The sequence below is a fragment of the Marmota flaviventris genome, chromosome 13 (assembly GCF_047511675.1).
Source record: "Marmota flaviventris isolate mMarFla1 chromosome 13, mMarFla1.hap1, whole genome shotgun sequence".
Taxonomy (NCBI): Eukaryota; Metazoa; Chordata; class Mammalia; order Rodentia; family Sciuridae; genus Marmota; species Marmota flaviventris.
The window spans coordinates 96,999,031-97,552,271 of record NC_092510.1 but is presented as its reverse complement, the minus strand read 5'-3'; the positions used below and the strand labels follow the sequence as shown (position 1 = coordinate 97,552,271).

General features: G+C 52.7%; 24 protein-coding genes and 1 non-coding gene across 64 annotated transcripts; 15 read left to right on the top strand and 10 right to left on the bottom strand.

Annotated features, from left to right (window-relative positions):
- Nucleotides 1-24,969: 24,969 nt before the first annotated feature.
- Swi5 (SWI5 homologous recombination repair protein) lies at nt 24,970-32,812 on the bottom strand. Its single transcript, XM_034636073.1, has 5 exons — nt 32,526-32,812; nt 32,191-32,239; nt 28,715-28,836; nt 27,582-27,676; nt 24,970-25,310 (listed from the first exon to the last, which is right to left on the bottom strand). Exons 1-5 carry the CDS (start codon nt 32,810-32,812, stop codon nt 25,246-25,248), a joined length of 618 nt encoding a protein of 205 aa, XP_034491964.1. The 3' UTR covers nt 24,970-25,245.
- A 109-nt stretch (nt 32,813-32,921) lies between these two features.
- On the top strand, nt 32,922-48,508 carry Golga2 (golgin A2). 6 transcript variants are annotated; one of them, XM_027943579.2, is made up of 27 exons: nt 32,922-33,048; nt 34,540-34,662; nt 35,917-35,997; nt 37,966-38,073; nt 38,346-38,389; nt 38,508-38,571; nt 38,875-38,934; nt 39,116-39,196; nt 40,051-40,089; nt 40,356-40,418; nt 40,508-40,601; nt 40,695-40,801; nt 42,645-42,703; nt 43,028-43,169; nt 43,578-43,667; nt 43,778-43,882; nt 44,057-44,144; nt 44,550-44,881; nt 45,107-45,220; nt 45,551-45,775; nt 45,857-45,932; nt 46,135-46,226; nt 46,484-46,702; nt 46,785-46,887; nt 46,982-47,088; nt 47,168-47,324; nt 47,407-48,508. In XM_027943579.2, the coding sequence occupies exons 1-27, from the start codon at nt 32,962-32,964 to the stop codon at nt 47,619-47,621; spliced, it is 3,075 nt and encodes a 1,024-aa protein (XP_027799380.2). In that variant the 5' UTR covers nt 32,922-32,961; the 3' UTR covers nt 47,622-48,508. The 6 variants fall into 6 exon arrangements, with proteins under 6 accessions (XP_027799380.2, XP_027799371.2, XP_027799366.2 ...); XM_027943570.2 differs by having other exon boundaries at nt 43,775-43,882; nt 46,138-46,226; XM_027943565.2 differs by having other exon boundaries at nt 43,775-43,882.
- A 594-nt stretch (nt 48,509-49,102) lies between these two features.
- Nucleotides 49,103-90,438, bottom strand: Dnm1 (dynamin 1). Of its 11 annotated transcripts, XM_027943625.2 has the most exons (23): nt 90,191-90,433; nt 77,117-77,190; nt 76,755-76,904; nt 76,262-76,465; nt 75,904-76,002; nt 75,660-75,820; nt 74,504-74,646; nt 74,248-74,383; nt 73,990-74,057; nt 71,139-71,277; nt 66,730-66,816; nt 64,012-64,082; nt 63,796-63,847; nt 63,574-63,585; nt 61,214-61,327; nt 57,532-57,641; nt 56,669-56,780; nt 56,223-56,234; nt 55,751-55,921; nt 53,926-54,167; nt 53,366-53,581; nt 51,113-51,149; nt 50,229-50,289 (listed from the first exon to the last, which is right to left on the bottom strand). In XM_027943625.2, exons 1-22 carry the CDS (start codon nt 90,349-90,351, stop codon nt 51,128-51,130), a joined length of 2,556 nt encoding a protein of 851 aa, XP_027799426.1. In that variant the 5' UTR covers nt 90,352-90,433; the 3' UTR covers nt 50,229-50,289; nt 51,113-51,127. The 11 variants fall into 11 exon arrangements, 8 of the variants coding, with proteins under 8 accessions (XP_071457108.1, XP_071457109.1, XP_027799435.1 ...); XM_071601007.1 differs by lacking the exons at nt 50,229-50,289; nt 51,113-51,149; nt 71,139-71,277 and adding exons at nt 49,103-49,705; nt 72,779-72,917 and having other exon boundaries at nt 90,191-90,431; XM_071601008.1 differs by lacking the exons at nt 50,229-50,289; nt 51,113-51,149 and adding an exon at nt 49,103-49,705 and having other exon boundaries at nt 90,191-90,431.
- A 7,375-nt stretch (nt 90,439-97,813) lies between these two features.
- On the top strand, nt 97,814-116,998 carry Ciz1 (CDKN1A interacting zinc finger protein 1). 7 transcript variants are annotated; one of them, XM_071601002.1, is made up of 18 exons: nt 98,224-98,400; nt 98,898-98,941; nt 99,034-99,160; nt 99,394-99,509; nt 100,737-100,808; nt 102,607-102,830; nt 104,943-105,036; nt 105,215-105,323; nt 105,888-106,420; nt 106,618-106,739; nt 107,374-107,568; nt 107,901-108,025; nt 110,086-110,173; nt 110,659-110,772; nt 110,956-111,108; nt 112,556-112,625; nt 112,846-112,967; nt 113,317-113,658. In XM_071601002.1, the coding sequence occupies exons 3-18, from the start codon at nt 99,039-99,041 to the stop codon at nt 113,542-113,544; spliced, it is 2,487 nt and encodes an 828-aa protein (XP_071457103.1). In that variant the 5' UTR covers nt 98,224-98,400; nt 98,898-98,941; nt 99,034-99,038; the 3' UTR covers nt 113,545-113,658. The 7 variants fall into 7 exon arrangements, with proteins under 7 accessions (XP_071457104.1, XP_071457103.1, XP_071457102.1 ...); XM_071601001.1 differs by having other exon boundaries at nt 98,898-98,949; XM_027943649.3 differs by lacking the exon at nt 98,224-98,400 and adding an exon at nt 115,827-116,998 and having other exon boundaries at nt 98,785-98,941; nt 113,317-113,481.
- On the bottom strand, nt 114,618-117,878 carry Bbln (bublin coiled coil protein). Its single transcript, XM_027943684.2, has 2 exons — nt 117,701-117,878; nt 114,618-115,048 (listed from the first exon to the last, which is right to left on the bottom strand). The coding sequence occupies exons 1-2, from the start codon at nt 117,777-117,779 to the stop codon at nt 114,876-114,878; spliced, it is 252 nt and encodes an 83-aa protein (XP_027799485.1). The 5' UTR covers nt 117,780-117,878; the 3' UTR covers nt 114,618-114,875.
- Nucleotides 117,879-120,776: 2,898 nt separating this feature from the next.
- Lcn2 (lipocalin 2) lies at nt 120,777-124,430 on the bottom strand. Its single transcript, XM_027936544.3, has 6 exons — nt 124,229-124,430; nt 123,567-123,703; nt 122,378-122,457; nt 122,062-122,181; nt 121,736-121,837; nt 120,777-121,106 (listed from the first exon to the last, which is right to left on the bottom strand). Exons 1-6 carry the CDS (start codon nt 124,364-124,366, stop codon nt 121,087-121,089), a joined length of 597 nt encoding a protein of 198 aa, XP_027792345.1. The 5' UTR covers nt 124,367-124,430; the 3' UTR covers nt 120,777-121,086.
- A 14,776-nt stretch (nt 124,431-139,206) lies between these two features.
- Ptges2 (prostaglandin E synthase 2) lies at nt 139,207-143,803 on the top strand. Of its 2 annotated transcripts, none has more exons than XM_071600998.1 (7): nt 139,207-139,535; nt 140,444-140,641; nt 140,970-141,028; nt 141,286-141,435; nt 141,610-141,810; nt 142,259-142,376; nt 143,175-143,803. In XM_071600998.1, the coding sequence occupies exons 1-7, from the start codon at nt 139,245-139,247 to the stop codon at nt 143,301-143,303; spliced, it is 1,146 nt and encodes a 381-aa protein (XP_071457099.1). In that variant the 5' UTR covers nt 139,207-139,244; the 3' UTR covers nt 143,304-143,803. The 2 variants fall into 2 exon arrangements, with proteins under 2 accessions (XP_071457099.1, XP_071457100.1); XM_071600999.1 differs by having other exon boundaries at nt 139,230-139,535; nt 142,195-142,376; nt 143,175-143,265.
- A 7,099-nt stretch (nt 143,804-150,902) lies between these two features.
- Slc25a25 (solute carrier family 25 member 25) lies at nt 150,903-186,433 on the bottom strand. Of its 3 annotated transcripts, XM_027943764.2 has the most exons (11): nt 186,161-186,180; nt 166,893-167,837; nt 158,204-158,330; nt 158,033-158,120; nt 157,094-157,205; nt 155,785-155,943; nt 154,132-154,284; nt 153,736-153,843; nt 153,479-153,646; nt 152,913-153,063; nt 150,903-152,825 (listed from the first exon to the last, which is right to left on the bottom strand). In XM_027943764.2, exons 2-11 carry the CDS (start codon nt 167,109-167,111, stop codon nt 152,641-152,643), a joined length of 1,470 nt encoding a protein of 489 aa, XP_027799565.1. In that variant the 5' UTR covers nt 167,112-167,837; nt 186,161-186,180; the 3' UTR covers nt 150,903-152,640. The 3 variants fall into 3 exon arrangements, with proteins under 3 accessions (XP_027799565.1, XP_027799562.1, XP_071457098.1); XM_027943761.2 differs by lacking the exon at nt 166,893-167,837 and having other exon boundaries at nt 186,161-186,433; XM_071600997.1 differs by lacking the exons at nt 166,893-167,837; nt 186,161-186,180 and adding an exon at nt 160,665-160,823.
- On the top strand, nt 183,476-183,548 carry Trnaa-agc (transfer RNA alanine (anticodon AGC)). The gene has a single exon. It is a non-coding gene; the product is annotated as a tRNA-Ala (tRNA).
- A 1,010-nt stretch (nt 186,434-187,443) lies between the features above and the next one.
- Naif1 (nuclear apoptosis inducing factor 1) lies at nt 187,444-192,092 on the top strand. Its single transcript, XM_027943768.2, has 2 exons — nt 187,444-188,157; nt 189,857-192,092. The coding sequence occupies exons 1-2, from the start codon at nt 187,647-187,649 to the stop codon at nt 190,327-190,329; spliced, it is 984 nt and encodes a 327-aa protein (XP_027799569.1). The 5' UTR covers nt 187,444-187,646; the 3' UTR covers nt 190,330-192,092.
- A 52,354-nt stretch (nt 192,093-244,446) lies between these two features.
- On the top strand, nt 244,447-278,144 carry Eeig1 (estrogen-induced osteoclastogenesis regulator 1). Its single transcript, XM_027943780.2, has 11 exons — nt 244,447-245,451; nt 266,173-266,293; nt 266,542-266,571; nt 268,697-268,813; nt 270,607-270,653; nt 270,796-270,953; nt 272,892-272,996; nt 273,088-273,283; nt 273,721-273,842; nt 273,936-274,005; nt 275,483-278,144. The coding sequence occupies exons 1-11, from the start codon at nt 245,306-245,308 to the stop codon at nt 275,526-275,528; spliced, it is 1,158 nt and encodes a 385-aa protein (XP_027799581.1). The 5' UTR covers nt 244,447-245,305; the 3' UTR covers nt 275,529-278,144.
- Nucleotides 278,145-279,639: 1,495 nt separating this feature from the next.
- Dpm2 (dolichyl-phosphate mannosyltransferase subunit 2, regulatory) lies at nt 279,640-282,773 on the top strand. The gene is made up of 4 exons (XM_027943792.2): nt 279,640-280,107; nt 280,403-280,492; nt 281,283-281,385; nt 282,116-282,773. The coding sequence occupies exons 1-4, from the start codon at nt 279,847-279,849 to the stop codon at nt 282,172-282,174; spliced, it is 513 nt and encodes a 170-aa protein (XP_027799593.2). The 5' UTR covers nt 279,640-279,846; the 3' UTR covers nt 282,175-282,773.
- Nucleotides 282,774-285,833: 3,060 nt separating this feature from the next.
- Nucleotides 285,834-293,768, top strand: Pip5kl1 (phosphatidylinositol-4-phosphate 5-kinase like 1). Its single transcript, XM_027945549.2, has 10 exons — nt 285,834-285,863; nt 286,627-286,830; nt 288,013-288,063; nt 288,281-288,435; nt 288,693-288,817; nt 289,152-289,186; nt 289,274-289,329; nt 290,058-290,170; nt 290,436-290,589; nt 293,478-293,768. Exons 1-10 carry the CDS (start codon nt 285,834-285,836, stop codon nt 293,743-293,745), a joined length of 1,191 nt encoding a protein of 396 aa, XP_027801350.1. The 3' UTR covers nt 293,746-293,768.
- A 3,563-nt stretch (nt 293,769-297,331) lies between these two features.
- Nucleotides 297,332-306,405, top strand: St6galnac4 (ST6 N-acetylgalactosaminide alpha-2,6-sialyltransferase 4). The gene is made up of 6 exons (XM_027943802.2): nt 297,332-297,476; nt 297,892-297,978; nt 299,424-299,612; nt 303,243-303,655; nt 304,629-304,736; nt 305,722-306,405. The coding sequence occupies exons 2-6, from the start codon at nt 297,967-297,969 to the stop codon at nt 305,909-305,911; spliced, it is 912 nt and encodes a 303-aa protein (XP_027799603.1). The 5' UTR covers nt 297,332-297,476; nt 297,892-297,966; the 3' UTR covers nt 305,912-306,405.
- A 2,163-nt stretch (nt 306,406-308,568) lies between these two features.
- On the top strand, nt 308,569-341,137 carry Ak1 (adenylate kinase 1). Of its 3 annotated transcripts, none has more exons than XM_027943873.2 (7): nt 308,569-308,592; nt 333,744-333,782; nt 335,142-335,177; nt 335,359-335,522; nt 336,113-336,229; nt 339,742-339,933; nt 340,043-341,137. In XM_027943873.2, the coding sequence occupies exons 2-7, from the start codon at nt 333,776-333,778 to the stop codon at nt 340,109-340,111; spliced, it is 585 nt and encodes a 194-aa protein (XP_027799674.1). In that variant the 5' UTR covers nt 308,569-308,592; nt 333,744-333,775; the 3' UTR covers nt 340,112-341,137. The 3 variants fall into 3 exon arrangements, with proteins under 3 accessions (XP_027799674.1, XP_027799666.1, XP_027799682.1); XM_027943865.3 differs by lacking the exon at nt 308,569-308,592 and adding an exon at nt 326,323-326,405; XM_027943881.2 differs by lacking the exon at nt 308,569-308,592 and adding an exon at nt 331,214-331,323.
- Nucleotides 312,410-326,270, top strand: St6galnac6 (ST6 N-acetylgalactosaminide alpha-2,6-sialyltransferase 6). Of its 8 annotated transcripts, XM_027943836.2 has the most exons (7): nt 312,418-312,542; nt 313,446-313,500; nt 315,019-315,109; nt 317,527-317,706; nt 319,697-320,103; nt 324,113-324,220; nt 324,819-325,106. In XM_027943836.2, the coding sequence occupies exons 2-7, from the start codon at nt 313,475-313,477 to the stop codon at nt 325,006-325,008; spliced, it is 1,002 nt and encodes a 333-aa protein (XP_027799637.1). In that variant the 5' UTR covers nt 312,418-312,542; nt 313,446-313,474; the 3' UTR covers nt 325,009-325,106. The 8 variants fall into 8 exon arrangements, with proteins under 8 accessions (XP_027799658.1, XP_027799653.1, XP_071457094.1 ...); XM_027943857.2 differs by lacking the exon at nt 319,697-320,103 and having other exon boundaries at nt 312,410-312,542; nt 324,823-324,910; XM_027943852.2 differs by lacking the exon at nt 319,697-320,103 and having other exon boundaries at nt 312,413-312,542; nt 324,819-324,908.
- Nucleotides 341,138-350,311: 9,174 nt separating the features above from the next.
- Nucleotides 350,312-381,515, top strand: Eng (endoglin). Its single transcript, XM_027937274.2, has 16 exons — nt 350,312-350,751; nt 359,212-359,363; nt 368,452-368,592; nt 370,814-370,979; nt 371,484-371,528; nt 371,693-371,858; nt 372,070-372,196; nt 372,586-372,760; nt 373,550-373,692; nt 377,136-377,273; nt 377,466-377,504; nt 377,896-378,012; nt 378,334-378,585; nt 379,465-379,519; nt 380,478-380,579; nt 380,709-381,515. Exons 1-16 carry the CDS (start codon nt 350,361-350,363, stop codon nt 380,831-380,833), a joined length of 2,334 nt encoding a protein of 777 aa, XP_027793075.2. The 5' UTR covers nt 350,312-350,360; the 3' UTR covers nt 380,834-381,515.
- A 589-nt stretch (nt 381,516-382,104) lies between these two features.
- Fpgs (folylpolyglutamate synthase) lies at nt 382,105-398,077 on the bottom strand. Of its 3 annotated transcripts, none has more exons than XM_071600992.1 (15): nt 397,762-398,077; nt 388,581-388,679; nt 388,429-388,482; nt 388,281-388,345; nt 386,731-386,845; nt 386,548-386,625; nt 386,358-386,419; nt 386,156-386,258; nt 385,772-385,849; nt 385,371-385,518; nt 385,190-385,279; nt 384,313-384,463; nt 384,142-384,217; nt 383,384-383,450; nt 382,105-382,941 (listed from the first exon to the last, which is right to left on the bottom strand). In XM_071600992.1, the coding sequence occupies exons 1-15, from the start codon at nt 397,882-397,884 to the stop codon at nt 382,532-382,534; spliced, it is 1,719 nt and encodes a 572-aa protein (XP_071457093.1). In that variant the 5' UTR covers nt 397,885-398,077; the 3' UTR covers nt 382,105-382,531. The 3 variants fall into 3 exon arrangements, with proteins under 3 accessions (XP_071457093.1, XP_071457092.1, XP_027799695.1); XM_071600991.1 differs by having other exon boundaries at nt 388,581-388,709; nt 397,762-398,076; XM_027943894.2 differs by lacking the exon at nt 397,762-398,077 and adding an exon at nt 389,821-390,014 and having other exon boundaries at nt 388,581-388,709.
- Nucleotides 398,078-400,984: 2,907 nt separating this feature from the next.
- Nucleotides 400,985-404,879, bottom strand: Cdk9 (cyclin dependent kinase 9). The gene is made up of 7 exons (XM_027943904.2): nt 404,633-404,879; nt 404,095-404,176; nt 403,373-403,463; nt 402,899-403,065; nt 402,631-402,802; nt 402,328-402,476; nt 400,985-401,897 (listed from the first exon to the last, which is right to left on the bottom strand). Exons 1-7 carry the CDS (start codon nt 404,722-404,724, stop codon nt 401,532-401,534), a joined length of 1,119 nt encoding a protein of 372 aa, XP_027799705.1. The 5' UTR covers nt 404,725-404,879; the 3' UTR covers nt 400,985-401,531.
- A 6,609-nt stretch (nt 404,880-411,488) lies between these two features.
- On the top strand, nt 411,489-440,534 carry Sh2d3c (SH2 domain containing 3C). Of its 2 annotated transcripts, XM_027943914.2 has the most exons (12): nt 411,489-411,586; nt 413,198-413,675; nt 423,521-423,560; nt 430,460-430,588; nt 431,577-432,025; nt 433,539-433,663; nt 434,984-435,519; nt 436,292-436,407; nt 436,922-437,093; nt 438,068-438,179; nt 438,527-438,733; nt 439,943-440,534. In XM_027943914.2, exons 1-12 carry the CDS (start codon nt 411,550-411,552, stop codon nt 440,116-440,118), a joined length of 2,577 nt encoding a protein of 858 aa, XP_027799715.2. In that variant the 5' UTR covers nt 411,489-411,549; the 3' UTR covers nt 440,119-440,534. The 2 variants fall into 2 exon arrangements, with proteins under 2 accessions (XP_027799715.2, XP_071457088.1); XM_071600987.1 differs by lacking the exons at nt 411,489-411,586; nt 413,198-413,675 and adding an exon at nt 415,312-415,429.
- Nucleotides 440,535-440,636: 102 nt separating this feature from the next.
- Nucleotides 440,637-446,086, top strand: Tor2a (torsin family 2 member A). Of its 4 annotated transcripts, none has more exons than XM_071600989.1 (6): nt 440,637-442,464; nt 443,026-443,291; nt 443,390-443,548; nt 444,168-444,343; nt 444,961-445,088; nt 445,349-446,086. In XM_071600989.1, the coding sequence occupies exons 1-6, from the start codon at nt 442,314-442,316 to the stop codon at nt 445,591-445,593; spliced, it is 1,125 nt and encodes a 374-aa protein (XP_071457090.1). In that variant the 5' UTR covers nt 440,637-442,313; the 3' UTR covers nt 445,594-446,086. The 4 variants fall into 4 exon arrangements, with proteins under 4 accessions (XP_071457090.1, XP_071457089.1, XP_027799726.2 ...); XM_071600988.1 differs by having other exon boundaries at nt 443,372-443,548; XM_027943925.3 differs by lacking the exon at nt 443,390-443,548.
- A 95-nt stretch (nt 446,087-446,181) lies between these two features.
- Ttc16 (tetratricopeptide repeat domain 16) lies at nt 446,182-462,086 on the bottom strand. The gene is made up of 14 exons (XM_027935513.2): nt 462,027-462,086; nt 461,219-461,391; nt 460,837-460,927; nt 460,493-460,636; nt 459,286-459,386; nt 459,067-459,196; nt 456,170-456,384; nt 455,357-455,601; nt 454,929-455,070; nt 450,220-450,385; nt 449,553-449,695; nt 449,215-449,395; nt 447,821-447,905; nt 446,182-446,924 (listed from the first exon to the last, which is right to left on the bottom strand). Exons 1-14 carry the CDS (start codon nt 462,084-462,086, stop codon nt 446,182-446,184), a joined length of 2,619 nt encoding a protein of 872 aa, XP_027791314.2.
- A 425-nt stretch (nt 462,087-462,511) lies between these two features.
- Nucleotides 462,512-464,331, top strand: Ptrh1 (peptidyl-tRNA hydrolase 1 homolog). Its single transcript, XM_027945372.3, has 5 exons — nt 462,512-462,644; nt 462,988-463,207; nt 463,424-463,523; nt 463,699-463,744; nt 463,845-464,331. The coding sequence occupies exons 1-5, from the start codon at nt 462,549-462,551 to the stop codon at nt 464,025-464,027; spliced, it is 645 nt and encodes a 214-aa protein (XP_027801173.1). The 5' UTR covers nt 462,512-462,548; the 3' UTR covers nt 464,028-464,331.
- Nucleotides 464,212-470,426, bottom strand: Cfap157 (cilia and flagella associated protein 157). The gene is made up of 9 exons (XM_027945362.3): nt 470,257-470,426; nt 468,121-468,392; nt 467,335-467,488; nt 466,665-466,932; nt 466,291-466,421; nt 465,910-466,060; nt 465,161-465,327; nt 464,597-464,783; nt 464,212-464,298 (listed from the first exon to the last, which is right to left on the bottom strand). The coding sequence occupies exons 1-9, from the start codon at nt 470,424-470,426 to the stop codon at nt 464,212-464,214; spliced, it is 1,587 nt and encodes a 528-aa protein (XP_027801163.2).
- Nucleotides 470,427-486,259: 15,833 nt separating this feature from the next.
- Stxbp1 (syntaxin binding protein 1) lies at nt 486,260-551,929 on the bottom strand. Its single transcript, XM_027943942.3, has 19 exons — nt 551,754-551,929; nt 524,190-524,239; nt 521,188-521,269; nt 515,951-516,027; nt 515,105-515,183; nt 513,695-513,798; nt 511,610-511,758; nt 509,662-509,746; nt 508,702-508,832; nt 507,003-507,110; nt 505,428-505,488; nt 503,499-503,564; nt 502,742-502,822; nt 500,193-500,331; nt 499,490-499,599; nt 498,887-498,988; nt 497,011-497,096; nt 495,340-495,494; nt 486,260-488,085 (listed from the first exon to the last, which is right to left on the bottom strand). Exons 1-19 carry the CDS (start codon nt 551,788-551,790, stop codon nt 488,003-488,005), a joined length of 1,785 nt encoding a protein of 594 aa, XP_027799743.1. The 5' UTR covers nt 551,791-551,929; the 3' UTR covers nt 486,260-488,002.
- Nucleotides 551,930-553,241: the final 1,312 nt, after the last annotated feature.

Genomic DNA, 553,241 nt, shown 5'->3' with positions numbered 1-553,241 from the left:
ATCTCAAAAAATAAGTAAATAAATTTTTTTTTAAAAAGAGAGAGAGAGAGAATTTTTTAATATTTATTTTTCAGTTATCGGTGGATACAACATCTTTATTTGTATGTGGTGTTGAGGATCGAATCCAGCGCCCTGCATATGCCAGGCAAGCACGCTACTGCTTGAGCCACATCCCCAGCCCTAAATAAACTTTTTAAAATACCAAATGGATAAGCAACGTGAGATTTATAAAGGGAGCTTCAAAATTTGAGTTAAGGCTATCTTGGGACTGCAGAGTGATGGAGGCTGAGGAAACTGGAAACCCAGACCCCGGAGTTTGCAGCTGGGTCTGTGCCTGTCTGAGCCTAGGAAACCTGTGGAAAGTCAGAAACTGGGTGCATTTCACCAGGGGAACACATGTTAGAGAGTAGGAGAGAGCAGGCTGTCCCCAGCTTCCTGAGCCCAGAGGCTCCTGAGGACTGAAGGGACAGGTTACAGCAAGTTGGAGTTGGAACCCTCAACTTCTCCAGCCAGCCGGTCCAGCACCCACCAGGTTCCATGGGCCTGCCATGGGCCAGCACCAACCTGATCCCCAATTTCCTCCCTCCCCAGTCCAGCATCTACTGGTCCCCACCAGGTCCCCCATCAGTCTGGCACCAAATAGGGCCCTCCTCCTCCCCCACTAAGTCCCCAGTCCCCCACCCCCTGACCCCCAATTGCTTCCATCTTCTCTGCCAGCCTTGATCCACTTGCCTCACACACAGAACAGTGAATAGCCACCAGACCTGCCCAGTCTAGTGCACACCTTCACTGTTGCCCACAGGTCCCTGCACCTGCCCGCAGGTTTTTGCACAGGACCTTGATTTGCAACTCACAGAATACCTGGGCCCCAGACGTGGCTAGGCCCCAACTTGTACCACATGCTGCTTAGCCACCATATCTGCTGAGTTCAGCCAGCAGCTATATGGCCACCTGTAGGTCTTAGCACCCTCCCACTTGTCCTGAAGCCCAGCCTTGATCCATCCTGCACAGAACAGCTGACAACCCCACATAACTGTTGAGAAGGGAAACTGAAAACCTTTTGAACTCTAATGAAAACAATTGTTCAATTTTTCATTGGAATCCGGTTGCTTTTCCTTTCCTTTTTTTTCACATTTCTACCATTTTTGAAACTAACTGTTTTTTTATGCATCAGTTTATTGAAGACTGGGATGTCTGAATAGTATATTTCAGTTTTGTTTGTGTTCTTCCATTTATACCTTTCTCGTTCAATTTTTAATTAAATATTTATTATATATAAAATTTATTATATTTTCTCTTTCTCTCTTTTCTCTGCTAACCATCTATCTTGATTAGTCCTCTTTCACTCTTCCTATAATTTTTATTTCTATCTTCTCTCCTCCTTCCTCATAAACATCACATCCTATACCATTCCTGTTCTCTCTCTGTTCACTATCTGAAATTGTAAACCCTTTTGCACACTTTTATTATAGGCAATAACTGAGCACATCATTTCTGTTTTTTGTGACAGAACTGTAGATGTTGTAGTAGAGGCTATTTGGTTTAAGGCTGTATATTTTTGCATTGGTTGTTTTATTATTTTCCCTTAAAGGCAAGGTACTGGAAACTTTCAGGGACAATCTAAGTCTACAGGGTAAAAACCGTAGTACTTCAGATCCACACTACTAGATGGGTAGACACACAACAGCATGAAAAACAAGGGAGCAAATTACCTCAGAAAAACCAAAATGTTCCAATAGAATCCAGTGACACCACAGTGGAATAAATGTCAGAGAAGGAGTTTGGGATGTTCATAGTTAGGGCTGGGGTTGTGACTCAGCGGAAGAGTGCTCACCTCGCATACACGAGACCCTGGATTCAATCCTCAGCACTACATAAAAATAAATAAGTGAAATGAAGGTGTCCAACTATAACTAAAAATAAATATTAAAAGAAAGAGAATGTACATAGTTAAACTGATCTGTGAGGTAAAGGATGATATAAGGAGTGAAATCAGAGATAAAATTCAGGAAGTAAAGATCACTTCAGTAAGGCGGGTGCAGCGGCTCACACCTGTAATTCCAGTGACTCAGGAGGCTGAGCAGGAGGATTGCGAGTTCAACACTGGCTTCATCCACTTGGTGAGGAACTTAGAAACTCAGACCCTGTCTCTAAATAAAATACAAAAAAGGACTGAGGATGTGGTTCAGTGGTCAAGTGCCCTTGGGTTCAATGCCCAGTACAAGAAAAAAAAAAAAAAAAAAAAACTTCAATAAAGAGTCTGAAAAGAAATCAATCAGGAATTCTTTTTTTTTTGAAGAGAGAGTGAGAGAGAGAGAGAGAGAATTTTAATATTTATTTTTTAGTTCTCGGCGGACACAACATCTTTGTATGTGGTGCTGAGGATCAAACCCGGGCCGCACGCATGCCAGGCGAGCGCGCTACCCCTTGAGCCACATCCCCAGCCCAGGAATTCTTGAAATGAAGGAATGAATAAACCAAATTAAAAATTCAATGCTATGTATCACCAACAGACTAGACCACTTGGAAGACAGAATCTCAGGCAATGAAGACAACATATATAATCGTAAAAATAAAGTTGAGGGGCTGGCTTAGAGCACTCGCCTACCATGTGTGAGGCACTGGGTTCAATCCTCATCACCACATAAAAATAAAAAATAAAGATATTGTGTCCACCTACAACCCAAAAATAAATATTTAAAAAAAAATAAAGTTGACCATACAGAGAAGATGTTAAGAAACCATGGACAGAACTTCCAAGAAGTATGGGACAACATGAAAAGACCAAATTTAAGATTTGTTGGGATAGATGAAGGGACAGAGATACAAACCAAAAGAATGCACAATCTTTTCAATGAATTAATATAAGGAAATTTACAAAACCTAAAGAATGACATGGGGAATCAAATATAAGAGGCTTACAAGACCCTAAATGTGCAAAATTACAACAGACCCACACCAAGCACATTGAAATGAAAATGCCTAATATATAGAATAAGGATAGAATTTTAAAGTCTGCTAGGGAAAAATGACAGGTAACATTTACAGGGAAATTAACACAGATCTCACTCATCCAGATGCTCAAAGCTAGGAGGTCTTAGGCTAATATATCCAACCTCTGGAAGAAAATGGATGCTAACCGAGAATAATATTAAAAATTAATATTAAGCTAAATTAAGCTTCAGATTTGAAGATGAAACAAAAACATTCCATGACCAATAAAAGTTAAAAGAACTAGAAAGCCTGCACTACAAAACATTCTCAACAAAATATTCCATGAAGATAAAATGAAAAAGAGCAAAGAGAGGAACTATACTAAAAGATTATTCAATCAAAGGAGAAACTAACTCAAATTATAAACCAAAATGACCGGGAATACAAATCACATCTCAATACCTCAATACCTTGAATGTTAATGGCCTAAGCTCATCAATTAAATGACATAGACTGGCAGATTGGATTAAAAACAAGACCAACAATATGCTGATTCCAGGAGACTTGCCTCATAGGCAGAGATATCCTCAGATTGTGTAAACAAGCAGGGGCACTTTTCTTTTAGTATGGGGGATTGAACTCAGGGGGCACTCAACCACTGAGCCACTCCCAGCCCTATTTTGTATTTTATTTAGGGACAGGGTCCCACTGAGTTGCTTAGCACCTTGCTATTGCTGAGGCTGGCTTTGAACTCACAATCCTCCTGTCTTAGTGTACAGAGCTGCTGAGATTACAGGCATGAGCCACTATACCTGGCCCAAGCAGGGGATGGCTTCCATCCTCATATCAGATAAAGTGGACTTCAAGCCAAAGTTAATCAGAAGGGACAAAGAAGGACACTTCAGACTGCTTAAGGGAATTATACAGCAACAAGGAATAACAATCATAAGTATTTATACCCCAAACAAAGGAGCATTATGTAATCAAACAAACCTGTCTCAATTTTAAGAATCAAATAGACCACAACACAATAATACTGGGTGACTTTACACACCTCTCTCACTACTGGATAGATCTTCCAAACAAAAACTAAACAAACTATAGAACTAAACAATACAATCATTAATTTAGACTTAACACACACACATATATATATAGAATATTTCATCCATAAATGGGTGAATACACTTTCTTCTCAGCAGTACATGGATCCTTCTCTAAAATAGACCATACCTTATGCTACAAAGTAACTCTTAGCAGATACAAAAAATAGAAATACTACCCTGCATTCTATCAAACCATAATGGAATGAAATTAGAAATCAGTGATAACATAAAAAATAGAAGCTACTTTAACACCTGGAGACTAAAGAACATGATATTGAATGATGAATGGATAGCAAAAGAAATCAGACATGAGATTACAAAAGTACTTAGAGGTAAATAAGAATAGTGATACAACATATCAAAATCTCTGGGACACTATGAAAGCAGTGCTAAGAGGAAAGTTCATTGCATTGAGCTCCTTCATTAAAAGAATAGAAAGTCAATGAATAAATGATCTAACATTAGATCTCAAAGCCCTAGAAAAAGAAGAACAAATCAACACCAAAAGCATAAAAGACAGGAAATAAATAATTTTCTTTTTTTTTTTTTTGAGACTGGCCTCAAACTTGCCAACTTCCTGCCTCAGCCTCCTGAGTCCCGGGATTGCAGCATGTTCCACAGCTCCCAGCTGCAAATAGTTCCTTCTGTATACTAAAGAGCTCTGAAGAGTACCAGAAACCTTGTTAATAAACTCAGGCCTTCATGTTTGCTGAGTGCCACAGTTACCTGGAGAGGCGAGGTCCTGCGCTGCCCTTTGGGTTTGGTCTGGAAGGGCCTGGAAGGGCCTGGGTTCATGAACCTCAGCTTGGCTTGGTGAAGCTCCAGCACTGCCCCCCCCCAAAAAAAAAAGGAAAGAAAGAAAAAACATGAAGTGTCTTTTTATTTATATTTTTTGGTATTGGGGATTGAGCCCCAGGGTACTTTACATCTGAGTTATAACCCCAGCCTTTGTCTTTCTTTTATTTTGAGACAAGGTTTCACTAAGTTGCCAAGTCTGCCCTTAAATTTGCAATCCTGCCTTAACCTCCCAAATCACAGGGATCACAGGCCTCACCCCCAGCCCTGGTAACTCCTGCTTTGCTTTCTGTTTCTCTAAAGCATTCTTTTCCAGAATGTCATGCAGATGGAAACATATAGTTCGTAAATTTGGAGACCTGCCTCTCTCAGTACCATGTATGTGAGATTCCTCAACATTGGACATGTCAGTAATTTGTTCTTTTTTTACTGCTTTGTAGTATTCCACTGTCTGAATGCACCACTGTCAATTCATTCAGTAGTTGAAGGGCTTGTTGTTTGTTTTCAGTGATTATGAACAAGCTGGAGAACTTCTTTTTCTTGGATGCTTCACATTGCCTCTCATTTCATGGTGAAAGTAGAAGCAACTGGAAGAGGACTTGGACTAGCTCCATTAACTGTGCCTCTATCTCCCCATGTCCAGGTCCATAAATTGCGTTTCTTCCTGTTACTCAGGGTGCACTCTCAGAGCTGTGATATTAGGCTCACCTTCTTCTTGTGCACCAGATCCCGTCTCATTTCTGGCAATTCCCCACTGCTTCACTAATTTTTCACTTTTACTTGATCATTCTCATCAGCATATAAACATGCTATGCTATGATATGATATGATATCCCCTATCTTAGAAACAACCAGGCGTGGTGGTGCGCGCCTGGAATCCCAGCAACTTGAGAGGCTGAAGCAGGGGGATGGCAATTTGAGGCCAGTCTCAGCAACTTGGCAAGACCCAGTCTAAAAACAAAAAAAATGCAAAGGGCTGGGGATGTGGCTCAGTGGTTAAGCACTCCTTGGTTCAATCTCCAGTGCCAAAAAAAGAAAAGAAAGAGGCCTGTCTCCCGCGACCAGCTGCTCTTCTTCCTCACCCTCTTTGTGGTCCTTGCTCCCTTCTCTGCTCACACCCACTCCCTTGGTGACCTAGCCCTGTGTCCCCATGGTTTCCAGGGCCCTAGATACATGGCACTGATGGTGCCACATTTGTACCTCCACCTGACCTCTGCCCTGAACTCTGTTCCCAACTATCACCTTAACATCTCCACTCCCACGTGGAATCAGCATCCTGAACTCAGCCTGCTCCAGGTCTCACCAACTGCTCGGCTGCCTCTGCTCTTCTCGTTGCTCAGGCCAAAATCATTGCAGGGTCCCCACCCTGCAGTCAGTCCATCAGAACACCTGTGCTTCCAGCATCTGGCCACGTCTCCACTTACAGCTGCTCCACTTACACCCGCTCCACACAGGGGACAGAGGCTCTTATAAAAATGCAATCAGAGGGCTGGGGCTGGGGCTCAGTTGGTAGAGCGCTCAGCATGCGCAAGGCCCTGGATTCAACCTCCAATATTGAAAAAGAATACAATCAGGTTTGATCACTTTTTTGCCTGAAGCCCCTTCCATCTCGGGGGGAGGGCAAGTCCATGCCAATCTTGTCTCCTGGGTCACCTGTGAGCCCCAAGGGCTTCTTCCTCCCGCCTCCTCCCAAGTTCCCATAGGCCCCTCCCTCACCTCCTACAGGTCTCCACCCCCCACACCTGCCCACCCTATTTAAGCCTGTCCTTCCTAGGCCCCCAACCTAAATATGTCCCTCATATGGACCCAGGGACTCAGGAATGTTAGGCAAGCTCTCCAACTCTGAGCCTACCCCCCAGCCCTGGACCTAAATTTGAATTCATTCACTATATATTTAGGGGAACAAGGAAGGCCAGAATTTGGCCAGCTCTTATCTTTCCTCCTCCCTGACTTACTTTTCTTTCTCACATGAATCCCGTCTGAACTAAGACTTTTTGTTTTCCTTGACTGTTCATCTCTTCTTGGAAGGTGAGCTCCACACAGGCAGCGAGGAGTGAGGTTCGTCTTGCCCAGCTCTGTGCCCTGGAGTTCAGAGCAGAACCGGACGCCTGTGGAGTGGATGAACGAGGCCGAGCTGGCTCAGCTGCTGCCTCACTGGCCCGGCCCTCAGCACCTTCCTTCTCTCCCCACTGCCAGGGTCCTCCCAGGTACCTGGGGTGTTGGTGAGGTTCACCAAGATCCCACTTTAATTGCCCCGGGGCCTGGAATATGCTTAGAACATATAATACTGAAGCAGCATATACCTGTACCTGGGCAATCATTAAGCTGACTTTCATGAAGGTGACCTCTGTGACATGGGCAGGGCAGGCACTATTTGTCCTGTTTTATAGATGAAGAAACAGGTCCTGGTGATGTGAAGCCACTGGCCCAACCTCCTGTGTCCATCTCTACATGTCTCGGCCTGCTGAGCTTTCTCTCTTTGGCTACAGATTAAAAAACCAGCACTCCACATCCACTCCAAGACCTCAGTTTCCTCTGCGTTATCTGATCAGTCCCTGGAGTGCCTCAGCAGGAAGCTTGGGACTTGTTCAGAGATGGGCTGGGTAGGGGAGGGGCCTACATTACTCACACCACAGGAGCTCCTCGCTGAGGCGGCCATTGGGGGTGGCCCAGGTTGACTAAGAGAGACAAGCATCACAGGTGGGCGGCCAGGATGTGATTAGCAGGGTGGGGACTGTCCTGGGGCCTTCCAGCCCCACTGGGATCTGCAAAACTGGCTGAGGTCAAAGTGACCTCCTGCCCTGAACTGTCTCCATAAGGTCCAGCCTCCAACTCCCGGGCCAAGTCTGAGTCCAGGGCCAAGCCTGAGCCCAAGGCCAAGGCTCAGCTCTTGATAAATCAGAATCAAGAAGAACCTGAAGATGGCAAAACAGGCCCCGCCTCTTCCCTGGCAAACCAGCCGAGCAGGTTTCTGGCTCTCGGGAGGAGGGCAGAGGAGCCAGTTGGCTGCAGGAGGGAACAGCACTAACTGCCAGAGCCCAGACGTTCTGAGGGGCAGTTGGCTTGGGTCACACCTGGGTTTGATCTAGAGCTACCACCCTGGCTTTTATGGTTAGGAGGCTCTTAGATGTGCTTGCAGGCAGATGGGTTTGAGGCAGGACTCAAAGGACATTATGCTGGTGGTTAAAAGCAGTTCCATCACCACCAGGAACACACCCAGGGAACCTGTTAAATACATTTCTGGGGCTGCAAAATCAGAATCTCTAAGTGCTGGGGACCAAATTTTTGTTGTTACTTGCAGTACCAGGGATGAAACCCAGGGCCTCACTAAGCACGTGCTCTACCTCTACCTTGGAGCTGCACCTCAACCCCTGCAACTGTTTTTTTTTTTTGGAGTGGAAGGGGGGAACTGGGCTCCTGGGGATTGAACCCAGAGCTGCTTCATTCTCAGATCTTTTTCATTTTTTTTTAAATATTTATTTATTTAGTTAGTTATTGGCAGACACAACATCTTTGTTTGTATGTGGTGCTGAGGATCGAACCCGGGCCGCACGCATGACAGGCGAGCACGCTACCGCTTGAGCCACATCCCCAGCCCAGATCTTTTTCATTTTGAGACAGAGTCTCTGAAGGTGCTTAGGGCCTTGCTAAATTGCTGAGGCTGGCTTTGAACTTGCAACCCTCCGGCCTCAACCTCCTAAGCCTCTGTGTGGCCTGTGCCACTGCGCCTGGCTAATTTATTCACTTTTAAAAGCCCTCTCAAACCTGGGCCCATGGCGTAGCCTATAATCCCAGCTACTGGGGACGAGGGGACTGAGGCAGGAGGATCACAAATTCAAGGCCAGACTGGGCAATTTAGTGAGACCAAACTTTTAAACAGTGACTGGGGATATGGCTCAGTGATTAAGTGCCCCCAAGTTCAATCTTCAGTATAAAAAGGGCTGAGGATATAGCTCAGAGCATGTGCTTAGCATGCATGCAGCCCTGGGTTCAACCCCAGTACCACAGCAAACAAACAAAACAGCAGTTGAACAACAGCAACAACAGTAAAACCCACTAACCCTTTCATATTATTGTTATACTGAAGTTCAGAAATTATTGCCTGTTTTTTGGAATCTCTAACCCTAACCTATGAGTCTGCTTCATAGCTGTGTTTCCTTGGGAAAGTGACCAAACCTCTCTGGGCTTCGTTTGTCTCATTTGGAAAATGGGAATAATTCTTCTTACCTCTTAGGGCTGCCATTAGGAATGTGTGTGATATTCAGGCCAAACACCAGGTTCAGGCCTGTCACAGAGATCAGAGAATGTACTCTAAGTATAAGCCACTAGAATTATTACTCCACTGAGACCCTTTGGGATTCTGTGATGAACAGGAGAGGCTGAGGCAGTTAAAGGTAAGGAGGGGCTTTGCTCTTGCTCAGAGTTCCTGGCTTTGGGAATAAGGGGATCCCTGGAAGGATTCAAAGCCCTCTGCTCAGAGGAATCAGGAGCAAGGGGCCAAAGTTGATCCCAAGGTAGAGGCTGTTCTTTTGTAGCCAACAGCCTTGCTGCTAGGTTGAGGTCTGTTTTTTTTTCTTTTTTTTTTCTTGTACCGGGGATCAAACTCAGGGACACTGAACTTCTAAGCCACATCCCCAGCCCATTTTCATATTTTATTTAGAGATGGGGCTCATTGGGTTGTTTAGGGCCTCACCAAGTTGCTGAGGCTGGCCTCAAATTTGTGATCCTCCTGCCTCAGCCTCCCAAGCTGCTGGGTTTATGGGCCTGTGCTCCCACACTTGGCTCGGTTGGGGTATTGGGCAGATACAATGTGAGCAGAAGAAGCACGGCAGAGATTAGTGGCTAAGAGTTTGGGCTCATGGGCTCAGGGAGTTCTGGGTTCAAGTTCTGATTCCTCCTTTTCTTAATGCATGACTTTATTCAAGAGGCTCCTGAGAGGCTGACCTCGGCTGGGGAGGCAACTCAGCACAGGGTTACCTAGCCAGCTCTGGATTTGGAGGGCTCTCTGCTCATTGGACGTGTGAGCCTGAGCACGGGCTGTGCCTGTTTGGGACATGGGCATTCTCCACCTGACCATCCCATTGCTGCGGGGGTCAGTGGCCTGCTGCAGGTGAGGGGCTCAGGTCCGTCTGACCCTCAGTTGCGTAAAGGCTGGTTATTGCAGTCATCAGCCCCATCTCTGGTGAAACCTTTGGCTCATCTCATTCTTAGTCCCTGTCCACCTGAAGAGGAATCTGGAGCTTTGGTCACAATGTCTCCAGGGCGTCAGATCAGGACCCCCCCACAAGGCTTCCTCCCCTCCCCATCGTCTCCTGAGCAGAGCTGGTGTGCGGTGGGCTTAATGACATTGTCTCTGTGGCATCAGACTGCCCAGAACTGACCCCTTTTGGTCTCCTGGGATGGGAGTGCAGAGTATGTGTGTTAGTGTCTTGAACTCCGTAAGTGCCAAATGATAAGTTTTAAAAACTCCTTTTTTTATTTGAATTTTTAATTTTGAGATAGGGTCTCTCTGTGTTGCCCAGACTGATCTCAAACTCCTGGGTTCAAGTGCACTTGCTGCCACAGCCACCCCAGTAGCTGGGACCACAGGCATGAGCCACTGCTCCTGCCTGAGTAGATATTTTGGAGTAGGATTGACACTGGATGTGGCCAGACCGGCTGCAGACCTGCTCACACAATGCCAGTGAGTAAACCTCGGCCTACCATTTCCAGCACCCTAGGGGCACACCCTGAAAAATGTACATCACACAATTAGGTGGCTTCTTATTGCCCTTATTGCCCGTACTGGTGACTTCAGACTCCTGGGAACACTGCCAGAAAGAACTCCTCTTCTGTGAGGGGAGCTCTGAGATCTAGTCTGGCTTGTAGCTTGGCCGGTGAGCACCGGTCTGGCAAGCCCAGCAAGGCCCTCCCCTAATTGCGCAGTGGAGCCATTGGGCCCATCTCTGGGCAGACACCGCCCCCTCAAGGCCTGCACCTGCTATGACACCAGGGAGAGCTGATCTTGCATGGGAGAAATGGATCCAGTAATGCTTTTCTTCCCTGTGCCATCCTTCTGTACTTAAGATGGGCCCAAAATGCAGAAATGGGTTACAGTTGTGCTTGGGCAAGGCTCTTGAGTGAACACGGCCTTTAAATCACCTTCCCTAGTCACCCTTCAACCAGACTAAATCCTTATGTCCTGGGCCCACTAAGTTCTCTGCCTCTGGGCCTTTGCACATGCCCTTTTCCCACCCAGCTGGAATAATCTCCCACATTCTCATCTGCATGGATTTTTTTCCATCTAAAGATACCCTAGTGTCTCAAATTGGCTACGTACTTGCCCAAACATGCTCCTGGAACCCATGGCAGCCTTGTATCAACCTGCTGGCAGGTGAATACCACGTGGCAGAGACCCAAAGACCATGGCTCTCGTGTACCTAGCACTGAGAGACTTTTGCGTGGACAGAAGCAAGATGAGCCTGGTCTTCAGCGGAGGAAAGGACATGAGGCCCGGGAAGTGGCCTCCCTTCCTCACAGCAAAATGATGTGGGCCAGGAGGTTGAGAGGGCGTGAGTCAAGGTCCTTGTGAGGTGACAACAGGTGGAGCCTAAGAAGCCTGAGGGTCTCAGAAGCCCATCCCAGTCCTGGTTCCATCTTCAGTCAGGTCACCGGCTCCCACCCAAGGCCTAAGGGAACATACCAGGGGACATTCAGCAGGGAAATGCCGAGCACATGTGGGAGCAGGGGGGAAGGGCGGGTGCAAAGCTGATTGTTGTTCTGAGAGGGCACCGGGCCAGTGAGAGACCAGCATGAGGTCTCCCAGTGTGGTATCTGGCTAAGGAGCCAGAGCCCCCCACACCCCCCCCACCCCCCCACCCCCCCACCCCCCCGCCTAGCCACTGGTTCACTGTGGCCGACAGGTTGCTCCCCTCTCTGAGTCTTAATTTCCTCATCTATAAAATGAGGACAATAATGGAACCTAACTTATAAGGAGTTTGTGAAAACCTGTTGACATTATAAAAAGAAGTATAAATGTAAATTATAAGAAATGGCAAAAAAAAGTCCAGAAATGAGAATGGCTCTGCCAGGGGCCAGTGTCTGGGACCTTCCTGGTGAATCTAGATGCAGACAAATGTCTGTGGTCATGAACAGCGTCCAAGCACAGGCGTGGGCGCCCACAGCATGAGCTGCTGTCTAGTGCAGCTCTAAAGGCTGGATGCCCGTGAGCAAGGTGGCACATGCCTGTGATCCTAGCAGCATTGGAGGATGAGGATCACAAGTTCAAAGCCAGCCTCAGCAACTTAGCAAGGCCCTAAGCAACTTAGCGGGACCCCATCGCAAAATAAAATATTGAAAAGGGCCGGGATGTGGCTTAGTGGTTGAGTGCCCCTGAGTTCAATCCCCAGTCCCCCGAATAAATAAATAAATAAATAAATAAGGATTTTTTACAATTAAAAAGTGTTGGGGGGGCTGGGGATGTGGCTCAAGCGGTAGCGCGCTCGCCTGGCATGCGTGCAGCCCGGGTTCGATCCTCAGCACCACATACAAACAAAGATGTTGTGTCAGCCGAAAACTAATATATATATATATATATATATATATATATAAGATTTTTAAAAAATAAATAAAAAAATAAAAAGCGCGTTGGGGATGTATTTCAGTGCTAAAGTGCCCCTAGGTCCAATCCCCAGTCCCCTCCCCATCAAAATGGAAGCATCATGGTGAGACATAAGGCAGGGACAATGAAATAAGTCCCTGGGTGCAATAGACAGTTCCCCTTTGTAGCACAGCATGTCGCTTCTCTACCCTTGTTCTTTGTTCCTAAACCCACCATGAGAACCCAGTAAAACCACAGAAACAGAATGTTTGCACAAGATGAAGTGACCAGAGGAAAACTACCTAGTGTCACCTATTTTAATCAAATTAAAAATCACTGGTGTTGGGCTGTTTCCTGTCTGTCATGTCCTGAGCTGCTTTCCTCTTCCACACCCCTCCACCATGATGTTGTGTGTCACTTTGGGACAAGAGATATAGAGTCAGATGACCATAAATTGAACTTCTGAAAATCAACTTTTCCTCCTTTAATCGCTCTTGTCAGGTTTTTTGGTCACAGCAACACAAAGCTGACTAAAACAGAAATTTGTACCAAGAGGTGGGGTCATTAATATGACTAATCTGACCACATGGCCCTGAAGCTTTTGGAGTTATTTGTGGGTGGATTAATTTTGAAAAGTTTGGAGATGCAAACTGGAAGAACTAGAATGCTGTAAGTGGAACTTACAATTGGTGAGTTTGGTGGGAGTTCAGAGGACCAGAGCACGATAGGACTGCAGACAGTAAAGACTGGGCTCATGAGGTTTTAGAGGAGGAGGAACATGTAGTGGAAATTGGCACAGAGGCTGTTCATGTTATGTTCTGACAAAGAGGTTGTCCACATTTTGTCGATGTCCTGAGACTTTCTGTGAGGCCTAATTTAAAGGTGATGGACTAAGATATTAATTAGGTAGAAGAAATTTCAAGACAGCACAACATTCAGATATGGATGCTTTTAGCCACGTTTACTTGATAATCAGGGACAGAAAGCAGAGCAGAAAGATCTGAAAATCTTACAGGTTGACCAGAAAAATGAGAGTAAAACTGGGGCTAAGGAAATTCTGTTTTTTTTTTTTTTTGGTGGTGCTGCTGGGGATTGAACCCAGGGCCTTGTACATGCAAGGCAAGCACTCCACAAACTAAGCTATAGTCCCTGCCGAGGAAATCTGGGAAATTGTGATTGTTAAAGACATTACATACAGCTACTAAAGACATACTAAGTGCTTTAGGAAGAGACAATATGAAAAATAGCTTGAGGGCATCAGGCATCTCAAGAATTAGCAAGAAAAGAAATCCATCTCAAACTCAAGGCTGTAAAAGTAAAAATTTCTTTGAGCCCAGGGGGGCACCCTGCTTGCACTAGAAGTTTTTCACCATGTTAACTTCCCAGGGGCTCAGAGGCTGTTGTAGTCAGGGTCCCAGGAGGCTTGGCTACTGTTCAAGATGGCATCAGGCCTTGGTGTCAACCTGGTTGCTGGTTCTACACCACGAATGCAGGATATGTAATGCCAGATTCACGGGATCACAAAAGACCTCCAGGAGCCGCATCTGTTGCAATCACACAAGAGTCTTTATTGCAAGCTCGGGCCTGGACTCAACCGTTTCTGAGGCAGAGGTTCCGAGGAGTGAGCCCCGGCCCTTAGTTCAATGAGGATTTATAGGTTTTGGGGGATACAACATCACATAGCAAATCATTTCACACCACATTGATTAGCACATTCACTGGCAGGAACAAGTTGGGTAGGGGTGATTGGTTAGCTCAAGTGGTGGATACGTTTGAACTGATTGGTTTAGGCCATGAGGGGTTGCAAGAGTGTATATGTTAATCATGTTATCAATCACCAAAACTATCAGGAGGGTCACCTGGCATTTCAGATATTTTCCCTGTCTCAGGCTGATTGGTGGTTGCTAGGGGTTTGCTATGGGTCCTCACCTAGCCTGACTGAGTCAGGGACATCTGGCACCACAGATCTCTCCTGTTATTTACAGACAAACAACTCAGCAGGGTGGGTATGTGCCTAGGAATGCTCTGTGGGTTTTCCCAAGGACAAGGGTCACACCCCCTCCCTCTAGACAGGCCTTGAGGTAGAAGCTGGCTTCTCAAAAATGGAGTCACATGAGTTTCTCAGATGCTGGAGTTAGGGGGTCCTGGAGTCTTCTGCTGAGATTTCAAAGGAAGGCATGGAAGGCCAGGCAAAATGTAGCAGGGCAAAGTCCCTGTGGGCTGTCCCTGAGAGGGGAAAAGGAAGCTGAAGCTACAGTGGAAACCCATGAAATTGAGAGATGTGAGTAACATGGAGTATCTGTTGAGAAAGCTCCGAGTCAAGCACAGACAAGTCAAGAGAAAGGCTCTCTGGACTGGAGCTGGTGGGGCCACAGAGGCAGAGTTATAAGCCCTTTGGAGAGAATATCCTGACGCCTTTGGTGGTACATGTCTGTAATTCCAGCCACTTGGGAGGCAAAGAAGGAGGATCGCAAATTTGAGGCCAGCTTCAGCAACTTAGTGAGGCCCTATCTAACTTAGCAAGACCCTGTCTCCAAATGAGAAATAAAAAATGCTGCAATTAGGGCTCGGGTTGTGGCTCAGTGGTAGAGCACTCGCCTAGCACATACATGGCACTGGGTTCAATCCTCAGCACCACATAAAATGAAATAAAGATATTTGTCCACCTACAACTAAAAAATAAATATTTTTTTAAAAATGCTGGGATTTAGGGCTGAGGATGTGGCTCAAGTGGTAGCGCGCTCGCCTGGCATGCGTGCGGCCCTGGTTCGATCCTCAGCACCACATACAAACAAAGATGTTGTGTCTGCCGAAAACTAAAAAATAAATATTAAAATTCTCTCTAAAAAAAAATTTAAAAAAAAATGCTGGGATTTAGCTCAGTGGTAATGCACTCCTGGGTTCAATCCCCTATACCAAAAAAATAACAAAGAAATTTACAAAAGAATAATGCCACGTGCCTCCGATGCTGGACATGGAGCTAGAGGACTTGTTTGCCCAGCTGGATTTTCGTTTGGGTTTGGTCCCATCCTTCTATCTACAGCCCTATATCTTCCTTTTGGAATGGAAATGTTTACTATTTGCAATTATATATTGCATATTCCTGGGATTTGAATTATGTCCTTGAACTTTCTGGGTGATGGTAACTCTCTCTCCTGGTGCAAAGGTGACAGTTCTGACTTCCCAGTTGCTATGGTGAGACCCTGCTCAAAAGGGGGTTCTGTGCTGTTATGGTCTGGATGTGAGGTGTCCCCCAAAAGCTCACATATAAGACAGTGCAAGATGATTCAAAAGAAAAATGATTGGGTAGTGAGTCTTAACCCAAGCAGTAAATTAATCCCAACAGGGATTTACTGAGTGGTAACTGAAGTGGTAGGAGGTAGAATTAGGGCTCGGCTTTGGGGCATATATTTGTATCTGGAGTGATGAGTCTCTATTTTTTGATCAATATGATGTGAGCTGCTTCCCTCTGCCACATACTCTGCCATGATGTTCAGCCTCACCTTGAGCCTTGAGAAATGGAGCTGGCCCTCTATGGACTAAGACCTCTGAATCCATGAGCCCTCAAACTTTTCCTCCTCTAAAATTGTCCTGGTCAGATCCTTTAGTCACAGCAACAAAAAAGCTGACTAAAACACGTGCCTACCACAGCACTATCAGTTCTTGACTTTAAGTTTGAAAAACCAGCCTCTATCTCAGAGCAAAACCTGTCCCAGGAAGGGACATGACCTTTGTCCTTGGAAAGACCCACAGAGCACTCCTAGGCACATTCCCACCCTGCTAAGTGGTTTATCTACAAATAACAGGAGAGATCTGCTGTGCCAGGTGTCCTTGACTCAGTCAGGCTAGGTGGGGACCCCTAGCAGCCACCAATCAGCATGAGACAGGGAAATACCTGGGATGCCAGATGACCCTCCCAGTAGTTTATGGTGTTGGGAAACCATGTAATTCAGCATGAACACCCCTCTTGGCTTAAACCAGTCAGTTCAAATGAATACCCCTTTTGTAGTAACCAATCACCCCTACCCAACTTGTTCCCACCAGTGAATGTGCTAATCATGTTTTAGAGTTATTTGATTTTTCCCGCGGTGTGTGATGATTTGCTAAGAGATGCTATGATGTACGTGGGGGTTCCTGCCTTTTCCAAAGAGTGTATAAAACTGCTGCAGACCCTGGGCTCGGGGCCTGTCAGCGTCACCAGTTGCTGTGTGCGCACGGAGGACCGAGCTAACTCGCAATAAACACCTCTTTGCTGCTTACATCGATCTTGGGTCTCTGGTGGTCTTTTGGGGGTCCCGAATTCGAGCATAACAAGTTCAGGCACCAGCTGCCCGGGGGAAGAGAATTATGAGTGCAAGCTGATAATTATAATCAGGCTATTAGTCTTTGACCTTGGTTCTGTGTGATTTGAAGAAACTTTCTCACAGAAAACCCCTTTGATGTTAAAAAACCTATATAATAAACCTGCTGAGCTGGCTCTGGGTCACTGTCTCTACCAGAGTGTACTGCCCACTGGGCCCAGCTTTTTCTCTCTTTGTATGTGTTTGTCGTTTCTAATCCCTCATCGCCCCTCACCCAGTTTTCTGAATTAATGGTCGTATAGTCATGGCAGGATATATGTAACTTGCTTTTCATCTTTACAGGAGAAAAGAGCTGAATTTGCCTTGAGTCTCAGAAAAGATTTTAAATTTGAACTTTTGGGTAAAGCTGGAATTGTTGAGACTATGAGGACTCTTTTTTTAGGGGGGGGGGGTGGTACTAGGGATTGAACTCAGGGGCACTCGACCACTGAGCCACGTCCCCAGCCGTTTTTTATATTTTGAGACAGGATCTCATTGAGTTGCTTAACATCTTGCCATTGCTTTGAACTTGCGATCCAAGACTATGAGGACTTTTGAAAATGGATTACATGTATTTTGCATTGTGAAATGGGCATGAGTTTTTGTGGGCAGGGGTGGAATATTAAGGCATCTTCCAAAAGCTCATGTATAAGACAATGCAAGAAAGTTCACTGGTGAAATGATTAGGTTAGGAAAGCCTTAACCTAATCAGTGGATTGATCCTTTGATATGGATTGACTGAGTGGTGACTGCAGGCAGGAAGCTGTGGCTGGAAGAAGTAGGTCACTGGGGCTGGGGCCGGGGCAGAGGCTCAGCGGTAGCGCAATTGCCTGGCATGTGTGAGGCACTGGGTTTGATTCTCAGCACCACTTTAAAAAAAAAAGAAAATTTGATTAAAAAAAAAAAAAAGAAGTAGGTCACTGGGGGGCATGGCTCTGGGATACATATTTTGTCCCTGGGGAGCAGAGCTCTCTATTTCCTGGTTGTTGAAACTGGATTTTCAGCCTCCACTGCTGTCATGTCACAGCAGGCCCCAGCCTCCTGCCAGTGCCTTCTTTCCAGGCTTTTGTCTCAAGAATTTGAAGAATGAAATCTGTGGACAAGGGAGAGCCAGTGTAAGAATAGGATTCATTCAAGTGAGAGAAAAGGGACAGGGCTTCCCTCAAGGTGAGAGGGGACCCAATAGGGGTTAGCACTAAAGTGTCCTAGTCTAGGGGCCTTATAGCTATTGGGTAGCTATAGCTATGATAATCACTCATCAATACCTATGCTAATCAGGTATTAGAAAAGTACCAAGGCTATTGGTCAAGATCTATGCTGAACAGGTATTGGAAAAGTGTTCAGGCAGTTGGTTCAGCCTTCAATGTTCGGATTGGGTAACCTGGGTCTCTAGTCTTCACTCAGGTCTGCCTTGTCTCTCTTTCCACCACCCTGGGACAAAGGAGGTGGCTGGAATGTTTGGAACGCTCCTGTAAGTAATGGCCTTTCATTCAAAGAAGGCTTTGTGGGGTTCATTTCTTCACCTGCAGCTTACTTTATTACTTATCTAGCCCATCTTATTCAGTGTCCTGGGCTGCTGTCCTCTTCCACGCCCTTCCACTGTGGGGTTCTGTATCACCTTGGGCCCAGAGGTATGAAATCCCCGTACCCTGAACAGAACCTCTGAAACCATGAGCCAAATAAAAACTTCCTCCTCTAAGAGTAAATAAAATAAAAATAAGTAAATAAATCACTGATTTTGGTGGTCATTGAGCTGGGCAGTACATGATTAGGTTCCCAATAGCTGTTTTGTGGGTCACACTTCTGACATGTGGGTCATGATAATAGTTGCCTAGGGACTACTTTTCAGGGACTTGAGGGCTGCTTTTGCTGAAAACACTGATTCTTGGGCCTGCACGTCTGATGGGTGGGGTTTTTAATATATTTATAGAAAGTTATCTGTTATGTTAGGTTAAGGTTGCTGCCTTAACTTCTGGGGTAGGTTCTCCTGGCCCTGCGTGTGGGCATGTGGGTTGCCTGTTGGAGCCGGTGTGTTTTCTACCCAATCCTTCTGCTCTTTCAGCAGCCATAGCAGCCTGAACAGCCCAAGTCCCTCAGCCCCTTCACAAGGACCAGTCTAGTCATGAGGCCTGCATGTTTGCACAGGAGATGGCACCAGCTACAAGAGTAAAAGTCACCCATGACCACCTGGTGGTCTGACTTTCACTCAAGAGAAACATCGTTTGGAACTGTGCCTCTGACCACTGGAAATTCCTAGATTCTAGCCCACCCCAGCAAATCAATAAAAGCCTGCAGCTCCCTTTGTTTGGAGAGCAGCCTGGGCCCTCAATCAGTGCTGTCTCCCCCCAGCTGAAGCCCCAGTTACCCACTGTGGCTGAAGGCCCAATTCAAGCCTTGTCTGTATATCTGTGCTCATTTGACTCAATTTTCATTTCTTCTGTCACCAGATAAAAAGTTCCCATCTCAAGTATCAAAAACATCCTTTTTCATGGCTAAGACAGCTGGTCCTGTGGAATATCCATGTGCTTATCCCCATTGCCTAGCCTTACTCATGGCTGGCTTGGGTCCTGTGACTGCCTCTGGACAGTGGGCTGTATTGGAAGTGATGTCTGCCAATTTGGGGGTAAGTTCAATGGGAGTTGGTGTGCCTGCTCCACGGCTCTCTCTTCCTGCTAAGTATGAACTAGGTAAACTTAGCCTGAGGAAGTATGGTGGCCACACATCCCAGCAATGTAACTACAAAATACAGGAGGGTGACCGGACCCTCCTCAGAGTCTATGACACAAATGGACTTTTATTATGCTCAGCCGTGGGGATTTGGATTTTTTTGTCGAGGCAGTTAATGCTCATTGTCCAGATGAATGCAATACTGCCAGTCTTCCCACTTTATAGAAGCCAAGTCCGTTGCTCATGGCCACATAGCTCTTGAGTAGGCAGAGAGGGAACTCAAACCCAAACCTGATGTGCACACTGATTTTTAGAAACTCTACTTCCTGAACTGCTTGACAGGCTGTCCTTAGGCACTGCTATCCCATGGGAAATCTTGTGAGAACATCCATCAGGGATAGGGTCAGATGTGCAGTAGGAGCATTTGGAAAGCCTGGTCAGCCTAGTGTGAACTCCTGTCATCCTGGGCTGCACTAGGCAGCTCTATCATTCTGGTTTCTATTCTGCCAGTGGTGACTATTTTTTTTTCTCCCGCTTTGGTGCTGGGGATTGAACCCAGGGCCTGTGTGCATGTTAGGCAAGCACTCTACCAACCACCCCTATTTTTTTTGGGGGGGGATGCGGTACTGGGGATTGAACCAGGGGCACTCAACCACGGAGCCACATTCCCAGCCCTATTTTGTATTTTATTTAGAGACAGAGTCTCACTGACTTGCTTAGCACCTCGCTGTTGCTGAGGCTGGCTTTGAACTCTCTAAGAGTTCCTGCCTCAGCCTCCCAAGTTTCTGGGATTACAGGTGTACACAACTGTGCCCTGCCGGCCCCTATTCTTGATAATAAACGTGCAACGAAGAAGGCATACTACCTTGCTAGGCAGAGATTTGCAACTGGAGACTGGAATTCTCATTCTGCACATTGACATACAAGGGAGAGATTTTGCTGTGAAAGTTGTCAGAATAAAAGATTAATGTGTGGGCTGGGGATGTGGCTCAAGCGGTAGCGTGCTCTCCTGGCATGCGTGCGGCCCGGGTTCGATCCTCAGCACCACATACAAACAAAGATATTGTGTCTGCCGAAAACTAAAAAATAAATATTAAAAAATTCTCTCTCTCTTTAAAAAAAAAAAAAAAAAGATTAATGTGGGCTGAATTAATGTGGGCTGAGATTGTGGCTCAGCGGTGGGTGGAGTGTGCTCACCTGGCACATGCGAGGCCCTGGGTTCGTTCCTCAGCACCACATAAAAATAAATAAATAAAATAAAGGTATTGTGTCCAACTACAACTAAAAAAATAATGATTAATGCCAACATTTAAATAACAAAACGTAGAAACTAAAGAGTAGTGATGGGGGGGGGGTTGTGACTCAGCGGTAGAGTGCTTGCCTGGCATGTGTGAGGCCCTGGGTTAGGTCCTCAACACCACATGAAAATAAATAAACAAATAAAAAAGGTATTATGTCCAACCACAGTTAAAAAGATAAATAAATATATATATATAAAAAAAAAAGAGTAGGGATACATGGCTGAGTGGTAGAGAGGTTTCCTAGCAAGTGCTAGGCCCTGGGCTAAATCCCTAGGCACTGCAAATCAAAATAAAACAAAGAACAGTGATATCTGCCAGGCGTGATGGCATGTCCCTGTATCTCAGCTACTCAGGAGGCTGAAGCAGGGGGATCACTAGAGCCGAGGAATTTGAGACTATTTTGGCAACACAGTGACACACTATCTCAAAAAAGAGAAAGAAGGAAAAGAAAAAAGCAGCGATAGTGAATGAGCAGGGAGCACTGCAGAGCAGAACCTGCTCCACGGGTACAGAGGAAAACTTGTAAAGGCAAAACCAAAAGCATCGCATCAGTTATTTTGAAACAATGATCCTTGGCCCCAAGGATATTCAAAGGTTAATAACAAAATGGTGCCAGTCCAGGGTTGAGGAGACAGTTGCTGGGCTGTTGCCTATTTCTTTCTTTATGCTAGGGATTGAGTCCAGGGCCTCATGCATGCCAAACACTCAGCCAATGAGCTGCACCTCAGTTCCTAGAAATATTCTTTGTGCAAGGTTTTGATCTTGGCGGTCTTTAATAGTAGTTTGTTTCTTTTCTTTCGGTACTAGATGGAACCTGGGGTGCTCTGCCACTAGACTATATCCTCAGTTCTTTTTATTTTATTTTAAGACAGTCTTACTACGTTCAATTATTTATTTTTATGTGGTGCTGAGGAACGAACCCAGGGCCTCCCATGTGCCAGGTGAGCACACTCCACCCACTGCTGAGCCACAATCTCAGCCCACATTAATCTTTTATTCTGACAACTTTCACAGCAAAATCTCTCCCTTGTATGTCAATGTGCAGAATGAGAATTTCAGTCCCCAGTTGCAAATCTCTGCCTAGCAAGGTAGTATGCCTTCTTCGTTGCACGTTTATTATCAAGAATAGGGGCCGGCAGGGCACAGTTGCGTACACCTGTAATCCCAGAAACTTGGGAGGCTGAGGCAGGAACTCTTAGAGAGTTGAATTAAGAGTGTTATAAAAAGGGATTATTACAGAATGGCAATTATCAAGAATACAAGCAACAATAAGTGTTGGCGAGGATGTGGGGGAAAAGGTACACTCATACATTATTGTTGGAACTCCACTATGGAAAGCAGTATGGAGATTCCTCAGAAAACTGGGAATGGAACCACTATTTGACCCAGCTATTCCATTCCTCAATTTATACCCAAAGGACTTAAAAGCAGTATACTACAATGATGCAGCTACGTCAATGTTCATAGCAGCTCAATTCATAATAGCTAAAGTATGGAAGTAACCTAGATGGCTTTCAACAGATGAATGGAGAAAGAAAATGTGGTACATACACACAAAGGAATATTACTCAGCCTTAAAGAATGAAATTACAGCATTTGGAGGTAAATGGATGGAGCTGGAGAATACCATGCTAAGTGAAATAAGCTAAAACCAAAGGTTGAATTTTTCTCTTATTGATAAGAGGATGCTAATCCATAATTGGGATGGGATGAGGAAGAATGAAGGAACTTTAGATTGTGCAGAGGGGAGTGAGGGGAGTGGGTATAGGGATGGGAAGGACAGTGGAATGAGACAGACATTATTACCCTATATATATGTATGATTACACTACCTGGTGTGACTCTGCACCATGTTCAGCCAGAGGAAGGAGAAATTGTGCTCCATTTGGGTACAATGTGTCAAAATGTATTCTATTGTCATGCATAACTAATTAGAACAAAATTTTTAAAAAGGTTTAAAAAAAGGGGGACTATTATATAATTTGAATAAAAAGTTGCATTGGGGATGTTACCCAAGTTACCCACTAGGTAGATTAAAGGATTCTTAGGTCAGGTTCTGTCAAGTTATCCATAGTAGTTACTGATTCTGAAAATTCATTTACTTTATTTTTAGGGGCAGTACTGGAACTGAACCCAGGGGTGCTTTACCACTAAGAAACACCTCCAGCCCTTTTTATTTTTAGGCAGGGTCTTGCTAAGTTGCCTACACTGGCCTTAAACTTGAGATCCTCCTGCCTCAGCCTCCTGAGTTATGATTGTGAAATTCTGACTACATCATTATCATATCAAGTGGAAAAAATAGCCATAAACAAGGAAAAATTTAGGAGGGGCAAAGCTGCTATTATGCTAGGGCATCTAGTTCTGATGTCAACTCCTCATCTTGGTTTGTACTTCAAATACCTCTGGTTATGGTTTGGTCCACGTCCACTTTGTGGTTTTCACTTTGGGGAAGAGGCTTGTCCTCTTGAAATGGACATTTAATTGTTCAGTTTATAGGACTTTTTTTGGTACTGGAAAATGAACCCAGGAGCATGTACCACTGAACCACATCTCCAGGCCTTTATATTTTGAGACAGGGTTTTGCTAACTTGCCAAGGTTGGCCTCAAACTTCGAAATCCTCCTTCCGTGGCCTCCTGAGTCACTGGGATTATAGGTGTGCATCACTGGGTCTGGCTTAGTTTATAGGACGTTAGGAAAAGAGAAGTTTGAATTTTTGACTGGAGAGTTACAGCCAGATATTAGAGGAAACTAGAAGAATTTTGGATTTAGTCCAGTCTGCATGTAGATTTCAAGAATCTGAACACAACAAATAGAGCTATGATCTAATAAGTTATAGTGTTTTATTAGAAACATATTTTTTTCTTTCTACAGTCATCCTGAATTTTATCAAAGATAATTTTTAAAAAGCACTTTGTTTTCAGAGTTTAGTTTCATCAGATTTGGCTTGATGATTGACATGAGTGTGGCAACAAAGTGACTCACCAAATAGTGGGAAAAAAAAAAAAAAATTGGCAAAAGTGAAATTTTTGTTTCAGACTGACTAAACTATTCCAGCATGTGATGAAGGCAATACAGGTCAAAATAGAAAGCTTAAGTGTCATAGGTTTGAGCTAGTTGTAAAGGTTCTAAGGAAATTGCAAAAGGTTTATAAAAGGAATACTGTATATAATCAAAATGGCTAAATTTTAGAAGAGGATAATTATGTTTTTCCCAAAATTGAACATTAATATACTAATACAAAACAGGCCTGTAATGTCAGGGACTTGGGAGGCTGAGATAGGAGGACTGCAAGTTCAAGTGATGTCATTCCTCATTCCCAGCTTCTTCCCAACCCAGGAAGGCAGGGCTGGGATGTAGCTCAGTGGCAAAGCGTCTGCCTTGCATTCGCAAAGTCCTGCGTTCAACCCCCAGTTCCAAAAAAAAAAAAAAAAAAAAAAAAACCCACCAACCCAGGAAGGCAGTACTGCAGAGCACCAGCTTCAGAGTCAGACTTGGCTTCAAATCTCTGCTCTCTCATTTATGGCTCTGTGACCTTGGGTAATCACTCTCTCTGATGCCGGGTTGCTCACGACTAAAACACTCAGGGGTCACTCCAGGGGAACTGGGCGACTGGGCTGTGCAAAATAACTGCACAAGAGACACAAATACCTTTTTCTTTGGGGGTGCTATGACAGCTCCTCTGACCTTAAGGGCCCACAGAAAGAGAGAGTGAGAGCACACGCTGACCCCTTTTAATTGAGAAGCTATTCAAATAAGGCAAGGGGTCAGGTTTCAGGGGGCTGAGACTAGCTTCATGATGTCTGCTGTCAGCAAGCTGACTGACATCTAGGAAGGCCACACCCAAGGGCACAGTAAGAGAAGGGGACACACACAAGGCATTTCCATGGACCTTTCTATCCCAAACAGGGCAAGGGGTTATATTACAAAGGAACAGTGAGCACAGCTCCACCCATGGGGCTGTAGGAAGGCACGCCCATGCACAAAGACACAGTCAGGGGAACCCTAGGAGAGTGGGGCTGTCTAGCAGCATGGGTGCCTGAGGCTACATCGCCCAGCAGGGGAGTTAACTCAGTCACTTCCCAGATTGGTCTCCCACATGCTGAGCCTCAATGGGACAGTAAACTAATTCCTCACAGAATGCTCTTGAGCATTAGAGACAATAGGTGTAAGGCTGTTAAAACCCAAAGCAGGCTCTCTCCCCCAAGTAGGAACAGGGATTAGAGGGAGAAAGAATTGGTATACAGACTGATGCCAAGATTGCTCATGTTTATTAGCAAATGGAATACACATGCTGATACACAGGATCACAGGGACATTTTAGGAACCTTAGAATTGGGAATACCCCTTCCTCCCTGACTCCCTCTTCTCTGAGCTCCCTCCTTACTTCATTTGGGATCTTCAGCAAAGGGCTTCTAGCATTTTCTCACTGGAAACTTAGTGTTGCACTGGCTGGGCTCTTGCTGCTTCTCAAGTCCACATCCACCTGTCCCTGTGGGTCTTGGACCTGAGGCTGAGCCTCAGCTCAGTCATTCACGTCCAGACCAAATTCTGGATACAACTCTTTGCTGGTGACACCTCGGATCACGGCTGAAATGGAGAAAAATGAATGAGTGTCCAGTAGGGAAAGGTAGAAGGAAGTAAGCCAAACCCCAGGCCAGCATCACTGGCCTGACCCACACAGGACAGCACTCCTGGCTTCTAGCTAGTGCTCACACTTACGCCTCACCCAGTGGCAAAGGTAAAAGCTTCTCCTTCTAGGCCTCTCCCTGTGGGCCCTGCCCACAGCTCACACTTGAGCCTTCCACGCACCAGATACTGTGTTCAGAACTTGCGCCGTGAGCACCTGACTCCCTGGACACTCACTTCATTCCAGAGTGAAATGAAGCTCCCCAGAATCCTTCACCACACAGAACAGCTAAAGTCCTTGCCTGAACTATAAACGGAAGCCAGGCAGTGATGTGCACCTGTAACCCCCGCTACTGGACAGGCAGAGGTGGGAGGTTCACTTGAACCCAGGAGTTGGAAGCCAGCCTGGGCAATAATGAGAAAACACATCTCAAAAAAAAAAAAGTCAGAGGGAGCTGGGATTATAGCTCAGCAGTAAAGCACTTGCCTTGCACATGTGAGGCACTGGGTTCGATCCTCAGCACCACATAAAAATAAAGTATAGATATTGTGTCCATCTTAAAAAAAAAAAAAAAAAGTCAGAGCCACGGTGAATGCCTATAATCGCAGTGGCTAAGGAGGCTGAGGCAGAAGGATCACAAGTTCAAGGCCAGCCTCAGCAAGTGAGGCCCTGAGAAACTTAGTGAGACCCTGTCTCAAAATAAAAAATAAAAAAGGGCTGGAAATGTAGCTCAGAAGTTAAACACCCCTGGGTTTAATCCCTGGTACCATTTAAAAAAAAAAAAGGCAGGCTTGGTGGCACACTCCTGTGATTCCAATGACTCTGGAGGATCCCACATTGAGGCCAGCCTGTGCAACTTAGTGAGACTCTGACTCAAAAAATAAAAAAGGACTGGGGATGGAGAGCTCAGTGACAGAGCATTCCTGGGTTCAATTCCCAATAACTGCAAAACAAAACAAAAAAGAATTTTAGTGAAAATTGACTGTCTCTCAGACCTGCTGAAAACCCAACATCTTAGCATAGCCCAGGCAACAGCCCTTGCTGGTCTGTGGCCTGTGTGAGCTGCGCCTCCTGCTGCTTCAGAGACTCATCTCCCCCGCACTGGGAAGGGCTCTCCTCAGGCTCCTCGGAGCACCTTACATTGTCCTCACTTGCAACCGAGGTCTCTCCTCAGCTCTGCTCTTAACACATTTTATCACTAATCTGATGTGTTCCTTTACTTACCAACCATTCCACCCCACCCTCACGACACTACAACTCAAGCCACAGGACCTTCAAGTGTCTGTTCACCAAAGTAAGATCTGTGCAGTGCCTGGCACAGAGGAGGTGCCCCCAAAATACTCGCTGAATAAACCAAAAAGGGATAGGCCACTGGCTCCAGGTACCTGGACCCTACAATAGCAGGTCTGAAGCTGAGTTCTAAGTAGAATGCTTCCACCCACTCAGCAGCACTCTCCTCACATCCTTTCTTCTTGGGCCCCCGATCACTCGCCCTTCATCCATTTTCCTCGTTTTCTCCTGCACTGGGATCCATTCTCCAACAAAACACAGGGGAAAACGGGACTCTTCTCTGCCGTGGAAGCTTGGATGCTGTCACGACTTCCTGCACTAAGTGCAGAACTCATGCAGCAACTGGGCAGCTCTGAACAATACCCAGGCTGCTGGATGCCAGGCTGTCCACCAGGCCAGGCCAGCTGATGGACCTGGAGGGTCTGTACAAGGCCATCTGCACATTTCCTTACCTCAAATCAGCCTTACTTTGGAGACACACAGGTATGTCTGCCTTGGTTAAAACTCTCTGGATAGCAAGATTTAGTTCAAGGAGGAACAGAATACTCTTTGAAGCCACAAAGGGTCGCTCTTGCACCTCCTGCCTCTTTGGACAGACACCTGAGCCACACAGATGGTATCTCTGTAGGCCCCGAAGAAGGGGGAACCTTAGTTCATGATCTTGCAGATGGGTTAAGTCCTGGTCTAAAGCACTTCAGAGAAGGCTCTGTGCTTGAGGAAAAATCCCTGGGACTCAGGTAAGAATAGTTGTATTACTGCTTTGCTGGGCGGCCAGAGGGGGCAGAGGCTGGTGAGGAGAGGGGCTGGGGCATTCTAAGAGCAGGGCAGCTGAGAAGAACAGGAGGGTTGGCAAGTTTGGAGGCCCATGAGCAAAACCCAACACTGCTAGGGGAGGGGACACCTTTGGATCCCTGGTGGCTCCTCTAGAGCCTGTTGCTCACCTAGCTTTCCCAGCAGCATCTGTCCTACATCCTTGATGTCATTATACTCGTGGAGCAGGGAGATGTGTTCCTCCATTTCATCCTCACTGTAGCCTCTAGGGTGAGCAACGAGAGAAAGGGAGAGAGCACCGTGGGAAAGTTGATAAGGATCTGAGCTAGGCAGCAAATGTTCACTACTGGACTTTTAGGTGTGAGGCACTGGGAACACAGTGATGGTAGCAGAGACGCTACCTCTTGAAGCTTGTAGCTGGTAGAGGATCTGCTCTGCATGCCCTGTTCCCTAGGTAACCCTGGTCATAGCTGAGGGACTCACAGATGGGACACAAGATCCAGACAGAATCCATTAAGTGTGAAACGACATTCCATGGCTGGCTGAAGCAAGAGGCTTGGAGAACTTGGGGAAAAGCCAGCCTGCCTTAGGCACTGAAAGCCTTCCTCCCAGCCAGAATACAATCTGGGTGTAGGTGGAAGCTGAGGACAGAATGCAGCTTGAGAGAGAGACTAGAAGAGTGACTCTATCCTGGACAGTTTTCAATTCTCATTTCCAAGTTTTTTCCAGCCCAACCAACACTCCTCCAGCGAGGCTGCTGAGGCCTCTGGTGAATCCAATGGTGCCATTCTTTTTCTTTCTTTGATACTGGGATTGACTCAGGGGCACTTCATCCCAGCCCTATCTGGTATTTTATTTAGAAATAGGGTCTCACTGAGTTGCTTAGCCCCTTGCTTTTTGCTGAGACTGGCTTTGAACTCAAGATCTTCCTGCCTCAGCCTCCCGAGCTGCTGGGATTATAGGCGTGCGCCACCACGCCCGGCTCTTTTTCTTTTTTTAATATTTTGTTTAGATGTTGGTGGGCCTTTATTTTATTCATTTATATGTGATGCTGAAAATTGAACCCAGTGCCTCAAATATGCTACGTAGGTTCTCTACCACTGAGCCCCAGCCCCAGCCCTGCCATTCTTTTTTTATGCCAAGCCAGTGTGACCATATCAGTTACAGAGCATAGTTGAAGTTTCTGTTGTTGCTGTTTCTTGTGGTACTGGGGTCAAACCCAGGGCCTTGTGTACACCAGACAATGAGCTGTGTCCCCCCCAAAAGTTATCTAAACCATGCTAAGGAGCCCCAAAAGACTTACCCAGATATTAATTGGGAGATCTCCCTTTCCAACATCTTCTTTTTCTCTTTTAGTTTCTGAATTTCATGGTGCAAGGACTCCTCACCAGTTCCTGCAGCCGGGCCAGACTTGGAAGATGGCCTCTGAGTGGCATAAAAAGTCATCAGTGGGACTGACCAGTTATCTACCATTCAGAGCCTATGTGATGTCCCCCAATAGCCACCCCCCACTCTTGCTTAGTAATAGACTCCTAAGCCCCCAAATAAAACATTTCCTAGTTTCCTTTGGAATTAGAGTGGCCCTATGACTAAATTCTGCCAAACAGAACTTTATCAGAAGTGAAATATATGTGTGTGTGTGTGTGTGTATATATATATATATATATATATATACATACATACATACATATACGTATACATATATATATATATATATATAATGGGGAAAGTCGTTCCAGGGAGAGGGCACCTTTCTCTGGCCTTCCTTTTTCTTGCTGCCTGAAATGTGGAGGTAAAGCTGGAACTGAACAGAAATCGTGCACAATGAGGCAGAAGCCACATGTTGAGGATGTGGTAGGACAGATGGAGGTTTAGGTCTCTAGTGACTCCTAAAGCCATTGTTATCTAGAGTTTTCTTTCACTGCTGGCCAAACCTAATCCTAGCTAAATGGCCCACCCTGGCCCCCAAAATGACTCCAGAGAATGCACTCCAGGTCTCCTTCTTAGGTTCTCTTCTTAAGTCTGCAAATGTCACCAGATAGCATAACCCTCCATGGGGCTACAGTTCATCTTTGTCCTTTCTGGCTCTAAAGCCACAACAGCTAGTGCCTAGTATGTGGCTAATCTTTAGGAAGTATATGTTGGATGAACGGTCTACATGGGATACAAGAGGCAATAAAAGATTTTGTTCCTGCTCCTGGTGGTTCAGTGGCTCATAACTGGTCACTCAACAATAGTGGATATCCAGCCTGGCCCCTGTCTTCAAGGAACTTATATCCTAGGCCCAAAGAGAAAAGACCCAACAATTAGGTCAATCCTCCAGATAGGACCTAATTTAAAGCTCTATTCACATGTCACTTCACGAGAAAGGCCTTCCCTGACCACTTGCCTCATTCACCTACATCACCCTGTCCTGATGTTGTATTGCATTTCAACACCTAAAGTACATTTCATAAGTATTTTCATACACCTGTTATTATGATAAACTCCATGGGGACAGTGACTTTGTTTTGTTCCCTGATAGCACCGAGTCTATAGATGTATCTGGCACATAGCAGACACTCAATAAACATTTGTCAAATGAATGAGTGAATGATATGTTAATCATAAAAAGTGTCCTAAGGGAGTGTCTAACAGGACAGCAGTTTCAGACTGGATAAATAGGAAGACAAAGATACTCTGTAGGCAGCTCTAAGTGTCCACAGAAAGTAAGGGTTAGAGAGTCATGTGCACTGGGGCAAGTTGGAAGCACAGGACAGAAATTTCTGAGGGAGTGTGCAGAAAAAGAACAGCAGAGAGAGAAGGGAGAAACTACTCAGAGCCAGGCACAGTGACACATACCTATAATGGGGGTTGAGGTAGGAGACTGCATGTTTTTTCGGCAACTTAGCAAGATCCTATCTCAAAATAACAATTACAGGGGCTGGAGATGTAGCTCAGTGATAGAGCACCTCTGGGTTCAATCCTTGATACGCTCCATATTATAAAAGGAGCGGCAGGAGGCAGAGGGGCCAGTCAAGAAGGCAAAGAAAAACAGAGGCAGGAGACAAAGCTGAGGGTTCACTCAGGCTGTAGGAGGAGACTGCTGCAGTTCAAACTCATCAGCTCTGCCTGTGAGACTTTGTCTCTGGCACTCAGAGACCTCAGGTCAAAAATGGGGATGATAAAGTATCTGCCTCAAAAGTTACCGGAAGGACTTAGGAGATATATTAGAGTAAGCTAATTGGAATAAAGTAAGTACTCAATAAAGCCTTCTTACATCCCTGCATGGTAATGCAAGCCTGAAGACCCAGTGCATGGGAGATTGAGGCAGGAGGAGGTTGCTTAACCCAAGCTGGACGCCAGCCTGGGCAACACAGTGAGAACCCCATGTCTAAACTTTTTTTTTTTTTTTAATTAAAGTCTTATTTTGTTTTGTGGTGTTGAGGATGGAATCCAGGGACTCGTGCATGCTAGACAAGTACACTACACTGAGCTACATCTCCAGCCCCATGAATCCTTTTTTAATTAATTAATTAACTAATATAACAGGGATTGAAACCAGGGGCTCCTAACCATTGAGCCACAACCCCAGGCCCCCCCCCCTTTTTAAAAAATATTTTTAGTTGCAGTTGAACATTCATTTTTATGTGATGCCGAGGATTGAACCCAGGGCCTCACACACGGTAGGTGAGCATTCTACTGCTGAGCCACAATCCCAGCTCTCCCAGGCCTTTTTATATTTTATGTAGAGACAGGATCTTGCTAAATTGCTGAGACTGGCCTTGAACTTTCAGTCCTGCCTCAGCCTCCCAAGCCACTAGGACTACAAGGCATGGGCCACAGCACCCAGCAAAGGCTTGTTTTTAAAAAGGGAAATAATGATGGGCTGGGATTGTGGCTCAGGGGTACAGTGCTCATCTAGCACGCCCGAGGTCCTGGTTTTGATCCTCAGCACACATAAAAATAAATAAATAAAGGGTTGTGTCCAACTTTTTTACTTCTAAAAAAAAAAATGTTTAAAAAAATAAATAAAAAGGGAAGGAATGAATTCAGAGAACAAGCAAGGCATGATTTGGAATCCAATGAGGATACAGGGAGGTCAAAGGCAGTCCACACTGTTTCCCTGGGAGAAAATATCATACAACCTGATGCTTTTCACAGATTGTGGTTTCCCACCCTGTCATTTGGGCTTACTGCCACTTATCCGTTAGGTCTCACCTTCAGCCTCACCATTTCTAGGGAGGCTTCCTTGCACAACTAAAGTCTGGGCTCCCGCTCTTCAAACCAGGCTCATACTATCCTAGAATTTTTTAGTCTGTTTCCTCCTCATCCTGTGGCTCCTGGAGGGAAGAAATTGGTTGGCAGAGCATCCCAGGTGCCCAGTTAAGGGCAGGAGCTTCATCAATGAACAAATACCAAGACTTTCATGATCTAATTGAGAGGGGTGATGGAAACCCCATCATGGGTAATCAGAGTAAAGGAGGAGGATGTTTTTGAAAAGGAGATTAGAAGCTAAAAGAGTGGACCGCACGAACATCAAGAGCTGGGGGGAAGATTAAAAGCGGGGCTGGGTGAAGGGAAATACCTTAGCAGAAGGACTGGAGTAAGGGAGGGGAAAAAGCAGCTGAGGCAGGAGGGGGAGGCCAGCACAGCCCTTTGAAGACTGGAGGGCAGGAGGAAGGGAAGGGACTGCGAAGTGACTTGGGATTTTTCAGCAGAACAGATCCCGCTGGGAGAAGTCGTTGAAGCGTGGGCTGCAGTGGGATGGAGAGGAGGGTGGGGCACCGATATACTCACAGGGGATCGGAAGGCCCCGCGGGAACTTCGGTTCTGTCCGGGTTCAGTCCTAGAGAGAAGGCCGAGGGAAAAGGCTTGGTGGGACCGCGAGCCGCTTGGAAAGGAACGGGGAACCGCGGATGCAGGAGGAGCAGCAGTTGGGAAGTAAGGGTGACCGGACCGGTGCAGCCGGGAGCTACACTCCCGGAATCAGGGCCGGGACCCTCGAGGAAGGAGGGGTTGTGGGAAAGAGAGTGCTAGGAGGGCTGGGTGGGGGGTGCTGAAGGGGATTTCTGGAAGTCCGGGGAGGAGCTACAAGGAATCAGGAAAGGGACTAATGCCAGTTCCTCACCCACCTCCTGAGCCCTGGGGTCCGAGGCCCCCGGGCCGGGAGGTTCTGTGGTGCAGGAGGATCCAGGGCGAGGACTGGAGAATGACGCCTCAGGTGCTCGGGATGAAAAGAATTCGGCGGCCGCAGCCAGGAACCGTCGCACGAAAAGCTGCGCGCGCACCCAGCGAGCGCAGTCCCCGCCCCTTCCCGGAGTGGGCGGGGACAGCGGCTGCGCGCGCGCGCAGCTTTCTTTGTGACTCCACCCGCCCACCGCGGCTCGCGGTGGCCTGGCCACGCCCCTCTCCCAGTCATCTTTCTTGTTAACCAATCAGCTTGGAGAATTTAGGCCACGCCCACCACGGACGCCTAGAACCGCCCTGGATACGCCTCCCCAGGTTATTTCGCTTCGTGCCGCTTTAGCTACAGGAAGCAATTTCGCGTTGGATGCTGGGATCTTGGTGATGTGGCCCCCCCCCACTACTTCCCCTCCCCGCCCCGGTATGTCGGAAGAGACCAGACAGAGCAAATTGGCCGCGGCCAAGAAAAAGGTAAAACGCGCCGGGTCGCGGCCCCTCGAGCCAGACAGACCGAGTCCTTCCGACGGCCGGACCGTGGCCAGAGTCTGTGCCATTCCTGAGGCACACGGGGCGAGCCCCTGGGCGCCCCTCAGCTCCCCCTACTAAAGTCTTCTCAGCCAGCCCCGCCCCCTCAACAGCCCAGCCCCCGCCCTCGCCAGTCGCCCCTGGGTGACTTTGGCCGGTGACTCCAGGGCTCTCCGCTCCAGGCGCGGCCCCGGCTTCCTGCCGCCCCAAATTGGACCTCCCTGGGCTCCCTGGTCGTCAAGGACCTCGGTCCCAGCCCTGCGCTTCCCTCCCCCACCGTGGAGTAGCGACTCGGGCGTCGGTAGGGAGGAGTGGAATGTAGTTACGTCACAGTCCCCCTCGGAACTGTCATTACCACCGCGAGCTCGGCCTGTGATCTTCCGACCTGGTCCCCTAAGTGTCTTCATTCCCTTTGGGCTTCTCTGGTCTGGGCACAGATTTCCACCTGGAAGGGAACTCTCAGGTCTGTGGGACCTAGTGCTGAGAGGTTTTAGGCTTCCTTCCTTCCAACTCACACAGTGATAACTCAGAAAGCCTACACACTTCACCAATGAGCTAATAAAAACGTTGACAGTATCTCCCGATGACCATGGAAGAACAGGTTTGGGTTCTTCCTAAACCTGGGATTTTTCTCCCAGGTGTCTACCTTCCAGAATGGCTTAAAAATTTATTTTTTCCTGACATCTTTACATTCGAATTCGCTGAGATTCTGGGACCAGGGTGCCCTTCATTCAATGTTTGCTGGAGTGAGGTCTGTTTGTCTAATGTGGAACTGGTCCTGGGAACTGAGCTTCACAGTTTGCATCTTCCCCAATTCATCTTCACAACTTGGGGTGCAGAGTGCTCTGGGATAATAAATGTGAGGCATTTCTCTGAAGCATCATTTTATTTTCTTGAGAGCGATTAGACATTAATATATAGAGAGATGACATTTGTATAGATTTTTAAGATTGTAATAGACCTCTCTGAAATGATATTTGGGTGTGCTCTGTTGCCAGATTCGCTGGGGCTGTGTCTTTACTGCCTTCTGTTAGGATATGTTGATTTGTAAAACTTTGGGAAGTACTGGTGTGCAGCTTTAACAGAGGTATAAGCAGGACTCCAATGTTTGGCTTCTGAACTGCCCAGTGTACAGTTCCTGCTTACTTAATATTTACTTATCCACCCCTACCTCTGGCTTGCCCCTGGGAGCTGCTGCTTTATGGCGAACTCCAGAGCTGGGAGTCAGAAGATTGAACTTGAACTCCATTATTGTCTTTATAAAAAACTTCATGTTTGTAGTCCATCTTTTCAGTCCTTAATCATTGAAACACCTTGTGACATTGTTGATGACATTACATCAGATGGTACACATAAGAATATTTTATAAAAATTATAGAGGAAGATGTGAATATAGGGGCTCATTCTCATGAGTGTCACTGCTTCTCCTTTTCACAGCTGAGAGAGTATCAGCAGAAGAACAGTCCTGGTGTTCCTGCAGGAGCAAAGAAGAAAAAAAAGATAAAAAATGACAGTAGCCCTGAGACAACCACTGCTGGTGGTTGTCATTCACCTGAGGATGTGAGTTTTAGCTGGTCAGCCTCCCAGGGATTGGGGGTTCAAAGGGCAAAAAGGGTAATGGTTAAGATTGAAGAAGTGTCAGGTATTGGTTAAGAATTTGGGGTTTGAGGGCTGGGGCTCTAGTTCAGTGGCAGAGCACTTGCCTAGCATGTGTGAGGCACTGGGTTCAATCCTCAGCACCACATAAAAATAAACAAATAAAATAAAGGTATGCTGTCCATCTACAACTACAAAAAAATAAAAAAAAGAACTCTGGATTTGAGGGGCTGGGGTGGTAGCTCAATGACAGAGTGCTTGCCTACATATGTGAGGCACTGGGTTTGATCCTTAACCCCACATAAAAATAAAGACATGTTGTCCATCTAAAACTCCAAAAACATTATAAAAAAAGAATTTTGGTTTTTGAGAGCTGGGGGTGTCTCAGTTGTACGAGGCCCCTGGGTTCAATCCTTAGCACTGAAAAAAAATATATATATAATAGTTTTTATGTACACTTATGAAGCTTAAATGAGATTTATTGTTTTTATGTTTATTTCCTAATAGAGAGTCAGGTTTGGAGTAAACATTCAATAAATGGTAGTTGCTATTTGGTTTCCTCAGCCTTGGGGGCCAGGGGGAAGCCAGGCAATTGAGAACAGCTGCTTGCCATCAGGCTCTTCTTTTAGGATGCATCACTGCAAGAGCCCCAGGGTGTGGCAAGGAGAGCCCCAGGCTCCAGGATTGGAAGAATGTCTGAATTTTGAGTCTGTTTTTGCTATTAGCTTGCTGGGTAACCTCAGAAAATTATTTTCTTCCAGGGTCTCAGTTTCCTTATCTGTAAGATGATATGGTTGGATTAAATCATTGTTTTTCAAAGTTAATTTTTAGCTCTAGCTCCCTGTGTTCTAGTGAACCCTTACTTGGGAGTCTGGTTTTTGAAATGGAGATGGGCGTCTGGAGCTCTTCCAGATTACGCCCTGCATCCTAAGCCTGAGGAGAGGGTCTCATGTGCATATTAAGACTTGCACTGGTCAGGTAACTTGACTACATCACTCGGAATTTTACTATTTGTTTACTTTGATTGCTAGCTCTGGCAAGGCAGCAAGTGGCTTTTTGGAGGGATGGCACAGGCCCTGGTATTGGTCTCCTTTGCTCTTCTTCAGCATTTCATTTTCCTAAACCAACTTCTTCTCCCTTCCCTTGACTTTCTTGCCTCTCTCTAAGCCACTTCTTTCTTTCCCCCCACCCTTGTTTTTCCCTTTTCACCTCCTGTAGATTCAGGACATTCTGAAGGTGCTGGTGTCCGACCTTAACCATTCCAATGGGGTAGCGCTCCCCCCATTGGACAAGTGGAAGGTGAGGCAGTGCCGAGACCACCCTTTGGCTTCCTCTCTCCCAGCTGTGCATGCCTCTGAGGCTTCTCTGGTTTGGGGATCATTTGCCTCTGGCTTATTTTATGTTGCTGCCATTAACCCTCAGCCTGCTTACATCTGCTTCTTCACTTGCTTTGTTGATTGGGCTTTTTTCCTTCCCCACATCTTTTATCATCTTGGAGAAGGTGAAACATACCTTGAAGACTAAAACTAATTTGGGAATAACTTTGAGAGAAGGTGTGTGGAGCTTGAGCTTTTGAATGCCCAGTGTGGTGCTTTCAGACTGGGAGAGATTAAAAAACAAAACAACAGCAAAACTTTTTAGGTCTTGTCCTCTGTGTGTCCATCCCTAAAAGATCATTAGACCTTAAAAGTTTGTGATCTTCTTGAATTGATTACTTCATTGGGTTTGAAGTTTGGGAATGTAAGGTTAAGAAAAAGTGAGTTTGCATTATAGTTGCAAGGATTGAGGCTATTTTTTTCAGATCAACTAACTGAAAAGGATGTGAGGTTAACCAACAGATGAATGACCAGAAAACTCTGCCCCTAATCTCTCTTAAAAATCAGAGGACACCTGGCCATATTCATTTGGCCCTTCAAAGCACAGGCACTTTGTTAAACAGAGGCGAAAACAGACACAAGATAGGATGGATGCAGGCATAGGGAGGAGAGGCTTCTGAGAGAAGCTAGGGAGAATGTGGCACCATCCCAAATACTTAAGTGAGGGGAAATTGGTTCTGAATGGATTCAAGGATGGAGGAGGTGGCCACTTTGAGGTCACTTTGAAGATTAAAGGTGAGTAACATTCGTGCACATGGAGAGTGGGGAGGCAGAGGGAATGGAAGGGTCATGGTCAGCATTATGAGGTCATTATGAAGTCATAGAAGACCTTTCAGGAATGCAGGTAGCTCAGTCCAGGGGCAGGGTCTGGGTACACAGGGCTAGGCATTGGCCTCCATCAGATATTGTATTGGAACTTTCTGTTTAGCTAACTTGTCCAAGGACATCTGCCAAGCCAGAGCAATAGAGCTAAGACAGAGCCAGATCCTTTTGGAACTGGGCATAGGGAGAGGGATGACGGGTTGAAGAGTTTTCCAGTCATCATAGCTGTTCCCACCCAGGCGGTCAGGTCTACCCAGGTGCTATGACTCACTTTGTCAACTTGGAGGATATAAAGTGGCATGTGAGGTGGGAGCCTCAATAAGTCCTGCAGCTGTGTGTCTGGTGTTTGCCCTAGTGAGGGGCCAGCCACATAGGGAGTTGTTTTCTCTTCAGAACAATCCTAGTCTGTGCTAGTGTTCTGAGATTGTGCACCCAGCCTGTTACCCCTCTGTTGTGGAGGTGAAGACCTACTGTGTTTCAAAGCCTCGCTGCATCAATAACTGGTTCCCACAGAGGTTTTCTCCTCTAGGAATGCAGAGATGGGATTGCAGTCCCCTGAGTAGAGATAGTGGTGTCTCCAGAAATGGGGAATAATGGAGACAATGATTTCTAGTAGAACTAGATTATGGTGAAGGGAGTGGACTATGATACCAAGTCCATCACCCATAGTCTCTGCCCAGCAGGATCCCAGAGTTAGGGTCACAGTAATTCTCTAGAAGAACAGTGCATTTCTTCTCCCTGACTTGGGCACACTTTCCTTCCACCTGCTGTGGCTGCCATTGGCCCAAGCCTGTACCACCTTTTGCTGAGCCCCAGGGAGAACAAGGTCCTCAGGTATTTAGGAAGGGGGTCATGCAGCCCCTGCTTTGATCTTTGGCTGGCTGAAATGCTGCCAAGCAGTCTGAAGCCTGGGCTAATGGTATCTATACCCCCAGATGCTCCCAGCACATATGACTGTCCCTCTGACTGCAGCAACAATGTCCTGCCTGCTCTGCACCCTTGTGTCCATAGCAATGAAGCAGGTTCTCTCCTATATGGCCCCTGACCCCCTCCCCCTGTTCTGTGACAGGCACCCAAAGACCACACTGCTCCTGCACCACCAGCTGCTGATGACAGCGTGTCACTTGGCCGTGTCCCTTCCCCAGGTCCTACTCTCCCTAGCCTGGAGTTACCTCAGGTTTGTTCCTTTCCCTTTTTCCCACTATCTTCCTGTGTGCTTACTCATCCTCTTCCCAAAGGATAATGCTCATACGGACTCTCTTCTCTTCAAGTAGCTTGGTCTCTAGAGCCAGGTGCTCTTCCTGGGGACTGGGATGGGGAGGCCAAGACACAGCTTTTCTTTGAGGTTTGGGGAGATGGAAAGTTATTGGAATGAGGTTGGCTCACCCTGTCCCTGGGTGATTTTTACTAGAAGTTGAATGACCACATCATGTGTTTCTTCCCAAACAGAACCATGATGCCGACATTGGTCCTAATATTATGGATGAAACAAAGTGAGTATCTCCTACTGGCGCAGCAGACCCTAGGCCACAGGAGTCAGGGATGGCCACCACCCATGAACTTTTTCCCATGGAGCCATCTCTACCCCTGACCCTGTGTCTCCATCTCTAGGACTTTCTCATCAACTGAGAGCCTGCGACAACTTTCTCAACAGCTCAATGGTCTTGTGTCTGAGGTACCCAAGAAATTAGGGTCCATAAGGGAGCAGAGGTGGGGAGGAGAAGTTCAGATAAGGGACTGGATATATATGTTTGATGCCATCATTTATTCAGGTGCAAAAAACACAGATGAGAGCTGCTTGGAAGGGGGAAGCCTGATGGGGGCGTAGGAACCCTGAGAAGTTGGCACAAAGGGGTTATGGGAATAGGGGTCCAACATGGCCAGGGAAGATTTTGCTAGTTGAAAGGGAAGAAAGGAAGTCAGGGCTTAGACATTGAGAGGAAATGAGCATCTCCATGTGACCTCTCATCTCTTCTAGTCTACGTCATACATCAATGGAGAAGGCCTCTCATCATCTGCTAACATGAAGGATCTGGAGGTGAGTGACCCTGGCCCCTGGCCCAGTGGACCCTGCAGGCCAGCTCCTATCTTCTCCCACAGTGGGGCCTGGGTGCCCTGCTGCCAGCTGAGACAGTCCACACACCCCCCAACCCTAATGATGCTCTCTCTACCTCTTCCCCCAACCCTCCTCCAACTCCTCCTCTCTGCATGCGCCTCAGAGCCGGTACCAAGAGCTAGCAGTAGCCCTGGACTCCAGCTATCTAACAAACAAACAACTCAGTAGCAAGATAGAGGAATTGGTAAGAGTCCAGTGGGATCCCCTGGTTTCATGCTGCCAATCCTGGGCTCCAGTTTCCCTTGGGGCTCTGCAGTAAGGGGCTGGGGGCCCCTGGTGCCAAGGGGAATGGGGTGCTGGGGGGCCTAGGTCTCAGCTGGAGAGACCTCAGAGCATAGAGCATTCCGCATGGCTCTTTCTTTTGCTTCCCTCTCTGTGTCCTCTCTCTCCTCAAGACCATTCCTTGAGTCCTTGCCCCACTTGCCCTGAGGTTGTCGCTCCAGGAGGAGCCTAAGCCTAAATGGCTGTCAGGAGCCCCGCATCCTGCCCTGGTTCAGTCCTTAATTTGCTCTCTTTGATTTTGGACTAACCACTTCTCCCTGAGCTTGAGTTTCCCACAGAGGTAGAATTAAAGGAAATCAAAGGTCCCTTTCAGCTCTGAGCATCATAGACTTAAAGGCTCATTGGAATATAAGCACCAAGGAGAAGAGGGGTCTTTGTCCATCCTTCTTCTTCCTATAGCCCTACTGTTCAGAATTTTACCTGGCCCATAGGATGTGCTCAGTTGCCAAGGGAACGCACCCTCCTGAGTCACAAGCTGCAGGGGGTAGTCTTTGTTTCTCCAACTCCATTTCTGGAGATTTATGGTATTGTCCTTTAAAGAGAACTCAGATTCAGCCCCTCCCTTGCATAGCTGTGAGCGAACACCAGTCAACACCCAAATTCTCTTTCTTTGGGAGCTTGAATTAGTTGATGTCCCCATGGGATCTGACAACTTCTTTTAGACCCATCCCTGGCACTTGCCTGCCCCATCCTGATCTGGAGAGTGGCATAAAAGGGATCAACCCCAATTACCTTCCTTTGACTTTTTCCCCACAGAAACAGCAGAACCAAGACACTCTGGATCAACTGGAAAAAGTAATGTGATTTCTGTGTTTGCTTCTTGCATGGCTCCTGGGATTGGGGTAGGACTCAGGTAGAGGCCGCAGTCTTGTCCTGCCCACTCCTAGCCTGGATAAGGCTCACTGCCCATCCCTCCATGGCCCACCCTGTCCCACTCAGGGTACCTCATACTCAGGTCTCATTTGTGGGCCTGCTTGGGCCACTGAGGTTCTCTGGGGCATGGTCTTTGCTGTTCCATCTCTGCCTCCCCCAGTAAGAGCTGCTTCTTCCTCTGCCTCTAGGAGAAAAAGGCGTGTCAAGAGAAGTTGGCAAAGGAGCAGGGAGTTCTAAGGGAACAGTTGCAGGTGAGTGGACAGTGCCATGTGTCCCCTATGTTCCCTGGAAAACACCTCTTTCCTCCTCCTCAGCACTTGTTTTGGTTATTCTCTGAAAGGTTCACATCCAGACCATAGGAATTCTGGTGTCTGAGAAAGCAGAATTACAGACAGCCCTGGCTCATACTCAGCACGCAGCCAGGCAGAAAGCAGGTGGGAGTCCGGGGACCTCTTCAACCTTCAGTCTGACACTTTGGCGGGCCTGTGGGTAATTTCTTGAGGCTTCATCTCGACCTCTCATTCCAGGAGAGTCTGAGGGTCTTGCTGGCCGTCTGCAGTCTTCCCAACAGCGTGTGGGAGAGCTGGAACGGACTCTGTCTGCTGTTTCCACACAGCAAAAGAAGGCAGACAGGGTGAGCCCAGCCTTCTGCCCCGCCACCAGCAGCCTAACCTTTCCAGTGCAGGAGTGAGCATAAGGGCCCTTCTGCGGATGGAGCATCTTGCTGCTCAGAATGCAGCATGGGCCGTTTCTTGCTGCTTTGTGTGGTGTGGTTGGTAGTGGAAGCCTGGGGATGAGTCAGGTGCTCTGCACAGTGAGCACTGGATATGAAGCCCTGAGGGTGGGAAGCCCATCATGCCCTTAGCCTGCTGTGGCCTCTGCCAGGTGCTAGGAGAAGGGGATATATGATGCATGGGCTGTGAAGGTTCCCAAGAACTTAGTATGTTTCTGTTTGTGGAGAGAGAGGGGGCATGTGTGTAATATACATAAAACATGTCTGGAATACATAAACTCAGGGAGAGGAACAGGGTGGCTAAGACATATATCACTTCTTTTTTTGTGGGGGGGCAGGTACTGGGGATTGAACCCAGGGGTTCACATCCCTAGCTTTTTTTATTTTTTGACTCAGGGTCTCAGTAAGTTGCTTAGGTCCTTGCTGAGGCTGGCTTTGTACTTGTAATCCTCCTGCCTCAGCCTCCCAAGTCTGGGATTATAGGTGTATGTCCCCACACCTAGTGACATTTCACTTCTGTACCTTCTGTGTTTTGGACTATGTGAATGTACCATCCAATCAAATTGTGAACAACAGATTTAACTTCCTTTCTTCTAACTATACCCCCATCCCTGTGTGGGGACCAGGATGTTCAAATTTGAGCTCTGCATAAGTGATCCCAGACAGGCCACTTAGCTTCTTACAGGCTGTGTTTCACCTACAAAATGGAGATAACCAGTAACTGCCTCATATGGTGGTTATAAAGATAAAGTGGGATCATTAGCATGATGCCTGGTGAAGCACTTAGTATAGATAATTACAGCTAGTAGTAATAACAGTAACCACCAGTATTAGATACATTGTAGATCTTTTATCTGCTAGATCTTTTTCCCCTATCTCTTCTACCCTTATTGAGTTCTTTTTTTTTTTTTTTTTGGTACTGGGGATTGAACTCGAGGGCACTCAACCACTGAGCCACATCCCCAGCCCTATTTTATATTTTATTTAGGGACAGGTTCTCACTGAGTTACTTAGTGCCTCCCTTTTGCTGAGGCTGACTTTGAACTCGCGATCTTCCTGCCTCAGCCTCCCAAACTGTTGGGCTTATAGGCGTGTGCCATCATGCTGAGCCTTACTGAGTTCTTATTCAAAACAAATGAGTAGTCAAGCAGGGTGGTGATCTGGTGATCTCCTGTGATCTCAGCACCTTGGGGAGTTGAGGCAGGAGAATTACAAGTTCAATGCCAACCTCTTTGTGAGACCCTGTCTCAAAATTAAAAAAATAAAAAAGGCTAGAAATGTACCTCAATGATAAAGCACCCCTGGGTTCAATCCCCAACACCAAAAAATAAACAAACAGATAAATAAAAGTCAAAGCAAACAAGAGGGCTTGGGATGTATTTCAGTGATAGAGCACTTGCCTAGCATGCTTTGGGCCCTGGGTTTTGTTGCCTGCACCAGGAAAACAACAAATCAAGGCCGAGTTTGGTGGTACACCTTTAGTCCCAAGTACAGAGGAGCAGAATAATCATTTGAGCCCAGGAATTAAATACCAGCAGGGATAACGTCTTGGGACACTCCCTATCACACAAATCAAAGCAAACACTCATGAAAACATAAACGAACCCTGGGCTTAGCAATGCCTTGGAAAACTGTCAAGTGTGATTGAGGGTGAGGATGTGTCACTCTGGAATAGTTACTGTGGTTAGAGTGCTGGCTGCCTCTTTGGCCTGCCAGATCCTGACTTTGTTTTCTGTATTTGCAGCACAACAAGGAGCTAACCAAAGAGAGAGATGCCCTCAGGCTGGAGTTGTACAAGAACAAGTAGGAAGGGGAAGGAGAATGGGCAGTCCAGGACTTTAGTGAGATTGTGGGGGTGGGGGAGGGGGTGGGAGGTGAACATGGGGAGGAGGTTTTATAGGCTTGGATGTGTCCAAAGCCAAACTGTAGTCCCAGCCTCTGCTTCATTCCTGGGGCAGCCTCAGGCAACTCGTATCTTCTCTGTGGTCTGTCACCTGTGTCTCCTGATTCCTGGAGTCCCTTCTAATGCCATGGTTCTGTGGTTGTGTGGCAAGGGCAATGGGTTGGTCACCGAAATTTCTCTTCCTGTTCTTGGTGCATCCCTTACTGTGCTACCTCTGACTACAGCATAAATAACGAGGACCTGAAGCAGCAGAACTCAGAATTGGAAGAGAAGCTCCGTGTGGTGCTGGCAGAGAAAGCAGCTATGCAGCTGGGGGCGGAGGAGCTCCAAAAGAAGCTGGAGATGTCTGAGCTGCTGCTGCAACAAGTGAGGCAGCAGCCCCAGCAGCCCGAGCACTGGCTCCGTGCGGTCGTCAGGGTGGCCTCCAGCCAAGAGCTGGAAAATTTGGGTTCTTATCTGGTCCTGCCATAGAATCTTCCAGAGATGGTTAAAATCCACAAATGGGAGCCCTGCCCAGACCTGTGGAATCAGAATCTCAATGATATGGCTTTTTAAATTTTTATTTTTAAATCATCTTGGTTGAACACCATCGTGTTGTGGATTTCCTCTATATGGTTACCCAGTAGTCTGTTCCCTCTCCTGAGGGTTCAGCCAGCACTTTTATTATGTGGTAATGACCCTGAGTCGTACACTGATCTAGTTCACACCCTGTGGAGGCATCATGTGGAACACCTGGGCTCCCCAGATCTAAACTTCTCACTTTCCCCACTTCAGTTCTCTAGCCGGTCTGAAGCCCCTGATAGTAACCAGCAGTTACAGCAGGCCGTAGAGGAGCGGGCACAGCTGGAGAAACATGTGGGGCAGGTAGGCTTTGCAGAGGGAGGGATATGGGAGGAAGATGACTCCAGGTGGCCAGGAGCAGGTAACAACCAGTGACAGTCCTTCCTAATTTCTGTGCTCATTCTTGTTAGCAGATGGAGTTACTGAAACAACTGCAGGTGGAGAGAGACCACTATGCAGAGAACCTGAAAGGAGATAACGCCATGTGGCAGCAGAGGATGCAGCAGATGTCAGAGCAGGTGAGGCCTGACCTCAGATGGCTTGCTGGGTTTCCCTGGTGTGTCCTGCTGTGGAGTGCAACCAGGAGAGGGGTCCATGTTCTGGATTTTTGGAGGTGGGGGCAGAGAGGGAGTCGGGGCCAGGGTCCTCCATGCCCTCCCTCTCTCTGCTCTTTCCCCCTGTGCCTGAGGCAGCTGCGCACATTGAGGGAGGAGAAAGAACAGAGTGAGAGTCGGGTTCAGGAGTTGGAGACCAACTTGGCAGAACTGAGGAGCCAGATGGGTGAGTGGGGACGAGGGTCACCTGGAGCCCGGAGTGTGTGAGGGCTTGGGGGTGGCTTAGACTACCCCAGGGAGAGGAGTGATTTCAAGGACACTGTGGCAGAGGGAAAGGGGTCTGTGCCAGGAGATGGATGGCAAATCTTATCACCTCTCTGAGCAGCAGTGTGTTTCCATCTTCAGAGAGGGATGGTGTGCCCACTGCCAGTCCCCCACAGTTGACTTGAGCATGGCAGTGTAAGGAACTATATTGGGAAATGACTTGAAGGATTGACCATCATCTAGGCATGAGGAACTATTAGGAAGGCAAGGTTTGAAGTGAGGAGCCTGAATTAAGAGCTGCGGACCCACGAAGAGGGTTCTGAAAAGCCAGAGGTCCAAGTCCCTTATTGTGTGCTTCCTTTCTCAGTGGAGCCCCCACCCGTGGAGCCCCCACCCGGGCCCTCAGAGGCAGAGCAGCAGCTGCAGGCAGATGTGGAGCAGCTGCAAAAGGAACTGGAGAACCTGGCTGGACAGCTCCATGCCCAGGTGCAGGATAACAATAGTCTGAGTCGCCTGAATCGGGAGCAGGAGGAGCGGCTGCTGGAGCTCGAGCGTGCTGCGGAGCTCTGGGGCAAGCAGGAGCGCAAGCAGATTCTGGAGAGCATGCAGAACGACCGCACCACCATCAGCCGCGCACTCTCCCAGAACCGCAAGCTCAAGGAGCAGCTGGCGGAGCTGCAGAACGGCTTCGTGAGGCTGGTGCGTGGCCCATGGGCTCACAGGCCTTCCCCATCAAGTCCTTCTGGGCCTTTCTGTCTTGGCCTTCACCCCACCCCGCCCCCCATGGTGGCTGTGAAGCACCCTGCGAGCTAAAGGCCTCGCTCAGGTGTCTGTGCGGGGAGGGATAACTCTTTGACTGTGGCAGGTGGACACCCTGGGGTCTCTAGCTGCATTGTATGGCACTGATTCCTGCTTTCTGTTCAGTCGAATGAGAACATGGAGATCACCAGTGCGCTGCAGTCAGAGCAGCACGTCAAGAAGGAGCTGGCCAAGAAGTTGGGTCAGCTGCAGGAGAAGCTGGGAGAGCTAAAGGAGACGGTAACCCTTGCCCCATGTGCCCTCACTGTAGGGGAAGAGACAGCCATGATGGGAGGCTTTATTGCTTCACACAGCTAACCCTGGTTTCTTTAGCTTCAGTTACTGGGCACTAGTAGGGTGCACTTAATAGGTGTGTGGCTCTCTTTGCTTTTCCACATCTGTGGCCTGAAGTTCCGGTGGTGGGGAAAGATGGTTACAAAGCGTGAGGCTAAGTGTTGGAGGCATGGGGCTCTGTTACCCTCCACCACCAACCACCACCGTCACTTATGGGCTGGGATCAAGAACTGGAAGCAAGTCACACTTGCCCTTACACCCAGGGCCTTCCCACAGGTGGAGCTGAAGAGCCAGGAGGCTCAGGGTCTGCAACAGCAGCGAGACCAGTACCTGTCTCACCTGCAGCAGTACGTGGCTGCCTATCAGCAGCTGACCTCCGAGAAGGAGGCGCTGCACAAGCAGGTTCTGCTGCAGACTCAGCTTATGGACCGGCTGCAGCATGAGGAGGTGCAGGGCAAGATGGCAGTGGAGATGGCCCGCCAGGAGTTGCAGGAGACCCAGGTGAGGGGGCTGCTGAGGCCGGGCCCGTAAGTGGAGGACCTGGCCATTCTGTGCCTTCTCACTCTCTTCCCAATCCCGTAGGAGCGCCTAGAAGCCACCAGTCAGCAAAACCAACAGCTACAGGCCCAGCTGAGCCTCCTGGCTCTCCCTGGGGAAGGTGAGTGAAACCATCCTGAGGAGGGGAGCCTGAAGAGGGACTGTGGTGGAACAGAGTTGAGGAGTTAGAGGAAGACTTCGGAACGTGCTGTTAATCTCTGGGGAGGCTGGCCCAGGGGTACACAGTGAGGGGGCAGAAGTGGACCCTTTTTTTCCTGGGCCTTCCCTTGGGTTGTCTGAGGGATCCCTCTGGCTGTCTGCAGTAGAAGATGAAATGGACGAGGAAGAAAAGGAGGAGGCGGCTTCTCGGCCCAGTTTGACCATCCCAGAGGACCTGGACAGCCGAGAGGCCATGGTGAGCTGTGCTCTCCTGTCCCTTCCCCAGCTCACCTTTTCTGCCTCCCTCTGTGGTCCCTCTGGATGTCCTGATACCTTGGTTTTTCCCACTCCCATTTCCACCAACACCCACACCTCCCGTGGAGACAGGGATTGGATACGTGCCCCCCTAGGAAAAATAGTGACCCACTGAGGCCCAGGGGAGGGCTGCTCTGCTCTCTGCTCCCTGGTTTGTCCCGAGCATTTTTTCAATAAAAAGGACATGTCTGCCTCTAGGTGGTATTTTTTAATGCGGCTCTAGCCAATGCCGAGGAAGAGAAGGCACGGCTGCGCAGGCAGCTGAGGGAGCAGCAGACACGCTGCCGGCGCCTGGCTTATCTGGAAGCCACATCCCAGAGTGAGCCCACAGAGCAAGCCCTGGTCCCCAGGAGTGGGGACAATTGTGTGTCTGGGGAGAGCACTGAGGCTCTACAGATGGCCATGGAGAAGCTGCAGGTGAGTGAGCCTTTCCCAACAGAGGAAGTGTAGATACAGGACAGGTCCCTCCTGAGTCTTGACCCTGCTATTTTGGCCTCAGAGCCGCTTCCTGGAGGTCATGCAGGAGAAGGTGGAGCTCAAGGAGCTGGTGGAGGAACTGGAACATCGCTGCATCCAGCTCTCTGGAGAGACGGATACCATCGGTGAGCCCAGCTGGGGCCCAAGGCAGTGGGGGTTGCATAGGGGCCTGTTGGGGGAGCCCCAGCATCTGAGTCCTGTGCCCTGCCCTCCCTGCAGGAGAGTATATTGCCCTCTACCAAAATCAGAGGGCAGTGCTGAAGGAGCGCCACCGAGAGAAGGAGGAGTACATCAGCCGACTGGCGCAGGACAAGGAGGAGATGAAGGTAGGAGCCCCTGAACATCTCTTCTCTGCGGGCCTGCAGGCTGGGCGGGGGCCGGGATACTGAGCATCTCTCCCTTCAGGTCAAGTTGCTGGAGCTGCAGGAGCTGGTGCTGCGGCTTGTGGGGGAGCGTAACGAGTGGCAGGGCAAGTTTCTGGCAGCGGCCCAGAGTCCTGCTGAAACCACCACTCCAGAGCCAGCAAGCCCCCAGGAATTTGGAGCAACTGACAAGCAGGGTGGTGAGTAGAGACCTCAGGACGGGCTGACAGGAGGAGCAGCAGAGGGCTGCTCCGTGCTCAGAGGCCTTTCCTCTCTCCAAAGACCTTCAAGAGGTGAGCCTTGCTGACAGCGTGGAGCCGGCACAAGGAGAGGCTGGGGCGGCTTCTCCCCCTGAGAACCACACTGCGCAGCAGATCATACAGCTGCTGCGCAAGATCCAGAACCCCCAGGAACGCCTCGGCCTGGGCACCAACCCCTGCGTCCCCTTCTTCTACCGTGCCGATGACAATGATGAGGTTAAGATCATGGTCATCTAAGTCGGAGGCCGGGGAGGAGGGGCCAGGGACTTTTCCCCCACCTGTCCCTTACCCCCTTGTCCCTGCCATTCCTTCCCAGTTACCCTTTTACCCTTAGGACTAGCAAGTTAAGACCCCTAACAGGGGACAAACAGGTGCAGACCCTTTGCCACCTTGGCTAGGGCTGAGTCTTGATTTCTGGACTCTTGCTCCAGAAAGAGAGCCAGAGGCTCATAATTTTCTAGAGGGGCAGGGCTCTCTAGTGGCCCCCTTGCCCTCACCAAGCAGACCTTCATTTAGGGGGCTCTCTCCTCTTACAAGAGGCACTTTGGGGCAGGCAAGTTGGGCAGCATTTTCACAGCCCTTAAGATGGGGCTCACTGTAGGCCGGGCTGGGGCAGAGTCTGGCGGGGGCAGTCCTCCATTCAGCAGGGCTCCCGTCTTAGAGGCACTTTGGCAGGTCAGCTGGGCAGCATTCTCATGGGTCTTCAAACATTTAGGGTCACTGAAGGCTAGGCGAGGGCAGCGTGGGCGCAGGCAGTCCTGAGAGCTCCCATCCTCAGAAGTATCTTGGGCAGGGCTACTGGGCAGAATTCTCAGGCCTTATGACAGTTGAGGCTAACTGTAGGCCAGGCAGGGCAGAGGCTGCTGGGGGGGGTGGGCCTCCCCTCCCCCAGTGTACATATTGTACCTGTGTATCATTTTGTAAATTCTGGGGTAGGACTGCCCCCTGTATCATAGTTGGAGCTGGCAAATGGAGAGAAGGGTCTAATAATTATTTGGGATTGGGAAACTTATTTATTGATAGCATAGGACAAAGGAAGGAGGCAGGGATGGGGTTGTGGTGCCCTGGTGATGCAGCTCCTGTTTATTTTGCTTTTTATTTCGGAATAAATGGATTTAGCCATACCGCTCAGCCTTGGATTCCTGTTTGCCGTCCTGGGTCCTGGGTCCTGGGTCCTGCCAGCTGGCAGCACTAAGCAGGGAGTGGTCCTGCCAGCAGAGGGCAGGCTTCTGGACTGCGTGAAGTGTGCCTAGCAGGGCTGTCTGCCATCCTCCAAGCCTGTCCCCTCTACCCTGCTTGGTGAAGCCTGGAGGATTCCAGGGCGATCACCATGGGGGCTCTCAGGGCGGTCCTGTCCTAATGTGTGAAGATGCGAGGTTTATCTAACAGTGGGGAAGGGTCACAGGATGCAACACCTTAGGGTGTCAACTTCCAGTCCAGACTTACCATCCCCTGGCCTGTCCACACCTGGGAGCCTCTTCCTCCTGGCTGTCCCTTCAGAGTGCCCACCCCAGCCACAGGTTCTCCCTCTAGGCTGTTTGTGGCCCTGCCCCCTAGTGGCCACAGCCGAGTTCACAGGATGAGAAGTTCACCTCCAGGTACTTTAACCACCTTCACACTCCTTACAGCATACTAGCCACGGCCCTTCTTCACCCAGCCCGTGCGCAGACCTTCCCCTCCCCGCAAGCCCCACAGAGAACACAAGCCAGCAGAGGACACACGGTTCCCCATCGTCCAGGAATGAGTTTTATTCTCAGCCGAGAGCAAGACTGGAGGCCTTCAGAGAGCCAGCAGCTGCCAGCACAGCGCCCCCATGCTTCGAGCGGCAACGGAAGGATGGCTGAGGGGGCTGGCTGTCCACAGGCCGAGCAGGACAGAGAGGCTCACTGAAGGTGGCACACTGTGGAGCCGGGAACATCAGGGCAACAGCATTCCCTTGTATTTGGGCCACACGACTCCACAAGGACAGCATGGTGACTGATTCCCAACACTAGAGGCGCGGCTGAGTCAGCCATATATATGTATATATATGTATAGAGTATTTATAGATATTTATAGAACAGGGCGGGAGCAATACCACAGAGGGACACAAGTTTTCACCAACGTCACGCCTGGATGTGTCAGCTCACCACTACGGCAGACTAAGTCACAGATGAAAAGGGATGCTTTGGGGCCGGGGTGGGGGGCCACTGTCAAGTCACAGAGCAGCTGTCCAGGCAGGCTTGGAGAGGGAGGTCTCCGAGGAATAGGAGGGATCTGGTTAGAGGTCGAAGGGGGGCCTGGGGCTCTCAGGACGGGACGGACTTGCCTGACCCGATCGGCTGGCAGTTGGAGAGAGAACCAAGAGAAAACGAGAGAGAGAAGGAAGGAGAGAGCTGGTAAGGCAGGAGCAGCCACGCCCTGACAGGTGACGCAGCTGTGGGCGTGGGCAAGTTTCTGGAAAAGAGGAAACTGACAGATGGACAGATAGAAAAGGGAAGGCAAATGGAATGGAGGAGCTGGAGGTGGCTGGACCAGCGCTCCCAGTTAGCCTAGTGCAGGCAGGGCAGCCCTGCTCCACCACACACACAACCTTCACTCGCCACCCAGGCAGTGCTCCCACAGTTCAGACACGAGCCTGGCCGTGGGGCCACCCCACCTCTGATTACCCTGTGTTCTACCCCTAGCCTCCACAGCAGCCACCAGGCTGGAAAGAAGACTTGAACCAGGAGGGCAAAGCTAAAAGGGGTGAAGGAGCACTGGAGGCCCCTCGGTGATTGGAAAGCCCAGGAGTCCTCTGAGGGGACCCGGGGGGAAGGGGAGGCAGGCAGCCGGATGCCAGTGGCCACAGACTTATAAGTCTAAGAGGGGAGCCTCAGCTGGTCGGGGGGCTGCAGGTCGCGTAGGTGAGGCTGGGCCCTTCCTGCTGGGGAAAAGCAGAAGAGTGAGAGTCAGTGGCCAGGGAATGGTGGCAGGTGGGGTCACCGGGCACATACTGTGGCCTGGCCAGGTGGAACTCAGAGACTGACTCGCCCAAGTTAGCAGACACTGTTGTCCCCTGGCTGAAAAGTGTAGGTCACCCTTAGGAGCAACAGGCCAAGATGCAGGAACCCAGGGCTGGCTGAGCTGCTTCACCTGGGGCTGAGGACACTGCCTTCTGTCACAAGGAGGCAGGGAAGGGAGCTCTGTGTCCCTGCCTCATCTGGACTGACAGTGTGTATAAGACACTCAGGCTTTCAGAAATCAAACAACCACAGCGTCCACTCAAGCCCCTGCCCTGGGGAGGACTTGGTTCCCAGAGCTCCCAGGCCAGGAGGAGTAGGATGCCATGCCACAGCTACTGGCTCAGACTGGGGGCTGGATGTGGAATGCCCAGGATGAAGTTCAAAGGCCTCTAGCCTCCTCAGAGATCAACTGTGTGCACAACTCCTCCAAGGTCCCAGCCCGTTCACCATAAACCATGAGCTCTCTGGCCTCTTGGTAGCTCCAGAGAGCACCCACATCTGCCATTTTGGGCAGGGAGCCTGTCCATGGAGGCATTGGGCAGCGGTGCTGAGTCCCGAGGCTCGCTAAGAAGGGAGGTAAGAGAGCCAGCTGGCAGAGGACAGAAAAGAAAGAGGGAGTCTGGAGCTGCAGAAGGGAGAGGGAGGGGGCCTGCTCTGAGTCCCAGCTTGCACCCCCCCAGCATGGAGCTGGTGCAGTGGGGTCAGACACACCGTTCATGCAGCAGGCCGAGAGCATGTACCTACCGTGGCTGACATTCCTCAGGGGTCACTGATAGTGATTCTGAAAGACAGCACGAAATCAACAGGGCAGTTCACACGCACAAGTGGGGCAGGCCTGGGGGCAGGGGACACGCACACGCACACGCCCGGGCGTGCACACACATGCTGTGAGGCCCCACGGCCCTGCATGCACACGCTAACACACATGCCCACAAACAACACGCATACACTTCCCTCCAACCACCTCCCAGTGCCCAACACCCTTGCTGGTTGGCTCGTGCAGCATGGATCTGGGGCGTGCAGCATGGATCTGGTGCATGCAGCCACTCGGCACACTGAAGCACACGCGTGGGCTGTCACAATACAGAAGCTTGCCTGCACACAAGGCATTTGCACCAGCTCCCTGCAATCTTGTGCCTAATGTGCTCACAGGGCCACTGCACAGCTCTACAAGGGAAAGTCTTGCTTTCTAGGGCCAAGCTGTCATTTCTCTGTCCAAGAGCCTTCCAAGGCTCCCTACTGCTTATAGCAGAGTCCCAAGTCAGTCTCTTCTATGAAGGTTCTCCAACCTGCCCCTCCTTATCCACACTTTCCTTATTGTCTGTACTCTGCCCAGCCAGCAGCTCTCCTTAGTGTAGTCCACACTAAATCTGCCCATATGTCTTCTCCCAACCCAATGTCCTCTGGATTCTTTACACCTGAGCTTTATCTCCATCATGCCCCATTCCCCACTAAAGTCAAGCTGCTTGAAGAAGCTCCTTCAGTCTGCTCCTTCCCCAGGCAGAGTCATCATTTGCCAGATGTTTCCCATATATCATTGAGAATGGAATTAGAGCAGGTACCTGATCTGACAGTTCTCATATGTTATACCTCAGCAGGGACCTGGGCAGGTGGAATACCCATAGAGTCTGAGCTCACATTGGCAGTTGGCAAAGTGCTCCTATAGCCACATGTGTCGTTTGGCATCCCTACAGCCCTTGTCTCCCTTGATCCCCACACCAACCCTGAGAGAAAGGCAGAAAGTTAATTATCATTCAGTAGAAGGGAAACTGAGGCCCAGGGAGGGAAAATGACTTGTCTAAAACTAGGTCAGGGTGAACCAGCATTTCTAGACTCCCAGTCCAGTGCTCCTGCCCAGTGCCGCGCAGCTTGCCTTCACCCCATCTGCTTTGGTCATCATATCCTCAAAGAGCAGGCCCCATGCCCACTTCATTTGGGTATGGGAGGCTAGAACTCCAGCCCCACCCTCCAGCTATCTGGAAACAGATGCTATTGGTCTGTTTTTCCTCAGAGAATGTGGCCAGTGGATATAGGGCAGACTAAGTGAGATATTGGAGTGAACTTCCTTAAAGAGGATCATGGATGAAGAAGGCCCAGGACTGGGGATATGGCTCAGTGCTGCCTGGCATGAGTAAGGCCCTAGGTTCCATCCCCAGCACTGCAAAAGGAAAAAAAAAAAAAAAAAAAAAGGAGCAAAACTAAAATCCAAGGGAAGGAAAGAATCCTTTTCTCTAGAAATCTCTGGAATTCTGGAATGGGGCAGCCTATACCTACTCCTACTCCTTCCCCACCCCTACCACATTGGTCCAGAGGAGGTAGGAAGGGTCAGAAGCAGGGAAAAAGGAAAGGCCACCAGATTGTCCCATGGCTTCCAAAATCCTTCCCCACCTGCTTCCTGTCCTATCCATGCCTGGGTTCCACTCACACTCACACCTGTGTGCACGCCCACACACACATCACACACCTTGCTGGTCACACAGTCGCAGTCTGGCCTCTCTTCCTGTGGGCCAGAAGCTAAACACCACCCTGGGTCAGACAAGTCAAAAGAGGGCTAGAAAACGGGGGATCAAGTAGCCCTGAGTGTAACAACACAATCCTCATGGTCCACAGAGGAAGGTTCTGGGTTCAGGTCCCTGGGCCTGAGCGAGGCTCACCAGGAGAAAGGAGGACGTAATGGAGAACTGAGAAGAGAGGAGGAAACAAGGCAATGTTTGGGGGGCCAGAAGTGAAAAAAGAGTGAAGCGCCATGCAAGTGCTGGAGAGAAGGGAGCAGGTGGGATGAGCCCCACAGCCGTCCCCAGAAAAGAGCACCTGCGGGACTCAGCTGGCTTCGCCAGCCCTTGGCCCCACGTCCATGGCTCCTGCACTGGGGACCGAGTGCCTGGGATGCAGCGGGTCGGCTCTGGCGACCGGGAAGCTGCTCTAGAATCCGACTTCATCTCCCACCCGGCCACGCCCACCCGGCGGCCTCTCCCGCCGCAGTCAGACCCTACTCACCTGGGGACCCCAGGCGGGGCGCGGTTGGGGCGCGAGGGCACCTGGGGAGGGGGGCCGAAGGGGTCAGGGGAAGCCCCCGGCCTGGAGGGCACGGGGGGCGCCCCCCCCAGGGCGGACCCAGCAGGCGGAGGCCCAGGAGCAGGGCCCCGCGACCCGGGCCGGGCTGGGGGCACGGCGGGGGCTCGGCGCTGCGGCGTGGGGCTGGACGTGGGCGATCTGCGGGCGACAGGGACAGAAGAACCCGAGATGAGCCGTCCGCCCCAGCCTGAGGCCCCGCCCCAGCCCAGTGCCGGCCACGCCCATGCACGCAAGCCCCGCCCCAAGGTGGTGGAGGGAGCCTAAGCCCCGCCCCTAGCATCACCAATGATCCGGCTCCGCCCCGCAGCCAGCGCTCCACGGCAAGCCCCGCCCCGCGTTAAGCCCCGCCCTTTCTAAGCCCCGCCCCTCGCTCCAGGTGGGAGCCGCCTCGGCAACTCGGGCGCGCCACTGCCCGGTCCCGGCCTTCCTCCCGCGGGCCCCGGGCTTGGGGGCTTTGGGGCCGTGGGGGCCGGCCCTGGTACCTGCGTCCGGCCGGTACGCTCTGCACCTGCAGCCAGGAGTCGTCCACGGGCGGGGGCATAGGCGTGCTGACGGTGGTCGTGTTGATGTCGCCGATGATGCTGAGCGCCTCCTTCAACGCGTGATACATGCGCAGCATCTCGTCGCGCCGCTGCGCCTGCTCCGCCGACTCCTCCATCAGTGTGTTTTGGTCCCCGCAGGAGTACAGGTTGGCCAGCAGCTCTGAGAAGATGAACTCCTTGGTCTGCGGGCGAAGAAGGGAGGAGCGTAGGACCTGATGCCTGTGCTGCCTTGCCTTCCCCCCAGGCCCTGCTGGGGCAGTGCGCCCGACTGGGAGCGAGATTCAGTTTTCAGTTGCGACTTTGAGCCTAACCTCGGGGATATCCTGCCCCACTGCACTGCACTTTTCTCAGAAGGGGACCGTGAACTCCAAGGCGGAAGAGTCACCTGTCCAAAGTCACAGATCTGGGAAGAGACTTAGAACCTAGTATGCCACAAGGACACACTTGTCTGTTCAGTTTTTTTGAGCCTTTCCAAGAACTTTCATGCTCCACTAAGGAAGATAACAGTTTAAAATGCTCTGAGCCCTTGAGACGGTGCTCAGCGGTCTTCAGCGCTGTTCGGTAGCAGCTGTAAATGTGTGCCTAGACTGAGTGAAACGCGAGTCTGTGCATGGGGATACGTTGTTAATGTTCCCCTTAAAATCTCCAGGTGTTACTCTGCACAGGTTTTGCGTTATTCATGGCTGAGATTTTGACACCCAGTCTCATTTACTCTTTATTCAAATACACGTGGAGCACCTGTCCCGTGTCAGGCATTGAGTTGCTACACACTGTATATGCATTGAATCTATTATCAACATCTATACTTTACATGTAAGGAGACAGGCTTAGATTGGGTAGTTTATTTTCCCAAAGTCACACAGGGAATTTGTGGCAAAGCCAGGATTCAAACTTAGTTCTACTTCCCTGGGGACCTGGTTTTTCACTAAGCCACAAGTTATGAAGGAGCTGGAAAATGTCTGGGGGTTCTCAAAAGGTGCTGCTCTTGGAAAACATTTATGTATGTTTGGGACAACTTGGCTATGTGCATCTGCTTTTTCAATTGTAAATTTCATGAAATCTAAATTTAGATCATTTCCAATGGCAATTTAATATCTGAATCGGATTTGGAAAATTTAGTAGAAAAGTATGTAAAGTATCTTGCTAATATTCTAGATGAGTACATACTGAAAAGAATATTTTTGATATCATGGACTTAAAATATAAAGTTTTGTTTTCTTTTGGTTGTGTGTGTGTGTGTGTGTGTGTGTATGTTTTGCTGGGAACTGAATCTGGAACCCAGAGCCTTAAGCATGTCAGGCACAAGCTCTACCACTGTACTATATCTCCAGTTTTCTTTTCACTTTTTTTTTTTTTTGGTACTAGGGATTGAACCCAAGGGTACTTTACCATCGAGCCACATCCCCAGCCCTTAAAAAAAAAAATTAATTTTGAGAGAAAGTCTCACTAAGTTGTTCAGAGCCTTGATAAGTTGCTGAAGCTGGCTTTGAACTTGTGATCCTCCTGCCTTGGCCTCCCAAGCCACTGGGATTACAGGCCGGTGCCATAGTCCCCAACTACTTATTTTTTTTTTTAACATGGCTATTAGAAAATGTAAGATTATAGACTAAATCCACGTTATATTTCTGTTGGACAGCTCTGGTCTGTATATCACTTCCCTTTTGAGACCTGGTCCCTTGGACTGGCCAGTGTCTCCCTCAGATTGCCTTCCTCCCTGGTCCCATGGGAGCACCCATCCTCCCACCCCCTGCAGCGATGCACGTACATTGTTAATCATGAGGTGCATGATGGTCTTGGGCATGAGGTCCCGCACTGTCTTGTTGACAATGGCCATGTATGAGTCTACCAGGTTCCGGATGGTCTCCACCTGCCGTTCCAGCTGTGGGTCCATGGAGTGCATGAAGCTGTCTGAGCCATTCTCCTCCGACTCGCTGGCCTGCCATTGGGAATAGAAGGGCGTCGGCATGGCCACGTCTGGGCAGCCAGGCTGCAGGCATACCAGGACCCAGCCCTCCAGAGCTCTCAGGAACACTGAAGCGCAGAGAGCAGCACAGGGCTCTGCCCACCCCTGTGCCTCTCATTCAGCCTGTCTCAGTTCTGACTCTAGTGCCTAGACTTTGCCTCAGTTTCCCCATCCAGACATTAGAGAAGGACATCTCAACTTCCCTGTGTGAAGATCTGGACAGACTGATACCAGGCTGGAGTGCCTGGCAGGAGACAAGGGAGGGCACACTCACTTTCTCCTTGTCCTGGGAGGCCCACACCAGAGCCACAGAGGCCACCACATCAGCATTGCCACCGCCGCCACCACCAGGGAGCAAGACGAAGCAGACACACAGAGGAAAAGAGGAGCAATTGAGTGAACCCAGGGCACTGCACCCCAACTCTATGACGACTCTAGACACTGCCAGAGCAAGAGCAGAGAAGAGAGGCAGCCACAAGAAACCGCCATCGAGTGAAGGGGTGCAGGAAATGCCATCTGTGGCAGGACAGGGGACACACAAAACTGCCACTAGAGAAGGATGGGAGGATCAGAGCACTTAACTCTGGCGGGGTGGGGGTGCCTGCTCTGTGAACCACATAAGGGCTCAGAAACCTGGCACGACTTGGCCTCTGTGAAGGGGAAGCCCTGAGGCCTACGGTACAAGCAGCTTGCCCCTCCCCTCCCTGCCCTTCCTCTCACCCCAACACGCTCGGGGTACACGCCAGCCCTCAGGAAGGAGGCCTTCCAGCTGTCCACCTCCTCCTGTGTCTCACAGGCCAGTTCCAGCTGCCGATAATCCTTGTAGACATTCCTGCAAGATGCAGCAGGCGGGGAGGGAAGTGGGGTGGAGCCCCACCCCTGGGGGTTAAGGGCAGGCCTGGACTTTGAGATTGTCACACTTAGGGTCCAGCCTTGGCTTTGCAGTATCCCAGCTGTGTGACTCCAAGCAAGTCCCCTCCTCTTTCTAAGGCTCAGCTTCCTCATCAGCAATGATTGTTCTCTTATGGTTATTGTGAGGCTGAAAAGTACTTGGAAAGGGACCAAGCCCTGAACCGTAGGGACACTAAAGCATGCAGCCCTGGCTTGGGACTCAGACCTCTACTGGCACCTTCCTGAGGACTTTCCCAGGGGAAGTGGTGCTAAACCCTCATCTCTGAGTAGGAGAGGCCTGCAGGCTGGGGCCTGGGGTTGTGGGTGAGAGGCCTGGTGCTGCCACTGGCCCCAGAAGAAACTGGGCAATGCAAGAAGGGACAAGGTCTAAGCAGGACTCTTCTCTGTCCCCAGTGCCTGTCAGAGCATCAGTGCAGATCAGGCATTAAGCAACTGACTGAAAGGGAGGGAGGAAGGAAGAAGGAAGGGCAAAGAGAGGAAGAGGAAGAGATCTAGACATGATGTCCAGAGCACAGGACAAAGTCAACAGATGTGGGTCAAATAAATGGCTCCTTGTGAACCTCGGGCAGGTCCTGCTCTTTCCTGGAAAGTACCCAGTTTCTACTCAACAGGAGTGTTTGGGGGCTTGCAGAACCTGGGGCCTCAGCAGCCCCGCTGGGCCAGACAGGTACCTCTGCTCTGTGTTGAAGAGGGCAAATATATGCTTGCTGGACATGAACCCCTTCTCCACGTCACGCAGCTTCAGGTTATCCACAGACAGCATGTATTTCTTCTCTTTCTCCTGTGGGTGGAGGGAGGAGCCACGGGTGAGGTTGGCATGCCATGCCTCAGTCCCCAAGTGTTCCACGCTGGTCAGCACCTAGGGCTGAAAAGTACTTGGAAAGGGACCAAGCCCTGAACCGTAGGGACACTAAAGCATGCAGCCCTGGCTTGGGACTCAGACCTCTACTGGCACCTTCCTGAGGACTTTCCCAGGGGAAGTGGTAGGCTTCTGGGTGCTAGTCCCTCCCACCACACAGGTGCTGCCCAATAAAACCTGTGGGACCCTGACTTGAATGGGCACCACCAGCGCCCCCTGACTTCAAGCCAATCCAGCAGCCCTGCATATACCCCAGAGCCCAAGGCGCTGGGGAGGCAGGGGAGGCAGGGGAGGCTGAGTGTGGGTCCCACAGCCCACCCTAAGCGAATCCTGGAGGCAAGCCAGGCCAGCCCCAGGCAGGGACAGCTCACACGAGTCTTTCTCGCCCCTGGCCTGGTGGCCTCTGACTTCATTTCCTGACTACAGAGACAGGGAAGGGGGGCCACCAGCCTGGAGCTCCAAAGGGCCAGCTCAGCCCACTCCCCCAGCTGCCCATGTGTTAGCAATCAGACGCACAGCACAAGCCCAGAGATGGAGTGTCTGTGGTTGTGCACGTGTGTGGTTACATTTGTGCAAGCACAGGCAAGCCTAAGCATGCATCCTGTCACTGTTCTGTGGGTGTTCATGTGTCTGTGGTACACAGAGGTATGTGCACGTGTGAGTGTGACCATGCTGTGTATGGGTGTGGATGTGTGCACACTTTGTGGAAGTGGGGCAGTTGTGAATGCCTGTGTGTTTGCGTGCATGTGCCCACAGGACCTGTGCGTGGGAACACAGATTTACCTACATACAGTGTGTGCAAGGAGCTAAACATGTTTGGTTGGCCCGCAGTGTGTATCTGTGAACATACATGCATCTCTAGGCTGCTGTATCCCAGGGCGGGGTTCAGGGATCTCAGGAGAAGGTGTCCCAGGCCAGGGCTCCAGGAGTGGGAGGGGTTTCTGCTCCACCCAATTGCCCACCCAACACCATGGGACCTGTGTTGGAGGGATGATCTCCAGGGGACTCAGGATCTGGACAGGAAAATCACTTAAGGTCCAAGTAGGGAAGCTGGGTTTAGCGGGACTTTATTTCCCCGTCCTGGCGCGTCATCCTTTCCCCCCTCACCCCCACACCCGACTGGCCCATGCAGCCACATAAAGCCCTCTTTATGCCAGGCGGGTGGCCGCTAGCCCCAGAGGGCGGCTGGGGGAGGAGAGGAGGAAGTTGCACACACGGCCAGGGAACATCTGGAACCGTTCGAGGGAGGCCCGCCACCCGCCCTGCGCTTGGGGGTTGGACACTAGGTAGGAGCGGCCTCCTCCCCCACCCCTCCTTTCCTGCCGGCCAGCCCCCTCCCCAGGCCCCTCCTTCCCAGCCCAGCTCCCGCTCACCCCTGCCACGTCAAAGGAGGCAGAAGGGGACTCCAGAGCAGAGAGGGGACTGCAGCTGGCCGGGCTGGGGCTGGGGGACACGGGGCCTGGGTTGGGGGGCCTTGGGTCTCCAGGCCATGGAGCTGAAGCTACACCGGACGGTCGGACACTGCTGCCTGGAAGACCAGAGGACACCTCCACTCCGTCTACCCAGTGTTTAGACTATCTGTTCAGGACTCCCGCATTGTACAGTAGTCTGCACATTGGTTAGGCTGGGCTGGGTTAGACCCTCGGCGCCGCCGCTGCAAGCTGGACCGATCCGCCTGCCATCCCAGAACCGGAGCCCGCAGCTGGGGCAGGGGACTTGGGGGCACAGGGTGGGCTGGGAGGATGTGCAGAGAGATGGGGTGCCACCCTGCTGTGGGACTGGTGGGGAGTGGGGGGGTCAGCGGAGGAAGGCTGGGAAGACGGGGTCCCGGGGAGCTGGAGAGGTGGGCAGCGCCTGTCTGCCCCGAGGGCCTCCCTCACCCCAGACGCAGGCAGCTGGGGGGAGAAGGAAGCTGGACCCTAGCCTCTGTGTGCCTCCATGTCCCCAGCAGTCCTGGTGCAAAAATCTACTCACACCCCTGCCACACACCTCCACACGCACCAGCACAACTCACACACAGACACTGACGCCCATGCCTGCGCCCCAGGCACACTCACACTTCACAAGTGCACACACACGTGCACGCACACACACCCAGACACACAGTCTCACAGCGTAACACCCTTCCCCCACCCTTACACCCCAAACTTCCCACGCGCTCCCTCCCTCTCAAGCCCCCATCCCTACACGCACACCCCAAGCATAGGCACGCAGAGTCACACTGAAGCACACATTCACACCTGGTGCTCACACCCTAAACACACCCATCTGCACCCCCCCCCCACAACATCCACAAGCTACAGCCCCGTGCCCCAGACACAGAACACAGGCCCCCCCCACTCCTCAGCCAGTTTTCACACACAGCTAAACTCCACCGTACACACAAGGCTTCAGAAGGACCCATACCCACAGGTGTGAGGACAAGGGACCCTCTCAGTCAAGTTCACTCCTCCCCAGTGTAGCCAGGCACAGGGAACAACAACCCCCTGGCCCTGTGTAAGAAGCCCCCATAGAGTAACACGGGACCCATGGAGGGGTGTCTAGGGAGCCTGCCAGGGTGACAGAGCAGGAAGCCACCCCCCAACGGCGCCCCACGCCACCTCACACTCCAGCCCTTCCAGGGGCCTCTGGACTCAGGGAGAGGCCAGGGTTAGGGTAATGAGGTCCAGATGGCTTGGCGCCCCCGCCAGTGACGACAGAGGGCCCCGCCCAAGGCGGGGAGGTGGGGCCCCTGCCCAGAGCAGACTTGGAGGAGACAGGGACCAAGGAGGGGACATGGAAACCAAAATCACTGGCCCCCCACCCCAAGACTTACTCCCCATCGACAGCACCCTAACCTCCAATGGTCCCCTCAGGAAGAAGGGGGGTCCCTTCCCCCACTCTTTGGCCAGCTGGAGTTCATTACCACAGTCTCCCCCAGCCCTCCCTGTTCTCTCTGGTCACCTCTGGAATCCAGATGTGGACGCCAAACAGACTCATTCTTAAAGGAGACCAGCAACAGGGGAGGGAGGTGGCAGGGGTTTCCGGGTGCCGTAGTGGCAGGGAGGTGTTCTGTGGGTGGCCCTGCAGGGCACCATCGCTCCTTGCCCCTCGGCCTGGAAGCACAATGGCCAGCTCCCTTGGATATCAGGGGCCGGGGGGACTGGGGTGCAGGGGTTAACCGCATGTCTGGCAGCTGGACTCGTGTGTGTCATGGGCCTGTAGGGGCCATGGAGGAGGCGGCACGCCCTGGAGTGAGAAAACAGGAAGGCCACTGGACTGGCGGGTCAGGGCCCACCCTCTCCAGGGCACTCAGCCCGAGCTCCCGGGTCCCACCAGCTCACCTTCTCCTTTCACCTTGGGCGAGAGAATCCTCCCTCAGAGCCCGGGACTGGCTGCCTCCGGACCTTGCATCCTACTCTACCCATGAGTCTTTTATGAGACTTTAAAAAACCCTGTGGTGTGGTGGAGGACACTCCAGGTGCAGGACAGGGTCTGAGCCTGACTCTGCTCACCTCATCATCCTTATACCAGGAAAGATTCTCAGCAGTCAGCACAAACCAGTACTCCTTGGAACCCCCCTTCATGATGCCAATATTATTGATGGTCAGCCAGCCCTTCCGGATGACCTGGACGGGAAGAGGCAAGGAGGTCAGTGGGCAGGGGCCAGGCTTCCCCATGGAGGATGGGGTAGGCAAAGAAAGGCATTTAAAAGCCCACCCCCGCCAACACTTGGAGGCCCAACTGGTCAGGGAGGGTGAAGGCCAGACCTTTCCTGGTTTGAACCACAAGTGAACAGAGTAGGAGACAGAGGAAGGCAGAGGTCAGCTCCGGATGAGGGGCCTCTACAGCAGAGCTCTCTGAGCAAAGGGCTGGAGGCTTTGGTTGAGAGTGAACTCCCTGTTGATGTAAGTGTGCAAGAAGCTGTGGCTGAGTGGGGAAGACAACCGCAAGGGTCTTTTAAGTTTTAGGTCTAATCTTCCTAAGACTTACTTCTGACCTCAGGGACTCTGCACATGCTGTTGTTGCCTCTGCCTAGAAAGTACTTCCCCTTCCTTTGGGTGTCAACTCAGGATTTACGTTCTCATGCAGGCCCTCCCTGGCCCACCATGTAAACCAGGATCCCCATGATAATCTTTGATCACTCCCTTAGGTCTTCTATAATGATGACAGCAATTTTTTTTTAATATACTGTGTGTGTGTGTGTGTGTGTGTGTGAGAGAGAGAGAGAGAGAGAGAGAGAGAGAGAGAGAGAGAGAGATTATCTGTTGATGCAGCATCCTCTGCTAAACTGTGAACGCTCTTGCTCATAAGTGTAACCCAGAGCCCTGCACGATTCTTGGAAGACTCGGTTTGTTCTGTGGTGTGAACAATGAACGCTACACTTGTACGGTTCTAGCAATCTTTGCCCCATGCTCCCTGGGGTAGGGGAAGCGGATGAATTACCTAGACCCTCTTCTTTGTAGGGAAAGCTCAGAATTACAGTCAAAGGTCCCTTTTCATGACAAAAAGCAGCGGTCCCCAGGACTGTCCTGAACACTGCCACAGACCAGGACCTGTGAATGCCACTCCACTGGCAGGGTCACTGTCCAGAGAGGATGAGAGAGCTGCTTCTCTCTGGCTCTCACCTCCTTGCTGCATCTCTGAGCTTCCAGGAAAGACCCAAGGAGGCCTGGACCTGCTTCTGAAGCCCCAAAGCCCTTCCGTGGCACTCCTCACCTGAGAAGTCAAACCTCACAGCCAATCAACAGCCAAGCGGAGGGGGGATCACAGGGGCCTTGGCAGGTTAACAGGGACACAGAGACAGGTGTCCACCATCTCTTGCCTGCCCTATCAGTCCGGCAAAAAGCCCCGCAGTGTCTTGTCACTATCTTTGGAACTGAGTCCACTCCATATCCCAGGATCTGGCCAGCAGGGCTGCCACCTACTCTCTGCTGACCTGCAGCCTTTGTCCTCTCCTGACCACTCCCAGCCCTGGACTCTTCCCTGCATATCCAAAGCCCCTCTCTGCAGCCCCAGCGCCAGAGAACTCCCACCCTACCTGGAGCCCTCAGGTGGCAGGGGAGGCTCTGCCTCCTGTCCAGGGACTGACACCTGTGAGTTCTGGCTCAACTGCATTTTCCTAGGACATTACGTCCACTCAGGCCTGTCTTTTATGGAGGATCTACTATGCACCAGGCTAGGGGCTTGGGGCTGAGGACTTAATAATGAGCAAGACAGACTCAGCCCTCCCCTTGGGCCTGGGAGGGAAAGAGACATTGAGCCAACAGTCACACCAACACCTAGATTCTTACAAGGAAACTACAGTTTGGGGAGACTACTGGGGAAAGTGCTGATGCTCTAGGGCTCGTGTGTACAGCTGGGGTCGAGCAAGGGCTCCTGATGAGTGGTTTCTGCAGACATATGAAGGAAGAAGAGCAGGAAGCCAGGTGAGGAGGGACTCGCCTCTGGACTTCCTCCATCTCTTTACCCAACTCTGGTGAAGGCCATCAGCTTCCTACAGGCCTGTCCCCACAAGGATGAGTGGATACACTCATCCAACATCCACCCCAGTATTCACTCGCCCATCCATTCATCCACCCGTCCGTCCAACAGATGTCTAAGGAGCAGCTCCTAGTATCAGGCCACCTGCCCACATGGTCTAACTCTGCCTGAAGCAGGTGCTTGGCTCACACACCCTGATGGATGGGTGGATGGGACCGTGCATGGCTCGGCCTTGCTTGGCCAGTGAGCAGGTGTGGGACACTCATGTGCCAGTGTGTGCAAGTGATTCAAGCCAAAGGGTGCCCTCTTGCCCACTGCAGACCCCCATTTCCAAAGGGCCCCCTCCTCCCCCTCACTACAGAAGCCAAAGAACCCCAGTCCTGGTACTCACCAGAATCTCATCCTGCAAAGAGGTAACCATAGCAACCACGAGAAGCATCGGGGAGAGAGGAGAGAGGGTTACTGAGGCAGAGTGGGATGCTTGTGGCTGGCAGATGACAGGCTCCCTGGCCCCCGTAGGACCCTTCCCCTCAGGGGAGGGGGGTTCTCAGAGCTTGGCGTCCTTCCGGCACCCTCCATCCCTCGAGCCGCTGCGATGCTGGGGCCCACTCACCTGGTTGCCTGAAGCCTTCTTCTTGTTCATCTGGTTGCTCCTCTGCTGAGCACTAAGAGGAAGGGAGGGAGGAGCCTCAGAGCTTCTCAGCCCCACCGCCCACTGTGCAGGGGCCATAGGACCCAGAGGGCTACCCTGGCAGGCTCAGCCCTGTGTCCGCCTACACCTGCCACATCACGCAGTGTGTCACCTCTGCTGCGCAGGGAGTGTACTCACTTGGCAAAGCCTATGAAGTCCTCGTGGTTGGTGTTCATGTAAGCCAGCTCAATATCGATGAGAAGCATGACCTTCGGGGTTACGCAGGTCAGCAGCAAGTGGAAAAGACCACAAAGTTTAAAAATGGATGACCATGTGGGAGAAAAACACTTGCAGCACATACAGAAGGTTAGCATCCATTAAAACCACCAAGTTAATAACAATAAATTCCCTACAATCAGTGAGTGAAAGATAAAAGAAACACAAATTAAATAGCCAACAGTCAAAGAGTCAAAGGCCATGAATGGGCAATTCATGGAGGAAAAGGGGCTCACCTTCAATAATAGAGAAATGTAAGTTCAACAAGGAGGCCCTTTCTCAACCTATTAATAATAATAGGGGGCATTATACTCTTAGTGGAAGAGTTTGTTTGTTTGTTTGTTTTTGGTGATGCTGGGTGTTGAACGAGGGCCTCCCACATGCTACCACTGAGCCCCAGCCCCAGCCCAGGTGGTATAAATTAACTTCACCTCTTGGAGGGCGCTTTGGCGATTTTTTAAAAATATATTCACTTTACTTATTTTTATGTGGTGCTGAGGATGGAACCCAGTGCCTCACATGTGCGAGGCAAATGCTCTACCATGAGCTATAACCCCAGCCCTGGCAATATTTAACAACAACACTGAAATGCACATACTCCCTTCCAATACGCTCACCAATTAAACAAAGGTATAGGTACCAGAGCGTTCAGGGTAGTTTATTTTTGTTGTTGTGGTTGTTATATGTTTGTTTTGAGACAAGGTCTCACTATGGACAGCCCAGGCTGTCCTTGAACTCCTGGTCGGATGATCTTCCTGCCTCAGCCTCCCCGTAGCAGGGACTATAGGTACGCACCACCATGCCTGGCTGCAGTATAATTGGTAATAGAGAAAAATTACCAAGAAGCCAGTGGCCATCAGAAGGTGAAGTAGATTATGGCACTCCCTAAACCATAGGCAGTCTGCTGCTGTTCAGAAGAATAAGGAGAACTTCTAGGAGCTGTCTTGGGACAACACTTCCCCAGGCACATTATCAAGTGAGAAGAGACTCGTGAGGAGGCAGGCTGCCTGCCCAGCTCCCACCTGGCTGCTTCCTGGGAGCCTGGGGCCTGTCCTCACTGAGCCTAAAATCCTACAAATGAGATGCTTCTGCCTCACAGGGCTGGCGTAGACACAATGAGGTGAGGCCGGCATGCGCCCAAAATATAATAGGTGCTCAAAGATGTGAAGTGCTATAATTATCTTTAGAGGGAAAAAAAGGGGGCAGACACACAGCAGGATGGTGGCTCTTGAAGACAAAGGTGAAGTTTGCAAAGTGTGTGTATGAGTGTGAGCACTCAGGACAACGCCTGTGTGGGGACACACCAAACTGCAGGGGTGGGGAAGGGTGAGTGGAGGTGCACTTACTCGCAATTTAATCACTTCTATATGATTTGAATGTTTTATTGGGTATTGATCACTTTTGAAATTAGAAAGAGACTAATAAAGATTTTTAAACATGACATCAACAGCAAAAATACGAGTGAACTGCAGACGTATCATTGTGGAGGAGATGTGAGGACAGGAGTGGGAAGTGGGAGCCAGAGATGAGCACAGGCAGAGGGGTGGCCGAGGCGGGTCAGGGAAGAGTGGTATAACGGGCCCTGCTCCTCTCCACTCCTCCCTGCTCAGAGACAGCATTCAGTGACCATGTCTGTGAATGAATATTTGATGAATGCTAACCTAAAAGGAAGGAGTTAACCACAAGGAGTATAAGGTGAGCCCGAGAAACAGCAAAGAGAGGCCCAAAGACAGACAACAAGAAAGACGGAGGCCAGAAAGCCAGACTAAGAAAGAGAAGGACACACGATGGGAAGGTAAAATGGCTCAGCCATGTGGAAAACAAGATGGCGGGTGCTCAAGAAACTAAACATAGGGCTGGGGATGTGGCTCAAGCGGTAGCGCGCTCGCCTGGCATGCGTGCGGCCCGGGTTCGATCCTCAGCACCACATACAAACAAAGATGTTGTGTCCTCCGAAAACTAAAAAATAAATATTAAAAATTCTCTCTCTCTCTCTCTCTTTCCCCCCTCCCTCTCTCTTTAAAAAAAAAAAAAAAAGAAAGAAACTAAACATAGAATTACACATGATCCAGCAATTCCACTTCTGGGTATAGACCCAAAAGAAGTGAAGTCAGAGACTTGAAAAGATATTTGTACATCCATTTTCATAGCAGAATTAGTCACAGTAGGAAACAAGGGCTGGGGACATAGCTCAGTTGGTAGAGTGCCTACCTCGCATGCACAAGGCCCTGGGTTCAATCTCAGCACCACACACACACACACACACACACACACACACAAAGGACAAAGATTCTGGAACGTGCTACAAGACACAAGACGGATGAACTTTGGAGATATACTAAGTGAAATATGCCAACACAACAGGGTAAATACCATATTATTCCACTCATGAGGGGCCTAGTGTAGGCAAACTCCCAGAGAGGAGAAAGGTGGCTGCCAGGGACGGGGAGGGGGTGTGGAGATGGGGAGTCAGTGTTTAATGGGGACAGAGGTTCAGTTTTGGGAGATGACAAAAGTTCTAGGGATGGCTGGTGGTGACACTGCACCTCAGTGTGAATGCAGTGGCTCGTGTTCTGCGTGTTCTGCGTACTCTACCACAGCAGGAAAGAGAGGGGCAGGGAGGCGAGGGGCAGCGCTCACCTGCTCCTTGGTGCGGCCCTCACGCTCCCGGATGTGGGTGGTCACGATGCGCTCCATCTCCTCCCGCAGCCGAGGGTACTGCTGGAGCTGGGAAGGGCGGGAGGCGAGAGAGCCACGTGCATGGGGGCCATGGGAGGGGCCCCGAGGCCCACCAGAGTCTAGGGGCCCAGGGACAAGGGGACAGAGGCGAGGCGGGAAGAGGGCCCGGGATCCCAGGAAGCTGATGGCACCAAGCCACGGCCACCCCTAACCCCAGCGCGTGATTCAAAGGTCTTCCTGGCTGCGGGCCCTCTCTGAGGCCTACTGGGGCAACTTCTGATGGGAAGGGTAGTTCCGGTGGTGAGGAGCACCACAGGAACCAGCCTGCTCCCTGGACAGCTGCCATCTTGGAGAATGACCAGAGGGATGGAGACCTTTGAGGACCATTAGCTCCCAAGGTGTGCACTGGCCCTTGGGGGGCTGCCCTTTGCCTTCTGAAGGCCTGGAGGGGCAGCTGGGTAATCAGGTGGGGAAGGGCCTCGAGTCCTATCCAGGAGGAATTGGGGGGGTCAGGGCCCACGGTGCCAGTTGGCCTCCTGAGTCAGGCTGGGCACAGGCAATGCTCCTTGTCAGAGCTGAGGAAGGGGCAGGTTTGCAGGGGGAAACCAGCAGTCACACCAAAGGACATGCAGGAGCCACAGGCATGCGAGGGCACGGGGACATGCGGAGGTGGGGGTGCCAGCAGCATGAGCAGTACCCCGCGGGGGCCTGACTGGGCCCTGGGCCCTCTTGGTAAAATCCACCCAGTTCTGCCTCCTTTTGCATGCACCTGCCTGACACCATCATCCCCAGCCTCCTCTGCCCAGCTCCCGGCTGGCAGCCCAGGCTGACTCTACCCACTCCTTGGAGCAGGAGCTTAGCAGCACCCATTTCCCCAGCTTCTCCAAACTCTTCCCCTCTGCTTGTGAGTCCCATCATCTCAGCCACACTGAGCTCAGCCACCTGGACAAGGCCAAGGTGATTGACTGCACTGCAAGTGGCTGTTGGATGTCACCTCTTCCAGAAAGTCTGCCCCAACCAGACCACTGAGAGCTGAGTTAGGGGCCTCCCTGTGGCACCCAATCTCCCTCGTCCAAATGGGCAGTCCTTGTCCCAAAGGCAGGGGTGGAGGGGCCAGGCATGCCTCCAGAGCTCAAAGAGGCATGTAGAAGGGATGGGGGAATGAATGAAGGATGATGTCTTTGCCCTTCTTGTTGGGCTGAGTGGGCACAGAGTCCCTGACCCTCTGGCTTGTGAACAGCTCTTCCTCAGGGAGGGAGGCTCAATGAACTTCAGATGGTGTGGCCCACACAGGGGGACCTCCAGTCCTGCTGTCTGCCCTCCCTACGTGAGACCCAGCTGGGCCAAGCTAAGACAGCTCCCTGTCCCTCTTCCCATGCTTGGGTCCAACCCCTCGACGGACCCCCCTGTGTGGGAACAGAGCTGGAGTTTGGTATGCCTGGGTCACAGGTGATTCTGAGGGCAAGACGGAGGCCAAGGAGCTGGGAGGGGGCCAATCAGGGGGATGCGGAGAGAAGCAGTACCCTGGAGGCCAGCCCAGGAGAGGCCGCCGTGAGATGCCTAGGTCCCACGGTTCTGTGGCTGTGCCAAGGGTGTGGCTGGGATGGCCCAGCGCAAGGGACCTGGGGAGGGGCGGCCTGTGAGCAGGGGCTAGACATACTGCTGGCGGGACCCAGTGGACCCTGCTGCCCCTCGAGGCTCAGGGAGGGGCCCCCACTCCTCAAAGTCTCCTAGTCTGGGTAGATTGTGGACTGAGTCATCACTACTGGGCCTCTGAAGTGGCCCCCAAGGCTCCCCCTCCCAGAGCAGGGTGGGAGGGGGGCAGGAAAAGGAGGGAGGAGGGAGTATTTTGCCAAAGAGCATGACCCGTCCTCCCACCGACTGCCTGGATGTTGCATTTCTCAAGTTTTCCACGTGTCACATGTGGCAGGGCAGCCTCAGCCCCTTGGAGGGTTCTGTTCCTTGAGCATCTTTTTCCATCCTGGCTGCTCTGAGCATTTCCAGACTTCCAGCCAGTTTTTGAAATGGAACTTTTCTCTCTCAGCTCTTGGCTGAGCAGGGCAGGCAGCCTGGAGCCCACTGGCTTAGCGGTCAGGGCTGCAGCTCCTAGAGCACAAGGCCCTGGGTTCAAAGCCAGTCCCTGCCTGCCAGGTCTGCTCAGAAAAGCCACGGGACCACCCTGAGTCTCAGTTTCTCTGTGGGGTTGCTGAGAAGATGGAGTAGCACCCGCTGCCTCCTGCATCAAAGTCTGAATTTCACCCAGAGACAGAGAAGTCTGATTCTAGCAGGGCTGGCAGTAATTAGAATTAAACATTTATCAAACCTTCAGCAGGAGTGATTTGCTCAGCTCAAAAACTTAGGAAGAAAAAAAGAAAAGACAAAGAGGGTGAGTTTTGCCAAAGAAAAAATAATTACTGTCCATTAAACAAATCAAAAGGCAAAAGAATTATCTTCCTCCATTTAGACCAGTTTTCCATTCTAAAGTTTTTGTTGGCCAATTTTTCCACTCGCAAAAATCAGACATATAAAAGAATTGAACACAACTAAAATTTGTGAAATAGAAATAGAAAGATTACTATGTTCCTTTGCCTGCTCACAAAATACTGTTTAGCAATTTGGTGAATGCAACTTGGGGATTTTATCACTCAATGTACATTAATTTTCCCAAAATACTATATACATTCTTCTCTGAAACAATCATGTTTTCCCTCACAGGACATTCTGGAGGGACATGTGACTACAAACAAATATGTCTTGCCCTTTTAATAATAGCTGTAGCATTCCACTGTCTGTGTGATAGTGTACATAGCATTGATCCTCTTGATGGGCATCTGGATCGTTTCCAAAATTTTACCATTTACAATAATTACTGCTTTCCTTTTGGAATGCAAGTCAGCAAAGTTTTTAAATTTTTATCTCTAGAAATCAGCCTTTTAGGAATCTAGATGAAGGATAGCCCTCAACAAAGAATATAATACATCTTCATGTACAAAGATGTTCACTGACAGGTTATTTATGTATAATATCAAAAAACTGGAGACTACCTAAATGTTCCATAACAGGAAAACCACAAGAAACTAATTCAATAGAAACTCGTGTTTCTATTCTCAATCTTTCTATGGACTATGTACTAGTAGCCCTGAAAATGTATGTTATTAAGAGAAAAAGCAGAATGCTCATATATTCCCAGTGTGTCTCCAAATAAAATAAACCAAGATGAAGAAAAAAGTTTCAGAGAGATAGTAAAGTTTTGGGAAGGTAATATCGCAGAAGTTATCAAAATGATAACTGCTCACCATCTATTAACCAGGTCAAAAGAAGAAAAAGAAAACAGGAAGGAGTTAAAGCACCCTAACTGTCCATCAGTAGGATACTGAGGACACAGGTCATCCATGAGGCAGCAGTGGCATGCCCCTGGCAGCTGAGGGGCATGGGACCAGTCTCTGGGCAATGGCATGCAACATTCCACAACCCGGTGCCCGAGTACAGAGGAGCCAGGGGGACAATTCCTGAAAACTCAAAGTTAAGGCAGCCGTGTACCCACCCTGCAGCACGGGAGATTTCTCAGACCCAAGAGAGACTGGGCTTTAGCCCCGAGACTGGTTCAGGCTACTTGTGGGGTGCGGGCAGCACTGGAGTCCTGGGCAAGCTCCCGCAGGCAGCGAACTCTCTTGTAAACCCCTGGAAGATGCGCTTTGGGTGACCTGGCTAAAAATCTTCAAAATGCTCAAGAGTAGACAGATAGGAAAAAGGCATCTAAAGGATCACAGACAGCTCAGAAGAGGCCGGCCCTGCCAAACACGCACGGATCACCGCAGTGAGTAATCCCATCTGCTTTTAGGCAAATTGGTTTTGAGGGACTGGGATGGCTCCCCACCCCAGGAAGCTCTGATCCCAGATCCCTTCCTAAATCGGAATCTCCTTCTGCTTTTCCTTTCTGAAACTGTTGGGTCATTTGTAAAATGGGGATGACACTACCCACTTATTAGGGTGGTCGAGAGGATTAAGTCACACACTAAGGGCAAGCCCTTAGCCCTGTGCGCTCACACAGTAGCTGCTCAGTAAACAGCCTCCATCTCTTATCATCCTTCTCATCCTAGTGGGTAGAAAGGGGTCACTGAGGACACTTGAGCTGCAGCAAAGTCCTCTGGCAGGGACAGGAGCCTGGGGGGACCATAAGCCCAGGGAGACCCAGGGTTATCAGTTGGCAAGAAACATCAGCCAGGGACCTCCTGGCCTGCACGGGTGTCTGGGTCTCTGCGGGGAGCCAAGAGGCTGCCAGTCTGTTTGGCAGACGGTTCTGCCCATGGGTGGCCGTAGCCACAAAGAAGGGATGGCCAGGCCCAGCCCCTCCCAGGCGGCCGCCATACCTTTTCACTACACTTTCTGATGGTGGTCGTGAGCTCACTGACTACCATATCCACACACTTGATACTGGGCTCTTTGAGCTTCTGCACCTGCTTTTTCACTGTGGCTTCAAAAGCGAGGTCAGGAGTGAAGAGGCCCGTCCTGCACCCGGGGAGGAGGGATCAGGGAGAGGAGGGGGTGAGAGCCAAGCAGCCGGGCTCCAGGGGTGGGGCAGGATGGCACAGGCATGGGGGAAGAGAGAGAGACACCGACACAGAGAAAGAGAGAACAGAAGACAACGTGAGCGTGGGACCCAGCCCTCCCTCCCCACCCGGGATCAGACCTCCCGGGCGCTGCCAAGATCCCCCAGGGCTCTGTGGGGATGGCCAGAGGTCTCAGGGGCCAAGCCCCTAGCCCATACAAGATCCCTACTAGTCAGACCCTCACCCCCAGACTGACTGCCCCCCCACTCTCCTCAGCTGCTCTAAGTTACCTGCTCCTTCTTTTCCAGTTCCATTTCTGTCTACAGCCTTGGGTCCTTCTAAGGAGCCGACCCAGGCTAAGACAGGTTAGGACCCCACCCACCCATCCTGCTCAGTGCTAGGATTCCCAGTGCCACCTGCACTGGCTTCATCCTGATTTCTCCATCTCTACCAGGGCTGCTGCCCAGGCTGGGCACTGCACAATCTAAGGGCCTCCACTTGCATAAATTGTGATGCAGATGAGGCCTCCCAGAGGGCAGTGTAGCAGCCTGACCTCTGCTGTCCAGTTCCCTGCTCTACTCCTGCCACTCTCCCCAAGGGGAACCCCCTGCCTCTCCTCCAAAGGGGCCTGGGGAAATCAGTTCCAAAAGACAGAAAGAGAGAGAAGAAGAAAGACAGGAAGTGAGGTGGCAATAGCGGGCCAGGGCGGCAGTGGGGGAGGCAGGGAGGGAGGCTCGGGTGGGATCAGTGAGCTCTGGACTTGGAGCCCAAAGCCCTGGCCTAGCAACACTGCTGCCACCTCTTAGCTGACATGACCTTGGGCGAGTCACTTGGTCCCCTGAGCCTCAGTGTTCCTGCTGTGAAATGGGGGCCACCGTCCCTGCCCTGCCCTTCTCCTGTGGTTCTGCGAGGCTGGATGACATGGCAGGGGGAGATGGCTCGTCCCTGGAAGGCTGGATGTGAATGGAGGGGAGGGGAGGGCCTGAGTGGGGGGCCTGAGCAAGGGTGGGGTACGGGTGGGAAGATGAGGGACAGCAGGGGATCATGATACCCGCTGGTCCTGGGCCCCTGCACCCCTCTGGCTCCCAGTGCCCGAGAAGGCCTGGGCCTCATCTACATCCTCAGTTTTCCCCAAGACCCCTCCCTAGAGCACCCCAAGGTGACTCCACCTCTGTGGGCGGGAAGGGGGCTCAGGTACCCTCAAGCCCTATCCTCTCTGAGCTGGGGGGACCTCGTGGTGGGCTCTCAGGGTAAATGGCCAGCCACCATACCAGTCTCCCCAGCTTCCAATCCCTCGGTCCCCAGGGCTGGAGCTCGGGGTTCCCTCTGCTGGCCTGTGGCTGCCTGCCTCCCCCACCCCGCTGAGGCCTGTACATGCTACCGAGGAGGCAGTGGGGACTGGGGAGGGAGGGCCCGGCAGCAGTGCAGGGTAGGGACAGAGGCAGGCTGGCCCGGGTTACCTTCTTGGTGCACTGTCTAACGGTGCTGATTAGCTCCGAGATAACCATGTCCACACACTTGAGACACGGTTCTCGGATCTTCTTCACCTGCTTTTTCACAATGGTCTCAAAGGCCATGTCTGGGGTAAACAGCCCCGTTCTGAACGCCCGGAGCGGGAGAAGGGCACAGTGTCACAGGCCAGCACCTGCCAGAAGTGACAGGCCAGGGCCCCTCCCAAACCTCTGAGCTGGGCGGGGGCGGGGGTCCCATTACTCTCTCTGGGCTTCAGTGTCCCCACCTGTCAGATGGGTGAAGGGATTCTAATGAGGGGCTTTCCCTACATGGTCTTTGGGGGCAAGACAAGGGCTGCTTGTGTGCATTCATATGTCCTGCTGCCTCTCAAGTGGTCCTACAAAAAGCCCTGTGGCCAGAAATGGCTTGGCAATGGCCAAACTGGGTTCTCCCGAAGAGCCGCCCAGGAGTGAGCACCTTGGCCAAGGTGCTCATCAGCAGGTAAACTCCAAGTCCAACCTGGGATTTTCTCTTCTAGTTCCATTTCTGTCTACAGTCTTGGGTCATTCTAAGGAAACCGAAATACGTCTGCAGGAACCCAGGGACATTTCAGCGTGGCACTAGGAAGTGCTTCACATTGTTCTGCTGCCTGGAGAGGCTGAGTGAGCACAGTGCAGACCTGCGTCTCTGCAGGGGTCTGAGCTGTCAAGGAGAGAGTCTGCCTCCCAAGCCTTCCTGCTCCACAGGCTGGATGGCCTCGGGAGGTGGGCGAACGGTCAACACTGGGCTGATGGGGATGGGGGAGGGTGTGGTGGGTTGATGCTGTGCCCCAGGCCCTGCCCAGTGGTGTGGGCACCTTTGCTCAGTAACCTGGCTAGGACTGGGCGGAGATGCCTCACCCTGGGGAAGGGCAGGGCCCAGCCCTAGAGGGTACTTCGCAGGCCATCTGTACTGTGGGCTCTGTGCCCTGCTCCCAGGCCCTGCTCCAGGGATAGTAGAGGAGGCCATCGGGTTGCAAGGAGTGCAGTGGTCCAGCCACCCCCATCTGCCTCCCCTGGCTGGAGCCTGTTGAGCTGGGAGCTAGGAAGTTGGGATTGAGGGGACTAGGAGCAGGACTCTCAGGTCCTTCCTGAGGGGGGCCACTTCCCTGCTCTCTGCGTCAGAGCTAACCCCCCCTGCCCTCTGGGGTTCAGCCCCCCTCCCTGGTCCCAGTACGTGCCTAATGCCATGGATATTCTTGATGGCATAGCTGATCTCCCTTCGAAGTTCTTTCTCATCAAACTCCATCTATGAGGACAACAGAGAGAAAGATGGTCAGGGCCTGTCCCTGCTGCGTGGGAGGCCCAGACAGGGCCCTCCCCACTCACAGGGCCGAGCACCAGGGCCTTTGGAGAGTTAAGCAAAGGACCACATCAGAATGTCCTGGGTGGGAGTGGAGACCTCCTGAGTCCTCCATCCCTGGGGCTTCCTGTCCTACCTTGACTAGCTCAAAGGGGAAGCGTTCATGGAAGATCCGGTTAATGCGGGCTCCCCCAGACAGCTCATAGGTGTCGATCTGGTCTCCAGAGCCCTCAATACGCTTCTCAAAGTCCACTGCAAACTGCTGGACCATCCTGTGGAGAGAGGTATGGCCCCGTGGAGAGAGCCCTGGGGAGTCCCGTGCTGAAGAGGGTGCTGAGAGGCTGGGGCGGGGACAGCTCAGCAGTGGGACGTCAGGGCCGGGAGAGGCTCACTGGAGCAGGGCCTTGGTCTTCCGTGCAGGGTCATCAGGACGGAAGTTCTTATACTCCTCCACCTCCTTCTCGATGGACAGCAGCTGGCTCTGCAGCTTGTTCCGCAGCCCAGGCAGTGTGTCCCGGATGTGGTTCGTCAGTTGCTGGGTGTGAAGGTGAGGAAAAGGTTAAGGCCACAGAACCAACCCAGCTTCCCAGGGAGCCAGGGAGAGAGCGGGCTACCAGGGGGCCTCGTGTATGTGGTGAGGTGGACACTGGAGGGATGGGCATGGGGCCACCGAGGGCTGCCCTGTCTCCAGAACAAAATCTTCTTGCAGGCAGGCTTCCATTTGGCATGAGTACACAGAGGTGTATTATTTGAATTAATGAGCACATAACTCAATTTTCAAACAAAACCAGAAACCCGGATTTGTATTTGACATTACTTGATTTTTGACCAGTTTAACGTTTTCAGATATCATAAAGGACAAACCAAATGCCTCTAACGCAGGGGAGGCTGAGGGCTGCGCCCTCATTCCCTCTAGGGTTCAGCCCTTCAGGTAATTCTCAAGTTGAGGCGCCCACTCTCACTAGGTCCCCCCACACTGTATCTCCCTGTATCTTCCCCGTATTCTATGAAACAGGCTCGGGCGACATTTCCCCATTTCATAGATATAGGAATACAGGTGCAGAGAGCTGGAGAGTGTCTCAGTGCAGGCTGGAACCCAGGTCTGTGGCACTCCCCACTGCCTCTCTCCTGTCAAAACCCACAGCCCTGAGTTCTAGAGGCCCATTCCAGATGGAGAAGCACCCAGGGAAACCCCGGGGGGTGCTGACCCCAGTCTAGGATCCATCTCTCCTCATCTCGAAAGGAACCAGGTCTTCAGCTGAGTACACACCAATCATGGCCCCCAAACCAAGCCCTTGTTGCTGCCCCCCTCCACACGAGGTCTTGGCCTTTTCTATGTCCCAGGAGTCTGGGGTTCCCCAGGCAGGTCCCACACAGGGTCAGCTGCAAAGCTCTGTGGCCATGGGATGTGGGCAGCCTCATTTGCTTTTCTGGGTGTTTGTCCGTCTGCATGATGGGTGCGAACCTCTCAGTCTCCCTCAAGATACATTTAAATTACTCTTTGGTCATGCTGGTATCTCCAGGCCCTATCCTAGCCTGTGCCCCTACCTGGTTGAGGACCTTCTGCAGGTAGGGTGTCCCCATGCGGTCAGCCAGGTGGCGATAGGATGGGTGGGAGAGGAAGAACTTGCGCTCAGCGGCCAAGGCAGCCGTGATGTCCTTCTTGCCATCTATGTCCTTCTGGCTCCTGTTCACCACCCCAATGTAGCCTGTGGGCCAGTCAAGGTCAGGAAAGCGGCCTTCTCAGGAGTGTCCAGAGGGGCAGGCAGTGGGTAGGGGAGTGGTCGCCTACCTCTGCGCAGGGGGAGCAGCTTGTTCTCCAGCACATCCCTGGCATCTGTGCCCTCATCCATCAGGTCCAGCTTGGTGATGACCCCAATGGTGCGCTGACCTGGGGGTGGGCAGCAGGAGGGCAGTCCTCATGTAGACCCGCCCTCAGGAGGAAATCCCCAAGCCCACCCACCCTGCTCCCCCTCTCCCTGCCTATCTCCTCACCCACTCCTGGGACCCCTCTTATATTTTACACAGTGACGTTTAAAAGCATGAATCTGCTCCCACCGCTATTCCACCTAGACCCTGCAGGGGCTCCCCCTAAACTAAGAAGCAACCACCCCCGGGCCTGGCACACGGACTGCCAAGTGGGAACCTACCCTGGGGGTCCACCTCCTTGGCCACCTTGAGGGCATCAGAGTTGGCCAGGTCGGAGTTGGCAGGGGACACCGCCAAGATGAGGCAGTTCTCCTTGGTGACGAACTGCATAAGCATGTCTCGGATCTGGAACTCGATGTCTGGAGGCTGGTCTCCCACCGGCACCTTGGTCATTCCGGGCAGGTCCACCAGCGTCAGGTTCAGTACTGGACAGGGCGACAAGAGGGATGGCTCAAGGCAAGGGGCATGACCGTGGGCGCGCAGAGTTACAGAACAGGGTCGGACCCACGGGATCCGGGTGGGAGCGGGGTCTAAGGAGGACCAGGGTAGGGGCTAAGGATGGGCGGAGCCACGGCGGGGTGGAGCTCGGGCTAGCAGGGCGTGGAGGGGGGGCGGCTGCGGGGGCGGAGTCTGCACCAGAAACGGGCGGGGCCCAGAAAGTGGTCTGGGGGCGTGGCTAGGCAAAGAAGCCAGGAGGGCGGGGCCAGGTCTCACCGTGCGGCGAGTAGACCCGCAGGTTTATCGGCACCGGAGAGATGCCCTTGTTGGTACCGGTGACCCGGTCGGTCTCGGCCTCGATTTCCAGGCGCACCTCCTCGAAGTCAGTGAACTTCTTCCCCTTGCAGTGCAGGAACTCCGCGTATTCTGCTCCAGAAGCGGGTAGAGGAAGGGGGCGAGCATCACAGTCCGGAACCCACCAGCGCCCCATCTCCCACCAGAAACAGACTGCAAACACTTTTATCTCCCTTGTTCAGGTAAGGAATGGAACCCGAGGAGGGAACGAAGCCCTTGCTTGGTAACTTTCAAGTTCAGTAGAAAGGCAGCCCCTCACCTTGGGGCTGATGGAGAGCATGTACCTGTGTTAGCATTGACCAGCTGCAGGACCAGGGGACGTCGCGTGACAATGCCAGATCCTCGCGGCAAGAAGTCCCTGCAAGGAGTCAGGGATCAGAGGAAGGTCAAGATCAGGAGTACCAGTTCTGCAGCTGGGAGATCCAAAATCCCCTTAAAGTGCTGACCCCACTGCACCTTAGAACAAGGGCTTCAGACCCTGAAGGGGTGATGCCACCCAGAAAAGTGGAAAACACCCTCTTCCAAGTCCCCACATAATTTATGCACCTAAGCTGCCAGGAGACTACACCAGCAATTCCCCAGATGCCTCTTAGATATGCCCTGTGTTGATTCAGGACCAACAGGAAGTTCCTGCCCCAACCCAGCCTCAGCCATTCAGCCTGGGGGAAACTCAGGTATGGCTGGCCTACACCCTCAGTGTCCAGTGGCCACAGAGTGGATCCCGAGAAACGGCCCTGCACGTCATCCCCTTCCTTTCACTGTGGGGAAGGGCAACATCTCACTTCCCTTTTCTCAGGTCCCATCTGGCTGGAGTTGAGGACAGGCAGATGCAGGGGGGAGGAGGCAAGGAAAAGAACTTGGGCTTCAAAAGTGCCCACTGTGTGCCAGCTGCTTTGTGGGCCATATCTCTGGACTCCATACAGTAGTCTCAGGAGGTAGTTGCTGTTACTATCCCCATTTTATGGATGAGGAAACAGATTACACAACCAGTACCTAGCAGAGCAGACCTGGACTCCATCTGTTCTACCGTGCAGTGAAACCTCTCTGTTCTCAGCCCCCCATGGATCCAGTCCCTATGGATCTGGACTGAGGGGTCACAAGTCATTGGTCTCCAGACCCAACAGTCCAGTCTGTACTTCAGACATGGCTCATGCTGATGTCAACCCCAGCTGTCCTTTTGGCTGAGTCTTGAGGGTGCAAGTACTCTGCCCTGTCAGCTCTTCTTGTTCCCCCACCCCACCCGCCTCGCCCTACTCCACCCCAGGCAGACACGAGGGCAGAGGCCTCTCCAGGAATCAGGCTGTCATGGGATCCCCAGGACCCAGGAAAGGGGGAAGCAGGCCAGAGCCTGAGGGACTGTGGCCAGCTGCCTCCCCATGGAGCAGCACATGGAGACCGCGAGGGGAACACACAGGACTGACTGAGCCAGAGGCAGAAGCCAGGTCTCCCGCCACCTGCCCAGGGCCTGACTCAGATTCAAGGCCTGGAGCAACAGAGAGGCCCAGGGCTCCCAGGTTCAAGGCCCCCTGTTGGAGCCCTCGCCTGAGTCACCTCTGGGGAGAGCAGAGCTGGTGAGGAGGAGCCAGTGGGAAGGAGATGGGAGGAAGCTTCTGCATTTTCAGGTGCCAAGCAAATTTCATTGTTGCCAGACTATGAGCTGCGGGATGGCAGGGCCAGCACTTTCTCTCTGTCACAGATCCCAGGGCTCAGAATCCCAGTATTCCAGAGGTGCTCAATAAATTCTGAGTGAATCCCAACTCCTCAAACATGCTCTGATATGGAAATTATAATTTTACAGATGAAGCAATTGAAGCTCAGAGAGGGGAAGTGACTCACTCAAGGTCACACAGCAGAGCTAGGATTATTCTTCTCCTTGCATCTATTTATTTATTTATTTATTGGTGGTGGTGCTGCTGGGGATTGAACCCAAGGCCTAATGCATGCTAGGCAAGCAGTCCCAGCTGAGCTATAACCCCAGCCCCCAGAGCTGGGATTATCGTAGAAGTTGCTTTTGTTGGTTTTGTTTTCTTGTGGTGATGAGATTCAAACCCAGGTCCTTGCACGTGCCAGGCAAGTGCTCCACCACTAAGCTGCCTCCCCAGCTCCAGAGCTGAGATTCAAACCAAGTGCAGGCTGGCCCCCAGAGCCTGGAAACCTCCCCATCCAACTGTGTCACCCCCTAAACCCGAGGAGCCAGACTCAACTTTTTATGTAATTCAATTCAATCTGATCTGTGCCAGGCCCTGTGCTAGGCCCTGTGCTGGGCCCTGGGGACGGGAGATGATGAGTCAGACAGCTCCCCACCCCAGGCGCTCGCAATGTGGCGGAGGAGACAGGCAAGTAAACAGAACATGCAAGTCTGTGTGGCCTGCACTGCAGAGTGGCTGGCACACAGGGCGGGGCCTCCTGGGGGGACCTCCTCCTTTATCTCTCCTAGGTGTTACTCAGTGACTCCTTGGGAGACAACCCCTCAGTTTTGGGGGACCCCCCAGGACCGTGGAGATAGGACAGCTGTTCTCATAGAGGCTTCAGTGGGCGTGGGGGCCTGGGGTCCACCTTCTTCCCCATCAGCTCCTTGCCCAGCAATACCATGGCAACTGCTGTTGCCATGGAAACTGCAGGAGGGGCTGGAAAGGCTGGGACTCCCCACGGAGAGTCCCCCAGGCAGAGACATGGACCTTGCCTAGAGTTCTTCCCCCAGAGGCATCCCCCTTGAGCAGACGGGCCCACCCCTGAGCGTGGAGGTCTCTGAGGTGCCAAATAGGGAGGGGGTATGCAGAGCCCAGGGCCCACCTAGGCAGGGTGATGGGTGGTCCGCGGCCTGGACCAGCCTGCCCCACATCACTGCCTCCCTGGGGCTTCTTCAAAGGACAAGCAGCTTACGGACAGCAGAGATGAGCGGGCAGGGCCATGTCTGGGGGAAGAGTCTCTCCTCGGCAGGGTGGGCATGGGGGTGCCAGGGAGGGAGGTGTCCCATTGCTCTCAGGGCCCAGGTGCACAGCGTGCGGCACACCAGGATTCTTGAGGCAGCTTGTGCAAACGCACAGCCTTCAGACATGCAGGGAGGCGGGATCCGGATTCAAACCCCATCCCCACATGGCTGTCATGCTCCCTGTCAAGTTTAAGGCTCACTGGCTGAGTGGTTCAAAGCCCGTGCAGGCAGATGCCCTGGACTGGAACCCCACACCTGCCCTTCCCCGGCCTGGTGGCCCTGGTCACGTCCTTTCACTCTCCAGGCCTCAACGTCCTCGGGCGTCACAGTGACCCTGCCTCCTGCACTTCCCTGCCCGCAGCAGTGGAGGATCCACGGAGCTGGTTCACACCAGAGCTGAGCCCAGGCCTGCCCCGCAACTGGAGCGGGCTGCTGAGGGTCCCCTGATCTCACTGCCCCCTGGGATGATCCCCAAATTCCATCAGCGATCCCCAAATCCCACAGAACCCTCCACCTCACTTCTTCTGGCCACCAAATTGAATCTCGGGATCCTGATCATGAAATGTTAGAGGGAAGGATGGGAATTTGAAGAGCGGAAGCTTGTGGACAGTGTCCCATTCCTCCATAACTGTCCAGAAGGTGGGACCAAAGTCCAGAGAGGGCAGGGGACTGGGAGGGCACACGGCGATGGAGAGAAGGCCCAGATGGGCCGAGAACCTGGAGGCCAGCTTCCCAGTCCCAACGACTTGACAGACAGCGCCGAGGGCAGAGCGTGGCACAAGGGAGGGCTCAGGCAATGCGGGAGAGAAGGAGCCTGGCTCGGCCATTCCTTCCCCTGCCTACGCTGTCCCACTCGGCGCCTGTTAAGGCTAACGGATCCCTGGGGGGAATCAGCCTGATCCAGCCTCCAGTCAGTGGCACCCCTGCACCTCCTGCCCAGCTCCTGCCCAGCTCCTGCCCAGCTCCTGTCCAGGCAGAGGGAGGACATGCAGGTGCCCAGACAAAGTGTCCGGGGCCCAGCAGCAGCGGCGGCGGCCTCGTGCTGCTCCACGCGGGGGAGGTGGATGGTGGCCTGCCAGCTCTCCCACTCATTTCGAGCAGATGGTGGCTTCCCAGGGAGGCCTTGCCTCGCCATCTGCAGAGGCACCTTCAAACCTGGAGCAGAGAGGACAAAATGAACACCTCAGGACCTCCAAAAGCCACCCACTCCCTGTCTGCTTTGGCACTGTCGCCCCCGGAAGGGGGTCTGGAGAAACTGCACCAAAAGGCTGAAGGGACCCCATCTCCACTCTAGGAGCTGAGATTCGGGGCCAGAGCCCAGGGATCCTGGTTCCCAACCCTGTTGCATAAAAGTGACAGTGGGGGGACCCACTAGTTCTTGGGCTTTGAGGTCAGACCTGCATGGACTTGTGTGGCCGAGGGCAAACAACCACACCTCTCTGAGCCTCAGTTTCCACATCAGGAAATCAGGCTGCTCCGAGGCTTATATCAGTTAATGCCTGAAGAACTGGCTGCCACCGCGAAGATAAATAAAGACGACGCTTCTGAGCCGCGGAGAGGGGTGGGGCTGTGCTGGGTGCTGAGCGGCGGGGAGCTAGAAGGAGGCTCTCCAGGCAGCTGGCTGGCCCGGGAGCTGGAGTGTCTAAGGCCAGATCTTGTCCTGAAAATGGAAGGCAGGGCTGGGCAGGCTCCAAGGTGCCCTCTGAGGCAGGGAGCTGGGCGCGGCAGTGGGTGGGCCAAGAAATACAGCAGGAAGGGGTGAGTCTGCCCTGGGCGACAAGCCCCTCTCTGTTCCCAGCATCCCAGAGGCCCCAGGGAGCCCGCAGCCGCCCACATCACAGTGCACGAATGCCAAGATGGGGTTCACATATTTTTTTTTCAAATGTTTCTACTTTTTAAAAAAACATATATTCTTTAGTTGTCAATGGACCTTTCTTTTATTTGCTTATATATACGCAGTGCTGAGGGTCCACCCCAGTGCCTCACACAGGCTAGGCAAGTGCTCTGCCACTGAGCCCCAGCCCCAGCCCCAGCCCCAAGGTTTAGATATTTCAAGACAGGTCCTTGACAGTCCTGCTGGTCCCAAGAACAGGGACTGGGCTGGCGCTGTTTCCCACCATGTCCCAGCACCTAGACACTCTGTGGCAGCACCCAGATCACCCTGCCCAGTGCCGGGATGACTGGAAGGTGAGCCCTCAGTGCCCCCTCAGCCTCACTGGGCAGGCATGGAGACCCAGGAGCAAAGGCAGGCGTGTCTGGCCCCAAGGTTGTGGTCAAGCTGGTGACAGGGTGGGGTGGGCACCAGGGCTCTGGACCAGCACCCTGTCCTCATCTTCCCCACTGAGGAGGATCTACTAACCCTTCCTTCCTTCCTTCCTTCCTTCCTTGATGTTCTTTTCTCTTCCTTCCTTCCGAGTGTTGATGGCTGTATTTCCAAAAAGGAAACATATTTCTCTTTTGCCCCCAATTTTAAAAAATCATATGCTCTCCATTTGAAAAAGTCCAGAAGATACATAAATACTTTAGACATGACCAATCATCATCCCAACACCGGGGGATAACCTTTGTGAACATTTTATTATCAATAATAATAATTGCTGATGGACTGCTGGCTGTCGGCCAAACCTTTGCCAGCGGCTTCAAAATCCACACCATCCTGAGATTTCTTTTGGGGGTGAAGGAAATATTCTAAAATTAGACTGCGGAGATGGTTTCACGACTCCATAGATATACTAAAAATCCTTGAATTATACACTTAACATGAGTGAATTTTATGGTATATAAATTTTTTATTACACCGCAATAAAGCTGCTTAAGGGATCTGCGTCCTCTGGATTGATCCTCCCACGGCTGAGGGAGGCTGATGCCATCAGTTTCCCCATCTCCCTGGGGAAGAAACTGACACTCAGAGAGATAAAGTCCTGTGCCCCTGAGCTGGGTCTCTATCCACGTTTCAGAAGCTTCTTGACTCACCAAATAACACGCTGGAGCCATTCAATCTGGAGCTACATCTGGATTCACCAGCAGCTTGATAAGAAGGAGCCCCAGCTCTACCACAGAAGTGCACCCCTGCTCCAGGCCTCCGTTTTCCCATCAGTGAAATGGGAGCCAATGTAGCAGCTCCCTCCCTGCACTGCAGAGGGGATGCCCTGAGGTCCTGGCTGCGGAAGGTCCCACAGAGGGTGCCCACTGGGCAACCAGACCTGGATACTGGCAGGCACTGGGTACCTTCTTTGTACTCCCTCCAGCTGGGGACTGGGGAAGCAGGTGAGCGTGACTCAGCTACAGAGATCCTCCTCCTCCTCCTCCTCCTGGCTAGTGGCTTCCTTTTTCCCTGTGCTGAGACCAGAGGTGTCTGAGCCGGCGGTGATAAAAGAGTAACATGGGAATGAACGGATTCGAGGTGAAAAGTAGCCACGGTCATTGCTGTTGTCTGTCAGGACATCCTAAGAGGAAATAGAGGCCGTACCCCACATCAGGAGGGTCAGGTCGGCGGGGCGGGTGATGGGGGTGGCGCCCTGGAGTAGGTGACGGCTGACGAGAGACTCAGAGGAAGGAGCCAGTGAAGCAGGGAGATGGGGCCGGGGCTACTGGGAGCAGCGGGCACCCAGGACCATGGGAAAGGGCTCAGCTCACTCTTCCCATGACCTGTAAGCTCAGGTGGCCCAGGAGGCAGCGGCTGGGGGAAACAGGGCCGGGGACCAGGCCTCAGGGGCCCAACTCGGGAGCTGGGGCCTGGTTATGAGGGCAGGGTCTCCACAGTAGGCTTCAGGCAGAAGAGGTTAGATGGGGGGCTTGGAGAGTCCCCCACTATTGTGCAGAGAATGGCTTGGGAGGAGAGAGGCGCTGCCCCAGTGGCTGAGAGGGGTGAAGGCAGTAGAGGTCAGGGGTAGGTAGACAGGGCAGGAGGCTGGACTGGATGGGGAGGGTGAGGGGAGGTGGATCCCGGGGCCTCTGGCCAGGGCCCTGGGAAGATGCCATCTAGAAGACCGTCCTGAATATCTTTCAACCTGATATTCCTTTCCCCCGTTGCCTAGGATAATTCCGAGTTGCTAGAGCTGCTCTCCAGACCACTTTCAGTTTTTTGGGGTTTTTTTAATATTTATTTTTTAGTTGTAGGCGGACACAATGTCTTTATTTTAATTTATGTGGTGCTGAGGATCAAATCCAGTGCCTCACGCGTGCTAGGCGAGTGCTCTACCTCTGAGCCACAACTCCAGCCCTTGTTTTTGTTTTTGGTACCAGAGATTGAACCCAGGGGCACTTAACCACTGAGCCACATCCCCAGCCTAATTTTAAATATTTTATTTAGAGACAGGGTCTCGCTAAGTTCTGAGGCTGGCTTTGAACTCATGATTCTCCTGCCTCAGCCTCCCAAGCCGCTGAGATTACAGGCGTGCGCCACTGCACCGGGCTCCACTCTCAGTTCTTACCCAGACCTCAGTCCAGGGAGTGGGTAAGAGTGCAGAGACGCCAGGGGGAGCAGAGGAGAGGGGAGACGGGGTGGCACACGTGTGTGGAGACCTGTGCCGCTTCCTGTCCTTCCTCTTGATTTAATCGCTGTGTGACTTCGGGCAGGTTCCCTACCCTCTGTGTGCCATTTGGCCATCTGAAAACCTGGGGTGTTCATTTCTGCTGCTCTGCAAGTGGGATGTTGATTCCAAGAAGACTGCGGTGGGCACTGTCTTCCTTAGACATGGGGAATCGGGCCCTGATCCTGGGTCTCACACTCGGGGACCCTCTGGACTTTGTCCGGCTTCACCCTCCCTGGGGGGCGAGGGGCCAAGGGAAGGTCGCCAGCTAGAGCCGACAGATCCCTCCCAGGCTACCTTGGGAACCCTGGGATCCCCTCTCAAGCAGTCCCTAGCCCACCCCTGGGTCTGCCTCCTGCAATTGGATTTTGTTTCAGGGGGCAGCACAGGCCCAAGGAGGGTCCTTCTTGGGCCCATGGAGGAGCGGAGAATGAGGGCCGGGTGAGCTCTGGAGGCTCCTGGTGGCATGAGGTGGACTGAGGTGGACTGAGGAGGGACCAGGGCAGCCCAGGGAGAGGGCCCATCTGTCCCCACCCAGAGGGACCCCAAGTCCTAAATTCAAACCCAGCCTACCAGGCGGTTGTGAAGGTGTGTGCGTCAAGGTGGGAGAACAGAACGCCTCATATTTAGCAGCCGCAGCTTGATTTATAGCTGGATTGTTTGGCCATATGGCATGTGGGCCTCCATTTCTGCTCTTGCCCACGTCTGACAACACTGTACCCGTGACTGGCTCCTCTGCCGCTGCCCCACCCACCTGCCTGCCCACCCCACCCTCTGCCTTCCCACCCTCTGACCCCGGCCAAAGCCTGGGAAATTCAGTCTCCTGGCACCGGGATCAGATGCTGTCTGCCAGGGTCACCTTTCATTCCTAGCTCCTCTGGGCCACCAGGAGGGGCGGGGTTTGGGCAGAATGTCCCTGGCAGGGCACCTTTCCTTAAGTCCAGCCCCCAGGAATGGATTCCACACGCGGCCCCTGGCAGCACTGCTGAGCATGGGGCAGGTGTGTGCACTGAGGCACACGGAGGCTGGCGCCCAGGGCAGCTGCCACAGCTCTCTGGGGACAGGGACAACAATCCGGCCTCCCCAACCTTCTCAGTCTGGCCTGTGGCCTCTGCCTCTCACGCAGGGTCCTTCACCAGGGTCCTCAACCTCGCAGGCTTCTCCCCTCTTGGGGCCAAGCAGGCACCTGGACTGGTTCCCTCTGCTTGTCCAGCCTTAGTGCCACCTCCAGGGGGCCTTCTCTGACCCCAGGCCACGGCTTCTCTTCACTCTCAGGATCCTGTGGGATCCTCGTGGATTTCACAGTCGCCTGTCCTCTCGGCTGGGACCCTCCCAAAGCACAGGTAGGTCCACCTTGTTCTCAGCCCTGTCCCTGGGGCCTGGCACAGGGCAGGCTTCAAGGAAATATCTGCAGTCAGACGCCCTGCCTCAGATCCCAGTTAACCCCTCGTCTTCTCTGGTCTCAGTCTCCCAATCTAAGAAATGGGAACAACAGTGTGCGCCCCAAAGTGTTCGGGGACAGCAACAGAGCTTTACAGTGGGGAGTGGGTGTCTCCCAGAGGAGGTCCAGGCCTGACCAAAGAAGGGCTCTCAGAGGCCAAGGCCAGCACCAGGTCCCTGGGGAAGCAGCTGGGGACCCACATGGGGTGTAGGTAGGCAGCCACCTAAAACCCTGGCTCCATCCAGGCAGAGGCTCCCAGGGGTCCCCTACCCCACCTGGATGGAGCCGATCCCCTCCCCCACTGTGGCCCCCTCCCAGGCTGCAGGACACCAAGGCCTTGCCTGCCCAGGCCCCAGCAGGGATGAACTGGCGCGTCCTCCACGCCAGGCCCTGCGGTTCCAGCTCTACTGCAGTCCCACCAGGGAGCTGTCACTGTCCCCATTTTACAGACGAGGAGACAGCAGCTGGGCAGGGGTGGAGCACACGCTCCAGGTGGGCCACCCTCAGGCCTGGCTCCCGCCCCCCGGCACCTCCCTCTCCGCAAATCCCCCCTGCCTCAGCCTTCCCGGGGCTGGAGGGCGGGGCGGGCCCAGCTCCTCTGCCCGCCCGCGGAGGACACGCCTCTGGCCCTGGAGGAGCGCTGGGGAAGGACGCAGGGAGCAGAAGGGCACTGGACAGGCCCCTTGACCTAGGGCCAGGTGTGTGTCCACGGATTGCTGGGGCGTGCTGGGGGCCACGGATCCTCCTCTGCACTTACCCCAGAATGAGCTCATCTACTCTCCGGGTTTAGATTCCATTTCTACACGACAACTCCCAAATTTCCATTTCCAGCCCGCCTTCCCCCAGCTCCTGACACTTCCCCGGAGGAGTCTACCGGGCACCTCAGGCTCAGTATGTCCAACCCAGCCCCCTCTTCCCTGGCCCCCAATCTGCCCTGCCCCCCCATCCTCCCTGACTCCATCAACGGCGGCATTCCTGCCTCGGAGCATGGGTCAAAGAACTTTTTTTTCTTTGTGGTACCCGGGATTGAACCACTGAGCTGCCCCAGCCCTTCTTTCTTTCCCTTTTTTTCTTTTTTAAAAAATTTGAGACAGAGTCTTGCTGAGTTGCTTAGGTCCTCACTAAGTGCTAAGGTTGGCCTCAAACTTGTGATCCTCCTGCCTCAGCCTCCTGAATCGCCGGGATGACAGGCCCTGAAGTCATTTTTGATCCCTCTTTCCCACCTTTTGTGTCCACCCACCGCAGATCCTGAACCTCACAATTCTCACCAGAGGTATGGCCCTGCCCGAGGCCCCCGCCTCATGCCCATGCAGCAGCCACTCTCTCGCTTTCTCTCTGACCCCGTCCCCAAGTCACACACTTGCCAGAATCAGTTAAAGTCACTGAACTTACTTAAAGGCTTCCAAGAAAAGTGAAGACACACACACATTCCTCACCAAGCCCCTGCCTGCCTACCTCTTTCATCTCATCTCTCCTGGCCGGGCACACACCAGCCCCAGGGCCTTTGCCTTTTGTCCTGCCCCAGGGCCTTTGCATTTTCTGTTCCCTGGCCCAGAGTTCTCCCCAGCTACTCTCACAGCTCCTCTCTGTTCAATGCTCACCCTGGTGCCGCCTGCTCCTGGAGGCCTTCTCTGCCCTCCCAACGCTGGCCACACTCCTCTGCCTTTGTCTCCTCCCTGCAGAATCCCTGGCCTCAAGGCCCTGTGGCCTCCAGGAATGCTTGCTAAATGACCCGAGGAGCCAACCTCCATTTGCCCTTCTGTGAAAGGGGAGTGAAGACATAGCATAGATCTAGACAAGTCCCAGCAGGGTCCTGGGCAGCTGCCGGGCCACCTCCATCGCAGAGCTGGTGGCAAGGTCCTCCTGGGTACCCAGGAGCCCAGACTAGCCTACCTCAGCTGTTTTCCTCCAACGGGATTCCACTTCCTCTCCTGGGGGGGTTGGCTCCTGGGAAGCCCCAGGAGGCAGAGCTACTGTTACCATGCTCACCAGACTGGGGACCCAGCCCTGGGTGGAGAGGTCGGAAGCCTGTGAGGGAGCGGGCAGGGCTGCTGCGGGCCACTGAGCCTCAGTTTCCCTGCTTGTGCCCCAGCACTGGTCCTCTCCCTCGCTTCCAGGATCCCAGTGCTCTCCCACCCCTCCCCCACATTTAGAGGAGGGCTCTTCCAGCTCCCTGGGCCGGTGGGTGTCAGGCACCCTACACATCTTTCTTCGGGGAATCCCGGCAAGGGTGTTGAGATGCGGAGGGCAGCAAGAGGGCCAGGCCTCCTGAGCAGAGTTCACACCTCGCTCTGCCACGGGACAAGCCAACAGTGGCTGAATCTGCTGGGGCTGGGGCTGGGCTAGGGGCTGGGGCCAGGGTGGGACTAGGGCTGGCCTGCTGCCCAGTGGACTCCAAGAAGCGGGAGCCAGGAGCGGCACACAGCTAGACTGGCAACACCTCCCTCTACATGTTTACAAAAGGGCTTTGCCACCCATGAACTCGCGTCCCACAGCCCTGGCTCAGGAAGGCAGGGCAGCAGTTGTCAGGGTTCCCATTCCTCAGATAAGGAAAACGAAGTCCACACACCTGCACGTTCCCATGCCCAGCGCAGGGACTGGCCCTCAGAGGCTGTTGGTCACGATCAGGAACCAGGGCTTGGAGTCTGACATGGGCTGCACTTCCTGAATGTGTGACCTTGGCAAGGCATCTAATTAACCTCCAGGGTCTCAGTTTCCCCATCTGTAGGGTGGGCATCACATGCCTGCCTCTGGGGGGGCTGCTGTGAGCCTGTGGAGGACTCAGCAAGGTGTGGGGCATGGGGGAGGGGCTGCAGGGACAGGAGCTGAGGTCCCTGACTCTATACCCCTGCCCAGACCAGCTGGCCTGGCACAGCAAATATTTAACAAGAGGTACAATATGGAACAAGTGCTGGACACCCTTGGGTACCGCTGTCTCCAAGGTACCCTCTGCCCTAACCCTGAGTGCTGGACAGGGCTGTGGGAAGGGGCAGAATATGTTTCTCTGCAGCTCTGGGGTCACGTGATCTGAAGGGGTGTTCTGTAGGAGCTGTCCTGGAGAGACAGAAGGCCTCCCTCTGTGCTGACCAGATGGGCACGTCCTGGGGGGAGACTTTCCAACATCCCACAGATACTCAGGTCCTTCCCTTGACTCTCTAGGGTTGGCAGTGGTCTTCCCAGGACATTTGAGGGGCAGGAACAACTATCCAGTCCATTCCAACTGTCATATTAAACATGTGACAACTGAGGGTCAGAGAGGGCAAGAGACTTGCCTGAGGTTTCAAAGCAGAACCTGGATGTCACCCTACAGAACTGCTGTCCCTTGGGGGGAGGGACCCCTGCCTCCTTTCCCACGTGCCAACCACTTCCTTAGCCATGAAGGTCATCGGAAGAAAGCCAGGTTCCTGGAGAGTGGAGGGATGTTGATGATGGAGGGGAAGGTCAGTGTCAGCTCTCCTGCCTCCTGCCTCAGCCTGCCCAGCCCCCCATCCGCTTCCAGCACCAGCGGAATCCTCTCTGCTCCTTCTCAGCACCAGAAAGCCACCCCTATCTTCTCCGTCTCAGAGGGGAGCCTGGGGTGTCACGACCTGCCCGCGCCCCCCCCATCCCAGGACGCTTTGTCTTTGCGTTTGCTCCCCACTCTGTCACCTGGCCCTCCCAGCGCCTTGTGGGATCAGAGGCGGGAGGGGGATTAGGTTCTGCAAATGGCTCCCCCTGCCCGCCTCCTGCCTCCTGTCTTAGTCATCTCTGCCCTCCGCTGCCTGCTCCCTCCATCACAATCCCTCTGCCAGGCCTTGGGGAGGACGACACTGGCAGGCGCCCCCGACCCAGGGGCAGCGGCGAGGCCAGGGGCGGCAGCTGAGAAGCGACCCGAAGTGTTTTCTCCCCCCTCCCCTTCCTCGTCCCGCAGCCCGCGCCCCCCCTGCGCCGCGCTGCGCACGGATGGCGGCGGGAGCCGCAGAGGTGTGTGTGTCAGCGGGGAGACTGCCTGGTCCTCGATGCCCACGGGGCTGTGTCCTCTTCCAGGACCTGGGGGAGGTCCCTTGTCACGGTCCAGGGGCTGACCCCTTGGAGCCTAGGAAAGGGGGCACTGCCCCAGGGGTGCTGCCCGGTCCTAGGGTCTCCCGGGCCGAAGGGAGGCGCTGAGTAATGCGGCCCCCGCGGAGACCATTGGGTCTGGGGGCACCTCTCTGCTCCCGGCAGAGCGCTGTCTCCCCTAAAGGACGGGGCGGAGGAGGGGGCGTGATTCCGTGGCCCGGGGCTGGCCGACGACTGCAGACTAGCCGGGGGCGCCGCCGCCCCCAGGGGCTCGCGGTGGGGGAGGGCCGCCTCCTCCCGCAGCGGGTGGGGGCGCGCTGTCCGCCGGCGCAGCCCGGGGGCTGGGAGGTCGCGGCGCCGTCGGAGCCCGGGGCCCCGGGGGTGGGGGGCGCGCTCGGGGGCGCGCCGCTCCTACCTGCCTACGAAATTCTCAAGCACCGAGCTCTTGCCGGCGCTCTGGCCGCCCACCACGGCGATCTGCGGCAGGTCGAGGTCCGCGTTCTGGCCGATGGCGGAGAAGGCATCCTGCAGCCGGTTGACCAGCGGGATGAGGTCCTCCATGCCCCGGTTGCCCATGGTTGCGGCGGGCCCCGCGGGCTGCGATCCGGCCGCCGCTCCCGCTCCGGCTCCCGCTCCCGGCTCCGGCTCCGGCTCCGCCGCTGCAGCCGCGCGCCCCGACTGCGTGCGCCGTGGGCCCCCCGCCCCTCGGGGATCCGAGCGGAGCACTACGTCGGACCGCCACGAGAGGGCGTCTGCGGCCCTGCGGGCAGGCGGCCGTGCGCAAGCGCCTCCAGGGGTATTATGGGTGTTGTAGTTTTCTCCTTCTGCGGCTTTTGGGGCGATTTACCAGTATCTAGGGGTACTGATGCTGTGCAGAGGATACCGTTTCTGGAAGTGGGCTGTATACCACCCCTCACAATGGGCTATTGGATGGTGGTCACAGCTGTCTTACTCCATCTTACAGTTGAGGAAAACTGAGGCCTGGAGAGACTATCAAATTGCTCCAAGGTCACAGTCCCCTGACAGAGTTCCTCTTGACCTTGCTGCCTTCTGCCCTAGGTTCTGACACTAGTCTCCTGCATATCCTTTCCTGTCTGAGCCTCATTTTCTCTGTTCCTAGAAGGAGAAAGATGGAGCATTAATTCAACAATACTTACTGAGCACCTACTATAAACCAGGCCCCATGCTAGGCCTGGAGATTCAGCACTAATAAGATAGCCAGGTCTCTGGCCTCACAGATCTTACACAAAGCTGGCAAGATAGACAGGAACCGATGAGCAGGCAAATGGAATAGTAAAAGCAGAAACCTTTCATAGCAAGAGCAATGGAAGAAATAAATGGGGAGTATGAAGCGTTATCTGTGGGTGTGGAAAAGTCGTTTTAAACTGGAAGGAATTAGTGTTCTCCAAAGAAGTGACCTCAGAGAAGAGAGTCTGTCACGGGCAGATCAAGAGGAAGAGCAGAGACAAAGATCTCAATGCTAATAAGACCCTTGGGAGAGTTAGAAGTTCTTGTCCTAGACAGAGATGCCCTTTACCTGACTCCATCAGGATGGTGGCAAAATATGGGATTCGAATCCAGGACCACCTTAACCCTTTCCTGCTAAGTCCTTCCACACAGAGAGGCCCTGAGGCGCCAGGCCCAACCATCTGCCTCTTCACTTAAGAAACAATTTGAACTCTCCACCCGGAGGCTAGAAAGGGAGGCAGCATACTTTGATGTTTGGAGGCTCAGCAGGTCATTTCCCTGTGTGGGTCCAGAGCAGTGACCCAGGAGTTGGAGACTGTTCAGTTTTCATGCACGGAGTACATATTATGGAACCAGGCACTGTGCTAGACCCCAGAGATATAGCTGTGAGCAAAATGACATGTTGCTTACTAAAATGTAGCTTACAGGCTAATGCAAGAAAGAGGGATGAAACACGAGTCAGCCAATAGACACAAGCTTGCCATATGGTGACGAGCAAGGAAGCAGGTCTGCAGGCCAGGAAGCAGGGTCAGGGCAGGGTTTGTTTTGCTGTGGAGACTGGACACAGAACGGGTTGGTCAAGAGCAGACTTGAAGCAAGTAAGGGACTGCCCCATATAGGGGACGAATTTTCCAGGCAGACAGGGGGAGTCAGTAGACCCTACCCCTCGGAGCCCCAGGGAGTGGGTTAGGAGTCTAGCCCAGCCTTAGACAAGCTGTCTGACCCAGGTCCTTCCACATCTCTGAGCCTTAGTTCTGTAAACTGGCTAATGGGCATGGTGCTAGAACAGAATGCCCATGTAGGGCAGGGCCTAGGCCAGGTACTCAGGAGGCTCTTATTAGTCCCCAGCTGTGAGAACCTGGATGGGGACTACTTTCCGGCCAGCTGGAACTTCAATTCCATATGCCTCACATCTGCATCCTGAGCGGCTGCTCTAAGCTGGCCTATTATTATGCTCTGAGGACCAGAGAGGGCAGTGATGGGACCTGGGATGAACAGCACATTCAGTCGGGCTACATTCACAGATGTCTGCCTAGAGGGATACTGTCACTACTGGGCTTTTATTGGTTTTATCTTTTTCCCTAATTATAATAGCTAGACTTTTTATAAAAATCAGGCTTTATACAAATATTTGAAGGCCTCATGTTATCCTTGCACCAAGAGATCACGGGTATCTATAACTTAGGGTTTATCCTCTAGATCCCACCCCCCTCCCCATATGTATTTGTTTTGTTCTATTTTGTTTTCACAGATGGGATCATACTAAATACTTTATGATTCTGTGTGACTGATAATCACGCCAGAAGACTGGGCCTCGTGGGGAAATTCAGTCTCAGGCCTCAGCAGAGACCTGTTGCATCATGACCTGTATTTAAAAAGAACCAAGGACTCCAGGAAATTTCTGTGCACATCAAAGTTAGAGAAGTTCTTATATATACTGTGTGCAACTTTCCTTTTAGAAACAATGTCTTAGACATCTTCCAAATCTGCCACATTCCTTGTTCAGGGCTGCATAGTTTTTTTACTATTTGGTAGTGCCTTGATTGTTCCCTGGTCTACTAAAAATTGCTGGGTTGGACTTGAACAATGAATGAATGGGCTGTGTGTGGCTGCACACGTCTACAATTACAGCTACTCAGAGACTAAAAAGGATCAACCTTGGAAACTTACCAAGACTCTGTCTCAAAAAAGAAAAAGAAAAGGACTGGTGGTGTAGCTCAGTGATAGAGTACAGAGTACTTACCTAGCATGTGTGAGGCCCTAAACCAGGGTTCCATCTCCAGTACCACCAAAAAAAAAAAAAAAAGTGGGGCTGGGGTTGTGGCTCAGAGGTAGAGCGCTCACCTGGCATGTGTGAGGCCCTGGGTTTGATCCTCAGCACCACATAAAAAAATAAAATATATAGTGTCCACCTATAACTAAAAATTAAGTATTTCAAAAAGTGGGGGGAATACATCAAATACCACTTGGAGGTGTGAAGGAGGGAGAATGTGGTGGGCAGGGAAACAGCATGAAGTCTGAAGTCAGAAAGGGAACACACCTAAGCCTACCTGGCCTCGTTTTCTGCCCTGGGCTTAGCAGGGGCTAAAGGAGAGCTGTTACAGATGGGTGTCCCAGGCTCAGGGCAGCTGGGTCCCCTGGGGGCCGACGAATTGAATGAGAGTCTCAGAAATGGCTCTGACCCTCTGCTTTGAGTACCCGGGAGGCAGGATTCTCTCTCTCCAAAGTTTTGACCAACTGTGCTAAACCCATTGCATTCACTGGGCGTCTCCTTCCAGCCAGGTCACTGGGCCGAGGGAGGCGCCAGCTGTCTCCCACCCTTCATTAGCTCATTTTGACTGAGCTACAGAAAGGTAACGGAGGATGTGGCAAAGGTCACAAAGTCAAGAAGTGGACGGAAGTGGGTGACTCAGCTTCCACACTGATATTCTCCGCCACACCCTCCACATATTTTTTAATGCACAAAACTGTACACTAGCCCCTCTGGTAGCATTTCTGTTGTGCACGTCGCAGGTGCTCAAAAACACTGGGCTGGGCGGGGTGGCTCACAGCTGTAATCCCAGGGCTTGAGAGGCTGAGGCAGGAGGATTGAGAGTTCAAAGCCAGCCTCAGCAATTTAGCAAGCCCTAAGCAACTCAGCAAGACCCTGTCTCTAAATAAAATACAAAATAGGGTTGGGGATGTGGCTCGGTGGTCGAGTGCCCCTGAGTTCAATCCCAGTACCAAACAAACAACAACCACAAAAAAACACTAGTTGATTTGAACAGTGGCCTCATACAACTCCTGTTTCAAGCCACTATATTTAGTCACTAAGTTGCTCAGAGGCTGGCCTTTGGAGTTGCCCATTCATTCGTCATGTATTCTCCAACAGGTCTGGATCAGTGGCCAGGCTTCATGCAAGACACAGGGCATGAAGAGGTTAACAAGATGCAGGGCTCATCCTGTCCTGCGGAAAAGGGGGTTCATCCCGCCTTTACCACTTTCTGACCTGATGTCCTCCTGTCACTTATTTTACCTCCCTGAGCTCAGTTTCTTCATCTCTGAAAGAGATGAAGAAATAATAATAGAGCCCAACTTGTAGGAGGCTGGGAGGATTTAGTGATGTCATAACAATTTAGGGAAGCACTGGAACAGTGAATAGTGAGCGCGGCGATCAGTGTAATCGCAATCCCATCAACATGGCGATGTCCAGAGAGAGACTTCTTCAGTCTGCCAAAGGAAGCAGAGGGTGCTGCTGGATGTGGTGACCAGGTGTGGGGAGACGAGGACCTATTATCCATACATTGGTCCTCTTCAGAAGAGATGGCCCTAAGGGCAGCAGGGGGCCTGCCCCAGGCCACTCCAGAAGACAGGGGCAGCAACAAGGTAATCCCACCTCTGTCCTCTGTCTCCTACCCCATTTATTGATAGGAAGAGGCACAGGTGGGCGGCAGCCACTGGGGAGGCCTCGTGATAAGCATATGGCCTTCCATTTCCCCTGCCTCTTGCCTGATTTGGAGTGACGCAGCCTCCAATTGGTATTCTCCATCATGCCCTCCATCATTCCCAGGAGCACAGCCTGTTCCTGGGAATTCTGAGCTAGGGAGTCTGGTTGTGGGGTTCAATTTACTGCCCATTTGTGCTGCCACCATGAACACCAACTCAAGGGCAGAGGGAGGCAATTGCATCCTGGATTCGTGCATCCACTCATTCATTTACTTGTTTAATTGACTTCACCAGGCAACCCTGTGGTGTACCCGGCCATTCTAGATCCCAAGGATATGGGGACATGCAGAAGCTACTTCCTGCCATCACGGAGTACATGACATCACTGAAGACAGAAATAATGTGGGATTACATTACCAGATTACAAAATAAAGATGCCATAATCGATAGCCACTTAGAAAGCTTACTGGGAAAATAGTGACAATTGCCACTGTAGGAATCATACAGGTGGGGCTGGGGCTATAGCTCATTGGTAGAGTGCCCGCCTCGTATGAGGTACTGGGTTCGATCTTCAGCACCACACAAAAATAAAATAAAGATATTGTGTCCAATTACAACTGAAAAATATTTTTTAAAAAATCATACAGGTGTGTGTGTGTCAGGGAAGCTGGGGATATAGCTCAGTTAGTAGAGTGCTTGCCTCTCATGCACAAGGGCCTGGGTTCAATCCCCAGCACCACACACACACACACACACACACACACACACATATCACACAGGTGTTAGGCAAAGAAACTTCCAAAACTATAGCACAATGCAAAGCTTCAATATTTGGAGACTTTTACTTCATTTTAAAACTGAATAGGATGTCATTTGTTTAACTGAAACACCTTTAATACAAAACCAGTCAAAATTCAGATGGGATTTTTGGTGTTGGAAGAAGTTTGACCAAATTCTATAATCTACATGAAAATTACATAGAAAAATATATGCAATTGGGAGTCAGCAAGAATTTGTTTTGTTTATGGTACTGGGGATTGAACCCAGGGCTTAAGTATGCTGGGCAAATGCTTTACTACGGAGTTGCACCCAGCCCAAGTATTTTTTTCTTTAAAGAATGATAATGTCAGAAGCTTACACTGTCAGGCACTACGATGTATTCCAAAGCCATAATCATCATGGTATTTTCTTGGCAGATTGGGGAGCAGAGTAAGTCTGAATATAGATCCATGTGAATTTAAGAATTTGCTTTGTGATAGAGAATACTCAAGTCAGTTGTTCCCATGACCTTGGACTTCATTTGGGGTGGACAGAGATGAACCTCTCTTCTCCCTCCAAAGATATTCTTCCAGGGGCTTTGCCAGCAAGAGGCTGACTAAAAGCAATTAGTTCCAGTGTGCCCAGAGTGCTCCCTTCCCCTATCTTATATGGTCCTCAGGAGGCAGCATGAGATCAAATACACTAAAAAAGTAAAATAAAGTCCACTCTAACCCTAGGATTAAGTTATCCAAACCTACTATTGCAAATTAGAAAAAGGGAGAGAAAGTGAAACTCCCTTGAGCCCACTATGCACATATATTTATTTTTTTCCAAAACTGAGATCATAAAGTGTACACAGTTTTGTAACCTGCTGAGTTCATGTCATATCATATATTGTGTTTAAATATATTTTAAGCCTTTGAAAATGTAATTTCTGATGGCTGTGTGCTGTTCCTTAAGAGGTGGACACCATGATTTGTTTAATTGTTCCCCTAAGGTTGATTCTTTTCTAGAAGGCTATTATAAATAATGTTCTTATGCTGTTTTTTAAAAGTTTCATTTTTGTTCATTTTCTTGGGCTTCTTGGGCTGGATTCCTACACGTGGATTCACCTGGTCAAAGGGAAGAACTGTGTTCTGAAGTCTTAATAGAAGATATGCAAATTGCTTTCCGGAAAAAATGAACCAACTCAGGAAGTTAGCCCTGGCTTCCTACCTTCACACCAGCAGCAGTATTTTTAGTGTTTTTTCTTTGGCAATTTGCTAGCCTCTCTGTGTGCCAGAACTAGTGCTAACGATTATGTAAGGTTACCTTCACACTCTCCTGGGAGGGGGCACTCATTTTACAGAGGATGAAACCGTTTGAGAAGACTCTCGCCTGGCCTCAAGGCCGGGAGCCCAGATTCAACCCCGGACTTCTCCAAGGCAGTCACCTAATCGAGGTGTCAACGTCCTTCCGCTTGGTTGGCAGCCTGGGCTACCCGGACTCTCAACTTTCGCTCCTTGCCACCGCCTGTGCCCATGTGGCAACAAAATGCGGTTTGTTTTTTTTTTTTGTTGTTGTTGTTGCAGATGGACACAATATATTTATTTTATTTACTTATTTACTTTATGTGGTGGTGCAAATCGAACCCAGCGCAGCACGCATGCGAGGCAAGCGCTCAACCACTGAGCTATATAACCTCAGTCCACAAAATGTGTTTTCTAATCCAGAGATTTGATGCTGTCATTTGCGGCCGTCACTCCCTTTCCTGCGGTTCCCTATCCTTCAGGGATGATGCCCACCTCCTCAACCTGACGTTCAAAGTCCCCACCTTCCTGGATGCATTTCTTCCCATATCCCCGCCCTGGGTCCTTAAGTCCGAGCTCCTCTGGGCTGGTTCGGGTCGAGTTAGAGACCTCAGCAGCCCACTCCCCCGCCCCGGGCTGCAGTAGAGCCCTTCCGGAGCCTTGAGGCAGCGCCTGTCACCTGACTGCGGTGATTTGTTGACGCTACCGGACAGCTATCATCTGCCTCAGGACTGCGGTCCCTAGCGCCACCGTGTGCCCTGTCCTCACACAGTCGGCGCTGAACGCAAAATAAGCGATTTGCCCAGGTGTGTAGACAGCTCTGAGCAGCAGAAAAGGGGAAAGGAATTGCCATTTAGAAACCAAGGATAGCGGGCAGAGTGGTCCTGGGTGGTGGACAGAGCGGTCATTAGGGGGTCTTTGGGGGTGGGGACCGTTTTGGGCGCAGGATGAGGGGGCAGGGCCGTCTTTTATAACTGCACTCGGCTTTCCTCACCTCTCTGGCCAAGTCTTACAAGAAAAATACTTTCAGGCCAGCCCCGCCTCGCCTCGTTTTAGGGCAAACTCCCACGGGGCTGTGCGACCTTGGCCGCCCTCTCGCCGGCCCGGTAGCGGAATGTGCACCAGCCGGCTGTCGCCCCCTCCCACCTCAGGCCCTTGAGGGCTCAGGATCACGGGACGGTGGCAGCCTCGGAGAGGTGGGTTAGGGACGAGTCCATCTGAAAGTCCCTGGCGATGTCCTCGCCGGACGACAGACCCCTCTGGGCATCAGAAGGACCTGAGTCTCAGAGCCACCCCTTCCCAATGCAGAGGACGCGGGACGGAGGGTCTGCGTTGCCTGGGGTCCCCTGGCCCTCGGGAGCCGCGCCGCAGCTGCCCCGGCTCGGCTCGGGGTGAGCGGACGCCGCGCCCGCAGCGTGACGGGCGCGCGGGGCGGTTTTGGCGGCACCGGCTGCAGCGGAACCTCCGGTCCTGCAGAGGGCGCTGCCCCGGCCCGCCAGGGCACTGGCCTTCCGAGCGTCCAGGCGCCCGCGGTGTTGCGGGGAGTCCCGGAACCCGCGAGCCGGAGCCACCGGGCTCGAGTGGGACTGGCGCGCGGCCGGCGCTTCCCGTGTGGCGACACGACTGCTGAGCGCTTGGGGGAGGCTGCGCAGTGGCCGCCGCGGAAGCCGTGCGGGGAGCCGAGGTGGGGGGCGGGGACGCGGAGGGCTGCAGCGACCGTGGCTACTTGCTCGGAGGCTGCAGGCTTCGCGGGCGGGCGGGGGCTCGGGATGCGGGGCAGTGCTGGCGGTGTCTGCCGAGGGAGGGGGCGGCGGCATCGGAGGGGCGCAGGGGCTGGGGATGGTGGAGGGAGGAAAATGAAAGGTTGGGGGAGGGTGATGATGTTATTGACACAACACAGGCACAAAGGGAGAGGGTGGCGGTCTCAGAGCGGGTGTGAGTGGGGAGTAGCTGGCATCGGGAAGTGATGGATGCAGAGATCGACTGGAGGTGGGGGCGGGGATGTTGGAAGCTTGGAAACGTCAGAGTTGGAGAGTTGGAGGGGCGAGGTTGGGGGTTTGGAGGAGGGACCGTTGGCAGGATTGGAAGGAAATTGGCAAGGAAAGTGGCTGAATCCTGAGCCTGGCAGGACTGGGGGCGGATTGGAAGGAAAGGGGTACAAATGTGGCTTTCCCCTGGCAGGGCTGGGAGTGAAGCTGTGCTGCTCAGCGCCGGTGTTTGCGACTGTGGGTTGGTGTGTATGGCCTTGGAGGCGAGGGGAGGGCATCAGGACTGACCCATGGTGGGGACCCGGCCTTACTCCGCTTCCCTCTCTTAGCCTCCATGTTCAACCAGCAGCAGCAGCAGTTCCAGCAGCAGCAGCTGCAGCAGCAGCAATTGCTGCAGCTCCAGCAGCTGCTGCAGCAGCCCCCACCACAGGCCCCCTTGCCCATGGCTGTCAGCAGGTGAGTTTCCCACTTGGGGGATGGAGGCCTCACTCTCACCCATGTCTTGCAGCACCTCCATTCAGTCCTTTGTCCCAGGGCATCCTTGTTTTGAGTCCTAGAGCTCATCACCTCCCACCCCCAAGGGGATCCTCCATCTGTGTGGGAGGGTGGGCTCAGGAGATGGGGGTCTCAAGGAGGAAGGTGGTTCTAACTTTCCCAACCACCCTCTGACACGCCCTCCAAACACACAGGGGCCTCCCCCAGCAGCAGCCCCAGCAGCAGCTTCTGAGTCTCCAGGGCACCCACTCGGCCTCCTTCCTCAATGGCTCCATGCTCCAGAGAGCTTTGCTTTTGCAGCAGTTACAAGGTATGACTCAGGCCCCTTTGCATCCTGTGTGGACACTGGCTCCCCAGCAAGCCAAGCACTCCGTCTCACCAAATCACAGTGATCCTGAGAGGGCCCTGACCCACAGTTAAGGACACCCAGGCTCCAGGGGTTGAAAGACTCTAAGCTGCTCAGCTGAATGCAGGTCCATCTGCAGACAGACTGAGGAGTGCCCTGGGCCATGACGCTGGCTCTCTGGGCAGTGCTCCATATACCTCACTGACATTCAGATTAGATGCCATCTGGCCAATGAGGAAGCTGAGAAAGGAAGTCCCTTGCCCTAGGTCACACAGCACACCAGCAGTGGCCCAGCTAGACCTCCTAAGCAGTGGGCCTTGAGCATTAAGGCTGTGCCCTTGCCTCAGTGTCCCCATATGGAAAACAGTGTCAGCTCTTCCTTCCAGGCTGCTGCTCCTGACACTACTGATGACCCCAAGGGAAGGTACACCAACAATCCTAATGAAAGCACTGAGGCCCAGAAAGGGATCATGTGCCCAAGATGATCCTGCACAACAGGCAGGAGCTGACTGGATGGTCACCTCTTCAGCTTTGCCAGGGCCTCATGAGTGTGGATAGTCCTGGAAGCTGATGCTGACTTCCACATGACAGCTGTATAGATGAGAATGGAAACCAGACACAAGGACCCCCAGTGTATACATAGACATTCCCCCCCCCCCCTCTCTCTCACACACACACACACACACACACACACAGTGTTTTTTTTTTTTTCAGTACTGTATTGAACCTAGGCCCTTGCAGGTGCTGGGTGAGAATTCTACCACTAAACTATGTGCCTAACCCTATTTCCCCCTTTTACTTTTGCATATTAAAAGTCACACTTTTCAAAGAGAAAAATAACATGTAAAAAAAGGGTGGGGAGGTGGGAAAACAGAAACTTGTGGAATTGTATAGACTATTGTGATTGACATAAGTGAGAGGCTCTTTTTTACTGAATAGAACAGCATGATCTTTAACCATATAATTTGACATTCTCTGCCAAAGCCATTTTAACAGCTGTATAATATTTCATCAGAGGGACGTGCCCTTGCTTACCTAAGCCTTCTCAGCTGTTCTTTTTTCTATTTTAATAGAAATGTGATGTTTGAGACTTTTTTTTTTTTTAATAGATTCCCAAAAGTAGAATGACTGAGTTGAGGGGATGGATGTTTTATGGCTTTTGATAAATATTGCCAACTTGCTTTCCTAAAGGACTGGACCAGTTTGCAATGCCATCAGCCACGTATGACAGTGCCAGTCTCACCATGCCCACGGCAACATTAGGTATTATCTGCTTTTTTTATATATAGTATATAATATATAAATGTATACATATACATATAATTTACTAAGTTGGTTGGCAAAACAAAAGAGCTGTGTCATTAATGTTTTAATGTACATTTCCTGGAGTGCTAGTACAGTTGAACATTTTTATATTTATCTGTTAAACATTTGTATTTTTTTGTGTGTATGTGGTTGTAGATGGACAGCATGCCTCTATTTTATTTATCTTTGTATGTGGCGCTGAGGATTGAACCCAGTGCCTCACATGTGCTAGGCAAGTGCTTTGCCATTGAGCCCCAGCTCCAGCCCCAATTTCTTTTTGTGACTTGTCCATGTCCTTTCTATCTTTCTTTGAAGGTATTCCATCTTTTGTCCTGTTGTTTTTAAGTGTTGGTTGGCTCTCTGCATATATGTATGTATGTGTTTGCATTAAGTTATGTCAATTGAACACTTACAATATACCATGCACACTTATATTTATTGAATTCTATTGAATTTTCGTAAAACATTGTGAGGCAATCGCTATTTTATAGATAAAGGAACTGAGGCTTAAAGCAGGGGATAGATTTGTTTAAGGACACAGACCTCATACTCTGCGGTCTGGATTTGAACCCAGCTCTTACAGGAAAACTGACCCAGGCTTTAACCCCTGTGTTTCCTGTCTGAGCATTGGGACGGAGTTCTAACTCTCTTTCATGCCTCAAACATTTCCCAGGCTCTGTGCCTTCACTGAGGTGCTGAGCTGAGTCAGATAAGGTTCAGCAGGAAGCAGGCAAGGAAATTATGCGGCTGGCCCTGGATCAGGGGCTGTGGGAACACAGAGGATCTGGGAAGGCCTTTGGGAGAGAGACTTCTGAAGGGAGGGCTGCAGGATTTGTGGAATTGATGGAGCTTCTACAGAGGGAATAGCATGTGCCCGGCCCAGAGGCAGGATATCTGAAGGACTGCACAGGGACAAGTGACTGGAATGTCATAGGGACATATGGGGAGAATAGCAAGGGCTTCATTCCTGACCGGCAGGGAGCTGTAGGAGGGTTTGTGCGGGGAGAGGCTGAGATTTAGGCCAGGGATGAAGCAGCTTGGATGCGGCAGTGATGGGGAGGAGAAGCAGATTGGGGAGGTGTGGATAGAGATGATGGGACCTGCTGGTGGCTGGCATGGGTAGGACAGGAGAAAGAGGAATCAGGGGACCCCCAGGATCAGGAGAATCCTGGCCGGACCAGCAGGTGGACGGCAGGGCCCCTCATAGAGATCGTGCAAGTTGTTCCTCCCTTTTACTGTTGGGGAAGATCATAATGCCTGCCCTGATGCCTGACAGGCCAGGTGACAGACACGGTGATGGACCATGCTTGGCCCAGTGCCTGGCTCTGGTGGGCCTTTGATGGAAGGCAGCTAGTGGGGCAGAGGGGCCTCATTATTCAGGGACCACACTCTTGCCGGTTCTCCCTGTGGGCCCTGTGCTGGGTCTCCCATACCTGAGGGGTGCCCTAAAGCATGCCTGAGAATGAGCAGGATTGCTGGGGTGCTCAAGCCACTGACCCTGACCCAGAGGCATGTGGGGGGGGGAGGGCAACCTCAACCCCCAGCAGAGAAGGAAATCTGCCCTAAAGCCTCCTTTGCCACAGTGTCTGAGGTAGGACTGAGCCTTCTGCTCTACTCTTCCCTCTGGCTGCCCTGGGGCAGGAAGGATCTCCTGAGAATTCTCTGATATTCCCAGAATGTTTTGGGAGCTGACCCATGACCCTTGCCTCTACCACCCAGTCATGGTGTGAGCCCTCTTCTCTCTTCCTGCCTGCAGGCAACCTCCGGGGCTACAGCATGGCCACCCCGAACTTGACAGCCCCTAGCCTGACACCGCCCCAGCTGGCACCCCCAAATCTGCAGCAGTTCTTCCCCCAGGCCACCCGCCAGTCCCTGCTGGGCCCCCCTCCTGTTGGGGTCCCCATTAATCCCTCCCAGCTCAACCTCTCAGGGCGGATGCCCCAGAAACAGAGTCGGGCCCCCTCTTTCACCAATCGCAAGGTGAGTGGTGGCTGGGATGGGGGTTGGGAGGGCTTGCCCGGGCCTTCAGGTGGGCCACATTCCTCTTTGTGCCTGGGGGTCTTCATCTGTGAACTGGGGAGGGGGTCACACTCGCCTAGTGTTTCCCAGATTTCAAATCAAATAGTCCTGTGTCTCTGATGTGATTTTCTTTTTCTTTTTGGTTCTGGGAATTGAACTCAGGGACGCTTAACCACTGAGACACATCCCCAGCCCTTATTTTGAATTTTGTTTAGAGATAGGGTCTCGCTAAGTTGCTTAGGGTTTTGCTGAGTTGCTGAGGCTGGCTTTGAACTCTGAATCCTCCTGCCTCAGCCTCCTGAGTCCCTAGGATTACAGCGTGTGCCACCGTGCTCGGTCTCAATGTTTTATATATGTATATATAAACACAATACCTTTATTTTATTTATTTATATGTGGTGCTGAGGATCAAACCCAGCGCCTCACACGTGCTAGGCAAGCCCTCCCCACTGAGCTACAGCCCAGCCCCACCAATATGATTTTACCAGTATTATACCAGCATTATATTTACTTATTTACTTAACATTTCTCTTTAAGCAGCACTGCCTAGTGGAAATAAAATATGATATTTAATATATTATATATGTGATTTAAAGTCTTCTGGTAACCACATTAAAAAGATCAAAAACAAGAGAAATTTATTTTACTGATATATTTTATTTATCTCAGCATATGAAAAATATTATCATTTCAACCTGTGATTAATGTAAAAAGTGAATTGGGAACAGGTTCAGTGGCGCACACCTGTAATCCCAGTGGCTCAGGAGGCTGAGGCAGGAGGAGCGCAAGTTCAAAGCCAGCCTCAGCAATTTATCAAGGCCCTAAGTAACTCAAAGAGACCCTGTCTCTAAATAAAATACAAAATAAGACTGGGGATGTGGCTCAGTGGTTGAGTGCCCTGAGTTAAAAAAAAAAGAGTGAGGCCTGGGAATGTAAGTCAGTTTCTTGGTAAAGGTCTTGCATGGCACATGCAGAGTCCTGGGTTCCAACCTCAGGACCAAGAAAATACCCAAAACTCCAGACTGCACTCAGGAGCAGTGTGTGGGCAGGGAACCACCAGGAAGCTTAGGGACAGGATGCTTTGGGAGGAGGTGGTTCCTTGTGCAAGTCTCAGCCTTGTGTGTTTATCAGGGGAAGGGTGAATAAGAACCTTTAGATTGTGCTACCCCAGGCGCGTTTACCTTTCTTTTTCCTCTTGGTACTGGGGATTGAAGCCAGGGCCTCACGCACACTAGGCAAGTGCTCTACCACTGAGCTGTATCGCCAGCTTCTCTTTTTCTTCTATGTATGGCAATTAATTTAGACAGTTTAAAATTTTGTAGGCAGTTCCCTCTTAAAATAAAAGTAGCATTTATTCATTTGGCTTTTTGCAGTGCTGGGGATGGAGTCCAAGGCCTGGCACATGCTAGGTCCACACTCTACCTCTGAACCACTTGTGGGAAAACTATGGTTCAGAGCTGGGGTGGGCGAGACAGGCCTAGGATCAGGCCCATGAGCCCCAGATGGGGAGCTGGTTGTGCAGGGTAAGAGCTGGGTAGTTTCTGAGGGGCCCAGAATAGGTAGTTTTGGGGATGCAATGATGTGGGGTTCAGTTGTGTTTCCTGCTCAGCCTTGTATAGCGGACTTAGCAGGAGGAATGTAGAGGCTGCAGCAGGTTCTGGGAGCCTTTCCCAGGTGCCCAGGAACCAACTGGGCCTTGGTGAGTAGTGCACATGTGGCCTCTGGCCTGACCCTCTTGCAGGTCTCGGGGGCTGGTGGAGAGACTTAATGCAAATAATGCTCCAACCAGTTAAGACTGGAAAATGCCTCAGAAGGGAAGCTGAAGGCCTGGTGGCCTGAATGAGGGGTCTGGACCTAGTCTGGAGTCAGGAAGATTTCCTCTAAGAAATGCCTTTGAGGCTCGGGCAAAGGTGTGGGGCAGGAAGAGGCCCAGTACTTGACCAGAGATAGGGCCAGCGTGGACACACAGAGAGGGCCAAGGGAGAGTGGAGACACTGAGGCCAGAGGGTCCTGTGGGGCTGCTCTTGGACAGCTGGGTGGTAGGTGTCAGAAATGGTTTCTAAAAGGAAGCAGGATTCCTCTTCTCAGACGATGCCTGAGGAAGACAGGTCAGACCCCCCAGAGGGGTCTGAGGAAGCCAGAGAGTTCCAACTGGACACAGCTGAAGGTGAGGGAGGGAGGCTGCTGGCCCTTCAGAGGGGACGTGGGTTGGGGCAGTGGGAGCAGGGTCAGCGTAATGGAGGCAGATGTGGGAGGCAGGGATTCTTGGAGGGGAGAGCCCGGGCCCACCTGGAACTCACACGCATTCTGCCTGATCTCTCTCTCCTTGCCCGCCTCTGTTTCAGACCAGGGGCTGTGCCCCTGCCCAGAGGCCATCACTAGCGAAAAACACACTCGAGCACCTGAGCCTAAGCCCTGTGAGGCCTCGGAGCCACCAGCCAAGAGGACCAAGAGGTAACTGATGTTGGCAGCGCCCCGGGCCCAGGTGCCCTGCGCTCATTCCTGCAAAGATAGTGGGTGCTCCCTTCAGTGGAGTTGGAGCAAGGAGGGGCTTTGGCCTGTGAGACTTATTTCTGCTCCTCCCTGGGGAGGCTTCAGGTCACACCCTGGTGTTTCACTGAGGCTGAGCCACCTGGAAGCCTGAGTGGTGGCAGGTTGGAGAGGTGAACATGCGCCCCTGGGACCTTAGAGAGTAGGTGTTTACAAGGCTGTTTAGATGCTTGTGAGCAAGCTGTGGGAGAGAACAGTCTTCTCCAACTTATTTAGGGGAAACTGAGGTCTAGGGCTGGGGATGTGGCTCAGTGGTAGGGTGCTTGCCTAGCATGCATGAGGCCCCGGTTCAATCCCCAGCACCACAAAAAGACAAAACAAAAGAAGGAGACTGAGGCCCAGATAAGCCAAGGAGTTGTCCAAAGCCCTCACTTTTAGTGGAAGAGCTAAAGTTGGAATTGGGTCTTGGCCTTACTGGGGACCTCTGCAACCTCTTGAAAGACATGATTTTGATCTTTTGATCCAAAGCTCAGAGGAGCCCACAGAGAACGGGCCTCCAGGGCAGCCACGGACCCGGATGACAGCACTGAAGCAGACGCAAACCCCAGGGCTGCTGCCTGAGCCACTGGAGGCCCGAGGGAAGCCACGATTCCAGCCTCAAGTACAGCCACAGACTCAGCCACAGATGCCGCCAGCGGACACCCAGGTGCAGCCAAAACTGCACAAACAAGCACAAACTCAGACCTGCCCCGAGCACTTAGGGCTGGAGCAGAATCAGGGGAAGCCACTGGCCCCTTCGCAGCCCCCAGAGCAGGTGCAGCCGCAGCGGCAGAAGCAGGCCCAGACACAGACGCAGCCACAGCGCCACACGCAGGCACAGGCCCTGAAGCAGCCGTCAGAGCAGCCGCAGGAGCAGCCTTCCGCTCAGGTGCCAGCGCAGACCCAGGGTCAGCCGCAGGCCCAGCCACCGGGGTATGTGCCAGCGCCCGAGCCAACGCCAGCTCCGGCTCATGCCACGGTGCTGGAGGCACCGGCGCCCGATGCAGTGGAGGCTGGGGGAGGTGAGTGAGGTGGCTCCTAGCCCTTCTGGTGCTGGCACGGCTCTGCCCAGGCCCTTCTTTTTTCCCTGGCACTGTCCAGCCGCCACGGGTGCTGCCAGAGCCTGACGGCTGGGCCTGGAACCCAGGATTTCAAGATCTTGGCTGTGGGCAGAAAAGGCAGAGGGACCCTGAAAAAAGGTGCACACCTGTCATTTCAGGCACAGAGGTGGCCTCTCCGGAGCCAGTGGATACCCAGGTCAGCGTGGGAGCGAGCCAGGAGGAGCCAGCCAGCGGCCTGGATGTGGGAGAATGTGAAAAAAGAGCCAGGGAGATGCTGGGGGTGGGTAGAGTGGAAATGTGGCAGCACGAGAGCCCCAGAGGGCAATGGCGGGATGGCACCCCTGCCCAGGCCACCTCAGGGGCTCTGTGCATGTCCCCCATGTGCAGGGACGGCAGCCCTGCCTGGCTGTGAGGGCAGAGCAGACAGGGGGTGATGGGTTTGTCTGCATGAACACCCCACCCCACCCCCGCCGCCACTGTCAGTTGCCTGCACAGCCTCCACTCCAAAGGCCTCTAGGTGCTTTTGGTGACAAGAGTCCCTTCCAGTGAGCCCATCCCCAAACTAGAGCCCTCAGTCTCCTCTCATAGGGGACATCGTCACCCACGTGGGAGCTTCCCTGTGGGGCTTGGCTCACAGCTCACAGTGGAGCTACGGTCAGGCCCCTTCCCTTTTCGGGTCTCAGTTTCCCCACCCGTCCTGCACGAGGTGGTGCGGGTGGGCTTTGGAGTTGGGCAGGTCCGGGCTCAAATCCGGGCCACAGGACTTTCTAACTTTGTGAGCTCCCGTCCTCACCTGCCAGCCCAGAGTCCCACTGTCTGAGACTCTAGGGACGATGCTCATAGGCGTTTAGCCCTGGGGCCGGCTTGCCCTAGGTACCCAGATAGTGGAAGCTCTGCTCCTGCTCCTGCTGTAGATGTGGGGTGCCGGGGGCTCCCTGAAGGTCACCATCCTACAGAGCAGCAACAGCCGGGCATTTAGCACTGTGTCCCTCACGCCTGTGTCCCGTCCCGGTGACTGCACCTCCGCCAGCCCTGCGGCCCCCGCGCCCTCCAGGCAGGCCCTCCAGTTCTTCTGCTACATCTGCAAGGCCAGCTGCACCAGCCAGCAGGTGCTCAGAGCTGGGCCCGTGGGAAGGGCGGTGGGCAGGAAGGGTGGGGGTCTCCACGGCCTGCACAGACTGCCCTTTCCACCGCTGCCACAGGGTGGGCACTGGGCTCACCAGCCCTGCCCCAGGGCGTAAACCTGGCTTGTGTGTATACTCGTTCTCTGCTCAGTTTAGTGTCCCTGCTCTGGCCGGCAGGGCTGTTTTGTAAAAGAAATGACCTCACTGAGATGGCAGGCTGGCCGTGAAGTCAGGCTGGAGTCATCCCCTTTGGCCTGCCCTTGCCCATGTTCTGGGGCCCACCCCCCATGCCCATGCCTGGCTCCTTCATGCTACAGGAATTCCAGGACCACCTGTCGGAGGCTCAGCACCAGCAGCGGCTTGGGGAGATCCAGCACATGAGCCAAGCCTGTCTCCTGTCCCTGCTGCCCATGCCCCGGGACGTCCTGGAGAGAGAAGAGGAGTGAGTGGGAGAAGGCCTACCTCCTTCCAAGAGCCTATCTGTGTTTACCTCTTAAAAAGTAAAAAGCAGAATCATCTTGCACGAGGTAGTGCTGGGGGGTGGGCAGTCTCACAGGCCCAGCCCTAAATCTGTCCTCTGCAAAATCTGCCTTTGGGTTAAGCATTGTCCTTCCCCAGAGGCTCCTTTAACTCAATGACCTTGGACCTTAGTTTTCCCCATCTGAAAAATGGCCCGATGAGGGTTGGGTTCAGGAATTCTTGACAATTTCTTAAGGTTTCATCCAGTCAAGAACAGTGTGACCAACCATGTAGAAGGGAGGTGAGTTGTGGCACAGAGCCCTGCCCCCCTGGCCTGTGTGACCTCAACTCTGGGGATCCAGTGGTAAGGATGAGGTCATCTTGTGGCCTGACATGAGGGTTTTCTGTGTCCCCCTCTCATCATGAGGTCAGAAATGTCCCCCCTCCTGGCTCTGGGACTAGTGCTTGGGGTGAGAAGGGCTGGGGGAAGCTGCAGGAGCTGTCAGGACCCAGCAGCCATCACAGACCTGCAGGGGCTGGCAGGTGTCATCAGAGAAGCAGGACTTTTGGCTTGGGCCACTGCAGGACATGGGCTCTGTCTACAGGACAGCTGCCTCTCAGCTCAAGGTCTCCTAGTTTTTCAGGAGAATCTAGAAACCCAGATGGCGTGTGACACCACCCCATTTCAAAATGTTAACTGCTCATTCAGAATTCAAACAAACCCGAGAGGCCCCTTCAGTCAGGGGTCAGAGGTGTACCCAGGTTGCAGCTCGAACCTCCCCAGGCTGGAACGAGGGACAAGAAGGGCTCTTGATTGGCCCCTGCTTTCATTCCTCATGTGACCAGAAGCTAGGTGGCTGTGCCTCCACGGGCAGCTCATGTCTCTGTTAGCAGGTTCTCCCTGAGAAGCACTTTCTTCCGTGGTTTTATCTGTAGGTGAATAATGACAATCACAGGAGAAGGGAGCTCACAGAGGTGTTCTTTGCAGTTAATGTAATGGCGAAAGAATGGAACTGGGAACCACCAAACATCCAAGCTGGGGCTGGGCTAGACCAACGGCGGCCTCCCACTAATAGGAAGGTCTGCAGGGAGCTTGCGGTAACCTGAAACGTGTCAGATTAAAATTGCATATGCAGGACAGGCTACCGAAGGAGGATCCAGGGGACACTATTTTATAGAGAAGCTCCGTCTCCTGTAGGCGCCAGACTACCCACTGCCCCAGCTTCTGCACACAGTGACCTGGCAAAAGGCAGCACCTGTGTCCGCAGGAGCCGAGCCGTCTCCCTGTTTTCTTTTTTCTCTTGGTACCAGGGATTGAACCAGGGGGCCTCCCACTGAGGCCCAGCCCCAGCCCCTTTTATTTTTGGGACAGGACCTCACCAAGTTTCCCAGGCTGGCCTCACACTTGTGATCTTCCTGCCTCGGCCTCCCAAATTGCTGGGATTACAGGCGGGACCATCGCACCTGGCTTCAGTTAACATTTTGAAAATACAAGAACACACACACAGAGACACGCGCACACACGCACACACAAGAAGATAAAAATCTCCCATAATCCCATCGCCCAGAGATAAACATTGTCTCTTGGCCCCCGCCTCCTTCCATGATCCTATCTGTGTTTACCTCTTAAAAAGTAGAAAGCAGAATCATCCTGCACGAGGTAGTGAACAGTTTTTGTGCCTCTAAATAGCCCTCTGCCTCACAGTCTGAGCACGACTTCATCAGTGGATGTTGGGCTAGGTTCTTACATCCCCCAAAACTGATGTAAATTTGCTTATTTTGTAGAGCCCTTAATTTCACTAACTTGGAACACTTGTGGGTTTTTTTGTTTTGTTTGTTTTTGGTGGTGCGAGCCATTGACCCTAGGGCCTAGTCCTGGCCCTCCCCACTCTTCCCTTGGGTTTGAAGCAGGGCTAAGGACACCCTGCCACTGAGCCACACCCCAGCCCCTGAGTTGTATCACATCCATGGAGCGCTTGGGAGAGCTGGTGTCTTTCCCACCAGAACATAGTGTCACACTGTGCTTGTTTGGATTGTCACCAGAGAGCCTCCACCGAGACGCTGGTGCAACACCTGCCAGGTCTACTACACGGGGGACCTGATCCAGCACCGCAGGACGCAGGACCACAAGGTAGAAGGGCTGCATGCCTCGAAGGCACCGCCTCTCCTCCGCGCGAGGCTGGGGAGGGGAGCCAGGATGCCAGCAGAGAGTTAGTGTCTGTCTCCGTGTGTCTGTCCATCAGCGTGGCTTCTGACAAGCCGACCATGCTTCCTCTTTGGGCTCCAGGTTCCCCATCTGTCCATTGTGGGCGTGGCACCAGCTTACCCTGCCATTCCTCCATGGGCATAGGGGTCCTCTGGCGGCTCCCTTGTGTCCTGTCTCTGTCCTCCTCCATTGCCACCTGCCATCCCATCTCAGTGCTCACCACACAGGGGAGAGATATGGTTTTGTGTGTTCCAGGGCAGGGGCAGAGCCTCACTGGCTTTTTATAGATGTGGTGGGCCTTGCTTTTATGGATGATAGGTGAAGCCTTACTGGGCACTGCCTGGTCACTAGTCAGGGGCTTGCACGTGGGGACACTGCCTACCCCACATGGCTTGCTCTTCTTTCCCCAGATCGCCAAACAGTCTTTGCGACCCTTTTGCACCATTTGCAACCGCTACTTTAAGACTCCTCGCAAGTTTGTAGAGCATGTGAAGTCCCAGGGGCACAAGGACAAGGCCAAGGAGGTAATCACACCCTTCCCAGAGGACATGGGCCCAGAGAGGTACAGAGCCTTGGCCAAGGCCACACAGCAGGTTGAGGTTTATCCCAGCCTAATCCATAGCAGTCCCAGAGGGATTCACTGAGGGGTGTGTGGCATCGTGGCTGCCCAGAACTGACCTGAGCCCCTCACCTACTCCCCTGGGCAGCTGAAGACGCTCGAGAAGGAGATAGCTGGCCAAGACGAGGACCACTTCATCACGGTGGATGCCGTGGGTTGTTTTGAGGGTGATGAAGAAGAGGAGGAGGAGGATGAAGAAGAAGAAGAAGAGATTGAGGTTGAGGAGGAATTCTGCAAGCAGGTGCTTAGGGTGGGCTGTGGGAGTCAGTTAGGGGGTCTTCGCTCCACCCCTGGGGGCCTGGTTGTGAGCTGGCATTTGTAGAAATTAATGAATGCCAAGTTGTTTTTTTGTATGTGTGGTGGGGAAGATACTGGGCTTGAACCCAGGAGCACTTTACCACTGACCTACATTCCCAACCCTTTTTATTTTGAGACAGGGTCTCACTAAGTTGCCCAGGCTGGCCTTGAACTTGGGATTGTCCTGCCTCAGCCTCCCAAGTCTCTGGGATCGTAGGCTTGCTCCACCATACCTGGCCACAATTTATTATGAACCCTATTATTCGTATCTGTCCATATGCATCAGGCTAACTGCTGAGTGGCAGGTGGAGCATGCAGGGCTCTGGGAGGCTGGCCTGTGTGGAGGAAGGGAAAGGGTGGGACAGAGTCGGGAAAGGCAGAGGCAGCAGCTAGGTAGTGTGCAGGACTCAGTGTAAGGCGACAGTGATGACGTTAGCAGCTGACATTTCTCGAGCACTTCCTGTTTGCCGCGCTGGGCAGGCACCATGCTCCGTCCTGGCATTTCATCTTATTGGATGACATGAAGCGGGTCTCTGCAGCCCGAGCCTTTGCTGGCCCAGTTCTGCTGCCTCCCGGGAGAATCAGATTCGTTGCAGAATCTTGCAAAGAATTGGATTCGTCCCAGTTTAACAGATGTTTCCGGTCCCCTGTTCTGAGCTGGGCTCTGGTGCTAGACACAGGGACAGGTGAGGACCACGGCCTGGTCCTTGCCTGGTTGTCCCCCTTACAGTCCAGGGTGATCCCCGGAAAGGCGCATGTCAGAGGGGTTGGTTGTCACTCCTGGCACTCTTTGCCTGGTGAGTGGGCGGGCGCTGCAGACACAAGGGCCCACGGGGCCAGAGACAATGGCCTCTTACGAGAGGGGCTCAGGTCTAGTAGGTGAGATGCGGGTCCTTGAACCCCATCTGAAACCCACCTCAGGACCGAGGTCACTGTAGTTTTGGACAGGAACTCGGGAAGCTGGCGGGGCTCACAGGTGAGTTTGGACTCTGATTTGAGCTCCCGGGGTTCACCACCCCACCCCTCCACAAACCAGCAAGTGAGTTATGTCTCCAGGGCCTCAGTGTCCTCTAATGTGAAATGGGTGCAACCATAGAGGGCTGTCATGGGTGACACGTTGTGTTGAGCAGACTTGGTGTGGATTACGCCACAGCAGGAGCAGGGGGGCTGCCTGGAGGAGGGGACCGATTGAGTGGAGGCTAGAAAACACAAACCAGCAGGGCCTCTGGGAGCAAGAGGAGCATGTCAAGGCTCAGCAGATGCCACCCACAACAGCCTGGAAGTCCAGGGGATGTTGCATTTGAGGACATGGGTGGGCTCCAGGCTACTGACCTGCATCTGGGAGGGGTCTCAGGGAGTCAAATTCAAGGTACACGCTTGCATGTCTCCAGGTGAGGTCCAGAGATATATCCATAGAGGAGTGGAAGGGCTCGGAGACCTACAGCCCCAACACTGCATACGGTAAGAGCCCGGCCCTGGGCCTGCACGCAGGGGCTGCTGGGGCTCGGCCTCCCGGCACCCCCAGATGCCAGCCCAGACACTCTGGCCAGACAGCCTATGCCCTGCTTTTTCTTGGCTCTTCTACTCCTGCCTAGAAGGTGGGGAGCAAATGGGCCCCTAGGGAGGGCGGACACCTGGCTGGTTCCGGGGATGTGTGTGGACCCTGCTGTCTGTCCCTCAGGCGTGGACTTCCTGGTGCCTGTGATGGGCTACGTGTGCCGCATCTGCCACAAGTTCTACCACAGCAACTCGGGCGCACAGCTCTCCCACTGCAAGTCCTTGGCCCACTTTGAGAACCTGCAGGTGAGCTGAACATCCTCCCACCCTGCCCTTCCCAGGGCCCCAGCCTCTGACCAAGCTGATGGGGATGGTCAGTGGCCACCTCTCTTATGCTTAGCCTCAGCCCCAGCACACTCACACAACTAGGAGGAAATCCAAGCTGGTATGGAGCTGGGCTCTTTCTATTATGGTTCTGGGGGCTGCTGAGGGCCAGGCTATTAACTTCAGAGCCCTGGCCCAGAGAGGCTGACAGTATTACATGGGGTCACACAGCAGTGATGCTGTCTTGCTCGGGGCTGGGGAAGGAATTGCTGGCTGGGAGCACCCCAGATAGGCAGGGAGCCCTGACTTCTCTGGCATTCTCTGTATCCAGAAATACAAGGCAGCCAAGAACCCCAGCCCCACCTCCCGGCCCGTGAGCCGTCGGTGCGCCATCAATGCCCGGAATGCTTTGACTGCACTGTTCACCTCCCATGGCGGTAGCGGCCGCCCACCCAGCCAGCCCAGAACCCAGGACGTGGCCAAAACCACCAGCAAGGTGACAGCTCAACCCCCCAACCCTCCACCCCCTCCCCGGCGCTCAACTCGCCTCAAAACCTGAGCCTAGACCCTTCTGGGTCCCTATCTACTAATGCTTTCTAGGAGTGTATATGCATAACTTTGACGTGGTTGGTGTTTTTACTCAAAATCCAATAAAAGAAGGTCATTTTGGTGATGCAGTTCCCACCAGCACTTCTGTCTGGTGAACAGGGGAAGGGGGCATCCCGGCTAGGCCGTTAACCAGGGCCCAGCCTCTCTGGGGACCATGTCGGGGCAGAACGGGGAGACCAATGACAGGCTCCCTGAAAACCAGGGACTCATGAGGCACTTGACCTTTCTAAGCCTGTTTCCCTCTTAATAATGTTATCAGGGTTAGGAAAGTGGTTTCTAAACTTCACTGTCACCCTAGAAGGTGGTCATGTGGCTACTTCCAAATTATAGATGAAGAAACTGAGGCCTAGCAAGGTCAAGTGACTTGCCAAAGGTCACAGAGCTGGCAAGTGGCCTGGATTTGACCCAGGTGTGAGCTTGATGCCCACGCTGGCCTCTCTAGCTGGACCTCGTGGAAGCTGAGGTGCAGGTGTGGGGGTCCTTGCCCCTCAGGCACTGTGGCTCTGAGTTCCTGGTTCCTCAGCAGGGCTGGCCTCCAGCCAGGCAGCGCTAGGAGGACCATCAGGAGGGGACCCACACCACACTGGCTCCTGAGTTCTGCTGTCTTCTCTCTTAAGAAGACCCTTAGAGACAGGCAACCAGTCCAGCCTGCTAGTGGCCGGCTGGGGAGACTCAGGCCAGGAGCAGGACAATGCCAAGGTCACGCAGCCTGTCTTGGTCCCAGCTGTCTTGTTAAAGGCCCGGTACACTGGGAGGCTGAGTGCATGCCACAGGGCCACAGGCATGTCCAGCACCACTGGACCACTGGGCCACCACTGCATGTCAGCCAGGCTGGGAAGCAGCTGCTGGCCAGGGAGGGACACACCAAGTAGGGAGGAGGCCCCAACCTCACTGCACCCTCCAGTCCAACATGGCCACAAACCCCACCCCTGGCAGATGTGCCCAGACGCCTTGACCACCCCACTCCCCTCCAGTGGCCACTGAAGTCCTCATCCCAGCACACAGAGAAGAGGGGCACAGTGGTATGGGGGACCCGTTTAATGTGGACCCTCGATCCTGGGAGGAGAGGAGGACTCAGGAGCTGGGCAGGCAGGCAAGTGGCGGGGTTGCAGGTCCCCACTTGGCCCCAGGAAGGATGCTGGGCAGTGGGGGCTGGCCCAGTGACAGACCCACCAGGAGACCCAAAGGCCAGACCGTGAGAAGGTGTCTAAGCCAGGTGGTGAGTGCTCGGCTGGTCTGGCCCAGACAGGCAGGACTGGGGCCTGGCGGGGCGTGTGCCGCCTAGAGGCTGGCATCACCAGGGGTCTCCCCGAGCTGCTGCTGGAACTCAAGGCGCGTCTGCCGGTTGGACTCCAGCAGCTCCTGAAGGCGGGCATGGAGGTGGTCATTCTTCTCCTCCAGGTGGTCTAGACAGGAGTTGATCTGGTCCAACATGGAGTTGATGGCCGCATACTCTGGGAAGAAGGGGGAAAACAGCCAAGTTCCTGTGTTTCCTCAGGACTCACACCCCACTGCCCCCCAGCTGACTCCAAAAGGGCTTGGGGCAAGTCCCTACTTCTGAGCCTCAGTGTCACTATCTGGAAATGGGTAGACAGCCCAAAAGAGGCTTTGAAGAGATAAAACCTTAGCGCACCAACTTTCTTTCTAGGGTTAGGGTGGTCGCAGGGCAATCAGCCAGTGTCCTGCCTGGGAGCTCCTGCCCGGTACCAAGCATCCTTGCCCTTCCTTCAGCAGCTGCCTAGAGCCCACATTCCTGATTAGAGCAATCAACGCCTCTGTCCCAGGCAGGCCCTATTCTCTAGCCCTTCCCTGTCTCCCTCTGCCTTCAGGACAAAACACCCAGAGGACTCTCCCAGGCTCTGGAATGGGACCCGGCCCCTGATCTTCTCTCTAGCCCTATCTCCCAAGTCTTCTCCTATCCTCTCACCTCAGGCCCTTTGAATGTGCTGTGCCTCTATCTGGGGTGTGTGGGTTCCTCCTATCTTCCTTTCCTCTTCTCCCTGATGAGTCCCACTCACCCTTGAAGACTCAGTATGGATGACACCACAGGGACTCTTCCCAGTGTCCCAGACCAGATCAGTCCCCTGTCCTGATCCCCCAGCCTGCCTCTGCTCACTTCCATGGCCTCCCCTCAGGACTGACTGCTGTGATTATTTTGTGTGGTGGGTGTCGCCCACTCAAATAAAGCTCCTTGAGAGGTGACTGGTCTTGTGTTTGCTGTTGTCTTCCCAGTGCCCTCACTGACAAAGTAGGCGTTCGTTGAATGAATGAATGAGTGAGTGGAAGAAGCTCTGACCCCACCTCTGCCTTTGCTCAACTGTCTCTGTCACCTACAATGCTTCAGCCACAACAACCCTTCAAGGACCAGCTCAAAATGCAGCCTCCCAGATGTCTTCCCTAGTCTCCACTAGAACCTGGCACTCACTCCTCTACTGCCACTCTTGACCTGCCTCTCTGCAACGCAGTGTCCCTGAGGACCCAAGGTCTGGGCCTGTGCCCACTGCGGGACCCAGTTCTGAGCCAGCCCATGACTCAGATGCACTCAGCTGCCAGTCTGGGACCAGAGGAGAAGCAGCTGGTGGTGATGGAAAAGGCCAGGGCCCAGGAGTGTCTGGACTGGGGGTGCAAATGTGCCTGCATTCTGGGGAATGGGCACCCCTCAGAGACAAGAGTCCTGGGAATCTGCTGATCTTAAAGTCCATTCCACTCATGGTACAGATGGGGAAACTGAAGCCTCAGAAGAAAGGAACCAGCCAAGGGTCGTACAGCTGGTTGGTGACCACTGAAGCTCTGACTTGGGGATCAGGGCCCTTGGGTCTGAGTTCCAGCTCTCTGGGTTACTGCAGTCACTACAGTTCCCTTCTGGAAAAGGGGCTAAGAAACAAGTTTTCAAATGTATCTAGAGGTCAGCCACAAGAGTGCTTGCATAGCATGCATGAGGTCCTGGGTCTGACTCCCCCTGCAGAGCACACAAAAAAAGAAAAGCTCAGATAGGGTCTGGCCACAGGCAGTCATTACCATAAATATTTTGCACTGTGTCAGAGACAAACTGGAAAAAGGAATGGGGGAGGTGGGTGTCTCCACACCACTCCAGGCCAGCTATCTGTAACAAGGGTACTTAGCAGTCTTCCAGGACTTGGCTTCTCCCCACTGTCCTGTGAATCTGCCAACATTCACTTAAATGTAATCTCTGGGAGGCCCTTCCTGATACCCCCAACAGGGCTACCAGCAGTAACCACACTGTTTGGTCAACAGTGCAAGCCTAGTAGCCCACTGCTTGTCCCCTAAGTGAATGGCCTTGTACCTTTGTTAAAAGAAGACCCTAGGTGATTAAAATGTTCTAAGCTATTGTGATGAATGCACAACTATGTGAATATACTAAAATCCTGAAACTGTGAATTATAGCTCAATAAAGCTGTAACAAAAAAAGCATACTCCATCCTTACCCCACATTTACAAAATCCTGTTAATACACCAATCCTTACTACACTAAAGAAAACGACCATAATAACCACTTACTGAATGAATACCTGCCTTATGGAAAGCGCTAAGCATTTTCCATTCAATTTTTCCTTTACTCCTGACCCATCTCAATGCAGGCGACACTGAATCATTATTCCTACATTATAGAGGGGGAAACAGCCCCGGACTGATGATTCTCCGGCCCTCCCACAGTGCTCTGCACACAACAGGATGCTCTGGAGGCAGGTTACCCCAGCAAAGCCAGATGGCTGGGGGTCCTGACTCAGCAAAGCCCCAATGAGTCGCTCCGGTAGAGCCAAGCCCGCCAAACTCGGCCCCGCCCGCGGGGGCGAAGGAAGTGGCTGGAGCAAATTCCAAATGGGCGAGCCCCTCAAGTTGCCTCCGTTTCCCCATCTGTAAAACGGGGCTGGTTGCCCACGGTTCTCCCAATGCTGCGGTTCCCAGGGATCCGTTCACCGGTGCTCGCCCTGCACCTCCGAGCCGGCGCCTACAGTTCGGGATTCACCCAGGGCCGGGTGGAGCGGGCTCTTCTGACCCTTCAAAAGCTCATCCCCGACCCGTGCCCGCTCCCAGGAGGGCACCCCTGGAAAAGCAAAGGCCGTCCCTGCAGCCCCCTGGATCACCTGCTTCCCCGAAGCCATCCTCCTCGCCTTCCGCGCCCGCCTCCACCGGCATGCCCAGGTCCCCGTTGGGGCCGGACATTGCGGGCTTGGGCGCCGCTGGGGCCGCGCGAGGAAGGAACGCGGCGGCGGTCCGCCTCTAGCGGGCGTCGGGCGGAAAGTAGGAGCAGCTGGTAGAACGCGGGGCCGGAAGGGTGGAACGCAGCTGCGGCAGGCGGCCGGGCCCCGCCCCCGGGGCGGAGCCACGCGGCCCGAACTCCGCCCCGCCCCGCCCCGCAGGCAGATTCCGCCCCTCGACTCAGGCCCCGCCGGCGCCCCGCCTCACAGTCGAGCTCCGCCCACTGCCCGCTGGGCGGGGCCTGCTGCCCGCGGGGAAGCCCCGGCGGCGGAGGTCCGGGCTCGCGGCGAGGGACAGCGAGCCCGAGCGAGCCCCGTAGAGGGGCGGGGCAGTGTGGGACCCCCCACTGCGCCCCATCCTGCCGCTTCCGCCCTCAGACACGGAGTTTCCGAGGCCTCCTGTGGCTTCGGGAAATTCCTGTTCGAAATCCCCCAGAGTCACGGAAGGTCCACCTCCTGCCCCTCACCCAGTCCCTGCGGAAACGACCCACACCCGGGTTCTGTCCTGGGCCTCCCGGTCTTCGGCGTTTCTTTTAGGGCTCTCAATAATTACATCTTGTGCGTCGAAACCAGTGTGGGCTCCAGCTCTGGACCAGAGGTAGACACAGTCCCGTTTCAAGAAGAGCCGCATAACTGGGGCAGTGGCGGGGAGGAGTGGGAGACTCCTCCTGATTGTGGCCCCCAGGACGTGTCATGTTCATAAGGAAAAGGTTTGCTGCCCACCTCCTGCAGAAAGTCATCGGGCCAGCAAGTGTCGCTCCTGCATTGGACCCAGAGATGTGTCCTGGCCAAGAGTCCAACTGAGCTGCAAGCCCATGTCCCTGGCCACTTCTCCTGCAGCTGTAGTGGCCAGGAGGACCTATGGCTACTGCAGCCTGGTCCTGGTCTCATGCTGGATGTCCCAGATGGTGACATTGGGTGGAAAACTCTCCTATACCTGAAGCCACCTTCACCATTTCACCTGAGGTAAGGGGAGGTGTAGTGGATGCTGCTATATGGGCCACCACTAACTTGTACTTAGCTGTCCTGCCTTCTTCTCCTGGAAACCAGGCTGAGTGGCAGTGGGGTCCACAGAATCAGTACCCAGAGAAGTTCAGAGGTCTCTCATTCTGATCAGTTGGTCCTCCTTGATGAAGAGGAAGACCAGAGACAGGGATTTGTCTCTCTCTCTTTGAAGAAAAAGGAAGAAGCCCTAGCCAAGGATTGCACCGGGGCAGCTCTGGCTGCAAAGAGCAGGGAAGTGTATTCTTTCGAGGGTGGGAGGGAACAGCCCTGCTCACACTCTGCTTTTAGCCCAGTGAAACCAAGACAAACCTTGTCCTCAGAACTAAACCAGAAGGCACAAACCCAACAGTTTGTGGCAATTTGTTACAGTGCCTCCAATGACCCAGGAGGGGCCTGAGAGTGTATCCTGAAAGGCCCAGCAGGAGCAGGGGACAATGGGCTAGTTACCTCACTTGGGCCAAGGTAAGGAACTGGATCTGCTGTCCAAACTGGAGCCCAGATGTTAAGCGTGCCGCATGCAGATTCAGTCTCCTCAGCCAGCTAGAGAGCTTTGGCCAGTAGCCCCCCAGGTACCCTTCTCTGCTGGAAGACATTCTAGACTTGGGCACAGTTCTCATCCCTCATTAGAAGCCCAGCCTGCACCAACCTGGTCTGTTCAAGGAGTCTGGCCCAGACTTGTGGCACAATCTGTGGACCTGTCCTGCTTCCTGGGGAGCCAAGGCTGGGCTGATCATCACTCCATAGCTCCCCACCCCCAGCCAAGACAAAGTTTGTCTTGGTTTCACTGTGTGTCTGTGGGTGGGAAGCCTGGCTTCCTTCAGAGTCCCACCCACTCAGGCCTCTGACCATGCATGGGGAGAAGAGAGGCAGGAAGGGTATGTTCCTGTATGTGACACAGAAGGGGAGGCTATGTCTGTGACTAGTGAGGAGACAGGGGCTTGTCAGGCCTGGCTCAGGCCCAGCCATATGATGGGTGCCAGTCTGGGGCCTTAAACCTACTCCTAGGAGGCAGGATCCCTGGCAGCTTATCCCCTCTTTGCCTCTACTCACCCTCCTGAAGCTTCAGAATGTCCCCTCAGGTGGCTGGAGGTCATAGGGTGTGTGGGGGTGAGGGGCAGCCCTCTAAACTGGGTCAGCATGAACACAGTCCCCACCTATGAGTCTGGCAGGGGGCCAGGGTTATACCCTTACTCATCTTCTGCCTAGAATTGCCCTCAAACTAGGTGGGGATGCACCCATCCCTTCTTCTGTGCACCCCTGTCCTGGCTGCAGCCTCCCAGCATCCACAGAGGCCTGGTAAGTTGGGATAGATGCATCTTACAACCACTCCAGGCCCCTCCAGCTCCCTGGCCCTGTTGCGGCCAGTGCTGTGAGGCCTGTTACAATGATTTAGTATGGGCATGAGGTGTGGCGCCATCAGTGCTTCTGTTGGCTCAGGCAGCCCTTGTGAGCAAGGGCTTGTGAAGGCTGTGCTTCTCTGTAGGTGACGAGGCATGCCCAATCAAAGTAGGAGTAAGCACAGTTTTTGGGGGGTGGGTACCAAGGATTGAACCCAAGGTGCTTAACCACTGAGCCACATCACCAGCCCTTTTTTTGTATTTTATTTAGAGACAAGGTCTCGCCAAGTTGCTTAGGGTCTTGAAAGTTGCTGAGGCTGGCTTTGAACTTGTAATCTTCCAATCTTCCAACCTCAGCCTCCCAAGCCACTGGAATAACAGGCATGTACCACTGTGCCTGGCTAAGCACGATTTTGTTCTATGGAAGAGGACTCAGGGCAGTTGGCAGGGATGATAATAGCGGGAGAGAGAGGCATGAGTCCTAAAGTCTTCCCTTTATGTGGTCTCTCTGTAACCCTAACTTCAGGTTGGGTTGTGGGGACTCCATCCCTGGATTCATGCTGGTGTGAGGCCACACTTTGCCCTCCCTCCCACCAGGTTTCAGGGAGCACAGACTCAGGGACTGGTGGCATGGGTTTATTTAGCAGACAAGGAGGGCTTTATCAGAGGCTTTCAGGGCAGTACTGTACCATGAGAAGGGTCTCCCAGCTGTGAACTTGGCATTGTGGCTGGTGGGGCAGTCAGGTAACACAACAGAGATTACAGAAAGGACAGGGGTTGGAAAGCAGGAGGCACTTGAGAGAGGACATCAAAGTGAAGATAGCTGTGTTTCCAGGAACAGCGAGAGGAGCAAAGGTAGGCCTGAGACCTCCTGCCTTCTGCACCCCGGCTTCCTGTAGACGCCCCCGAGCAGACATCCTCACGGCCGGTTCAGTTGTCAATGCACTGATCTGTGGGGGAGAAAGTCCATGTTTTTGTGTGTGCACGTGTGATATCTCTCTGACTGCCAAGGACCCCTGCACTGCCCCTGGGCCACCTCAGGCCCACCCTGGCCCAGCTGCAGAAGATCTGGTGATTCCTTTCAGGGTTGGGGCAGTAGGAGGACCCAAGATGGGGCTAAGGGTGTAAGAGGCTAAGGGGCTAAGGGTGGGCTGCCCCTAGGGACTGGGCCTATGACTGCTCAGGCCTCCTGTTTACCTGCTGAACCTGGCAGCCCCTTAGCCCATGGCCCTGAGTGGCCTGGCTGGAAGAGGCCACTTGAAATACAGGACATCTCTTAAGTCCCTCCCTGGGGGGGAGGGGGAGATGGCCCAAGATAGCAAGGCCCGGGGTATGCAGAGGAGGTGGCCCAGGACAAGGAGTGTGGGGAGGAGGTGGCTCAGGAAAGTGATCTGAGGAAACATGGGCCTGGGCCTGAAATTCTCCTCTGGGAAGTCCCCACCTAAACTGACAGGGAGGAGTGCTTGGGGCTGGGACTCCACAGACCCCGGGAAGGGGTTGGATCTTCCTGAACCTAAAGTGGCTCCCAGGGCCTAGAAAGTCCCCGTGTCCCCTTCCCTTCACCCTAGCTGGCTGTTACCTATGCGGACAGGGAAGATGATGTGGTCATCAGTGAGGCCCAGAGATTTGGCAAGGCGGATGAACCTCTCCTTCAGTTTAGAGGTCAGCTCCTTGGTTCTCCCTGTGACCAAGATGGCCAGTGAGTGGCCAACAGGAAGACACTCCATAAATATTGTTGAGCTAATGAACAAGACCCAAATCCTTTTCCATGGAGGGTGTGCAGAAAGACCTCCTCCCTGAGGGGTGTTGGAGCTGGAGAAGACTTTGAGGTCTAAGGGAATGGGATCCCCTGCCCCAGGGCGTGACCAGGATCTGGGTCCCAGAGGGGATTGGGTGAGGACCCACCGTAGAGGGTAATCTTGAAGTATTCCCTGTTTTCAGAAACTTTCTTGAAGTACACCATGGCAAACTGGTTGTAGTTGGTGGCTGCCACCTGCACAATGTAACTCTGTATTTTGGGATAACCTGCAGGTGTAGACAGCAAAGGGTGGACCCTACCCTGGCCAGGAGGAGGGGGCTGTCCCCTTTCTCCTCAACGGCTCATGGGCTTTTCCCCACAGGGAAGCATCCTTATGGAGGGTCAGGGAGGACCCTTCCAGGAGGACACTGCACCCTGGAACCCAACCCCAAGGCCCCATCTCAGAACCCACTCAGGACTCACTGCTAATGTTTCCCAGGGTGAATCGGCCAGGTGGGGAAGTTGGGACAAAAGTTCTGATCCAGTGGTCACAGCCCTGGTCCCTGTGGGAGTGAGATGGGGGTTCAGCATGGAGATGATGCAGCTTGGATCTCCCAGGCTAACTGAGGAGGGACCAGGGATGCAGCAGAATTCTGATGTCTCAGGTCAAGTTCAGCCATGACAGCCCATCTTCCACTATGGCAGGAGACCCCACCCTGCCCAGCTCAGATGGACCTGGGCCTTCCACTTGGAGCCTATATGTCCCTGCCTGGTGTGCTGCAAGGAGCCACTTGACCCTGCTCAGACATTCCTTCAGCAGCCCCTGTCCCTCCTCCAGCTGAGGAGGGACACAGTCTTCACACAGTCCCCTGCCCCAGGTACTTACCCCCTGCTCTATGCCAGCACTCCCCTAGCTCTTGGGCCAAACCTGCCCCATTCCCTGAGTCCCACCCTGCCCTCTGGAACCCCAGAGCTGAGCTCCCCAAACCAGCCTTTCTTCTGCTCCTTGTTCCTCAGATGCTCCAGCTCCAATCCCCCCTGTCACCATAGTCAGAAATCCCGAGCTGATGGTGCACCCTGCTCCCTGTTCCAAGCCCCAACCTCCCACCTTGACTGCACCCTCACTGCTCTCCTCACCTCTCTGGAGCACCCCACTATTTCTTCCCTGCTGCTGCTGAGCTCTGATTCGGGCCCTTGCGGGAGTCCCAGGCAATCCCAGGGTGTCTCAGGCAGTCCCAGGCACAAGGTGAGGTGCCCCAGAAACTAGCTGAGAGTGCTCCCCTCCCCTTGGCTGCTCACCAGCCCCCTGCTGGGGTGGCCATGTAGGTGGCTTGTGGTTCCTGAGGCGCAGTTCTGACTCAGGGCCCACACATCTCCATCTGAGGCATCGTGGGTCCTTGACAGTCACCTCCCTAGAGGCCCTGGATGGAGGCCCTGGGGGGGGTCCCAGCTGAGTTTAGTTTCCCTCCTCCCACTTTTAACACTACTTTCTCTGTCTTGTTTCCACTGATGGTGTCTGTCCCTCCCGCCCTCCATGCGCGTCTGTCCTGAGCCGTGAGGGCGACGGAGGGGGAGAGGCAGTGTGAGAGCCGTGAAGAGCCCCTCAGCCCCACTTGGCCCTTGGCTGTGACATCAGTCCGCCTCTCAGCCCCCTGGGAGGTCATAGCCTCACCTGAGCAGAGTAGAGGTGACATTGTAGCTGTGGTCCTCCTTCAGGTCGTAGGTGGTGCTGTACATCTTAAACTGGCCCTGTTCTTCTCTCTGAACTGCATTTCCCGCCAGGCCTACCACATACCATTTCCCCTGGAACTGCAAGGAGTCGATGATGGGCAGATCAGGGATGGCCTGGGAGCCACCCCTCGCTCTCTGTCCCTTCCGGCACCTCTGGGCAGCCCATCTAGGAACCAAGAGTCCCCCTGACTGGGCAGCAAGGCCCTGGGCTGGGTCTGCCCTGAGAAGCCCACAGGAGCTCGGGGCCTCCAGGACCCAGAGGGATCCCTGAGAGAGGAATTAGCCCTGAGTTGGCAGGGACAGGGTGACCCTGGACAAGAGAGTCTCGGTTTCCCCATCTGTGCAGAGGGACACATGTCCCCACCTTGCATGGACAGTGGGAATTATGGGAGACTAGATGTGAACCTGGAAAGATCTGTCTAGACAACCCTGGGTGGGGAGGAGATGGGTGGACCGGCATGGCTCCTCCGGGAGCCCAGGTGCAGGGCATGCTGCAGCCCCTCCTGCCCACCCCACCCAGCACTGCCCTGGACGCTTCAGCTCTCCTCCCTCTGTGCCTGCTGCCTTGGGCCCTCCCTGCGGCTGCTCCTCCAGGCTCCTTACCTGGGCATCCTGAAAGCCCTGCTGCAGGGGGACCCTGCTGAGACGTGGGGCTGGGATCAGGTTTGGAGCAGAATCCTGGGCCTGGGTCTGCAGGGCTCCCAGCAGGGTGAGGCCCAGATACAGGAGAACTAGGGGCATGATTTCAGGGCAGCCGAACCTGGCAGGTGTTGAAGGAAGAAGCAGAGAGAACAAGGAACCCAGCCTGGGGGAACTATTTATGGGCCACTGGCTGCTGCTCCCCACAGGGCGGGGTAACCTTGCCTTTGCCAAATCCAGGAAGAGTGAGGTAATTGTCAGAAACTCCTGTGGAAATGCTTGGCAAGGTTCCTGCCCCTTCCTCCCTCTGGTCAGGATTATGCAAATGGGGGGAAGGAAGGCCAGCAGGGAAGGGGGACAGGAGGGACATTCCCAGGAGGCCACAGTCTGGCAGGGACACGGGTTCCCTCTGGGCATTCTTTGTGCACTCTCCCTTTATGTGATTGGCCCTGTCTGAGGTCAGAGCTCAGATCTGGACAAGCTGTCATCTCTGACCCCCAGGAGCCTCAGCCCACCTAGTGTCTAGGGAGGGCTGTGGGTGGCGCTGCCCTCTCTCTGCACCCACTGGCAGGGAGAAGGTCCCTTTCCATAGCCCCGTAATGCTTTCTGCTCCATGTGAGGGTCAGGGGAGTGCAGGGCAGTGGGACACAGGCACTTTAGACAGAGAAGGATGAGGCTCCTGCTGAGCCCACTGAGCCCAGACCCTGGCCCCTCGCAGGAGCCCTGGTCAGACCCTGGTATGGAATGAGATGCCTGAGAGACTGGCCTAAAAATGCTCCTGGCCCAGGAGTGCTCCCACCTTGAGACCCCTCCACCACATTCCCTTCCCCATTTTTCAGGAGGGGACAGAACAGCAGCCCACCCCTCAGGGCCTGGGCAGCTTGTGTGAGCCTAGTGGGTAGGGATGCCAGGCTCAGCATGTGGGCACAGATGAGGCTGCTGAGGCTTCAGTCCCGGTTCCCATTGGGGCCCTGATAAGAGGACCATGGGGAGCTGGTGGGAGCCCCAGGCAAGGCGGACTAGTGGGTGGCCATGAAAGTGGGCTCTGTTCTGCTCCCTTGGGACACAGGGAGTACAAATATTTGGCCTTGTCCATCTGTCTGTCTCTGGGCCATGGAACCCAGTGGCCCAGGCCTGAGGTCCCAGAACCATCCCTGACCCGTGTTTTGTCCCAGCGGGAAGTTGTTTCCCCACAGGGAGGCTGGCCAGCATCCTTGAGGGGCAGTGATGGGTTCCAGGCCCTGTGCAGTGTCCCCCTGAGAGGACTCACCATTTGGGCTGTGACTGTCCTGGAGGCCTGACCCTGAGGGTTCACTGGCCCTCCATGGGACTTAAAGGGCCCTTATTGGCTCTAACCTACCTGCTACTTGGGACCCCCAGTCTGGGCTCTGAATCAGCAGATCAAGAGAGGGACTTTGGGGGGGTCCTGAACTGGTGGGAAGGGTGCTGCCTCGGCATCCCCGGTGCCAGAGACCCCAGCTGCACTCACTGCCTCCGGCCCTGCCCTGCCCGCTGGTCCAGATGGTGAAAGAGCAGGAAGTGAAGGTGAGCAAAGCTGAGGGGACGAGGAGGCCACTAGAGCCTGTCCCCACCTCCCACCCCCTCTCCAGCCCCAGGGGCTCCACCCCTGCCATTCCCGTGACCGTGACCGTGGCTGCTGTTCTCAAGGGCTGGATGCACACAGTGGAAGGAGCACCTGCCCAGCACGCACGGGGCCTGGGCTCCCTCCCCAGCACTCAAGGCGTACTCAAGAGTCTTCTGTGACCATCAGATGCGGAGGAGACAGGGCGGGGGCGGCAGAGTCCCCCAGAATTTTAAGTAAGTAAGAGGCAGTGTCCTGAATCACAGAGGAGTTGCTGGGTAGAATATTCCAGACCCTGAAAGTCAGGGGGCTGAGTGATCAGTGCTCCCAGGTGGGGTGGGAGTGAGGCCCACGGTGTGGACCTCCTGTTCGGGTTAGGACTGACTCCAAGGCTCCAGGGTGGACGGAACACTGGAGGCTCCAGGTACCACCCACTCCCTTCCCACTGAGCCCCATTCCCCTGGCCAAGGAGGGGACTCAAGGGCTCACATGGCTCAGAGCTGGGGGCAGTTACTGGGCCCTGTGGCTTTGGGAGTGGTCTGTTCTACGTGGGTGGCACGGTGCCCACAGAGTGCCAGGCCCTGGTCCATCTCCCTTCGGCCCCACTGCTGGTTTCCACTGTGACCCCTGAGCTGCTCCCGCAGGGCCACCCCCACCATCTCCCCCCAGTCTCTCTCCAGGAAGCACAGACATCCCTGGTGGGCCCTCAACTAGCCATACAAAAGCTTTGGGGCCAAGACCTTTCTGGGAAAGGCCAGGCCTGGGCCTCCCAAGTCCTGCTCTGGGCCTGCTTAGGAACAGCAGGAGCTTGAACACTGTCCACACCTGAGTTTTCTATGGCCAGAAGCCAGAACCCTGGTTGTTCCCAGGGCCCCACCCAGGTCTAATCCACCCCTGAAAGCAGTGAGATGCTTCCTGGTGCTTCTTGCATCTCAGGAATCCAGTCTGACCCCCTGGTCTGGTTTCTAGGAGCTCATGGACAGTGTTCAGCCCTGGAAGAGACTGGGGCAGAGGTAGACCCTCTGACCTGGCTGAAGGGCAGTACAGGACGAAGCAGGCTTCCCAGAGGCAGGGCCATGCCTGAGGAGCCTCTAGGCAAGAGGCCCTAGGAGGCCCAGTCATGGCCCCGGGAACTCCTGGTGTCCATGGAGGGGCCCTCTTTGGTCACTGCAGGTCCAGTGGCACCCTGCTCCCAGACAGCCCAGGATGGGCATGACTGTTCCATGTGAGGTGCTTGCCCCCCAGGGACCTGGCTGCAGTCTTCCATTTCCAGAAGTGGCTTTCTAGTCCCCTGCTCATCTCTCACCCCTGGGCTCACCAGGGGCCTCTAGGACCTCCGGGTTCCTGCCCCTTCCACCCGATGGGGACCCCACCTATGGGGACTCTGAAAGGTAGCCCCTCCTAAACCTTCAATATGCACACTGGACGTCCCCCCTCCAGGAAGGCCCTGGAGCCCATTGGACAGGGCAGCAGGCCCTGCTGCTCGAGAGCTGGACCTCCCCCGCTGGTGCTGGTCCTCAGGTACTTGGCCCAGGCTGCCCCCTAGAGGGGTGCTCCTGCCTTTTGCTCTACAGCCTGGATGTCTGTGCAGGTAAAAGGGCCCACAGGAACCAGGGGCACAGGGGACTGGAGGACACAGCTCCGAGCAAGGTCAGCAGAGGGCCTTCTATCCTGCGGGGATGGTAGGTGGCTGCCGGGCTTTCCTGCAGCTGGTCAGGGACCTCTGCCCGGCATGGCCCTGGTACTGGACAAGACATCTCTTCCTCTCAACTCTGCCCCTCTCCTGCCCGAAGCCCTGCCAGGTAGCCCAAGAAAGGGGCTCATTTCTTGCCAGCTGCCTGTGCTGGGAGATGAGCTGGGATCAAAGGAGCCGGCTCAGCACTAAACTAAGAAAACGGTGAAGAAATCACGCAACACACGGACATGAGTTTCTCCGATTGAGGGTGGGACTGCCCTGCGACCTTAAGGGTCAGCTTCCACGCTGGACAGCACTGGGAAGAGAGCGTGAACTCAGAATCTCTTTATGTTTATAGTGGGGACACACAAAGGATGGAATGTTCTTCACCAAATAAGGCAGGAGGTAATGTTTCCAAAGTGGAGTCTTGCTCGGTGATGGTTGCCATCTTGGCAAGTCACACCCATCTCAGGTGCTGTGCGGGATCACAGGCGGAGTGAGAGGAAAGGCACACTTATGTGGCACAGCCCAATCAGCGAGCAACGCCAGACCTGTCCCCTCATATCACTCCAATGCACATAGCTCTCACACACAGCCCACAGATGGCTCGCGACATGTCCATCACAGCCACTCCTGGATAGCCCTCTGACTTGCTGCTCTCTGGGCCCTTGGCTGGGCCTCTGCTGGGCACCATGCAAGGTGGCTTGGGTAAGAGTACAGGGCTGGTTCTCCCCTGTGCCCTGGGAGCTCATGCCAGGCCAGGAGAATGCCCATCCCAGGGAATAAGGTCATAGATGCCAGAGGGTTAGGAGACCAGGTATCCAAGATGTTGTCCCTGGCTGCAGAATCGTGGCACTTGGGCTTCTGCTTGGAGTCTCCTTAGGTACCCCAAGGGGATGGCAGCCCTTCTGCCCGCTCCTTATCCCAGAGGTGGAGAAAGTCGGAGGCCCCAGCTCAGGCTGTTCCTTGGCCCCAAGGTTCTATTTCAGACGGGGGCAATGTCGGTGGCTGAGCCTCCACTCTGGGGCAGGGGGGAAAAGCAAGGCTGTGCTGGGCAGTGAGGACCAGGGTGGGTTCCCCAGGGACACCTGTCCACCTAAGGACGAGAAGCCCACCTGGGCCGGTGGGGTGAGGGCAGGGAGGGTGGGGAGCATGCGGTGTGGGGTGCCAAACTGTTGGGTGCAGCCGTCTCTCTGTAGCCTGATTCTCAGAAGGTTGGGTCAGAGGTCTGGAAGGAAGGGTGCATCTCTAGGGACAGGACTTGGTGGCCCAGACCTTGGGCTGGAGGGAAGACCACCCCCTGCTCCCTTCCCATGACTCTCAGTTACCTCTCAGGAATGGGACCCCCTGCCTTTGATGGCAGGTAGGCTAGAGGTCACAGGACACAGGCCTGGGGGCCTCCCTCTGAGTCCAGAGTCCTTCAGGCCTTGGTTGGGTACTGGCCTCCCCCAGGGTCACTGCAGCCCCAAGTGCCTCTCCCGAGGAGCTCAGTGTGGCTCTGCCAGGACTGGAGAGGCTTGTGGCTCCCTGGTTTCTATTTACATCCCTGGGTCTCCCTCCTGTCCTGAGCCACCTCCTCCTGACCCTGCTGGGTCACCTGTTCCACGACACCTCCTCCCATGATGCTGAGTTTTCTAGATTCAGGCAACTTCGCCCGCTTCCTGCAGCCCCTGTCTCGGCCCACCTCTTCCGCACCTCCATAGGTCCCCTGACTTTGGCTTTCCCTCAAGAACATTCTTTCCTAACTGTGAATTTCCTAATGTCACCATCTTCTGCAATCTGGATAGGCCGAGAGTTTCCCAAATTATCAAATTACTACAACATATTTCCACATACTTGTTGGCTTAGAACCACACACTCAGCTGGGTCCGGTGGTACATGTCTGAGTAGCTATAATCCTGGCTACTTGGGAGGCTGAGGCAGGAGGATGGCAAGTTCAAGGCCAGCCTGGCAACTTCATGAGACCCTGTCTCAAAATTTAAAAAAAGGAAAAAAAAAATTTTAAAAAGGGCTGGGTATGTGGCTCAGTGGTGGAGTGCTTGCCTAACACGTGTCAGGCCCTGCGTTCAATCCCAAGCACTGCAAACAAAGCAAAGCCCACACTTGTTGGCTTGAAACCACACATTCCAAAGGCGAGCAGTCGGAAATCAGATCACTGAGTTGGAATCAAGGTGTTGGCAGAGCCTGGCTCTGGCTTCCCGGAGGCCCCATGGGTTGTGCCAGCCTCCTCCAGCCTCTGGCCTTGTGCCCACTCCCCCAATCTCTGCTCCCGCTTCACAGGGCGACTCCTCTGGGTCTCATCTCTCTCTGCCTGTCTCAGGAAGGACACTTGAGAGGACATTTAGGGTCCAGCTGGATAATCCAGGATAATCTGGATCTCAAATCCTTAACTTATTTAAAAGGCAGAAAGATAAGAGGGAAAGAAGGAAGGAAAGATAAGAGAGAAGGGAGAAAGGGGCCAGGCCCATGGTAGTGTAGGACACTGTCTTCTAGCATTGAAACGTCAGTGAGCGTGAGAATCACTGTACAGAAGACACTCCACGTGGCTCTATGGACCAGGAATGAGGACGCTGTCATTCTTTAGGAATGGAACGTTTCTGGACAGAGAGAACACAATAGCTTGTTTTGATAACTTTTGAAGAGAATAATGCACATATTCAACTTATTCACCTTAAAAACATCAGGCATTAAGATATTAACCATTTTGGGCTGGGGTTGTGGCTCAGTAGTATAGCACTTGCCTAGCACATGCGAGGCCCTGGGTTCGATCCTCAGCACCACATTAAAAAAAAAAAAAAATGTATCGTGTCCATCTACAACTAAAAAATAAATATATTTTTTAAAAAAGATATTAACCATTTTGGAATTTAAGAAATAATAATAAAGAAGGTTCTTAATTACATCTGTAAAGACATTCCCCACCCCCCACCCCCCTGCAAATAGTCACAAATACAGGTTCCAGAAGTAAGGATGAGGCCCTGGGTTCCATCCCCAGCACCACAAAAAGTTTGAAAATATATTTTTTTAAATTGCAGTTTGCAGGAGTTAAGACATGGAGATCTTGTGTGGGTGTTGGCAGTGGTATTCAGCTGCCATAGTGCCCTTGACCCACACTGACCTCTTTCCCCCACACTCCAGGCCCCCCTGGCCTGGACCACACCCTCCTAGGCCTGTGGTGGAAGCTCTCAGGTTCATCTCACAGGGGAAGGAGGTGGCGTGGCCTTGTGGGGCGCTGCCCCGGCTGCTCAGAGAGCCCCTCCCTTGGCAGAGGAGCTTCAGGGTCAGTGTGCGCTCCTGGTGCCCAGGAGGTGCTGGAGGTGGGCATCCCCTCCTCCCGCCGCTGCCTCCTCCTCTTCCTGCTCCCCTCAGCCCCCTTCCTGTGCAGTTCAGAGGCTGCACGAGCTCCAGAATGCACCCCAAGTCCCACTCCACACACAGCATGCTGCCTCCACTTGAGCGGGTCTTGCCTGTTATTCCAGGGCTTTGGGGGGTCCTTCCTGTCCTGACCACAGCTGCTCCCCAAACTTCTGTCCAGCCAGAGCCATTTTAAAGATCCCCTGGAGAGGGGCTCCCTTGGAGCTGTGGCGGGGGTCAGACTATTGCCAGGAGAAGACCAAAGGCAAGAGAAGGGCTAAAGGTGGGAGGAAGCAACTGCCCGGGGGTGGTGGGGTGGGGCGCTGCTCAGGGCAGGGGGCGCAGCCCACCTTCCTGTGGCCTGAACAGCAGTCTGCACCTTGAAGGGGCCTCCCTCCCAGGCAACCTCAGACAACCCGACCCAGCCAAAAACAGACCTCCACACCCTGCTGGGCTCACAGTCCACAGGGACCTTTGTAGACTTCAATGCGTGTTTAGAATAAGAAAGGCTGTGGCCCAGCCTATAATCCCAGCGATTTAGAGGCTGAGGCAGGAGGATCCCAAGTTCAAAGCCAGCCTCTACTACTTAGGTGTCTCTAAATAAAGTATAAAAAAGGTCTGGGTCCGTGGGTCCGTGGTAAAATGCCCGTGGGTTCAATCCCTAGAACCAAAAAAAAAAAAAAGTGAATGACTGAATATGGGCAAAAGGTCCCAGTATGAATTTAGAAAAGGGCAGGGGTGCAGCTGAGTGGAGGAGCATGGGCTTAGCATGTACAAGACCCTGAGTTCTATCCCAGCACCAAAAATGAACAATAAATTCATTTTAGTAAAATAAACATTTTAAAAAGTCTCATTTTCTGTCTAATCAATATAACATTATTAAGATATTCTACATTATTTTTATGTTGAATATTTGAAATGATATGTTTATTTTACATAGGCAGTGCATCTGAATTTTCAGAAAGCATAATTTTCTTGTGGGGGACTGTGCTAGGGATCTAACCCAGGGCCTCCTGTATGCTAACCAAGCGCTCTACCACTGAACCATATCCTGAGTCCTTTACACTTTATTTTGAGACAGAGTCTCTCTAAGGACCCAAGCTGGCCTCAAAAATGTGATCCTCCTGCCTCAGCCTCCCAAGTCACTGGTTTTCTAGTTTTTACATAATGCCCTTTTTCTGTTCCAAGATCCCATCAAGTATACTATATTAGATTTAGTCATTGTATTAGGCTAATTGTTTTACTGTTGTAGGGACAAACAAGGCAAGACACTGAAGATAGCAAGAAACTATTTTATTTGGCTGCAGCCAGGTTCAGAGGGCACAGCTTTTGCTGTAATCCATCAATCCCCTGAACCGCGAGTTCAGGGAGTTGCAGAGTTTTATACCCAGCATATAAGGGGAGAGGCTCAGAAGTTCACAGTCTGCAGAAGTTCACATTATTTTAAGCAGCTTTTTCTTTCACTGTTTTGGGCAACAAGGACAACACCTGAGAAGGGAGGAGCTTCTTCTCCCCTTTCTTTCCTCCCCCTGCCATCTGTTACCATGGAGCCCAACTGTAACTTATCTTTTCTTTTAATATTTATTTTTTAGTTTTGGGTGGACACAACACCTTTATTTATTTAATTTTTTTTTAGAGAGAGAGAGAGAGAGTTTCAACATTTATTTTTTAGTTATTGGCGGACACAACATCTTTGTTTGCAGGTGGTGCTGAGGATCGAACCTGGGCCGCACGCATGCCAGGTGAGCGCGCTACCGCTTGAGCCACATCCCCAGCCCATAACTTACCTTAAAAATGTAGACATCTCTGTGAAGCCCAGCTCAAGGCCAGAGGCCTTGTTTACACATTTCTACAAACTACTGCACTGTGAAAAACTAGTAAGAGGGTGTCCAGCACCTGGAGTTCTGGTGTCTTCCTGGCCAGTGGCCAAGTAAAACAGGGCAACACGAAAACAGGAAGTTTATCTACATTGAACTCTTTGCAGAGACTCTCTTGCTGACAGTCCTAAAATCAGCCATGGTGAAGATTTCTGGAGAGGCCCAGTTAAAATTTTCCTTTGGAGAAAGAGGGTGCCACTACATTACTACAATTAAATACCAGAGGGAGGTTACTTTATAAAGAAAACAAGTTTATGTTGGCTCATGGTTCTGAAGGAACAAGGTTGAGGGGTCACATTTGGTGGTGGCCTTCCTGCTGGTAGAATCCCAAAATAGTGTGTCACATGGCAAGAAACAGGGAGCACTATCGGCTTGCCTTGCATGCACAAGGCCCTGGGTTCGATCCCCAGCAACAAAAAATAAAATAAAATAAAAAATAAAACCACTATTGGGGTGGCCAGCACCGTCAGGGTAGGTTCCTGCTCAGGAGGTGTGAGCTGCCTGGGAAATAAAAAGTCTGAAATAATCAGAAATAAAGACAGAGTCAGAAATTAGATAGGAAAAGGGGAGCACCTGATGGGTCTTCCAGTCCCGACGGGAGCTGGAACTGAACAGCTGAAGACGGCCTGATTCTTTATTGAAGGAGAGTCCATCAAAGGCAGGGAGAAGGCTTCAGCGGGAAGAGTCTTGGTTTGCGCTTGCTCCTGAGTGCAGCAAGGGTCTTGCAGCAAACAGGTGGATTGGCAGCGGGGTCACCCATCTCTGGTGCTGTGCTGAACTTGTGGGGCTGGGTGGGCCGCCGCGTGAACCAGGCGTTCTCAAACCAACAGGGTCGCGGCAGCAGGCTTTCCTGCCTAATGGTCCACATGGCTTTAGCTCATGCACAGCTCGCAGATGGCCGCTGGCAGCCACCTGGATTCAATTAGGACAGCCACCCTGATGACCTCAAATCCTAATCACCGCCCAAGGCCCCTCTAAATATCATAGTCAGATTAAGTTTCCACCTTCTGCCATCTCAGGATGGGGATTTGACTTCAGCTCATGAGCATCCGAGGGACATAAACCGCAGCAGTACTCTGTCTCTTCAGGGTTCTGGGCTATGAGGCTCCTCAGACTTTCTGGGTTTTGATCTTGACAATGTGAGATCTGTCTTGGTGGTGGAGTGTTTGTTCTCACAATTAGACTGGGGTTAGAGGCTTTAGGGAGGAAGGTCAGAAAAACAAAAAGCCATTTTTGCATCATATGGTATCAAGGGTAGTACCAATAAGGTGACCTCATGGTTAATGTTGAATTGGTCAAGGTCAAGGTTTTTGCCAGGTTTCTCTACTGGGAAGTTATTTTTTTTTCCCCTTCCTATACTATGCTCTTCAGAAGGAACACAGCCCACAGCTAAAGTGTGGGGTGTGGGGGGTTTTGCTCCACCACCTCAGGGGCACAGTATTACATAAATTATTTGGAATTCTTCTGCAGGTGAGATTTGTCTCTCCTCCCTTATATATTTCCCATATCAGGGATTGGACCTAGGGGTGCTCTATACCACTGGCCTTCTAGTTTGAGACAGCTTCACTAAGGTGCCAAGGCTGGCCTCAAACTTGTGATCCTCCTGGCTCAGCCTCCTGAGTACCTGGACAGACACGTACGTACCACTGTGCCCGACTCGATCGTTTATTTATTTATGTATTTATTTATTTATTGTAGTGCTGGGGATTGAACTCTGGGCCTTATGCATGCAAGGCAAGCACTCTACCAACTGAGCTATATTCCCAGCCCTCAATCATTTATTTATATCAATATTAACTCATGTCCTGCCCACATCCCACGCAGGCGGTAGGGTCAGAGTTCCTCTGCATGGAGTGAACTGGCTGTGAAATAAAGCTAAGAAAGGAAGGTGGCGGAAATCCACACTACACAGAAAGTACCTTTGAACAGCGAGGGCCACCGGCTCTACCACCCTTAGGGGTCCAGCTTCCACACTGGAAAGAGAGAGAGAGAGACCAAGTCGGTTTATTTACACAAGGGAGTTTCAAAGGTGTTCTTCAGAGTGTTCTTCACCAATAAGGCAGGATCTGGGCTGTCCAAACCCAGAGGGTTACGCCCAATTCCAGAGCTAGGAGAGCTGTGTGATAGATAGAGACATCACGCCTCGGGCAGTCTACCCTCGGGAATGCCAGGATTGTTCCCAAGGGGAGACCTAAGTCCCCCGTAGCTCGGCACAGAGTAAAAGACTATTCAAGTAGCTTCATGGGTGGCGACCACATGCATGGATGTTTATTTATTCTATGGATTATAATCCAGTACAACCTCATTTCTACTTTGTATTTTCTATTTATTTTGTTGCTCAAATTGTCCCAACTTTGGCCATTGGGAGCTCCTGAGTCCTTTTGGTATACCCTTTAAGTGTAGTTTTTGAGCAATTTGGGAAGATTAGATATAAATAAATGCCACAATGATGGGGTTTTAACTCAGTAGCAAAGCACTTGCCTAGCAGGCAAGAGGTCCTGGGTTCTCCCCCAGTATGGCCAAAAAAAAAAAAAAAAAAAAAAAAGCCACAAAACTACTACCAAATCCAGACAGTGAAACAGTGAGTATCTTCATCACCTCACAAAGATCTCCCAAGGATCTCCTCTTGCCCCTTTTATAATCCACCCCTCCTGCTCTCCTCCATGACTTTCCCACCCCAGGCAACTCTGGCCACAGACTAGTTCACATCCTCTGTTCGGATGGTGTCTGCAGTGAGGACTCTTCACTGTCCGCCTCTTTCACTCAGCATAATTCTTTTTTTTTTTTGGCGGGGGGAGGGTTTCTGGGATTGAACCCAGGGGGACTCGACCACTGAGCCACATTCCCCAGCCCTATTTTGTGTTTTATTTAGTGACAGGGTCTCACTGAGTTACTTAGTACCTTGCAGTTGCTGAGGCTGGCTTTGAACTTGCGATCCTCCTGCCTCAGCCTCCCTAGCTGCTGGGATTACAGGTGTGCGTGGCATGATTCTTGTGCATCTCATCCCTTCTGTAGGTCCTGGGTCAGATGAGGGCAGTGGGACACTCAGAGTCCCCCTGAAGTGTTGGGGAGGGGCAGAAGGCAGAGTGAGCACTGGGGAGTCGTGGAGTGGGCAGGAGCTGGCAGGACTCCTGGGGTCCCCATTGGCCTCCATGGCAGGAACAGAAGGCACGAAAGGAGCCAGGTGGGAAGGATGGCAGGTTGGTAGTTGTGGCAGCACTGAAGTGAGCGGTCCTGGGGGACAACCAGTCTATCCCAGAGGGAGTTGTAGACGCAGGCCTGGAGTTAGGATAAGGCGGAGCTGAGGACACAGCTTAGGTCCTTCAGAACAGAGATGATGACAGAAACCAGGGGAGAGAGGTGTGGCCAAGGATGTGTGCACTGACCTCCAAGGGGCTAGGACTAAACCCTGAAGAACCCAATTTTCTTGCAGAAGAGGAGAGGACAGAGGTGACTGGAAAGCATGTCCAGAGAGGCTAAAGGAAAACCAGTAGCCGTGGGGTCACAGAGATACAGAGGGGCTTGTGTCTGTACTGCTGGCACCCAGGAAGGTGGCCACCCAGGAAGGTGGTTACAGAAGTTCAGCCCAAAATGGGGCTCATGGGCTGGCAAGGTCTGGGTTCTGCCTACACAGAAGCTCCACTGTCTCCTGTGTGCAAGAACCTGTGGGCCTAGCTACCTGTTCTCAGGGATCCCTGCAGCAACAGAGAAGAACACACCTGTCTTAGTCTGTTCCTGCTGCTATTAACAAAAATTCCACACACCAGGGGCGGTGGTGCACACCAGGAATCCCAGCAACTCAGGAGGCTGAGGCAGGAGGATCGTGAGTTCAAAGCCAGCCTCAACAACTTAGTGAGACCCTAAGAAACTAAGTGAGCCTTGACTCTACATAAAATAGAAAAAGGGCTGGAGCTGTGGCTCAGTGGTTAAGTACCTCTGGGTTCATACCTGATACAAAAAAAAAAAAAAAAAGCCACAGACTGGGTTATTTAAAAATGATATAAATTTGGGCTGGGGATGTGGCTCAAGCGGTAGCGCGCTCGCCTGGCATGCGTGCGGCCCGGGTTCGATCCTCAGCACCACATACAAACAAAGATGTTGTGTCTGCCAAAAACTAAAAAATAAATATTAAAAATTCTCTCTGTCTCTCTCACCTCTCTCTTTAAAAAAAATGATATAAATTTATTGCCCACACTTCTGGAAGCTGGAAAGTCCAAGATCAAGACACCAGCAGGGTCAGTGTCTGGCCAGTTCCCCATGGTTGGCACTGTGCAGGTGTCCTCGCCATAATGGAATGAGTGGAAGGCAAAAAAGGTCTGACTAGTTCCCTGGAGCCCCTTCACGAGTACTAATTCCATTCATGAGAGGTGGTTTAATTACCTCCTCAAATTCTCACCTCTTAACACTGTCACACTGGGTATTAAGTTCCTGCTTATAGATTTTGGGGGACACATACATTCAATCCGTAGCAATAGTCAGACAGCATTCTGCCCCTTCATCTGGCCTTCAGGGGAGGATGAGGGCGAGACTCAGATCAGGAAACAGTCAAGGAGGAGAAAAGCCAGGGAAGGAGCAGAGAGAAAGGGTGGGGTAGGAGCAGGGCTGGTGTAGAGGACTGGGTTGGGTGCAATCAGGGACAGGCTGGGGCTGAGAGATAGTTAGGGATGGGGCCTCAGGCCCAGACTGAACTCCCCTTTCCCTTATTTAGCCCCGAGATTCACTCAGACTTGAGTCTAGGGCTTCATCCTGCTCAGCTACAGCTTGTTCCTCTGCCCTGAGGCCCCGGGGACATTAAGCAGATGGCCCAGTGCTGGAATGAATTGAGACGCACCACAAGGACCAAGGGCAGTGAGGCAGAACCAGCACTGTACAGCAAGCCAAGAGCTGTCTTGGTCAAGAGGACAAAGAGAAAAGAAATTTGCCTTGGCAGACGAACTGGGCATTGGGTTTCCTTCCTAGATTTAGTAAAGGATAAAGCATCCTATCCTAGGGTGGAGCAGCTGCTGGGTGGGCAAAAAATAGGGGTGTCTCAGGCATCAGTCTCATATCAATCTCACCAGCCTCTCCCCATTCATTTTTCCCCCACTTAATTCGAACACATCTCAATGCAGGAGATATCTTTCATTATTCCTGCATTGCAAGTGGGAAAACTCAAGTTGGAGAAGGCAAAGAGAGGTGATGGTTGATGGTTCTCCTGCTCCCCAGCAGTGCTGTGGCTGCAACAGGCTGTAAACAGGTCACACCAACAAAGCCAGGTGGCTAGGGGCACGGATCAGCAAGCTCCATTAGGTCCCTCTCAAAGTCTTGATCTCCCTAGGGGCTAAAGGAAGTCTCTGGAACAAATCTCAAATGGGCGATATCCCTGAATCTGCCTGTTTCCCATTTGTAAAAGGTGCTCTCGATTCTCCAGTGCTGCGGTTCCCAGAGACCAGTTGGCCCAGCACCTCGGACACGGTGCTTACAACTCAGTGTCCAAGGGAGTACTGGGAGGATTCTTCGAGCTCTTCCAGGTCCCTGTCCTGGCTCCAATTCTTTCTGGGAAAGCAAAGCAGCCCCTGAGTCACCTGCTTCTCCTAAGCCACTGTCCTCGCCTTGGGCTCCCATCTCCACCCGCATGCCCAGACTCCATGGGGGCCCGACATTGCGGCCTCAGGTCCCAAGGTAGAGGCAGTGGCAGAACCCTAGGCAGAGAGAGTGGAAGGCGGAGACGGAGCGGGGCGGAGCCCGAGCACGCCCCGCCCCTCCGGATCTCCGCCCGTCTCCGCTAGCCACGCCCCTCCGGGCCGCCAGGTGGGGCCTTCCCGGGGCTGCCCTCCGAGAAGCCTAGGCTCGGGCGCTCAACCTGGGTGAGCGAGCCCGGCGGAGAGGCGCGGCAACCCAGACCCCTGCTCTGCCCCATCTTGCCCGGAGGCCTCCGGGTCGGCCAGCCGGTGCTGCGCGTGGGCTGCCTGAGACACGTGGTTTCCTAGGCCCCGCTTTGGGTTGGAAAAGTTTATGGTTCGGGTTACCGCAGAGGTGTACTCGGGAGGTCAGAAAGAGCTCGAATCGCCGCCACCTCGGGTCGGGCCCCTACCGCGGCCTTCACTGCAGCCGGGGCCCTTTCCTTGACCGTCGTCAGGATTCAATCTCTTTCGAATGGGTGCACACTGCAGAAGAGATTAACCACGTATCGCAGGCTGTCGCACCGCTCGGAAGCCACGCAGCACGCTGAGTGGCCGAGCCGCGGCTGGCACGCAGGTACGCGCCGATCACCGCCGACACCTGTTGCAGACGCACCCTCGGAAGCCAGAGGCCTTGAGTCGCTTCCAGACACCCCCGGGTGTACTTCTGCGGCTCTGGTTGGCACACACGGCTAATCCGAATAGGGCTGCCGGTCCCAGCCAGGCGTCACCTAGGCAACCCGCCGGGCTTCCTGAACCCGGCCCTTTAAGGAGAGCCCGAGCCTGCGCGTCTTGGTTTCGCGCGCCCGCCCGCGGCCTCGGAGGAACGAACATGGCCCAGGCGGCGCGGGCGGCTGGGGCGGCTCGGGCGCTGTGGCCCGGTCGGTGCGCGTTGGCAGAGAGGCTGGGCGGCCGCCCCTGGCCACCATTCCTCGCGCAGAGCCGGGCGGGCTTCGCGGGGGGTGCGGGTGGCCCGGGGACCCCTGCCGCCGCCGCCCGAAAGGGGAGCCCGCGGCTACTGGGGGCGGCGGCGCTAGCCCTGGGGGGCGCCCTGGGGCTGTACCACACCGCACGGTGGCACCTGCGCGCCCAGGACCTCCGCGCCGAGCGCTCAGCCGCCCAGGTAAGGCCTGGCTGGGCTGTGGATGGAGATTCTGGGATCAGCGACGAAACTAGACTCCTGGGAACCAGTGGGGTCGGGAGTCGCCTCCTCCGCCTGCATGTGACCTTGGGCTAGCGACTCGGCCCTTGGTGTCAACCGGCAGCCTCCTCATCTGTAAAATGGGGACGCGACTGCTGCTTACTAACCCAGAACTGTGTGTATTTCTCATGAAATCGTTGTGTCTGAAGCAGCAGCACTTTCATGGAACTAGTGACCCTTTGACTCCAGGCCCTGAAATGAAGGTGTCCCTCCACCCGGGTGGTGACTCAGCCACCCTTGAGAGCTTGTAGGCTGCACCACTACAGCCCCCTCCTCATGCGGATGCCCCTTTCCTGACCGGGGTGGGGTGGGGAGTGGATTAGGCCTGGCACCCTGCCCACCTGTGTCCGGTCCGGTTTCCCCTGTGAACCCAACCCTGAGGGAGGTGGTCCTGGCGGCACTGCACTGGTCAGCCCTCCCCCTTGCAGAATTGAGATGGACCAACTGAGTTGTGCTGGCCTGGGTACCAAATAGCTCTGTCCCCTCACCCAGAGGTCCCTGGGGTTGGTGCACTGCCGCTGGAGAGAGGCACAGCCTGGGACCGTCCTTTGGGACTGGAGGGAGACGATCAGTGTCTGCACAGTGTTGGGCAGAGACACTGGAGGGTTCTTCTAAGCAGATCTTCCACAGGTGCTGGCCCTGCCCTGAGGCCTGCCAGCTGGCGGCCTACACCTGGGCCACCTGCCATGGCAGCCCCTTCCCTGCCTGCCACCCTGTTCTCCCCGTATTCTCAGGGTCAACTCAAAAGACTCCCTGGGAAAGGTGTCTGCCCAGGTGGGGCCTGGGCAGGGGTGCCAGGCCTCAGAAGCCCCTCCTCTGCTCCCCCTCAGCTCTCCTTGTCCAGCCGCCTGCAGCTGACCCTGTACCAGTACAAGACATGTCCCTTCTGCAGCAAAGTCCGCGCCTTCCTGGACTTCCACGCCCTGCCTTACGAGGTGGTGGAGGTGAACCCTGTGCGCCGGACTGAGATCAAATTCTCCTCATACAGGAAGGTGCCCATCTTGGTGGCCCAGGACGGAGACAGCTTGGTGAGTCTCGGGGACTCCCCACCTTGCTCTGTCTTGGGTTGACTCTGGCCCTGTGGTGCATGGCTGGGCCTAGACACAGGGGTCCCTGGCTCCTGCCCCCACCATTAGCCACACTTGGTTGCCCTGAGGCAGAATGAGGGCCTGAGGGAAGGGAGGGCCAAGCTCAGGGGGCATTGGTTTTGGGGACCAGTCCTTGAGGATGGATAAACAGGGTTCAGGTCCCACACAACCAGTTCACTCACAGCTCTGGTGTCAGTGTTTTTAGGAGCCAGTGGGTCCTACTGGTGCCGGCCAGAACCTTTGATCCAAACCTCCTCTTCTCTTTCAGCAACAACTGAACGATTCCTCTGTCATTATCAGTGCCCTCAAAACCTACTTGGTGTCTGGGTAAGGAGTCCCTGGGAAGCCCAGGTAGGCGGGGGTGGGGCTGCTGCTGAGATTTCCAGAATGGGCCAATGTCGTCCTCCCCTGAGACCTCTGTCAGGGACGTGCTCCTGGTGTCTAACCCAAATCCTTTTTGCTTCAAGAGAGTGAAGAGCCTTTATGGGTCAGTCCTGGCTCCAGCTGGGCTGGGTGAGGCTGGGTTGGTTGGCCAGGGGACAGGAGAAGGAAGGAGCTGGTGAGAATGTGGCTCTCTCTCACAGGCAGCCCCTGGAAGAGGTCATCACCTATTACCCACCCATGAAGTCTATGAATGACCAGGGCAAGGAGGTGACCGAGTTCTGCAACAAGTACTGGCTCATGCTGGACGAGAAGGAGGCCCAGCGCATGTATGGTGGCAAGGAGGCGAGGACGTGAGTGGGACCAGGGCCTCCTGGGGTAGTGGTGAGGACACACCGACTGTGTGGGAGAGCGCGGGAGGCCACCACCCCGGGAGTGTGGGCAGGCTGTGGGGAGCCTTCCGCTGCTACACTCCAGGCCCTGGCTTGGGAAGTCCACTCACCCTGATGTCCTTCCTGGGCCTGCAGGGAGGAGATGAAGTGGCGGCAGTGGGCGGACGACTGGCTGGTGCACCTCATCTCGCCCAACGTGTACCGCACGCCTGCCGAGGCCCTGGCCTCCTTCGACTACATCGTCCGTGAGGGCAAGTTCGGGGCCCTGGAGGGTGCCATGGCCAAGTACGCGGGCGCAGCCGCCATGTACCTCATCAGCAAGCGCCTCAAGAGCAGGTGATGGCGTGTGCATGTGCCCCGAGGCATGACCCTCTGTGTGCTGGTCCCGTTAACCCCTGGGGAGGGTGGTGGGAGATGGGGCCCAGAGGAGGCCAGGCAGGACAGAGGCCCAGAGGAGGCCAGGCAGGATGGAGCCCAGAGGAGGCAAGGTGGGATGGAGGCCCAGAGGAGGCAAGGCAGGACGGGGGCCACTGGAGGCAAGGCAGGATGGGTCCAGCACGCTTGAGCCCCTTGGGGACTGAAGCCAGGGCTCTGCCTCATGCCTTCCTCCGCTCCTGTGCTCAGGGTGAGTCGCTGCCCCTTACCCCATCTGGGACATGTCTGCAGGTGCCTCCCGTCATGTGGGGGCCGCCCTGCTCACCCAGCCTTCCCACTCCCCAGAGGAGGCCCCGTTTCCACCTGGGCCAGGGAGCGTCCTCCTGATGGGACCCCCTGCTTCTGCCAGGCACCACCTCCGGGACGACGTGCGGGAGGACCTCTACGAGGCGGCCGACAAGTGGGTGGCAGCAGTCGGCGGAGACCGGCCCTTCATGGGGGGCCAGACGCCCAACCTCGCTGACCTGGTGGGTGTAGTGCTGGCGGGCAGTGCCCAGATGAGGCCTTGGGGTGGGGGACTGGAAGGAGAGCCCAGGCCATGGCTGTGACCACCCCAGAGGCAGCTGCGTGCCCCCGCTCAGGGGCAGAGACCCAGCTCAGAGTGGCCTAAGGGAAAAGCCGACTACAAAGAACCGTCCTGTTCCCATAACTGACAAGTCTGGGGGAGGGGTGGGTTTTAGGCCTGGCTGGATCCAGGGGCCCAAGGGCAGCATCAGGACCGAGACTGTCCCCGTCATCGTCTCAACCCTGCCTTCCCTGGGGTTGGTCAGCCTCGGGCAGGTCTGGGTGGGACTCCAGGCTTCCACCCGGCAAAGTCTTACTGCCTGGCTTCAGTGGCAGCTCTGAAGCAGTCCTGCAAGGCTGGGCTGGCCCTGTGGTGGAGCCGCGCCTGGTACGCAAGACCTGGGGTCGAGCCCAGCCACCAAAACAAGGAAGAGCAAAGCAGGTCAACAGCCAGAGTGGCCTGGGCCTTAGAGTGGAGTCCTGGGATCTCCTCCCCAAATCTCAGGCCCTGAGAGCCGGGAGGACATTTTCCCCAGGGAGACTGGAGGCGGACTCCTGCCTAGAAGGAGTAGACGACAGCCATCCTGTGCATCTCATTCAAGCCCTATGCGCAAAGTTGACCCTTCAGTGGGTCACGAGGTCTGAGTGGGGATGTGACAGGCCCCGGGCACACAGCTGGCAGAGGAGCAGACAGGTTTGGGTGCTCCCTGGGGCTGCTGTGCCCATCTGGCCCGGCCTCAGGACCGTTGTCCCCACCCCAGGCAGTGTACGGCGTGCTGCGGGTGATGGAGGGTCTGGAGGCCTTTGATGACCTGATGCGGCACACACACATCCAGCCCTGGTACCTGCGGGTGGAGAAGGCCATTGCCGAGGCCCTCCCAGTGCACTGAGTGGCCCCGCCTGGCGGAGGGTAGCAGCAGAGGAGGCCAGCTGCTGGGAACCGGGGCCTGGCCAGGCCCTGCGAAGCTGTGTGTGCTGGGAGTGGCGGGGGTGTCTACCCGTGTCCGCCTCCCCAGCCTCGGACTCCTGAATGCCCGTAGGGCCTGGGTACTGGGCAGGGCCTGGGTACTGGGCAGGGCCCGGGCTGGATCTCCCCATGACACCCGAGGATCACGGGCTGTGGAGAGCCCACCCCTCCTCCTCCCTCCTGCTCCCACCAGGCCCCGGGGCCAGTCCTCCATTCTGGGCCTCTTGCCCTCAGCCTTCTGGTGAGTTTCTTTGTGGCTGTCCTGGGGCCACATCCTGAGGGTGGGGTCAGCCTGGCTCCCACTGTGGATGCAGGCGTAGGCCAGTCCAGAAGAGTCCCCTCCCCAGGCCCCAGGTTCCACCTTTCCCAGGTGCTACCTGGGACTGTTGGCACGTTTGCAATAAAAAAAAAAAGTTTGCTGCGCCCCTGTGTAGTTGTGTCCTGAGGTCCGTGTGGCCAGAGCCAGGGCCAAGCCACAGCAGTAACTGCCGTTGGTCTAGTGTCTGCAGTCGGTGGGAGCCAGGTGGCTCACTGCCATGGAGTGACCCCAGCCTCCGGTTCCTCATCTGTGAAATGGGTGCAGTAGCCCTGCTCACCAGAGAGTTGTGGGTGTTCAGTTGACAAGATATCAGTGGGGCACACAGCAGGAGGCCAGCTCAGAGCAGGGTTCAGGTCCAGATGACCCGGTGGTTCAAACATGGTCCTCAGAGGCGCACTTTAGAGGTGACCCCTCTGGCCGTCAGCTGTAGGCTGGGGTGGGGTCTGTAGCCAGTGTCTTCCAGAGCAAGGGTGGGATTGTGGAGGGTCCCACCCTGAGCAGAGCACCCGGTGGGGTTCCTGCTCCCCAGGTGCCATTGAGAGGCGTGGCCTGCCGAGGGGGCCTCCAGAGGGCGGCCAGGGAGCTGAACTCTGGGCCCTCTGATGAGGGTGGACTGGGCAGCCCCCAGACCCTCTTGGCAAAGTCTTAAGGTTTTACTTTATTAGTATTTTTAGAACAAAAATAGCATGTTGCTCATAATCACTGAAATCACAGGAGGTGGCGGTGTGCCGAGCGCTCGGCCAGGCGGGAGCCACCCTGGAGCCTGGCCCTGTTTCCCTGGCGGGCTGCTGCGGGCATCCTGGGTCTTCTTGTCAGCACGTGTCACTCTCTTGCCCTTCAGGGCCACCCAGTACTCCCTTTTGGGACACACCACAGGCCACTCGCCCCGCCCCTGCCCCTGCCCCCTTGGGGCATTGAGTGCCAGGCCCGCAGGCTGCAGGAGGAGGGAGAGGCGCCAGCCCAGAGCCAGGCCGGCCTGGCTACGCCTCCCTCTGCGTCCCCCCATCGTCCCCCACCCCTCACTTCCCTTCTCTTCAGACAGGCTATTTCTGCCCCTTTCAGATCCTGTCCAGGGTTGTCCCCTGGTACATCTCTGGCACCAGGAGGCTGATTGGCCTCTGTCAGTCCCAAACTCTCCCAAAGGGGGCGTCTGGTGTGCCCTGCTGTGATAAGCTGTCCACCTAGTGTCCACGACACCGTGGCCACGGGAGTGTCCCTGCTGTGCGCCCTGCTCTCACTTCTCTTCTCGTGCACACCAAGCCCTGGCTGCCAGACAGTGCCTCTGTCCGTCTCCAAGACTTGGAAATCACATTTTCTCTCATCTTCCCGTTGCGTGGAAAGCAGCCCAGTTGGGTTAGTGGGGGGCCATGCTGGGGGGGCCATGCTGGGAGGCAGTGGCTCCTGGGGGCTTTTCTACCACCCCCCACCCCCGCTCTGGGTGGGGAGGTGCTGGCATCTGTGGTGTTCCAACTGTGCTAGTCAGATCCGATCCCTGGTTCCCTGTGACTGCATTAGAGAATGGCTGGTCAGCCCACGGCCACCACAGGGCACCACCAGGGCCCAGCATCTTACCGCAGTAACACCTGCCTCACACACCAGAGGGGACCTTTTATAAATGCGGCTTGGTAGTTTTCTTGGAGTTTTTCCTGTGGCCACCAGAGGGCGCTAGAGTCTGCAGCACCTGCAGGAAACAGGACCGGGGCTGCCCCTGGTGGCCAATTCTGGGTCCACTCCCTGGGCAACCTTCATTGGTCAGGGACTCTATTTGCCCAGGCTCTGAAGATGAGCAAGTAGGAAAAAAACACATCTCCAAGATAAAAGTCCTCAAGTCAGGAACTCTTACTCCATAATTTACATGCTCAGGTCACATGTCTCTTGTCCTTTTGGGGGGCCTACTGGGGATTGAACTCAGGGGCACTTGACCACTGAGCCACATCCCCAGCCCTATTTTGTATTTTATTTGGAGTCAGGGTCTGAGTTGCTTAGCACTTCACCATTGCTGAGGCTGGCTTTGAACTCGAAATCCTCCTGCCTCAGCCTCCCAGGCCGCTGGTATCACTGCGCCTGGCACATGTCCTTTAGTGGCATAGGCCTGAGTTGGGACCCTGCCACTGCTGGCTGACTTTGGACAAGCCCCTTCCCTCCTGTGAAATGCATGAGTAAACCTCCTTGGTGTTGGTGAGGTCAGGGCTGGGGGGTGTTTGGAAGATGACACATGAGGGCATTCAATAGCTGGTGGGTGCACTTCTGCCTCAGAAGAACACATTTCCCACTGTATTTCTGGCTGGATTCCAGAGCTCCGGGTCAAGAGCAGCAGGAAGTGAGAACACAAGATCCCTTCTCCCTGGGAGCCAGGGAATCCCTGGGGACGCAAGCCCATGAGAATTCTGGTTTGCTTGTTTTCATTTGATTATGCAAATAATGTTTATTGTAAAGAAATAGAAATGGTTGATAAAAAGTTGATGCAAAATATTCACAGTCCACCTAGCCACTTTTGACATTTTGGGATATACAATTTTCTGGATTATTATTAATTTTTTTGTGGGGGCAGGGTACTGGGGATTGAACTCAGGGGCACTTGACCACTGAGCCACATCCCCAGCCCTATTTTGTATTTTATTAGAGACAGGGTCTCAGTGAGTTGCTTAGTGCCTCACTAAATTGCTGAGGCGGGCTTTGAACTCTCGATCCTCCTGCCTCTGCCTTCCGAGTCGCTGGGATTAACAGGTGTGCACCACCACGCCGGCTAGATTATTCTTTATGTAGCTCACATGTCCTGCACACAAACACACACCTACTGTATATTAAGTATATACATGCAGCAGTCAATGAGGCCTATTTTGTGGCAACCCACTGTTTCAAATGCTTTCCAGGTGTTACTTCATTTAATCCTAAAAGATCCCTGAGATTGGATCTAATATGCCCATTTTACGTATAAGGAAACTGAGGCACCAGAGGATGAAGTCATTTGCTTTGTGTGGTACAGTTAATTAAGGGGCAGAGGCAGCAGGGGGACCCAGATCTGCTGGCATCAGTTTCTGTGATCTTTTTTTTTCCTGGTGCTGGGGATGGAACCCAGGGTCTCGCTCACACTGGGCCAGCGCTGTCCCGCTGAACCACACCTGGCCCTGTGCTGAAGTCTCTAGATTACAAATATATTCCAGGAGGTGGCTGTCCCCACCAATTCTAATGGCAGTATAGTTTTTTTGTTTTTTTTTAAGAGAGAGAGAGGATTTTTTTAATATTTATTTTTTAGTTTTCGGCGGACACAACATCTTTGTATGTGGTGCTGAGGATCGAACCCGGGCCGCACGCATGCCAGGCGAGCGCACTACTGCTTGAGCCACATCCCCAGCACATGGCAGTGTAGTTTTGCAGCTATTTCTTACTGCATTTAACCAGTCCAACAGGAAGGATGCTGACGGTGAGGTGTGTGAGGGGGGACAGTGTGGCCCGAATACATCACTCCCTACTCCCTGTGTCGTACTTTCTGCAGGGAAGGGGGTTTGTAATGTGATTAAAATGCCTTCAGAGATGGGGAGATCATCCAGATGGGCCCTGAATATAATCACAAGTGTCCCCAGACAAGGGAGGGGGTGGGGTGACTTGATGCAGGAGAGATGGGGTGGCAGTAGCACAGCAGCTGGAGGGGCAGGAATGGGTCAAAAGGAACACAGAAACCTCCAGAAGCAGGAAGGGGCAGGGAACTGGACCCCACGCCCAGCTCCAGAGCCTCCAGAAGAAACCCAGCCTGTGACCCTTGTATTTCAGTCAGTGAAACTCACGTGACTTCTTGGGCTTTTTCCAGAACTGTGAGAGACTACACCTGTCCCTGAGTTTGTAGCAGCTGCCACCGTGAGACACTAACACAAATGCTCTTAGCCAGGTGGAGTCAAGAGAATGGGCCAGCGGGCTTGGCGCCCGTCCTCACCTGGAGGATGAGGGTTAAGGCTGAGCCAGCTTCCTCTCCCCCTTGGCTGTTCAGAGATGATGGCCCCTCGGGGCCAAGGGCTGCCTGATGCATGATAGCAAATGACCAAGAGCACTCCCTCCTTGGCCTCTGCTCTCCTGGCCAGCCTATATCAAGAAGCCAAGAGCAGGAGGCGGTGGTTAACCTGGGGCCGTCGTCTCTGGCTCAGTTTACTCCTGCTCTACCTGCAGTGGCCCCCCACCTAGCCCGGGTGACCTCTCCAGCCACCAGCACCTGCCACTCTGGGCTAGTTGGTGCTTGGGGGCAGGGGCCAAGGTCCACTCTGGGCAGCTGGGCCCCAACCCCAGCTCCTCCTCTTCCCACCCTTCCCCTACATTCCCACCCGCTCAGACCAGTGAGGTCTGGATTGTGGGCAGCCGGCAGCCAGCCTCCCTGGAGAGCAGGGCTGGGGCCACACGCTGGTCTGAAGCTCAGCTTAACTTTGATCCTTCCTATGAAGCTGGACAGCCCTCCCCCCTCAGCGCTGTAAGGAAGGTTCTGTGCCCATCTTGCTAATGAGCAAACTGAGGTTTACCATGGAAAGCTAGCCTAGAGGCTCAGGGCACTGAGAACAGCAGAGAATGCGGCCCGCAGAGACCCTCGGCCCAGGAGGAGGGAGCAGCTAAGAGCCCAAGCGATGAAAGGGACGGGAGAGCCAAATCCTGGTAGGGTGGGTGTGAAGGCCTTGTGAGGTGACAGGAGCTCAGACAGGACAAAGGGACCGAGGAGCTTGCTGCAGGGAGGCTGGCCTGAGCAGGCTACAAGCATCAACCACCTCGTAGTGTCCCCAGAGTTGGCCTCAGTGCTGAGGAGCCCTGGCCTCTAGTACAGGAGGTTGAGGATGGATGAGTGGGGGCAGGGCAGGTGGGAGGCTGGACAGGAGTTTGCCAAGACCCGAGAGCTGGGGTATGACCAAGGCCTATCACCTTGGTATCAGGCACAGGAAGCCAATGTTGGCCGCTGCAGCCATGCCCTGGTGTCCTTGGCTCATGGACACACCCCTCCAGCCTCCCAGGCCAGTCTCTCCTCCATGGGTCTGTGTCCTACATTCCCTCTTCTTGAAGGCCACTGATCATTGGATTTAGGGGCCCTCCTAATCCAGAATGAACTCACCCTAAACTGACTGTATCTGCAGTGATCCTGTTTCCAAGTAAGGCTATCTTCTGAGGTTCTGGGGGAGACACAAATTTTCGGGGGACACTATTCATCCATGCCCAGAGCCAGTCCCTGAGCTGTGGGTCCCCTCCCCTAGCAGTCCTGCCTGGCCTCTGATGTCCAGGGCCATCAGAACGCCGTGGACAGTCACTTAATGAACACCTCACGGAGCCTCGTGTGCGCCACCTGCTGAAGACAAGCACATTTCTGAGTAGCCCAAGAGAGGTTTTGAGGGGCCTGAAACTTGAAGCACTTTGGAGTCCTTGTGTAAGGCCAGCCTCAGTAACTCAGACTGTCACCAAATAAAATAAAAAGGGCCAGATGGAGTCAGTGACAGAGCACCCCGAGCACACGCGAGGCTCGGGTTCAACCCCAGTTTTGCAGAAAGAAAGTGAACGCTGATTTGAGAAAGGCCATTTTCCCAGCACACCAGGGCCTTGGGGACCGCCCAGGCCGCCTCTGTGCAGGTAAGCCCACCTCTGGTTGGGGCGGGCAGATGCCAGAGACCCTGGAAGCCACAAAGGGTACTTTTATATACAGGTGAGAAGGGAGACACTTCTCCCCCACGCCACGACCTCTCCCTCCAAGGCAGCCACCACCCTGGAGACGACCCAGGGGCGCTCAAGGCCTAGCACTCTTGCTCGGGGGTCTGGATTCTCGGTGCTGTAAGGTTCATCCTGTTGTCGCCTGTAGTTTCTGCAATTCATTCCCATGTACTGCCCAGTGGCGTCCCTCAATGGACGCAGACAGAGGTCTGCTGCAGGGCGTTTGCAGCTCCCAGTTTCTGGTTGCTATGAATGAACCTGCTGTCAGCCAGACACAGGGTTTTGGGGAAAAGAGGGTACTACTTAGGGGAAAGCTGGGTCACAAGAAAAATGTTTGACTTTACTGGAAACGAAGTTCCCTAAAACGCTTCACACTTGACCTTGCCATCAGTGGAGGCTCTAGTTGCTGCAGATTCTCCATCAACTTGGGTGCTTCGGACTAACTAGTTATTCTACCTGCATGGAGGGCTTCCTCCTGGGATTTGCTGACAACGAATGGCACTAAGTCCCTTCCTGGCTCTTTGGCCAGTCACCTTCCTTTGTGAAGTGCCCATTTTTATCTGGGCCATATTTTCCAGTCCGAGTTACAGATGCTCAGTTGGATGAGAAACTGCAGGGTCTCTCCCAGCTGGTGGCTTGTCTCCTCATGGAGGGTTGAGTGACATGAACCAGGACTAGGTTGTACAAGGGTCCCTCCAGTGCAGCTTGGATTGGAGAGTGGAGGGAAGCCTGGGAGACAAGTTTAGGAACTTTGGCAATGGCCCAGGTAAGAAATGACATTGCCTCTGACCACAAGCAGTGGTGGACACTGTGAGGTCAGACTCCAGATATACTTGAAGGTATCACTGACAGGATTTGCTGATTGATGGGACTGAAGTCACTGGAGGAAGGGAGTGTGCTTGCTGAGATGAAGACAGGCAGGTTTGGAAGAAGAAGAGCTGGGAAGGAGCCTGCCCTGGACACGAGACGCTCGAGATGACCGTCAGCTGAGGCTGAGTTCATAGCTGGATGGGTGAACCTGGAGCTGGCTCATGTATAAAACGGGGATCACCTGAGCACAGCTACTGAAAGTCATCTCCAGCAAGATGAGTGACAGCGACCAGATGGGTAAGGAGAGGCCTGAGACTGCTCGGCCCTCCAGGCCCTCCAGCAGCTGAAAGCTGGCCAAGCCACCAGGGAGGCTGGTGGTGTCTGGAGGCCACGCGTAGATGGCACTCCAAGCAGGAGGGAGTGACACTGTCCGAGATGGCTAAGCAGGAGAGCACTGAGGAAAGAGCCCCAGAAGAGGTAACCGAGCACTGGTGCCTCCTCAAAACACCCCAGATCAAAAACCACATTAAAAGGGAGTGTTTCCACGAAGCCAAGACGGGAAGCAACCCAGGCCCTGGGTGGGAAATGAAAGGATTCAGTTTCTAACATGTGACCCTCCCTGTAGTGACATGAACCAGACTCGAGTTCTCAGAGGGTCACTGGCTTGGATCAGCATGAAAGGTTGAGGGAGGCAAGGAAGTCAAGAAAACCCTGGCTCCGTCAGCAGCTTTGAAACAACTTTATTAGAAGGCTGTTTGAATGACAACTTCCAATTCTTTAATCTGCTTTTTGACAAATTCCAGTTATAACTATATATTTATATATGACAATTTTTGCATTGATCTTTGCATCCTATTTAAATTGTCCTCATCAGGCCATTCTGGGGAATGGAGGTGCAAATGTCAAGTGGCCAGCTGACCAGCATTACCAAGCAAGGGCAGCTGTGGGCTTCGAGGGAGGGTCCCACTTCCGGGCTGGGGTGGGGAAACGGCCACCCTGTCCTCCAGCCCTACCCCCTTGTCACAAGCTCAAGATGAGCGGCATCTCACTACCCTGTCATTCAAAAAGGATGAAATAAAGAACTCCTCCCTGTCCAGGCAAGATTGGGACTGTCACCCACCCATGGCCGGGATTTTTCACCTGCCCCTCCCCCTCCAGGTCTCAGGCCTCCTGGGGACAAGCTGCCGACGCGCTAAGGGATGCATTCTCCATAGTCGGGGCTTCTCCCCTCGTCTTCCTGTCTCCAGTCCTGAGAGGAACTTCTTTGGACAAACCAGACAGGACGCTGGTGTGGGCCCAGGAAGGGTCACTCCCGAGGCCCTTCCCTCTTCTCCCCCACCCCCACCAGGTGGAGATGGAAAGGTACAATCAACCAGGAACATAAATATGAATAAAAAATGAACTTGAAAATGATGAGCTATTAATTAAACAAATCTATAAAAATAGGACATAACTCTGTTCAAATAAATACAAAATAAATAGGCTCCAAGCAGTGTGCTGTGTCGCATCAGTGGAATGTGAGCTGGTCCCACCTCACCCCCGCTGGGATGGACACGAATCCCTGGGGGGTCAGCAGACCTCGTGCAGTCCAGCCACCCACTCCCCATCTTCCTTGGGGAGCAAGGAACAGGGCACTGCCCAAGCTGCCTCTCCAAGACCCTCCCCAGCAGCACAGGACCAGGGCCTTCCGCCCATCCCTCAGCAGGGCAGATACGGGGCAGAAACTCTGCTCTTGGCAATAAAACATGACCGGGCACTGCCCTTATGCCACAGAGTGGGGACGAGGAGTTCGGTTTTGGTGCCAGTCCTGACAGTCTGGGCCAGCTCAGAGCACAAGACCAAGGCACCGAAGCCAGGGGACTGCAGGTCCAGCACGAGCTCCCCAGTCACGCTGCAGACCAGGCAGCGCGTGCGCCCAGGCGCTCTCTGTGAGAGCTCAGAAACCCAAGCGGGACCCCCCATCTTCCCGGGCCACGCCCTGTGCTGACACAGCAGGTCGGAGGTGGGTCTGAGAGGCAGGCAGTCACCTCTCATGGCTGGGAGTGGGCTGGTGGCCCTACTCCTACCACAGCGAATCAGGGGGAGGGACGCAAAACAGGCACAGGAACACTCAGTGGGCCAGCGGCAGGGCCGGGCTGTGGGGACGAGATGGAAGAGCAAAGCTATCCCCAAGCTCGCTATGTGGCAGGCGCTGCAGGAAACGTCCTGTGCCTAGGCGCATGGGCCCGGGTCCTGCTGACCCCTGGACCCTGAGGAAACCCAGGGACCCTCCCTGGTACGGTCACGAGGGTCTGCAGGTCAGCAGGACAAGCCGAGGCCTGCCAGTCTCCCCGCCCCTCCCTGCGCACTGCCAGGTTTCACAGCTTGGCTTAAGTCAGCTTAGTGTTGTTGGCACATTCACAGAATGAGATGGCTGGACACCCTGGCTGCAGCCAGGGTCAGCAAGTCCACCTGCCCTCGGTCACCGTGACTGCACACCCAGAGTGATCTTAAGGTTCTCGTACACCACGTAGCTGATGCTCACGGCTGGAATCACCTTCATGAAGTTGGGGGCTAGTCCCCGATACAGCCCAAAGGCCCCTTCGGTCCTCAGGATCTGTCTGAAAAGGCTGCTCATGGTCACCTCGGGAGCGCCCTCGATGGAGGCTGCAGAGAGAGGCCAACAGTCAGCTGTCTTCTGTTGGCCCTCCCAACCTGCCTGGGAGACAGGGACTGGTCTGGGACTGGGCTTACCTTGTGCCTGCATCCGAGTCCTGACCAGGGCCAGTGGGTAGCTGGCCAGCTGGCCACAGGTGCTGGATATGGTGCCGCAGGCCAGGAGCACGAACACGCCAGGGTCTGCGCTGTTCACCGCGTAGCGCTGCAGCCAGGCGTTCTTGAGCGTCTGTGGAGGGAGGAACGGGTTAAGCCTGGAGACAGCTGGCATGGAGTCAACTGTGGGGCAGTCACTGGACCCACACCGAGATATTCCTATCACGCAGGATCCACAGGGCTGTGTGGCCTGGGCCTGGCCAAGTTCCTGGCCAGCCTGACCCTTCTTTCACTATGGATTCTGGCTGGGACAAAGCAGGGATGAGGCAGAGGGAGACCCTTCCCCACACAGCCCCCGCTGCAGTGTCCTCAGCCTGTGAGCCGCTGAGGCACAGCCGCTGGCAGGGTGACAGGAGTAAAGAGGTGAGACTGCCTCCTGTCCTAACCGCCCTGGGGTCCACCAGGGAGACAGCAGGGGAGGGCATGGGTTGGAGGCAGGGGTGGAACCTTTTGCCTGCTCCTGGGATGGGAGCCCTCTAGGGCCTTACCTCATAGACGGCTAGGTCGATGCCCGCATAGGGGATGATCCCCAGCATGTTGGGGACATAGCCTTTGTAGAAGGCAGCCACCCCCTCTCTGGCCAGGATCCTCCTGGCACAGTCCAGCATGCCCGAGTACTGGCCTGTCTTCCTCAGGGCCATCCGGGTCTTTAGAACCTGCAACAGGAGTGGTGGGGCATGAGCACGACCCTCCTGTCCCCACACCATGTGCACTACGACACGCCCCCGTCCAGGCGTCCTCTTACCTCCATAGGGTAGATGCTGCTCTGGGCAATGGCCCCGGCCAAGGAACCCGCCACAAGCCTCTCATGGATTCTTAGTGTTTCCTGGTCGCTACCAACAAGACGCTTGATCTAGAATAGGGAGAAAACAAACCAATGTACCCAGAGAGCACAGCTCCTGCTGTTCCCCCAACCCTTCCCCACAGAGCTGTTCAGATGTGCCTGAGACTGGTGGCCCTGACCCATTTTAAGCTGCCCAGAAATGGAAGAAACTGGCCCAAAGTGAACTGGCAGCAGAGCCAGGCCCAGATCTCCTGCCACCCCTTGCTGTGCCCTGGGTACAATGACTGGCTCCAGATTCAGGGATCATAGACTAGGGAACCTAGTCCCTATGCAGATGCTCGCCGACCGGGCCCTTACCTGCTCGTAGGCCATGAATTTGATGGCCGACTCAGGGGCAATTTTGAGGACATTGATGCCATTGCCCCGCCAGAGTGACTTGGCCCCTCCCTCTCGAATCATCTGCGTGAATCCTCCCACGATGCACATGTTGTTGCTGCGGGAGGCGTGCACCTGAGGGGGACAAGTGGTGAGTGGGACTGGGTGGAGCATGGGCTGCCTGTCTACCGGGGAGAGCCTCTTCCCTACTGGGAATCTGAAGAGCAGCTTGGTACCATGAGACTCAAGTGTGACTAATTCTGGTTTAGACTCAGCTAAAGTTTACACCCTCACAAGGACTATTTTTCCTCTTTTTGTGCAGTACTGATGATGGCACCAGAGCCTGGTGCGTGCCAGGCAAGAGCTCTACCACTGAGCCGTGGTCTGCCCACGAGGAATACTTTTTAAAAATTAAAAACAAACAACAAAACCCCATCGAGCTTTTGTTCATGGAAAATGTTCAAACATATATATCTCAAAGTAGATAAAATTCCACGACGCGCCTCCATCGAGCACGCTCAGCTCACACTAGGCCCCTCTACTCCCCTCAGTGACACTAGGTCCTCTACTCCCCTCAGTCACACGGGGCCCCTCTACTCTCCCTGCTCACCCCGGGGTGGCTCCAGATTCAGGGATCATAGACTAGGTCCCTCCCACGCACCACGCCCTCTCACCCAAGGGCTGCTCTAATCTCTAGACATTCCTGGAAATTCTGTTAAACTGGTGAGGCGATTGTTCAAGCCCTGTATTTTCACTGAGGTCCTGGGAGGTGAAGTGCACATCAAGGGCACAGGGCTGGGAGGGAGGGGGTTGGAATGTGAGCCCAGGGCTAGCACTTCTTTTCCTGGACCACTCCAGTCCCCAGAGTTCTGGAGGTCGAGGGAGATGCCAGTTAGCCGTAACGCTCACAGGGGGGCCAGGGGGGCCAAGGGGCGGGGAGGGTGCCCTTTCTTTCTTTTTTTTATATATATATATATATTTATTTTCTAGTTTTCGGCGGACACAACATCTTTGTTTGTATGTGGTGCTGAGGATTGAACCCGGGCCGCACGCATGCCAGGCGAGCACGCTACCGCTTGAGCCACATCCCCAGCCCAAGGGTGCCCTTTCTGAGAGGGCTCCAGGCATGAAAAGTGCCAGATGCAAGCCAGTGGACAGAGGGTGATCAGCTGCTGTTCAGACAGACATCAAAGTCCACCAGAGTGTCCCCATTTCACAATTCTTCCTTTGACATCAGTGAGCTTATCTCTGCCCTGTGGACGTGGAGCTGCACACCCAGCCAAGGTAGGGTGCTGCTTCCAACTGGCACCTGGGTCAGGTGAGGATCTGCTTGCCCCCCGCCCCCCCATGGATGAGCTGAAGGGAATCAGCTCCTGCCACACCAGGTGTCACTAGCCTCATTGGTCCCCGTTAAGCTGCTGTAAGGTGATGCCTGGCTTAAGGGCCTGAGATAAAATTAGATCGGCTATACACGAAATGTCACCTAGGCCGGGATCTGCTGGGACTTGGTCTAAGAAGTAATTCCAATCTGACTTACTACTGAGCCACAGCAGGGATCCAGCCAGGGGAAGGAGAAACTAACCGACCAATAAACCCCAAGGTGAAGAATCAGGTGTGGGCCACTGTCCTGCTCACCTGCATGAGCACCTTCAGTCTGTCCAGTGGGGCGGTGCAGGTTCTGGAAACGGCCCCTGCCCCACCTCCTGCCACCAGGTGTCTCCACCACATCCCTGTCTGCCTCTCCTCCACAGTGAACTCATCAGGTACCGTCAGATTCTCACCCACATCAAAGATCTGTGAGAAAGACCAGCAGAGTTCACCAGCTTGGCTCAAGACACAGCCATCGCCCACCATCCCGAGTGACCATGGCGCAGGGGACCACGTGAACCATGAGAACGTGGCGAATCTGGGTAGGAGGCACACTAGGGCTCTTCCCTGTCACTCTGTGAACCTGGCAAAGGTCTCAGCTTGCCCATGGCTCCCAGGTAGACAACTGAGGCGAGCACAGCTAGACGGGACCAGTTACACAACCTTTGGACAGCACTTCTCACCCGCTAAAAGGGACTTCTGTGGGGATCCCAGGCTGACAGGGCTGAAAGATCACATAAGGGGTAAAAATCCTTCTGAACCCTGATGTGTAACTGGATCACGCTGGCAGAACATTGTGTAAGGCCTCAGCAAACAGGGCTGCGTTGTCTGCGGACTGTACTCTGGGTAGCACTTGGGCTGGTTTGAGCCAGTCCTGCCCTGACCCAGGCTGCAGCCCGAGATAGGAGCCGGCTGCGCTGAAGCTGAACTCGGGAGCCGGACTCACTTTCATCCAGCAAGCCCTGGCCTGGTCCGTGGTCCAGGGTGGACAGGACCACACTCCAGGCAGGACTGGCTGGAGGGACAAAGCAAGTGGTAAGGGGTCTGGTCTTGGGCAGGGGGGGTCAGCACAGATCCACATCTACTTGGAACCACACTGACGGGTACAGGGCCATGTGCCAGCTGCTGTGGGGACATGCTCATTTGCTATAGAGAAGCCACACCAAAGAATAGGGAAGCAGGGTGCACGCAAGAGCGGTCTGTGTCCTCCACAGCGTCACTTCTCCCCACCCCTGGGGAGGATGATCACGTGGCTTTGGGAGAGGAAGGAGCATCAAGAAAGGAATGTCTGAAATGCACCTTGATGCCACAGGTGGCATTTGGGGACAGAGGGGACTCCCAGCTAAGGTAACTGTGTACCTGGGGGACAACTGGGTTGTTTGGGTTGCTGGTGTGTGAGAAACCAGGAGGGGGCGGGTATGGCTGGCTCTACTGGGCTGGCAGTGGAGGGGACAGTACCGCTGCTGAAGATGGGGCATGGGGGAGCCCACTCCAGCCCTGGGGACAAAAGACAGCTGGTGCTGGGTAGAGGACCTGTGGGGACAGCAGAGGAAGTGCCCTGGTGGGAGGGCCTCACCGTGGAGTGCTTCCAGTACAGGATGATCTCGGGAATGTTCTCCACGGGGTGCAGCAGGTGGTAGTCCCTCCACTCGTTCCAGTCGATGGTCATCGTGCCGTTCTTGTCCATGCTGCGAGACAGAAGGCGCCCCTGTGTGATCACGCCCCATCTGCCAGCGCATATCCACCTCCAGGCACGCTGAGGCAGGAGCAGAGGGCTCCTCATGCCCTTGAGAAAGGGCTGAGGAGCTATACGGCCCACCGTGCCTGGCCCACAGCACCCCGCACCCATCAGGCACGGAAGCTAAGGAAGGAGGCGGTCACAGGGCAACATGGATACTTACTAGGTGACAGGGCCCCAGAAATGGCCCGTGCGTATTCTGACAGACAGACAAAGGAGGAAGCAGAGGAGAGAGGAGAAACACACATATAAGTGCTCTGAGCAGCCGTCAGCGCGGCAAGCACACACCCACAGCGCGACGGCCAGCACGACGCAGCACGAGCCCCCCAGCGACAGGCCCCAGGAGCACGAGGAACGAGGGCTGCTCCTGTGGCCCAGCTTTCAGCCCCAGGAGTTGGGAAAGAGCCAGGAGAAGCGAGGTCCCGGGCTACGTCCTCTGGCTTCCCAGAGCCTCTGCCCGCCAGGGAGCTCTTTCGAAGCAGCCTGAAGTCTCCCCAGGTCAAGTCTCCCCAGGTCAAGGCCACTCAAGCCCCATCTCCTCCAGCCCGGGCAGAGAACATGTTCAAGGGACGCCTTTCACAACTTGAAATTCCCCCCAACTAGTCTTTGAGCTTCATGGTCACGATGAATGGGGGAAATTCCAGGTGATCCGTGATTCTCAAAGGGGAGCTGCCTGGGCGGGCCACTCAGCCATCCTCTGCAACCGCGAGCCAAGCTCTCTGGACAGTGCACAGCCCCGCGGCTGCCTAAGCCAATCAGAGGCTGCCAGGCACTCACCTCTTGAGAATCTTTTCTGCCTGCTGCTCGGAGATCTTGACTCCCAGGTCCCTCAGGGACTGCATGATCTCCTGTGCATCGATTCGTCCTGTAACGACAAGGGCCATGGGCACAGGCTGGTCAGGTGGTGGGGTCAGGGCTGGCCAGCTGGGATTTGCAAGTCAAGCTCACCATCATTTTTCTTGTCCAAACTTTTGAACACTAGCCTCAGTTTCTTCTCATGGTCTTGGAGGTAATGGACGAACTCTTCAAAGTCCAGCTGCCCATCCAGGTCTTTGTCACCAGCTTGCACAATTTTCTAGAAGACAAAAGTAAGATTTTTTATTTTAGCTCATGCTCCAGCCTTTCCTTGGCTCATGGGGCCCTTCCCCAGGAAGTGATTCCACTCATCTAAACCAACGTCACCCCTGAGACCCAAGATGCCTTTGTCTACCTCCATAGCCACCACAGCAATTTACTCATACGCCAGAGCCACCACTTAGATCCCTAGGGGCTCATCTTGCTAGCCTGAGGAGCAAAGAGCCCCCAGGAGGAATCCTTCAGATAGAGGCCAACGGGCCAGCCTGGGGTCTGTTCCTCCCAAGAATTCTTGAGACAAGCCTGTCACACAGCCTGGGTCAGCTGCTTGGCTCCCCTACAGCTTGGCCCTAGTACCAGGCCTCAGCCCTGAGTTCCCTGCCAACAGGTGGCTGGCTCTGGAATCCAAATTCCCTCAGGAACTCTGAGGCTTTGCTCTTTTTACCTGCCCCTCCCTCTCCACCAGTGGCATTGGCCCAAGAACAATTTGGTGGCCAGGGTGAAGGTACGGAGCAATGCCCGCTCGGCAGAAACACTGCCAGGGACACTCTGGAGGTGGCAGAAGACACAGGAACCAAAAAAGGGTGACTATTCTTGGGCATGGGCTCTTGATGGCACTGCCAGTCCCTGGTTTCAGGGACATCAGATGATATAACCAACCCCAGCTCTCCTAACCAGGCGCTGAAAACCAGACTAGCTCTAATAATTGTTTAGTGGCCCGAGAGGCCTTTAAGAGACCCTGTTCCTTGGCTGTGAGGTTCCAAGACTCTGCACCTGTCTCTGTGCTGGATGTTCAACAACTGGAATTTCTCCACAAAAAAAGCAATCCTTTCCTGGAGCTTCCCGCTGCCACTAAATTGCTAAATGCTACTGAAGCCTCTCCAACAGCTCTCGGAGGCTGGGTCTATCATTCCCCCATGTTACAGAACAGGAGTTCAGAGAGGCAAAGCATTTACTTGAGTCACACAGCCAGGGACATGATGGGCAGATTCAAGCTGGGCCTGTTGGGCTTCTGAGCCACCTCCCTACAGGTTAATGTCAAGAAGGTGGAGGCAAACTTGAGTCACTCCAACTCAGCAACACCCAGAATGTAAACTAATAATCTCTTGAGAACAGTTATGTCTCCCTGTGTCCCTGATTCTCCCAAAGAGAAATCCATCATTCTCCATAAATCAACACAGGTCTCGAGTCTTTTGAGTCTGCTGGGGTCTAGGAATCGGTAGACCACTGGTTAGCCTGTGCTCTCACAGAGTGCCATCATGGTCTCCCTCTCAGATGTCCTGAGCCCCTGATGGGTGTGAGGCCTGGGCACATACCCTGTGACTGATGTGATCGCTAGAGCAGTGCATGCAGCACAGCTGGAAAGTGGGGCAGCCGTAGGTGGGTACTTCCTCTGCCATCTGGGGTTACATTCGCTCCTGCTGACTTGGGCTCTCACACAAGAGTGACAGAAACTCTGCATGGGGCTCCAATTTCCAGCAGGAATGGGCCCATAGCCTACGTGCTATTTAAGGAGGAGCTGAACATTATGCACAGAACCTGGTCCCCAAGCTGCCTGCTACCAGAATGACCCATGCACTTCATTGGGCTGGGTGGCCTGGGATACAGACAACTCAAAACTGTGCTCATTGTAGCCAATTTAAAAACATTCTCAAAGAGCTTGCTTCTGCCTCAAAACACTGGCCTACCTTGTCTCCTTCCTAGGACACGCACCCCCCCCCCCATGCCACCAGAAGCACTGAGGGACAGCATGAGATCCGATAAAGCCCAGGAGGCAAGCGACCCCCTAGACCCTGTAGCTTAGACTCAGGCTCTCTCAGCTGCTGCCCTGCTCCTCCGGGACATCGGAGGGTCTAGAAGGCACGAAAGCTCCCTCCCCACCCCTCTGTACCCAGGGCACAGTGCTGCCAGCTCCAGCCTCACAGGGGCACGGTCAGCTCTTCTCTGTGGCAAAGTCCCCAAGTTATGAGCCTCCAAAGAGAAGCCTCTAGGCCTCTCCCCTCACGTCCTTCCTGGCCTCCACCCCCAGTCCAGAGAAGCAGTCCGCAGCAGCTGGCCAGCGCCAGCTTCTCCCCAGCTCTGTACCTCTCAGGAAGCTCCAGCTTAGCCAAAGGGACTCTACCCCAAGATTCCCACAAGGGCCTCCCTAGAATTCCAGACTTACTTGGAAGTCAAGAGAAAACCAGCCACTCCAGCCACAGCCACAAGACATCACACCTCCCACATTTCAGACATTCTTTCTGGAAGGCAGGGCAGGTGCAGTTCAGCCCACTAGCCCACTCTGGTGTCAAGGCCACTCTCCCATTCACTCAACAAAGGCCACCGCCACACAGACCTGCTTCCACTGGCGGTAGGTGGAGAACTCCTGAGAAGGAATAAAGACGCTGAGTTTGAAGATGGACTTCAGCTCAGCGGGAAGCCCCTTGGACTCAAAGTACTGGAACTCAGTCTGGGCCTCCCCGATGAGTGGCACATACAGGCACAGGCAGAGCATGCTGGCGGATGGTGCTCAGCTGCCCCTGGAGCAAGTGCTGGCAGCGTCCAGAATGGGGAATGCCGCAGCCCGGGAAACTCACACACAAGATATGCCGGTGCTTGGCTGCCATTGGCTGCTCAAGCCCTGCCCTTTTACTTAATTGAAAAAAATCCACCCACTCCAAGTCTAGCCAGCAGCCAATGAGCACAGGCCCGTGACAGTGGCATCAGGTTGCTTAAGCGCAGAGGAGCAAAGATCAGGACTGACGTCACTATTCCCTGTATTAACTCCTGGAAAGGAGGACCCTCCCCAAACAAACCTTCACCCCCTGGCTGCAAATCCTTCCCAAGAACAAATAGGCTACAGCCGGTCTTCGCGCAAGGTCCCCAAATGCGTCACTCTATGCAACATGTCCCTTCCCCTAGTAAATCATTCCCATCAAAAATCAGTGCAGGTAGAGACAGAATCAATACCTGCAGGGGCCACTGTAGCTACAGGATAGGAGACAGGTCCCCCGCCACACTGGACACAGACCCTCCTTGAGCCCGCTCATTAAACAGGGCAGGGGTGGGGCTGCCTGACTGGCCAAGCCCTGGCCTTGGGTTCTGGCTGACTTCTGCTCAGAGCGCCACCGGCCCTACACAGCCCACGGTACCCAGAGCCTGAACACTTTCCGGCCATCTGCAACATGAGCACTTAGGAACCAACCCGTGAGCCTACAGGCTTTTCCAGGGGTGCCAGGAGCACCAAGGAGCTGAAATGATGGGACCAGGAAAGGAGAATACTGCAGAGTCCAAAGATCCTGCTGAGTGACTTCCCAGGAATATCATATCCAAGGTACTACAGAACGCACGATCTCCAATGCTCATGTCCACTCAGAACTCCAGCAAGCTTGGTATGGTGGTAGCTTTCAGGCCCAGAACTTTGCTATTCAATATGCAGACCTTCTAAAACTCAGTTCCTCAGTGGTATGTCCATACTACAAGTGCTGGATCGCCAATGTGTGGTCACAGGGCATTTCCATTATCAAAGAAACTTATACCAGGCCACCCAGATTTAGAAAGACGCTTTCAGAAAGAGAAACATCTCAGGTCCTGGAAAGACCTGGTATAGAGGATGATCTCCCAGGCCAGCCTACCCTCTCCACTCTGTTCTCTCCCCGCAGATCCATGCTGCGGAGGAAGAGACCACGTCACCAGGATGAGAACGAGATTGGCCCCACCCTCGTTCCTTCTACAGTGTACCACTTCCTAATATAGACTGCATCTTCGCACGCCCGGAATGGATAAAAATGGATAGCTATCATTTGAGGATCAGCAAAACTAAAAGGACTTCCCAACTCACTGCGAAACTTTGTTAAGAACCTGGAAGAAGGGCTGGGGACATGGCTCAGTGCAGAGCACCTGCCTAGCATGTGGCAGGCCCTGGGTTCCAACTCCAGCACCACCAAAACCAAAACCAAAAGAACCTCTGGAGAGGATTCTGGAATAAGATGCTGATCTTCTGCAGAACCCTATGAAGCAGATTATAACAAAGAAAAGGATGTCCTCTTAAGACAGGCCTGACGACTGGCCTATAAAAGCAGGCCACAGACTGCACCGGGACCAATCTGATTATCCAGACAGATTCCTGCACAACCTGCACTAACGCCATGACACTCAGGTGGCCCTTCAGCTGCTCAGGGCAGAGTGTTCTGCTCTGGAGCTATTTGAACACACCTTTTATCTCTTCAGCTGGAGTCCCTGGAGGCAGAAGGCTACTGGTCTCTCTGCCGGCACTGCCTGTGCCTGGATCCCAGGAGGGGCTTCACTGGCGGCTCCTGAATGGAGGGAGCATGCTCTGAGGCCCCAGGAAACACACACAGAGCCACTCACCTCACAGACCTGTTTTTCTGGGCATCTGCAAATTGAGCTGTCAGGGCATTTTTTCCAACTGAACAACACCAGGTATTATTTATTTCAAAGGAAGCTCACATTTATAAATAAATAAAATTGGATCTTAATATGCTAGTCTTCCTTTGTTAAATTATTTATGGTCACATCTGAGTGAAGATAAGTTACACAGACCTATTGAAGTATCTCATTTTAGTGAAGACTATGTATTTCAATATAAAAGAAAAATGACTAGGGCTGGGGTTGTGGCTCAGAGGTAGAGCACTCGCCTAACGTGTAAGGCACCACATAAAAATAAAATAAAATAAAGGTATCGTGTCCACCTACAACTAAAAAATAAATGTTAAAAAAAAGAGAAATTATTAGGGCTGGGAATGTGGCGCAGTGGTAGAATGCTTGCCTAGCATGCACAAGGTACAGGGTGCTACCAAGAAAAAAAGAAGAAAGAAAAGAAAATATTGACTCAATTGACTGAATAATTAAGTTAAACTAGATATATTTGTTTCCTAATAAAGTTTATTTTTCAAATAATTTTGGTAAGCCATTGGGGTTTATGATGTACAGAATGAATCTGAGAAGATATCTGAAAACTATACTAAATAAAAGAAGAACCTGTGATTTATATTGTAAGACAATTATTAAAGTAAATCAAATTAGAACAACTGTTTTCTAGAAAAGAAGGAAAGATGGTGTCGTGGACACACCTGTAATCCCAGGGACTTGGGAGGCTCGGGCAGGAGAATCCCAAATTTGAAGCCAGCACACGCAACATGGTAAGACCCTGTCTCAATAAAAAGGCAGACGGGAAGTGGAGGCTGGAGATGTAACTGAACGGTAAAGCACCCCCGGGGTTCAATCCTCAGTACCCGCCCCCCCCAAAAAAGAATCTCCATTATAACAAAGTTTGTTACTCTTCACAAACTTATAGTTTAACAGTTTCAGGGGACCAGGAAAAAGTTTCTAAAATGTTCTGCATGTACCCCTCAATATGTCATTTTACAAGGCTAACATCAATTCTATTCCAACAGGAGTTTTCATTTTGCTATGCTGGGCTTGCACCCAGGGCCTCAAGTATGTGAGGCAAGGGCTCTACCCAGAGCCCTGCCCGCTGTCCTGGCTTATTTACTTAAATTCCATCCTACTGAATTTCACAGGTAATTCAGAATTCCATCTGCACACAAAAGCTGGGGATTCTTCCCAAATGAGCCAATGTCTAACTGCCCAGTGTCCAAGGCAATAGCTCTACCACCGGATTTGCAAACTGTGAGGCCCAAAGGGGTTCTGAGGCCATCCCCTTAGTCTCTGGGGTTGAGCAAACAGGCCTGGAAAGACGACCTGATTTGTCCAAGCCTGTTGGTGGCAGGGCTGAGGCTGGCAGACAGGACCAGGCTTCTGTTACAACATCCACTTAAAAGCATCCAAAACCGATACTGCCAAAAGAAGATTTCAGAGTTCAATTACCAGATACTGGGAGCTCAGGTAAGCAACACCTCATACTGGAAGGTGGCAGGTATATGGAAAAGGTAGAACCTGAGCAAGTCTAGCCTTAGCTAGAAACAAGGAGAAACATCTGTCTCAGCTCTGGATGCATGTGAGAGCAGTACAATGAGCAAGTTGGACGCATGTGAGAGCAGTACAAAGAAGCAGGAATGGCAGGCTGAGTCCCTCCTTCCACTGCACCTGGCTCATGGCGGCTAAGAGCGCTGCACTGCAGATAATTCTTCTCTGCTCCCTTATTCTAATTTTGTGACCCAGATCTATTTGTTTCCTCCCATAAGATGTCCATTCTTATGCCTAGGATTTTGAGGCAATGACAGCAATGCTAGGTCCCTTAGAATTTGTGGCACCTGAATTCATTTAATCTATAAAGGAGCAGTTCCTCTTATGAGCATCATTTTACCCTCGGATCTGTCAAGGCTACCTAACCAGCTTTCTTTGTCCTACCACTCAATTATGTGGCAAAACACACACGCGCGCGAGCACACACACACACACACCCGAAAACCCCAAGCCGGTACTTCTTGTAAGAGCCAGAATAGAATGAGTAAGAATAGGGCAGGCACAGGGGCTTTGGGAGTGTAGCACACTAGTCAGAAAGAACCTGCCTTCTCCTCTGCAATGACTCAGACCAATCCAGAAATATTAGTATGTGAAGGAGCCTCACTAGCATCCGGTGGCTCGAGCCCCACCCACCTGCAGGATCTTGAATCTCATTGGCTGCTACAGGGGCAGTGTCATTTGATGTTCAGGTTGCCATGACAGCCCAATATAGCTGGTTTCCAATGAAACTGCCTACACTTGGCAATTACACACAATGAACAAAATTCTCTGAGCTTCACAAGACAGCCCCTCAGGATTTGCAAGCTCGAATGCCATGCGGGCACCTCCCACTCCAGACTATAGCAGATTAACTGTAAGACAAGGATAATGGGGAAAACTAGAACGGTTCCTAAAATAAAAGCTGGTAGGAACCTGACTCACAAACAGAATTATTTACATGGGGGAAGTGAGAGCAAAACAAAGTAGTGCTACTGGACACTGAGGAGCCTGAGAACCAAACAGAACTTCTTTATAAGGTTTCCGGAACATTCTGGGGGCCTCTTCCTGAGGAGCCTCCAGGGCCTGCCTGGGAAGGGGCCCAGCAGGTCCCTTGTTCTGCATAACTGTTCCTGCTATTCAATTTACCTGCCTTCAAAGATTCTACATTACACAGATGTGTTTCTTCTCTTGCTTCAAATGAAACCAGCAGCTCCAGCTCCCTCTTGGGGCTCCCCTGACACCCACCCAATTTATGTCCCTTTTGGGGAACAGAGTCATAGAAGGTGTGGGTCCAGGAACTAGGCTGTTCAGCACACAAAGTCCTACCTGAGGCAAACCTTGCGGGAGAGCTGGCAAGGGGTGCCTGCAGGAGGCTGGGAATGGAGCCGTTTATTAAAGTCAAAAACCAGATGATTAATTGAAGTCAGCTGGCTAATCCAGGCCATAAGCCAAGCAGAGGCACAGATAAAAGTTCCTCATAAAGACGCCATTTCCAATGTTGTAAGATTGAGTGAGAGGTAGCAAATGACACCTCAGTAACACATGAAGCCTGCACATCTCGGGCATGACTGACTCTGGGAGACCCTTGACCACTGCAGAAATCCCACCTAGGTCTAGGGGTTCTCCTCATTGCCAGTGCACACACCACTGCAGGAGTCCCTCTCCAGTAAATAAATCAATAAAGCATCTATTTCTTGAATGTAGCAATTCAATTCAACAAATCTCTGGGCTATCTACAGTGCACCAAACACAATGTTAGAATCTCTTTCCCTTCTCCAATTGAGGAAGAAGAAAGATTAAAAATAACCAAAGCTCAGGAGGTAAACAAGGTCACTCCAACCACACATTTTTAATCTCTACTCCAATCCTGGGAACTCAATCAGTCTCATTAAGCACTGCTTTCTTAAGGGACAACAAGGAGTACAGGGCAAAGTTCAAGACAGACTTGGGGTTCAATTCTCATTCCTTAATGGTTTAACCCTGGGTGAACTAGTTAACCTTCCTATGCCTCGGTGTCCTCATCTAGAAAATGGGAGTGCTATCATTCACTTGGCTTTTTGTGAGGACCTGGCACTCAGTGACCCTGGGTGCCTGATCATCCAGAAAGGGACACTAGGCTCTGCACCTCTTGACTCTAGACTCTCCTGGGACCCAACCTCCTCCCTTCACTCCTCCTCCTGAATCCAAAAGTAAAATGGGTCCCACCAAAGCAAGGAGAGTGTGACCTTCCAGATGCCCATGAGACTTGTTTCCAGCTCTAGGCCACGGGTCGCACTTTTAAGGTACACTCTCTGGCCCTTTTAACTTGTTCTCTTTGCCCTGTTCAGACAAGCAAGGGCAACACACTTCAGTCTGTCCCTTACTTTCAAATGATTTTCTGAAGCCAAACTGATGAACCCTAAAGTGAATCTGTTGAATCAACCTGCCCTCCCTCCACGCCATGCGGGTGGTCGTCAAGGGGCAGGAAAGTTTTTATAGGCAGAGAGTTTGGACTGAGGGTGAGGGATTTTTCACTGCCTAATACATCTTTTTGACCCCCAATACCAAAATGACTTTTTTTAAAAAAGTTTTCTCTTTCCCACCCCCAATTTTTTCCTCCAGGAAAATGATCCCAGACAAGCCCCTAAACTAAGAGTTCTTCTCCAGGGTGGGTTACCTTAGGAAACTGCTCTGCAGGTCCAACCACCAGCAAAATGGTGGGTCTCTTTTCGGTGGCCTCAGCCCTTCCATCTTGTTTCCCAAAAAAGCTTGACATCTGGTTACCCGGAGCAGGAGCCTGGGTGCCTCTGACTTCATGATCCGTGCCCTCTCTGGAGTCCTGGCACCCAGCCCTAGGGAAAAAGCTAGACAGAAACTGCCACAGCATCTGCAGCATCCCGGCTTCCTCCAAACACCACTGATGGTGATCGTCCACTTGGAGGGATGTGACCACAATACCAAGGGTCTCTGGCTACACAGCTGCTTGGAGGCCTAGCCTGGGGAGTTCTCAGGCGGGAAGCTCTGCATGCAGGGGCTGTTTCCTGCTATTTCAAATTCACTAGCACTGCTGTCGTGCCTGGCCTGAGAAGTAGCTCACTCTAAAGGGAGCCTCCTAGGCTGCTGGCAATAAGGACAGCAGCTGGGCTTCTTCAATAAAACTCACTTCTACAGGTGGCCAGTGATCAAAGGTTTAGCTTTAAAAAAAAAAAAAAAAAAGGAGGGGGTAAGGATAAAGCAATAGCCAAACAGACCTCTCCTGGGGGCAAAAGCAACTTGGAGCTCGCAGTCATTCAGCCGCCGGCGCTCTCCCCCAGCCCCGGCCGCCCATCCAGTCTGCAACCTCACTGCAGCAGGGCCGGGCCAATCACCTCTGCCGACACTACCAAGTTCATTATCCCACCAGCACCAGCCCTCCAATCACAGGCGGCGGATTTCCTGCCTGCAGCCCGGCAAGTCCGCAGGGAGGTGCAGACGCAAGCTCCAGATGAGGTTCATCTTACAGAATCCACCCAGCCGGCTCGGCCGCTGCGGTAACTTCCCAGTCTGCTGCCGCCGCACCGCAGGATGGCGCAGGATGGTGTTCACCAAGTTCAACGTGATCAGGAGTCCTTGGCAACACTTCCTAGGACAACCAGCAACACTTCAGTTCCACTCTCCAGTTTTCTCCAACCCATGCATGCCACGATCCACACCATACCACGGCTACTTCTCCCGTCAGCCTCTAGTCCACAGCACAGAGGCAAGGACCAGGTCACAGATTAAATCTAAACACCAAAATGGGTGAATCATCACAAGTAAGGGAATTCATCTTTGGTCATTTCTTAGTTTACCAGTAGACAAATGAAGTGCATCTCTCACAGAGATGACCCTTTGATATGGGGTTCACAACCATTATTCTAAAGACAAATGTGAAACAAGTTCAGTAAACTATGTTGGGGACAGTCCAGGGGCACATCATCCTCCTGCTGCTGTGAGGGTGCCCCTAAGTACAAGCCTCTGAAGAGCAATGTAGTGCCACCTGCCAACACTCCAAAAGCCTCAACTCCAGCAACCCCACTTGCAGGAATTTATCCTGTAGGGATATCTGGGAAATCATATAAATACAGTGAGGTGTTTTTTTTTTTTTTTTAAGTAACCTTGTTTATAATAGCACATATTTGAAAACAGCTTTTCTTTTGGTGGTATTGAGGATTGATTGGATCCAGGGGCTCTCTACCTCTGAGCCACATCCTCAGCCCTTTTTATTTTGAGACAGGTTCTTGCTAAGATGCCCAGACTGGCCTTGAACTTGCCATCATCCTCCTGCCTCAGCTGGGAATACAGGTGTGCACCACTACACCCAGCACAACTTGGTTTTAAAAAGGGGAATGGTACATAATTCATGGTGCACCCATACAGAGAAGTGCTGCACAGCTGCTAAAAAGAGTACCACGATTCTTACAATATGGGCACCATTAAGGGATTCTATGAAAATAACAGGGCTCCTCAATGCTTGCTTTGAAAATGCTGGTGTCTGGGGGCTGGGGATGTGGCTCAAGCGGTAGCTCGCTCGCCTGGCATGCGTGCGGCCCGGGTTCGATCCTCAGCACCACATACAAACAAAGATGTTGTGTCCGCCGAAAAACTAAAAAAAAATAAAATATAAAAAAGAAAATGCTGGTGTCTGTATCAGCTGCCTCTCGATAAACAGAACAAACTTAGATAGGAAGCAGTTTTGTATGCTGATGGAATGTGCAGTCTTTGGATCCAAACATGATTGTGACAGTGTGACCTCATTTAAGTTACTCTAGCCCTCTGTGCCTAGCTATTCTTATACACAAAATGGGGAGAGTGACAGAACAGTTTTGTTATTTCACAGAGCTGATTAAAGACTAGACTAGCTAATACACAAAGCTCTCAGAGTACACAGAACACTCAGTAACTCATAGTTTATTGCTGAAATGAAGGACACAGTGCTGCTTTGAGTTCTCACCCACAAACATTAAGAAAAATCCCTTCTTTAGTAGGTTAGTGGCTTTTAACTGAATGGACTTCTCCATAACACGGAACTGGCTTCCAGCCAGCAGGGAGTACTAGGGACATTCACCTTTGTGCCCATAACAAGAAGCCCAGACAAAACAAGAAACAATGTCTTCAGGCCGCTGGACCACATGCAAGGAAGGACAGTGCTTCCTGAGAAATGCTCATGATAAGGCCAGCCCCAGTTTCCTGCCTGGAGTTTCTGGGCTACTGAGCAGACAGGAAGCCCAGGACAGTTAGAGTTCACGGGATAGGGAACTGAAGAGGATACAGCTGCACAGAGAGGGCTCTGGGGAGCAGCCCAGTGTCCTCCTGGGGTCACACTTGTATGAGGAAGCCGCCATTCAGATCACAGGGCTAAAGTCACTTCTGTTCCCACCAGCCAGATTAGAAAACCTCGCAGTATAGGAAGGTGCAGGAAGGCCACTCACAGGATTCTGCTTCTGTAGTGGACCAAAACCAGCTGGGCTACTCCTCCATGCTGGGACTGAGCCCCGGGGGCCCTACCACTCAGCCACATCCCCAGCCCGTTTTACTTTTTATTTTGAGACAGAGTCTCGCTAACTTTCCCAGGCTGGCCTCAAACTTGAGATCCTCCTGCTTCAGCCTCCCAAGCCCCTATTTTTGTCCCACAAATCAAAACAAGCCCTGAAAGAGTCAAATTGTTTCCAAATAACTGCACCAAGAATAAAGCTCAAGAACATTTAGAGGAATACAAAAATGTCCAGTACTCAACAAAGTCCAGTAAAAAATGAATAGGAATGCAAAGAAGCAGGAAAGTGTGACCCTTAACAAGATTAGAAATCAATCCACTGAAGCTGGCCCAGAAATGACAGGTATGGTAGGATTAGTGCAGATGTCACAGTTAATATAGCTGGGACGAGGGCTGTAGCTCAGTGGCAGAGCACGGGTGAGGCACTCGGTTCCATCCTCAGCACCACTTAAAAATAAATACAACTAAAAGTTAATATAATTGTAATTCATTATGTTCAAGAAGCTAAAAAGAGGGCTGTGGTAATGTTTGTGATAATGTTTGCCTGACGTACATGAGGTCCTAGGTTCGATCCCAACACCTTGATAGATAGATAGAAGCAGCAAATAAAGAGAAATGTTCAAGTATGTCAAACAGGCTCCGTAGATCTGAAGACTCTGGAGGAAAGCCACAGTGTCTGATGATTTTAACAGTAATGAACTTGAGGACAGCAACAGAAACTTTCCAATGAAACAGGAAAAAAAAAAAAAAAAAATGTGGGGACAGCAAAGAGACTAACACACCTGGAACTGGAGTCCTGGGAGGAGGGACTGAGGAAATATTTTAAAAAGCCAAACCCCACCCTCAGCAAATTTACTGAAAACCACAAATACATGCTTGACAAACCCCAACCACAACAAATATTAAAATAAACTAATCAGGCGCATTACAAGTAAATTTCTAAAAGCCAACAATAAAGAGGGAATCTTTAAAACAGCCAGAGCCGGGGAAAGATCCGTTATATACAGAGGAACAAAGCTAAGAAAACAGGGGCCTTCCTCAGACAGACAGCCCAGAAGTCCACACTCTGAAGACTTTTCACACATACAAAAACTGAAGGAGCCGGTCGTGGTGGCACAAGCCTGTGATCCCTTTGGCTCGGGAGGTTGAAGCAGGAAGATCTTGAGTTCAAAGCCAGCCTCAGCAACAGCAAAGTACTAAGCAACTCAGTGAGACTCTGTCTCTAAATAAAATACAAAATAGGGCTGGGGATGTGGCTCAGTGGTCGAGTTCCTTGAGTTCAATTCCCGGTAGAGCAAACAAAACAACACAACAAATAAAACAAACCAAGGGGGAGGGGGGAGCAGGGGAAGAGCACCAGAAATGGTAACCATGTGGGTGAATAAAGAGGCCTTTAGATGTGTAGGAAACCACAGGACAAGTGCACGCCTGTTACCCCAGCAACTCAGGAGCCTGGGGCAAGAAGATCAAAAGTTCAAGGCTGGGGATGGGGATATAGCTCAGTTAGAAGAGTGCTTACCTTGCATGAATGCTCAAGGCCCTGGGTTCAATCCTAGCACTACCAAAAAAAAAGTTCAAGGCCAGCCTAGGCAACTTAGACACCCTATCTCAAAATTTTAAAAGGGGACTTGGTAGCTCAGAAGTAGAGCACTGCTTGCCTAGCATTCTCAAGGCCCTGGGGTCAGTCTCCATCATTGGCACGCGCGCACACACACACACATGCGCACACATGCACACCCACAACCACAGCAAAGGCTGAGAGGAGGGAAGGGCAAGTGTGGTCATCCCTCAGTATCCCGGGGAGGGTTCCTGGATGCCAATGTCCACGGACACCTGAGTCTCATAACATCAGGACATTTGCCACATCCTCTCATGTACTTTATTTATTTGGGCACTAGGGATTGAATCTAGGGGTATTTTACCACTCACTGCGCTACACCCTCAGTCCTTTTTTATTTTTAGAGACAAGATCTTATTATGTTGCCAAGGCTGGCCTCAAACTTGTGAGTTGGTCTCTTAAATCTCTGAGATTACAGGCGTGCGACACCATGCCCAGTCTCTGTATACCTTCAGTCACTCTAGACTGCTTATGATGTCTAACAGGATGTAAGCGTATTACACAGTTGTTACACTGTGTTGTCTACAAAATAAGGACATAGGAGAAACTCTGTACATGTACAGTACAGACACTTCCCCCCCCAAATATTTCCGATCCACAGTTGGTTGAATCCACGAATGCAGAACCCTTGGGTAGAGAGGGCTGACTGTGCACCATTCAAGATGCTGAAACCATGTTCAGTGGTGTCACACCCACTGGGTAGGCTGTGGTAAACCAATGGTGTGTACTAAATCCCTAAAGCAACCATCAGAGAGAGAAGCAGTGACAAGGCCAGCTAAAAAGTCAACAGAAGAGATGAAGTGCATAAACAATGCTCAGGTGACCAACAGACAGAGAAAGGAGAAAGGGAATGAAGACCAATGGACACACAGAAAACAGTGCGGAGACTGGTTCAAGGTATAGAGGATTTTACTGATTTACTTTGAGATAGGGGTCTCACTACATTGAACAGGAATGTCTCAGACTCCTGCCTCAGCCTCCAGAGTGCTGGACTACCCGCGTGCTCACCACACCCAGCCTGCAGTAAACTTTAACAGCCCTCAGTACCCCCTGTTAATAACTGGTAGAATAAGTGGATAGAAAACCAGTAGAGACACAGAAGACTGGAATAACCTTAGCAACCAACTTGACCTGACAGCATTAACACAACAGCAGTTACACCTCTTCTCAAGTGCACTCTAAACATATTCTGGCCCATAAAACCAGTCTCAATAAATTTTGTTTCTGTTTATTTTATATTTTGTGTACTAGGGACTGAACCCAGGAGCTACATACTCAGCCCTTTTTATTTTGAGGCACGGTCTGGCCAAGTAGCTGAGGCCAGTCTTGAACTTCTGCCTCAGGTTCCTGAGTTGTTGGGATTATAGGCGTTGAGTCTTAATAAATTTAAAAGAATTCAACTCCTACAAATTATACTCTTGGACCACAGTGGAATTAAATTAGAAATCAGTGAGGGCTGGGGATGTGGCTCAAGCAGTAGTGCGCTCTCCTGGCCTGCATGTGGCCCGGGTTCGATCCTCAGCACCACATACAAACAAAGATGTTATGTCCGCCGAAATCTAAAAAAAATAAAATAAAATATTAAAATTCTAAAAAAAAAAAAGCCTTTAAAAAAAATCAGTGACAGAATGACATCTGGAAAATACCTAAATATTTGGAAACTAAACACAATTCTAAATAACTCTCATGTCAAAGAAGAAATCAAGAGAAATTAGGAAGTATTTTGAATGGTATGAAAGCACAACATACTGAAATTTGTCAAATGCAGCCAAAGAAGTCCTTATAAGGAAGAGCTACATTAGAAAACAGAGATAGTAACCTCAGCTTCCACTTTTTTTTTTTTTCCTTGCAGTACTAGGAATGGAACCCAGGGCCTCTGCCACTGACCTACATCCCCAGCCCCCTCAGTTTCTACTCTAAGCCAGAAAAGAACAAATTAATCCCAAAGTAAACAGAAGAAAGAAAATACATGAGATAAGCGACAACACCATGCTTTATTTATCCTAAAATCTTCCTTGACCAGCAATAGACAGACAGTGATAAATGGAAATATGTTCAACTGCATATTTTGCCAATGTTTATGGTTAAGACACTTCAGCCAGGCCCAGTGACACAGGCCTATACTCCCAGCTACCAGGGAGGCTGAGGCAGGAGGATCGCAAGTTTGAGGCCAGCCTGGGCAACTTACTGAGACTCTCTTTCAAAATTTAAAAGAGGGCTGGGGATATCTCAGTATAGAGTGCTCCTGGATCCCAGTACTGCAAAAACAAAACACGTTTCCTTGTGTTTTTTTTTATTTCCCCAGGGGTTAATGTAGTATATTTCTTGCACCTAAATCAGCTGTATCTAGAAGATCAGTTTCTTTTGGTTGCATGCCAATTACTCTAATGGTACAACTCTAATTACACTTAGCTTCTTGGGAATGAGGGACCACCCACACCCAGGGGCAGAGCTGGCAAGTGGAACCCTACCATGCCTGAACCTGGTTAAGCTGATGCTAATCACCTGCAGCAGTAATCCACTCCTCTGGGAGTCTAGAAAATACTTAATGGAGATGTGTTTCACAGGATTTATGATATTTTTCAGAAGAAAAAAGTTCTAATGGAATAGACCTGCAATAAGAAGTAGTCAAATGACTTTTTCCAAATCACCCAGAGCATCACACAGAAGGACAACTGCAGTCTGGAAATCCTCCCATGGGCAACTCCTACAGTAACCTCCAAGCCTCACCACCTACACCTACTACCTATCTTAGAATTATTAACGTTCAGGTAAGATATTGCCTGAGTCTAAGGGAAGACTAAATTTTTTTACCATATTGGGGATGGAACCCAGGGCCTCACACATACTAGGCAAGAGCTCTATCACTGATCTACATCCCCAGACTCTTTAATTTTTAATTTTGAGACAGGGTCTCACTTAGACCCAGGCTGGACTTTAACTTGTGATCCTCCTGCCTCAGCTTCTTGAGTGGCTGGTATTACAGGCCTGTGTCACCATGCCCATCTATGAACATTTTTAAATTGAAAAATGAAGCCAAATTTTACTTGACAGAAAGTCAGGCTGCTTTGGCTGATTTGATACTGAGGACTGGCTCTGCCAACGAGGTCACAGGAAGGTCCCGTTCCATCATTTGAATGAGTCAAACCTGCAGCTCTACGGTTTCGATCAAACCCCAAACCCAAACCAACAAACACAAATGTTTAAGGCACATGTACAAAATGTGTAAGGAGATATACCGTTTTACAAAGTCTTTTAGAGTGGTACAGGAGGCAAAAATATTTTTGAAGAATCTTTTATATATTGACATATAGTCATGATTTACTATTTCTGCGGCACAACTGTAGCAGGTGTGTTTTAGTCTCTGCTGAAATGAATCCACCAGTTAATGTAACCCACTAACTTGCAAGTTTTCAAGTCTGTGAATGTAATATTCAAATATGCTCTCAGGGCAGGGATTGTGGCTGAGTGGCAGAGCACTTGCCTACCAATGTGTGAGGCACTGGATTCGATTCTCAGCACTACATATAAATAAACAAAATAAAGTCCATTGACAACTAAAAAAATATTTTAAAAAATAATGATTTCAAAGTTAGCATAAGTGGTATATTTGTTGCACAAATTAAGTTTTCATAGGTGTTCTACATTTGGGACAATGGGACAAAATGGGCACTGAGTTCCCGTGCCTGGCCACACACGGCAGCAGGAGTTTTGGGATGTCGGTCAGGGCTATTAAACCACCTCCTACCCGTGACTCAGCCCTCAATTAGAGAATCAGGAGAAGCCAGGCTCTCACCCTACTGGCACAAATGAAAATAAGGAACCAAAGGTGACCAAACTGCAACGATGGAAAAATTGAACCCCCCAATCTATTTCCAACTTAATAAGTAAAACCAGAAAGTCTAGCTTTGGCAAAAACTAGAAAAACAATACAAAACAAAACAGAAACACTCCTGTAACTATGGAAGAGAACAAGAAGTCTACAAATGATCTCTTGGAATGTTTGTCCACACCTGGTGCAAAGCCAGTCCCCATCAAGGTACCAAGGTCAAGGTGAAGGCCTTTTTTTTTTTTTAAACAAAGATCTCTTTCTCTTCTCTAAAGCAAACTCAAAATACCCAATACTGGGCTGTGGCTGTGGCTCAATAGTAGCACATTTGTCTGGCATGTGAGACACTGGGTCGATTCGCAGCACTGCATATAAATAAATAAAATAAAGGTCTATCAACGACGATTAAAAAAATACCCAATATTAAGTGCAGGATTCTGAGACAGAAAATGTAAATTAAGTTCTGCAGAAGAAGTCTGTATAGAAATGTGGCATCATCTGTCCCTTTTCTGTTCCTATAAGCACATGATTCCCCTTCAGATGAGATATGTGCCAAGTGTAAGGAGAAAGTGGAAACACCTGAGGCCGGCATGTAAAAACCCAGCTGCCTAAAGGATCAAGATTTTCTCCAGCAAGCTGGGTGCAGTGGTGGCACCTGTAATCCCAGATATTATAAGAGACTGAGGCAGGAGGGTCCCAGGACACCCTGGGCAACTCAGCGACACCCTGTCTCAAAACAAAAAAGGGCTGGGGACGTAGCTCAGTGGTAGAGAACTTACCTAAGTGTGTGTGAAGCCCTGGGCTCAATTCCCAGCACCTCTAAAAGCAACATTACATGTTTTCAGCTTCTAAAAAGTGACTTCAGGATGGAAAACTGAGATCAGGCTGGGCATGGGGTCACACAGGTGTGGTTCCAGCCACTCTGGAGACCAAGGCAAGATCACTAAAGGTATTAGAAGCCAACCTGGGTAGCAGAGTGAGACCCCTATCTCATAGAACTAATGTGGTCTGAATCAGTGTGAACTGAACTGTCTCCCAGCTGCTTGCTCTGCATTGCTCCAACACTGTAAGGTCAAGGACAGGAAAAGGGGGAACCCATCCAGCAGCTGCCCTAGGCAGATAGACAACACAGCTGTTCAGGGTATGAGGGCAACAGGGAGAACTGTGTGTTAAGAATTACCTGTTTAGGGCTGGAGCTGGGGCTCAGTGACAGAGTGCTTGCCTAGCACATGTGAGGCACCAGGTTCAATCCTCAGCACCATATAACAATAAATAAAGATATTAACAACAATATAAAAAAAAACTCGAAATGACATGTTTAAACCAGGCCAGTGCTTCGAAACAATTCAGAAAAGAAATTTTAACTATAGAACTACTTAATTTACCTCCCTGATCCTATTTTTCCTTCTACAGGTTAGAGAGGAAGAGATTCCAACAAACAAAAGAATACACCCAAGATGTGAATGAAAACAGAAAAAAGTGAACTTTGTCTCAGTGCATAGCTACAGGGCACCACAGGCACCTTGTCCTTCTTTCTAAGGTCCCCTATGATGCCCTTATAGGACTCCAACCTCTCTGGCCTGTGAAACATGAGGACTGAGCCGGACACACTTTGACAGTGTTCCAGCACCAGCATCCTGGACTCATCCTGTGGACTCAGCTCAAAGCCACAGGCTTCAGCCAGAGCAACAGCAGGGCTTCACATGGCTGTGGGGGCCACAGGTCAATTAAGGGGGACACAGTAGCTGTCTTTGACAGTCAGGTGTGTCACATCTACAGCTGAGGGTTTAGCAGTGGCTTCCTCTTGGTGATCTAGTACCTCGGGGCTGGGTGCAGAGGGCCTGCCTTAATCCCAGGGACAAGGGAGGCAAAGGCAGGAGGATCAAAAGTCCCAGGCCCGCCTGGGCGACTCAGCGGAGACCCTGTCCCCAAAATGAAAAGGGCTGGGTGTAGCTCAGTAGTAAAGCACCCATGGGTTCCATCCCCAGTACCAAAAAAATAAAAATAAAATAATAAAGTACCCTGTGGGGTGGGGATGTGGCTTAGCCATAGAGCACTTGCCTGGAGCGCAGGAGGCCCCGGTTCCATCCCCAGCGGGCAAACAGCAAAACTGCCCTCTCCCAGATTATCTGCTTTACCCACCACTGGCATTTCAATGGCTTTGGGGTTTTCTCACACGGGTCTCATCAGGGGGGACAGGGAGAAAGGCAAGGCCAGGGGCAATGGGAGGACGTCAGCTGCCCGGTCCTTTTCCCATTGTCCCTGCAGAGCCCTGACTCACCCCCTGCTTCCTGGAAAACCAGCCAAGAATGTGAAGTTGGCAGGCAGCTCCTTCTGGTCTACCTTTGTTATTCATTTATTTAAAGGAAAATGCATCTTTCTTTTAGATTTTTTTTTTTTTTTAGTTGTGGTTGGACACAATACCTTTATTTTATTTATTTATTTTTATGTGGGGATGAGGATGGAACCCAGCGTCCTGCACATGCCAGGTGAGCACTCTACCTCTGGGCCACAACCCCAGCTCCAAGGAAAATGCATCTTTTAAAAAATTTTTCTTAGTTGTAGATGGACACAATATCTTTATTTTTATTATTTTTTTTAATGTGGTGCTGAGGATCGAACCCAGGGCCTCACACATGTGAAGCAAGCACGCTCTACCACTAGGCCACAACCCCAGCCCCAGGAAAATGCATTTTTATCATAACCTTTTTCAGGTTTTGTGCCAGATCTTTTATATCCCATATTAAGTAACAGGACCCCTGTCCTTGGAGTCATTGCTTCCTGAGCACCCTCAGGGGCCTTAATATGCTGAGCTGGATTATGCATAGATATGTCTAGGTCATAAACTGAGAAGAGCTGTGGCTAGGGGCAAGCACCTGTAGCTGTGGGAGGAGGAAGGCAGTGCAGCTCAGGACACTGGGCAGAGTCAGTCCTGGATTCTAGTTCTCTGCTGGCCTTAAACCAACCTAACCTCTGGGCCTCCCTCCCACTTCTGCAAAGAATGCTGGCTAGTGAGATAACATCCACTTGAGGCTCCCATTTTCCCAACTTCAAAGTCAACTCCATGTTTGAGGAAAGATCCTCCGTGGCTTATGCAGTAACAACAGGCTGTGAAGCCCATCTCTGTTCCAGGAAAAGTGTGGACCAGTGACATCCATATGTGTAAACAGAGTGACTCTGCTACTTTAAGGTTTTAGAGTTTCTTTCCTGTTTTCATCTCCCCAACATCCAGGCTTCCCACAGCCCATGTCCCCCTCCAAACTGCTCCAGATTGTAGATGTGAGACATGCCCTCCTGGGCACCTCATCCTGTGATCCTCACATCACTCGTGTGCCTAGACTCTGCCCTCCCTTGCCTTCCATTCTTCACTGGGAGCAGAAGGTAGGTGATTCTAACCAATTCTGGACATCTTATTCTCAAAGAACCACAGGGGAGAAAAGTTACCTGGAAATGAACACCAATGTATCAGACACTGCACTGGCTCTTTTTTTTTTTTTTAAGAGAGAGAGAGAGAGAATTTTTTTTTAATATTTTTAGTTTTCGGTGGACACACATCTTTATTTTATTTTTATGTGACGATAAGGATCGAACCCAGCACCCCGCGCATGCCAGGCGAGCGCGCTACCGCTTGAGCCACATCCCCAGCCCTCGCTCTTCGTATTTTTATTTATTTAGCAGTTTTGAGGCTTGAACCCAGGAGTGCTCTACCACTAAGATACATCCCAGCCCTTTTTATTTTTTACTTTGAGACAGGGTCTCATTAAGTCTCCCAGTCTGGCCTTGAACTTGTGATCTTCCTACCTCAGTCCAGTTGCTGGGATTATAGGTGTGCACCACTGTGCCTGGCTTCTTTATACACTTTTATTTGATCCACATAAACACCTTATAAAGTAAGTATTCATACCATCATATCACCATAATGTTTCTAATAAGAAAAGAAAGACCTTGAGGGGATGAGTCACAGCTAGGAAACCAGTAGCCAAAGGAACATTTAAACCAAGATCACGTACCATACAATCACCTCAGCTGGGCGTGGTGGTGCATGTCTGTAATCTCAGTGACTTGAGAGGCTAAGGCAGGAGGATTGCAAATTTGAGGCCAGCCTCAGCAATTTAATGAGACTCTGCCTCAAAATAAAAATAAAAAGGGAGATATAACTTGGGGCTGGGGATGTGGCTCAAGCGGTAACATGCTCGCCTGGCATGCGCAGGGCGCTGGGTTCGATCCTCAGCACCATATAAAAAATAAAATAAATATGTTGTGTCCACCAAAAAATGAAAAATAAATATTTTTTTAAAGGGGGGGGGAATATAACTCAGTGGAAAAGCACCCCTGGATTCAATCCTCAATACCCAAAAAAAAAAAAAGAATAAAAAAAGGACTAGGGGTACTGCTTGGTGATACCTAAGTATGTATTTTAGTCAGCTTTTTCGCTGTGACTAACAGATCAGACCAGAACAACTTTAAAGGAGGAAAAGTTTATTTGTGGGTTCACAGTTTCAGAGGTCTTAGTCTATAGAAGGCCGGCTCCATTCCTTGGGGCTTGAGGTGAGGCTGAACATCATGGCAGAGTGTGTGGCAAAGGGAAGCAGCTCACATGAGATAGGAAGCAAAGAGAAACTCTACTTGCCAAATACAAATATATACAATTATATTCCAGTCAAATCCTACCACTTCAGTTACCACTCAGCTAATCCCTATCCAGGGATCACTCCACCGATTGGGTTAAGACTCTCACAACCCAATCATTTCTCCTTTGAACCTTCTTACATTGTCTCACATGTGAGCTTTTGTGGGATACCTCACATCCAAACCATAATACCCTAGGTTCAATCCCCAGTGCTGAAAAAGATACAAATAAAGTATACAATTTAGTGGTTTTCAGTATCTTCACAGATATGTGCAACCATCACCATGGCAAACTTGGGAACATTATCATCACCTCAAAAATAATTCCCACAGTAAGCCAGGCACAGTGGCACACGCCTATAATCCCAGCCACTCAGGAGGCTGAGGTAGGAGGGGATCGCAAGTTCAAAGGCAGCCTCAGCAATTTAGAGGCCCTAAGCAACTTAGCAAGACCTGGTCTCAAAAGTAAAAAATAAATAAAAAAGGGATGGGATCCTTTCCTGTGTCAAGAGTCAAACAGATCATTAGAAGATTAAAATTGTGGATAGCTGACTTGATCTAATATAGTAATGTGTCCCACTGGTGACAGCTAAATAAAAATCAATAAATTTTTTAACCACAAAAAAAAAAAAAAGGGGGGGGGGGAGGGGCTGGGGATGTGGCTCAAGCGGTAGCGCGCTCGCCTGGCATGCATGCAGCCCGGGTTCGATCCTCAGCACCACATACAAATAAAAAAAAAAGATGTTGTAAAAAAAAAAAAAAAGATGTTGTGTCCGCCGAAAACTAAAAAATAAATATTAAAAAATTCTCTCTCTCTCTCTTAAAAAAAAGGGGGGGGGGATGGGGATGTGGCATAGTGGTAAAGCACCCCTGGGTTCAATCCCTTGTACAAAAAAAAAAAAAAAAAAAATGCCCCACAGCCCTTGCTTATCACCTTACTATCTCTCCATGTCCCTTTACAGCTGCCCATTCTGGACTTTCACATGGATGGATCATAAAATTCAACCTCTTTTGTTGACTGGCTTCCTTTGCCCAGCCAAGTCCTCGCAAAGTGTGTACTACTAAATCCCAGGGTTCATTACCTCAGCCCAGGGAGCCACAAAAGGTATGGACAGGGTGTCCCGTCAAGTGTGCATGACGCCACCTGTTTTTACAGGGGATTATAGAAAAATGCAGGTTTTCAGATTCTTATAGACTCTTAGATCCCTCTAACGTGTTGGCCCTAGCGGTACTCTCAGGACTCATGAGCAGCAGACACAGTATTTCAGATAAAGAACCAATAGTGACTCTGGTAAGGCTGACCGTCCCTGAAGGATGACACAGAGGGACGATTTCACTTGGGGTGGAAGGCTGGATGGTGGGGAGGACTACAGGGACTAAATCAATCCCCAGCTTCTAATAAGAAGTGGTTAAAAATAAAGTCTGTGCAGACACAGTGCCATGAGACTAGTGCTACATAAAAACTGCTTTGTTCGCTGATTCCATCCCACGTATTTAGATGGATCAGAAATGAATACCAGCAAAATATGCCTGCCTCATTCCCCTGTGATTTCTGTGAGACTTGACAGTTAATGACTCTTAACATCAAAGGAATTTCTCTGGCTAAAGCTTCAGACTGAAAGGACTCTGGTATATTCTTACTATTACTTGGTTTTAGGGTCAAGGTACCTGACTCCATGTTTCCAAACATCAATTTTTTTTTTTCCCTCAGTGCTAGAGAGTGAGCCCAGGGGTGCTCTACCTCTCAGCTATATCCCCAGCCCTTTCTAATATATTTATTTAGGTACCAGGGACTGAACCCAGGGGTTCTTAACCTCTGAGCCACATCCCCAGCCCTTTTTTGAGACATGGCTTCACTAGGTTGCTGAGGCTGGTTTTAAACTGGCAATCCTCCTTCCTCAGCCTTCAGAGCCTCTGGGATTATAGGCCTGTGCCACTGTGCCTGGCTCTAATTTTTATTTTGAGATACAGTCTCATTAAATTGCCAAGGCTGCCCTCATACCTGGGATCCTCCTGCCTCAACCTCCTAAGTAGCTGGGATTACAGGTGTGGGACAATATGCCCGATTTCATTTTAAAAATCATCTTCTAGTTGACTCTATAAATCATGACTTCGAGCCAGGAACCGATTTTGCAACAATATAAAACAAACAATTTAACAAAGGAGCTCAATCCAATCTGCAAACTGCATTGTTCTCTTCTAATGGGCCACTACACTATTGGGAATGTTGCCTACCCTTTTCCATGAAAAAGGCTCTTTTTCTTCTGTAGACCATCTTATCTGAGTCTGCCTATTTGGGGTAAATATCCTTACCACAAATGGCCAGACATGAAAAAATTAGAGTTCAACTGTCTGATGAAGCAACACTAGGTGGCCATTAACGATCTTCCCTTCTATTATCTCAAGGCAGAGGGCTGCCTCATGTGCACACTTCTGGGGTCAAGGAGAGAAACAGGGAAGGGTGGGTTATCATTCTGTGATAGGGGAAGCATTGGCATTCCTGAAACTTATACTTTGGAACAAAAGCTATGGTTCTAAATAGCTTTCTTAGGCTTAGGGTGAAGTGTTTAGGCAAAAAGAAACAACTGGTAGTTAAAGGAGAGAGAAGCTGCAATCAGAAGGTTCCATTGCCTTCTCTGGTCTAATTCCCTCCTGGCCAAATGATTTTTGAGGTTCTTTCACTATCTTTTTTGTTTTGTTTTGTGGCCCTGGTGATTGAACCCAGGGGCGCTCTACCACTGAGCTACATCCCCCACAGCCTTTTTTATTTTTATTTTGAGACAGGATCAAAGATGCAGAAGCTGGCCTTGAATGTGTAATCCTCTTGCTTCAGCCTCCTGAGTCGCTGGGACTATAGGCATTTGACTGAGCCCAACATCATCATCTCTTTGAATGGCTGTTCTTTCCCTTGTCAAATAGGGTAGAATCATTTTACTGCCTTACTGTGGGGCTTGGACTAGATGGCTAGATGGCGTGCATGCAAGTCTCTAGGTCAGCAACTCACCACAGCATCGTCTAGAATGTTCACCTATGTTAAACACCAGCCCCCTGTAGAGCCCCAAGCCTCAGCTAGGGAGACAACTGTTTACATGTAACACTGCTTCCTTTCTTCCTCTAATTGGCTGAGTTCTAACCTATGTTTAAAATTTGTTTTAAGACAAAGATTTTGTTTGGTCACATGAAAATGCCCAAAATAGTCAATGCTATAATTAGCCCCAGCAGAGTCTCATTTCCAAAGTCACTACTCTTGTCGTCATCCTTTTTCTTTCTTTAATAAACCGCCCCCCGCTTTTTTTTGGTCCCAGGACAGGCTTCTTTCTTACATGCCCTTTACAAAGAAAATTTCCCTGGCTGGCTGCCATGAGAGTCTCCGCCCCACTTCCATTTTAAGTCATTTTTCTCTGTCCCAGCCTCTTCTGCGAGGAAGGCAGACCAAAAACTTGCTGTTTATTTTTAAAGAAAACTTGACCCCAGGCTGTTATAAGCTAGCAGGAGGCTTTGTGGAATCACATGGCCTGGGTTCATTCATCTATCACCCACTGATAAGCACTCAGCCAGGACTCTTGTACACGCCCTGTATCTCAGACTGGCCTCACTTGGGTCATAGGAAGCAGCTTCCAATGTGTAGTTTTTCCAACACCTGTTCGCATGGCAAAGACCCCTTTTTTGGGCTGGGGTTGTGGCTCAGTGGTAGAGCACTCACCTAGCACGTGAGAGGCCCTGGGTTCGATCCTCAGCACCGCATAAAAATAAATAAATAAAATAAAGGTATTGTGCCCAACTACAACTAAAAAATAAATTTTTTTTTTTTTTTAAAAGACTCCCCCCTTTTTTTTTGGTTGTCAATGAATCTTTATTTTACTCATTTATATGTTGTGCTGAGAATCGAACTCAGTGCCTCACACATGCTAGGCAAGCGCTCTACCACTGAGCTACAACCCCAGCCCAACAAAGGGCCTCCAGATTCTTTCACTCCTTCCAGTTGGGCAAAACTGTAGCAATGCCTTTTCTGTAGGCTGCTATTACTAATGACATTTTAACAGGAAGTGGCACAGGGGTACATGAGGCAGGGTGTCTTCCTTTTCCCCAGTTATTTACAAAAAGGCAGATATTTTTCCCTAATACACAAAAACATTTTCCATGGGACTACCTTGTGCTCCTTTACAGGTAATAAACTAATAAAATGCATCATTTCTAATCTCTTTCTTAAAGCTATATAACAATTTAGCTTATTCAAAAACCAAAAGAGGGGATGAGTTGTGGCTCAGTGGTAGAGCACTTGCCTAGCACATGTGAGGTCCTGGGTTCGATCCTCAGCACCACATATAAATAAATAAATTAAGTAAAGGTATTGTGTCCAATACCAACTAAAAAAATATTAAAAAAAAAAAAAAAAAGAGTTGTAGAAATCGAATCCATACTTAACCTCTCAAAAGAATAAAAAAGGCATGGTGTCACTTCCTGTAATCCCAGCTACTGGGGTTAGTGAGGGCAGAAGGATTCCAAGTTCACAGCCAGGCTCATCAATTTAGTAAGACTCTTGTCTCAAAATAAAAAATAAAAAGGCTGGGAATGTATCTCAGTGGTAGAGAATCCCTGGGTTCAATCTTCAACACCACAAAAGAATAAAAATAAGACAGAAGTAGTATTTCATAGCATGATCAAGGCCCTGGATTTCATCCCAGCACCAAATAAAGTTTTGTATCAGAGAACTTAGATCAAAGACTTAACTTAAGAGTCAAAGATTTTGGAATCAGGATGACCCAAAGGGCTAAGTTCCCTTTGATTAATCAAAAAGGTTTTCTTTTAGACTGGGAAGAATGATCACTTTTTCCTTATTTGCCCTTAGGCAAATTCACTTCCAAAGATATGCATCAGGATCAATATCAGATGTGCCATGAATTGCCAGAACATTGTGATTCCTGTTGAGCCACCAAGCTTGATGTAAACACTGGATACACTCCTGCAGCCAGATGTCCTCACTATGCCTGGCAGTATATGCCAAGTGAGTAGGTTCATAAGAGCAGAAAGGTTCACCTGGGCCCAGATCTCCTGGAACCTTCCCAGCTTGGCCACCCTAGTTTTTTCAGGTAATTTACTCATTTGATTTCTATGGGGAAATCTCCAGCCGGCAACACTATTTTGCATAAAACTGACTTAAGGGAGAAAAAATTTAAAACTTGTCTCTTCTGAGAACTGGAAAAAAAAAATTGTCTCTTGGACTTAACCCAAGGAATCTATGTTGCAGTGTTACCCTTGGTCTTCCTAGGTTGATCCTAAGTAAATTAAATACCTTGGATGTTGATCCAAGATTATCTTGGACATGAGTTAAAAACATCTTATGTACAACCACCAGACCAACAAATTGGCTTAATTTACTGGCATTTTACCAGATTTTCTTCACACTTGACTGTAAGATTCTCTAACTGTTGTTTGTACAAACAGCCCAAACTAACTTTGAAAGAGATTACAAGATAAAATACTCATCAGTCCTACACCAGGTTGTAAATCAGTCTAAGCCACAAAAACGGAAAAATTTGGGAAGGTTTGACTACAAAGTCAAACCGAAAAACATACCATGAGACAGAAAAGAAGAAAAAGGTATTGCTCCAGGCTTTCTTATACAGAGAGGGCAGCAAGCCCAGAGATTGGTCATTTCTCTGGCCCTGTCTACACGATCTCTGCCAGGGGCCCACTCCCTTCTCAGGTGAACCACATTTTCACTTTTAGCAAGCATTTGCCCCAGATTCTTTCATTTCATTCCACGCACACTCCAACTCTGCAAGGGATCACGATCCACGTCCCCGGATTAGCAGTGAGGATGAGCTTCAACCAGGAGACCTGTCAGTATCACCACCCACATCCACACAGATCTGCCTGAAACCCCAGTTCCCATTTTTTCCAGACTCCCACATGCTTCTGAGAGGAACCAGATCAGGGCTCACGGTGGCATGGAAACAAGAGGGGAAAAGGCGAGAGGGGGTGCAATGGATGGATGAACCCACTAAGCGGGGTGTCAAGCTAGGCCTTGAGATCATGAGGTGACAAAGGCACACTTTGGGGAACGCCCCTGACGGGAAGGGGCTTTTTTGCTTATCAGAAGGTCCGGAGGGTGCCCACGACAAGCCTTTCTGCCTAACCCAAGCACGGGGCGTCCATCTGACAGTCAGGGGAGACTACCTGCCCCACCAAGGGTCCTGCCCAGTTCAAAGGGACGACCGTCCACCCAGACCACTTCCCAGTCCCAAGGGCTGCCAGAGAAGCGTGACGTTCAGAAGTGTCCCCAGCAGCCAGAACTGTCACCCGGACGTCCCGGGGGCTCTCTCCTCGCCCGCGCGGACGGCGCACGCTCCTTACCCGGAGTTCGCCTTCGGTGCGATGTAGTCCCAGGCGCCGTAACCCCACCGCCAGGTCGTTGACACACAGGCCGCCGTCGCGGTTGACGTCGAGCGTCTGGAAGAGGCTCCACAGGCGCAGCCGGTGGTCGGGGCCCCCGCAGACGGCGCCGCCACACGGGTCGCCCACGGACGCCGGCGACGAAGCAGACGACGAGGCGGCGGCAGCGGCGTCCGGCGGCGGGGAGGCCACGCAGCGGCACAACACACTGCTCACCATCGGGCGCGAGGCAGGGGCGACGGGCGCCGGGCGGGAGCGGCGGGCCGACGCGGACTGCGCGGAAGCACGCCGGGTTTTCTCCTACAACGAGCGCGGGCTCAGAGAAGCCGGCAAGCTGGCGGGAGGGGCCGCTTCCGGGAGCCACGCCCAACCGAGCGCCTCTTTGGTGGCCACGCCCCTAAGCGCACTACGGACCAGTCACAGGCCCTGACGGCAGCCAGGAGGACGTCTGAGAGGCGGAGCCTTCCCTGAGGACTGCCCGGCTGAATGGAGAGGGCGGAGCCAACCCTCGCTCTGCCTGGGGCCGATTCAAACTGAGGAAGGCAGGTATTGGCTGAGACAGGCCTGAGAGAAAATCTCTCTGCGATAGGCAGAAGTCTTGTGATTGGCAGGCGGAAGGTCCCGTGTCCAATTTCCATTGAGAACCGCTGGTTAGACTGCGGAATTGTAAGGATGGGAGGAGTGGTCATGTACGGAGAGATCGTAGCCTGCGGCGGGGAATAGGATTTGTGTGAGAGCAGTTGTGAACTTAAGTTACAAGCAGAGTTTTCGCTCCCGAGTGGAATTAAAAATTAATTGGCCAAGGTTCAAAGCCGAAAGCACTAGGTATCCTCCGGAGGATGATTTAGTAGTGATTTAAAACTCCTGAGGAAGTTTTAGTAGTATAATTCCCTAAACCACCAATAAAATAGCTGAATTTAACGGCGTAATCCTCTTGATACTAATAACTGAACGACAGAATGGTTTTCCAATGGAAGTGAATAAAAGCTAGGTGGGCGGAGTGCTCTGGACGATAGACACACCCTTAGACCAATGATAAAGCTATTTCCAGTAAGTAGGCGTGCCCTTCAACTGAATGACAGACTTAAAGAACCTAAAGATCGACGCGATATTCGAGCCGCTACCAACCAGGAAGGCGGGTTCCCCTGGAGAAGTGCTGGGGGGCGGGAAGAAGGAAAGTGGGCGGATCTCCGCATGCCCCGGCGGAAGAGGCAGATTCAGGAAGCCATTACGCAGCTGGCTGGCAGCGGCCGGGCGGGTCGGTGCTGGGCCCTACGCATTTTGCGTAGCGAGGGGGGTTACCTAAGGCCTGGTGCTTGGCCTTGAGCAAGCCCGGCCTATCCCCTGAAGGGGGGGTAGGTAAGGGGCGAGGCTGAGGAAGAAGAGAAGGGAATTGGGGCACTAAAAGGTATTATAATTTCTTTAAAAAGAGGGGATAGGAGAGGCCATGGCTGTCCCAGCCAAGAAGAGAAAGATGAACTTCTCAGAGCGGGAGGTGGAAATCATCGTGGAGGAGCTGGAGCTGAAGAAGCACCTGCTGGTGAACCACTTCAACGCTGGGGTCCCCCTGGCCGCCAAGAGTGCGGCCTGGCATGGCATTCTGAGAAGGGTCAATGCCGTGGCCACCTGCCGCAGGGAGCTGCCCGAGGTCAAGAAGAAGTGGTCTGACCTCAAAACCGAGGTCCGTCGCAAGGTTGCCCAGGTCCGGGCCGCCGTGGAGGGTGGCGAGGCCCCAGGCCCCACTGAAGAAGATGGAGCTGGTGGGCCTGGGACAGGAGGTGGCGGTGCTGGCAGTGGCCCAGCTGTAGCTCCTGTACTGCTGACCCCCATGCAACAACGCATCTGCAACCTGCTGGGTGAGGCCACCATCATCAGTCTGCCCAGTTCCACAGAGATCCACCCAGTGGCCCTTGGACCCGCGGCCACTGCAGCCGCAGCTACGGTCACCCTGACACAGAGTGAGTGACCTCCCCTGCCCAGTTCGTTTGTGCATAAATGGGAAGGGCCAGCAAACACTGGGGCAGCCTGGATAAGGTTGGCTGCCAAGGGTCAGAGGTTAGGTTGGGATGTTGGAAGAACATGAAACCTTCCAAGCACTTCCCAGACAGAAGCGATTGTGTTCTCTTTGGGACTACCGTAGGTAGCGTGCAGTTTGGCATTCTCACTAGTTGAATAGCTCTCTACTTTGTGTGGCCACCATTTGTGTCCATGACTTATCTCCATTTGCTGAACTGTGTGGTCTTTGAAGACAGAGTGTGTATGCCCACAGGACTTATCACAGGATCTGGCATATAGCAGGCAACCAGGATCTACTTGGGGAATAAACTACCCAAAGGATGTATCCATTCTGGACAGACGTTCTATTTTCAGTGTGGTGAATGTTCCTGCTGCTAACCTACTAACTCATTCATTCATCAAACATTAGCACTCAATCTATGCCAGACCCTGTGTTGGGCACCAGCATTACCACTTGAAATATAGGCCACTTATTTTCTAGTAGGGAAGGTAAGACCCATATATGAATAGCTTCACTAACAGGCAGGGAAACCCAAGGACTCACAAAAGGAAGATGGCTTTCCGGTGGTGTGGGAACACACTGTTGATGTTGGCAGTGAAGGATGGAGGAGATTGACCTCACATGCATGGAGGCCCATACAGCCCACCTAGAATCCCTTCAAAAGTTCTCAGCAGAACTAACTTGAGTTGGATTTTGTAGTTCAGATAAGAGATTATGCCTGTGACTATGAACTTGCTTCTTCGTGGGCTCTGACTTGTGGCAACCAGTGATTCTCGGTTGGCCTTGGTGGACTTGAGTGTATGTGTGGATGCCATACCCCTGCAATGTCATATTCCCCAACTACATATCAAGGTGGGAAAAGGAGAGCAAACACTGATCTAAATCAGATGTGGTTCTAGAACAGGAAATATGTTTAGGAATCCCATGGACCAAGGCGATCAAACAGACAGGGAAACATGTACTGGGCACTTCAGCTACTACTGTCCTGTTCCCCATTCCCATCTTCTTTTCTGCTTGAGCACAAAGAACTTGGAAGTCAAGAAAACATAAAAGGAGGTAGGACCCGTGCACCTGCAAGCAGCTGCATAGAAAGTGCCCTCAAGATACCTTCTGTGTGCTGGCACGTCAGGGAGCATGTGACTCTGCCTCCTAAGATGCCTTATTAGCTAGAAGCAGCCCAGGGCCCTGGTTATGAGCATGTTGTACTCCGGTTTGGGGAGACCTGGGTTTGCTTTCTGGCTCTGCTGAATGAGCTGGGTGATCTTAGGCAAATCATACCATGTTCAAGTCTTTTTGCTCATCTCTGAAAATGAAAGTGACATTGTCTATATTAGCATTCAACAAGCAAATGAGTACAAAGTGCCTGGCACATAGTAAGTACTCTAAATTTTTTGCAACTATTATTATTGGTATTTTCGCTTTTGCCAGATTTAGGGCTTCCCTTTGGCTACCAGTAGATTAAGATCCTGAACCTCTTAGATTCTGGATTAGATATGAATAACTCTAAAGCCAGGAGAGGCCTGAATTCCCTTTCATCTCCCTCCAGAGCAGGGCTTAATGGCCTCCTCCCCACCCTGTAGGGCCAGCTGCATTTCTTCCAGAAGGTGACCTCCTCTGCTTTGGCTCTTTCTTCCCTGCAGTCCCCACAGAGACCACCTATCACACGCTGGAGGAGGGAGTGGTGGAGTACTGCACGGCTGAGGCTCCCCCACCCCTGCCAGCGGAGGCTCCCATGGAGATGATGGCCCAGCACACGGACACGTCAGTCAAGCCGCAGGCCCTCAAGAGTCGCATCGCCCTCAACTCTGCCAAGCTGATCCAGGAGCAGCGGGTCACCAATCTGCACGTGAAGGAGATTGCTCAGCACCTGGAGCAGCAGAACGACCTGCTGCAGATGATCCGCCGCTCCCAGGAGGTACAGGCCTGTGCCCAGGAGCGCCAGGCCCAGGCCATGGAGGGCACCCAGGCAGCCCTGAGTGTCCTCATCCAGGTCCTCCGGCCCATGATTAAAGATTTCCGCCGCTACTTGCAGAGCAACACGCCCAACCCAACCCCCACTTCTGACCCTGGACAGGTGGCCCAGAATGGACAGCCAGACACCATCATTCAGTGAGGATCAGAGTTGAGCCAGCCTTCTGCCAGGATTGGATGAAACCTCTGGGGTCTTATAAGTGGCTTCTGTGATTGTCCTTGGGCATGTAACACGGACAGCTCCTTCTTTGATAGACATTTGAGGGTCCACTGTTTTGAGAAATGAAGGAGACGGGGAAGAGGAACTCATCGGGCTCCTGGGACCCAAGCTCCCTTACTTCCACCGCTGGAGCTGCCTCGCTCAGATCCAGAAGATTGGCTTGCTCGGGGTCACATGTCCTGGTGATGGGATGTATGTTTTCATGAACCAGACATGACCCAGACTCAGTCTAGGGCAACTGTAAGGAAATGTCAGTTCTCTCAGTGGGGGCCATAGCATAGCCATCTGGGGCTCTGTACCGAGCTGCCCCACGCAAGTGCCATACTTTTGAGTAGGATCCCTTCAGTGGTGCTGGCAGGAGGGCAATAACACCTTCCTCCCGTGGGAGGCAGCTCCATTGAGCCTGAGGAGGAAACCCCGCCTCTTTCCCCTTTCCACTGGGCCTCAGTTCTCAGGGGACTCTCCTTACTGCTGTGCCCCATCCCCCATCCCATCCCAGACACAGAACCAGCCCTGGTAGTGCCCAGGGACACCTCTGCAGTGACCCAGTATGCAGCCAGCCTGGCTCAGGAATGCTGGATGTGGCCTGAGCTGGTTGGACACGCTCTGGTTTTTCAAGGCATCTCTGGGAAGCCCCTTGGTGGTTTGCCCTGAGAGCTTTTGACTCAGGTCGGCTTTGGGTACTGTCAACTTTAGAGAAAGCAAGCTGGTGTGCTGTCTGGGTACCCCACTACCCACCACGGAGGATTGGGGCTGGTCACTGGCTTTTTCAGAAGCCTTCTTCTTGTCAGTTGTATTTATTCTGTATGCTGTACGCGATCCCTCCTGGGAAGAACTCCAAGAGGGCTGCCCTGGGCCACACCCATCCTCCTTTCCTCTCTGAGGACCACATTTCAAAATTTAGTGCAGGAAAAACCACCCAGCTCAGAATCCCACCCTGGACTCTTAACACGCTTAACACCAGTGCCTCGTGTTCTTGCGAGACTCCCTCTGACTGCCGAGTGAGTCTGAAGCCTCAACTGACCTTGAATGTAAGAGGTGAGAGAGGTGAAGCCCATCTGACAGGTGGGACCCTTCGAATTTCTGGGCCCTGGAAGAGCAGCGCCTTGGAGGGCTGACGGAGGTGCTGTTCTTTTGGCTTTGCCAACCGAGACGTTTGTCAGGATCTTCCCAGATGGCAGCTGTCTTTCATTTTCAGACTCGCCATGGACTTCCCAGGCCCTCACATCTTCCCCTACCCCACCCCTGTTTTCCAACTTTGCCATTTTGCTGCTGGTGTCTGGGCCACATGTGACCGATGGTCACATCCCAAGGCTCCAGAGCTCAGCTAAACAAGTGGCCACACTGTCTTTCTAGGCAGGTGTGTTTAGGATTGCTCACCCCCACTGTTGTGAGGCCTGAAGACAGCCTCGCTGTCACCTTCTCTGTGGAGGCCAGCTACAGGGAAGTGGAGCAGGTCAGCCCCAGGAGGTGACGGAAGGAAAGTTCTCCTCAGTGTGGCCAGAATGCCACAGAGACTTACTAAGGATTGGTGACTTGGTTTGGTTTTTCTCTAGGGTTGGAAATCTGAGCCAATATTGCATCTGTTCCATTTGGGTATAAGGAGGAAGCCTGGATCACTTAAACTGACTTGCTCTTTCCAGGTCGTAATTTTAAATTAAAGAAATACCGCTTTTTTATATACATATCTCTGTGTCTTTATTGGCTATATGTAGAAGAGAGCAAGGGCTGGCCAACTATGGCCCACAGGCCAAATCATGCCTACCACCTATTTTCGGAAAAAAAAATTTATTGGAACACAGGCACACCTATTCGTCTATAAATATGTGACTGTTTTATGCTGTAATAGTAGAGTTGTAATAGCAGAGCTGTAACAGAGACATCTGGCCCACAAAACCAGAAGTATTTATTACTCTGGCGCTTTACAGAAAAAGTCTGCCTATTCCTGGGTTAGGGCAGTGTTTCAAACCTAGGGGGACAGGCACTAATCCCGGGTCTCACCTAGGATAGACTCTGGCTGCTGAGCTCTTGACACTACACAGTGCAAGCAGGTGGAGTGATTCTGAGGCTTCCCAAAAGCCGAGGATTGGAATGCAGATCCTGCCCCGGAGGGTGGGTTCTCAGGACTGGCTGCTGCACAGGTGAAAAGCCCTGGGAAGCAGAAAAACTCATTTAAATAAGATCGACCTTATTTATTATTGATCATTCTGGAGTGATCTCAGCCTTCCTGGACATAGTTATTCTAACCAGTGTTTAGTAATAATAAAAACCAACAATGGCTGGACCTCTACTTGTCCAGGCCTTAAAAGCATTATGTCATTGACTCCTTCCAGCAGCTCCAGAAAGCAGCTAACTGTGAATATTGTCCTTAGTTTGCAGATGGAACACTAAGGATCAGAGAATCAAATGATGTGCCCAAAGCCACAGAACTATCTGGTTCCCTAGCATGGCCCATGCTCTTAGCTGCTGTTAACTTTTAACTACCCGGGCCTTGTTGCCAATGAGATTTGACTTCATCTGGAGATGATTTGAGCTTGACTTGGGAATTTCTGTCAAATGAGGCCCCTCTTGCTCAGCATAGCCTTTGGATTTACTCATATTTAAGGGGAAACAGAGAATGATTTAACAACATTGAACCACCATACCATGTTGGAGTTGGGAGGGAACTGTCACTTCAACTGGGGTGATTTGGGCTGGGGTATAGCTCAGTAGTAGAGCGTTTGCCAATATGTGCGGGGCCCTAGGTTCCATCCCCAGCACCCCAAACAAAACAAAACCAAAGTGATTTATTGGGGTCCTTCCTAAATCATGGAATTTTATGTGACAATCCTCCAAGCCACTAGAGTCTACTACTTCAAGCACTGAAATCTTTCACCTTTTTTTTTTTTTTTAATAGTACTAGGGATCAAACCCAGGGAGCCCTACCAATGAGCTATATTCCCAGACCTCTTTATTTTTTATTTTGAGACAAGGTCTTTCCTAAGTTGCTGAGGCTGGCCTTGAACTTGCAATTTTCCTCCCTTACTTTCCTGGCACCATTAGGCTACACCTTTTTTTCCCCCCTAGTACTGAGGATTGAACCCAGGGTTTGGTGCATGCTAGGCAAGCACTCTGCCACTAAGCTAAATCCCCAGCCCCACCTTTTACTCTTTTACACCACTTTGACAGAAGCCTTTCAAAAAGTCTTGCTTTGTAAACTGCATTCTACCCAGCTGCACTTTCAATATGGTTGGCCCAACAAGTCCTAGTGCTATGTAGAAAGTACCTGAACTGACAGGTTTGGGCTTGAGATCCAGTCCCACCACTATTCACAGTGTTTCAAACCTTTGTGGGTCATAGTTTCCTTAATCCCCAAACCAGGGATGACAAACAGTATTTGACAGGGATGTTCTCAGGATGAGCTAGGAATGATGATTCCAGTTTAGTGAGTGCTTACAATATAGACACTGTCCTAAGCATTGCATGTATAAACTCCTTTCATGAGAGAATGTAATCATTTAGCATGTGGCTGGGACATAGCACATGCTCAATAAATACTGGTTGCTAACATCGTAGTTACAGTGTCTGATACTCCAAAGTGGTAACTATTATCTTTTGATATCACAATGGGAGCTTTTGTGGTTTGAGCCAGATGGCAAAGATGTGATCCTGGAACTAGAGATTGGCCAGAGCACAGGGAACAGAGTGTGGAGGGCTGGAGGCAGGTTGGTGGGGGCAGGGAGCCATGGCTAGTGCAGTGGGGAGAGGGGTTCCAGGAGGCTCTGGCTGCAGGTACCCTGAGAGAGGCAGGTGGCACAAGCTGCCTAGCGCTGAGCTGAGCTGAGCTGGATTGCTGAGCCACCAATGTCCCAGCAGTGCATTAGGACAACAAGCCAAAATGAAAGTAAATCAAGCCAGTGATCACTTACTGTGATAGTAGAAGCAAGAAGAGAAAATGCCAGCCCTGCCCCCCAATGTTCCAATTATATCCCACGGGGAAGGTCATATGTATTGCAGATGGGGAAGCCATCAACCCTCAGGAAGAAGGCTCTTAAGGCTTTATGGACTTGGGGGGGGGGGCGCAGGGTGTCAGGGGAGACAAGAGGGGTAAGAACCAGGAGTGGAAAAGCACTGAGAATAAAGCCTCAGATTCCCCCAGTTCCCCCCAGATAAAGTGTCTCCAGGATCCCCGACTCCTGCCAGGCATCTGAGGAAGGCTTCCTTTGAGGGTCCCCAGTAAAGAGGCCTCTGGGTGGAAGCACCTGAGCTGGGATTGCAGATAGGCACCCATCATGGCTGCCTGGGGGGCCCGACTCCTTGCTGCATCCCTGGCTGTACACCTAGTCTGGTGGGGAAGGAGGGAGCCTGCCAGATAAAGCCTTTGTAATTGTGGTCAACCTGAATGATCACTTGTGGGTTTTGTTTTTTTTATTATTCTAATCAGTTATATGTGACAGCAGAATGCATTTCATTTCATTGTACACAAATGGAGCACAACTTTTCATTTCTCTGATTGTACACAATGCAGAGTCGCACCATTTGTGCAATCATACATGTACCTAGGGTAATGATGTCTGATGTCTGTCTCATTCCACCATCTTACCTGCCCCCATGCCCCCTCCCCCCATTATGGATCAGCATCCACGTATCAGAACACTCGGCCTTTGGTTTTTTGGGATTGGCTTGCTTCACTTACCATGATGTTCTTCAACTCCATCCATTTACCTGCAAATGCCATGATTTTATTCTCCTTTAATGCTGAGAAATATACCATTGTGTATATATACCACAGTTTCTTTATCCATTCATCTGTTGAAGGGCATCAAGTTTGGTTCTACAGTTTAGCCATTGTGAATTAAGCTGCTATAAACACTGATGTGGCTGTGTCACTATAATATGCTGATTTCAAGTCCTTTGGGTATACACTGGAGTGGGACATGTGTGGGTTTGTGGCCAGGAGGTGGTCTGTAATTTCAGCCTGTCCTTTACTGTGGCTGTGCCCTGGGGTGGATTATTTAATTCCCCAAGCCTTGGCCTCTGAAAATCTTTCTCTAGTAAGGCAGATGTGCGCATTAGCAAGCTGATGTTCATAGATGGCTTCACACAGTGCCTGGCACACAGTAGGTGCTTGTTTAGGTTGTCTTTTTTTGGGTGTGTGTTACAGGGTCTCATTAAATTGCCCAGCCCAGGCTTGCTTTGAATTTGCAATCCTCCTCCTCAGCCTCCTAAATGGCTAGGATTACAGAGTTGCTGGGGTTACAGGTATGTGCTACACTGCCTGGCCGGTTGTCTTTCGCTGTATAACAAACCACCCTGAAACTCATGATCATCTTTGCTCCTGATTTTGCAATTGGAGCAGGGTCCAGAGGAAACTGCTTGTCACTGTTTCTCAGTGTCATCTGAGGCGGCCCCACTGGGGTGAGGGGATCCAGCTCCAAGATGGTTCACACAAGTGTTTTGCCTGGAAATCTCCTTGAAAAGACTTCCTGATTCTCGGGAAAGTTCTAGACAATTGGTTGAGGGCCTCAGAGTGTGGCCAGGAGTCGCCTCTGGGAGGAATAGGCAGATTCACACACCACTCTTTTCTTTGGAGATGATAAAATAAACTTGGTATCGATGTTTGCAGAGGGGGAGGTGGGTCTTGAAATGACCATCCCGTGACAGAGGCCTGTTACTGAAAGTTTGTTCCTTGTCCCCAGTGCCAATCCAACTGAGGATACAGTTGTGAGAAAAAAGGGAAAAGAAGTTTTATTGCTTTGGTAGCAAAGGAGTATCACAGAGGATTCCTGTCCCAGAGGCTATGATTCTCCCCATCAAGGGGAGCAGAATTTTTTTTTGTTCTTGTTACTGTTGTTGTTGTTGGTATCAGGGATTAATCCCAGGGTCACTTAACCACTGAGCCACATTCCCAACCCTTTTTTTATATTTTATTTTGAGACAGAGTCTCACTGAGTTGCTTAGGGTCTTGCTAAGTTGCTGAGGCTGGCTGTGAACTCGGATCCTCCTGCCTCTGCCTCCCAAACCACTGGGATTACAGGCGTGCACCACCACGCTTGGAGAGCAGAGATAATCCAAAAGGAATCTTGTTTTCTGAGACTAGAGAGATAAGATCAGGGAGGAGAGATCAGGAAGTAGAGAAAAGATGTCTGTTTTAGAGCAGCAAGGACAACATTATAGAAGGTGCTGGTTCTGTCACCCCAAGACTGTCACCTTCTCTGTCCCACCTCTTTCCCTAGCCAACTTCTGCATAGTCTCTCTTCCATAGGGGGCCTTCCCAGTCCATCTGCAGCCCAGTCCTGCTCCTCCTGCCGCCAGCTCCCATGGCTCCCTGAACACGTCTCCCTACCTCTCCTCCTGCAGGGCATTGCTCATTTTCTCATTTCCTTATCAGGAGCTCTTTGGCTCTAGGGATATTGTCCACCCTGCTGTGGCCCAACTCTGGGAATGGCACCCTCAGCCCCAAGCTGGACACGTGGGTAACATCCTTGATCCCTCCCACAGCCTCACTTCTCACATCCAACAGTTGGTAAGACCTCCGGACAGCCCTGTGCCAAGTTGCACCACTGTAATCCCAGACTTTGGAGGCTGAGGCAGGAGGATGGTGAATTCAAGGCCAGCCTCCACAATTTAGTGAGGCCCTAAGCAACTTATTGAGACCCTGTCTAAAAACTAAAAAAGGGCTGGGGATACGGCTCGATGGTATAGCACTCATGGGTTCAATCCCCAGTACCAACAGAAAGAAACAAAAAAAGACCTGCCATCCCTCAACTCCCTGCTCTCCTTCCCCCCTCCGATCCCATGTTCTCTCTCACCCTCCTCAGCCACAAAAACCTCCTCACGTGTCCTCCTACTCCAGGCCTCCTCAGGGAGGTTCTTCAGAAGCCAGTCTGACCAAGCCAGGGTGGTGGTGCAGACCTCTCGTTTCAGTGACTCAGGAGGCTGAGGTGGGGAGATTGAAAGATTGAGGCCAGCCTTGGCAATGTAGAGAGATCCTGTCTCAATTTAAAAGGAGTGAAGAGAGCTGGGTGCAGCGGTGCACACCTATAACCCCAGCAGCTCCAGAGGCTGAGGCAGGAGGATGACAAATTCAAGGCCAGCCTCAGCAAAAACAAGGCCCTGACTCAGTGAGCCCCTGTCTCAAAATAAAATGCAAAATAGGGCTGGTTTTGGTACTGGGGTGTGAACCCAGGGGTGCTGAGCCACCTCCCCAACCCTTTTTATCTTTTATTTTGAGACAGGGGCTCACTCAGTTGCTGGGGATGTGGCTCAGTGGTGGAGTCCCTGAGTTCAATTCCCGGTACAAAAAAAAAAAAAAGGTGGGGGGCACGTGAGGAGGGCTGGCGATGTAGCTCAGCGGCAGAGCACCCCCAGTACCAAACTAAACCGAACCCAACCCCAACTACCAGCCTGCACCCTGCTCCAGCCCTACAGGGACTCCAGCGCAGGGCCCTCAGTATTACCTCCAGCTTTCTGATCCGCCCGCCGCAGCCTCCCACCCCCTGCGCTGAGTTCCAGCCACACTGAAAGCTGGCTTCTTTCAAAGAGCCAGGCTCCCTTTCTAGCCTCTAAGGCTTTGCCCTCGGGGTTCCTGGCGCTCACACACCTTCCTTCCCCCGCCTTCCTCTCTCCTCTCACCCTTGGCACCCCATTTGGCCCCCTCCTCCAGGGAGCCTTCTTGAGTCACACCCGTGTTTATGGCCCAGCACTCCCATTGGATGTTTAATTGCCTGTGTCCTGCTGCAAGAGGGACTCTGGGCTGTGGCATGATGAACACTTGGGGTGACCCTTTGCTGTGGGGCTGTCCCAGAGGATGTTCGCCAGCATCCTTGGTATCTACCCCCTGGATGCCCATAGAACTCCCCACTCCAGTTGTGACAATCAGAAATGTGTCTGGTCCTTGCCAAATGGCCCCAAGTCACATCCTACCACTGTGGCTTCTGTCTTATTCTTAGTGACTGTTCAAGTGCATGGAACAGCTGATCTGAGCCCAGCCGCCATTTCCGGCATTCCCGTAGGATGGCCGGTGTTTCCTCCCACTTGAAAGATGAAGAGACTAAAGCCAGGCCTCACCCAATGGCACATATTTGCTTTGTTTTGTTTTGGGGACTGGGGTTTGAACCCAGGGGCGCTGAGCCACCTCCCCAACCCTTTTTATCTTTTATTTTGAGACAGGGTCTAAGTTGCTGAAGGTCTTGCTAAGTCACTGAGGCTGGCCAGGAACTTGCCATCTTCCTGCCTCAGGCTCAGAAGTCACTGGGATCATAGGTGTGTGCCACCACACCTGGCCTGATGGCACATATTCCTAAGTGGCAGAGCTGGCAATGAAACCGCCCTTGGTGAGTCAACCTCCCACGGGAGCCAGAGCGTGAGTGTGAATCAGCCTTTCGGAGCTGCAACCTGGACCCTGGACCCGTGACAGGAGTGGCCCAGCCCCACCCGGGTGCCTTGGCCTGACCTTGAGCAGTTCCGCCTCCTGCTGTCCTGGAAGTTCCCGTCCTGAGCAGTCCCCAGGGCCGCTGAGGATTCCCTGAGATCCGTGGAGGAAGTAGGTGAGATTCCAGAGCCCTCCCCAGGCCTGACCCTGGAGGGCACAGGATGTGGAGAAGCAGAGCGCAGGAAGGAGCCCCTCTAGACCCCCCTCACAGAGCCCTTCCCAGGGACTCTGCTCATCCCAGGTCCTCTTCTGATCTGCCTGCTCCTACAGCAACTCAGATAGCATGACTTGGCTCAGAAAAGGAGACCCTGCCTGCCCCTTAGGAGGCCCGTGGAGGACACTGAACCTCATTCCAGGCACCTCCAGGTCAGGGACGAGGCGGCCCTGTCTTTCCCTTTACAAAGGAAGCTAGAATCCCAGGCTTTACTGTGAACTCTCCCAGTTTAAACATATTGACTACTAAGTATTTCTCCACCTCCTGCAAACCCTCCCCAGCAGGATCCAACCCCAGAAAGTCCTTGTAAGTTCCACACTTAACCCCTTGGGGCCCACTTTGCAGTCCCCTCCGAGGGAGAAGAAGGCAGCTGAGGAGTTTGACCGGCTGGAGGCCAAGGTGCAGGTCCTTTTCCTGGAGCACCTCACTCTCCCCCTCCTTCAAGGGCGTGGCCGTCCTGGCCCTAGTGAGGACACCTCCTGACACCTTGAGGACCTAGGCTGGAACTTACTTTGCTCTCGGCTGAGTCATGTGATACACTTTGGCCATGATACTCACATGCCACCCAACTGTGGGGAATTAAGTACTAAGGGGGTCTGTCTGCTCCAGGGGACCCCACTGAGGTTGAGGCCAACGCAGGCCTCCAATAGGGTCCTGTTAGATAGGTGCTCAGGCCCAAAGGCTCCCCATCTTTTCTCACTGTTTTTGGTCTTGTTTTGTTTGTGTCAGTGCTGGGGATTGAATCCAGGGCTGCTCTACCATTGAGCTATATGCCAGCCCCTTTTTATTTATTTATTTATTAGTACTGGGGATTGAACCCAGAGATGTTTCCCCACTGAGCCACAACCCCAATCCTTTTCTTATTTTTTTTTAGTTGAAGATGGACACAATACCTTTATTTTATTTATTATTTTTATGTGGTGCTGAGGATCAAACCCAGTGCCTCACACGTGCCAGGCAAGTGCTCTACTACTGAGCCACAACCCTAGCCCTCATATTTTTTTATTTTTGAGGCAGGATCTCATGAAATTCTGAAGCTGGCCTCAAATTTGTGATCCTCCTGTCTCAGCCACCACTTCCCATACCCACTCCTTTCCGAGTTTCCTATGAAAGAAGAGCCAGGAACCCCCAGACTGCATTGCTCGCTCTCAAGATGGCCCACATTCTCCCTTGAAGGTGTATCTATCTACTGTATCTATTTTCCTAAGTTAATAAAAAGTAAGAAGGGCTGGGGAGGTAGCTCAGTGGTAGAGCACCCCTGAGTTCAACTCTCAGCACTAAAACAAACAGAACAAAACAAAAAACCACCCAGAAAGGCCTTTTAGCGATGCTCAGTAGCCACGATTCCTCCTGGCTTTGGCTCTCTGGCTTTGTTTTGGGAAACACCATTCCCCACTCTGTCTATGCAGGAGGACAGAGCTTAGCTGTGCTTCAGAGTGAGGATGTGACCGGGGGTCCTCTGTAAGGGATAACACGTCTGAACCAAGGGAAACCCAATAAGCCCTGCTTCACTTGCTTTCAGCTACTTGATTTCCCCCCCTTGGGTGCCAGGGATTGAACCCAGGGGTACCTAACCACTGAGCCACATCCCCAGCCCTTTCTATTTTTTGAGACAGGACCTCACTAAGTTGCTTAGAGCCTCACTAAGTTGCTGAGGCTGGCTTTGAACTCGCCATCCTCCTGCCTCAGCCTCCCAAGCCACTAGGATTACAGGGGTACTCGCTCTTATCACTGATATTCAGTATATTCCTGTTAGCTTTGCTACCAGTAGGTAACACAGCTGATATGTGGTCACCATGGTAACAACTAAGTGATTTTCAGGAAGTTGAAGGCCGCTTTTGTCTGTCTCAAACCAGCTGAAACTGAGGTAGGATTGAAGAAATAAAAAGCAGGTGGAAAGCAGATATAAAAGAAGGACAAGGAAACAAGATCTTAATTCGGAAGTTCCGCAGTCTCTTCCAAGCCTGCCACTCCTGCCAGTCTCTTTCCCAGGCCTATTACTCCCAAGTTCCTGGGAAATCAGTAAGTCTACCTGTACAGATTAAGTAAAAAGATATGACATTTTAACAAACCTATAATTTAGAGGACTTTCCAGTGCTATCCACCAATCAGACAAGGAAAACCACGTGAGCTTAAGGATCCAGAAACTCATCAGACCACCAGAGACTCTTTTAAAAACTATTTTTTGGGCTGGGGCTGGGGCTCAATGATAGAGCGCTTGCCTGGCACTTGTGAGGCACTGGGTTCAATGCTCAGCACCACATACAAATAAATAAATAAAAATAAAGGTATTGTGTCCAACTACAACTAAAACAAAAATAATTTTAAAAGAATTGTATCTTTCCTAGAGACCTTTTCATACCCCTCTTATGGAGTTTCCTTTAAAAGAAAACCCAGGAACCCCAAAACTGCATCTCTCACTCTCAAGATGCCCACAGTCTCCCTTGAATGTGCACCAACTTTCCTAAAACAGCCTCTTTGCCTCTGACTGGCAGGTGCTAAGCCAAGGGCCTACTCACTCATCTTGAGCCCAGTCCTCTCTGGGAACTCCTCAGACCCTTCAGAGACCCTAGCTTTCCCCTAACAAAACCCCTGTCCTTTCACTTGGGCCTGCACAGGTGTCTGATGGGTGACCTTGTGACCTCAGGGAACCAAAACTCGGTGCTCAGAACAAGGCTAACTCTGCCTTTCTGAGCATGAGGGCTCCAAGTTTAACTAGGAGCACGCAGATCACCTTTCGGTCACTTTCCTGCCTCCAATCGCCTTTCCCAAGCTGGGCACGGTGGCCACCAAGCCAGTGACCTCAGCCGCTTGGGAGGCTGAGACAGGAGGATCTCCTTTTGGAGACCAGTCTGGACAACATAGCAAGATCCGGATCAAAACAAAAAAAAATAAATAAATAAAAAGGGCTGGGGTGCAGCTTGGTGGTTAAGTGCCCCTGGGTTCAATCTCCAGTACAGCAAAAATAAAAGAAGCAGATGTCCATTAGGCTGGTACGGAGGCGACTTGTAGACCTGAGCTACTGAATGGGTGAGGTCGCTCCCAGCGCTAACAGATCTGTTTCTCACAGTTTCTGTTTTGCTTCGCTCCCCAAATAATAAAATCAGCCTTGCCTGCAGAGAATAAAGCAAGACATCAAAGAACACCCCGGCTGTCCTGATCTGAAACAGGAACATCTGGACCGCCGATGACCTGGGCACGACACCAAAACTGCGTTAAAGAGGAGCGGGTGGCGCGCGCCTGTAATCCTTGTGCCTCGGGAGGCTGAGGCAGGAGGATGGCAAGCTCGAGGCCTGTCTGGGCAACTTAGGGAGACCCTGTCTCAAAATAAAAAATAGAAAAAAAAAAAAAAATTCAGAGCCGGAGACTGTTTCCAGCAGCCAAATGTTCTGGCCTTTTTCCACCCTAAGGGTCTGCGATTCAGATTCCAGGACAAAACCCTGCTGGAGTATGTGCCCAGCCCCGCTGTTTCTCAGGTGTAACTTGCGGCAGAATCCAGGATGCAGCCGTCCTCCTGCTCCCTCCTCAGGGATCAGGTTGCGGTTGGAAACTAGGTTGAAGTTTAACCAGGCTCCCTGCGCTTCTGATGAAATTCTGCGCACTTTGCTCCGCTCTCCTTCCGGTCTTCCCGACCAGAATAGCAACCACGTGATTCTGCCCATCTGGGCAATTTTTTTTTGGGGGGGGAGGCGGGTGGTCCTGGAGATTGTACCCACCATGTGTGCTTACTACCGAGCCACAACCCCAGCCCCCCCCCCCTTTTTTTTTTTTTGAGACAGGGTCTCACAAAGTTGTTTAGGGCCTTGCTAAATTGCTGAGGCTGGCTTTGAACTTGCAGTCCTCCTGCCTCAGCCTCCGGGGCTGCTGGGATTACAGGCGTGCACCAACACGCCTGGTTTTTGGTGTGCATTGAAATGACAAGAAAATTGTTTAAAAGGCGGATTCCTTGGCCCACACATGGAAGCAGGCATCATTGAACAGGTCTGGTTGGGCTCAGGTATCTGTCTTTTTAAAAAAATAATTTTATCAAAGTATAATTGACACATAATAAACCCCCCATATTTAACAATTAGATGAGGATGTATGTACAGCTGTGAAACTGACTCTACCCTAATCTTGGACTGCCCGGGTGCCTGGCTGAATTTCAGCCCCACCCTAATCTTGTTTATCTTTGAGCACTGGATGCCCACAGACCAGAAGTTCCTGTTGGCTATAGCTGGCAGCCTGACCCCCAGCAACCTCTGTCTTCATTATATCTCATCTGCATGCTAAGTGACAAACCTCCAAGACCCCTGACAATTGACGACTGCCATGGAGATGTTGGTAAAGAATTATGGGGCTGGGGATGTGGCTCAAGCGGTAGTGCGCTCGACTGGCATGCGTGCAGCCTGGGTTCGATCCTCAGCACCACATACAAACAAAGGTTCTAGGTCAGACCCTGTCCTCCCGTGCCACTTAAAAAAAAATAAATATTAAAAAAAATTCTCTCTCTCTCTCTCTCTTACTCTCTTAAAAAAAAAGAAAAGAAAAAAAAAAAAAAGAATTATGAAAGGGCCAGGGGAGGTGGAGCACGCCTGTAATCCTGGTGACTCTGGAGGCTGAGGCTGAAGGATGGCCAGCCAGCCTCAGCAATTTAGTTAGGCCCTGTCTCAAAACAAAATTTATTAAAAAAAAAAAAAAAGGCTGGGGGTGTAGCTCAGTGGTAGCATTTGTGAGTCCCTGGGTTTAATCCCCAGTATGGGCACCCCCCCCCCACCAAAATGTTTGTACTAATTTACATCCTCTATTAGGAATGCTGTTTTAATTTGCAATTCCCAAACACTAATGGGAATCTTCTTTTCCTTCTCCTTTCCTTGCCTCCCAGTATTGGGGATCGAACTCAGGGGCACTTTACCATTGAGCCACATTCCCAGCCTTTTTTCTTTCTTTCTTTCTTGAAACAGGGTCTCACTAAGTTGCCTAAGACCTTGCTCAGTTGCTGAGGCTGGCTTCAAGTTTGTAATTCTCCTGCCTCAGCCTCCCAAACTGCTGGGATTACAGGTGTGTGCCACCACCCAGGCTTAAATTGTCTTCTTAACTGTTAGAATTCTTTTCACATCTGGACACAACTCCTCTGCATATACATGCGGAGAGCATGGTAAATGCTTTCTCCCAGATCTCTGCGTGTGAATGCACATTGAATTTGAGGACTCTCTTCAGTGACCAATGTGCTCATTCCAACAGCCAAGAGAAGGGCTGGCCTACCAGACTGGCACAGATAAAATAGAGTACCCACTGGCATTATTGGTGACAGAGAATGGGGAGGACTCCACTCATGCCCTATAGAAAAAGAGGAGATGGGTACAAAATCCTAGGAGGAATATGTGCTGGTAGTTCTTAAAAGAAAAAGGAAAAACAAAAAACAAAAACAAAAAACAAAACAAAACTACATGCAGGTTCCTGTGACTCAGCAAGTTCAGTTCTAGAAATTCTTTCTGAAAATAAATAAATAAGCAGGAGCAGTGAGGACCAGGCGGTGGTTCAGCGGAGAGCACTTCCCTGGCACGTGTGAGGCTTGGGTTCCATCCCAACAAAAAAAGCAGTTGCTCTCTGTCCCGGGGTCTTGGTCCTGGGGCTGTCCCCAGGGGAGGGGGCTGCAGGCATACTTGACTGACTGTCCTTTGGATCTTGGAACCAGGCTCTGATGTGGCCCAGAGTCCTTTTGCTGTCCAGCATGGGTGGGAGGCCCCGCTGGACTGGAGGCCAGTGGGGGCTGGAATTCGACTGTCCCCAGCAGGGTGAGCACAGTGCAGTTCCCGCCTTCTGGCCAGGAGTTCAGGTCCACTCTGAGTCCACCTGGCTGCAGAGAGCGCTGAGGTACAGGCTTCAACCAGCCACCACCAGTACCCTCTGGGGACTGAGGCTGACACAGCTTCCTGGGAACTAGAAGGGACAGTCCTTTGCTCTCCACGCCACCAGTGGTTTTCCTAGGACTCAGGAAGATGGGGCCTTGGCCAAGGCCTGGCCAGGCCTGCTGAGGCTGCGTGTGAGCGGGGAGCCTGGAGACCTGGGTTCTAGGTCAGACCCTGTCCTCCTGTGCCACTTAGGCCAAAACCCTTGTCCTTCCTGATCCCCTGTGTCCTCAACCAGGATAGTGCTAGAGATGATCAGAGTGACTTCTCTCTGCCCCCAGCAGGGACTGAAAGCCTGGTTGCTGGAACCAGTCAGATCTGAGTACCACTTCTGGCTCCAACCCTTTCTGTGACTTGGCATGGTAATTATCTATTTTTGTATGTGACGTTTCTATCGCTCCATTGGTCAGTTCTGCACATAAAAGCAACTATATTTATCAACCCAGGGAGGATCCAGTGTACAATGAAGATGCCCATGTACTTGGGGATGGTGTCTTATTTTAATTGGTAGGGTTTTCCCCCTTATTTTCTTAGTGGCACAAAAATGTTGCATCCTCGTTGGGTGTAGTGGCACACACCTCAGCAACTGGGGAGGCTGAGGCAGGAGGATCACAAGTTGGAGGCCAGCCTGGGCAATTTATTTACTTTACATATTTACTTTGATATTGGGGATTGAACCGATGGGTATCTAACCACTGAGCCACATCCCCAGCCCTCTTTATTTTTAATTTTGAGACAGGTCTCGATAAATTGCTGAGGCTGGCTTTGATCTTGAGATACTCCTGCTTCAGCCTCCCAAGCTGCTGGGATTACAGGCATGGGCCACTGCACCTGGCAAGCCTCAGTGATTTAGAGAGACGCTGTCTCAAAAAAATAAAAATAAAAAGAGTTGGGGTTGTGGCTCAGGGGTAAAGGGCCCCTGGGTTCAATCCTCAGTGCAGAAATGAAAAATATGTGTCCTTCACAAGAGAGGGTGTTAGATTTGATTCAATACTGTAATGTACTTCCTGCCTTAATGGGCTGTGGTGTGAGTCTAGGGAGAGACCCAAGTGGGGCACAGAGCTGTGGCCTGGGCAGACAGCAGTCTCCCTCTGTGGGCACCTTGCCAGATGATCAGCAATTTCTAGGATCTAGAGCCACAGATGTGTGACCGGTCCTGCTCAACATGTCCTGCAGGTGGTGCTAGATAACCACAGTGAGGCGCAGTCTAGGCACAGCCCTTGAGAATTCCAGGCTGGAGGGAGGTCAGGAGAGTCCCCCAAATGGGAACAGATTCTTCCTCCCCAGAGAGAGGCTGGGTACCCATCCATCTAGCCCAGGGGCTGCTCTGTGTGCAGAGAGAACCGGAAGTTGGGGTCCCACTGACCTGGATCAGCTATGATTCTGGGCCCCCGTCCACTTGGGGGCCTCGGTCTCCTGTCCAACCTGAGCCCTGGCAATAATGACTCAGAAGGCTAAAAGGCCTCCCCCATCTTGCCCGAGAGGCAGACAGGAGCCCTGTGATGGCCTTCTCCCTGTGTGACCTTGTCCCAACCCTGAGGTCACCATGTTTCTCTCACTCTATGGAAGGGGAAAGGGGGCCCAGGAGGATGAGGTGACCTTCCCCGTGCAACTGTGACTTCCTATAGCCAGGCGTGAAGGCAAAAGCGCCTTGCTCCTTCCACTGCGTCCATGCGGAGGAAGCCCACGGGAAACAGGGTGGGAGGGGGTTCTCTCTGAAGAAAGGGCCAGGAGAAGCTGCTTCTTAAGAGGAGGGGCGAGGGGCTGGGGCTGGGGCTGGGGCTGGGGCTCAGGGTAGAGCACTGGCCCGGCATGTGTGAGGCCCTGGGTTCGATCCTCAGCACCACATAAAAATAAATAAACAAAATAAAGGTATTAAAAAAAAAAAAAAGAAAGATGAGGGGTGACCAGATGTGTTTGACTTGTCTTCCTTCCTACTGGCACTATAGTAAGGAGTGGGGTTTTTTTTTAATTAATTTTATTTATTTTTGTTTTGTTTTTGCATTGCTGGGGATTGAACCCAGGGAGGCTCTATCACTGAGCTACAGTCCCAGCCCTTTTTATTTCTTATTTGGAGATTGCAGAGGCTGCCTTGAACTTGTGATCCTCCTGCCTCAGCCTCCAGAGTTGCTGGGATTATAGGTGTGTGCCACTGAGCCCTGTGAGATTTTTTTTAAATATTTTTTTAGTTGTTGATAGACCTTTATTTTATTTATAGGTGGTGCTGAGAATTGAACCCAGTACCTCACACATGCCAGGCAAGTACACTACCGCTGGGCTATAGCCCCAGTTCCGCCCTGTGAGATTTTTTTTAAAAAAGCGATTGATTTTTTAAGAAGAAGACACAAAGCACATACAATTTAAGAACAAAATGGAATTATCAAAATTTAAGACTTGGCTGCTGGAGGTGTGGCTCAGGGGTGGAGTGTTGACCCAGCCTGCGCCAGGAGACCTGGGTTCCATTCTCAGCACTGCGAAAAGGAAAAAAAAAAAAATTCAGAGTCATTGTTAAGAAGATGAACAGGCGAGTCACAGACGATATTAGCAACACTCACCTCTGACAAAGGACTTTCTCCAGAATACAAGACAACTTCTTCAATTCCGACAAATGGCTCCATTCAAAAGTGGACAAAAGTGCCGTGCTCTCTGGCTGTCATGAGCTGGTCTTCTTCCCTCCAACACACCCTTCCACCATGGGCTCCTGTCTCATCTCTGACCCGGAGCAATGGAACCTGAAACTGGTGACTTGGTCTGAGAAAATGGTGTGCAGAATCCAGTCCTAGGAAAGCCGGGCTTTATAAGCTGTTGACTCAGGGGCACAGGGGGTGGGAAAGCAGAGTGGAGGAGTTGGGTGTGGAGGCGTGCACCTGTGATCCCAGCCACTTGGGAGGCTGAGGCAGGAGGATCCCAAGTTCGAGGCTAGCTTCAGCAACTTAGCAAGATTGTATCTCAAAATAAAGCATAAAAAGGGCTGTAGGTGTAGGTTAATGGTAGAGCACCCCTGGGTCCAACTCCCAGAACAAAGAAGAAGAAGGAGGGGGGAGGGGCAGAGGCAGGTGTTGCTTGGCAACACCTGTGAGCAGAGGCCTTTTCTGGATCACTAACCACAGGGACCATGCCCAGGGGAGGGGCACTAAGCATGTGCGTCCATGCAGCATGGGGCTGCCGCATGCCTGGATCTTGAACAGTAACGCTGCCCCTCTGGACACAGGGACACTGGTCTCTGATTCCTCCCTCCCACCAGCGGTAGGAAAGTATTTGATGATGTCAAACTGATCTGGCCACCTGTGATGCGTGAGGCACGATCAGGAGAATGTGGGAGCTCAGATACCAAATGAGAATCGGATAAAATGGAATAAAAACAGCTGTGTGTCCCGTAGGTCTCAACTTCAATCAGGGGCAGCGACGGGGCCTTTCTGGTTTCTCTAAAGGAGCTTCTGTGAGAACACTATAGGGGGAATATCAAGAAAGACAGAGATAGAGAACTTTTTGGGGGGTCCTGGGGGTTAAACCCAGGGGCGTTTAACCACTGAGCCACATCCCCAGCCATTTTTCATATTTTTTTTAGAGACAGGGTCTCGCTGAGTTGCTGAGGCTGGCCTTGAACTTGAGATCCTCCTGCCTAAGGCTCTCAAGTTGCTGGGACTACAGGCTTGTGCCACCATGCCTGGCAATATTTCATATACTCACTCACACTTTTTTTTTTTTTTTTTTTTTTTGTATTTTATATCTTTGCCACCACAACCAGCAAAGATATGTATTTTTTAAAAAAACAAAACCCCAAAGCTCAGTCCTTGCCCACCTCATCTGTCTTCTCTCCAAACACATTCAAGAGCTGCGATTTCCTGTTCAGTTCTCTGTCTGGGATACTGGTTTTCTCTGTGCCGTTTTCCACTGACCTCGCTGAAGGGCGGCACCCAGACCTGAGTGGGATTTGGAATGGTCTGGGAACAGGCCTCTTCTCTGGCTGCTTTGTAAACATCTTCCCCTTTCCCATCCTCCACCCTTTCTAGGAAGGATTAACTTGTTCACCCATCGCCATGTGTGGAAGTCTCTAGAAAATCCTGGGAGTGTTTATTGCAAATATTTTTTTAAAATAATTTCAGTTGCAGATGGACCCGAAACCTCTGTTTTATTTATTTATCTTTATGTGGTGCTGAGGACCGAATCCAGGGCCTCACCCTTGCTAGGGGAGAGCTCTACCGCTGAGCCCCAGCCCCAGCCCCTACTGCAAATATTTTGACGACTCTCTGGAGGGTGCTGAGTGGACTTTGCTCCCATTTATTCATCTTCTCTCACTGAACGTTTGTGCCTCTTCAGTAAAACAACAAAAATTTAAAAAAATTTAATTGAAAATGGGCAAAATATTGGAGGGCTTACTTCACAAAAGAAGATATTTGAATAGCCAATAACCACATTAAAAAAAAAAAAAAAAGATGTTCAATGTCTTCAGCCATAAGGGAAGGAAGGACACCTTAAAACCACAAGGTGACTCGGATACTGGGCGCTAGGAGAATTGAAATGAAAGACAATTCCAAGTGTTGATCGCTGCAGAGAAACAAATTTACCTAGTGCCAGTAGGAAAATAAAACAGAATAACTACTTTACAAAACAACTTTGCAGTTCTTATAATAGTAAACCTATACTAGGGCACCATGGCCCTTATCTGTAATCCCAGCAACTGGGGAGGCTGAGGCAGGAGGATGGCAAGTTTGAGGCCAGCCTCAGCAACTTTAGTGAGGCCTTCAGCAATGTAGCAAGACCTTGCCTTAAAAAATACAACAGGGCTGGAGATGTAGCTCAGTGGCAAAGAGCCCCAGGTTCTATCTCCGGTACAAGAAAAAAATAAAAAAAAAAAGAGGAAATGTAAAGCTTAGCTGCCAGTAATATTTACACAAGAAAAGTCAAGAAAGGCAAATACTGCACGTTCTCATCCATTTTTAAATGGATGCTAAAAATGTTGATCTCATAGAAGAGGAGAATCAGGGTCAGCAGAGACCTGGGGGGAGGAAATAGAGAGGGGAGGGGGGAGGGGAGGAAACAGGTACCAGGCAGCTGTGGCAGGATCTCTATCTCGAGTTTCCTAGCACTTTAACTAGTCAACAGATTGTGAGGTATTTCAGAATAACTCCAGGGCGGGGGCGGGGCTCTGGTAGAGTGCATGCCTGGCACATGTCAGGCACTGGGTCTGATTCTCAGCACTGAGTATAAATGAACAAACAAAATGAAGGTCCATCAACAACTTTAAAAAAAAAAACAAAACTAGAAAAGAGCCTGAAGTTTCCCAAACCCTGATGTGGTCATTACACATTGATACAAGTGCTGAACTATTGTACAACGCCCCACAAATATGTGTGAACATCTGTGCCAACTACAGAAATTTTTAAAAGGCAACTGGGTGAGTGGCTCATGCCTATAATCCCAGTGACTTGGTGGAAGTGGGCAGGAGCTGAGGCAGGAGGATCCCAGCTTCCAGGCCAGCCCGGGAAGAAAAAGAAAAAAGAAAATTTAAAATCAGAAATCATGATTCTAAATTTTCCCTCCCTCCCTCCCTTCCTTCCTTTCTTTCTTTCTTTGCAGTAGGGATTGAACCCAGGGCACTCTACCGCTGAGCTGCACCCCCAGGTGTGATTGTTTCTTAATTTGAGACAGTCTTGCAAAGTCGTTGAGGGCCCTGATACATTGCTGAGGCTGGCCTGAACTTGGAATCCTCCTGCCTCAGCCTCCCTACTTGCTGGGATTATAGGTGTGCGTCACCATGCCCAGTTTGCAGAATGATTTTCAAAATTCCAGGTATAAAATACTTATGTAAAGACGTGTACATGGGCTGGGGCTGGGGCTCAGCGGTAGAGCACTCACCTCGCAGGTGCAGGGCCCTGGGTTCGATCCTCAACACCACATAAAAATAAGTAAATAAAATAAAGATATTGTGTCCAACGACGAGGAATAAACGTTTAAAAAGAAGTGTACAGGGGGCCTGGGGCTGGGGCTCAGAGGTAGAGCAGCACTTAGCCCAGGTGAGGCCCTCAGCAGCACATAAAGTAGAATAAAGACATGTGTCCACCTACAACTAAAAGATAAATATTGAAAGAAGAAGACGTGAACAGGGCTGGGGAGTAGCTCCTGAGGCCTGGGACCTCCCAAACTAGAAGCGCACCCCCTATCTAGGGGGTCGGCGCCTGTTCTCCCAGCCGCCTGAGAAGCTGGGCCAGAGGAGGATTCCAACTCAGGAGTCGGAGAAAGAGAGAAAGAAAACCAAGTATTCAAGTCCGAAGGGAGCTAAGGATTTAACCCCAAGCCGCTCGCTTCCCTCCACGGAGGCTGGTGGAGGCTCTGAGGCGGGGAGGCCAGTCCTTGGTCCTCGTCCCAGGAGGTCACAGGGCGCTCGGCGGACAGGCTAAACAATGAGTGGGGAGGTGGGGAGGTGGGGGGTGGGGAGGTGGGGAGGTGGGGAGGTGGGGGGTGGGGAGGTGGGGAGGTGGGGAGGTGGGGGGTGGGGAGGTGGGGGGTGGGGAGGTGGGGAGGTGGCTGGAGGGGCGGGGGGGGGGGGAGCCGACGCCCAGGAACCCGAGATGCCCAAGCGCAGGGGACAGGCCGCCCGAGGTGCGGGCGGGGCGAGGGCGCGGGCCGGAAACCTCGGCGCCACCTCCGCTGCGCCCTGAGTCAACCGCAGCGCTGCGACAGCAGGGCGCATCTTTCTATAATTGGTGCATCCTTGACAGCGTTTCCTCCAGGTGGCACGTGAGTGACGGTGACGTCGGAGACTCACCGGAGTGTGGCATTATTTTGATAAAATAAAAATTAAAGGGGAAAAAAATGAGCTCCTTGTCAGAGCCCTGTGCCCTGAGCTCCCGGCAATCAAGGACCGTCCCCTCTCCATTCAGTCCCGTCAACCACTCTGTTCAGTTTTTGATTTGAGGAAATGGACTCAGAGAGGTTAAGTAACTTCCTGCGTGCTACCCAGGTGGTGAGTGACAGGTCAGAATCCAATTGCGAGAGTGAAGGCTGCTTTGACTAGTTTGGAAGATCGCCATTCGCGCTCCCTCTGGTTGCAAGAAGCTGGGGCTTGCTCAAGGTCCCTTAGCCATACTAGAGCTGAGTGGGTCCGCACGGGGGTCCTCATCGCTTTGCCCAGTGTCCTTCCCTGGGCCTGGACTCTCCTTTCTTTACCCGCATCCCTGCACTCACCCCGAGAGCTTGGGCTGCCATTCCTAAATGCAGATGGCACTCTCAGGGCCCAGGCAGAGCCCAGGGAACTGGGCGCTAGGGGGCAGGGCGGGTCCTCCCTCTGCGGCCCAGTGAAGGGAAGCAGCTGGTCCCCCACAGGGGCTCAGACCTGTCAAGGGCTGCTGCTGTACCTGCCCTGGTCAGTGGCCAGGCCCGGCTGGCCTCAGGGAGGGAGATCCCCTGCACAGTGGTGTGCTGGCGCCGGATGCCAGCCAAGGACGGAGACGGTCCTGGGAAAAAGGGTAAGGTTGGCCATTCTGTTAGAGCTGCCTTCTCTTTTGGTAAAGAACTGTGCCCACCACCGACACTGGAAAGAACGCTTGTCACCATTTAGTGGACACCCTCTCACCAGCCCAACCTGTGCAGTAGGGTCTATTCAGAAGCCCAGAGAGGTCAGGCCATGCATCTACAGTCACACAGCCAGGGCCTGACTGTGGACAGCATCTCCCATGGTGTTCACAGAAGTCTGATCATAGGCATCAGATTGGGGCACCAGCCCCTTAAAGGGAAACCCACATCCTGTTTTTGGCTCTGCCTCAACGATAAGAATTTGTGATAACGGGGAATCTGGAGATGATGTCTCCCTCGAGGCCCTGCCTCCTCTTTCCTTCCTTTCTCCTGTGCCCCATCTCAGAGCCCTGGGCAGCCTCCAGCCTGCACGTGGCCATGACACACACCCCTGTGTGGCATCTGCAGTGTTGCCCCCCTCGGGCCTTGGTGGCTTACTTTCCTCTGCTGTTGGAAGGGAGGAAGAATGAAGCTCGCCTCAGAGCTCTTGGGGTGACCGATGGTGTCCCACGCCTGGCCGACACCTGGTGGGAATCTGGAAGGAGGGCCTGGGAGTCTGGGGACACAGCTGTCACTCCAGTTCTGTCACTGACCAGCTGTGCAGCCTGAGCCGAGTCTTCACCCTCTCTGAGCCTCAGTTTCCTCATCTATGTGACGGGATGATGGCCCCGCCTCACCTCCATTTTCCTGAAGCAGGTCCAGCACGAAGCTCATGTCACTGTGGCTCAGGGTCATCTTTAGTCCTCAGCCTCGACCCTCTTCTCCCATTGAAAAAGTCCTTTTGGAAAACTCACACCAAGATGGCTGGTCCCGCGGGGGCTTGGAGTCCCCCAGGGGCCCCACGGCCCTAGACTCCCACCCCTCCACCTGTCACAAGGAGGTCGCATCCCTTCCCGGGTTGTGGGGAGAAGGTACAAAGAGGCCCGTGCATTGCCGGGGGAGTTTATCCAGGAGCAAAGCCCTCCCCAGGGCGAGCCCAGGGAGCCAGCAAGGGCACCCGCCGCCGCAGGGTTTGGGGTGGAGAAAGGGGGTTCCCGTTCTATCGGCAGGTGTTTGCGGTCGAGGGTCTCCAGCAGCCTGGTGGCCCTGGCTCCTGGTGTTGTGACTTGGTGAGCCCCCTCCACATTCAGCAGAGCTAGTCTGGGGGCCAGTGGTTGGCCGCTGGAGGCCGCCACTTCTGAGATTAGGTCATACGAGAGGGAAGCTCCATCTGTGCTTTCTCTGGACTCCTCTGGTGGAGGCAGCTGTCACAGCCCTGGGACACGTGGATAGCAAGGAATGGAGGCCTGGAACAATCAGAGGAGAAACAGTCAGAGATTCCCACGGGAGGCCCGAGGCCCCAGCCCACGGCCCAGAGAAACCCAGACAAGGAATGTTTGTGATGATTAGCTGCTAAATTTTGGGGTTCTTGTTTTGTGTCAGTAAATAACTAATACAAGACTCGCTGAAGACATCTTAGTATAGATGGGCCACGGAATGCCACACCAGCGTTAAAAACAAGGCAGTGGCTGGGTGCCGGAGCACACACCTGTAATCTCTGGAGGCTGAGGCAGGAGGATCACAAGTTCAAAGCCAGCCTCAGCAACTTAGTGAGGCCCTACGCAACTTAGCAAGAACCTGTCTCAGAAAATAAAAAGGGCTGGGGATGTGGCTCAGCTTAAGCGCTCTTGGGTTCAATCCTTGGTACCAAAGAACAAAAACAAAACAACAACAAACCAAGCAAGAAAGAAGGAAAAGAAAGGAAGTCTGGCGACCCAGGAAAGCCCGAGGTGAGTTCCCGTTTGAGCCCCAGCGCAGCTAATGGTGTGAATTGCGATCCCAGGGGCTCCTGACCTAGGAGTGGCCATTCGAGTTGGAGTCTCAAGACAGGAAAAGGCCAGTAACCCAGCTCCAGCAGCCACCAGCCAGTGTGGGACCCGCTGGGGCTCCTTGCGCAAAACAACAAGGACTCAGAGCTCCCTGATTGTTTTAGAAGCCTGCGCTCCCCAGTGGGCCTCCAGGGGTCAGCTGAGCTCCTACCCCACTGGACGGCTCTGGGCTACACTAGAGGAAAAGGTGGGTGAGCCGAGTCAGGCAGGAGGGCCTTCTGGGAGCCGAGTGCTCAGCCCGCAGCCAGCTCAGACTGGACACTGTGTTGACTCTCAGAAGCCGGCGCAGGGGGAAGATCACCAGAGCCCAGGAGTTTGAGGCCGACCTGGGTAGTAGAGAGATCCAGTCTCAGCAAAGCAAACCAGAACCAAAACTAAAACGGAAAAAGTGACACTCAGAGCTCTGAGTTTTGGACTATGATCTACTTCATGGAGACGGTGAGACGTTTAAATGGGATAGTGTATGTGACGTGATTCATAGGAAACCCTCTAAAATTTGAGCTCCGTTTCCCAGATTCAATCCTCCACACTCCTCAGCTCAGTGATCACATGTTCCGACAACTGTCGATCTCATATGCCAAAAGTTCTTGCATTTTTTAACTTTATCTTTCTTATTCATTTTTGAAGTTTACAGGGATTGGAATCCAGGGCCTCGTGCATGCTAGGCAAGTGCTCTGCCACTGAGCTACAGCCTCAGCCCTAGATCTTTTTCTTATTTAATATGTAAGTTTTAGCTGGGCTTGGTGGTGTACACGAAAGGAGGCTGAGGCAAAAGGATCGCAAGTTCAAAGCCAGCCTCAACAAAAGCAAGGCGCTAAGCAACTCAGTGAGACCCTGACTTTAAATAAAATGCAAAATAGGGCTGGGATGTGGCTCAGTGGTCAAGTGCCCCTGGGTTCAATCCCTGATGCCCATAAAAATTATAAGGACTAGGTCAGTCACAGACAGGGAGAAAATCTTTAAAAAGGACATTACTTGACATAGTATTGATACAAGAGATGCAAATAACTCCTAACACTCAATAATAACAGAACCCAATAAAGAATGGGCAGTGGATCTGAACAGACGCTTCAAAGGAGAAGCTATAGGATTTGCACAGAAAGTGTCCATCATTGTTCATCAGAAAAGTACAAATGGAAGTCAAGATGAGGCATTCCACATGATCCCCGACAGGGTTCAGATCAAAAAGACAGGCAATGCCAAGTGTCGGCAAGGATGTGGGCCCTGCACACCAGCCATTCTGCTCCTGGGTTCTCACCCAAGAGCTACAAAGCAGCGTTCACAGAAAGACGTGACCAAGAACATTCCTAGCAGCTTTCTTTATGTATTTTGAGTACCGGGGATTGAACTCGGGGGGACTCTGCCACTGAGCCACATCCCAGCCCTGTTTTGTATTTGTTTAGCACCTCGCCATTGCTGAGGCTCACGATCCTCCTGTCTGAGCCTCCCAAGCCGCAGGGATTGCAGGCCTGTGCCACTGCGCCGGGTTGTAGCAGCTGTATTTATGGCAGACAAAACCTGGAAATGGCCCAGCCGTCCAGCAACAGGATGGGCGAGCAAACGTGGCGTGCTCAGATCATGGAACATGACCAGCAGAAACAGGGACGGATCACGGACACCACAAGGAGGATGGGCCTCGAGACCGCGCACCAGGAGGAAGGAGCGCAGCGCATGCTGGTCAGTCCCTTTTCTATGAAATCTTGACACAAGAAAAAAAGCAAGGATTGCCTGGGAGATCAGGCCATCTTCTAAGTGGCAGCCATGTTCTCGTAGGGGTGGGTGTTTGCATTACATAGAAGTTGGCATTAGCCGATAGATAAATAAACGTCCACTTAAGATTGATGCATTTCTTTGTATGTAAATTTTATATCAAAAGAAAAATAACTGTCAACAAACGTGGCCGGTTCAGGGGGAAGTGTATGGCGATGCCCCTGAGCCCTGCGTACTTAACGGAGGAGGCCCTGGGCTTTGCGGGGGGCTTCCCGGCGGCCCTGGGCGCCCCTCTGGCAGACGGGGGAGCGAGAGGGGAGCACAGCAGTGGAGGACTCTCAGCTCTAAGCCATACCGGGTCCCTGCTGCCGCCTTCCATCTCGCCAGAACTCGGTCCCTCTCCCCGTGACTCCTGCTCCCCATCCCAGGACCACCCACCCCTCAGGCCCAGGTGGACTCACTTCTTGTCCGCGGCCATTGCTGCTCTGAGAGGGCGGCCTTAGGAATCTTAGGGCAGGGCCCCCCTGCTGCCCCAGAGCAGAGGCCACTGGCCACCCAGAGGAAGGAAGTGCTGATGGAGCACATTCTAGAAGCCGTTGACTCTCCTCAGAGGGAGGCCCAGCCTGCCCGGTGCAGTCCGGAACACAGTCTTCTGACCCGGCGCCCCTCCTGCCTCCGGCTTCCCAGGGGCAGGACCCGTTGCTTGGGATGGGCCTGTGGTCACAGAGGCCCAGGATCAGTTTGCCAACTGCCCTGACATCCTGGCCTGCGAGCCGGCAGCACTAGATTCTCCAAGGCTGAGGCACAAAGGCCGCTGCTCCCTGTGGACCCACCAGGTGCTGTGTGCAGGGCTTGTCCCCAGACTCCTCTAGGAGGCCCTGTGCAGAGGCTGAGACTCAGAAGGCCTCACTCACCCTGAGGCCATACAGCTCCCAGGAGGAGGGGCTGAGGCAGGAGGATCACAAGTTTGAGGCCAGCCTCAGCAACTCACAGACACACTGCCTAAAAAATTATAAGGGTTGGCAACGTAGCCCAGTGAACGCCCCTGGGTTCAACATGCACGCGCGCGCGCACACACACACACAGGCACAGGGGAACAGGGGGTGAGGGAAACGGGGAAAAGGAGGGAAGGAGGGCAAGAGGGTCACAGCCTGAGGGCCTTGAATGAGGTGCCACTGGAGCACTTAGAAGGTGTGGCATTTTAAAACTGTGGTCCCTGAGTTCTCTTCTGAGAATTCAAGTTTTGAATTTTTATTTCAACAATCTTAGAAAAATTACCAGCCTCCACACTGGACCAAGGGGAGGCCAGTATGCAGAGCCCGGGGCCTGCGTTTAGTGCCTCTGCTGTATCTGAGCAGAACAGAACTGTGTCGGGGTCCCCAGAGCCATGAGAAAGTACCCCCAAAGAGGGAAACTCTATTACTTATCTATTGTTGCCTCACATACCATGCCCCAAAATTTAGCAGCTTAAAACAACAAACATTTACGTCCCAGTCGCTGTGGATCAGGAATCCAGGCGCAACCTGGGTGGGTCCTTTGGCTCAAGGTCTCGGAAACTCACAATCAAGTTATGAGCAGGGGCTGGAGGCCCGGCTCCTGGCTCAGGGGGGAAGACTGCTTCCAGGCTCACCCGCCGGGTTGCTGGCCGAATTCAGCCTGGTGGGCTGCAGGGTTTGGCTTCCTGATGGCTGGTGGCTGGGGCCTCTCTCCATTTGCGCCACATGGACACCTTGCAACACGGCAGGCAACTTCATCAGGGCCATAAGCAAGACAGCAAGAGGAAAGCCAAGTCCCTGTGTAATCTAACCTCAGAGGTGACGTCCCATCCCTTTTCTGGTCCTGGGAGTTGAACCCAGGGTGCTCTACTGCTGAGCTACACCTGCAGCCCTTTTTATTTTTGATTTCTATTTTGAGGCAGGATCTCACTAAGTTGCCCAGGCTGGCCTTGGACTTGCCATTCTCCCATCTCAGTCCCCCGAGACGCTGGGATTAAAGGCGTCTGCAACTGTTACTAGGTCCCTTTTTTCTTTTTTTTCAAAAAAAAAATTTTTTTTTTAGTTGTAGTTGGACACAACACTTTTATTTTATTTATTTTTGTGTGGTGCTGAGGATCGAACTCAGCGCCTCACACTTGCTAGGCGAGCGCTCTACTGCCGAGCCACAACCCCAGCTCCTCCGCCCCTTTTTTCTTAATAAACTTTTTATTCTTTCTTTCTTTTTGGTGTTGGGATCCTGAGCACACCGTCCACCCTTGAGCTACACGCCCAGCCTTTAATAAGGCTGGGATAATGTTAGACTTACAGAAAAACTGCAAGGATGATTCAGAGTTCGCACAGACCCCTCACCTGGCTTCCCCAAAGTTATCTTTCTTAACCGACTGTGGGACAGGTGGCCAAGGACACGGCGTCGGGTGTGACCACCAGCTCGACCCCAGCCTTTTCCCAGATTTCACTTGTTTTTACACGAAGTTCCCTTTTCTGTTCCAAGATCCAATTGCATGACCACCTGGTGTCTTCCCACCTCCTTGCTGTCCTCTAGTCCGTGACGATTTCTCGGTCTGCCCTGCGTCATGGCTGAGTTTGGAGGGTTGCTGGTTAGGTACTGTGCAGAACGGCCTCCATCTGCATTTGACTTTGGTTTTCTCGTGATTGATTTGGGCGAAGGATTTGGAGAAAGACGTGCACAGAGGAGAGTGAAACGCCTCCTTGTCACACTGTGTCCATAGGCACCACTTCCCAGGACACAGTGCTTGTGGCCATGGCCTTCCCCCGGGATGAAGTTACTATTTTTCATTTTGTTTTCTTTCCTTCCTTTTTTTTTGGGGGGGTGGTACAGGGGATTGAACTCAGGGGCACTTGACCACTGAGCCGCATCCCTAGCCCTATTTTGTATTTTATTTAGAGACAGGGCCTATGGAGTTGATTAGCGTCTTGCTTTTGCTGAGGCTGGCTTGGACCTTGAGATCCTCCTGCCTCATCCTCCCAAGCTTCTGGGATACTGTGCCCAGCTGTTTTCTTTTTAATTATTTTTTTTTTCTTGTGGTGCTGGGGACCCAGGCCAGGGACCCTCACATGCACTCTGTTATTGAGCTATGTCCCCAACCTTCTTTTCCCCTTTTCTATCCACTTTGGAAGTGAGTCACCAAGTCAAGCCCTCACTCAACTGGTGGGGACTTAAAACTCCGCTTCTTGGGAAGAGTATCCTAAATTATTTGAGCAGTTTGCTTCTTTCTTCCCATTTATTCCTTCTCCCTTGTTGGCTGATGTTGGTGTGGACCGGCATGTGTCTATCTGTGGAGCTCATCCCCAGCCCTGTAGAATGGGGCGTGACGAGGCTTGGCCAGGGGACACTAGTAAGCGCCACTCGGGCAGAGTCTTGATGAGGCTTGCACTTCGAGGCTTGTCCTCCGGACACACTCACTCCTGGGATCCAGTCACCGTGTGTGGTAAGAAGCTCTGGTAGACAGTGGGTCCTGTGGGGACAGGCCTTGAAGGAGGAGAGGCATTCTCAAATTTCCAGCCCCAGACGAACACGACCATGCGAGTGACCCTTGTCTATGCCACTTGGAGTAAAAGAAATGGCCAGTTTTGGAGTTGGCTATTCAGCAATTGATCACTGAAACCATTCTGTCCCTTCATGGTGGCACTACCTGTGGTCCCAGAGGCACCGGAGGCTGGGACACGAGGATGGAAATTTCAAGGCCAGCCTCGGCAACTTAGCAAGGCTCTCAGATTAGCAAGAGCCTGTCTCAAAAAAAAAAAAAAAAAAGGGCTGGAGATACAGCTCAGTGGCAAAGCACCTGTGGGTTCAATCCCCAGCACCAGGAAAAAGAAAAAAGCAACATAGTCATAGTTCTGCAATTTATTTTTTTCAGTACCTACAGATGTCACAAACACCCTGTGTCAGTTCATCCAGATGAGCTTGTCCCCTGAACTACTACCCAGTCTTCCATGGGGTCAGTGAAGCATGATCGACTTATCCTTTTCTACTGATGGATGCCCAGTGGCTTTCAAGTCTTCTCGAGGATCTTCAGGGCTCCTGTGGATACCCCCTGGTGCAGGCATCACGGGAGGCTGACACTGGCGTTTCTCTAAGATAAAGCCCCAGAAGCAGGTTGCTGGGTCAGGGCCATGAGCTTGGAGTTCCCACACCTATTGCCAAATCACCCTGCAAAATGGTGGGCAAGGGGGCCTGGCCACCACCCTTGTCCATGCCTGGTGTGGCCCACCTTGAAAAGTTAAATAGCAGTATTGGCCCGAGAGAGCGTGAGAAACGGGTACTGAGCCTGTACAGGCTGGGCCGGGTGAAGGCCAGGCTGGGGCAGAGCTGGGGGCTCCAGGCACAGCCCCCCACCCTGCACCAGTTCCTTCCCCTTTGCCGGGCAGCTGTGCTCAGCACATCCTCCAAAGGCGCTGGCCCAGCGGACCTGCCTCCTGGACAGGCCCAAGTTCCTCCAGCCTTGACCCCCGCTCACAGTGACCCTATGCTCTGATGGGCCCTGGCCCAGGCCTCGCCCCCTGCAGGAGGGAGCCCTCCACGTTCACCTGGAGGCAAATCTCTGATCCTCTGAGCCCTGCTCCTGCCCTTGAAACCATACCAACGCCTGGCGCTCCGTGAGCTCTTCTTTGTAAATAGACAGTTATTTATTTATTTCCTTATTATTCCTTCAGCCCATAGTGACCATCCTAACTTCTTGGCCCCACAACCTGGCAGGAGAGGCAGGACCAATCTGGTAACTAAACATGGGTGGATCTATACGTCCTTCTGTACGAAGGGGCTGTGGCCTCTTAAATCCAGGACAAGTACACAGGAACCTGAGTTAGCTGGAGGGTGGGTGACCAGATGGCCACTGAGCTGGGAGCAGAGGACGGAGGGGTTACACAGCTGGAGGGCAGGGTGAGTGCATTCCTGGTAAGTGGAATGGATGGTACAAAGGCCCTGGGGCAGAGAGGCAGGGTGTGTTCATTTTGGGGGACATAGTGTGAAGGGGAAAGAGGTCTGAAAGGGAGCCTGAGAGGTCAGTAGGACAATGCCATGCAGGGCCTTGTGGGCCACAGTGGAGACAGTGACCTTTAACCAAGAGCACTAGGGAGCCATTGATGGATGATGAGATGGAATGAGAAGCATCATGGGACGTTCTTAACCCAGGATGCGGCACAGTGGATGTCACTGTTATTGTCATCACTGTTGTCTTCACTTTCTAGGTGTCAGGTCAGAGAATTCCCACCGATCCCTAAAGGGTCCTGAGGAGACTGGGCCAGCTGTGTTCCTCGGCTGGGGAGGAGCCATAGGTGACGTCCACATTTCCAGGAAACAGAGTGCAAATCTGCACAAATTGGCAACTTGCACCCAAGGGTAGCCCAGAGAGGCAGTGCTGGACTCGACTCCAGGCCTCTCAGCCCTTCCTTGCTGCTCAGACCAAGCTCTCCTCAGCCTTCTGCCTGCCTGAAGCCCTCGCTGGAACCCTCGGTGGTTGACCCCTGCAGCATCCCAGCTCCTGCCGGATAAGCTCTCTCTCTTCCTGCCATGAGTCCACACGGAAGCCAACAGCACCGTTCAGTGTTCCCAGAGGACACAAGGAAGCCTGTCGCCCCATGTCTGCTGGTTCCATTCCCTCAGCCGGGATGCTGGCAGCAGAGGTACTGTGTTAATCAGCTGTGAGTTACTATAGTAAAATACTTGAAGCAGCTAATTTGATAAAGAAAAAATATTAAAATGAGAAATTATACCCCATCTGATTCAAATGTAGATATGTCAAGATCATTGTACTGTCATGGGTAACTAATTAAAACAAATTTTAAAAAATGACATATAAAAAAAGAAAAAAATATATTTGGGTCATCTTGGGAGGTTCAAGTCCAAGATTGAGCCACCTCATTGGTTTGGGCCTCTGGCGAAGGTTCTGGAAGGCAGTGGCAGGAGGATGTGTCAGAGTGAGTGGTCACATATCCCTCCAGGAAGCAGGTGAGTGCATTCCTGGTAGGACTCAGGTCCTACAATGCCTTCTGAGGGCATTTCCCCAATGACCCAAAGATCTCTCACAAGACCCCACCTCCTGAAGTGTCCACCACTGCCCAGTAGCACCCCCCCAGGGACCAAGCCTTTAACACAGGGGTTTGGGGGACATTCGGCAGCCAAACTGCAGCATGCTCCAATCCCTCCTCAGTTGTTCCTGCAGCCCATGGTGGCACCAAGCATTCCTGCACCAGTTTCCCATCACCATGGTAACAAGTGACCACAAACTCCATAGCTTAAAACAACCCCAGTGTATTATCTTATAGTTTGGAAGCTAGAAGTCTGAAATGGGTCTTGCTGGCCTACAGTCTGTGCCGGCAGAGCTGCTTTCTTCTGGAGACGCTGGGGGAGAATCCTCTTCTTGCCTCTTCTGCATCCTAGAGTCTGCCCGCATTCCTTGGTTCATGGCCCCTACCTCTCTCTTTTTTTTTTTTTTTGGTGCGGGGCATTGAACCCAGGGGTGCTTAACCATTGAGCCACATTCCCAGCCCTTTGTTAATATTTTATTTTTAGACAGGCTCTCACTGAGTTGCTTAAGGTCTCACTAAATTGCTGAGGCTCAGTTTGAACTTGCGATCCTCCTGCCTCAGCCTCCCGAGTTGCTGGGATTACAGGCGTGTGCCACTGCAACCAGCTCCTTCTTCTATTATCAAAGCCAACAACATAGGGTCGATTCTTCATGCTGCCGTATCTCTGTTCCTTCTATCTTCCCCTTTCACACTGAAAGATCTTCATGTTCACATTGGACATAGACAGATAATCCAGGATAATGTCACTATTTTGAGGCTGGCCCATGAGTAACCTGAATTCCATCTGCTAGTTTAATTCCCCTCTGCTATGTGCTATGGCTTCACATAATTCAAATGTCCCCCAAAGGTCCATATGGAATGGTTGGTCTACAGGGTGGCACTAATGGGAGGTGGCAGAATCTTTGGGAAGTGGGGCCTCATCCGAGGTCCTTTGGTCACTGGGGATGTACTGTTGAAGGGGATTCTGGGACCCCATCAGGGTTTGAATCTTTAATGCCCCCCGCGAAGCCCATGGGCTAGGCAACACAGGAATGTTTAGAGATGAAATGATTAGATTATGAAAGCTGAAACCTCATCACTGGATTAATCCATTGAATGGGATTAATGAATGGGCTACTGGTTGGCAACTGTGAGCAGGGGTGATGTGGCTAGAAGAAGCAAGCTGCGAGGGTGCCCTTAGCTCCACCCTGACTGCTCCTCTCTTACGGATTCCCCGGGGAGCTGAGCAGCTTTTCTCCACCAGGCCTTCTGCCATGATTCCCGCCTCATCCTAGGCACAGAACAGCTGGGTTGGCCGACCAGGGACCGAGCCTCTGAAACCACAAACCTAACCTCAACTGTCCCTCCTCTAAGTCATTCTTGCCAGGTATTTTCAGCAACAAAAAGCTGACTAACACAGACTCTGCCGGTCCTCTCCTCTCTCTGTTCTGGTTGGAAATATGATCATTTTTACTGGGTGTGGAGGGGTGCACACCCAATCCCAGCAACCTGGGAGGCTGAGACAAGAGGATCACAAGTTTGAGGCCAGCCTGGGCCAACTAGAGTGAACTTGTTTCAAAATAAAGAATAAAAAGGGCTGGGGCTGGGGCTGAGTGATAGACTAATGCACTAAGCAACTCAGTGAGACCCTGTCTCTAAATAAAATGCAAAATAGGCGGGGGGGATGTGGCTCAGTGGTTGAGTGCCCCTGAGTTCAATCCCTGGATACAATCCCTAGTACTGAAGAAAAAAAAAAGATGAGAGAGAGAGAGAGAGAGAGAATCATTTTCCTTCTCTGTGTGTTCCTACCATGAGTTGCCTCCCTTGTGAGAACTGAACTGATGCAGACTCCAAGCCTTGAACCTCCCAAACTGTGAGCTAAATAAACCTTTCTTCTCTCTCTCTCTTCTTCTTCTTCTTTTTTTTTTTTTTTGCTTTGCAGAAGTGAGACTTGAACCCAGGGGTGCTTTCCCACTGAGCTACTTCACTAGCCTTTTTTATTTTTTATTTTCAGACAGGGTCTAAGTTGTTGAGTCTGGCCTCAAACTTGCAATCCTCATATATCAGCCTGAGTGGTAGCTGGGATTATGGGCCTGTACCACTGTGTCTGGTAAACCTTTTATCTTTATAAACTAGTTGCTGTAGGTATTTCATTGCAGTAACACGAAGCTGACTGGTACATCATGGAACCTGATATATGCAGACAAGATCACAGGATTAGGAGGGGACCATCTTGGGGGGAGGCCATGATTCTTCAAAGCCCACCTGCTCCTTGTCCAGAGCTGGCCCTTCCTTCAGCATCCTTCTTAGACAGGTGCTTTCCAGAAAGCAACCAGGAGGAAGTGTGTCCTGTCCACGCTTCGGAAGAGGAAACAAAACACACCTTTGTGGCGTGTTTGTGAGTTTATAAAGGACTTCCACATCCTTGGGGGTTGGTCTTATTTGTTCTACTCCACATCTGCGAAAACCATGGTCAGGAAAATCAAGTGGCTGAGTTGGGGATACAGGATGAGGACTGGACATTGCTGGGCTTACCCCAAGGCCTGATCCCAGCTCCTCCCCTTTGTTCCCAGCCCTGAAATAGCCTCACCTCCCACAGCCATCCTAACCCTTCCCAAGGCCGCTCCAAGTGAGTCCTGTAGCTAATCCGCCCTTGTTTCTGGCTTCCTGCCAAAAGTCATGGGGTCACACTTGAAAGACTTCCTCAAACCCGGCAAATCATGGCTCTGGAGGTTTCTGTTTGAATTAGAAGCAGGAACTATTTCCTCTGTGCTGCCAAAGGGGCTGTAATGAACGGGCCCAAGGTTCCAGGGGAGATATTTGTCAATGTGTTTCACAAGCCTTCAAAATGTGCCTGCCGCTTACTGTCGGTCGAGGTCACAGGAAGGAAATAGCCGAGTGTGCAGAAACGTGCAGCCGAGGCTGTGTAACTCAGCACTGCGCCAAGCAGCACAGTAGCACAGCCACCCAAGTGTCCATCAATAAGGCCCTGATTAAGTCAAATGATGCATCCAAAGTTGTAGTATTATGTAGCCATTAAAAACGATAATGTAGGGGCTGGGGTTGTAGCTCAGAGGTAGAGCGCTCCGCAAGCACAGGCGGGACCTGGGTTCAATCCTCAGCACCACATACAAACAAAATGAAGGTTACTGTGTCCACATATAACTAAAAAACAAGTATTTAAAAAAATGATAATGTGGCCAGGTACGCTGGCACATGCTTGTAATCCTAAAGGCTCAGGAGACTGAGGCAGGAGGATCACAAGTTCAAAGCCAGCCTCAGCAACAGCAAGGTGCTAAGCAACTCAGTGAGACCCGGTCTCTAAATAAAATACAAAATAGGGTTGGGGAGGTGGCTCAGTGGTCGAGTGCCCCTGAGTTTAATCTCTGGTACCAAAAAAAAAAAAAAAAGACAATGTAGCTGGTTGTGGTGGTGCCCGCCTATAATCCCAGCTAATGCAGGAAGCTGAGCCAGGAGGAGAGAAAGTTCAAAGCCAGTCTGGGCAATTTAGCTAGACCCTGTGTTCATGTAGACTGGGGGCGCAGCTCAGTGGTAGAGTGGTAGAGCACTTGTCTATCATATACAAAGCCCTGGGTTTGATCCTAAGCACCAAAACAAACAAATAAAAAATCCTTTTATTAATTTACCAAGATAGACCTTAAATAAACACATGAAAAGATGCTCCCTATTCCATTAGTCATCATAGAAATCAAAATAAAGCCACAATGAGAAACGACTGCATGCCTACTAGAATCGTTGAAAAAAAAATACCGACCATATCAACCGTGGGCAAGGACATGGCCATTAGAGCTTCTGTATGCTGCTGGCAGGGAATGTAAAATGATAAAGCCACTTTAGAAAACAGTTTCATGCAAACACTGAACATGTACTTCCTATATGACCCAGCAGTTCTACTCTGCAATATTTACCCAGGAGAAATTATAATGTAGGTCCACACAGACACTTGTATGTAAATGTTTATAGCAGTTTTATGTGTAATAGCTCCAACCTGGAAGAACCCTGAGGTCCACCAACAGGTGAGTGGGTGAACTGTGGTCCGTCCACACAATGGAATACAACTCAGTATCAGAAAGGGACAAACATCAACCGGTCGCTGTAATGATGCACACCTGTAATCCCAGTTATTCAAGGAGGCAGAGGAAGGAGGATCCAAGCTGGAGGCCAGCCTCAGTAATTTAGCAAGTGTATAAAATAAAATTTAGCAAAACAAAAACCACAAAGGGCTGGGGACGTGCTCAGTGGTAGAACACCCTGGGATCAATCTCCAGTTCCACACACACAAAAAAGACCAACTGTCAATACATACAATAAGGAGCCAAATCTCAAAATATTATCCTAAGTGCAAGAAGTCATACAAAAATATATATGAATCCATTTATATAAAATTCTAGGCAATTCAAACTAATAACAAAAAGCGGATCAGGGCTTGCTGTTGTGGGGACAGCACAGGAGGGATTACCAAAGGGCACAAGGAGACTCTAGGGCTGATGGCTCTATTCTGTATCTTGCTTGTGGCCATGAGTCCGAGGTATATACATGTTGAACCTTACATCCATATGCAGTTTATTCCATGTCAACTGTACTTCCAGAAAGTTATTTTCAGAAAAGATGCCCTATGGATACATTGCTAAATTAAAAAAAAAAAAATCAAATCGGATTCCAACAGTATGTACAGTGTGATTTCCTTTCTGGAAAAAAGAAATTGTTTGTGCGTTTTCTAGGTGGTGGGATCAGAGGTGAAGTAGGTTTTTTTTTTTTTTTCTTTTTACTCTCCTGCATTTGCGTAATGCTTTTTAAAAAATTGCACTCTGCATTGATATTTATAATAAATAAAGCAATTTCCATTTTGCAAGAGGAAAACAAAACAAGTGCTTTCAGCAGAGCCTGGCCTCTGCTGACCTCATAGAGGCTCCTCTCCAGCGGCCACCTCCCTCCAGCCGGAGACGGGAGATGACACAGACTCAAGGGCTTCCTGTGCAGGACGGCAGAGCTCTTCCCAGGAGCTGAGCGGCCCCCAGGGCAGTGACGGGAGCAGCCACGCAGATGCTTCCTGGAAGGCCCAGGGTCAGCTTCAGCTACATAGTAAATCACCCACTGGTGCCGCTGTGCTGGCCGTTGCAGGGCCACCAAGTTTCCTCTGCAGGGGCAGGGGCTGGCTTGGCAGGGAGCTGCACGCACAGTTCGGAAGAGAGTAGGGAGCCCACTCACACTTAGCTTTAAGGGGTGTGGTATTTATTACATGGAGAAAGCTGTGACTGGTGAAAACTGAGGGCAGGTGGTCTAACCCAGCTCCCCAGGACCAAAACAGAGACCTGGAAAACCAGTGGCACCCTCTAGAATTGTTCGCGTCAAGGACCATCTATCTGCTTCATTCCCTGCTTCTCCAGGCGGGTAGCTACTCTGTGGTGCGCTGCTCACGTGCTGATAGGCTAGCTCTGACTCCAAATTCCCAGGGTAGAATCTGATTGGCTCATCTTGGGTCAGGTGGTACCCAGTCAGCCAATAGGGTGGGATCAAGCTCACTAAGATGCCTTCCAAGGAGTTCTCAGAGAAGGGCCAGCTACTGGCTGCATGGCTCCCCAAAGACTATCCAGTACCTCTGCAAACAGAAAATCTGATTGAGTGATACAGCCCCAGAGACATGGTGGCTCCTTATGTGGCGGCTGTTCTGAGGGGTCTGAGCGTAGAAAGGCAGCCTGGTCCCAGCCCGCTTCCACGGAGTAGTTCCCCCACGGTGTTCTGTGAGGTTGCAAATCCCTGGCGAATGGTCTTACTGGGAAACCTGTCCCAGGTCAGAAAAGCTCATCATCACGGTGATGGCAAAAAAGTCCTCTGAGGAATCTGAACTTGGTGGTGCAGGGAAGCCAGGTTCTTGTGAGCAAGAGCAGCGGTAGAAAGATGCGCATGAAGCAGGCAGCTGGATCAGAAAAGTGTGAACAGAGCTGCAGTTGAGGGGCTTGTCATCACCATCACCAGAGCCACTGGCCCACGACTGTGACACTGACTGCTTTCAACATGCTAAGCAAGTCCCATGCAAAAGGACACTGGACAGGCAGCCCCCAGTACCTGCTGCAGGTGGAACCTGGGAACCAGGCTAACCTCTGGCCCTTGATGCCAACTGATCCAGAACCTTCTACAGACAGGCACCCGTTCCAAGCATCTTCACATATCGACTTATGTAACCCTCCTGACATCCATAATATCAGGTAGTTACTATTTATTATTCCCATTTTACAGATGAGAAATTAAGGTGCAAAGAGATCCAGTAACTTGTCCTAGTAACCTGCAGATTCAAACCCAGGTAGCCTGGCTCCAGTGTCCTGCTTATATCCACTGGGCTGCACTATCCCCCAGGTACGTGTGTGATGCTATTCCAGGTGCTGGAATGCAGACCAAGACATGGGTCCTACCACTGGACCTCACAGCCTGGGGGGAGTTTGGCAGAAATAGCCATGACCCCCCCCCCCCCCCCGGAGCTGTTATTGTTTTAAGTGCTGCAAACTTGGTACTCTAAGAATGTTTAGAAAGGGACCATCCCTCCCTAGAGGGGTCAGGGAGGGCCCTGCAGAAATGACACACACTAAGGTCTAAAGAATGCTAAGAAGGGACCAGGCAGTGTGGAGGTGCCCAGGTGAGAGGGCATGGCACACACAGTGCTCCTCAGGTTGGGTGAGTGCTTTGCCAAAGGTCACCTGAGCAGTGGTGACGGGGCATGATAAGGACTCTGCGCTGATCCCCAGGTAGCTGGCTGCTCTCTCTGTGACCCTGCTCCACCTCTCCAGCAGCAATCACAGGGGAATGTCTGCAGCCTTCTTCTGGGTGGCAGCAGGACAGATCTGTGGATGTGTCCCGGAGACATTTGCCACCAAGTGTCCGGGAAGCATGTTAATCACTGCAGCGCCCTGTTTGCAAGAGTCATGATGATTCAGGGAAAAGGCCGCTGGCTGGCTCGGGAGGGAGTTCAGCCTGCCCAGCTGCTCCTGCCTGTGTGGAGATGCTAATCAGAGGCCCCTCAGCCCCTGGGGGTTCTTGAAGAGCCATTCTGGCTTCTTTCCAATGGCTCATTTGGGACATTCCTGGCTTCCCTAAATGAGCAAATGCCGGGGGTTTTTGACAAGTGCTTCAAGAACAGTCGATTCGTAGCAGCAGCACCGTCACCCTTGGACCGGTCTCACAGGTTGGCAGGACAGCACGACACAGCTCACTTCAACCTGCTGAGCAGAGATGGTGGCAAGTGTGGTAGTCAGGGGAGGGGAACTGGCCTCTTCTGTCCTCTGGGCAAAGCTGGCTTGGCCCTCCTAGAGGGAACCTTGAAACGTTCTTGCCCTTTGGTCCAGAGGTTCTACTGGGAAATTACCCAGATCTCTGCACTGGCACCCAGGGGGGCATGTACCAGGATGCCCATAGCAGTGTGGCTTGAAATAGTCAAAAATTGCCTACACTCCAAACATATCCTGATGGAGCTGGCTGAATCCAGCATGGATGACCTCACCCTGTGAGGTGCAGCCTGTGCAGCCCTGAAGAGACTGTCCCCTCAAGGAGCAGGCTTTTGAGTCACTAGCAGGTAAACAGTGTGTATCGTGTTATCTCATTTTTGCTTTTAAAAAAATAAGAAGTCAATTGCACTTCTATACACTAAGGATGAACAGTTTGAATTGGAAATTACAGGAAGAAATCCATTTACATTAGCATCAAGAAGAACAAAAAAAAAATGCTTAGGAATTAACTTTACCACGTGGTAAAAGAAAACAGTGAAAACTATCTAACAGTGCTGAGTTTCCAGCTTAGGAGCAAGGTCTGGGGAAGGAGCGCCGGGTCCAGCTCAAAGGTGGCAAGAAGCTGCCCCCGAAACCACCTAAAAAGCAGGCCGAAGAGATGGATGAGGAAGAGAAGGTTTTCAAAGAGGGAAGAAGAAACCTGAGGAGCTAAAGGGGTCCCTGGGGAAGGGGCTCCTGGCTACAGGTGAAATCAAGAAATCTGGCAAAGAGGAAGCTAGCTGTTCCTTGTTCCTGAGATGATGGTGACCATGGATTCCATTCCTACTTAAACATCAGGATCCCTGCTATCACATCTTTTGCTACATATGGCTGGAATGGAGTGTTGTCTTGGAGTCTGTTGTAAATTTAAGAATAAACTTTTGTAAAACAAACAAACAAAAAACTAGTGCAGAAAGAAATAAAAGAAGACATAAATAAATGGAAACATATCCCATGTTCATGGATTGAAAGACTTAATATTGTGAAGGTGTCTATAACACCTAAGCATTCTGAAGCTCCAGTGCAATCCCTTTCAAAATCCCAATGACATTTTTTGCAGAAATAGAAAAATCCATCCTAAAACCCACATGGAATCTCAAGGCACCCCAAATAGGGATGGGGGGATCTTGAAAGAGAACAAAGCTGGATGACTCACATGTCCCAGTTTCAAAACTTACTATAAAGCTACAGTAATCAAAACAGTGTGGTACTAGCCTAAAGACAGAGATGTAGGCCATTGGAATAGCATGGAGAAGCTACAAATAAACCTCACATATATATATATGGTCAAATGAGTTTTGACAACATTGTCAAGATCATTCATTGAGGAGAAGTCTTTTAATAATTGGTGCTGCAAAAGAATGAATTTGAATCCTTATCTAACACTATCTCCAAAAAATTAATTCAAAATGGATCAAAGACATATATATATATATATATATATATATATATATATATATATACACACACACGTATATACCTATATATATATATATATATATATACATATATATATATATATGTATATATATATATGATCACCTCAATTTATAAAATAGAAGAAAACATAGGGCAAAATCTTCATGACATTGGATTTGGCAATGGTTTCTTAGATATGACTCCGGGAGGCTCCTGGGCTGACTGGCAGCTTGTAATGTAAGGGCAGGGACAGTTCTCAGTGGCTGGGAACACAGCTGAAGAGGTGGGACTTTGCCCTGTCAGTGGTAGACCTCAGCTGAAGACAGGCTGGACCCAGAATCCTGGTTTAAGAAGGTAAAGCTGGCCAGATTTGGTGGCACATGCCTGTAATCCCAGCAACTCAGAAGGCTTAGAGTGAAGGATCCCAAGTTCAAGGCCAGCCTAAGCAATTTAACAATGCCCTGTCTAAAAATTAAAATATAAAAAGGGCTTGGGATGTAGCTCAGTGGTAAAGGACCCCTGACTTCAATCCCCAACACGGGGAAAAAAAGGCAGGAGCTGTGGCTCCTTGTTTAGCATGTGAAGCCCTGGATTCAATGCTCAGTAGCATTGACATGTAACCCAGCAACTCCACTTCTGGGTATATATCCAAAAGAATTAAAGTTGGATCTCAAAGAGGTATTTGTGTATTTAAGTTCATAGCAGCATTGTCCCCAGCAGCTACCATATGGAAGCAACCCAAGTGTCCATCAGTGGATGAATGGATAAGTACAACATGGTGTGTACAAACAATAGAAGATCATCCAGCCTTAGAAAGGCAGCAAATTGCGACAGATGCTACATCTGTGAAACTTGAAGACATGCTCAGTGAAAGAAGCCAGTTAAAGCTGGGTGCGGTGGTGCACGCTGGTAATCCTAGCAGCTCTGGAGCCTGAGATAGGAGGATGGCGCTCAGCAACAGCAAGGCGCTAAGCAACTCAGTGAGACCCTGTCTCTAAACAAAATACAAAATAAGGATGGGGATGTGGTTGAATGTCCCTGAGTTCAATCCCCGGTAACAAGAAAAAAAAAGAAGAAGCCAGTTTAAAAAAAGTCTGTATGACTCGACTTACTCAAGCTACTCAGAACAGTCAGTGTCATGGAGACAGAAAGCAGAACGGTGTTGGCAGAGTAGGGAAGAGGACGAGGAGTTACTGTTTAGTTAGCATGAAGTTTCGCTTTTATAGAACAAAAAGAGTTCTAGATGACAACACTTGCACATGTGAATATATTTAATACCACTGAACTGTATGCTTAGCATTTTTCTTTGGGGTAACTGGGGGGCGAATCCACAGCCCTGCACATGCTAGGCAAGTGCTCTACCACTGAGCTACACCCTCAGCTCCTGAACTGTGTACTTAAAAGGGCTAAGATATGAATTGTATGTTATTCATATTTTACAAGAATGAAAAGTTTGGATGAAAAAATATTACTGCAAGCTTTCAAAAAGCTTTCTCAAAGTGTCTACACTATACTGTTAACAGGGGTTGTCTGTGGGGCGGTAGGACTGTATTCCAGGGGACAGGGGACTTTCTCTTTTTTCCCCCCTGGTGCTGGGGATTGGACTCAGGGCCTCCAGCATGAGTTCTGTCACTGAGATACAGCCCCTGACTGACTTCCACTTTCAAACTTTCACTTTCTACAGCATAAAATTGTGCAATGCTTGAAGTTTATAATGACAGACACGAGCTACTTTGGATGCGAGATCTTTTTTCTTTTTAAATTGCTTACTACTATAAATGTCCCTCTTAGTATTGCTTTGGCTGCATCCCATACGTTTTGGCATGTTGTGTTTTCAAGATATTTCCTGGTTTCCCTTGTGATTTCTTCTTGGATCCCTTGGTGGTTAAAGAGTATGTTGCTTAATTTCATGTATGTATAGAATTTCCAGTTTCTCTTTTGCTATTGATTTCCAGTTTCATTCCACTGTGGAGTTTGTGCTGTTTTTCAAATTAGAAAAGCAGTGATTTGAGGGCTGGGGTGTAGCTCAGTGGGAATGCTTGCTTAACATGTGCAAGGTCATGGGGATTCCAACCCCAGCAGGGAGTGGGGGGGGGTAGAGGAAGAGAGAGGAAGAAGAGGGGCAGGCGTGGGTGTGGGAGAGGAGGGAAAGATGAGGGAGGGGAGGAGAAGACTGTCTCCATAGCGCTGTGGAGATCAGGCTCAGGCCAGACGCAGTGGTGCACATCTGTAACCCCAGCAGAGGCTGAGGCACGAAGATCTCTAGTTCAAAGCCAATCTCAGCAATTTAGCAAGGCCCTAAGCAACTTAGCAAGACCCTGTCTCAAAATAAAAAATAAAAAGGGGCTGGGGATGTGGCTCAGTGTTTTAGCACTCCTGGGTTCAATCCCTGGTACCAAAAATAAATAAATAAAAAATAAAAACAAAGAAAGTGTTCAGGCTCAGGAGCCAAATTCTCTGGATTTGAAGTCACCTCCATCAGTTACCCGTGACGCAGGACATGACTTTGCCTCTCTGTGCCTGAGTGAAAGGGAACCTGTGAAAGGAGACCCACTGTGAGGATATTTTGAAAGATATTTTTTGCATAAAATCCCGAGACCAGTGCCTGCAGTGTTGACTGAGCATTCAATGAAGTTTGCTCTGATGACAGTGGCCGGGAGGAAAAGGAGGGGACAGTGACAACAGTACAGCCTTGGGATGTTTCTGCTGAGCCCAGGACAGTCAAGCTCCTTGCCCTCCGTAAAGGGCTGTGTGTGGTCTGTCATTCATTCAACAGCCCCACACTGGCCCCTGTGAAGGGCAGGTGCTGGGCTGGGGTGGACCGCACCTGGCTGGGCTTCTGTTCCCTTATCTGTGAGGTGGGGACAGTGAGGCTCCTGTTACAGGAGATCTCAGGGACACAGCCCAGGGATGGCTCCCAGGGCAGGCCCAGGCCCGGGAGCTATTGTACCTGTTTAGATGAAGAGAGCAGCTCCCACCCCGGCCCCAGCAGGACAGTCAACACCACTGCAGCAGCGCGAGGTGTTGGCTTCCGGCCTCACTAGTGAGCCTGTTGCTCACCCTCCTCTCCTGGGCCCTCAGCAGTGCTGGCATGCACTGGGCACTCCATTTTGAGGTTAGTCCAATAGCGCTGCTCTGACCACTTTACAAATCTTGTTCACTACTCACAAACACCCCACAAAATGGGTAACATGATGATTCACCTTTTTGGGGTTCTGGAAATGGATGCGTAAAGAGGTCAAGTAACTTGCCCAAGGTCCCACAGCCAAGCAGCAAAGGCCAGCAAGCAAGGCAACTGGCATTCGGGGCAATCGAGTCTGTCGAAGAAGGAAGGAAGGAAGTTTTGGTCAGGCACAGGGTCTGGGGTCTCCAGGTCTGAGACACGGTCAGAGGGCAGGCCCTTCGCAAGCACCAATGCTTGCCCCTCGTCTGTGGTTCCACAGGGGGAGACTGAGGCCAGGAGGGTAGGAGGCCTGCAGGGTCAAATAGGAGTTGAAAATCCAGGCTCTGAGCTCCCAGCCCCATGACCAGCCCAGGAGCTATTGTAACTGTTTGGAGGAAGACGGCAACGCCCACCCCAGCACCCCCATCAGGAGACTGGGTTGTGAGAAAACCTCAGCAGGTTAAGTTCCCTACTCTTGCTGGAAAGGGAGTCTCAGTAGCAAAGGCAGCTTCCAGAGCAGTGTGAGCTGTTCATAGCCAACATCTGATGAGCACTTCTTATTGCCGGGAAATGCACGAAGCCCTTTATACACATTACATAAAGAACACATTTTATGTCATATATTATATAAATGACTTCTGAACCTCATCAAATCCTCAAAATAATTTCACGAGGCTAGTGTGGCCACTAAACCACTCTGCAGATATCAAAACAGGCTGAGAGACTCTAAGCAACGGGTCCCAAGTCCCGGAGCTAACAGGTGGAGGAGGCTGGCACTCGCACTCTGGTGGATCTCCAGTCTCTGCTGACCCCATCTCCTCTCTCCCTGACTGCTCCTACTGTCCCTCATGCTTCACCACAAAATGCCACCACCCATGCCTTTGACATTTAAAAACAATAGCCATCACCAGCAGTAACTCAAGGGATGTGACTAAGAATTCATCAAATAAGCAGAGCTCAGCAAAGACTAAAGGGCTCTGTGCACGCAGGTATCTGCGAGGACAGGGAGGTGACCCGGGAACACCTCTTGGCAGGAAACACAGCCCTGATCTCTGGGTGAAAGGTGTTGGGCACCTGCCAGGTTATGTAAGCGCTGTGCCCTGCGGGGCAGACTCCTGGCCTGCTGGGTGGGCTGTAGGAGGGTCCAGAAGACCAAGTCCAGGCTTAGGGGTCTCCTTCCGGTGGCCTTGCAGTCAGGCTGCCCAGGAAAGGCCCCAGTGGGCCCCGCATGTGGGCCCCGCCCTCCATGCCTTTTGGGGCTGGCTGGGCCCAACAGACACTTCTCAGAAGCCGGCCCTTTGGGAAGCCCCTCCAGCCCTTGGGTGGCTTTGGTTTGACCCTGCACAGAAGGGATTCAGCGGGACTCCTAAGCGGCTCTGGGCCGTGCACTTTTCCCTCCTGACTTATGTAACTGTGCAAAGAAGGTGTCATTATCTCCATTTTTACAGGTGAGGACACTGACCGTGAAAGAGGCTAATGACTTCCTGGAAGCAAGAGGGCCAAGGAATCTGCGGCCTAGGATCTGAACCCAGGTCACCTTTTAGGCAGAAGGCAGGCCTAGGGAACCGAGTGTTCATGAACACAGCAGGTGGAGAAGGAAAGGCGAGGAGGTGAAATTCCTGAATCTTTTTTTTTTTTTAATTAATTAATTAATTTTTAAATTCACATCTTCATACATGTATTTTGGAAATTCCTGAATCTTATGGGGAAGCAAGGGCCATGCGGGGAGCTGAGCTGAACCAACTCCAATATTCTCTCCCTAAAACCTTCCATGGCTCCCCATTACCTTTAGGATACAATACAACATCACTAATACCGCCTATAAGGCCCTCTGGGGGTGTTGGGCCTGGCTTCTTTCCTTTCTAGCCTCACCCACTCTGGGCTCCTACATTCTCTCCTGCTGGGGCCAGTCAGAGGGTCAGAGGGTCCTCTCTACAAACTCCTCTTCTCCCCTGGCTGACTTCTTCCCATCTGTCCTGCTTGGACTCGCATGCAACCTCCTCATGAGTGTGTCCGCACCACCCACACCAGGTCAGGCCCCCTCTCATTCCCACTGTTCCCAGAACTGCTCCCTGCCCCACCCCCAACGAGGTGTGTTACAGCGGCCTTCACTTGGGCCACCTCAGCAGCCCCTCTCTGCAGCCCCAGTCCCACAGCAGATGGTGGGATAAACGCCTGTGAATGAAAACTGAATGCACGAAGGACTTGGCAGACCTTGGAAAGTGGGGTAGGAGACAGACTGGTTGAGGACAGGGAGGCTCCTGGGCCGGTTGGCAGCTTGTCATATAAAGGCGGGGACAGTTCTCAGTGGCTGGGAACTCGGCTGAAGAGGTGGGACCTTGCCCTGTCAGTGGTAGACCTCAGCTGAAGACCTGCTGGAACCAAAATACTGGTTTAAGAAGGTAAAGCTGGTCGGACTCGGTGGCACATGCCTGTAATCCCAGCAACTCAGGAGGCCGAGGCAGGAGGATCGCAAGTTGTGGGCCAGCCTCAGCGATTTAGGGAGGCCCTGTCTCAAAATCAGAAAAGCTGGGGATGTAACTCATTAGCAAAGTGTCTGTGGGTTCAATCCCCAGTACCAAAAAAAAAAAGAAGAAGAAGAAGAAAAGGTAAACCTGGACTCTGAGTGGAAGGGGGAGATGAGTGGCATTGGGAAGGCTACCCATGGGGTTTCTGGACATAATATAAATTGGCAAATATACAATCTCATGTTTTAATCTGTGAATCAGGCCTGATTTTGCAATGTCAGGCCTCAGCCTTCACACACTTATTCATCAGATCTAACAACTGGGCGTGGTGGCACACACCCGTAATCCCAGTGACTCTGGAGGCTGAGGCAGGATCGCAAGTTCCAAGTGAGTCTCAGCAACTTAGTGCGGCCCTTAGCAACTTACATGAACCGGTCTCAAAATAATAAATAAATAAATGAAATGACTAGGGATGTGGTTCAGTGCATAAATGCCCCTGAGTTCAATCCCTGGCACACGCGCGCGCGCACACACACAGAGAGACTTCTGTCCAACAATCCCAGGAGGCAAGGGATTGCTGCAGACACCAACGAACAGATGAGGTAACTGAGGCTTACAGAGGTGGAGGGAGTTGGCCCAAGTCACACAGGAATTCTCCAATCCCTGCTTTGGGTTGTAGCTCCACCAGAAGCGTAGACCCTCTATACCTGCTCTGTCCAATATACCCTGTCATCGGCCACGTGGAGATATTTAAATTTTAAATTTGAATTCAATGAAATTAAAAACTCAGTTACTTACTCTACTACCATATTTCAAGTGCTCAGGAGCCACGTTTGGCTAGTGATTACCATATTGAACCATACAGATATGGAACATTTCAATCCTTGCAGAAAGTTCTATAGTCTATGAGGGTCTAGACCATGGAAGTAGACAGGTCCTCAGAGACCATTTCATTCAATGCTCCTAATTAACTAGGAGGGAAAAAGAGAGCAAAGACTGGTTGGAAGTCACACGGGCAATCAGGGGCAAATGTAGAAGTCAAAATCTGACCTCCTGACTCCCTATCCAGTACTTTCTCCATTGAAGTAAATCAACTCCTATCTCTCTTTTTTTTTTTTTAAATTTATTTATTTTTTAGTTTTCGGCAGACACAACATCTTTGTTTGATGTGGTGCTGAGGATCGAACCCGGGCCGCACGCATGCCAGGCGATCACGCTACCGCTTGAGCCACATCCCCAGCCCCAATTCCTATCTCTTAACTGGGGCTTGGGAAAGTGCTTCTGTGAGGCAAACTGACTTGATATACAGTCTAAAGATAATTAAGTGGAAGCAACATTTTAACATATGTAAAATTGGTAGCTGCAATATGTAATAAACTACTACAAATAAATAACAAAGCATTGCTACCCTAATTTAAAAACAAACAAAGGCTATGGATGATTTAAGAAGAATTCAAATAGCTAAAAGTAAAAAAAAAAAAATTCTAGGGGCTGGGGTTGTAGCTCAGTGGTAGAGCACTCATCTGGTATGTGTGAGGCACTGGGTTCGATCCTCAGCACCATATAAAAAATAAATAAATAAATAAAAGGTATTAAAATGCTAATATAAGACATGAAGTACATAGGAAAGCTTTTATTTTGTTCAGAGGGTTAGTAAAAGTGGAGGAAGTGGAGGAATGGACACTTTCTTGTTTTGTTTTTGGAAATATAAATGTGTCCAACCTTTTTGAAAAGCAGGTTGGCAGTATCTCTCAAGGGTAAATATGCAAATACCCTCTGACTCAGGAATCCCTGGGCTGGAACCCAGGGCTGCCTGATTCCAGATCTCGTGCTGTGAACCATGACTGGTCTCTGTGAGTGATGGTCAGGCTGGGCTGAAAGGGCAGAGCTGGCTGGTCAACAGGGAGACTTGTAGACTTGGCTGTGGGAGGCTTAAGCAGGACAGATTGCTGGGGTTGAGTTCTTTGGAGCCTTTATTTTCTCGTGTGACTAGCTTGAAGGGTAGTGAGGAGTCCAGCACAAATCAATATGCCCTCGGTCAGCTGCTTGGCTGGCTCTGCTGCCATTCCCATTCTGCAAATGACTGGAGTCTGGTCACTGGTGAATCAGCACTGACTGCTCTTGGCCTGTGGGGCCGGAAGGCGTCTTGGTGTGACCAGGCTGTATGCAGCAGGCTGTGCTGTGTGTCATGTGACTGAGAGCTCAGGCCAGCTGCGTAGCTGCCCTCAGGGTGATCTGGACAAGTGACATTTCCCTCCCCTACCTCAGTTTCCCCTTTCTCTGTTTCTTTTTTATTCTTTCTTTCCTTCCTGCCCCCCTTCCCCACTCCTGCCCTCCCTTCCCTGTCTTCCAACGAATGCCACCTGTGTACCAGGTATTGTCCTGAGCCCTGGGAGGCAGAAAACAGGAGGCCAAACCCTCATTTTCTCTGTACATGAATGCAGGTAAAATGAACATGAAGTGGCGTTTGCCTGACGGGCAGGATGGGGTGGGAGTGCTTGACCCAGAGCCAGACATTTAGTAAGTGTTGCTGGGAGAAGGGGGGTGAGACTGGACCTTCAGGCAGCAGGGCTGCAGGGGCCTGAGGGAGGCAGGCAGGGAGGGGCTGCTTAGCTCCTTCCAGAGAGGCCAGAGGCCAGGTTAAGAATCTTGGGTTTTATCCAGAGAATGACAGAGAAGCGTGGAAGAGTTTTTGTTGATAATATGCTTATAATTACATATTGTTAAATTATAAAACGAATTCATCCTATTACCAGTAATATTTTAAAAAATTACTTAATGATGTGTGTGTGGTGCTACGAGGTCAAACCCAGGGTTTGCACACACTAGGCAAGTGCTCTATCACTGAGATACACCCCTAGGCCCTAAAGCCGGAATATTTGTTCAAACAAAGTAAACATTTTCTTCTAGACCTCAAGCCTCTGGTAATCACAGTTTTGGGTGTACCTTCAAAATTCTCCTTTCTTCTTTTTTTTTAAACAGAGTATTGAACCTAGGGGCACTTTACCACTCTCTACATTCCTAGCCCTTTTTATTTACATATGTATTTATTTTTTAGTTGTAGTTGGACACAATACCTTTATTTATTTATTTATTTTTATGTGGTGCTGAGGATCAAAACCAGGGCCTCGAAAGTGCTAGGCGAGTGCTCTACCGCTGAGCCACAGCTCCAGCCCTTGATGTTTGTATTTATTTTACATTTTTGGTACCAGGGATTTAACTCAGTGCTTACCCACTGAGTCAGATCCCCAGTCCCTTTTTTTGTTTTATTCAGAGACCAGGTCTTGCTAAGTTGCTGAAGCTGGCTTTGAACTTGTGATCCTCCTGCCTTTGCCCCCCACCAAGTGTCTGTGACTATAGGCATGTGCTATTGCAGTGGGCTCAAGAGTCTTTTTTTTATTATAGTTTTTTAGTTATTGATAGACTTTTTTTTTTAAATTTATATGCGGTGTTGAGACTCAAACCCAGTGCCTCACACATGCTTGGCAAGTATGCTACTGCTGAGCCACAGCCCCGGCCCCTCAAGATTCTTTTTTATGTATGGGTAAACATGGACATTTTTCTTCACAAAAATAAGCTTGGCCGTTAATTATGCTCTGTGACTCGCTCTGTGCAGGAGGGTGGCCACCTCCCCCCTCAGCCCATACCTCTTCAGCCCCCTACTGACAGCTACACAGACTCCTCTTGATGACACTACCTGTCACAGGACACTTTATGAGCACTCTTGTGCACCAGGTGCTGTTCTGGTTACCCAGGATGGAGCAGGGAACAAAGCAGTCCTTGCCTTCAAGACCTCCCTTTGCTACCACTAGACATTACCTGTTCCCAACAGTTTCCTAGAGTGTAAAACGGCGCATGTATAGACATGTATCTTTGCATGCACGTGAAAGTATTACAATTGGGTAATTTATATTAAAAGGAATTGTGCACATCAAAACTTTTTAAAATATATCTTTTTTTTTTCTTTTAACATCAAAATTGTTTTTGAGACAGGGTTTTATTACCTTGCTTTGGCTGGCCTCAAATTCTTGTCTCAAGAGATTGTCCTGCCTCAGCCTCCCACATAGCTGGGACTACATATGTTGAATTTTTATTTTTATTTTTGCAGTGCTGGGGATGGAACCCAGGGACGTTTTACCATATGTAAATTAATACATATGTACATACATGCATCTGCCATGTATACACGTGTCCATCTAGGCACACATGCGTTCATTTGGCCTCCAGTAAATGAAGCATATATGACAGGCCTTGAACTGGACCAGGGGACTCCATGGCAAGGTGTCTGGCCTTGTGCCGCTCCTGTTGGAGTGGGAGAAAGAGCTAAGTGAATGGCCTCATAGGGTTTGTCCGGGGGCCAAGTAAGGGTAAGGATTCTCTGAGGCACTCCCACTTTTCCCAGCTGTTCTGCAGGCTGTGGTCACAGTAAATTCCTTCCTTCCTCTTTTCTTTCCCACACCTAATCCAGTGCTTAAGTTCACTTACCTCTCAACTTCAAGAACACTGCGGCACCCGATCAAATTCAAAACTGGGGATATTCAAGAGGCTCTAAGCCTTTGCTGCTCTAAGTCTTTGCTGGGCGCTGCAGTCTCAATCATGACTAACTTTTCTCATGGCTCAGCACCTTCTGTCAGTGCTTCTGTGAAATGTGCCCCTTTCTCTTTCCCTGGCTCTTACCTCTGCCATGGTCTGAGCCACCACTGTCTCTTGAAGGACTGTTTGAAACCATCCTCCTCACCCGTCTGCTTGCTTCTGTGTCTGCCCCCTGGCAACCAAGGCATGTTCCACACAGCAGCTAGAGGAACTTCTAACAGCATATTTTGGATTTTTTTTTTTTTTTTTTGTACTGGGGATTGAACCCAGGGGCACTTAAGCACTGAGCCTTTTTTGTTGTTGTTTTGTTTTTGAGATAGTGTCTTGCTAAGTTGCTTAGGGCCTTACTAAGTTGTTGAGGCTGGCTTTGAACTTGTGGTCCTCCTGCCTCAGCCTCCAGACCCACTGGGCTTATATGTTGGATCTTGCCACTTCCCTGCCAACATCTTCTGATGTGTTCCTTTGGACTTAAAATAAAATCTAAACTCCTCTTAGGCCCTCAAGGGCCCATGTGACCAGGGCCCTGCCTGCCTGCAACCCTCTCTACCCCCTCTACTCACGCCATTTCTCACAGAGTGTCCCAAACACTCCAACTCATGCCTTTTCCCCCAGAGCTTTTTGTGTGTGGTGGCTATTATTATTATTATTATTATTATTTTAAAGAGAGAGAGAGAGAGAATTTTTTTTTTTTTAGAATTTTTTTTTTAATATTTATTTTTTATTTTTTGGCAGACACAACATCTTTGTTTGTATGTGGTGCTGAGGATCGAACTCGGGCCGCATGCATGCCAGGCGAGTGCACTCCTCTTGAGCCACATCCCCAGCCCGAGAGAGAATTTTTTGATATTTATTTTTTTAGTTTTCAGCGGACACAACATCTTTGTTTGTACGTGGTGCTGAGGATCGAACCCGGGCCGCACGCATGCCAGGCGAGCGCGCCACCGCTTGAGCCACATCCCCAGCCCAGCCCTTATTATTTACTTGGCTGAGAGGACACCTCCAGGAGGCCTTCCTTGAGCATGCCTTCTGAATCAGGACCCCAGACCCAGTCATTCTTTCACATTTCTTGGACTTCCTTCTCCAGACAACTTGCCTCAGGTCTTGCTTGGTGTTGGGTTGTTTATATGTCTGATCAGGACCTCAGGGAAGAAGGATAGGCCATACCTGGGAATTTGGGGGGACTGGAGAATTGTGGGAGTGCTGGGCTGGAGCTCCCCACCGACCATGCTCAGATGCCCTTGTCCTTCCAGGACTGAGCCTTTTGTAGACACACCCTCAAGGTGTCCTTGCAACATTCTAGAAAGGTTGATATTTTTATTCACATTTTGCAAGTGAAAAAACCGTGGATCAGAAATGGAAGATTCCCTTCTATGCCTATAAAATCATACCCAAAGTTTGTGTGACATAAGTGGTCAATAGCATGCCAACTGGATTTCGAACTCAGTTCTGCTGGTTTCAGGACAAGTGATCTTAGCCATGTCATACTGAAATCCCTCCCCATTGGCAGCACCAGAGCCTCAGTGCTCCAAACTGAGCCTACACTGCCAATATACACCAGAGCCAGGATTCTAACTTGGGCTTGTTTCACCCGAAATTTAGCATCCTGTGTTGGTACCATGATCTCTGCTTTGCCCAGACACCATTGGGGAAATGAGGGAAGGGAAACTTCTTGGGTTCCCAGCCTTCAGGCTGCAGAGAGATAAATGGAGCTAAGCCTGGCAGCAAGGCCCACCCTACTTCCTGTCGGAGAGGACTGAGGCTGAGGTTATTCTCGGTCACAGCTGAGGAGTCACCCAGGCCTTGGGATATCCTTGACTGGCTGCCTCTGAAATTACCTCCTGGGTTCAGGTAGCCAGGCCCAGGCAGGATTAATGAGAACACACCCCCTGTGCTTGTGGACAGCACAGTGTAGCACTCAGCACTCAGGTCAAGGGATTTAAATCCTCTATGTCTCTACTTCCCTGCCTGTAAAAAGGATACAAAGAAGCATGGGGATCTACTATTATAATTTTTCTCCAATCTGGCTGTTATTTCTAAATTATGGGACCAATGAGAGAAGCATGGATGGCCCACCAGTGTCACTGGGAAGCAGGAAGAAACCAGAGATGGGAGTCCTCATTCACACGTCTAGACATAACACATGCTCCAGTCCTGCCCAATCTGCCCATGTCTCAGAATCCTCCTCTCATTTCTCCATGCTGAAGTCCTGCAGCCACTGCCCCTCTTGCTCTGATCACAACAGACCCCTCACCCACCTGTTTTCCATCTTCTCCCTTCCACGTCACCTGAAGCCAGAGCAAGCTTCTTACCAGAAAAAGCAAGTCCTACAGGTCAAAACATGTTGGTGGTTTCCTTCTTACACTGGTCTACTAGACTGGCAGATCAGGCTGCTACAGGCCTTTTTTAGCCTCATCTCTTGCCCCTCAAATCACCACAATGTAGCCAAAGAGGTACTGGTAACTTCCTGTGAGCACCATGCAGTATGCCAGGCCTCTGGTGGTTTTCTGCCTGCATCCTGTCCCACCCAATGCATGCATCCTGAGGATGGCTTCGGTTGCTTTCTGCAGGAACCCTTCTCTCTGAGTCTCCTTCCATCCCCGCATGCCAGGTGCCTCCTTTGAGATCCCCAGCTCCCTCTATGTCTCCTACTACAGTTCTTATTCACCACATTTGCTACTGCTTATATCCAGGTCTGCTTTTCCACAGGTCTTAAGCTTGGAGGGGTCAGTGAGGGCGAGACCACCAGGCTCCCCATTGGGTCCCTGCTCAGAATAGTGCCCCTAAACATTTGGGGACTGGAAGAATGAGTTACAAAATACCCCAGGGCCTTGGGAAACCGAAGTTCCTGAAGTTGCTCCATCCCCAGAACAGTAAATCTAGCCAGTGACACTATTTAAGAAACTACAGGACAACAAAAGACTTAGATAACATCAAGGAATGAGACAAGCTGGGTCACAAGGCTGCGTGATGAACTGCTTCAAGTCACCTTCACGGCAGGTGAAGCCTTTGCAGACACTTCGCAGATTCCGAGGGTAAGAAACCAGCTTCTAGGGCCACCTCTCTGCGTGTCAGTTTTCTGAGAAACGGGACTTGCTCTCTTTAGAGCCTACTTTAGTGCTCAATGAACTAAAGTCTGGCAGGACCTTGGAAGGCCGTGCCATTCACAGTTTTCAGACTGTTTCTCCTCGTCATTGTTTCTTCTGCTCTCGCTCTCCTCTCTGCCCTGCTAGCCGCGGCTCCCCGCCCCGCGACCTCCCACTGCCTAGCCTGGGCCCCTCTTGTGGCCCCTCCGTTCCGCCCTGCCCGATGAGGCGGGCTCGGCCGCAAGGCGCACCAATAGGGGCGGCTCTGCCTTCCACGAGTCCCGCCCCACACCACCGAGCACCAATGGTGTTCCGCGCTCGCCCCGCCGGGCCGCCAATCGCGGGCGGGCTGGGCCGCCGACGCCCCGCCTGCAGCGCGCGGCGGCCACTCGGCGGGCGGCCGAGCAGGGCCTCGGCAGTCTCGGAGCGGCTCGGCGGGGCTAGGTGCAGCGTCGGGCTCCGGTAGCCTCGTCGGGGGCGCAGGCGGCGGCACTGCTGCTCGCCAGGTGCCGAGCAGAGGCGGCGGGCGAGGCGAAGCCACCGGCCGGGCCGGAGGGTGCCTCGGTTTCGCCAGGGCCCGCGGCGCGGGTCCCAGGACCTAGGAGGAGGCGGCGCCCCTGGCTGCCCGGTGTTCGCCCGGAGGAGGCCCGCGGGCGGACGTTCCCTACCGCAGCGTCCCCGCCCGCCTCCCGGAGAGGCCGCCAGAGTCCCGGCAGTGCTGTGGGTGTCCTTCGCCACCACCCCTGGCCTCACCTGCGCGGGCCGCCTGGCACCAGGTGCGGGGGCGTGTGCGCAGCGAGGGCACCTCCCCGGTCGCCAGCGGGGCGGGGGCGGGGCCGGGGCCGCCCGCCACCCTTAGTCTCACCGGCCCGCCCGGCCCGCGGCGTCAGCTCCCCGAGGCCCGCGGCTCGGGATGCTGCAGGTCCGCGCCGCCGCTCGCGCGCCGCCCGCCACACTAGCGCCTGCCTCCTGGGCCATGCCCTGCTGTTTACATGCTGGTGAAGCCCCCGGCCGCCCCGGGCCCCTCCGAAACCCAGCTGCCCGAGGGTGAAGCCGGCCCGCCCGCGAACTGGACTGGTCACTCCGACCTGGGGCTCCGGACTCAGATCCCTGCTCGCTCGGCCGCCTCCGCCACCATCTGGGCGGGATCCGGCTCTGGGGTTTTGGAGGAGGGGGTGTGTTGTAAGGAAAGGAATCCTGGGGATTTCTACCCCTTCCCTTTTATTTGGCCTTCGGGGCTTTAGACTCAGGGAACTCGCCCATGGCTTTCTTGATGAAGAAGAAGAAATTCAAATTCCAAACCACTTTCACCCTGGAGGAGCTGACAGCCGTCCCGTTCGTGAACGGAGTCCTCTTCTGCAAGGTCCGGCTGCTGGATGGCGGGGATTTTGTCAGCTTGTCGTCAAGGTAGGAGCTAGGGCGTTCGTGCCTGCAGGGGATGGGGGTGGTGCTGGCAGGGATCTAGTCATTTGGCAAGTGTGGAAGCCCCCCTGGGGCCCGGAGGATCCTGGGCATTATGTGTTTGGGGCAGGTTTGCACAAGACAGAACCTGGCCTAAGTAAGTTGGTAAAGTGACAGTCACCAGTCTGCAGGTGACCAGCCAGATACCTGGGGTTCTGTTTTTTCAGGCCCTGCATGCAGCCCTGTAGGCCCATTCTGCAGACTTGCATGTAGAGCCCAGTAGGATTTGGGCCTTGAAGGAGTGGGTAGGGAAGGGGTGTTCCAGGCTACCTTGCAGTCCAACTGGCCAGTGGGGCTGTCATATGATTTAGAGACCCAGCCAGCCACAGGATCTCTGGCTTTCCACTGTGGCTGGGAAGGCCGGGTTGTAGGCACTCCCCAGTCTGGCTGGAGGGTGGTGGCTGGATTTTGGCCAGTCCAGCCTCCTCTGAGTGACTGTCCTCTGGCTTGAGCTGGGCTACTTTGCATTGCAAAGGCTCTTGTCAGTAGGCTGCTGCCCAGTGTGAAAGAAGGTTTGATCCCCACCCTGTCAGGTCTAGCTGCCCAGCTTATTGCTGAATGTCACGGAACTCCCAGGCTGTTACTTGCTGACTGGGCCCACCTGGGGTCTCACAGTCCTGGCCTATCCAGAGAGATCCTTGGAGTCCTAAAGATGGGGATTCGAATCCTGGCAGTTTCTGGGCTCCCTTTTCGTCTAGGAAATTGGGCCTGATACAGGTCTCATCCAGAGTAGATAGAATGGGGTGCAGGGCCTGGCCCATGGCCTGGGACACTTGCTCCCCCCACCCTGTCTGCCCTTTGCTCCTCAGGCCTTGTGGGCCTGTTAGCTGCAGCTGCCTCACTATTCAGAGATGGAGGTGTGTGTTACAAATGGAGAAACTGAGGCCTAGAAGGAGGAAGTAAGTGGCTTTCCAGGGAACTTGCAGGAAGCAGTGTCAACTGGACTTGGCCTGTTTGGAGACCTGTTGGATGAATCTGGAGGTGGAGTGCTCTCTGAGTGGGAGGTGGGGAAGAAGAGGGGAGCTGCTGGCCTAACCAGATTTTGGAATCTCTGGTCCACACAGAGTGGGGTACCTCTTCTGTGCACTAGCTCCCTGTTCTGGGAGCTACTTATCTGAGGAATTTGAACAAGGGCTGTCCCTTGTGGTGGGGGTGGCAGCAATCCTTGGTTGCCTGGGAAGCCTGTGATCCTACAGCCACCCCACACAGTGCCTCGTGGTTTCGGAGGGCTGTGCTCAGAGCTAGGGCCTGGAGTTGGCTACTTATTGGCTGGGTGACCTTGGGTGAGTTACCCAACCTTTCAGATCACAAGAGCCAGCAATTGTTGTTGCTGAGCTCCTTGTTTTGCTAGCACCTGTCAATACCTTGACTTTGTCATGGAGCAGAGGTAGAGGCCAGGGCATAGGATTATCATTGGCCCCATAGGATTATCATCCCCATTTTACTGAGGAGAAAACTGAGGCACAGAGTGAATGATTTGCCCGAGTTAATAAAATGGAACGTAGATTCAAACTCAGGATTGCTTTTAACCATTACCCTGTTGTGCCCCAGAGCCTCAGTTTCCCCTTTTGTAAAATGGGTTATAAGGGGGATAGATTATGTATGTACTGTGTCTGGTCTGGAAGATTGATGCAGCAGAGGGGTACAGCAGCCCAGGTCTTAGGGGGACATCCCCTTGGAATCAGCAGCGTGCCTACTGTGAGCCAGGATGGGGACAGTATCTTGAATCCCAGGGAGGAACTCATAATGAGCCCCAGCCTGAGGTCTTGCCTGGCCTCCCAGGCCCTGTAGCCAATCTCACTCTACCCGTCAGCCTTTCCGTTGTGTGCTAAACCTGCCTCCTCATCCAGGAAGTATGGAAAGTTCCAGGTCTTAGCCCACATGGTCTGGATTTCACCTCTATTTTCCCTTCTCTTCTGGCAAGGGGCCTCAGATTCCCTGAACCCAGCAGAGCCCAAACAGCTTTTCCCAGCCCTCATCCTGGATGAAACCTGAGTGGGGAGGAGCTGACATTGAGGCCCACAAGGTGCTGGGTTCCTGTTTGCTGCTGGGCAGGTGTGACTGGAGAGAGCAATGATATTGGAACCAGAACCCAGTTTAGAACCACTTTGGCTTTGGCTGGGCTTTTGCCCAAGAGATGGGGGCTTCTGGGTTCCTCCTCCTTCCACCCACACCCCATCCACCCTGGTCTCTAGCCCAGAAGCCCTGCCTCACAGGCCACTCCTCCAAACCACCAGGGCCCCATTGTTTACAAGTTGGGGTAAGGACTGGGGTGATTGGACCTGGTTAGATCCTGGGCCCAGATCCAGTAGTGCATTCCCCCCAACCCCAGGGACCTTTGAGATGGCTCAGAGCCAGTGTTGGCAGCATGGGCTCTGTCACAGTGAACTGCCTGAGGCCCCACCCTGCAGCACCCGCCCTCCTAGCCAGAGTGTTTCCCTCTGTGTTGGGTGCCATGGCAACAGCTGGGAACTCTGCACTGCCTGACCCAATTTGAACAGGTATAGCAGGTGGTACACTGGGGCTGGACCATTCCCCAGCCTTATCATTCCGACACCTCCTGTGAACAGTAATCCTCACAGCCACCACATTCGGAGCCCCGTGCAGTGTGCCAGGCCCTGTACTGAGTATTTTGCAAGTGGTATCCCCATTAATCCTTTGCCATCTGGAGAGGCACTGAGATCAGATAGAAGTCACCAGGTGGGAAATGGCAGTTGGGGAAATTCTTTTATCATGGTTTAAAGTCCTTTTGCCTGTGCGTATGCTGCATGTCAAGGAACTCCTCAAACGCATGGTCAGTTGAATCCCCATAACCACCTTGAGCTGAGGGCACTGTCCTCGCTATGGATGAGGGTGCCGGGGTCAGGAGGACTAGGCCTCTGTCACTCAGCTGGAGACTACTGAGATAGGACTTGAATTTCAGCAGGTCTGGCTCCAAAACCCTGTCCTACTATGGTGGCAGTGGGTGAGGAGCAGCTAGAGACCCATGTGACATTCCAGACCTTTAAAGAAGGCTTTTTTCAATAGATAAGGTGGTACAGGAAAGTCCAGTTCTGGGTAGTGCAGAGGAACTGAACTAGATCATGGGAGGCACAAAATGAAGAGTTCTCAGGACCCTGAGGCAGGGTGGGACTGGGGTCACTGGATTTGGAAGCAGGAAGAGGCTAGCACTGGGGCATAATGGGTTCCAGCCTGAACACCTCCCAGGTGGAGGGATCCAAGTATGTCTGGGAGGCTTTTCTGGGGTGGAACAAGCGGGGCCCAGAGGGATGCAGAGGTCCCAGCCAAGTCTGAGTCAGAAAGTGGCCAACCTGTCCTGAGGTGGAAGAATCTCAAATATTCTGAGAGGGTTCTGCTCCCAGCTGGCATGGGTCCTTTAGCTTGCCCCACGTAGTGCCAGAGGAAGGGAGTGCATTGTTTAGCCAGTGGGTGGGGAAACTGAGGCCTAGGGCAGAGCAGTGACTTGTCAGGGTCACTTCATAGGAAGAGCAAACATGAGGAGACTGGTCTGGCCCTGACTTCTGTCCCCTGTGCCTCAGTACCTCTCAAAACACAAGCCCTGCCTGCCTATTGTGGGCGCGGCTTTGTTCCCACTGGGATGGGAGGCCCTGGAGAAAGGCCTTGGACAGATCAGCTCTGCAGACGGAGGTCCTATGCTTAGGCCCAGCCCTGGGGAGGCCAGGCAGGCTTGGTCTTTCCTCACATGTGCCATACACTTGGCCAGAGCCCACAGGCCTTGCCCACTCTCCTTGAAAAAAGCTGCAGAATGCCACTTGAGGCTACCACTGTTTGAGCCTGCTCTTAGGGATATCTTGGTGTGGAGCTTTGGGAAGGCAGGATGGAGAAGGATTCTCAGATCTGTCCCAAGGGGCTGAGGGGAGCAGGGACAGAGCCCTGGGCTGTGGAGGCTCAGACACTGGGAAGGGAGGAGGGGCCAGCAGACAGGTTCCATTCTACATTATTTTTAAAAAAAGTTTTATAGTTATAGATAGACAACATGCCTTTATTTTATTTATTTATTTTTTTATGTGGTGCTGAAGATCGAACCCAGTCTCACACATGCTAGGCAAGCACTGTGCCACTGAGCTACAGCCCCTGCTGTAGCTGATTCCACTTTTTAAAAAATATATATTTTTTATTTATGTTTTTTAGGTGTAGATGAACACAATACCTTTATTTTTTAAGACCTTTATTTTATTTATTTATTTTTAATGTGGTGCTGAGGATCGAACCCAGTGTCTCACGTGTGTAGGCAAGTGCTCTGCCACTGAGCTACAGTTGCAGCCTCCATTCCACTTTGACCCAGTATTCACCATTGGTCCTGGGCTTCCAGAGATGAGAGGACCAGACCGCCCTGTTCCTGTGAACTCCCAGTGGGTGGGGCCAGTGTGCCTGGCGGGCATCATGGGAACTTTGTAGCCTAACAGATGTGGGGAGTCTCCTCTTGGATCCCATTAGCCCCTGGCAGACCAGCTGGGGCGGCGTTTCTGCCCAGGCATGTGTCCACTTATTATCAGGTGTCGAGTGAGCTCCCATCCAGGTTGGCACGGTCCTGGCCTCACATAGCTCACTGTCTCATGACGGGGCTCGTCAGTGCCATAGGGAGGGCTTCCTCAAGGAGGGAGTGCTGCATGGGAGCCCCCGAGGCTGCGTGGCGTGGCCTGGAAGAAGTGGGAAGACTGTGGACTGGAGGGCCCTGGCCTGAGGCACTGCCTCTTTAGGGGATCAGGCAGGGCACGTTCGTGGGTTGGGGTACTGAGAGGGAAGGAAAGGGATAGAGTAAGTGATGGAAAGGAGACAGGCTGCTGGCTTTGGGAGTCCTCTGAGGGGCAGGGGAGCAGTGTGGCCTGCTTTGCCCACTAGGATGGTAGCTCTTAGCTGCCAGGTAGAGATGATGGAAGGGGGCTTAGAGAGAGGTGGAGTGCTGGTCCAGCCCTGGGGGGGGGGGTGGCGGGCAGAGTGGGGAGGGGGTTCTTCACCCTAGTGGCTCGGCACCATGCCTAGTGCGTGGAAGGTGCTGGCAGATGGACATTCAGAGTATGCACAGTGGCACACGTAGCCGGGGTTCTGTGGAGCCATGCAGTGCTCCAGGAGTTGTTGATCACATAAAAATCCTGACTTTCAGTTTCTTTCAAGTTGGGAGATCTGACAGCAGTGCTGCCTGGCTGTTTGGCTTAAGGGAATTTGCAGCTGCCTCCTCACGTGGGCTTCCTGCCCAGGGTTCCTCTGACCCCACCAGCACACCCTTGGGTTCCTGGTGTGATCTTTGTCCCTTGTTTTACCTGGACCAGCCTAGTCCCTGGGGCCCCTGTGGAAGCCTTCTGTATGCAGGCATGGGGACAGAGAGGCCTATGGAGAGAAGTCCTTCTGGCGGGGAAGTGGACAGGGCCAAGCTAGTAGCCACAGAGGCCAGAAGGGTCAGCAAGGTTGTGGCACCAGGTCAATTGCCAGCTCCCTTCAAGGTCACGTCAGGCTGCTGGTGGCCAAGGTGAGACCTGAAGCTGCCCAGCCTCTGCCTGGCCTTAATGTCTGCTCCTTGGACCTGACTTTTGATGCCAGCTGGCCACATTGTTAGCAGGTGCCAGCCTGGCAGCAGCCCTGACCCAGGTCACCAGGCTCCGTGGAGCCAGAGCTGCTCTCTAAGTCCTGTTCCTTGCTTGAAGCTCCATTCTGGGAGATGCCTTGGCCTGGGGTTCTTAGCAGCAACCATTCTGCGTGCATGGAGGTGGCCGGAGGCCCAGAGTGACTTTGAACCCTCTTAGTACCTGGGAGTCCTAACTTGCTTTCAAGGAGCCCTGCATATGGGTACTGGGATAGCTGCTGGCAAGTCTGTGTACAGACCTTAGGAGCCTAGGGACTCTGGAGTGGAGACCTAGCAGTAGTACTGTGGCGACAGTTTAGATCTGTCCTCCTCTCACCATGCAGCCATGGGAAGGTTGGAGCAGGAGAGAGCTGCCAGATTTGCTTAGAAAAGACCTAGACAATTAGAACAAATAATTAATTAATTAAAAAGAAAAGACAAGACCTAGAGCTAGTGTGGGTGGGGAGGGGGTTGGCTGCTCATTATCCACCTCTCCTGGCAAGTGCTTGGGATTGGGGGGACACCAGACCTGTCCTCAGGCTCCAGAGGTAGGCTGCTGTTTGGTTGGCTGACGCTGCCCAGCCTGTTCCTGGCCCTGGTGACTTCGTAGGGCTAAGGTTGCAGACACCCAGGGCTGGGAAGAACTCTCAAATGTAGGCCCCAAACTCCCACATCCCCACCCTGCCCAGCTGCTAACTGGCAGTGGACAGTCCTCATCCCCAGCCCGGCCAGCTTGGTTCAGTGGTTGGAGGAAGGAGCTCTGATAAGAGATTCTCTTTGCCTATTGGGTTTTTGTCTTGCCCTCCTCTCCCCTTGACCTGCCATTCACTGCCTGTGACCTTGGGCAAGGGACTTTAGATCCCAGCCTCCTCTGTGACCCTCTCTTGAAGCACAGAGTCTGCCTCGCAGAGTTCCGGGGAGGATGTGGTGAGATAACACCTGTCAGGCGTCCAGTTTGGCCGCTGCCCATGGTGGACACAATGTATGCTAAGGTCTGCCCTCCTGTCTCTGGGCTGAGTCCCAGCTGTGCCAAATGATGTGCCCCACTTACCCCTGGTAGCTGGTATTCTGCTGTGGGCCAGGATGATGGGGTGCTGCCAGGAAAGGGCACTTCCTGCTCAGGGCCAAATCTCTGCCCCCTGCAGGGGTGTGAGTAGGCAAGGAACGTGCCTGGTATCTGAGCTCAGGCGAGGGGCTGCATGCTTTCTTGCCTCGTTAGCTTGGATCTGCCCCATATGCAGTGCCTCTGCACGGCCAGCTCAGGGACTGCTCTGGGAGGCAGGAGACAAGCGGTGGAGGGCCCTGGCTGTCAGCCTGCTGGTGGGCAGGGGCATAGGTGAGAGAGCCCGGGGCCTCCGGGCCCTCACTCACCCCTTGCCCTTCTGGTTTCTCTTTGTCCTGCATCTGCCTCGTCCTCTGTTCTCCCTTCCCACTCCTGCCTAGCCCAAGAGCTACCTCCTCTGGGAAGCCTTCCCTCGCCTTTTTGGCCTTGTCACACCTGTAGGCCCTCATCTCAGGGCGCTGGTCCTCATCCATGTGTCTGGCTTCCTCCCCAGGCTGTGGGTCCTTCCTGGGCAGTAGTGGCCTTCCCTGCACCTCAGTTCTGGGGCCTGCTGCTGTGGACTGGTGCTGCCCTGGGCTGGGACTGTTTTATTTTTTCCCCCTGGTTCTGGGGATTGAATATAGGGTCATGCTACTGAGGTATACCCCTGGCCCTCTTTTTATTTATTTTTGAGACAGGGTCTCACTAAGTTGCCAAGGCTGTACTCAAACTTGTAATCCTTCTGCCTCAGCCTCCCAAGTTGCTGGAATTACAGGCATGAGTCACTGCACCCTGTACCACTGTGCCCTGCAGCCAGGCTGGGACTTTGCTCCCTTGGCTCTGAACCAGTGAGGGTGCTGGTAGGGACTGTGTGGCAGCCACTGCCAGCTGCTGAGCCCAGCCCCTCCCCTAGCCTGTGCTGGAGGTATCAGTCTGTGTCAGGAGCCGCTTTCACCCACGCACCAGGCAGCTGGGTGCCACCATGGGCTCAGAGGCTGTGACTGAGAGGCAGCTGAGGGCCCTGCTGGCGGGAGTTGGGTGACTGTCCTGCAGGGACAGCAAAGTTCACAGCAGGCTGGGGATGGGGGAAGGGGCCTGGTGCCACAGTTGTACCTTGGCAATGCTGGGTCACTCTCCGACCACGGCCAGGGGCTTTGCCCTGCAGCCTCAGCTTCTTCCTCCACGTGGGGATGCTCACTTGGGGGTAGGAGGGCTCCCTGAGATCAGGGTGTTTGTGCTTAGCACATGGCCAGGCCTCTGTAAGGTAAAAATAGACCAAACCTGCTGAGAGGGGCTGCAGAGCCTGGGCTGGGGGTGCCCAGCTGGGTCCTCTCCACCTGCAAAGCAGCCTTGCGTCTCACCACTTCCTCTCTGAGAACCAGACTCTCTGCACACATGTGGGGGCAGCACACCTGTGGTTTGTGCTCTGCGTAGTCCCCCTCTAGTTGCTCTGTGATCATTTCCTGGGCATCTTCTGTGGCTGGGGCCCTGGCTGGGCCCTGCAATTGCAGCCCCCTCCAGGATCCCTTCTGTAGGGGAGGCACATGAATCTAGTTAGAGTTCCAGTGACGGTCCCAAGGAAAGATGTTGGCCTGGGTCCAGGGGATGGGTGGGGTTAGAGGACAGCCCCAGGTGAAGAGCCGGTGGCCTGGGAGTGGGCTTGGGATAGGCAAGGGCCTGGAGAGGGGTTCCATCTGAGGGGTGGGAGCTCGGAACAGGTGGAATCAGAGTAAAGTTTGTATTTTAGAACCACCAAGGACAGTATAAGGTGGCCTGCTGGGGCTGCAGGTCACAGAAGGGCAGGTGAGTGTCAGCTGAGACACTCCCCACCCAGTCATCATGGAGTGACTGAAAGCAGAACTCAAGGCACCCTCTGCCACTGCTGCCCCTGAGGACCAGCGCACAGACACTGTAGAACAAGAAGGCGGGGCGGGGCTGGGGCTGGGGCTGGGGCAGAGCCCCTGGTGTCAGACTGTGAAGCCCTGGGTGCGATCCTCAGCACCTCATAAAGATAAATAAATAAAATAAAGATATTGTATGTATCTACAACTACAATAATAATAATAATAATAAAAAGAAGGCTGAGACAGGTGGTGTGATGACATTTGTATGACGTTTGGAAGTGTCCAGTACAGGTTGGGTGAGGGTTACGTCTGGAAGGGGCTTCTGGGCCTGCCCTATTCTGCTTCTGGAGGTTAGTTTCATGAATATGTACCCTGAGCTGCACTTTTCTGTGCCAGAAACAAGTCTCCAGATGCCCCGCACCTCTAGGCAAAAATGAGGCACCTCTTTGGGCATCAGGAAGCCTGGGGGAGGTCCTCGGGATGTTGAGCAGGCCAACCTGCACCGTCCTGACCCGTGAGCGTCACTCTGGTTTATAAGACAGTACCTCGTCTCGTGGCTGCCGGCAGTCCTCTCTGGCTGGGAGTTTTTCTTCTGTCTCTTGCAAACCCCAGCAGGGCTTACGGGGCAGTTCTGAAGCTTGGTAGGCTCCTAAGGTGCCAGGCTGCTGGGTCTCTCAGCCTTACTTTCCTCATCTGTGAAATGGATAGTAAGCTCCTCTGTGGTGCCTGGATGAAATGGGTGATGCCTGTTATGTGCCCATTATAGACCCTGTGTTTGATAAAGTCTGTGTTTGATAAAGGTTTGGTGGTGGTTGGTATCAATCCAGGGCAATGGACAGAGGGGGCCCAGGGCTGGGAGCAGAAAAGAAAAGCCTACGTTTCTCCCTTTCTCCTGGAGTTTCTCTTCTGTCTTCACGAGGTTCGCCCATTCAAACAATTGTGATTAGAGCTGGGCCACTGCCTGGCCAAGATGCATGGTCCCTTTCTGGGGCCCATGCACAGGGGAGACCATTAGACACATCCATCTCAGACCTCTGAGCAGAACAGGGGAGGGGGACATCACCACTTTGCTTGTGCTGCCCCAAACCCTCTCTTTGGGGTTGGCCTTTGATGTGCTCGCTCTGAGAGCCAGAGAAGGGTGGCATTGGACTGCAGCAGTTCCTAAGGGGGTTGAGTTGGCTAAAGAGGGTCACATGTTATAGCTGGACCCAGATGTTGGCTGCAGGCAAGCCTAAGACCTGGCCTATTCAAAGGAGTCCCCAGTGTCCAACTCGGTTTGTAGTAAGCGTTCTCTAAATGCATGTGGAGTGAATAACAGAGGCAGGGACTGGCCATTTTCAGAGAATCAGGTGTCCACGGAGGAGGTGGAAAATGGTGAGTAAGGCCCTTGTGGTCCTGCCTGACCCTGAGCCTTTTGTCCTGTGGTTAGAATCCCTGGGAGCTGCTAAGAAAGACTGGAAAAACAGGTCTGAGTTGGTGTCAGACTGTGAAGAAAAGCAGTCCCTACTTGTTTCATGGTCACCTGAGAAATCTCAGGAGCCACAGGGAGGTTGTGGATCAGTGGGAACACCCGGTGGGAGAACCAACGATGGTGATGATTCTTGACTCTGCAGAGAGGTGGGGAGAGCCCAGCTGGAAAGCTGCTGCCTGGGAGTGGCGCAGGAAGGTGTTGGGCAGCCCTGTGGAGCAAGCTGGGGAGGCTCTTGTGTGGCCAGCAGATATTCCTGGGTACCTACTGTGTGCAGGGAACTGGTGTTGGGACAGGGGAGGTAGTTGTAAACACAGCAGGGGCCCTGCCTCTGGGACCTTTGCTCTGGGAGACTGGCTCTGCTCTCACCATTATCTGACTCAGGCCTAGAAGAGGAAGCTCACACGTAGAGGGGGTACCCTCAGAATGGGCCAGGTTGGAGGATGGGGTGTAGAGGACAGAGGTACCCTCAGGACCTGAGTCCAGTCCTTCAGGAAACCAGGCCCAGGAATGGGAATCCTCCCTTCTCTCTCTCCCCCTGTCTCCTCTGGTGAATCAAACACCACCCAAGGGTGAGTCAGCCAGAAGCGCCTGCATGTGCCTGGGCCACCTGCCCAGCCAGCTTGGTTGGAGGCCTGGGGAGACGACCAGATCACTGGTCCTGGGGCAGGGAAGGGGACTGGCTCAGGGGTCTGCGTGCTCTCTGGAGCTCCACATCCCTTTCTGTGGTTACTGATGAAGGGCTAGGCCCTGCCCCAAAGGAGAAAAAGTTTATTTAGCACTCCTGTTTCAGAGGTCCCAGTTCATAGACGGCTGAATTCGTTCCTTTGGGCCCAAGGTAAGGCAGAGCATCATGGCAGAAGGGTTTGGCAGAGGAAACCAGCTAGGAACATGGCACCAGGAAGCAGAGTTTATATTTTGTCCTCACCAGGACAAAATATAAACCCCAAAGGAATGCCCCTAGGGACCCACCTCCCCCAGCCCCAGCCTCCCTGCCTACAGTTACCATCCAGTCGAACTCTGTTGAACTCTATCGGGGATTAATGCATGGATTAGGTTCTGGCTCTCCTAACCCTATCTTTGGGGGCATACCTCACATCTAAACCATAATAGGTGCACACTCTGTGCTTGGTAGCAACTCCACAAGACAGGGACAGGTGATGAAAGAGGCCCAGAAAGGTCAAGTGTCCACTGGGTGGCAAAGCCTGATCTTGGACCCCAGTGTCTCTGTCTTCCCATGCCTCTGTGGTGGGCCTGCTGAGCATCTGACAGGCTGAGGAAGGGCAGTCCCCTACCAGGTTCAGCACTGTAGCTCTCTGTGCTGCAGTCGAGGGTCCTGGAGGGGAGATCGCTACCACAGACCAGTGTGATGGTTGTTGTGTCTTCACTTGAATTCTTGGGGCCTCTGGCCTAGTTCAGTCCTGGAGGTCCATGGGGGTCTAGGATCAGACAGATGGGTTCAGATCACAGACTCTACTATCCAGGAGACCTTACATAGGTGACTTCACCACCTGTGACCTCAGATTTCTAGCCTGCGACATGGGAGCGATGGGCTGTGGATTTGGGGAGGTTAAGCAGGGCACGCTCTTGGTTTAGTGCCTGACTTGTAGCAAGTGCCCAGCAATGGGAAGCTGATCTTGGGCACTTTGCTAAACCAGCCTGTGGGGAGCATTTCCTCACATCTCCCTGCAACCTGGATTGACCTCACTTGTTCCCCAGCACCAGTGGGTCTTGCTGGGTTTGGTCCAGGTCATATCCCACCAACCCTGCATTCTGACCCAGTGAACATCTCTCACTCGGCATGAGCCTGTTTGCAGAGGCCAGTGTGACAGATAACTCGTGCTGCTGTAAGACAGTTTCCTGAGAATGGCTCCATTCTCAGCAAATTTCTCAGGGATCCTGCAGCCTGGGGACTGGGAGTGCAGACCACCTCTCACCTCAGTGTGATCTGTGGCAAGTGCCTGCACTCCCTGTTGATGTCCTCATCTGTGAAGTAGAAGCAGGAAGTCAATGCTTGAGAAGCCCCCAGCACACAGGAAAATGCCCAGGAATCAGGAGCCAGGCTGGGCCACACTGGGTGGTGGGGGTACCTTTGCTCAGGTCAAAGCCAGCTGTTTACTTTTTTTTTTTTCTTTTTTCCGTGCTGAAGATTGAACCTAGGGCCTTGTGCTTGTCATTCAGATGCTTTACCACTGAGCCACACCCCAACCTAGCATTTTACTTTGGGACCCTTCACTTGCTGTCCCTTGTGGGTTGCTCTTGTAAGAGGAGCAACTCCTGGCATCAGTTGAGAATCACATTCACAGATTGGAGCCTGGACAACAGTGCTAGTCGGCCAGGTGTGGGGGCACACACCAGTAATCCCCAGTAACCTGGGAAGAGGATCACAAATTCGAGGCCAGCTTCAAAAATTTAGTGAGGTCTTAAGCAACTTAGCAAGACCCTGTCTCAAAATAAAAAATAAAAAGGACTCTGGGGGCAGAAGACAGAGCATGGTGGCTGCTTGCCTGGGTCTGTAAAGCAGGGTTGCTGGCACCTGCCTGTGCTGGTTATTTGAAGACCATTCTCAAGGTTATTTGGCTGGAGAGCATCAGGATTCAAGCCCAGGTGGTCTGACTCCAGAATCCTTACTTTTAACCCTGTTAATCCCACCCCCTGCAAGCCTGAGTGACTGACCCATCTCTCACCCCTCGTCTGTCTTGGGGTTTGCAAAGCCTCAGTGTGCTGTGCATTCTGCTTGTTTGGTCACTTGCTGCTGCCAGCTTCCACTCCCTGCCCATCTGTCAATCCCTCAGCCATTGTTAAGGAGTGAAGAAGGCAGCGTGGGGCTCCAGAGGGCTCCTTTGAGTGCTCCAGCATCAGGCCCCAAGTGGTTTGGCTTCTAGGAACTTCTTGCTGTCTCACTGCGGGAGGAGGGGCTGGCCGTGCCAGAACTTTTAACAAGCTGCTTCCCCTGCACGTGGCCCTGAACTCCTGGCAAAGGCCAGAGCTGCTGGGCTGCCACGTTGGCTCTTCCGCCCCGCAGCCTCTGGACGGACGCCTTGGCTGGTCCTCCGGGTGGGCTCCTCCCCAGGCGGCTGCGCTCTTCTCCTCGTGGAAGCGCTGGCACATGTTGTGGATTTAAATAGTTTACTTTTTGACTCTCGCTGCCCGGCCTGGGCTACTTTCATCAGCTGGGACCTGGCTTGCGTCTGTCACTGCAGCCGCTTGCTCCTCCAGGAACTCGGCCAACTCCAGGATCTGCTTGCTGGGAGTAGGCAGGGCCCAGGATGGGTGGCTGCATGGTAGAGGAGGGACTCACACGATGGAGCTTGCTAGGTGACCCTTATTACCATTATTATTAATGAGACCAGCCTTCCTAGGGACCCAGGAGCACAGCTGGGCCTGGGCAGTCCCTGGTGCTCTCTCAGGTCTCATGGCTGCCAGGTCCCCCACCCCAGAATCACCTGAGGGCTTGTTTGAAGTGTCTTCCAAGGCCTACAGCAGCAATCCTCAACTGGGGGTGATTTGGCAGTGTCTGGAGACGTTCCTGGTCATACGTGGAGCTGTGCCACAGGCAGGTGCTACTAAACATCCCACAATGCACAGAGCAGCTCCTCAAAGAGGAGCTCTGTCCCAGAGTCTACCGTTGGGACTGGGCCTGCTGGGAGTCTTCATCTGTGAGAAGCTAGTGGATCTGTTCATGCTCCCTGAGTCTGAGTGGCCCTCACTGCTGGCCCCACTCCACTCTTGCATGCGAGGTTGAGCACGTGCTCTTGCCAGGCAGGGCCCCATGCCAAGCACACTGGTGGTGAGAGTGCTGGGCTGACGGTGCTGCAGCTGGAAAAGTGAAGTGCTAGGCGGTGGTAGGGTGGTCCTGCACCGTAGCTCCATCATGAGGGCTGGGCTCCCCACCAGTCCCTGGGGTTCCCTCTGCAGGGCTTTCTGCTCCTGCCGTGACCACCAGTCACCACTGCACTTAAGCTGTAACTCAAAGAAGAGGCCTCATGGGCCCATTGGTGCCTGGCAGTCTGTGCCCAGGAAGTAGCTCCCATGGCATTGACCCCTTGTTACCCGCACGGTGGAGACCCACCCAGGGCCAAGGCTCTGGAGTCTTGTTGTACTTACTGGCGCTGCAGCTGCTGAGGACGTGGCAGAGAGCTGACCTTGGCAAACCATGGACCCTTAAATCCAAGGTGGCCCCTACTAGGAGGCCCAAATTTCACCATTTGAGAAGCTGAGGTTGGTAACTCACTGCAGTCTGACCTGCCCCCCTTCACAGCTTCTGAGACCTCTTCATAGCCTTTGGTTGCTGGGAGCCTGGGGCCTGCATCCCCCTCTTCCAGACATCCACTTAACTTTCCTGCTGTCGAGAGCAGTTGACTCAGGGAAATGGAAAGGAGGAGTCTGGGAGTCTGAGGGTGGGCTGCTTTAGGCAGCATCCAGCCCTGGTGTGTAACCTTGGACCTCCCCTCCCCTTTGGACCTCAGCCTTTTCATCTGTAAAATGGGAACAATAGTGGCACATCTTAACAGGACTGCAGGTATCCATTGGTCATGTGATAAATGAAGAAGGAGCTCAAGCACAGGATGCCTTATGTTGGTGGCTGGGGGGAGGCCGAGGGGAGCGTGCTCCGAGCAGGCCCTGCCCAGGGAGAGCACACAGCTCTGGCTTTACTCTCTCCTGGGTTCTGGGGAGAGAAGCAGTTGCAATAAAGACAGGAGATGCGGTCCCTATCTGCATGGGGCCCTGATGGTGGCCCACGACCCTCCCTTGTCTCCTGATACCCAGTGAGGAGGATGCTTTGAAGATGTGGCCACAAAGATACTGTTTTGGCAGAATTCTTTGTATCTTGGGCAAGCCTTGTAGAAAGGAGCCAGGACGTGGCACCGTAGAGTCACCCAAGGGCCCCATGCAGTGCAGGGAGACCACCCTTCACAGACAACTCGAGGCTCACAGAGATGGGGCTTCCCTAGACCTTCCAGGCAGTCTGGCCCTGTTCTTGGCCTTCTCTCAGCTCTGTGAGAGCTACCTCCTTCCTTCTGGATCTTTCCTGTCCTCTTCCTGCTACCTGGGACATCTTTCTCCCAGATCTTCATCCAGCCCCCCTCAGACTTAAGGTCCCTTGACATCACTGCCACCGGAGCAGCCCCATTCCTGCTCTGCTGGTGTTCTCTGTCCTCTGTCAGAGACTGTAGCAGCTGCCTCCCCACTTGACCTGGGCTCTCCAGGAGGTGTGCCCACATCATGCCCTACACCCTCAACGAGCATCCACAGCAGGTTTCTATGGGTGCGTCACGGAGAGCCAGCTTAGCAGCTGGGTCCAGGTTCCAGGAGAGTGGGGAGGTTCTGAGGATATCCGCTGGTGGGGGGCTCCACTCTGTTTCAGGGCAGCTCAGAAATAGCTGGGTTCTGCCTCTGCCACGGTCATAGTGGCTGCGGCCCAGGGAGGGCTCGCCCTGTCTTGCTGGGATTTGCACGTCTAATTGTGTGTCTTATAGCTAAAAAAGAAACCAGTCTCTAATTACCTGTCCCCAGCTGTGGGAACTGGGAAGCACGCCCTAAACCCTGACTGGTGGGGCCAACTGGCAGTGCCTCGGCAGGGGGTGGCCCAGGACTCAGGCCGCTGGTACTTCACGCTTTGCTTATACCCTGCCTTTCTACCCTCATCCCATCGTCTCCTTTTTCAATTTAAATTCAATTAACTGGGCACAACTCTTGGGACCAAACGAAGGTGGCATCCCTCACCTGCACCACAGACCTGATGAGCTGCCGCCTTCCTTCTGTCCTTTGTCCCCTTACACCAGTGTGAATAAGCTACGTCTGGGGAGCCAGGGTTCTGGGCCTCCCTGGGCTGAAATGATCTCTTCCTCTGGGCTTTGGTTTTGTCATTTTATTTTACTCATTTATTTAGTACTAGGATTGAATCCAGGGACTTGTGCAACCTGAGATTTTGTCATTTTAAAATTGCATTTCTGGCTGGACGTGTGGCACGCACCTGTAATCCCAGCCACCCAGGAGGCTAAGGCAGGAGGATTGCAAGTTCAAGGCCAACCTCAGCAATTTAGCAAGGCCTTAAGCAACTTAATGAGACCCTGTCTCAAAATAAAAAGGGCTGGGGATATGGCTCAGCAGTTAAGTGCCCCTGGGTTCAATCTCTGGTCCCATCCATCTCCCCACCCCACCCCCACCCCACCTCCCAAAAAAAGAAAAAAAAAATTTGCATTTCTGAGCCCCATTAGTAGGGCAAGCAGGGGGATGCACACTGGCTTGTTTTTCCTAATAACCATCTTATTACTGAGTTTTCTCCACAGCTCCTCATTTGCTTAGTTCTTTCTTTCTTTCTTTTTTTTTAAAGTGTGAGAAAGAGAGAATGAGAGAGAGAGAGAGAGAGAGAGAATTTTTTAATATTTATTTTTTAGTTTTCGGCGGACACAACATCTTTGTTTGTATGTGGTGCTGAGGATCGAACCCAGGCCGCACGCATGCCAGGCGAGCGAGCTACCGCTTGAGCCACATCCCCAGCCCCTTGCTTAGTTATTTCACACCTTCGCTCTTTCCAAGCTAGTGAGCTCACTGCACCCCCAGTCACTGGGGACACATGTTGGGTGCCACTGTGCCTGGCCAACAGTGTTCCCGGCAGGCCCAGTCTATGCAGTGCCATGTGAACATCTCCAGTTTTCTCTGTGCACCTGGACATTTGTACATGTCACTTAAAAAATGTGGGACGCTTCTGCATTTTGTTTGAACCGCGATGGCTGTCCCTCCCTGTTGGTGAGCAGACCGCCACCCTCCTCCCCCTTCTTTCTGGCACTTGCTCACTTGACCCGGTTGAGTGGTCAGTCCCCTGTTGCACATTTGGCTTTTTCCTCAGATGTGAACGTGAACCCTCCATCTGTGGCCACTCCTGCACAGGCGGTGCTCCAGGTTCCCAGTGTCTTCACGTGGTCCCTTTGTAAGATTGGGATTGAGCCTCCCCTCCGATCTCCCTTCCCTCCCCTCTGTCCCTTCCTTGCTCCCTCTGTACCAGCCACACAGGCCCCCTCACGGCTCCACAGTGGCAGCAGGCGTCCTGCCTGAGGGCCTTTGCACTCCTGTTCCTCAGCCAGGATTGCTTTCCCTCTCACTGCAGCTCTGGGCTCCTCGGTGATGTTCCTGCTCAGACCTTCCCTGGCCACCTTCTCTCATGTCCCCCTTGCCTGGGCACTGCCCACTTCTGTTCCAAGTTCCCTTCCCCCACGGCACTTGCCACCCTTGGGCATGTGCCAGCGTGTGAAGGCAAGACTCTGCCTGCTGTTTACTACTCGTGTCTTAGGGTTTGGGTGCCGGGCGTGCAGTGGGTGCTTCATAAAAGGTTCTGAGTGAATCAGGTCTCGGGCCAGCTCCCTCCCTCTGCAGGGACCCTGGGTCTGATGGGGAGCCTGTGCTGTCCTGGTGGCAGCTGTGGCTTTAGGGCTGTGACCCAGGCCCTGCGCAAAGATGAGCTGGGGTCCAGATGGCTCTCTTGCCCATAGCTCTGGGATTTGGGGTGGGCTGTGGAGCATTGGCGCCTCCCTTTCCTCATATGAAACTTGGGCCAGGAAGAGTCTCCTGTCGTTGAAGTGGGGGGGGGGGCACAGTAGGCCTCCAGGAAGGGGCTGCCCCTGTGGCATTTGTCTTACCTTGCTGTGACCCCGGGGTGGGCCAGGGTGCGGCTGCACCTTTCTTCCCGTGGGAGTGGTGGCATCTAATCGGCCATTGTTTAGAGTCCTGCAGAAACAGAACAGAGGCCCCACACTAATCCTGTGGCCCTACCCAGGCTCACCTTCCTGCAGAAGGAGGGGACACGCCTGTCACCTGAGCCTGGAAGGTCTCCCTGTGGCTTTCCCAGGCCTGACCTGGCAGGGCTGACAGGAACTACACATGGGCCTCGGGCCTCCTGACCGGGCGTCCCCTGGCAGTCTCCAGAGGGGATGAGAAAGCCCACACCTCTGCCTGCTCTGGTTCCGAGCACTACCTCACCTCCCCTGGCTGTTTGAACAGCCTCCAGCACTGCCCGCGGGGTGGGTGAGGCCTGAGGTCTGCCTGCGCCGGCCATGCCCGCCTCCCTCTCTTCAGGCTTGAGCTCGGCCTCTTTGGCTCTGTTCTGTCTTGCTCCTCTGCCTCCCTTCTGTGTCTGCTCTCAGCCTCTGCCTAAGCCACAGTCCATGGGGCAAGTAGTCACTTCCAATGAGATCCAGCATCCTCACTGTGACCCTGGAGGTCCAGTAGGACCTCACCCCATCCTCCCTTACCCGTCTCCCTGCTGGCCTCTCTCCAGCTACCTGCTTCTGTGCTTGTTTCTACCTCAGGGCCTTTGTACTTGCTGTTCACACTCACACCCTCCCTCACTGTGAGCCTTGCTCGAACGTCACTGCCATAAAGGCCATCACCAGCCACCCACCTGAAGTAGCAGCCACTGCCTTGAACTTCTGCCCAGCACCCACCTTCCCTGTACTGTCCTCCCTATTTCTACCTGACCCACCATATATATTTTTAGGGGTAGGGAACAGTTCTATTGAGAGATAATCCACACACCATACAATTCACCCATTTAAAGTGCATAACCCAGTGGGGGTTTTTGATTTTGTTTCCGGTGCTGGGGTGAACCCGGGGCCTCAGGCATGCCATTCCCAGCCTGAAGTCCAGCCTGCAGTCCAGTGGTGTTTTTATTTTTGTTTGTTTGTTTTTTGGCACTAGGGATTGAGCCCAGGGGTGCTTAACCACTGAGCCACATCCCCAGCCCTTTTTATTTTTTATTTAGGGCCTCACTAAATTGCTAAGGCTTGTGATCCTCTTGCCTCAGCCTCCTGAGTCTCTGGATTACAGGTATTGCGTATGTGTTTTGTTTTGTTTTGTTTTTTATGGTGCTGGGGACTGAACCCAGGGCCTTGTGCATGCAAGGCAAGCACTCTACCAACTGAGCTGAATCCCCAGCCTTTCAGCGGTTTTTAACATTCACAGGTTATGCCGTCATCACTATGTTATTCATAGAACCTTTTCATCACTCCATCAAGAAACCCTATGTCCATTAACTGTCACTCATCTCCCCAACTCTCCCAGCTCTGGCAACCCCCAGTTTCCTTTCTGCCATGGATTTACCCTTCTAGGCATCTCACATAAATGAGACCATGCGCTGTTGCCCCTGTGTCTGCTCCAGCCATTCACTGTTGATGTTTCCAAGGGTAACAGCGGTGTAGCATGTGATGTGCTTCATTTCTCTTTATTGCCCACTAATATTCCATCATGTGACTGGACCACGTGTTATTTATCTGTTCGCCCACTGATGGCCATCTGGATTGCTTTCCCTTTTTGGCTGCTGTGGCCACTTATGTGCAAGTCTTTGTGGACATGGGTTTCATTTCTGTTGCTGTATACCTAGGAGTGGAATTGTTGGATCATTTGGTGACTCTGTGTTCAACCTTTTGAGGAATTATGAGCCAGTTTCCAGATGGACATGGCTGGGTGTCTCAGGGACATAGCAGGGTACTGTTGGCCCCATGAGCCTGTGGGGCCTGCCCACCTGGCTCTCCTGGGCTCTGGGCCTATGAGCCAAGTCCTGGTTCTAGCCCTGCCCCTCTGCCTGTCAGACTCGGGGCTGTGATCTTGGATGAGGCTGTGTAGGCTTTCTCCGGGGGCCTTAGTGCCCTCAGAGCAAGCTCGGGGGCTCAGAGGATACCTCTCTGCCGTGCTCTCTGACTCTCTACCCTCAGGCCCCATCAGGTGGCTAACCTGAGCTCCTCGGGTCACCCAGGGTGCAGAGAGGTCACTTCCTCAGCTGTGTGCTTGGCCATCCGGTTAGGTGGGATGAGCTGAGATATGGTCTCTCACCCCGCCCCCACCCTTCCGCAGCCACCCTTTCCTGAGCACAGGTTCTGCCGGGTGGATGGGATGAGGCCAGGCAGGCTCACGGGCTCCTGCTGCCCCCACAGCAGCTGGCCCAGCTCGGCTCAGTGGCTCCCATCGCTCTGATTCCCCAGGAAAGGGTGCTGGGTCTGCCTGTGTGGCTGTGCTCCTGGGCCTAGGAGGGACTCGGGGATGGCCAAACCCCAGTCAGTTCCGGGAAGCCGGGGGCCTAGAGCTGGGCGGCTTGTGTTCCATTCTGTTCTGCTCTTGCCGGCGCTGGGCCTCTGGAGGGGGTCACGGCTCCAGGGCACCTGGGTCCTGGAATCTGCTGATAGTGGTCAGGAGAGTTGGGCACGATCACCTGTCTGCACTCCAGGCAGGCGCAGTGACCGTGGCCTTTTTGTTTTGCAGTTGTAGATGAGCAGCCTGCCTCTGTTTTGTTTATTTTGATGTGACGTTAATGCTCGAACCCGGGGCCTCACCTGTGCTAGGCAGGAGCTCTGCCACTCAGCTGAGCCCCCGCCCGCGGCCACGGCTTCTCAGTTTTCTGGACAGTGCCAGGCACGCCACATGAGCAGCGGGTTAGCCGTTTCCAGATGGACATGGCCGTTGGATGTTGCTGCTGTTGTTACCAGTGGTGAAGAGGGGCTGGAGTCTGGCAGGACCAGGCTGAGGGCCAGGAGTTCACCTGGGGTGTTCCCCTGGCCGAAGCCTAGAAGTCTGATGTGGGCCACGGGAGGTGGCCAGCAGGAGCCTGGCAATTCTTGTGAAAATACCGTCACTTGTGATACGAAGTGGGAAGTGAGGGCTCTCTCCCTCCGCTGGTACAGGCCCCCTAGCGTGGACCCTGCCCAGCTGTCTCACACTCACTGTCTGGCCTGGTCTGCAGGGAGGAGGTGCAGGAGAACTGCGTGCGCTGGCGGAAGAGGTTCACCTTCGTGTGTAAGATGAGCGCCAACCCAGCCACGGGCCTGCTGGACCCTTGCGTGTTCCGTGTGTCTGTGCGCAAGGTGAGGCTGGGCTCTGGGGCCCTGGGCCTGGGAACCTGGGGCCCTGGGCCTGGGAACCCAGGGCCGTGGGTGGGGGTGACTTCTCTGGTGGCTTTAGGCCCCTCCCTGACACCCCCTCAAGGGGAAAATGTGGGGAGCTGCCTTGCCCTCTTCCTCCCTGGCACACAAATTTAGGGGGTATCTGGGGAGACCTGTGAGGTGCCTAGAGTTCCGTTCACCCTGTTGCTTGTGTCTCCCTCCCTGTGTAGGAGCTGAAAGGTGGGAAGGCTTATTCTAAGGTAAGAGGAACTGTGTGAAGGGTGGTGGGATGGGCTGGGGTAGCACTGGATGGGCCTATGAGAAATTTCCAGAAGGATTTCTAGCTCTCTCTCTGCTCCAAACAGGAGACACTCAGCCCTACATGAAATGGAGTGTTTTGTGTGTGTGTGGGGAGGGTACTGGGGATTAAACCTAGGGGTGCAAACAACTTGCAGGTTCATAGAATGATCCCCCTCCTCTTTCCTTCTCCACCTCACCACTGGGGGTGATTAGGATCTTTCTGACCTTTTTCTTTTCTGTTTTTGTGGTGCTGGGGGTGGAACCTGGGGCCTCATGCTTGCTAAGCAAGTGCTTTCTACCACGGACCTATACTGTCAGACCTTTTAAGGAAAAACATGGAAGAAGTATTTTACATATTGAATAAAGTAAAAACACATTTTATTTAGAGAACTATAAAATGAGTGTCTCTACATGTATTCATGTGCCTGAAAGCAATATGACTTTATAAATACACAAACCCTGTAGCTTGGGGTTTTACTTGCAGTGCATCCTGGGCATCTTTTCTTGTCATCGCAGATTTCTCTGCTTTCTAGTGGCAGCAGCTCCCTTTGCAGGGTTGGCCACAGCTGACTGAGCCAGGCTCAGTCCTGGCATCTGTGCTGTTTTGGGCTCTCACAGACAGTACACAGCTCAGCCCTGCGTAGTGAAGGCCTTTCTGCTGGGAAAGTGGGAGAAGACGGCCCTGGCTCTGAATAAGCCTGCTCTGCCCTCAGCCCTTTCTGTGGGAACTTCCTGCCCACCCTCCCCGGGTGGGGAGCTCTCAGCTTGCCCTCTGTGGCTCTTAGGTGGCCAGCCCAGCAGCAGCAGCGTGGGCTGTGTCATCAGGCAAGAGGGGACGCACCTTTGCCTCGCCTCTCCCCCTGCATGAAGCCTGTGGAAGCTGAGCCACTCGGTTCCCCACCCGCAGAGCTCCAAACCCTGTGGGCTGCCCTGGCACAGAGGGCAGGGTGGCTGGAACCAGCTGTGGAAGGAGCTGTTAGAGTGGACATTTCTCCCCTACCGATTTATTTGGGTGAGGACAGCTACCCACCTAGGAGAGAAGCCACCAGCAAACAACCAGGAACATATTGAGGGGTGCTGATGGGATCCCAGCTCGGCAGAAACTGCCCCTCCTTTTGCAGTAGGGTGTCCCCACCGCTCAGCAGTGCACCAGTCACTGGGGACGACACAGAGCCTAGAGCAGTGCTGCTGATCAGGCCTAGCTCCCATACTGTCCCTGCCAGTCAAGCCGTGTGTCCCTGATGAAGTCACTTTTGTCCCTGAATTTAAGTCTCTTTATCTTTAAAATGGGGGTCCCTCTGTGAGCCAGTGGCAGAGCTGGCTCCAGTGACCTGATTCTGGAGCCTGTGCCTCCAAACACTGCAGTAGACACTTCTGTGCAGCTGGTATCCAGTAAATGTCCCCAATAGGCTAGGTTGTCCCTGATGTCCCCAAGCCCTGCACCCCCCACTTCAGCCTCAGTTTCCCCCACAGTCGCCAGATGAGGTCGCATCTAGCCCACGGCCTCCTGAGCTTCCGTGTTTCCTTCACTCCCTTCCCATCCCTGCTCCTCACTTCCACTCGGCGTTGAGCAGCCCCTGTCTGATCCTAGACTCTGCCCAGCCATCCCACTTCCCTGGGGATCCTGCCCACTCCACAGAGGGTCCCTTCCTCTGTTCCCAGGCCCCCTCGTGGGGTGCCCCTTCACCCCCCTGCTGAGTTCCCACGGGCCTCCCCTCCTCCCGCTCCCGCTCTCCTGGCAGCTCTCGACAGCACAGCCTTGTTTCCCAGGGAACAATGTGTCTGTGTCACAGACAACAATGTCCTTTCATCTCAGGCGTGCTGGCCTCAGTGCACACTGGGACGCGGCACAAAGGGTGCTTTGTGCCACTCAGGGATGTGAGCTCCTGGCTTTGCCACGTCGGTGCTGCCGACCCAGGGTCCAGTGCCTGGGTGCCAGTTACGCAACAGTTTCTGAGGGCCATGGGGTGGCCCCGGGACTGTGCCTGCCCTCCCCTCCTCCACCTCTGCAAGTTAACCCTTGCCGTGTGTCTGCTGCCTTGCCCACACTCTGCAGCCTCCCACACGCTTCTCTTCCCCTCCCAGCTGGGCTTCGCCGACCTGAACCTAGCTGAGTTTGCGGGATCAGGCTCCACAGTGCGCTGCTGCCTGCTGGAGGGATACGACACCAAGAACACCCGCCAGGACAACTCCATCCTCAAGGTACCAGGGACCCTGCTGCCTCTCGCTTCCCTCCCAGGATGGACCTGACTCCCAGCAGAATCCTCCAGAGGGTTATTAAAATACAGGTTCTTGGGGCTGGGTGCAGCTCAGTTGCCTGGTGCCTGCCTGGCATGCATGAGGCCCTGGGCTTAACCCCTAGCCCAGGGATTGGGGCATTATGTGGGCCCTGGGATCAGGACCTCAGCTTTGCCATCTGTGGTGGGTGGACCCAGCAGCCTGAGGGTTTGGCAAGCATGTTCACCAAGTCAGCCTTGTGCTGAGTGCTTGCCGCCTCCTACCTCACGACCAGACGGTAGCTAGTTGAAGCCCCAGGTGTGTGCAGGAGGAGGGGAGTTGAAATATAAGTTCCATCATTTGCCCCCTCACAGGAGATCTGGTACTTGACCCCCAAAACATTGCCTGAGGTGTGAGGGGGGCTTGGTGGGAGAGCACTTGCCTAGCCTGCGAAAACACGAGGCACTGGTTTCCATCAGCAAAACACACACACCTCAGCCAACCTGACTGAGGCAGCCTGGCTCCTGTTGGAGTGGGGAGGGTAGAATCCGTGTCCTGACCCATGTGCTCCGGGGAAGCCTGATCCGACTGATGGCCATGTACAGGTCTCCAGTGGCCAGGACAGCTCCCACCCTTTGGGCAGCTGCCTCTTTGGCCTCTTGGGAAGAGAGATGTCTGGATGGCCACTACCAGCACACCTCTTCCTCCCTCTCCACACCTTTCTACCTGGTTGAGAAGACAGGCTCATCCTAACCCCACCCAAGGGCTGACCCAGGAGGAGCCAGCTGTGCCCTGTGCACAACTGGGCATGAGATGGTGGCAGGGGTTCCAGAGGTACCAGGAGAAGTCCAGGATGGCTGTACTGGGGCCAGGCCTTTCAACCTCCCCAGTAGTAGGCCTGTGCACCCTCAGCCAGAACAGGTCAAGGGAGCCTGGGGTCAAGTGGCCTGGGATTCAAGGACATCTCCCCGACATCCCATCTGCAAGGTCTTGGGCAGTCATTTCCCCCAGTCTTTTTTTTTTTCTAAACTCAGGGCTTTCGCCTGCTTTATAGGCCACTGTGGTGACTGAGTGAACAACCCATAAAAACACTAAGCCCAAGCCAGGTATGCTGGTATATGCTTGTCATCCCAGTGATGTGGAGGTTGAGACGGGATCACAAGTTCAATGCCAGCCCCAGCAACTTAGTGAGACCCTGTCTCAAGATAAGAATTGAAAAGGCCATTGCCCGTCTTTGCCCAAGTGGATGTTCAGTTCCTAACTGGCTTCATGCTTTACATTCATTGGACTGTCCCAGCTGCCGCCTGCCTGGTGGACCCTGTGAGCAACCCCCAGACCCATGAGGGGCTCTGTGAGACCTCTTCCCACTCCTGTCATGGTGGGCTCTGTCCCTCACACAGCTGGGCACTGCAGATGGGTGTGAATGTGGCCCAGCCCTGGAGGAGCTCCGTGTCTGGTCATAATTTAATTTTCATTTTTATTGATGCATTATGGTGTAGTCAGTGGTGGGATTTGTTGTGACACAGTAGTCCGTGCACACAATAGCTAGTCATAATTTAAAATAAGAGGAGCCGACTTACACACTCCCTGCAGTGCCCAGCCAAGCAGACCCATCTCGCGGCGTCTCCCCGCCCGCCAGGCAGGCCTCAGGATCCACTGCAGCCTCCACGCAGGAAACGGGTGCTCGGTGTGGGCAGGTGCTTCGCCGTAGCCCCAGCCGTGCAGGAGGAGCAGGAGGCTGCTGGGCAGCACGGCTGACCCCTCCCCTCTTCCCATAGGTCACCATTGGTATGTTCCTGCTCTCTGGAGACCCCTGCTTCAAGACGTGAGTGCTGGCCTGGCTGTAGGAGGGGTGGGAGCTCAGGGGATGAGGGGACGGGGACCTTCCCTCCTCCAGGCCCTGAGGCTCCTGTCTTCATCTAATCCGGAGAGGGGGCACCCTAGTCATACCTATCTGTCCTTCCAAGGCCACCCTCCACTGCCAAGTCCATCTCCATCCCGGGCCAGGACTCCTCCCTGCAGCTGACGTGTAAAGGTGGCGGGACCAGCAGCGGTGGCGGCAGCAGCACCAACTCCCTGACAGGGTCCCGGCCCTCCAAGGCCCGACCCACCATCCTGGGTTCAGGTACCGTTTCCCCACCTCCCACCCCTCCCCTACGCAGGACCCAGGCTTTTACCTCAGCAGCGCCCTGGGGGAGACGGCGCTGGAAAAGGTGGTGGACGGTGTGTGTCTGCCCTGCTTCCACAGATGGTCTAAGCACCGACTGCGCTGGCCACAGTGCTGGGGCCTGCACCAGTAGAGGGTGCAGTGTCCCTGCCCTCGTGGCCCTCCAGTCTCAGAGGGAAAATGGGCATTAACCAAACCATAATAAATCCCAGGCATGTCCACCTGCAGATGTGCTGAACAGGGGGACAAGCCCAGCAGGTGGGATCTGAGTGCCCAGCGAAGGCCTCCCTGAGGAGGTGGCATCTGCACTGTGACCTTGGGTGTGGGACACGGTTTGCCAGGCAGATGAATGTGCTCTTGCCCTCCCCCTTGCTAGGTGAACTTGACTGACCATCACACCTCTTCAGGACCAGTGTCCTCTAAAAAATTGGATTGCTAAAAAAAATAAATAAATAAAATAAGTTTGAGGCCAACCTCAGCTCCTAAGTGAGACCCTGTCTCAAAATTTAAAAATAAAAAAAAAGACTTAGTGACTTAGTTATTCTAATTCATTTTAATGTTTGTGTCATCCATGTTGCTATGTATTTATCTATAATGTGGTATGTGTATATTAAAGTTTGCATTTCCTAAATAAATAAATAAAAATTAAAAGTGGGATTGCTAATAGTCACTACATTCCCACAAGAGTAGTTAGAGAGGAGGTAGGCCTCAGGTGGCTCAGCAGATGCTTCTTGGGTGGTTCTGACCCCAGAGCCTAAACGCGTGAGGGACCCTCTGACCTCAAGGGCCCTGTTTTCTTGCCGATGCAGCAAGAGAGACCCAGAGCAGAGCTGGGTTCTTGCCTGCCGTGGCCTGGAGGTTGCATCAGGAGGAGCTGCGGGCACCAAGCTCTCTCCAGCACCGGGCAGGGGGTTCCCAGAGGAGACAGCTACCTGGGATCCTGACCACCTCAACACAGATGTCCTCGTGCAGGGTGGGAGAGGCACCTCTCCTGGGCTGGGTGGACTTTGAGTCCCCACTTGCCCCTGCAGCTGGTCCCCTACGGAATGCAGAGAACCTATTGAGATTTAAAGACACCTGGCTTTAGGGGGCACATTGACAGCCTTGGAGTCCAGCCCATGGCCTGGGGGTGCTTGTTTCTGGAGCAGGGAGTGGATGAGTCCTGTGTGTTGGTGGGGAGGCTGGTGGGCGGCACTCAAAGCCCAGCAGAAGCCCCTTCCCTGTGTCTCTGCTGGGGAGTGCGTTCTGAAGTGCACTGGGATAGAGACACTGAGCTGTCCTTTGGGGCCTGGCCTGCTCCCCTGCCCCACCCTGTTCTCCTTCACCTGACTAGGTCTCCTCCCATACCGCAGCCTCAAGGCCTTTGTCTGTGTCTCCTCTCTGTCTGGAAGACCCTGTCCCTGATGTCCTGTCTGGCTGCCTCCTTGCGTGTGTGATCCAGAGGTCTTGGCATTTAGGCCATCTTCCCAGGGAAGCTTTCCCCTTCCAGCCTGGCCAGGGCCCGCTCCAGATCACTCACTGCAGATAGGAGTAACTGCGGCTCAGTTTTTGCTTTTTTTTTTTTTTTTTTTTGTGGTGCCAGTGATTGAACCCAGGGCCTTGTGCATGCAAGGCAAGCCCTCTACCAACTGAGCTGTATCTCCAGCCCCTGTGGCTCAATTTTTGTTCGGCAGCCTTCCTCCTTGCTGGCCAGTAGCAGGTGTCCAGTACTAGGAGGTCCCCAAAAGCTGTCTGTGGAATGAAGGGACCTGGGTTCAGATGGTGACTGTAGGTTGTTGCCACTCCTACTAGATCTTAGTTTCTCGGTCTGTTATGTGGAGATAGGGCGCCCCTGTGGAAGGCTGAGTGCGTGGATGATGAGGGGGGCACCTCTGGGTAACCCGGCTTTCCTTCCAGGGCTTCCAGAGGAGCCAGACCAGAACCTGTCCAGCCCCGAGGAAGTGTTCCACTCCGGCCATTCCCGTAACTCCAGCTATGCCAGCCAGCAGTCCAAGATCTCCGGTGAGTGGTGGCCTGGCCCCGCTCCCATGTCTTCCCACATCCCCAGATTCCTCCTGATGACCCTCTCCGTGGCTGTCCTCCTACCTCCCAGGCTATAGCACGGAGCACTCCTGCTCCTCCAGCCTCTCGGACTTGACCCACCGCCGAAACACATCTACCAGCAGTAGTGCCTCTGGGGGCCTCAGCATAGCTGTGGAGGGCGCTGAGGGTGGTGAGCGGGAGCACCGGCCCCCTGAGAAGCCACCGAGGCCTCCCCGGCCCCTGCATCTGTCAGACCGCTCATTTCGGTGAGTCCCACTGCTCAGTGCTCCTGGAAGGACAGACCCCTCCCAGTGCCCCCCTCCAGCTCTTACTTCTTTACCTGTTACACAGGACCATCAGGGTCCCCACTTCAGAGGGTTGGGTGATGACAGTCAACTACTGATGGTTATAAGGGACATAGCCCCATGCCTGCAAGCCGCATGTGTGTAGTTAATGTTGTTTATGATTCTGTGACTTGGTCAGGAGCATCGTCAGTGGGCCAGGAGACTCTGTGCTCCCTGAGTTGAGCCTTAGATCTTCCAAATACACGTTCTGAGGCCTGGAGTAGGCCAATGTCCTCTTTGTCAAAGCAGCCCTAAGCTGGTGTGAGGGTTAAATGAAATGCAACATGGAATGCAGCTGGAACATTCCAAGTGTCTTGTTGCCGCTCTGACTGATGTGTCTCTGTCCATCCCCCACCCAGGCGGAAGAAGGACTCAGTGGAAAGCCACCCGACGTGGGTGGACGATACACGGATTGACGCAGACGCCATCGTAGAGAAGATCATGCAGAGCCAAGACTTCACGGATGGCAGCAACACTGAGGGTGAGCTTGCCCACATGAGTGAGCTGGGGTAATGGCGCCTGCTCTGGGAGTGTCCCCACCCCTACTCAACCTCCATCCTCCTTGTCCCCACAGACAGCAACCTCCGGCTGTTCGTGAGCCGCGATGGCTCCACCACTCTGAGTGGCATCCAGCTGGCCAACAGGTAGGGACAAAGGGACAGGGGAAGGTTGCCCAGCGGCTATGGGTCAGGGTGGTGAGAGCAGTCTGCAGCCCCCTGACCTGGTTTTAAATGCCACCTTGTCACCACAGTGTGACCCTGGGCCAGTCATATTCCTGAGCCTGTTTGCCCATCTACCAGGTGATGTAGACAAACTCTCACCTCTGGTGGAACCCTGAAGGACACTCTCACGATGGGGGCCACCTGAGAAAGGGTCTAGCACAGGGCTTAGCACACAGCAGAGGCTTAATGCATGTTTATTTTGGACCCTACTTTTCTTCCCCTTCCTGCTAGATCTGGGAACCCATAAAATAATGTTGGCGATGACTCTTTATAACATTGATGACTCTTTTTTAACATTTTTTTTAGTTATTGATAGTCCGTCCTTCCTTCCTTCCTTCCTTCCTTCCTTCCTTTCTTTCTTTTTCTTTCTTTCTTCTTTTCTTTCTTTCTCTTTCTTTTCTTTCTTTCTTTCTTTCTTTCCAAAGCTAAGGATCGAACCCAGTGTGTCACACATGCTAGGCAAGTGCTCTACCACTGAGCCACAACCCCATCCCCAATGACTCTTTAAAGCACCAGCTACATATCAGGCACTGAGCCAGGTGCCAGGGATACAGCCATGAGCAGCAGTGACGTTGAGAGGAGAGAGGAAGGGATCAGACTTGTGCAGGAACCCTACAGTGGTGGAGTGCTCCTCAAGGCTTCGGCTCAGAGCATGTGCCTGGCTTACACCCGCTCACCACGCTTCCTGCATGTAGGGTTGTGCTGAAAACTTTTCTGTGTTCAGTGAAAGTGCCCAGTTAAGATCTGGGTCCAGAGCAGAAGAGCCTTAACTAGACAGCCCAGGGCCCAGAATCTGCCATGTTGTGCTGCTCTGCTGACCCCTGCTGGCCTAAGCTTGGAATTACAGTCACCGTCTCCCAGCAGTCCTCTTGAGTTGCCCTGGGTGGAGTGGGCAAGAAAACTGGGGGCTTCCTTGGAAGTTTGTAAACACCCCTCCGTAGCCCTCTCTGAAACTGAGGAAACGTGTCTGGGGGGAGATTATGGCAGGTGGCATGCTGTGTCCCAAACGTCCATGACTTACTTCACTGGTGGTTCTGGCCACAGTAGGGAGAAAAGCTGGCCAGGCTCCCTCTCCATGGCCTTCTAGGCAAACCTCACGAACCTCTGAGCCTTGTTTCATCATCTTTCAAATAAGCCAGGATGACTGTGAGGATGGGGGCAGCACACTGGGAGCACGAGTGACTGGTGCCCTGGAGAGTCTTGTGCCAGCTCTCTGGCCCCTGCAGACTCTGATACTTAGCATCTCTGTCACCCTGGGCAAGTGACCACATTTCTGAGCTTCAATTTCAGCCCCTCTATAGCTCAGGACTGCCTGCTTCTGAAGCACCCCAGGACCTGGCCCAGGGAAGTGCTTATAACCGCAGCATCGAGGGGACATGCCGATCTCTGTTCCCTACAGGGTCTCCTCTGGGGTCTTTGAGCCAGTGGTGATTGAAAGCCATTGAGGAGCAGGTGAGCCGGCTGGAGAATGGCCCTGCCATCTTGGTTATCCAGACCCACAGCATTCCACGAGGAACCTTTCCCTTTGGATCCGCGCCGCATCTCCTCTGTGCCTCATCCATGTACTCTAGCCCACACCTGCCCCCAAGCATAATTCCATTGTCCTCCCATCCATGCGGGGAGCCTCCTAGCCTATGAAGGCCTGGGCACCACTGTGAATATTCTCTGAACCACTAGAGGGCAGGACAGGCGGGCCCATGCTGCAGAGGAAGCCAGAGATGGCCAAGACTGTTCCTGCCAGAGACTGACCTGGCCCCCAGCCAAGGATGCGCAGCAGCTTCTCAACATGTGGAACTGCTGTGGCCAAGGGGCTTCACCCCTGTGACTCACATCAGGAGCACCAGCTTCAGCCAGGCCCCAACAAGGCCTTGCTCCATTGCCTCCATGTCCTCAGGGGACCAGACCACCCCCAGAATCCTGCCACCTGTGACCCGCTGCTTAGTACTTCAGCTGTCCCTTCCCTGTGTCCTGGGGGAACCGCTGGCGGCCTCTTCCTGGGAGCCAAGACCTCAGACCCCACCCGCATTCCAGATGAGAACTCGCCCTCCCCAGTGATGTTCTGCTGCCCTGGCAGCCTGCACTTTGCACATGCTCGTCCCCAGCACGGTCCCATCAGGCCACTCTTCCCCTTCCCTGTGCCACCTTCCCGAGGACTCCTGGGTGCTGCTGCTGTGCAGCCAGAGGCCCGGGGTCAAGCAGCCCGGCTGGAACGGGGCTCTGCCTCTGCTCTCTCTAGCCCAGCCCAGGCCTAAGACCTGTGCTGAGAAAGGCCTGAGCTTATGGTACCCTCTGCTCAGGGCTGGATCCTGAGCAGCTGGCTTTCCTGCGGGAAGGACTGGGGCCCAGCAGGGCTGGGCAAGCACAGTCCCCAGCTCTGCGCTCAGGTCAGCTGGCCCAGGCTGGGGCCCTGCTAAAGAGGTGAGTGGGCTCTGGCTGGAGCTGGCTCCCTGCCAGACAGGTCCCCACCCTCCTCTGTAAGCACCCCCACCTCCAGGTTCAGAAGAGGTCGGTCCAGCAGGGGCCTGCTTTCCCAGTGGGGAGCAGACTGGCCCTGCCCCCACCCTGCCCTTGCCCAAGCCCCTGCTCTCAGCACTTTTGCCTGTGGTCCTTGTACTGGCTTGAAGGAGGGCTCTGGCTGCCTGCCAGGCCCTGGACAGACTTCCCTGCCCCCGAGTCTCTCTTATTTTGTATAAACCCAGCGGGCTGGTGTTTAGTTAGCCCTGTAGGTTTTTTTTTTTTTTCTTCTTCTTCCCTTCCTTTTTCTTTCTTTTTTTTTTTTTTTTTTTTTTTCTCTTTATTTTAGTTCTCAGTTCGATGTTTCCTCCTCCTCCAGTGAGGGGAGGTGCCTCTGTTCTCTGCCCCCACCTGCTGGCTGGGTCCCAGCAGGACTGTGGAACCAGGTGGGACCAAAGCCAGGGCTCTGGTTCTCTCTGGGTAGGGTGTAAGTGTCCTCCCCAGGTGGGAGGGTTCCTCACCCAGTCCCCAGCTGGCAAAAGTTGGGGTTTGGAACTCCCTGGCATTGGGACCAGAGCATTTCTGGGGTTTTTGTTGTCATTGTCTCAATCACCTAATAACTCTTTAGAAAGTGAATGTCAGAAGGTGCCTGCCAGGGTGACAGCATGGGCTGTGGCTGGAGAAGGCTCTGGTCAGCTTAGAGAGTCTTTTCTACCTGGCAGAGACCTGGCACTTTAAAAGGAAACTGGCTGCACTGTCTCAGATGAGGTGACCCCTAGAAGATGGGGAAGCTGTGTCTGTGACCTCACTCAGCCCAAGGAGGTGCAGTCAGGGTCTTATTGGGGTCTGATTCAAGGTTCTGGGGCTCTCGGCACAAAGCAGCTTTGATGCTGTGGGGGAAGACTCCCCCATACCAGGAGCTCCAGCCCCACACAAGCTAAGGTTTGAGCTGGATGGTCCCCTCAAAAGAAGACAGTCTGCCACCTCCTCCCAGGCCAGGCCCTGGGTCAAAGTAACAGGTCTGAGAATTAAACCATAACCAAATGAAGGCTGGCTAGAGCCAGAGGCCTGGAGCTCTGGCCCCCTCCCCACGTGAGAGCCATTGCTTCAGCCCTCAGGTTCCTTCAAGCTCAGTGAATTCCACCAGGCACCTTCAGTGCCTGGACTTCAAATTCTATATATACAGAGAGAATATATTAGAGATATTTTTGGAAAGGAATTGGTCTGTGCAATGCCAGTCTGGAATCTTCTTGAAAGACAGTTTAACGTTTTTACCAGGAGATTTAAAGAAAATAAAGGTCTACAATATTTTTAAGATTCATTATTTTCTAGTCACCCCACAAATGATCTGCCAGGATGGAGAATGTCCCTGTCTTCCTGTCTAGAGAAGATGGAGGAGGGCACCATGGGTTGTTTTTTTGTTTGTTTGTTTCTTGGTTTTAATCCTCCTTTCTAACAGAATGTTGCCACCACTGCTCTCCATCCTGTGGGCTGTTTGTATCTCTATCCCAGCTTCTGTCATAGAAAATAACATTGTAAGGGGAACTCAGCCTAGTGTCAGTGTCTTGGTTTGGGGGGTGGGGATTAAATATTGCATTTTTTGTTTATTTTGCTGTTTTGTTTTTTACCTTGCTGTTTGCCATATTGACTTTGGGGTCAAAGACAATATCAGAAGGAAGCTGGGTGTGTTAAGGTGACAGTCCATGGGTGGGGAAGGCCTAGATGACCAGATTCTAGTTGTCACCTCCTTATTACTACAGATTCCTGGGGAGGAAGCAGGCCCAGGGGGACAGTTGCCATGCTCACACCTAGTGAAAGCTCTGACATCTGAGCCAGTGGGTTCTGACCAGGCTCTGCAGGTCAGGTGGCCTCAGAGGAGTCTGCCTGAGGGCAAATAATTACCTGGTTCCTCAGTTGCAAATGCAGATAAATGAAAATGTGAGTGTACAACTCAAGCCACCGGAGGTGGCCATCTCTTCCCAGCCTTTCTAAAGCCCCTGAAAGGCCTTGTCTCCAGGCCCCTCACCCTGTTCCTGGGTCCCCAAGCCACAGAGGAGCCCAGTGGGTTAGCCAAACTCTGGGAAAGGCTAAGTCACCCCATGCCTTCAATGAGCTTAGAGGTGGCAGGAAGCCTAGAGGTTTGGGCCAGGCCAAAAGAAGGCAGCCACTGACTGTCCCAAAACATCATGATATCTCCACTCCTCAGGGCTGACCCCAATCATGGCCCCTTTAAGCCCCAGAGGGCGGTTATCAGTTCCTTCCCCTATGCAACTCTTGGAAGGGGAAAGTTGACTCAGGGGCCCCTAAAGACAGTGACAGACCTAAAGGACCCAAGAAGACATTCTGTCCCCAGAGAGCGAGCTATGCCAGATTCCCACCTCATCTATCTCCCAAGCTCCAAGTAGAGATAGCAGAAGCTGGATGAGTCACTCACATCTCCCACTCTGTGCCAAGCCCCATTCTGGGTGCTGGGGATACAGTCATGACCCTACCTTCAGTGAGTTCACAGGTAAGCAGGCCCAGGCCATGGAGCAAATCAGCTAATTCAAATACAGCAATGTGACAGAAACACATGTGGGGGCACAGAGGAGCCCTTATCTCCAGCTAGAAAAAGCAGCTTCCTGTGGACAGTGTGGCATCTGGTGAGACCTGATGGGTAAGAAGCAGCCACCTCAGGCACTGAAAGCATCAAAGATGATCTGGCCCAATCTCCCCTTGTTCTCAGAGGAAAGCATCTCCAAGACAGGATAGACCTGCCCACAGGGACTGTCAGAAACCTGTGACACCCTGGGCCTTAGGTGCAGTTGATGAAGGGAGGAGTCACCTGGATGGCCAGGAAAGCCAGGCCATGGTGGGTTGGGCGTCCCCCTCTGCAACTGAAATCGAAATCCCAGACACTCGGGAGACCAAGGCAAGAGGATTGCTAGTTTGAGGTCAGCATTGGCAATTCAGTGGGACCCTCTCTCTAGAAATAAAAAGCGCTGGGGATGTAGCTCCCTGGGAGAGCGACCCTAAATTCAGTTCCCACACGGAAAAAACAAAAACAAAAACAAAAACGAAACAAAGAAGTCCTCCCCATTCCTGCGGGCTCAGGCAGTGAACACGCTTTGCACTCCTTCCCTAAGCAGACAAATTAGGGCCTCGGAACCAGGGAGTGGGGTCCCCAGGTTCCAACATCGGATTCATCACCCACTGCGATTATTATCTTTGGAAGACGGGACTTCACACCCGAAACCCCTTCTAGCTCTGGCTTTGGGCCTATGGGATGTTTAGAGATGGACTTTTTGGAGGAGCGGGTCTGAGAGGAGTATGGCCACCAACGCAGTCGGAGTTCTCGGCTCGATTCCGCTCCCTAGGGAGATCCGGGAGGCAGCCCGCTTTACAATCCTCTTGAACAACTACATTTCCCGACATGCAAAGGGCGGGGGCGGCTGCCGGTCTCGGGTGACATGGGCCTGGGCCGTGCTACGGACTACGACTCCCAGCGTGCTCCGTGGCCTAGGGCCGGAAGGGCCCGGATCCGGAATTGGATGTGGTTCACTGCTCAAGTGGCGGAGCTGGGGGGAAATGGTGAGGTTGAGGCCGGGTGTCTGTGGGGTCGGAGGCGTCTGAGGGTGGGGCTGGGGGGGGGGGTGCTCGGGAGCGGAGGCTTGGGCACTCGGAGCCGGATTGCTCTCTCCTGGCCCGTGTACGGGTGAAAATGCTGAAGCCCGGCGGGAGCGCCTGGAGATGATGCAGAATCCGCCACTCTGTACAGCTGTTGAGTGAATGAGAAGTTTAGAGCATAATTTGGCCGCGATGCCTCTTCCAGTAGTGCACCTAAATGGATAGTCGCTTCGTCTTCTGAGCCCTCCCTTTTCTCCAGGCCACAGGAACAGACCAGGTGGTGGGACTCGGCCTTGTTGCTGTTAGCCTGATCATCTTCACCTACTATACCGCCTGGGTGATCCTCTTGGTATGTCTGCCTCCTCCGCCCTCGGCTCACCTTCCCCCATCCCTGGATCTTGAAGTCGACCCCTTTACACCCTGTGAGCAGCTGCTATGTGCCAGGCACTATGCGCGGTGCTTTACTTGCCTTATATCAAGAAGTCTCCAGAAAGCACTAAGAAGGTGCTAGTGGGTTCTGCATTTGTAGATGATGAAGCTGAGGCCCAGAGAGAAAGGTCTGGCCCAAGTTTGCCTCTCTACACTTGGAAGGTTGCACAACATTGGGAAGCCCTGATCCGGGTTTGCTTTGCTTTTGAGGGGGGTTCTGCACTTCCTTTAGCCGGCTGGCTCCTGAGTATATTAAGCAACCATGGGTTTTATGAGGACTTTAGGGGGGTTTTGTTTTGTTTTCAAATGGAAAAATCTGCTTAATAAGTGCAGTGTGTTTGGAAGACAAACTCTTTCATAACTTGATATCCTGTAGAGAAAAAAATATTAGTAAAAACGACCTGGGAACCCAGACTGGGAATTTCTGGTGAGGCCCGTAGCTAGACTCTCTTAGGGCAGGTCCTTTGTCTTCTGTTCACTGCTGGCTCCCCAGCACTAACCTAGCACAGGCACTGAGCAAGTGCTCAGCAAACAACTTTTAAATGATCAGAGGAAGAAACAGCAACACCCAAAATGCTATCATCTTAAAGAAAAGCAAATGCTTTCCCAATGCTCTGAATGGAGTCAGTCCTTTGGAGGAGATGGGATGTTTGGGCTTGGGGGCTGGGCAGGGTGAGCAGTGCTCATCAGAGCTCTGCCCCTCATGCCAGCCATTCATCGACAATGAGCATATCATCCACAAGTTCTTCCTCCCTCGAGCATATGCTGTTGCCATCCCCCTGGCCGCGGGTCTCTTGCTGCTCCTGTTTGTGGGTAAGTCATCAGCCCCAATCCTGGGAAGGATGTCACCTTTGCCACCACCCTCTCCTACCCTTGACATGCTTTCACACTTTCGCAATTATTATTGTACATCTGCTTGAGGCTTCTGGACCCCTACTTTCCCTGAGGTTTCTAGGCCACAAGTCAGTAACTTCTCTGGTCTTCCCAATGCCTCAGGCTCTTGGGACTAAGGACTTGACTGTCTCCCTTTTCCTCTCCCCTCCACCATCATCACTTGGCTCACACCTCAGTCACTTCCCACCCTCTTGTTGCCCTGGATCATAGATCCTGCATCTCTTTACCTCTCATGGCTTCCTTGGGAAAGGAACTGTGTCTTCAGCACCAGCACAGGCTGTGACACTGAGTTGGTGCTTTAGAGTCAATCAACAGATGACTGGACAGTGGGATTAATGAACCGGTGGGTGGTGGGCAGGTAGTAGGAGGGCAGGGGCATGAATAGGGGAGTAACACATGGACCTCATTTTGGCCATGGAATCTAAAGCACTAAATGGAGCTAGCATCTTGCCTGTGGCAGGCACTCACCGTGACTGTTGAATGGATGAGTGGATTTGTGGTTTGATGAACGAACGGGAAGGAATATGAGCAGCTGGCCTGGGGGTGGTTGGGCAGGGACATGACTCTCCATGTGGTCATTTCACCCTGCCCTGGCCTCCCAGCACCACCAGCATGGTATCAGCTGGTCTCTCTGGTCCATACATTACAGGATTATTCATCACCTATATTATGCTGAAGAACCAGAGGGTGACCAAGAAGGCTCAGTGAAGGCCCAAAAGAGAGGAGGCTGCCGGCATCTTCTCTCCGTCCATCCCCTCCAGAGCAGGGACCAAGGGTCAGAGCCTGTAGGACAGTCCAGGCGAAGCAGCCCCTCCAGCCTGGCTGCCATGCAGCCCTCTTAGGGATGGAGCTGCTCAGGCAGACCAAGCCTCTCCTGCTCACTCTTCCAGAAGCCAGGAGGAGGGAGAAAGACCTGGAAGCCTCCCTTTCATTCCCTTCCATCTCAGGGCCTGCCCGCCTCACTCTCAGACCATCCCTTTTCCCTCTGGGTTCCACCTCCTTGCTCAGTTTCCCTCCAGTGACATGCTGATGACGTGGGACTTAGCAGGGTGTGAGGAAGCACATGGCCTCTCCCTGTGTCCCCTGAGCACTGCTGCTCCCCAAAGGCAGCTTCTGAGTCGGACACAGCCCAGACCCCACAAGGACATCTGGACCTGGAAAGCCCTGGGGAAAGCCTGAAGACCCCAGGGCACTGGGACACATTAAGGCAGCCACCCCAGGCCCCCAGGCCATGTTTACCTAGGACGAGCAGGCTCCTGGCCCAGAGTGGCCTGTTTGGGAGAACTCAACAATAAATGTTGATGGTATGTTTGTCTCTCTGTCTTCCTTGACTAGGGGAGCGGGGATGGAGGGGCTTGGGGCTGGTCCTACATTGGTCTCTAATCAGGAGACCCGGGTTTGTGCTGTGCCTGCTCTGCACTGTCCCTGTGCTGATTATGGGCTAAAGCAGGAACTGGGACAGATGTAGTTCTGACTGCTAGAGTTCACAGCTGGGGAGTAGGCAAAGGCATGCCCCTCTAATACTTTAATTTAATATGGTCTAATAATTTAATATGGTCTAATATTTTAAGGACCCTTGGGTCACTCCCCTAAGTGCCCCAGTCTGTGGTCCATCTCCTGCGTCCAATAGCCCAAGTCAGTGTGGCTGTGGCAGGCTGCTTTCACTGGGTGTTCTGTTGAATGAGATGGCAGAGGAGACAGCCTGGCCATCTGTCCCACCAGCCCCTCAGCCTCAGCTCTCCCCGATGCACTTAGGGAAAACCTCCATCCCTCAAACCTTGGGTGCTCACTTGTCACAGAGAAAAGGGGACCAGCTGCAGACACAGTGGCCCATCCTCAGCTGCTCCACCCTCTCTATCCTCCAGGCCAGGCAGAGCTGCCCGCTGGGCTTTGGATCCTGTCTCTAGTAGAAGTGTCCTGTCGTTGATGGTCCCCTCTCTTCTGGGAACTGTCTGTGTAACCAGCTCCTCCCAGTATGTCCTACCATGCTCCAGGCTCTCGCTTACAGGACCCTCCATCAACCCGATGATTCCTTTCAGATCACCCTCTCCCACTCTCACCTCATGCTGTACTCAGTCTCTCCCCATCACTCCAGGAGGACTGTACCCACCAAAGCTATCAGTGATGTCTGCTCTTTAAATTCAAAGGACACTTCTGCTCCATTAAGCTTGTGACATCTTTCAGTCTGTGACGACTGTTCTGCTCAATGTGTCTCTGGCCCTCATACTCCTCTATTCTGCCATGAGATGCTGGGCTCTTCAGGGTCGGGTTGTAGGCCTTCTCTCCCCATACCCTCCCTGGGTGACATCACCTTTCTTCTTGTCACCTTGCAGAGTCTCAGTGCCCCTCCCCACACTCTTGAGCATATCACCTTATTTCCTTCATCGCCCTTCACACTGTGAGATTGCCTGGTTCGCTTATTGGCTTATTACATTGCCCCCTAGAGTGGGCATGCCACCCATGCAGGAACCATGCAGGCCTCATTTCCCAGTCAGTGCCCAGCAGAAGCTTGTGCTTGATGAGTATACATTGGACCCTTGTGAGTAGGGGGTGCCTTCGGCCTGGCTCTCCTTTCAGCCTCGATGCATTAGTCCCTAGCTGTCCGCTGGAGGTTGTGTTGGGACCCCAGATTCATCTATCATGAGCTGAATTCTCACTTCCCCCAAATCTGGCTTCCTTCATGTCCTGTCCCTCTCATGACTGATGTTCTATGTCCCCAACCCTGGCTTTCCTTCCCAACTCCGCATCCACATAACCCCAGCCTCTGCCAGTTTTCCCTCCCCTAATCTCACCCCAGCCAGCCATATTTCTGGTGCCAAGATACCATCCTCTGCCAAAACCAGGGAAGGCTTCCTCGCTGCCCTCTCCTGCATTCCAATGTGATTGTGCACAATAACCAATGTCCTTTCCTGTTTCCTCTCTCCACATTTTTTTATTGAGCATTTGTACATAATACCAGTGTCCTTTCAAAAATGCTTATCTGGGGCTGGGGCTGGGGCTGTGGCTCAGTGGTAGAGCGCTTGCCTAGCATATGTAAGGCACTGGGTTAGATCCTCAGCACCACATACAAATAAATAAAGGTATTGTGTTCATCTACAACTAAAAAAATAAAATGCTTGTCTGGGGGATTGGGGAATGTAGCTCAATGGTAGCATGCTTGCCTAACATATAAAAAAAAAATGCTTATCTGAGCATCTTTCTCACATTTGCCTTTACTTATAATGCTTCTCTGGGTTCCTCAAGACCACTGTCAACCACCACATCAGTAAGCCCCTACATGCCCAATGATGTTCTCTAATCACTTCAATCACTCTGGTCTTTCACTTCCTGGGACTCATCAAGGCCCTTTGCAACCCCTACTCACAAGAGTCCAATATATACTCATCAAGCACCAGTTTCTGATGACACTCACCAGGAAATGAGGCCCATGTGGTTCCTGCATGGGTGGCACTCATTCTCTAGGGGGCCAATGTAATAAGACAATAAATGACCCAGGCAATCTCATAGTGTGAAGGGAAATGAAGAAAATAAAGGTGACATGCTCAAGAGTGTGGGGGAGGGGTGCTGAGTCCTGCAAGGGGACAAGAGGGACCAAGGCAAGTGAAAGTCTGGGGGAAAGGACTTTAAGCAGAGGAACAAAAAGCCTCCAGCTAAGAGTTTGGTGGGGGAACAGCAGGGACCCAGGAGGCTGGCTGAGGGGGGTGGAGAGGGAGGATAGTTAGGATTGGGTCTGGATTGGGGCAGACAGACAGGCCTGGGGTGATGGCAAGGAGTTTGAATGTTGTTCCATTGTGGCTTTAAGCTTGAGAGTGACATCATCGGATTTATGCTTTTAAAAGATCACACTAGCGGCTGTATTCTACCCACTTGCTTGCCACTAAATTTCCGAGGCCTAGCCGTGTTCCCGGCCCCAAGTGGGTGTTCCAAATATATGCGATGAGTGAATGGATTCTCCGACTTCCTGTGTGACCTGGAGATAGTCTCTGGATCTTAGTTTCATCTCTTCAAAGACAATTGATGGGAATTTCACAACTGAATGAGTGGGCGGGGCAGGATTGAGGTTACCCGCCCCCCCACTATGGGCCCAGGAGAGCCGCATCCCAGACCCCAGGAGGGAATGTGGAGGTCCTCGCTCACCAGGACCCTAGCTAGCGCCCCGCGGCCCCGCCCCTCCTGGACCGCGGTCTGAAAGATGCTGCAGCCTCAGAGGCGGGACCTGCAGGCGATCGCCAGCGCCCCCCGCTCCGATTGGACGCAGCCGAGGCCGGTGCCGCGCGATTGGTCAGCCTTGAGGCAGGGGCGGAGCCTGGATCCTGCAGCGGGGCGGCAGGGATGCGGCCAAAGCCCGGGAAGCTGCTGCGGGGGCGATGGCCGCACCAAGCCCCGGGCCTCGCGAGGTAGGTGCGGACCTGAGAGAAGACAGGGAACGGTTGGTGGGCAGGGGTTGGGCCTCCCCTCAGCCAAAAACGCGGACACGCCCCCATCCAGTCAAGGAGGGGCTCTACCCTGGGTGAGGGCCAGGACACGCCCCAGATGAGGTACAGGTATGAAGAAGGAGGGTGATCTGGCGGGTATTCCCCAGGTCTTCCTCAGTTTCCTTATAGGAAAATGGGGATGATGACAAAAGCTCCTCCTTCATAGGGCTGTTGGGAGGTCCAGCTCAGCCAGTGCTGGACACATGTTGGGCCAACTGGTATTGATCTCAGCATCGTGCTGACCCTCCACGCTGGCCTGGAGGAGCTCAGCATACATGCGCAGATATGTGACTGAATCACCGGCATCACAGCTCCTGCTGTCAAGGCTTCCTGTGCTTGAGCTCAAACTCAACAGTAACACAGCTGCTACCTGCCGCGCAGGAGTTACTATAGTTCTGGTGTTGCAGGTGGAAAGTGAGGCAGGGGTTTACCCAGGGCGATTGATGAAAGGATGTCAGCTTCCGCTTGGTTTGACGGCAGAACGCATGCTCTGCCTATGATAACCATTGCTCTCTTTGGATGCTGAGGGCCAACACCTGGTGAGATGGGCACAGCATTATCTCTATTTTACAGTTGAGGAGACTGAGGCAGAGAAAGACGAGAGGAAGACTCAGAGTAGTGGAAGTGGGACTTAAACCTGGGTCTTTCCCCTCTGCCCTTTGCTTCCTCTGCCTCTTCTCACCAGGTCCTGGCCCCCTCCCCAGAGGCTGGACGCAGAGCAGCCACATCAAGCTCCAGCCGGCGTGGCATCCTCTGGCGCCTTCGAGACAAGCAATCACGCCTGGGTCTGTTTGAGATCAGCCCAGGGCATGAGCTGCATGGGTTGACATGTATGATGCAAGCAGGGCTCTGGGCAGCCACCCAGGTCTCTGTAGACCACCCACTCATGGTAAATGGCCAGGCGGTCTCATGCACCCCACAGCAGTAAGGGCAAGATCTGGATGATGGCCTGCCTTGCTAATTCTGCTGAACTGAGGATTAGAGAGGGCTAAGCAGAGGAAGGGACAGGTTTGTGCCTCCTGCAGGGAGAGAGGAACATTCTGAGGTGGTGGAAATCCTAGGTTCTTGGGGGTGTAGGGACCCCTTGACTGAAGTGATTGCTGTGAGACTCTAAGTGGGCCTCAACCTTTCTCTAGGCCCCAGTGCCCCCATCTGCATAATGGATGGAGGGATTTATATTCTGGTTTCTGAGGTCATCCCTTCCCTGTCAGGGTGTACAGTTGAGAAGGGATCCCACCCCCACCCTGCCAGCCCAGCCCATCCTCCCTGGAGCTTATGCTGGGGCCATGCTGGCTCAGCAGAAAGGGTCACCCAGCTGCAAGCTCAGCAGCTGGGCAGGCCTGGGTGAGCATGTATGTTGTTTGTGTGTGTGCACATGTGCACAGTTTGGCCATATCACATGGCCAGGGCCTGGTACAGAGACCTGGGGTTGAGGGAGAGTCCTCAATGAGTCTAAACCCAATCTGAATTCTACACCAGCTGAAAATCTTCCACAGGGCCCCAATACTCGGCATGGCTCAAGACCCTGCTGTCTATAAGGGTCAACTGTCCAACCTCATCCTCATTCCATCTCTGCCTTACTGGCTACTGAGTGCACCTGCTCCCTTGCACACTGCTCCACAATGATGGCATTGCCATGAGCACCCTCTCCATTACCCTTCATATTTCAGCTTAGGGTCAGGAAGCCTCCAGGAAGCCTTCTGGGATCCTGCCCCTTCCAGGATGTATCAGGCAGGTCCATCTCTCTGTACTGGATGAAATCTGACTTCACTTGGCTAACACTTGTGTCTGAGTGATGTGCCATGCTTGACTCAGAGCCTGTGCTGAGGACCCAGCAGTGGACTAGACATACCCTGCCTCAGGTTACAGAGGCCCTTCCTCCAGTCCTGGGAGTGCTGGCAGTCCATCTGTCCAATTCAGTCACACACAGGGACACTTCAGGTCCCTGTTTGCTGAAGAAATCAAATTGAGATCAGGGGGCAAGGCCAGGTATAGGACACTTGAGCTCCTGGGGAAGGCAGTGGGGGACTTTGCCTTGACCTTCCCTGACACCCTCTATTGCTCCCTGCAGGGGCTGCCCTCCCAGGAGGATTTTTCTGAGGTCCTGACCCAGGTTCATGAGGTAGGAAGCCCAAGACTGCTGTGCAGGAGAGGGCCTGTCCTGCCTGGTCTTTGCGCAGGCTCCTCCTGTTTCCCCATCTGTGCAGTGGGAGTGATGGCTGGTTCCAGGGGCCTTGCAGGGACAATTGAACCAGCGGAGACTCCCTGGAAGCTACTCTTTCTGCGTGACACCCCCAACCCCCCCGCACAACTCCCACTCCACCCTGCTCCCCTCCCAGGGCTTCGAGCTGGGCACCCTCGCTGGCCCAGCCTTTGCCCGGCTGCGGCGCTCCCTGGGTCTAGCCGAAGAGGACTATCAGGCTGCGCTGGGCCCCGGCGGCCCCTACCTGCAGTTTCTCAGCACCTCTAAGAGCAAGGCCAGCTTCTTCCTGTCGTGAGCTTGCTGCAGGGGTGGGAGCGGGGTGGAGGTGGCACCCTGGGCAGGGGGAGAGTCCACTGGGGAGAGAAACAGCGGTCAAGCTCAGGGAAGATCAGGCCCAGGGGGAGGTCTAATGTGGGGAGGAAAGACGGAGGGCCAGGGTGGGCGGAGAGGCCACAGGACCAGACCCGGGAGGAGGAGCCTCATGCAGGAGGCCGGGTGGGAGACTCTTCAGCCAGGTGAGACAGAGACACCCCCTCCCCACCCCGCAGCCACGACCAGCGCTTCTTTCTGAAGACCCAGCGGCGCCGGGAGGTGAGGGTGCTGCTCGCCCATCTGCCCCGCTACGTGCAGCACCTACAGCGGCACCCGCATTCGCTGCTAGCCCGGTTGCTGGGTACGCGGGGTGGGGCCGGGCCTCAGAGGACAAAATTTCCCGCGAGTGCTGGGGTCTGTGGGCGGGGCCAGGGTCTGGGGCGGGGCCCCAGGGCACAGACTTGGGATTGGACAGTCAGGTGAGTGCCGGGACCGTGCATGTGGGGGCGTCGCTGGAGCTTTGTCTGGGGTGGGGACACCCGCTCGAGTCAGAGAAGGGGTCTGGGGGCGGGGCCTGGAGGGACGGGCTCAGGATGCCGCGAATTTTGAAGAGGAGTCCTGGAGCTGGCGTGGAGGCTGGTTGGACCCAGGGTGTGGAACTTGGGGGCCTCATGTTGCGCCCTCTCCCCTTCCAGGAGTCCACAGCCTGAGGGTGGCCCAGGGAAAGAAGGTGGGTGAGGCCGAGACAAGGTGGCTGGGCGGAGGGCGGCTGGAAGGTGAGGTCCTGGCTTCCCTCACTCCTCACGCCTGTCCCCAGAAATACTTCATCATCATGCAGAGCGTCTTCTACCCCGCCGGCCGCATCTCCGAGAGGTGAGTTGGCCGGGAGTAGGCACAGGGCCACGATGCCACCTGGAGTGCCTCACCTAAAGCATACTCACCGAGGCCGAGGAAGAAGGGACATTCCAAAGATCCGGTGGGCCAGAGACAGTGACACCAGCCACCTGCATCTCCTGCGCACTCAGTATGCTCTGGGCACTGTATTGAGCTCTTGCGTTCATTATCTTCTTTACTCCCAGAAGGAGGTGGAGGGGTAGGTGTTGCCATTGTCATTTTATAGCTGAGGAACTGAGGAAGGCCAAGGTCATACCATGAATAAGAGGAGCAGGGATCCAAACCCAGCCAGTTATATACAGCTCCCCCCCCCCCGACTCTGCCTGCAGGTTCCCCACAGCCATCGACTTTCCCCTGCCCTACTGGTGATGTCCCTGCTTCTGGGACACTCTTGGGTTGACCAGGTGTCAAGAAGCAGCTACAAGATGAGCTACATCAGGGCTGGGCTTCCAGAGGCCTGAGTGTGAATCCCTGTTCTGGTCTTTACTTACTGTGTGGCTCAGAGAAGTCAGAGGAACCCTCCAGACCCCTTCTCTTCATTTCTAGCATGGGGCCACTAGCAGACTGGGGTTGTTCTGAGTTTTAGAGATGCTGTATGTAAGGAGTTTGGTGTCTACACCAACAGTCACCCCGTAGAAAGTCTTCTAACTTGTGGAGTTGTTGTGTGTCTTGTCTATGCAAAGCTGAACCTGTCTCCCCACCTTCAGGTATGATATCAAGGGCTGCGAGGTGAGCCGCTGGGTGGAGCCGGGCCCTGAGGGCAGTCCCCTTGTCCTAGTGCTGAAGGACCTCAACTTTCAGGGCAAGACCATCAACCTGGGTGAGCCATGGGTGTGGTCACCGACTATGCCAGGGTGAATTGCAGATAGATGTCCCTGCACTGCCCTTTGCCTGAGTCCTTAAGAGCCTAGATTCTGGGGTCAAGTAGAACAGGTTTCAAATCCTGGCTTCACAACTTGCAAAGCTAGGTGGCCGAGGAAAATGATAGATGAGTTTCCCCATTTGTGAATTGGGGACTGTAATGACACCTGCCTTCCTGTGGCTAGCCTATGCTGAGAGCTCAGGGGGTTACTGATGCTCCTCAGGGCCCCAACGGAGCTGGCTTCTCCGCCAGATGGAACTGGACACCACCTTCCTCCGGGAGCTCAACGTGCTGGATTACAGCCTGCTGATGGCCCTCCATTGTCTCCATGAGGACGAGAGGGGCCAGGGCAGCTGCCTCATCTTCCGCATGGCCAGGTGAGCCCCACAGGGCAACAGCAAGAAGAAGGGTGGGAAAGACAGACGGCAAGGTGTGGGAACGCTGGTTGTACAGGGCACAGACTCAGACACTGGGAGGTGCAGGGTCTGCGAGTGTGCAGGTGAGTGTGTGTATGTGTGAGCATGTGCATGGAAGGCAGGGGCTAGAGAAGCCAGGCTGGTAGAGGCAAGGGGCACAGGTGGACCACAGCCAGGGACATAACTGATGAGGTCCGGTTGGTCAAGGGACTCAGTACTGATTTGAAGAGTCTGCCCATTTTCCAGCAGGGGATGTGGAATCACTGAAGGTTTCAGACCAGGGGACACACCTGTTTAATTTCAGCCACAGAAAGAGTCCTTGCCACCGGGTATGGTGGCACGCGCCTATACTCCCAGCTGCTCAGGAAGCTGAGGTAGGAGGATTCCCTAGCTCTAGGCCAGTCTCAGCAACTTAGTAAGACTATCTCAAAATTTTAAAAAAGGGTTAGAAATATGGTTTGGTGGTAGAGCACTTGACTAGAATGTGCAAGGCCCGGGTTCAATCCCCTGTACTGAAAGGAAGGAAGGAAGGAAGGAAGGAAGAAAAGAAGCATCCTACCCTCTAACCCAGGCATCCCCTTTCCACAGCCCTGAGGGCTTCACCAATGGCACCATCATTGTGCACCCCCCTTTATAGTAATAATTGTCACTCCTTGCATATTAACCAGGAGCCTCACTGAGACTGGGCTCTCATTTTAGAGATGTGAACACAGAGGCTGAAAGATGTGAACACAGAGGCCAGATTGTGGGATGACTCCTGAGGACCTGTGGGCTCGTGGTTAGTTATTAGATAGTCGTTCTCCCCAGCCCGCCCCACTGTGCTTGAATGGAATGACATGAGGTTAAAACAGGCACTTGAAGACTCGAAGCCATTGATCTGGTGGGTGAACAAGGGAAGTGAAAGACGAGATTCTCTCCTCCAGCCTCCATTCCTGCCCCTTAGAAAAAGACCTCGGAATGGTGGGATAGGCAGAACCCAGGGTGATGCTCCCCAGGCACCTGGGCCCACCTGATTAGATGGCGCTTGCTGTGGCCACAGGGCCTTCTCTGTCTAGCTCAGGTGGGCTCCTTCCTTGCCCTCTACATGCAGCTGATGCTTAGGCCACTGCTGGCATTCAGCCAGCAAGTCCTGGTTTGCTTAGAAAGGTTATTGTTACAGCTGGGTGTGGTGGTGCACAGTGGCTTGGGAGGCTGAGGCAGGAGGAGGGCGAGTTCAGTGCCAGCCTCAGCAACTTAGCAAAGACCTAAGCAACTTAGTGAGACCCTGTCTATAGATAAAAAAAAAGGGGGGGAGGCTGGGGGTGTGACTCAGTGGTTAAGCACCCCTGGGTTCAATGCCCAGTACCAAAAAAAGAAGGAAAGGAAGGAAGGAAGGAAGGGAGGGAGGGAGGGAGGGAGGGAGGAAGGAAGGAAGGAAGGAAGGTTATTGGGCTGGGCATGTGGCTCAGGGGTACAGCACTTGTCTAGCACATGTGAGGCCCTAGGTTTGATCCTTAGCACCTCATAAAAATAAATAAAATAAAGGTATTTTGTCCATCTACCACTAAAAAGAAAGAAAGAAAGGTTATTGAGGTTATTGTTACATAGAAATTTTTTTATGCTGGTTCTCACCACCACCCCCAGTTCCCACCCCCACTCAGAAAACAAACACACCGCCCCACACCCCCAGGTACACCTCACCTGGACTCTCAAACCCCCGGTCCTGATTGATTGGTGCTCTGGCAGGGTTTATCTCCTTTGGCATCCCCCCCCCCCACCAAGCCCTGATAGGACAGTAACAAAGCCCCTCAGCGACCCCCACAGGACAAAGTTAGGGAATTGAACCTGCTTCTGCTGGGACTGGTAGTCTCTCCAAATACATCTTCTGATTTGCAATATGTTTTGAGGCAAATTCATGCACACATCATTTGCAAACTGGGGTTGTTGTACTTTGTTTGAAAAGTTTCAGCTGTGGCCCTGAGACTTCCCGAGTTAGATAACCCAAACAGTTTAGGCAATACCCAAATAAGGGATTTACCCAAAGTCACATGGCTCATAAGCTCAGAGCCAGCATCTGTGTGACCCAAATGCTCTAGACTGGCACTACCCAAGACAAAAATAATGAAGGCACCTGAACTTTATTATTATTATTATTTTATTTTTTGGTACAGGGGATTAAACTCAGGGGCACTTGACCACTGAGCCACACCCCCAACCCTTTACTTAAAGACAGGGTCTCACTGAGTGGCTTAGCGCCTCGCTTTTGCTGAGGCTGGCTTTGAATTTCCGATCCCTCAGCCTCCCGAGACGCTGGGATGACAGGTGTGCACCACGGCTTCCGGCAGATGAAATTAATTTTAACAATATAATTTACTCAGTACATCCCAAATTTGATCAATTTCTTTTTTTTTTTTTTAATTTTTATTGTTGGTTGTTCAAAACATTACATAGTTCTTGATAAATCATATTTCACACTTTGATTCAAGTGGGTTATGAACTCCCATTTTTACCCCGTATACAGATTGCAGAATCACATCGGTTACACATCCACTGATCCAAATTTGATCAATTTCATCTGATCAACATAAAAATCGATAATAGTTTACATTCTTCTTTTCATACCGTCTCGGCAATTCAGTACGTGATTTCCACGAACCCCTCGTCTCCATCGGGGCCGGCTGCATTTCGGGTGCTCCGGGCACGTGTGGCCAGTGCTGTGCCCTGCAGGGAGCTCGGGGCGCAGGCTGCCCTTCACTCGGCCTCAGCTGACCCGACGCCACAGGCCCAGGCGCGGCCGGAGGGAGCGGGGCTGGGACGCCGGGGCTCCCTGGAGGAGGAGGCAGCCTCACTCTGCTGTTGGCCCACCCCAGGTCTGTGCAAGGGGCGCAGGGCCCGGAGGAGCCGGAGGCGCAGAACCGCCGGCTGCTGCCAGACGCCCCCAACGCCCTCCACATCCTGGACGGCCCCGAGCAGCGCTACTTCCTGGGCCTAGTGGATCTGGCCACCGTCTACGGGCTTCGCAAGCGGCTGGAGCACCTGTGGAAGACGCTGCGCTACCCGGGCCGGACCTTCTCCACCGTCAGCCCGGCTCGCTACGCCCGTCGCCTCTGCCAGTGGGTAGAGGAGCACACCGAGTGACCAGCCCCTGGCCTCATTCTCCTTTTCGGGAAATGGGCGCACGCCAGGAACGCTGGTTCCCGCCGGCCCGGGCAGCCCGCCTGCTGTTCCTCCGGATGGCCATCAGAGGGCAGCATCCGCCAACCAGCTCTGCTCCTTTTGCTGGTGGTGCTGGGCCCCGTGTCGCGTCGAGGATTTCCCTATAATCAGTCCGTTTAATCCTCAAAAAATGCCACTATTCTCTCTTTACAGACCATGAAATGAAGGCTCAGGGGTGAAGGCACTGAGCAAGATTATTCAGCAATAAATGCTGGAACCAGGACTCCACCATGCCTTTTGGACCAGGGAGCCTGTATTCTTAGGCACCGGCTCCCGGGCCCTATCCTCATGCTCCGGGGAAGGGGGGGAGGCTGAACGCCCTTCCCCTCGTCATCCATATGGGGAAACAGAGGCCCAGAGGCCTGAAGGGGTAAGTGGCCAGTTCAGCCCTGAGTACCCAGGCCTTACTCCCTCGGAGGTGGGAGAAGGTCAGGGGAGGGGGCTTCTTGGAGCTCTGGGATACATTTTAAAAGTGCACCATTTATCTCCAGTGAGCTCTGCCCTCCTCTGAGAGTCATTTTTCTCATCTGTGAAATGGAGGCAAGCGTCAGTTATCAGAACAAAGGTCTGGACTGCACAGATACTACTAGGATCCATGCCTAGCCCCATATCACACCTTCTCCCTCCTCCAGGAAACTCCAGCCTGGCCTCTGACCCCAGTCCAATCCAACCAGGCCCAAGCGGGCCTTTCCTTCAGCTGCTCTAGGCTGTGTGACCAGAGCAAGGTGCTAAACCTCTCTGTGCCTCAGTGGTTTAATGTGTGAAGTTGGAAAGGATGAAGGGACCTCATTAATTCATTAAATATTTATTGAGCACCTGCCATGTGGATAGGCTCTCTGCTGAGCAATGGAAACCTGGGGATGGAGCAAGATGACTTCATGGAACTCAGAGTCTGGGTGACAAAAGCAATCTGCTGTGACAAAGCCCCATGGAGAAGCACAGGGGCCCTGGAGCTGCAGCCAGGAGTCTCCATGTGGGAGGAGGCTTAACAGAGACCAGAAGAGTCAGAGGACTCCTGGGGGGGGGGGGGTTCCAGCCAAGAGCACAAAAGGGCCTGGGATGGGAGAAGCCCAGCATGACAGAAAGAAAATGCCTGGGGGTGAAATGGGACAGTGGGGGGAGTGTGGGTGAGACTGCGGAAGGTCACTCAGTGACACCAATATTTTCATTCCAATGCCCTATTGGATGCAGCCAAAGACGGATGGTGGGAGCATGAGTTCCAGGGATATTTACTTTTAAGATATTGACATCACTGCTATTGTCTGGGTGGCCTTGGGTCATGACTCAACCTCTCTGAGCTGCCATGAACCACGGAATTCCTTACTCCTGCCCAGCAGGAAGTTGGGCTGCAGAGCTGTTAAGTTCTCCTATCAGTCGGGAGGTGATGGGTCAGGGAAGCTTAGGGAAGCCGGGTGTTGGCAGGAACTGGGGTCAGCTGCCACATTTCCTCCGGTCTGGATCCGACGGGGCTGACCAAGAGCACAGAGCCCTGTTGTCCTGCAGAGTGATGGCCAGCCCTGCAGTGCGTCTTGACGGGGCACTCAGCTGCAGGGGTGGGGGAGTGAATTGTCCAGGTTCTCATGGGACCACGACTCCTGACCTCTTTTGTTCATTTAACAGACATTTAGGTGCTCCTAGTATGTGCCAGACACTGTGCTGAGCTGGAGATGTCCCTGAGAACATGACAGGTCAGAGAGGAGAATCTAGTGGGCACAGGGGCCATAAATAAAGAAACCGATTAATACAGAGAAATTTCAGAGTGTGACAAGTATTACGAAAAAAGTCAACCAGCCATGTGATAAGAAGTCCAGGTAGAAGATGCCATGAGTACAAAGGTCCTGAGATAGGAAGAAGCTCAATGTGACTGGTGTGTCAGAGGATGGCCAGAGTGGAGGGAGAGTGACTGAAAGGCAGTCAGGCCTTGACATGGTACAGGGCTTATAGTCTGGAGTAAGGATGGTTGATGCTTCCAAAACCCAACTGAAGAGTTTCATCTGGGGCTGTCAAATTTCCTGATCTCAGTTCCTCTATGGACTTAGGATCCTTATCTACCCTGGGAGCTTGGGCAATTTGGGCATGTCATTGTGTCTCTGTTGCCCTATCAAATCTCCTGAGGAAGGAATCATTGCTTCACCAGTCATTGTGCGTGATGAATGAATCCACAGTGAACTTTTCACCATTAGGCCCTTGGGATTGGGTCTGTGTTCAGAGAAACTGGAAGGACTAGGATTTGGAAGGCAGAAGGGCTCTGACTTTGGGGACTACTGTGTTACTGAGGGGCCAAGCTCTGCTGGGCGGAAAAAGGAGGGCTTGTGCTCAAAGGGAACTTCCAGGATCAGCACCACTTGAGTCACCCTCCCTGCCCCTGAACAAAATAGAGAAAGGCTTGGGAGCCTGTGGGGGGAGGGGGGATTGGCCTTGCACCTGGAGCAGGTAGACCTGGAAGGTTGCTGTGCTGGGGATGGACCTTCTGGCTTCCTGCCCAACCCCAAGCCTCTGAGAAAATGGAAAATGGACTCTAAAATGGGGTCCAGAGAGGAAACCAGGCTGGTTCCCAGGCCAGTGCCCCAAAGCAGGTAGGTGGGCTTGGCTGGGATGGTTAGGTGAGGTTTTTTTTATCATTGTTTGTTTTCTGCTTGCTGGGATGGAACCCAGGGCCCTGTGCATGCTAGGTAAGCACTCTATCCATTTTGCCCAAATGCAACTTTTAAGAAAAAAAGATCATGGGACCTGTGTGTTCCACTTTGCAGGAGGCCTACCCCGCCCCCTTGGCCCCATACCTGCCCCTTCAGTAGGGCCCCTGAAGTCATCTGCATTTGAGATCCTTATGGGATGCGATCTGAGCCTTCAAATAGGACACAGTTCAGATGAGACTGAATTAAAGGGACTCACAGGCACTAGGGAAAAGAACTCTGGGAGGTGCCTCTCTGGAGACCTGCTCTGGAGGGAAGCCTCCCGCAGTTCCAATCCTGGCTCATTCGGTCTCACATTTCTACTTTACACAGGCTCAGGTGAGGGTCACCGGGTCACGATCAATTATATTAAAAACAATTCGCTTCTTCGTTGTTTAACTAAATTCCAATTTAACTGGGCTTCTTACATTTTACTGGCAACATTACCAACTTGAAAGGCAGGCTCCTGACCTGCAGCCCTGCTTAATTTCCTTGGCCCCCACCCCCAGCGGCGGAAACTCAAGTCTGAACCGCCAGGCCGCCAGGCAGCCACCGCACCGTGGCTCGACACCCTCCAGGTCTCTTTCCTCTGTCCAGCGCCCGGGCACGGGACGGTGGGAATGCGGGAGGACCAAAGGGGCAGAAGCAGAAATCCAGATAAAAGCCGCGATGCGGGCGCCCCGCCCTCACCCGGAGGCCGTGTGGGCGGCCACGCACACCCCGCCCGCGCCGCTGGCCCCGCCCCAGGTCGCGCCGGGCGCGCTCTTAGACCCCGCCCCGGGCGCACAGTCTCCGCCCCGTCCCCGCAGGCCCCGCCTCCGCCCCGGCCGCGCTGGTTGGGCTCCCAGCCTCCAGGAGCTGCGGCCGCGGCGCCGCCTCCGCCCGGGGCCCCGGCTTCCAGCCCGGCCGGCCCGGCCCGCGGGACATGGATCTGCGCGCACCGAACCGGGAGCCTCCGGAGAGCCCTCAACTGCCCGCCCGGTTAGCGCTCGGACGGGGGAGGGGGCGGGGAATCTTGAGGGGTGGAAGTCCCAGTCGTGCCGGTCCCAGGCCTCTCCATCGTCCCCGGGTAGGGAGGTAGGATGGATGGGCAGGAATTCCAGCTCCTGACTCCATGTGCCTCGGACCTGATGGGTGACCTTGAGTCGGGAGCATCTCCTCGCTGCCTCTCCTTCCTCATCTGCACACTGGGGATTGGCTTGGTGGGAGGTCTCTCGAAGGTCTCGGATTCTAGCTCCTTTAGGGTGGGACGCTGAGGTCCGAATTTTTGAGACTTTAAGGCATTTGATACCTCAACTCCATTTGCCTTGACCCCGGCCTGGACCCTCTTCTGCCTCAGTTTCTCGGGACCCTGTCCACTATCCCTTCCCTGTTCTGAGTTTCTGGGTCTTGGCAGGTGCCGGGCTCACACCCCTTTCCAGCCCAAGCCCTGGAGACAGCAGCCTCCCGACTGCTGACAGCCAGTGACAGTATGAAGGCTCGGGTAAGTGGCTTGGAAGGGCTCCTGGGGACTTGAGGTACCTTGCCACAGAGTAGCCTCAGCAGCTTTCCCATGCCAAGAATGATGGTCACTTTTGGAGAAGGTGCTCAGGATTGGACCAGGGTCTTGGGCACACCAAGGACTTAGCCTCCACCACTAAGCCACACCCCAGACCCTGGTGGTGACTCTGACCACACTGTTCCTGAGCAGAGGAGAAGGGTGACTGGCCTCAGAGCCCAGCTCTGCTCTTGGAGATGGTGTGATCCAGGCAAATGATATCCCCTTTTTGGTTTCAGTATCTTGCTCTCCTCGCCCATAAAATGGAGGTAATAGTACTACATGGTCACCCACATGGGGTCCACCCATGAGTGAGCTAGTGTGGGAAAGTTCAGGTCTGCTGCTCTCTCTTTAATGGGGGTACCTGGTTGTGGGGAGAGACCTGAGTGATGGGGATGTTAAGCTCAGCTGCCAAACTGAGTGAGTCAAGGTCTCTGGGTCTTTGGTCCCTTGTGAACAGGGGACCAGGTGTTCGGCAGAGCCTGAACCCTCACAGACTAAATCCTATCCCCTGAACAGCTGGCCGCAGAGGAGATTTATTTTTAGAAACTGATGTGACTTTGGGCAGAAAAGAAAGGGTAGACCTCTGGCAGGATGTGCCTGGGGGCTGACAGGGGCTGCTTTCCCACTCTGCTTTCCAGAGAGAACCAGCAGCTGCTTTGTGAGGGGTGGCATAGGGCCTGGAAAATGAGAGCCCGAGAGACACATGTTGACCAGGATGGGCCAGCACACAATGGCAGTTGGAGGATCCTGTCCCCCACCAGGCAGCAGCTCCTGGAAGGCTTCAAGGGGGCTTTCACTGAGTGGGCCAACAGGGCTGGCCCCAGACCAGGCTAGATTAGAGGGCTGGAAGGACTTCCTGGTTCAAATAGCCTCTGGCACTTGGTTTCTAGGGGTGGAGTGTCCGGGCAGCAGCTCTCCAAGTACTGAAAGCATTTCTTGAGTAGTGTTTCTCTGAAGTCCCCCTCTGCCACCTGGACTACGGATCCCCAGCCTGATCATCAGCTAGGGGGTTGCCCCCTGAGTCGGATGGGGGTGGGGATGGCATGGAGCCATGAAGGCCACCCTGGGCCAGAGGGATGGAGACTCATACCCAAGGCTGCACAGTGCACCCAAGCATCAGGTTGAAACGTGAAGTGTCCCCCACCTGCACCCTGCTGCCTCTTTGCTGTGTGGCCTTGAACTTGAATTCTATCTTCAACCCAAATTGGTTTCCTTACCTAAGAATAGGATGCTAAAGTTATTTCCATGGCTTCATGTGCCCAGAACCTGGCACCTCTGAGGAAGGCCTGGTTTATAGAGACTGGGAATTCTCGGGGCTGTTGAAGTGGGGTCTAGATCTGGGAGGCCCAAGTACCCCCCCCCATTCCCCATGACCACTGTCTCCCCAGGATCGCCTTCTGCTCATCATCCTATGCTCCTTGGCCTTCTCTGCTGTCTACGTCCTCTTGTGCTGCTGGGCCTGCCTGCCCCTCTGCCTGACGACCTGCCTGGAGGACCGCCCCCCACCTCTGAGCTCCAGGCCCACGGTGCCGGGGCCCCTGCACTTCAGTGGCTATAGCAGCGTGCCAGATGGGAAGGTGAGTCAGGCAGGCAACGTGGTGGGGCAGGTCTGGCTGAAGCTGCCAGGGTGCCCCCAACTCTGGGAACAGGGAGAGCCAGGCTTGTGCTAGGCCAGCCTGGACCCCGAGCTTGGCTCCTCTGCTCACCAACCGTGAGCTAGCCACTTCACCCTCTGAACCCCAAGTTCCAAGAGGAAATGGGCTTTAGTAAGCACATATTGCCCAGCTGCTCCCAGCTGGATGCTGGGATGAAAAGTCACATCCGATAGGGTGGCTGCCACTGGTGCTGCAGTCTGGTAGGGGAGCCGGACACGGGCCTTGCATGCTGTGGTACGTGCAGTCTGCACACCTTCAATATATCTGCACACTCGCCACTCAACAAGCATGTACTTGGCCCGAGCAGTGTGTCTAGCCTGATGCCAATGGTGGCTGAGGATAGAGATGACACAGGTAAAGATATGTCCAACCCCAGGGCTTCCTCTCTGGGGGAATAGGGACACTGGACTCAGGGGTGACAAGGCAATGTGGCCCCTGCCTGTGGTGCCCACCTCCCCACGCTTGCTCTGTTTGGCAAGATTCAGGGCATTTCACACGCCTTGCCCTGATTTCAGAGGCCCCATGCGGTAGGTTTCTCATCCTGCCTAAAGGTATCCTGTGCTGATTTGTGGTACAGAAGGCCCCGGTTCTGTGGCTGGTGGCTCTTGGTGTGTTGGGGGAGGGTATGCTCAGGAACCCTGGCTTGGAGCTGTGTTTCAGGTCCCCATCCCTCTGAGTCTCAGTAGCACCCTCACCTGTAAAAGATGATGGTGACACTTCCTACCTTTGTGGGGATGCTGTGAGATCCAGCAGGATGATGCCCAGTGGACAGAACAGGTCCAGGTAAATATCTGAGGAGGGCCGAGGGCGTGGCTCCATAGGAGAGCACCGCCTGGGATATGCAGGATCCCGGGATACAGCCCGCTGCTGCAAAAAAGGAAAGGAAAAGAAAAGGCATTTTAAAAAAATATTTGATGCTGGGCATAGTGGCACACGCCCATAATCCCAGTGTTTCGGGAGGCTGAGGCAGGAGGATCGAGAGTAGGAGGATCAAGAGTTCAAACCTAGCCTCAGCAACTTAGCAAGGCCCTAATCCCTAAGCAACTCAGTGAGACCCTGTCTCTAAATAAAAGAGGGCTGGGCATGTGGCTCAGTGGTTAAGCACCCCTGATTCAATCCCAAGTATTTTTTGTTGTTGAAGAAACAAGGTAACTGGTAGGTACAAGGTCTTGGGTTCCCCAGGAGTAGCCAGGTGAGATAAATGCTGGGGTAGGCTGGGTAGATGCTGTCCCATTTACCATCTTGGCGGACAAAGTCATTTCAGACATTTACACCCTCATGGGGACTTGACCCAGGGAAGCCAGATTCTCTCTTTCATTTCCTCTTTGTGTTTGGGGTGGGGTTGGGGGTTGCTGCTAGGGATTGAACCCAGGGGTGCCTTACCATTGAGCCACGTCCCCAGCCCTTTTTATTTTTTATTCAGAGAGAGGGTCTCACTAAGTTGCTTAGGGTCTCCTGCTTCAGCCTCCCGAGCTGTTGGGATTATAGGCATGGGCCACCACACCTGGCTTACTTTTTATTTTGAGACAGTGTCTCCCAAATCACTTTAGGCCTCGATAAGTTTCCCAGGCTGGACGGGAATTTATGATCCTCGTGCCTCAGCCTCCTGAGTTGCTGGGATTACAGGCATGCACCACTGCATCCAGCTCTCTGTTTTTCTTAAGAGAAATGGGAAGTCCAGATTTTGAATCTCAAAAGGGCTGTTTGGGGGGTGGGGGTGGCAGGTTACCAGGGATTGAACTCAGGGGCACTCCACCACTGAGCCACATGCCCAGCCCTATTTTGTATTTTATTTAAAGACAGGGTCTCACTGAGCTGCTTAGTGCCTTGGTTTTGCTGAGGATGGCTTTGAATAATCCTCCTGTCTCAGCCTCCCAGGCTGCTGGGATGACAGGTGTGCGCCACTGCGCCCAGGAAAAGGGCATTTTTTAATATGTTAGAAGTTTAAAAAATTTTAAAGACCCTTTGAGGAAGAATGCCCGACAGTCAGGACAAGCCCACACTGAGGGAAGAGTAAGAAAACCATGTGTCACAGAAAATGGGCCTACAGGTCTTCAAATCAATACCTGGTCAAATATAAAATTTCCCCAAGCAGGATTCAACAGTGTGTCTTTTATTGACTGGAATTAATGTTCCCAAGTCCTTTATATGGCTCTTTAAACCCAGGTCCCCCCAGAAAGGCATGGAGGAACTGGGTTCGCAGACCCTTTTCTGGGAGACCTGTCCCTTGACCCCCATGAATATCTCCGGGCTTGTGGCTGAGCTGTGACTTGGGTCTAGTGCAAATCACTAAAAAAAAATTCTTTATCAACTTTATTGAGATATGTAATCTCATACAACAAAATTAACCAGTTTTAAAGTGTAAAATTCAATAAGTTTTGACAAATGTATAAAGGAATGTAGTAACAACCATAGTGACATAGAAATTTTCTGTCATCCCCCCAGCTTCCCCAGCACCTCCTTTTTTTGAGGTGCTGGGGATTGAACCAAGGGTGTACTACCACTGAACTACATCCCCAGTCCTTTATTTTTTTTTATTTTGAGACAGGGTCTTGCTAAATTGCTAAGGGCCTCTCTAAATTGCAGAGGCAGGCCTTGAACTTGCAATCCTCCTGGCTCAGCCTCCCTAGTCACTCTCACAATATTTATTTTTTAATTGTATCTTTATTTTATTTTTATGTGGTGCTGAGGTGAACCCAGTGCCTCATGTGTGCCAGGTAAGTGCACTACCACTAAGCCACAACCTCAGCCCCTCACAAGCCCTTTTGTAGCCCTCTCTGGGCTGCTTTTCATAAGTTTTTTCTTGCACACCTGGCAGGTCTTTTACCACTGAGCTACACCCCCACCTTGATTTCCAGAAGTTTGACAGAGTTTGGGGGCAGGGATTTACACATTACAAAATATTTTCACCCTGCGGCATCCGTCCCCACTCCCACTCCGGGCAGCTGTCCTTACTTCTTCCTTCATCCGCATTTCCAGCTTGTTTCCTCCAGGCATTTTCCAGTCCTGTTCACAAGAGGGTCAATTAGGTGTTTTCATCCCCATTTTAGAGATGAGGAAATTGAGGCCAGAGGCTTGCCTGAGGCCCCACAGCCAGGAAGAGGTGGAACCAGGATTCCCAGAGCTAGTGGGCATTGAAGACTTCTTTTACTTATAAACTGGATACCCTGTGGGTCGACTCAGGCAGGGGAGGAGGACCCAAGAGTGATTCTGAAGAACTGAGGTTCATGTTTACTTAATACTTTATGACATCCAGTCTGGCCAGAGACTGTTCTATTGCTCTATAAATATTTGCTCCTGTAATCCTAATAAGGCACTTCTGATGTATGGACTTTAGGACATTAAGAAGAGCAACAGAGACAGATATGGCTGATCCTGGACTCTGAATGTGGAATCTTAGCTCAGTCACTTGCTGTCAGTGTGACCCTGGGAAAGTCACTTCATTTGCCCAGCCTGCCAGAGGGGTTTAGATCAGTCCTTGGGCTGGGGGAGTAGCAGGTGCAGGAAGCCCTGTGTCTGAACCTCCCTCCTTTTCTCTACCTCCACCTGCAGCCACTCATCCATGAGCCTTGCCGCAGCTGTGCGGTGGTGTCCAGCTCCGGCCAGATGCTCGGCTCGGGCTTGGGTGCCCAGATCGATGGGGCCGAGTGTGTACTGCGCATGAACCAGGCGCCCACCACGGGCTTTGAAGTGGACGTGGGCCGGCGCAGCACCCTGCGCGTGATCTCGCACACGAGCGTGCCGCTGCTGTTGCGCAACTACTCGCACTATTTCCAGCAGGCCCGCGACACTCTGTATGTGGTTTGGGGCCAAGGCAAGCACATGGACCGGGCCCTGGGGGGCCGCACCTACCGCACACTGCTGCAGCTCACCAGGATGTACCCAGGCCTGCAGATATACACCTTCACCGAGCGCATGATGGCGTACTGCGACCAGATCTTTCAAGATGAGACTGGAAAGAACCGGTGAGCCTGGGCCGGCGGTAGGGGGGGGGTGGTGTCAGCCGTGATGGGGGCAGTCTAGCCCTGCCCTCTAATGGGGGGCTGGAGGTGCAGGAGCTGTCAGTCATCAAATGTTCATCCAGATCGTGAAGCCCGTGGTAGTGAGAGGCACTGGAGCTTGGGGACATTTGATGGAGACATTGGCTGGAGAGATGTTAGGGGGCGCTGCTGCCCTCTGGAGGGGTTGTTCTGAGGTCTCAGTTGGTCTCTGAGCTTCCTTCCAGATAATAAATGTACCAATTACAGTAATATAAGCCATCTTCATGCACCTGGCTAAGCACTCCGCATCCAAAATCTCATTTTGTCCATCACCCAGAAGAGCCCTTGTAACTCCACCGGCTCAGCTTAGGAAATGGAGCTGTCGGCCTCCAGTGGTTCAGATAGAAACTTGGGCTTTGCCTCTGAGTCACCTCATGCTGCCCCCTGCCACTATATTTGGCTCTTTAATCTCCTCCCACGCCCTTGGGTATGACCTTGACCCAGGCCACCATCCTTTCCTGCCTTTGCAAGTGGCCCCTTGCTGGTCTCCTCCGCGCACCTCCCCCCCCCCCCAGTGAATTCAGTCCTTGCCGCCACCTGTCCTCAGCTCTCATTTCTCTCATTTGCATCACCGGCAGCATAAGTCTGTACAGACTGTTTCTCCTCCACTTTTACCCACCATGCTCTGCTGCCCCCTGCTGTCTCCCCAGCCTGATCCTCTAGATGAGAGGACCATCATCCTGGGTTTGTTCAGGCCCAGCTTGGGTGGTGAGGTTGAACAGACGTGGGCTTGTTCAGCCTTGTCCCCTGCCCACTGCTGGCCTCAGGCTGGCTCTGCCCTTTCCTGGGCCTCTCTAGAGGTCCAGGTGCGTGGCCCTTGGCTGGGAGGGTAACAGTGCTGCCGCTCTGAGTGTATGGGTGTCGGAGGGGCCAGCTGACAGTGCTCCCGCCTCCCCAGGAGGCAGTCTGGCTCTTTTCTCAGCACCGGCTGGTTCACCATGATCCTGGCCCTGGAGCTGTGTGAGGAGATCGTGGTCTACGGGATGGTCAGCGACAGCTACTGCAGGTCAGAGCAGCTGGCCTGGGTGGGAAGGGAGCAGGGAGGACTCTGGGCCCCTGCAGAAGGCCTAGGAGCTGTGGGGGCTTCATAATGGGTGTCCAAGGCACAGACACCCCAGGGCCTCAGGCCTCAGGGCAGCCTCTGGACAGAGTGGACACTGATCCCAGCTGCCAGTGTAGCCTCGGGCTGTTCCGCCTCTCCCAGAACTTCCACCTATTCAGGTATAAAATTGAGAAAATAGAGGTGGAACCCTTGCTGAGCATGGGTGATATCCTGGGTTCAAACCCCAGCCCCACCACAAACAGTATAAAATGTGTATATATGTTAAATAATGTGTATCAGCCATATGTCACAGGCAAGTTTCTATTCTTGATGGTTTCAACATCATAAATATTAAGTTCTGATGCAGATTATAATAGTGTTGGATAGCACTGTTACATTACTGTATTTCAATGTCACCATCACTGATGAGCTCAGGAAGGGTATTCTCCCTCTGTTCTCTTTGGGATTCGTTTGTTGAGCATGAGGGGGGAATGACAGAAGTCCAAGTGCCCCTGCCAAGGCCCTGGCCCAACTGCTGGCCTGCATGGTGCCCCTGGGCAGGTGGGTGTGCGGGGCTGGCCGCACTGCGCCTCTGGCCCTGCCTGTGAGCCCAGCACCAGCAGAGCACTTTGCTGTCTTCATCCCTTGATCGGCACCCTTGTCCTGGAAGATGGGTGTCACCATCTCCATTTTGCAGATGGGCTGTTGAGATTCACAAGGTGTATTTGTGACCCAGAGTCGCTCAGCTTGTGAGAGGCATCCTGGGCTTTGAATCCTGGCCTTTGGGTTCCATGAGCTGCCCTGCTCCTCCCCTATCTGGGGTGGGCTCCCCTGGGACTAGGCATGGGTCTCCGTGGGCCCACAACACCTAGGGAGGAGTGGTCATGGGAGGCAGGCTGTTCTGGTGCCCCATGCCTGTCCCACACGGGCCTCCTTCCCCACCCCACAGGGAGAAGAGCCACCCCTCGGTGCCTTACCACTACTTCGAGAAGGGCCGGCTGGACGAGTGTCAGATGTACCTGGCGCACGAGCAGGCGCCCCGGAGTGCCCACCGCTTCATCACCGAGAAGGCCGTGTTCTCTCGTTGGGCCAAGAAGAGGCCCATTGTGTTTGCCCACCCGTCCTGGCAGCCCCAGTAGTCCCCGGTGCCGGCTGGCTGGCTGTCATGCCTCCGAAGGCCTGCGTCCCATCCCAGGCCACCACACTCCATCAAGAACATGTGATTTATGACTCTTGCCTCCTGCCACATGCCAGTGCACCTAGGGATCCTTCCTACCCCGGCCTGGGGATACTCGGAGCCATCTCTTGTCTCATGACTTGAGGGGGAAGGGGAGTAGCTTTCTCTCCCACCCCCATTCCTGAGGAATCCATGTCTTCATTTTGGGGTTCATCCCACCACCAGGTCTCTCAAGTGTCCTTTGCCCTGGGGCCAGTGGCCCCCTCACTCACCAGCATCATGACCTTATGCCAGTCCTGGTCCTTCCTTTACCCACCCCAGCTGCCTATGGTGCCACATTCTTGGGCTGGTGGCCCTGTTGAGGCAGCCCGCAGCCTGGGGTTTCTTGGTGCAGGGGCCTTTGGGCAGTGCTTGCCAGGGCCTCTCTGGAGCGTACGGGTAAACGCGTTTTCTGGACCCTGTCTCTTGTGGTGATGTGTCTGGGGTGGGGTCTGGGGCTTCTCTCCCTGATGAAATCCCCTAAGCTGTGCCCTTGGGGGCTGCTCCTGTCCGTGGCCCTCCTAGGCTCGCAGCTAGCTGGGCTGCCTGTGTGTGTCTGCTAGCAGTGCCAGTCCTGCCCCTGTCCCACCGGCCAGGTCTCCTCAGTGTCTGGCCCCATGACTCTGTTGACCCAGGAAGCTGGCTCCAAGTCAGAGGCCTCTTTGGGACCCCTGCTCTGCAGGGGCAAAGCCAGGGCCAGAGAGGACCGAGGTGGGAAGGAAGTGCCTCCACCCTGTGTTGCCTTCCTGGCCCGTGGGTCAAATTCCAGCGATTTTGCCGCTTAAATTCCTATTAAGTCTAGTCTTGTCCCTTTGTGGAACAGAAAAGCAGGCAGCAGTAAGGAGCTGCCCAGAAGTGAGGCTGGGCCTGGCCTGAGGTTGGGGCCTTTCCGCCCTTGAGCTTCACTTTCCGAAGCTATGAAGTGGGAACAGCAGACCCACCCCCAACCAGCCGTCAGTGGGGGTATGAAGCCACTCCTGGAGTTGGCTGGGTTTTACCTGCCTCACAGATGAGGCCGCCACTTGGCTGAAGCCAGACAGCCAGGAGATGGCTGGGCCAAGATGCAGTCAGGCCTGAGAGCTAGGCCCAAGGCCATGCCTGTACCAGGGGCTGGGAGGAGCCCCCAAGGGCTTGGCCTGCCCCTTACATCATAGGGAGACCAGGAAACTAAAGGATGGAGCCCTGGGGTGCTAGCTCTCAGATCCAGGGATCAGGCCCCTCTTAGATGGGACCCGCACAGTCACCCAGAGCCCATACTTAGCCTAGCTTAATCCCTGCTGTTGCCAACTTGAAATTCTTGGTAATTTTTTACCCAAGGGGCCTTATATCTTCATTTTGCATTGGAACCCACAAATGATATGCCCAGTCATGCCAAGAGCTGAAGGTGACCCCATGCATCTCCCCCCACCCCTGCCTTCTTGGGAGACGCTGGAGGCCTGGCTCTGGCCCCACAACCTTGGCACCCTCTCCCCCACACCCCCAGTGCCAGGCAAGCCCAGAAGGCTTCGCATGGGTGGGGAGAGGAAGGGGGCCCTGAGCTGGGAACAGGCTGGTAACGTAACCATATCCCCTGGCCTGGAAGTGGTGAAGGTCCCCAAGCAGGTGCAGGGCAGAGGTGAGGGTGGGATGAAACATGGCGGGGTGGGGGCGGCTGTGGGGATTTCCAGGTCCAGAGGGGCCTCATTCTTCCTCCATTTCCTGCTGGGGCCGTTTCATCATCTATAAAAGCTATTAAAATACCTAATCTCACCAGATTGTAGAGCTCAGACATTGAACTGCCCCTGGGGCTTATTGTTTGGGGGTTGTTTGGGGGCTGGAGGACTGAACCCAGGGCCTTGTGCATGTTAGGAAGCACTTTCCCATTGAGCTGTACTCCTACCCCGGCCCCTGGGGCTTAGAACATAGTACTTGATATGTAGGACTCTTGTTTTGGTACTGGTGATTGAACCCAGGGCACTTTACCACTCACTGAGCCATATTCCTAGTCCTTTTTAGTAAGTTTTTTTTTTTTTTTTAATTTTGAGATAAGGTCTTGCTGAGTTGCTAAGGCTGGCCTCAAACTTGTGATCCTCCTGCCTCAGCCTCCTGAGTCACTGGGATTACAGGCATGCACCATTGTGCCTGGCTGGGAGCTGTCATTTAAATGGGGTTGTCCTCCCTCAGCTGGCTTTGACCTGCCTTGGTGGTGACAGAGGGACAGCAGTATCTCTGCCCCATGAGTGGTCTCCCCTCTCATGGCCTCATCCTAGGTGCCTAAGGCCCAGGCTGCCGCTGGTTCTGATGGGATTGGAACTCAGTGTTCTCTCACTCTCTGGGTGACTGCCTCCTTTTCCACCTCCATGCTCCCAGGATATGCTGACCTAGAGCACACTGGCTTCTGTGGCCTGGCCCTTCCCCTGGGTGGGGTGTTTACTGTTGGGTTGGTTCAAATAGTGTCTTCCTGGAGTGGTACTCTGGTAGGAGAGAGCGAGAACCACTTCCTTCGGGCATGTGAAGATGGCCCCTGACAGGTCTGGCCTCTGTCTGGGGTCTGCTGAAGGCTCTCTGAAAATGAAACTGAGGAGCCCCTTCCTTCATCACTGCAGACCCTGCGGCTGCTGGAAGGTAAGTGGCGGGGGTGGGGGCAGGAGCCGCCCCACATCCCTAAGGAGTAGGGGGACACCTAGGCACGAGTCCCTATTTTGGACCTCTGTTTCTGTCCACACCTTAGATCCTTTGCCCCTCAGCAGACTTGCTAGGGACCTGTCTGTCGACTTGCACCTGAACCTGGTCTTGAGCCTGGTGAGCCTCACAGCCTAAGGCCTCCTAAGAGGCCTGGGGCCAGGCCGGGAGCTCCTGCTGCAGCTTCGTCTGCCCAGGTGTGTGAGAGAGACCAGGCCTTCCGTGTACCAGTGGGCACTGGTGTCCGGGGTCTTCTGGGCCTGTCTGACCACAGCAGCCATGTCTGGGAAGAACCAGGTACCTCCCCGTCCCAGGCCACTGTGCCAGGTTTGGGGAGCACTTGCTTATGGTGCAGCCCTGTGTCCAGGTGCCTACCTGCCAACTGTTCTCTCAGACCTCATGTCCAGAGGCCCCTCCTGTGGGCTCCTCTGCCAAGGGAGCCCCCAGTCCTGGCTCCCGAAGACCTCTGTGCAGGTCCTGCTGGGGAATCTTGAAAAAGTCCTATAGGCTCTCTGGATCTTCGTTTTGGTTTTTGTACATTGGAAACTGGGGTGGCAAGTGAGGAGATTTCTTAGGACTCTTTCCAGAATATCATGGAAGGGAAAAATCTCAAGGGCACAGTTTGTTAAGAGGGGCTGGGGATGTAGCTTACTGCCCAGCATATGTCTAGCATGCACAAGGCCCTGGCTCCACCCCCAGCACTGCAAAAAGAAAACCAAAACTTTGCTAAGAGGCAGGAAGTGGATGTGTTAGGACCCCCTCCCCCATTTCTGGGGCAGGAAGGGTTGCTCCTGAGGCCAGCTCCTTCAGAGAATAGGGTAGGAACTGGAGAGAGGAGCTGCTCTGGTCAGGTCAGGGAGGACCCCAGGACTGTTCAAGACACCCATCTAGGAGGCCTTGGTGTGGGGGTCCCGGGTCTCTCGGGCTTGGGTGCAGAACAACTATGTGGGTATTAGGCCTAGATGAAGCCCAGCAGGATCTCGAGCCTCTTTTTTCTGGAGAGTGGAAGGAACAGCAGTGCCCATGTCATAGTTTATTTAGGGATTTCGTGAGGTGTGTTTGCACAGGGCTTAGCAGAGTGGGCAGCCAACCAGCAGGAGGGCTCCCTTTTCCCATCCTCCTTATTCTTATTATCGAGGTGGTGGTTCTTGTGGGGGCCAAGGAAGGAAGCCCGCCCTGAAGCACAGTCTCCTGAAATAACCCTGGGCCCAGGACACAGCAGGCCTCATGGGGGAGCTCCAGGTCCGAATTTCGTCCTAGGACTGAGCTGAAGCACCCCTTCTATTCCGAGGGTCCCAGCCTGGGTTAGGGACAAGGCGGGGGACTGCAGGCTTCCACCTGTGGTCCAGCCGTTGACCTGCGGAGTGGCCCTGGGCTAGGAAACCCAGCAAATTCACCAGGCTTCTCTCGCCTGACTGCCCAGCCCTACTTTGTGGCTTCCGTTCTTGGGCTGGCAGGGTGGAGTCATGCAGACTGAGAGGGATGGGGTGGGGAAGGGACTGTGGCTCAGGGAGCAAGGAGGTGGGCACCAGGGGAGCAGGAAGCTCGGGTCTACCATCAGACCACCCCATTCCTGAGCCTCCCAAGTCGCTGTCCAAGGCGGTGCTTTTATAGCTTGGAGGCTGAATATTCCCCACTCCAGCTCCAACTGACTTAATTTAAAACAAGGTGTCATAAACTTACCAGTGCAAACAACCTAGATGTTTATGAAGCTAAAGTGAAGGTAGCACATTCCCCTCTGGACACACCTCCACTCTGTAGTCTGTGTGGACCCTTCCCAAACATCGTATATGGGTCATTTATTATTATTATTATTATTATTATTATTATTATTATTATTATTATTATTATCTGAAAACAGGAAGGAAGGAAAAGGAAAAAAGAATACTATATATGTAGTTCAGTTTTAGAAATATACAGTTTTATGGGTTCAATCCTCAGCACACACACACACAAAAAAAAAAAAAAAAAAAAAAGAAACAGTTTTAGCAGGGAATGTGGTGCACGCCTGAAATTACAGCAACTCTGGAAGCTGAGGCAGGAGGATCACAAGTTCAAGGTCAAGGTCAACCTGGGCAATTTAGATCCTGTCTTAATAGGCTGGGGTTGTAGTTCAGTGGTAGAGAGGTTCTGGGCTCAATCCTCTGGTTTACTTTCTTTTTCTTTTCTTCTTTTTTTTTGTACTGGGATTGAATTTGTGCGTTCTACCACTGAATTTACATCACCAGCTCTTCTTTTTTTTTTTTTTTTAAATACTGGAGATTGAAGTCAGGGGCACTAAACCAGAGTCACATCCCCAACCTTTTTGTATTTAATTTAGAGATAAGGTCTCACTGAGTTGCTTAGGGCCTTGATAAATTCTGAGACTGACTTTGAATTCTTGATCCTCCTGCCTCAGGCTCCAGAGCTGCTGGGATTACAGGTGTTCATCACTGCACCCAGCTATAGCACTTCTTCTTCTTTTTTTTTTTGTTTGTTGATGCAGGGGATTGAACCCAGGGCCTTGTGCATGGGAGACAAGCACTCTACCAACTGAGCTATGTCCCCAACCTAGCCCTTCCTATTTGAAAGACAGGGTTTTGCCAAGTTGCCCAGGCTGGCCTCAAATTCATAATCCCCCTGCCTCAGACTCCAGAGTCACTGGGAACCCAAGCTCTTGCCACCCCACCTGGCTCTAGAACTGTTTTTGACTTTTGTGTTTAAAAGTTGAATTACTGTGATAGGCAAAAGCTCTCTTGTCTCTGGCTACTAAGAGGTGGGCTACTGCCCACTTGAGGCCTGAACAATACTGTAGTTATATTCCTCTTCCCACATTTATCTTTTCACTCCTCCTGTCTCTAAGATTCATCTGTAACTGTAACTCATTCATTTCCCCTGCTATATAATGTTCCCTAGTGTGAATGTAAAAACATTTCCAGCCTCCTGTGGGTGGATACTTGAGCTGTTTCTACTTCTGTATTCTTACAAGCAGTGCTTCTATGGACTTTGTTGGGAATATGTGCAAGAATTTCTTCTCCAGGGTACATATATCTAGGTGTGGACTGGAAATTTTTACTTTGTTTTTCCAAGTAATTATACAAGATGCAGCTCTTGAAACTAGCTTTCTTCTTTTAAGTATCCTGTAATCGTCGAGGCCATCCTTTCCTGGCAGCACACTTTGTTTTTAACGGCCTCCTAGTGCACTTGGGAAGGGTGTGCCTGTTTATTTAGCTAGTCCCCTACAATGGCTACTTAAGTCTTGTTTTTTTTACTGTCCCATAACACGATGTAATGAATACCCAAGCAACTATAAGAAGTAACATTTTATCCTTATTCTCCTTGTTTTCGGGAGGCAAGGACGGAGGGGAGATGTATCAATGTTGCAACGCTAATAGACAGCAGCAGTTGAATCCCAGCGTACACCCGGAGTCCGCTGAGTGCTACTGGGTTCAAATCTCAGGGAAGGGAGCTGGAGGCCCGAGGTGGCAGAGCCCGGGAGAAACTCGAGTCTATGCCCAGTGTGCTCCGGGACTCAGTTTCCCCGTCCGGGGTGCTGGTGCTGGTTAGGAGAGAAGTGGTCCCGGTTTACACTACAGGGCTCCGGAGGGTGTTTGTTAGTGCCCCGGTCACTACGGCTGTCCAGGCGCGCGACTGAAGCGCTCACTTGGCCGCAGACCGGGGTCTGCCCCCTCTCACCCTTCCCCTCCGGCGCCGCCGTGGGGCGGAGCCACTCGCGGCCCGAGGCTCCGCCCACTCCCAGGCCTGGGCCCGGGCGGCGCGCGGCGGCGCTAGGACCCGGCGGGCGGGGGCTGCGGCGGGGCCTGGGCGGCCGGAGCAGCGCGGACCCCGGCTCTCGGCTCCCGGCGCCATGTGAGGGGCTCGGGGGCCGCGGGGGCGGGCGCTCCCGGGCGGAGGTGAGCAGGCGCCGCGGGGGCGGAGCGGGGCGCCGCGCGGGGGGCGCTGGGCGGCCGCGGAGGGATGGTCGCGGCCGCGGGACGCCCTAGACCCGCACCCGGGTGTCTGCACCCCGAGACCCCAGGGCGCTCGCCCGAGGGCGCTGCGGGCTGCCGGCTCCCGCGCCGGCCGCTCTGCCCTGCTGGCCGGGCCGGGCGCCGACCCCGGGGGCGCGGGCGGGCGGGCGCGGGGCTGAGCCCTCGGGACCCGGCGCCGCGCAACCAGGGCCTCCCCTCCCCCTCCCGGGGCTGCGCCCACGCGGCTCGCGGGCGCCCCGACCCCGCGAGCAAAGCCCCCCGCGCCGAGGGCAGGGCGTGGCGCCCACCCCAGCTCGGGGCTCGGTCCTCGGCCCTCGCCCCCACCCGAGCGAGCCTCTCCGGGCTGGCCTGCTCCCTGGTGCCGAGCCGGGTGCTGGGCGCACGCGGCGGCCCCTGGCCGCTTGCAGCCTCAGGGGTCCTTCGGGGACACCCCTCAGGCTCAGCCCCGAAAACAAGCTGTAAATGAGACCCTACGCCAGCTCTGAGCGGCCTGCGAGGCACTCTGCCCCTGGAAGCCTCAGTCTCCCCATCTGTGAAGTGGGGAATCATGGCTTCGGCCCTGCCCTGTTGCCGGGAGCATTCTGTGGGTGGGCGATGCTTAGCGAGGCTCCGAGACACGTGCCAAGTCGTGGGTTGGGGTCAGAGGGGGAGGGTGTTTTGCTGGCAAACTTGTGGAGAGGCAGGCCGTGGACATCGAGAACCACAAGACTAACCGCTGCTTGCGTTGATGGAGCACTGTCAAGCTCTGTGTGCCCCTTGTCACACCTGCTTGCATCCTTGCGACAACCCCAAGAGTTACCTACTGTTATTATTCCCATTTCACAGATGAGGCAACTGAGGCTCAGAGAGGTCACATGGCTTGCTCGAAACCCCCCAGCCAGTAAGTGGTGGAAACCAGATTCTCATTGGCACCCGACACACTGTACTGACCATGGCCTTCTCAGAACAGAATTGTGACGGGGCTGACCAGGGGACCGTGGTCCTGGCTGAGGGCACTGCTCAGGCAAAGGTGGGGAAGTGCGAGGTGGGCTGGGGCCTGGAGTGCACTAGGCTACCGCAGGAAAGGGTGTAAGATGGGGGTCTAGCACCCCACCCCAGATGGGGGTGGACCAAGGGCGGCTGCACCTGTGAGCCCCTTGAGTACCCGACGCGGCAGGGCTGATGGGGCCACCCTGGGACTCTGGATTCCCCTCCTTTGCCCTCACAGTCTGTGTGCGAGGACAAGCCGCTCATCCTGGGAGGCGAGCCTCAGTTTCCCGATCTGTACCGCGGGCGCAGATGGGAGTCCGGGGTCTCCCAGGCTGGCCGGGAGGGGCCGGCCCTGGAGAAACCTGAGGCCTGGTGAGGGAAGGGAGGGCGCCAGTGAGGGGGCGGGGTTTTGTCGTGGGCGGGGTCCGGGCTTGACCAATCAGGAGCGAGGTGTGTATAGCTCCGGCCTGAGGTTCTCCAGCTATTCCTGGTGACAGTGCAGGAGTAAACGGCAGCTAGGTCAGGGGGCGGAGACAGTGGCAGGAGCAGGAGACCCTGGAGGAGTGGACGGAGCTGGACAGCCCCCCGAGGCCCTACTTTCCCTCGCACACCCTCCCTGTCTGCCTCTGGCCTGTATCTGTTGGAGGCGGGCTGGACGCAAGTGCTTGCTGCCTGTTTACAGGTGGGGAAATTCAAGTCTGGAGAAGGGCTGCGTCCTGGGGAGGCGGAAGGGCAGGGTTGGGGGTGAGGACACAGCTGGACTGGTGCTCCTTAGCTGAGGCAGGAAGGGAGGCTGTCTACAGCTTGATGCAGCCATTTGGTGATGGGGTTGGGAGTGTGAGCCCTGGCGGCCTGCAGAGCCAGGACCAAACCTTGCGGGCTCCATTCTGCACCCTCAACCCCAGAATCTTACTTGCTAATAAGTGGATTCATTGGGCAGTCCTGCATGTGCTGTCTCCCACAGGGAGAATGTCAGCGATAACCTGCGTGGGGTGCGCCACCAGGGAGCTAGCGCTCTGCCTGGGGGCAACCAGGACCCAGGAAAGTTCCCGGTCCACCACAGGCTTGGAGGATGTGTGGAAGAAGGTGCAGGAGGGAGGGTGTCTAGACAGGGGCAACCTGGAAGGGGACACAAGGAGAGGAATTTGGGGGGACTACAGGGAGAGTAGTATTTCCGGGGGTGGGGGGCAGTCGCTGCCCAGGGAAGAGAGTGGGCAGGGAGAGAGGCAGGGCTTTGCCGCCTCCTGGCTGTATGACGTGGGCAGATTCCTTCCCCGACTGGGCCTCTGCGTCTTCATCTGTGAAGTGGACAGTGCCCTGAGCTTAAGTTCTGAGCAAGTAGGAGAGTTGAGGAGGTGGAGGGGGGAGGCCTTGACCAGCTGGACCCAGGGAGGGTGCCCAAGCCATAACCCTTTCTGGTGGCTTGCAGGTGTGACCCCACATCCCTGCCCCCTGGGCCACCTGCAGGACGCTGGCCCCTACCCCTCAGCAGACGCCGGAAAGAGATGAGTAGCAACAAAGTAAGTCCCCATCATTCATAATCCATCCCCCCTCCCACCGCCATGCTGGGGATGGAACCCAGGTCCTCACACATGCTAGGCAAGGGCTCTACCACTGAGCTCCACCCCAAATCCAGGCCCCTTCATTTCTTATCCCCATTTGAGTTTCTCGCTGTCCTCTATGGAATGGGCTTCTTTAGACTTGTCTCTGGCCCTCCACCATGACTCTTCCCTGCTGAGGAGTGGCTGATGCTTGGGAGGCCAGGGTGCAGAGCCCTGCTTCTGCTGTGTGGCTTTGGGCAAACTCCTGCCTGTTTCTGGGCCTGGGTTCCCTTGTCTTGCTAGGCTTGATTGGTCTATCTGTGGTGAAGGACTGGCATGAGGTGACCAGAGTGCTGAGCAGGAGGCAGGGTGATGGGGAGAACAGTGTTCATAGTCACAGATGACACAATGTGTCAGGATTCCTTCTCATTCATTCATTCATGTTTCTGAGCACTTACTATGTGCCTGGCCTGCACACCCCTTCTCTTGGATCTTACAGCCTTGGCAGAGTGTGAGGTTTGGAGACAGGGTGGGGTGGGGTGGTCGGATTAGTCTGAGCCCAGAAGGAAGAGGCTATACTTTGAACAGAGGACGTTTAATGCAAATTATCAATAATAACAGGGCACTGGAGTAACAGGGGTTTGGAACTTGAAGGAATACAGATGTTTCCCAGCCTGGGATTTAGAATGGTTTGAAAGGATTTTTGAGTTTTGATGGTGCAAAAGCTACATGCATTCAGTAGAACCCATACTTCAAGTTTTGAATTTTGGTCTTTTTCCTGGCTGGCAATATTCAGAGTACTACTTTCCTGTGATGCTGGCCAATGACAGTGAGCCATAGTTCCTAGTCACCCTGTGATCACAAGATCCACACTATAGGACACTGTGTTGCTAAGCTAGGATGTTTGGTGGAGTAGTTATAATGTATCATCTGCATTTTCCACTTACAATATTTTCAGTTTGTAATGGTTTGTCAGGACATAAAGTCAAGGAGCAGCAGATATAAGGAGTGCCGGCTCCCAAGGATGAGACCCAGACCTGTCTGGAGAGGGCACAGCTGCAGCCCATTGGGGCCATACAGAACTGCCCGGGAGGGGAAGCTGCTAGTCTCTGGGTGCTGGGGCAGTTGGGTGCGGATCACGGCAAGAGCCAAAGCTACGGTCCTGACGACAGGTGCCTGCCCATGCCGCAAGCCCTGCAGTCTCTGGGCGCTGGAGAAGATGCCTGTGTTGGGGAAGCAGTGGACACTGCAGGAGCTCCCCAGAAAGCCCACCAGAACCAAACCCCAAAGCCTCTCCTCTTGCAGCGTCTCTCCAGCGCCCTCTACTGACAAAACACAATACACTGCTGCCTGGCTAGGGAAACTATTTAAAGGGCCCAGATCCATTTTCCTAGAGCAGGCAAAACAGATGAGCTTTGAACTGAGAGGAAGTTCCATTGTCCCTTGGTAGTCCCAGGAGACTCGTACCCAAATCCCCTGGAGATACTGAAATCCAGGGCTGTTCAATTCCATTATATAAAATGTTTAGTATTTGCATATAATCTACACATATGCATCCTCCTGTAGACTTAATTTTTTAATTTTTTTGGCAAGGCTGGGGATTGAACCTAGGGCCTTGCACATGCCAAGCAAGTGCTCTACCACTGAGACACACTCCCACCCCCTCCCATATACTTTTTTAAAAAAAATATTGTATTTTTAGTTGTAAATGGACAACTAAATACCTTTATTTATTTATTTATAATGTGGTGCTGAGGATCGAACCCAGGGCCTCACACATGTGCGGCAATTGCTCTACCACTGAGCCACACCCCCGACTCCCATGTACTTTTTAATTCATCTCTAGGTTACTTACAATACACACACGTTATGTAAATAGTTGTCATGCTGTATCACGTAGGGAATAGTGACAAGGGGACAAATCCTGTCCATGCTCGGGACAGATACAGCCCGTGTAGGCCTTGCTACACTTGCAACCCACAGGTGGTTGCATCTGAATGCAGATGTGTGGGGGCGTGCCTGTTTGCATACCTTAGGGAGTTACTGTTTGGGGAAGCTGGACCCTCCTGCATGGATGGCCACCATCCCTAGGCATCTTTTTAGCTGCCTGGGGAGGGAATCCTGACACCCACTTTCAGTCCAGCAAACCTGTGCTAGAGCTCCATCCTGGGATCGGGGGCGTAAGGCCGAGCAGACCGAGTCCTTAGAGCTCCTGGTCTGAGTGAGCAGGTGGTGGTTTGAGTGGTGTGTGTGTCAGAGGGGGACTCGGGGCTGGAGGAGGAAGTGCCCAGGGTGGTCTGGAACAGTGAGCAAGAGTGCGCCGGGCCAGGGGGGTAGCCAGGAGGCGGGTGCTGAGCCGGGGGCACCTGGGCCTCACCGGCCTTTCCCCTCTCCAGGAGCAGCGGTCAGCGGTGTTCCTGATCCTCTTTGCCCTCATCACCATCCTCATCCTCTACAGCTCCAACAGTGCCAATGAGGTCTTCCATTACGGGTCCCTGCGGGGCCGCACGCGCCGGCCCATCAACCTCAAAAAGTGGAGCCTCACCCACGGCTACATCCCTATTCTCGGCAACAAGGTAGAGCGCCCCCGGGAGCTGCCTGGTGGCTGATCCCCCCAGCCCGCCAGCACTGCTCCCTCGTCTTCTGCCACGTCTTCCCCCATCTTCCCCCCCCCCCGTTCTCGTCCCTCCTGAAGGAAAGGATGAACCTTGGAAGCCGAGGCCCTGGCCCCCAGTGACTTTAACCCTGGCTGCTTTGGGACCTTGGATCAGCACCTCTCTGGGCCTCAGTTTCCCTCCAGGGCCTTTGGTAGTAAGGTTCCACCATCTCCTGAGTCCCTCTGGGGAGTCCACATGGGCTTGGCAGCAGGGGTGCGGTGCCACACAAATGAGGCAAGGATGGTGGCTGTCCCTTATCAAATTCTGCTATGTGCCAGACCCTGCGATCCTCAGTGCTCCACAGGCAAACTGTGAGGTCAGCATTATCATCTCTTGAAGAGTTAGGATTCCAGGTGCAGTGGTGCATGCCTGTAATCCCAGCAACTCGAGAGACTGAGGCAGGAGGATCACAAAATTGAAGCCAGCCTCAGCAACTGAGAAACACCCTGCCTCAGAATGAAAACTAAAAAGGCTAGGCGTGTACTTAGTGTTAGAGTGCCATTGGGTTCAATCCCCAGCACTGGGGTCTGGGGAAAAAGAGATGGGGTAACCCAGGCTCAGAGAAGTAAAGTTGCTTTTCCTAGGCCACACAGCATGGGAAGGGAGGAGCCAAAGTTTTTCCCCAACCCCTGCTGAACTGCAGCTGTGTAGAAAGGCCAGATGTCATTCCTGGCCCGCCCCCCCCACCCCCCCAGTGGTCTAGTGGTTAGGATTTGATGTCACTTCTGAGTCCCTGGCTTGTTTGTCAATCAAGTCATTCCTGGGTACTTCTGGGTAGTGATGAAGTTCAACTTGTAGCCAGGCACAGTGGTGCACACCTGCAGTCCCAATGGCTCAAGAGGCTGAGGCAGGAGGATCATGAGTTCAAAGCCAGTCTCAACAGCTCAGCAAGGCCCTAAAGACTCAGCGGGACCTTGTCTCTAACTAAAATACAAAAGGCTGAGTATGTGGTTAAGTGGTTAAGCGCCTCTGGGTTCAATTCCTGGTACCAAAAAAACCAACTTGTATTTCTGGGGTTCACCCTTTAGTACCTCTCTTCTTCCTTAATTTTAACTGGCTGCCTTAATTTTCTCCTTTGCATACTTGTGGGGGGAACCCCAGCTCTAGACACACCCTAGAGCCCATTAGCAGGTGTTTAGAGACAGATTAACACCTCACTGAGTCTTTTTCTACCCTAAGGACCCCTGAAAGAGGAAGGGAAAAGATGGAACTGGGAGACTGTGGGACAGCGTGGGTGGGGTGATGTGTGGAGGCTGAGCCTGGCTCGCAGCTGCTTCCAGCCGGACAGGGAAAGCCAGGAAATGAGCGCTGGGAAGTTGGGAAACCCTCCTTGGAGGCCCATGGGGCAGGTGCTGGATCTTGGAGTCAAGGGCTTGTTTGTGGGTGGTGTGGAGATGTCCTTTTCTGGGAGCTGAGGCTGTAGATCTGTCACATAGATCTGGTTCAAATCCAGGTCCTGCACTTCTAGGCCAGGACAACAGAGAGGGTCTCTTGTCCCCACTTGTTGACTCTGCCCAGCCCGTCCCCTGCCTGCCTGCTGCTCCTCCTGCCTTGAATACAATTCCCCAGGTGGCTGCTTCTCATCCTTGGGGTCTCAGCTCTGAGAGGCCTCCCTGGAGGACCTTTCTAAAGAAACCTCTGTTCCAGTGGCTGCTGATTACCTGCCCATTTTACTTTTTTCCTGGCATGTTTTACATTCACCGTCCGCCTCCCTGACTGTGGGCTCTGGAGGGTAGGAGCCCTGTGTCCTGCTCATTGCTCTGTCCCCAGAGTTTGGCTGTTAGCTCGCTTGTGTAGATCCTTGCTGGATGTGGAGTGGATGGCTTCAGTTTCCCTGTTTTTAAAACAGGCACAGTGATTCCTGCAGCCCTGAGTGGCTGTGATACCGTTGACTTTCCTTGCCCCCCAGACACTGCCCTCCCGGTGCCACCAGTGTGTGATTGTCACCAGCTCCAGCCACCTGCTGGGCACCAAACTGGGCCCCGAAATTGAGCGGGCGGAGTGCACCATCCGCATGAACGACGCGCCCACCACGGGCTACTCGGCCGATGTGGGCAACAAGACCACCTTCCGCGTGGTGGCCCATTCCAGCGTGTTCCGTGTGCTGCGGAGGCCCCAGGAGTTTGTCAACCGGACCCCCGAAACAGTGTTCATCTTCTGGGGCCCCCCGAGCAAGATGCAGAAGCCCCAGGGCAGCCTGGTGCGCGTCATCCAGCGGGCAGGCCTGGCCTTCCCCGCCATGGAGGCCTACGCCGTCTCTCCCGCCCGCATGCAGCAGTTCGACGACCTCTTCCGGGGTGAGACAGGCAAGGACAGGTACCAGCCTCCCACCCGCCCCCTCTGGCCAGCCCTGCGCTCCTCAGCATGCTCCTCCCAGAGGCCCCAGGCTCCTGCATGCCCTGCTCTGAAGCCATGGTCCCTAATGGCCACCCTCTGGTCAGGTCTCCTCGGAGAGTCCCCGTCACCTCCCAGTTCTCAACGTGGTCACCTCCAGCACGTGCCCGTGGCTGCCTCTAGTTCTTCCCAGGAGAGCTCCCGCACCGTGCCCAAGGGCCGGCCTGACCACTCCCCGCGTGCCCTCCCATGCGCTTTATCCTCAGTGACCGTCCCCAGCATGCTCTTCTCTGGTTAATCTCCCAGAAAACTCAGATCAGCACCCTTCAGTGTAGATATCACGTGAGCCACATGCGGAATTTAAACCTCACAGCGGTCACGTTGAAGGGAAAAAGAAAGGTACATTTAACTTTGATGTATTCCATTTAACTCAGTGTGTAAAACATAGCTCCTGGGCATATTCTGTTGGATTTATATCTAAACATTTAGCCATTTTTGGAGCTATTGTATTTTTTTTTTTTTTTAAATCTGTTTCCAGTTGTTCATTGATAATATATAGACATATGATTGATCTCTCCCCCCATGCCATGGAGGGATTATACTAGGTCCCCACACAAACTCAAGTGCCACCTAGTTACATCCCCAGCCCTTTTGAAATTTTCATTTTGCAGTACTGGGGGTTGAACCCATGGGAACGCTACCACTGAGCCACTCCACCAGTCCTTTTTTAGTGTTGTTTTATTTCAGTTTTTGAGACAGGGTCTTGCAAAGTTGCTAAGGCTGACTGCAAACTTTCAATCCTCCTGCCTCAGCCTCCTGAGTTGCTGGGATTATAAGTGTACATCACTGTGTTCAGCTGAAATATGATTGATTTTTTAAAGATTTTTAAAAGATAGATATAATATCTTTATTTATTTATAACTATTTTTATTTATTTATTTTTTAAAAATAATTTCTCGCAGTTTTTTTAATACCTTTATTTATTTATTTTTATGTGGTGTTGAGGATTGAACCCAGGGCCTCACATATGCAAGGCAAGTGCTCTACCACTGAGCTACAACCCCAGCCTTCTGATTGATTTTTTTTTTTTAATTTGTTTTAGTTGTAGATGGATGCAATACCTTTATTTATTTGTTTGGTTTTTATTTATTTTTTTCCCCTTTTTTGCTTTATTTATTTACTTTTATGTGGTGCTGAGGATCAGACCAAGGGCCTTACACACACTAGGCAAGCGCTCTACTGCTGAGCCACAACCCCAGCCCCCGGTATGATTGATTTTTGTGTTGCTTGGTTCTAGAAGATTTTTGTAGATTCTTTGGGATTTTTCTATGCAGATAATCATGTATGCAATTAAGAATAATTTTGTTTTTTCATTTCCAATCTATGTCTCTTATCCTCTTATTTCTTTTCTTTTTTGGCATTAGGGATGGGATATGGAGTGCTTAATCACTGAGCCACATCCCCAGCCCTTTTTATATTTTATTTAGAGATAGGATCTCGCTAAATTGCTTAATGCCTTGCCAAGTTGCTGAGGCTGGCTTTGAACTCATGATCCTCCTGCCTCAGCCTCATAAGCCCCTGGGATCACAGGTGTGTGCCACCATGCGTGGCTTCTTATTTCTTTTTTCTTGCCTTATTGCACTGGTTAGGATTATCAATACAATGTTAATTGTGCTGAAATTGGTAAGAGCGGACTCCTTGCTTTTTTTTTTTTTTTTTTTGCTTTTTGGTCTTTGTTAGAGGGAAAGTAAGTATTCAGTCTTCCATTATTTTGTTTTTATTTGTAGGAGGTGCCAGGGATTGAACCCAGTGCCTCACACATGCTAGGCAAGTGCTCTACCCCTGAGCCACAACCCCGGCCCAAGGAATTTCTTTTACTAGTTTACTGAGAATATTCTACCATTACTGGGTATTAAATTTTATTTTATGGGGCTGGGGATGTGGCTCAAGCGGTAGCGCACTCGCCTGGCATGCGTGCGGCCCGGGTTCGATCCTCAGCACCACATACAAACAAAGATGTTGTGTCCGCCGAAAACTGAAAAATAAATATTAAAAAAAATAATAATAAAGGAACTCACTTTGAGTCTTTATTTAAAAAAAAATATTTTATTTTTTGGTAGCAATTGATATAATCACATAGTTTTAAGACTATTAATAAGTAGATTATATTGCTTGTTTTTTTTGTTTTGTTTTTTGTACCAGGGATTGAACCCAGGAGTGCTTAACTATTGAGCCACATCCCCAGCCCGTTTTCTGTTTTGTTGGTTTACTTGTTTGTTTAATTTTGAGACAAGGTTTTGCTAAGTTGCTTAGGGCCTCCGTAACTTGCTGAAGCTGGCTTTGAACTTGTGATTCTTCTGCCTCAGCCTCCTGAGTCGCTGGGATTGCAGGTGTGTGCCACTGGGCATGGCTGTTGAATCAGCCTTGCATTTCTGGAATAAACTCCACTTGGTTGTGGTATAATTTCCTTTTTATATATTTCTGGTTGTGATTTGCTAATATTTTGTTGAGATTTTTGTTTGTGTTCAGGAGAGAGATTGGTCTGTAGGCTTTTCAGGGTTTTTTGGTCGGGTTTGTTGTTGTGTTCTTTGTTTGATCGATTGATTTTTGCAGTGCTGGGGATCAAAGCCAGGGCCTGGCACATGCTGGGCAAGCACTCTACCTCTAGATCACATGTACCCAGCCCTTGTAGGTTTTTTGGTACTGTCTTTGCCTGGTTTGGGTATTAGGGTCAAGCTGGCCTCAAAAAATGAACCAGGAAATGTTCCCTTTCTGTTTTCTAGGAGAAACTGTATAAAATTGGTTTTGTTTCTTTTTAAACATTAGGGTTTGCCAGTGAAACTCTCTGGGTCTGTAGTATTCTTTTTGAGGAGTTTTGTTTTGTTTTTGGTTTCTGGTGCTGGGGTTAAACCTAGGGCCTCAGGCCTGCTAAGCACATGCTGTACCACTGAGCTACACCCCAGGTCCCAGAAGTTTTTAACTTTGCATTTGATTTTTTTTTTTTTTTAGGTAGTTACAGATTATACAGATTATGTATTTCATCTTGAGAAGTTTGTGGGTTTTCAGGAACTGGCCCATTTCATCTAAGTTGTCAAATTTATATATGTAGTTGTTTGTGGAATTTTCTTATTATGCTTTTAATGTCTCACTAGAAGTTTTGTTTTTGTTTTTTTTTTGGTACTGGGGGTTGACCCAGAGGCACTTTACCACTGAGCCACATCCCTAACCTTTTTTATTTTTTGAGACAGGGTCTCTCTAAGTTGCTTAGGGTCTTGCTGAGTTGCTGAGGCTGACCTCGAACTGGTGATCTTCCTGCCTCAGCCTCCAGAGTCACTGGGATTACAGGCAGGCAACACTGCACCCCAGCTCTGCCAGTGTTTTTCTGTTTTATTTTTTAATAAATCTTTTCAAAGAACCACCTTACCCAAATACATGCCAGATATTTTCAGTTCAACATAAAATCAATATAAAAAAAATTATCAGTGGCATATCTAGTTCTTTTTTTATACTATCCAAGAAATCACTGTGTATCTCACGCTCACAACACCTGTCCACTACACATCAAGAGATCAGTCACCGCATGTGGCTCGCGGCCTCTTTGGGGGAAGCACAGCCCCGGGCCTTGCTTTCCGTGGCTTATCCTGAGCTGTGGCTGCTCTGGCAGACCTTCTCTGATTACTCTCCCCTTAGGAGTTTGTTCCTGGTGCAGGCGCAGCTGCTTTTGGCATGCTCTGTGGTCATGATCCCTCCCAGCCTGCCCACTGTGGTCAGCTTCCCGGGGTTCATTCCCAGCATGCTCTGCTCCCACCCTTTCCCTCAGAGGAGCCTGCTCCCACAGCAGGGCTGGACAGGGGTCCAGGGTGCACAAGTGGGGGTACGGCCCTGGTTGGTGGGTGGGTGGGAAGAGCTTCTGGAAAACCTTGTGGTTGGATCCTGCCTGTTCCCCACCCCTGCCTTTGTGTCCCTGATGGTGACCCCTCTCTGTCCCCAGGGAAAAGTCCCATTCGTGGCTGAGCACAGGCTGGTTTACCATGGTGATTGCGGTGGAGCTGTGTGACCACGTGCACGTCTATGGCATGGTCCCCCCTGACTACTGCAGGTGAGCCTCCCGGCCAGTGCCTACCCCGTGCACCCAGGCACTGGCCGCAGGCTGGAGCTGGGGGCCTGGGACCCTGAGCCCTTTGGGGGCCTCAGTCGTGTAGCATTCAGCCTGTGCTGCGGAACCTGGGCTCCCTGGAGCCGCCTGGGCCCCCACCCCACGCTCAGCCAGTTGGTGTTTAACAGTAGTGATTACTGTATGAGAAGCCCGCCCGCTGTCAGCCGTACTGCACCGCGTGCTGATCACACGCCACACGTGCGTACCTTACGATCTTGCTTATTCTTCCCAGCTAAGGGACAGGTATTGTCGATTTCCCCATTTCACCAAGAGGAAAGCTGAGGAGAGTGTTTTGTGAGGTGCCTAAGGTCTTGCAAACAGTGAGGGGTGGGCCAGACTCCAGAGCCCCCGGCTTCCACCGCTGCCACCCCCCGGAAGAAAGAGAGAGGTTCGCTGCATCAGGGCAGCGGACGGAGATGCTCACTGATAGGGAAACTATAGATAGGGAAACTGAGGCCTGGGAGGGCAGGGGTCTGCCCTACTGAGGTCCTGGCAGATGAGGGGCCTAGCCTCCCTGATGCCCCTGTCTGCTGTGCCCCAGCCAGCGGCCCCGCCTGCAGCGCATGCCCTACCACTACTACGAGCCCAAGGGGCCCGACGAATGTGTCACCTACATCCAGAATGAGCACAGCCGCAAGGGGAACCACCACCGCTTCATCACGGAGAAGAGGGTCTTCTCGTCCTGGGCCCAGCTGTACGGCATCACCTTCTCCCACCCCTCCTGGACCTAGGCCACCCGTCTGTGGGGCCACCCAAGGGGCTCAGGAGAAGTGGGTCTGGGCCCAGCCACTCTACCGTGGGCCATCTGCTGACCAGCCAAGGCTGCTGGAGTGTCTTCTGGCCAGTCAGGGCCTTGATGAGGGTGAACCCTCCGGCCAGTCAGAGGTCCTGGGGCATGTCGGCCAATCAGGGATTTGGGATTCTTTGTGATTTATCAGGCTGTCAGGGGAATCTGTCTTGTCCAGTCAGGGTCTGAGCGTAGTCAATCAGGGTCTAGGGGTTTTTCTGAGTCAATCTGAGGCTAAGGACTTGTCCTTTCCCATGAGACCTTGGTTCAGAGCCCCAGGAATGGGCCCCAAATCACTCCCTTCTGGGACATTGGGGTCCTGTCCCAAGGAGCTGTGAACTTACCGTTGCCCCCTCAGTTCTCAGCATCAGGAAGGGAGATCGTGTGGGGGTGGGAACTGTCTGGAGGCTGGGTCAGAGAATTCGTGGGTTTATGGAAGTTATTGGGAGGCCCATGAGATGGGAGGCTGGTGTCCAGGCCACGCTTTCCCTGAGTGGCCTTGGACAAGCCCCCCACTCTCCGGGCACCTCTTCCCATCCAGGTTCTCATATGGGACCTGAGACCCTCCCGCCTCCCCCGCTGCTGCCCTGTTCTCAGGAGACGGGGTCCCCCAGCTGCTGTCCCTCACTGGGGGGCTGGGTCCAGGGGGCAGGAGCGGCTTTCCCCACCTCCTCCTGGAAAACTTTAGGGTATTTTTGCGCAAACTTCCCCTGGGGAGGGAGGACTGTGGTGAGAGTGGGACCCACCCCAGTGGTCCCAGCCCTCAGCTCAGCTGCCGTCGCTTGGCTCTTGCGGGCCAGGCTTCCTTTCCTACCCTCTCAGGGGAGAGGTCTCCACCTGTCAGAGGAGCCTTCAGGGCTGCGAAAGGGGGATCCCAGCCACACGGGGGCTCATGCGGCCTTTGTTTGGAGATGCCAGGGGCTTCCCACGGTCTCCCCCAGGCCGGGCCTGGGTGGCTGGGGGAGCCAGGAGCCGTCCCAGCTGGGGCTAGCTCCTCGCTCAGGCACTTTATGAAGCGGGTGCTGGCGGGGGCGCATCTGCTCCCTGCTCTTCCAGATCCCGGAGGGGAAGGACTTCCAGGAAGAGGCTGCGGAGTGGGGGGTGCCTGGAGGCCAGCTCCGGCCATTGCACACGGGGTGAGGGGGGCGTGCCAACCCCAGACCTGGTTTTGTAATGATTTGTAAAGGAATAAACACCTAAGCTCCAGCCCTGTGTCCTGTGTCTCCGGGGTAGAGCTCAGCTCTCTGTCCCAGTGGCGTGTGAGCGGTGTCCTGAAGACTTGGCCCCCAGCCTCTGGGCCGGAGCTCTTAGAGGAGGGGACCGCAGCTTTCCAGCTGACTGGTGAGTCTTGGGTCCGGATCTGACGGCTCTGGGGACAGGTGTGGAACTAAGCCCACCTGCTTTCCTGGGCCCCACCTTGCCCTGAATGACTCTGGACAAGTCACATCACCTCTGACACTCTAGGGCCTCAGGTTCTGAGGAAGGGAGGGACAGTCAGGGAGGCAGAGGACCCAGGAGGGAGCTGGGAGCCAGAGGGAGCTGCAGGCCAGTGGGGCCAGAGGTCAGCTCCTGGGTTTGGGGCCTGGAGGGCAGAGAAATTCCCTGCCTGCCCCACAGGAGGGAGCAGGAGGGAGTTCAGCGGCCGCAGCCTGGCGGGGTGTGGTGAGCTGAGGGCTTGAGTTTCCCGCAGCCTCAGCATAAGGGCTCTTCCAGGTCGGCTGGGAGAAGGGGTCCCTGACTCCAGAGATTACAACCTGTTTAGACACCTAAGATGCCCTTGGGAGTGCGGCCTAACAAAGGGTGACTGTGAGACAAGGGCATGCAGCCTGCTGAGACCTGCCAGGGGCTGCTGGGGTCAGGGAAGAGAGCTCTCCCCCGGGAGCCGGGCACTGGGCCAGCCAGGATGGTGAGCCACCCCGGGCTGGGAGGCGAGAGGCCCGTCTGCCTCTCATTTCACACGCTCCATAGGTGGCCGAGCCACTATTAGCGGGGATTGAAGAGGGAGGGACAGTGGGTAGGAGTAATGCCCTGAACTCAAATCGGGTGGTGGGACCCACAACCTTGCTCTGTCGCAAGGAGGTGGCAGCAGTGGGCAAGGCCATGAGAGATGGGGCCAGATGGCAGAAGGCCAGGAATAGTAGCCTGAGGGTGGCCGAGCTTTAACCCTTGTCTGAGAAGCCCAGTGGGACCGCAGGAGGCGGGGAGGTGACGGGCCCCAGGGTCTGACCAGGCCCAGCGATGACTGTGGCAGGGTCCTGCAGGCCAGGGACTCCTCGCAGTGACATGACATGGGGCGTTGAGACCTATCATTGCACATTTCCAACTCTGTGCAAAGACTTCTGGGAAAGAGGTTTCTGAGTGACATTTCTCCAGAAGGCCGCGGCTCTCCTGCCTGCTCACTGGTAGGCATAAAGAGGAGGTACACAGGTGTCAAGAGGGGGTCATTTGCTGGCTGTGGACCTGGGAAGGTTCAGTTGAGCATCAGGAGGTGGGACTTTGGTGGAGGACGCTGAGGGCAGGAGGCCAGGCACAGTCCAGCCCAGCTCTCAACCCCTCAGGGTGGTTCTCATCGCCAAGGTCAGCTGTGGAAGCCCCTCGTGGCCCAGTCCTCTGCGCCTGAAATCGTCACTGGTCAGGACCAAACCGCCTCCTCCCTTGTCATTCGCAGCCTCCTGAGCCCACCTCTGCCCCCACCCCTCCCGGTGGTCCCTGAGGGGCCCCCTGCTTCCTCGTCTCTTGGAGCGGGCACCACCCCACCCTTCCTCTGAGGTGGGGTCTCACTGTGACCCCCACCAGCTGCAAACCCAGAGGGCACTGTTCTTTCTGGGTTTCTGTGCAGCTGTTTCCTGGGGAAGGCCACCAGTGGGGCCCGCAGGCAGGATCCAGCTGTGAACCTCAGAGCCAGGTGGCCCCAGCGTCACTTCCCCTGCCCAGGGCTTGTTTTTTTTTAATCAAAGTACTTGGAATTCTTTCCTTAAAGTATTTTTAAAATGGTTTCAAAAACTGATTTCCTTTTTATTTGATTATATTTTTGTTTTTTTTATTTGTCTTGCTTAGTTACACATGACAGACAGTACAATGATCTTGACATATCATACATTTGAGGTATTTTTTTTAATAAAATAATTTAAACTGAACACATGATATAAGGTAGAAAGTAGGGTATTGTCACTTGTGTTTCCTGTTAAAGTCCCGGTTAAACCAGGCGTAGGGGGCTGGGGATGTGGCTCAAGCGGTAGCGCGCTCGCCTGGCATGCGTGCGGCCCGGGTTTGATCCTCAGCACCACATACAAACAAAGATGTTGTGTCTGCCGATAACTAAAAAATAAATATTAAGATTCTCTCTCTCTCTCTTAAAAAAATTTAAAAAAAAAGAGTGATTCAAAACAGTCTGGATTTTTCTAAAAAAAAAAAAAAAAACAGGTGTAGGCATGGGGCTGGCCTGTAGTCCCAGTGACTCAGGAGGCTGAGGCAGGAGGATGGCAAATTTGAGGCCAGCTAGGGCATCTTAGCAAGAGCCTGCCTCCCTCAAAATAAAAATTAGAGAAGGGCTGGGGCTTAGCTCAGTGGTAGAGCACTTCATGCAGGAAGCCCTGGATTCCCTCCCCGGCGCTATATAAAAAAGAAAGGAAAAAGTCTTGAGTCTAATCTTCCAGATTTTTCCTCTATGCATTTTTTTTCTTTCCCCTTTCTTCCCTCCCTGTTTTTCTTTTTTTAGGTTGTATCTGGGAAATTAAATTTTGAAACTTTAATATCCCAACAGTAGTGGAAAATCTCCAGGTCATATACAAATAATTAAAGCAAATACTTCATTTTTTTTTCTAATTTAAAAAGTGTATTTATTTTATTTTAAAATGTTGTAGAACTGGTGCGGGTGGTGCACACCTGTCATCCCTGCAGCTCAGGAGGCTGAGGCAGGAGGATTGAAAGTTTGAGGCCAGCCTCAGCCACTAAGCAAGACCCTGTCTCAAAATAATCCTTTCCTGTTCCCCAAAACCCCTGAAAACTCCCATTCTTCTTTCTGAACCCATGAGTTTGACTACTTTGGGAACTTCATGGAAGTGGAATCATCTTTTTGTGATAGACTGATTTTATTTAGCCTGCTATCCTTCAAGGTTCATCCATGTTAAAGTTGCCTGGCACATAAAGGAATTGTGTTTGTTGTAGAGAATATGAAAAAAAAAACTTGAGGGAGCCTTTGTTCGGGGTGGGTACTGGGGATTGAACTCAGGGGCACACGACCACTGAGCCACATCCCCAGCCCTATTTTGTATTTTTATTTAGAGACCGGGTCTCACTGAGTTGATTAGCCCCCTGCCATTGCTGAGGTGGCTTTGAACTTGAGATCCTCCTGCCTCAGCCTCCCAAGCTGCTGGGATCACAGGTGTGGGCCACCACATGGGGCTTGGGGGAGCCTTTTAATAAGCAGTGAAAGTCTCACCTTCAACCAGGGGTCACAGGCCCACTCACCCTCACCGCTCTACTTAACCAGCTCTCAGAAGCTCTTGCTTTGGTAGGGAGACAACACTATTTTAATTTTGCAAAGGTTTAAAAAAAAAAAAATCTGGGAACGGATTTTACACGTAGCTGAATGTTTAGAGCAGTTTGGATGCAGCAGGGATGAGAGGGCAGATGCGGGTTTAGTCTGTTTCTAAGGCTTGGCGTGTCCAGGGCCTTCCACCCCACGAGCCGCCAAGAACCATCTGGCTGCCTTTCTCTTGCCGACCCTACCAGAGTCACCACCTCCCCACCCGCCCTGGCTCTGCCACCGTCCCAGCCAGTCCCGGCTGGCACTAGAAAACTTTCCTGTGTGAATTTTGGGCCCACGTTGGTTGGATTCCTTGAAATGGATTTCTAAAAGCGGAAGAGCACTGTGGAAGTTTTGATTTGCATGATCAACTTGCATTGCCAAAGGCTGTGCCAATGCGAGTGGCCGTCCGGGCTTCCAGAGCACCCCCCCAAATCCTCCTATACAGACTGACTCCCAGCATCTGCCCTCCCACAGATGAGGAAACTAAGGCTTCAAAAGTGAGGACTTGCTGGCCATCACAGGTGGCAGAGCTGGGACTAGACCCAGGCTGTGGTGGTTGCTAAGGTGCCACCACCTAAGGTGTTCTCATCCTCCTGTTTACTCACTCTCCTTTTTTTTTTTTTTTTTAGCTGTAAATGGTCACATGCTTTCATTTTATTTATGTTTTATGTGGTGCTGAGGATCGAACCCAGGGCCTCGCACGTGCTAGGCGAGTGCTCTACCACTGAGCCGCAACCCCAGCCCTACACTCTGTCTTAGTCAAACACCTTCCGTGGCTCCCTAGTACCTACAGGACAAATCGCAACTTCAGTCCACCCTGCCATTTAAGGCTGCTGCTTTCAAGGTCTCCGTGGTTGAATGTGTGAGTTTTGAGTTGGTAGCCTTGGGCTCCAGTCCCTTCCTCCACTACTGAGCACCTACACTAGGTGCCAGTCAGTCACCCTTCGAGCCTCTGGGTAAACACATGGCTTTCTAACAGGAACTTCAGGCAGACTCTTGAACAAGCCAGCCTCACATTGGTCCCCTGAGTTTAAGGATTCCAGACGGTGGGGTCTGCTGCTCTGCCCGGGTCTTTTATCAGTATTGTCAGAACCCCATCTGTCCCAGTGTCCCCCACCCAGCTCACTCTGGCGGAGCTCCCGGCACCCCTGTTGGTGCAGGCTGATTTATAATTTACCCTACCACTAGGTCTTTGGGGTCCCCGGGGGAAGTTTCAATCTCAGAGGAACTTGCAGGTCACGTCCCAACAGGGGAGCCGTCCCCAGGTTCTGGGCAGGGTCTGAGCAAGGGCTGGATCCCAGCGCCCCGCATGCTCCCTGCCTGGCCTGGCCCTTCTGCCGCCAGTGCTGTGTGGGGTACTGTACAGAGCGCCTCATTCCTTGGGTCTCAGTTTTCCCAGGGGGACAGTTTCCTCCCCTGTCCCCCTGCAGTAATTGGGATACAGCGGAGGTGACAGGAATGGGAAACCCTTGGCACTCTGTCCAGTGCTGGGCAGGGCGCGCAGGGGCAGCCCCTGGGCGCCAGCCTTGCCCAGGCTTCCCATCAGGGCTCCACTCGGTCCAGTCCCCCTCCTTCCCCTCCCTCCCTCCGTCTCTCCCTCCCTGCCATCGCCGAGCGCTGGCTCCCGGCATGCTGCGCGCTGACAGCCTTATAAATAGTCGCCTTTGCCGCGGCCAGCAGGACCGGCAGGGCAGGCACCCGACGCCCACTGCACCCTCCCGGCCGCAGGTCAGTGCAGGACCTTCCGTGGGATGGGGGAGGGGCGCCTCCGCGGGCGGGGACCCGCCTGGGGAGGGTGTGTGGCGGGCCACCCTGGGGCTCTGTGTGTATCCATGGTCACGATCTGTGTGCCCTGCTTATCCTTGTTCCCCAGGCTCTGGGTCTTGTGTCACACTGTGTGTGCCTTTGTGTATGTGGGGGGGGGGGGCAGCCTGTCCCAGCCCCCCAGACCCCTTTGTGTGGCGTTCCTTGTCCCTGCCCTTGGCATGCTCCAGCTGGGGCCTAGGGGTGCTGTGGCTGGCCCCCCTGTCCCGGAGGACCTGCAGGGGCCTGTGTGCTAGGAAGAGCTCTGCGTGTCACTTCAAGTGCTGGGAGGACCAGGAAGCCCCGGGATGCTCGGCTCTGCCCCAGCCTCTTGCTCAGTGGGGGCTGGAGGGATCCCCGCATCCATGGGGGTCTCGCTGCAGCCCTTTTCATCCTTGCACCCCCCCCAGGCCTCTGAAGCAGCCAGACAGACCAGAGAGGGGACACTGGCTGTCCAAGGTCACTCGGCTGGTGATGGAGTTGGGATTTGAACCCTAGCTTCCTGCCAATCACTGAGAAGCTGGGAGACCCAGGCCTTCCCCAGTCTCACCTGTGATTGGGTTTAAGTCACTGTCCCTCTGGGCCTTGGACTCTCAGGCCACCTAGCAGACCAGTCTTCCTAGGGGTGCTGGGACCCTGAGCTGGGGGCCTTATAAGGCCTGGGTGCTTAGCCCGTAACCCAACTCCACCCTGGACCCCTGGCCTCCAAGAGGTCTCCTACCACCCAAGTTATTTTGGACCAAGGAAGAGGCAGATGCCCAAAGGACAGAGGGGCTTAGGTTACCAGGAGGGGGTGGGGTGGTGCGGGCTGTCTCAGGTCTTCCCTGTGGCTGTCCCTGCCCTGGGGACACTCCCCCTCCCCTGGGCAGCTCCTACCCCTCCTTAAGCACACTCAGCAGGACAAGCCACTATAACTCATGTCCTGGAGCAGGGTGACTGTCAGCAAACCTCTGAAGTTCCCATTGCTGGGTCTAGGTGCCAGGCCCCAAACAGCAGACAATGCAGTCCTGGCCAGGCAAGGTGGCACACGCCTGTGAACCCAGGGACTAGGGAGGCAGAGGCAGGAGGATCGTAAGTTCAAGGCCAGCCTCTCCAACTGCCTCAAAATAAAAAGTAAAAAGGTCTAAGGCTGTAGCTCAGTGATAATGCATCCCTGGGACCAATCCCCAGTACAAAAAGAAAAAGGAAAAAGGAAAGAGAAGGAGAGAAAAAGAAAAAAAGGACTGGTTGCTCTGCAGAAAGTCCAGAGAGGGCGCCTACTGTGTGGGGGTGCAAGTGCAGTCCAGGAAGGCTTCCTGGAGGAGGTGACACCTGGCTGAGGTCTAGACCATTGCATCGCGGGGGAAGGCCTCCTAGCACTGGGCAGAACACGCACGAGGGCCTAGAGGGGGACATGGCCACGGTGGTGATGAGGGAGCAGCCGGCAGCTCCAGTGTTTGGCAGAGCTGCAGAGGGTGACAAGGGCCAGATCTCTGGGTCCCTGCCAGCTGTGTTGAGGGGCCCAGGCTTTATTGAAGGTTCTCAGCAGGAGTGCTCACGCAGAGAGAGGCCTCTGGCGATCCGCCCAGAGCTGGGTGGGGGCTCTGGGGCTGACTGCTCAGGCAGGGGTCAAGAGTGAGGGCCAGTGGGGGCGGCAGAGGTCAGTGGGGGGGGGAAGAGTGGTTGCTAAGAAGGCCGCTGGGGACCCTGGGGCGGTGGGTGGCTGGCGGAGGGGGGCTTGCAGGTTCTGAGATGGGGAGGTGGGGAGGCCGGAGGGAGGGCAGGCAGGACCGGTGAGGCAGAGCCCCCCAGGGGGGAGGGCAGCGCTTGGGGTTCTGCATAGGGGCCGGAGCGGGGGAGGGGGACCACCTCTCTGTGAAAACTGGAAAGGGCTGTGTCCCCCCAGCTCCTGCAGCTTCCCCCACCTGTAGCTCCTGTGTCCTGGAGTGGGCCCTCCGTGCAGACTGTCCCTTCCAGAGCTGCCCTGAGCTCCAGCCTGCTGTCTGCCTCCGGGCCTGGGGATGGGGCCTGGGGATGTCCTCAAGGTGCTGGGCAGGCGCTGGCCCTGCCTTCGTTCACGGGAGCAGCTCTGCAGCCGCCCCACCCCTCGGCACAGCCGCCACCCTTGTCCTCCAGAGCACCCAGGGGGACAGGAGGGGCCTACTGCCCTCCTGGGATAGGTGAGGCAGTGGAAGCCAGGGAGGAGAGTGACTTTCTCCACGTCACCGCCTCCTGGGCCTTCCCTTGCCCCAGCCCCTCTGCTTTCCAGTGGTGCGTGTTGGGGCCTGGCAGCCGCAGGGTGTGGCTGGGGGAGCTGAGTCAGGTGGGAGGACACCCCTCACCCCCACCCGTGCCTTGTCTTGCAGAGCGCTGACCCGGCTCCTGGGACGTCGGCAGGATGGAAGGTATGCAGCTCCCCCAGCTCTGCCCCTGCCTGGGCCTCAGTGTGCCCATCTGTTCAGGGGGTCTGCTCATGGACACATTCTGGGGGGCAGTGGGAGGCAGCTCTGGGGCTGCCAGAGGCGGCCTGTCTGGGACCCTCCAGCGTCCTCCTCTGGCCTCTCCCAGAACGTGACAGCTCCAAGATTAATTTTAGAAGCCACAAGCCCTCCTTGAGGCTTCGGGGCCCAGAGCTCCACTCCTACGCTGGTATTTATAGAGCTGAGTCCCTGCCTCTTTCTGGAGAGGCTGGTGCCAGGGAAGGGGCCCGCCCTGTGGAGAGGTGTGCCCCATGCCAGGCCTCGCCAGGGCCAGGCAGTTCCTGTCCCTCTCTGGGACTCCGTTTCCCTGTCATCAGAGGAGTGGGCCGTGAGGAGGTTCTGGGCCCTCCTGGCTCCTGCGCGTTGGGACCTCGAGGGAGACGCGGACGGGCAGACGGCCCAAGTGGCTGCCCTGGCTCTGGCAGCACCATCCGTACAGTCCCTGGCACTGGGCCTTGGCCTGGGCGGCCCTTAAAGGAGCTGGGCGAGCCCGGTGATCCCCTCCTCCCCTGGCTCCAAACGCCAGCCGCCACTGGGCTGCGGCCTCCTCCAGGCCGGTGCCCTTCACCAAAGTCCTCCTTCTGTCAGCTCCCCCAGGGCCCAGCTCGCTCGTGGTGGGGAAGGCCCTGGAGACTGCCAGGGACAGAGGGCCAGCTCGGGCGGGCACTTCTTTCCTGAGGTCACACCCACCACAGAGCGGGGCCTGCTGATCCTCTGTGTCCCCGAGGAGCCAGGGAGTCCAGGAGAGAGCCCCAGCCGGCCGCTGCCCGCCAGGCCTCTGTTCCCAGGCTCAGCGGGCGGCCACTGTGCTGAGGCCTTGGAACTCGAGCTCCCCTCCCCGGCTGGGCAGCAGCTCCTCGGCCACCGCAGCCCTCCTCCCTGGCAACCGTCTCCATGGCGACATATGTTGTGGTTGCCAACCGCACTTCAGTGCTGCCAGGGCAGGCGGGCCCTGGGCTGGGCCAGGCCTAGGAGGGAAGGGATAGGGGACACCGTGGAAGGGGATCATGGGCTGCTGCACATCTGGGAACCCCAGGAGCAAGGAAAACGAGAAGGCCACAGATGACAGCTCCTGTAGTGCAGCCCCCCACGGGGAGGCACCCTGGGAGGTGGCCAGGCTGAGAGGTCTCTGCAGGCCCCCTGCCTGGTCCCTCTGCCCTGACCCCTCCCAGGCCTGGCTTTCACTCCCACCACCCCGGCTCCTTCTAAAGTCTCCTCTTTGGGGTTGCAAAGGTGCTTTTGGCTACTGCAGGGACTGAGCTCTGCTCCTCCGTCTCTCCACAGAGAAGCTGAAGAAAACCAAGATCATCTTCGTGGTGGGTGAGTTGCAGGCGACAGGGCAGCCAGGCGACAGGGCAGCCAGGGAGGGTCAGGGCGGGCTCTGGAGGGTCCTGGACCTGTGAATGCACTCTGGGCCTCTCCCTTGCTGGGGGACTCCAAGAGCCCCTGTCCCTCCCAGGGCCCCATTTCTCAGGGGTTCTGAATAGATGAGTGCTTGCAGGGGGACCTGGCTCAGGGAAGGGCACCCAGTGTGAGAAGATTGTGCAGAAATATGGCTACACCCACCTCTCCACGGGGGATCTCCTGCGGGCTGAAGTCAGCTCGGGCTCCGCCAGGGGCAAGATGCTGTCGGAAATCATGGAGAAGGGGCAGCTGGTGCCACTGGTGAGTGGGCTCTTGGGGTCGGGCTGGGGAGGATGGTGGCCCTGCATGCATGGCAGCCAGAGAAGCCTGTGACACAGACCAGGTTGACCTCAACCCTGCCTGGCCCTGAGTCCCCATTGCCCTCTGCAGACAGTTCCTCCCGGAAGCTCTAAGACCCTGCAGGACCTGCCCTGCCTGCCCTCTCCATCCCCAGGCTACCTTGGCATTTCTGTCCCCTCCAGGAGCCACGCTCCTTCCTGCCTGGGACATTCTTTCTCTCTCAACTTTCTGACCTCTGGCTCTCCAGATCTGAGCCAGGACCCCTGGTTCCAGGCTGCCTGAGCTGCCCCTCCTCTGCCCACAGCCTTACACAGGGGGCCACAAGCCAACTGTGTCGTTCTCAGTGCCCAGACCAGGGGCTTCCGAGGGCAGGGAAGGTCTGATTTGTCCGGGGCCCAGGGCAGGACCTGGCTGGGAGGGGCTTGGGGGAGCCAGGACAGGCCAAGTCCTCCCCGTCAGGAAGGCTTGCTGGGCCCTGCTGGAGGGAGGGAGGGCCAGGGAGAGGATGGGGAGGCAGGCTCAGCCCACTTCCTCCCACGCTGTGCCCTCAGGAGACCGTGTTGGACATGCTCCGAGACGCCATGCTGGCCAAAGTCGATTCTTCCAAAGGCTTCCTGATCGACGGCTACCCCAGGGAGGTACAGCAGGGAGAAGAGTTTGAGCGGCGGGTAAGGCTCACAGTTGGCCTCGGGAGCCGTGGTACATGGGTGGGAGGGGGCTGCTGGGGTGAGGTGAGGGTGAGGCCAGGAAGGCTTTCTGGAGATCTCAGAGGAAAGGTGTAGAAGAAGGGGAGGTGCCAGGCTGGGAGTTCACGGACCTGAGCTCAGCTCCCAGCTCAGCTGCTGGAGACCTTGGGCCAGTCATTTCACCTCTCTGAACCTCAGTTTCCCCATCTGCAAAGTGGGGGGACTAGTTACAGCTGCCTTGGGGGGAAGCATGAGGATTAGTATGGTTGCAGTGTGGGGCTTGGCACCCCGTAAACACAGTCCGAGGGGCAGGGAACCTCACTGCAGAGCTAGACAGGCAAGTCCGTGCGGGAGGACAGGACCCTGGGGCGGGGCGAGCATGGCTGACGCAGGAGAGGACCATCGCACTCGGCTAGAGCCTCACATGCCAGGAAGGGGCATCGGTCCCCTTTCAGGGGCCACGGGGAACCCTACTGGAAAGGGAGGCCTTGATCGCGACAGCTCTGAGCTTCCCAGCAGAGGCCCTATCCGTGGGGGACACTCACACAAGCACCCACGTGAACACAGGCACGTGTGCCATGCACACAGGAGCAGCACACCATCATGCACACGTGTACACAGACACACACGTGCACGAGGCCACAGGTGTGCACATGTAGCCTCACACATAAGACAAGGCCCATGGTGCACACAGGTGTGTGGCGGAGTGCACATGTAAGCAGAGGGACACACACGTGAGCACACGTGGGTCCATATGTGTGCGCTCTAGTTAGACTTGTTCAGGGCCACACGGAAGCAGATGGGGCCGCAAGTACCTAGGAGGGGAGATAGCAAGAGTAAGGGGAACTGGGGGTCCCAGTGGCTGGGGCAGGACCAGACCCCCAGCCCACTCCCCATCTCCATGGGCCTCATCTAGGGCAGGAGACTATATTTTTTGACTGCTAAGTGTCTGCAAGACCTCAAGAAAATGTCTGCCCCGGCTGGGCACAGCGGCACATGCCTGAGTCCAAGCAACTAAGAAGGCTGAGGGAGGAGGATGGCAAGTTGGAGGCTAGCCTCAGCAATTTAGCAAGACCCTGGCAATTAGCAAGACCCTCTTGCTAATAAAATAAAAAGGTCAGGGGATGAGCTGGCTGTGTGGTGCATGCCTGTAATCCCAGCAGTTCAGGAGACTGAGGCAGGAGGATCAGCAACTTAGTGAGGCCCTAAGCAACTTAGCGAGACCCTGTCTCAAAAAAAAGAAAAAAAAAAAAAAGTCTGGGGATGTGGCTCAGTGATTAAGTGCCCCTGGGTTCAATCCCTGTACCAAAAAGGAAGAAAGAAACAAAATGCCTGTGCCCCTGGCCTCAGTTTCCCTATCTGTGAAATTGGGGTTGGTTGGGCTTCCTTTGGGGTGGGATGGTCAGATGCCAGGCAACCCTGAGGGACATCCTGTCTTGGCCACATACATCATCTGTATGAGGTCACCTGTGACACTCAGGGCCACATGTGGAGAATGGGGTTAATGACACCAGGCATAGTGGCTCACACTTCTAATCTCAGGGAGGCTGGGGCAGGAGGACTGCAGTTCCAAGCTAGCCTCAGCGATTTAGTGATATCCAGTCTCAAATTATAAAAGGGCTGGGGATGTAGCTCAGTGGCAAAGTGCCCTGGATGCAACCCCAGTATCAAAGGAAAAGGAAAGGAGAGAAAATGGGTTAATCAAAGTCCCTATCCCTGCTGTGGACACTCCTGAGAGTGACAGGTCCTGTGGTGGCCTCCAGGAATCTGGGCAGCTGATATTCTCAGCTCTGGACACCAGGGGGCGCCAGGCTCCGCAGAGGGAGGAAGGGTAGGCCCTGAGGCTTGCTTAAGAGGCCCCAGAGCCCAGGGCTTTCCTGGGGTTGGGCAGTGGCCCAGCACCCACTCCCCTAACTGAACGTCACTGTCCTGGAGGGGAGACAGGCCTCTCAGCGGGACACCCTGCCCAGGGGCTTCACTGCCCTCGGGGATGCGCTGCCTCTGTCCAGGTCATATAAAGACTGCCGTGTGGCCCTGTGGGCTCCGGAAGCCAGAGACAGAGCCTGGGCCCCGAGGAGCTCAGCAGTGATGGATGGCGGGCGTGGCCTGGGCTGGGCTCAGCTTTGAGCCATTCGTGGTCTTCTGCAAGGTAGAAGCTGTGGGTTGTCCCAGGCCAGGGTGCAGGGGGCAAAGGCAGCTGAGCTGATGCTGCCAACCCTGAACCACCAGGAGACAGAGGGGTGTGACCGCCAGGAAAGTGAGGCTCAGAGAGGGCAAGCGGCCCCCCAGGGCACACAGCTGGGCGGAGGGGAGTCTGGGGGACGTCCAGTCAGTCTGATACTGAAGGTCAGGCTTTGACTTGTCAAGGCAGTGTCACTTGTGATGGGGGGCAGAGAGACTAGAAGGGGGGACGTCCTGACCCAGCCCAGAGGTTTCATAACCACGGGGCTCTGCCCCTCTTGGATACCCCAGCAGACCACTGTAGGTCTGCTGGGTGGTCCGCTGGGAGACCTGTCCCCTTCCTCCCTCAGGGCATCCCAGGCTGCTCCGCCAGGCCTGGGGACGTCTTGGTGACGGGGAGGCAGGATCACTTACTCTGAGGAATCATGGTCAGGGAGGGAGGGGCCGCCATTTCTTTTCTTTTTTTCTTTCTTTTTTTGGGGGGTGGGTACCAGGGATTGAACTCAGGGCACTCGACCCAGAGCCACACCCCACACACCTCAGGGTCTCACTGAGTTGCTTTGGGTCTCGCTAAATTGCTGAGGCTGGCTTTGAACTCGCTGTCCTCCGGCCTCAGCCTCCAGAGCTGCTGCGTGCACCACTGCGCCCAGCGAGAGGCTGCCACTTCTGACTTCAGTGTGGAGGCCACCTGGGCAGGGGACCTGTGGAGGGGCACTGGGGCCAGTTGAGGCAGAACTGCAAGGCCTTACTCCTTCCTGCCCCCCCAGGTCATCCCCTTGGTGACAACTTATCCCGGTGCCAGTGGTGTGCTCAGAAGCCGGGGACCCAGCTGCCCTCCCCCTCCTTATCCCTTGCTCCCCTATGGAGCCCTTATCTAGCCAGAGGGTGGGAGACAGATGCCTCCCTGCTCCTGGGGACTCCAGCCTCATGGGGAGAGGGGCACTGGATAAATGACCAGAGGACAGAATAAGAGGGCCATGTCCCGGGGACTGGGGCACTGGGTGCACTAGAGGGGTGATTAGTGAGGACTGTGCAGACAGGGCAGGGAGGGCAGGGAGGGCAGGGCATGGCCCCACAGGCCCTCTGGGTTTGGTAAGAAGAGGACTTTGGGCTTTGTCCTGAGGGCACTGGGGAGCCATGGAAGAGGTTTGAGTAAGGGAGTGGCGGGGAAGCTTGGTTTCAGGAAGGTCCCCCAGGCTGCTTTGGGGACTGAAGGTTTAGTGGGTGAGGCCTCAAAGGTGGGGCAGTGAGGAGGGGGAGCTGGCCCCAGGTGGCAGGAGCAGGGTCCCTGTGACATGGTGCCCCGCTTGCAGATCGGACAGCCCACACTGCTGCTGTATGTGGACGCAGGCCCTGAGACCATGACCCAGAGGCTCCTGAAGCGCGGGGAGACCAGCGGGCGTGTGGACGACAACAAGGAGACCATCAAGAAGCGGCTGGAGACCTACTACAAGGCCACCGAGCCTGTCATCGCCTTCTATGAGAAGCGAGGCATCGTCCGCAAGGTGGGGCAGGAATGGCCTGCGCCGTCGTCCCCGCCTCTCCACCAGGCCCGCTGGCCTCGTGGCCACGTGGCCGGCCTCTGCTGTCTCCCTCAAGGCCGTCTCCCCGCAGGTCAATGCTGAGGGCTCCGTGGACAGCGTCTTCTCCCAGATCTGCTCCCACCTGGACGCCCTGAAGTAGCCCCACGGCCTCCCCAGCCCGGAGCCTCCCGCTGACTGGAGGCCGCGGTTCAGCCTGGGCCTCGCCCTGCTCGGCTGCCAGACGCGGGGACCCTGGATCCCGTCCGGGGACAGCTGAGCACTAAAGGAACTTCCCAGGCGTCTGGGTTTTATTCCTCTTTCTTTGCTTCCAGTTGGAGTTGCTTCGTCGCCCGCCCGGCCTCGAGCCTCCGGCCCCTCGCCCTCCCCCTCCTGCTGAGCCTCTGGCTCCCCTTTTGCCCCCCGTCCTCCTCCAGCCCTGGCGGGAGGCCCAGGGCCCTGCCCCAGGCGGGGTGTGCCCAGCCCAGGCTGCACCAGGCAGCGGAGAGGCTGGGGACCTTGCTTTCGGGGTCTCGGTTCTGGCCTGGCCTCCTCTGTGTCCTGGCTGTGTGTCCTCAGCCCTGCCCCTGCATCTCTCTGAGTGTTTTCTGTGTAGGCCTCGGCCGGGGCCGGGGCCGAGGCCGGGCTGCAGCAAGCTGAGAGGCTGCGGACGGTGGGACCGGACCGTGCACAGGCCTCCTTGGTCCTGAAGCTCCGAGGGCCAGGGAGGTAGCGGGGGTCAGGTCCCCTGCCCAGCACCAGCCGCTCTGCTTGAGCCATTTCTGAATGTAAAGGAGTTTGTGCCTCCCCCTGCCCCGCAAGGTCAGTGAGGGGGTGACAGTGACCAGCCTCTGCAGCCGGAGCCACAGCAGCCTGACTTGAAGGGTGCAGGCCCAAGCCAGGCTGGGGACAGCCGGGTCCCCTGAGAACCAGCTTTCTTCCCCGCCCGCTCCTCCTTTGACCTCATAAGCAAGAAAGGCTCAATTTGGTGCTTACCTGTCTGCAACACCTGTCCCCGCCCCACGGGCTGCTCAGAAGCCCAGGGAACCGGATGGCCACCCTGGCCTGGAGGACACCCCTCGGGCTGATTGTGCTCAGTTGTGTCCCTGTATTTATGCAACTGGCCCCGCTTCTCCCTGACATTGGTTATTTAAACTTTCCTTTAAAATAAACATATTTAAGTTACAAAGGCTGAGTGTGTTGACAGGACACGGCGAGCAGGTGGTGGACGAGGAGCAGGGAGCCTCCTGATGGGGCAGGCTTCGGGGGAAGGCTGCCCTGGAACGGCCAGCCTAGGACACAGGGAGAAGCGAGGCCAGTTGCATAAATATAGGGACACAACTGAGCACAATCAGCCCGAGGGGTGTCCTCCAGGCCAGGGTGGCCATCCGGTTCCCTGGCCTGCTGCGTGCAGTCTGTCCCACTGAGGGCACACACTCCTCTTGGGAACCAGTGTCTTGTGAGGTCAGTGCAGGGAGGGGGAGACAGCCCCCGGTAGGAGCCCCCGGGTAGGTCCCCACATACCCCACCACCACCTTGTGTCTTCGCCCTGACTTCGTCAGCACAAGCGAGGCCTAGTTTATGAAGAGCTAACCTGACCCAAATTATCCACCAGACACCGCACGATCTCTTCATTCACTTATACCACCACAGGGGTCCTCGGTACCTGAGGGGGGTGGGCACCCGGGCCGCCTGGGTACCGAGGTCCACCGTGCTCAGGTCCCCTCCATAGAACGGGGTGGTGCTCACACAGAACCAATGCCCATCCTCTGGTGGACTTCATTCTGTTTGTTTACTTTTTGGTACTGGAGATTGAACCCAGGTGCGCTTAACCTCTGAGCCACATCCCCAGCCCTTTTTTAAATAAATTTTTTAGTTGTAGATACATTCAATACCTTTATTTTTATGTGGTGCTGAGGATCGAACCCAGTGCCTCACCCATGCAAGGCGAGCGCTCTGCCATTGAGCCACACCCCAGCCCCTTTTGTTTTTTATTTAGAGACAGGGTCTCCCTAAGTTGCTTAGGCCCTTGATAAGTTGCTGAGGCTGGCCTTGAACTTTTGATCCTCCTGCCTCAGCCTCCCCAGCCGCTGGGATGACAGGCGTGAACCACTGTGCCTGGCCTCCCGTGTGGCCTCTAGATGACTCGTAACACCCAAGACAGCGCAGGGGGCCTCCTAAATGGCTGAACTGCGTGGTGTCCGGATGAAGGATGGAGGAAAAGAAATCTGTCCTTGTTTAGCAAGGATCTGATTTTTTTCCCAAATGCTTTCCATTCCCAGTTGGTTGAGTCCATGGACAAAGAACCTGTGCTGGCAGGGGGTGAATTATCCTCTAATTATCTGTCATCTGTCTATCAATCGTCTCCTAGGGGGCTGGGGATGAGGCTCAGGGGCTGGGGATGTGGCTCAAGCGGTAGCCCGTTCCCCTGGCATGCGTGCGGCCCGGGTTCGATCCTCAGCACCACATACAAACAAAGATGTTGTGTCCGCCGAATACTAAAAAATAAATATTAAAATTCTCTCTCTCTCTCTTAAAAAAAATGGAAAACTGATGAAAACAACCAAAACCATCCAATTTCTGAATATCTTCTACACAAAATACTATGATTCCATGTCTAAATTTAAAAGAAAAAATCGTCTCATAGATATGAATCCAGATTCCTCTTTGCTGAAAACTTCAGTCTACAGTTAAAACCCGCAGTCACCTCCCCCCCCCACTGCCCCTCCCCCGCCCCAGAGCCTGGGGTGTGCCTATCCCTCAGCCAGCAAACATTCTGGAGCACCTGCCATGCTGGTCACAGAGGCTCATAAGCCCCCAGGCTGCTGCCATGCGGTTCCCAGAGCAGGGGAAACCCACGGGCACAGGATCCCCTGGTGCGACTCAACCAGACCAGAGGTCAGAGGGACCCAGCAGCAGGGGATCCCTTGAGCTGGAGCTCTGGGGCCTTGAAGGTAGCGGCAGTTCAATACAGGACAGAGGGCACAGAAAGACAGTGGGACAGTCCTGTAGAGCCTAGCAGTGGAGAAGTCCTGTTGGTGTGCGAGGGTTGAGGCTCAGGGGGCCGTGCGAGAGCAGGAGACAAACCAGGCGTGTTGTAGGGTGCAGACCTGCAAGGACTGGAATGCTGACTCGAGTGTCTGACTTTTCTCCTAAGGGCAATGGGAGTCTCAGAAAGAGGTGGTTTTAGCTGAACAAGTGGTGCACACCTGTAATCCCAGCTACGTGGGAGGCTGAGGCAGGAGGATCACAAGTTGGAGGCCAGCCTCAGAAAGTTAGGAGACACAGTCTCAAAAATAGATACATTAATTAATTAAATCAAAAGGACTGGGGGACATAGCTCTGTGGCAGAACACCCCTAAATAATAAGAAAATAAAGAGGGCTGGGGTGCGGCTCAGTGGTAGAGCATGCACCCAGCTTGCACAGGGCTCTGGCTTGATTCCAGCACCGCGCACACACACACAAAAGTGATTTATGTTTTTGTTTGTTATTTTAACAAAGACATCAAACAAACCGAGAAAAAAAAATGGAATGAATATCCACGAAACCATCACCGACGTTTGGCAAGTGGCACTTCTCCTCTCTTCCTTGTTCTGCTTTTTTTTTTTTTTTTAATTTTTTAAATATTTATTTTTTAGTTTTCAGTGGACACAACATCTTTGTTGGTATGTGGTGCTGAGGATCGAACCCGGGCCGCACGCATGCCAGGCGAGCGCGCTACCGCTTGAGCCACATCCCCAGCCCACACACACTGCTTTTGCCGAAGGGTTGTACAGTAAGTAGAAGCTGTGAAGAAACGTCCCCCCTGCAATGTGGCTTCAGGATGCCTCTCTGAAGACTAAGAGCCTTCCCTAAGTCACCATGGACGGCTGGGTCAGCACGGTCACTGTGTCACCCACGCTCAGTCCTGTGCAATTTTTTCCAGTTTCCCAAACGGTGTCTGTAGCTGGTTTGTTGAAACCAGGACCATTTAGTGACACTGGGCAAATCTCTCTCTCTCTCTCTCTCTCTCTCTCTCTCTCTCTCTCTCTCTCTCTGTCTCTGCTGCCAGTGGAATCTGGGGCCTTCCACATCCTAGAAAGATGCTCGACCACCAAGCCTCCTCTCCAGTCCTTTTTTAAATTTGATTCTGAGTCAGGGTCTTGCTGTTTGCCCAGGCTGACCTTGAACACGAGACCCTCCTGCCTCAGCCTTTCAAATGGCGTCCGTCTCCTTTAATCTGGGACAGCAGGGAAGGGACCAGTTGTCTTAGGACAAGTCCTCTTCCGGCTCGCCTCCTGCTCCCTCCTGGGGCCCTTTAACTTGCTCCTCGTCCTTGTCCTCCCTGGGGACGGGTGGGAGTTGGAAAGGCCGCGCAGGTTCAGGTTAAGCCTAAGGGACAAGGAGGACCGGGGGTTCGGAGCAGGCCGGAGGCGGGTGGGCGGCTCATGCAGTCTCCCCGGGAGCTGTTTGGGCTGCGCTGGGGGCTGGACCCGGGGCTGCTGGACCACGGCCACATCCCCAGCCCCTTTTAGCTTTCACTTCAAGATGGGATCTCGCCGACTTGCTGAGACTGGCCTTGAACTTCAGCCTCAGGCGCAGGGGCTGACCGGGCAGGTCTGGGTGGGATGGTGGCGCCCAGCCACTGGTCCTCAGGCCACAGCGGCTGCTCTGCGGCGGCTCAGGAAGACAGTGTCAGCGAGGAAGGACCAGAGGGGCCAGGGAAGCAGGAGGAGGGTCCTTCCTGGGGTCGGCTGTGCATCCCCGCGGACTGAGGTGGGCGTGGCAGGTATGGGTCGAGAGGTCCCTAATGGAGTCACTCTTCTGGTTTCTAGGGACACTTCTGGAGTGGCTTGTTCCAGGGTGCGGGGACATTCTAAGAAGCAGGAGGAATTGATGCCTCTATGACGGGGAGTCTCGGCGAGGGCGTGCTCCTGGGCAGGGCTTGCTGGGGTGGTGGCCTTAGATGCCCCCCGGACTGCACCTCCATGTCTTGGCCTCTGGGGTCCCAAGGGCCGCGGCCGGAGGCACTGAAGTGGGAGAGGAAGGAAGCTGGGAGCAGAGGAGGCCAAGGCTGTCGCCTCCCAGCCGCAAGAGGGGCCTCGAGTAAACAGGAAGGCCTGGCGGCTCCACGCTGGGGGGGCTCTGGAAGGGTGGGGGCCAGGAGCCCGACTGGACTTGCGCGGCCTGTGAGCACAGGCTTCCTCTCTGGGGAAGGGGGCCCAGAGAGGTTGAATGGCTTGCCCAGGTCACACAGCGGGCTAGACCCGCGCTGGCCTTGCTGGCTCTGGCTTCCTTCCTGGGGGCCAGGTGTCCTACCTGTGTTGCCCCGTGACTTACCCAGTGTCAGCCCCTCTCGAGCCTCAGTTTCCCTTTCCATGAACCCAGAGTCCTTACAACTCAGTGGTTCTGGAACCCTGGCCCAGTGGACCGTCTGCCCCCTAGATGGGGCCGTGTCATCAGGAGGGCCACCATTGCCCAGGGTCTGGAGGCACTAGGTCCTAGGCCTCTTCCCTGGGGAAGACTGCTTGGGGGGCTCTGCTCTTCCAGCACAGAGCAGCATACAGGGGGACCCCTGGGATCAGCCTGGGTTCTTGGAGAGACGCTCCCCTTCTTCAGAGACCCCGTGCCTGGGCCCAGAATGCCACCTGCCATGCCCCGGGAACTCAGGGTCATCACCTAGGAAACCTGGGCTGTCAGCCAGCATCATTTATTCCACAAGCATCTACTGAACACCTGCCAAGGGCCAGGTACTTCTCCAAGTGATGGGGTCCTTCCTTTATGACCCTTCTGTTGTAGAAGAGGAGACACACAGAACGTCTGCATGTCAGCTGGTGATACGCCACCCAGAGTGGCTAGCAGGAGGAGAGGCCATCTTAAATGGTCTGGGAAGGCCTCTCTGACCTTGTGATGTTTGATCAGAGACTTAAAGGGTGAGGGAGCAAGCCCCACAGCTACAGAGTGTTCAGGGAGTAAAGCAGCACATGCCAAGGCCCTGAGGTGGGCAGATGCTTGGCATCTTCAGGGAACAGCCATGGGCCAGTGTGGCTGGAGTGGGGTGAGCCAGGGGGAGAAGAGCAGGTGAGTTTGAAGAGGGGCAGGGGAGCTCACTGGCCATTTGAGAACCCACTCTGGCTTTTACTCTGAGTGAGGTGCCAGTGGAGGGCAACAGGGCAGAGTGGGGTGGAGCCTGACTTGGCTGGAACAGGTTCCCTGGCAGAATGGAGAAATGTCGGGGCAAGGGAAGGGGCAGGCAGAGCTTGGTAAGGAGACAATGGCAATATTCCCAGAGGACAGTGGCCATGGGGGATAAGAAGCCGCCAGGGTCCGCAAACCTGGAGACCTGGGGGCTTGAGGGAGCACCTGCCAGGGCGCGGGGGGCGGGGGCGAGGGAGTCAGAGTTGATTCCAGTGAAAGGGGCCCAGCCCAGAGGAGGAGACCCAAGTGAGCACATCCCAGAGAGGGACGGAGCCCAGAGGTGGGCACGTGAGGTCGGAGGCGACCAGCCGGGACGACAGATGGGATGTGAGGCTGTTTACCTGGCTGAGGTCACCAGAAATAGCACGTCCCAAACGTCAGCAGGAACAGGAATCCCCCGGGGACCTTGAGAAAATGCAGGTCTGACGCAGGGCCTGAGGGTCTGCCCTGTACCGAGATCTGGAAGATGGCCTGCGACCAGGCTGCGGGCCACCCGCCTCCCCCTGCGGAGCTTACAGCCAAGACCCGCTGGTGGGCGCAGGGAGGGCTCGAGTCCCAAAGGTCCAGACAGGTCACACGTCCTCCCGTTATCAGCCTGAGCCCGGGGTTATTTGTCTCGTGCTGGGACATGACGTCAGGGTCGTAAAGGTCTGAGAAAACCTGATTTGGGAGTGAGAGTCAACAGAGAAGGGAAGGGGCTCAGGAGCCATCTGGGGCCGGGTGAGGAAGAGCCGGTGAAGATAGAGATAAGGTGAGCAGGGAGGTGGGAGGGAAACCGGGACAGAATGTTCTAGAAGTCAAGGGAAGAAAAGCTGGGGTCTGCGTTATTTTCTCCCTCTCCCTCTCCTCAGCCCACGGCCTTGCACACCTGAGACTGTCCCTCCACTGTGAGGTGGGGACATGACGGTCCTGGCCCACTGGGGTGGCTGTGAAGTGGCACTTGGCACAGGGACAGCAGACACGTGGTGGAGTGGTTCCTGTTCTTGTTTGGCCGTCTGCACTCCTCCGGGCCAGGAGGCTGCCCTCCCATTGTGCAGAAGAAGAAACTGAGGCCCAGAAACTAGAAAGGTCTTGCCCGGGGCCCCGGCCCGCGCAGGGCAGCGCCGGGTATCCAGACCCCGTCCACCTCTCTCTTCCCTCTGCCCGTGTGGATCTGGCCCTGCTGTTGTCAACAGCCCCTGGCTCCAGGCCCGTGCTGGAGCCGGACAGCCGCCCGGGGGTCCCTGGGGGCCGCCTGGAATTCCTTCGGTGGCCAGGGGCCAGGGTAGACGTGCTGCATCCCTTCCTGCGGCCCAGGCCTCCCAGCCGGCTGGGAGGAGGAAGGAGCAGCATGTGAGCATCTGCCCACGGTGGGGCCCAGGCGCAGGCCTGGCCGGTGGCCATGTGTCCCCTGGCGTGTGGATGGGCGGCACCTGAAGACATCTGTACCAGAGCCCCAGCAGGAAACAGATGGCACGCTCCCGGGGGGTCTGGGGAGGGGGCTCTTCCCACAGGTGTGGGCAGGGTGTCGGGACCACAAGGGACTGTGTGGACCCCGGGCTGGCAGTGGCCTGGGGCGGGGCCACCGTCAGCCTGAAGGGCGAGGACAGGAGCTGATTACCCCGAGAGGGCCAGCCCAGGCCACCGGGGCCAGGGATCTGCTGGGACCCTGCAGGCAGGGCCTGAGGGTGGGGGCCCTTCCGCTCTTCTCTCCGACTGTCCGTCGGGGTGGGGTGGGTGGGAAGGTGGGTGTCCCCAGGATGGAGAGTGCCTGTGGGGACAAATGGAGGACGGTAGCCCGAGGTGGCCCTGGTCACAGGCCACCTGAGCACTAAGCTCTCTGGGGTAGAACAGCCGGCCCCGGTCAGGCCTCTCCTGCCAGGAGCAAGGCCGCGCTCCCTGCCTCAGTTTCCCCGACCCTCACCCCTGCCCCAGCTTCCAGGGACCTCACGCTTCCCACAAATATATCTCCTGGGCAGAAGGCCCTGGGCTCTGTGAGGGACGCAGCGGTGGAGAGGACACCAAAGTCCCTGCCCTCCTGGGACTTCAGTGGAAGGCAGACACCCGTGGCAGGACCCCACCCAGGCTGGGGCGCTCAGGAGCTAGAGGTGACCTGCCCTCCTCAGCCAGCCCTCCAGCTCCTGGGGCTCCCGATCTCTTCCCCTGGTCAGGGCTCAGGCCCTTTGGGGCCTACTGGATTTCTCTCCTTGGTTTTCTGCCAGTTTCTTCTTGTGTCTACCTTGAATCTCTCCTGCTTTCTCTGCAGTCCTCTGGGTGCTGTGTAGAGTCTGGTGAGGTAGACTGTGCAGTGTGCAAAGAAGGGGGGAGGTTCGAGGGGTCCCTGGTACCGCCCGACACCCCACCTAGACAGCCATGTCCCCACCCTGTGATACCCCAGCCCCTGCATTCGCTCCAAACAGGCTCAGGCAGAGGTGGCGGGGAAGGCGGCCAGCCTGGCGCCCGGCGGCCCTGGGGTCTCCAGGTCCCAGCCAGGGTTCACTTAAATCTCAGGGATCCCCAAGTTCCCGTTCTGTGAAAGGAGGGCCTACTGCACCCGGCGGTGGCTGGGAGGACTCGGGGCTGATAAGGTGAACGCCTAGGGCGGGCCGGGCACCTAGGGCTCAGCCCCAGGGCTGGGTTAACTGTCCCCTGACCCCGCTGGGGCCTGGGGAACCTCTAGCCCCCGTCCTTCCTCACTAAGCAGCGTCTGCCTCGAGGTGCCCTCTGCTCTGCCTCCACGGGCGGCCAAAGGCAGGGGGCCACCACCACCCACGTGGCCTGCCTGCCAGGAGGGGACCCCCGCGCCCATGCTGCAGGGAGCTGGCTGGGAGAGCAGCCCTCCCGACCCACCCGGGCAGCCACACCCGGCTTCCTGCCCTGTCATCTCCCTCGGAGACCAGCTCCTGGCCTGCTCTGGTCACTGGGGCAGGCCAGCAAGCGGGGAAGGGCCCGGGCCAACCCCTGCCCAGTGGCTCCCAGGGCTCGAGCCTTCTCCCTCCCGGGCCTTCACTTCTCCGTCTGTGGTGAGGACGGGCACAGAGGGAAGATGACCCTGGCTTCCTCTCACTGTGGTCCTCGGCCAGCATGCTTCAGCTCAAGAACACTCCGTGACTCCCAGTGTTCCCTCAGGATAAAGTCCAGACATCCAAGGCCCTTCCAGAGCAGAGTCAGAGTCTCCCTGTCCCCACCACACCCCTGCTTGCCCCACAGTAGTCTGACAACTTCCTGCCTCTGTCCTTTGCCCAGGCTGGTCCCCCAGGCTGATACACCCTCCTCGCCCCTCTTTTCTGGCCAACTCACCCAGCGCCCTCAAAGGGCGGGCCTACATGCCACCCTCCGGGGCAGCTCAGGCTTCCCCCTCTGGCTCTCCTGGGCCCGAGATTGGCACCATGGCAGACATATAGTAGGTTCTTACGATTTGCAGAGTGAACGTGGGGCAGATCTGGGATCATACCCTGGTTCCGGGAGCACAGTGCATGAGCACCTCCTGCATACCAGCCTAGGGCTCCGCACCCTAGTGCCCCGACCCTGGAGACCTCACCACAGCTGGGAGAAGGTGGCACCAGGAGGCTGGGGGTCGAGGGCCCAGCACTCCCAGCTCAGAGCAGGTTTGACTCCTGGGCCAGCGGACTTCAGAAATGTCCTGAAAGTTGGTGTCTCCTTGGTTTGGGCCTGTCTTTTGCCCGTGGGGCAGTGGGTGGTTAGACACAAAATGTGTGGCCCGGGCAGGTCCTCTGTTCTCTCTGGGCCCAGAGACCCCAAGCCCCAGCTGATTTGCTGACAGTGTGAAACGTTCCTTCCCCATCTCAGGCCCTAAACAAGGGTAGCTGCCCAGTGCATTTCGCAGACTGGCTTTGGTGCCCAAGACCTGTGGGAACCCCAGCCGCACCACACTCCCCCAGTAGCTCTCTCCTCTCCTCGGGTTTCTGATCTGCAAAATGGGAACACCCAGCCTGTGGGTTGCGAGTGCCCACGGGCGGGTGGCTTCGGCCAAGGCCTGGCCCCTGAAAGCGCACCTCTGGGGCTGTGGGCTGACTGTTCATTTGTGGGGTGGCCAGATGACCCCCACAGAGTGCATCTGGGGTGTGTGGGGAGATGAGCCTGGAGCTGGGCCCTCCCCCACACCGCCTCCCCCATCCCAGGGCCCCCCACCCAGCGACAAAGCCTGTGGCACTTCCTCTACCCGCCTGGCAGGCCGCCTGGCCCGGCCCCTTCTCTAAGGAAGCGCATTTCCTGCCTCCCTGGGCCGGGCTGGATGAGCCACAGCTCCGCACAGCGAGGGTCAGACCCCAGCTTCCATCCGCGCCGCGTCCCCAGCCAGGCCTGCTGCTGTCCACGCGAGCCCGGCACCCTCTCCCCGCCACCGGTCGGCCAGGAGCCCCGGCCCGGTTTTAATTCTCTTGTCCACTTCTCCTGCCCCTTGGCCACCACCCCAGAAGGCTGGAGCAGGGACGTCGTTGCTCCGGCCGCCTGCTCCCCTCGGGTCCCCGTGCGAGCCCACGCCGGCCCCGGCGCCCACCTGCAGCCCTGCCCCTGGACACTGGATAAGGCCCAGCGCACAGACTCCCGGGTGGACAGCATGGACCGCGGAACGCTCCCCCTGGTCACTGCCCTGCTGCTGGCCGCCTGCAGTTTCGGCCCCACGAGTAAGTGCCCAAGGACCTGGGTGGGGAGGCCCAGCCCCAGGCCCAGCCCCAGGTGTCCCGGCCTCCCACACGTGCTCGGCTCAAGCTCAGGGAGCCTTCCTGGTGGTTTTGGGAGAGGGGACCAACAATCCCAGTTTGCTGAGACTAAGGGGTTTCTCGGGGGGAGGGACTTTCAGCATTAATGTTTTGGACAAAGTAGGGCAAGTTATCTATCTTAACCTTGATCCCTGGGTTCTGTCCCCCCTGCTGTGTCCAGCTCTGCCCTGGAAGTCCAGGTTCCAGAATGCTGTGCAGCCCAGGAGGGTTCCCAACCCTCTCTGGGCCTTGAGCTTCCCATCTAAGGAATGTGTGGGAACGATCTCGGGTTCTGCGTTCAAACCTCACCTTGTTACTTCCTTGAAGTGTGATTTGGGGGTCCACCTTTGGACCTCTGAGCGAAGTGTGGTGGGTAACAAAGTTCCCCTCCGGGCTGTGGCGAAGGTGGGGTGAGCTCTTGCTTGCCGGAGGTGTCTGTTATTGTCACTGCTGTTGTTTGGTTACTAGCTGTGAATTCCTCTACTGTCCCGGGGGGTCTTTAGGGTGCCCAGGCCAAGACTGTAGTCCCTGCTCTCCCGTCTCCCTCTCCTGCTCCCCAAGAGGGTGCAGACCCGGGCCAGGGTTCTGCTGGGGCTCCTTGGCCTGGGGTTTTCTCAAAGGGTCATGACCCATGTGGCCTTCAAAACTGACCAGAGGAGAGGTCCTGAGGAGTTGCTGATCCCTGGCCCGTGCCCCACTCTGTGGACCCCTGCTTTGTCCTGCCCCTCAGCTACCCCTCACCCTGGCCCCTCACCCACCCGTGCACCATCCAGGGGCTTCCTCACAGGTCTCGGGGGAGGCCAGCAGGGAGCCGAGAATGGGAGAAGGGGTGGGGGGCAGAGGCAGTTTCAGACACCCCCTCCCCACCTCCTTCACCCCCCCCCATTTTGTTAATTCATTATTTCCGTGGTCCTGGTGGTGGAGCCCAGGGCCTCACACATGCTGCACGAGCTGCACGCTGAGCCACATCCCAGCCCAACCCAGGATCCTCAAGTCCCTAACAGTCGAGCTCTTGCAACCTCACTGATAGACTAGAAACAGAGTCTCAGAGACACTGAGTGACTTGGCAGGGATTTGACTCCGGGCCTGTGGTTACCCAGAACATTTGCTCCCCACCATGTATGATAGGGGAACCCCACTTGATAAGGGTCCCCCTGGCCCTGCAAGATGGTTGCCACTGTCACCGCATTTCGTAGAAGAGAAAATGGAGGCATTGACCTGCCAAGTCCGCAGAGCTGAGACAGAGGCCCACCTGAGCTCCAGGATGTGCCTCCAGCGCTCTTCCTCTTCCTGCTTAGAAGAAGTCCCGCGCTGCTCGGGCCTGGTTTTATGGGATCAAAGGCAGTGACGCGGGGCAGAGGGTCAGCAACGGAGGTGGGTGGGCGAGACCTGGTCCGCAGCACCTGTCCGTCCCCTCGGGGTGTGCACACGCCCTCGGGGCTGACTCCAACCTCATCTCGCCTGTCAGAGAGGGGTGGCAGAGCTCAGGGGCACCATGACCTGGGACTTGCCCACAGACTCTAGGTGCAAATGACCTCAGGGCCATAGGAATAAATAAGCGGAGTAAAATAACTAGGAGGGAATTTTGATATTTATTACCTTTTGCAAAATATACAATTTCCTGAATTATAAGTTTGCATAATTTAAGTTTTAATAAAGTCACGTGTAACGACCATTTTGCAAAATGGGAACGGTATCCACCTGCTCCCGGGAAGAGCAGGGTCAGGACCCCTGGGCTCACTGGCTTAAGGGCGTCACGAGCATCCAGCCTGGCTCACTCGCAGTCTGGGCCACCGGGACCCACCATGGAGGGCAGATGGGGGCCTGGGCCAGGGCAGACCCAGATCTCCATCGGCAGAGGGCAAGAGGCACTGTCATTCAGATGGAGGGGATGAAGGCCAGCTGTGATCCGGGTCGGTACGTCTTTGTATGCCCCAGCCACTGGACACTGGACGCCACCTCAAAGTCCATCAACAGGGCCCTGTTCAATAAATCATGAAGCGGTGGGACATGATGGGCGGGCGGATCTGTGCATCTGTGGCCGGGGCTGGATAGACAGGTGTCTGGAACAGGCTGCTAGGAGCCCCTCAGCAATTCCATTCCTCTACAACAGAAGGGTGATAATGCCTAGGGAAAATTCTGGAAGGATGTCCACCCATGTGACTATTCTGCAGCGTGGGGGACTTCCTCAGACACATTTTTCTGTCATGTTGATTTTTATTTTTTAAGAACAAGCATGTAGAGATTTTTAAAGAGCCTTTAACCTTCTGTTTGCTTCAGTCTGCCCCTCGAAGAAAGGAGACGGGGGTGGAGAGCTGGGAGGGTAGCCCAGTGGTCAAACACTTGCCTGGCCGTGTGGGGCCCTGGGTCCACCCCAGCCCACAATAAAGAAGGAAAAAAAATGGAAGAAAAGTCAAGAGTAAAGAAAATAGGCAAGAAAGAAACCAATCACCTCAAACTCCCAGGCACGGGGAGAGATTGGTGAGTTGCTGACTGCTCTCTGTTGAGATTTTATTTTTAATATTTATTTTTAATTTTTATTTTTTTTAAGGTGGACACAATGTCTCCATTTTATTTTTATGTGGTGCTGAGAATCGAACCCAGTGCCTCACGCATGCCAGGCGAGCGCGCTACCACTTGAGCCACATCCCCGGCCCTGTCTGTTGAGATTTTTTAAGATAATTTTAATCCAGGCAGATTAATATTTGGGGGTCTTGTGTACCCTTCTTGTGTCCCCAGAGGTTTCCATGTTGTCCTGTGGGCTCCATATGCATCCCTATTGCAGTTCTAGAATATTCTGTCCCTCCCACGTGCCATCGTTTGCCCAGTGACTCCCTCATTGGTGACTATTTAGGTGTTTTCCCTTCGTTTTAGTTATAAATACCACCGAGGCACGTTTGGGTTCGTGCACTCTTCCTGTGTTTCGGGTTATTTCCCTTGGATGGGGTCCCAGGAGCGGGTGCCGGGCCGGCCGAGCTGGGTGGCTGGATGGAGCAGTGTTTCCGAAGCAGAAGCAGCGTGTGAGGGTTTGCCCGAGGACAGGGCAGAGCTGTGCCTCGGGGCCTCCATGTGCCAGCCACCTGGCAGGGTCTGGGACTCGTGGCAGAGCAGACGGAGACACAGGACAGACACGCTCTTCTTCCAGCTGGACTCTGGGGCAGGTCCGCACTTGCCAGGGGAGAGGATGGAGAGGAGCAGTGTGAGCTGGGCGTGCGGCCTGGGGGGTAGTCATGTGACCACGAAGACTGTCCCGCGCCTCCCACTGAGGGACAGAGGGACTGGCTCCGGGTCGCCTGTGAGTCTTCCCTGGGCCCTTGGAAGACAGGCCTGGTCCCTTCACTCCATTTTTGGTGGATCTAGGTGAGAGGGGGACGACCAACTCTCCTGTGACCTCAGAGAAGGACATCAAGTTTCTCTCTGAGTGACAGCTCCTGGTCCCGGCCCCAGCAGCCTGCTCCAGAGCCCAGCTTCTGCCCCTCACCTCTGGCGTCGGGGCTCTGAGGACTGGGAGAGCTGGTCCCCCTGGCCCTGGGCACCCCCAGGCTTCGGGGCACCAGTTCTACAGCCTGAGGGGGACCCACATCCAGGGCTGGGCTGGCTTCGACCCCTACACGGGGTGGGGTGACGAGATTCACCGCTGACACTCAGGCCGGGCTTACTGTATGCCTGCGCGGCTCTGGCCATATGTATGCACTGTGAGGCAGCCTCTGCACCCTGAGCCCTGAGCACCCAGAGGAGATGGACCAGGCAGGGAGGGGAGGTCACCAGAAAGGAGCAGCTGGGGCGTGAGCCATGGGCCTAACCACTGCACCGCACTGCCTCAAGGGAGCCCATCCACGAGCTTCCTGTGGCCCAATGGTCACCCCACCCCTGCTCCTGTCCCCAGGGTGGCCCTCCCACCTCGGGCACAACCCTGGGGCCCTGCCTCAACCCTCAGTGGCCCCTCAGCACCCTGCCCTCTCTTCTGCCTCATCCCCAGAAGGAACCTTGGAGCACGGAGCCCAGGGCAGCTTGGAGCGGATCCTGTTCCTTCCTTCTTCTCCCTGCCCTGGACCACAGGGGGACTGAGTCCTAGTACAGCGGAGGGACTTGCTGCCAGTCCTCCAGCGAGTGAGAGGCAGGCCCCACCAACCCGTTCCTCACGTGAGCGCAGCCTGCCTGGGCTCCAGTGACCGGGACGCAGCGTGGGTGGCACTTGCCCCGTCCTGGAAAAGCTCACCGGGAGTGCAGACGCACAGACGGTCAGAACAACACACCTGGGTGTGTGTGGTTCTGGAAGGGCCGCCAGGCACCGGGGCACCGGGGCACCAAGGACAGGAGGGGTCGTTCCAGGGAGACTCTCACCACAGGGTTTGAAGATGAAGAGAAGTGGGCCAGGGGCCAGCCCCAGGGTGATTATTAGTCTGAGAAAGGCCATGTTGAGAACGAGGAGAAAGCTGGGTGTGGAGGGAAAGCCTGTGTCCCCACTGACTGTGTTTGCCTAATTGTGATGGCAGTTGCCAGGTCCTGAGTGCCCTCCATTCGTCAGGAGCCAATGTGGCATTGTGTGTCTGTCACCTTAGGGACATGCTCACCGCTTCCTTGGGGAAGGTATCAAGCTTGTGGTCCAGGTAGCATCACTGAGGAGTGGAAAGGCAGCTGGAAGGTGGCAGATTCAGGATCAGAGGTTCTGGTTGTAGTTGGACTCGATAGCTTTATTTTATTTATCTATGTTTTGTGGTGCTGAGGACCGAACCCAGGGCCTCACGCAAGTAAGGCAAGCGCTCTGCCACTGAGCCCCAGCCCATCCCCAGATCCCTGGTCTTCCTAACTCCCCACTTTGGGTTGCCAGACGTGAACTTGACCCTACAGGTGTTGGGAAACTGTGGGAAAGACAGGAGTAGAGGGGAGTGGAGGCCTCACTCGTGGCTGAGAAATCTGTGAGGTTGCAATGCACCCTGAAAGGAGTGAAGGGTGGTGGCGAACTGAAGAGGGGACAGATTTCTCTGCAAAGAAGGACCTTGTTAAAAGGTATCTGCCCTGAGCCAGATGTGCTGGCACATGCCTGTCATCCCTGCGGCACGGGAGGCTGAGGCAGGAGGATCACAGCTTAGCCAGGCCAGAAGCAATTTAGCTAGGCCCTGTCTCAAATTAAAAAATAAAAAGGGCTGGAAATGTGGCTCAATGGTTAAGTGCCTCTGGGTTCAATCCCTGGCACTCACCTTCCTCCCCAGCAAAAAAAAAAAAATTAGGAACAAAAGTGATCTGCCCTTGTATCGTGAGTGAGCCTTCACAGCAGTGGTGTCCTGAGCACCTATGGCCACTCAGGTTACTGCATCCAGTGACACACAGGCATGAGGTGTATGCTGGGTGCTAGCTTGGCTGTCAGGGCTCAAGTCCAGGCTCTGCCACCTAGGCGCTGATAGCCTGGGGCAAACTCTTCGACCCCCCCCCCCACTCTTCACTTTCCTCCAGTCTCTAGAGGCTGCTGCGAAGAGCAAAGAATTAACTCAGGTGGAGCCTCAAGGCAGCCCCCCAGGTGGACTCCCAGGAGCACTCAGCCATGTCCTCAGCCCTTTTTTAATATTTTTATATTTTAATTTGAGACAGGGTTTTGCTAAGTTGCTTAGGGGCCTTGCGAAGTTGCTGAGGTTGAATTGAACTTGTGATCCTCCTGCCTCAGCCTCCCCAGCCTCTGGGGTGACAGATGTGGACCACCACGCCCGGTTCCCAATAAGCATTTTGGAAGCCTCTGCAATAATGATTGTCTGCAGATGGGGAAACTGAGGCCCGGGCACTATGCAGTCTCTGGTATACTCAGCAGGAGACTCAGACTGGCTTCTGCTCCGAGCGGCCCCCCTCTGAATTCAGAGGCAGAGCTGGGATTTGACCCAGGCCATCCATCTCTCGAGCTGCTTTTCTTGCCCCCAATCCTCTGTGGCTTCCAAGAGAGGTTTGCAAAGCCCCAGAGGTGGCTATATGCTCAGGGTTAGGGAGGCCAGAGGAGGGGAGAGTGTGGGGAGGTGGCTCCAGGGTCTCTCTTGGGAGGCCGGGTCACCCAGGCCCCCAGCGGCGCCTCCTCCGACCGGGTCCCAGGAGGCCCTGGCGTTCCCTTGGTGCCAGGGGATTGTTTTCAGGCGTCTGGGCCCGCCTCGGGCTCCAGGAGACAGGCCCAGGCGTCACACTCCCTCCTGTCTCCCCATTCTCCGTCTGCGGGGTGGGGGTGGCCAGGATTCGAAAAGGCCCCAAAATAAATGGACCTCTTATCTGATCTCCCAGCCTGGCCCGTTATCTGATCATGACATAATGGCCAGGCCTGTGGCCTCTCCCGATGGCTGACGGCATGGAGGAGGTGGCCCCAGGCGGCCCGGCAATCTAGGAGGAACTAGGGTTCCTGGAAGTCTGGGGAGGGGGCAGGGAAAGTCGGACGGGAAGGAGGAGGCACAGCGCTCGCTGCTCTGCAGGCCAGACCCCAGGCCCCCTGGGGAGGGGTTCCAGGTCCAGCTGGTCAGCCACAGGCTGTTTATCAGGTGTCTCTGCTTCGCTGGGCCTCAGTCTCCCCATCTGTACAACCTGGGTTTGGACTAAGGAACGAGGTTCAAGCCTTGGGGGCTAGAGGGTCAGGAGTGGAGATGGCCGGAGAGGGTGCCAGCCCTGAAGCTATCGGGTTGAAGGAGACCCCAGTGATGTCCCTCCCACAGGACCCTCACCTGGAGGCTGCCCCGTCCCACCACTTCACCCCCCCTTAAGAGAGTCAGATCTTCTATAGCGACTGCAGCCGATAAAATAATTGTAATAAAAAGAGTGACCGTATGCCCAGCCCCATGGAGGCTTCCAACAACCTCTGTGTGTTATTGGGTTCTATTCTTTTTTTTTCTTCTTCTTTTTTTTCTTTTTGGTCCCCGGGATTGAACCCGGGCGCTTAACCACTGAGCCACATCCAGTCCTCTTTTTTCATTTTAAAACAGGATCTTGTTAAATTGCTGAGGGCAATTCAGTAGCTGAGGCTGCCCTTGAATTTGTGATCCTCCTGCCTCAGCCTCCCGAGTCACTGGGATCACAGGCGTGTGCCACCACACCTGGCCTGGGTTCTATTCTTATTGTCATTTTACAGATCAGGAAACGGAAGCTCTTGAGGGGTGAAAGCCGTTCAGCAGAGCCGCCTAGCTCATAAGCCTGGGTTCCAACCCAGGTCACCCTAACTCCAAGGACCTTGCTTGGAGCAAAAATGCCATATTGCCCAGACCCTCTGCAGTCCTGGCACATCAGGATGGGGCTAGAGGAGGCCTCGTAAAGTTTGAGACCCCACCGTGGCCAAGGTCCTCGTCCAGAACCATCTCGCAGGACTGAGCAGCAAGACCAGTCCATGGCCGGGCGGCCATCTTCCCTCCCCTGGGCTGCGGAAAGCCGGGAAAGGTGGGGAAGGAGGCCGGGTCAGGCTGCAGACGGCGGGGTCCAGGAGAAGCCTGCCTGCCCCCCCTCCGAGCTGGCGTCGGCTGGACGTGAGGCCAGTCCCTCCGCGCCCATCTTTGATCTCCAAGAAAACAGGAAGTGAGCGCGACAAGATGGAGACACAAACTTCCAAACAGTCTCCCCTTCCCTGTCCTCCTTCCCTCCTCCAGCCCCCCGCCCAGCACATTCCTCAGGACGAGGTGTAGGGCCCTTCCTCTTCCTCCTCTGCCGTCAGGGCGAAATTCCATCGCTTTCCCTCAGGACCTTGGTTTCCGGGCCGGCCTTGAGGCCTGCTCTGGGGCCTCCTTCCCCCTGGGCTACCCTCGAGGCTCGCCCTGTCCCGGGGCCAGGAAACTCTCAGCCTCTTCAGAACCGGTCCCCCTGGGCCGCCTTGAGGGGGACAGCTGTGTCCCCTGTCTTGGCTCCTGCCTTCTTCAGGGTTGACCGGCCTCGAGGCCTGTTCACGGGACCCTGACCCTGGTGGGTGTCAGGTGCAGCAGGTGAACTATGGGAGTGCAGTTACATTGGAGTTTCAGATAAACCATGTGAGTTCCTCTAGTGTAAGTATAGCCCATGCAATATCTTGGGATAGACTTGTAGTTTAAAAATTATTCACTGTTTATCTAAAATTCACAGTTTAACTGGCAGCTTGTCTTTGATCCGTGACCTTTGGCCTAGTAGCACTGTGACCTCAGGCAAGAGACATTTCCTCTCTGAGCCTCAGTTTTTCATCTGCGGAATGGCCTCATTGATACCTATCTCGTAGGGTGGCTGTGGAGACGTGGTGGAGCCCTGAGTGGGCGCCCGTCCCGGGTGTTGTTTCTTTGTTAGCTGCGGCAGTGCCGGGCTGGAACCCAGGCTCCCCACGTGCTAGGCCAGCGCTCTGCCCAGAGCCGCACCCAGCCTCCTGGCCTGCTTCTTAACTGTCCGTCTTCCCCTCTGCTTCTCCAACAGGTCTTGCGGAAAGTGTCCACTGTGACCTACAGCCTGTGGACCCCCAGAGGGGAGAGGTGACATACACCACCAGCCAGGTGTCTGAGGGCTGCGTGGCACATAATCCCAACGCTCTTCTTGAAGTCCACGTCCTCTTCCTGGAGTTCCCAGATGTGAGTGCCCCTGCAGGGTCAGGAGGGGCCCAGAGAGAGCTCCAGGGCCCTGGGATGAGGGTCTTCCTGTGGTCGCCCCTGGGATAGTGGTCAAGTCCTCCCTGGGGACCCAAGAGGTGGCATTTCTGGTGGCAGGGGCAATCCTTGGAGAGAACCATAAGACCTAGGTGGGGGGGCTGGGGAGAAGAGCCAGGGGGCTGAGCGGGGCTCCTGCGTCTCCAGTGAAGGGATTTGACGGCTTCTCAGGGGACTTCACGCCACTGTAGGCAGCGTGGACCTTGAAAAAGGGTTTCTTTCAGCTGAATTCCAATATTCCTCCCTGGAATGTCCCCCATCCAATGTCTATGGCCCCACTGGGCAGTGTCCAAGATCCAAAGCCAGCGAGTCCAGCCTCAAGACAAACCCCACCGGGAGAGCCCTCTGAAGCCCACCTTCGGTTTGTCAGAGCCTCTTATTAACGACACGAACACACTTGTCTCTCCTTACTCCACGCTGGGGCCACGCTGGGGCCGATGTCTGCCAGGGGCTAAGCACGGTCCACGCAGAAGCCTCTCCAGGACCATCTGCCAGGGCCCACTCTCGTCCCCGCTTCCCAGAGGAAGGAACGGAGGCTAGTTTTGTGACGTAACGAAACAGGCCCAAGGCCAGAGTTCACCCCGAATCCCCAGGGGATCCAGAGCCAAGCTGTCACCTGGCTCCTCAGAGGTCAGCCAGCTTGGGCCTGCCTGGGCTGGAGGCCACACCTGGCCCACGTGGCCTTAGGTCCTAATAGCAATTTGCAGCGTTGGCTCAGGGTAAACATGTGGCCAACCTACCCCCAAAACTGTTGAGTTGCCTTGCATTTGTGTGGTGATAAGAAGGTGCCCAGACCACCAATATCGGGGGGCCCTGCTCCCCACCGCCTTGCCTGCCGCGAGGACTGTGGGCTTTGATAACCCCCAAGCCACAGATAGCACCAAACATATTTTATGTGGTTTTTTCCTAGGCATGGTAATTTTTTTTTTTTTCCAAATTTGGTAATGATATGGAAGATTGCCTTCTGTGAACTCACTTCGTTTGCTCTGATGTTTAGGTCCCCGCACCTCTTAGGGGTGACTGGGATCGTCAACTGAGGTCCACAGTCAGAGCAAGGCTACAGGTCAGAGCAGGGCCCAGCCAGGTGTCCAGGTGTATGGGAGCCAGCCAGCCAGGGCCCGGAAGACTGGCGCCCTCCCAGGGGCCCAGGTCAGGCAGGGCTTTCAGGAGGAGCAACAGGAAGAAGGCCAGGAGTTGGCTGAGTGTGGCGGGGTGGGGAAGAGCAGAGGAGAGACCAAGGGGAGAGTCTGTCGGCGGGCTCAGCGCGTGGCAGGAGCTTGCCTTTCATCGCAGAGGAGGGCACGGAGACGGAAAAGATCTGTCACTATTAAGGAGCTTGCTCTTTGTCTATGGGCAGAGACAGTCAGTGGAGGGTTTTTACGAGTGTGGCAGTATGCCACCGTAACTCACGTCGCAGTTCAAGGACCCTGGAGTTGGTGACAGAGAATCCCCCTGTCATCCCCGCCTCTTCCAGGGACCTCAGCCTGACTTATTTCTCGGAGCCAGGCTCTGAGCTCCTGGGCTCCTAGGCATAAGCGCCTGAGGAGGTGGTGGAGAGCGCAGGGGCCCAGGAGAACCACACCCAGCCCTGGATCTGTCACTGGTCACACCTTGCAGTGTACTTGGAGTGCAAGGGGTGGACCCCCACACACCCTTCTTGTCTTGAGGGTCTCACCAAGAATCACAGAGCTGCAGAAACTGACCCCAGCCTGGCATCTACTCAAGTGTGAGCCCGGGCAGGGCCAGGAGCACAGGTCCTAGCTGGGCTGCTGACGAGCCTGCCCTTGTAGTCCCAGCTATTCTGGAGGCTGAGACAGGAGGATCTTTTGAGCTCAGGAGATCGAGGCAACTTATCCAGTCACCATCTCAAAACAAAACAAAGCAACAACAACAATAAGAACTCCGTTTCTGGAGCCAGACGGTCCCCAGGAGAACTTTGGCTGACCTCTTCTGGGTCCGTCGCTATGATGGTCCCTACCTCACAAGGTTGCTCTGAGAATCCCAAGGGATCGTGCAGGCAAAATACTGAGCACAGCCAGATGCAGTGGTGCCTGCCTATGATCCCAGTGACTCGGGAGGCTGAGGCAGGAGGATGACTAGTTTGAGGCCAGCCTGGGCAGCTCAGTGAGACTCTGTCTCAAAAAAGAGCCCAGGGCCTGCCCAGGGCCTGCCCAGAGCCTGCGTATGGCATGCAGTCATGGTTGTTGTTAGTATCATTGCTTCTCTCTAGGGTCTGTGTCTTCACCCCTGCAGGGAGAAGAGGCAGAGGCCAGGAATCCATTTTCAGAGAGGCTAACTGTAGTCCAGCCCCATGGAGCTGGGCCTCTGTACCAAGCTCCTTGTTCCACGATCCTGCCAAGTCCTGCCCTGAGGAAGCTATGGCTTCCAAGGCACCTTCCTCCCCAGGCGGCCCCCAGCAGGGGTCCACAGCTCCACGGGCCCCTCCACCAGCTCTCACCAGATGCCTGCTCTGTGCCCCCCCTGTGTTGGGCACTGAGGATACAGAGAGAAAGGAGAGCCAGGCCCTTCCTGCCCCTGCCACTCATGGGCGGGGAGGTAGACATTGGCAGCCGTGGAATTGAGTGATGGGATCGGCAAGGGGGCAGGGATGCAGGGGCCTGTGGGTGACTTCAGGGGACAGGGACAAACACTGAACATGAAGAGAGGGGCATTAGGGAAAAGGCTTTCAGAGGCTTGGCACTTGGTGGGGTCAAGACCCTGAGGCCAGAGACAGGCTGGTGGCTCTGTGGGGTGGCACTGGCTCAACAGCCAGCCAGATCCCTCCTGACCTATTACCGCCTTCGTCAATCCTGGCACAGAAAGCGGCTTTCCCAACCATCTCTGCGTGGCCTCAAAACCCTCAGACTTCCTGTGGGTGGGTGGCCCTCGTCTGAGCAAGGGCCGCGGAGAGCCCCAGGCATCGCGAGGCCCAGAGTGTGTGTGTGTGCGTGTGTGCGTGTGCATTGGGGTGGTCTGCAGACGCACCAGGGGGCTGCTGGGCAGGGGCTTTATCTGCTTGGTCCCTGAAGGGCAGGCCGGAGCCTGGATTCCGGGAGGGGGCCGGGATCACATCCTGACCCGGGAGACAGGAAGCCGGCCTGGTGTCTCAGCAATTCCCGTCAGACCCGCTGCGCTGATCTGCCGTCTTCCTCACTGAGCCCCAGCAGCCAGGCCAGGGCAGAGCCGGGTCGGCCGCTGATTCACCCCACTCCCGGCAAACGGGGCGGGCGAGTCAAAGACACCCCACCCACGCCTAGGCAGAGGAGGGCCAGGACTGGGAACTGACTCAGCCTGGCCAGAGGGGCAGGCAGGGCCATTCCGGCAGAGAAGGTGATCCAGTAGGGACCCCAGGCTCCCCAGATCATCCTGAGAAGGGGCTGTGGAAGGTAGTGCAGCCCCCAGGCCTGGACAAGGGGCCCCCACCCTGGGCCCCAGAATGAGGGACCTCTCGATGGCCATCTTCCAGTTGATCCCTCCTCCAGGGTAGGGGGACTGTGTGGACAAAGGGGTGTGCCCACCTGAACCTCACCCTCCTCTCTAGCTTCTGCTGTGGATACGAGGGTCCCTGAATTCCTTACCCAATGACACAGCCCTTATCCCAGGACTGCATGGGTTTTTTTCTGGCCGGGGGTACTGGGGATTGAACTCAGGTGCTCCACCACCGAGCCACATCCCCAGCCCTTTTTGTTTTTTAATTTTGAGACAGGGTCTTGCTAAGTTGCTGAGGCTGGCCTTGAACTTGCAATCCACCCATCTCAGCCTCCTGAGTTGCTGGGATTATGGGCATGGCCTTCACATCTGGTTGTGGCTCTTTCTTGTCCTTTTTCTGGGAGGGGCAGCTTCTCTAGGCCTGAAGGGTGGTGGTGTTGGCTATTTGGGGGTAGGACGGCAGAGTCTGGGCATATGGGGGGCTGTTCACATATGGACACCTGAGGTCCTTGCTGTGCTGTCAGAAGGAGGGTGCAGAGACAGGAGCGGGGCTGGGCCCGGCAGCTGCCATCATATTCTTGTTCCAGGATTTTCAAATGTGAGAGGCGGGCTTGACCCAGGGGCCTGGGTGGGCAGGGGTCAGATGTGCTGGGCAGGGACTGGGCTTGTCTCTCACAGTGTCCCCGGTGGCCAGTTCCAACTCAGCCTGGGGTTAGATATCTGCTGGATGATGTGTGGATAATGGAAGGGAGGGAGGGAGGAAAGGAGGAGGAGAAGATATCTGAGCATAAGCCTCTGTCATCTGCCACTTGAGTGCCTGGGTCATTGTTTGGTTGTTCAGGGGTTAACTTTGTTCTCTGCTGTACTATCTCCCATCCCCATTGGGGGGAGCAGAAGCCCCCTAGCCGGCCTCTCTGGCAGGAAAGAGAGTCAGGGGAGGCAGGGAGAGCCCCAGCTGACCCCCCAGAAGGGCTGGAGGGAGCAGAGGCCCCACTGTGGGGGTGGGGAGAACATATCTCTCCAGGGATTCTGGAAGCCCCCTCTGTGGCCACCTGGCTGGAGACCAGGACTCCCAAATGCTAAGCGCTGAGGGACCCCCAGGAGGCCGGCGGGAATGCAGGAGACACCCAGTTCCTGAATAGCACTGAGCCTGACTCCCCCGGGCAGATGGGAGCAGACACCTCCCTGTGGCGCGTCACAGCTCCCACTACCTGCTGCCCAGGTCTGACATCCAAAGCTGTGGCACTGCCCTGGGTGAGTGCCCATGTGCTGCCATCCCTCGGTGTCCCTGGGGGGATGGGTTCCAGGATCCCCTCGGATGATACCAGAATCCAGAGATGCTCAGGCCCTGTGTGGAGTGGTGTGGTCTTGCACATACCTGAGCAATGCTCTGCTCCTCTTTAAAGTGTCTCCAGATTATTATAAAACCTGCCACAATGCCAGGGACACACAGATAGTAACAGAAAGAAAAGCCCTGCCAGGCACACGACACACGCCTGTCATCCCAGCGTCTCGGGAGGCTGAGGAAGGAGGATCACAATTTCAAAGCCAGCCTCAGCACCTTAGCCAGACCCTGTCTCAAAATGAAAAATAAAAAGACTGGGGATGTGGCTCAGTGGCAAAGCACCCCCTCTCGTACCAAAAAAAGAAAAAAAAAAGGGAGAGAGAGAGAGTGAGAGAAAGAAAGCGAGAAAGCTCATAAATGTCCAGCACAGACACAATTTAAATCATATATACATACATACATATTTTGGAGCTGTTTGGTGGCACACTCCTGGAAGTCCTAGCTAGGCAGAAAGATCACTTGAGCCCAGGAGTTCAGGGCCAGTCTGGGGAAATAGGAAGACCCTGTCTCCTTAAAAAAAAAAAAAAAAAAATTATCTGTGGTTGCTCAAATTTGTGGATGCAAGACCCACATCCACAGAGGGCCAGCCATGCCTAGCTGGACACTGGACAGCCCACTCTGAGGCAGAGTCACACAGCATCCTTGTGAGTCTGTGAGGGGGGCGTATTGTCAGCCCATTTTCCATATCATGAAACTGAGGCCCAGGAGGACTGTCCAGGGTCACAGGCTAATGACTGAGTACACATATTTGAATTCGGGTCTGTCTGGCTCTGACCCCTTTCCCCGGCCACCCTTCCTGTATGCACTGTCTGAGTCTGCTGGGTGGACAGAGGGACGGCTGGCTCCAATGTGACCGCCTCCGGCTGGCCCTGAGGGTGGGGGCTGCGGGCAGCCCCGAGACTCCACTCCTAGAAGAATTGCTGGAAGCGGCTTTCTATAAGTGGCTACTAGCGCTCAGGGCCTCCTCTCTGAAATCCCCCGTCCCACCTCCAACCGCTGGCCCCACAATGGCATCTGTGGGCACAAAAATAGCAACTCACCTCCCGCCCACAAGTTCAGGGAAGGGTCGGGCAGGCCCAGCCTGCAGGGCTGGGGGCAAGGGGCTGGCTGGCCTGTGCGCCATGCCTGGGCCCTGAATTCCCCAGGATCTCACCTAGAAGACTGGGAGCCTGGGGCAGGGGCAGGCAGGCCCCTCTCTTTGCCTCTGGGGGCAGAGAGAAGGGAAGTCGGGTGGGTGCGAGTGGCTGCCGGTGAGTCAGGCTTTGGGGATGGAAATGTTTGCTATGGAAACCCGACTGGGTCTTCTGGTAACCAGTTGGCCCTCAGCGAGGCCTGGGAGCTCTGGGACCCCAAGAGCCCCATTTTCCAGCCTCCCCCAGTATCCAAACCACTCATGTGTGATCCAGGCCAGCTTTTGGCCTCAGCCTCCCTGTCCCCCAACTGAACAGGAAAGTCTTGGTGACAAGGCAGTGGTGGGTCTGGCTTAGGAGCCCTGGGAGAAGAACTGAGTATGTGACAAATGTCACAAAGTTCTAGCCTCCTAGCCTTCTGACCCCAGCTGACCGGGCCCTGACCTCCATCTCCCTTTCTTCACTTCCTTTCAGCAGAGCCCCGCCTGGTTCTGCTTTCCAGCCATATTCCCATTTCACAGGCAAGGAAACTGAGGCACGGAGGCACCGGCGGTGTCGCGGTAGCAGCTGGTCCCATCACACAGGGTTCTTTCCTCCAAGAAGAGCCTGGCTCCCACAGCTGGCTGGTGTCCACCAAGGGACAGAGGACGGCTTTCCCCTTCCACTGGTGTTCCCTGGCTGTAATCTGCCAAGTCATGGGGCCCATCTCTCTGCCATATGTACCCCTTGAAGTTCTCCTCTCAGGGTGGGGACAAACAAGTGTCACTGAGGCGCAGTTGAGAGAAGGGCACGGTCCGGGGCCTGGGGTTTGGCTTTGCCTGCAGTTGCCTCTGCAGCTTCCTCCTGGAGCCTCTATTTCCCCATCTGTAAGATGGGAGGACACCTGTTCCTGCTTTGATCAGAAGCGCCTGCCACGTGCTCAGCGCAGGGGCAGACCGGGCCGGGTAGAACCCGGTGAAATCACTGGCACTCGGTTGTTTTTCGTAACAACTTTATTGAGGTAAAATTCACCCATTCAGAGAAGAACCTGAGTGGTTTGTGGATAGGCACAGTTGTGTGCCCATAGTTGATGGTTTCACAGGACATAGGACAGAGCACCAGGCCTGGTCTCCACACCAGCGAGGTGGCTTGCACTTTCCTTTGGTCAGGTCTAAGTAGTGATCACAGCCCTGGAGCCAAAGGCTGGTTCTGACAGTTAGATATTTCGCATTTCACAAAAAATGGCCTTAAATCCAGCAATTAGTTATTAAAGTGTTTAGAATGCATAATATTTTAAAAAACTGATGAAACAGATGCTATGAAACAGCATGATAAAGCCATTAGAAAACGTGATGCGAACCGATGCACACATAAACGTGAAGCCCCTTCTCCTTCTACTGTAAACCAGCGTGAGAATCACTATTGAAGAATAATTGCCTAAAGAGCCCTCCAAAGGGACAGAGCTGATTTGTGGAACACTGAAAATGAAGTCACAGTACTTGCTCTCTTTTTTATTTGTTTTAAAGAGTGAACTTGAACACAAAGAGTGATTACAGTGTTATTATTGAGTAGCGGAAATATTTCTGAGCAGATTTTTCCAGGGTCTGACCTGCTGTCTCTGGCTCGGTGGCGTCAGCTGGGGAAACGCAATCTGATGTGAATCCCCACGCTTTCCACGGTGTCTCCATCTTGAAATCCCTTGTCCCTTCTGACGGGGGGGAGGAGACTTTTGGGGTCAGCTCTTGGCCACAAGCTTTTGTCTGAGAGCTGCTGGCTCTGGAAGCACAGGAAAGCGCGTCCGCGTCTGTCTTTGTCCTGGAGAGTCTTGGGGCTCTGGGGTCCTGAGCTGTCTCTTCATTCTTGCTCCTCAGCCATTCACACCCTGCCTGCTCAGAAAGCGACGGGGCAGAGCGGAGGTCACTCTCCACAGAAGTTATGCCCTGTGGGTCACTGTCATCTTTTACTTCTTGGTCATAAGATGTAGAAAAATATGGCAGGAGTTCAGAGCAGAGGCCTGCCTGGGTCCGAATCCCAGCCCCAGCTTATTTGCTGTGCAATCATGGGCAAATAACTGCGCCTCTGGGCCTCAGTTTCCTCATCTGCAATTGAGAATAATAAAGGGTTGTTTCATTAATTAAATGAGTTAATGGAAAATACTTAGAATAGTCCTGGCACATAGAAAGCCATGTGTAAGTGTGGATATTACTGTTGCTGTCATGAAAACATAATTACATCAATTTAAAAACATCTTTTGTTTTTTGCTCTTGTAGCTGGGGATCAAACCCAGGGCCTCACACATGTTAACCAAGCACTGTACCATTGAGCCACACCTCCAGCCCCCCATCAGTTAAAATTTTTCTGCAGGCTGGGGGTGTAGCTCAGCGGTAAAACCTATGCTTAGCATACACGAGGCCCTGGGTTCTATCCCCAGCATAAAAAAAAAAGAAAAAAGAAAAAAACACCTAAAAATGCAGTCAGAAATAAAATGAATTCCACTTCACATTTTTATATTAAAATAATGGTATTATAGAGACTGGCATCTTAGCACTTTAAAATAGTGAGATAAGAGGAATACTGCAAACTAAAAGGGGAATTCGAAACATATTTGGTTCTGGAGTGTCCCCCAAGGAGTGGAGGGTGGGTCTCCCATCCACTGGTTGGGGTTCCTTGGCTGTGATCTGCATGCGAAGCACATGCTCTACACTGAGCTGCACCTCCAGCTCTTAGGAGAGCAACTGCGAATGTCTCCTGTGGGCTGAAAGCAGAATCTCTGCACCAGGGTCAACTATAGAGGGAGAGGGGACAATGGGGGAGCAGTCACTAACTATACACACAGGGCTCACAGGCCAGGACACAGCAGGTAATTAATGGAAGTAATAAATCTTGATTGACTATTGAGAAGTTTGGGCTCATCCCAGTTTTTTTCTCTCCTTTGGGATTTGCTGGGACTAATTTCATTCATTCGTTTGATATATTTTCTGGCACATCCTGGGGGGCTTGACTCTACTCACAGGTAACCAAGAGAAACCAAACTGAGTGGGGAGAGTGGAGTGGAAGCTTTCACTGCTTAGCTGAGTGGCCCCAGCTGTGCAAGTCTGACTGGTCTGTGTGTCTCCCTGTCCCCGCCCAGGAGTTGGCAAAGTTGGAGCTGACCCTCCAGGCATCCAAGCAAAATGGCACCCGGCATCGGGAAGTGCTTCTGGTTCTCGTGGCGAACAAGAGCGTCTTGCTGCAGCTCCAGGCTCTGGGAATCCCACTCCACTTGGCCTACGTGAGTGCATCACCCCCAAACCCAGGCCAAGGCCCTGGCCAGGGTCTCCTGCCCCTACAGCCTTGTTTGACTCACCAGGGCCCTGCCAGGTGACTGATGGGCCCTGACAAAGAGACACCAGAGGATGGCAAGACCTGAGATCAAAGAACCCAGACCAAGAGTGGGAGTCAGGCTGATGTACAACCTGGCCAGCGGGGGTCCTCAGCGTGCCCATCTGTTCAGTGGAACAGTTCGGCCCAATGATATCCCATCAAATAACATTTTCATTGTCTTTGATAAAGTTAGAAGATATTTGAAAATGTTTAAGTACAGAGGAAAAGGGTCATGAGGAAACCTAACATTGTGTTAACAGTGGTTAGGAAAGGGACATGGGATCAGGAGAGACTCTGATTTTGTTCTTTATACTTTGCCGAATTTGGGAGAGTTGCCCTAATTGACAGGGCTCACGTTGGAGGAAAAAAAATTATGTTTTAAAAGCTCAACTCTTAAGTGTTAGACACATCCACGAAGAGAAAGGACCCACGGGCTTTGTCCCACTGCGGGGAGCCTGCGGCCGGTCAGCAGGGCCTCCTACACAGGGAGGGCCCTGGGAAGTGGCCCCAGATGTGAGCAGCTGTTCTTGCAGATGAGAAAGCAGAGGAGAGAGCAGAGCAGGCCAGGAGGCAGCAGAGAGGACAGGGGAGGCACAGAAAGAAACAGACACTGACGGGCGGCCAGCGGGGCGGGGGAGGGGACACCAGAGAGACTGGGGGGGCAGGACTGCAGGCAGAGGGCAGAAGTCGGAGATGGGCGGGCGGGCGGGCGAAAATCTGGATGCAGCGAAGCCAGCATGGAAGGCCCCTGGCGGGAGGGAGAAAGTCACGGCCAGCTCCCAGGGCCCAGGGCCAGGGCGGTGGGCAGGGAAGAGCTGGGCCACCCCAAGAGAGCCCGGAGGGAAACCGAGGCCGGTCGGGGCGGGACTTGCCGTGGCTCCTCCCCCTCCCTCTCCCGCTCTTCTGGGGTGGAGGCTGCGCCTGCAGGACCATGGTCCGTGCTGAAGGTGGCCGCAGCCTTAGCAGCGCCTTCCTCCTGGGGCTGAGTCCACCTGCGAGCCCGGGAGCCGTCCCGGGAGCTGGGCGGGCCTGAGTGTCAGACCTGGCGCCAGGCGACTGACACTGACAACATTGAGCCCTGGGTTCCCTGCTGTAGACCCATTTTACTGACGACCTTAGCCAGCCCCCATTTTTAAACCACCATCCAGTCCCAGTCTTTCCCACCAAGGGACCTGTGGTCCTCACCCATGGATCACTTTGCCCCTTAGTTAATTTCTGCAGAGAGGGTTGTGGGCTCTATTCTAGAGGGATCATTCTATGGTGTCTTACCTACTGTCACTGACAGGCAGTCCTCCTTAATATCTAACTTGAAGCCCTGCTGCTGCTGCTGCTTCAGCTCAAGGCCTTGGCCTTGGAGATGGAATACAAAGGAACTCTGAACCAGTGGCCCCAACAGCTTCCTCTGAATCCCCCCTAGTTTCCTTGCCCAGCCCACCAGCTCCTCCCCCAGGGCACTGGCAGGAAGATGGGGAGGTGTGGGAGCTTCCTAGATTCCCAGTCCTTCCAACCAGGGGACCCATCTCGCTCCTCTGTTCCTTATTAAATGACATCCTCTGGCTTCTTTTGCTTCCAATGACTTGATGCATATCTAGTTTCCAAATGATGAGGTCCCCCAAAGCAGGACCACCCCGTCTCCTTCATTTTTCATTTCTTCATCTATTCCTGTCCTCCCTTCCTTCCTGCCTTCCCGTGTTCAGGGAGCCGGGTGGCAGGGTGAAGCTGGTATGGCAGGTCCCCCGATGCTGAGCCCCGAGTCCAGCACCAACTCAGACAAATATTTCTTGGTGCCTCCTGCATGTGGAGCCCTGTGCAGGGATGGGCCAGAGTGTAGAGGACAGAAGGTAGCCAGATGTCATTTCATGTGGGTTCAATGGGTAGAACCCCAGCGGGGCCATGTTTGGACAGGTGGATGAAGAAGGATATGTGTCCTTACAGCCCCCAGGTGTGGAAGACAGACAGAGCAGATTGGCAGGGGTGGGGGAGCCCTTGGGGGCTCTGGGATGACTGCAGATCCACCAGCTTCCACACTTTCAGCCCTGGACTCTTCTCAACCAAAGGGCAGACTCCCCATATTATTCCCTAACTTCCTGCACAGGACAGAAAGGACTGAGCACTCTCTGTCTCCCCAGAACCCCAAACTGGTCTTCTGCCAAGAGCTCTGGGGAGCCAACCACACAGAGCTGCCATCCTTTACCGCCAAGAGCCAGATCCTTGACTGGGCGGCTACAAAGGGCCCCATCACCTCAGCTGCGGCGCTGGAGGACCCCAGCAGTGTCCTGCTGCGGCTGGGCCAAGGTCAGCTTCCCCTGCAGCCACTCTGGGCTCCATCCAGCTCTGGAGGAATCTGAGCACCTCTGATCCATTCCTCAGACTAAGGCGCTAAAGATCCCAAGTGGGATATGATTTGCCCTGGGCCACACACAGCAAGGCAGTGCCCTTTGGGGACAGCGATTCCTCCCTCACCAAGTATCAGACTGAACTATGTGAAATGACAGGTTTTCCTTTTTTTTTTTTAAAGCCCCCAATCCCCCAGCACTGTCACGTTGTTCATTGTGCATCTACTGTGTGCCAAGTTTGCTAGGCACTCGGATGCTCTGTGGGGACAGACTCCCCTCTCCTGGAGCTGCCACTCTGATGAGGGAGATGATGATAAACATGTAAAGAGATAAATTCTATGATATTAGGTTTTGGTAGGAGCTATAGGAAAGACGAGAGAGGAAGGATGCACGGGGTGGAGGCCAGGCTGTATCTCCAACCCGGGCCATGGACTCATTCCTTGTATTAACCCTGTATTGACAGATGAAGAAACAGAGGCCCGGGGACTTGCACAGGGTGGCTCAGAAGGTAAGTGGTGGCGTCGCGGTTTGGACCTGGGTCCTCCCAGGCCCCACCCTTGAGGCTCCATGCTGCCGGCCCATCTCTGCCTTTGGCGCTGGGTGAAGATGGAGCCCTGTGTAGTCAGGAGCCAGGTTGCCCCCGAGGGGACTGAGGTGCGTTTGTCTCTGCAGCCCTGAAGTCACCATCCTTCTGTTTGCTGGAAGCCGGCCGGGACATGGGCCGCACCCTCGAATGGCAGCCGCGGGCCCCAGCTCTGGTCCGGGGCTGCCGCCTGGAGGGCGTGGCCGGCCACAAGGAGGCGCACATCGTGCGGGTGCTGCCGGGTGCTGGAGCCGGGTAAGGGTGCCCACCCCGCGCCAGGCCCGCCCAGGCGCCCCTCGTGGGGCCCAGAGCCTACCCGACCCACCCAGTCCCATGTCCCCCACCGGGCCAGGGAAGAGCGCAGCCGCTGCCCCCTGGATGCCAAGGCCCAGTCCCAGCCCGCGGTCGCCGTCAGACCCCGCGTTCCCCGTGTTCCACCCGCGCTGACCTGTCAGTCTCACCGCAGGCCCCGGACCGTGACAGTGAAGGTGGAACTGAGCTGCACCTCCAGGGATCCCGACGCCATCCTCATCCTGCAGGGCCCACCCGACGTGTCCTGGCTCATCGACGCCAACCACAACATGCAGATCTGGGTAAGTCTCACCCGCCTTCTGGCCTCTGCCTTCAGGCCGCCTGCGGGCACCGCACCCCACGCTGGGCTTCAGGCAGATGGTTCTGCTCCCAGGGCTCTGCCTGTGTCCACCACCTGTCCTTCCTTCAGATCTTCACCCAGAGGTCACCTCCTCCTGGCAGCCCTCTAACCCGGAGCACAGGGTCCAGGGCTTCTGGGAGAGGTGAACCCTGAGCTGAGTTCAAGGACAATGGAGACAGTATTCAGGGGAAGGTGGCCAGGCAGAGCAACAGGGGAGCCAGGAAGAGCAGGACGGAGGCCTGGCATCACCCTGCCTAGCCTGCGGGTCCCTGGCCCGCCACCGGCCCGACTGCACCCTGACTCCCCGCTCTGCTCTCTCCTGGCCTGTAGACCACTGGCGAGTACTCCTTCAAGATCTTTCCAGAGAAGAACATCCGTGGCTTTGTGCTCCCAGATACACTCCAAGGCCTGCTGGGAGAGGCCCGGACGCTCAACGCCAGCATCGTGGCCTCCTTCGTGGAGCTCCCTCTGGCCAGCGCTGTCTCGCTGAGGGACCCCAGCTGTGGTGAGCCAGCCCCCTCTCCTGCCCCTCTCCCCTGCCGGCCTTGGGTCACTTGCCACGGCGTCCTGGAAGTTTGGCCAAGTTGCACCGACCTCTCTGGGCCTCATTGTCCTCATCTGCAGCATGGGGACAATGAATAGCTGGCCTCCCGAGAGCATAGTGCCAGTGCATCGTGAGTGGTCGGTTGCCGGGTTTCTGTTCTCACGACTCAAAGGCTCAGGGGTCACTCCAGGGGAACTGGGCTGACTGGGCTGCGCAAAATAACTGCACAAGAGACACAAAGACCTTTTTCTTCGGGGTCACTGTGACAGCTCCTCTGACCTTAAGGGTCCACAGGAAGAGAGAGAGAGAGAGCATGTGCTGACCCCTTTTATTGAGGAGAAGCTATTCAAATGAGGCAAGGGGTCAGGTTTCAGGGGGCTGAGTCTATCTTCAGGATGTCCACTGTCAGCAGGTGACTGACACCTGGGTAGGCCACACCCAAGGGCACAGTAAGAGAAGGGGACACACACAAGGCACTTCCATGGAAGGTTCTATCCCAAACAGGGCAAGGGGTTATATTACAAAGGAACAGTGAGCATAGCTCCACCCATGGGGCTGTAGGAAGGCACGCCCATCCACAAAGACACAGTCAGGTGAACCCTAGAAGAGCACCCTAGAAGAGCAGGGCTGTCTAGCAGCATGGGTGCCTGACACCACAGAGCCCAGCAGGGGAGTTAACTCAGTCACTTGCAAGGTTGGTTTCCCCCAGTCGGTGACTGCCTGCTTTGCCCACCACCTGCTGCCCCCCAGGCGGTGGACTACAGACCTCACCTGCACCGGTCCCAACCACCCCTCCCAAGGAGAGCTGCAGCCCAGAGCTACTCATGTCCCTGATCCAGCCCAAGTGCGCCCATGACGTCATGACTCTGATACTGAAGAAAGATCTGGTGGAGGTAAGAGAATCCAGCCCGCCCGCCCTCTAACAGCTAGTTCCTCCCTGGCCTCAGAATCTTGGGGCCCCACCCAGGCAGGGGGGGGACAAGTCACCTCTCTCTACAAGCCTGTATTCCCACTTTAAAATGTGATTGGTAATGGTACCTACCTCATGGCGAGAATTCAGTGAGGCCAAACTCGGAAAACAGTCAGGAGTGGCACAGAGATCTCAGCAAATAACACCAGGGGGTCATTAATCCCACAGTTGGCTGAGCTGGGAGGTCACTTAACATAATAACACTTAGCAGGCACAATGTGGTCTCTGCCATACTGACAAAGGAATATTTACAATAAAAATAATGCATGTGCCAGGTGCAGTGGCCACACCTGTAATCCCAGCAGCTCTGGAAGCTGAGGCAGAAGGGTCGTGAGTTCAAAGTCAGCCTCAGCTAAATTTCGAGGCCCTAAGCAACTCAGTGAGACCCTAAATAAAATACGAAAAAGGGCTGGGGAATGTGGCTCAACGGTTCAGTGCCCCTGAGTTCAATTGCTGATACAAAATAATAATAATAATAATAATAATAATGCACATGGCTCAGTGGTAGAGTGCTTGCCAGGATACATGAGGCCCTAGGTTCAATCCCCCAAACAAAAGCAAAACAAAAAAAGCTTTAAAACTGAACAAGGGGCTGGGGATATAGCTCAGTTGGTAGAGTGCTTGCCTTGCATGCACAAGGCCCTGTCTTCAATCCCCAGCACCACACAAACAAACAAAAAAATAAACAAAACTTAGAAAAGAAGAAAATCTTGATCTTATCTCCTAAAGACAGTGACTGTTGACATTTCGGTTGGGTTGCTGTCTGGTGTGATTTCTCTGTGTTTCTTTCATGAGTGTAATCATAATCGATACTTTTTTCTCCTATTCACTTAACCTACTTTTGAAACTTTGACACCTGTGCCTAATCATATTATTACCAAGCATATATTATTTTATTATATGGACATGCCATAATGAATTCCTCCTCCTTTGTTAAACATTTGTTTCCAATTCTATATTATAAATATGCAGAAAATGTCATTTTGCATAGAACTTCTCTTTTTTCTTTTGTTTAGGTACCAGGGATTGAACCCAGGGGTGCCTACCACTGGGCTACATCCCCGGCTCTTTTTAACTTTTTAAATTTGAGACAGGGTCTCACTAAGTTGCTCAGCTGACCTCAAACTTGTAATCCTCCTGACTCAGCCTCCCAAGATGCTAGGATTACAGGCCTGCACCACAGTGCCTTGTTTATTGTTTTTTGTTTTTTAAGGATAGATTTCCACATGGGTGGGATTTCTGGATCAAAGTCTGTGAAGTGTTTTTTTTTGTTGTTGTTGTTGTTTTGGTTTTTTTTTAGTTGTATATGGACTCAATGCCTTTATTTGTTTTTATATGGTGCTAGGATGGAACCCAGTGCCTCACACTTGTGAGGCAAGTGCTCTATCACTGAGCTACAGCCCCAGCCCAAAATCTATGAAGTTTTGATACATGTTGCCAACTGGCTTTGCCAAAGAGGTTTTGAATTTTCACTGCTGGTTTATGAGAGTACTTTGACCACATCTCTCTCTCTCTAGACTGTAATTAAAAACAAAAACAAAGAAGACCTTTGCCAGTGTGGGAGGTGGAACATGGTGTTCCATCTCTTTTTAAATTTATAATTCTTTGGTTAGAAGTGAGAGGGGGCGTAGCTCTGTCTCTTTATTTCTGGGTACTGGCGTTTGAACCCAGGGGCACTTTACCACTGAGTCACATCCTCAGTCCTTTTTATTTTTTATTTTGAGACAGGGTCTCACTAAGTTGCTGAGGATCTTGTTAAATTGCCCAGGCTGCCTTGAACTTGATCTTCCTTCCATCAGGCTCCCTAGTCACTGGGATCTCGGGCATACAGCCCCGAGCCCAGATGTCTCCACCCTTTCTTCTGATTTGTAAATATTCTTTATATTTTGGCTAGTGGGGCTTTTTATTCTGTTTTGCTTTCAATACTAGGGATGGAACTCGGGGTCTGATGTACTCAGCACGCGCTCCACCACTCAGCTACACCCCCAGCCCCCATTGCGGTGCTATTTAACTTTTTGGACATTTTTTAAAAATTGGGCAGGGACAGTGGCACACTCCTGTAATCCTAGCCACTTAGGAGGCTGAGGTAGGAGGATCTCAAGTTCAAGATGAGTCTGGACAACTTAATGAGACCCTGTCTCAAAATAAAATCAAAAGCTGGGGATATAGCTCAGTGGTAGAGCATGAGTTAGTTAGCATGCACGAGCCCTTAGTTTCAATCCCTAATCTCTCTCTCTCTCTCTCTCTCTCTCTCTCTCTCTCTCTCACACACACACACACACACACACACATATGCACATTTTCTTTAAGGCCATAGAGGTGAAACACCTGTGGAAGGGTCTAAACAGATTCATCCTAAACCCAGAGCCCACTGCCTTCTCATTGACTTGGGAATGTGGCCCATGAAGGTTTGATTTCAGGCCCATGTGATGCTGGAACTTCCCTGAGAGCCATCTCACCTGGAAGGCTAAGGTGGCCCCAGGGAGCTGGGACTCAGAAGCAATCAGAGGCAGTCCTTGAGGAGTGGATGTAGGTTTGTGGGTTAGCTGGACTCAGATGCCCACTCAACTCTGAGACTCTGAGAATCTCTGATCCTACGAGGGTGACAGAAATTCTAGGGTTTGATACTTCCTAGATGGGTTGGCAAACTCTGGCCTGTTGACTGTGTAAACAAGGTTTTATTGCTGGGGATGTGGCTCAAGCGGTAGCACGCTCGCCTGGCATGCGTGCGGCCTGGGTTCGATCCTCAGCACCACATACAAACAAAGATGTTGTGTCCGCCGAAAACTAAAAAAAAAAATAAATAAATATTAAAAAAAAAACAAGGTTTTATTGGAACACAGACACAGTCATTTACAGCTACTTTCAGGCTATGATAACAAAGCTGGGTGATTAAAAAAAAGCTGGGAGATTACGACAAAGACCATATGGCCCCCCCTGAGATATTTACTGTCAGGTCCTTTATAGGAAAAGTTTGCACACCCCAGATCTGAAGGTGCATTCTGCCGCTAGGGTCTGCATGCCCCGGGGTGTGAGCGATGATTATACGTGGACCTCTAATGAACGGTTTTAGTTTTAACAGTTCTTTATTTTAATACTTACATTAAAAGAAGAATATTAATGAAGGAAATCAGACTCTTGAAGTCACAGATATTATTGCTTAGTACAAGGTGGAGTCCAAAAAGAAAGAAGTTCAAGAAAAGTTTTGTCTTAAATGGTTCAGGATGATGAGGTCGCACAAAGGGGAGAGGAGCAGAGGGGCTGGGGTTTGGGACTGCTGAGCCATGAGCAGTCCTTGGTGCTGGGAGTAAGGGTCCGGCCCCAGGGAGCCTGGGCCTCCTAACAGTGCCACCCTCCCTGGCCCAGGCTCTCAGGTGCACCATCACAGGCCTGACCTTCTGGGACCCCAGCTGCAAGGCTGAGGACAGCGCGGATCAGCTCGTCTTGCGCAGCACCTACTCCAGCTGTGGCATGGAGGTGACCACACACGTGATCAGCAATGAGGTAGGGCTGGGCCAGAAAGGTGTCCCTGCAACTGTCCCCCAGTGCTCCAGGCTGAGGGGTGTTTGGGGGAGCAAGGTCTGGCACTCGGTGGCACAGGTGCGGTTTGGCCACCTCCATAAGATGGGTGTGTTGGGTGGGAGACCCTCTGGGGTCCTTTCTGGTTCTAAACAGCTCCTTGCTCTGTCTCTGCAGGTGGTGGTCAATTTCCTATCTGGCCTATCACCACTTCGGGTAAGATGGATGGTCACTATGCTGCCACCTGGTCGAGGGTCTGGTGCTGGGGCTGGGGCCATGATCTTGTCAACCCAGGGGTTTCCAGTGTGCCTCAGTCTCCCCTTCTGTACACGGGAGATGCTGTGTGGGTTATGCCATCAGCCTCTCAGGTCGGAGGGTCCTAGCACGCCCTGGCTGTGTGACAGTGGGCAGATCATTCAACTTAAGGAGACCCTGTCTCAAAACATAAAAAGGGCTGGGGATGGGGCTCAGTGGTAGAGTGGCCCTGGGTTCAGCCCCCAGTATGAAAGAAGCTGGTTAAGGAGGCAACAAGAGGACTCTGCCAGACCACCCCTCCTTCCTGGTGGTGCCACCCACCTGACCAAGTCTCCCTCCTGTGCTCCCACAGAAAAAGGTGCAGTGCATCAACACTGATGGCCTCTCCTTCCGGCTGGGCCTCTACCTCAGCCCACACTTCCTCCAGGCCTCCAGCACCATCGAGCTGGGGCAGCAGGGCTTTGTGCAGGTATTAGGTGGGCCCAGTTACTCCCCAAGTCCTCGGGATTCCTAGGACTTCCGTGCCTTTCTTTCCAACATTGCTACAGAAAAGACCAGAATTAAACTTCCAGAGGAGGGAGCTGGCCTGAGGGCTCGGGAGGGACAGATAGGGATGGTATTGTTCTCAGTCACTGATTGGATGTCACCCTTCTGTTTGCTCCAGGCAGACCCTGTCTGTCCTACTGTGAGGATTCAGGGGTGGGAACTCTGCCTTCTGGCTATTTCCAAAGAACAGAGGTGGAGGGTCAAGAAGAGCTGCCCACACCCTTCCCCCCCCCTCTCCATGCAGGTGGGCATGTCCCCATTGATCCCTGAGGTCGTGCTTCAGCTCGACAGCTGCCACCTAGACTTGGGGCCTGAGGCAGACACCGTGGAACTCATCCAGGGCCGGGCAGCCAAGGGCAGCTGTGTGAGCATGCTGTCCCCCAGCCCTGAGGGTGACCTACGCTTCAGCTTTCTCCTCCGTGTCTACATGGTGCCCACACCCACAGCTGGCACCCTCAGTTGCACTGTGGCCCTGCGTCCCAGGACCTGGTCCCAGGTGAGTGGAGCCTGGTCCAGGCCCGGCTTCAACAGTGGCTTCCAGCTCTGGCAGGGATGTGGCTGTCCAGGGGGATGTGGGACCAGCTGGTGAGGGGCAGAGCCAGAGTCATGCTTGTGGTCTGACAGCCGGGCTCTGGGGGCATTTGCTGCCACCTACAGCCTTCTGGTGGGATCGCTTTGTCTTGGGCAGAATCTGCAGCTCCAGCTTCCATCTATCCATTTTCCTTCTGTCCGCAGGTCCATTCATCAATAATCCCACTGTCCCACCCAGACACCTGTCCTTCCCCCAGCAATCTACCCACCCATGTGGTATGATCACCAAAGTGATCCCAATGGACGGGGCCCTAGGAAAGGAGGACACAAAATCCTCACTTTCTGCCTTTGCTGGTGCCGACGCTTCATGGTCCAGTGAATCTTTGCTCTCAGGCACTCAGTGCTGGACACGTTTTCAGGGTCACCCCAGCTCTTTACGTGGAAAGTTCCTCACTATCAAAAACTGCCCTGGTTGTATGAGGCTGGGGGGCCTTTGGGGCTGCACCTAAGTGGGCCTTTGCCTCTGGCCAGCAAGCCTGGGCCTCCGAGCTGCTCATTGCCTGGCTCATCGAGGTGTGTGCAAGGGTAATGGGCGCCCCACAGTGCCCACAGGCGTCAGGGGCTGCAGGGACTCATAGGAAAGTCCCTGGCAGGACTGTGGCTTGATGCCATCCCCCAGCAGATCCCCAGGCTCGCCCGCCAGCTCCCAGCTGGACAATAGTGGAGGCAGGACTCACAGTCAGGGCTTTAGGCTGGGCTGTGACAGCCAGGGGCGCAGAGCCAGGGAGAGAAGGACGCTGCCTCCCAGAGCTTGCGCCACACTTCTCTCTCCCCTCCCCCTCAGGAAGTCCACAAGACTGTCTCCATGCGCCTGAGCATCGTCAGCCCTGGCCCGCCTGGTGAGTTCCCCTGGGTCTCTCTGAGGTTTGCTCGGTTAGCTGAGTGGGAATCAGGGGACAGCTGAAGGATCTCAGGTGAGAAGCCCCAGAAAGGGGCAGAGTCCCCAGAGTCCCAGTGGCCGGAATAGCACACTGTAGGCTGCATCTTGATGGAGCCTCTGCTGTGACCACCCTGTGGAACAACACTGCAGGCCTCTGGCTCCTGCCCAGGGCTCTTCTCCACCCCCTTGGTCACTGGCTAACCTTGCTGAGGGGCAGGGCCTGCTGGATGGAACATGAGGCACTGTGAGGGGTACTGGCCTTCTTGCTTCCTTGAGGCCCCCAGTGTGGGAGACGCCTCTTCAGTCCAGTGCCCTCCAGTTTCTTCACTAGCTCCCCCAGAGGTGGCAGGCACCTGTCATCCAGGAAGGGTGGCCCCCCAGCCCACAGCCAGGACCAAAAAAGCAGGGCCAATGCTCCCCTGCACAGATGGAAAATCAGAGGCTCGAGGGGAGGCTGCCTGGCCTGTGGTCACAGGAGACAGGAGGGTGGAAGGACTGAAGCTTGGGACAACTCCGGCAGAGCTGAAGTGCCCTGGGAGGTGCTCTGGCCTGTTCCTAGTTGGCATGTGGGCTCAGAGAGGGGCAGAGGCTGAAGAAAGGTCACTCTGTAGGGCTGGACAGGCTCTGGAGCCTGAGGCCCTTCTCATTCTTTGATGACTATACCATCCTTACTTCCCATTAATGCCTCTGCCAGGCTTCGGAGGCCGAGGCATGGCCCAGTAGGCCTGGCTGGCTGGGCCTTCTGGGTGGAGGGTCAGAGCTTAGTGCTGGGCACGGGTGTGGCCAGCCCATCTGCTAAATGAAGAGGTCAGGGTCAGTGGCTGAGCCAGAACTAGCACCCAAACCCCTGCTCCTGGCCCACGCAATAGGGCGGGGTTGGGCTGACCACGTGGCTGACCACTGCTTTGGTCCTTCAGGCAAAGGCCTGGTCCTGTCCACCGTGCTGGGCATCACCTTTGGCGCCTTCCTCATTGGGGCCCTGCTCACCGCGGCGCTCTGGTACATCTACTCGCACACGCGTGAGTATCCCAGGCCCCCACAGGGAACACCCAGGGCCCCCACCACCACCTGGGGCAGCCCGGCAAAGCCTCAGAGGGAGTGGGGAGCCCTGGCCGGGGCCCTGACCTCCGCCCCTGCCCCGCCCCCAGGTCCCCCCAGCAAGCGGGAGCCCGTGGTGGCGGTGGCTGCCCCGGCCTCCTCTGAGAGCAGCAGCACCAACCACAGCATCGGGAGCACCCAGAGCACCCCCTGCTCCACCAGCAGCATGGCGTAGCCCCCAGCCCGGAACCCTGGGCGCCCCCTGCCGGAGAGACTGAGCAGCCACCAGCTGGGAACCACTGGCCACCAACTCTCCCCAGGACCCCAGTGCCTCCACTCAACTGAGGACGGAGCATGCTCTCTGCACCGGCCCTGCCCGCCCCCCTCTCAGGGGCCTGCTGCCAGCGGGGGCACCGACTTGGAACACCATGGGGTCCCCCCACCCCATTCCACAGAACCTCCAAACCCAGGGGCTCTGCGACACAGCTGCCCAGGACCACAGAGGACGAGATCACTGCCTCATTCGTCCACACTGCTGACAGAAACTCCAGTCCCAGCCATTTAACCTGGTTGCTGCGCCGGCGAACTGTGCTGGGGCCCAGCCGCCCAGGCCAACAGCACCTCCACCAGGGGAAGGAAAAGGGGTCCACCCCAAGGCCACCTTGACCTGGTGCCCGTGGCCTCCACACCTGAACTGGTACAACTTTGGTGGGGGAAACAGAAGCCAAGAGGCGTCCGGTCTGAGAGTCCAGAGGGCAGCAAGAATAGTGGGGTGAGGGAGCCCAGCTCCCCCCACCACTGCCACATGGTGACCCCCTCCCGGCCACTGGACAGGCAGCAGGTGGAGAGTGGCCAGGCTGCTTGTCCTGGGCTCACCCCTGTATATTTACCATCAATAAATCAGACATGAAACCCGTGCTGGGCTGGGCTGGGCAAAGGGGAGGGGCCTCTGGAACAACGAGGAGGGGGCAGCGTAGAGCAGTGCTGCCCACTAGGATTAGGATGGCCTGGCATGGTGGCAAATGTGGCATCTTGAGCAGTAGCAGGTGGCCAGGGCACAGCAGGTTTGATTGAAAGTCCCCTCTGCCACTCACTTGGTGGCACAGCCTTGGGATCGAGGCTTCGAGAAACCAAACACCAGGAGGTGCCATGCCACTTGCTCTGGGTTCAGGACACAAGCCCCCGACAACTCTGGGCTCTAACCCTGGATCTGCTGCTTACTGGCTGTGTGACTGTGGGCAGCTCCCATAGCTTCCTGGAGCCAGCCAGTTCCTTATCAACAAACCGAGTACGCCTCCTAGTTCACCTGGTCTTCGCAAGGGCTACAAAGCAGTACCTGGCATGTGGCCCGTGAATGTCAGTCCAGGCTTCTCACAGACAGGCCACCTGAGGCTCAGAGGCAGAGAACTTAGGCCACTGACCCTGGGCTCCCTCTACACAATCTGGTTCCTACAGCAGCTACAGCCCCAGCCCCCTGGCATCTGATGAAGGAACAAGGTTTTTCCATTAAAAAAAAATTGACAGGCTTTAATTCACTCCAGCCATGCTCTTTCCCAGGGTGCCCAAGGCAGGGGTTCTCTCCTTCTCAAGAGGCCCTGGGAGAAGGAAAGATAGTGCCTAGCCCCAAGCAGAACCCTAAGCATGGCCAGGCAACTCACTCCATGAGCTGAGTCTGAGCCAGGAGGCAGGATGGGTGGCAGGGAAATGGGCTGAGCTGCAGGCCTCCTACAACCGTTGGGGCCCTGGAAGCCCTGCTGTCCTGGCTGCAAGCAAGGTACAGGACCCCAGGGACAGGACATTCCCACTCCAACACCCACCGCCTGGGTTAGTCTCCGAATCAGGAAAGCAGAAATCAAAAGGCACCTGGTGTAAGTTCGTGGTGCTAAGCCGGGGCAGGTGTGGGAGGCTCCCACCCGCAACCCCACCACCTTGGCTACTGGGACAAGGAGGGCTCCAGCAGCTTCAGGACACCGCCCACAAGGTGCAGGCTGCCGGTGACCAGCACGTGGATCGCAGTAGCCTCGCGGAGCACACTGGCCCCGTTGCTTGCCGTGGGGTGGGCAAGGAGGCCCCTCGGGAGGCTGGGTGGCTGGAAGTCGGGGTCCCGGCCTTGGCTGATCCACTGCAAGGCGTGGGAGATGCAGCTGAAGACCAGGGAGCTGGAGCTGCAGGGCTGCAGGCCGCGTGGGGCCAGCCGCAGGGGTGCCGGGCCGCCAGGCTCCAGGCTGGAGGGCCGCCAGAGGTCGCGGCCGGCCTGCTCCTCATCCAGGCAGCTCCAGTGCTGCTGGTGTTCGAGGCAGCGGAGCAGCACCTGGTCCAACGTCACTGTGAAGTTCTGCTGGTCTGTGGGGTACAGAGCCAGGCATGTCAGTGAAGGGGACAGGGACGGGGAGCGGGGAATGAGACAGAAGAAAGGGGCAGGTATGCGGTGTGCACCTCAGTTTAGCATCAGGCTCAGTACACGGCACATCAACAGACTCTGCTGGTGGCCCCCACAGCAGACATGTGAGGAGGCGAGACTCGGGCCATTTCAACAACTTGCCTGAGGCCTGGGAGCCAGCCAGAGGCTCCCGCCCACTAAGCTCAGTCTCTCCCTGGGCCTCACCACCCTCCTGGGCAATGGATGTCTGGGAGGCCTGGTTAAAAAATACAGATTCCAGAACTCTCCCCAGCTTGACGCAGGGCCTGGGATCTGCACTTTTTACAACAGTATTTCAAACTATTTAAAAACATAATGCCCCTAACCCCCTGCCCACCATCAGGGACCACATCTTTCCCCTCTCACCTGCATTGTCTGTGGATGCCACCTCTGTCAGGTTGGGGCAGAAGACAGCATAGTCAAACTGGCAGGGCTTGAAGACCAAGGGAAAGACATGGTGTCACACTCCTGAGGGGACATCACCCACCCTGACCTCACATGCCACCCAAGCTCTCTCAAGGCACTGCCCCTCCCTGAACTAGAGTGACACTGCAGAAGCCCAGCCATGGCACCAGCCCTCTCCCCTCTGCTTCCAGGTACCTGTCTGGCCTCTGCGCTGGTGACAAGAGTACCACCTACTGCGTAGATGGGGGAGAGAGGATTGGGCAGAAACTTGCTTAAGGTCGCCCAGCTAGGGAGCAGGCCCCAAATCCAGAGGAAAGAGCTTGCACAAATAGGCAAGGTTCCTGGGTCTGTGAAATGGGAGATGATCCCTAACAGCCACTTCAGCCCTGATATGCTGGGGTCCCCAAACACAGGCGGTATCTTAGTGGCAACCCCATTTCATGGAGAGGCAAGTTGAGGCTCAGGAAAATGCCACTTCTTGTCCAGGGTCATATGCCAGTGACTAATGGGGCATGGCATGTGAGTGCAGAGCCTGCACCTTTAACCACCACATGGCCCTCCCTGAACCCTGGCCGAGTCCGACTCCCCGGAGCGCCTCGCGTTTGCACTTGACCCTCAGTACAATTCAGGGGAAAGGGAACGGAGCTGAGGAGGTCCAGGTTCCCACAGCGAGAACCAGGGCTGCTGGGCTGCCGGCCACCCCCCACCTGGCCCCTCACCTGCAGCAGCTTCAGTAGGGCTGCAGGGTCCCTGTCGCCAGTGGAGTTGAAGAGCAAGACCCGCACCTCAGGCCCACTGCACCAGGGGAAAGGAACCAGACTAGGGTCAGAACAGCACCTCCAGTCCCTTCTTTGTGGCCCTGCCCAAGGCCCCGCCCCTGCCGTCCTCACCGGCTGGGCCTCTCACTGCGCTGCAGGGCCTGGCGAAACCAACGCACGCAGGCCTGCACACTGCTGGTGGTGTGTGCCCCGTCCAGGTACCAGGTGAGGGGCCCTCGCCGCAGCACTTGCGTCCGGCCTGGCCACTCAGTGTCCCGAAGCCCTGGTAGAGGCAGGCAGTGCTCGGGATCCTCTCCTACCCTAGTCCTCAGCTCTGCGCGAACTCCAAGCACACTGTCCCCACAAGCTGCCACTGCTAAGGGGCATCAACCCAAGAGCTTCTTACGGGTGCTAGTTGTTGGGTTTGAGGCTTAGCCTGCCTCACCTGGTGGAACCTTCCAGGCCACCCTGAGAAGGGGCTGCCATCATACACTAGCTCCACCTGACAGCTGGAGAGCCCTGAGCTCTCAGTGCCAGGGCTGGGCTAGGCTGTGGTCCGAGATCTGTTCCAGCACCGTCACTAACCCCTGACAGCCAGCTGGGCACAGTGGGTATACTGAAACCATCTGTTGTAGGGGTGTGACAGCATGAGCGCATAGGCGCTGAGGGCTTCTGGGAGGACAAGAAGCAGAGGGCCTGATGATGACAATGACAGGGACAGTAGCTACCACTGGCTGGGCACTTTTCCCACATCTTCCAGGCCCTGGGCTCAACACCTTACTGATGTCACCTCAGCAAATCCTCACAACAGGCCTAGCCGTGGGTCCTGTCATCGTCATTTGGCAGATGGGAAACTGGGGCTCAGACAGATTCGTGAACTCAAGGTCAGGGAGATACAGACCCTTAGGCACCCTCTCAAAGTGACCTCCCAAACAGGAAGCCAAAAGAGACATCTGAAGGGGCACAAAGACGCGTGGTGGTCCTGGCTGGGCAGGAAGGTCCGACTCACCGTGCCGCATGTGGGATGTGGGCTGGAACACGGGTGCCAGGGGCAGCGGCCATGGCACACTTGGCCTGGACACCTTCAGCTTCCTGACGTCTGTGGAATGTGTGAGGCCCACCATGCTCAGGACCCTCAGAGGCAGGCTCCCATGACTGCCCCCCACCTGCCCACTCGCCAGGCCACTCACCCTGGTGGTCCCGCCACTGCAGCCAGCAGTGCGCCAGCTGCAAAGCCAAGGCCGCGTTGGACCGCTGGTGCTCTCCCTCCAGGCCCAGGGTCAGTGGCCGCCCCCTTTCCTCCAGGGCTTCCAGTGGAGGGCACAGGTAGAGAGGACACTGCACGGAGATGGGCGGCAGGTGGTCAGCAGAGTTGCCACCACCACCTTGAGCAGAAAGCCCTCCCATGCCCATCTATCAGAGCCCATGGGGCCCTGCTCCAGAACCCAGAGATGTTCCAGGGGACAGCAGCTGCAGGGCTGGGCAGCTCCCGCACTGCAGGGACGAGCACGCTGAGGTCCCCAGGAGAAAGCGCCTCTCCAGCCAGCCCAGACCCTCCCTGCCCACCGCCGCCCCATCCAGTCCCACTCACTGAGATCTGCTGGGCTCGATCCCTCAGCACAGCCAGGGGACCCTCTGGCTGGAGCACGGTGAAGGCAGGGACGCCATGCTGCATGGGCCAGGAAGAGTGAGATGGGCGGCCGGGGTCCTCCACCCTTCCCTCTCTGGCCCCCACAGATCTGGGTCTGAACCGCCACTCAGCCTCTCGTCCCTTGTGTTTCAATGGGGAGACTGAGGCCAGAGAAGGGCACAACCTGCTCCACACTGTGAAGGCATGACAAGAACCCAGACCCTGCTCATGGCCAGGACCTTGTCCTGAGTCAGGACACAAAGGCCTGTCCCAGCCCCACTCCTCTGAACCTGGGGCCAGGGCCAGGCCCCCATGTACTTCCCTGCCCCCAGCCTGCCTGATCACCTTAAATATGCCCCCTTTCTGCCATGCAATCTTCTCCACTGTGTCCCCCAGAAGGCTGGTGTGGTCGATGCCGAGAGAGGACACTCCACACACCACAGGTTTCCTGCAGAAGATAAAAAGGTCAGGACGCTCCACCCTGAGCCACTGGGCAGCAGAAGGCCTGGTTCCTAGGCCCACTCCAGTCCATAGGCGCTGCCTTCACCTGATGATGTTGGTGCAGTCGTAAGCCCCGCCGATGCCCACCTCCACCACTGCCAGGTCCACCTGCAGAAAACCAGATGGCAATGGCAGGAGTAGCAGGTACACCGATGTCATCTAGAACCAGGAGTCCCAGCCTACTGAGGTCCTGTCCCCAATGCCTCAGATCCAGTGTTCTGGGAGTGGGCACACACCTTCTCTTGGAGAAAGACGTGGAAGGCCATGAGCGTGAGGAAGCGGAAGTAGGCGGGCATGGAGACACAGCTGCCATCCTGTGGCACAGAAACGCATTAGGGCCCGGGCCCCTACAGCCCCTGCTCTGGGATGATGGGGTCTTAGAATGTGCAGCACCCCCTACCCCACCCTGGCATGGGCACCTTGGTCTTCTCCAGCTGGTGATAGAGGTGCCAGAAGTGCTTGGTGAAGAGCTCAGGGCTGATGGGCTGCCCGTTGATGCGGATCCGCTCACGCACCTGCACCAGGTGGGGAGAGCTGCCGGGAGACGGGTCATCGGGATTCCCTTTCCAAGCCCCAGGGCCTTCCCCTGCCCTGCAGTCAAACTTGTCTTTGGAAAGACACACCTGACCAAGTCACTCCCCTGCTGAATATCCTCCCAAGGCTCCTGATGCCCTCAAGAGAGACCCAGCTCCTCGCACATCCTCTCAGGCCCTGCAGAGACTGATGTCCTGGTCTCTAGGCCTCACCTCTCACTGCCCCTGGGCTTCTCCCTGTGCCCCACTCCCTCTGGGCTGTTTTTGTCCCTCCAGCCACCATCTTCCCCTTTCTATCTCCAGGCCCTTGTACTGCACTCCCCGCATCATGACCTGGCCCACCCTACATCACAGGTCTCAAGTAAGACACCCCCTTCAGAGGGAGGGAAAGGCCCCTCACTCTCATCATGGTCTAACCTGTTCTGAGGGCTCCCAAAATCCCCTGCTCTCCCCATCACACACCCATCAGTCACTCTGCTAACACATGTCTGTCTTTCTGCCCTCAAGGACAAGGCCCATTCTTTTGTGTTTATGCCACATCTCTGGGTGGCCACAAAGACACATGGATCCAAGCCAAAAGTTAGGGCTTCTACCCAAAAATATTATTTTAGAAGACAGATCATTGCCTTATATGTAAGTGTCACATAACAACATTTTGGCCAACGGATGGAACACATAATCCTGTAAGATTACATCACGTAGTGATATCACATCTTAGTTGTGTAAGAACTGTTATGGCTTGGATCTGGAGTGTCCCCCCAAAAGCGAAGGTGTTGAAAACATGGTGCCCAGAACAGCAAGGTTCAGAAGTAGGGCTTTTAGGTAATGATAAAATCATGAGGGCTCTGACCTCATCAGTAGATTAATCCATTTACTGGATTAATCCACTGATAGGTGAATGGACTACTGGAAGGCAGGACCTAGTTGGAAGAAGTATATCAAGGGGTGTGCCTGGAGGGGTCTATCTTCTTCCTGCTCTTTCTCTCTCTCAGCTTCCTGGCTTCCAAGAGCTGACAGCTTTCCTACGCCTCACCCTTCTACCATGATGTTCTCCCTCGCTCAGGCCCAGAGCAATGAAGTTAGATGACTGTGAACTAAACCTTGAGTGAAAATAAACTTTTCCTTCTCTCGGTTGTTCTTGTCAGGTATTTTGGTCATACTGATGGAACACTGACTAACATAAGTCTACCCGTGATGTTTGTGCAACAAAACTGCCTAATGACATACTTCTCAGCACATCACTAAATGATGTGGCTGGATTTGAATTGCCAAATACCCTCTCACACTGAGCCCTTCTCTCCATTTCTTTTTTCCTTTCCGCCCCCACCCTCCCTCACTGTGGCATTGAGGATTGAATCCGGGGCCTTGCAGCTGACCTCACTCTGGTTCCACAGTCCCCCAGAGAGCTAGGAGACACAACCCTCCCAACTCAGTACCTAAAGAATCCTGTCTTCAGGCCATAATTCCGGAGGATATGTTCAGTGAAGGCACAGGTGGAGCCCTGGAAAGAAAAGGTGTTACGTGGACAGGCCCTACTCCACCAGCCTACCAAGTGGACACTGACCCATGGGTCCTGCCCCTCACCTTCCCCTTGGTCCCAGTGACATGTATGATATTCAGTTGGTCCAAGTCCTCCACCTGGAACAGAGAGATGAGGTCCCCACCTCAGCCACGGCATTCTCAGACAGATTGGGGGTGGGGGTGTCAAGAGTAGTCAGAGGCTTTTCCTTCATTACCTGCAACCCACTCCGTGCCAGGTACACCTCCATGGCTTCCAGCTGTGTCTGTGGGTCACCCCGTTCACGCTTCACCTGCTCCAGGTAGCTGGCATTGGTCTGCAGGGTGTTGAGCATGCGCACGGCATCCTGGTAACCACAGTCCCCAGGTAGCAGATTAAGGTTCACTAAGGGTTCTTAGGGACACAGGCGCCCAGCATACCAGTGACCAAGCCAGGGTACCAAGTCAGCCCTTCTGCCCCAGCCTATAGGTTAAGCAATGGGGAGAGAGCAGTGGCATCTTTCCAACTCTGGCAAAGATGGGAGCTTGCGGCAGTTCAACCCCACCCAGGGAGTGCCAGGCAAAGAGGGCGGCAAGACTAACGGAACCAGCTTTGCTTCCTGCTCTGGCTCCCAGGACCTTATCCACTGGGTCTTCACCCTCATACTTGGCCCTCATGAGGCTTGGCCCTCATTCCCTCCACCACCACACTGGCTCCTACTAGGCTCAGGCCAGAACCACATGCTAGGATCTTAGAATTCTGGAACTCCTGGAGGAGTTAGATTCTACATCAAATCCTGAGGACTCTGGGGTTCCACATTCTGACCCAGAGCACAGCTGCCTGAAGCAACCAGGTGGAGAAGAGCAGGGTCTTCCATCAGAAGGGCCAGGTAGATCCCACCTATGGAGAAGCCACAGGGCATGGGGAGTAGGGGTGCTGTTTATTTCCCCTCAGGCCTCAGATCCGTGACTCTTGCCCTCGAGGCTTCGTGGGTAGGATGGAGGCCTCATTCCCCTCAAACCAGTGCCACCAGCCTGCCTGGCCTCAGGTTCTGGTCTCTGGTCACCAGGTCCTGGCACAGCACCCGCACATGTTTTCTGTGTTCCTGATTCTTGGGCCCTCCACGGCCCCTGATTCCTGCTCGCCCCACCATTTCAGGCCTTTTCTGAATCTCGGAGACAGCGCCCCCATACTCCCGAATTCCGTCCCCCAGCGCCGATGGCGCAGACTCGGGGGGTGCTGTTATTCCTGAGACCAATTGTGCCTCTGGATCTCGATCTTATCACCAACGTCCCTTCCCTCTCTACCGCGGGACACTAACAGCCTAAGAATTCCCAAATCCGGCGACCAGAGCCCAACTTCCTGTTCCCTGTCCCCGCCCCCGGAGTCCCCCGTCCCAAGCTGCCGGTTTCCCCAAAGCTGGCGGAGTCCGGCCCACGTGTCACTGCGCCACCGCCCCCCGCCGGCCCCCCAGCTACCTGATACTCCATGCCGGGCTCCTGCGGCGCAGGCCGCGCGCTCAACTCCCGCCGCGCCGCGCCCTCGGGCGTTGCACCACGCGCAGGCACAGCTGCCAGGGACAGAGCCGCGCGCAGGTGGCTCCGCGCCCACCACATAGTCCCGGTGCGCGGGAGAGCTAGGCCGGGCGGGAAACGCCCGCCCCGCCCTGACGCGCCCCTGCCCTCGGCCAATCAGCGCCGCCCAAGACCTCCTCTGCACCAATAGGAATCGGCGCCTTCCCCTGAGCCGTCCTGGAGGGGGGGCAGGACCCCGAGCGCCCGGCAGCTCCGAGTGCTTCCGAGGCGCGCTCCCCTCGCGGCCTTTCGTTTAAAGGGATATGCACTCCTTTAGTCACCACCCTCCGTAGGACCCTGCCGCACGTCCCAAAATAACCAGTCCCTGTCAGCAGCCCTCAGCCCCTGCTCCCGGCCCGGATCAAGTGACAGAGCTGGCGGACACCTTGTGGAGGTCACCGAATTCCGATCCCGAAAAGCCCCGACTCGGGGCAGGCACCGGGGATGCGACCTCTGGCCTCGGGAATGTGACAATCAAAGCCCGGGCTTCTACCCTCTCGGAGCCCCTAACCGACCCTGAGGGGCTTGGGAAGGCTTCCTGGAGGAAGCGACGTCCCAGCTGAAGCCTATGGGGTGTGGGGAGAGACTGCCAGGCAAAGAGGGGAGCCGTGTGTGAAAAGCAAAGATCAAAGAGAAAACTGGGCGCTTTCACCTGGCTGCTCCCAGTACCGGGACGCCGGATTTACTGCGGAGTCTCAGCGCCATAAAGAATTTGGATTAAATTTGATGGCATTAAAATGGTTTTATGGAGGAAGGACATGATCGGATTGTACTTGGGAAGCGCCCTGGGGCTGTGTTACTGTATGGAGAATGGATTTGAGGGGCATGGGGGAGGGGGTTAAGCTGTAATGAGGAGGCTCCCCATTTGTGCTAGCATGAAAAAGTGTCTTGGTGAGATCCTTATGACAGCTGAGGCTCAGAAAGGGAGAGGGGGTGCTGCACTAGGGAAAATCCCTGGATAAAAGGCCATCCTTCAAATTACTGATGGGATCTCCTCGGTACCGCTGTCCTCTCTCCCTCTTTCCTGCATTGGGGTAAATATTTATCAGAAACTGATTTGAAATAAGCAAGTGATGTTGGGGAAGAGTCCATCATTAGCTGGACTTCTGCTCTTGGCACACTGCTGGCACCCCCAGGTCTCTGTGGAGAGAGGTGCTTTCCTATCTTAGTTTCCTTCTTGTTTAATCATTGAAACTTTATACATATACATGCATATTATTTAGTAGTTGTATAAACATAATAAGAAGCTTTAAGCGCTTTTCTTTTGCTTATCTGTCCCCCAAACAGACACTTCCTTCTTGAGTAATCCCAACTGACAGCCAAGCATGTGCATCCCATAATTTTCTATGCTCTTGAAATCACAAACACACTAGATATTTTTAGGACCTTGATGCAATATTTTGATTCCTCTTAATTTTCTTATTCAACAATAATCTTATAGGGAATCTTCTAGACATGTATTGGACCAGAACGTGCTCTAAACACCATGGACCCAATTGCTCATTCCATCCTCAGATCAACCCTAAAACACAAATCCTAGCATCTTCATCATCCTTGCTACACAGGTGAGGAAACAGAGGCACAAGAAGTATAGTCACTTGCTCAAGTGACAAAATCAAGATTTGAATTCTGGCCCCAGGCTTCCAAGGACCAGAAATTATTCTCAGTCTCTATACCTCTCTCCCCTGCCTCTCTGGGGACACTGCAAGTTCAGTGTCTTTAATGGCTGTCTGGCCTTCCTAGGAGCACCCGCAACTTGGCCGAGAAGAGCATTCCCTCTGTGGTCGGGGCTTTGAAGCTATGGCTAGGCATCTGCATCCAGACACTTTTTTTCCTAAGAGTCAGATTGCATGGAATGGGAGTGTTGGGTCCAGGATGTTTGCATTGCTTTCCCCCAATGTAGGAACCTGCATCCCACCAGCTGTGTGTGAGGAGGATCCCAGGCCACTGGGTGGAGAGTCCAACCTCATGGTTTCCCTGTATTTCCCTGGCTGTAATGAACTTGAGCATCTTTTGATGTGTCTATTTCAGTAAATGGCCTCACTCATCTTTGGCCCTTTTTCCTTTTTATTTTTTTTTAATTTTTTTTTTTTAATATTTATTTTTTAGGCAGACACAACATCTTTGTTTGTATGTGGTGCTGAGGATCGAACCCGGGCCACAAGCATGCCAGGCGAGCGCGCTACCGCTTGAGCCACATCCCCAGCCCTCCTTTTTATTTTTTTAATTTTAATTTTTTTTTTTTTTTTAGTTGTTGATGGACCTTTATGTTGTATTCATATGTGGTGCTGAGAATTGAAACCAATGCCTCACACATGCCAGGCAAGTGCGTTACCACTGAGCCACAGCCCCTGGCCCTTTTTTCCAACATCTGTCAATTATAAAAACATTTACTGGATCCAACATAGTAAAGAACACCTGTAATCCCAGCAATCCCAGGGATTTTGAGGCAGAAGAATAGCAAGTCAAGGTCAGTCTCAAGCAACATAATGAGATCCTGTCTCAAAACAAACAAACAAACAAAATATATAAGGGTCCTGATTGTAGCTCAGTGATAGAGCACTTGTCTAACATGTGCAAGATGCTGGGTTCAATCCTTAGTACAGCAAAAACTAAATGAATAAGTAAGTAAAATCACAGATATTAGTGTCAGTTCTGTCCTCTGTAAGGCAAGTATTTTTTGTAGAACTACAAAGTCTGAAGGAGGTGACATTGAACCTTTAGACCATTCCTCCAAGAATGAGATGCTAGGAACAGATGTCCTCTTCTGTGGCAAGGTAGAAGTTCCCCCTTGTCAACATTCCTTCATTCCTTTCCTTTTTCTTTCTTTTTTTTTTTTTTTTTTTAGGGATTGAACACAGGGGTACTATACCACTGAGCCACATCCTCAGCCCTTTAAAAAATTTTTAAAAAATTTTTTTAGTTGTAAATGGACACTATACTTTTATTTTATTTATTTATTTTTATGTGATGCTGAGTATCAAATCCAGTGCCTATGTGTTTAGGCAAGCACTTTACCACTGAACTACAACCCCAGCCCACTTTTTTTTATTTTTTATTTATTTTTTAATTTTTTTATCGCTTGTCTAGCACTGAGGCTTATCTCCAACTTGCAATCCTCCTGCCTCAGCCTCCCAAGTCACTGAGATTACAGGTGCACAGCATCATACCCTCTCTACATTCCCAACTCTGATGTTCAATTTCTTTTCCCTCTGCCTTGAGCAAAGTCTGGATCAGGGCTTCTCTAGAGCAGGTGAATTTACAGAGCCAATGATTTGACTCCTTGAGCTACAGATCTCAGCCCTGCTTGGAAACAAGTAGACATAGGGGACAAGAAACAGCACTGAAAATTCTGGAGATCCAAACTGATCATCCCAGTTTTTCAGGGAAATTAAGTGAAGGCTAAGGCCTTGGGCAGGTAGGTCGCCTGTCCTGTGAACCCCTGTATCCCATAGTTTCTGAGAATGAGTTTCAGAGTGATGCTTGGAATTTTGTTTGTGCCGTACTGGGGATTGAACCTTGGGTTTTAATTTTGAGACAGTGCCTTGATAAGTTGCCCAGGCTGGCCTCAAACTTGTGATCCTCCTACCTCAGCCTCCCAAGTTGCTGGGATTATAGGTGTGCACCACTTGCCCAGCAATGCTGAGAAACATTCAAGTGTTAAAATTTAAGGGTGAGAAGTGGGGTAGAATGGATTTCTATTCTTTTCCTTATTAACTTTTTATTTTGTATTTCAGTTCTAATATTTTTGCAGTATAACACATCATATCAAACAAAGTTCCAGAAAGGTATACACAAGAAAAACGCCTCCTCCCCAGGAGCCCAAGTGCTTGCATCCTGATTCCTTCCCCAAAAGCAATCAGTTATCAGTCTTGTGATCTTTCCAGAGATATTTTGTGCATTTACAAGCAATTAAAAATATGTTAATTTTCCTTTTATGCTCATATATAGCATCAGGCTATGTATAGGTGAGTCTGCACTGTACTTATTCCATAACACCCCCCCTTTTTTTTTGGTATCAGGAATTGAACCTGGGGAACTTAATTACTGAGCTACATCCCCAGCCCATTTTAGTTGTTGATGGATCTTTATTTATATTTGGTGCTGAGAATTGAACCCAGTGCCTCACACATGCCAGGCAAGTGCTCTACCACTGAGCCACAGTCCAGCCCCCCAGCCCATTTTTATTTTTCAGTTTGAGACAGAGTCTCATAAATTCCTTAGGGCCTTGCAAAATTGCTGAGGCTGGCCTTGAACTTGTGATCCTCCTGATCTGCTGGGAATACAAGTGTGGGCTACTATGCTCGGCCCATAACCCCTTTTTCCCCTTCCTTTCATGGTGCTGGGATCATGCTAGGCAAGTGCTCTCTTGCTGAGCTACATCCCTAGCCCTCTACAACCCTTATCCAGGACCTCATTTTTTTTTTTTTTTTTTTTTTTTTTGGTAGTTAGGGTACAAGGGGTTGAACTCAGGGGCACTCAACCACTGAGTCACATTTCATTTAGAGACAGGGTCTCACTGAGTTGACTGAGTTGCTCAGTGCCTTGTGTTGCTGAGGCTAACTTCTGCCTCAGCCTCCTGCGCTGCTGGGATTAGAGGCACACATCACCACACCTGGGGAGGGTCTCATTCTGAACTGTGTTAGTATACAAGAGCTACCTCGCTGACTGATTTGTGTTTCTGAAGCCGCCAGTTTTCCATGGTGTGGAAATACTATTGCATGTCCGGCTGGTCCCCCATGAGTGGATGCTCAGGTTATTTTCAATGTTTTGCCATCAAGGGTTCAGCACATAACTTTACCCTCATTGTTTCTTGCAACCAAAGGATCAGTTCCAAGAAGCTGGGTCAAAGGTTATTGTACTTGACATTTCTATACACAGTGCCACATTATACTCTTGAGAGTGGTGTGCCCCTCTGGCAGGGTACAAGCCAGCAGTTTTCTCACATCCTATTGACACAGACTGTGCTTACCAATGGAATGGTAAGGAGGGGTGGTACCAGGGACTGAACCTGGGATGCTTAACCACTCGGCCACATCCCCAGCCCTTTTTATTTTTTATTTAGAGACAGGGTCTTGCTAAATTGCTGAGGCTGGCTTTGAACTTTTGATCCTCCTGCCTCAGCCTCCCAAGCCTCTGGGATTACAGGCATGTGCCACTGTGCCACTGCACTGTGCCCCAGTTCATTTTTGAGACAGGATCTCACTAAACTACCCAGGGTGGCCTTGAACTTGCAATCCATTGCCTCAGCCTCCCAAGTAGACTAGATTATAGACACGTGCCACATGCCTGGCTTCTTTGTAACTTTTGGATTTTGAACTATGTGGTGGTATTGCCATTTCAAAATAAACTTTAAAAGAGTGTTATCGCTTGCCTAGCATGCGTGAGGCACTAGGTTCGATTCTCAGCACCACATACAAATAAATAAAATAAAGGTCCATCAACAACTAAAAAAAAAAAAAAAAGAAGAATGTCATGAGCAGGGCATGGTGGCACATGCCTGTAATTCCAGCAATTTGGGATCAGGCTGGGCAATTTAGCTAGACCCTGCCTAAAAAAAAAAAAAAGGGGGGTGGGGGTGGTGGCTGGGGTTGTGGCTCAGCAGTATAGCACTCACCTAGCACATGCGAGGTGCTGGGTTTGATCCTCAGCACCACATAAAAATAAATAAATAAGATATTGTATCAAACTACAACTAAAAAAATAATATTTAGAGAAAGGCTGGGGAGTTAGCTCAGTGGTCAAGAGCCCCCTGGACTTACTTCCCATAATGCAAAAAAAAAAAAAAAGAGAGAGAGAAAAAAGAAAGAAAGAAAAACCATGAAAAGTGTAATGAATTATGATTTAAAAATGCTGGAGCCTGGTAACATAGTTCAGTGGTAGAGCACGTGTCTAGCATATGCAAGGCATTGGGTTCAATCCCCAACAACAACAAAACAAAACATTGTTCATAGAGCAAGCCTAGTGATAACTAGTATGGATATTACTCTTTAAAATAATTATAATTTGGGGCTGGGGATGTGGCTCAAGCGGTAGCACGCTCGCCTGGCATGCGTGCGTCCCGGATTCGATCCTCAACACCACATACAAACAAAGATGTTGTGTCCACTGATAACTAAAAAATAAACATTAAAATTCTCTCTCTCTCTCTCTCCCTCTCTTTAAAAAAATAAAATAAAATAATTATGATTTAGGAAACAGCCGGGAAGTATTCTCTAAAAGCTGACAGTGATTAGCTCTGGGTAGTAAGACTAGAGATGACTACTTTTTTTTGTGCTCCCTTTGTCCAAGTACCAAAAAAAAACAAAAAAAAAAAAAAACATCTCTCAGGTCTCCTCCATGCCAGGTGCTAAACCTTAGCACAACACCCCCATTTTATAGGTGAGGAAACAAAACCAGAGAGGAATCACCTGCTAAAGTCACATCTGGCAAGTGGCAGAGCAAAGATTCAGCTTAAATCCAGCTCTGGTTGATTTTGGTGGGTCCTGATCCCAGTCCTCTAATCAAGCTGGGGCTCCCTGGCTACTGTTATTTATTTATTTATTTTTTAAGATTTCTTTTTTAGTTGTAGATGGACACAATACATTTATTTATTTTTTTATGTGGTGCTGAGGATTGAACCCAGTGTCTCAAGCATGCGAGGCAAGCGACCCACCACTGAGCCACCACCCCAGCCCCTCCCTGGCTACTGTTTTTAATTTGAGTTCTCTCTGGATTGCACTGGGCTGAGACTGTCAAACCCATCAATTCATTTAATCCTCATGCTGTCCCTTGGGAAGGGTGTATTCTGAGATCCATTTCTCAGGGCAGACAAAAAGGGCCTAATAGCAAGAGTGGCTTAGTCACTTAGAGAATCTGTAAATCAGGCCCCAAGCTCCACCCCCAGGTCAATCCTGGTCCCTGCTCCCATCTGGCCTGTGCCTTGGAAGGTGACTAGGGTCACCTGTCAACAGGGTCTTGAGCTGGCTTTTACTTGAGGGAGACCCCTGGCTGGTGAGAAGCCCCAGGAAACACCACTGCTTCCAAGCCCCTGGGGTGCATCCTCAGTTCTCCCTTCCTGGCTGAGGGAGGCAGAGCCCTAGTGCCAAGAATGATCCATCATGTGTCCCTGGGTGTCAGTTCACCTCTCTGGGGCTCTACAGTGAGGAGGTATGGATGGCCGCAGATGGCTCCACTCCCAAACCCTGGCCATCTGGGCTGCCCCTCCTCCACTGCCCCTTTGGGGGATGCTGGGTGAGCCCCAACACTGCAGTTCACAGCCAGAGCTTCACTTTGGGTTGCAGCCCTGAGAGGAGACAGGTGCTCTCTCACCGGTCCCCTTCTACCCAGGAGAAAGAGGCTGGGTGAGCTGTCTGGTGTCAGGATATGAATTCTGACCTCCCCTGGGGGGCCCCGAAGCCCAGCCTGAGCTTCCAGCCCAGTCAGTCTCTGCCCGAGCTGAGCAGAAAGTCCAAGGGTGGCTGTCCAGCTCCCATCCCAGGCGCCTCGTCTCACAGCCCCAGACCCCCATGTGTCAAGCCATCCCCACCTCCAAGGACTGCACTGAGGCTGGATAAGGAGGCACAGAGCCCAGAGAACAGCGCCAGGGCTGTGCCCTTGGGCCCAGCAAAGTCCAGTAATCTCCAAATGGCCTGACCTCCTCGTCAAAAAGCACAGGAAATAATGGCCCCACTCTCCGGAAACCTCTCCCTCAAGTTTCCCCAAGCACATTTTAGCTGTCCCCACTGTCCAGCCAAGCCCCCCCACCACCCGCCTGCAGGAACCCCTGAGCGATATTTACACCCACCATCCACGGGAGGCACGCCAGCAAGGGGAGGTGCCTTGCCCAGGTCACTGCTCGCCTACCTGGAAGGAGGCAGTTTTGACTGCTGAAGGACCCCCAGATGGGCTCTGCCACTCCATGCTCATTTCCCACCAGAACTTCTCAGCCATCGGCCAAGACACAGGCAGGAACCTGGCACCTGTCATCCCTTGGTTTCCTGCTCTCCTCCCAGAGTGGGGGGTACTAGCAGGTATAAGCCCTCTGCCAGGCCACCTCCGCAGGGCGGCAGCAGGGACTGTGAGCCCAGCTAAGCCAGAGGGGAGGGCAAGCTGGGAGACTCCCAAGGCCTCCCCTGTCCTGATGGGCCTGGGACAGAAGTTCTGGCCTTTCCAGCCTGCAGGGAGGGGTTCCTGCCCTCATCCTGGAATCAGTCCAGGGACATCCCAGCAGGGACTGGCTGGTTTCCTGACTGCAGAATCTCAGTTAAATAACAACTGGGCAGAGGTTAAAGGTGAGCAGCAGGAGGAGGGGAGGTGGGTGGGGAGAGATGAGGGCGGGAAGGTTGGTCTATCTGGGAGACCTCCAGACCTTGGTGTGGAGCTGGGCTCTGTCCTGCCTCTCTTCCTTGTCACAGCTCACCTCCTCTTTGTGAGGGCCCATTTTGCTCTGGCCCTGCCAGGCTAGGATGGGACACAGGTCCAGCAAGGATACAGGGTGCCCCTGACTTAACAGACCAAGTCAACCGGAGGAGTCCTTGTTCCACCATGTTGGTCCAAAAAAGCCAGAACACAAAACTCAGTCCCAGCCTGCAGGGCATGGTGACATTAAGAGCACCTGCAAGTGATACTTGTACACAATGGAATATAACTCAGCCATAAAGAAGAATGAAATTATGGCATTTGCTGATAAATGGATGGAACTGGAGACTATCATGCTAAGTGAAATAATCCAATCCCCCAAAACCAAAGGTGTCTCTGATATGCAGATAGTGACTCACAATCAGCAGATGTGTGTGTGGGGGAGGTTCACTGGATTGGAGGGGGGAGTTGGGGGAAGGGAGGGGGATAGGAATGGGAAAGACAGCAGAATGAATCGGACATCACTTTCCTGTGTTCATATATGAACATGTGACCACTGTAACTCCACTCCATGTACAAGAATCGGAAGTTATACTCCAATGTCAAAATACAATCCACAGTCATGTATAACTAAAAAAATAAAAATTTTAAAAATAACATTTTATTATCCTTAAGCAAAAAATAAAGAGCACCTGCAAATGAGCTGGCAAAAAGCCTTCACAGCCAGCCACCTCCCAGCAAGCTGCAGGAGAGCGGCTGTGTGCTGGAACCAGAGAATAGCCCCAGGAGGCACCGTGGAGGGCACACTTGTATTCTGAGTCACACATCTCCCTCTACAGATGGGGGCAGCACCCATGTCATATGCCACCTCCCCATGGCCCGTGACCGTGTCTGGGCTCTGGCAGCCCCAGCTCCTCCCTGAGGTGGACCCTGGGGAGAAGGACTGGGAGAGAACTTGGAGCCAGCAGCTCCAGGGCTCAGGGCCTACTGTTTAAAATACGGTTTATTGCCAGAGTGAAAACACTAACAGACGCCGGAGGGCAGAACCACCTGTCCCCACCTGCAATTCTATCACCCAACCCCCCAGTTCCCTTGGGATTTCTGCTCCCATGTTACTCTGACCCGTTGCCCCAATCCTTTTCCCTCCTCCCCCACTATTTTGTTCTCCACAGAATTTACTCCATCAGACTAGTTTGGACCCGTAAGAATGCGAGTTCCACAGGTGGGAACTGCTTTGTTCTCGGCAGTTATCAAGTTTGGAAGCGTCTGGTCCTTGGAAGGACCTTGATGAAGGATGTCAACTCTACTGTGGTAGAGAGAGTGGAGATGAAAGAGCAGCACTGTGCAATGGCCCGAAGAAACGGATCTCTCCAGGTGGAATTGCTGGGTCAACCTGAACCCTGGGCCTGGGGGTGTAACTCAGTGTGGAGCACTTGCCCAGCTGAGCAGCCCCAAGTTCCATCCCCAGCACAACAAAGGGGGTGTGTGGGGGGCTTTTAAAGAAGCCTTTTATCCTTTATAGAAAACATTTTGAATTGGGCCAGCCCTTTTTCTATTATCTAAAATCCAAAACAGGTCAACAGCCATTAAGAGGGTTTTTGTAAAAAAAAAAAAAAAAGTTTTTGTAGATATAATTGAAGTAAGGTCACACCATTATCAATGTGGGTCCTAAATCTGATGACTAAGGTCCTCAAGAGAGACAGAAAGAAGGAAGAAAATGCCACATTCATATGAAGATGAGGAAAAGGTTAGAACAATACATTTAAAAGCCCGAGTACCAGACACAGTGGTGCACCATTCCAGGAGGCTGAGGCAGGAGGATCTCAAGTTCAAGGCAGTCTCAACAATTCAGCAAGACCCTCTCACAAAATATAAAACATAAAAAGGGTTGGGGATGTAGCTCAGTGGCAAAGCAACCTGGATTCCATCCCAGGTACCAAAAATAACAAACAAACAAGCCAGAATGCACTAAGGACTGTGGCAGCCACCAGGGGCTGGGGGGCCTCAAAGAGTCTCCCAAAGGAACAAACCTGCAAACACATAGCTTTTGGGCCTCTAGCCTCCAGAATCAACAGGATGAGCTTGTTCCTTTAAGCTAGTGTGTTCATGGTATTTGTTACAGCAGTTTTAAGAAAACTTACAGGAGTCTGCTGGTACCTGCAGCTCCTCAAAGGACCCCAGCCCAGCCCTCACATCCTCATGTTCACATGAACTATTTTTTCCCTCCTGTCCACCCACCATGCAGACTCATGCGACTGCCACCTCCCCATGGCCCGTGACCGTGATCCTTTCACCCCGGGTCACTTTCTCTGAGCCCTCCTTCACCAAGCAGTGCAAAGAACCTCTGCAAGTTACAGACCTAATGGTCGTTCCAGATCCTCCTGAAGCCCTGTGTTCCTGGGTCAGTCTGAACGTACCCGTCACCTGCCACAGATGGGTCTCTGATCACCACTGCAGATGTGGCTCCCAGGAGACCCTCACCAGGGCTCCTCCCTCCAGCACCCAGCAGAGGAGCAGGGGGCCCATGGTGCGTGCCCTTAGGTACCTGACTACACAGTCTAGGAGGCACCCAGGAAGGAAATGGCAAGGCCCAACTCCTCCGTGACTATATGAGGACACATGAATGGGGACAAATAACAGAGTCAAGACTTTCAGCAACTTGACAAATCAAACCCTAACCGCTGGGCCAGCCATGGGTCTGAATGCAGAAAACACACGCCACTTACTGGGAAAAAAAAAAAGAAGGGTCAACTTTTAATTGTAACTGATCGGCCTGCATCCAGGAATGTCTCTGAACAATTCAACAAAGAAACACGAAAAAATTCTCCTACTGAAGAAACCAAGAGTTTTTGCTGCCCTCAGTGCCCCGAGGGCCAGGCCAAGAGCAGCCTGTTCCCGAGGCAGCTCCGTTCCCCTCGCCAGTTTCTCATCCCAAGAGGAGGGCTGGGGATGTGAGAGACTGTCCCCTCCTCCCACCATGCTGGGAGCTCTTAGAAAGTCACCATTCGAGGCTCACTGGCCCCACTTCCTGTTTTGGGGTACATGGGAGACCCTCCCAGCACCATCCAGAAATCCAGAACAGGGCAAGGCAATCAGGCAGCCCCTGTGCCCGCCTTGCCCTTTGGCAAGAAGCCCTCCAGTCCACTCGCTGGTTGTTCCCAGTACCCAGGGTGGAGACTAAATAAAATGTGCGCTAGAGAAAACAACCTCAAATGCCCATCATCTCCACCACACGAGTCATAAAGCAGAGAAGAAAGAAAACAGCGGCCCTGCCCTCAGAAGACGCGCTCAAACTCCGTCTGGTTGGTGGTGGCGGGATTGCGGCTCTGATTGGTGGACTGCTGGGTGATCTGGCTGCCCTTCCGGCGTGGTGGCGCCAGGTATTCAAACATAGACGTCAGGTGGGTGGACAGCATGCCCTTGAGGTCTGAGGGCATGGGGTCGGACCAGAAGAAGTCATGGTTGAGGGCGTCGTCGCTGTCGATGCGCTGTGCGGGATCCAGCACCAGCAGCTTATCAATGAGGTCCAGCGCATAGGGGTCCCGGACGTAGGCCTTCAGCCTGTCCTTCACCTTCCGCTTCTGGCCCTTGACCAGCTCCAGCTTCTCAAACAGCTCATATTTGTCTACATTTGGCCACACCTGGGGGGCAGGAGTTGAGAAAGGACGGAGTGGGGTCAGGGGCAGGGTTCGGGGGCAAAACAACCCAGACACTCCCAGATAACCTTTGAGGGAGAACTGGAGCCCTCCAAGATGAAGGCAGCAGTGCCACCAAGGATGTGGCACACACCAAGGGCCTGGCCCTTTGGCACAAGTCATCTGGAATACCTGTGCCAACCCTAACATGGGCATACTTCTGTTTTTCAGAGAAAACAAAACAAAACAAAAACAAAAACCCAGCACTAACTCAAACGCCTTGGCAGAGGAAGGCTCTGCAGAGCAGGCCCCAGCCCTCAACCAGCCACTCTCTGGAGAAGAGCTTTCCTGATCCCACTCCCCAGTTCCTCTGCCAAGGAGACCTGGATCTCCCCACCCCACAGGTACCAGGGGCCCATTCAGCTTAGCCACAAACCTCAGGGGTGATGGAACCACAGAGCTGGCTGATGAGGGCAAGCTGGTGCTGCTCCGTGTTGCCCTGCATGATAGGGCTGCGGGTCCACATCTCTGCCATGATGCACCCAGCACCCCACAGGTCAATGGGCGGGCCGTAGTCCCGCTCCCCTGGGAAGAAGAGCGTACCAGGAGGGCCCGTTGAGCCCAAGGGCCTCCTGAGACTCGATGCCCCAGGGCCGGTGGCTCAAGAAGCCCTGGCAGTAAGGGGCTGTGCCGGGTAGGTGCCCGGCCCCTGCCCCCCTGCCCGCTCGGGAATCCTCACCGAGCAACAGCTCCGGAGGCCGGTACCAGAGCGTCACCACACGGTTGGTATAGCGGTTGGGCTGGCTGTTCTTGGCCAGACTGAAAGCCCGAGCCAACCCAAAGTCTGCCAGCTTCAGGACCCCATCTCGGGTAATGAGCACATTGGCAGCTTTCATATCCCTGTGCAGGATCTGGAAGGAGGATGAGAGTGAAGGTCCTTCAGTCACACCCACACAGCAACGTGGTCAGCTTATGCCTCGGTCTCTCCTCCCACCTCTGGTGCCCACCTTGTTCCTGTGGATATAGTAGAGGCCATTGAGCAGCATCTGCATCACCCTCTTGATCTCTGATAGTGTAAACTTGACTAGGACGTTGCTTAGCAACCCAGCAAGGTCATGCTCACAGAAGTCGAACACCAGGTATATACTGCCCTTGCAGCGGTTATAGGGGGAAGCTGAGGCAGAAAGGGCAGGAAGGAAAAAAAAGTAAAAAATCTGTACCCAACTCACTCTCCTGCCACCAGCTCCCACCCCTTCCAACCCACAGGCACCCATGCCCTCTGAAGCACTCATTAACATGCTCCTTCGATGGTCAGACACTTTCTGTGTGCCTTCTCTGTTTGGGTGCTGTGGCAGGCCCTGGGGAAGCATCACTCCAATGAAAGAGGACCAGAGAACAAAGCACGGTATGTCTGAACCTAGTTTAGGCCCAAAGCCCTAGAAGTCGAAGCCTCATTTTCTCACAGTCTCCAAACAACTTACCTTTGGTTCGACAAATCTCAATCAAGTTGACCACATTCTCATGTTTTAAAAGTTGGAGAATCTTGATCTCCCGTAAGGCTGTGATGGGGAACTGGGTAGGAGAAGAGGAGGAAGTGGTCAAGAGCGAGTGCTACAGACCAAAAGAACTGGCCTCAAGGTCTACACTAAGGGACACAGGCTGGGAGTAACACTATGCGTTCTGAAATCAGTTGTCTCAGATATCTGATATGTAAAACAGGTATAATAACACTATGCACACGAGGAGACAATTCAAGGCAACAAACTGACGCTTTACAGTCACTAAATGTCCATCGTTTCAACCTTCAAACTTTAGCTCTACACTTATCGGTAAGAGTATAAAATTTCTTTCTAAAAAGTAGGTATCTAAAAAGCTGTACTTATATTTTCCTTTTACATCAAACAATATTAAATGCTAAGGAAAAGATGTTTCAAGGTTTCCTAACTTACAAAACCGACATACACACCACGCAAGCATGAGCTCCCCCTCTTGGCCCCAACCGTATTTGCTTAAAATTGAAACATCAAATGCTTCAGAACATTTGAATTTATTTCGTTGAGAGGCCAAATTCCCTGCAATATGGACATTTCCAAAACTATTAGGTATAAACCGAATCTCAACCGAGTCTCCTGGAAGCACTAGGATGGATACCCAACCCAGCGGTCTGGCAGTTGGCAGGCCTGCTCACCAGATCCTTACTCACCCCCTCCTTCTCGTTCTCCATCAGCACTTTCTTCAGAGCCACCTTCTTGCCGGTCTTGCGGTGCTTGGCCTTGAACACCTCCCTGCAGGCGGGGAGGGAGACCCAAGAGAGCTCATCAGGCGATTCTGCGGGGCCCGCCCCTCCCCTACGAGAGGAGGGGCTGCAGGAAAGATGAAACTCCCTGGCGGGGCTGGGCTGGCACGCGGCTACTTCACCACTCGGTACCTTTGGTCTCTCCCTGAGCCTCTGCGCCCTTTCCTCGAGCCCTTCTTTCACCGATGCATCTCTCGGAGAGATCCCGCTCCCCTCTAGAGCGCCTCTTTGCAACCCCTCCCCGCCCCCAACCCCGGCCTCTGGCTCCTCCCCGCCAGCCGACTCCGTCGGGTCGGGGTGGGCTGCGGCGCGGCCTAGCGCAACCAAGGAACAGCCCCAGGATTTCCGCGGCTTCCCTACCTCCTCGTGCCGGGTCCTGGGGCCCCGAAGTAGGACCCCATAGGTGCAGGTTTAGGGCTTCCGGCCCCTCCAGGCCCAGCCTTACCCAAAGGTGCCTTGGCCGATCTTGGCAAGCTTCTCATATTTGGTCACTTCATCGCAAAAGGGGCACTCCACCGAGTCGTACTGCTTTGCCATGGCCGCCTCCAGAGCGCCGCCACCGCCCCCAGCCGCAGCCGCCGCCGCTCCAGGTCCAGCCGCCGCGCTCCAGGCCCCGCCGCGGCCGCGCCACTTCCGCCTCCACGGCCACTTCCGGCCTCGCGGTGCCGACCCCGCCTCTTCCGCCCGCCGCCCGCCGCCAGGCCCCCTGGGACTTGTAGTTCCCGGGAGGCCAGGGGGAGCCGGAGCTGCAGAGGCGCCTCCGCCACCGCCGCTGCCCCCGCCTCCGCCGCCGCCGCCACTACTGGCGGCGGCCCCGATCGGGGGTCCGGGGAGCCGGGGCGCTGGGGCTGGGGCTCTGGGCGGTGCGTCCCGCTGCATCGGCCCGGGCCGCGCTTGCTGCCGAAGCTGCTGCCGCTCTGGCGCCCGATCCGGGGCCAGCCGCAGTGCCCTGCTCCTCCTCCTCCGACGGCGCCGCCTCCGCGGAGCTGCGCGGGGCGGCGGACGAGGGGGGGTGGCCCCCGAGCCGCGGCCTGGGGGGCTCCCTGGCCGGGCCCGGGCCCGGGGCGGCCGGGCGAGGGGGCGATACGGGAAGCGCGGACGAGGAGGCGGCCGGAGAGCCCAGGAGGGGGCGCGTTATAAAGGGGGAGGCGCCCCGACCTCGCCCTCCCCTCCCCCTCTGCCCGCCCCCTCCCGCCTCCCTCCCACTCTCCGCGGCCGCACCTGCCGCCGCCGCCGCTCCTGCCGCCCGCCCGCCCGCTCGCTGCCCGCCGGCCGCCCTCGGCGCGTCACCGCCCGCGGCCCCTCCTCCGCCTTCGGAGGTGGGGCCCCGCGCTCAACACCTGGTTGTGGGGCGCCCTGCCGCGTGCCTCAGTTTACCCCCACAGGCCCGCTGCTGCGCGGAGCCCCTTCCTTCCTGGCTGGGTATGTCCCCCCAGAGGCGAAGGCAAGAGGCGCAGAGGGAGCGGCCTCCGGCCCTGGGAGGAGAGAACGGCCCCAGCCGCCGCCTCCACCGGCCCCCGCCACCCGCCGTTGACATGGCAACCGATGGCCGCCAGGGGGCGCGGCGACACTGGAGGCAGCGAGCGAGCAACACCAGGGCCTTCTAACCCTGGACCCTCGGTTCTCTGGGAGGCAGGGACAGGACCCATGAGAACCCCGCCTCCGCCCAACTGCGCCAGAGCTGGTCTAGCACGAGTCAGCAATCGCGAAAATGGCTAACAGGTGCAGCACTCCCTGTGTGCTCAGCGTTCCTGCAGAATCCTGAATCCAGTCGGGACCGCCAACCCGTTTTACAGAAGAGGACATTGAGGCTCAGAAAGGGGAGGTCATTTGCCCAAGGTCACAGTGATGAAGCTGGTCTAATATATGAACAAGACTCTCATCACCCACCCTATTTATAGTCTGACCAGAGGACAGCAGTGGGGTTGTTGGAGGCATACTGTCCTTCTGCAAGCACCATGTCCACCACTTACTCTGCGCCCGTCCTCCTGTCCCTTCTCCAGAATCTTCCTGGCTCCAGGAGCCCCCTGATCCTTCCTTCAGCTCTTCCCCACAGAGCAGCCCAGCGAAGCTGTCCTTTCTGCCTCCTCTGCCTCATCCCTTCAATCTGTTCCTTCCTCTCCAGCCTATTGTGGAGGGAGCCCGAGTCCTGGCCCTCCAGTCTGGCCTTTCCGCCTGATCCTTGCACAGCTAGGGCCAAATCTTTCTGAAATCTTCTACTGTCTTTAGGAAAACCCTGAGTGTGACCCTTGCTCTTTCCAATTCACTTTGGCAGGCTCCAGCTCCACAGTCTCCCTACTGTTTCCCAGCTTCCCAAGCCCACCTGCCTTCAGGGCAGTGCTCCCTGGATCTCACCCCACCCGCTACCTGCCCTCCTTCATGAAGCCCTCCCCATTGCTCCAAGCTCTTATCCCTGCGGCTTGACCTGAAAGCCTCCTCCTGGGAGGAGATGACCCTGATGTCCCACGAGGTCCTGTTCTGGGGAAAGGTGACCTATCCCTCTGCCAAGGAGAGTCTTGAGGATTAGACCAAGAAGCTGGGCAGTGTGGAGGTTTTGGGGCAGTGGGGCCACACTTTACAAGTATATTACTTATTAGAAGCAGGCGGAGGATTGGCTAAATCAGGGGTAGGGAGGGAGAAAAATAATAATTGCTGTAACTACAATTTGTTGAGGGAAAGTAAATGGTCCAAGCTCTACACTTAATGCTCTGTGGGAATTATCTCAGTTGTCACTGACCTGTGTGAGGCAGGCCCCGCTCTCACCTCCACCGTGCACATAAGGACCCTGAGCCTCAGAGCTGACATCACAGTGGCCATACTGGCATTTGAACCAGGTCAGTCTGGCACAAACCCCACATGTTCCCCATATCAGGGTCCCACCCATCTGAGCTAGGGGTGGAGCCAGGGCGGAGCCTCAGGACATGGGTGCCAATGTAAGATGTGGAAGGGGACAATGGCTTTGGGGGACCTGTCCTGGGCTCATGTGGCTTCCACTACCGGACTTTCAGACTGGGGCCCGGTGCCTGTTTTCCACAAGCCCCCTGCCAAGTCACATCCTGTGAGCAGGAGCCCTAGCAAGGTTTCCGGTGATGTTGTCACCTCCACCCTAGCATCCCTGACCTGAACCCTGACATCTGTCAGTCACTTCCCCTCAGGGCCTCAGGCCCTTGGCAGCTGCTAGGGGAGGCAGGCAGAAGGGGTCAGGAGCAGGCTGGAAGGCCGCCCAGCTGCCGGGGCCTGGAGCCTCCCATCATCACGGCTGGCAAACCCTGGGGGACCAAGAGGCCATGAGTGACTTCCCAGCCTCCTGGGCTTCTGCTTTGCTGGTTGGAGGGGAATTTTGCCTGCTTCCAGTGGGCTGGCTGAACAGCAAGGCCCCGTATGAGGCTGGTCCTCAGTAAATGTTTGTTGACTGACTGGCTGAACAGACCTCAAGAGCCTCCGGTCCTGCCGCCATCTAACAGGGAAACTGAGGCACGGGGCAGGAAAGGGAGCCACTGAGAGTTTTTTTTTTTTTTTCAGAGTAGAAATTAGAAGTTTATTAAAGAACAGCAGAAAAGACTTCTCCCGGAGGAAGAAGGGGACCCAAGAGGTGGAATCCCTACTGAGAGTTTTTGACTCTGGTTTGGGACCTCTCTTTTTCTCTCCCAGCCAGGAAGGAGTGAGGATGTGGAGGGGACAAGGAAGACAGGCTCGTGGGGTGGAGGCTTGGCCTGTGGTACAGTCAATGCATGGGGGACACAGGACAGAGAATGGCCGTGTGACACCCATGGCCCTTCCAGCCATGGCTCTTTTGCTCCCACAAGCTTCACTGGGTCTGGCCCTGACACTTGACAACATCCCTCTTAGGAGGTTGCTATGGTTGGGCACAAATGACAGAAGAGGAAACAGGCTTTGAGCTGTGAAGTGGCCTGGCCAAGGCCACCCAGCCAGGAAGCTCTGAAGCTGGGATTCAAAGCTGGTTCTCTTTGCTCTCAAAGTCCAGGGTCATTCGCCATCGTCCTGTACTGCCCCCAATACCAGGCAACCAGGTCAAACCAGGGAAAAGCCTCCACTGAGCACTTATAGGAGAGGCCCGAGGAAGAGGGCCACATGGATGGGGAGGCCCAGCCCCATCTCGGGAAGCCTGAAGTCTGTTTGGAATATGCAAATAAAGACACGAGTGAGTGAGGTGCAAGTGGTGCCCCCCAGTATTAACATTTTATTTCACTGCCATGAATCGTGTGAGAGATGCTGTATTTGCCTCATTTTGTTGAAGGGGAAAAAAAAGACGCTCAGGTGACCCGACTTGCCCAAGGTCATGCAGGTGAGGACTCAGGTTGGCTAATGCCTTTTTTAAAAATTATTTAATTGTCAATGGATCTTTATTGATTTATTTATATGCGGTGCTGAGGATCGAACCCAGGGCCTCACACAGGCTAGGCAAGCGCCCAACCACTGAGCCGCCACTCCAGCCCTGGCTGATGCCTGTTACTTAGGTCTCCATCCCTGACAGTACCTGCCCCCTCCCTGGGCTTGTCTTCTCCTTCCCCTCCAGAAGCCCCCCGCATTGTCCCTGCTTGAGTCACAGGTTGGGGATGAGGGGCTGGGAGGTGGGAACTGAAACCAGAGCAGGGTTCCTGGGAGCCCCTGGCTCAAGCTGGCCCTAGAGGGACTCAAGGAGGCAGCCGCCCGTGCCAGGGCAGGGAAGCAGGGTGTCCTGGGGGCGGGGTCCCCGAGGCAGAGCCTGGAGGGAGGGAGCTCCTCAGTGTCCAGGGCTGCAGCAGGGGGGCAGCCTGGCTGGCCTCCAGTGCAGGCTGAGGAGGGCCTGGGGGACAGCCACCCGCCAGCAGGTCACTGGCTGCACTCCCAACGGCCACTTGAGGCAGCACAAAGGGGGCTCTGAGCTCAGCGGAGCCACCACACTGAGCCCCATTCATTCTCCCGGGGATGCCGGCAACTGCCCTGGCGCCCCGGCCAACGGCGGGCCTGGCCCTCTTGCTGACAAAGCGCCTCTACCTCAGCAACACAGCCTCTCGGTGGCCACGACTCCCAGGTCTCACACCATGTGCCCGCTCACCAGTGTCTGCCAGGCCTACCCCCGTGAAGCTCGGGCACCCACCCTCCAGTTGCTCAGACTCACAGTGTGCTGGCCAGGGAATTCTCCCACCTATTGGTGCTGCTGGACCATCCCATTTCACAGGTGAGGAAACTGAGACCCAGAAAGGCAAAGTCTCTTGTGTATGACACACAGCAGGTCAGGAAGCCAGCACTGGCTGGTGCCACAGCTCAGCAGTTAGCCCAAGTCACACTGGAACTCCCTGGGAGAAGCCAGTGACCTACCCTCTGCCTCCATTAAGAAGCTCCCCACCAGGCTTTAGGCCCCTCTGACGGCAACCCAGAGATGGGAAGGGGCAGCAGCGTGAGAGTTGGGCACCTGGTTGTCTGTCAGGATTCTGCTCCTTAGTCTTGGTTTCCTCATCTGTGAAACAGGGGCAGGGCCAGAGTTTGTCTCCCAGGTCTGTTGTGTGGATGGTGTGGAGGGTTCCAGCTCCATGTCTGGGAGTTCTCAGTGCTCAGAAGCAAGGGTTGGAGTTGTTGCCCCTTCTCCCCCAAGTCCTTGGCTCAGAAACCTCATTCTTTCACCTGAACTTTTTTTTTTTTTTTTTTGCTACTGGGGATTGAACTCAGGGGCGCTCAACCACTGAGCCACATCCCCAGCCCTATTTTGTGTTTTATTTAGAGACAGCGTCTCACTGAGTTGCTTAGCGCCTCACTTTTGCTGAGGCTGGCTTTGAACTCGCGATCCTCCTGCCTTAGCCTCCTGAGCCGCTGGGATTACAGGCAGGCCCCACCGTGCCCAGCTCACTTGAACTTTTGATCACTGGTCTGTCCAGGCCTATCTGTGAACAGGACCTTGCTGCTATGGTCTCAAGGGCTGTGTCCCTTTCCTTCTCGGGTCCTTGGGGTCCTCTTCACCGCATGAGAAGTCCCTAGATCTTCCCCCACCAAGGACTTTTTTCCAGCTACCAGGGGGTTGGGGAGCCCCCGCAGGCTCGGAACTTGGCACCTCAGACTCTATAGCTGGATGATGAGCAGCTTCCAATTCCAGGTGACTTGATTTGGGGGCAGGGCATGATTTTTATGGAGGATGTAGGAGGAGCCCCAGGTGACCTTAGTTCCCTCTCACAACTGCAGTGGCCAGCTTGGGGGCTAGGATAAAAGTACTGAACCTGGGCTGGGTTGTCACTCAGTGGTAGAGCGCTTGCCTGGCATGCTTGGGGCCCTGGGTTCCATTCCCAGCATCAAAAGGAAAAATAAAAAAGAATTTCAAGCCTCTGCAGGCTGACTGCATACCTTGCACTGTCCCCTTTCTAGAGATTTGATGACTGAGGCTTCAGAGATGGAACGGACTTAGCACACGGAGCTGAGTTTGCAGCTGCTGATTTTGTGGCACCCCAACCCCAGCATCTGCTCACAGCCTCTACAGGTGTCTACACGGACACCCTGTATGAGGGAGATTGCATTTCCTCATCTCTGTTCTGCACACACACACACACACAGAGGAAGTTTGTAGAGTAAAAAATTACCATCCCATGGTTAAGGAATCTGAAGGGCAAAGCATAACTCAGCCTGTGCCACCAACCTGCTGTGTGACCTAGGGAAATCCCTCTCCCTCTCTGTGCCTCAGTTTCTCCATCTTTGTCCAATGGGTATGGTACACCAAGCCACCGTGTGTACTAGACTGGAAATAAGTGACCATGGCAGGAGCTGATCCTATGCCAGACTCTGCTTGCCACAGGGCACCCTATGTAGTGGGCACTGCAGGCCTCCCTGCTCACAAAGGGGAAACCAACTCAGGGAGGTGAGCCGAAGATCACTGGTGACAGAGTGGCCAGCCAAGACTTGAACTTGGACCTGGTGGCCCAGGGCACTACCCAGGCTACAGCAGTCTCCTGTCTGTCGCTGTCAGGCTGTCTCCCGGGCACCGGGGTTTAGAATATCCTGAGCTGCGCATAGCCCTGTCCCCTTGCCATCCCCGCCTGTGGGCCAGACCCCCTGACAGTGGATGCCAGGTCCCCAGTGGCCCTCAGCCCAATGGGCTACATTCCCAGAGCCTGTGGCTTGTTCCCCAGACCTTCCAGGCCCCTTGGGCTTGCAGCTGCCCCTGCCCTGCTGCAGAGCGAGGAGGCGGCCCTCAGGGGCTGGGATCTGACTGGGGAGGCCCCAGCCCCCGCCCCCTGCAGAGAGGGTGGGAGGGTGGGGCTGTGGGAGTTTCAGTGGTTTAAAAATACACAGAGGAAGCAGCCAGAGGGCGAGAGAAAGGGGAAGGGGTGGTGGGGGAGGCACCCCAGCTGCCCTGGCTCCGTGCAGCTCGCCAAGATGACGGAGGGACCCAAGAAGACCAGCAAGAAGTTCAGTGAGTGCGGCTGTCCTCTGTCCTCTGACCGTCCGCCCCGGCCTCCCTCCGCCCCGGCCTCCCTCACATCTGCCCTGCAGCACGGCCTCCTTCTGTTTCCTCTGTGTCCATCTGTCTGCCTCCAGAGGGATGCCACGCCGCTCCCGCCAGCTCCGGTGCAGGCTCCCTCTGTCGCTCTAGCTAGTTTGGTGCCCATCTCTGCTCCCTTCTTTCTCTCGGTCTCTGTGTCCCCCTATCCCGACTCTCAGTCCCTGCTCTGCTCATCTCTGGCTCTCTCTGACCTCCCTGCCCCGGGCTTGGCTTCTCACTGGCTCTCACTGGGAGTTACTGGGCTTGGAGGGGCAGGTGGGGGTGCCATGGGACACTGTCCCATGTCCCACCAGCCAGGAGGCTGGGAGCTACTAGAATCAGGCTGGGAGGGGTACAGCCACCATTGCTCTGTCTCTTACCCTAGGTGGATGGCCTTCAGGTCCAGCAGACCTCTCCTGTCCCCTGTCTCCTTTGACCTGACAGCAGCAGGGGAGGGGAGGGACGGTGTGGCTGCATTTCACAGATGGAAACTCTGAGGCCAGAGACTGACTGGGACCTCACTGGCTATCCAGCAAGGCTCAGCCCAGTCCTGGACTCAGGCCTCAGTTTCCCTCCCTGCCTCCACTACCATCCCTCCAGATCCCTATGCCCAGTGGCAAAGCCAGTGGCGCAGCCTCAGTGGCACAGCAGAGCTGTCTGGTGGGCTGAGACCAGGTGGGGTGGGCAAGGCTGGAAAGAAAGCCCCGGAGCTTTCACACCCAAAGTGCAGAGCCTTGGGCCTTGCTGTGTGACTGTGGGCAAGTCCGTTCCCCTCTCTGGGCCTCAGTTTCCATCATTGTCAAATGGGGGCATCCTACCCATTTTCCAGTGTGGGTGTGAGAATCTGAAGCATGGAGGATGCCTAGAAAGCGGAAAATGCCAGCATTTTTCCTTTTTGCTCATCTGGAGGCCTTAAGGAAGTCAAGTGGTGGCTGTGAGGAGGGACAGTCCCACAGCCCAGGGAGGAAAGAGCGGCCTCACATGCTTGTGTACCCCTGCGGAAATGGGGAGATGGTATCACCCAAGCACTGTCGCCAGAGTCAGGAACATGGGCTCAGCCGACAGGAAGGAGAAAACCACAGACAAGGGGACCCTCACGCTGGTGACCGCCCCCTCTTCCCTTCAACCTCACCCCATGAGCACAGACTGGCTTGGACACTCCCTTCCCTGATCTAACACACACGCACACACACACACATACACACACACTCACACACACACAAATACAGAATTCACTGTCATTGTGTGACCCATAGAAGGTAGATACTATAATTCCTATTTTTCTGATGTGAAGGAAGGGGATCAGAGAGAACAAGTGATTGCCTAAGGTCACACAGCCAGAATATGAAACGGCAGAGATTCAAGTCCAGGGCTCTGACTCCAAGCTGCCGTGGTCTCCCACTTCTGGGAGTGTAAGAATGATGAGAGGGGGTGTCAATGAAGCCCCCAACTCTTTGGGACCCTCTCTGGGTACTTTTATTGTTATTATGTTCCTGTTGGCATTGCCATTAATTTCCCTTTCCTTCCCTTCTTTCTTGCCAGAGTTCTTCAAGTTCAAGGGCTTTGGGAGTCTCTCCAACCTCCCTCGGTCCTTCACTTTGAGACGGTCTTCAACCCCCATCAGTGCCCAGTCCCACTTGGAGTCTGACACCTTTGAAGCCACCCAGGATGACATGGTGACAGTTCCCAAGAGCCCTCCAGCTTATGCCCGCTCCAGTGACATGTATAGCCACATGGGCACCATGCCTCGCCCTGGCATCAAGAGGACTCGGAACCAAAAGATTGTGCAGAAGGCCCAGGAGGTGGGTCCTCAGCCCCACCTGGTACCTCGAGATCTGCCTGACTTGCCAGGCTTGGAAGCACCCAAGGAGGTGATAGGGGGTGCTGATGCCCCCCTGGAGGGCACCTCGACAGTGGGATCTGACCTTTCAGCAGTGGAGGAAGACGCTACAAGAAAGCCTGAGGACCTGATGGCAGACATAGAAGAGGAGAGAGCTCCCAGGGATGTGCACCCAGAAGGGTAGGTACCCACCGGGGCAGGGGAGAGTGGACTTGCAGGGATGGTGTCTCCAGCCTCCTACCAATATGCCTCCCTGCACAAACATCTGTGCTAAAAAGAAAAACTGCACATTAACCAAGTGTTTAGTATAGACCCAGCACTGTGCTGAACCCTTCACCTGTGATTCTCAAAAGAAAACTCACCAGGAGATACTGTTACTGTTTACACATGACAGATGAGGAAACTGAGATTCAGGAAGCAGAAGTCATATGCCGTGGTCAGGCTGCACATCTCTCAAGTTGCAAAACTAGGATGTGAACTTGACTCCAAAGCCCTTGATAGCCTCCAGCAGGGAGGGCACAAGATCCTGTTGCTGGATCCTTGCCCTGGACCCCTCGCATGAATCACTCAGATCTGCTAGATGATGACATTTCTCCACTGGGTCTAGAAAACCATTTGTCAACTTAACTTGGTTATAGGGAAGCTGAGTTCATGCAAAAACGGAAATAGCAATAATATGATAATAGCTCCTATTTCAAAAGCATTTATCACACTGAAAACTCTGTATTCTATTATTAGCCCCATGTACAGATTGGGAAAGTGAGACTCAGCCAAGGTCCATGGAGCTGGGATTTGCCTGCCTCCAGGGGCTGCATGCTCCTCCACCTCATTGTACCCAGCACCTTCAAAACACCAGGGCCTTGCGCTTCAGACCCCTGGAGATCCCTGACTCCAGCCAAAGGAGTCGCTAGCTTTTCAGTCTTTTCCCAAGTCACACCAATGAGCTGTGCTTGTCGGAAATAAAGAGAAAAAAAGCCAGCTGGCCAACTCCAGGGCTGGGTCCAGGACCTTTTTTTTTTTTTTTTTTTTTTTTTGATGGCTTTTCCCAGGGACACTAAGCGCAGTCTTTGTGTGCTGAGCTGTCATTGAGTCCAGACCCCCATTCAGTAGGAGCAGGACCTTGTAAAACTGAGTGAATCCATGTCTGCCTGTTAGGCTGCCTGACTTTGGAAAGTCTGTTCCCCTGAGCCTCGCTTTATCATCTGATCCATGGCACAACGATAGCACCCACCTTGTAGGGTTGTGGTGAGGACTCAAAACTAACACCTGAAAAAATCTTAACACAGTTCCTGGCTCACTGCAAACACTCCCTAAGTGGGAATGCTATTTACAATTAATAAAACTAATGCCTTTCCACTAACCCTGGCTGCCTCCTAAACTCGGCTCCATTCAGGGGTGGAAGAGAATGACTGTATCAGGGAAGAAGGCAGGATAGGTCCCGGGGCGTTCTCCGGCACCCCCCAGTCTGAGACTCCGCCGGGAGCCTCGCCCCTCGCACCCGGGACGCTGAATGGTTCGCGGGAGCCGGGTGGGGCGGGGCGAGGCGGGGCGGAGGGCGTGTCCATGGGCGTGGCTTTTCCAGACTGCGAGGCGATCAGCGGGGGAGGCGGGCCTTGGAGAGGGCGTGCTCCGGGAGGCGTGGCCTTCCCGGCCCTGGACCTTGACGGACGGGCACGGGGAGGAGCAAGGGAGCAGAGGGGCGGGGCCAATGGGGAGGCGTTATCCCTGGAGTGGGAAAGAGCAGAGGAGGGGCGTGACGGGGGCGGGATCTGTAGGTCAGGCCCCGCCCCCAAAGTCCCGCTTTCGGCTCCTGAGTTCGGCGGCCTGTGAAAGGAGGGAGCCGCCGGACTGAGGGGGTGCCCGGGCTCTAGGCTGCGACCGTGGACAAACATGACCGCAGTGGGCAGAAGGTGCCCCGCGCTGGGGCCCCGAAGGTGAGTGACCGAGCTGGGTTCGGGGAGGACCAGCGGGGGACCGGAGTGGTCTGAGGGGGAGATCCGCGTTCCGGAGGCGGCAGACAAACCGGCTGTGGGTTTAGCATCTAGAATTTTTCTAAGCCAGCTTCCTTTGGGTGTGACTCTGTCCCCTGCCCTGCCTCCTTGCCGGCCGAGCATCCACCCGTCTTGTCCCCACGACAGTCCCAGCAGAGAGAGACTCTTGTCATCCCCACTTAGTAGATGAGGACACAAAGCTTTGCTTGTCAGCTTCTCAGCTGGTGGGAGTCAGCACCAGGTTTGAGCACACCTCTGGGCCCGTGCCCCTAACCACTGGGAACGTTCCCCTGGCCCAGCCAGAGCTCCGACAAGGGTCTTGAGAAACCGAGAGCGCCAAGTCCCAGGCCAGCCCACACCTCTCTCCCCTGTGGGCAGAGGCTGGCTGATCTTGGAGGTGCCTCTGGCATCAGGCCTGGAGTTGACCAAAGAAGTGGAGAGACTTTGTCCCCCATCTCCCAAAGTGTCCTGGGGTAGGGGTTGGCAGGCCAGATTGAGCTCCTTCCTGGTGCTCTGGGACTTAGTGTCCCACCTGCCCACCAGGGATGGTTGGAGTATTTCTCTAAGAGTCCCCAAACCTTAGCCTTGTGCCAGGGAGCCGGGAGAGCAGCCTTCCCTGTGGGTCCTTGGATTGCCCTGCCCTAGGCCTCCCGCTCCCCAGTAGCCCACATGGACCTGAGATGGTCTCTGAGGGTCCACACAGCATGAGGAGGAGGGCATTTGAGAATTGGCAGTGAGCAAGATGGGGTGCCTCTTCCTGGACCTCCCAGGGAGTCATTCCAGTGGCTGCTCCTTGAGTTGGGGAGACTATCCCTCCCCCACCCCCTGGGAGGCAGGGTGCACCTGGGGCTGGAGGAAGGAAGGGGAAGAGGTGAGGCAGCAGGAGTTTCCTGGTGCCCTGTTCCCTGCTGAGATCATGAGGGATGTGGAGGAAGAGGGGAGGAGGGGCCCTCAGCTCCCCGCAGCCCAGCGGCCTTCCCAGAGAGCCTGGCACCCTTCTTCAGCCCCTGCTACAACAGAGGAAGCGAGGCCTGGAGAGGGGAAGGGGTCCCCAATTGCCTCTACCAGAGGGGGGCAAGGGGCGATGCAAAGAATTGCCAGGCCAGGGTCCTACCAGAGTTGATCACCATCCTGCTTACAAGGGGCGAGCACCCAAGGGGTCCCTGAAAGTGGATACTTCTATTGCTCCATCTTGCAGGTGAGGAGATTGAGGCTTAGAGAGCAGAAAGGATTCTTCTGGAGTCGCAGCTTGAACACAGGAGCCTAGATTTGCTCCCAGGCCTGACCCCCTGCTAAGCCCACAAGCTTAATGGCTCAGCCACATTTTCACTCCTGCAAGTAAAACTCTCCGAGCCTTTTCTTTTTCTTTTTTTAAAATATTTTTAGTTGTAGATGGACACAATACCTTTACTTTATTTATTTTTATGTGGTGCTGAGGATGGAACCTAGTGCCTCAACTGTGCTAGGCGAGAGTGCTCTACCGCTGAGCTCCAGCCCAGTCCTCTCCAAGCTTCTTCTACCATTATTTCAAATGACTTTCCACAATGCCCTGGAAAGGCGCCCAGAGTCACCTTACAAATGATGACACCAAAGAGGTTAATAACATGCTGGAGATCATTCCCTCAGTGCAGTTGGCATTTCGTTCATCTTAATATTTACTGCGTACATTTTAGTATTTACTATGCCCCAGACTTGTCCTAGCTCTGGAGAGACAGCAGTGAGCACAGCAGACAGAACCCACCCTCATTGGGTCCTCATTCCAGGGTGGGGAGACAGATGGTAAAGTAGGTAGATGAGGTATAAGGGCAACTAGAGGAGAAAAGAGCTACCAGGAAAATTTAAAATCAGGTAAAGAAATTAGTCTTGGGGGAAGTAACTGGTGGTGGCTATATAGGAAGGTTGGTCAGGAAAAAAAAGTCTCAGTGAGAAAGTGATGCTTGAACAAAGGAGATGAGGGACCCGCATGTGCAAAAGTCCTGAGGTGGAAGCCTACTTGAGGAACAGCAGAGACCAGAATGGCTGGAGCAGAGCAGATGGGACAGATGGGGAGGTGGGAAGAGAGATCAGAGGAAATGGGTTTAAATAATGTAGGGCCTGGGAGGCCCCAGCAAGGACCTAGCTTTGCCTCAGCATGATGGACACTGTCTGGCCTTGATCAGGGGAAGGCCCCATTGTGTTTAGTGTGTTTGTTTATTGTTGTTGTTGTGGGTGGGTGTGTGTGTGTTGCTAGGCAAGTGCTCTACCACTGAGCCACGCCCCCAGCCCCTGGCTCCTGTTTGAAGAGGACCTCTCTCTCCCCACAGGCATCTGATTGCAGTCCTGCCTGTCTTGTACTTCACCCAAATGTCCTTTGATTCCCACCCCCAAGACCCAGGTCCCCAACCTCCACTCTCAAGGGGGCTGTTTGGAAAGAAATTGAAACTGGGACAAGGTGGCACCCTGAAGGAGAGTGGAGCACCTCGCATTGCCCCTTGCCCCCCTCTGGTGCCAGGCACGAAGAACGGGCTGGGACCCGCCCCTCCCCATTTCCTTTCGGAATGTTGATCCTGGTCCAAGAATTCCCAACTCTCCCCAGAGTCCCGCGACCCTCTCAGCCCTGCAGAGTGACGTCAGCTGCCGGGCATCTGGTAGCGATTACCCACCGGGGGAGGGGTCCTGCTGGCCCAGCCTGTGCAGCCTCCTTGGGCTCCAGGCGGCTGGTCCTTGTCTTCTGAAGGGCCCCAGCTGCTCCTGGCTCTCATTTCCTGTGGAACTTTCTCACAGTCCCCGAGACCCCCGGACGCCTTGGTCTGTGGGAACTGGGCCTGCTTGGAAGGATGGGCTGTTCCCCCCACAGCTCCACCACCCCCAGCTGCAGCCACATCCCAAACCTCAGGGGACCTTGTTCACAGGCTGCTGGGCCTGTGTGGGGTGACTGGGGAGGAGGGGGTCAGAATCTCGGCAGCTCAGACACCAAGGGGCTGTCTGTATCCAACCGAGCAAATCCCTTTCCTCTCTGAGCCTCAGCTTCCCCGTCTGTAAACTGGGCCCAAGAGCAGCACCTGCTCCTCAGGATTGAGGCCTGTAATGGCAGGGAGAGTGCCAATGGGATCTGCTGCTATAGAAGGGGAAACTGAGGCCAGGGAGGGGACTTGCTGGGGTCACAGTATCACCCCCAGCTGAAGGCCTTCTCGAGAGCCCCAGGGGACCTCCCGCCCACTCCCCCCACCGCCTCTTCCTGACATGGGTTCTGGGCTCCAGTGTGGCCCCCTCCTCCCTGCTTCTCCCCGTTTCCACCCGGGGCAGCTCCCAGTTTCTCGGGGAGCCCACCTGCTAGGGCACAGCACGGAGCTCCAGCCTGGGGCTGGCAGGTGCTAGTCTGAGCAGCCATGTCCCCAGGGCCAGCCTCCGGCTTCAGTGTTCTTTCTCTGTTGGAAGGTGGGGCTTCGAGAGCACGGAGTTGGCGGGCAGTCCCCTCTGAGTCTCGCAGCTCAGGGCGCAGCACCACCAGGGAATCAAAGCTCTTGGAGAACGGCCCTCCCTGCCCGGTGCGCAGGGCTGGGCTAACAGGTCCTTCCAGCAGGGTGCAAGGCCCTGTGGCCGGTGTCCCAAGCAATGGGGCTTTCCACCTGCTCTCTTTGTCCATGGCCCCTCAGCACCAAGGTGCTGTTGCTTGTCTGCCACAGTGAGTGAGGGCCAGAGGGAAGGACACTACAGTCCCCCAGGACTGGCACAGGAGGGCCCCAGGTGGACTAGGGAGGCCTGCGCCCTCCGTCTCCTGTGAGCCTGAGGGAGATGGTTACCGTGTGCCCACTCCTCAGATGAGGGGGTTGGGCTCCAGCTACAGGAGACAGGGACAAGGGGTGGGCAGAAGGGGGAAGACTCCGCCGTGGGGTGTGGCCAGGCCCGAGGTGCCAGGGACACCCGGATGAGGCCACCACTTGGAGGGCCAGGATGGAGCTGGAGGCCAGTGTCTCCCGCCCCTTCCCCTCCAGGGTCCCTGCAGGCCCGGGATGGAGGTCCTGAAGGTGAAGTTCAGATTTACACATGCACTGGGAACTAAAGGATAATGGGCTCTAATTACTGCTCATTAATGCAATTAATTAAGCTAATGTATGCAATAAGTGGTATCAGTTATCAGAAGGAATCAGTTAATACAGGCAGTTAAAGGGGCTGGTTATTTAAATAATTAATGCCGCTGATTAATGGGCCAGTTTCAGCTCAGTTGTCACTATTATTTAATTGATTTCACCACTAAGATCAGAAGGGAAGCATCTTTTAAGTCATATAATAAGAAATTAATTAATTAGTTATTGAAGTAGAGTTTTTACAAATGGATGTTTTGATATCTGGATTTTGTCACTGTGGTGAGAGGGACAGGATTCTAGATATCCCCAAGCAAACTGAGGTCTGAAGGCTAAATAGGAATCACCCTGGTCATAAGGGACAGAAGATGGCCCAGGCAGAGGCAACTTCATGTGCAAAGGCCCTGAGGCCGCAGGGGGATGGAACTCTTTGGAGAAGTTTGAGGAGCCCAGAATGCAAGGAAGGATAAGGGCAGAGAGGAGGGATACCTGCAGAGGCCAAGCCAGGAGGACTAGAGATACAGAGGGCTGTAGTGACATTCATTCACTTAGGAAAGTATCCTGTGGCTCCGTGGTAGAGCACTGGCCTGGGTGCCATCCCCAGCACCAAAAAAAAGGAAAGAAAAAATTGGATATCTGCTAAAAAAGTGGGGTTCCCCCACTCTTCTAGGAGAGAAGCCGACCCCTGCCTAGTGCCTAGTGGAGTGGGTGTGGCCATGGTGGAACAGTTGATGGGGGAGCTGAAATGCACAGGAGCCCGTGAAGGCCAAGGAAATGGCAGAATTAAGCAGGGGTGCAGGCTGGACTTTAGGAGGGTCCTATTTTCTGGTGACATGGCCAGGCAGGAAAGCGTCACCGAGGAGGGGACTTTTTAGCAAGACCCTAAAAAGAAGACCTGAAGGTGGGCGGAAGGCTGGGAGGTTCTATAAGGAAAAGTGTTCTAGCAGAGGGAACAGAAAGTGCAAAGCCTCTGAGGGGTGGGCGAGGGTGGGGGCGGAGCTCAGCGAGAAGCTGGGCTTGAACTTGGGCTTGGGGGAGGGGCAGCGGCAAGTGTGAGCTGACACCACCCCCTAGTCCTGGGGGTTGAGCCCAGGGGTACCACTGAGTCGCATCCCCAGCCATTTTTTATTTTGGAGCAGGCTCTTGCTAAATCGCCCAGGCTGGCCTGGGAGTTTGTCATCCTCCTGTCTTAGCCTCCCAAGTTGCTGGGATCATAGGATGGCATTTTAACAGGACGCTGTGGTGGGACAGTCCCAGGGCCCCAGAGGGAGGCGGGAGGTCAGTGGTGCTGGTGCAGGCCAGGGATGGTGGTAGACGGTCAGTGGACATGGTCACGTCGTGTCTTGGGGATCCTGGAGTGTGGCCGAGTGGCAGGGTGAGGTGAGCGGGCTGCAGTGGGACCTCGGAACTCCGTCTCCCAACCTGGGACTTCTCCTTGGCCCCCCTCACGGGCTCCACCCAGGCCGATCCCTGGGGGGCACCCATCCCCAAGGCCCTGCTTCAGCTCCAGAGCTCGAGGGGAAGTGGACAGGAAACCGGAGGAAGCGCCGGGTCGATCCCAGTGTCCCGGCCAATTTGTTCCCGCAGCGGGAGGATTTCCGGGCCTGAATGGCCGGAAGCATTGGGATGGGACACCTCACCCGGGAAGAGTGGGTGGAGGGTGTGGGAGGTCCCTGCTTCACCTCACTCCCACTGCAGCTGGACAGACAGAAGCCTACAGCTTGAGGGACAATGGTTAGCTGTCAGGAAGGACTTTTGAGGAGGGAAAGTTAGTAATATGGAAGCCCAGAATGCCAAGACAGGGAATAGGGGCTCAAAGGGAAGCCCTAGTCTCAGAGCTGGAGGGATCCTGGGATTTTCTTAGCTCAGCTCTCTCTTGTCTGGAACATCAGACATTCCCATGGTCCCGCCCTCCCTCCACACCATGCAGATGAAGGAGGAGACCCTTCCTGGCCAGAGAAGCAGGGCCCAGCCTGATGGGAAGATTGACCGTCCTGGCGGGCGGGGGCTGTCGTCCGCTGCTCCTGCATTAATTTAAGCAACACCTTCTCATCTCCTACTGTATGCCAGGCATCATGTTGGGGACTCGGGCTCAACGGCAAATGGGACAAAATCAACACAACCCATAATTTCCAGTCAACAAATAAATGCACAGAGGTCATTTCAGGCAGGGGTTGAAAAAATTAAGGAAGGTAAAGCAGGGTAGAGGCCAAGTGAAGGGCAAGGGGCTCTTCCAGGGGGGATGGTTGGGGACGGGTACTCTGAGAAGGTGACTTTAAGTGAAACCCTGAGTAAAGTGGGGGCAGTGGGAGCCACATGAAGATCTGGAGGAAGAGCACTCTAAACAGAGCATTTGAGCAGGTGCAAAGTCCCTGTGGCAGGAATGAGTTACCAAGGAGGTCAATGCAGCTGGGGCAGAATGAGAGGCAGAACGAGGGACAGAATGATGGAGGGAGACATGTTGGAGGGGTGGCAAGAGAGGCAGTGGGGTACCACCAGACCCCACAGGGCCTTGTAGAGTGGCAACAGCTGACCCAGTTCATGCCTATTTACCTATAATAAAGGCAGCCCCCTCCTGTCCCAGGGAGAGAGAAGTTCCAACCTGAATAACGAATTATGTGTTCAGGGAAGGGAGGGTCAATTTTGTTCTTCAAGAGAGAGGGCTGGGTGTGGCTTAGTGGCAGAGCACTTGCCCAGGACGCAGGAAGCCCTGGGTTCCATCCCCAGCACCACTAAATAAGTGAATTCAAGGAAGTTTCGCTGGGCACGCCTCCTCGCACCTGTGAGGAGGGGCCGAGGCAGGAGGATGGCTGGAGCCCTGGAGTTGAAGGCCACCTTGGCAGTGTAGCGAGAGACCCCAACTTGGAGAGAGCGAGCGAGCGAGCTGGGAGCCCCCAAGGGTCGGGTGGTTTGTGAGACCCAGGCCTGCTTTGGTGCCCACTGGCCATGGATCAGAAGCTGCCCGGGACTATGACAGCTGACCTATGTCCTAAGTGGACACAGGGGGCCAGCAGGAGGGCCGCCCACAGCTCCAAGGGAGAGCCCAGGATGGCCAGGGCGGCAGAGGGGCGGGGAGGACACACCCAGAGAAGCGGCGGGATCCATTAGGAAGGGAGGCCGCTGGTGCCTGGTGGTTGGGCGCGGCGGGCGAGGCCCAGATGGCCAGCGGAAAGACTAACTGACATCACCGAGACAGGCCGGTGGCAGCCGAGGCCCAGGACCCACAGGGACAGCAGCGCTGCCTGTAGGTGAAACTGGGAGATGCCCTAGATGGCAGCGGGAGCCCAGGAGGAAGGGGGCCTGTGGCTGTGGAAGGGGCAGCCCGGGTGCCCGGGGCATGGTCAAGGCCAGGACCAGGGCCGTCCTCACAGGAGGGATATCTGGAAATAGCCCCTGCAGCTCCTCCAGGCCCGCGGTGCCCTCTGAAGGTGGAGGGACTCCCTGCACCTGCCGTCCCGTCCCCAGCAGTGGCTCCGCATTGTGCCAGACCACCACTCAGGGGTCGTTGTGCACTGGGGCCCTCCAGTGTGCAGAGTCAGGGGTACTGGGTGGCAGTGGGGTGTCAGGAGGAGGCAGGGAGCGGGGAAGAAAACCAGGACAGTGAGGTGTCCAGAGCCAGGTGAGGACAGCGACTCAGGAAGTCACCCAAACTCTGCTAAGAAGGTGGCAGGCATTATTCCCTGAGTCCCTGGTCAAGTCCATTAGGTGAGGGCTGTCATTACTACTGATTTATGGATTGGAAACCAGGCTCAGCGAGGCTGAGGGTCTTATTCTGGGCTGCACAGCGGGAGGGTGGAGGAGCAGCCAGGGACGTGGGTTTCATCAAGTGCCATCAGCTGCAGGGCCTGCTGCCTTCAGGATGCACCCCTGGGCCCCTGAGGACCATGTGCTGGCCCGGGCAGGTGGGCAGAGGCTGGTGACTGGGGGCCAAGCTGGGCTGGGGGCACTCACCGCTCTGCTCTCTTTCCAGGGCCGCTGCAGAGCTGGAGACTGGTGGGGACTACGTGAAGGTAGGAGGACCTGAGCGGGGTGGTCAGGGGACCCTGGAGGGCTCAGAGCTGGTTCCACCAGGGTGGCCCTGCGAGGAGCCAGACCACCCGGCCTGTTTCCAGGAGGAGGAGCGTCAGGGAGACGCAGTGCTTGGGTGTGGGTCCCCTATCGGCAGCTTCTTCCTGGGTCGCCATGGTTCTCTGCTGGCCCCTGACGCAGCGTCCAGATGTTGTGACCACTAGACCCAGCCTGCCTGCCAGATGGACAGGGCCCCGCGGGTGTCTCGTGCACCCTGATGACACCCAGTCTTTGAGCATCTGCCGTGTGCCCGTTCTGGGAGGGGCAGCGGGAGGGACAACTGGGACCTTCATCACAGACAGTGGGCACTGCTCACATCCATCAAGAGCTTCGTTTGTCCTGGGCACTCGGGAATGTTGAAAATGCTGTTTTGAAATAATGATGATAGCGATAGTGATGCTAAACAGTATTTGAGCCGGACTTGGTGGCACACACCTGTAATCCCAGGACTTGAGGGGCTAAGGCAGGAGGATCACAAGTTTGAGGACAGCCTCAGCAATTTACCCTGTCTCAAAATAAAAAAATAAAAAAGGCTGGGGATGTGGTTTAGTGGTAAAGCACCCCTGGGATAAATCCCTGGGTACCAAAATAACATTTGAGGGTCTACTGTGTGCAGGCCCTATGCTGCTCTGGGCACCAGGGGAGAGGCGTTCTTTCCTGGTCGAAGTCCTTGAGGTCTCCCCTCCTCAGAGGGCAGGGAAGGCCTTCATGCACCCTCTGCAGCTGGGAAACAGAGTAGTACGGTGACTTGCCCACAGTCACACAGTTGGTACAGGATGGAGGTGGGATTGCACCCAACTTGATGCGTAGACAACACAATGTCCTTGACCCTCCACTACACAGCACTCACCCCAGACAGGCCCCAGGCTGAGTCCTGAGCATACTGCCAGGGCGAGGAGGAGCTCCAGGCCCTGCCTTCACAGGCTCCCCATCCAGGTGCGGACAGGACAGAAGGACAGTGGTTTGGGCTTGTGCTTTGCAATCCACCAGATCCAAGTTTTCATCCCAGATCTGCCACGTTGGCTGTGCACGTCACCGTCTGGGCCTCAGTGTTGGCTCATGAGAAATGGGGTAACAGTGGTGTCTCCAACCTGCTGTTGGTGTGGGCCCAAGGAGCCCATGCCCACAGGTGGGGACCTGAGCCCAGGGCAGGGCACGCATCACCCTGAGCAGATGCTGGTGGAGAAGGAAGGGCTCCGGCTGTGCCTCCACCACCTGCAGCTCCCGTAGGAAGCAAGGAGTCTGCTCCAAGGGAGGGATGACTTTCAACCGTGGGGGAGCTAGGGGGGCAGGAAGACTTTCTGGGGGAGGAACATGAAGCCAGGCCCCTGCAGCTGCACAGGGGCCTGAACGGAAGGCTAGAGAGAGAGATGGGCCCAGAAGGGCAGGCGAGGTCTGAGGCCAGTGGGGTGAGCCAGGATGCCCGCCCGCCTCCTCTTCCAGTTGTTTATACCTCAGGGGAGGGGCCATGGGAGGACCAAAGCCCACAGTGGGACACACAGAGGACATGTTCAGCTCCCACAAGTTCCAGCTGCCTGGCAAGGCAGTGAGATCCCTGTGAGCATTGTTAGCTCTATGCATTTTTCCTTTAGTTTGTGGAGTTTAAAGTGTAGATTTTTTTTAAAAAATTATAAATGAAATGACACCTGTTCATGGAATTGATTGAACAATCCCCCAGAAGCTAAAGTCAAAGGGAGGTTGGTTTTATTTTCCAAGCCTCCTTTGAGGGTTGGGAGCAATAGTCTCCCAACTCTATTCCTTGCCCAAGGCCCTCATCTTGGGTGCATCAGCTTTCAGAAATTTCACCAAAGTTCCCAAACCTTGGCCTGAATCCTTTGATTCTAATGTGAGGATTCAAAAATTTCAAGGCTGTAAAGTTCTGTGCTCCATGCTCAGAGTTTCAGGTGTATTTTCAGAAAATAAACTACCAGGATCCCGAGAGGTGAACTCACTTGCCTGAGGTCACACAGCCTGTCTAAAAGATTTGGACACCAGGCCTGACTGATGCATCACCAAGGGCTCTCTTTTCATTAGAGAGACCATGATCCAAGGACAAAAAGTCTAGATTTAGAGGCACTAAGCTTGAAAAAGTAGCGTGCACTTACTGAGCACTTACTGTGTGCCTGACAATTTACCATGCATCGGCTCAGCCGTCACTTAAAAAGTTCTGTGAAGTCCGAACAGGCGCACGGGTATCAGCTGTTCGCCAGAGGCATTCTCCGCAGGAGCAGATTGGGGCTCCCAGAGAAGAGGTTGGGGGGTGGCGGCACCGAGAGTTAGAGGAGAAGCGAGTTGAACCCAGAGTGACCCTCTAACCCCTGAGCTTTCCTAGCTCTGTGCACCTCCAGAGTCGGTCTAGCCTCCTGCGATTCCAAATCAGAGCTGAGAAACCCTGCTCTCGAGACTTCCGAGGCCACAAAGGATTTGGTCAAACACATGCAGGGATTTTTCCAGCTCGCAATATGATTTCATTCAAAGTCCCTGCCCGCTCCCGGTCGCTCCTGGTCACGGAGAGGTGCAGCGAGATGGGTAGGAAGGAACCCCCCATCGCCGGCCCAGGAGTCCCCACTCCATCCCGCTGCCCGCCGTGACGTCCCCCTTGGCAGGTGCTGGCGCGGCTCCTCGCGCTGGGAGCGGCTGGGGCGCGCGGGACTGGAGCGCGGGGGGCGAGGGGCTGGGCGCGGGGGGCGGGAGGAGGGAGGAACAATGGCCCCCTCCCCTCCCCGCCGGCGGGAGGGTGGGGTCTCCCCGCCCCGCCTCCCCGCTCCTCCCCCGACTAGGCGATGAGGTAATCGCGCCGCCGAGAGGCACGCGCAGCCGGTGCCCAGCCCGGTCGGTCCTTGCGCCCCTGCCCCGCCGGCCGCCGCCCCCTGCACGGTCCGCGGCCCCGGCGCCCGGCCGCACCATGACCGAGCGGTGCAGCCTGTGGAGCGCCCTGTCCGCCGCCGCCTGCTGCTTCTACCGCGGCTCCTTCGTGCAGGTGCAGGTGAGGGGGCTGCTCGGCCCCTGCCAGCTACGGGGCTGGGACCCCCGGCTGCTCGGCCCGGCCGGGAGCCCAGAACCGCAGCCGGGCAAGTCGCAGCCGATGGGGGCGGCGGGCAGAGGGAGCGGGCGGGTCGCCCAGCCTCACCTCCCGGCACCCAGACGCTCCACGGGGCGAGGGTCCAGCGACCGCTGGGAGACTCGGGGCTGCGGGGTGCGCGTCCGGTCCTGCCTCCCCCGCAGGAGCAGTAGCGCGGAGCTTGGGCACCGGCACCGGGAGGTGGGGTCCCCGGCGCTCTACGGGTCCTCCAGCCCTGTCGGTCCCCCTGCGGGTGACCCGGGCAACCTGGCTTCCTATTGTACCGGGGGCTCCGGGCTGGGGTCTGAAGGCTGCAGAGGGGCAGGAAGCTGGGGGATGCTGCGGGTGCCACGGCTGAGGCCAGAGCAGCCGCCACCTTCTTGCCTTGAGGTGGGTTCAGGCGTGCTCGGGGTGCGGGTCTCCCAGCCCAGCTGGCCGGGCAGCGCAGGACGCGCCGTGGCGGAGAGAGGGTTAAACGGAAGGGGGTGGAGGGGAGGACCCGGGCCCCGCCTCTCTGCGGAGCATCATCTGGGGATGGCTTTGCCTGAGGTTGGGACACCTAAGAGAGCTAGAGCGGGGTTGGTGGGCCCGGGCTGGTGGGAAGGGGTTAAGACCCTGACCGGGGGTCTCCGCGCTCCTGCCTCTCGGGCCCCCTGGGAGCAGCCGGGCGCGTCACCCCTGCGCTCCCCCAGGCTCACACACGCTCGGAGCCCGCCTGAATGACGGCCCCGCCGGCAGCGGAGCGCAGCATCCAGGCACTGGCCAATCAGGCGCGCGCAGGCGGGGAGGCGGTGAGATCATCTCTGGCCAATAGCAGTGCACCGAGCTCAGGGATGCTGCATTCGCACCCCAACCCCCCCCTCAACTCTTGGGAGCTGGGGAACCCCAGGTTGAGGGTGAGGAGAAGAATACAGGGACCCTAAGCTTCCCACTCTCGGGAGTGTAGGAGGACCAAGTTGATTCCCTCCCAAATTCTCTCTAGCCATTGATTAGGGCTGGAAAAGTCTCCCAGAGTCCTTTTAAAGACCAGACAGAGGCTTTGCAGGCACAGAGAGGGGAAGTGACTGGCTCAAGGTCACACAGTGGCAGAGTCTTGGGGCCAGGTCTTTAGCACATAGCCGCCTCCCCTCTTCACCCCATGCCTCTCTAGCTCCAGCCAAGGAACTGAGGGGAGTACCAAGTGCACACTCTGTCAAGGGGAAAGACCCTCGGAAGGCCGGGGAATGGTTCCCTTCTGCTCTGCATCTCCCCCTTTCCCTCCCAGGGTCTAGTATGGTGTGAGGAAAGACACCGGGGACCCCTAGGAACCCAGGACCCTTGAGGAAGTGTGGGGTAGATGAGAAGGCCCAATCTCACCTCGGCCTTGGGCCTCCCTGCCATTGTGGGGGGTACGGGTTTCCACTATGGACAGAGCATGTGCTGACCTTCCATCCTTAGGCCCCACCTTCCCCTTGCACCTGTACAAACCACTCGTTCCCACCTCTGTCCCCGGAGCCCTGCAGCTTCTCAAAGCCCAATTTCTCATGGGCCCACTGCCAAACTACTCCTGCCTTGGCCCTGCCCACCTCAAAGTGTCCCATCATCCTCCCAGGATCTCCACCTGGAGTTTGTTCCCACCCCAGCCTCTTTCCCACGCCCCATCCACAGCCCTCTCCCCACCACACACCCTGCCCTATGCCACTGCATAGGCTGAGCTCTGGGAGCAGACTGGCCCTGCCCCGGCCCTTCCTTCTGGGGCTCTGCTGTGGTCTGTGCATAGCCCCAGCTCCCCAGGTCAGCCTCGCTGCCCTCCACGACCGCCCTGCCACTCACAGCCCGTGGAAGCTTCTCTCCCTCTCGTGCCCACCTTCAGCTCCCGGCTCTGCCTGCAGGCGCTGACTGGCCGCCCCCTCCCACAGCTCCTGTCTGCCCCCTCCCTCCCCCTGCTTTACTCTGCCCCTCGGGCCTCTTCAGGCCCCTCATCTTGTCAGGGGAGGGGTCCCTGATTCTGCCCCCAACTTTTGGGCATCTCCAAACATTCAGAGAACCTGGGATTGTCAGTATCTGCATGGGCTCCCCCAGGGCAGAGGGCCATCCTGGTCATCTTGGGGCCTTAGCCCGGCACAGGACCAGAGTGCAGGATGAGTCACTGTTGAATGCGTGGGGTGGGAGGTTCTAGATAACTCTGGAGCTGGGATCATGCCGTCCAGGGAGCAGCGTGGGCCAGGGAAAGCCAGCCAGTGAGGGAGCTGAGGGGTGGAGATGGGGCTGCCGCATGAGAATCTGAGATCTACTGAGGGGCTGAGGAGGCCAGAGGTGGACTGCAGGACTCTGGAGAGCAGGGTGTCCTGGGGAGACACTCACCTTTGCTGCCCTGTCTTACCTGTCCCCTGCTGGCCAGCTCTGGGATCTGTCTGTGCTGGAGCAGCCATCTTTGGGGCCTGGGGCTGAGGGATGGGAGAGGAGGGATGTCTCAGGTCCTCCTAGTGACTGGGACGCCTTTGTGCTAGCCACAGTGCTCTGTGGTGTGTCTCCGTTTATCCTGGCCATGGGGTGAAGCAGGTTCTGTCATTGTACCCATTTTACTGAAGAAAAAGTTGAGGCCCAGGTACCTCCATGGCACAGCCAGGGTTGGGCTGGGCTCTGTGGTGGGTGCACCTGATGGCAGGGCTCCCTTCCCCTGGGCTTTAGAGCTCCTGGGATTGGGTAATACCTAACCTCGGGTCACAGCAACCGGGAAGCCAGGAATCTCCCACTAGGGCAGGTGTGAGGGCAGGGCCTGGGCACTGGCTCCAGTATGCGGCCTTGGGCATCCCTGTTGGCCTGCAGTTTCCTCCCGGGCAAGGGCTGCTTGAGATTACAAGGGGGATGGGCCTCAGGGAATGCAAAGCGTGTTATGGGGTCCTCTGCCCCTGTTTGTAGCTGCCTTCCCCGCCTTCGTGCTGTATGGTTCTCCATCCCAGAATGGATCTGTTCCCCAGCTCTGCTTTTGTCCCCATGCCTTTGCCTGGGGACCTACGGCCTGACCTTCCAGATCCACCTGTAGGAACCTTCCCTCCCTTCCCTCCCCTTACCTCGGGAAGTGTGTGGTGCTCCTGGCGCACGAGGAGCCTTCCTGGTTGCCCTCTCCCCCAGGAAGGCGGCCCAGGCAGGCGCTCCTGGGCACCTCTCCGTGCGGGATCTCCCTTAGAAAAGCCCGGCCCTTTGCCGCTGTCCAGCACTGTGGTGCTGACTGCGCCTGCTCCTAGGCTGCTTTTGCCTCTTGCCTCTTGGCCTACGAGTTTCTTTTTTCTTTCTTTCTTCCTCCCCACCTGTTTTTTTTTTTTTTTTTAATTGGGGATTGAACCCAAGGGTGCTTAACCACTGAGCCACATCTGCAGACATTTCTATTTTTTTGAGACAGGGTCTCACTAAGTTGCTTAGCGCCTTGCTAAGTTGCTGAGGCTGGCCTCAAACTTGCGATCCTCCTGCTTCCGCCTCCTGAGCTGCTGAGATTACAGGCGTGCACCACCATGCCCAGCAAGCCGAGGGGCTTCTTGAGGACAGGGCTTGGATTTTTTAACCCCACCCCTGGCACTTGGCACAGGGCCTGGAATGTTGTGGGCATGGCTCTGTGGAATTAGTTGGGATTTCTTTGCTCCAGCTGGGATAGGGACCCATGTGTAAGGGCCCTTCTCACACCTAGGCCTTATTGTTCCCAGCATTCCTGGATAGAAGGAGTTCCCCTGGGCAGGGTGTGGTTGGGAGGAAGGGAAGAGGGGGCTTTGAATTGGATGCCAACTCCTGCCGTCTTCCATCTAGTTCTCCAAGGAAAAGTACATCCTGGACTCGTCACCAGAGAAACTGCACAAGGAGCTGGAGGAAGAACTCAAACTCAGCAGTACAGACCTCCGCAGCCACGCCTGGTACCATGGCCGCATCCCACGAGAGGTGAGAGAGCCCTGGGCTGCGGTATGAGCCCTGGGCTGGGGTATCCGCCCTGGATCCTTCCGCCAGTGCTCCGCGAGGCCAAAATCCAGCTCCGGCCACCACAGCCCCTGACCTGATGCTTGACAGGCTCAATCTGAGTGGATTGGGATGAGGTCCAGCTCTGCCATTTACTGTGTGATGTTGAAAGAGTTGCTTCACCTCTCTGAGCCTCGATGTCCCCATGTGTAAAATGAAGGACAGTAATAGTATCTACCTTAAAGAGCCTCTGTGAAAATTAAGTAATGTCTGACACCAGTGAGCTCAATGAATTTGGCTTTGTTTTTATTTCTTTCATTGCTATTAGCCTGTGTATCAGCCTCTTGTGTGTTGGTTAGTGAGCATCCATCTCTGGGCTATTTGGTTTTGACCAAGTGGAGTTTCTGGGCTGAGGTGACTTTATAAGTCACAGATTGGGGCTGACACGTCACCTATTGCTTCTTTCACTCACATTACGAGTCTTAGCCAAGAACCAACTCTGCCAGGCCCTGTCCTGGGCACCAGTGTTTCCGAGAAAAGAGGTGGTGGCCCTGGATCTGGGGCACAGAGGCTTGGGAGTGGGTAGCCATGACACACCCTCTAGAAGTCACAGAGGGGCCAGGATCTGGAGGTGCTGGGGCTGCCTTGGCCTGAGACTTGGGTCCCAGGCCTGCCCCTTCTCAGGGTTCCCCTTAGGCAGAGTGGCTTCAGCCTCATCCTCCAGGCACACAGGGCCTGACTCCATTCTGGTCCTGCACCCTCACGCTGCTTCTCTGCCTGGCTCACACGTTTGCCTGAGGAGGCCTGTCTGCATCTGGGTCGCTGTGTCCTTGGTCCCAAGCTTCAGATTCAGATGTCTCTGTAGTCTGGGTCGGCCTTGGTGGCCCCCGAGTCCTGAGTCACTGTGTCCCTGGCCCTGGGTCTGGCCCTCTTCCATCCCCACCACACTCCAGCCTACCGGTGCCCCCCGCAGGTCTCCGAGACCCTGGTGCAGCGCAACGGTGACTTCCTCATCCGGGACTCGCTCACCAGCCTGGGCGACTACGTGCTCACGTGCCGCTGGCGCAACCAGGCGCTGCACTTCAAGATCAACAAGGTGGTGGTGAAGGCGGGCGAGAGCTACACGCACATCCAGTACCTCTTCGAGCAGGAGAGCTTCGATCACGTGCCCGCCCTCGTGCGCTACCACGTGGGCAGCCGCAAGGCCGTGTCGGAGCAGAGCGGGGCCATCATCTACTGCCCGGTCAACCGCACCTTCCCGCTGCGCTACCTCGAGGCCAGCTACGGCCTGGGCCAGGGCAAGGCTGCCAGCCCAGCCAGCCCCTCGGGCTCCAAGGGCAGCCACATGAAGCGGCGCAGCGTCACCATGACAGACGGGCTCACCGCCGACAAGGTCACCCGCAGCGATGGCTGCTCCAACAGGTCAGCCAGGACCCTGCACCAGGCCTCATTCTGCCGGCTGTCAAATGGGGGTGTACGTAGCGAGCTTGATGGGGAAGGGGAGGCCCAGCCATGCCGAACTGGGCGAGATGTCTCCTGGAGCCTCAGTGGGGGGCGGTGGAGGGAACAGAGGGTCTTCAGGACAAAGACCCAGATCCCAGTTCCAGCTCTGCCGCTTGTTGGCGGGTGTCCTGGGCCCGTCCTTCCTCTCTTACCTCCGTGCATCTACCTGTACAGGGCCCACACTCAAATAGCGCCCCCTGGCTTTGCAGTGTGGAAATCCCTGCACAGGAACCAGAATATTCTCAGTGACATTTTAATGACACCTGGTTGCCCCTTGGGCTGGGTAAGACCAGGCCCGGGAGCCCAGGAAAAGCCATAGCAGCTAATGGTGCCCGAGGCCCTAGGGTGCCTGACCCGGGCTGAGGGCTGACGGAGTGGTCCTGTCAACTCCTCTCCCCTGGGTCTTCTAACCCCTGCTTTGTAGATGAGGAGATGGGTTTAGAGCAGGGCAGGCCCTTGCTGGGGTGTGGTAGGATCAAGATTCAAACCCAGATTCAAATTTGTTCACTTCAAAGTCTGCTAATTTCTGTGGCTTTCCTGGCTCTTTGCAAAGAGGTTTGTGCTCTGGGCTAGGCCCTCGTGGCCCATCTCCCTGGGCCTGGGTTGGGCACTGCCAGCCTAGGAATGGATAGATGGCGACCCTGCGGGGAACAGGCAGCTGGTCTGTGGTTTGGAACCAGTGAACATAATGGTGTCAGGATCCACTGGCCATGTGTGCCCAAGGCATCCAGAGCAAAGCGTGGGAGTAGTAAGGAGGAGCCAGGTTGGCAGACCTGGGCCCCTCAGGCCCCTTCCTGCTACTCCTTCTCCCCAGACAGTTTTCCAAGGTTCTCTGGGTAAGGTTCCCAGGAAAGGGAACATTTGTGCAGGTTGTGGACTGCACAAAGTTTTCTACATCCCCGTTCCACCCACAACAGTGGAGGACAAAAAATCCACACTGCCTTCCGCTTATGATGGTGAGGGCGCAGGTGAGGGGTGTGTCTGCTGGGAAAATGTCTGATTTGTACAAAGGTACTTATGGGTTAGCAGGGTTGTGGCCTAGCTGTCCCCTCCCCTTCTTCCTCTAGGGATAAGAAAGACACAGAGAGCCTGAGGAGCCTTCGCTTTGCTGGGGTCCCCCAGGTCTTGTCCTCTTAAGTTGGTCTTGGATTTGAGAGAGGGGAGTGCTGGGCAGGAATCCTGTGGGGGACACAGGGAAGGGGAGCCCGTGCTGTGCTGGCTGGGTAGGATGGACCCTGTGACCCGCGGTGCCACCCCAGCCCAGCACAGCCCTTCCTCCTGGCTTTAGTTTTGGTGCCTGTCCATTGAGAGATTGGATTCCATAATCGCCAAACTTGTTTTTCCTGTGAGGTTCAGGGGGCAAAGACGGGGTCCCAGGAGCCAGCGAGGCCCTGCCCTCTGGGCTCCTGCTCACGGAACTGTCTGTCCACAGCTCATCGCTGCCCGCCCCTCGGGACTCTATCCGCAGCTGTGCCCTCAGCATGGACCAGATCCCAGACCTGCACTCGCCCTTGTCCCCCATCTCAGAGAGTCCCAGCTCCCCTGCCTACAGCACTGGTATGGCCAGCAGCGGTGGGGGGCGCGGGGGGTCTGTCCTAGGTCTTTGTTTCTCGTGTGTTCTGGTGTTGCTGCTCTTCTCAGAGAGCAATGTCTTGCAAGAATTTGCCCTAAAGCTTCCTGGTGGAACTCTTGATCCTAACATATTTCTGTGGCTTCTTTACTCAGTACTTCCCCCCAAAACCCCCGCCCCAGGGACTAGGGATTGAACTCAGGGGAGCTCACCATAAATCCTTCCTAAAATACAGGCCATCAACTTTGTCAGAACCACAAACTTGCCTTCCAAGCAATACCTCCAAGTTCAAATTCCTTACCAGAAATGTTTGATGACATAAATCATTTATGCAAAGTGGCACAGTCAAGTGGCCTAGAGGTCGAGATTGAAATCTGAGCTCCTATCACTTGCTGGCTGGGTAACCTTGAGCAGGTCACTTAACCTCTCTGAGCCTTAGCTTTCTCATCTGCAGAGTAAGGATCATAAAAGTATTTACATCATGGAACGTTGAGAGGGTAAAATAGATTAATGTGCAAAGAAGGATTGCATAGGCAGTAAGAGCTCTCAGTATGTATCACCTGTGGTTTCGGTTTTTCTTTTATTTCATTTTTGCTGGGGTTCTGGGGATAGAACCCAGGGCTTCATGAACATCAGGCAAGTGCTGCACCCTGAGCCACTCCCCCAGACCTTACCTCTGATTTTTTTTTTTTAATACAAGGGATTGAACCGAGGGGTGCTTGACCACTAAGCCGCATTCCTTCTTTAAAAATTTTTATTTAGAGACAGGGTCACTGAGTTGCTTAGTGCCTCACTAAGTTGCTGAGGTTGGCTTTGAACTTGTGATCCTCCTGCCTCAGCCTCCCAAGCTGCTGGGATTACAGGCATGTGCCACTGCCCCTAGCTCCTCACTTCTGATGTTTGGTGATGCTTTCACTGCTGTTGACCTGTGTATCTCCAGCATTTTGCCAGTTCTGGGCACACAGCATGTCCCTAGTAAATTATTACTGCTCATTCATCCAGAACTAACACCACTGGCACAATCAACTCCAGAGAGCCTGAGCTTCCCCTCCAAGTAGTTTTGTGGTTCCCCGAGGCTGTGACAGCTGCAGGGTAGGGGCGTGGGGACGCCTGTGGTCCTGGTGATTTGGAGTATCACCGAGGACTGACCATTTGCCTGAGTTTGCTGGGCCTGGTCTCCATCCTGGTAGGGAAGGGGGGGTGTCCCTCCCACGTGGAGGATGGAGCCTGTTCTTTAGGGAGCAGGGATGAGGAACCCTGCTTGGTGGGGAGCTGTGGTGACTAGTCCTCTCTCTTGCTCTCCGCAGTAACCCGCGTCCATGCCGCCCCTGCAGCCCCCTCTGCCACCGCACTGCCTGCCTCCCCTGTGGCCCGCCGCTCCAGCGAGCCCCAGCTGTGTTCCGGAAGTGCCTCAAAGCCTCCCGGAGAGTCAGACAAGGGTCCTCATGCGAGCCCCTCCCACACCCTCTCCAAGGCCTCCCCGTCCCCATCACTCAGCAGCTACAGTGACCCAGACTCCGGACACTACTGCCAACTCCAGCCTCCCATCCGGGGCAGCCGAGAGTGGGCAGCAGTAGAAGCCACCAGCCGGCAGCCCAGGAGCTATGGAGAAAGACTAAAGGAACTGTCAGAAAACGGGGTCCCCGAAGGGGACCGGGGCAAGTCCTTCACAGCCCCCATTGTAGAAGCCACCTCTTCCTTCAACCCAGCCACCTTCCAATCACTACTGATCCCCAAAGATAACCGGCCACTGGAGGTGGGCCTTCTGCGAAAGGTCAAGGAGCTGCTGGCCGAGGTGGATGCCCGGACACTGGCCCGACATGTCACCAAGGTTGACTGCCTGGTAGGTGCTGGGTGTGGACTGGAGTGGGGACAGCAGCTTTATCCTTGGCTTTGGGGCAGGAGTCAGGGTGGTGAGGGGCCTGGTTCCCCAATTCCGTTTTCCTCCAGACGTGGGTTTGGCATTGAGCCAGGCAGTGCTGAAATGCACTGGGGCTGACTCTGTGAGGCACCCGGGGCCCTTCCGCGGTGTCCAGGGACGGAAAGTCTGACTCCCCGCCCCCGCGCTCCCTCGTGGACAAATAAGGAAAAACATTCCCATAAATCACCCACACCTGGGTCTTCGATTTTTAGTATTTCTTTGACCACCCAAGGACTCCAGTTCTCTTTGTGCCCAGTTTCTAGCTCTGCGTCCGGGGGAGCCGGTTGTTCACGCTGGTCTCCGAGCCAGGGAGGAGAGAAGAGAGACAAGGCAGAGATGTTGCTCCATGGAGAGCGCTGGGCAGGGAAGAGGAAGGTTCTAGGCCCAATGTGTGGCCTTGGGCAAGCCCATTCCCTCCCTGGGCCTCAGGTTTGCCATCTGGAATAGGGCTCTTAAACTTAACTGCATATTCAACACGCGGGGAACCCCTGGACATTGCCCCCTTCTCCCCCATTTCGCAGATGGGGAAACGAGGCTCAGGAAGATGGAATTCCGTGCTCCTGTAGAGGGCCACGGTGGAGCTGGGATTCAAACCGGCCTCCTAGCTAGGCCTCTTAGAAGGAACTCTCTGACTCCCAGATGGCCTGGGCCAGCCCTGACAGGAAATTAATCAGACCTCTGGGCGTCCTTGCAGGTTGCTAGGATACTGGGCGTTACCAAGGAGATGCAGACCCTAATGGGAGTCCGCTGGGGCATGGAACTGCTCACCCTCCCCCATGGCCGTCAGCTACGACTAGACCTGTTGGAAAGGTAAGGCAGGCGCCGCGCCCCGGGACTCGCGGGGGACCCCCGGGCTACCTGCTCGGGCTTGGCTGAAGCCGTGGGGCTCCTTAGCCTGTCCGCCCGCTCCCGGGGTTCCGGCCACACCTCCCACCCATTGGCCAATCGCAACTCTTGATATCCAGCTCAAAGCAATCCTGGCTCCCCAAAGACTGCGCCCGCTATCTCTGGATTATCCGTCTGCAGCCCCTTGTCCACAGCCTGGGCCCGGCTCATCGTTTCTGGCCTCACGGCGGATTCTTAAAACAGCTTGCGCGAGCCACTCCGCTCCCTCAAGCCCCGCCCCAGGCGCCCTGGTCCCGCCCCCGGAGCATGCTGACCAATCAGAAGCACTGAGCCTTGGTCCCCCTCCAGCTGGCCGCGCCCCCTAACCTCAGGGATCTCACTCAGACTCTGCGCTCGGCCCATCGCCGGTGATGGACAGTGGCAAGGGCCCCTCCCCGCGTACTTGGCCCCGCTCCCTCTGACCCTGCCGCTCTGACAGGTTCCACACCATGTCCATCATGCTGGCAGTGGACATCCTGGGCTGCACTGGCTCGGCGGAGGAGCGAGCAGCGCTGCTGTACAAGACCATTCAGCTGGCGGCCGAGCTGCGGGGGACTATGGGCAACATGTTCAGCTTCGCTGCGGTCATGGGCGCCCTGGACATGGCCCAGGTACTGAGGGGCCCGCCTAGAGCTGGGCACCCTGTAGACTGGAAGCGCCCTGGGCGGGTTTCTCCGGGATGGAAATGGGAAGAGCTTTGTGAGTTCCTAGGCATGGCTGTGAAAGAGTAACCAGGAGAACGCAGTTCCCCAAGGGCTGGCCAAGGACACGTTCTTTTCCCTTCCCTGGGTCTCAGTTTCCCCACTTGTAGGATGAATGAGGAGTATTTGATGCATTTAAAGAAAACACAAAGGCCAGTGAGGTGGCACAGACCTGTAATCCCAGCCAACGGGGAGGCTGAGGCAGGAGGATTACAAGTTCAAAGCCAGCCTCAGCAACTTACTGAGACCCTGTCTCCAGATGAAATGAAATTTGGAAAAGGCTGGGAGTGAAGCTGAGAGGTGGAGCACTTGGAGGTCAACCCCCAGTATTGCCAGAGAGAGAAACATGACACAGTATCATTGAATGGACACTCACCTGTGCCCTGGGCTGGTGCTACACTGTTTACCAGCATTGATTCCTGAAAAGACTCTCATGAGGTGGATGCCTCTGTTGTCTGCTCTTGTTACAGATGGAGCAACTGAAAGCAGTACTTGCCTGTGGTCACACAGGTCCAAAAGTTTAGGATTTGAACTGATTTCCAGTGCAACCATTATGCCACACTGCCTCTCCTGTGCCTAATAAATAGGAACAACAGGGGCTCGGGGGCAGAGTCTCAGGTTCGCGTCTCAGCTCTGCCACTTATTTTCAGAATAATCTTGGGCAAGTCATTCCCACCTGAGATTTAGTTCCTTCAGCTGTAAAATGGGTTGTGTTGGCAGCATCATGACACGAAAGGCAGCCTACACTGTCCTTGGTCCACCAATGGTGGCCAGAACAGCTCTTGTTATCCCACATCTGTGTGTCCACTCAGCAGGGTGGCCTGTGGCCAGCATCCACTGCTGGCCACTTCCTTGGGCAACTTCTCACAGTCTGATCTCCCCAGATTTCCCGGCTGGAACAGACATGGGTAACCCTGCGGCAACGACACACAGAGGGTGCCATCCTGTATGAGAAGAAACTCAAGCCTTTTCTCAAGAGCCTCAATGAGGGCAAAGGTACCTCCCTGCCTTGCTGTGTGACCTTGGACAGGTTCTAGCCCTCTCTGGGCTGCCATAGATTCTCCCAGCGTGGATGATAAGGAGAGCTTGGTGAGCTTACTTTTTGCACCTGGCAACCTCATTAGCCACGTCCAAGTCTAGGCTCAGCACTTGGGACTGCGTCATCGCTGCTGTAGGTGCACCCAGGGGAAACTAAAAGGAAGGGTCTGTCTCAGGAGTCTGGATCCCCGGGAACTCTCTGGGACCTTAGGCAGGCCCCTCTCCTCTCGCCCCTCAGCTCCGGGGAATCAGTGGATGTGGGACCTCTAGGGTCCCTAAGTGCCTGCTCTCTCTGTCCCCTGCAGAAGGCCCTCCGCTGAGCAACACCACGTTTCCCCATGTGCTGCCACTCATCACTCTGCTGGAGTGTGATTCGGCCCCTGCTGAGGGTCCCGAGCCCTGGGGCAGCACGGAGCATGGCGTGGAGGTGGTGCTGGCCCACCTGGAGGCCGCCCGCACGGTGGCACACCACGGAGGGCTCTACCATACCAATGCCGAGGTCAAGCTGCAGGGTGAGTGTGGTCGATGCCCAGGTTCCCCTCCTCCCAGCATCCACTCGGTGCTCGGTGCTCGTCCCTCTGTTCTGCCCCAGCTCCCCGCTCCTCATCTTATCACCTTCTTCACTCAGTAGTTCAACAGGCAATTGTTGGGTGCACCTTGGCTGTGGTCCTTAGCTTGGCTGAGCCTCAGTGTTCTCGTCTTTGAAATGTAAAAGAAAGAGGTGCCCAGCCTGGTACCTGGGGTGGAGACAGCCGCCACACTTCAGGGAGCTCAGTTTGTAACACCCTCACATGAAAGTGGCAGTGTCTGTTACTGCCTTTGGTGTTAAGTTGCAGAAATTCACTGGAGATAAATTAGAAATTACAGCTGAGCAAAAATAAGATTTAAAAACTGCCGCAGTCTGGCTGGGCACAAATAACCCAGCCGCCAAAAAGCCTTATAGGTTCAAACAGCAACTCTTTATTCCTGAACTCTCACCGGCACTCTACACACACTTTCTGGGAACACACTCCCTCCACCGGGCTCCTGGAACCCCGGAGAACTCAATGGGAACTCCAAAGTAGCTGTGCCTGAGGCAGCAGGATCCGCCCTAATCCCAGCAGGATCCGCCCTAATCCCGGAGCTGGGTCACCTTTCAACCATTCCCTCTAGCAAAATGCCAGGCATCATTCCACTAAACTGTGGCTCTCAACAAAAAACTTACCCACAATTACCCAGGGGTAAACTCTGTGAATATTCTGATAGGTTTTTCTGACTTTCTTGCCTTTTTTTTTCCCCAAGAAGGAATAAAAAGATATGTATTTTATATTTACTTGTAAAACGTATATATGTTTCTTAAAAAAATGGAACTTATGGGAAAAAAAAGGAAAGAAAGAGAAAACGATCATGCAAGATCTCAAAAACTTCCAAAGAATTAAACATTAATATTTCGTCTTCTAAGGACTGGGGATTCAGCTCAGTGATAGAGTATTTGCCTAGCATGTACGAAGCCTTGGGCTTGATCCCTGGTAATGAAAAAAATGCTTGTCTAGAAAATAGTAGGAGAAAGACCAGACACTGCCATGCATGGTTATGTTCATTAACAGACTTTGTTGGCTCCCTGGTGGGCTATGGGGAGGTTGCCTCAAATGAGACCCTGAAGAATGTGGGGACTCTGAATGGGAGCCCCAGCCTCCTTCCAACCAGATGGTGGTCCCTGACCCTGTGCCCCTGCCCTGCAGGATTCCAGGCCCGGCCAGAGCTCCTGGAGGTGTTCAGCACCGAGTTCCAGATGCGCCTCCTCTGGGGCAGCCAAGGGGCCAGCAGCAGCCAAGCCCGGCGCTATGAGAAGTTCGACAAGGTTCTCACTGCCCTGTCACACAAGCTGGAGCCTGCTGTCCGCTCCAGTGAGCTGTGACCCCCAGGAACCTTCCCCTCTGCAGCTGTGGGCAGCAAAGGGGGCAGAGCCCTTTCCCCAGAGCACCCCAGGGACACTGTGATCAACCCAAAATGTTCTGGGTTCAACTCCAGGATCTCCATTGCAACTCCAGGGTCCTGCCTGGACTCTGGGCTCCACCTTCCAGTCACCTACGTACCAGTCTCCCTTCAGGAAGGACAGGGACCTTGCTCCTCCTACCAGCTTCTGCTGTCCCCCTTCCTGCCCAGGTTCCCTGTTTTTGAGCCATGGGAGGCCCCTCATGCCTCCTCCCTCTCCCCTGGGTATTTGCCTCCACTGGCACCAAGGCCTCCATCTTGCTGTAAATAAGTCTGTTCTGTAAATAGATGTACAGAAACCATGTTCTTTCTTTCATATAATAAACTTTTATGACTCTTTCTTCTGTCTCTCAGAAGGGGCTGGGGGTGGAAAGAAGCACTTTTTCTCAGGTGAAAAGTAGAGAACTTCATTTAACAATTGCTTGCTGGGCATGATGACACACGTCTTGTAATCCCGGCCACTCAGGAGGCTGAGGCACGAGGATCATGAGTTTGAGGCCAGCTTCAGCAACTCAGCAAGACCTATTTCCAAATAAAAATTAAAAGGGCTGGAGCCTCAGTAGTAGAGCACCCCTGGGTTGAAAAAAAAAAACCCCAAAACTTATTTAGCACTTGGAACTTTCCAGTTTGTTCCAGGAGCCAGGTGATAATTCCAACCTAGTGGGAGACATACAGGTATAACTTCCTTCTGTCCCATGCCCTGCCTCAGGAAGCCACAGCAACGATTATCACAAACACAAGGACCCAAGATGTTTGGAGTAGAAGGGTTTTCAGAAATCTAGGACTTCAACTCCCTTCTGTAAAACAGAAATGGAGAGAGAAAGGACTTTCCCTAGGTCCCAGCAATAGAACGAGGAAGGCTACAAACTGGCTCCCCTGACCCAGGGTTCTTTCTCAATAGAGGGAAGTAATAATTTCAGGTTTGAGATGTGGCCCTGAAGTCATGTGTGTGTGTGTGTGGGGGGGGGGGGGTTGTGTGTGTTAAGCTGGGTAGGGCAGGGACCTTCAAGCTAGACCACAAAGACAGCTCTCAGTTCTTTCACTCCAGTGGGTGGGAGAGGTAAAGGTAAGCAATGTAGATCAACAGGATCCCAAGCCAACCTGGGGTCCCCAGGAGCTTGTTCACTGCATTTGAAATATCTGGGTTCCTTCGCCTCTGAATTATTTGACCAATCGGACCTGTACCACATGACATGGTACAAAGCATCTTTGGCTAAAGCTGGAGGTGGTTGAGTTTTGTTGTTCATTAGCAGGGGCAACTTGGATAAGAAGCTTAACCTCTTGGGTCCCAAATTCCTCCTCAAAATAAACAAGGACAATCACAGAACCCATCTGCTAGGATTGATGGTAAGCATTTGGTATGTAGTGGCATCTAGGTAAGGGACAGTTATGTTTCATACATAATGGATTGTCAGTGATCATTTATCAATTACTTTCTGAGTCAAAATACTATTTGCCTGCACCTCATTGAAATATCACCATTTCCATGTTGAGGTTGTGGCTTAGTGGTAGAGTGCTTGCCTACTACATATGAGGCATTGGCACTGGGTTGGATTCTCAGCATTGGATACAAATAAATAAATAAAAAATAAAGGTCCATCAACAACTAAAAAAAAATTAAAAGAGAAATATCACCATGTCCATGTATAGCAGATACTATTATATTATAGCATGTGTATGGCACCTGAAGCTAATGGCACATAGCGTTGCTCACCAAAAGCTATTATTAGTGAACCCTCTTTTGTCATATAAAAGAAGAGGTTGGAAGAGGCGCTTTGCAAGATGTAAGGTTCCGCACAAGTTTTTGTTATAGTTGTTACGTTACCTTTTGTGGTCATAATCCTTTATTTATCCCTTTCTGAGCTTCCGTGATGGTCCCCTAGTTACCGTGGCCATGGAAACGCGGCCCGCTGACCCGGACTGGACGGTTCGCGGGCTCCCCCTGGAGGCACCCTGGAGTCCTGCTGCGCGACGACGGGGCGGGCCTTTGAGACGCGCGGGAGGGGAGCTGGGAGTTGTAGGCCATGGGCGTGGCTGCGGCGGAGCAGTGCACGCCGGGAGCTGTAGTTCGTACGTCGAGTGGTTGGCTGCCCCTGACTGAGCTTGGGCCGCTCCCGGATGGCTGCCGCCACGCGCGGCTGCCCGCCCTTGGGCTCGCTCCTCCGGCTGCTAGGGCTGCTCTCAGCCGCGACTGCCTCCTGGGACCTAGCTTCGCTGCGCTGCAACCTAGGCTCCTTCTGCGAATGCGACTTCCGGCCCGATTTGCCCGGTGAGGGGACAGGGAGCCCGGAGCGAGGAGCGGGTGGATAGGGAGCTTGCCTCAGGGCCGGGCATCCGTGAACCCGAGGCGGGAACCCGCAGACCTGCGGACGGCCAGGGCCGAAGTGGGGCCGGCTCCGAGGGGACTTGAGCGCCTGTGGCACGGACCTGAAGCGTAGGTTATTGGTGCCCGTTAGAGTCCCAGAGGGTTTGCGAGGATGAAGAGAGCGAGCCTGTTGCCAGGAAGGCCCCCGCGGGGACATATTAGGCCCTCATGGAGTGGACTTGCAGTCCAGGGAGAAGCCTGTATTGGGGATTGGCAGGGGCTTGGGCATAATGGGTTGGCAGCTCCCGCTCATTTAGGGCTGGCGCAATCTGGAGAACCGCCTGGTGGGGGCGCGGCCCAGATAAGCCAGGCTGATAGGTGGCCCGTGCAGATAGCCGCAAGGGCCCTATTCCCTGTCCACACTTGGGACAAGCATGCCAAACACAGGGTTCCCTAGACCAAGTCCCAGGCATGATTTCCACCCTGAAATTCTACCTTGGTTCTGACACTGTCCTGTGACCCTAGGTCTGGAGTGTGACCTGGCCCAGCACTTGGCCGGGCAGCATCTGGCCAAGGCATTGGTGGTGAAGTCCCTGAAGGCCTTTGTGCACGATCCCAGCCCCACCAAACCGCTGGTTCTCTCCCTGCACGGCTGGACAGGCACTGGCAAATCCTATGTCAGCTCCCTCTTGGCTCAGTACCTCTTCCAGGGTGGCCTTCGCAGCCCGCACGTGCACCACTTTTCCCCCATCATCCACTTCCCGCACCCCAGCAACATCGATCGCTACAAGGTAGGCTGAATGTGTCTTGGACCACCATTGGCCTGCACATGGGGTGACAGACCCTGAGGAGTGAGTCCTAGCCCAGTAAGTGGAGTCACTTGTCCCAGGTCACACAGCCAGCTGGATCTTCAGCCCTCAGAACCCATCCTGAACAGAGCGTGAGACTGTGCCATTCTGTCTGGCAGGGAGTTCTTTTATTGGCTGGGAAACAGTATTGGTACCTACCTGCCAGTTGCTGTGAAGGGGACAGCATTATACAATTGCAGGTATCACTTATTGAGCACCTGTGTTTGCCAGACAGTCTGCTTTATCGTATCCCTGTAAAGCACTGAGCTCCAATTTGTGGCTCAGAGGAAGCACTAAAACACTGGCTCTGACCACTGTTGTTGATTGCAAGGCACCTTCCAAGTCCATCTCTCTTGGCTGCCAACACTTTGGGAGCAAAGTTCAGGTTCAAGTAGTAGGAAAGAGCTTCTCCTGGTATAGAAAAGAGTAGATGTGGGCTGGGCTGGGGCTTAGTGGCAGAGTGCTTGCCTAGCATGAGTGAGGCACTGGGTTCGATCCTTAGCACCACATAAAAATAAACAAAATAAAGGCATTCTGTCCATTTACAACTACAAAATAATTAAAAAAAAAAAAAAAAAAAAAGAGTAGATGTCATGGAAGGAGCCCTCAACAGGGAGGCAGGGGCTGTTCTACTGACATGCTGTGCGATCTTAGGCAAGTCTCTGCCCCTCTCTGGGCTCTCTTTTTACCATCAGTCTTAAGAATGGTTTTCTGCTCTGTGGGAGACTGTATCTCCTGGGGAGGGGTTTTGTTCTTGGTTTGGGAAGAAGTTTGGGGTTGAAGCTCTCTGGCTCCCTGGAACTCCTCTTTTCCCCGTAGAAGGATCTTAAGAACTGGGTCCAGGGGAACTTGACTGCCTGCGGCCGCTCCCTCTTCCTCTTTGATGAGATGGACAAGCTGCCCCCAGGCCTGATGGAGGTCCTGCGGCCTTTCCTGGGCCCCTCCTGGGTTGTATATGGAACCAACTATCGAAAAGCTATCTTCATCTTCATCAGGTAGGGCTGGTTTTGTAATGGGCACAGCAGGAGGACACTTGTCCCATGTCCAGCTGTCTGCTCTTGGCCTGTGCTCCCAGGGTCCAGTCAGGCTGTCCCAAAGCCCCTCACTCTTGCTGGTGACATCATCTAAGGTGGCTGACGACCCCTTTGACATTCCCAAAGCTATTCCAGCTTCTGTCTTTGTATCCTCATCCCTTCTTTGCGGAGACCCTGCTATGTCCACTTATCCCTCGTTTTTGGACAGGAGGACAAATGGGACTGGAGTTCTCATCCTCTAATTCTCGCTCAGGTCCTGGCCATTAACTCAGGCAAAACTGTGTTACTTTCCTGAGACCCCACCTCCTCTCTGAGCGGTCCCCATGTCCCCATGTTGGTGGCCCTTTGGCCTACCGGAGGCTGCAGAAGGGGAGTCAGTTAAGGACACAGAGTTCTGTAAACTAAGTTGCACGGCACACGTGTGTGCGTACGGCATGGCCACGCTGGAGAGGAGAGCTGGGGAGAGCAGTGTCTCCATCGGCTGACCCCTGGTCCTGTTAGGTGGCACCAGGGAAGTGAGGGCCCACTCCGGCCCTGGTCCCTGGCTGAGCCTCTGCCTGGGTCCCCCATGATTTTAGCAACACTGGTGGTGAACAGATCAACCAGGTGGCCTTGGAGGCATGGCGCAGCCGCAGGGACCGAGAGGAGATCAGCCTGCAGGAGCTGGAGCCAGCCGTCTCCCGAGCTGTGCTGGACAACCCACACCGTGAGTTACTCGGGCCCTGCCCCGTGTGGCTTCACCCGCAGCCCAGTGGGCTGACTGCCAGGGAGGGCCGGGTTCCCTGGGGTCTCAAGTTCTGCCACTGACCCAGCAGAGGCTTCAGCACTCCCAGGTCTGCGACCTGAATGGGTCACAACCCCTCAGAGCCTGTGTCTGGAAAGGGGCTAAAAGGAGAGGGCCCAGCACACCCCTCCTCTGCCCGGGGGGCTGGCTTCCCTCTTCTGTAGCACGTGTCCTTCCTGCAGATGGTTTCTGGCACTCGGGCATCGTGGAGGAGCGCCTGCTGGACGCCATGGTGCCCTTCCTCCCGCTTCAGCGGCACCACGTGCGGCACTGTGTTCTCAACGAGCTGGCCCAGCTGGGCCTGGAGCCCCGGGACGAGGTGGTGCAGGCCGTGTTGGACAGCACGACCTACTTCCCCGAGGATGAGCAGCTCTTCTCGTCCAATGGCTGCAAAACAGTGGCCTCTCGAATCGCCTTCTTCCTCTGACCCCAGAATGGCATCCTTCCTTGCCTGGCCAGCCTGCAGGAAAGGCCGGAGGGACCCTTGTCCAGAGACTCTGGAGAGTGGGCCCCAGAGCACGCAGTCAAGATGAAGAGGGGTATTGGCCAGGCCAAGGATAGACGCCGGGAAAGGCCTAGCTTCAGAACTGGTTAGAGGCGTCCTGGCCTCTGCTCCCGGTCACCCTGGAACCTCACTGAGCCCTGACTTTCTCCTGCAGCCTGAGCCTTCTTAATGTGAATGTAACTCAGGGATCAAGGTTCATGGCTGTCGTCCTTTCTGGGTCTGTTACCCACACCCCTGGCCCTGGCACTGTACCCCACCTCACTCTACAGTCTGTGACCCCAGTATCACAGCTCATGCTGGGACTTAACAGTTTTCATGAGTTGAGGGACTCAAGATGCCACCTCGGCCTGGATTTACAAGTTTTTAATTTTTTAAAAGAAGAGAACAAGTATAATAAACGTAGCCATGGACTAGAGGAACGCTGGTCGAGGTTGCTTTTGCTTTGGAAGGACTCAGCCTCCGGTGCCTGTGGGGGCAGAATCGTCCCTGCTCCAGCGAGAAGCAAGGGTTTCACTGAGCTTCCTCAGGGAGCAGCACAATGACCGTGACCTCAGCAGCTTCCATCTCACTGGGGCCCTGGCTGGGGCCCTGGCTGGGGCTGGGGGTAGAACTGGCCTTGCTGGGCCTTGGGCTCGATGCCATGGTACTGTAAGTCTTGCTGGAGCTGGAGCCCGTGCTCTGAGTTGCGCTCAGGGCAGCCTCTGTCTTACTAGGTGTCCCACTCTGGTCCTGGGTGACCATGGTTTTGCTGACATCCTGGGAAACCTGAATCTTGCTGGAATTTCGGATCAGTCCCCAGCTCTGGTCCTGGGGGACATCATCCCTGCCTGGTCTCCAGCTCTGGTCTCGGGCAGCCTTGGTCCTTCTGAGTCTCTGCCTTGGGCTCTGGGTACCCTTGGTCTTGGGCCTCTGCTTTGGGCCCTGGGTGGCCTCTGTCCTGCCAGCCTTCTGGCTCTGTTCTGGGATAGCTGCTGTCTTTCTGGAGAAGCACCTTTGACTTTGGGCAGCTGGGGTCTTGCTGGAGCTCTGGATCTGGTCCTGGGTGGCCTCAGCCTTGCTGGGCCTCTGCCTTCTCTCTGGGGAAGCTTGGGTCTTCCTGAGGTCAGGGCTCAGGTGGTCCTCGTTGACCTCAGTGTCTGAGGATGGGGTCTTCTGTGGTGAGGAGACAGAGGGTGTGGCAGTGGTGGTGGGGCTGCTCCTGTATCCCCGGCAGATGGTGGACATGGTGGAGTCTGAGGTGGACTTGACCCTGTCTGGGAAGGGAGTGCCAAGAGTATCCATCAGGCCTGCCTTACCCTCCCTGGACAGCTCGAGGAAAAAGGGGCTTCCAGGCGACCCCTACCAGAACCCCAGTGGCTTTGTACATCCAAAGCCGCAGTTTTGCCCACTCACACCAGCCTGGCCTCCTCACAACCCTAGCTCTGAGGCGGGCCAGGCTGTGACATGAGCCACTTGAGCCCCTGCCCATCCCTGGACCCCTCCACTCCAGCAGGGCCCTCGCCTGTTCGCTCCTCCCAGCGCCCAACGCTGTGCTCCCTTTAGCTGCTTGAGGTCTTGGCCTCTAAGGGCCACCTGTGCTCAGGCCTGCTCGACTCCCTTCTGGCTGTGTCCGCCTGTTGACTTGGGCTCACTACCCAGGGAAAGGACTGTGCCCTTCATCCCTGTTACTGTTGCCAGGCATAGGCCGGGGCCAGGGCACGCCGTGAGGTTTGGGGATTGCCCCGAGTGACAGGAAGGAGACAGCACTGCCATTCTCCTGCCGAGGGGCTCTGGAGCAGCCTTCTGAGATTTTCCCTTTTGTCCCTTCCAGGCTGGTGCCCAGCAGAATTGCGGGTTGAAGCCCCTTGGACATGAACAGGGTTCAGTCCCAGGCCGAGGGGGAAAGAGAAAAGGATAGGCCTAGAGGGGATGAGGCAGGAGTAGCAGCAACATAAAGAGCCCGATGGAGAGACCAGTGTCCCTGCTCTGTGCTGGACACTGTCCCACTGAGTCCTCACACGCCCTCCATGAGGTTGGGACTTCTACTCCCACTGTGGAGTCCCCTGCCCAAGGTCAACAGCAGAGCCCAGGTTCACATCCCTTCTCACCCTGACCTTTAACCTCACTGCTGTTTTGCTCTCCTGGGCCGAGCAGGAGCCCAGGGACTTACAGCGGAAGATGGAACCTGAGGAGGTCTGGTCGAGGTAGCCTTCTGACAGGGATGTCACCTTGTGAGAGGCAAGCTCCTGGGTGTCCTATGGCAGAAAACAGGCTGGGCAGTTGCAGATTGGGAAGCCCTTGGGCCAGTGGCCACCTCTCTGGAAGGCCAGCAGGCCCTGGGGATTGTTCTCCCAAGCTTAGAGCTCCTCGCAGACACCAGGGTGGGGCAGGGTGAGAACACAGGCTGAGACTGCAGGAAGGGGAGTGGCCATCCAGGAAAGGAGGCCTGCGAGGGGCTGCTGGCCTCCATTTTCTCTGCAAAACGAACACGTTAGTTCAAGTGGGAGACAGGCCTCTGTAACTGTAAAGTGCTGTGTGCTGGGGCGCAGCAGCGACGGCCGAGGAGCTGTTCATGCTCTAGGCACGTCTGGACCACCTGGCACATCCAGAGGAGGACAGGTCCCCTGCTATGACCATCTCACAGACCAAGGCTTCTAGCATCCAAGTAACCTGCCCAGCCACTCAGCTGAGGAGGAGAGAAGCTGGGTTTGACTCCAGCCCTGCTGGACATCTCCCTCAGACCCTTGGCTGCTGGCCGCCTCTACCTGAGGTCACACCCGCAGGTGGTGAGGACGGTGGAGCAGGTGTCCATCCCATAGGCCCTGGGCTCTGAGCTCTACCAGATTCAGCTCAGCCTCTTCCTGAGGGAGGGAGCCCACAGTGAAGTGGGAGGGGTTCTGCAGACAAGAGCTTTGTATTTTGCCTTTGTTCTAATGCAAAATAGAAAAAGGGAGTGCCAGCAGGGGCAGGGGTAGGTTGCCTTTGGACGTAAACTTGATGTCTGTCGGCAGCTGACTAGAGGAAGAAGTTTTGGGATGATCACAGGCACAGGCTGGCTCTTGTCCAGCGTCTGGGGAAGGAGCTGGAGAGGGAGGCCGGCTACTTGTCCACTTACACAAAGAAAAGGGGAGACTCCCTATGGTGTTAAGAATCAGGGCAACCTGGGGGGTAGTGCTGAGTTGCAAGGGGGCTTAGGATGTGGCACAAAGTGGCACTGGGGAATGTGTTCTGTGTTGAGCTAGGAAATGGTGTCATGGTGTATTTAGTTTGTGAAAATTTATCCAACTGTTCACCTATGATTTTCACACTTCTCTGTTTACATTGCATTCAACAAAATGTTTTCAGAAACAATTTAAAAATAGGAAAAGGCTGGCACAAGTGGCCAGGGCATCCGCAGGACCTGTGGGGTGTGTGCAGGCCAGGTGTGTGACACCTGTCTCTGAGGCCGGCCTCTTTACCAGCCTCCCTGCAGGGACAGTCCTTGCTGGTGCCAATCCCATCTCAGAAAAGCCAGCCTCAGCCCCAGACCCCAGGGCCCCAGGCCTTGGTGAAGGGCCTGCTCACCTCTTTCTTCTCCTTTGCTTCCTCCTCCTCCTTGGCAGATGGGGCCTCTGCTGGCTCTACCTGCAGTGCCTGGGGGGTGGGCTCCGGCTCTTTGGAGCTCTCAAACAAAGGCTGGTCCCACTTCCACGAGAGCAGCAGGGCCTTGGCCTTCTCGCGCTCCAGTTCCCGCTCCCTCAGCATCCTGCCAAGCCATGCCCCAGGGTCCTGGGTCAGCCTCTCAGACTCCACCTGCCATCCCCAAAGACTAGGGTGGAGACCCTAGGAGGTGGAGGGGCAGAGGAACCTGAGCCCCAGTCAGTCCCCAGTCTCAGCTCCTGGCCCCTGCCCTAGAAGCTTACCCCACAACGTCCTCCAGGTTGCTGGCCCGAGGGCCACTCTTCCCCATCTGCATCAGCTGCAGCCTGGCCAGTTGGGCCACCTGGCTTTGAAGCACTTCCTCCACTGACATGCCCGGGAAGAGGCTGGTAATCAGTGGGAGAAGCTGCCGGGAAAGGGGTGACCAGAGCCAGGTGTGGGCCAGGGCAGGTGGCAGAAGGCCAATGCTGCCCTGCCTTGCAAAGTCCTACCTGGCCCTTCTCAGGGCTAAAGAGGGGTTTCACGAATTGTTTCTAAAGGGCGGGAGCTTTTTACTCAGAAGGACAGGAGACGTGAGGAAGGGACCAGTCCCACAGGGAGCCCTGATGGTGAGCCAGCTGGGGCTTCTGGAGCGAAACAGAGGTGGTCTGACCTCTGAGCTGCAGGACTGGGGCAAGGGAGCCTTCTCTGAGCCTTGGGGTCTGCATCTGTAGATGGGGGTGATGGTAACTCTCTGGTTTGGAGGGAGGCAGAAGCCTGGAGGGAGTGGCAGGGTCGGTGTGGTCAGAGCACAGCCACTCTTAGGCGTGCTCCAGCGTTACCTGCTCATGGCCAGCCGTGCAGGTTTCATTCAGGGACAGGAGGACCTTCAGGGCGACCAGGGTGCTGACTCCGGAGCCCACCCACCCTCCTCACCCAACAATAGCCCACCTTTGGTTGCTTGGGATTCAGGAGCAGGGCAGTGGCAACATCCTGACGGGCTCCAAAGATGTCCTGCAGGAGCTGTCGACTCTTGGCCCTGTACACGTAGTACTGGGCCTTACAGGGGTTGTGCTGAATGGCCGCTGAGAAGTGGTTCTCTGCCTTCTGGAACTGCCTGCAGGATGCAGTGGGCCCCGAACTGCCATGAGCATCACCTTCTGAGGGGAGATGGTGGCTCCTGGGCCCCACTGAGGAGATGGGGAAATCTAGGGGCTCTGTTCCCCCACTGTGCCCTCTCTTCCTCCTGCCAGCCACACCTCTGGTGGGCCCAACACTTAGATGTGGGTATGAAACTCCAGGGTAAATGAATATTTTTATGATCTTGGCATAGGAAGGAACTTCCTGAGACTATCGTAAACCCAGCAGCTGAAATTTAAAAAAAATTAATTTGATTATGATTAAATAATTCCATATTACTGAGTAGCAAAAGTGCCACAATAAAAAGCAATATATAAAGTCTGGGGCATAGCTCAGTGATAGAGTGTCTGCCTGGCATGTTCTAGGACCCGGTCTCATCAATACCCAGACCCTGGGGGGAAAATATATAGGACAAATTATTTTTCCAGACAGCAGGCAATAAGCTGATTCTCTTAGCCTACAAAGAACTGTAATAGTAAAAAATTTTGCTAAATAAGCAATTTAAACATTTTTTTTAGTTGTAGATGGACACAATACCTTTATTTTGTTTGTTTATTTTTATGTGGTGCTGAGGATCAAACCCAGGACCTCACACGTGCAAGGCAAGTGCTCTACCGCTGAGCCCCAGCCCTAGCCCCTTAAATAAGCAATTTAATAGCAAAATGGGTAAAAGCTTTTGACAAGCTATAATGGCCGAGAAAGAGAGACTGGCCTGCAATAGTAAATAAAGTATTTAAACATGCAAAGTAAATAATCTTTCAGAGAGTTTTTCGTTCTTTTCTTTCTTTTTCTTTTTTGCCTAGGATTAGCAGAATTGAAGAATAATTTTAATACCCTATGCCAGGGAGGTGAGGGGAAATCAAGGTACTCTTTTCCTGAGGGAAGTTTTTGTTGGTTCACTGTTTTTGGAGAACAATATCATAATATCTATCAAAACTTTAAAGATGGGCTGGGGCTGTAGAATGCTTGCCTAGCATGTGTAAGGCACCAGGTTCAATCCTCAGCACCACATATAAATAAATAAGCAAATAAATAAATGTAGGTATTGTGTCCATCCACAACTAAAAAGATATACATTAAAAAAAAAAAAAAAAACTGTGGGTGCACGCCTGTAATCCCAGCAGCTTGGAAGGCTGAGGCAGGAAGATCGCGAGTTCAAAGTCAGCTTCAGCAACAGTGAGGCACTAAGCAACTCAGTGAGACCCTGTCTCTAAATAAAATACAAAATAGAGCTGGGGATGTGGCTCAGTGGTCAAGTGCCCCTGAGTTCAATCCCTGGTGCGCCCTAAAAAAACAAAACAAAAACAAAAAACAACTTTAAATGTTTAAGTTCTTTACCCAACAACTTACTTTCCAGTAAACCAGGCTACAGCTTTTACTAGCAGGAGAGCCTATGTCCTGCTTGCTCACTGCAGGACTATTTCTAATTAAAACCTGAAACAGCCCGAGTGCATGTCAGCAGGGGTTTTTCTGAAGCCACCTATCCACCTCCACAGCAGGGGTACTATGCAGACAATGGAAGAGAAGGAAGTGACACCACGGAAAGTCAAAGGACAGACAGTGTGGGCTGGGGACGAGGCTCCTGGGAGAGCGCTGGCCTACACAGTGGCCCTGGGTGACCCCCAGCACTACAAAAAGAAAAAGAAAAAAACAAAGCAGTTTCGCATGTTTCCATTTCAGAAAATCCACTAACTGTTAGCATATGCCTGGGAAAAATTCTGGAAGGGTCGTTATCCACCTTAGCAGGGAGCAGAGCTGGAGGGAGGTGGGGATGATAACTCACATTTCAAGTTATATGTTACTATTTAAATTTTCCCACCACATCAATAGACTTAAAAATAAGAACCATATGATCATCTCGATAGATGCGGAAAAAGCATTCGACAAAGTACAGCATCCCTTTATGTTCAAAACTCTAGAAAAACTAGGGATAACAGGAACATACCTCAATATTGTAAAAGCAATCTATGCTAAGCCTCAGGCTAGCATCATTCTGAATGGAGAAAAATTGAAGGCATTCCCTCTAAAATCTGGAACAAGACAGGGATGCCCTCTCTCACCACTTCTGTTCAACATAGTTCTCGAAACACTGGCCAGAGCAATTAGACAGACGAAAGAAATTAAAGGCATCAAAATAGGAAAAGAAGAACTTAAATTATCACTATTTGCAGATGACATGATTCTATACCTAGCAGACCCAAAAGGGTCTACAAAGAAACTATTAGAGCTAATAAATGAATTCAGCAAAGTGGCAGGATATAAAATCAACACGCATAAATCAAAGGCATTCCTGTATATCAGCGACAAATCCTCTGAAATGGAAATGAGGACAACCACTCCATTCACAATATCTTCAAAAAAAATAAAATACTTGGGAATCAACCTAACAAAAGAGGTGAAAGACTTATACAATGAAAACTACAGAACCCTAAAGAGAGAAATAGAAGAAGATCTTAGAAGATGGAAAAATATACCCTGTTCATGGATAGGCAGAACTAACATCATCAAAATGGCGATATTACCAAAAGTTCTCTATAGGTTTAATGCAATGCCAATCAAAATCCCAACGGCATTTCTTGTAGAAATAGAGAAAGCAATCATGAAATTCATATGGAAAAATAAAAGACCCAGAATAGCAAAAACAATGCTAAGCAGGAAGTGTGAATCAGGCGGTATAGCGATACCAGACTTCAAACTATATTACAGAGCAATAGTAACAAAAACAGCATGGTACTGGTACCAAAACAGGCGGGTGGACCAATGGTACAGAATAGAGGACACAGAAACCAATCCACAAAACTACAACTATCTTATATTTGATAAAGGGTCTAAAAGCATGCAATGGAGGAAGGATAGCATCTTCAACAAATGGTGCTGGGAAAACTGGAAATCCATATGCAACAAAATGAAACTGAATCCCTTTCTCTCGCCATGCACAAAAGTTAATTCAAAATGGATCAAGGAGCTTGATATCAAATCAGAGACGCGCCGTCTGATAGAAGAAAAAGTTGGCTACGATCTACAGTCGGTGGGGTCGGGCTCCAAATTCCTCAATAGGACACCCATAGCACAAAAGTTAATAACTAGAATCAACAAATGGGACTTACTCAAACTAAAAAGTTTTTTCTCAGCAAAAGATACAATAAGAGAGGTAAATAGAGAGCCTACATCCTGGGAACAAATCTTTACTCCTCACACCTCAGATAGAGCCCTAATATCCAGAGTATACAAAGAGCTCAAAAAATTAGACAATAAGAGAACAAACAACCCAATCAACAAATGGGCCAAGGACCTGAACAGACACTTCTCAGAGGAGGACATACAGTCAATCAACAAGTACATGAAAAAATGCTCACCATCTCTAGCAGTCAGAGAAATGCAAATCAAAACCACCCTAAGATACCATCTCACTCCAGTTAGATTGGCAGCCATTATGAAGTCAAACAACAACAAGTGCTGGCGAGGATGTGGGGAAAAGGGTACACTTGTACATTGCTGGTGGGACTGCAAATTGGTGCAGCCAATTTGGAAAGCAGTATGGAGATTTCTTGGAAAGCTGGGAATGGAGCCACCATTTGACCCAGCTATTCCCCTTCTCAGTCTATTCCCTAAAGACCTAAAAAGAGCATGCTACAGGGACACTGCTACATCGATGTTCATAGCAGCACAATTCACAATAGCTAGACTGTGGAACCAACCTAGATGCCCTTCAATGGATGAATGGATAAAAACAATGTGGCATTTATACACAATGGAGTATTACTCTGCATTAAAAAATGACAAAATCATAGAATTTACAGGGAAATGGATGGCATTAGAGCAGATTATGCTAAGTGAAGCTAGCCAATCCCTAAAAAACAAATGTCAAATGTCTTCTTTGATATAAGGAGAGTAGCTAAGAACAGAGTAGGGTCGAAGAGCATGAGAAGAAGATTAACATTAAACAGGGATGAGAGGTGGGAGGGAAAGGGAGAGAGAAGGGAAAATGCATGGAAATGGAAGGAGACCCTCAGAGGTATACAAAAGTACATACAAGAGGAAGTGAGGGGAAGGGGAAAAATAATACAAGGGGGACAAACGAATGTCAGTAAAGGGGGCAGAGAGAGAAGAGGGGAGGGGAGGGGAGGGGAGGGGAGGGGGGATAGTAGAGGATAGGAAAGACAGCAGAATACAACAGACACTAGTATGGCAATTTGTAAATCAATGGATGTGTAACTGATGTGATTCTGCAATCTGTATATGGGGTAAAAATGGGAGCTCATAACCCACTTGAATCAAATTGTGAAATATGATATATCAAGAACTATGTAATGTTTTGAACAGCCAACAATAAAAAATTAAAAAAAAAAAAAATTTTTCCATGAAAGTGTCACTACGACAATAATCAGGAAGAAAATAAAAGTATTTCTCGCCGGGACTTGAAAACTAAAATTGACATTTAGGAGAGAAGCAATCCCAGCAGGTGGCTTCCTGCAGGCTGGCCCGCACGCACGCCCGCCCCCCTCAGACCCGACTGGCACCTTCTCTTCTCTTCGCAGAAGCCCATCTTCTCCTGCAGCATGCCCATGCGCATGTTGGCGCCCTCGTCCTGCGGGCTCAGGGCCAGCGCCTGCTTGTAGTCTGCCTCTGCGAAGGCCAGGTTGCCCAGCTGGAAGAAGCAATCTAGAGTCCCAGGGTGGGAGCTGAGTGAGCCCCCCCCCAGGGGTGCCTGCCCAGCTGCTCCGCCCCCCTCCCCAGGGAGGCAAAACTGGTGGCTGACACCACCGAAGCTCTCAGTCTTCTTTGCACCCGGACGCCTTCTCCCACCTGCCTGATCTGAGAACTGGAGGAGACAGTTGTCTCGACATTTCCAAAGTGTGTCCCCAGGACACTGGGGATATCAAATGCTTCCTTCTGTCCCCCCACCCCCCACACCAACCCACCTTAGGGATGGCGCGGGGCCACTCACCGCCGCGATTGATGTAGAGGCCCTTCTCCTGCTGCTCCTCGCGGAGCGCCTTGTTGAGCAGCAGCACGCCCTCCTGGTAGGCGCCCTGCTTGTAGCAGTGCACCGCGAAGTCGTTGTAGGTCAGCAGCAGCTGGCGCTGTGCCTGCTGCACCATTTTATCCTGGTCGTCAGACAGCATGTCCAGTGCCTTCAGCAAGTCCTCCACGGCCCTGTCAAACTCCTGGAGCCTGCGGTATATGGTGCCTCTGGGGGGAGGGTGTGGCGGTGGCAGGAAGGGCCATGAGGGACAATAAACCCCCCTGACCAGCATTTGGTCTGGCAAACCACTGCCCTCCCTGGGCCTGCTGACCCATGACCTGTGAAGTTGGCGGGACCCTAGCTCAGGTTCTAGGTTTGTCCTGTGGACCTGCCCCCCCCCCCCCCCATTGCTACTCTGATGACCTGCCCATCACTGGTAATGTTGTATTTCTCAAAAATAGCTTCTCTTTCTTTCAGGAGGCCAGGTGTCTACCTGCCTCTATATGAAGGTGACACATGTTTTACATCAATCTTCAGGTGAGGAAACCCAGGCTCGAAAGCAGAGGTTAACTGGCCCTGAATCATGTGCGTCCCTGAGCAGCGTGACCCTCCCAGTGGGAACCAATCAGCAGGCCTGGGGCTGGAGGATTCCAGGGTAACTGGGAAGGTGCTGTCTGATCCTCCAGGGGCAGTGACCCCAGCAGGAAGCAGGGAAAACTGTCAGAGGGCCAATGGGGAAACTGAGACCATGTAGCAGGTCTACGGGAGGCAGGCCCAGGACCCCTCCCCCAGTACCGGAAGAGGAAGAGGCTAGGGTCCAGAGGGTTGTTCTCGATGGCAGAGTCGATGCGCTGCAGCGCCTGCCGCAGCAGGCCCTGCACTGCCAGGATGCCGGCGTCCTGGCGGGCCTGCTGGGCCTGGTCCACCATCATCTGAAGCAGCAGCTTGGCCTGCAGGTTCTTGGGATCCAGCAGCAAGGCGCTGCGAAGGTCCCGATAGCAGAGCCTGGGCTGCCAGGGGTGGGGTGGCATCAGGGGCACTGGGTGGCTAAGTGTGGAGAGCCATTCTCAAACGTGACTGGGCGACTCCCGGTTTGGGTCTGAGGCGTTCTGGCTGTGTCGGAGCTTTCCCGGCCCTCTCCTGATGAGAGAACCCGTCCGTGTGGGGGTGTGACTGACCACTGACCCCGGGGGCCCAATCACTGACCCTGACCTTGGAGTGCGGCCCCCCCTCAACCTTCATTGGATGGAATTCTCCCCTGAATTTCTTGTTCCCCAATAAAAGGCTACTCCCTGGCATGCTCGCTCTCTCTCTCCTGCTAGCCCTGAGTAATCCCTGCTGCCCTACGGGTGGTTCGAGGTTGGAGCCAGAGAGGGGAGCCGTCTCGGACCTGGTCATAGAAAAAGGTAACTGAGTCTGTGTGTTTTATTTCGATCTCTGCTAGCTAACTTTTATGCCAAGAACCTCATTAATGAAACCAATGTGCAGGCCGCATGGTGGAGCTAAGTGGAGCCCTTTCCTGCCCAGTGGAAGGGAGGGGGAGGACAGACCTCCAGGTGACAAACTGGCATCGTGTCATCCCTCCCTGGTGTCCCCCATGTTATTGTTTCATTTGGGAAAAGCTCCTCCCAGGCCTCATCCTTACTGACCCCTCTCGAGGTGTGACCCCACGTGAGGCAGGTCAGCCTCAGCATTTGTTGTCTCCTGTGAGCCTCCTCTGAGACGGAGGGGAGTGTGTGTCCTCTTGAAGTGACTGCCTTGTCCTTCTTATCCTCTCCTGCACTCCCTCGCAGGCTCCCTGACCTTTAAGCCCACGAGACCTCTGACCAAGAACAGATTCAGGTCTGGGTATGAGTGGAAAACAGCCCGAGGCAAATACCTTCTACTGGGTGTGCAGGTTAGTCAGTCAGTCAACAAACAATTCTAGCAGGCAGCTGAGGCTGGGTAGCTGGCTGGATGGCGAACAGGGCAAGAGTGTGGGTAGCAAGTATGAGTGGGGATGGGCGAACGACTGAAGCCAGGACCTGGGCTTTGAGCAGGCAGACCTGGGCCCAGGACAACACCGCTGACTGGCTTTGTGACCCTGGGAAGTCACCCCTGGGCTGCTTCTTCACCTACCTTCCTCAAAGGTGACTGCAGCCTTCAGGATAAACATGGGTAATGCTTAGAACAGGCCTATGAGCAGGCCCAGGCCACAGGAGGGACTGAACCCACCACAGCCAACATTTGGCAATGATGGCTAGTCTCACACCTTTGGAGGAGACTCCCCCTGAGTCACCTGTGGGACATTGGAGAAGTCACCTAATGCCTCACCGCATTCCTTCCAACACTCCCTCCAGAATTGCAGGCTCAGTCATCAGCCACCCAGGACACCTCCACCCGGGGAAATGAGGCAAACCCTCCTGCCGCCGCCACCTGTCCTTCCTTGCCTTGTTTTCATCACCCAGGCAAAGCAGAACCTGGAAACTTCTAGAGCCCGCCCTTACCCTGAGACTGCCCCAGTGATGCCCCGTCCCTTTTCTTTCTTTCTTTTTCTTTTTTTTTTGATGCTGGGATTGAACCCAGGGCCTTGCACATACTAAGCAAGTGCTCTGCCACTGAGCTGCACCCCCAGCCCTATTTTACTTTGAGACAGGGTCCCAAAAAGTTGCCGAGGTTGGTCTCAAAATTGGGATCCTCCTGCTTTAGCCTCCAGAGCTGCTGGGATTACAGGTGTGCACCACCTAACTGGATCTAGTGGTGGCTTCCGAAGTACTGTGGGACCTGCCTTGACCCCACTCCCACAGCCCTCCCTTCTTCCTCTTGTGGTGCCCAGCCTCTCCCAGGTTCCTGCCTGCCCCCCAGGGCCATCTCTTCCAACCTAACACTCCCAGCAGCAGCAAGAGGGTCTTGCTCAAGTCCACTGCCCCGGGAGTACCCCGTTGAGGCTCCTGCTGCTCTCAGGAAGACCTGGAGACCCCAGTGCCCTCTCATACCTCTAGTGCCCTCCTTCGTGTCCAGCACACCTCTCTACCCACCTCCTGAGACCCTATTTCCCTGGCCTTTCTCTGTACTCAGTCCCCATCCAGCCCAGCCTGTGGGGTGCTGGGAGGAAGAGTGCTTAGTACATGTTCAGTGAGGCAAAGGGAAGAAGGAAAGGAAACGGGGAGGAGCAGGGGCAGGAAGAAGGAAGAAGCAGTGCTGCCTTGTCTGACGGCCGAGGGGCCTGCAGCAGGGCGCTCTCACCCTCCTGGTCAAATCATTCCTGTGGGGCTGGGTTGTGGCTCAGTGGCAGAGTGCTCGCCTAGCATGCACAAGGCACTGGGTTTGCCCTCAGCACCACATAAATGTAAAATAATGATATTGTGTCCACCTAAAACTAAAATAAATAAATCCTATGTGATCGTCTGCTCAGGGATGTCCCCCTGGGCTGGGAGCTCCAGAAGGACAGCAACGATATGGGTCTCTCACCTTGTGGTCACCACAGAACCTGACACTGTCCTGGCACAGAGCCAGGGCTGAGTGATGATGGAGAACTTTCCAACTAGGCAGCTAAGTGGGCAGCACTGGTCAGGCCCTCTGCCAGGGAGGGCAATGCCGCAGTGCACTGTGGGGAAGGACCTTTGACCTGGCCGACAGCCTAGCCTCCTTCTGTAACCTTGGGGCATGCTTCAGGTTGAAAGCGGGGCACCTGCCCTGCCCGCGTGCTCTACCTTCTGGAAGAAGTTGTAAAGCCTGGCCCGGAGGATGTAGATGTCGGCATTGGTGGTGCCCTGCTTCACCTCCTTGGTGATGAGTGAGAGGCAGTCTTGATGCCGTTTGAGGGCCATGAGGCAGGCTATGCTGAGGGTGGAGGGCAAGAGGTGCTTGCTGTCTCAGGGGGAGGGCACAAGGGGCTGCTGGGAGGGAGGCAGGACACAGCTGGCACTCACCATCGGTAGCGGAAGCAGGGTTTGTTGGGCTGGAGCGTAGAGCCTTGAGAGAAGATGTTCAGGGCGTCCAGGTAATCGCATTGCTCATATAAGCACTGGCCCTGGGGACAGGGGTCAGTCAATGCTGCTTGCAACTCTGACCCAGCAGCACCCACCAGTTGGCAGGAGCAAAATTGGGGCAAAAGGGGAGAAACAAGAGATAAGACAAAGCTTTTTAGATCTGGGAGACTTTAAGAGACAGACAAACACACACACACACACATACAGATGCAGAGTTGGGGACAGAGAAAGAAACAGTGATTACTACACAGCTGGTGAGAGGCAGCAGCTCGGAGACAAGGATCGGAGAAACCAGGGGTGGAGGAGAACAGCTGAGCGAAAGGAATCTTTGGGGAGCCCTGGGCTAAGAACCAGAACTCGTCATCTCACTGGCACTAGTGAGTGTCCCCCTTTTGGATGAAGGAAAAGAAGTACAGAGAAATAAAGTGACTTTTCCTGAGGTCACACAGGAAGCGTCTATGAAGAACACAGGCTTCCAACAGACAGATTGAACACAAAGTTTGGGTGCCTCAAATGCTTTTTTAAGAACTGTAATTTGGGGCCTTTCAAAAGACAGCAAAGTTGTCAAAATGGAAAAAAAAAAACAGGATTTTGTTGGTGTTTTATAGTTTACTATTGACTTTGTTTTGAATTTTGAGTTGCAAATGAAGTCCCTACCATCTTTCAGTGCTTAGAGCCTTCCACCCTAGATCTGTGCTAACACTACAACAGCCACCAGCTGTATGTGGCTGTATAAATTAAATTTATCTGTATACTTTTTTTGTAATGTGGGGGCTGGAATCCAGTGCCTTATGCATGCTAAGCAAGTGATCTACCATTAAGCTACACCCCAGCCCAAATAAAATTTAAAATTCAGTTTCTCCGTCACAGTCGCCATATTTCAAGAGCTTAACGTTTCTAGGTGGCTGGTGGCTGCCATATTGGATGGTGCAGAGCAGACTGTTGTCATCATTTCAGGAAGTTCGCTGGACGATGCTGCAAAGCCCCCACGCCTGGCAGCAAGCTGCCTTGGAAGGTGAGAGAAACAATGGGTGGCGACACAGACACAGGGACTAGGAATCCCCAAGGAGACAGAACTGGTCGCAGGAGCAAGGAAAGCCCCTCACAGCCAGAGGGAGTGAGGCACCCGGGCTGTGAGGTGGAGCACCTGAATGTAGAGCACAAAAGCAAGCCGCTCCAGGTACTTGGGGTTCTCTGGCTGGAAGGAATATGCCCTTCGAAGATTCTGGGCTGCCGAGGAGAAGTCACACAGCTGGATGAAGGCCTCAGCCCTCCAGGCATAGAAGTCCACCTGAAGGTGAGGAGGTCCAGGCTGTGTTCCAGCCCCACCATCTGCCCGTAAGGGTAGGGAGTGGACTCTGCCTCCCCCAGGCATGACACCCAGTTATCAGCAGGTACTTGGTGGTCTTGAAGGAAGGGACCTAGCAGGGTGACAGTGAAGGGGAAGTGTGTGCCTGAGGTTGCTGGTGCCCACAGAGGCCCTCCTCTCACCACATGGGGATCCAGGTGAAGGGCACGGGAGAAGTATAGCACAGCCATCTCCCAGTCCTCTTGCTCCAGGCACTGATGGGCTCGCTGGTAGCTGCAGTGGCAGGAGAGTATAGGTATGGGGCTGGCCCTGACTTTGGAGCAGCCCCGGGCATATGGCTGGGTGGAAGGAGATCAGGTGGAGAGGCAGGAGGGGTAGATGGTACTAGGGAGGGCACTCTGGCATTTCTGGAGCCATCAGCCTTTTATTCACTGAAGTAGAAGGGCCTCATTACAGAGTGGAGTTCACTGAGGCTCAGAGAGAGACAGTAACAGGCTCAAGGTTGCACAGCATGTTAATGGTTGGGGGTGTGGGGCAGGAACCTGAGACAAAATAGTCACTCACTACTCTCTGACTTTGAGAGGCACCGTTAACTTTATGACCTTTGGTTTTATATCATCCAAATCCAGGAACACTTGGCTGGTCCCAAAGATGCGCTTCAGGGTTCCCTTTGAAACTGGAATAACCCGTGGCTTTGGGATGTCCTCTGAGGGGACCTGGTCAATTGCCAGAGCATCCTAGAACCAAGGGACAGCAGGCTGGAGCAGGCCTCAGAGAGGACCCCCACTTACCAGGTAGAGGAGAGTGGAAAGAGGGCTAGTGGTCCCCTGACCCTTAGGGATGTTCCTGCCTCTGTCCCTCTCCTATGGCAATGTGTGGGATCTGGGTCCTCATGCCCACACCATCCTCTGGGCCTTCCCAGCTCTTACCTCCTGCTCTCAGTACTCACAGCTCTAATGTCCCCAGCTCTGATCCTGCCCCAAGTCCCAGGCCATAGGGGTTCTCAGCTCCTTGGATGTCCTATGGGACCCTCAGGGCCAGCAGGTCACGCTGAACACCTCATTGACTTCTGTGCTAGGCTTTCCCACCTGGGCTAGGGCCACTTTCTCCACCAACCACCCAAGCCGGAGACCCATGACCCAACAGCTCTCAAGCCCTGTCTGTTCCACTGCCTCAAAATCGGTCAGATGGCTCCTCTTCTCTCGTCCCACGGTCTGGGCCAATGACGTCTTGGCCTGGACGCCAGCTCTGCCCACAAGTCATGAGCTCTCGGTTCTTAGCACAGAGGCCAGGGCCTCTCTAAGTTGCACTACTGGCCCTGCCTCGGCCGTACTTTAAGCCTCTCCTGGGAACTCAGCCCTGGTGTCCCTACCCTGTCCTCTGCCTTGGCTTTAGCTTCTCCCCCAGCCCGCACCTCGCCAGCGTCTTCCATGAGGCCGCTTGAAGGAGGGCACCGACTCCCCTCGCAGCCGGGACCTCTGGCGTTGCTAGGCACCAGCTCCAGGACGCCCGCAGGCTCCGCCCCTTGGCCACGCCCCCGCGACCTGAGGGCTGCTAGAAAATTTAACGGGGGAGGCTGAGGCCGACGGCAAGGAAGAAAGTCGCCAGGCTTCTGCAGCGAGGCAGGGCCACAGCGAGGGCATAACAAGGCTCCCGCCTCCCAGGTCGGTGACTGAAGAGGGTTCCGAGGGTGCCACAAGAACCCCACAGGGCCACGCTGACGCAGAGCCGCGGAACGCGCGGGGGCGACCCGACGCGCCGCCGCCCCGCACTTCCGCCCCTTAGAGGCTGCAAGGCCCCGCCCGGACTGGACGCCCCAGCGCAGGGGGCGATGCGATTGGCCGCAGGCTGGCTGACGTCGCGGGGCGGGGCTCAGGCCCTGAATGGGGGCAGCATGTCGGCGTCCGGCCTTTCGCGCTGGGGGCTGTGGCGGTGGCGGGCCATGAGCCGGCGTGTCTTGGAGCCTCGGTTCCCCGGGAAGCGGTGGCTGGTGAGTGGGGTGTGAGCGGCGACGCAGAGGATCGGGGCCCTGGCTCTGGCTCTGCCATTGTCTCCTGGGTAAAGTTCCCCACAACTCTTTTAAGTTTTCTTATCTAGAAAATGGACCCTTTTCTCCACGGGCTGCAGCCTTTCAGGAGCTCGGTGCCTGCACCAAGACGCGCTGCCTGCCCGGCCTTCTGGAACCCCCAGGGGTTCCTGAGCCCTTTTTTGGCGCCTCGTCCTCATTCGGGCCCTGCTGTTCATTTCCGTCCTCTGCTCTGGGTCCCAGGGGATGCTGTGCTGTCAGGGGTGGTGAGAGTTGCTGGCCTCAGTTTCCCTGGTGCTGCTCGCAGGTGGCTGGCCTGGGGAACCACGGACTGCCTGGTACGAGGCACAGTGTGGGCATGGCGGTGCTGGGGCAGCTGGCTCGACGGCTGGGAGTGGCAGAAAGCTGGGCGCGCGACCAGCGCTGCGCTGCTGACCTCGCCCTGGCCCCCCTCGGGGATGCCCAGCTGGTCCTGCTCCGGCCGAGGCGGCTCATGAATGCCAATGGGCGCAGCGTGGCCCAGGCAGGTGAGTTGAGGTCCCCATGGATGGGCCGGCCCTGAGGACACAGGTCGTGGAAAGTACCTGTTGAGCTCCAATTACTGCATGACTTGGGTACTTTGGGAGCCTCGGTTTCTTTCCCTTTGAAGTGGGGTTCTCTTTTGGCCCCTCCTTATGAGAACCTGCGTAACACACCCCTGTGCAGATAGGCAGTAAACAGGACCACTGTTTCCCTGTGCCCAGCTGAGCTGTTTGGGCTGACTGCGGAAGAGGTCTACCTGGTACATGATGAACTGGACAAGCCCCTGGGGAAACTGGCTCTGAAGTTGGGGGGCAGTGCCAGGTGAGGCCTGAGATGCTCAGGGTTAGGGTAGGGATGCTGACCTCCCAGTTGGGGTGGAGAAGGGCTTCTGTCCCAGTTCCCCAGGAATGAGTCACTGTGAACCCATCCTGGGCAGGGTGGGGTGAAAGGGTGCTGACCCAAGGAAGCACTAACTGCTGTCTCATATCCCTTGAAGGGGCCACAATGGAGTCCGTTCCTGCATTAGCTGCCTCAACTCCAGTGTGAGTCTGCCCTTTTGTCCTACACTGGGTGAGGGGTGGCCAGTGGGGTATGCCCAACATACATCACTAAAGCTCTCTGGCCCACCTCTTCCCCCCACAGGCAATGCCAAGGCTACGGGTGGGCATTGGGCGCCCAACACACCCTAGTGCAGTAAAGGCCCACGTCCTGGGCTGCTTCTCCCCAGAGGAGCAGGAGTTGCTGCCCCCATTACTAGATCGTGCTGCTGACCTGCTCTTGGACCACATCCGTGCACGAAGCCAGGGTGCCTCACCAGGCCCCTGACACCAATGGACACAGCTGCCTGCCTGATTGCTGCCCACAAACCAGCTGTGCCACAGAACTGCCATGCCCACCTGTGATGTCCACTTTTTATATAACTCTTCTCTGGGCTGTCCCAGGCCACTTGCAGACTTAAGATGGGGACTGCAGCTGTCTGGAACAGTCCATTTCCAGGATAGGGGTTTGGTCATTTCTCCGCGTGCCACTTGGGATGCAGGAAAACGTCAGGAAGACTAAACTTTTGGAGTTTTTTTAGAGAGCCAGAGGTGTGGGTCTGTAAGATTAAAGATGCTGGCTTGGAATCTGAGGCTTCCTCAGGCAGATCCCATCCATCCCTCTCCAATGGGGTGGGGACCACAGGAGTAGCAAGCAGCCCCCTTCCCAGGGTTGAGTGTGCATGCCTTCGCCCACTAAGGCCCTGCCACACCTTTCTTCAGCCCATTTTACATAAGGGGAGGCTGAGAGAGGTCCAGTCACATCCCTAAGGTCACATGGGTGCAGTCTGACAGAGCCACAATGTACACCCAGGGCTGGCTGCCACCTTACTGTCCTTGGGGCTCTGGCATCCTCACCTCAGAGACACTGTGTGCCCGGGAGGGCTTCATGCGGGTGACGTATGAGAGCTGTCTGAGGTCCTGGGGGTTGGGTGGGATGTGGACCCGGCGAGGCACCAGTCCTAGATCTCCTGGCTGGTAGGGTCTGATGCCACGCAGCTGCTGCAGCAGAGATGCCGCCTTGGGTGGCTGGCTGCTGGGCTGCCTGTGGGAAGGGACTTGGGGTCATTACCTCCACTTCACAGGAGAAGACCTTTGGCTCCTTGGAGAACCAGGCCTCTGGGCCAGGCCAGCTGAGGATATCCTCCAGAATGGGTCTTATGGCTGCCTCTTTTTATTTTGTTGTTGTTACTGGGAATTGAACCCAGGAGCATTACCCACTGAGCAACATCTCCAGCCCTTTTTATTTTTTGTTTTGAGCCAGGATCTCTCTAAATTGCTTAGGCTTCACTAAGTTGCTGAGGCTGACCTCGAACTTGTGATCCTCCTGCCTCGGTCTCCTGGGTTGCTGGGATTACAGGAGTGTGTCACCATGCCTGGCAATGGCTGCTGCTTTTGAAATCACAAGGGCTACCTGCTCACCTTTCCTTGGATGGGCCACCGGACTGGGGCTCCTGGACAGGACATGCAGCTGTCTGGGGTCTCAGGACCATGGCAGAGCTGAGCAGGGCCAGCAGTTGCTTCAGCATCTCCTTGTGCTGGAGCTGGAATACCACGTCAAAGGAGCCATCCTTTTCCTCTGATTGCATCTGCCAGAGGTGGGGGCGGGGTCAGGCCCACAGTGGTTCCAAGTCCCGCCTTCCTCTGGGGATACTTCAAATCCAGTGCCTATTTTCTCATTGTCCCCTCACTGAAATGGGATACCCATTCTCCAATTGGGAACACTGAGGCCTGAGGTTTCCCAGAACCTCAAAGAAGGCATTCAGTTCTTATGAGATCTCAAACGGATTTTGTGTGTGTGTGTGTATGTGTGTGTGCACTGAGGATTTAACCTAGGGTTGCTTTATCACTGAGCTACATCCCCAGCCCTTTTTACTTTTTATTTTGAGACACGGTCTCACTAAGTTGCTGAGGGTCTCTCTAAATTGCTAAGGCTGGCTTCGAACTTGTGATCCTCCTGCCTCAGCCTCCCGCATTGCTGGGATTACAGGTGTGTGCCAACACTCAAAGGGATTTTTGAAATCTATAGAATCAGAAAAGAACAGACTGGCCAGGAGTCTCTCAGGGAAAACAGGCCTCTCAGCTTGGCCCTAGCCTGGCCTCTTCCAGGTGGTCATACTCTTTGAAAACTGTCCTTCCACTCCTTCCTGCTGCCTCCTACTTTCTTGTACCTGCAGAATGTCCTGTAGGAAAATGGTGGCCCGGACCAGGCTCATCTCCAAGGTTTCTCGAAACTTCTGCTCCTCAGTCAGCTCCTGCTGCAGCTGCTGTACCTCCGCCTGCTGCTGCCCCAGCTGCTGTGTCAGCTGGTCTCTCTGGTCCCTGGTCCAGGGCGAGATGAGCCAGCAGCTTATCCCATTCCTGGGTTGTGACTGGCACCACCTGGGCCCTGCAATTTCTTTTTAGCCTATCCACACCCAGGCCTCAGCTGTCTGACAGACAAAACCTTGACGCCCCTATAGAGAGGGGAAGTTGTGGGCCTGGCCACGTGGCTAAATCGGATGGGCCAATCCTGGTGCCCACCTGCTCCCAACCCTCCATGGTAGGCACACCTCAGGGTCTGGTTGTCCACCTGCAGCTGCAGGAAGCTCTGCTTCAGTTCGTGCAGCAGGAGACGCAGCCGCTTGGCCTCGGTGGTACCCTGCTGATGCTCACGGCACTTCTCGGTCAGCAGGAGGATGATCTGTAAGAGTGGGAAGGTGGCCACTCCCAGACCCACCACAGGACTTCAGTTCACTCTGTACCCCCAGTTCTAGGCACGGCCAAGGCTTGCCCCCCTATACAGAGAGGCCAGCACCACTTCTGAACAGGAGCTGGGACCCCCCCCCCCCAAGGATGCCCTGTCCCCTCAATGTGCTGCTCTCCTTTATCACTTGGCTCCAGGCTGTGGGCACCCAAGGGCTTCAGGTGCCAAATGCAGGCTCACCTTCTGGTGGCCTCTGCTGCTCCTGGCCATGGCCTTCTGCGTGTTCTCCATCATCTCCAGCTGCCTGTGCAGCTCGCACTGGCTGCCCTTGAGCTGCACGTTCTCCTGCAGCAGCTGCATGCCTTGCTGGGACACCTTGGCCAGCTTCAGGGTCACAGTGCTGTTCTCCCTGATGGCCCGCTGTGTGGTCTCCCACATCTGGTTGGTGGCCGCTTTGCGGAATTCAGTGGCCACCAGGTTCACGCGTTGGATGATCTCTTTCCTCAGCCTGGTTGATGTGGGAGTGGAGGGATGCAGGCCCTGTGCTCCCCCTCCTCTGCAGGGGTCTCCAGAGCACCCAGGGCCATTAAACCCCTCTGGGCCTGGGCAGGAGGCTTTTCCCATCGACCCTCTGGGATTCTGGAATTTGAACCTTGGCAGTGTATTAATTATTACCTATTAAATAAATGTAACTTGAATCACAAGAAGTGGTAAAAGGAAATCCAGGACTTCTCCAGTCCAGCCTGAGGACTAGGGCTGGGATCTTACTTTCTCTCCCCTTCATAAGTCCCAGCCAGAGTTCTGGGAAGCAGAGGCTGGGGAGTCACTGGCCTAGTCCAGTCTCCCCAATTAGAAGCTGAGGCCTGAAGACTGGGATCTGTGGCCCCAGCGCGGTGCCCAGCCTACTCACCTGTCCTTGTCCAGCACCGACTTCTTTTCCAGGTTGTACACATGGTCCTTGTGTTCCATCTCCTGCCTCAGCAGCTGGTCCTCCAGTGACATGAACTTCTCCATGAGCTCCTCTTTCTGCAGCCGGAACTCCTCCAGGGCTGCCAGCTTCCCCACTGCCCACCAAGGACATGGGTCTATGAGGGGCTGCCTTGGACGACCTTGAGTGACGCCCCTCGGGGCTCCACCGTCCTGTCCGTGCCCCTCTGTCCTGCTTCAGCAGGGCGGCCCCCCGGCCCTGCACACTCCATGCCCAGTCTCGCCCATCTCTGGGATGCCCCCCTCCCCCAGTGATCTTGTTCAGGTTCCAGAAAGGCTCCCTTGGTCCTGTCCTGTACTCCCTTCATGAGAGCAGTGGTGACGCAGCAGCTGAATTGAGCACCTTTTCCAGGCCCAGCACTCATGCTGTCACTTGAACCTCATAACACCCCCTGCCAGCTGGGTGGTCTTGCAAGACTCTCCCCCTTTTCAGATGCTTCCTTATCTACAAACGGGAAGGGGGAGGATAGTACTTCCAGCTTCATAGGATTTATAGGGACCTTTGCGGGAGATACTGCGTGTAAAGTTGCACACATCTGCTGTTAACTCAAGGTAGCCATGTTATTCCCATTTCCCAGGTGAGAAAACAGGGTCCCAGAGAAGTGCTTGTCGCAGGCCACACATACTGTCAGTGGCAGAGCTGGGACCCAGCCGTATATTCCCTGCACCTGCGGTACGTGCCGCAGGCTCTAGCCAGTCCCCTCCTCACCAAGGATGATGTTCTCTGTGGTGAGCTGGTCCTTGGTTTCCTGGAACTCGTGGCGCACCTGGGCCAGCTGGGCCTCAAAGGCGTCCTTCTCCATCTCCTTTGCGAGCTGCAGGCTCTGCAGCTGCTCGTTGAGGTCTGTGATCTCATCCACGCGCTGGTTGAGCGTGCGCTTGAGGAAGGCCACAATCTCCTTCTTGTTATTAGCCAGTTGTTCAAACTCCTGGCGGAACAGCTTCTCCTGCGCAGCCAGCTCATCCCACTTCCGCTGGTACCTGGGGCCAGAGGAGGGCAGAGGTTCAGGGTCTGGCCAGGCAAGCCAGACCCCCAGGGCAGCTGGGTCCACTCTCCCAAGTACCCTCCAGGAAAGGGGCCCTTGAAGTTCCTCATGGTCTGAGTCCATCCCCATCTCCCACCGAGCCCCTGTGTTGGCCGTCAGGCCTTGGCGTGTTGCATCGGGTACATCACTAGGATGTGAGCCCTAGAGGGCTGAGCCATTACTTTGCTCATGGCTGTGTCCTCAACATTTGTGCCTGGCACTTAGTAGGTGTGCATTTGTGGAGTAATACTGAGTCCTCCCAACAGCTTATAAGGATGTAGATGTTGTGACGATGACACCCAATGTATAGAGCTCAGAGGATCGAGCAGCTCCTAGTTGGCAAAACCAAACTTGAACCCCAGTCTAACCTGAAAATTGAGGCTCTTGGGTGCAATGCCTCCTGCTGCGTCAGCCAGCTCTGCAACTCCTCAACACACCCACAGTTAAAAACCCACGCTCTACCAGCTGTCTACCTGTGTTCACCAAGTAAGTCCCAGTGTTGGTGGAGCCTTCTTGGCTCTGAGCCACATGGTCCTGTCTTTGGTGCCCTCCTGTAGGTTGGCTCTTGTCCCACTCGGTGGTCAAGATCTAATGACATGCCCTTCTCCTCCACTTGGCAGACCCTTGACCTCATCCACCTCTGTATTGTCAGAGACTGGAAAATAGTGAGCACCCAATAACTGTCTGATAAATGCATTTTCCTGATACATCCCGTCTGGTGTCTCAGCTCGAGGGAAGTTTGTAGCTGTTAAGACTGATTACTAGTTTCAAGTGGAATAATTGACCTTACTTGGGAAGTTGTAACTTTTCGAACCAGCATCCTTTGAATGGCTACAGCGGGAGGAGCGAGCAGATGGCTCCTTTGTGGAGTGAGGAAGCAGCCTGGTGTGGGGGAGTCAGACCAGGGCTGTCATCCTGGTGCCTCTTTTTCCTGGGAGTGGCTTCCCCTCTCTGAGCCTCAGTCCCCCAGTGCATGCAGTAGGAGTGCAACAGGACCTCTCTCAGGTCGTGAGGACGCAGTGATGCCAGCACAGGGCCCTGCGTGAGCTGTGATTATCTGCAGCATCACTCTAGGGAACAGCCACTGCCTACTTGTCTGTAAATGTCACCCTGAGGCTGGGGCTGGTGCCTCATAACTGGGAGGAAGCTCGATTTGAAATAAGAAAGGTGATGGGAAAATCAACCATCTCTGAATGCAGGGTTAGAGGATCCCTTCCCACCATCCTCAGCACACACAAAACTGGCCCTCAGATCCACTGTCACAGTTGTGGAGGGGACTCAACACTCTTCGTTTACATTTGGGGCGACAAACTGACAGCAGGGAGAAACACTGGGGCTTGGCAGCTGGGCAGAGGACACCACTTCAGGAGATGGGAGAAAGGGGACTGGCCCACCCACCTGTCATTCCAGTTCAACCTGCTCGTTAAACTCCACCCCTTTACAAAGCGCAAGATCCCATGGAATGGGCTGGTCTGGGGTGCAGCTCCGAGTCAGCCTTGTGGTCCTGGGACTCTGGGAGCTGAGATGGGGTAGGGGAGGGGGGTCCATTTACCCTTTTTTTTTTTTTTTTTTGCAGTACTGGGGGTTGAATCCCAGGCATAGCATGTTAGGCACATGCTCTGCCATTGAGCTACCTCCTCCTCTCAAAATTCTCAAAATTCTGATGTTTCCCAATGTTGGCTATTAGGAATCAGGCCTGGGGGAGGTGGGGTCTGTACATGCCATGGAGTCCAGAACACAGGGCTAGGCCCCCTAGCCAAGCTTAGGGGGGCTTCTGACCCAGCAGCGCCAGCATCCCTGCCACCCACCCACCCACCCACCGGGCCAGCCTGTCCTCCAGGTCTCGGATCTGGTTAAGGTAGAACTCCCGCATCTCCTCTGCCAAGGGCCCTTCCACGATTTTGATGGTCACCGTGGTATCCTTCTTGCCCTTCTTCTTCTTGACATCAGAATCCTTGCCTCCAAAAATCGCCTTCTTTTTGGAAGCCATGGCTAAAGGCAACCCTGTTCAAAAGCCGCACTAAGAGGCCTAGTGGTTGCTAAGGAAGTTAGGCCCATACATAGCAACAGCCTGACTAAGTGAGGCTGGGCTTAAAGGGCCCCTGCCCTTTTCCTTGCTGGGTGCCTATGTCCAGCCTCCCCTCCAAGGCAGACAGCATGACTGGGATCCTAGCCTGGGGTACCCCAGGCAATGACAGATCAGGATGACAGGCTCTGGGGTACACTTTTGGGTTCTGGGAAGACCTTTCCTTCCCCCAGTTGGAAATAAGTGATGTGGGAAATTAGAGTGGTCAGGGCCCTGGACACCACCAGCCTACCCCTCTGAGTCAATCAGAAGATGGAGGACCAGAGAGGGGTGGGACATCCTGTAGACCCCCCAGACTAGAAGGAGCTAGTCACCTGGCTCCCAGCCCAGACAGTGCCTCCCCCCAGGTCCCTAAGAAATTCTTGTTAGTGCAGCGACACCACAGTCTTTCTATTGGCTCAACCGAGTGGAGAGAGCGATGCAGTCTGGTAAGAAAGGGCATTTCACATTGGAAGCTCCTTGCTGGAACCTTGGGACATCCTTTTGTGGAGGCTGGTTTCATTTCTACAGTGCTTAGTGGAGATGGTCCATTTGTCCAATGCTGACCCCAGACACACAGGCCCATTTTATAGCTTTGGCCTGGGTGGTGCATCATAGGGGACGACAGCACCTGGGGAGGGGAACCAGCATTGATCTCAGCCAGTCATACCTGTTTGCTTGCTTGTGTCCCCACAGCCAGGCACACTCTGACAGTGGCCAGGCCATCCCTGTTGTCTCACAGGCAAAGGTTCCAGCTACAAAGGTCCCAACAGAACAGGTGTGGCCACTGTCCCAATATGCCCATCAAAGTGACAAGCAGTGGCAAAGGGCAGGAAAGGAACTTAGCGTGGATGTGCTGGGGAGAACAGATTCAGAGGGATGGGGACTGCAGATCTGTCTTTGAGGGACTGACGGAAACCTTGGGGTTTTACAGAAAAGGAGAAGAAAGGCGAGGGTGGTGCGCACATGGCTGGGAGTTGTGTAGCTAGGGCCACCTTGGTCTTTGTCTCAGTTCTCGTTCTGCATGGTGGCTTCAGGAAGTCCTAATCACCTGAGGGGGCCATCTGCTTCCCAGGAGGTGATTGCTCCACTGGGGGGAGGGCAGCCTCAATCCTGCCAAAGGGCATTGCTCCCATTTAGCAGGGAGATCTCACAGGGTGATATGTCTGCAAGGTTCTGCTGTTTCTGAAATCCAAAGTGACTGCAGGTGTTGGGCAATCTCTGGAGACATCCAGGTGCCACTCCAGGGGGTCTAGAACAGGACACTGTAAAAGCTGGCAGTTGACTGTCCCTGCAAAGCTTGAAAATATCTCTTGTTATGCTGTCCTCAGTCTTAAAGGAAGACAAGTTAGGTTAGGTCAATTTAGGGCCCATGAACCTCATATTCCACTTCCTGAGTGACTGGCATGCGTGCGGAGCTGAGCTGGTACCTGACCCAAAGTTTGAGGTAATGGAAGTGACAGACACGAGCTGAAGGCAGATATGCCAAGTTTTATCCTGTCATTCATTACCCATTGGTCATCTGACGACCCAAGTGAAGAGTCAGTGATTTTAGCAAAAGCAGCTCCTAATTCCATTCTGCCAGGGTTTGGTACCCAGTGAGAGATGGCCATGGCTCCATCTATAGTGGACAGGGAAAGTCCAGTAGTTCTGCAACTGTGGTGGTCTGAGCAGCTAGATCTTGTAAGCAGCGGGATCCTTGGAATGAGGGTAGGAGTGAGGAGACTTTGGGGCTCAAGCTTGGGTGCTGTTTTTCACACTGGTACGACCTTGGGCCTGAAATCTGAGCTGTACAGTGGGGAGACTATGCTGTAGACTGAGCAAGACCTTGTGTAGAAAGTCCATAGCACAGGATGTGGCCCCAGGTAGCGGAGGAACTGAGTAGTAGCCGCCAGCACTGCCATTAGCAGGGCCAGCCTGCCAAGCTCCAGGCTGCTCTGTGGGCAGCCTCTGGAATGTCCAGTCCTCCGGTACCTTCAGCCTAGTGTCTGTTCCCTGCAAGCGGGGACAGCCCTGGGAGGGCAAAACGGCCTGGCAGAGGGAAGAGGACCCACACTTCTGTGGGGCCTCCCCATTTGCACACATGCAATAGTCAGTAGACTGCCCAAAGCAATGCTCTCCCACACAGACGTGGCCCTCTTCTGGACCCAAGCAGCTCCCCCTGCAGAAGCCTGGCCAGTGAGGGTTCTTGGCGCTCCGTCTGCCCTCCCTGTGTTCCCCTCCTTTCCTTCCTCTTTTTCCTGAGGCTCATCACAAGGGGTGAATTCCCAGTGGTGGGGGCCAGCAATCCCCCAGGCAGCCTGGAGGCCATGGAGGGTGTCAGCTTTGAGAACTGCCTTCCCCTCCTTTGTCAGTGTGGGTCGCTGGGGTTGGGGGCAGGCAGGGCCTGCCTATCCTATAACTATAGTCACATTGCAAGAGTGACCAGCTGGGCTTCTAGGCCAGCCTTCCAGGTGGGAGAGCCCAGAAGGGGACTCTGCAGGTGAGGCTGCTGCTTCCTGGGCTTGCCTTGGGAGCTTCCCCAAAGCTCCCTGTCCCAGGCCACAAGCCATCACCCACTCCAGGCAGGCCTTCATATTGCTGCCTCTCTGGCTCCTTCTTCTCCCTCGGGGCTGATCCTGAGAGCCCAGAGCTGCTGGAGCTGCTGGACCACAAAGTAGCAGCCCCCTAGCAGCTGGGCCTGTGGAGTCCTGTGGTGCACCCAGCCCAGCAGACTGTGGCATCAGCCCAAGGTGGCAGAGGTGGCCTGGGGTTCTGCCATCTCTGGGAGGATCTGGATGCAAGGACACTTAGGAGGCCAGGCATTACTGAGCAGGCGCTGATGTTTTGTCCACCTCTGGAGCAGGTGACATGGTAACACTGTCACAGGAGAAGAGGTGTCTCCAAGGAAGGGCCTGAGGAATTCCCAGAGAGAAGGGGGAACTTGATTCAGGACCAGCCGGGTTCTTAGCTATGTGACCCAAAAGAATATCAGGCGGTCAGACAGAGGGTTATTTAAGAAAGTAGATACACAATCAAGCGAGAAGGTGGGCAACTCAAGAGAGAGATGCATTTTGGGTCCTAGCTCTTTAAAGGGGTGAGGGGTGCTGTGGGACGGTGTGCAGGGACGGTGTCAGTCCAGCTGTCTCCGGACAGCTCCTGGTGGTCTGGTCATTCGCAGCCTCCTGGGTTGACAAGGCTTTCATCATCTGATCCAGTAACACTGGAGAGTCCCCTAAATTATAGGTTTCCCAAAATATCAATTCTCTCTGCTGGGGTTAAACATGCAGGGACTTACAGATTTCTCAGGGATGATATGCTGAGAGTCGAGACCAGCCTGGAAAAGTCTGTGGAGCATCTGGATTACGAATTTATTTCCTTGTCCTTCCTTTTGTCTCCTCTCTGCCTCCTTCTTATTCCCTGTCTACCTCAACACAACCTCTAGGGGGTGTGTGTGCGCGCGTACCCGTGCGCGGTACCCGGCTGGCAACCCCACCACGTAAGTAAGCTGTGGCCGCCTGTCCTTTCTTGACTGCGTTCCAGGAGGAAGGCTGGCACACCGCGGGCTGGGGTGTGCCCCTTAACTGAATGGGATCTTGAGTATCCAGGGGTGGGAACCATGGGTGCAGGTTTGATGGACTCTCCCCAGCAAAACAATTTCAGGGGTGAAGATGATCATTATTTTTTTTTTCCCCAAAGAAATAATCACTGAAACTCTCCAGCCACATGGGGTGGCACACACCCGTAATCCAGGCTACTTGGGAGGCTGAGGCAGGAGGTTCCCAAGTTTGAGACCCTGCCTCAAAAGAGGGTATGCTGGGGGTACAGCTCAGCATTTGAGAACTTGCCTAGCATGAGCAAGGCCCTGGGGTTCAATCTCCAGAATCGGGACAATAAAAAAGTCTCTAGAAAGTATTTTAAGGGCATATAGTAAATGGAGAGATATTCATTTGAGAAAATCTACCACTTTTCACAAGAATATGCCCGTGGTACTGAGTAATAATCCACTCTCTTACCTGAAGTGGCACATTAAAAAAAACAAAAAAACAGTGATCCCTTAGTATCTGAAGGGTGGGCTTGCTTCCAGGACCCCCATGATACCAAGATCCATGGGTGAAGTCTCTATAAATGGTGTAGTGTTTGTACAGAACTATACAATCCTCCCCCATCCCTTGAGTCTTCTCTAAATGACTTATCCTACCTAATACCCAGTAAATGCTATGAAACAGCTGCCACACTGTGGTGTCCGGGGAATAATAACAAAGTCTGTGCATGAGGACAGGTGCAGTCCCCCCTGCTGGGTGTTTTCAAATTGGTGGAATCCAGGACACACAACCCATCATAGGGAGGCCCACAGTATATATTTGGTCTCTGTCCCTGGTTCCCAGCATGAAGCTCCTAAAACCCTCAGTATTTCCTGAGTGGTAGTGGCCTGGATTGCTCAGAACCAATCCCTATTAGCCATGCCTGAGTTTATGCTAATGAGGTGGCTCATTGTGGAGGGGGACTTCTGGGATGGGGAGCCATCTAGATGCCCCAGCACAGGGTCGGAGGGTTGGGCCCTTCAGCTCTCCCTCCCAACCTCCAAGGTGGGGAGAGGGGCTGGAGATGGAGTTCCATCACAGGGACCAGTGATTTGGTTAATCATGGCTGTGCAGGGAGACTGCCACAGAAACCTGTCAACAGCAGGTCTTGGGGAGCTTCTGGGTCGCTGAACACCGTGTGGTGTTGGGGATGGGTGGCTGGAGAGGGCAGGAGGCCCTCGTGCCCCTCTCTCCACTGTACACGGTGCTATTCTCATGCCAGCCTCTTCCTGGGCTGTGTCCTTTATGACAGACTCTGGATGGAGGGTGAAGCATTCGCCTAAGTTCTATAAACTGTTCTAGTGAATTCTGAAAGAGGAAGGGGTCATGGGAGCCCCTGAATTCATTGGTGGCCTGGCAGAAGTGAGGGTAACCTGGGTACCCAGGGTGGCTGGTGTATGAAGTGGGGGCAGTTTGTGGAAGTGAGCCCTTGACCCATGGGGTCTGCATAAATGCTGGGGGGTTGGAGCCAGAACTGAATTGAGCTGTTGGACATTTGGCTGGAGTCAGGGAATTGCAGAACTGGTGTAAGATGTGATATGGACTTGGTGTCATTAAAAAAAATCCACACATCCCCCTTTACCCCAATTCTGCACTAGGAATGTTTCCTTCGGGCTGCTCTACTCTGTGCAGATGCTGCCAGATGACACAGGCTCCCTCCCGGCTCCTAGACTGGTCTGCACCTTCACCTGGATGTGGAGGCCACTGGCCTTCCACACTGCCCCAGCCCTGTGTGGCAGAATCTCCGTTGCAAACAGGTAGAACAGAGAGGAATTCCCCACACAGGCCCCGTGGAGGGCAGCTGCTCTACCCCAGTGGGGCAGGTTGGGAACACCTGGACCCTGATGGCCCCACCCCAGCTAGGCCACAGGGCCAGGCTCCAGCCCAGGAGGGACATGCTGAGACCAAGGGCTGTCATCCCCTAGTGCCCACATCTAAAGCAGGGCATCATGCTAGGGAAAGCGGGTCCACCCCCTGTTTCAGATGCACTGGGGCATGGGGTTCGCCTGGAGGGAGGCAGCGGTGAGAACCAGGAGCTGCACAGCTCTGCCCAGGGGGATGGGCTGTATTTGGATCAGAGCTTTACAAATGCCTCGTCCAAGGGCATTGTCAAAACCAATGGAGTTCTTAGCTGGCGTGGTGACATGCCACTGTAATCCCTGTTACTTGGGAGGTGGAGACAGGAGAATGGCAAGTTCCAGGCGAACCTCAGCAACTTAGTGAAACTCTGTCTCAAAATAAAAAATTTAAAGGGCTGGGGGTATAGCTCAGTGGTGGAGCACCCCTGGTTCAACCCCCAGTACTGCAAAATAACAACAACACAACAAAGCTCACTATAAAGCTATGGTAACAGACAGTGTATATTGTGGTACTGATAGAAGGACAGACATGTAAATCGTTGGACTAGAATTCACAGTCCAGAAATAAACCCAGACCATTAGGATCAACTGATTTCCAACAAGGGTGCCAAGACAATTTAATGAGGGGAAAAACGAACAGTGCTGGGACAACTGATATCAAACACAGAGGAATAAGATTGGACCCCTAACACCACACACAAAAGTAACTCAGAATGCATCACCAACTTAGATGTATGAGATAAAACTATAAATCTTAGAAGAAAGCATGGGAGTAAATCTTCATGACCTGTGGTTAGTGATTTCCTAAATATGACACCAGAAGCTCAAACAAAAAAAAATAAAATTAAATAAGTAAATTGGACTTTATGAAAAGTAAAAACTTTTGTTCCTCAAAGGGCACTATAAGGTGAAAAAAAAAAAAGCTCAACACCATCAGCCATTAAGGAAATGCAAATCAAAACCTCAGTGAGATACCCCTTTACTCCCACTAGAATGGCTACAATAAAAATGACAAGCCAAGCAGGGTGGTGTGTACCTGTAATTCCAGAGACTCTGGAGGCTGAGCAGGAGGGTCACAAGTTTGAGGCCAACCAGCCTCAGCAACGTAGCAAGGTCCTAAGCAACTAAGTGAGACCCTGTCTCAAAATAAAAAAAAAATGTAAGGGCTCAGAGGAAAAGCACTCCTGGGTTAAATTTGCAGAAAAACAACAAAGCATGTGCGAGGTAGAGCATCCACCCAGTAGTCCCAGCTACTCAGGAGGCTGAGACAGGAGGACAGCTTGAGCTCAGGGGCACACGCTTGCTTCTCAGCAGGACAGATACTCCTAATCCTTGGGCAGGAGCCTGTCTGGCTGTAAAGCATCCAACTCTCAAGTGCTTCCATTCACTCATTTGATCATGCCCTTTTTATTCAGTTTATAGACCCCTGTACTTTGCCATTATTGATTGGCCTTTTGTGTGTTGGCAGGTGTTAATCTGATGTGCACACCCAACAGGAATACTGAGTTTTGCTGCTGCAAAGAGAAGACACAAAGAGCTACCGAGCACAAGGAGGGGCTCAGAAGAGCTTAGATCATGGATTCCATCATGGAGGCACTAAGCTGGAAGGAGAGGCAGATGTTACTCAGTAAGGGAGTGCTGGAGGGAGGAAGGAAGGGAGTGAGTGCAAAGGCCCTGAGGCAGGGCAAACCATTTCAGGCTTGATGATGCCCAGAGAGGCTGCAGCTAGAGAGAAGGAGAAAGCAGGCAACAGGCAGGTCAGAGGGGCAACAGGAAAGTCAGAGGGACAACAGGGGCAGACTACATAAGCCTCCTGGACCAGTGAGGAGCATGCTTATTATACAATCAGCAATAGGAACACAAGTTCCAGATTGTGAAAGATCTACCCAGTGGTATAAGGTGAAAGATGGGCGTGGGTGGAGGGGTAATTTATTAGAAGGTTAGCATGGCCACCCTGGAGTGGCAACTGCAACTTTTACTATGTACTAAGCATTGTCCTAAGGGCTGTGCACAGATGATCATATTTAATCCTTACAGAAGGCCCATACAGGAGACACTTATATTATTCCTATTATATCAATGTGAAAATTGAGGGTAACTCCGCCAAGTCTCACAGGGAAGTCGGGAGTCAAATCCAGGCCCAATTCTAAAGCCGGGCTGGTAACCATTATGCAGTCAACACTGGGGAAAGTGCCCGTTCTGTGGTCTTGATACTAGGTAACCAACCAGCAGAACCAGTTGTAAACCCTGGTTACCAAGGAACGATTGACCACTTCAGTAACACCGGCTTGGAAAGACAGCCAGCCAATCAGCAGTTGTTTTACTCCAGTAACCCCCACCTTCAATCCAGAGGCAACCAATCACTGCATGAGTCGGGTTTTAGAAGCCTGCCAATCCCCGAGGCTCGACCGCGGCAAGCCTATCAGGGAGCCTGTGTCCTCCAAGCCCCGCCCCCTGGCTGAAAGCTCCCTGAATTCCCATGGTGGAGGCTCAGGTACGTGGAGAGGCGGCCTCCTTGGTCACACTGTCCAGCCGCAGTGCGAAAGCGCAGCCCGTGGGGCCCGGCGACACGCTAGCCGCCCAGGCCTTCAGCGTCAGCTCCACTGTGGCCGAGAGGCGGTGGGCCGGCGGGGCAGGGGGAGCTCTGGCGGCAGCTCCTTGCGCTGTCCGGCGCCGCCTTCCCCGGGGAGCGGCCGTGCCCATCCGCGGAGCGTTTCTCTGACGTTTTGGCTTCAGTGAGACACCAATAAGTCGGTCCTGTGGGAGACCGTCGCTGGGAGCAGGGACAGCCCCGGGGTGGCCAGTGCTGCACCTGAAGCATCCCTCTGTCAGGTCGCGTCGGCTCTCCCGGGAACCCCGGAGATGCCCAGCGCGGAGCATCGCAGGGAGACTGGCCTGTGCCCGGCAGAAGGCAAAGGAGCATTTCCCTTGTGCTTTCTGGGTCTCTTGTTTTCAGCAAGGATCCCCTTCTAGAAGCCCTTCTGGAAGCCCCTTGCTCTGGGGAACTGACCATGTCCGCGCCCAAACCATCACCGGCCTGGGGCACGAGACGAGGACTGGATGGAGGAGGCACGTTGCGGGGAGGTGGCTGGGCTGAGAGCACCAGTCTGTAACAGCGGGTCGGAGTGTGCCTACTTTGATGGTAATTGGAGTCTACTAATTAATTAATTGTGGGCACACACAGCCCACAGCTCTGTGTAAATTTGAAAAAGGCTTATCAAAAAGTTTTTAAGTAAAAAAATACACCTAAAACTAAATTAGAATAGTCTCCCATGGCCAACGGGGCGGGGATTGTTTGTAGCCACCGAGGACACGGTGTTCATCTGGATCAGAGACTTGAGTAGCAGGTCAGGTCTTAATTTTACTGTTTCTACCAAAGTGGAAACTTCTTTTTTTTTTTTTAACTTTTAAATTTGTTCTAATTAGTTATACATGACAGTAGAATGCATTTTGACCCATTGTACACAAATGGGACACAACTTCTCCTTCCGCTGGCTGTACATGGTGCAGAGTCACTCCAGTAGTGCAATCAGACATGCATGTAGGGTAATAATGTCTGTCTCATTCTACTGTCCCAAAGTGGAACCTTTTAACTTGGGAAAAGGCATATGTGTCAGAGAGGTTTTATTTTTATTTTTATTGTGATGCTGGGGTCAAGTTCAGGGCCTCATGTGTGGTGGACAAGTGCTCTACCACCGAGTTACACTCCCATCCCAAGAATTGTTGATATTACAAGCAAACATGTCCTCTTTTAAAAAATTTTTTATATTTATTTTTTAGTTGTAGTTGGACACAACACCTTTCTTTTTTTTAAAGAATTTTTTAATATTTATTTTTTAATTTTCGGCAGACACAACATCTTTGTTTGTATGTGGTGCTGAGGATCGAACCCGGGCCGCACGCATGCCAGGCGAGCGCGCTACCGCTTGAGCCACATCCTCAGCCCCAACACCTTTATTTCACTTGTTTATTTTTGTATGTGGTGCTGAGGATCGAACCCAGGGTCTCCCACATGAGAAGCAAATGCTCTACCGCTGAGCCACAACCCCAGCCCATGTCCTCTTTTTTAAAAAAAATATTTTTTAGTTTTTGATGTACCGTTATTTAGTTTTACGTGATGCTGAGGATCAAACTCAGTGCCTCACACATGCTAGGCAAATGCTCTGCCACTGAGGCACAACCCCAGCCCCAACAAACATGTCCTTGACAGCTATGAGTTCCTTACTGAAATATACTCTGCTCTGTCACACACTGGGTTGGTAAGTATATCACATACTTAAAAGCCAGAAGATAAAATGTTTGACTATGGAGGCCAAGTTAAAATCTTGTATCAGAACTGGCGCAGTGGCACAGACTTGTAATCCCAGCTACTTGGGAGGCCAAGGCAGGAGGATTGCAAATTTGAGGCAGCCTGTATAACTTAGCTAGACCCTGTCTCAAAAATTAGGGGCTGTGGTTGTGGCTCAGTGGAAGAGAACTTGTCTAGCACATGTGAGGCACTGGGTTTGATCCTCAGCACCACGTAAACAAATAAACAAAATAAAGGTATTGTGTTCATCTACAACTAAAAATTATATATATTTACAAAATAGCTGGGCATGGTGGCACACGCCTGTAATCCCAGTGGCTCAGGAGGCTGAGACAGGAAGATTGCGAGTTCAAAGCCAGCCTTAGCAACTCAGTGAGGCCCTAAGCAACTCAGTGAGACCCTGTCTCTAAATAAAATACAAAATAGGGCTGGGGATGTGGCTCAGTGGTTGAGTGCCGTGGTAACCCCCCCTCACCCAAATAATAAATACATAAATAAATAATAAATAAAAATTGTTAAAAGGGCTGGGGATGTAACTTAGTAATAGAGCACCCTTAGGTTCACTCCCCAGTACGAGGGGCTGGGGCAAAAAGCCCAGTGAAGCTACTTCACATCATTTACCTTTGTTGCATAACAAACCACCCCAAAATTCAGTGGCTTAGGAAGACAGACACTTAGATGATTCCCTGGGGGTCCTTCTGGTGTGCTCCTGGCTGCTCTGATCTCAGCTGGGCTCACCCCGCACCTGCAGTCAGCTGTGGGGGGGTCACGGGCCAGCTGGTCCTCGTGTCTAAGGCAGGTTGCTGTTGGGACAATGGTGGGACTGTCTCATCACCAAGCTTGCTCAGCTTGCTCCCATGGAGTCTCAGAACCAGTCACAAGAGCACCAGAGCAGAAGTCACAAGGCCTGCATAGGTCTAGATGTGGGACCTTGCCACTGTGATCAAAGCAAGTCCAGGGCATCCCTGAGCAAACAGGGAGGCAGCGAAGTGCCGTGGCCACCTCTACCATCACCTCACCTGCATCCACTCGGATGGATTTCAGCTTTGAAGAGAGTTTCTTCAGTTTTGTTTCAGGATTTGGTGTGGTCTTGGAATCCAGCCTAACAAAAGCATATTTGGACTCTGGAGAGAGAGGTCACCCAACACCCTGAAGACAAGTCACTCAAACAAGCTCCTTACTTACCATCCTTGCAGTGGCATGCTCAGTGTGAAGAAGTGTTCTCAGTCTGTGTCCTTGGGACTGTCCACATGGAAATGTGCAGTCACGGTGCCTCACCCGGCATGCGGAGAGACCTCCCACACCCAGGGCTACCTGGTACTGTTCCTTCAGCTCTGAATCAGATCAGGGGGACATTGCCCATGGACAACCAGTCCTTGGGAGCCTGGCGAGGTGGCTGGTGTTTGCAGGGCAGCCTCCTTCCTTCCTGTAGCCAGCCCCCCCCCCCCCCGCCTGCTGCTCAGGCTCCAAGACCCTTTCAGCACCAGGCTCAGTGGCCCTCGGCTTGCAAAATGAGCATCAGCTCACTGGAAAACCACTTCTGAACATAGAGCTTGTTAAAACTTTATTTCTATTTTAATTGTGATAAAAAAAACACAAAATTTACTATCTTCACCATTTTTAAAGCATCCAGCTCTGTGGCATGAATCACATTCACCATGTCGTTCTTCCGTCACCACTGTCCATCCCCAGAACTCAGTCTTCAAACAAAATTCCCCCATTAAGCACTAATTCCTGACTGGTGATGTGGCTCAGTGGCAGAACACTTGCCTGGCACACACAAGGCCCTGGGTTTGATCACCAGCACCAACAAAACAAAACCCAGTAACTCTCCACATCCCCCCTCCCCAGGCCTTAGAAGCCACCATTCTTTCTGTCTTTATGTGTCTGACTAGTCAGGGTTCCTTATATAAGAGGAATCTCACAGTGCTTATGTTTTGTGACGACTGGCTTAGCATAATGTTTTCCGGGTTCCTCCATGTTGTAGCATGCATCAGAATTTCCTTCCTTTTCAAGGCTAAATAATATTCTTCTGTGCTTTGTTTAACTATTTATCCATTGTTACACACTTGGGCTGCTTTAGTTTTTTGGTTACTGCAAATAATGAACAGAGTTGTACCAATATCTCTTCAATCCCTTATTTCAACTCTTTGGAAAGAAGAATTACTGGATCATGTGGCAGTTCTATTTTTAATTATTTTATTTTTTAGTTGTTGATAGACCTTTATTTTATTGTATTTATGTGCGGTGCTGAGAATTGAACCCAGTGCCTCACACATGCCAGGCAAGTGCTCTATCACTGAGCCCCAGCCCCCACCATTTTTAACTTTTTTAAAATATTTTTTTAGTTGTTGATGGAAGTTTATTTATTGATGGAAGTTTATTTATATGTGGTGCTGAGAATCGAACCCAGTGCCTCACACGTGCCAGGCAAGTGCTCTATCACTGAGCCCCAGCCCCCACCATTTTTAACTTTTTTAAAATATTTTTTTAGTTGTTGATGGAAGTTTATTTATTGATGGAAGTTTATTTATATGTGGTGCTGAGAATCGAACCCAGTGCCTCACACGTGCCAGGTAAGTGCTCTATCACTGAGCCACAACCCCAGCCCTCTGTTTTTAATTTTCCTTTTTGGTACTAGGAGTGAACCCAGGGTCGCTCTGCCACTGAACTGCACCCCCAGCCCTTTATATGTAATATTTGAGATAGGATCTAAGTTGCCCAGATTGGCCTTGAAATTGCAATCCTCCTGCCTTAGCCTCCCTGTTTGCTGGGATTACAGGCGTGCACCACCACACTTGGCTGTTTTTAATCTTTTGAGGAAATTCCACACTGTTTTCCATGGCAGCTGCACAATTTTACATTCCCACCAACAATGCACAAGAGTTCCAGTTGTTCCACATCCACACCAACACTTGCTTTTTTTTTTTGTCTGCAGTTCCCGAATAAGAGAACATTGTTTCATGTGCTTATTGGCCACTTGCATATCTTCCTTGGAGAAGTGTCTATTCAAGTCCTTTGCCTACTTTCTATCAGGTCATTTTTTGTTGTTGGGTTGCAGGAGTTCTTTATATATCTAGTCATAGGTACATGAATATATATATATGCATATTCATAGATATGCACACACAAACATGGACATGCACATATTCTGGCAATCAGGGGGAACAGGGAAGGGTAACTCACTGGCTCAGGAGAACCAATTTTTCTCCTTCTCTCTTCTTTGGCTTCTCTGTGAAAAACCGTCACCATCCTGAAGTCACTTACTTGTTCCAGCCCCTGCAGACCCGCATTCTGCAGAATCCAACCATTGACCTCTGCCGACAGTGTCTACCTGCGAGAGCAGAACGAGGCCCTGCAGTCAGACTGGGCATGGGGTGGGGACCTTAGCCAAGTTACTTGGTCCCTCTGCACATTTGTGTCCCTCTGTGGAGGAGGGCAGATAAGGACAGCGAGGCATTTGGAAAGCCTGCTGGGCCTGACACGTGAGCGCTCAGTGTCTTTAGCCATTGTTAGAATTAGCATCTCTGTTTTCTTTTGGCTCAAGGAAGCCCTGTTGAGCCCCTGGTTCGTCTTGGTTGAGGGTAGGAGGTGGCATGGTAGCAACGTCCTGTCCCCAGGGGCAGCACTGCTCAGACTTGGGTACTTACCACACCTCTGCATGTTCTTACACATTTACAACCCATGCGACCCTAAGTGACAGGTTAGCACCTGCTCCACCCACCCAGCGCTAAGTGCCTTTTTTTGGGGGTGTGATGCTGGGGATGGAATTCCGGCCTTATGCACACGAGCAGGCGCTGTGCCACTGAGCTGTACCCCAGCCCCCTGCGGTGCTTTTCGTGAGGCTCCAGCTTTGTATGAATGTATCACTCGGTGCGCGTCCTCGCTCTTCACTCAACGGCAAGCTCCTGAGAGTTACTAGTGTTGGTGTCGGCTGTTGGAGGCCATGTATTTTTAACTGCCTTTAAGTATTCCCTGGGTGAGTGTATGACGTGTCCATCTCTAGTCATGGACATTTGGCCCCTTTTCAATTTATGAGCATGTGCACTCTTTCTCCCCAGGCCTCATCTTCGTCCTCACTGATGACTGAGCACTTACTGGGTACAATGCGCCAGGCCAGCCGCACTCCTCCACGGGCATCATAGGAGGGAGCAAAGTCCCTCATCGAGTTCACGTGGAAAGAGGCCAAGGGTGGATTCCGCCCGGGGCTGCCTGTCGCTAAGGTTGATTCCCCTGGCCACTCTGCCTCTCCAGGAACAAATGCCCAGTGTGACACCGAAGGGCATGTACAGGCCCCTCAGCTGACTCTGCTGAAGTCTCTGGCGTGGACCTGGGCCTCTGGAAGGGCAGGGTGACAGCTGCAGCGCAGGGGCCCATCTTGGCATTGGGACCATGCGGCTAGAGATGGGTGCTTTGAATAAGCTTAGGTTGGTTCAGACCCTTCCCCTCAGGACAGAGCACCACTGGAGACCCCTGGGGAAGAGCCACTGGCTTCCTCTGGGCTGCACTAAACAGAGAATAGGACCTTGGCCCGAATGCAAGGTGCCACTCTCATCTGCTCTTGGTTGTCAGTGAGGGAGGAGGGAGAGACAGAAGTGATGGAAAGCCAGGTCGGAAGGATGTCAGAAAGAAATCAGAGACTAGAGAGCCGTCCCCTGGGCTGCAGGAACAGACAGCCCTGGGGAGAAAGAGCAAACAGGATCTACTTTGCTTTAATGTGAACTTAGTTTAGAACAATTTAGAATTTAAAAACTCCAATCTTGGATCTTATTCTATGGCGTTTTTGTTCCTGGTGAAGAAACGACTGACAAAGGGTGTCAGATGCCCGCCAGGAGAGTGAGCTTTGTGAGTTTCTGCATCTCTCTGGGCCTCAGCTTCTTATCTGTAAACTGGGCGAGGACCCATCTAAGGACAAGGTTTGTGAGTGGCCTGGTATGGTTGATAAACAGTTGTTGTCATCGTCACTTCCTTACAAGGCAGGTCTCACCAGGGATATGGCAGTACAGATTCTAGCAACCAGCCTCGAGTTGTTAAATTTCTCCATCTTATGAAGGTGCCTTTGTCCATTTTCTGTTCCTATGATGAAATACCCGAGGCTGGGTAATATACGAAGAAAACGGGTTTATTTAGCTACCATTTTGGAGACTCGAGGGCATGGCACTGGCCTGGGATCAGCTCTGGTCAGGACCTCATGGCTAATAGCATCATGGTGGAACACTTGAGTGAGTGATCGCATGGCAAGACAGGAAGCCAAAGTCCTAGGAAGGGAATAAGAACCCTACTAATTCCTTCCCAGGGCAGCACCCTTTCTCCGCCTAGTTATTTCTCACTAGCCCCCAGCCCCCCACCCCGCTCCGGCCTCCCAGCACCGACACACTGAGGACCAAGGTCCCAACACATGAACCCGTGGCACGAGCTCAAACTCTACCCAAACCACAGCAGAACAGGATTTCAGAGGCCCCAAGGACAAAAGTGGAAACCCAAGCTCGTCCAAAAAGCTCCACTGCCCTGTGCCCGGCATTCCAGCAGATTCCCTGTGTGACCCTGACTCTGATTTCAGGGTCTAGTTACAAGCTGGACCAACCTCACCACGGTCTCCCTGGGCGGGGGAGGGGGGGTCCCAAGCAAGTTTTAAGACCTGCCGGACTTGCACCAGATTCCAACCTGGAAGCAGGTCATCACACGCATGGGCTAGGAGTGGGGGACAGTGACACTGGTGAAGGGATGCCCTGAATACAGGGGCACCATGCTGGAGTGGCATCTGATCCCTGCAGTGTCTGAGCAGAGGCCTCTGCAGAGGGTGGGACAGGGAAGGACTGCCTCATTTCTAGGCAGTGCAGAGGCAAGATCCGTGGATTGTCCCAGAACCTGAGATGGCTACAGACCTAATGCAGGCAGCAGTGACCTGGATCTGGAAGGCTTCGAGCCACAACATGGGGTGGTGGCCTCCTCTGCATGACCATCGTGCAGCCTTTCTCCTTCTACTCCCCAAAGTAAAAGCAGCCCGGGGGCCCTGGACAGCAGCAGTGGGCGCTGATTCTTTATTTATTAGACTCAAGTGCTTCAGTACAGAACGGTACGGAGGATACATGTTTGTGCTTCAATACTTTCAAACACTGAGATTCTGATAATTTCAAGGTAAACAAGTTTCAAGACAGACTAGCTTTTTTTTTTAAAATATCCTTTTGATAAATTATTTTTTATATAAATAACAGAGAAAGGAAAACCAACATGTTTGACAAACAAGGTCCTAAAGCGTGAGCGTTGCTTGGTCGGAGGGAGGGGACAAAACAAGCGGGGACCGTAAGAAACCAACCAGCGCAGGTCCTAGGGTTCTGTCCTAAGGAGGCAGGATCTCAAGGGGAGAAGGCGACAGGAGACCTGGGAGCTAAGTAGAGTGCACAGGAGATTCCAGAGCCAGCAGGAGAGGACGCCACAGTGACAGTGCGTCCAGGACTGTTCTCCAAGGAAGGTGGGCGGGCGGGGCAAGCGCACATCACGTTTGCAAGGACATCACGAGACACAGTAATATACACACAGTCTGCGGGAGGCAAGGGCGGCGAGGGCCGGGGCAGGGGACATTTTTTGTGACTTCCACTGTCATTATATTTCACGACAACAGCAGCAGAACGACGTGTGCTCGCTCCTGAGACGGGAGCTGCCGAGACCTGGGGACGGGCGCACCTCCAGCACCTGCTCTTCCCCTCTGCTTCACAGCGACACGATTGCACAGGAGAAAGACGATGGGCCTCTCACAACCACGATGACATATGACTGCACACCACGCAAAATAAAGTACCACAAAGTATCTTAAACTGAGGACAACCTGACAAGGCTGCGTGTGGAGTGGGGACAGCGTCAGCATCAGCCCGACGGGCCCTTCTCCACGGCTGTCAGGAACCACCTGTTCCAGTCCAGTCCTGACCTTGAACTTGACCCAGGCTGACCCTTCTGGGGAACAGGAGCTGTGAGGGGTGATGCCCCAGGCAAGGGACCTGGTCAGTGGGTCAACCCTAACTGCTTCTCCGTCTGGGGAGGAGTCTGCTTTTCATTGTCTTGTGCATAGTGACCTAGGCTGGGAAGGACCTTTCTCAGGGTCACACAGTGTGGCCACAGGCCTGGGGAAGCAGGGCCACACTGCGGAAGATACCAGGGGACACCCAGCCTGGCCTCGTGGACACTCCCAGCCCCACCCACAGCTGCATCTCTGGGGCACAAGCTGGGAGGGAAAGCAAAGAGCCGGTTCCATCTCAGCCTTGTGAGGTGTCTGTCCCCTGATTGTCACTTCCCAGCTTATCTGGATGTGAGCAGACACCCGAGGGGTAGGAACAGGAGAGGAGGTAACAGATTAATCCTCAGTGTGAAATACCTGAAGGACACAGACAGCTCTGCGATTCCCAGCAAGAACAGGAAAAACCCAATACACATTTTTAAAAGGCCCAGACTTCTACCTTTCCGTACTCGAGCAGTTTGCACGCGACGAAGGTGGCTATGTACAAGGTCACAGGATCATAAATGAGGGGGAGGAGTCCATTCATTCTCAAGAATTCCAAAATTTCTGCAGCTTGCACAGGAACTTCTTGTAGGATACATATATATCTTTTTAAAAAACGCAATGCATTATTCTCGGTTCACACTGGAGGAGGGCATCATTAACACGAGCAGCGCGGGCCGGCCAGGGCGTGCAGGGCGGGGAGGCAGCAGAGAAACCGGCCTGCGCTAGGGGCTCAGAGCAGTGGGAGGGCGCGGCTTGGAGGGGCGGCTTATTGTTTAACTGCTTATTTCTTCTTCTGTTTTGTTCAGTTTCTTCAGCGTGTCCAGCAGTTTCTGTGGGGTGAGAATGTGCGTGGATCCTGGGGAGGCAGAGAAGACAGTGAGCTCACCTGCTCTAGCTCCCCATCCTCCTCTCCTGCCCTTCTCCACGCCCAGATCTGCACCCATCCGCCTCCCCCACCCTGGTCTGGGTCCATGGAAGCCTGCAGGGGGCTGGGGCTGGATGTCTAGGCCCCTGTCACAGGAGGCCAGGGAGACAGCGAGGGCTGTGGCAAAACAAAATGCATCCTCTGGCTCAGCAGGTCCCAGGCTGTAGCAGGGAACGAGCCACCTCTCCTCAGAGCCAGCACCAACTGTCAGGTGACAGGGTGGCGGCATTTCTCAATCTCAAGGTGAGGCCAGGGAGAGAAACTCCAAATGACGTGGCCACGGGAAAAAGTTGAGAATGGGCTGGGGTTGGCAGGGGTCTGTGTGTGCCTGGTTGCCAAGGACATGGATGGGGTGCACTGACCTCGGAGCCAGCTGATTGGCGCTGCCTGCCGCGGGTGGGACCTCAGGTGTGAGGGAAAGGGCGGGGACCTGAGGCCTTACCTTGCAGAGACCGCGCATTGTAAGAGATTAGAAATGCTTGCAAAAATTTAAGCTAATGGAATTAGATATATTTCTAGTGCAAAAGTAAATAAATAAATAAATAAATAAAAATTAAATAAATAAAAAATGAAGCCCTTTTTCATAAGGAGAGAAAGAGATCTAATAAGTGCAGTAAAAAATGATGCATGGATTGTGTGATTTGGCCATGGACTTGATCAAACAGAACGGAAGTGACTGGGTGATGTGTGAGCATGAGACCTGCCGCATGCAGCAGTGGACTTCAAAGAAAGATCCTGGTGGGAAAGAACTAAACAAAAGAGGTCCGTACTTGAAAATGTGCCTCCCTGGAGACCTGGGCAAGGGAGGGCCTCATGGGAGAGGAGGAGTGGAAACACAGGAGCCAGATTTCCATTTCAAGGGCAGGCGAAAGAACGCAGTGGACTGGCTTCTGGTTGTGCCTCCACTAGGATGCCGCTCACCACTGCTTGCGGCGCTGACCTGGAGCTGTGGGAGCTGGGGGCTTCCCTGGTGGGTCTAGAGCAGCAGGAAACTTGCAACACTCTCTCTGGTGTGAGAGAAATTTTCAACATCCTGCTGTCTGAGGTCCAGGCCCCAGGCCCCACTCGCTGCTCTGGGTGAGGAGCCTGTCCTCGGTTACTTCCCAGGGATGCAGAACGTGATGCCCTGAGCACGCAGCCTGCCCTGGCCCCTGCGCTCTCTGGCTAACTGCTGTCTATCTGCAGGCCTGAGGCTCCTCGAGCAGTGACACCCTGGGTGTTTCTACAGCACCCCTTCCCACATTCACTGTGGGGCGCTTAGGAATCTTCTACTAGTCCTAAAGGAGCTCAAAGGCAAAGAGGAGCAAGGACAGAAATGTTTGAGGCTTGTCTCCAATTCTGAAGCAGAAACAGTTGCCAGAAGGAGGGCCTCCAGATCCCAGCTCCCGCGGCCGGCCGGCGTGTCTGGATGTGAAAGCCGGACTGGATGCAGCACGGGAGGCGCTAGGGTTTCCTGCGTGCACCTGCCAGAGAACACTGTCCCCAACGCCCCGCTCCCCAGCCACCCAAAAGGGTTCCAGGCAACAAGAAGGCAGACTCGATTTCAAGGAGAAATCCAAAGGGGTTCCTTTGATCAGATGCCGATCCGAAAGTGCTCCCCCTGGTTTACATGCAGATTCAGGATTGAGCAGGAACTCCTGCTGGAGAGTTTTCTGACATTACCTGATCACTGAGCATTCCCAGTCTTGATTGAAGAACAACTCTAGGACTTAGCCTTGGGGACAGCCCATGAGGCCACTAAGGCCCTAGCAACAGGCCCATTCCTGGGCCTTCACTTACTGGTCTCTTTAAAGGGACCAGGCTGGTTGGCATTAATCCAAATCACCTGGAAGCCAAAGCCTGACGCGCAGGGCTCTGTATGGTTCTAACAATGTCCACCATGAATGCTACCAACAACTGGGGTCCCTAAGTCACATGTTCAAATATTCTCAATTTGAATCCATTGGTGGCTGACCACACAGCTCTCCAGAAGACAGTAGCAGGTGGGTTCACTGCTCTGAGGGTCCCTGCTGTTCCATGTCACAGGTTGACTGTGAAACGTGAGCAGTGGTTTCCTAAGCCAGCGGAGGCCTAATCAAATGCTATCCCCACATTCCAAAGCCATGGGCCAGACACGGCGAGCTGTGACGGGAGAAAGTCTTTCCCTCCACACTGACGGGGTCTGACACCAAGAGTTCTCAGACTAGCTGGTCTGGCTGTCCCTGCATCGGCCTGGAACAGATCTACTGACTTGGAATACCCAGGAAGGCGCCTGAGGATGGGCACATTTAAGGGCAAGCAGGTGAGCTGAGGTTCCAGGGCTGGGGCGGTGACCAGCCCACACCTTCAAACATATGTGGCAAGAAGAAGGTCTGAAGGTGGGCTGGTAGCATGGCAGGGCCTCTCGTCTTTTGATTCTGGGCGCCTTGGGGCTCCTGGGAGGGGAGGGGACGTGCAAGTGAGGCTCAACAGCAGCTGGGCTCTGAACCAGGTCCAGACCTGAGCCCTGCTGTCACCTGCCCCCAACCTAGAGAAACAAAGGATTCAACATAAAACCACAAGCAGAATGTGCAAGCCAAGAGGTCCAGCCTAGCCCGGGAGCTCTCCCATTTGCTTCTCACAGCCTCCTGCACGTCCCCTCAGGAGTGGTATTTTAGCCTAAATTAACTAAAGAGATGGAACCCAATCAAAAGATGTCATTTGTGGACAACTTAGAGGCGTGACTGGGCGACTGCAAGGAGACTCGGTGGACCTGCACTTCTGCCGTCCACACTGGCTCCCTGTGATCCAGACCTGGGGAAGGTGCTTCAGTGACAGGAGAGAGGACAGAGTGAGGGACTGTCACCGCGCACAATGCCTGCTGGGGGCATCTCAGTGCTGGGCAGGCGGAAACTCATCCCTCTTAAAAGACAGACCAACACAAAACTGGTATGGAGGAGCGAACTCAAGCTCACTGGAGACTGCGTTGTCTGCAGGACAGCAGGAGGGCAGGTCAGACTACCTGCTCCCTGACCTCTGACCTTGCTGGTACTAGGTTCTGTGTTTTGCTTTTTTATTTATTTATTTTTTTTGGTGGGAGTGGGGATTAGGGATTGAACCCAGTGGTGTCTTCTACTGAGCCGCCTCCCCAGCCCTTTGTATTTGTTCTTATTTTGAGTCAGGGTCTCACTGACTTGCTGAGGGTTTTGCTAAGTTGCCCAGGAACTTTCAATCCTGTCTCAGCCTCCTGAGTCACTGGGATTGAAGGTGAGCGCCACCTTGCCTGGGGCCTCACCGCTCCTTAGCTGAGCTCTGTAAAACCCACACTGTCTGGCAAACTATTTCAAAAGCCAAGAATATATAACTAGAGTCTGTCTACACCCGCTCTGTGCTGACGGCAGCTGGCCCTCTCTGGGGTCGTGATGGAATGTCAAGGAAAGCTTCTGCAAAGGAAAGGCTGCTTCTTCAGGAGCTAGAGAGAGGTGTGGTGCGATTCTTTTAGGTCCTACAAGTGTTCTGCTGTCAAACATTTGTGTGTCCTTCTGGAAGTCTTCAAATATATCTTGCAAGCAAATGTCACACACCTGCTTGCCACCTGCACACAGGCCGGGAGCCTGATCTAACAATCATCGAGCTGCTTCTAGGGAATACTCTCTCTGCTCCCTCCCTCCCTCTCTTCCTTTCTAACAATTGCTTTTATCCCTACTTCCCCCCATTGGCCTTGCTGTCTAGAGGAAGGTGAGCCCAGGAAGGATGGGGGCCAAGGCCAGGGCTGTCACCAGCTCCCTGACCTGGCTACTAGCTGCTGCACTCAGCTTTTGGCTCCCTGGAGCGTGCCAGCCTCTGCCAAGGAGAGGGAAGAGGAGGAGATAAGTGGTGGCCTCTCTTCCTCCCTTCCAGATGGAGCTCCATTTTCTTTATGTAAGTGAGCATCTTCTGATGTCACCAAGCCAAGGTTCTGAAGGGCCATTCTCCTGACACTCACGAGAAAGAGCACTGGGGTGCTGCAGTTCATCCCCCTTGTGCTCATATACAGTGGCCTGGGAACGGGGGTGACCACCTCTGTCACACAGGTACTCGTGGGGGAGCAGAGCTGGAGTCCACTTCTGGCTCTCAGCTCAGGTCACTCTCCACTGCTTACAGGACTCTGCCCCCTGACTCATGGGGCCACGACTTGGCTCAGGGCAAGTGGAGTATCAAAGTCAGGGACACAAAAGGTGGCCTATCCCTGAGCATCAACAAGGATGCAACACTAATGCTGGGACAGAGGGCTTGTGATCAGTCTACCACTGCCACCTAAACACATTATCGGAGTTTCCTAACAGTGGAGGGTGGAAAGAGGAAGGAATGAGGACATTGTCAAAAATTTTTCTCCCTCTCTCTTTTCATTTTTTGCAGTACTTGATATTGAACCCAGGGGTCCTCTACCCATGAGCTACACTCCCAGCCCTTTTTATTTTGAGACAGGATCTTGCTAAGTTCCTTGAACTGGCAGTCCTCCTGCCTCAGCCTCCCTAATCGCAGAGATTACGGGCATGCGCCATCACACCCAGAATGATGGTGTTCTTTAAAGCCCCACAGAGCGTCAAGAGTGAATTTCTCCACAAAGGCTCCAGACCTTACCAAGACACATCAGAGAAGAGAGGGTATAATTATTTGATTCTCCAAAGATCCACAGGGGAATTAAAATAAAAGCACTTTCTTAGCAAATGGCTATAAAGTTCCATTTCAGCAGAGGAATTTGAGACGGAAGTCCCTCCCACTGGGGACTGGCGTGCACCAAGCGCACGTGAAGCAGCTCATGACCAACCAATACTTAGCTCTTGTTCCTTGGGAAGTACCCGTCCTACGGTACTGGCACGTCCAGAGTCTATTCTAACGCTTCCAGCCAAGTCTTCCTCACCAGCAGGCGCCCCTGGGTCTCCCGGGAGATCTGCCTGCTGGACATGGCCCCTGCTGCGGGTCTGCACTCTCACCCTCCCAAGCCAAGTCACCACCAGGATGCCTACATTCCCTGAGGGTGCCCACAGGGCCACTCCTGGCGGCAGGCTTGGCATGCCTCAAGTGCCCCTCTGCTTCCAGCTCCCTCTCTGAGGACTTTCCTGCAGTCACTGTCACTTTGATTTATACCCAGTGGCCTGCAGCTGTCCAGCTGGCAGCGTGTCACCCAGGGCATGAGTGAGCTGGCAGGTCGGAGCCCCAAGGGCTTCAGGGCAGGGCGCGAGGCACACTGAACACATTTTCAATCGGCGTTAAGAACTGCAAGCATTTTCTTGTTAAAAGAAAATCAAAGAAATAAGAAACTAAAAAGGGGAAAAAAAAAAACAACCAAAGAAAAAGAGTGACGGAATAATCAAAGAAAACCCTTCAGAGTGGAAGAGTTTCTTTCTGTAATAAGCTGCTTTTACTTTGTTTCTTTGGCTCTCACTCCATTGTTGGAGCCTGATCCTCAAAAGATACCCTAGAGGACTCCCTGAAGTCGGGGTGTCTCAGGTCCATGAGAAATTTGGTGGGAGTAAGAATGTGAGTAGAACCTGCGGGAGAACAGAGGCCAGCTGACTGCTTGAACAAGGTACGTCACAGGAGCATGCCAACTTAGGCCTACACTGTACACAGCCAATGAGGCGTGAGGAAGCAAGATGCACAGCTTGCGCACACGTGCATGCACACGCGCACACAGAGGCAAGGTGGCTGGCGTGCAGGAAGCAGCTGAGGCCACACAGCGGACATAGGCTGTCTGCACGAGGCCTCCATGAACCTGCATGGGCGACATCCTAGCCCCAGGCTCCCCCTCCCCTCAGGGAAACTCAAAGCAGGTGCGAAGGGGAAGGGGAAGATCACACCCAAAGCCTGGCCGTGACAGCGTCTGTCCAGAAAAGCTGTGTTTGAGCTCGGGATTATCCAACACATTCATGCAACACAGGCAAGCAGGGGACAGAGAGCTGATCAGGGGCCTGCACCACAAAAAAAGAAATAATTACAGGGAGGCCTGGTGGCCAGACAGGGAAGCCCAGGGAGCTGGGAGGGTCGTGGTAGTGAGAAGGTGGTGGACCCCGTCTGGTCCATCTTGAGGAACCCAGGAGCAGTCATACGGATTGGTCTATGGAGCCTGCTCTCTTGGATGGCTTTGGGGGCACTATGACCCGGCTGCACCACATTGGAGAAATAAAACTGAGACCTGTTACTGAGATACTAACTGAGCCTGGGGTTATGACCAGTAGTGGGCACCTATGGGCAGAAGTCAGAGAGGCCTTCCTTCTGGGGCAGTTCAGGGTCTCCCCTGCTGCAGTTCACATGAAAGTGGCCCGCGAGGCAGTCCTCAGGCCCTGGAGAGCCTGAGTCCCCACTGGGAGCACAGCACACCCCTTCCTAAGGGTCCAGGTCTCTGACTTCGGGCCTTGCTCAGCACGGGCGTGTTCCCGCTGAGGATGGGGCTTGGCCAGGCCTGTGCATGTGGTCGCCTCTTGCCAATCAGTGGCAAGAGGGACACCTGGACAGGGGCAAGTCCATTGTGTTAAGGGCAAGAAGGGACACAAGGAGGGTGACTGGAGAAAGCAAGATTTCTCCCAGGTCATGCTTCCCCCACAGACCTAGAAACTGCAGCGGCTCCTGGAGGGGAAGGAGGAGGCCACTGGAGCCGCTGGTTCCTCTCCTAGAAACCAGCATGAGACCCTGGAAAGGCTGCGGCAGCGAGAACCCGGGAGGAGCCAGACGGAGGAGCCCTCAACAGAACCCAGAGATCAGGACGGGGTTCCAGGTGGTATCTTCCCGCAACATCCATCATTCCCCACTGAAGTAGGGGAGGAAGACGGTAATTCCCACCTCCTCCGCGGCGTCTAGGCCAAGAGGCCCGACGCTAGGACACTGCCACTCCCACCTCGGGCCCAGCTGGAGGCTGCAAGTGTGGGTGCTGAGCCCTGTGTGGCTGCATAGCAGATGGAGGCTGGGAGAGGGCACGACACTGGCTGCAGGCGACCCCACTTGGCAGTGGCAGAGCACATTTGGGCCTGAGTCTGCTGGACTCTCTGATCAGGCACTTTCCACCTCACCACGCAGATGTGAGGAAGGGACAGTTAGCCCCTCAATTTCTGCCACCCACAAACGGTTACCTAGGACTACGTCTTGTTGGGGCAGTGCGGAACCTAAGACAGGGTGCGACACCAAAGCGTGGGATGGGTCACAGTGCGATGAGGCAGCTGCTTGCTCCGGAGCCCATGCGCTACTCACCTATCAGCACTTCCCACTTGCCGTTGGCCTGGGTCACCTCGTAGGCACAGCGCATCTCGTTCAGGCTCACGCCCCCCAGGATGAAAATGATAAGGCGGGGCCCGCTGCGGTACTCCCCTGGGGCCTTGTTCTTGTGCCAGTGCCCGTAGCGGGCGCTGAGGGAGAGGAGAGGAGAGGAGAGGGGCGAGGTGAGTGTCTGTGCCCACGGTCCCCGCGCTGCAGACCCCGCGCTCGCGCTCACGTGCACACCGGTGCCGGTGCCGCGCCCAGCACAGAGCAGCCATCTGAGAATTGTCGCTTTCTGGGCTGCAGCGCAATCTCTGAGCCATCGGCTGCACAAAGATCATTACTAGCATCTCTGTGGTGACACTGTCACTCTCAGACACGTGCGCAGCCGGAGGTTCAGCTCAGCTCAAGTTCAGCAGCTTCACAGGCACAACGAGTGTATCTGGGACACTGAGGGCACCGAGCAGCAATGACAGTGTCTGAGGTCTGTCTCCATACTGTCACACGGATCTCCTGGGAAAACACATTCTGCCCAGGGCTCATGAGGATTGGTTCTCCCAGAAAGAGGCCGTCCGTGCCCACCTTGGGGCCACAGTTTAACAGGGTGGGTGGGGGAGAGCAGCAGGTCTGAATGGTGAAGTGACAGAGCTCAGTGTCATGGGGTCAGGTACTGGAAGGCCCAGAGCCTGTCTAGGCTGCATGGGGGAGGGGGGGCCAGAGCCTGGCAGCCCTTTGACAGGCCTGTCCCTGCACAGGGACCTGGGAAGCAGGTGGAAGTGGCGGCTGTTAGGACAAGGAAACAGGAAAACTGAAAGGAAGGGCGGAGCCTGCTCTGACATGGCCACACTCCACCGTCCTTCAGCTCGGGAGGCACTGCAGGCCCTGCCCAGGCAGGAAGGCCCTGGGGCTCTGTTCGGCCAACCTAAAACTCTCCGCCTCCCTCCCTGGCAATCTGACATCCCGCGGCTCCCGAGCAGCCTGGCCCCAGGACTGCTTGCCATCAGAGGGGGTGCCAATGCCACAGATGCCACCCAGGTCCCGGGAAGGGGTAAAAATGAAGACAGAGGAGAGGCGGAAGAGAAGACAGCGGGATGAGCATGAGAGGACAGAGGGACTAAGAGCATCTGCCCTGGAAAACCGCAGTCCCCAGCGTCAGATGCCCTTTCTGGAGCCACTAACAGTGCTGTCTCCAGCTTGTGTGCTCAGCTCAGACTGTTCTCAGGAGCCTCTGCGTGGACACTCCACGTTCTGTGGAGCCATCGACAGTAGGTGGGCTGTTTCCACACCTGGGCTGTCAGGGGCAGGGCTGCCATGAACCTGGTCTACTGACTTTAAACAGGGAGGTTAGGGAAGGCCTGGGAGGCGACTCTTGATGGCCGACCTGAAGAAGACAAGAGCCAACTTGTGGAGACAGATAATTTCAGGCAAAGAGAAAAGCATGGGCAAAGGTCCTGAGGCAGAAACAGGCCCAGCTGGTTCAGGGACGAGCAAGGAGGCTGCATGGCCATGTGGAGTGGGCAAGGAGCAGTGGAGGACAAGCCCGTGAGGAGCAGGAAGCCAGGGGGAGCCAGGCTGTGGTGAGGGCACAGTGGAGGGAGGGCCCTCATGGGTCCTACCATCTCACTGCGACCAGGCGTCTCCCTCGCCTTTCCCGTGTCCACGCACCTGACAGCGGTGGTGCTGAAGGAGGCAGAGGAGCGGGTGGAGATGTACGGGTAGTGCTTGGTGTCAAGTTTGTCCTCGATTGTGTCCTGGGGAGAAGAAAGGCAGAGGTCAGGCCTTCCCTGTGCTTGCCAGGGCTGAGGGAACCACCGCTGGCTGAGGAGTGAGCGGCAGAGCCATGGCCCACCTCCCCCGCTGCAGTCCCCAGAGCCACATAGGGCTCCTCTGGGCACCGGCTCCACAGCCAGCTGTGACGCCGACATAGCTGCAGCCCTTCTCTTTAAGTGTGAAAAACAAAAAAGCATTCCTTTTTCTTATTTCTTTCTAGTTTATTCCCTTTTACAATCTGCTGGAAGCTACATACAGGCCTGGTGTCCACTAAATCCCTGGCACTGGCCACCAGCCTGGCGGGGCTGGACCCACAGGGCCTCTCCTCGTCTCAGCACTGACTGTCTGGTAGGTACCCGGGAATCCACACTCCTCCTACCGCCACCTTGTGTCTCCCTAGGGGACCAGGGAGGAGGGAAGAAAGGGGCGCAAAGGCGGGAGAGACAGGCGGGTTGATCCACTCCGAGGAGGAGGAGGCAATTGCTTCTGAATGTTTCTTGTCCACCCAGCCTTTTGTTTGAGGGTTTTAAAAATAGAACCCTGACTCATATTTAAATACACTCATTTTCTCCATGTTTTATTGGTGTGTTCTAGCTGCATACGATGGCGGCCCCGTTGTTATGGTGCCTGCAGATGACCTCTAACGTATCCTTCAGCAGGAACCTGGCTGCAGGGAGATGGGCCAAGGGATCCTGGTGAGTCCCTTGCTCTCTGGGCCCTGGTTTAGCTGCCTGTCGAGGACGGAAGTCATGCGGCTCATCCAGCCTGGAAGACCCAGTGCAGGGCTAGCGCAGGCTTTCCTCCTGCCGACTGAGAGGAGGGAGTGACGCCGCCCCCACTGCCCTAGCTCGCAGCCCAGCTCGAGGCTCCGTGCAGAAGATGGGCAGTCCAGGTGACAGGGTCATGGTATAAGATGACCCCAAACTCCGAGCAGCACATGCCTATAAGCAGCAGCCCGCACACAAACCGTAGTAGGATCACAGGCCTTGGGGTGGTGCTGGGTGGCCAGACAGGAGGGACGGGATTTGGACACTGTGAGACCGCATGGAGTTTTAAAGGACAGCAGGACTCAGGTTGTGGACAGGAAGGGTCAGAGCAGTCCAGGCGAGGCAGTGAGAACAGATGGCCCAGGAAGAGAGCGGCAGGACAAGTGGCAGGAAGGCCCTTCCCCGCTGAGGCACGAGGTGTGGCACAGCACGTCCTCACTAGAGCGTGTGCACGGCCCTCATCTGACCTGTGAGATGCTATGATGGGTCTACTTGCTTTGTTTTTGTTTTGTTTGGTTTTTGGTGCTGGGGATTAACCCAGGGGTGCTTTACTAGAGCCATGTCCCTAGTTCTTTTTATTTTTTATTTTGGGACAGGATCTTGCTGAGTTGCTTAAGGCCTCACTAATTATTGAGGCTGGCCTCAAACTTACAATCCTCTTGCCTCAGCCTTCCCAAGTAACTAGTATAACAGGCTGGGCCTGGCTGCTTCGGACACACAACACCAAGGGGCCTCCAGAGCAAGGAGGCTTAGACCTCCAAGACAGGAACAGTAGGCGAGTGGCTCTTTGGGGTCTACATCTGGCAGTCTCCCAGTTCTTCATGATCCCTCAGAACAAAGAAGACCAGGGGGCTGATGGCTCTGGAAGCCTGGAGGTTTGTCCTCAAGGGAAAACCATGGGGTGTCACTGCACCTGAGAGCAGGGGATGCTGGAAGCACCTGGACCATCCATTGAAGAGCCCTAGCCCTGGATGTCCCTCCCCACATCCCTACCAGTCACTGACCTCCATGATGTCCTTAATAATCGGGGTCCACCGTGAGAGCTGGTAAGTCTGCTCACTGATGCGCTCCTTCCGCTCCGGCTTGCTCCTGCGGCGCAGTGTGGACTGAACCAAGCACATACAAGATGAGACTGAGGCAGGAGCCACTGGGCCTCGGTGACCTCCACTGGCCCTGGAACCTCTCCCAAGTTCCTCCTTTAGAGTAGCATTGACAAGGACTTATAAGGGCCAAGTTTCCCCCAAAATAGCCCAAGATGGATCCCTTTCAGGAACCTAGAACAAATTTGGTTCTTTGAAGTCATGAAAAATAGCAAATGTGGGTCAAATATATGTCATTAAAAAAAAAAAATCCAGGTGATTAAAAATCCCACCTGCTCTCTGTTAGAGGAGAAAACACCCGCTGGGTTTGACAGCTCTGCACTCCCCGTCACCGGCACAGGTGGGACTCGTGAGTCACCTTCACTCTTTTGATATGTCCTTTCCCCCCCACTCCCTGACTGCCTGTCCTCTGAGTGTGAGGTGCACCGGGGTCAGGAGGTGCTGCTGACTGGCTAGTGCAAGAGCAGACATGACAGCCCCCCGCCCCGCCTGCCAGCCGGCCCTTACATCCGTGACGATGGGCACACCCAGGTGGGCCATGTTGGTGATGATCTCACTGTCCTCTGGAGGGATCTGGGCGTGCTGGATCAGTTTGTTCAGGTTTTCCTCAGTGATGCCTGGGAGCACAAGACACCTGGTCACCACACCCATCCTGCCCATCACTAGGCTCCAAAGCAGAGCCACCGGCTTCCGTCTCTGAGCAGAAAGGGATCTGCCCACCACATCAGTGAGACTTAAAGATGAGGGCAAAATAAGTGTCCCATCTCCCCTGGAGCTAGTAGTGGCAGCGGTGCCCTGTCCTGAGTGATGGCCTCAGCACTGTCCTGGCCGTTTGTCTCTCCCTCTCCTGGCTTTCATCCCTACCCGCCCTTGTCCTGCATCCAAGTCGAACTGGACAGGTGTCTATACCCATCTGTTGCACAGTGGACACTTCTGGGCAACTATGACACGGGTACGAATCAGTTCTCTAAAATCAGAGACTGCAAATGGGATGCAGCTAACGAGAGCCTCTCCTCCCCGCTCCCCGTCCTGATCTACCTAGTACTCAGGGTCGCCGGGAAACTCAGCCCCTGGGTGCCACTGGTTGGACTCCATCACATTCCCAGACACGAAGATCTTATTTTCCTTCCCCTTCCACGTCTTCTAAACCACTTCTCCACCTCGTGTCCCCTCTTCCAGCCTGTGCCCCTCTGCAGCCCATCCTGCCTACCGTTCTTCAGAAAGATGTAGAGGAGGATGATGCGGATTTTGTCGTAAGTGCTGACGTTCGCATCCAACAGAATGGGGACGATGGCTCTCATGGGGTCCTTGATCTTCTCCCCCTCTGCATCTGTGCCCATCGCCAGGTCCTGTAGGAAACACACCATGCTGACCGTATTTCTGGTGACAGTTTGGATAGATGGCAGTTCACAGAAAGTGCACAGCCATGAACACCGAGCTCTGTGGCATGGTTGGGCAGGTGGCACACAGGCTCCTCTCTAAGCGAGTAGCTGTTAGATGTAGTGTCATCAGCACTTCAATAGCCTCGGTGAGTGCACCAGAGAGCGCAGAGCTTCTCTTTCCAAAATTAGAAACCCTCGTGATTTGCCACCTGTGTAAAAGTAGGCTGTCCCCTGCAGGTGAGTGTCAGACCTCGTGCACACGAGGCATAAGCCCTGCTGAGGGGGACGGACTAAAGGAACATGCTCCCTGCCCAGGAGAGCTCAGCATCTGGAGATGACTGCGTGGCTACGTCTTCCCACTCTATTCCCCGGCACACAAGAATATGCTGTTTGAGTTTTAACTACTCTGAGGTTTTAACCTGTTTTTTAAATTATTTATTTATTTGGTATGGGGATTGAACTCAGGGGCACTTGGCCACTGAGCCACATCCCCTGCCCTATTTTCTATTTTATTTAGAGACAGGGTCCCACTGAGTTGCTTAGCACCTCCATAAGTTGCTGAGGCTGGCTTTGGGCTCATCGTCCTCCTGCCTCAGCCTCCCAAACTGCTGGGATTATAGGTGTGTGCCACTGCGCCTGGCTTAACCTCTGTTTTTAATCTTCCTACCATTTTTTGCAAGAATGTGGGGAGAAAGAGGGGCTCCCCAACCTGCAGATCCACTCAGGAAGAGGAAGGAGGAAAGAAGGGCTGACAAAGAGCTATAGATGAAGCAGGGCACAGTGGATATGCCTATAATCGAGCGACTTGGGAGGCTGAGGCAGGAGGATCACCAGTTCAAAGTCAGCTTCAGCAATTTAGTGAGACACTAAGCAACTCAGTGACCCTGTCTCTATATAAAATACAAAAGAGGGCAGGGATGTGGCTCAGTGGTCAAGTGCCTCTGGTGTCAATCCTGGGTACCAAAAACCAAAAAAAAAAAACATTCAGATAAAAAGATCCGTGAGCACAGTCTATTGCACCCCACACCTCAGGCGAAACACTGTCCAGAGAGCAGCACTTAGCTCCCAGACCACACTGATAGCCATCTGCTCTAGTCCTTAGAGACCAGCTTCCTTTGTAACTCTTAGGAGGCTGCTGGAAGGCTCCCTCCCTCCTCTCAAGATCCCAGGAGCCCATACAAATGATAATCTCAAATTCATAGTCTCTTTCTGGGTCTGAGGGAGGCAGGACACCCCTCACCTCAGTCCTACCACCAGTTTCAACAGATACCTGCTCAGCAGGACCCACCTCTAGTACCCTCCGTCAGCCCAGCAAAATGAAATAGTCCAACGATACTTTTGAATACATCTCAAAAAATTTAACCAAAAATTAATCCCAAACTGCACTTTAACTGACCTGGGTACAACCTCCTTTTTGGATGGTCAAACTCTTTTGGAGAAGACATGTGTTTCCTGAGATCCCCTGAGAAACTGACGATGGATTTCAGGAGGGCTGCTTCCTCTTGTAAAAAAACCACTGACACAGGACGGGGCTTACAAACTTGAGCTGAACCTGTGACATCAGCCAGAGGATCTAAATCTAAGCTTCACCCCGAGAACCTGAGCTGGTATTTTTCTATATTGAGAGACTTTTGGCTGAGGCTTCAGATCTTTGAATGTCCCCTCTCTTCCCTTAGAAGTTGACACACAGGGGCTGGGGGTATAGCTCTGTGGTACAGTGAGCTTAGCATGCAGGGCCCCGGGTTCATTCCTAGTTCCACACGCAAAGCACTGTGGACACACAATTTAGTAATGTCACACTTGAAGGATGGAGTGCCAGGTTTAGGGAGTCCTCCGTATAATTCTCGTAAAAAATGTGTCAGCACTGTGATATCCCTCATGCAATGAAGAAAATAAAGCAGAGAGAAACAGGACAAACAAATAAACCAGTGACAGAGGCAGGACTCAAGTCCCAAAGTCCCGGCTTCCAGGCCTAAGTGTGATCTGCCAGGCTTTGGGGAGGTCCCAGCCAGTGGCTACACTGCCCTCTCTTGGTCTCAAGGTCTCCAAAGCTGGTCCAGTCACAGGAGGAGGAAAACACATTCAGAACAAAATTCAGCAGCCCTGCTGATGTAAGGCTCGGAACTCCAGGTCTCTCTAGAGCCATCCAGGGCAAAGAGGCTCTGGAGAGAGCCAGGCATGCGAAATCCACACGCACGGCATCCCAGACCAGCACTCCTACCCGAGACGGACGGCACAGCTCCAGAGCCGACGGCAGACCGCAGGCTCTCCCAGCTCTATTCCCTAGGATTCTGCAGGAGGTTCAAGGCCAATGTCAACACGTCAGCTGGGTGAAGGGCACGCAAGTCTGCCATGCAGAGGGAAGAAGAGAGCCTACCTGCTCTACTCGGCAGAGCTTGTCCACGGTGCCTTGGTAGTGCTTCATGCAGTCCTCGGCAAGGTGCAGGTGGGTGGAGTACTAGGAGGAAGCAGGGAGATTGGTGACCGAGAATCAATCCCTGACGCACACTCTATCCCCCGAGCACGTAAGTGTCCTGAACACTGGGCTAGGTGCTAAGGAGCGTCCAGACTGACAAAGGAGATACACTGTGCACAAGCAAGCACACAAACATCATGTGTAGAGTGTCACATGTCAGGAGAGAGGGTCGAGCCACATTCTAACAAAGACGAAAAGTAGAAGGGAAACCCTCTGAGAGGGTAGTGGTGTGCAGAACCTTGACACCCCCGGAGGGAGCCCAATTCCCTCCTCCTTGAGTGCGGGCTGGGTTTAGTGACCAGCTCCCAGCAAACAGTGCAGGAAGTGGTGGCATGTGATGCTCAAGGTCAGGGCCCGGAAGGCCTTCTCACATCCTCCGGTCCTCTCGGATCACTCGCTCTGGGGAGTGGATGGCTGTGTCATGAGGACACCAGCACAAGGACAGGCTGGTATGGTGAGGAGCCGAGGCCCCCCACCAACAGCAGGGGACAGGGAGAATGAAGGAGAGGAAGACACAGAGAAAGGAAGGGACAGGAGATGAACCCCAGCTTGCCTTCCTTCTTCCTTTCTTTTTCTAATGGAAACTGAAGAGGACTAGAAATCTGGATTTTGACTCAGGGAGAAGAGCAGGCTCTGAGAGGTCCTTGCAGCCACATACCTTGCTGAGTTCTTTCTGATATTGGGGCATCTTCTTCAGCATCTGGGACAGGTCCCGCATGGTGGTCTGTGAGGGAACAGAAAGCACACAGAGTCACTCCAGTGGCCCTGAGCTAAGTGGGCACAGGACAGGATAGCAGCCACCCTAGACTACCCATGTACATGCTCAGTGACTCTCAAAGGGAATCTGTAGAACACAAGGTCAAGTGTGTTGGATACAAACGTCACGGCCGTCTTACAGGGGCAGCTAACCCTCCAAGTCTAGTGGATATGTTATGACTTTTTTTTCCTTTCCTTTTTCTGAGATGAGGTCCAAGTTGCCCAGGCTGGCCTCAAGCTTGTAATCCTCCTACTTCAGCTTTCCAAATAGCCGGGACCGCGATGTGTGCCACTGTGCCTGGCTTCTGCCAGGTGTCATGCTGTATTCTGTTTGTTGGACTAGAAAGCTGAGAAGCCTGGTCCGGTGGTGCACACTTCTAACACTGATTATTTGGCAGGAATCAGCTGATGCAGGAGGACCAGCCTGGGCCACTGAGGGTAAACCTGTCTTTAAAAGAAAAAGCTGACTTGGGAGGCTGAGGCAGGAAGGCCATAAGTTCCAGGTCAGCCTGGGCAACTCAGCGAGACTCTGTCTCAAAATAAAAAAATACAAATGACTGGAAATGTGGCTCAGTCGTAGCGCACCCCCGGGTTCAACCCCAATTACTGACCGCCCACCATAAAGTCATTGAGAGTGTAATTCTTGCCAAGAAAAAATATTTTTTCCTTCCATATACTGCTTTTCTACAGACTCAGCTCAAGCAGTCTTGGCATCAAGTTTGCGCTTCACCCCTGCACCTAGAAAGAGGGTGCAGCTGTGCAGACAGGTAGAAAACACGGAAGTTACAGAGGGCTGGACGCTTCAAGCAAAATGGGTCTGTTTACTTTCCCTGACTGTGGTGACCTCACTCATTTATCCAATGAAACCTGACTGAACTGCCGCCAGACACGACTAGGTGAGGAGATACAAGGGGGGGGGGGGGCAGCCGGTTCTGTCTCCTGGATCTCAACATCCAGCAGAGGGGCCAGACAAGCGAGCAGTGGGCAAAGTGGGTCAGGCTGTTGACTGGATCCAGCAGGTGATATGGGCGTGTCAGACACACACCTGGCTGGTTCGGAGAGGCCCAGAGGTTCCCTGAGGAAACCACGTCTGAGCCCAAGAACTAGGTAAGGCCTGAGGCTCCAGAGCCCTGGAATGGCTGAAATAAGGGGAGGTGGCAGCAGGAAGGCAGGAAGGGGGTGGGGAGAGAGAGCGAGCGAGAAGGCGTGTCCACAGATAGGTGGGCTCTACTCTAAGGGGAACTGAAAGGCACTGAATGGTTTTAAGGAAGAAAGTAACACAACCAGAGCTGAACTTCAGTAAGTAAGTCCCCGTCCTTTGCCTAAGATGGGAAGGCCACCTCTGACATCAGGGTAAGGAGAGGTCTCATAAGTTGGGTTACGAATTCTAATTCCATCATGAGCTAAACAAAGTCTCACTGTTCTTCTAGCTGAAAATGAACCATGATCCCAACCAGTAAATATTTTTTTTAAAGAGAGAGAGAGAGAGAGATTTTTAATATCTATTTTTTTTTTAGTTTTCAGCAGACACAATATCTTTATTTGTATGTGGTGCTGAGGATCGAACCCAGCGCCGCGTGCATGCCAGGTGAACGCACTACGCTTGAGCCACATCCCCAGCCCCCAACCACTAAATAACAAAACCCAGCTCTCTCTAAACATCAGAAGATGGGAGCTCCAGATATGAATCTCAAATGCAATAACAAGACAGAATGACATTGAAAGAGAGAAAAATACCACCTCACTAACTCCGTAGTCACACACAGAGGCCTCTCCCCAGCTCCCAGAAAGAAAACTCATCTACAGGGCACTGAACATGGCAGGAGTTTACCTTTTCTCCAGTATTCATTCTCTTGCTAGAAGAAAAGTCTTTCAGAGACCGGGTAACTTCCCTGGAAACAGAAGGAGGCAGCTAAGTCTCAGCAACACCAAGGGCTCTGCACAGGGCACAGCAGTCAAGCACCAGCCTCCTTTCACGGCTATGCGGAGACTTAGCTGCCAGGGGTGCCCCAGCTGGGTCAAAGGGCAAAGAGAAGAAAACATCAAAAGTCAAGATGGTGATGCTGCCTGTAATCCTAGAAACTTGGAGGCCAAGGCAGGAGGACCTCAAATTTGAGGCCAGTCTAGGCAACTTAGTGAGAATCTGACCCATAGAAATGAAAGGACTGGCTGGGCACAGTGGCACACGACTGTAACCCCAGAGACTCCAGGGGCTGAGGCAGGAGGATCACAAGTTCAAAGCCAGCCTCAGCAATTTAGCAAGACCCTGTCTCTAAATAAAATATAAAAAAGGGGCTGGACATGTGGCTCAGTGGTTAAGTGCCCCTGGGTTCAATTTCCAGTACCAAAACTAAAAAATAAATTTATGAATAAGTTTATTTACTTATTTTTGGAGATGCAGCTCAGTGAGAGAGCACCTGTCTAGCATGTGTGAGGCCCTGCTTTAGTCCCCAGTATTACCCCTCACCCCCCAAAACAAAAGTGAGAGAAGAAGACATTAAAATATCTATTCCTCTTTATTTTACCTCATTCTTTTCAAATGTGTTTGAACATACAAAATGAAATGTACACATTTTGTTTGAAAAAACACACTAACTTGTATGTATGTTGCAAAATGCATATATTAGTGCACTAAGTATATGTATATGACTAATTCATAGACAAGTTTAATTACTGAAAATGTACATTAGTAATTTTTAAGGTAGAGTGGTCAAGAAGGTCAGGGAAGGGCCAGGGATGTAGCAATGCAGCTCTGGGTAGAGTGCTTGCCTCCCATGCCTTAAGGCCAGGGGTTCAATCCTCAGCACCATAGGGGGAAATAAAAAAGAAAGAAAGAAAAAACAAACCAAAAAGATTGGGAGATTGTTTCTGTAAACAATGGAACTAACTATCCAAAATGTCCTTCCTCACTCTGAATCTCCTGAGGATACCAACTCTCCAAAGCAGAATGGGTCTTTCTAGAAAAGCAGCACTGCTAGCTAATGGTTTAAAGGTCTCATAACAATGTTTAAATTCTCAAGCATTCGGATACGATTTCAGAGCAAGGTATGGTTCAGTAGGTAGACATGAGCTCTGGCAGGTGAGCAACAGGAAGCCCACACAGTGGGGGTGCCTGGAGCTTTCAACAAGTGAAGGAGCTTGAAATGTCTATAAAGCATTTTTCTGAGAGAGCCACAAATGCTTTCCAAGGATCCTAAAGGCAACCCTCATTCACAGCGGATTTTCTAACTTTGTGAAACTGGAGTAGCTCAGGCTCAGAGAACAGAAGGAATTTGCCATTCTTGGTTAGGATATTGGCAACTTTGCTAAGGCAAGGAATTCACTCCCCTGAGTTGCCCAGAGCATGCGCATCACCCATAGTGGCAGGAAGGAGCACTGGCCAGGACGAGGGTAGAGGGGCTCTTACTGGGACACCTCTGCGATGTGCTTGTGGCGAAGCGCTATCCACAGGTCGTCGTCCTCATCCAGAAGCACTTCCTTTACCCGTGCCTCCCCAATGCCACTGGTCTCGTACCTACAGGAGACAGGACTTGGGTGGGTTGCTGTCCCCAGAGCACTCACCCGACCACTCTGCAATAACAACAGCTTCCAGGTAATCAGACAAATGACTCATAACACGCTGACCATCTGATGGCCAGACAGGTCAGCTGTGTAGCACCAACTAGGGTTGCAATTCCTCAAGCAGCAAGAGACTCCTTACTCAAAGTTTATATTACCTTGCAGAGGTTGGCTGATATGAGCTCCCCCAGAGCCACCTGGTCAGGGTGTGAAGACAGATTCTATGTGGGCTTATTTATTTACTCATTTTATTTATTTATTTGCAGTACTGGAAATTGAACCCAGGGGTGCTCTCCCACTGAACTGCACCCCAGCCCTTTTTAAAATTTTTATTTCGAGACAGGGTCTTGCTAAGTTGCCCAGATTGTCTTCAAACTTATGATCCTCCTGCCTCAGCCTCCCATGTTGCTGGGATCACGGTTGTTCCCCACACCCAGCTATATGTTGACACAAGAGTCACCCAGAGGGGACAGGCCAAGCTCCTATTTGTGCCTCTCTAAGATGGCTAGGATGCTATCCCTAAATGGTATCTAGCTGTCTTCAACAGGCCCTTGACATTCTGTTACATGTACGATAGTGAACAGCTGGAAGAAGCAAGAGTTACAGGTACTAAAGGAAGAGCTGAGAGTTACTCATATTTTAGAACCTTCATTTTGAAACCACCATTTTCAGGATCAATGTTCAAAAAAAAAATGACATAAAGATAATAATCTGTTTACATAAAAACAAAAATTAGTTTTTAGAAATTGAGTTTCAGCAGAGTACGGTGGCCCACACCTGTAACCCCAGCAACTCAGGTGACTGTGGCAGGAGGATCACAAGTTTGAGGCCAGCATCAGTAACTTAGGGAGACACTGTCTCAAAATAAAATTTAAAAAGGGCTGGGGTGAGGGCTGGGGATGTGGCCTAGTGGTAGAGGGCTTGTCTTACATGTGCAAGGTCCTGGGTTCGATCCTCAGCACCACATACAAATAAATAAATAAGTGACAGTGTACAACTATAAAAAATAAACTTTAAAAAAAAAAAAAAGGGCTGGGGTGTAGCTCAGTGGTAGAGCACCCCTGGGTTCAGTCTGCAGTACCAAAAAAAAAAGGAAGAAACTGAGTTTCTGATCATAGTTAGTAAGAGAAATATTTTTATAATGAAGAAAACAGGTCCATTACCAGAAAAGTCAGTAAGAAACTCCTGTTGATATATTTTATCATCATCATATCTTATGATCTGTAATGAAAAACGTTTCAATTCTAAGTAACACACACACACACACCCCAATCAACCTACTACCACATCTGAACAGGCTCTGATCTGAGGTGACGTGATGTGAACTACAGATCTGAAGTTTCCGGGCTGCCCAGAAGGGGCACTCATTCTGCCTAGAAATGCCCCGTGGATCTGGGAAACCACACAAAAACTTATTGGCCTATTGGAAAGACTGGACCAATGCACCTGCTTTTCCTTAAAAACATTTTTTTTTTTCTTAAGTTAGAGGTATTCCTAGTTCACGTGCAAAGTTGTGGTCACTCTAGAGTCTGTAACACTCTACTTACTTGTAAACATCATTTTCAATAGGCAGCAGGTCGTAACTCATGGCCTGAAAAGTCAACTCATGAAGCACAGGGGAGCTAGGGTCAAAGCCCCGATCCAGGATCAGCAGTTGGGAGCGAGCCTTGTCAGGACCCTGGGGGCAAACAAGGAGATGTTTCAAGGGCCACTCAGACAATTAGAACTTCCCCAGTTAGCAGAGCCCAGCTTGTCAAGGGTGCAGCAGGAAGAACTCCAAGAAGCAGCCCTACTAAAACAGTACCAGTCTGCTTGCTGCTTGGCAAGAACACCAACACTCCAGGCACACTCGAATATTTCTATTCCATGGTGAGGGCCTGGGAAGCAGATCAGAACCTGGCTGGAGGCAGAAGTGAGTTTGTGGAGAAGAGCACTCTCCAGGTTCAGCTACAATGGGTGATTAAGCTTCCAGCTGGGACTAAGCAGTTCCCAGAACCCGGGACTTTCTGTTTTAGATACAAAGTAGTGATGAACAGCTCTGCATGTTGTTTTGTGTGGGGTGGGAAGGGCGAGGCAGGAAGGGCCCTCAGGGTCCTGTACATGCTAAGCTTGTGCTGTACATTGGGCTATGTTCTGGGTTCCCAGCTCTGCATCTTGACTGCAGTGGTGGTGACACACATCGGTGCGTGTGTTAAACTGTATCAGGGCTGTGCACACAGAGAGCAACTTTTTGCCTTTGCTACTGTACTACTACTAGGGGATCTCCAGATGAGGACATTCAGTGTTGAAACTGCAAAAGTCCTGGTGAACAGAAGCAAGTTGGTCATCCTGGCTATGTAGAACATACCTGGGCTCCCAAGGGCTTTGGGCATGTCACTAGAGGCCGACACACAGAAAGAGCAGCCCTCACACGTCTGTGAGCAAGAGTACTGCATCATCCCTTGGACTGTCACATAAACACTGTGGTCACTTTGTAAGATAACTTCCTGGCCCAGGCCCAGACTTACTTCCCCCATGGTTGGATCATCAGCTTTATAGGCGTCGAGTTTGTCCTGGATTAGTTGAGCCAGCAAGGCATTGTCCTTGTACTCCCTGACAAAAGAGGAGGAGCAGAGGTGAACCACCTGGGCACTAGGTGAGGCACTCATGGCCCAGGAAGGATGCAGGATGGCACAGGGAGGGTAGGAAATGCGTGAGCATGGTCAGTGCTGGGTTTTTACGATAAGAATACACGCAGATACTACGAGTATATAAAAAGGAAAAGTAAAATGCTTGCTTCGGTACCTGAACAAAAAAAGTGATTTCCTTATTTCTTCTTCTTTTTTTTTTTTTTAATTTTTCTTTTAGTCATCAATGGACCTTTATTTTATTTATTGATACGTGGTACTGAGAATCGAACCCAGTGCCTCACACATGCTAGGCAAGCGCTCTGCCACTGAGCCCCAGCCCAGCCCTTATTTCTTCTTTTTTAAAAACTGTCTAGATGGAGCAGAAGCCCAGGTAAACAGCCACACTTCCAGACGGGCCCGGCCACTCCCCCTCCCATCATCAGGACGTCTGGGCCTGACCTGCATGGCTCTCACTTCTCTTGATTCAAACTCCACTGGGTCTTGTTTGGTTTGGCTGGTAAGTGGCATGTATGTTCACACAACCAGGGTGACAGCAGTGCCTGGGCTCAGACCTTTCTGCCTGGCTGAGCATGAAGCACTCTCTGGGCTCCCCCTGGCTTTGCAGGGAGTTGGCTGATGTCACCTTTGCCAACCTCAGGACCATGGTGGCCCTGTTCCCCACCCAGGAGAGAGTGCTGAGGCAGGCTCTGCAGCACAGGCCCCCAAAGATGGGAAGCCAGGCGCTGGGGCAGCCACGAGGTGCTGTCCATGGCCACCTGTACCCGCCGAGGATGAAACAAAAAGGTCAGGCACACGTCTGAGCCTCAGCCCCCGAGCTCTGTTGGGCCGCGGCCCCATGCCCATGCAGCTTGCAGCCTCTGAGTTGCAGGCCCCACTGCCTGGGGTCCCAGCTTCACCCCCCTCCCTTCCACTCCTCACTCCAGCCCCTTCACTCCTCCTGCAGTGGCCCTGCTCTGCTCTCCTGGCTTCTCTGCACCCATCTGCCCCTCAGCCCTGCTATCAGGCCTCCAAAGCACTGCAACTGCTCCCTGTCCCAATCCCCAGACATCCCAGGGAAGCCACTGAAGGACACAGTCCCAAACCTGGGCTTTCAGGCCTCCACTATCTGTGTACTCTACATATGCACCATGCGGACCTGCCTTTGCCTTCCCAACTCCAAGCTTCTGCTTATGCCAATGGCAAGAACCAATCGCCCTCTCTCCATCCGTGTGGGATCTGAACCTGTCCTTCAAGATGCGCACATATATCACCTCTAGCCTGTGGTTGGCCAGAAAGGCCCTGAGCACCTGGTGGGTGCTGTGCTCAGGTGCTGGCCTCACGGGGCTAGGTGCAGGAGTGCACACCTGTGCTCACCTGTCGAATCCAGACCTTACCTACCCAGGGTTCTAGGGCTGTGGCTGAGTCTTCAGCACAAAGCAAGTAAGTGGATGAGTGAATGACCTCATAAAATCTGAGAAGAGTGTCCTTAGGAGAATTATTTTCTCAGTATTGCATCTTACTCTCAAATACCTCTACAAAAATAATATTGGTTTTTAGAGCCTAGCAAGAAATTGAAAACTGGGAAGCCCAGGCTGCAGGCGCACAGAGCTCACACTTTAGTTATTTGATAGCTAAATATATGTACATACTGTGCCCTTTTCTGTATGCATTATATTTCACAATACAATTCAAAAGATAAAACCTTTAGAAGAATGATCTTAAGAGGGAGATGCTTAAACTTTACCCTCTGAGACAACTGCTAGAGGAAACCTGAGACCAGAGGAAGACTCGGGGGCGCGCCTCTCAGCCGTGCAGGATGCCTGCCTAGCAGACAGGTGTGCCTTACCCCCGATACCGCACAGCTGGGTACTCCTTCAAGGTGGCACACAGGGTTGCGATCTGCTCTGCCAGGCGCTCTAGTATAGGATTCTTCATCTGAGCTTTGTGGGGACTGTAGAAGCTTTGGAAAGAGTCAGCAGAGTCCAAGGAATATACCTGGGAGGAGAAAACAATGCACTTGGCATGTGTGTCCGGAAGGGCGAGCCGCAGGAGTCCCGCTACACTGGCGGTGAATTTGCAGGACATGTTTTCATTTGCTCCAGCGCTAGGCACCACACTAAACATTTGGGAGCTATGAGCGACCACAATATCCTTGTCCTCAAGGAGTTTTAAATCTAGCAGGGGTGTGTGTGGGGGGGAGCAGATATTAAGCAGAATAAGAGGGAAACTGCACGGTATTGAGAAGCTGATAAATGCATGAGAAAATAAGATAGCAGGGAAGGAATGCCCCGGACGGGGAGGACACGTGGACTCATGGAGAAGGGACAGCTGACTCAAGGCTTGAGGAAGTGGGGTGTTCATCACCAGCAGGAGACGTCTCAGGGGCAGGAATGGGTGGTACCCCAGACCTGGGGCAGAGGTGCACCTAATGTGTCTGAACAATGACAAGCCAGGAGAACAGAAGAGGGGGCTGTAAGATCTCAAAGGCCATTGTGGATTTGGAGTTTTAAAAATTCTTTTAGTTTTTTTTTTTAAATACACACTCACACACACATACATATTAGTTGTCGTATTCATTTATATGTATTGCTGAGAACTGAACCCAGTGCCTTACATGTACTAGGCAAGTGCTCTACCACTGGAGCCCGAGCCCAGCCCCAGCCCTGCATTTGGTTTTAACAAATAAATCACAAGCTAGAAATTGTGCTGTGACTGTGAGCGAATGAATGAGGTTTTTGGTAAGTATAATAATATCCTGTCCTCAGTAAAATGTTTTATTTTTATTTATTTATTTATGTTTGTACCATAGATTGAACCCAGGGGTGCTCTATCACTGAGCTATATCCCCAGCCCTTTTTATTTTTTTATTTGAGATAGGGTCTCACTAAGTTGCCCGGCTGGACTTGAACTTGTGATCCTCTTGCCTCAGCCTCCTGAGTAGCTGGGATTACAGGCATGCACCACTGTGCCTGATTCCTTTTATTTTTTTAAAAGGGTCCCAGGAGTTTGAAATTCATTTCTAATACTACTGAGCCTAATAGCTATCATTAATCTCACAAATCTTCATTTATTTAAACTATCTTGATCTTCTTTGGAGAATTATTTTTAAAAAGGTCTATTACTTTCTTAAAGCTTCTGAAATGTAATATTGTTGGACAGGCTGAAGCTGGACTTTGTCCAATCTAGGTGGTGACAGGACTCATGCAGGGAACAAAAATTGCTGCTCTGAAGCAGGAAACAGGCTTCAAGCCAAGTGAGAAGGGACTAAGACCAGCTCTAAATGTTTGTGCTGTCTTTTCCATTCCTCCTTTTCTAAAATCAGGTCAATCTCTGGTTCTGGAAGCTGCTCTATAAAGATCCAACATGCTATAATCATCTCCTGTCACCATGACAACATAAAGGTCTGTTGGTTTTGGTTCTTTTTCTGCTACAAGACGTTTTAAGAAGATACGTTCTTTCACAACCAGCTTCAGCTTTACTGGTTTAACAACTTTGTTTTCTTCCAAGAGGAGAAGTTTGCTGCTGTGGCCTTTGGTGAGTGAAGGGTTAACAGTTACTCAGGTCACCATCTGTTCTTGCACGTGACCAGGTGATGCTATCTCCAATACAGCCTCTGCAGCAGATGGGATCCTCTGATCTGCCCCCCTCCTGCCAGGTTCTTTTAGGACTGGCTACTTGTGGTTATTTAAAGAGTCAGCCAAGATCAGTGACCACTGGGCAAGGAGGAAATGCACACAAAGAAAGGCATGAGGCTGACAAGAAGCCAGAAGTGGTGCCTGTGGAAAACCGCTTCCATTAAATAAACATCCATACGTAACAGTCACGTGGCCACCTGAACACGAGGCCAACCCTCCCCCACTCCATCACACTGCCCGCCCTCCCAGAGCTCCGGATAGAATAATCAGCAAGCAGATTTTCTGCTCAGCCTCACCTGGGATTCATACGGGAGAAACGCAATGTTGATTTCCGTCAGCGTTTTGATGACTTTGGCTGCTCGAGATTTTACCAGCTCGTTAAACAGGGCATCTGGGCAAGCTGCAGGAATGACAGGGACAGTCGGGTTTCCTGGGCAGTGGCTGGTTCATTTAACAGCTGAATGCGTCCAATAGATGCTTCATTTTATTCAGGTTTTTAAAAGGCAACTAGAAGGTTCATGCCATCCTAAAATATTCCATACCTCTAGGGTATAGAAGGATGGAGACATGAAGAGCTAACAAAAACTGCTTTCTGATCCCAAGGAAAGAAACCAGAAGTGATTAAGAAGGGAGAAGGAAAGGTCTTTAATGTAAATGCGCACCTCATATCTAACCTATTTATGATAAACAAAATAAGAAAGAAAAGAAAATTTGTGGGAAACATGATACAGGCATCGCCCTCAGGACTGCTGAGAAGTAAGCAGATGGGAGGGAACCATGACGTCTATGTATCTCCCAGGCCTAACTAAGGCTTCCTGTGCCCAGAAACACGTCATTGGCTTAACATTATTAATGCCATTTCCTTGCTCCCTTTGCTACTGATATTCAAGTACTATATATAAGGTCATTTCTTGCTATAACTTTTCCATTTTCTCGGAGGTGATTTTAGGGGGTCTCCTTAGAGAGAAGAGCAGGTGAGGTCTTGCTGTTTTATACTGTTCCACTCTTCTCTCATAGCTTCTCCAGTGGGATCTACGTCCAAACCAGCACAAAACAAGAAAGCCAACTTTAGAGCAATGAAGTAGATTCTATCTAATATAAGACCACTCAATCAGAATCTCTCTGTGGTTGAAAAACTAATGGAAATTTACTGCAGGATATAGTGCTACCTGCAAGGCTGTGGCTGAAATGCCAAGGGTAGCATCAGGAAAATTCGAGGCTCCAAGCCCTTTGTCCTTGGAGGAGGTTCTGAGTGAGCCGTTTCCCGAAGGAGGAAATGCAGGATCTAACAGGTATGTATTTGTGTGTGTTTGTTTTTGTTACTTATGCAATTTATTATCTGAAGAGAAAATGAAAGGTTGGGAAAACCATGGCAACAATTAATTTCTTCCCTACAGCCAGGCACAGTGGCACATGCCTGTAATCCCAGCAGCTCAGGAGGCTGAGGCAGGAGGATAGCAAGTTCAAAGCCAGCCTCAGCAACTTACTGAGGCCCTAAGCAATTTAGTGAGACCCTGCCTCAAAATAAAAAAATAAATAAAAAGGGCTGGGGATACTGGTCAATGGGTAGAACACCCTGGGTTCCATCCTCAGTATCTCAAAGAAAGCAAAACAAAAACACATTCCTAAAACCTATTGGCCTGACCTGGCTGGGTTCAGCCAAACGAGCTCCCCTGTGCAGCGGGGGCAGCCCGCGGGGTACTTACAGTCAGTGAAGAAGACATGTGCAGCCCGGTACTTAGCAGTTGGTGGGTCCTTAAAGTCACTGATGAGAGAGTGGACAGACTGTGGACAGGAACAAAAGAGGGCACTAAATCCCATTCTAGAAGCAAGTGGGACCAATATCTGAACTGAGCTCAATTCAAGCTGGCTTCAAGCTACTTGCACAAAATAGCGGGGGGTTTGGGCGTATGATTCTAACACTCTCATTCAGCCACAGCCAGATTTTGAGGACTTAAAATTAGGATTATTTCAGAGTTTAGCTCAGTCCAGAATGAGTGGCAGTGTCACATAACATGGGTTCCTGAGACTCACAAAACTGGTGAGGACTCTTGGAGGACACAAACAGCTGCACCTGCAGACTCACAGGTGAGTCAGTTTTCAAAAGTGAAAACTGGAGGGGAATTTTTTTTATATAGATCAAGAGACCCAAGACAATTATCAACCAAAAGCAAGGAGGTGGACCTTATTTGGATGCTGATTTGAACACTTACGAGACAGGTAAATCTGAACTCTAACTGGGTATTGATGAAATAACCCTGAAAACATGCACTCCCAAAGTCTGGCGGAGGGTGCCTGCCTGAGGAGGGAGTGCAGGGGACACGAACGACCCAGGGCCTGGAATGCCAGCTTCGGCTTGCTGCATAACTGCCATATTTCAAAAGGTTTAACAAACTTTTCACTTCTCTTTGTACAAACACACCCTCCCTGCCCCCGTGATGGATTGCATGCTTAAACAGAGCAGTGTGTTAAATGCATGCTTAACCTAGAAATGTCAGACGCTCTGTGCCACAGAGATCCCAAGCCCAGCATTCCTCTGGTGGAGGACTCACCTTCTCAGACGGGGTGATGAGGTACACAGCCTCCAGGCTGGGGAGTGGTTCTCTGCGCTTGTTAATGTCTTCCACAACTAGGCAACAAAACAGCCCAGGTGAATAAGGAAACACGACTGGCGGTCATGAAACTAGAAGCAATGTAGACTGACACAGTCAAAGTCTATAGTAGGGTGGGTGGGGCTCAATGGCAGGGCGCTTGCCTAGCATTTGTGAGGCCCTGGGTTCCATCCCCAGCACCGCCAAATCAAGAAAAGAAAAGAAAATCTAGAGTAAGGGGAAAGAAAAAGAATCGTTCACCCCTTCCTTAAAGTCACCACATTTCTTGGGAGTGCGTTCCACCGGTTCACTATGCCTAAGATGTTAGAAAGCCTGAAATCGTGCCACACTACATATCTCCCACTCTGCATTTCAGTTCAATTCCTTGATCTATTGTGAGGGAAATGGAAAAGGCCACTCATCTGTTGAGAATGGTTCTTTGCTTCTTCCTTCAGTTTTTTCTCATCTGTCCTAAATAATCGCGATTCCTTTAGAATCTCCCTGCTGGGTTTGTCAGTAATTGGACAGCCTTGTCATCCTCCTCTGCACATCGGATAAAGCCCTCCAAACACATCCTCCGCACAGCACTCAACAGTTCAGAACCAGACACTCTGTTTGTTAAAGCCAGCTGCTGGGTTTTGATTTCCTTGTTTCCTTTATGGTCATTTCAGCTACTTTGGGGGCATCTTCGCCTCATCTGTTACCTGATAAAGCTTAGGGGGAGTTTACCTATGCTGCGACATCCTCTGGCATGGAGAGAACAGTACAGCTGTGTGGCTGTTGTTCTTCATGCAGATGATTTAAGTGAAAAAAGGCACCACTTCAGAAGTATACCTTGTGGCATTTACAAAGACTTTCAAATCAAATGTTAAAATTAATTCCCTAGCCAGGCACAGTGGCCCACGCCTGTAATCCCAGTGGCTCAGGAGGTTAAGGCAAGCGGATCACGAATTCAAAGCCAGCAGCAGCAACTTAGCAAGGCTCTAAGCAACTTAGTGAAACCCTGTCTCTAAATAAAATACAAAAGACGGCTGGAGATGTGACTCAGTGATTAAGCAACTCCGGGTTCAATCCCTGGTACCAAAAAATAAAAAATCAGTCACCCAAACATTTACTTTGCCAGTAGTTGTAGAGTTTTAAATTTTACAGGCTACTAAGACTTCCTCCAAAAATGTTTGGAGTCTCAACACAGGGTTATGAACTTTTAAATTTTGCTAAGTAAGGATACTGTTTGAGACCCACCTTTGGGGGTAGGGGAAAGCTGCATACGGTGGGGGAGGTGAGTTGTCATCTACCACAGGAAGTCAACAGACAACATCAACATTGACAAATCCAGATTTAATAGCATAAGCATTTATTTAGGAATATGTATGTTTAAAAAAAGTAAATAGGGCTGGGGTTGTGGCTCAGTAGCAGAGTGCTCGCTTAGCACATGCAAAATGGTGGGTTCAATCCTCAGCACCACATAAAAATAAATAAAATAAAGGTATTGTGTCTAACTAAAAAAAAAAAAGTAAATAACAGGAAGAAAGAGTAAGGCAGCAGCCAGCAGTCCCCAGGATGACAGGCCTGGGGCATGGAGGTGGGGAGGCAGCAGGATGTGCTCTTCTCTGTTGAGCGTCTTGGTGAGTTGGGCCTTTCTTGTGACAGAGGAAAAAGTAGGGGTGTTTGGTTGGAGTTTGTTTGTGTGAGATGGGGTCTCACTATGTTGCCCAGGCTGGTCTCAAGCCCCTGGGGTCAAGTGATCCTCCTGCCTCAACCTCTTGAGTAGCTGGGACTACAGGTATATGACACCATGGCCAACTGAGAGGATAAATAATTTTAAAAATTTATCGAGGAAAATAACTTTGTAAGCTCAAAATCAAGGCATGCCTGGTCTTAACGTGGACATGGTCCCCAGATGACACAAAAATACTATAAAAAGCATGTGCTCGGGGGGGAGCTGGGGTGGTGGTTCAGTGTAAGAGTACCTGTCTAGAGAATGTGCAAGGCACTGGGTTCGATTCTCAGCACCTCATATAAATAAATAAAATAAAAGTCTGTTGACAACTAACTAAATATATATATTTTTTAAAGCATGTGTTCCCACATCAACAGGAAAACCACAAGACATTATTTCCATAATTTCACAAATTAAGAACTTTTTTTGTTCCAGCCTTTTTTGTTTTTTTGATAGGGTCTCACTGAGTTGCTTAGGGCCTTGCTAAGTTGTCAAGGCTGGTTTTAAAATTGTGATTCTCCTGTCTCAGCCTCCAGAGCTATTGGGATTACAGGCCTATGCTACCATCCCGGCATAAATTAAGGACATTTTAACATCATAAATAGGGAAGATAAGACTTGGCTTGGGCTTGATGACAAATGCCTATAATCTCAGTTATTTCCAGCGTGGGCAGCTTGGCAAGACCCCATCTCGAAAAACCAAAACAAACAAACAAAAAACCTGACATAATCTTAGAATAAAGAACAGACCTTAAAAGGAAATAATTAAATTCAACTAGTTTAATGCAAAACTCAACCCTCCTACTTTTCTTCCTTTAACTGGGGTAGGGTGATAATTTTAAGACCTCCAATGGTCTGTGTGCTACACATCACACAAAGGTACCTGCCTCCAAGGGAAAAAAATCAGGAGACACATTGCAACAGTCGTACCACTGATATTGACGTTCTAGCTTGGAATAATACCTTGAAAGAGATTGCTTTTCCTTTCAGGAATTTCATCGACTGATTGGTTATGGTGCTGCAGACTGTACACAAGGCCGCGGGCATGCTCACTCTGTGCTCTACCACGGAGCTACAGCTGAGGCCCAAGAGACTGCTCAATCAATGCTGTTTGAAAGATTAAAACACAATGCTTCTTGAAAGGAGCCTTGGGGAAGAGTAGAGCTGCACAAATGTGAACAAGAGCTCTGGAACAGGAGCCAGAAGGTCTGCGTCCTTGCTCTTAGGTATGACTCTGGCTAGTGACCCTGGGCAGGTCACGGGACTTTTTTTTTTTTCCTCCTACTACCAGGGATTGAACCCAGGGGTACTTAGCCACTGAGTCACATCCTCAGCCCTTTTATTTAGAGACAGGGCCTTGCTAAGTTGCTGAGGCTGGCTCTGGATTCATGATCCTCCTGCCTCAGCCTCCCAAGTCACTGGGATTATAGGTGTGTGTCACCGTGCCCAGGTAGATGATACAACTTAAAAAAAATCTATTTATTTGGCTAGGCACAGTGGCACAAACTTGTAATCTCAGCAACTTGGCAGGCTGAGACAGAAGAATTGTAAATTCAAGGCTAATCTTAACAACTTAGCAAGACTCTGTCTCCAAAATTAAAAAGGACTGGGTAAGTAGCTCAGCGGTAGAACCTTCTGAGTCTAATCCCCAGTCCCACAAAACAAATAAATCAAAAAAGCTATTTATTGGAAAAAATTGTGTTATGTGCATATATGAATATAGCATAACAAATCCCATTATTATATAACTATAATACACCAATAATAAAATTTTTAAAAACCTATTTATTGTGAAATTATAACACTCTAAGAATGAATTAAACATAAACAAGGAATAACTGTAATGCGAATGTCTATATACACACTGCCCCAATTAAAAGAACCTTGCCAGTGTGGCAGAAGTGCCCTCTCCCCACGCCCCCTCCCTTCCCTCCAAAGAGAGCCACCATCCTCACTGGCATGGAAGCGCTGCCCTTTACCACCTCCGTTTGCATTCCAGCACAGCACCCTGCACTTAGTACTGTCCGGTCTTGAACTTTACATACAGGACAATGCTAGGTGAGCACTCCTCTGTATCTTGCTTCCTTTGCTCCACGCTGTTTATCAGATTCACTCACGCCATGGAGGAGAGTCGGTCTGTTTTCATTGCTGTGCCGTGTTCTGCTGCGTGACTACACTCCACCTCAACTTATTTAACCATTCTACTTTTTTTTTTCTTGTGGTGCTGGGGTCCAAATCCAGGGCCTTGCACATTTAGCCACTTTACTTTCAAAGGACGTTTTGGCTGCATCCATTTGGGGCTCCTGTGAGTGCTCCTGTGCGTGTGTCCTGGGCACTCACCCCTTGGGCTTGCTGGCTCACAGGACCACACCCCTTCACCTTTACTGGGCATGGTCAAGGGTTTGTCAAGATAGCTAGACCAATGGACATTCCATCATTCAAGAGTTCCCATTGTCCTACCTCTTCACTGTCACTGGACATTATCAGAGCTTAAGTATTCTAATCTGGTGAGCCTATGTGGTATCCCACTCTGGTTTGAGTGGCATCTCCCTGATCATTAGAGGAGGTGGGCACTTTTCATGTATTTATTGGCTGAGTGGATTTCTTCTTTTGTTAAGTGTCCATTCTAATCTTTCTTCTTGATCTAACCTTTCTTTGGGCATTCCTTTAACTGATACTTAATGAGCATCTAAAACTGCATTAGTGCTAGGCAGTCAGTGATAAAGAGGCAGCTGTGGGTCACTCTTGGGGCCTTACAGTCTTGCCACACAGGTTGTTGGAAGCACCAAAGGTCAAACAAGAATAGCGAGTAGGTCCTCAGTTTATTTATACCCAAAGGACTTAAAATCAGCATACTACAGTAATGCAGCCATGTTAATGTTTATAGCAACTCAATTCACAATAGCTAAACTATGGAACCAATCTAGGTGTCCTTCAATAGATGAATGATAAAGAAAATGTGGTATATGTATTCAATGGAGTATTACTCAGCTTTAAAGAAGAATGAAATTATGGCATTTGCCAGTAAATGGATGGAGTTGGAGAATATCATGCTAAGTGAAATAAGCCAATCTCAAAAAACCAAAGGTCAAAGTTTTCTCTGATATGTGGATGCTAATTCACAATAAGGGGTGTGTGGCACTAGAGAAGAATAGAATTACCTTAGAGGGAAGTGAAGGGAGGGAAGAGAAGGGAGATAGGAAGGATAGTAGAATGGAAGACATTATCACTGTATGTATATATGTGACTGCATGACCAATGTGATTCTACAACATGTACACTCAGAAAAATGAGAAATTAGATCCCATCTATGTATGATATATCAAAGTGCATAAATGCATTCTACTGTCATGTATAACTAATTAAAACAAATAAAAAATTCAAAAAAAAAAATGAATAGCGAGTAGGAAGGAGTAAAGCACGCCCCAGGGAAGGCAGAGGTCAAGTGCAACTCAAGCGAGAGACAGCACTGTGCTCACTTGTTATCCCTTCAGTCATGATGTCCGTCATCTTGCAACAGGAGGAGAGCATCCTCATGCTTAGCTGGTCCACCACCAGCACCTGGAAGAAAAGAGAATAGCTTGTGGCGTCTGCCAGGAGTCTTGCCAGCTCCCTGCATCAGGCTTCACAGAGAGCACCTGGGGTAGGGGAATGTGGGAGGAGCCACATTTCCTGTGGACCACAAGTCTGCAGAGTCCCACATCCAAACCTGACCTTCCAGGAGTCAGCGTCTGCTCTTACTAACTTGACTTAATTTCAAAAACCTTTAAAAAGTAGTTTCCTTTCCAGCTAGGTATGGTGGTGCAGGCCTATAATTCCAGCTACCCAGGAGACAGACAGAGTCAGGCAGATCACAAGTTTGAGGCCAGCTTGGGCAACTTAGCAAGACCCTGTCCCATAATAAGATATAAAACAAATAAAAAGGCTGGGTATGTAGCTCATAGGTAGAGTGCTTGCCTAGCAAGCACAAGGCTCTGGGTTCAATCTCCAGCACTGGAAAAGAAAAAAAGTAGTAGAAAATGAGTACTTGTAAAAAAAAAAAATACAAAAAAGAAAAGTGTTGAGGGTTATCATCTGTAGTGCTAACACTCAGAGATAATCATATTAGTGACTATTTTTCAGGGCACAGCTTATTCTTTGTTTGTAGGGAAGGGGTACCAGGGATTGAACCCAGGGCCATTTACCATTGAGCCACATCTCCAGCCCTTTTTATTTTTTCTTTCTTTTCTTTTTTTTTTTTTTTTGTTTAAACTCAAGCTTAAAAAAAAAATTATATATTTGTAGACGGACAGCATGCCTTTATTTATTTATTTTTTTATGTGGTGCTAAGAATCGAACCCAGTGCCTCACACATGCTAGGCAAGTGCTCTGCCACTGAGCTACAGCCCCAGCTCTTAATTTTTTATTTTAAGTCTGGATTTCGCTAAATTATTGAGGCTGGATTCAAACATGCAATCCTCCTGCCTCAGCCTCCCAAGTTGTGAGGATTACAGGCATGTGCCACCACACCTGGCCAGAGCCTTTTCTTTCTTTCTTTTTCTCCTTCCTTCCTCCCTCCCTTCCTTCCTTCCTTCCTTCCTTCCTTTCTTTCTTTCTCGGGAGGACTCGGGACTGAAAAGTCAGGGGCACTCGACCACTGAGCCACATCCCCAGCCTTCTTTTGTATTTTATTTAGAGACAGGGTCTCAATGAGTTGCTTAGTGCCTCGCCATTGCTGAGGCTGGCTTTGAACTTGTGATCCTCCTGCCTCATCCTCCTGAGCTACTGGGATTACAGGTGTGTGCCACCATTCCCGCCTTAGCCTATTCTTAAGAGAGAGAGATCCCAGAGTCCACACGTATGGCATGGCACATAAGGACTCTGTCTAGATGTCCTGCTCTGTGCTTCACCCTGCAAAGCTCAGCTGACCCTTCTCATCCTCGTTCAGTCCACAGTGGATAGAGGGAGCCATAAGTTAAAACAAGGCAATTTATCTTCTCCTTAATGATGTCAGCTGTGAAGGAAGCAATGAAAGCCAGGCACATCAGGGCAGATGTGTGGACCCAAGAGCTCTCTCCTGCAGTACAAGGGCCACTTAGTTTCATTTTCTTCCTTGAGAATAGCTTAAACCCCCCATGTCTACAAATCCATTTCTGGTGGGAAGGTAAGAGAAAGAGATGTGCATACAGAGTCCCTCCAGCTGGCCTCCCCTCTGGGTGGTGAGAACAGATGTGTTCACTAAAGCAGAATAACACAAGGCCGGAGTGGGCTTCAGAATCTTCCTGTACCAAGTAGCTCTGTTTTTCCCAGGTCCAGTGAACCTGAACACGTATGGGCTCTTGACTACTGGCAACTTGAGGGCAGAATAGCCAGTGTAAACCACATGGGGAAGATCAAGTAAAATGGCACACTCTCCTGGCCAGCATGAGGACCAGCTCCAGACGACTAAGCAACATTTACAATGTTGACAATGTGCTGGGTGTGGTGACGCACACCTATGATCCCAGCTACTTGGGAGGCTGAGGCAGGAGGATGTCAAATTTTCCCCCAGCCTGAACAATTCAATGAAACCCTGTTTCAAAATACAACTTAAAAAGGGCTGGGGATGTAGCTCAGTACTATAGTGCTCTCCTAGCTTGCACAAGGCTCTAGGTTCAATCCCTAGCACTACAAAATAAATAAGTTAATAAAAATAAAGATAATACAATGCTGGCAACATGCACAGAAGACAGCACAGCCATTCCAGGAACCCAGGCCATTTGCAGTCTTGTTGGCTTCAGTGCTTGCTCCCGTGCGTGTTATGGTTTCTAGTCCTGTGCTCGCTGCTTTATGATCCATTCTACCTCTTTTGTCTTATGTAGTTACAGCTCGAAGGGAAAGGGCAGACTAGACGGGGGCTTCTCTACCTGTTGTTTGGGCTCCTGGAGATGCTTTATAGCCACCAAACAAGTAAGAAGAGTCTCTTTCTCCTCTCCCATAGAACACGGAACAAATGCACCTTCCATTTTATCTAACAGGTTCCAGTTGAGATTTTGTTTGATAAAAGAGTTCCACTGCTCACTGCCCGGCCAGGTGATCTTTTTCTTTTTTTGCACTGCTGGGGATCAAAGCCAGGGATACTCCACCACTGAGTCACATCCCCAGCCTCTTTTTATTTTTATTATTATTATTTTTATTTTGAGACAGAATCTCACTAAGCTGCCCAGGCTGTCCTTGAACTTGTGATGCTTCTGCCTCAGCCTCCTGAGTCACTGGAATTATAGGCATGTGCCACCATGCCCAGCACTGACTAGGTGATCTTTACAATAAGCTTTACAACCAATAAATTCTGAACCAAGATCCTATAAAATGGAAGGCAGAGCAGGTCACTTTCTCCAATCCAGGAGCTTTTTGCACCTCTGGTGACAGTAAGAGCCCCCATTCCTGTCAAAACCTTCCCTCCAGCTCTACTACCCTTCTTATTTTTCCCTTATGAATTCACTTTTAGGGCTGTTTTACTTACCTTCCACTCCCCCTTCTTCTTCACCTTCTTTATCACATCATGCATGATCTCTAAGGAGGGAGGGAGGGAAGGAGGGAGGGAGGGGGAGGGGGGGAGAGAGAGAGAAAAAGTCATTATCCCTTTGATTCCATACGTGCCTATTAGACTAGGTTATTTGCTCTTAGGCTTTGTTCTCAAATCCTATGATTGCACCAATCTGTCAACTGAGTCAATCCACCCACCATAAAGAGAGTTCTCTTAATTCAGTGGTTCTCAAACTTTCTGGCCCAGGACTTCTTTATACTTTTAGAAATTGAGGCCCCCAGACAGTGTCTGTTTATGTGAGTAGATATCCATTGGCATTTGCCATATGAAGACTTAAACCGAAAAAGTTCAAAAATACTGATTCATTTAAAACAATAATAAACCCATTGTATGTTTAACAAATAGCATTTTAATGAATAGTAATAATATTTTCCACAATAAGAAATCTTAGGGATAGCTGAGCGCAGTGGCACATGCCTGTAATCCCAGTGATTTGGGAGGCTAATCCCAGAGGATCCCAAATTCAAGGATATCTTCAGCAATTTACCAAGACCCTCAGCAACTTAGCAAGACCCTATCTCAAAAAAAAAAAAAATATAGAAAGAGGTCTGGAAATGCAGCTTAGTGGTAGAGTGTCCCTGGGTTCAATCCTCAGTAACACATACACTCACACAAAGAAAGAAATCTTATGGAGATTAGCAGTGTTTCGCATTTTTGCAGGCCTCCTTAATGTCTGGCTCCACAGGAGATAGCTGGATTCTCCTAGATGCATTTGCAACCAATCTGTCCTGAATCATGTAGCATCTGGCAAATCCACTCTCAAGTGAAGAGAATGGAAAAGGAAGCTGGGCACAGTGGGTACACCTGTATCCCAGTGACTCCGAAGGCTAAGGCAGGAGGATCACAAGTTTGAGGTCAGACTCAGCAATTTAGTGAGAGCATGTCTCAAAATAAAATATAAAAGGACTAAGGATGTAGCTCAGTGGTACAGCATCCCTGGGTTTAATGCCCAGTAACAAGCTAACACCCACATACTCACTGCGGTAAACTTGAAAAACACAGAAAATTATAAAGAAGAAAATACCATGCATTATTTAGATACTTAAAAATAATAATAAATAAAAATCATCTGTAATCCTGCCAATTTGAAATGCTTAATTAACATTTTAGCTTATTTCTGATTAGGTTTCTCTATGTGCTTTTACACAGTTAAGATCATGTTGTATATATAATTTTGTATTGTGTTTTTTTCACTTCACATAGTCATTTTCCTACATTAATAAAAACGGTTCCTGCATAATAGTCCATGGTTTAGTCAAGAATATTCCCAATAGTGTTTTAAAGTATGTCTCATGTTTCTGTAGTGAAAAAATTGGAAACAAACAAAATATATCCAATAGTAGAGCAGTGGTTAAGAGAATCAGGTTACATTTGTGCAATGGAATCCTATGTGTCCATTAGAAATAGCACAAGGGAAAACACACATTCCTGCATCCACTCTCATTTCCCAAACCCCTGTTGCATAACCACTGTTTGCCGCTCACTGTACCAGGAAGGAGTGATTAAGGTGTGCTCAGCTTCCAGGGCCGCCGTGCAGTGGAGAAGCAGCACTGCATCAAGGCAGCAGTCGGAGCTCTGGAGAGTGAATAAGCACAGGCAGGACAGCTCTGGACAGGAGAGCAGCCACTCTGAGGGGAAGCCCGGAGGAAAGGAGATGAAGAAGCAGGAGGGAGGCTTGGGGCAGGCGGGGCAGGTGGGGCAGGCGTGACTGGGCAGTGGACAGGGGTGAGGGCGGGGTGGATGTGATACTGACATCAGAGGTGAAGCCATCAGGGCTGCTGGTGCCCTGGGACGGGCAGAGAGAGAAACAAGGGTGTCTCCGAGATGTGGGTCTTAGGAAACCAATGGAGAGACATGTGGAGAGATGGAAGGGAGGAGAGTACCCAGAGTTCTATTTTGGTTGTTTTTAGACCGGGACGGCTAAGAGATATCAAGAGAAGACGTTGGGTAGGTAGTTGTAAGTATTTCTGAGGCTTGGAAGAGTGACTTTGGCCGTAGTTAAAAACTGGGGAATAATCACCAAACAGGACAGGAGGTAAGGTTGGAGAAAACCCCTTGCTCTGATAGGATCAATAAGATGAGGGTGAAAACATGATCTTGTCCTTGATGAGCCTTTCAGTGAGACAATGAGGCGGATGCAGACTAAAGGGGGGAGGAGAAAGAAGACAGGCCATCTCTGCAAGTTTTGCTAAAAGGTTGCAGAGAACAACTAATTAGGAAAACTAATAAGATACTCAGAGATGTAAAAGCAAGGCAGGGCTTGTTTTTAAAGTTGTGAGAGTAGAGGACTGGGGTTGTGGCTCAAAGGTAGAGCTCTCGCCTACCATGCATGAGGCACTGGGTTGGATCCTCAGCACCACATAAAAATAAAATAAAGACATTGTTATAACTAAAAATAAATATTTAAAAAGTCACGAGATTATTTTTTATGAAACTAGCAATAAACCAAAAAAGAGGACAGAAAGAAAGACTGAGGTCCCCAAGAGGAAGAAGGAGTTGAATCTGAAATAGAAGAGACCCTGACCTTGGTAGGAGGCAGGGGACCATGTGACACCCACACTGGTGGGAGGCAGGGGGCCTGCAGATGGGCTCAGATAAGAGGTACAGCAGCATCATGAGGGGTTTTCCTCACTGGAGATGAAGTTATCAGCTAAGGTCGGGGGTCGTATAGAAGATTTGAAGAAAGAAAGTTCTGGGCTGGGAATCCAGCTCAGTGGTAAAGTGCTTGCCTAACATGCTCAAGGCCCTGTCAATCTCCAGTACTGCCAAAGAAAGAAGGTACCAAATATCTTCCCAGAGACAGAGACAGTGAATTCACTATGTTCTAGCATTTCTGGACAGTTCTTTTGATTATGTATTTATTTATTTACTGGGGATTGAACTCAGGGCCTTGCATGTGCTAGGCATTTCTGGACAGTTCTAAGGAATAATTTCAGGTTCGTAATTATGATTTAAAGTGAAACCAGTCAGTTTAATTATGCAGGTTTGCTTTTTCCACCCCAACAATGCCTAACTGTCCATATCAAAAAGGAAAAGGCAATTTATTTCCATTAAGGTTAGGGTTTTCTTGGGTAAGAACAACAGAGGGAGAAAATGTGCAAACTCTATGGCTACAGGAGGGAAATCAGGCTCCAACTATTTCCTTTAAAAGCAGACACACGGGGGTGGGGGTGGGGGTTGTGGCTCAGCGGTAGAGTGCTCGCTTAGCGCATGCGAGACCCTGGGTTCGATCCTCAGCACCACATAAAAATAAATAAATAAAATAAAGGTACTGTGTCCAACTACAACCAAAAAAAAAGCAGACACAGACATACATAGGACAATTAGAAAACTTATACCACAATGTTTTGTTTTGTTTTGGTACTTGGGACTGAATATAGGGGGACTCGACCACTGAGCCACATCCCCAGCCCTATTTTGTATTTTATTTAGAGACAGGGTATCACTGAGTTGCTTAGTGCCTGCCTGGCTTATGTTGAGGCTGGCTTTGAACTCACGATCCTACTGCCTCAGCCTCCCAAGCTGCTGGGATTACAGGTGTATGCCACTGCGCCCGGCCCACAATGTAATTTTTGTGAAGTAATATTAATATAAATTTTGTGAAGTAAATATTATATTATTTTGTGAAGTAATATTATTAATTATTAATTATTAATTAATAATTAATCTTCAGTTGCCAATTTGTACCTTCCAATATCCCAAGCTTTCTGCATACAAAAAAAGCTCTGGATAATGTGTCAGTGAACATCTTTGTCCCCAGGGTTCTTCTTTGCACAGATCTGTCAGGAGAGCTTTCTGTGCATGGAATAAATGCATGAAAAGTCTAAATGTTCTAGGCTTCTGATAAACACTGCCACATTATTTTCCAAAAACATAACACACTCTTACCAGTACTGTATGATTCTCCAGGTTAACTACTAACCCATACAATAATTCCTTGAGGTTTGTCTGTTTTAATTTCTGCTACTATGAAAGCAGAAATGGCATAGTTCTTGGTCTTTAATTTGCTTTTTGTGGTATTAGGAATTGAATTCAGGACCTTGCGCATGCTAGGCAAGTGCTCTACCCCTGAGCTATATCATCAGCCTTCTCTGTCTGACTTTATTTGAACTTATTTTATTACTGAGGGTGTGTGTGTGTGTGTGTGTGTGTGTGTGTGTGTGTGTGTATACACTAAAAATCAAATGCACTGGAAAAATATTTTGCTCAAGACATCTTCTGATTGGGGAAGGCAGAGATATAATCAGAAAATCAAACCAAGTACCACAAGTATTAAAAGACATAAATAACTGCTGCAGCTGTAATTCTTCCTACAAAGTTATTTCCTTTCCAAAATTCTAAGAGTATATATTTGTCCTGGGTATTATTAACAGCCAATTCTAACCCTGCCCTACATTTTTTTTAAATCCTATACCAAAAAAGGAAACAAGGATTAGAGACCATTTTAGCATTAAGAATCAAGTTGCCTGAGCTACCTTCTCCCATATAATCCCTGGCCATCACATTCCCTCTCCTTCCTACATCCTCTTTATGTGAAGAAAAACAACAGAGCTTTCTGGAGCTGCTCCAGACAAGAGGCCCAATTTCTGCACACCAAACCATGTGCCTCTACAGCCTCCTCTCCCACCCACCTGGTTGACACATATGTGTTTGAAGATTCAGGGGAGCTTCCATCTCTCCATAATAAGGAAGTCCAAGACCCTGTTGGACCCTGATTCCTTCTTGGCCAAGAGGAAGGAAAGTAAGTCCTTCTCTACCACATCCTCCAGGTCCTGTGATTCTGAACTCAGCACACCCCTCCCCAGTCCTGAGAGACACAGCGGGGTGGTCTGAGGTTACCTAAGACATCTTCAGATGCACCCAATATCACAACTGGAGTCCCCAAGGCAGGATCTAGGATCACTGCAGGGTCCACTCAAGGCCTGTGGCACCTCAAAAACCTCACCCTTATGGCCCAGGGAGTCAATACAACCACCCAGCACTGTGCCGCGTGCCAAATGCCTAGAGCCCAGGGCATGCCAAAACACCTGAAACAGCAGGACTGATACTAGATGAACTGGAAGCTTAGGAACAGCACAGTTCAAGTCATCAAAACCAAGGACACCCAGACTCAGTGGCTGCAATCCCAGCAGCTCAGGAGGCTGAGACAGGAGGATTGCAAGTTTGAAGCCAGCCTCACAAAAGTGAGGTACTAAGCAACTCAGTGAAGCCCTGTCTCTAAATAAAATACAAAATTGGGGCTGGGGATGTGGTTCAGTAGTTGAGTGCCCCTGAGTTCAATCCCTTGTACCAAAAAAAAAGGACAAGTCAAATATTCTGGACTCTAAAGCCCCGGAGGGTCCTACTGGCCAGACCATATGCCCTGGGCGAGGGGTAGGGGTGGGGGTCTCCTTTTGCTGAAGGAAGTAAGGCAGTTCAACCATAGGCCACAACTCCCTTTATCTCTTACCACCAAAGGGCAGCGAGGTTCCTGCTGCGATGGTGGGAGTTCTACAGGATGCTCTCTTGAAGGAACCCAGTGGGGTGAGGGTGCAAGGGGGCTCCCCAGGCAAAGTCACCACACCCCTCAAGATTAATAAAAAATGGTCTGGACAAACAGGGTTAAAAATTCAGGTTTAGGCATTTGCTGACTGTGTATCCTTGGGCAAGTTTTTACTATTTTTTTCTTTTTCTGCAGTGTGGGGCATATGACCAAGCACTCTGCCACTGAGCTATATCCACAGCCCTGGGCAAATATAAAACCTTTTAAGCTTAAGTTTTCCATTTGCAAAACTTAAGTTATAATACTTTAATGGCCTATTACGAAGATTACATGAGATAAAATGCCTAAGATGGCACTAGGTGTCTGTTGTGATGCCACCATCAAAGCATATTATTCATACAAAGAAATAAGAAAATTAAGAAACATTAATTCCACCAATCAAGATTTTAAATATAACAAAAATTTTCTTAAAAGAAGATTACAAATACAGTTTTGCCAGGTGTGGTGGCGCATGCCTGTAATCCCAGCAGCCCAACAGGTTAAGGCAGGGGGATTTCATGTTCAAAGGCAGCTTCAGCAACTTGGCGAGGCCCTAAGCAACTTAGCAAGACTCTGTCTCAAAATTAAAAAATAAAAAGGTATGGTAATGTAGCTCAGTGGTTAAGTGTCCCTGGGTTCAATCCCTGGTACAAAATAAATAAATAAAATACAATTTTAAAATAATCGCAAAAACATTCTGATAGCAAACAATGAATATTTAATAAAAAGTTTAAACTTTCTGTGATCTGTAATAAACAGGTGAATACACTTTAGAGTGATGGCACTTTAGCACCAATGTATATAAATCCTAAATGTAAAAATAAAATGGAAAATGAGGACCCTCATCCCCATTCCAAGGGGACAGAGGAACCCCTGGCTAAGTAGAAGGAAGTCTTCAGTTGAACCACAGCAGAAGCCCACGGAAAGTAAAAGATCGTTAATGTCACCTGTCATACACATAGGGTTACATTATTTAATACTGCTCTAAAAATTCACTTAAGAACACAAAATAAGAATGGCCAGGCACAGAAGCTCACTCCTATAATCCCAGCAACTCGGGAGACTGAGGCAAGAAAGTCATAGGTTTAAGGCCAGCCTCACGAACTTAGTGAGACTGACTCAAAACAAAAATGAAAAGGGGCTAAGGGTGTGGCTCAGTGGTAAAGCACCCCTGGCTTTAATCCTGGGTACCAAACTAAATTACATATATATGCATTTACATATATATGTAATGTATATAATATACATAATGCACTGTTATCCTCTCTGTAAAAGATGGCTGCTGCTGCTTTGACCTTCTAAGAAAGGATCCAGTGAGTTCCAACTTCTTATTCCTTCTCCATGGAGTTTGTAATATATGTCTCCTATTTTCCAGTTTGTTTCTCTGCATGCAATATTTATGTGTGGGGGTGTGGGCCTAGGGGTCCCACCCAGGGTCTTGTGCATGCCAGGCAAGCGCTCCACCTCTGAGCTACCCCCTAGTCCTCTGCATACAGCTTTTTTCATCCACTCAACAGTAGTTACTGAACACCTCCAGTGTGCCAGACACTCTTCCTGACATCAGAAAGCCCACGGTGGACAAGCTCAACAAAATGCCCATCTTGAGGCGCTCACTACTTGAGCATGAAGGGGAGGGACAGTCAACAATCACAAAGGTATAAATAAAAATCACCTCAGAGAGTGATCAGTGCTCAAGGGAATTAAAAAGGTTAACCCACTAGAGTGGGATGGAGGTTTGGGAGAAGGTCCTCTAAGGAGGTGACAAGGAGGTGACAACCAACCCTTGAGGATCTGGGGGGGATAGAGTTTTCCAGGAATAGGAAAGGCAGGTACACAGTCTCCAACTGAGATCAAGGATTCTATTCAGTCGAGGAATAGAGAGAGAAGGGGAGTCGTGTGGGTAGGTGGGTGGAGCAAACAGATGGCCCGGGGTCTCCATCAGTCTGGAAAGCAGTAAGTACCCCTGAAGGCTCCCACTGGCCACTGGCTGCATTCTGCTCCTAGAACACTGAGCCCATTCGCTCCCCCTGCCCTCCCAGCGCCCTGGGCCCACCCCATCTCTGGCATCTCACATACAATGCTGACCTGGCAAATGCCTGCAGAATGGGTGGTCGCTCTGGGGGGGTGGCTGCGCAGAGCTTCCAGAGCATGAAAGGAGCAGATCTGCCCAAGGCACAGGGTGGTGATTCACCCAGGCCCTTCCATAGCACCCACACACCTGCCCCCCAAGAGCCTGCAGTTCAAGGAGAGCTGCTCCAAAAAGGCCTCAGAGGACTTCCACGGGGACAGCTGGGGAGAGACACCTCTTTATGTTTGAGGAACATGACAAGCACACATGGTTAATCTGGCCAGTACAAGTTCATAAACCAGATGGACTAGGACAAACTCTCCCTCACTGCAATGCAGTGTGGGGCTGTGTGAAGGTATTGACAGACACAGACGCTCAGAGAGAAAATGTCTGCCACTTAGAAATTCTCCATACTAATTTGGTAGGGTTTTGTTTTGTTTTGTTTGTTTTATGGCTCTGTTTTGCTTTTGTTTGGTTTTGGTGTAGGAGAACAAACCCAGGTCCTCATGCATGCTAATAAGCATATGATCTTACTCTGATCTACACCCTCAGCCCCTACATACTATTTTTTTAACCTATCATTCAAAATGCTTTTCAAAGTTCATATTTTTTAAAAAATTCAAACGATAATCCAATGTCAATAAGAATAAAAATTACTCATAATAATAGTAACATCTAATATTTACTGAAGGTTTACTGGATGGGAGAAATTTTCTCATATGCTTTTAAAAATATATATATATATATTTATTTATTTATGTGGTGCTGAGGATCGAACCCAGTGCCTCACATGTGCCCAGGCAAGTGCTCCACCACTGAGCAGCCCCACTGAGCAGCCCACCCTCCTCATACGCTTCTTAAATATCATCTTCTTTGAAGCTCACTAATAATCACCCTCATTCTGCTCAGTAGACACTGAGGCCCAGGGAAGTGAGATGTCTAGCAATTGCAACAAAATGCACATGCAAGATTTAAAAACTATATAAATCAATTTATTTACCTCAAAGAACTTACAGTCCAGGTAGGGGAAACAAGACATCACACACACAAAAAAGAAATCATTAGGATGCTCAGGCACTGATGGCAGAGATGTAAAAGGGTACAGCTGCTATGGAAAACAGTCCGGCAGTTCCTCAGATGGTTAAACATAGTTACCACTTGATTCAGCAATTCCTAGTTATAATATCCAAAGGAAATTAAAAGATACATCTACACAAAGATACTTGAAAGTACACAGTAGCTGTATACATAGTGGCAAAAAAAAAAAAATAGGAATAACCCAACTGTCCATCAACTGATGAGTGGATAAATAAATATAGTATATCCATATGAGGGAATACTATTCAGTCATAAAAAGGAATGAAGTACATGTTATAACATGGATAAACCTTTAACACTTGCTAAGCCAAAGAAGTCAGTCACAAAGGATTTCATAGGATATGATTTCATTTATATGAAATATGCAAAATAGGCAAATCCATAGAGCTAGGAAGTGGATTACTAGTAATCTAGGCTGGGGTTGGGAGGATTAGGGGTGACATCCAAGGAATATTCTTTCTTGGAGTAACAAAAATATTCTAAAAATTTACTGTGATAATGATGGACATACCATTGCAAGAATATCCTAAAGCCATTAAGTTGTACACATCAAATGGGTGAATGTCACGGAATGTGAATTATATTGTTTAGGAAAACAATTTCTAAAATTATAAACTTTTAGATGAAAACTTCAAAATCACATAACAGGTTTGGGGCTGTAGCTCAGTGGTAGAGCAGTTGCCTGGCATGAGTGAGGCACTGGGTTGGATCCTCAGCACTGCATAAAAAACAATAAGTAAAGGTATTAAAGCCAATGTTTTTTTTAAAAAAATCACATAAAAAGCAGTTTCACTTAATATGAAACTATTCATCTTAAGACAGGTACCCAGGCTTATCCCTATAAAATATCAGTTATCTAAAACTATAATTTACTATTTGTATCTAAATCATGTTTTGCAAATGTAAGAGAGACCAAAATAGAGACCACAAATTGTCAGCCACAGGGCAAGAACAGAGTACCATCCTGGAACTGCTAAGTGAACACTGCTTAGCCCAGTTATAATCTGAGAAACTTTAGTTTGATTTTTGGATGGTGAAGAGTGGGGAGAAAAGGAGAGGGCCTGATGACTGGACAACGTCGTAAGCTTTAAAACCTACAGAGATGGTTCACAATGGCTTGATTCCGTTGCCCTGGGAAGCACACCCAGAGATTGCGTAAGATTCAAATGTTCAAGGTTATGACATCCAAAAATTGGGCCACTGCCAACATGAGAAGAGTGCATGATGGTAAATGCCTGACTTCCGAGAAAAAAGATCCTAACCTCAGACCCACAAAGATGCTGGGTAGAGTTACAGAAATGACCTCACTCTCTCTTCCAAAGGAGACCCTCATCTTTTATCTTCTTTTCCCTTTTCATAAGGTTGAGAAAAAGGTTAAGAAGCTAGAAAATCACTAAGCAAAGCCTCATGAACCTTGAAACTTTGATTAGTAAAAAGGAAATCTAAAACTGGGTACAATGGAGATGGGAAACAGGAATTCCTCACATCCTTTAGAGGCACCGGTCTGCTCTCTTAGTTCTAAAGGAGAGCTGTTACTGGGGCTGGGGTGTAGCTCAGTAATAGGATGTGTATAGCATGCATGAGGTTCTGGGTTCAATCCCAGTACACACACACACACACACACACACACACACACACACAAAGGAAAACAGCCAGGCCTGGTAGCACACACCTGTAATCCCAGCAGCTTAGGAGGGTGAGGCAGGAGGATCACAAGTTCAAGGCCAGCCTGGCAACTTAACAAGACCCTAAGCAACTTAGCCAATCCCTGTCTCAAAATTTAAAAAGGCTGGGGATTAGTTCAGTAGCAAAGCACTTCTAGGTTCAAACCCCAGTACCAAAAAAATGAGGAAAAAAAAAAAAAAAAGACACTGCCCTTTATATTACCAACAGCAGCTGACAGCATCTGCTGAGGTCCCACCTAACAACCTGTAGGTTTCTTGGCAAACAGCCCACACTCCTTCGAGCAGGCTCTAGGGCTGCAGCAATTCCTTCCTGAGCTGCAGAATCTGGTGTACAGGCATCTTGAGAGTAGCAGGAACCCAAGGTAAGGCAGGTGTCTAAAATTGGTAGATGTCACATCTAATAGCTCCAAATTATCTTGGATGAAGTTTCCCAAGGACCAAAGGGTTAAGGAAAATGCACTTTGAAGATGGAGGAAAAAAATGAAGTGCTTCATGTAATCCCAGAAACCCAGCAGATGAGGAAGCCTGCTGGTTTTTAACAGGGAGTGAAAATGCCTACAGCATCTAATAGGCAGAGGCCAGGATGCTGCTAAACATCCTACAGGCTCATCAGGCCCCAAATATCAATAATGCCACAGCTGAGAGACCCCAATCTAGTTGGAAGGAAACTGAGCCCAAGAGAGATAAGAGACTTGTCCATGACCGTGGTAATGGGAATCGTCTTATTTTCAAGACCAGGATTCTAACCAAACCAACCTATTCTGCTCTAACATTTAAAGTGCTTTAGGTCTATGGATCTGAGCTATTAGAAAATGTTCAGTCCCATGCAGCATGACAAGGCCCACAGTTCAAGCCCCCTCTGGAAACTTCAATACAGCCATTCGATAGGTGTCAATATAACATAAGAGACTCAATGAAGCTTCCAGAAGGCAGGAAGTGTCCCCTACACACACACACACACACACACACACACACACATCCAGTTTAAGGAGAGCTATTTCCTCTTCCAAATCCACAGAACTGGTTACAATAAGATACCAGGAAAAGAAAACATCCTGCTGGGGCTGGGGTTTGGTCCCAGGATCAAGCAGGAAGAAGGTGGAGCTAGAAAAATGCTGAGGATACAAAGAGAAAGGCCTGAGTGGACACTCGTTGAGTGTGCAGGCGGGTGACGTGATAGAGAACCATTCTGCTGCTTATGATTTGATACGGGTTTCTTGATTCTGCAGCACTGTTATTTCCTGTGATCTACCTCCTTGGCCCAGCAAGCCTACCGCCGCCTCATTCTGTCACTGCACATTTCCTCATTTGGGCTCTTGGTTCCTGACTTCTGTTTGAGAGTGCTCAGACTGTCTGCTCTTAGGGGTCATCTTCCAGAGTCAATTCTTCCCCTGAGCCTTTGCAATGCTTTTTTCCCTGTAGAAGTTTTACAAATCTCCCATGTAGATTTTCCTCTGTCTCTTCTGCTTAAAATCACCTAGGCGAGGCAGTTCTTTGACGCCCTTCCCCATGCATCTGTGTGTGTTTGAATATTCTGCCAGAACATAGGCGAAGGCTCTGTGCCCAGATAGTACTTGCTGCCTGCCCGCAGCTGGGGGACAGATAGGTGGCAGAGACTGACAGGGAATTCAGCTCTCTGCTCTGTGTCACTGAGCTAAAGGCCATGGCCCTGTTGAGGGAGTACACTGGGGTCCAGGAGGGTATGACGAGCCCAGTCATAAGCAGCAGCCTCCAGCTCCATTTGATCCCCTGCTTCGGAGTGAGCTGAGGAGCTAGCTAGTATGAAACTCCCGGATCTGGGGTATCCCAGATATTTGTTTTTAACCTCTGTCTCTCTTTGGTCAGGCTTTTGTTTGCTGCCCAGTCATCCCTAGCGGGCTCAGAGACAATTTCCTCTCTCTCCCTCTCTCAGTGGTCTGGGCTGCTGAGCGGCTCATCTGCAGCATTAGGAACTTAGGGTGTGGTGGTCTTCCGCCTTAGGCTGGTGGCCACTCCCCACCTTCCTTCCTGGAATGCATTCTTATAAATGATCAAGTCTTATTTTTAGATTCTGAGTCTGTGGTCTTGTTTTCCACAATAGATGTGTGGTAACTGACTTAGCAAGGTGCTAAACAACTCAGTGAGGCCCTGTCTCCAGATAAAATACAAAATAGGGCTGGGGATGTGGCTCAGTGGTCGAGTGTCCGCGAGTTCAATTCCAGATACACCCCATAAAAACAAAACAAAACAAAAAAACTACTGGGAATTTTTAAAGACCATGAGAACAGAAATGAAAAATGATAGACAGTAAAGTAATGTTGAGGAACTCTATTATAAAACACAGCAAAAATTCAGATAGATAAAAGATCTAAAAATTAGAAGACCAGTCCATGAGGTCCAGCATTTGAGGGATAGGAATTCTATAAAGAGAAAACTAAGGGAGGAAATCATTAGGGAAGTCATTTAAGATGCTTTCCCAGCCAGGCATGGTGGCATTGCCTGTAATCCCAGCAGCTCAGGAGGCTGAGGCAGGAGGATCACAAGTTCAAAGCCAGCCTCAGCAACTTAGCAAGGCCCTAAGCAACATAATGAGACCCTGTCTCAAAATAAAAAATAAACAGGCTGGGGATTTGGCTCAGTGATTAAGCACCCCTGGATTCAATCTCTGGTACAAAAACAAACACAAAAACTTTTCCAGTAGGTAATCCATCCTAAGATTCTTTCTTTTAAGAGAAAGCTAACTGGAAAACACAGAGCCACAGGGTTGCTTGCCTCCTCTGAAAATCCTGAAGCAGCACAACTTCCTCAAGCATGATGAGTCTGCAGGCTGAGTGATTTTAAAATGCTGTGCCTCATGGTAGTCTATTGCTAAAATCCATAACCAACACGCAGTGTGGAAAGAACCTCTTATTCAACTCCCATGTTTTATCTTCCTCAAATCCTTAGCAACTAGCACCAGCAACATGGATATATCCAAGACCAGAGTGCTGCCCGGACCATACCAAAGCTCAAAAGAAACTGAGCAAAGAGGTCAACAAGCCTAGCTTCACTAGGTTACTCCCAACCTACAAATTCTTCCTTCTTGCCTCCTGGGCTGCCAAACTGTAGCAGCTTTGTTCCTACTGTCATTCAAAGAAGTTCATGAGGATCAAATCTGCAGCTGGATTAGAATCAACTAGAAAATCCTAGGTGCATCTAAGCACAGTAAAAGCAGACTTTGTGTCCCACTATTGCAATTCTTCTTGTGGCTTAAACTTGTCCTTGTGAACCTATGCTTGTGTGAAACATGAGAATAATGCTGTCTGTCCCCGGGAGTCACAGAGAAGGAAAAAATTTGCCACAGCTTGTCTTCCTGCTCTGAGAGTCCAGACTGCAGGCTTATAAGATTCCTTCCAAAGCCAAGTTTCCACAATTTGATACCATCTGAACACAGCATAAAACCCAAATCCTCATAGTTCTGCATTATGACCAACTATGACATTTCTGCATTTTCTTCTCCAAATGATCAGGAGCAGTCAAGGCATAGTGGCACATGCCTGTAATCCCAGAGAGTGGCGAGGCTGAGGCAGGAGGATTGCAAGTTTAGACCAGCCTCAGCAATTTAGTGAGGCCCTAAGCAACTTAGCAAGAACTTGTCTCAAAATAAAAATTTTTTAAAAGGGCTAGGGATATGGCTCAGTGGTTAAGCATCCCTGGTTTAACCTTTGGTGCAAAAAAAAATTTTTTTTAAATAAAAATAAAAAGGGCTGGGGATGTAGCTCAGTGGTAAAGCATCCTTGGGTTACTTTAATAAGACACAAGGAAGTGGGCTGGGGAGGTGGCTCAGTTAGTAGAACACTTGCCTGTATACACAAGGCTTTGGGTTCAATCCTAGGAAAGGAAAACTCCTGGAAAGCTCAGTCATCCTGAGCTGAAGACTCTGTAAGACCAAGGTCCCGGAGTCAATCAGAGGGGCTGTGAGTCACAAATCACAGTTAGATCCACCTTCCTGCTCATATTCCCAAGTCTGCTGGCTGCTCCTGCTGGGCCCATCCGGTCAATGTCAGTATCACTCTCTTTTCTCTTCACTCTCCACCCTCCCCTTGACTGACCTACCCACACTTCAGGGTCAGATGACTCCTCTGTCCAGCCCTCTTAGCATTTCCCCACAGACAGTTCAGAGGCCTATAGAAGCTGATCTCCCTCCAGTCCTGTTTCTTTTCCTGCCCTTCATCCCCCAGTGAATGGCATGACCTTCAGATTGGCTGCCTGAGCCAGAAAACTGGGATTCTTCCCCGATACCCACCCCTCCCCTCATCTTTCACATCCAATCACTATGACCTTCCAACACCCTAAGACTCCTTCCAGCCTACCTCCTTCTCCCTGTCCTGTGTGCTGGTGCTCAGTCCCTGACACAGGTCAGCATCCTGGCCACCATTAACCCAGCCTGGACCCCCCACAACTGCCTAGCTCACTGCCTCCTGTCCAATCTCCACACAACAACCAAGGAGCTTGTTAAACTGAACTCTAACCCCGTCTCTCCCTGACTTCATACCCTCAGTGGATCCCCTGGCTCCTGACCAAAGATGAAAGATCCTAGGGCTAGTGGCCTATAATCTCAGTAGCTCAGGACGCTGAGGCAGGAAGATCACAAGTTCAAAGCCAGCCTCAGCAACTTAGTGAGTCCCTAAGCAACTTAACAAGACCCTGTCTCTAAATAAAATATTTTTAAAATGACCGAGCCAGATGCGGCTCAGTTTAAATGCTCCTGGGTTCTATCCCTTGTACCAAAAAAAGAAAAAAGGAAAAAAGCAGCTTTCCAGTTTCTCTCTGCCAGCTCCCTTCTCAACCCCAGCCAGAAGGAACTTCGCACCCTCTAGGCCTCCCTAACTTCCTAGAGACCCCAACATCACCTGTAGTGCCCTATCAAGGCAAGGCAGCCAGGACAGGTTCCCACCATGTTACCCCTGCCCATCTGGACCAGGTCTGCTGACCTACCATAAAACCTACACTGTGGTTGAATGAAAGAAAGCCCCTGTTCCAGGGTCCCTCCAAGGCCTGCTGGTGTGGAAACTAGCCATGCTCCATGGTACTAAAGTTCTCCGAATCTGTACCTTAGCAGCTAGGCTCCAAGGGTTTTTAAAAATTCTTTTTTATTTCTTTAAAAATTTTCTCCATCTTTCTCTACATTTTTTTCTTCCCAAGAATAAAAGAGCTTTTTCTAGTATGTTTGGCAAATACTTAATATCTCATTTACTTACTACAAGGTCAGCTCTTAAATCAAATTCATTAGTTGTTATTTAAAGCCAAATATCAGTGGCATTCAAGAAACAGAAAAGAGTGATTTGAGCAATTTAAGCTGTAGGTAGTTACTCTACCCACAGAGCCCAGGGGTGTACATCAGGGTGAGGCAGACCAGTGTCTATCTTAGCACACTGCTTCGTGCTAAGCTTACAAACAACAAAAAAAGATTCACCAGAGTGGGGGCAGTCGGCGGCTGTCTAATGATTAGACACACTCCTTTCAAAAGTGCAAGTGATCCCTTTTCTTGACTCTTCTATGATTTATTTAATACCCTGAGCAGAGAAGCTGATCTCTGTAACTACATCTGTACAATAATAACCCCTTATGTTGGCTCCTTATTGTTTTCCAAGCAATGTTTTGAATATGACTTAAAATAATTCTGTGATACTTGGACTAGAATTTCCAATTTAAAAAGAGGTGGATAACAAGACCAGGTCACCCAGCCTCCAAAAGTAAGAACCAACTGTCCCTGGGTGTTCTGACTTCAAATCCAAAACTTTTCCCACTGTCCAATAATGTTCCCCACTTATTTAAGGATCATTTTCCCCCTAATTAAAAAAAAAAAAAAGGCACAGAAAGAAAGTAAAACTCACATTTGCTGAAATGAAAGTGGAATCTTGGACACTTCCCCTTAAGGTTACCAATGCCCTGCACAGGAGGCGATGAAGGGGAGGTCCAAGGGGGGGATTCCCCAAGCACTTCCAGAGCAAGCACAGGACTACAGTGCAAAATTTATGGCTGCTGAGTTACAAGAAAGGACTACAAAATTTAGAACCACCACCGAATAAAAGTTACTTCAATAGCTGCCAAACACCTTTTGTCTCAAGCGCTGTGTGCCCAGAAAGTGTTGGGAAAACTTTCAGTGTACACTCCAGCTCTTGCTGGACCAGGGGCATGTGCATGCACTGTCACATCTGATGTGACACGGGGATGATACTTGAGCCCTAACCCACCTCTGGGGGAAATTCTGTTCCAATTTAGACTACTAGTCATCCTACTGCAAGAGTGACATCCAGCTGGGTACAGTGGTGCACACCTGTAATCCCAGCAGCATGGGAAGCTAAGGCAGGAAGAGCACAAGTTTGAGGCTAGCCTCAGCCACTTAGTGAGGCTCTAAAGAACTTAGTAAGACCTTATCTCAACATAAAGAATAAAAAGGGTTGGAGATGTGGCTCAGTGGTAAAGCACTCCCAGGTTCAAACCCCAGTAGGGGTGGGTGGAAGATGTGAAGAAGATTTGAGAAAGAAAGTGTATTCAGTTGTTCATTCCAAATACTTACTGAGTGCCTACTATGTACCAGTGGTGGTCTAGTACAGTAAACACCTGAACAGAACAGCGACCAAAACTAAGGTTGTGACCTCATGGAGCTTACATTAGCTGGTGGACAAGAAAATAAACAAATAAAGCAGTACCTATAAAATATTAGATAATGACAAGTGACAATTCAGCATAGTAAAGAAGTTAGGAAATTCTAGGAGAAAGTTTCCATTTCCTATGATAAAGGTGTCATTTTAAATCAATGAGCAAAGGAAGAAAAGCCACCATATGATATTTAGATAACTGGCTGATTTTAGTGGGAAAAATAAGTTTATTTCTATACTTCTCACAGAATAAATTCCACAGGAATCAAACAAAATGATAAAGGTAACAAGATAACATTGACACTTCTTATATTCCTGGGTGAGAGCTTTCCAAACATCATTAGAAAACATTAAGGGAAAGGCTGACAGACACAACTACTTCTACTCAGTAAAAACAACAAAAACCAAATTTAAAGACAAACTTGAAAAATATATGCAACGCATACCAATAGGCCACTGGCGTGGTGGTGCACGCCAGCAATCCCTGTGTCTGGGGAAGTTGAAACAGGAGATCACAAGTTGGAGGCCAGCCTAGGCAACTTAGCAAGACCCTGTCTCAAAATTAAAAATAGAAAGGGCTAGACATGTGGCTCAGGGATGAGAGCACCCCTGAGATCAATCCCCAGTATCTCTAAAAAAATTAAAATAATCTACCTAAAACTAAGACCCACCTTCCTACCTATCTACCTGTTAAGGTCTTTGAATCCATTTTTTAAAAACACCAAATAGAGGGGCTGGGGTTGTGGCTCAGTGTAGAGCGCTTGCCTACCATGTGTGAGGCACTGGTTCGATTCTCAGCACCACATATAAATAAATAAAGGTCCATCAACAACTAATAAAATATAAAAAAAACCCAAACCCACCAAATAGAAAAATAGACGAAGGACATGTTAGTTATCTATTGCTATATAACAAATTCTCCCAAGACCAAAGATTCTGAGGGCCAGGAGTCCTAAGCAGCGTGACTGGGTGATCCTGCTCAGGGTCTCAAGTGAGGTCACCGCTGTCCAGTTATCCACCAGTTGCAGGTATCTCAAGAGGGCTGAAGAATCCATTTCCAGGCTCACTCCTATTGTTGGAGCCTGTTGTCTTGCTGACCTCAATTCCTTGCCACATGAACTGCCACAGGCTGCTCACAGGAGGCACCCACTCCTCAGAGCAAGCAAAGTGGCAAAGATGCGCAAGAATGGCTGTGTCTTTACAGCCTGGTTTAGAAGTGACATATCATCACTTCGTGGGAAGGGATTACACAGGTGTGTAAGTACCAGAGGCCATTCTGGGAGCTGCCACCCCAGAACAGGAACAAGAGCTCCTACACCAGGGCTGGGAGGAAGCAAGAAAGGCAGAGGGAAACAGCAGTGGACATTAGGGGACATTAGTCACTGTCCACACCTCTATAATGCTCGATTGTACGACTTTTAATTTACAATGAGCTCTACTTTTATAACTTTGAGAAACAAGTTTTTAAAAAATATGTATTAAGAAAAAAAACAGGGCTGGGGTTGTGGCTCAGTGGTACAGAGCTCACCTAGCATGCACAAGGCACTGGGTTCGATTCTCAGCACCACATAAATGTAAAATAAGGATACTGTATACACCTAAAAGTTAATATTAACAAAAAAGGGAAAAAAAAAAACAGCTGGGAGAGGTGGCTCATGCCTGTAATCCCAGCAATTTGGGAGACTGAGGCAAGAGGATTGCAAGTTCAAGGCTAGTCTGGGCACTTTAAAAAAAAACCCTGACTCAGAATAAAAAATAAAAAGGCCTGGGTATGTAGCTTAATGATAGAGCAGCCCTGGATTCAATCTCCAGGATAGAAAGATAAGGAAAGCAAGCAAGAGCACAAACATAGGCTGCACCTCTGGCTCCTGCCGGGGCACACCAGGAGCTCCGCAGCAGGCACCGTTCCCTTAAGACATCATTCCTAATGCTTAGGTCCTAAGTGGACCTAATTATCCCTACTTTATCAATGAAGAAACTGAGGCGCAGAGATTAAGTCACTTAGAATACGTTATTAGTGGTAAGGCTACAATTCAAACCCAGGGTTCCCTGGCTCCAAAAGGCTGAGCTCTTTGCTAGGCCCCTGGATTCCCTCTGCAAACACTGGAGGGAGGAAGGCACCAATGCCCAGAGCACAAGGAGACATTCAAAACAAGTGGCTCCTGAGCTAAAGAACTGCTGCCAACCAAATTAACAGAACTGTTCCTGTGCAGTTAGGTTCTCCCCTCCTGTTCATCCACCCTTCCCACTTTCCACTTCACTTCCAAGCCAATTCAGGCCCTCTACAAGGTGGTGTCAATATTAGCTGAGCTAAAGATTATGATCAATTGGTCTGAACTTCAAATCTGAATCTACAAACTACTGGTTTGCTTAAAATGAAACTGTAACAATAAAATTAAATCTGCCAATCACAGGTGCCCAGGGCAGTGCATTTAATGCTCACAACAATCCCATGATAAATGATCATCAGCCTTATTTTACATTGAGGAGAGGAGACAGAGGTCCAAAGAGTTCAGGGTGATTCCTCAAGGTTACACTCAATTGTTACAATGATTTTAATAATTAATATTTACAATAGTGTTCAACATATGCCAAACATTGCATAAGAGCTGTGGATATGTTAGCTGGTTTAATGTTTATAATAACACAGGGAGAAAGGACCCATTTTAAATAAACACCTACTGGCAGGAGCAAATCGGGAGGTGGAGGCAGGACGATGCAAGTTCAAAGCCAGCCTCAGCAACTTAGCAAGACCCTGTCTCTAAATAAAATATAAAAAAGGCTGGAGAGGGCTAGGGTTATGGCTCAGTAGTAGAGCGCTTGCCCAGCATGTATAAGGCACTGGGTTCAATCCTCAGCACCACATAAAAATAAATAAGAAAGGAAAGAAAAGAAAGAAAGAAAGGTGTTGAAGGTGGAGGGAGTGGTGGAGATGTGGCTCAGTGGTTAAATGCCCCTGGGTTCAATCCTTGATATCAAATTAAAAAAAAACAAAAACAAAAACCCTACTGTGTATACTAAAAATTTATATACATTGTCTTTAATGTTCACAAGAGTCTTGCAAACTAAACACAATTATCTTAATTTTACAAATGAGTGACTTCAGTTAACTTGCCCAAAATGATACAAATAAGTGATATCTTTCTGATTCCAAAGTCCATGTTATCACACACGAAACAAGGTAAATTTTTAAAAAGAAACTCAGGAATATAATACTATTCACTTATCTTAGAAAACTATCCTAGGTGTGGTTTTGGAGGGGAAAAATAATAATTTTCCTAGGAACTATAGGAAGGTAGAATAGGTACAGGCAAAGGTGATATTTAAAATTCTTAATGAGGGCTAGGGATGTAGCTGTGGGTTCAACCCTCAGCATCACAAAAGAATTAGATAAAGAAGAAATAAAGTAAAAATAGATGTAACATTCTTTTAATCCATGATGGCCTATTTCTCAATTATTTATGCTTCTTTTACCTCTTTTATCAGGGTTTTTAGTTTTCAACATACAGGTCTGAAACATATTATTAGATTTATATCTAAGGATGTTCATTTGTTTGTTTTGGTTCTATTGCAGATGATACTCCCCCCCACCCCACCCCACCCCCGTTGCTGGGGATCAAACCCAAGGCCTTGCACATGCTAAGCAAGTGCTCTACCACTGGGCTATATCTCAACTCTGTAAATGGTACTATTTTAAATATCACCTTCTAATTATTCATTGTTAATATATAAGAATACAGTTAAGGGCTGGGACTGTAGCTCAGTGGCAGAGCACTTGCACGTTTGAGGCGCTGGGTTTGATCCTTAGTACCACATAAGAAAATAAACAAATAAAAAATAAAGGCATGCTGTCTGTCTACAACTATAAAAAAATTTAATAAAGAATACAGCTTAGGGCTAGGGTTGTGGCTTAGTGGTAGAGTGCTCACCTAGCATGCATTAGGCACTGGGTTCGATCCTCAGCACTACATAAATATAAAATAAAGATATTGTGCCCACCTAAAACTAGAAAATAAATATTAAAAAAATAGAATACAGTTTATTCAGCAGGCACGGTGGTACAGCCTGCAATCCCAGCGGCTCTGGAGGCTAAGACAGGAGGACCTTGAGTTCAAAGCCAGCCTCAGCAAAAAGCAAGGCACTAAGCAACTCAGTGAGACCCTGCCTCTAAATAAAATACAAAAAGTAGGGCTGGGGATGTGGCTTAGTGGTTGAGTGCCCCTGAGTTCAATCCCTGGTACAAAAAAAAAAAAATACAGTTCATTCATATAAATTGAACTTGTAAACTGAGATTTGAACAAACTGTGAAATTCTCTTTATCATAGAGTTGTTCCCTTATTTATGAAGCTAAGAATTATGGTATTTACACTGCAATACAGCAAAGAAACTAAAATATTAAAAATAAGCCGTGTATAGTCGTAAACACCTATAATCCCAGTGATTCAGAAGCCTAAGGCAGGAGGATCACAAGTTCAAGCGAGCCTCAGCAACTTAGCAATCGAGGCCCTAAGCAACTTAGTGAGACCCTGTCTCAAAATTTTAAAAAAGGGAGTGTGGTGAGGATGTGGCTCAATACTAAAGTGTCCCTAGGTTTAATCCCTAGTACCTATAAAATAAAATATTAAAATTCCAGAAGGATTTTTAATAGATATCAACAAGCTGATTCTTTTTTTTTTTTTTAATAATTTTTAGTTGTTGACGGACCTTTATTTTGTTTATTTGTATGTGGTGCTATGAATTGAACTCAGTGCCTCACACATGCTAGGCAAGTGCTCTTCCACTGAGCTACCACCCCAGCCCACAAGCTGATTCTTAAATTAATATAGATAAGCAAATGAACCAAAATAATTATGAAAAGAATAATGTTGAGGAATCACAATATTTAATTTCTATTTAGGTTTAATATTAAACCTAAATAATTAAGACAGATTGGATGTGAGTGAAGGCATATGTACAAATCAATGAATCAGTACAGAGTCCAGAAATAGACCTACTGACATATGGTCAGCTGATATGAAGGCAACTCAATGTAGCTGGATATGGGTGACAAGTTCAAGGCCAGCCTCAGCAAATTACTGAACCCCTAAGCAATTTAATAAGACCTATGTCTTAAAAATAAAAAGGGCTGGGAACTTATCTCAGTGGTAAAGCATCCCTGAGTTCAATCTCCCATACCAAAAAAAAAAAAAAAAAAAAGACAACTCATATAATAAAAAATAGTCTTTATTATAAATGGTGTTAGAACAACTAGACACTCTAACACAAAGGAAAAGAATCCTTGATCATATCTCACATAATATGCAAAAATTAGCTCAAAATGAGTCAAAAACTAAATGCGTAACCTAAAAACATATAACTTCTAGAAGAAATGGGAAAATTTTTGTGAATTTGGGTTAGAGAGTTTTTTCAGATAGGATATCAAAAACAAAGATAAAAAAGGTGATAAACTGTACTTCACCAAAATTAAGAACTTCTGCTTTGAAAAAAATATTGAGAATGAAAAGACAAGCTACAGACTGTATGAAATATTTTAAAATTCCATTTCTGATAAATATTTGAAGCCTTCTCAAAGTTCGGTAACAAGGCCAGGTAAAGAAAGACATTTCTCAAATCCCAGCAACTTAGGAGACTGAGGCAGGAGGGGTGCAAGTTCAAGGACAATCTCTGCAACCTAGAAAGACCCTGTCTCAAAAAATAAAAAAGGCTGAGATATAGCCCAGTAGTAGAGTGCTCCTGGGTTCAATCCCCAGTACCAAAAAAATATATAAAAACTGGCATTTTTATATAAAGTTAAACATAACTTATCATATGACCCATTAATCCCAGGAATTTTTATAGCAATATGATATGTTCACATAAAAGTCTGTGTCTGAATGTTTTATGCTTTATTCCTAACTGCCCATAACTGGAAATAACTCAGATGTCCTTCAGCTAGAGGATGGATAAGCAAACTGCAGTGACCCTACCACAGGACAGTAGTCAGCAACAAAAACAGATGGCAGAGATGCAGACGTGAATGCATCCCAAATGCAGCGTGCTAAGCAAAAGGAGTCATCTTTTAAAAGCTACATACCATATGATTCCACTGACCCGGCTTCTGGAAAAAGCAAAAATATAGAGACAGAAGCAGTTCAATGGTTGCCAGGGGCTGGCAGGAAAGACTGACAGTAAACAGATACCAGGAGGGAATCTGGAGGGGGTGGGGTGCTGTTCTTTATTCTGATTTTGGTGGTGGCCACAAGATTGGGTGTGACAGCTGAAATTTGAAAAAACTATTCACTTAAAAGGATGAATTTTGCCAGATGTGATGATGAAAGCCTGTCATTCTAGCAGAAGGATTGCAAGTTTGAAGTTAGCATCAGCAACTTGGGGAGACCCTGAATCAAAATAAAAAATAAAAAGAACTGGAGATGTAAAATACCCCTGGGTTTAGTCCCCAGTATCACACACACAAAAAAAAGTACATGTGAAGAAATTGGTAACAGGTAGGAAATAACAAGAAATATAGTACATATGAGAATGCTTGAGTCTTTGTAACACAAAACTTCAGCGGATAGGTGAGAACTCTAGACTACAACATGGATTTACATGAAATATCATATATTAACATACATAGATGCCACCAAAAAAGTGGAATTCTCCTTTTTCTTACAATCTCTTTGCAAAGCAGAGGGAAAAAACTTTATGGAGGGAAAAAAAACTAGAATAAAAAAGTAAAAAATTGAGTAGAATCAGGCTACGGATATAGCACAGTGGTAAAGTACTTGCCTAACATGCATTAGGCCCTGGGCTCAATCCCTAGCACAGCATATCTCTCTCTCTCTCTCTCTCATAATCTAGATGGGCAAGACCATAAGTATACCATAGTGAGCACACCTAAGTGTGTTGGGAGTTAGGTGCAGTGGTGTGCAAGCCTGTAATCCAGCTACCCAGAAGGTGGAGGCAGGAAGATCATAAGTTCAAGGCCAACATCAGCCACTTAGTGAGACCCTGTCTCAAAATAAAGTAAAAAGGGCTGGGAATATAGCTCAATTGAGAGGGTCCCAGAGATCAATCTCCAGTACAAACAACAAGAACAACAAGAAACTGTGTTAGGAAAGTAACAGGAAAAACTTCCCAGAACAACATAAGAGTGGTCCCATGTTTTACTTGGCTTTATAACCCCATGGTTCTTTTTTTTTTTTTTTAAGTTGTAGATGGACAGAATGCCTCCATTTTATTTGTTTATTTTTATGTGGTGCTAAGGATTGAACCCAGTGCCTTATACACGCGAGGTAAGTGCTCTGCCACTGAGCTAGCCCAGGCGCCTCCACGGCTCTTTGTAAGCTCTGAATAAATGTCTGTTGAATGAATAACTAAAGTAAAGGCAACCTATCTCCTCAGCTATCACTGAGCTATAACCCCAACCATTTTTATTTTGAGACAAGGTCTAAGTTGCTTAGGGCCTCACCAAGTTACTGAGGTTAGTAACTTGTGATTCTCCTGCCTCAGCCTCCTCAGTAGTTGGAATTACCACCGCACCTGGCATCTCCTCCACTTTTTTTTTTTTTTTTTTTTTTGTAGCTGTAGTTACTGGCTACTCAATAAAGCTCAACCCAGAAGGGACAACAGGGAACTAGAAAAGTGGCTCAGTTATACAGCATGAGCCTACTGTGCACCCAGCCCTGAGTTCAATTGCCAGCATTGCAAAAAATATATTTATTTTGCTTTCCTTCATATTCTAAGTAACATTCATTCAACAAATATTAACTCCCCAGTATGCTGCTGTTCTTGGCACCCAAACACATAAAATAAAGACCCTGCTCTGGCAGAAGTAACATTCAAGTGTATGAAACAATCACCCTCTCTGCCACTGTTCCCCATCACCAAAAAAAAAAAAAAGAACAAGATCATTTCAATTGCTATGAAAATAAATAAACATTTTAATTTATCATGGAAAAAATGTCATAAATAGGGTTAGAGAGGTAGTCCAAAGGTAGGGTGCTTGCTTAGCAAGCACAAGGCTCTGGGTTCAAACCCCAAATAGCAAAAAAGAAAAGAAAAAGATAAATAGTGATTAAGGATGTTAGTTTAGATTGGGAAGACCAGGGTGTGGAGGTGACATCTAAACTGGCACACAGAGGTTAGAAAACACCTTTATTTTACTTTATTTTTTTAGAGAAAAAGGCAAAGCTAAAAAACCCATCTTCAAATTAGGAGACAGAATTAACCTGTATCAGTGACAAAAGATTGCAATAACATATTTTTCTAGAATATATGCCTAACTCAATCATTACAGCAATAGAATCCCACATTCACCGCTTTAGGTAAAACGGGTTTCCTTTCATTTTTTACACTGTGATTTTGCTTTATTTCAGTAATAAATTTTAGGCATATTGCATATTGATTCATTTTGCTTTTATTTACCTTTATGCTTGCTTCTACAGAAAACAAGGGAGGGGAACTAGGGAGCCACCTGGAAAAACAAGGGTCCTAACAAAAGGATGCACAAACTTGATTTCTACAACAGTTAGGAATTTTATCTTCTAAGTGAAGTATTCAAATAACATTTGAAACAATGTAGCATGTAATATTCCAGTCATCCCTACTTTTTAACGCTTTAAAAGGATATTGGAAGGAAATGGTATGTATAGAATAATAAAGTTTTTTTTTTTTTAACTAAGGTTGCAAAGAAATGGACACCAGGTTTTAAAAAATTAATTAACACTGACTTTAGTAAGTCATTAACTGCTGCAAATCTCCATTTCTTTCCCTTGGGTAAAATAAGGATGTTGATATAAGGGGATCCCTGTGGATTCTTCCAGTCTTAAACACTGATTCTCCTCAGAAAACAGCCTGGATAATTCGGGTGTTACTGTAAGCATCTTTTAACAAATGTTCATTTGGAGTTCAGTTTTTATAACAATATTCTTCTGATATAATAGGTCAGGTAAGGTCATTCAACAAGACTCCTCAATAGGAATATTTCCCATATTCTGATGAAAAGAATAAGGAAAGGGAAAAACAATTATGAAGCTCCAAAAGAACAACAGCGAAAGCACTGGAGAGCAGACACGGAGCAAGACTGCGAGCGCCGTAATAGGAGAGAATCACTGGAAAGGAAACTGTAAATTTCCACCATTTTTATTTTTTTCCTTTTTTATCCTCTCCTACAGAGAAAAGCCCAGTTTTAATTTTCCCTTAACTCAAGAGTAAGCAAAAGCTACAGCAGTCCTCACACGTTTTTTTGTCATAAAGAAACGCCAAAATATGGAAGAGGCGCTATTTTTCTACACATAATCACTGATCTTATTTAGCACAGAGAACGCCGTTTTCCAAATATTCCCCATCAGCCCTCACTCCGCTGCAGCCGACGCTCACCACCACCCATTTTTTTAAATCCATTCATGCTGGGCCTTTCATCCAAACCCATAAACAACCATTTCCTCCCTGCAGCAATGTCTGAGCTGCCTAAGACGGTCAGCCGAGCCAGGCTGAGTCCTGCAAAGAGGGAGACTGCAGACTGCGGCGCTGGGTAGGGCCATCCTCCCGCGGTCCACAGAAGCCCTCCTCTCTTCCGAGTGATGGAAGAGGGTTCGCGACCCAGGCAAGACCCCGCCCTTGGAAGCCAAGCCCGGAGATGGGGAGGAGGAGTGAGGCGGCTCAGCCCAGCAGAGCAGAGCCTTTGGAAAACAGGCGTCTCCTCCCCAGCTGGCAGGAGTGGCCGGGCCGCGCGCGCCGAGCCGCTCCCAGGTGGGTCTCCGCAGCCGGGGACCGCGGCTCGGCTCCCGGGAGGGGGAGGGAGGAGAGGAGGACACAGGCCGGGATTTCTCTCGTCACGATTCTCGAGGGAGGGTGGGAAAGAGAGAGGGACGGGAGACAGAAAAAGCAGCGGAATCGGGGAGCTCGAGGAATAAAGGCAAGGAAGGGGAGAGGGGGAATGGGGGACAGGCAATGAGAGTGACGAAGAATCGGGGTGCCGGGGTGATGCTGCAGAGGAGGGCAATGGGCTGGAGGGGATAAAGGCGGAGTGAAGGGGCAGGGATGGGTCCGGGGGTGAAGCGGGAATGGAGGATGGGACGAGGGGGGAAGAGAGATGGAGAAATGGGGGCGAGGGGATAGAGGTAAAAAGGACAGCGGGATGTTGATGAAGGAGAGGTGTGGGTGAAGGGGAAAGAAGTGGGGGAGAGGAGAGGTGAGGGATGGAGTGAGTGGCGCAGGTGAAGGGGGATGGCGATAAAGGAGAAGGAGCTGGGGTGCAGAGGGGAGCGGCAGGAACAGGGACCACAAGCGGGAAGGGGAGAGCGGGGCCGGGCCGCAGGAGGCCGGGAAGGACTTCCCTCCCGGGAGGGCGGCACCAAAATAACGGGACCCTGCGGGCCTGGAGCCCCCAGAGGGGTGGGCCAGCGTCCAGGCGCGAAGGCCAGGGCGCTGCGGTCAGGTACCGCGGGGCTCCTCCAGGCAGCCGCAACCCCCGCCTGCGGGAAGGACCCCGACTCCACTTACTCTCTCCGACCACAGCTTTGAGACCAATGGGGGCCATGGCGCTGCGCGATTCTCTGGGCTTCAAGCCTCCTTACGCGACGCCCGCAGACACCGCGGTCTCCTAGAACGGCGCGCTCGGAAGGCTGCAGCCCGCCGCCCCGCTGCCGCGCTCGGGACCGACTGACGCGCGGACTCGGCGCGGGGGCGCGGCGCGAGCCAGAGCGAGGCTGCCGAGCCTCCGGAGCGCGCGGGGGGCGGGGCCAATTAGGGCGGGGCCTTGCGCCAGCCGATAGCGTCACCCGCGCGCCTCCGCCAATCGCACTGCGACCCGGGCGCTTGGCCCCGCCCTCCGGGATGCGGCTGGGCGAGAGGCAGCCCCTGGCTGGTGCGGGAGGCGCGACCTCCCCCCTCACCTCACGTGCCGCGCGCGTCGAGTGCCGGGTCCTAAAGTCTCCTCTACAACCTCTGGGCTCGAAATCTGGACACAGGTATATTTTAAAAATCCCGTTATGGTTCTGTCTTTACTCCTTTTGAGAGTCATCGTTTTCCCCCTGCCCACAGAAGGAATTCGGAGATAAGACCTATTATTATAGTACGCTGTCCAGACACGACATAACCTTGGGTACGTGGGTGCCCTCTCTCTCCCTCTCTTTCCTAAACTAAGGGGGAAAAAAGTGTGGAGTCTTTGTTGACATGTGCCAGCTGGATAAAGAAAATAATACTAAGAAAAATAATAAATAAAAAATTATTTTTTTTATTATTTTATAACATTATTATTATTATTATTGGTACTGAAAATTGAATCCAGGAGCACTTTACCACTGAGCTACATCCCCAGTATTGGTTTATTGGTTTAGAGACACAGTCTCACTAAATTGCTGAGGCTGTCCTGGAACTTTGGATCCTCCTGCCTCAGCCTCCTGAACTGCTTAGATTACAGGTGTGTGCCTTTATGCCCGACTAGGCATTGTTTTTAATCTCCACTTTCAGATGAAAAAAAAAAAACCAAGCTCAGATACTGGAAGCAGCATTATGACTTCATGTCAGATTGTGTATCATCCATTAACAAATATTTATAGTTCTCTCCTTAATGTGTGTAAACTGCTATTCTGGGCACTAGACCTACAACCATGCACAACAACAGGTAGATTCTGATCTTAGTCTGGAGTCTAGAAGTTTCTAAGTCCCAAATCTGTTAGGGATGTGCTATGGGATCAACTCTGGACTTAGTATCTCCTCCCTGGAGTCCACATTTACCAAAATGGGTCCTAGGTCAGTTTTTACTGGACTTTCTTTGTTGATGGGAAATATTGCGTTTGAAGTACAGACAAGGATTGGGGGTGTAACCCAGTGCTAGAGTGCTTGCCTAGAGAGCATGCACAAAGCTCAGAGTTTGATCCCTGGCACTGAAGGAAAGAAAAGGAACTTGGCTCACTTCTGACTTCAAATAAAAACCAAGTTTAATCAATTAAACATCACAAAGGACAGAAAAGCTAGTAGTAGTAAAAT

Excerpts from the sequence above, each read along its gene's own strand:
- Swi5 (XM_034636073.1), bottom strand. The coding sequence starts at position 32,812 with ATGACTGGGAGAGGGGCGTGGCCAGGCCACCGCGAGCCGCGGTGGGCG. Across the intron at positions 32,240-32,525 it reads CGGACCCCAGGGCTCAGGAG|GACTGAACCCGGACAGAACC; the intron begins GTGGGTGAGGAA and ends CCTTCTCTCTAG. Across the intron at positions 27,677-28,714 it reads ATCTCCCAATTAATATCTGG|AGGCTACAGTGAGGATGAAA; the intron begins GTAAGTCTTTTG and ends TGCTCACCCTAG.
- Golga2 (XM_027943565.2), top strand. The coding sequence starts at position 32,962 with ATGTGGCCCCCCCCCACTACTTCCCCTCCCCGCCCCGGTATGTCGGAA. Across the intron at positions 38,572-38,874 it reads TCAATGGTCTTGTGTCTGAG|TCTACGTCATACATCAATGG; the intron begins GTACCCAAGAAA and ends CATCTCTTCTAG. Across the intron at positions 47,325-47,406 it reads AGCAACTGACAAGCAGGGTG|ACCTTCAAGAGGTGAGCCTT; the intron begins GTGAGTAGAGAC and ends CTCTCTCCAAAG.
- Dnm1 (XM_034636065.2), bottom strand. The coding sequence starts at position 90,351 with ATGGGCAACCGGGGCATGGAGGACCTCATCCCGCTGGTCAACCGGCTG. Across the intron at positions 74,058-74,247 it reads TCCCCTTTGAGCTAGTCAAG|ATGGAGTTTGATGAGAAAGA; the intron begins GTAGGACAGGAA and ends TTGTCCTCATAG. Across the intron at positions 57,642-61,213 it reads CCTGGTATAAGGATGATGAG|GAGAAAGAGAAGAAATACAT; the intron begins GTGAGCAGAGTC and ends CTCCACCCACAG.
- Ciz1 (XM_071601000.1), top strand. The coding sequence starts at position 98,878 with ATGTGGCTTTCCCCTGGCAGGGCTGGGAGTGAAGCTGTGCTGCTCAGC. Across the intron at positions 100,809-102,606 it reads CATGCCCACGGCAACATTAG|GCAACCTCCGGGGCTACAGC; the intron begins GTATTATCTGCT and ends TCCTGCCTGCAG. Across the intron at positions 108,026-110,085 it reads GTCCTGGAGAGAGAAGAGGA|AGAGCCTCCACCGAGACGCT; the intron begins GTGAGTGGGAGA and ends GATTGTCACCAG.
- Bbln (XM_027943684.2), bottom strand. The coding sequence starts at position 117,779 with ATGTCCGGCCCCAACGGGGACCTGGGCATGCCGGTGGAGGCGGGCGCG. Across the intron at positions 115,049-117,700 it reads GGATGGCTTCGGGGAAGCAG|AGTATGCGGCCATCAACTCC; the intron begins GTGATCCAGGGG and ends CCTTCTTCCCAG.
- Lcn2 (XM_027936544.3), bottom strand. The coding sequence starts at position 124,366 with ATGCCCCTAGTTCTCCTGTATCTGGGCCTCACCCTGCTGGGAGCCCTG. Across the intron at positions 122,182-122,377 it reads CACCCTGGGAAACATTAGCA|GTTATCCCAAAATACAGAGT; the intron begins GTGAGTCCTGAG and ends CTACACCTGCAG. Across the intron at positions 121,838-122,061 it reads CTTCAAGATTACCCTCTACG|GGAGAACCAAGGAGCTGACC; the intron begins GTGGGTCCTCAC and ends TCTTGGTCACAG.
- Ptges2 (XM_071600998.1), top strand. The coding sequence starts at position 139,245 with ATGGCCCAGGCGGCGCGGGCGGCTGGGGCGGCTCGGGCGCTGTGGCCC. Across the intron at positions 140,642-140,969 it reads CCCAGGACGGAGACAGCTTG|CAACAACTGAACGATTCCTC; the intron begins GTGAGTCTCGGG and ends CTTCTCTTTCAG. Across the intron at positions 141,811-142,258 it reads AGCAAGCGCCTCAAGAGCAG|GCACCACCTCCGGGACGACG; the intron begins GTGATGGCGTGT and ends TGCTTCTGCCAG.
- Slc25a25 (XM_027943761.2), bottom strand. The coding sequence starts at position 186,418 with ATGGTGAGCAGTGTGTTGTGCCGCTGCGTGGCCTCCCCGCCGCCGGAC. Across the intron at positions 158,331-186,160 it reads GCACCGAAGGCGAACTCCGG|AAAATTGTGCAAGCTGGTGA; the intron begins GTAAGGAGCGTG and ends TTTGTCTTCTAG. Across the intron at positions 153,844-154,131 it reads AATTCATGGCCTACGAGCAG|ATCAAGCGTCTTGTTGGTAG; the intron begins GTAAGGGCCCGG and ends TCCCTATTCTAG.
- Naif1 (XM_027943768.2), top strand. The coding sequence starts at position 187,647 with ATGGCTGTCCCAGCCAAGAAGAGAAAGATGAACTTCTCAGAGCGGGAG. Across the intron at positions 188,158-189,856 it reads TACGGTCACCCTGACACAGA|TCCCCACAGAGACCACCTAT; the intron begins GTGAGTGACCTC and ends TCTTCCCTGCAG.
- Eeig1 (XM_027943780.2), top strand. The coding sequence starts at position 245,306 with ATGGCTTTCTTGATGAAGAAGAAGAAATTCAAATTCCAAACCACTTTC. Across the intron at positions 272,997-273,087 it reads CCAGCAGTCCAAGATCTCCG|GCTATAGCACGGAGCACTCC; the intron begins GTGAGTGGTGGC and ends CCTACCTCCCAG. Across the intron at positions 273,284-273,720 it reads CTGTCAGACCGCTCATTTCG|GCGGAAGAAGGACTCAGTGG; the intron begins GTGAGTCCCACT and ends TCCCCCACCCAG.
- Dpm2 (XM_027943792.2), top strand. The coding sequence starts at position 279,847 with ATGGCCACCAACGCAGTCGGAGTTCTCGGCTCGATTCCGCTCCCTAGG. Across the intron at positions 280,493-281,282 it reads CCGCCTGGGTGATCCTCTTG|CCATTCATCGACAATGAGCA; the intron begins GTATGTCTGCCT and ends CCCTCATGCCAG. Across the intron at positions 281,386-282,115 it reads CTTGCTGCTCCTGTTTGTGG|GATTATTCATCACCTATATT; the intron begins GTAAGTCATCAG and ends CATACATTACAG.
- Pip5kl1 (XM_027945549.2), top strand. The coding sequence starts at position 285,834 with ATGGCCGCACCAAGCCCCGGGCCTCGCGAG. Across the intron at positions 288,436-288,692 it reads AAGGCCAGCTTCTTCCTGTC|CCACGACCAGCGCTTCTTTC; the intron begins GTGAGCTTGCTG and ends CCCACCCCGCAG. Across the intron at positions 290,171-290,435 it reads GGGCAAGACCATCAACCTGG|GGCCCCAACGGAGCTGGCTT; the intron begins GTGAGCCATGGG and ends GATGCTCCTCAG.
- St6galnac4 (XM_027943802.2), top strand. Across the intron at positions 299,613-303,242 it reads GCAGCGTGCCAGATGGGAAG|CCACTCATCCATGAGCCTTG; the intron begins GTGAGTCAGGCA and ends CTCCACCTGCAG. Across the intron at positions 304,737-305,721 it reads GTCAGCGACAGCTACTGCAG|GGAGAAGAGCCACCCCTCGG; the intron begins GTCAGAGCAGCT and ends CCCACCCCACAG.
- St6galnac6 (XM_027943813.2), top strand. Across the intron at positions 317,707-319,696 it reads TCCCTATTCTCGGCAACAAG|ACACTGCCCTCCCGGTGCCA; the intron begins GTAGAGCGCCCC and ends CTTGCCCCCCAG. Across the intron at positions 320,104-324,112 it reads GGTGAGACAGGCAAGGACAG|GGAAAAGTCCCATTCGTGGC; the intron begins GTACCAGCCTCC and ends CTCTGTCCCCAG.
- Ak1 (XM_027943873.2), top strand. Across the intron at positions 336,230-339,741 it reads GAGAAGAGTTTGAGCGGCGG|ATCGGACAGCCCACACTGCT; the intron begins GTAAGGCTCACA and ends CCCCGCTTGCAG. Across the intron at positions 339,934-340,042 it reads AGCGAGGCATCGTCCGCAAG|GTCAATGCTGAGGGCTCCGT; the intron begins GTGGGGCAGGAA and ends GTCTCCCCGCAG.
- Eng (XM_027937274.2), top strand. The coding sequence starts at position 350,361 with ATGAGCCACAGCTCCGCACAGCGAGGGTCAGACCCCAGCTTCCATCCG. Across the intron at positions 377,505-377,895 it reads CTGGCCTATCACCACTTCGG|AAAAAGGTGCAGTGCATCAA; the intron begins GTAAGATGGATG and ends GTGCTCCCACAG. Across the intron at positions 379,520-380,477 it reads CGTCAGCCCTGGCCCGCCTG|GCAAAGGCCTGGTCCTGTCC; the intron begins GTGAGTTCCCCT and ends TTGGTCCTTCAG.
- Fpgs (XM_027943894.2), bottom strand. The coding sequence starts at position 389,958 with ATGTGGTGGGCGCGGAGCCACCTGCGCGCGGCTCTGTCCCTGGCAGCT. Across the intron at positions 386,846-388,280 it reads CTGAAGACAGGATTCTTTAG|CTCTCCCCACCTGGTGCAGG; the intron begins GTACTGAGTTGG and ends GTCTCCCGGCAG. Across the intron at positions 385,280-385,370 it reads GCAGTGGCGGGACCACCAGG|ACGTCAGGAAGCTGAAGGTG; the intron begins GTGAGTGGCCTG and ends CACATTCCACAG.
- Cdk9 (XM_027943904.2), bottom strand. The coding sequence starts at position 404,724 with ATGGCAAAGCAGTACGACTCGGTGGAGTGCCCCTTTTGCGATGAAGTG. Across the intron at positions 402,803-402,898 it reads ACTATATCCACAGGAACAAG|ATCCTGCACAGGGATATGAA; the intron begins GTGGGCACCAGA and ends TCCTCCTTCCAG. Across the intron at positions 401,898-402,327 it reads GTGGTTCCATCACCCCTGAG|GTGTGGCCAAATGTAGACAA; the intron begins GTTTGTGGCTAA and ends CCTGCCCCCCAG.
- Sh2d3c (XM_027943914.2), top strand. The coding sequence starts at position 411,550 with ATGACGGAGGGACCCAAGAAGACCAGCAAGAAGTTCA. Across the intron at positions 423,561-430,459 it reads CTGGTGGGGACTACGTGAAG|TTCTCCAAGGAAAAGTACAT; the intron begins GTAGGAGGACCT and ends TCTTCCATCTAG. Across the intron at positions 435,520-436,291 it reads TCACCAAGGTTGACTGCCTG|GTTGCTAGGATACTGGGCGT; the intron begins GTAGGTGCTGGG and ends GCGTCCTTGCAG.
- Tor2a (XM_071600988.1), top strand. The coding sequence starts at position 442,314 with ATGGCTGCCGCCACGCGCGGCTGCCCGCCCTTGGGCTCGCTCCTCCGG. Across the intron at positions 442,465-443,025 it reads CTTCCGGCCCGATTTGCCCG|GTCTGGAGTGTGACCTGGCC; the intron begins GTGAGGGGACAG and ends CTGTGACCCTAG. Across the intron at positions 443,292-443,371 it reads GCAACATCGATCGCTACAAG|TGGAGTCACTTGTCCCAGGT; the intron begins GTAGGCTGAATG and ends TAGCCCAGTAAG.
- Ttc16 (XM_027935513.2), bottom strand. The coding sequence starts at position 462,086 with ATGGAAGACGCTGGCGAGGTGCGGGCTGGGGGAGAAGCTAAAGCCAAG. Across the intron at positions 456,385-459,066 it reads TTTACAACTTCTTCCAGAAG|CCCAGGCTCTGCTATCGGGA; the intron begins GTAGAGCACGCG and ends CACCCCTGGCAG. Across the intron at positions 446,925-447,820 it reads CTCAGGTTCCATCTTCCGCT|ACAGGGTCAAGTCCACCTCA; the intron begins GTAAGTCCCTGG and ends CTCCCTTCCCAG.
- Ptrh1 (XM_027945372.3), top strand. The coding sequence starts at position 462,549 with ATGTCGGCGTCCGGCCTTTCGCGCTGGGGGCTGTGGCGGTGGCGGGCC. Across the intron at positions 463,208-463,423 it reads GCGCAGCGTGGCCCAGGCAG|CTGAGCTGTTTGGGCTGACT; the intron begins GTGAGTTGAGGT and ends CCCTGTGCCCAG. Across the intron at positions 463,745-463,844 it reads TTAGCTGCCTCAACTCCAGT|GCAATGCCAAGGCTACGGGT; the intron begins GTGAGTCTGCCC and ends TTCCCCCCACAG.
- Cfap157 (XM_027945362.3), bottom strand. The coding sequence starts at position 470,426 with ATGGCTTCCAAAAAGAAGGCGATTTTTGGAGGCAAGGATTCTGATGTC. Across the intron at positions 468,393-470,256 it reads CTGGAGGACAGGCTGGCCCG|GTACCAGCGGAAGTGGGATG; the intron begins GTGGGTGGGTGG and ends CTCTGGCCCCAG. Across the intron at positions 465,328-465,909 it reads TCCTACAGGACATTCTGCAG|ATGCAATCAGAGGAAAAGGA; the intron begins GTACAAGAAAGT and ends CACCTCTGGCAG.
- Stxbp1 (XM_027943942.3), bottom strand. The coding sequence starts at position 551,790 with ATGGCCCCCATTGGTCTCAAAGCTGTGGTCGGAGAGA. Across the intron at positions 513,799-515,104 it reads ACATGTCTTCTTCACTGACT|CTTGCCCAGATGCCCTGTTT; the intron begins GTAAGTACCCCG and ends TCATTCCTGCAG. Across the intron at positions 502,823-503,498 it reads ATCAGAAAGAACTCAGCAAG|TACTCCACCCACCTGCACCT; the intron begins GTATGTGGCTGC and ends GCTTCCTCCTAG.